The sequence below is a fragment of the Prionailurus bengalensis genome, chromosome A2, assembly GCF_016509475.1.
Source record: "Prionailurus bengalensis isolate Pbe53 chromosome A2, Fcat_Pben_1.1_paternal_pri, whole genome shotgun sequence".
Taxonomy (NCBI): domain Eukaryota; kingdom Metazoa; phylum Chordata; class Mammalia; order Carnivora; family Felidae; genus Prionailurus; species Prionailurus bengalensis.
The window spans coordinates 26,718,613-27,295,328 of record NC_057348.1 but is presented as its reverse complement, the minus strand read 5'-3'; the positions used below and the strand labels follow the sequence as shown (position 1 = coordinate 27,295,328).

General features: G+C 38.6%; 1 protein-coding gene, 2 long non-coding RNA genes and 1 pseudogene across 7 annotated transcripts; 2 read left to right on the top strand and 2 right to left on the bottom strand.

Moving 5' to 3' along the window:
* Nucleotides 1-81,898: 81,898 nt before the first annotated feature.
* Nucleotides 81,899-82,026, top strand: LOC122488888 (annotated as a pseudogene).
* Nucleotides 82,027-89,258: 7,232 nt separating this feature from the next.
* Nucleotides 89,259-90,596, bottom strand: LOC122486402. The gene is made up of 2 exons (XR_006298143.1): nucleotides 90,500-90,596; nucleotides 89,259-89,388 (listed from the first exon to the last, which is right to left on the bottom strand). It is a non-coding gene; the product is annotated as an uncharacterized LOC122486402 (long non-coding RNA).
* A 120,044-nt stretch (nucleotides 90,597-210,640) lies between these two features.
* LOC122487382 lies at nucleotides 210,641-269,536 on the bottom strand. The gene is made up of 3 exons (XR_006298362.1): nucleotides 269,279-269,536; nucleotides 248,981-249,069; nucleotides 210,641-210,788 (listed from the first exon to the last, which is right to left on the bottom strand). It is a non-coding gene; the product is annotated as an uncharacterized LOC122487382 (long non-coding RNA).
* A 145-nt stretch (nucleotides 269,537-269,681) lies between these two features.
* Nucleotides 269,682-508,682, top strand: CFAP20DC (CFAP20 domain containing). 5 transcript variants are annotated; one of them, XM_043587804.1, is made up of 18 exons: nucleotides 269,682-270,016; nucleotides 271,744-271,833; nucleotides 274,736-274,829; nucleotides 282,835-282,907; nucleotides 352,158-352,272; nucleotides 377,108-377,264; nucleotides 394,083-394,247; nucleotides 413,700-413,836; nucleotides 414,521-414,683; nucleotides 416,551-416,667; nucleotides 417,829-417,936; nucleotides 420,343-420,674; nucleotides 430,319-430,693; nucleotides 447,964-448,008; nucleotides 449,247-449,450; nucleotides 460,727-460,788; nucleotides 495,959-496,053; nucleotides 508,106-508,682. In XM_043587804.1, exons 1-18 carry the CDS (start codon nucleotides 269,996-269,998, stop codon nucleotides 508,222-508,224), a joined length of 2,472 nt encoding a protein of 823 aa, XP_043443739.1. In that variant the 5' UTR covers nucleotides 269,682-269,995; the 3' UTR covers nucleotides 508,225-508,682. The 5 variants fall into 5 exon arrangements, with proteins under 5 accessions (XP_043443739.1, XP_043443738.1, XP_043443740.1 ...); XM_043587803.1 differs by having other exon boundaries at nucleotides 417,817-417,936; XM_043587805.1 differs by lacking the exon at nucleotides 447,964-448,008 and having other exon boundaries at nucleotides 417,817-417,936.
* The last annotated feature ends 68,034 nt before the right edge of the window (nucleotides 508,683-576,716 follow it).

The following is a 576,716-nucleotide window of genomic DNA, read 5'->3' as shown; positions in this document are numbered from 1 at the left end:
CAGCCTTCTGCCAACTAAGCCAACTAACAGATGTTCCTCTGTCAGCCATACCTGGCCAATGAGTGATGAATCAGCTCATACCATAGGGACCCCAGTGGTTTGGAACATGTAGTTTGGTTCTCTTAGAAACCTAGTTTCTGCTCCTCCGTGATGTGGAAGTTCTAGAAACTAGATTTCATATCGTGTCTGGAGGCTGAGACTGAAATAAATTCTAAAGCCCCAGTCAGCTGTATGTTCCGTTACACACACACACACACACACACACACACACACACGAGTGCTTAGTGTCTGTAGAGCATTAGCAGAGCTCCCTCCGTGAGACCCCTCCCACTCACTGAAACAACCCTTGACTTCCATCCTGCTGACCACCAGCACCTATGTTGGCGCTCATCACTTTGCAGACAGGGTTTCAGAGGAATTTTGTTTGGGCAAGAGTTTGGTTTCATTTCAGGGTTTTTTTTTTCTTTTTTGGCCCTGAGAATGAGTGGTAAAATTATATTTCCCTATTTACCACATAAGCTTAGGGATAAACTGCTGTCATAGCTAGTTCTATAATATTGAAGAATTTTAGAGAGTAACAAATTTTAAATTGTCTATTTGTAATTGGAAGGCTTGCCCTAAGAGGCACATAACGGCATGTCCAAGAGGATAAACATTCTGCCCTACTCGTCTCTGTATTCCCAACACCTAGCCCAGGGCTGGTGACAGGGCAATTAGGGCTATACCCAATAAATATTTGTGGAATCAATGGCATTTTGTAAATCTAAAATAAAATGGCACGGATGTTTGAAAGAAGAAGTAAAGCAGATTCTCTGTTCACTGACAAGGGACAGAACAATTATGGAAGCAGGAATACAACAAAAATATACTTTGGTAAATATTGTATGTCAAGAAAAATTCTTTGAAGAGATCCTAATGCTTTTTAGGACAAAAAAAATCAAGCTATAATTTTTATATTTTCACCCAGTTTCAAATTTAAGTGTTCATAGCACATGATTTTACTCTAGATAATTACTGAGTGACAATCACATACAGATATATTCAGTACCATTTAATCGAAAATGGCTCCCATAGGCATTCACTAATATATTAGAATCACACTTAGGTATGAGATTTTTAATCAAGAAATGATCACCCTTCTCATGAATACTGATTCTGATAGCACAAATTGTCAAAGATGTGAAGAAATACTATTTTGATTGTAAGTTGCATTTCTCATAAAAAAACTGATACTTTTGTCTGCCATATTTTCATTAACTTTGCTTGCTTTGGCCCTCTGTTTTCTTATAGAATCACTGCACCCCCTGAGGCAGGGAAGTGGTGGAGAAGGGGAGAAGCACAAAGCCTGCTCTCTGTTTCTCCAACACTGCAGGCAGGCCTTCACATTCTAGACCTTTGCGTTTGCTTTTCTCTCTCCTGAAATGCTCTGTCCCCTGCGCTTCATTGCATCAGCTCATTCCCATCCTTCAAGTTTTTACTCTATTATTCTCTTCAGAGAGACCCTCCCTCACTATTCAATCCACAGTGGCTGCCTTGGTGGCTTTCCACCTCACGACCTTCAACTATGTAGTTGTGTCGTCTATTTTCTGTTGACTTGTTAACTATTTCCCTCATTAGAATGGAGGCTCCATGAGGCTAGGGATTATATCAGTCCTGTTCAGCACTGGATCCTCAGCACCTGGCCCAGTGCTAGGCACATGGTGGGCACTCAATAAATATTTGAAGAAGGAATGGATAAATGTATGAACCCACCACTTATATTTATAGAGTAGTTTAAGTGCACACAACTTGAGGATCAGTCTGTGGCTGTTTCTAAACTCAGCCTCCCAAAGCCTAATGGATGCAGGAGGCAATTAGTCACATCTTTTCAGGTTCATTGGCTATTTCTTTGCATTCCAATGGTGACACGACAATTATACTGCAGAGAACTGCTCGAATGACATGGGTTTGGCCCACATGAGAAACTTGGATGGGAATCAAATGGCTTCTTCTCTGCCATTTCTAAAAGAGTACATGTCAGGTACTGTGCCATAATTCAGAGCCACTGCTGAGAGTCTGTGGTCACGTCTGTGGACACCTCAGAGGTTGGCAAACCAGGAGACATGCTAACAGGAAGTTAAAGTTGGGTGGCTATGACATCAGTCTTTTATTCAATTGCCTAGAACATTTAGATGCATTCATAATAGTTTTTTTTAACTTACATTAATTCTCAGAGTAATTCATGCTAATTGTAAAACTGAAAAAAAATATACACCAGAGCACTGAGATCTCCAAAGGTCATTACAACATGTTTTGGGAGTGAAGAATGGCTTTACAATATGACTACCTTAATCATAAAAACAGCTTGTCCACTTACTGATTTTGTGAATAGGATGGATTGCAAATGGCCACAAATTTTTCCCATCCCTGTACATATGCCCTCTTGCAATGTAACCATGTCATTCTTTAAATCAAGAGGTGAAATCTATTTCTCCACTCCTTGAATCAAGATTTGGCCTGATATAGCTTATTTTGACCAATAGCACATTATCAAGCATGACACCAGCAGAGACTTGAAAAGTGCTCGGATGTTTGGGTTTGGCCTCTCTTGTGTCTGAGAACTCCTCACCACCACGTGAACAAGCCTTGCTTAGCCTCCTGGAGGATGAGTGACCACATGACTGTCCCAGTGAAGGCTCAGAGATGAGAGCAAGGTCATCCTCAACCATCCAGCCCTCTCCATGTGGTCCCAGTCCAGAAGAATTGCAGCCAAACCACAGAATTATGGCAAACAATAAACGTTTGTTTTAAATACAATATGTTGTTAGCATGAGGTAACAATGATTCCATGACACGATATGATGATTCTAAGCAAATTGCTTCATCTCTTTAAGCCTCAATTCCCTAATCTGCAGACTAAAGATAATAATAGTATATTTTCCATAGGCCTTGCTGTAAGTACTAAATGAGATAATTTAGTATCACCTGGCACACGGTAGATGCTGACTGCATTTTAATTGATTTCTTCCAGGCTTCCTAGAAGATGAAGACTGTATGCTATTATTTTCTGTTCACATTATACGAGCTAATATTTATCTGTGACATAAAACTATTGCCCCATTGTTTATTATTTAGGGTTTTTTCCAGCTTTTAAATTTTAACCCTATCAGGATCTCACAGAAACAACCCCCTCTGCCACAATGAAATGGAAATTAGCTTTTCCAGAGTATCTGGGAACTTTCATGACACTGCTTCAAGGAGAAATAAAAAGGAATCTTCCTGTGGAACAAACAAAAGTCCTGGTCTATCCAATATAACAGTTCGTCTTAAGTGACTGAGCTGGGGAATGCAGGGGGACCCGCAGGCCCTGAAAGCGCTGCTCTGGCAAGATCCATGCTCGGCATGGCATAGCCAAAGGCCCATTGTTGCTCCACATCACGTGTATTTGTTCTGGAATTAAAAAGCTCCTGCTACTGATTGGCTCATAGCAAGCCTAGATTGAAGGGGCTGTTTCCCAAATTATTAGAGACAGCTGTGCAGACTGTTGGAAAGCTCCTTCCTGGGATGAGGTCTGTATCATTCCCCAAACAGACTCTACACATGTAGCAGCTGTCAGAATGTTTGCAGATCCCTGTTGGTCAGCAGTGCAGAGGCTGAGAGGCTGGGGCCAAGGGTCATGGCCACAGCATGCCAGGCACACTAACTTCTTGCCGTGATTCTAGTCACCCGCATTTTCAGGGGTCCTGATGGAAGACTGGCTCTTTTGGTGTAGGTTGCAGTCTTAGAGAATCCCAGAAAGTACACTTCAGCTCTGTGGCCTCATAAAAGTGTTTCCTGAGGTTTGAAGCAGCAGGAAACAATCAGTTGTTGTCCGGAAAAGAAGAAAAGGTGAGGATCCCCATAAGGAAGGGAAAACTGTGAGCTTCATGACAAAGACCAAAAGGACTAGAGATGATTGCTGGTGTGTGTCTCTATCCTTCGGATTAGAGGTAATAGGAATGATGATACAGAAACAGACGTTCTATGCATTCATGAATTGGTAAGCCGTTCTTACCACAGTCTTTGCTAAATCATTTTAGCTTCTACTTCTTAGCAACTTGTTATGCATTCCAGCCATGCTCTCTGCTCTGACCTACTTTCCTTACTTTGTAAGGGGTTGGGGGGGGGAATCTCTGCAGGAACTAGACTCAATCAATATCCAAGTTTCAGCCAATTATCAAGTCGGCTGAACCACAGTTTCTGCCTCCAATTTTTACGCATTCAAGAAAAATACAGCCTCTTATTCTTTGTCATTCTATATAATTCGTGAAGTTTTGTTGGTAAATCCGGTACAATGGAAACAGATGACACTGGATTTACTGGGCAAACTGTTTTTCTTAGTTCTCTGGAGAGAGGAGCTTCTCCCAAAATACTGGCATGTTTGCCCTGGGTCTCATTCAATGACACACTTTTCCTGTCAGTCATAATGTACTTACATGGCTACTTGCTTGGGCAACAGACCCACATGCTGAATATTTGTCTTGATATGTTTATTTTACTTGAAAATTATGCTTTGCCCTTTTCAAAAATCATATGTGGCAGCTTATACTAAGAAATGTATAAGATAATGCAATCAAAAAGCAATGGAAAGGGGATCTAAAAAACCATACTGAGAGGGTGGTAATACAAATATTACAAGTACATTGGTTAATACAGGGGGATAAGCATTAGCTTTATCTCTGACAACACAGAAAACATTGTGAGCTGCTGGAATAGTCAAAAGATGTGGATTGAGGCAGAGAGTGGACCCCAGAAACTACACTAATGGGAGAATTCAGGCAAGTTACTAACTCTTCCTGAATTCGTTTTTTCTAGCCCAAGGCTTATAATAGAATATCACAGAATTGTTGTGAGGAGTAATAATAACACACACATAATAAAAAAATAAATAAATGCACAGGTGTTAACTATGTGCCAGGCACTACTCTAAGCACTTTTCATATATTACTTCATTTGATTCTGACATGGTTCTATGATCCTTGACTACTATTCCAGTTTTAGTAATTTGAAAACTAAGGGTAAGAGGCCAAGAAAGGGTAATGAGGTGCATGAGGTCACAAACCAGTGGTGGGAAGCCAGTATTTGAAGCGGGGTCTGGCTCTGTGCGATGCTCTTAACCACTGTGCGGTGCTGTCTCTCATTGACTGAAATGAGTACGTCAAAATAAAAAGTGGGATTCCCATTACTATCATCAGCTTCCTGACAGCAAAAGCAAATAAATAAATAAATAACAAATAAACTATATAAATTATATATATTTACATTATTTAATAATATATAAATAATAAATAATATATATTGATATAAAATAAATATATAACATACATTATGATAAAATAACTAAAATAAAATAAACTACCTTTAGAGAAGACCCCACTTCCCATACTGAGGTGCTTGCTCCCAAGTCAGCCCCATCAGGTGGGGTGATGATGCCACTGGTGATTTGAACCAGTAAGGTCCACAGGAGATTCTTGGGGATGCTAAAGACTGTTGAGCACTGAGCTCTGCCCTTGGCTACGCTTGGTTGTGCTGGTGGGTTGGAATGCAGGTGGGCTAATCCACATGCCCAGCTTCACTTACTGAAAATTATTCTCCTCAACTTCTTCACCACACAAGGCTCCCCACAAGATGCTCATTATCTACTCTGGCTGCTTGACAAGCAGTGTTTCAACAAAACTCTACTGTGGTTCAAGTTACGTTGGGGCATAAGATGAGAGAATAGGGCAAGAAGGGTTTTTGACAATTTCCACCATGCATTTAAGCAAGAAATGCCCTCACCAGCAAGGGGATAACTCAGTTCAGCACTGCCTGAAGTCATCAGGAGTCAAGGCCAAGGGAGTAGTCTGGAGACAGCTGTAACATTGAGATGATAGATTTAAGCATCGTTTATTCTAGATCAGAGGTCTGTATTATGCACTTGAGGGTTTTCTAAAGTACTAAAGGTAAGAGCAATTATTTTTTCCACTCCTCCCAAATTTACAAAATCTTGGGTTTCAGCATATCTGTGCCCAAAGGGTTAGAGCTGAAAGAAACTGAGTCAGCTCTTTCTCTTAGGAAACAATTCAAGGGGAAGGGAAACATCTGCACTTTATGCTCCTCTAAACGATGTGGTCACCATTGACACCGCTAAACAGTGTACCTTATAGTTTCAGTCCAAAGAGGGAACCGACATTTCTTCTAGCCTCCCCAACACACACACACTCACACACACACTGATTAGTGTGGTCAATTTAAGCTTTAAAATATTAAGAGAGCACAGGGAATTTACAAGTTGCAGCACATTTTGAATTGATGGCAAAAAAAATATTGTCACTTTCTATGAGTCACCCATTAAGATCTGCTTTGTACCCTAAATGTGAGTTTAGCCCAACCTAACACAGCGGTCAGCCCACAGGACACTTAGTAAATCTTTATTGAATAAGTAAATGAGTGTATGAATGAGTTGGTGGATATCACTGTTTGTTAGGCAAAACTCTAACATATAAATACAAGACAAAACTGAGGAGTTTCTATAATCTCCAGGAAGAGGGTGCTGGTTATTTGTGCGGTAAAAAAATAATTTGGTCTAAATGTTTTTCCCTATTTATGCCAGGAATAGAGTTATATTTGAGAGATAACTACATAGACACTAAAGCTTTAAAAAATATGCAGAAAATAAAAGAAAATGCCTTTACCATAAAACATCACTGGCAGACCTGAAATTCAAAACACGTTAGAAACTTGGCCAAAAGAAAAAAAAATCCTCTAACACTAAATTCTCAAAATCATATCCTTCAAATGTTAATATGGAGCTATTTTGTTTTTCAATAGTTTAATTTGCTTCTGCGACTCTTCTTACCTTCTGATATCTGTCTTTTCTCTCCATTCCACCCCATTATGTGACATTTAAAGGGAATTAAAGTTTACATCAAAACTGTGTGAGACACAACCACAAGTGAAATTTCAATTACATCACATAACAAAATTGTCTCATACTGCCTCTATACTTTGTGACATCCATTCTTTCAACAAATATACTTAGTGGCTATCTCAACAAATAGTTACTGAGCACAAGTGGCAGGCAGTGTGCTGGGCACTAGAGATGGAACAGAAAACTCTTCCCCCACTAGATTATGGAGGTCATAGTGTAATTAGGCAGACATTAAATGATCACATGATTAATTAGTTCATTGAGACTGGTTAGGATCATGAAGTCAAATGTAGATTGACTCCTTTAAATAATAGTGCCATTTGAACAAAAGAGTATGGATTCAATTCAAGAGTTATGGGCACCCACTCTAAGGGTTTTCATCTGGAAGTGATGTCATCAGATCTACTTTTGTAAAAGGTCACTTGGGCCACAGTGAGGAGAGAGACTTTAAGTGAGGCACAGGCAGATGCTAAGTGACAAATTAGGAGTCTGTTGCAGTGTTATTGTCCAACAAACACCATATTCCAAGTGATGGGTGACTGTGGCATGGTCTAGAGTGACCACTAGAGATGGTGAGGGTAAAGTAATGATGACAGTAATAGCCAAGGCTGCCATTTGCAGTGCCATTCTCTGTGCTTGAACATTTATAATTTACAAATAATTTAATCCTCATACTCCTGTAAGTGAGGTGCTATTATCATCCCGGTTTTATTATCAAGAAAATTGGGGCACAAAGAGGTTCAATACACTGTCCATGATCACACAACTAGCACCTAACAGCGATAGGAACTCAGAGAGTCCCCAGAATTCAAGCTCTTAACCATTCTACAAGCTTGCTAAATTGAATGAGATCTTTTCCTGAATGCTTGGACCTGGTTTTCCATGGCACTGACGACTCATTCACTCCCTGCCCAGTCCTTCCACTGCTATTCAACAGGTGAAATATCTTCTCGTGAAATCAGTTCAAGAGAGCACCTTTAGTGGGAATTCTCTCTCCTTTGTTCTTATTTCCTATGCTCTTCCTACTCTCTCAAACAAATGTGTCTTGAAATTGCATGCATTGACCTATTCTAAAAGTTGGCCTTGGAATTTCTTTATATGAAATTCTTTTCTGCGCAAACCATGGGTCATAGAACAGAGCACAGTTGTGAATTCTGATGCTTCTATTTGAAAAGATCTGTTAATGTTGAGAATAAATATGACTCATCAATCTTGGGCAGAGGATGTGAGCTGAGGAAAATTGTTAATTTATAGGGTCACTTCACTATGGGAGCCTGAACAGAAATGTCAGTTTAAATGTTGTGACTCTATTACTGAATTCACCACATTAGACTGTGTCCCATTTGAATGGACTTGACAGACCAGGGGCTGGCTGACTGGGGGTCACGTCAGATGTTTGCAGACCCAGGGGGCAAGGAGAGTCAGAGGGCCTGCCAGGTACCTGTAACGATGCTCCTGATGAGTTTAGAAGGCAAAGTGTCAGAGAGGTCTGCGGGTCACTGAGGAAAAGTAGGAAAGGGAGAGAAAACTCAAGGTATCAGGCAGTTAGGGATATCCAGAAAACTGTCACTGAGAGTCACTTCCTGAAAGGAGGGTTAGAGGCAGCAAAATGGTTCACACCTTGGCAGGAACTAAATCTTGAAGAAGAGAGTGTTCCAGACAGAGTATGGTGATGGGATTGAGACACAAAAGTGAAATAGACCCTGGCTTTGGCAACTGAAGTAGAGACGGAGGCTTGGTTACACTGACCATGATTGTTCATGCATGCAGTCGTCACTTTCATGTCAGGAACTATGAGGAGGTTTTAAGTTTCAGAAATGAACCAAGGAACTATTCTGCCTGGGACAAACTCACCAGGCTAAGTGGAGGAGGGGCTCCTTTTTGAGAATTTGAGCACATGATCAGGGCAGGACTAACACTAAAACGGGCTTGAATCAGAAACAAAAAACAAAAGACTAAAGAACAGGCTTGAATTAAAAAACAACAACAAACAAAAAAATCAATCAAACAAAAAGTGACGCTTTGATCAGCATCACCTCCCAACCCTCCTAGGGTAAGATTACTCTCACACTCTGCAGCTAAGCTGCCCTTACTTGGAGAATGGAAAGAAGTAGGTTCCAGGTTTCAAACATTTGCCAGCTTTTCTGGACAATGCCTACTACTATGAAATGAAGTCAGACCAGAAGCCCAAAGCCATCCTCTTTATACAGAGAGCCCTATCTCCTCAGAGGGACCGTGATTCTTGCCGGTTCATTGTTCTTGTTCACTCAGATTCAAACTCTTCTGAACCTGTCTGTACCTCTGGCTCCTGCTTTGCTGAGAGTCCCAGACTTGAGAAAGGGGCCAGATTATGCTTTTCCTCTGAAATGGTTATCCTTCTTGAAACCCTGGCTCCCAAAGTCCAGTAGACTCACCTTACCTTCTCTTCTACCTGGCTCTAGAACTAACTAGTGGCATTTTCTCTAGCCTCACTTCACCCCAGTTCTCTGCAGCATCACAACAGACCTACTGACATCACTAGCAGAGCTAAGAACCCTCAGTGTTCCAGAGTAGAGAAGTAAGACCTCTGCATATTGGGTGAATCTCTTGGGGTCCAGAGAGTAGCCTTCTTTTAAGTTTATTTATTTTGAGAGAGAGACAGAGAGAGTGAGTGGAAGAGGGGCAGAGAGAGAGAGAGAGGCAGAGAGAGAATCCCAACCAGGCCCCACACAGTCAGTACAGAGCCTGATGCGGGATTCGAACCCACAAACTGTGAGACCATGACCTGAGCCAAAACCAAGAATTGGATGCTTAACTGACTGAGTCACCCAGGCACCCCAAGAGAGAGTAGCCTTCTTAAGATACTAGAAATGTAAAGGATTTTCTGGCCCAATATCCCGAAGCCCAAGTGAAGAGAGAACAAGAAGCAGAATTAGTCTAGAATTCAGCTCTCAGGTTTGACCCCAATGCCTTGTTGTCTCTGTAAATGAAACTACTTGGTAGATGTTCTAACAATTTCAATAATGAACCTCTTGTTCAGGGGTCACCTTATATTTTCTACTTACATTCTTGCTCCTCCCCTGCTGAATCCACTTTCCACCCAAAAGTCAAAGTGGTTTTAAAAAATAAATGAGGTCACAGGTCAATCACCTGCTCAAAACTCCCAGTGAGTTTCCATAAGACTCAGAAGAAAACCCAGACCCTTTACCATGGGTCTACCTGGGTTGGCATCTGCTGCCACTGCCCCCTTCTCACTGTGCTGCAGTCATACTAGCTTTTTCTCTCTAGCAATATCTCCTGCCACTGCCCCCTTCTCACTGTGCTGCAGTCATACTAGCTTTTTCTCTCGTCCTCAAACACGCCAAGCTGACCCCCACCTCAGTGCTGGGAATGCTCATCTCTAGATAGCTGGGTTTTTTTCACCACTGGGCTTCACTGTCATCTCCTCAGAGAGGTCTCCCTCTGTAGCCTCCTCCCCATACCACCACTCCATTCCACATTATGAACTTTATTTTGCCACAGAACTCTGCCCTGGCTGAGATGATTTTACACATTATCAAGTCTTCTACCAAGTATGCCCCATAAGGGCAGGAATGAGTTGTCATTTGGCATTGTATCCCAGCACCTAGAACAATGCCTAGCATAGCAGGTGCCTTAAATATTTGCTGAATAAAATGAAAGAAGCACAGGGCACTTGGGTGGCTCAGTCGTTAAGCATCTGACTTTAGCTTTGGTCATGATCTCACAATTTGTGAGTTCAAGCCCCATGTTGAGTGAGCTGGAGCCCCGTTTCAGGTAAAACATGAGTCCTACTTCAGGTGAGCCCTTCTCTCTCTCTCTCCCTCTCTCTCTCTCTCTCTCTCTGCCCCTCACTCACTTGTGCCCCCCTTTGCCCCTCACTCACTTGCACCCCTCTCTTTCTCTCACAAAGGAGAAGAAGAAAGAGGAGGAGGAGGAGGAGGAGGGGGAGGAAGAGTAGAAGAAACAGAAGCACAGAATAACCACAGGCTCTTTCTCTGGAATGAATGTGTTATGATAAGGTTTCAGTTTACAAGTTCTGGAAATAGACTTAATAAAGAACAAAAACAAGGGAAAAAAGCAATTTATAGTTGTTTTAATAAGAACAAAAATATGTAGTTACTAGGCCACATCTTATACATGATATTTTAACTTCATATTCTGTAAAAAGAAAATTGTTGCTGCCAAAATTACAGAAATATGGTTTTGATTTATAATAATGCAGAAACTGTTATAATAAGTTGTTAAATCTTGTTTATTTCTGGGACTTTGCTGAATTTTCCTTTTCATGAGATTATTATTTAAAGTTCTAGTTAGTAAATTAATGTCAATAATTTAAATGAATTTCTTTATATGCAATTATCTTGGATTGGAAAGCAATAAAACAGTTGGGATTACTTTTAACAAATTGCATATTCTTTCCCCTTCATGTACTCTACCGTTAACATTAGGAAAAGTTATGGCTGTAATTTTATATTTAGAGTAGAAGTATTTGGTTTAGAGGGAATTATAGAGCTAAAAAAATCCACATGCTCCTCACATTCACCTTAAAGAAATAAAAACACCAAGAGTTCACAATTTCCTAGTAAGTGGTATTCAATCACGCTCTCTGTATTTGAATTTTGTTTTAAAGAAATTAGACTGGGGAGAAAGCATCCCAGAGAGAGAAGCTAAACTTTAAGAAGATAAATAAATTAATTCATAATGCATTTTTAAACTCATGAATAGCAATCAGTTTCTTAACCTGTGGAAATATTGGGCATTTTTCCATAGGAGACATGGGTTTACCTAGTATCTTGGACCATAAGTAGTTACAAGAAAGGGTCAGTAATTAAGGAACATAAAGGTAGGTTTCTTTCATCTCAAAACTATCCACACCTGAATTTCTATCTGTAACCAGTGGAGTAATTTAGTCAAATTGGAAGATAATATTAAAATGTTATAGACAACAGTTGAGAAATTGATGTTATCATTAAGCTGCAAACCATGTTCTGGAAATAGCAAAAATTAATGATGGCAAAGTCAATGAGCAAATGCAAAGAAAAAGGCTTGAAAACTGATTTATCTTCTATGAAAAAGTAGAGCAGATTAGACATACTTTATTTACTTTGAGGATAATGACAATGATTCCTTTGGAATTCAGACTCAAAATATATTAATGCGAACCATGAATATAAAACAGGAGAGCAAAGCAGATAAAAAGGGGGGTTCCTGTTTGGACACCCAGCACATGACAGCTTTTGATGGACAGACTTCTTCTGTTAATAATCATTCATACCATTAAATTACCAGGAGCACATCCGATCCTGCCTACCCTCAAAATGAAAGCCATGTGGAGAGCAGGCTAATGTAACAGAATAATGAAAGCTTCACAAGTAACGGGGTAATGTAACAGGATAATGAATGCCAATCAGATGCATTCAGTCTGGAGCCAAAATTAGCCTTTTCCTTTATCAGCCTGTTCACATCATTTAGCATATATTATTAAATCAAGGCCAAAAAGTGCTTGTGTATCTCTAAATACAAAATCTTGCAGGAGCATGTAGACATCAGGCAAATGTAAATAAATCTAATCCCAAATCTTTTTGGATTAATAATAAGACCTAAAATTGCTTAACCTTTACACAATCCTATAGGAAGTAGTATTACCCCAATTTTGCAGATGAGGGAAACAAGACACGGAGTTTAGTAACTTACCCCAAGAACAGACAGCTGATACCTGGAAAAGCCGTATTTGAATCCAGGCACTCTGGCTCCACACTTTATACACCTTATTTTGATATGATTATACCACTCATATGGAGATTCTTGAATTTAACTGTCATCATTGTTATGTGAATAAAGTTAAATTTTTTAATGAAAAGTCTCTGAAACTCTGATGGACGGCCATGGGCATGGGGGTCTGAGCAGATAAAAGTTGTGCACGCCCATACACTACTTCTCACCAAAGCACCTATCAGATCTTCTCCAAGCAGAGAGCTCTGCCCTCAAGTACTTCATCAGTAATTAGTCTTTTAATCACATTTTAATTTTCAATATATAGATATTTTGGTCACCAAGCTATTTATTTTTACTCACGTCCACTGAATTTGCCCCTGAGACTTACAGACTCAGGTGTATGTCTGATTTGATATGGATTTTATGCATGTCTTAAGGATCCAATTATCACTTCAACAAATATAGCCAACATCTCTATGATAAAAAATGACCTGAGGAGTGCCTGAGTGGCTCAGCCAGTGAAGTGTCTGATTTCGGCTCAGGTCATGATCTCACAGTTTGTGGGTTCGAGCCTCCCATTGGGCTCTGTGTTGACAGTGTAGAACCTGCTTGGGATCCTCTCTCTTCTCTCTCTGCCCATCCCCCACTCATGAGCATGTGCTCTGTCTCTCTCTCTCTCTCTCTCTCTCTCTCTCTCTCTCAAGTAAATAAACTTAAAAAAATGACATGAGAGGCACAGAGTGTGGTCCACATAGTAGCATCACAAATGAAATGATCAATCCAGTATATCCAATGAACCTAGACACCGTTTTGGGTCCGTTACAGTGACATTTAAGCTATATTTAGTGAAACAGTTTGAATTGTCCTTCAGTTGTGGTTGACCAATAGAACTTTTAAAATCTTTCAACAATAAAAATGAAGCAGGTCTCTGAAACTAATGTAGACATTGATGAAAATGGAACTGCCTAATGAGTGGCATTCAGTAAACATTAAATAATATTAATTCAATTATTCTTGGTTGGGGAGAGGGATGAAGAGCCCTTTAAACCCCATGCACAAAAGAGGAGAGCCTCTGCTTGAGGTCTTTCTTAAAAAACATTCAGTTTTATAGCTCCGGCAGCACAGGTCTCTGCTCAGCCCCTGTGCTTAGGCATTTATGCAATTCTGGGAGGACAGAGCATATCTTAGCCATAGCTCTTGACTTTGATAAATCACCTGGGCTCTATGGAATGCCAAAGGATATTGTAAGGAGAAATGCAATACTGTCTGTGAGAATACTTTGAGGTCTCCAGAGAAAGGCACATATTTAAATATGACAAAAGTCTAGGAGTGAGAATATCAGAATGGCCAGGGTCTAGTTTCAGCTCCACCAAGTGGCAGATAGCAATGGATGGAGGCCTGTCTTCATTCTTTAGTAAAATTTCCACACCAGACCAATGCATGTCACTTATCACCCCGTCTGCAGAAGGTCATCCTGGTTACTCTGTTCTAAAGGGGATCCACTATACTGGGATTGTTTATTTTAGCGTTTACTTTAACCCCCAAACCATACCATGAACAGCATGTTCCTTCTGGCCATGCTAACAGCAATGAACTTATGTGTGCTAGTTTGTACTTACAGTAGCACGTAGCCAAACCCATCTTCTCATCATGCTGTGGACCCTTCTATACTTTAATGATGTTGGAGACAGAATGTTGCGCTAAGGGTCAAAATATCAATTCAAGTCCTAACTCATCTACTAATTAACTGTATAACCTTGAACCTGGCTTCTCTGAGGCCAATAACCCTTGCTTCATCTGCCTTCCAGGAGGATAAAATGAACTAATGAACTAGTAATTTACTGAAAATGCTTTAAAATGGTAAAGTGGAATTTTCCAGTATTAGTGTTGCTATTATTTGAAAAAAAATACTGATTAAATACAAAAGATAATCTAAAATATACCCTATATGTAGTTTTATACATTAATATATATATATACACACTCATAACTCATATATAGGTTTACAGATATATAGGTTTACGTATGTGTCCTAAACACGTTCTGGGCTTTAGGTCTTATACATTCTGTGCCTGTATAGCCATACCCAGTCCAGGTTATTGTGAAAAAAAATTTTTCCAGAGTGATTAACAGTCATTTATCTCTTTATCACTGCTATTTAGCTTAGCTAGAGATAATCGTTTCAGAAAAAAAAAAAAAAGAAATGTCCTTAAAACACTATTCATTATGTTCAAAAATAACCATAGTCTACTTTAGAACTGAGTTAATGATAGATTTTCCTGAGCAAAATTCCCCTTTTAGTAATTTAGCAGCAAAATGTTTACTACTGGAAAATGCCTGTTTCCCAGGGATTATTAATCATACTTTATTGGGAAGTAATCAGTTACATAGTTTGTTTTCCCACCCCTTTTAGAAAATTGAAATGCTGAGATACTCATTTTTGCTATAAAAATCTACCCAGTAATTACCATATTTACTTTTCATTTATGGGGGAATAATCTGTTTTAATTAAGCCTAACTGAAGAACTTTTATCAGATGTAATTATCCCTTTCGATAAATATGTCTCCACTAATTACATTTAACCATGGGATTTATAGCTCTTAAGTCATTTAGTAGGAAACATAATAAATCTTTAGTAATACATGCTAAATTACTATAAATTAATTCAGATCATTAACATAATAAACAAATTAGGATAATTTTGCTTAATTAGTTTGGTGGTTAACTCAAAATCCCATGTAAGCTTCATGGTAATCTTGATTTTCACCATTATTACTGGAATGGCACATTTTGAAACAAATCTATTTTAAATTTAAATATACAGCTGATCCCTTCTCTTAAGCCTTAATCCTTTGACAACTGATTATTTTCCAAAGTGGAAAAATAATTGGGTGTCCTTCAGTTTTTGAACTTTATAAAATTTTTCGTAAAACTTTACAACCTAAATATATTTCAAATAAAAATATTTTATATTTCCTCCTTAAGTAAGTGAATTTTCATTGTATTTTTTCTTTTTTTAAGAAATTTTTTTTACTTTTAAGTAATCCACCATGAAGCTTGGAATTTTCATTTTCTGATTCAATAAATGTATCCCAATAAAAATCTACATATATATCTATATTGTGTGTGTGTGTGTGTGTGTGTGTATACACATGTATGTAAACATACAATACATTTTAGGTACTTCTCCGGGAATCTTGAGCTTTAATTTAGGTTAAAGAAGAAAAAGTATGTAGCAACAGAAAGAAAATATTAAACTAGGAAGCACTTACAGGAATTTAGAACAAATAAAAGTATGTTTTCCACAATGAGTAGAAACCTCATGGACATTCATTATCCCAAGAAGTTGTGCAGACCAAAAATGTAATTACCTTCCAAAATATCCCTGCTAAATTCATAGATGTTAACATTTGTAGATGCCAGACTCAAGACAAGTTATTAGAGTGGCGATATGCCACGTTCTCTCCCTTTTCTGCCAACCAATCCCTCTGTTCTTTCCACTCGTTTTCTCCTAGGCCACATCTAGGATACTGCAAGATCCAGCTCAGGTGCCACCTTTCTCTAGGCAATGTTACAAAATAATCTACTAGGTGGCTTTTAACAGCACTGCCCTATTTGTTTCTGCGTTTTCTCCCACACTGGATGATGAACTTCTTCCAGACACAATAAGCCCCACCTCAATGAAGATGTGGTAAGCAGGCATTACCATCGGTCCAAGATGAACTTGCAGTGACTGAACCTGCCTGGTTTTGGCTCCCTTGCCAGCATTCTTCTCTTCTATAGAGAACTGTCTGGGTATCCTTCTCTGGCTTACAGCCCTCCCCATCCTCCTCTACCACAAGGCTCCTTGGGTTTCAGCAGTTCCAGAGCTTCAGGTTAAGAGCCTTTCCCTCTGCCTGTACCTATCCATGCTCCCCACCAGCTTAATGAATCTCTACCCAGGGCAGCCTTCTTGACTCCTCTGAGAGAGAGGGGACTCAGGCAGCACCCTAGTAATTAGGGTACAAAATATTTTGTTTCTCAATAGTGAATGAATCAGACTTAAGACTACCATCTGAGAGACCATCACACCTTGATGCTGCCTAGTGTTTTAGACATCCAATAAATATATTTATTTCATTCCTTCATTCAGTCCTTCATTTAGGAAACATTTTTTTTCTTGTCAGACACTGCTTTACACGTCTTTCACCTTAAATGTCACATCTTTCACTTTAAATGATAGATTCTCCACAAGCATTTAATCTTCTCTAGGTCATTACTCAGCCTGATGTTGGGGGAAATAATAAGCAAATTTAGTTCCTGCCTTTAATGAGCTTGCCGTCAGTTAGAATGTTCCCTAGTCTTCATTTTTGGCCCACTTCTCATCCTCAGAAAGGCTTTCCCTGACTCCACAGAAAGGAATGGGGCCTTTGGATTTAAGACTGTCCTAACACTCTATACACTGCTTCTAAACCACTTTCCGTGATATTGAGTTAATGTCTTTCTCCCTCAGTAGACCGAAATATCATGAGAGCAGGGATCACACCTGTCCTGTTCATTATACCATCCCCAGTACCTAATAAATGTTCCTCCTATTAGTAAGCACTCAGTGAATGGCCAGTATGAAATAAGAAAGATCAAGGGGAGGAATTCAGTTAGGCAATATCATTATTATATATTATAGCTAGTATTATACAGTGGTTAGTGTGAGGTACTCATTCAAGTACTTTACACATACAAATTATTTTCATCTTCATATTAACCCCATAACATAGGAACTATTGTAACTTTACAGATAAAACATTCACATGAACTCTTTGACCAGATACTGTTGCTATTTGATAGATGAAGAATAGAGATGATCAATTTACAAACATCACATTTTTAGCTACTGGCAGGATTGTGATTCCAAACCTTGCTGTTAGTCACTAAATTATATATATTTGCTATCCCACTAGCCATAGCAGAGTGAGCCAGAAAGACTATCTCTAATTTTGAAAGCTTACCAGATTTTCTATGTATTATCATGGTACACATTTGAGTAAAAAAAAAAAAAAAAAAAAAAAAAAAAGACAGCCAAACCCTGACCCCTACCTCACACCATAGACAGAAAAATAAATTCAAGATGGATTATATGGGTGTATACACAAAACAACTGAGTTATTAGAAGAAATAGAAGAATATCTCTGTGACCTCCAAGTAATATTGCTTAGGAAAAAAACAAAAAAGGATAAACAACAAAAACTTAATTTGGATTCCATTTAAATTAAAAGCTTCTACTTACCAAAAATACTACAAAGGAAATGAACAGGCAGGCCACAGACTAAGAGAAAGTATCCACAATGTATATGTTTGACAAATGACTTGTATCCAGAATACATAAACAACTCTCACAACTCAAAAATAAAAAGACAAACAGCCCAATAAAAAAATGGCAAAAACATTTGAGCAGACACTATAAAAGAAGAGATATAGTCAATAAGCAGATGAAAACATACTTAACATTATTGATCATCAGCACAACAGAAATTAAAACCATGAGATATCAAAACCCAACCACCAGAAATGAAAATGACTAATTATATCAAATATTAGAGAGAATATGAAGCAACTGGAACTCTCACACATTGCTGCTGAGAGAATAAAATGGTACTTAGGAAACTATCTGGCAATTTCTTTAAGATGTAAACATACAATACCACATAATACAACAATTCCATCACTAGTTTTTTATGCAATAAAACTCGAAATATTTGTCCACAGAAAGCCTTGTGCACAACTGTTCATAGCAGCTTTAATCATAGTAGCCCAAAGCTAGACAAAAGCCACATGTCCATTGTCAGGACACTGGGTATATAAATTATGGTATAATCATTCAGTTGAATACTAATAGGCAAGAAAAAGGAATAATCTCCAGACCCATGTAACAGCATAAATCAATCTCAAAAAAGTATGCTGAGTGAAAGAAACCAAACAAACAAAAGGATGTTCTAAATGATTCAATTTATATGAAATTCTAAAATAGGCAAAGCTAACCTTTAACGATAGAAATCAGAATAGTGGTGGCTTCTGCTGGGGAAGAGGAGGGACCAATGATGGGGAAGAGGCATCAGAGAAATTTCCTGGGGTGGTATTAACACTCTGTGCCTTGATATACAAACTAAACAGTATACTTGAGAATTGAGGATCTGGCTTTTTATAAATTACACCACAATTTTTTTTAACACCATAATTTTTAACACCATTTTTTTAAACACAGATAACACCAGCATTGAAAATAAGTGTGAGGAGGTGAAAGGACAAGAATAAATAACTGCTAGTTCATGAGGAAAGAATGCCAGTGTTGCTCCGAACGTAGTGGCAATTTTTATTTTTATTTTGACTCAGATTATTATATTAACATTCTTTTGACATTTTATGATAAAATATTGTTAATTGTTTGGCCTCCAACTAAGAGCAAATATTACGCTGTGTGTCAGAGCATTATATCCTTCTTTAAAAAAGACGCGGACTCTAGGATCAGATCTCTTTCCTGCCTTTCTCAGGGTGACAGATGCTCCCAGAGACTCTACACAGGAGCCACTGATTTATCGCCAAAGTTCACAGAGAATGAGGTCATGAAAGCAGCTCAAACCTTACACATAGCATAGGTTTACAAGGTCTGACTTAAAAGGATCCCCATTCCTCACCAACCTGCCGTCAAGCCCAGTGTTCCCCCCTTCCACCTCCTGCGATGCGCATCTGTGCAGGAAGTCTTCCTTGTTATCTATGGGATGGGATGCATTTGTCATCCATAACTCATGATCACCAATATAGTCATCACCCAGCTAGGTGGAGACATCAATCTATTCCTTCCTTTATTCTAGCATCTGGAACTTCAGTCTTGCTAAGGCAAATATGCTTTTTCCCAGCTTTCCTTATAGTTTGGGGATTTGTGGGGAAGCTTTTTCTTTACTAATGAAAAGGAAATTGATGCTGCTGGCACCATCCTTTCACCTACTTTCTGTTTTGAATGTGGATGGGATGCTTGGGGCTGCAGCAGCTATACTGTAACCATGAGCAACAGCCAATAAGCTAAGTATGGTGAAACAGAGTCTAGAAGGGGGCTAAGTTCTTAATAGCATGATTCAGACTCTGCACCAACTCTAGACTGTATACTTCTAGACCTCTTGTTCTGATGGGTGGGGATGCTGACTGGGAAAGTACAAGGGCATTGCATGCTCCCAGGAAGGACCTAGACACATAGAAAACATCCTGAAAGCAAGTAGGAAGAACAAAAAGGAAGTGGATAACTCCAAAGATTAACTTTGTCCTAATCAGGTCCTACATATAATACCAGGTTCAAATGCTTAGATAAAAACAAAGAGGAAGCCAAATGTCCCGTTTCCTAGAATTTTAAGAAAAAACTATGTTTGTTTCCAATTTGGCAAGTGACTGGTTTTTCACCCTTTAGAGCATGTGTGTATGTTTATGTTTAAAGAAAGAGAGAGTCAGAGAGAGACACCAAGCTATTCAGTTCTCTGTGCTTTTCCCCCAAGCTTCTGAGCTTTCTTTTCTTCATCACACTTTGCTGTATTCCATCCAAGGGGCTTCCATTAATCACCATTCCATTTTGGCAGTGACAATGTAGGCAATGCATCATGTCAAAGATGTTGCTGTTAATAATTAATGATAATTTCTGTAATGGGGAGTGACACATTGTATTATACCCAAGCTCAAGATAACTGGACCTGCCATCCACTCTTATTCTGACTTATGTGATGAGCATGGCAGACTGAGCCTGATACAGGACAGAATTGGAGGGGTGGGGGTGCAGAAACAATCATTTCACCCAGCAATTGGAGAAAGCTACATTTCCAAAAACCATCCTGACTCCAGGAATGCATGAGGTCCCCAGATAAGGGAAATTATGACATTCTAGAAGATAAAAGTTTACAATTACCTCTGAAATAATAAGCTAATTTATTCCACAGAGTGGCGCTGTTAATATATAAAGAGGTAAATAATGGTATAAAAGGTATTTTTAAGAATTGGGAAGGAACAGGAAGCCCTGCTCTGTCCATCCTAGAGCTGTCTACTTATTGTCTATGCAACAAGTACAGACTTGTCTCATATACAGCCCTGGCTTGCATTAGAACGTGTGGCACTATCAGCCTCCCCAACTTCTCCTGCCCCAGAACTTCTATGTTGGAATATCCTGGGTTGGCAGACACTTGTTAATTTCCTACCCAATATCAAATGGCCCTATCTTCTTGGTAATATAACCCAAATTTTGTATAGGGCATCAATGTGCCCAGCTAAGTATTCTCTTTTCCAGGTTGTCCCACAGTTAAGGGTTGCAGTGTGAACCGTTCTGGTCAATGAGAATAAGTGTAAGTCTCTGATGAGAGCTAAAAGTTTTGCTTGTTTGGTTAAAAAAAAAAGATAAATGTGTCTAGCACCATTTTACCCACTTCTTTCTGACTTCAGTGACTTAAATGTGGACACTGAAATCTGGAGCTGCAGCCACCATCTTATAGCCATAGCAATGACCCAAATGCTGAGGGTAGCATCATAGAGAACTACAAAGACCCTGGGTCTCTGATGACACAGTTGAGCACCAAGTCTGTGCTACATGTCTCCGTATGTGCTTCTATAAGAAGAAAATTAGCCCCTATTTGTTTAAGCCACTTCTACTTGGTTGTTTTCTTACCTGAAACCAAATATATTCCTAAGTGATATGGATGGGTCTGAGACCCTACATTAAACAAGCACACAGATGATTGATTAAATGTATAATAAGCATACGAACTTAACATATTATACGTATTTTAAACGTATAATAAGCATTGGAACTTAACATACTCAAAACAGAACCCTTGATTCTTACATGCTACTCTCTCTCTAATCCCCTCCCCAACAAAAAAGAAAGAAAGAAAGAAAGAAAGAAGGAAAGAAAGAAAGAAAGAAAGAAGGGAAGGGAGGGAAGGAAGGAAGGAAGAAAGAGAAACGGAAAGAAAGAAAACCCCTGCCCTTCTCCCAGCATTCCCCCATCTCAAAGACACTATACGACTTACCCTGTTACTTGAGCCAAAAACCTAAGGGTCATCCTTGACCTCTCTCACCTGACATCCACTTCATCAGCAAGAATTATTAACTACCACAAAAATATGTCCCCCCGTCCGCCTACTTCTCTCTCTCTCTCCATTCTTACCCACTCCTTCAGTCCAGGCTGTCACCACAACCTCCCAACTAGTTCTTCCCCAGAACCAAACAGTTTTTAATAATGCATGTCAGAACACACCATTTTCTGATTAAGAGCTTCCCTTTGCAATTGGACTCAATCCTTACCATGGCCAGGAAGGCCTTGCATCACTTGCCCCTGCTACCTCTGCAATCTCAGTTTACCCCACTACCTCCTCATTCACTGGGCTTCAACCTCTCTGGCCTTCTCTTTGTCCCTTGGATATCCCTGTCTGGGGACTTTGCACTAGGTCTCCTCTATCCAGAGTGTAACCTGCTCATCATCACAATTTAGAGTAACCTGCTCATTCATCATTATTTAGATCTTGGCTTAAATACCACCTCCTCAGATTTGCTTTCCCTGGAATCTCTATTGAAATCAGTCCCCCACCCACTCTCTGACATCATTCTAATTTTTGCTTCATAACACTTATCACAATCTGGTATCTTATTGTTTATTTGTGTGTTAATTGATTTATTTTCTGATTCCTGCCATTAAGGTGTATCCTCCTTGAGTGCAGGAATTTTGTCTTATTCCTTGGTGAATCTCCAGCACTTAGAATGATGTCTAACACATAACAAACTTTTAACTAATGTGTGGACAAATTTATTGAATGTATGATTTACATCCATATGGTGGAACCACTTAAATATAACACCCAGATTATTTGTTTAATTCTTCTTTTACATTGGACATGGATGAGGAATGATGATTTCAGTCATAGAAAACATTCATGATTTCATTCACCTCCAGTAATACGGTCCTGATACAGCTGGTAGCTTATTGATCACTCTTTTGAAAAAAAGGAAGAGCATTTTATGTTGGACTCTACTGTAGGCTGCAAAGTATTCCTCATTGAATTCATTCTGGATTTTCCCTATTGTTACATCTCAGGAAAGCACCTAGATCTAGTCAGTTTCATGTAACATTCAGAGGTCAAGATTCCTGAACTTGACAATTGATGACTTCCAAAGACTCACTCTAATGTCTATCATTCCATTTGCCAATGTCTGTAGAAACAAAAATCTAACATAGACAGGCCAGGGGATAAGCAGAGTCATTTAGTTTGAAAGATAAATTATACCAATAATGTCCATTATCACATGCTGAAGAGTCACCAACCTGCTTTAGTTCAACTTTGTTACCAAATTACTCATCTTAATTACTGCCTTCTTCTTTTTCTTATCTCATTTTTCCCTAGTCATATTAATGGTCACATAATAATATTAGACAATGTTCACTAAGCTTAACTCTAAAAATAATGGCTGTTTTAAATCAGAGTTAATTAGTATGTCAAGAAGTTCAGGTAATGATTGGGCCACGTGATTTTTTTTTTAAGGTATTGGGTAAAAAGTCACTTTACCAAATGCTACATTCATGATTTCATAAAGTATTTTTAATATTTTTCTTAAAATTGTCACTGAAAACTTAATAACATGATTCTTCAGTGATCATTTGTCATTGCTAACTACAGGTGAGTGAGCTCTCCCTAATCGTGCAATCACTGCGGAAAATAGATTTAACATTAATTTATGAATCTCAGTGTCATTTCTTTTCCAGATCTAATAGTGAATCATGGTTTATCCAATTTATATTTCACCACACATGAGGAAGCTTGTCAGGAGCAAAAGATCAGAGTAACATAATTCTCTCCTTCACCTTTGTGAGCGGCTGCTAGAGAATGCTCACTAGTTTGAGCAGAGTTGGAAGGTACACTGTCCTTGGATACATGTAGGAAATGTTCTGGGACTTCAAGGGGAAGGAGCAAGTGTACTGAAGGATGTCTCCAAAAACTGCATACATAAGGAATAAGCATCATAAATAAAAGGCCTGCTATCTTGGGTATCATGGCCTGTAAACTTGTCCATCTTTAAGTCCTCTGAGGGTGCCCATGAACCCTCTCTCAATCCTTCACAAAATAATCAGAAATTCAGAGCAATCAAGAAGAAAGAGCAAAAATGGTTTGTCTTTGTTTCACTTGTTCCTAAAATACATTCCTGTCCATGAAATAGGCCTATTTCTTTAAAATTAACACTAGAAAAGAAGACAAAAATAAAAACAAGAATTGGGCAACAAAAATAAAGAGGGTCCTTTGGTACATGGATAGATTCTCAAGTACATAGTAATCTCTGAGTCACTGGGTTAAGCTATTAATAGGGCAACAAAGAGATTGTGGGTAGTCAGACGTGGGCTAGGCCTGACGAGGGCAGTGCTACAGGTTCTGACATGGGAGCAGAGAGTCCCCATGACCTAATGGGAAATCTCTGATGGAGCCTGATCTCAAGTTGGGAGAGAGCAAGCTATAATATTGCTGAATTAAATTCCCAACAGGGTAAAATTATAAACATTTTTAGTCTGTTAATATTTATTATCTATCAAATGCAAGGCATTATGGACTACATAAAGATACTGGCCTCCTATAAGCCCCTTCTGTCCCCTGTAAAAACATACCACACTGATCACAGTCGATTGTTTAACTATCCATCTTCCACACTAGACTACCAACTCAAGGGCTAGTGTATCGGTGTCTATCCTGATCCTACTGCCTCTCCAGTGCCTAGCACATAGAAGGTACTCAAAAATGCATTTGAATGAGTGATTAGAGGCTCATACAGTAGTTTGAGAGATAAGATATAAACATTTGATATTTAAAACAAGAGAACAAGTGTCACAGGACAGCACATGATGAGCTGCCAAATGAAAAGTAAGACAAATCCTAGAGAAGAGGGATTTCACTACAGGCTGGATTGGGGACTCTCTCAGGTTGTCAGAGGACCCCTGACACTGAATCTGTTCCATGTTTTTCCAGGACCGAGACAGAGGCACCCACATAGTAAGGGAGGAATAGTAGGAAAAAGGAGGGACCAGTTGGAAGGGAGAAGAAGAGGTAACCTATCACCAGGGTCTCAATTGCCACCGTGTTTCTTTTTGCTTATATTTTAGGTGTTTCATGTATAAATTACATTTGTGTAGCCAATAAGACCCTGTGCTACAGTCATTTTAAGGAAGGGCTGAGGATTGATATGTAAAAATCATGAATCAATTTAATCAATGACTAAGGACCAAGCACTTACCTTCATACTCTCATTTAATCTGAATGACGATCTATGAGGTATCATATGCCCATTTTGTGGATGAGAATACTAAGCCTCAGAAAGGTTATGTGAAGTAGACAAACTACAATCCAGAAGAGTAGACATCTGAAGTGTAGCCTCCCTATTTAACCCAAAGTAATAACAGAGTCAGAGGGTTATCCTGTTAACCTGCTAAGTGAACTAAGTGGCGCTTAGGTGGTAAACTGATATTAAATTACATTTTTTCAAGATATGAGGAACACATTACAGTGTGGAGGGGCTATGGACTACTGAGAAACCTGGAAAACAATGAACTTACCTGAAAATACAAAAAACTGGTACAGCAATTACTTCAAAATCAGAAAGTTTCAAGGTGGTACAAGTCTAAGAGGGTAAGAAACAGCAAGCATGAGAGATGACGGGGTGTACTCCACGGTGTGATTCCTGTCTCACCAATAAGACACCTGCTGAAATTATCTCCCCTATCACCTCAGTCTGACAATTCTCCTTTAAAGATTTACTCCTTGGCCTACCGAATGCTATTTTTCGATCATCAATTGCCATCACTTTTCTTCAACCCAACTGCAAAAATATGTTATCAGTTACCCATCAGGAGAGAAGGCAGAGTGCTAGCCCTGGTGTGCAAAATTACATAAAGCCAGGTCCCTGGTCCCAAGGATCAAATAGAAAATAACTCAACATACCTGAGTGTACTCTTAGTGGAGTCACCAAAGTATTTTAGGAATACATGGAAGGAGTGATCAATTTTGCCTCCCCACCCAGTTTCTTGTTCTGTCACTTTGCACATGCCTAACTTCACTAATGCCATGAAGAGTCCCTCAGTTTCTACTGCTTTCCATCATTGTGGTACACATAATGCCCCCCAAATATCTCCATGCCTTCATTCCTGGAAACTGTGAATATGTTATGTATGTTACATGGCAAAAGGGACTTCACAAGTGTAATTAATGTTACAGATCTTAAAATAAGGACGTTATCCTGAATTATCTGGGTAGGTTCAATCTAATTTAATCACATGAGCCCTTTAAAAAATAATTTTCTTTGGTGAGAGTTAAAGAGATGCAGTAGAAGGAGTAGGCAGAGAGATTTGAGATATAAAGGGCAATGGGATGAGGAACACAGACAGCTGTACGAGGTGAAATAGACTCCCAGCTGGCAGCTAGTGGGAAATTGGGACCTCAGTGCTACAACCATAAGGAATTCAATTCTACCAACAATGTCAATGAGGTTGGAAGTGGATTCTTCCCCAGAGTCTCCAGAAAGAAATGTGGTCCTGCAGACACTTAGATTTTTGTCCTTGTAAGCACCTAAGTGAAGAACCAACTGAGTCATGCTGTACTATACTTCTGATCCATTGAAACTATGAGATAAACTGTTGTTGTTTTAAACCACTAAGTTTTTGGTCTTTTGTTACAGTAGCAATAGAAAACCAATACATTGTCAAAAATGTTCTTCTACCCTTTTCAGACATAACTTATTCTTTAGGTCTTGCTCTAATGCCATGCCATCTGTAAAGCCTTCCCAGCCTCCATAGGAAACAAGCTCTCATCCCTCTGAATTCCTGTCACAGCTTGTCTGGACTTTCGTGAGGGCACTTATTTCCCTTCTTTGTACTATTATTGGCTATTTTCATGACTGCCCAAGTAGGTTATGTACTGTGTCTGGTTCAGTTTTGTGTTTCCCACATACCTACTTACATTGGCATAGATGGAATAAATAGTCAAACAGCCATTCGGTATGTCCATATTTAGCATCTCTGGGTGTATAGCACTACCAGGCATTCAAAGTCTTTTTGGCTGGCACCCAGAGTAGTGGATATCAGTCCAAGACAATTCATAGTGAGAAGGGCAGTGTTACACAAGTGGAACAGCTCATTAGTGATCAGTTGACACCATTTTATTATCCTATATTGACTTCTTTTTAAATGCAAATTGAATGCTTTAGTGAAAACTAAATTGAAATATTATATTGGAATTAGTCTAGATAAAAGAATATCACAGATTGATGCTGAGACCATCACCTGCACAGCTATAAATTAGTAGTACATCAAAAGCCAATTCATTGTCCCTCAGTTAAACAAAGACAATTTAGTGTTTCAGCAAACCTAGTAATTCATTAAGAGACATAGCAAGTAACTCTATAAATAAAGAGCTAAGGAGTAAAATGTGATACTCATTCTTTAAAATAAAATAACACTTTAATACATGATTTGTGCTTTCTTAGAATTGTCACCCAATTTATTTGAACAGCCAATTAGCAGAGAGGCCAGAACCATCTGTTATGGATACGATACATTCTCTTTTAGAATGCATGATAATACTATATAATTCTAGTGATATTATGGTGAAGGTGTGGAAACAGATGTCAGACATCATACATTTTGGCTAAGCCCACTTTACACTAACATTCATCATACATTACAATTATTAAACAACAGAACTCATCTAACCTCCAAGCCAACTGAGAAATCTCATGTGATTCCACAGTCCTTGACTCCAAGGAGAAATCAAAGCTCCCAGTAGATATATAACCATGAAACATGCAATTACGTGTATGCATTATTATTACTGCTGTAATTGTTTCAAGTGATGCACTCTCTCTAGGTAAAAAAAAAGAATCTATAGGGAAGTCCTGATTTATCTCATCACTACAAGGTGTCCTCCATACTTGAGTAGACTGAAATATTTATCTTTTTGTTAAAAAGGAAGTGCTAATTGGCCAATCTGGTTAAACTCCCTAGAGGAAGAACTGGATGAATGGAAGGTTGTTAAGAGGTGTAAACAGATCAGAAAAGGTAAACCAAACTGTAAATCAAAACCCAAATAATTGTTAGAGAGAAAAGAAAGTAATTGATGGAGCCTAAAATGCCATAAACTACATTTTTGCTAACACTGACAGTGATGAGGATGTTGGGAAAATCATCCAGTCCCTGATTCATGAGAGATCTGATTGCAAACAAGTTTCAGTAAGTGTACTGTAGAGCTTATGGAATGGAGCTGTGTTTGGCCATAGGCTCTAGGGCCTTCCTCATTCATTCAATCAACCAGAAATCTTGAGGGTCTACTGTGGAAACCCACAGTAGTGTGGAGGTGAAAAGTGAATCAAAAGTAAATCCTGTTCTCAAGGGGTCTGAGTAGAAAATATAATAGGAGTAAAGAGGACAGTGGTTTTCAAACTTTTAGCAAAAGTAATCACACATAGAACTCCACCAGGTAAACAGACAAAATGGCTGAAGTGGAAGGTCAAAGTCCTGGATTCCAGATCATTTAGTATCTCCTGCCGTGGTACAGTGAGACCCTGAATCATGTTGAACTCTACATAGCATCATTTGAAAACAGTCACTGATAGAAATCAAGGTAGAAAGTGACATGGTAGAAAGTGACATGCTCCGAAAAGGAACAAGCAAGGCTCTACAAGAAGACAGAGAAAGTTGGGAGTACTGTGTGTTCATCTGCAGTTCTTGGAATAGTGCTATCCAATAGAACTTTCTGCAATGTTGAATAATGTTCTTTATCACTGCTCTCCAGTAGATAGTCCAATGTAGCTATCAAGTCCTTTAGATGTGGCCAGTGTGAATGAGATGAATTTCTAATTTTATTTAATCTTAATAAAATAGTCACATATGCTTAGTGGCTACCATATTGTACAGCAGAGAGAAAGTCTTCATAGAGAAAGTAGCAGGAATTTGGAACTGAGCAGAGTTCAGATATTCAGAGTTGGGCCAAGAAAGGGCATTCCAGGTCAAGGGAACTGAATAAGGAAGACAGGAACATCTTCTCCTAAAAGAAATATTACTTTTCTGGCACAAAAACAGACACATAGACCAATGCAATAGAATAGAAACCCCAGAACTAGACCCACAAACGTATGGCCAACTCATCTTTGACAAAGCAGGAAAGAACATCCAATGGAAAAAAGACAGCCTCTTTAACAAATGGTGCTGGGAGAACTGGACAGCAACATGCAGAAGGTTGAAACTAGACCACTTTCTCACACCATTCACAAAAATAAACTCAAAATGGATAAAGGACCTAAATGTGAGACAGGAAACCATCAAAACCTTAGAGGAGAAAGCAGGAAAAGACCTCTCTGACCTCAGCCATAGCAATCTCTTACTCGACACATCCCCAAAGGCAAGGGAATTAAAAGCAAAAGTGAATTACTGGGACCTTATGAAGATAAAAATCTTCTGCACAGCAAAGGAAACAACCAACAAAACTAAAAGGCAACCAACAGAATGGGAAAAGATATTCGCAAATGACATATCGGACAAAGGGCTAGTATCCAAAATCTATAAAGAGCTCACCAAACTCCACACCTGAAAAACAAATAACCCAGTGAAGAAATGGGCAGAAAACATGAATAGACACTTCTCTAAAGAAGACATCCGGATGGCCAACAGGCACATGAAAAGATGTTCAGCGTCGCTCCTTATCAGGGAAATACAAATCAAAACCACACTCAGGTATCACCTCACGCCAGTCAGAGTGGCCAAAATGAACAAATCAGGAGACTATAGATGCTGGAGAGGATGTGGAGAAACGGGAACCCTCTTGCACTGTTGGTGGGAATGCAAAGTGGTGCAGCCGCTCTGGAAAGCAGTGTGGAGGTTCCTCAGAAAATTAAAAATAGACCTATCCTATGACCCAGCAATAGCACTGCTAGGAATTTATCCAAGGGATACAGGAGTACTGATGCATAGGGCCCTTGTACCCCAATGTTCATAGCAGCACTCTCAACAATAGCCAAATTATGGAAAGAGCCTAAATGTCCATCAACTGATGAATGGATAAAGAAATTGTGGTTTATATACACAATGGAATATTACGTGGCAATGAGAAAAAATGAAATATGGCCTTTTGTAGCAACGTGGATGGAACTGGAGAGTGTGATGCTAAGTGAAATAAGCCATACAGAGAAAGACAGATACCATATGGTTTCACTCTTATGTGGATCCTGAGAAACTTAACAGGAACCCATGGGGGAGGGGAAGGAAAAAAAAAAAAGAGGTTAGAATAGGAGAGAGCCAAAGCATAAGAGACTGTTAAAAACTGAGAACAAACTGAGGGTTGATGGGGGGTGGGAGGGAGGAGAGGGTGGGTGATGGGTATTGAGGAGGGCACCTTTTGGGATGAGCACTGGGTGTTGTATGGAAACCAATTTGTCAATAAATTTCATAAAAAATAAAATAAAATAAAATAAAATAAAATAAAATAAAATAAAATAAAGAAATATTACGTTTCAAAATAATTCATGTAAAATGAGTTAGAGTTTTTATCTTTCGGGCCTTTAGTCCCTTCCATCCAATAATATGGAATTGCCATGAATTTGGCTGACACACAAAGGATGTTACTTTCAAGATAATTAAGATAACCACTAAGTCATAGTTTTTGTTAATTTGCTTCAAAGAAAGCAAAAACAGGGAGCAGGGACCAATACCCATCAGCCCAGGAATGACAGGCTTTGATCCTGAGGTAATATTGGGGACATTTGCCCTCTGATTACCACTACTCCATGAGTCTGTGGGCTCACACTCTTTTAATAACATGTACATTAGAAGATGACCTGGAACAAATCATAAAAATTTGCCATAGTTTGAGCCACTTTTATAAATGAGTATGGAATCAACCATACATTTCACTCAAATCATTTCTTTCCCCACCATAGTAAGTATCTTATGTGATTGAAGGACATCTGATCTGATTCAGTTGAGAAGATTCATTTGTGAAAATTGACTACTTTTGCCCAATATGTCAATATAGCACCAGTTTTATAAAATTAAAATGATTCTTAATTTGAGTCCTTTGACAATCAAGATAAACAAACTGCAAATGATGTGGATCAACTAAAAAGTTACAGAAGAGGGGCACCTGGGTGGCGCAGTCGGTTAAGCATCCGACTTCAGCCAGGTCACGATCTCGCGGTCTGTGAGTTCGAGCCCCGCATCGGGCTCTGGGCTGATGGCTCAGAGCCTGGAGCCTGTTTCCGACTCTGTGTCTCCCTCTCTCTCTGCCCCTCCCCCATTCATGCTCTGTCTCTCTCTGTCCCAAAAATAAATAAACGTTGAAAAAAAAAAATTTAAAAAGTTACAGAAGAAAACCATAGGAAATTTGACTAATTATTTCTTTGTCTTGCAATTATCCTTACCCTGCAAACCCTTAAACCAACACAAGCCTGACGCTCAAGTCCAGCAAGCTCAAGTCTGAAAGGAGAAAGGGAAAAAGAAAGCATTTGTGAATCAACAAAATTCACTTTTACCAAATTGTCAAGGTCTCAAAAACGATAGAATGACCATTTATTTAGAGTTTACAGCAGTCTTGGTACTAAACATTTTGTAAGTCATTTCATTTCATTTTCACAGCTCTATGTAGCTTGGATATCATTATTCCCAGTTAACAAATAGAGGAACTGAGGCTTAGGAGAAAGAGTTGAAATCCTGGCCAGCCTGACTCCAAAGGCTGTCTTCTTTACACTATGCAATACTGTGCCCCAGCCACCTCCTTATTTTCTGCTTGATTTTGAAACTACTTCCAGCCTTTGCTTTCAGTATAGGAAGAAAGTATAGCATTGTATTTACTGTATGTGCTGTGCTGTTTTTATTCATTCATTCATTCATTCATTCAACAAATATCTACTGAGTGCCTCCTCTGCCCCAGAACTATTTACTGATTATCAAATTAAGCCCCAGACCCCTTAGAGCATGTTTTAGTGGACAGGGACAAATACTAATAAGCCATCAAAGAAGCATACAAAGAAATAACACAGGGTGGTGTTAAGTGCTATAAATAATGGAGAGGAAAGGTGGACGGCAATAACATAAGACAGAGTGGCTGGGATGGATCTACTTAAGGCAGGGAGTCCAAAGGACTCTCTGAGATTGTATACAGAACTTTGATTTTAGATCTAAAATCTAAAACATGAGAGAAAATATTCCAAACAGAGAAGTAGCATGTTCAAAAGCCCTGGGGTGACCAGTGTGGCAGGGGTGTGGGAAACAAGAGTATGAGATACATTCAGACTGGTAAACAGGAATCATGCAGGCAATTTGTTTAGAGTCTAGTCTATGTGCAGCAGGAAGCCATTGGAAGATTTTAAGCACTAGGGTCATATGATACAATCTATATTTCTAAAAGGTCACTTTGGCTGTAATGTGGAGAAAAGACTGTAAGGTGCATATGTAAAAGCAGTTGCCCAGTTAGGGACCATGTGTTTGAGAGTATAAATGGAGATTAGCAGATAGATTCATGGAGTATTTTGGAGGCAGAGCTGAGAGACTTGTGGGCTGGACTGAGGGGTGGGAAAGACATAGGGGAACAGAGAGGGATGAAGGATGACTCTAAGCTATGGGTCTGAATAGCTAATGAATGGACGGGGTACATGTTGTTGAAATGAGAAAGGCTACAAGAAGAGAGGTTTGGGAGTTTGGTGAGAAGGAGGAGGGATGAAGACAGAGAAAAGAAAGATTCAAGGGTGTGTTTGCACAACTAGCCCACCATCTTATTGAATCTTCAGAGCAACCCTATAGATATTCCAATTGCTCACATGAGGAAATTGAAATTCAAGCAAGTTAAGTAAAGTGCCCATGGACACTCAGCAAGGAAGTGACAGGACTGTGCTTCAGGCCAAGGTGTCTGATTCTAGAGTCCACACGTACACATTCTACACACCACTACCACCTGCTATGGAAAGACCAATGTTTTGGTATCGGTTTTGTCTCAATAAGCTTCTCTTTCCTTATTTATAAAATGAGGCAAATAATACTCACTGCATAAGAGCTGAAAGAATCAGGGTGCCTAAGTGGCTTAGTTGGTTGAGCATCTGACTCTTGATTTTGGCTCTGGTCATGATCTCTCTGTCGTGAGATCGAGCACCGTGTCAGGCTCTACACTGAGCATTTAACCTGCTTAGGATTCTCTTCCTCCCTCTGTCTCTGCCCTTCCCCCCTGCTTGTATGTGTGCAGGCACACCTGCACACTCGCTCTCTCTCAAAAAAAAGAAAAAAAAAGAGTTGTAAGAATCAAGGTGATTAAATGAGGAATTCTCCCTGCACTGTAGAGTTTTTTGTAAGAATAAAATATATTTGCAGGCATTGAATTCTGGCATATAATCTTGGTTTTGTTAACTCTGAGTAGTCTGGTCTTGACCATGGCCATACCCTGGTGTGGTAGATTCCTGCTGCCTTATTTAGCTTCCAGTCAAAAAGCTTTCCAGGAGCCCTGAAAGGGACTCACAAATTCTATCCCAAGTCTGGGACAGTGCCCTCCTCTCAAACATCCCTAGAGAACTTTGAGATTCTCCATGCCTTCAAGGCTGCCTTTTGTAATTTGCCTTCAGAAAATGATGTGTCATGCTGAGCCTGGGGTTGAAATTTCTACACAAATAGATATGTTGTCATATATACAGTGGTTGTGACTTATGTCATCTGCAGGAAACTTTCTCATGCCACTTAACACACCGTGGGAGACACTTAGCCCGCAGCTGAGAGAGTCCTTGACAACTGCCTGGCCACTGTCCCTTTGAGCTAGAAGTGAGAGGGAAAAAAGGAGAAAGAGAGAAGGAGAGAGAAGGCCACCATCTGTGAGCTCCTACTGGGTCCTAGGCAATGGAGTATTTTTACTCATATTCTCCCCTTCAGCCCTTATAAAAATTTTGGAAGGCAACAATTAAATATTCTCATTTAACAAACGAGATCCTAAAGCTCAGAATGCTCACTTAAATTGCCAAATTCACACAGCAGACAAGAAGCAGTCAAAATCCTGCCCAACATATACTTGACTCTAAAATATAGTGTTTTTCCCCCTGAGGCCATAACGCCAAAGTATAGAATCATAAGAGGAAGAAGGCAGAAAGGAGAACAAAATGTCCTCTTAGAGTGTACACTAAGAATCGTATTGAAAATACGAAGCCACAAGTCCAGGGTGACTGAAAATTAATTTGATTTTCAGCTCAGGATGTCAGGAAAAAAAAAATCTAGGTTTGGTTATTGTATGTGGAATGTAGGTTATCAAACTATAATGAAAAACATCAGCTGTATTTAACCAGCCAGGTTTTTATTTCCCAAGGCCATGATAAAGAAGGTGACTGAAATTTAGTTTGCATAATTGTAAAGAAACCATGTTAGCAAAAGAACGAAGGCAGCTGAATCCACTGCTAAAAGAATCAATTCTTCTATCCAAATGAGAATGCCAGGTGAAAAATGGGGATTTACGTGGCTACCTTTCATCAGGATGATTTGATTTATGTAAGTAAATTCTATACCTTTCCAGCTCCTAAATCCAGAGTGGTGCAGTTAGGCTGATGCATATCAGGTCTGACTCACTTTCTCATTCCAAGTTGATAATTTAAATGCTTACATTAAAGTTTCTATGTTAAGTTTCAGGGTTTTAAAAATGAAGCAAGTTTCTGTTCTCCACCAGACTCAGAAGCAACAGGAATTAATGTGATATTGTCTTTAACGAAATGCAGTAGGGACCTGTGATTCATGTTGGTTCCCAATCCTTTCCTTCTCTTTAAAATGCCATAAAATGAAAAATACAACAGCTGTTTCATATTAAAGAGAAATGCAAATGTGCATTAATGCAGCTTCAGAAATATTTTACATGTTCAGAGAATTTATTATTTATATGAATAGAATCAATCTACATTTTTCCCATTTAATAAAATGGCACTTATTTCAATGGCTTTGCCAGCTATTTAAGTCAAATACACAAAAAAGAAATGGTCTAAGGATCTAAGATATTTTTCTTGTCCCTAAAAGTATAGAATAAACAACGAAAAATGTCTGATGCTGTTTGCCCGCCAAAGATACGAAAGCACCACATGCTCCTTATACCTAGGTTAGTAGACAAACTAGTTTCAGTTGCACATTAAATCATTTCATCAGAAGAGTCAATTGTTCAGGCTGAGCTTTGTCACAAGGTGAACTGTATTCAAACCCAGTTACCTCTTATGCTGATAAATTGTGTTTGGAGAAGTTCTCCTGGTAAGCAGTAATGCTTCCTTTGTTATACTCCTATTACCTACTTTGGATGCAGGTATAAATTATTTAAAACAGGAGAGGTTTCCCTTGCTAATTAATGGCAGGCTGACCAACCAGTTTCCATCAATGCCTATGGCTTCTTTCTATGTACAACTTTCCAACCAGTGCAACAGCCCACTTCCATGGTTTTGCTGGGTTATTTTAACCAGTCACTGTGTGTAGATTGGAAACCCAACAGCTGTGCACTTGGACGACCTTATTATCATTAGTGGCAAATTGGTTGTTGAGCAGGGAATTTTTCATCAGGAAAGACTACGTGATTTCATAAACTTGGGAATAGCCAGGCTCTATTTTTTTTTTTCGGACTATAATTTACAACTTAGGAAATGAGCACATTTAGAGTGAAATTCACACTTTAATGAAGAGGGATATATATGAAATTTCTTTCTAACACATCTTCCATATTCCTTTATTCTTTTCCAGGGAATAAGAGAATTGTCATCCTTTAGAAATTTTCCCAGTGAATAAAAGGGAGGAGTGTTCCATGACTTTTGCTTTTGGAATTGAAAGTATCGAAAGTGGCCTCTTGGTGGTCAGGGGATCAAAAATTCTCTGAGATCATGGGGCAATAACTCAATAATCACCCCTACAAGGAGATCTTTCCATCCCTATGGTGGATGATGCACATTTTTGGTACTAAGAAAAGCCAAATAACCTGCTGGAGACACCGTCACTCACGAGAGCATATTTCAGACAGGTCAGTGGATATTAATTTTATAGTCCTGGTACAGCCCAGATGGTACTTTTTATCAGGCATTTCAAAACTATATACATTAGAACAGAACTACCATTATTTTAGTCCCTCAGAGTTTAAAATTTTCTTTATTACCTTTAGTTTAATATTAAGAGCCAAGCTCTTATCTTTTAAAAAATTCTCCTAGTGGGAGGATGCACTGCTCTTTCTTCTGCAAGGGTAACTTCTCCAGGGAAGGGAGTAGTTTTGTCATTATTAGTCCCTTAACTTTTCAATAATCACTGAAAGCTCATTCTCCTCGTTGTTAGCCGCCACGTGATATGTAGATCAATTTCTGTGTAATTCCACAGTAGTGTTGCCAAGTGGAATGATGACCTCATAGATATTAAAGATAGTCTGTAGATGTGCAGCTAAGGAAAGAGAGAGTAGTACAAAATGCACAAACTTCTTCTTTTTTGCATGGCCCATGGGAGTAATTTCCACATTTGTTACACCAGCCTTCGTTCTCTGTGGTGTATTTGGCCTTGCCTCTTGTGGGTGACCCTGGGCAAAATTGTGAAGGGTGTGAAATAAGATTTCAGCCTTCTCCTACTGTTCCTGTTTGACTCCCTTTCTCTTTCTTCATCCCCCATCTCACCCCCAACATGACCCTACAGAAACTAAGGCCAGTTGTATGGGTAATTTTAATCAGTCACTGTGTGTACATTGGAAAATCTGTGTGTACACTGTGTGTACATTGTACAAAGAGGATGTAGTAGGTACTGTGGTGCTTTGCCTGGCCAGAGAGCAACACTGTGGCTGCTCTCAAAGGCCGACACCCATCCCCCATCAGCTGGAAATGTTGGCTAATAAAGGCTCCTGGAAGTATCCCTCATTGGAATATTCCCTCAGCCTCAGGGAATTACCTCACCCAAGTTTATGCCCATTCCCAGGGAGCAATCCACAGTCAATGACTGGCTATAAATATCGGGTTCCTTGGCCTCAAGGGGGACAACTCTGAAAGGCCATCTCAGCCTAGAGGCCCTGTAGGGTTGGTTGAAGCCTCTGCTGCAACCTCACTGCATATCAGCTTCTCTTTCTGCCCAATGCTGCCATCCTTGCCTCCTCCTCCAGGTGTATCTCCTGAGAGCACTTCCCAATAAACTTTCTGCACCTAACTTTTCATCTTTAAGTATGTTTCCAGTGAACCCAATCTAAGATGGGGGGTTATCCAAAGTAGTCTGAGACTGCTATGTCTTAAGGAAGTATAGCCAAATTATTCCCCAAGAGGCAAGAGTTACAACCAGGAAGACAAAGTGGGTTACATCCAAAAGGTAAGCTCCAGACTTAACTCAATAATCTAAAGTAAAATTAAATGAGGTTTAAGATATGGGTAGAATTAATTGTTTTAGAGAAAATTCCAAGAGCAAGCAGAATACAATATTTTACATCTGAATCTGTCACATCTGCTTAAATGAGCTGGTCCCCCATGGCATTTTCTGATTTCTCAGAACACTCAACTAAAACGCACTCTGATAAACCTCCAATCTGAGGCTCCTATAGTGCAACCAAACTAGTCATAACTGTGTCTACTGTCTACACCAGAGAATGGGATGTTGAAAACATACTACTACCCACCACCCCTCTTCAGAGTTCCATGAAATTCCAAGACTGAGTAGCCAATCTGTCTTTTATCTCTATATCTCACCCCTCTGCCTCTCTCATCACTGTTGTCCATTGTCCTGGCCATGAGTCAGATCCTCTGGACAGCTGTCATTCCCCAGAGATCTCCAGAAGTTCAGTCCATTGCCAAGAAGCTACCTTAAATTCTCAATGACATTTATTGTACATGAAGATAGGTTTTTTTTAATATAAGTTTGTTTTAAATATGGACATATTTTTCTCCCAGGCACTTTTTTTTTCTTACCCTCATCAGGAAGGAGAGCCAATATTTTCCTGCCTCCTTCCAAGGCCAAAAACAACTTTTACTTCTCTACCTCTGAGTTATAATGGCTAATATTGACTGGGCACCCACTGTGACCTTGGCACTATTCTGAGAGCTTTAATGCTTTATCTTGTGTAATATTGATAATTACCTTGTGAAAGTTATTATTGCTATCATCTCTGTTTTGCAAATGAAGAAACAAAGGTATGAACCTAACTTTCCCAGGGCCACACAAACAGAAAGTGGTGGAGCCAAGATTCAAACCCAGCTGGTGCTCTTAACTGATAAGCTCTTCTGCTTTGCCCCATTCCCAGCATCCACCAACATCCACTTCATACTCCTCCATATGTTGAAAATTTCCTTTCCACTCTGAACACTGCCATCCATTCTTGTAATAACAATAGCCTCCATAATGACCACCACCAAAGCCCTCGCCTCCCAGTTTCTTGCCCCTCATCTATTTCAAAGGTATTCACTGTGGACCTGACATAAGTGATTCTCAGGATCATACTCTTTTCAAACCTCTAAGTCTGAAATTTCCCTCTGACCACCACCTTACATCCTCTACTTGCTCTGCTTCTTCATTCTTTCTATACTGCTCTCTGGCATCACTCCTTTCTCTCCTGGTATGGCCCACCCCCTCCCTCAATCTTCAGCTTTAGTTCCTTCCCTGATGAGCCCATGTTCCCTGTTTTCCTGTCAATCACTCTTTTATCAGCACGTGAAACTTCCTCACCTTCCTTTAATTGCACTTACCATGCTAATCTCCAATCTTACATTTTTCTGTTGTTATTGTTGTTGTTTCCCAGTGACTTCCCTCTGAGTAAGGTATAAAATCCAAATTCCTAAGCAAGACCTTGAAGGCATTACAGGATCTTCCTCAACATGCTGATCTCCCACCACTGCTCTCCCCCAAGACTCAGTCAGTATCCTGTCAGCACTGAGCGTCGGTTTTCAAATATGCCATGTCTCTCTACAGCTCCCTGTCAGACATCTTCCTCCCTGTTCCCCTTCTGGAAAAAAGCAACAGGATCAGATGATTTCTTAGATGGAGGACTCGGGGAAGGAGGAGGAAGAGGGGTGGAGATGGCAGTAGAGGAACAAATGGAAGATGACCTAGAAATGTTTGCCCTAAGTTACTGCAAAAATCAGAGTGCCATTATACTGAAGGAGTACCCTGGAGGAGGGAAAGCAGATAATATAAAGGGTCAAACTTGGCTTTGTCAGACCAGAGCTATTGATGAAACACTCATGTAAGAATATCATGAAAATCATAACTCATAATTAAATGTTGATGCCTCCAACTATTATCTAAATTTCACTATGATGATGTGCTAATGATTAGGCATGAGATATAATTTATATGGTTTAGCAAAGCAAATATTTTGGGAACATTATAAAATATTACTGCCATTTTGAGAGCTGATAAAATGAAGAAATCAAAAGAACTTACCTATATAGCTGTGAGCTACTTAGAAATATGACAAAAATCCTTGTCTAAAATAAATGTAAAAATGAATGTTAGTTATCTCACATTTTACTAATAATTTATGAGATGTACTTCCAAGCACTTGTCATATTACCAGGAAATTTATATACTGATTATTATAATGAACTTAGCCATTAGGGCTAATACTGTATTATATATTAAAACCAAATTTACCTGAGTAATTAATTTTAGATACTTTTAAAAGTACATTTATGTATATTGTCTCATTTAATTATCCATCACTTATCTTTAAAATGACTTCAAGATCTTAGCTTTAGATTTTGTATATTTTGAAATTTTGATTCTTCTACAGAAAATGACAGAAGTAAAAAGAAAAAAGGGAAGAACAAAGAGCAGCCAACAAAGTGGAAACATACTCGTTATGCCATAGAAACCAGGAACCACATAGTTTTTTGCTTATTGCAAGAACTTAGGCTTTACCATATATCTACTTTTATCATGAAAAAAAACCCAAAACTTTTCCTACAGGAACTAAAGTGTTTTTTAAGTGCTATGTGGATTCTTTTATAATAGAAGCTTGGGAAACAGGATGCTAGCCATTCCTGCAGAAACAAGGACCACTTAATACTAAAGGCTCACATCATGACACAGTAATTGGGCTAAGTTCAGGAGAACCAGAGAGCAAACACATTGCTCATGAAATCACATAGACTGCATAAGAGTCAATATTTCATAAAGTTAATGACAGTGATATTGGAAAGTTGCTCAATCACGTACTACATCCATTGACAAGTGAAGACATAATAAAGCTAGACCTACTAACAAAAGAAGGAAAAGCTTACAAGCATGGAGAGAGAAAAGGGACATCGGAAGAGAACATATGAATGTCAAATGATCAAGAGAGACCTTTGAGGACACTGATGCAGTACATTTTTGTGCTGCAAAACTCAAGTATAAAATAAAGGCTGTCAATCATGCTATCATATCATTTTGCTACATAAAAATATTGACACCAGATTTAATCTCAGTAAATACTAATTAGTACTATTATTATTATTATTATCATTATTATCAGTGGTCATTAGGGTAATGGGGGAAGGAGGTCCATTTTGACTCTTCAGCAGAGAGGGCACCCCAGGAATAAATCCTGAGACCTCACTGTCCCATTCTCAGATCTCCTGCTGGCGCTGCCCCTTGGCTGAACTCAATCTGAAACCATAGGAATACATAGAAATCAGCTTCCTCATTCCCAGAGCCAAGTAGACAAGGGCAGACAGTGGATGTAGGGGACAAAAAGAATATGTCCAACACACATGACCACATGTACCTACATGCACATGTGTATATACACACAACCTGGGTTCTATTAGGCCAGACTCCAAAGTTATCAAGCTACTTAAATTTATCTGAACAACAAAGTCATTTTGGGAGCTTGCTCTGTGCCCAGTATAGTTCTAGGTGCTAGAGTCACTGCCATGAACAAGACTGACAAAGTCCCCATCATGGCTACCTATGACTTTCATGGACTCCTTCAACCATAAAAATATTAGGGGCATATGGTTGGCTCAGTGGGTTAGGCGTCCAACTTCAGCTCAGGTCATGATCTCATGGTCCATGAGTTCGAGCCCCATGTCAGGCTCTGTGCTGACAGCTTAGTGCCTGGAGCCTCACAGAGGCTGGAGCCTGGTTTAGATTATGTGTCTCCTTCTCTTTCTCTTTCTCTCTTTGCCCCTCTGCCACTCGTGCTTGCTTTCCCTGTCTCTCTCTCTCAAACTGACAATAATTTTTTTTTAGTATTAAAAATTGTATTTTATGACTATATTTAAAAACAAATTTAATCCAGCCTGGATTCCTTATTTCATATTCATTGGAGTTATTATGCCCATTTCCCCTAATTTTTAAAGAAATTAAAAAATTTTCATGGGTCCCAAAAGTATCACCGGTTTAAGGCACTGTGCCTACTGTATCCAGCGGATAAGCTGGCCAGCCCTGGTCTCTGCTACTGTGGAAATTACATTCTAGTGGGGGTGACAATAACAAAAAAGTTGCAAATAAAGCAAGGTGAAAATATCAGAAAATGGCAGTGAAGACAATTGAACAGGATTTCTTGGAAAGTGACCAGGGAAATGGGGATGTACAGAGTGTCTGTAACATGCTCCCTGAGGGGAACATACTTGAAATGAGAAACCCAGTGATTAGAAGGGATCAGACTTCTGAAAGTCTACAGGACCTGAAGGAAGAGCAGGTGATGTAAAGGCCTTCAGGTGAGAAAGAGATTGGTGTATTTGAGAAGAGTAAGAAGGCCAGTGAAGCTAAAGCATATTAGAAGATGGGAAGGGAGGGGGGCGCCTGGGTGGCCCAGTAGATTGAGTGTCTGACTCTTGATTTCAGCTCAGGTCATGATCCTAGGATCATGGGATCTAGCCACATATCAGACATGGAGACTACTTGGAATTCCCTCTCCCCTCCTCTTTCTCCTCCTCCTCCTCCTCCTTCCCTGCTCACTTGCTCTCTCTCTCTCTCTCTCTCTCTCTCTCTCAAATAAAATTAAAATTAAAAAAAGAAGATGGGAAGAAGGACAAAATGAAGGAAGTAGGCAGGGGTCAGGTCATACAAAGCTTTATAGGTCATACAAAACCCATACAAATTTGGGCTTTACTTTAAGCTGAGGAGTTACATGGCTTGATTTGGAGAATGGATTATAGGGAGAAGCAGAGAGACTGCTGGCTACTGCAGGTCACCCAGGTGACAGAAGATTCTGTTTGGCATCAGGAATAGGAGTGGAGATGTAAAAAGGATAATGGATGTAAGATGTCCTTGAAACTTAGAGTCAAGAGTACTCTTAATTAATTCAGGGAGTGAAGAGCAAAGAGAGGAATCAAGGATGAGCTGGGGTGGGGGCGGGGTGGTGGTGGTTCGCTTGAGAACCTGTGGGATGGGGTGTCATTCACTAGCACTGGTTTCTATAAGCCCTGCCAGTCCAGTTATATGAGTAACTAATAACATAGATCACAACAACACAATATGTTGCAAAACACAGATTTACAATGCTGTGATCCTTGTATACCTTTTCAGGAGCATGTTTGTTGTGGGAGTACACCAAATTTATGAATTCATGTTGTTATTTCCAGCGACATGGAAATAACTGCTTTGGCCACTATACTGCTTGCCGCAACTCTGCCAACCAGTGTTATCAATGAAACCTTGCGTCTTGCTTCCTTATCTTGCCTTTTAACCAACTGTGGGTATTTGGCTAGCCAACACTTGCTTTTTGGACAGAACTGTCCCTCTAGAAGGACCTACCTAGTTCAAGGTTAGCTGCCTCATTTTGTCCTCAAATAGTCTTCTGGTCTGTCACACTGAATTTCTTTTCTGTGTTCTGATAAGAATTACCATTTGGATTTGGAATCTTTCTTTGTTCACTCATGGACATATCAAGGCATTTGAATTTTCATACAACTAGATTACCAACTCATTAAGGTATAATAAACCCAAGTTTATTTTTTATTCCTCTTGTCTTCTCATTCTCTAAACTTTCTCTGGGTTACCCCATGGATTCATTCATTCTACAAATATTTAGCACTGTTTAGATGTAATGACAACAAAAATAAGAGCTAGTATTCATATGGTGCTCACTGTGTGTTGCCAGCATTCATTCATCTTCAAGATGATCCTCTAAGATAGATACTATAATTATCTCTGCTAACCATGAAAAATCTCAAGGTTAAGGTATACTAAGGAACTTCACCAAGGTCATACGGCTAGCACCGTGTGGAATGAAGATTCAAACCCAGATAATGGGACTCCAGTGTCCATGTGTTACAACAACCCTCTAAACTGTCTCCTCATTAGTTTTGATCATGCATCTGAATTACAGACTCAAATATCCAATTTCTTAATTTCTATTTGGATGACCCACAGGAAACTAAAACTCAAAATATTTAAAGCTTATTTTTCCCCCTACAGATGTTCCTCTCCCTCAAACGCCTCAATAAATGGTGTTTTGTCTACCCAGTTGAGCAAGCTAGAAACCTTGGTATCATTATTAATTTTGCCCCAGCAAATTTCATCCCCAGCCAGCATCCAATCACTGACAATGTCCTGTCTCTTTTACCCTTTTAGTGTCTTTCTAATGTATTCATTTCCCTATCCTCACCATTCTAATTTCATTCTAGTTCTCACTCTTTGCTACCTCATTTTATTGCAATAACCTCTGTGTGGTCTGTGCTAATAGCAAAGGTCCATATCTGTGCTGAAAAAGACTCTGAGACCATAATCAGAAGCAATGGAACTAGTGTTGTGGTTGATTGGTGATACCAGTGTTGTGGCTGATTGGTGATGTCTGTTATGGGAACAATGGGCATGTGGTGGCACTAGGTTCTAGGACTTGCCAGCCTTGGCCTAGAGTTCTAACACAATACTTAATATATGGATGGTGCATAATAAATTATGCAGAATGAATGAAAAATCAATATGAATGTCTTATTGTCTCTGAGACACTAAGTACAAGTTAGTGAACAGGTATATATTGGGATGAATGCTCTTTGTTGCTAATGAAAATAATAGATTATTTCATTTCTACCAATCCAATCTAACAGTTTTCAAAAACTACTTCTTGTTTTTTGCCATAGTCATGCCATAGTTAATGCATGAAAAGTCTCTTGAGTTTCTCTCTCATTATTCCCTTATTATTCTCATATTATTCCCTCCCATATAATTCCCATATTATTCCCTCCCATATACCACCATATACCCTATCACAGCTATAGGTAGCCTATTTTAAATTTTGACCATCTACCCAAACTCTATGCATCCATTTTTATTATTTGTCCTCAATAATAAAGCTGTTCCACTTGTTAATGGGAACATATAACACAGGAAGAACAAGTGACATGTAGAAATCCCAGTCTCTTGGTCCTTTAGGAGTTTAGATAGGACCTTTAGAAAGTCACAGACTTTCACCTTGATTTGGAGACTAATGTTTTCTTGGCTACCATGGTCTAACCATTAACCTCTTAAATTACATTCTGACCTTTTTATTAGGGTTTCTTTCTCTTTGTCTATCAGTCTACTCCCTAAACATGTCAGATATTTCCCCTGCATATGATGAATACTTTATATTTAGCTGACTGCTTTATTTTTGCTCAGGCAAATCGAGCTTTTTATATTAAATTGTTTGGTAGATATAAAAAAAAGGTGTTATTTTTATTCTGCATCCTTGTTCTTGATACAGTCAACAAGCACAGGAACTAATTCTCATTTAATTTATAAAGGTTACAATGGTTTGTTGGGCTCCCTCCCTCAAGATTCAAGAAGCTTACTAATAATGCAGAACTGCTGAACCGTAACATCTATTGGTCTGTAAAACTAAAGACATTTTAACATTTGCAGGACTCCAGTCTGCTGCAATTAATTCTGATCAGATGTCCACAGTCCAGAGTTATTATTAGCTGGAGGATGTCAGAAAGTGCTGGCCATTTTGAAGGTGAGTCTTTGCAAGTGCACTTTGTTGTTGCCAAATAATAAGGAGTTAATGTTCAAGTTAATATAAAAGATTGTGAATGGATAGGAAAAAGTGTGTCTGCAATTAGTCAATTTTTCGCTGTTCTGGCTTTTCTTTTGCAGCAGAAACGCAACCTGCTTATATAATTCATATATGTCAAATAGCATAAGTGTTCTCAAGTTATAACTAACTCAGCTAGCTGAAAGGGAGCTTCAGATATTCAGGGAAAGGGAATGCATAAGCAAAGTATTAAATGTCTCTAAATCTCTTTCTAACCAGGACATTGGAATCATGAGTAGCATCAGAAATGAGGTGTCAGGGCCAGAAATTTTAGGCCGGGTCTTCTCCCTGAAGTTTCTGGTACAGAGTAGCCCAGAGATGACAGGGAGATAGAGTCCAATGACCAAGTACTGAAAATCAGGCAGAAGTTTCGAATGGGACCATGTAGTGTCAGGCAGGTAAGGGACAACCACAGAAGCCACTGGATATTATCAAGCCAATGGTCAGAGACATACAAGTCACAAAATGCCACCAAGAATTATCAAACCTAGTCTACGCAGGGAAACTTAGTAGTTGAAGTAGCGTATACAAAGCTGATTTCAATACCAACTTGTTAGGAAGCATATGGACTGGTATGGAGACAGTGGTGAACACAAAACAGCTACCGAAGAGCCACATGGGTCAAAAGGAAGCACATGGGATAATGAAGAGCACAGCATTAGAATCACACCATCCTGGATTCAGTTCTGAGCCTGGCACTAACTCTCTACATATACTTATGCCAAAACAAAGCAAAGCAGAAAACCAACCTGGAGCTAATCTCATGAGGTTGTTGTAAGGTTTAAATGAGAGATGTGGGAAATACATATATATAAAGAAATATATAAAGATTTTATGTATCTATAATGGTTTGTGTAGCAGGCACCAAGTACACATTAATTGATAGGTAGCAATAGTAGCAGCTGCAACCATGATATAAGGAATATGATTTGTAATGAAGTAGAAACATCAATGAAGCATCATTGGCAGCACACAGGCAGGAGAAACCCATTTAAACTAGAAAATCTATAATGATATTTCATAATATCCAGTCTTCCCTGTCTCAGTAAATGCTAAATCCATTTGCACAGGCCAAAAATCTCAGTGTTATCTTTGGCTTTTCTTTCTGTCATACCTCAGGCTCAACCATCAGCAAGTCCTGCTGGCTCTGTCTTCAAATGTATTTAGAATTCATCCACTTGCTCCCTACTTCCCCCACTACCCACTTCCTTCAAACACCATCTCTCATCTGGATTCTTCAGTGGCCCCCAAGCTGGTCTCCCTGCTTCTGCCCTTTCCTCCAATCATCTGCTCTCAAAGCAGCAGTGACAAGGGTCCTTTTGAAATGATAGATCAGGCCTCCTGGGTGCCTCAGTCTGTTAAGCATCTGACTCTTGATTTCAGCTCAGGTCATGATATCATGGTCATGATATTGAGCCCCATGTTGGATTCTTTTGCTGATAGCAAGGAGCCTGTGCTTGGTATTCTCTCTCTCCCTCTCTCTCTTCTCTGCCCCTGCTCATACTCTCTCTCAAAATAAATAAACTTTAAGATAGATAGATGATAGATAGATAGATAGATAGATAGATAGACAGATAAATGATAGAATGTTAGCTCACATTCTCCACTGCTCAGAATCTTCCAAAGGTGTCCCTGTATTACAAAGAATAAAACTCTAGGTCCTTATGGTGCCTGCCAGACCCTCACGATTTGGTCTCTTGTTCGGTGTCTGTCCATATTCCCCATCACTCTCCTCTTCTTTAATTCTGTTCCTGACATGCTAATTTTCATGTTTCTCGATCATATCAGCATGCTCCTGCCTCAGTCCTTTGCATTTTCTGTTTGTGTTACTTTGGGCCCTCCAAGAAGCAGATGCCAAGATGAAATTAGCAATGCAAGAAATGTATTGAGGGGAAATGTGGGCAAAGGATAAGGGAATGGGTGTGGAGAAGATGGAAAGGGCCTTTGACCACAGTGCCGATCTGACACCTATAATGGGGAGGGTAAGGAAAGAGGATTGCATAGGTAGGTTTCACACTGCAGTGCAGTCTTAATGGGGGTTCTGGCAGGCCAGTGGGGTGTCTATGAGCCACCGTTGCCTGTGGGAGGTGGAATAGTCCTGAATTAGAACCCCATTCTGCTCAGTTACTAGCTAGGGGAGAGACTTGGGGAAGTATGGCCTCCATGTGAATGTGGTGGTGGGTCCAGAGGTTGGCAGCAAGACTGTATTCAACTACATTCCCCAGCAGGGGACCTATGTCCACCACACTGCTCCCTCTACCTAGAATGATTTTTTACCAGATAGCAGCATGGTGACCTCCTTACTTCCTTTAGGTCTCTGTTCAAATATTGCCTTATCAGTGAGTCTCCCCTGACTACCCAAATAAAGCAATACCCCCACCCTGCCACTCCCTAGCCAACTAACCCTGGTTTATTTTTCTCCATAGTGTGTCTCTCCATCTGACATATTATATATTATATAATAACTTGTTTGTTTTCTCTCCTCCTACTAGAATGTAAGCTTCATGAAGGCATAAATTTGTTTTGTTTACTGCCATATTCCCAGTGTTTAGAATAACACAAATAATATATGATAAATAGAATTTGGCCAATACATATGCTTTTAATAAATGAATTTTAAAAGACACAGGTTAACTTCATTGTTGTACATGCATTTAAGTTTCCTGCTGACTTCAGAACCTGATCTTCCCTTATAATCTTATTCAACCCTCCAACCAATAACAATAAACAAAACTATTAATACGTATTCAAGGCATAATGGCTTAATGTTTAAACATAATGAAATAAACTATATAGTGAGACAGAATATATTCTGCTTTAGAATTCTCCATGTATCTCCATTTACTGTCTGAAGTTTGCAAACTATCTTAAGGACCCAGAAATCTCTATGTAGAATCTTACTTTATTCCTTGCTTAATATACTTTAGTGGTTCCCAAAGTTTAGTGTGCAAAATCACTTTTTAGGATTTTATACATAAGCCATGCATCTAATACCTATGGGAAATATAATCAATTTTCAAAGATAATTTTGACATCTCCTATCCTATTTGAAGGGTAGGTGTCCTAGAAGCAGACCCTGAGATGAAGATTTATGTGAAAACGATTTAATAGAAAGTATTCCCTGGAGAAACTGGAGGGTCAATGGGGGAGTGGGATTGTGAAGAAAAGGAGGAGGTCAACCAAAGGTCAGGTATCAAGGAAACTCCCATGGAAAGTGGCCTAACCATGCAGAGATGTCTAGAGATAGTAGAGATTGCTCCTCAGAGTTATACTTAGAGTACTGCATTCCTGCACAACTCAGCCATCAGTGAGGGGATGTAAATTCCCAAACACATTAGCTCTTGGCACATTCTAGAAAAATAGGCAGTGGCCTGTAGGAAGGTCCACCAAAGAGAGATCCCGGTGCTGGATATTAGAAGTGAAAGCACAGGGGGAACCAGAGTGCATGAATATGGCAAGGAGATGGGAAGTGATGTAGTAAATAAATTGAAGGCATATGGGTGGAGCACTGATGTTGCCTGCTGCACTTGCTGACTACCTATTTGTCTTTCTGGGTACAGTTCCAGAAGAAAAAAAAGGTGAGGGGGATGGTATGCTTATAGTAAAACTAGTCATCATTAAACTTGGAATACATTTTTCAGTTTTTCGTTTTCATTTGTTATCCATGAGTATTTATATTTATGTGCAATGGAATTTCCTTAAATCTCCTGGTATACTGATCCAAACATTGTGCTTGAGGTCACATCTCATTGTCTTTTCATGGAGGACTGTGTTACAAAACTGTGGAGCCACACTAATCTGGTGTGCCTCCTCTCCTCCACTCAGTTGCTGATATTAAACATAACAGCCTGCTATCATTGATCTCAGCCAACTACTTTGGACTATGAAAACTTCTGAACAACTGCTCGACTCTGAACCATATGGCAGGGTCAAACATGTTAGCCAGGTCAGGTCAAATGTTGGTGCCACTCTCTACACTTGAAATTCTGTTCACAGTAGCTTCGTTATAGGAGATGGAAGAATAAAGCCATACTGAATATTGTAGAACATGAAACAAACAATGCCACTTGAGGCTAAAGAATAGCATTCAGTAAGTGACCTCAAAAAACATGATAATTTCTGAAAGCTTCATTATTATTACTACTATTATTATTATTATTGCTATTATTATTCTAACTGAGCTAACTAGATTCTTTCAAACTTCCTTTCTGCAATAGAAGTCCACTATTCAACAATTCTGTGGGACATGCTCCAAGTCACTGCTCTATAATTCCATAGGAGATTCCTCTATAATGGCCTCTGTATGGGTGAGTTCCTGTGGTCTTCTCAAGGCCTGTGACAATTTTGCCACTGTCTAAACTAACATCACAAAAAGATGAAAATTAGAAGTTGTTTGGTGCCAGGTACCAGGCTAAGTACACAGATTAGTTCATGTAATCTCCATAATGATATTATAAGTTGGTATTACTATATGCTTTTTATAGATAATGAACTTGAGGTTCAGAGAGATAAAATAAATTAAATAGTCACATAGCTAGTAAATATAAAGTCAGAATTCAAACCCAAAAAAGCTTGATTCTTTCCACTTTGCTTATAAAATGGAAACAATTTCCAGAATAGGAGTTATTCCCAGGAAGCAACACTAAACCTCAATCAAGGAATATTTCTTATCTTAGTTATCTCAGGCTGCTATAACAACATATCATAGACTGAGTGGCACATAAACAGAAATTTATTTCTCATAGTTCTGGAGGTTAGAAGTCTGAGATCAGGGTGCCAACATTGTAGAGTGGGAGCTCTCTCCCTGGTAGCAGACCTCTTGCTGTGTCTTCACATGGCAGAATGGATGAGAGAGCTGTCTAAGGTGTCTTTTATAAAGGAACTAATCCCATTCCTGAGGGTTCCACTCTCATGACCTAATTATCTCCCAAAGGCCTCACCTCCCAATACCATCCCATTGGGGGTTAGCATTTTAACATACGAATTTTGAGGGACAAAAACATTCATTCCATAACATTTCCTGTCCCAGGAAAAAGAAATGATGACATGTACCTGGCTGGTTTTCTCTGCACAACTGATTGCTATATGTTCTCCAAAGACCCCCTCCTTGGGGGATGGAAGTGTTTATACTCCGGTTATACTGTGCCTTTCTCACCATTGCATATTGTGTAGGGGAGGGAATAAATAGTTTTTTTCTGTAGTTCACAAGTCTTCATATCAATAATAATTTGTACTCAAGGAGCTATACTCAGTGATTCACACACAAGGAGACTCACAAACCCAAATCTGATTCCAGTGAAGCAATCCTTGACACCCAATATTGCAATATGATATAATTTGGCTGGGCATTTTGGGAAAGAGTGAGTGTATTTTGCATGTGGGAGGATTGTAAATAATTCATGTCCAGAGAATGAAATGTGATAGATTAAAGATTGCCACAAATTTTTTGAGTAGTAATCCTCTTCCCTTAGAATCTCAGCTGGCTTTAGTGGCTTGCTGAAATAATTAAATGCAACATAAGGGACATTCTGAGTCTTCCAAGATTAGGTCATAAGAAGGCTTGCAGCTTGTACCTCTTAGAATGTTTACTCTGAGTGAAGTCAGCCATCAAATAAGAAATCTTCCTATTCTTAGACTGCCTTGCTCTTCAAGCTTGACATATGGAAAAACCTTGAAAAGAGAGAAGGAGATAGGGGGAGAGAGAGAGAGAGAGAGAGAGAGAGAGAGAGATGGCTGACCAAATACCAAATATGGGACTGAAGGAGCTCTCTTGAACATTCCAACTCCACCAGACACAACATGTGGAAAAGGCAAGGAACTCAGCCAATAGCTAGAACCCTGGGCATATAACTCCAGTGGGGCTGTCTCAACCATCTCTTGCCTTTTGAGTAGCCCAGCTGAGACTCCAGTCATCAGGATGCAGAGATAAGCAACCCTCACTATGCCTATCCCAAGTTTATAATCCACAAAACTGTGAGCATAACAAAATGATGGTTGTTTTCTATCACTAAGGGTTCTTTTTGGAGGGGTTGGAGTTATTAGACAGCAATGGGTAACTGGAACGTACTGTTCTAAGGACTCCCTAAGGGAAGTGACTAAGTTGCTCAATCACCAGTTGTTTGCAATGGTCATTTTATTAAAATCAGCAGTATGTTCAATATCATTCATTATTAATCTTATCATTAGAGTAATGCAAGTTTATTGGAAAATGTCCATTAACTGATGAATGTATAAAGAAGATGTAATACACACACACACACACACACACACACACACACACACACACGGAACACTACTTGGCCATGAAAAGAATGAAATCTTGCCATTTGTAACAAGTATGGAACTAGAGGGTATTATGCTAAGCTAAATAAGTCAGTCAGAGAAAGACAAATATATGATTTCACTCATATGTGGAATTTGAGAAACAACTGATAACATAGGGGAAGGGAAGGAAGATAAGATAAAAACAGAGGTGGGGCAAACCATAAGAGACTCTTAAATACGGAGAAAAAACTGAGGGTTGCTGGAGGGGAGGTAGCTGGGGAGATGTAAATGGTGATTAAGGAGGGCACTTTTTGGAATGAGCACTGGGTGTCATATGTAAGAGATGAATCACTGGGTTCTACTCCTAAAGCCAAGACTACACTGTATTTTAACTAACTTGAATTTAAATTTAAAAAAATAAGAGAGGAGCCAAGATGGCAGAACAGCACGGAAGTTTTTCTTCTGTTTTGCATCCATTAAATACAGCCAGATCAACACTAAACCATCCTTCACACCTAGAAAACTGATTTGAGGATTAACACAACAATCTGTAAAACCTGAACCACAGAACTCAACAGGTATGTGGCACGGAGAGGTGAAATGGGGCAGAGAGAAGCCGCAGAGGACAGGGAGCTGTTTTTGCTTGCAGAGAGAGGACGGAGACAGGGGGAGAGTGTGGGAAAAGCACCCCCCCAAAAGCAGTATGAGATAAAGTGGAAAAGTGGAAACATCCGCAAGGACTGAACGAAAAAGGGAGAAAGGTGAAAGAAGAGAGTTTAAATTCCATTAAGACTTTATAAACAGGGGGAGCACAGAGTCTGAAACTCTGCAGCTCAATACCTTGTGGTGTTCTGGTGAGAAGGATGAATCCCCAGGAGCAGAGTGAACTCCAGGGGTCCTTGGGCCACACGAGGAGAGGCGGCTCCCCTGCTGGGAGGACATTGGGTAGAGGCTGTGCAGCAGTCCCACAGGTAAAGGCCCCAGTGGACTCTGGGGAACAACTACATTCACTGGTGCTAGAACAAGGCCGTTAAGGGTGAAGCCTGGTGCCAGATGTGTGTTGTGATTTTGCATAATCCCTAAAACACTGCTGCTATAGGATCGTGCAAACTTTTTCTGGGGCGTACTGGCACCCAGCCACAGTCTCTGGGCATCAGCAACAGCATGGTCCTGCGAATGTTTTTGGGTGCAGCCGGCACTGGCCATTGCCCAGTGAGACCCTCCTACAGAGGGGCAGAACAGGTCAAAGCCATGGTCCCTCAGAAGTAAGGGGTTGGGAAAAACAGCCACATCTGAGATAAAACTCAGTCAGGAAGGTGCTGCCTGACAACCTGACGGCTTGGTCATGGGCAGTGTAAAAGTAGGGAGTGGATGGAAGCCAGAGACTAAGGATGGGTGCACGATTGCTACTCGGGGAGAACAGAGTTCCGATACTAGAGACTGGGTAGCTGGGTGATGTCATTTTCACCCTTCCCGCATATATGCATACAAACTTACAAGCACCACAACAATCCACCCCAGTAAGCTAAGCAGCACCATCTAGTGGGGAATGAAGCCATTACACTAAGACCCGCCCACTGGACCAACCTCGCTCTTGAGGAACACCACAAGTCTCTCACCTGCTTAGTTTACGTACTATAAAGTGCTTCATACTTTGACTTCTAGGAGAAAAAGATGTAACTTCAATCGTGTTTCAGTCTCTTCGCTGGTCCATCTATTCAAATTTTTTTCTTTTCCGTTTCTTTTCTTTTTCTTGAATACAAAAAGAAAAAATTTATTTTTATTTTCAATTTTTGTTAAAAATATTTTTCTTTAATTGTTCTACTACATTTTTTACTTTTCTGTAAATTTTTTAAACTCTATTTTACTTCCATCGTTTCATTTTACTCTATCTCATTGTATTCATTTTTCAAATTTTCAAGCATTTTCTTTTTGTTTTCTTTTTCCTTTTATTTCTTTAATCTATAAGCCCCTTTCAACAACCAGAACAAAACATACCTAGGATCTAGCATCATTATTTGATTTGTGTGTGTGTATTGTTTTTAATTTTTAATTTTAATTTTTTTATTTTAATTTTTTTACCTCATTAATTCCTTTTCTTCCTTCAAAATGATGAAACAAAGGACTTCACCCCAAAACAAAGAGCAGGAAGAAACGACAGCCAGGGACTTAACCAGCATAGATACAAGAAAGATGTATGAACCAGAATCCAGAATCGGGATAATAAGAATACTAGCTGGGGTAGAAAATAGATTAGAATCCCTTTCTGTGGAGATAAAAGAAGTAAAACCTAGTTGGGATGAAATAAAAAATGCTATAACAGAGCTGCAATCTCAAATGGATGCCACCAGAACAACGATGGATGAGGCAGAGCAGTGAATCAGTGATAGGGGAGGAAAAACTATGGAGAATAAGGAAGCAGGAAAAAAGGACACTAAAGCAAAAGAGCACGATTGGAGAATTAGAGAAATCAGTAACTCATTAAAAAGGAACAACATCAGAATCATAAGTCCCAGAAGATGAAGAGAGAGAAAAAGGGGTAGAAGGGTTATGTGAGCAAATCAGAGTAGAAAACTTTCTTAACCTGGGGAAAGACACAGACATCACACTCCAGGAAGCACAGAGGACTCTCATTAGATTCAACAAAAGCCAACCATCACCAAGGCACACCATAGTCAAATTCACAAAATACTCAGGCAAGGAAAGAATCATGAAAGCAGTAAGGGGAAAAAAAAGTCCTAAACCTACAAGGGAAGACAGATCAGGTTTGCAGCAGACCTATCCACAGAAACTTGGCAGGCCAGAAAAGAGTGGCAGGATATATTCAATGTGCTGAATCAGAAAAATATGCAGCCAAGGACTCTTTATCCAGCAGGCTGTCATTCAAAATAGAAGGAGAGATAAAAAGTTTCCCAGATAAAAAAACTAAAGGAGTTTGTGACCATTAAACAAGCCCTGCAAAAAATTATAAGGGGGACTCTCTAAGTGGAGAAAAGATGAAAAAAAAAAAAAAGACCAAAAGCAACAAAGACTAGAAAGGACCGAAGACCACCAGAAAATCCAACTCTACAGGCAACATAATCGCAATTAATTCAGATCTTTCATTACTCACTCTAAACATCAGTAGACTAAATGCTCCAATCAAAAGACATAGGGTAACAGAATGGATAAGAAAACAAGATCCATCTATATGCCATTTACAAAAGACTCAATTAAGACCTAAAGACACCTTCAGATTGAAAGTAAGGGGATGGAGAACCATCTATCATACTAATGGTCAACAAAAGAAAGCCAGAGTAGTCACACTTATATCAGACAATCTATACTTTAAAATAAAGACTGCAACAAGAGATGAATAAGGGCATTTTATCATAATTAAAGGGTCTGCCCACCAAGAAGACCTAACAATTATAAACATTTATGCTCCAAATGTGAAAGCACCCAAATATACACATCAATTATTCACAAACATGAAGAAACCAGTTGATAATAATACCGTAATAGTAGGGGACTTCAACACCCCACTTACAACAATAGACAGATCTTATAATCAGAAAATAAACAAGGAAACAATGGTTTTGCATGACACACTAGACCAGATGGACTTAACAGATATATTCAGAACCTTTCATCCTAAAGCAGCAGAATATACATTCTTCTCCAGTGCACATGGAACATTCTCCAGAATTGATCACATACTGGGACACAAATCAGTCTTCAACAAGTACAAAAAGATTGAGATCATACTTGCATATTTTCAGACCACAATGCTATGAAACTTGATTTCAAGTTTCAAATCAACCACAAGAAAAAATTTGGAAAGGTAACAAATACTTGGAGACTAAAGAACATCCTATTAAAGAATGAATGGACTAACCAAGAAGTTAGAGGAAATTAAAAAGTACATGGAAGCCAATGAAAATAATAACACCACAACCCCAAACCTCTGGGATGCAGCAAAGGTGGTCATAAGAGGAAAGTATATAGCAATCCATGCCTTCCTAAAGAAGGAGGAAAGATCTCAGATACACAACGTAAACTTATGCCTTAAAGAGCTGGGAAAAGAACAGAAAATAAAACCCAAAACCAGCAGAAGACAGGAAATAATAAAGAATAGAGCAGAAATCAATGCTATTGAAACCAAAAAAAAAAAAAACCACAGTAGACCAGATCAATGAAATCAGAAGCTGGTTCTTCGAAAGAATTAACAAAATTGGCAAACCACTAGCCAGTTTGATCAAAAAGAAAAAGGAAAGGACCCAAATAAAAAAAATCAAGAATGGAACAGGAGAGATCACCACCAACACAGCAGAAATAAAAAAAAAAATAGTAAGAGAATATTATGAGCAATTATACACCAATAAATGGGCAATCTGGAAGAAATGGACAAATTCCTAGAAACATATATACTACTAAAACTGAAACAGGAAGAAATAGAAAATTTGATCAGACCCATAATCAGTAAAGAAATAAAATTAGTAATAAAAAATATCCCCAAAAAACAAGAGTCCGGGCTAGATGGCTTCCAGGGGAATTCTAACAAACATTTATGGAAGAGTTAACACCTATTCTCTTGAAGCTGTTCCAAAAAATAGAAATGGAAGGAAAACTTCCAAATCGTTTCTATGAACCCAGCATTACCTTGATTCCAAAACCAAAGACCCCACTAAAAAGAAGAACTATAGACCAATTTCCCTGATGAACATGGATGCAAAAATCCTCAACAAGATATTAGCCAACCAGATCCAACAATACATTAAAAAAATTATTCACTACGACCAAGTGGGATTTATACCTGGGATGCAGGGCTAGTTCAATATCCACAAAACAATCAATGTGATTCATCACAAACAAAAAAAGAAAGGACAAGAACCACATGATCCTCTCAATAGATGCAGAGAAAACATTTGACAAAATACAACATCCTTTCTTGATAAAAAAAAAAACAAACTCAAGAAAGTAGGGATAGAAGGATCATACCTCGAGATCATAAAAGCCATATATGAAAGACTCAACACTAATATCATCCTCAATGGGGAAACTGAGAGCTTTCCCCCTAAGGTCAGGAACAAGACAGGGATGTCCACTCTCACCATTATTATTCAACATAGTATTGGAAGTTTTAGTCTCAGCAATCAGACAACACAAAGAAACAAAAGGCATGCAAATCACACAGGAGGAGGTCAAACTTTCATTCTTCTCAGATGACATGATACTCTATATGGAAAACCCAAAAGATTCCACAAAAAAACCCCTGCTAGAACTGATCCATGAATTCGGCAAAGTCTCAGGATATAAAATCAACGCAAAGAAATCTGCTACATTCCTATACACCAACAATGAAGAAACAGGAAGGGAAATCAAAGACTCAATCCCACTTACAATTGTACCAAAAATCATAAAATACCTAGGAATAAATCTAACCAAAGAGGTGAAAAAAAATCTATACACTGAAAACTATAGAAAGCTTATGAAAGAAATTGAAGAAGACACAAAAAAAATGGGAAAATATTCCTGAATAGGAAGAACAAATATTTTTAAAATGTCAATACTACCCAAAGCAATCTACATATTCAATGCAATACCTATCAAAATAACACTGCATTCTTCACAAAGTTAGAAGAAACAATCTTAAAATTTGTATGGAACCAGAAAAGACCCCGAATAGCCAAAGCAATCTTGAAAAAGAAAACCAAAGCAGGAGGCATCACAATCCTGGACTTCAAGCTGTATTAAAAAGCTGTAATTATCAAGACAGTATGGTACTGGCACAAAAAGAAATACTCATCAATGGAACATAAAAAAGAACCCAGAAATGGACCCACAAACGTATGGCCAACTAATCTTTGACAAAGCAGGAAAGAATATACAATGGATTAAAGACAGTCTCTTCAGCAACTGGTGCTGGGAAAACTGGACAGCAACATGCAGAAAAACGAACCTGGAACACTTTCTTACACCATACACAAAAATAAACTCAAAATGGATGAAAGACCTCAATGTAAGACAGGAAGCCATCAAAATCCTTGAGGAGAAAGCAGGCAAAAACCTCTTTGACCTTGGCTGCAGCAATTTCTTACTCAACACGTCTCCAGAGGCAAGGGAAAGAAAAGCAAAAATGAACTACTGGGACCTCATCAAAATAAAAAGCTTCTGCACAGCGAAGGAAACAATCAGCAAAACTAAAAGGCAACCGACAGAATGGGAGATGTTTGCAAACGACATAACAGATAAAGGGTTAATATCCAAAATTTATTAAGACCTTAACAAACCCAACACCCAAAAAAACAAATAATCCAGTGAAGAAATGGGCAAAAGACATGAGTAGACACTTCTCCAAAGAAGACATCCAGATGGCCAACAGGCACATGAAACAATGTTCAACATCACTCATCATCAGGGAAATACAAATCAAAACCGCAATAAGATACCACCTCACACCTGTCGGAATGGCTAACATTAACAACTCAGGCAACAACAGATGTTGGCGAGGATGCGGAGAAAGAGGATCTCTTTTGCACTGCTGGTGGGAATGCAAACTGGTGCAGCCACTCTGGAAAACAATATGGAGGTTCCTCAAAAAATTAAAAATAGAACTACCTTATGACCCAGCAATGGCACTACTAGGTATTTATCCAAGGGATACAAGTATGCTGTTTCGAAGGGGCATATGCACCCCAATGTTTATAGCAGCACTATCAACAATAGCTAAAATATGGAAAGAGCCCAAATGTCCACTGATGGATGAAAGGATAAAGATGTGACATATATATACAATGGAGTAATACTCGGTAATCAAAAAGAATGAAATCTTGTCATTTGCAACTAGGTAGATGGAACTAGAGGGTATTATGCTAAGTGAAATTAGTCAGAGAAAGACAAATATCATATGACTTCACTCATTAGAGGACTTTAAAACACAGAACAGATGAACCCAAGGGAAGGGAAGCAAAAATAATATAAAAACAGGGAGGGGACAAACATAAGAGACTCTTAAATATAGAGAACAGAGGGTTACTGAAGGGGTTGTGTGTGGGGGGGAATGTGCTAAATGGTAAGGGGCATTAAGGAATCTACTCCTGAAATCATTGTTGCACTATATGCTAACTAACTTGGATGTAAATTTAAAAAACTTAAAAATTTTTAAAAAAAGAACAATAAATTATATAATCCAAGTTGGTAAAACTGTTTGCTATTACAAAAAAAAAGCATAATGAGAAAATAAACATGAAATTGTGATAATATTGAGAATAAAGCTATGATAAACAAATAAGTTAATAAATTTAAAAAATAAAAGTATAAAAAAGATAATTAAAGTCACCTATAATTCTACCATCCAGAGATATATTTACATTTTAAAGTATGTGTGTATTAGAATGACACTCAGTATATGTAACTCAGTATATGTAATGCATAAAAGCATTCCCAAATTAAAGGCTTACAAATTTTATGATTGTTCACAAGTCTGTGGGTCAACTGGGTGATTCTGCAGGCAACTGGTGGGTCAGCTGTGAACAGGTTGGTTGGTTTACGGAGCCAAAGCTGTGATGTCTCTACTCCATGTTGTCTCTCATCCTTGAGGAGGCTAGCCCAAGCTTTCTCACATGGACATCTTAGGACAGCGAAAGCTTGAGAAGATTAACTGCAATATCCCCTGAAGCCCATAATGTCATCACTTCTGCTCCATTCTACTGGTCACAGAAAGCCGAAGGGTAGAAAAAATGACTCCAACTCTTGACAGGAACAGCAGCCAATTCACATGGCAAAAATGCATGTATGCAAGGATAAGAGGAATCTGTGGCTATTATTATTATTATCATTATTACTTTATTACTATCTACAACACTATACTTGAAATTTTCTATTCATACTTTTATAAACTGTTATGCTTGGAAAATATAATCAAAACACTCTGGGTAAGTACTCTCTGTCCATAATCCTCTAAGAAAGACTGTTATTATGTCTCAGATAGATGAGTTCTTGTCTCAATATTGGGAATAGAGTTGTTTTTTTCTAAGGAAAAAAACTCCTTGCAGCTCTCTAGGCCAATTTTTTTGAATGAACAGGTCAATTAATTCATTTTTCTTTTCTCCTTCCCCAAACTGATGGGTTATTTAACTGTCCTGAGATAATACTATCTAAGAATCTCATAGAGGCACATGGTCACCACCTGCAGGGCTTTCTGATTCTCTGAACTGTATAACTGAGTGATGTAACAATAGAGACAGGGTCATTGGACCTCAAGATGACCTTTGTTGCCATATTCTGATTGAGCATTCATCTCAATGGTTTGTAAGTACCCTAAACTGTGGTACAAAGGTCACTAAGGCTTATTTCTGAGAGAAATGGTTTATCTCTGTCCTGCTTTGGGCAAAAACATCCCATGAGTTGAGGTTATTCACCCTGAATAAATTAAATCCCAGGGATACATAAAGGTTAAATGAAAAAGTCAGAATAAGGTGATCTAAGTAATTGGATCAGTTTGAGAAACACCTGGGAAGTGAGGGGAGAACTGTATCCCTTTCCTCAGCCATAATGTGGACTTCTATTGTCTGTGGACATAGCTATTAATCAAACAGGTTATTTTTAGAATATCCTAGAAATGAAAGTGCCCTTCTGGGTTGTTATTGTCCTCTCTTAGGTCAATGATACATGACAGACTTATCATGAAGTTTGTTGAGGAAAAAAAAAATCTACCATGTTCTTTTTGTCTTGAAGCACAAAAATTTCAACCAGGGTAAGAGCCATACTCCGTCACAAGTCCTTCAGCAACCTTCTTGATTGAATGCCTTATTTTGACAGCCTGCATTATGCCCATTTTGATGTGACATGGTCTAGTAGCCTGGTATTAAATGGCAATCAGAGAAAGAGGTGGTGGAGAAAAATGATTACCAGTCTGCACCCTGGCAGGAGCTGATCTGGTTTCAGGTTCCTGCTCAGCCACTTACCACTAGCTGTGTGGGCTTGAGTAAGTGAATTCACCTATTGAGCTTTGGTTTGCCAATTTGTGGCATGGCAATAGGTTGGACAGAGAAGTGACTGGGAGAATGCAAGCAAAGCCTTTGGCACAGTGTCTGGCACATGGCAAGTACTGAATAAATCTATAAGCCATGGTGGTTGTCAAAGAAGTAAGCCCACTTTAGTGCCATGGACTTCGGTCCCAGGGCTGTTAGTAGGACAGAAAACAACAGCAGTGGAGGCTTTTCTTCACCATAATGAGAGGGATGTGCTACACTCATTATAGGGATACAGGACATGACATGACCCACACTGGAGCTACATGTGCGGAATAGCTAGGTGCACTGTAATGAGTTTAACCAAGTTTGTGGAATGCTAAGCCCTGGTAGCTATAGAAATTTATCATTCTCTCTGGATGCATATAATAAACTTGAAAATAGGGAAATTGAACAAACCCCAATACCACTTATTAAAATTCAGAAAAACAAACCAAATCTAGGTATTAGACCTCTGAGGAATCTAGTTAACATCAGAAGTTATTTTTCCTCATTTCTCAAAATATTCGCTTTCCCACATAGGCAAAGGAATGTTGTGCTGGCTGCTACTAACCAAACAGAGGCTTCAGGCACTGACTTCAGCAGGCTCCCTCTCCTTCCCCAATCAACCATGAAGAAAAGATAGATTTCACTAATCACAGGGCAATTAATAACTCATATTTACTGAGACTCAAAACAATGTACTGAAAAGTAAACATGTTTTATGTAGTTTTGCAAAGGGCGCTGTTATTTTAGTGAATTCTAACTCATTTTCCCTCAGTTCATTCATCACATCTTATGCATATGTACAGTTCTAATCTGGGAATTTATTCAGTCGACTGTAACTATATCTCTCAGGTACTATTCCCCTGTGTTGCTCCTTGACTTTAAAATGATGGTATAGTATCTTCTAGGCCTAGACCCACCCTGGGGTTCCCAATTTGCATCCTGGTATCACAACAATGACATCTTTGGAGATTTGAACTGATATATGATGTTATGGTCCAGCTTGGCTAAATGATATTGTAACAAAATTTTTTAAAGAGAAAAAAGAGATTAAAATCATGAGTATAGTGTAAGGAGATTCCCAGCTTGCATGGAAATCCTACAGGATATGAAATACACAGCAGATGTCCAGTGGTTATGAGGAAGCCTTGGTGCAGGGAAATTTCATAGAAGAAAATTAGGGTACTAATGGTGAACTACTGTCTTCTGCAGGCAGTCATGAATGACAGCATTTGGGGGGCTTCACCATCAGACTGTAGTAGAGGCCACCTAAGCTGCCTCCTTACCAAACATGCAGTGGATTTCTTTCCATGGTACGTACACATCTCTAGTTTTATAAAGTAAATCAATCGGGAAACAGGATTTACTTTATACAATGTACTTTACTGGTAGCTCCTTGGAACACATCTATTCCATAAAAGTAAAGGATAGCCGTCCTCTCCAAACTTCAAGAGAGATGTGGGTCAAACTCCGTGAGTTACAATATGGTCAGAAGGTTTAACACTCCTAGAAAACAATCTAGAGCCTTAATGATGACAAATACTCCAGCTCATTTCTCATAAATGCTGAGGCTGGAAATGCTGTCAGCCAGCGTGGCAACCCCTAGATGGGGTACAGAAGTAAGACTCATGGTACATGCTTCCAGCAAACATTTCATCAACGATGTCCAGCCTACTCAGCAAGCCATTTCTTTGCTCACTGATCTGTATCCTATTTGCCATGTAGACCCAGCAAAACAAACATTTTCAGTGACACGATTGCAAATGTTTCTGTCACATAGACCCATGGCAAACAATCTCCAGTTTGGATTTATTCTTGGCAGGCAGGGCTCTGCTCTAGAAGCCTATAAGGATTCCTCTTACTGTTCACATCTCAGAGGGTGTCTGTCCTGGAAAACACATGAGATTTCTACCATAGCAAAAACAGCAGCATGGGATCCTCCTGAGAACCAATGTCTCACCTAAAATATTCATGGTTCATATTCCCAAAGGCTGATAGAGCAGTGCCTCAACTAATGACATTTCCCCTGGTACACAATCAAAAACATGAGGTCCCAGGGATATGGTAAGAATGCTTCACTCTTCTGAATTGTTATTAATCTTCAGTATTTCACTGCTAGTGAGATATATCTTTTAATAAAAACATACGAAACCATGAAAAAATTATTCTAGCTCATTTTATGAACTGATCTGATCCTACTACTCATAAATTATGGATGGTTACATCCTGTGGCATTTTAGTTCTGCTCACTTTATAATTTAGTCTGACATTTGGATAGCCCAGGCCCTTCTGCATTAAAGTACTGTTGAATCACTTAATTATAACCATTATATCTTTGGGGAAAATGTGTACCTGTAATGACTTGCCACTGTTAAGTGGTCAATCGAAGACAGTGAAAGTAAGTTTTTGATACAAAGAAAGAAGAGTTACCCTAGTTAAAAAGAATGGTCTAAAGTTAAATACTTTGGGTGGCAAATTATAGAAACCTATTCAGAATGCTTTGAGCACAATAATGGTAACTAATCGGGAGTATCCAGTGTGTGTCCTTGAACCCAGAAGCAGCAAGCCAGCCAGGCTTGGGGAACTAAAGTCCAGAATCTATAAGCCAGTGGGAACCAAAGTAATGAGCCTCATCATCTCTCAGTTTCTCTTTCTCTCCTTGGATCATGTGATTTCTCATCTTACATGAGATCCTTACTCTGCATCTGCTTTATTTATCTGTTCCCTTGCCAATCAGTATTTTCAATTTCCCCACTTACAGCATGGAAATGGTTGTTGCAACTCCATGGCTTCAGTACGACCCAGCTCCAGAGAGACAACTGATCCCAAATTCCAAGAGAACCTGACTGAGCCAGATTGGTCCAAGTGTTTACCCTTGCCCTAATCAACTGCGGCTGTTTCATCAATGAAATGTATAAAGCTCAAGCCCAGTTAATCATGAACCTTTTGGGGTTACCACAGAAAAATATCTATGTTTAAGGATGAAGCATGAGGCCTGTATAGTTAGTGAATGAAGTGGTAGAATTTTGAGGTTGGAAAAGCTATTAGAAATTATATGGATACTATAATTTATAAATTATATGGATTTATATATTTATAAATTATATATATAATATATATAAATATATTACATATATATTTATATAGTATATTTATAAATTATATGGATTTATATATTTATAAATTATATAAATTATATGGATACTATAAAACTATGGATACTCCCACTGATACAGAAATCTACTAACAGCTCAGCTCTCTGGTGGGAAGCCACCTGAGTGTTCTCAGCCCGAATACTTTTTATGATTGAGTGCCGACTTTTAGCAGAGGCTCATTCTACTAGCAGGCAGATTTCATCTTCAGCCAAGTCTTACTTACATTGAACAGAAATTACCCTAATATCTCTCCATATGCTCAGGTCTGCTCCTTGAAACTCACAAAAGAGTTCAATTCTAGCTTCCCTATAGCAAATACCTAAAGATGGCTGTTCTGTCATAGGTCCTTGTCTCCAAGGATGACATTTCCACACTCCCCCAAGCATTCCTTTAGATGATATCATCCTCACAGCTCTTCTCTCCATGCTCTCTGGTTTGCCAAGGACCCTCGATGTATGAATATAATCATATAAAATTTGTAGAACATCCAAGAGTATGTTGCCTAATTCTCACTCTTACTAATTCTCACCTAGATGCAATATTTCTATTAACATGGCCGAAAACCTGTGTGAGCCCTCTCAACAACACACTTTGGTGTAGAATTAAAGAGTCCAGATCTCCTGGGCTCAACATGCTGTCTCCTCCCTTTACTAGCTTAATGGCTTTAGGCAAATAATCTCTTCATGACTCAGTTTCCTTACCTGTAAAGGGAGAATATGCACAATGCCTACTCCAAGCAGTTGTAAGAATTGTATAATAATATGTGTAAAGAGCTGAAAATAGCACTTGACACATGGTAATTGCTCAATCAATGTCAGTCATTAGTTTGGAATCAACTAAATACCACTGTCCTTTATGTGACTTTTTAAAGTGGTTCAATTTCATCATGAATGTCTTGATCATTTGTTCAGTCTACAGTACCTTTTTGTGTCCTGATTGCCTCATTCAACAAATTAGATATCCTTCTTAGGCTTATGTTATCCACAAATTTGATAATCATGGCCTACTTATCTTCAAGATAATGAAAATATTGAGTAAGATAGAACCAAGGAGAGAATTTGAGGCATCCACAGAGTGTTCTTAAATTACAAAATGCTCTCCTGACTTCTGATTTAAGTATCATTAGTCCTGTTTTTCAGATGAAGAAATTAAGACCCCAAATTGTAAAAGTGCTTGTTTAAGGACACAAAAATAATAAGTGATTAAGCCAAAACTGAAACCTAAGACTCCTTGTTACCTCAGTGTTCTTCATACACACTTGATCAAACAGCTAAAAACGCATATCAACTTTATCTTCCATATTTTCAAAAATCTTCTCCATAGGGCATAAAGGATACTGAGCAAGAACGCCAACTTGGGAATGAGACAAATGCATTTTGGAATCTCTCAGTTCCACTACTGAGTCAATGAGATGACTCTGAAGACATTATTTAATTTCCCTGTGGCTCAGTGTTCTCATTTGTAAAATGGGTACAATAATAATACCGACCTCATAGGTTTTCTGTAGGATGGTATGAAGTCATATATGTGAAGTGCTCATCACAGTGCCTGTGCATTCACTATATGGTAGTTGTGATAATTCACATTCTTAATAATATTATCCATGAGAGATTATCAAATAGCTTACAAAAGGCACAGGTATTACTTCTTTTGGTATAATTCCGATTAAACAGCTTACTTTAAAATTAAATAACAACAACAAAAACCCTCGAAAGTCAGTTCTCAGGGAGAGTGAGGTTTTGGGTTACAATACCACAATTTCCAAAGCTATATCCCTAAATTCTCTGAAAGTTAAATAGTGTCCACTTTTAGAGACAGAAGACTGCTTGAATTTGTAATTTACAATTCCTCTCCTCACACCAGTTCTATAACCAAGATTTCAAAACTAATTAGGTTTAATCATCCCAATTATATTATTATTATTATTATTATTATTATTATTATTGATCCAATAGGCTGAACTGCGATGCTGTAGTATGGTTTCAAACAGTGTGATGACCAGATCAGATCATAGTTTTGATGCAGAGTTGTTCCATGACTGAAGCTGTTCTCCAACTTCACTCATCCCATACACGTGGTCCCTGGCCACTAGCTGTGAGGGCAACTAGTAAAAAAAAAAAAAAAAAAAAAAAAAAAAAAAAAAAAATGTGTGGATGTTAGCAGTTCCCATCCCCACTACTGAAAATACAAATCCAAAGCATGTTATTACCAATTGTGGGTCTCTGGCACCAACTGGACACCCAACAACAGTGGATGACAAAGGACTCACTGTTCCCTTTTGTCTGGATCTCAAGAAATGGAAAAAAAAACAACCTCATTAACAGAAACAAATTGCCTAGATACACTGTGAGAACCAAGGAGCTCATATTCATCCCAATATTCATTATATAGATTGTATGTGAGAAAGGAGTAAGCCCAGAGTAAGACCTTAAGGAGACATCTTAAGGAGAAATAATAACTACTTTTATTTGCATATGTGCTTTTACTTCTGCCTTATGTCTGAAAAGTGATTATCACTTGACAGAAATAAAATTGTAATAGCAAGAATATAAATTTAATGTGAGATTCAAACACAATTTTAATATTTATTTTGTGGAGATAAACAGTAGCAGCACATCTGAATATAAAATGTATTATAAATCAAGCCAAGGACTCACAAACTAATCCCATTTTAAATGTATTTATTCAATGTGGCAGAGAATGAGGCAGTGTCAATAATTTGGCACCAAGGGCTTCCCCTGCAGGAGTGGGAAGGAAGTCCTTGAGAACATCATTATTCTACTTCCATGTACAGACTGTGCCCTAGAGGATCCTTGGAAAATGAAGCTGATTCTTGGGGCTTCGGCTATGAAGGGGTCTGGAGACAGAAATGACAAGAAGGAGGAGACATTTTGTAATCTAAGAGTCTTTTTCAGGGGCTGCTCTCTGTAGATGAGATTAAAAACCAGCCTGCCCCTGAGCAGATGAAGACACGGGCGACCCCCAACCACTAAAGACCACCAATATCTAAGGGAGACTCAAGTGGGTGTGGCAAAGAGTCAGTTCCAAGGGAAGCAAATTATATCAATGTCCTCATGTCACAGACAGGAAAAAAATGTAACTACAGTGAATGAAAAGGCAAGATCCACCCCAGGCAGTCCAGAATGAGTTTTTGGACTGGCTTGGCTCCTGCCAGAGCCTCTTCCGACAACCAAGGCTCCACTTCTGTGAGTGAATCTTTGCAAGACATGAAGTTGCCATTCTCTATCTTAGCTTCAGGTGTCTTTCCTTCCTAGGAAGCAACCTCCTATTTGGTATGCATTTTCCTTTATTTCTCTTTTTTATTCCCCCCCTTCTAGTTTCAGGAAAAAAATGCCTGTTTTCTTCACTATTATATCCCTAGACTCTACAAGACTGCCTGGCAACTGGCAAGTAAGTTTTTAGTAAATATTTGCAAAGTGATGAGCAAATTCTCTACCTATGATACCTAGAGAGGAATATCTTAAGCCAGGGATGATGTATCTGCTATAATTGTGTCAGGAGTGATCAGGCACCAGTGACTTCCAGGGAAGGGTAGATCCAGGCTCACTGGAAGCATGCCATCTGGCTCTGCAGCCAGCCAAGAGTGGGCCATCAGGCCCCTACCACTCCCATTATCCACCCTTTGGAACAACTACAGTGAGTACAACTCCAGTCACACGTTGGATTGGAATGGGGGGTGGGGAGGTGGGGGTTAGGCATCTGCAAATATTCCCGGGTGATTCTGATATGGGGCCATGGCTGAGAGCCGCTGAGCTACCTGCTTCTTGGGAATTTGGCCAATCCTGGCAACAGGCCTTGTTTGAGATTGGAAGAGAGGCAACTGGGTGGAGAGGAAGCCTCTAGACCAGACCTTGCTCAGAGATTCAGGCCAGTCCACTTGGCTGCACAAGGGGCCACCCATGCCCTTGGCAGTCATTGAATCGCTGCTCTGCCTCTGTGTGCACCCCACATGCCTTCCGCTTTGCACAACATTCACTGTTTCATAACTGCAAAGTCGGGGATTTCTTACTGCTAACTGAGAATAAGAAAAGAACATTTCTTCAGAAGTTCTTGACTTATGGTAAACCAGATGTAAACCTCAGGAAGAATTAATCTCATGTGTGCAGTGAAAATTTTTGTACAAACTCACAAAATGTCCAAGAAAAGTAAATAATAGTGTCTAATTTCCCTCTGTATAATTTGGATAATAATACAGCTCTCAGATTATAACAGTGCTTGGGTAAACATAATGATATCTTATTTGCCACAAATTCCCTTAGTTTAGTTAACCAGTTACTTTTCTAATGCCTCAGGTATCATTAAAGCCATCCTGTAATAAATGTTCGATCACTATGTTGTACACCTGAAGCTAATATATTATATTTTCAATTATACTTTGATAAAAAAGAAGCCATCCTCACTTAAGGATACACAGATGCATATTATAGCAAAGTTCCAAATTTAACCCCAGATACCTAATAAATGTATAAAAGGGAAAAAATTATCTATTCCTAATATGCTATTTAATTACAAGGTTTGAGAAATAATACATGCTAATAATGAAATTAAAGGCTTTAAGATCTAATTTGATTACATTCTGTGAACATTGGTTATAACTTGACTTGCAGCTAAATTTATCAAGATGACTTCCCCATTCGCATGGGACTAAAGGCAATTTTCAAGCAAGAAGCTAGAATCATGGTGGATTGTTAGTGTTGGATAACTTTTATCAACCAGCACCTCACGCTCTGGATCTATTAGTTGGTAACAAGCATATACCAAGCTAACATCATGCCCATAAAGAGTGCCATTAGCTTCCTGTATATAAGACAAAGGTGTCTAATGGACCAATATCACACACTTTCCCACAGCAGCAGGGCTTTTTTACAATGCGTTATTATGCTAATAGATTGTAAAAGAGTATACAGGAACGTGGCTTTAATGTATTTACCCCTGTAGACAAGGAGGGGGAAAATGCTTTGCAAGCAATTATCATGACTTATTACACTATCTAAAAAACAATTACTGTAGACTCATGTGTTTCAGTTTTCTAAGTTTATTACCGTTAGCATGCACAGGGTGAAAATAATTGAGCAAGCCACTCAAAATTGTGCTTACAAACATAACACCTTGAGTAAGGGGATGTGAATATATGTTCATCCAGCCCCTCCCTGGACACCCCCCCCTCATTGTTTCCCTACTCCAGAAAGGACTTTTCTTCTTGAATGCACCAAGTACTTTTAAGGAAGGGATTGAACAATGGCTGTAATTTAGAATGCAATTAGGTGAGCCACTTTTCCTTTTTTTACCTCCAATTACCCACAGCAACCTGCACACAGCTACCACCACCGCCTTCTTTCAGCCCCAGCTGTTATTCTTGAATATCAGATCAGGGCAATGTAACTCAGCCACAGAAGCTGAGTCTGAGAGAGGTCCCCAGAGGAATTTGGCTAAACCAAAGCACTTCTCACCCCTTCTGCCTTGCTGACAACATCTGTTAGACCGGTTCCCTGGGGCCTTATGCATCTTCATTGAAAACTCTCCACAGACTTAAAGTTCACAATAACTAGTCCACCAGCTCTCTTTTCTGGTATATCTCAAAAATGTGTGCCCAATGAAAAGGAATTGACACTGCTACAGTGGACTAAATGAACAGAGTCTTTTCAAAACCCAAGTCTGACCATGTCCTCCTCCTCTACTTTCCTTAAAACCTCTCATTATGGTCTGCAAACCCTGCATGATCTGGTCTCTGCTCACCTCTAGCCTTTTCTTACACCAAGTCCCTCAATCTCTTATACCACAGGGCCTTCACACATGCTGTTTCTGCTAGCTCATAAAACTCTTCACTCACCCCCTGCATCTAGTTAACTTCAGACTTCAACTTCCTCTGACCTCCCTAATTAGAGAGATTCCTCTCTCTACCTTCCTTCCTGCCTGTGTTATTCTCTCAGGATGCCACATTCCTCTCCTCTAAAGCCCTTCCCACATTTGCAAATTTAACTCTTATTTGTGTGCTTATTTGTTTAACATTGGTTTCCCACATCAGACTCCAGACTCCATGAAGGCAGTAATCCGTCTACTTTATTTGCCATTATATCCCCACTAGAACACTGTCCGGCACAAAATCAGTTCTCAGTAAATATTTCTGAATGGATAAACATATGAACAAAGTTAGAAAGGTAAAAATAAATATCATGTATGCAGGAACCAGAATCCCTAACATTGAGTGTGTGTACTGGGGCCTGGTGAGAGATAGACGGGCATAAAAAATGTAGAATCAATTGTAGTGGTCATTGACAATACAAGATAAATTATAACAATTTAGAAGGAAAAAATCAACAGAAATGAGAGAATATGGAGGATTTTGGAGACAGAAAACCCAGAAAGTAGGTGAAAAATCAAGTTTTAAATTGTGTATATGCTGGGCAGGTGGTAATCAGCAGTGTCCAATATAGCATGAACCAAGAATATCTCAGGAAAGAGCAGAGAATTTGAGTGGGAGGTAACAGAGACAGATAGACTACAGTTTTCAGTGGAATATTGGGGATGGGTGCTAGATGTAAGGTGCAAGGTGTAAGAGGAAATGTAGGGAAACAAAAATATTTGGTATGAATGGAGAGACAGAAATCAACCAACATTTGCCAGTTGCAGCATTATGTGAAGTGCTCCCAGATGGAAGAGTTGGATCTGTGTGAGAGGGGAGACAGAGAAGTCCGTGGGGAGGGTGGCAGGCAAGTAGTGAAAAGACTGGAAAGAGCCTATGTGGCCAGGAAGCAGGCAGGTAGCAAGGTCCCCCAGGAAACCACAGGAGGCAGATCACCCACAGGAAGATTAGCTGTAGGGAGAGGCGGGCTGCCTCCCAGGAAAGTACTAGCAAGGAAAAGGAACAGAAAGAAGCAACAAAGAGGTGGCGAGAAGCAAAGAGGAAACGATGGGGCAGCTGTGATGTAGCCTCAGTCTGTCCCAGGAAGGAAGGAGCAAAGGCTTCGTCCGTAAGCCTTGTCTGGGGAAGGGAAAGCCATGGCATGTTCCCAAGAAAGGAAACTTGGGGCACAGGCTTTGCACACTTCGTTCTGCAAAAAGCGGAAGGGAAAGCAACCTCTCCCACTCGAGTTAAGAAGGCAGAGGCCTATTCTAGGGCAGGGGAAGAGAAGAACTTTTACAAGTTGTGTGTTTGGAAGAAGTGCCAGTTGCCACAAGGGTGCTGAATTCCCCTGGAAGATCACTCTCAGCCATCTGTTAGCGACAGGGCTGAGCATTAGTAACGAGGACAGCGACCCGGCTGCCTGAGGAGACGCTGCACATCTCCACTGCGGTATCAGGGGCTTTCGCCAGGACGTGTCAATTTGGCAACCTCGCTCTAATGAAATGATGGATGGCCAGGCTGAGAAAGAGAACCACGGTCTCGGCTCTGAAAGGCCTGGCCATCTGAGCAAGGCCCCCACGGCTCTCCTCAGGTGGAACCGCCATCACCAGGGAGCACGAGGAAAGGAGGGCACACATGGTGGAGCCACACACAAGTTGGCACCTTCGGAAAGGAGAGTTGAGGGGAAGAAGAATTACTACTGACAGCCCCAGAGTTTTTTCCAAACATACTTTTAATTGATGAACCCATTATATCCTTTCTAAAGGCATTTTTAAAACCTAATAAATGACTGCTTACTACGGAGCACAATACAATCCCTTACAAGTTAAGCTGTTCTCGTGAATCACTTGTAATTACTGGGCATTTTCAAGCCCAGGGGATGTATAACTATATTATTGTATTCCTGTGATTTTATGAAGTCAAGACAAGGAAACAAATCATGGTAACTGAATTAATCTCTTCACCAAGAGCTCATAATAATCAGCAGAAAACTTAAAAATCCCATAAACCAAAAAAAAAAAAAAAAAAAAGAAAAGAAAAGAAAGAAATCACTATTAAATCATCAGGTCTTTTTCTAACTACTACTTGGTTTGTTTACTCCCAAAAGGGGGGAGTAAAAGGGGAGAAGATGGGAAGGGTAGGGAGAAAAGGATGGGAGGAAAGGGATGAGAGCCAGACAGAGGGGGAGAAGGGACAGAGGGAGAGAGAAAAGGGAGAAGGGAGAAGCCAACAGGGGGAGGGGATGAAGAGGGAGGGGTAGGAGGAGGGAAGGAGGAAGGAAAGAAAGAGAGGCAGGAAATCATATTGGTTTCCTAAGGCTGCTGTAACAAACTGCCACAAATTTAGTGGCTTAAAACAACACAAATTTATTTTCTTACAGATCTGGAGGTCAGAAGCCTAAATCAAAGTGTTGGCAAGATTGTGCTCCTTCTGGAGACTTCATGGGGAGAATCTGCTTCCTTGTCTTTTCCAGCCTCTACCAGCCACCTGCATTCCCTGGCTCATGGCCTTTTCCTCCATCTTCAAAGTACATCACTCCAACCTCTGCTCCATTTGTCCCATCTCCTCCTCCTGCCTTTGACCTTCTTGTCTCCCTCTTATGACAAGCCTGGTGGTTACAGGTAATCCAGGAGAATTGCCCCATGCCAAGATTATTAACTTAATCGCATCTGTAAAATCTGTTTTGCCACATAAGTCATGTTCCAGGGAGTAAAGATGTGGACCTCTTGGCAGAGGGCATTAATCAGCCTGCTACAGGCATTTAAAGAAAGAAGAGGAGGGAGTTCCAACTGAATGTGAAAGTTAGGGACCTCTATGCCATTTTGATTTCAAATGACCTTCAAGTCATGTTGTAAGAATGGCTTTTTAAAATCGCCCTCTCTAAAAAAAAAAAGACTCGGAATATGCCATGTTGCCTTTTCCACAATTTTTTCAAAACACATTCACACCTATAATCTGATGTTCTCCAAAGATATCTTGTCAGATAAGAAAGACAGTTTATCCCTAGTTGCAAATAAGAAAAGGCTGGCTAAGTTGCAGCCACCTTCTCCCCTCAGTCACCTAAGGAGCCACCAGTAGCTCAGTAGGACCAGCCCACCTCCAGACCATTGTCCACTTCTCTTTCCATGGCATGACACTTAGCCCCATTTTCTCTGTAGCTTTTTTGTAAGGGAAACAAAGGGGGGGGGGAATGAGATCAAAGGCTCTTAGATCTTTCAAATCATTTGTAAAAGAGATCATAGAGTTCTCCCTCCCCACCCACATGTTCTTCCTGCCAAACATTCCCGTGACTTAGGCATGGCCACTCTGCATGGATATTTCCAGGGGCATGGAGCTCACTGTTCTTTAAGTTAACCCACTCACGGACATTACTCTGCAGGTTTTATTTCCAAAGATAGCCCTAGTGAGCCCTGGGGCCTGGACGAAGGTGCTCTTACAGAGAAGTAAGGGCTGATGCAAGATGGCATACAGGTGTGGCTCAGGGTCAAAATTCATCCTGCAGGACACATCTCCACAGTAGTCCATGGGAAATGCACTGGTAGTCTGAACCCCAGAGTCCTTTTCCTTTTTATTCATCTGCCACTGACCTGTTGAATGGTGTTTGTTAAACCGCCCTCCTTTTATGTGGTGCTGGTCCAAGGTCAAGCTAGGGCAGGACACTTTTGCATGACAGTCAAGAAGATGGAGCATGGAGCCAGCTGCACTAATACCTACTTGATGTTGAGCAAGTTCCTTAATCTCTCTGAGCCTCGGTTTCCTCAACTATAAAATTGGGAGAGTAAACCTCACCTGCATCGTAGGATCATTAAGATGAAAAGGGAGATGGTGTGTACAAGGTGCTTCAAACAGTGTCTACAATAGTAGCCCTTACTATTGGGCTGGACTCTTCTTCTGTGTTTAACTAGTTTTTTTGCCCTCCCATGCCATATGACATTAGGACTGGGCATATCCTCCCTCAGCAAAATCTCTTTGCTCCACATACAACCTCTCAACACCTACACATACACACACATCGGCATGCTTATCAATTCTCTCAGGATGTTTCTAGTTCATTCAGCACTTTGCTGTGCTGGGTGCATTGGGACACACAAAGAAAAATAAGAGTCTGCTTTCTCAGAGTGTTAAGTTTAAGCAAAGAGAAGGCCCAAGGCAAATAATTGTAATGCAAGATAAAATATTATAAGGTTCTAAGACAGATTTGTATAAATAAAGTGCTATGAAGTTTCAAAGGCCAGAGAAAACAACACTGGCTGAGAATGGAGGAAAAGGGAGTCATAAAAGTCCCACTTACTGGCCTTGATCCAAAGATGCAAAAGTGACAAGAAAGAGCATTGTAGGCAAGGGGGAGGCTTATAGGGAATGGACATTCTTTATGTGTTTGCTAGAGCCCAACCCAGTCCTCCACTTTGAAGGCCCAGAAAACTGATTTATTCAGGAGTCTGAGAGTGGAGCTAGTATTCAGGGTAGATTCACATTAACCACACTCAGTAGCCTGATGTATAATAGCAAATGGTCAATGTATTGCTTCCTTTGAGCAGTACTTGGATTACTGTAATCACATCAGAATGGCCATCATAAATTTTCCCTGAAAGCAAATCATAATAAAAAAGTTAATGATTGTGAAAACAGACCAAGGAGAGTTATGTAATGTGATTGTTTTCTGACATGAGGGTAGTTATGCACATAAGTTTCCTCTAGCAAGTACAGAGGACCAAGATGCCTTCTTTCCTTTTTCTTTACTTCATGACTTTTTCTTTTCTTCATGATATGACTTTTCTTCATGACCTACCTCTTTCTGATTGATCCACCTTTCTTTTTTCCCTAAGTCAACTATTTAATTGCATTATAACCATCTTGCTGGTGGGAACCAGCCCATCTCTGTGAAACACTTGTGTATATCTCTAATCAGATGCATAACTCTCAGAGGGAAATAGAGAGTACTTAGATGTGGTTCTGGGATATGAAGCAGCAAAGGTCTGATGGGGCCAGACCTCAGGAAAGGAGTCAGACCCCACACAGTGGGTGGTAAACGGGAGGACTATGTAACTTAGTAATAATGACACTGATGAGCCACTCTGTTTGCTTTACCACAAGGAAGGGATTACCAAGGCCATGTCTTTCCAAGATGAGGGCTGGGAGAAGTATTTTGGGGGCAAAAAATGACTTTCAGTGTTCTTAAATCAAAGAAGCATTTTCTGACCCACACTTAGTTCCCTCTGTATAAAACTCAGAAAAGCTGCACTCCTGGGAAAGGAGGCAGGGATGAAGAAATGCACATATAGGATGGGAGAAGGAATAACAATAAAAATGGCAAAATGTTCCTGTTCCCCTGTGTCACCCTTTCATACTTCTCCTCAGCATTAACCCCTCCTTCCTCTGTGCCAGAGGTCAGTAAACATTTTCCAGAAAGGGCTAAATGGTATGTCCTTTAGGATTTGTGGGCCATATGGTCTCTGTTGCAACAACAATCAATAACACTTGTTTCAGAAACATGAATTTGTCCCAGAGTGATTAATATATTGGGGAACAATAGGAGCATGACACAAATTTCTTGTTTGTTTAAGTACAGTTTCCTCCATGAGAAACACTAGGTGACGATGGAAAACTGCATCCCGCTGAAACAAGACACCCAGGAATACGCAAAACACGCACACACACGTACCTCAAACATCCACCATCTGCTCCAGGTCACCAGGGCTGCTGTGAGCTGTATCGTTCCCCACCCCCCTCCCGCCTGCCGGGCGCTACCACTTCCCATCAGATTTCAGATGACCCTCCTCTACCGCTGAATAGCGCACAGGCTGAAGCCCTGCTGGAAGATGCCACGTCTTTTTCAAGGTCAACTTCCATATTTATTGTGGTATATGTTTCTTAACCATTTAACAGGTGTAACATAGTGATGCCATCTTTATCAGCTTCCTATCGATTTTTAATATTTGTCCCTGACTGTTTGAGTGTTGCCCACAATGCCATTTTCCCCATACGGTCTGTGGATGTTATTGCACAATCTTGCATAGGGTAGTAATTTTTAGGAACATGTACCATGTTAAAACACAACAGGCTATACTCAACTCTGCCACTTCAGGGCAAAAGTGGCTGAAGACAATACATGAACAAATGAACATAGATGTGTTCCAATGAATTTTATTTACAGAAACAGGCAGCAGGCCAGATTAACCCATGGCCTTACTTTTTCTGTGTGTTATCTCTCTCCCCTGTGCATGATTTAGTTGTTTCCCTTAGCATCTGGATGGTAATTTGTTTATTTGAATGTCCCTGTCTAGGCCATAAGCTCCTTGGGGGGGGGGGGTTCTTTTATTCATTGCTTTCCTCAGCACTCAGTCACTGTGTCCAGCAGGCAGTGGGCTCACAGAGGGCTGCTGAGTCATCTGTCTCAGAGGAGAGGTAATCTCCTCTACCAGGAGATACTCTAACCCCAAAGAGCAAGAGCTGTCTCTCTCTATCACCCACCCCAGCATGAGGCTTTGACATTCAGATTCAGATATAAGAAATATTTATTAAACCCCATCCACTGAGCATACAGGAGTAAGACCATGACTTTATATAACTTTATGCCATTCCTCCAGAGAAACTTGAAAGATATGTATATTACGTCCATTTCATGAAAGAAGGAATTAAATCTCTGAGTGGCTTTGTAACTGTCCCAAGTCACACAGAGCTGAGCAGGGTGTGTTCACAGGAATGCTGTGGCTCCAGAGGACAGGACATGGAATCTTGTCTGGGGGTGTCCTCACATTGACTTCCTTTTCCTCCCTCTCCGTGGCAAAGATGTTATGGAACTGACTTGTTAGGTTTGCCTAACCAAAACAAATGAAAAGGAGGAAACCTGAAGAAACCTACAGAACTAGTTTCTTAAAATCTATTGATGATGTTACAATAACATAAACAAGGAAACTTTAGGAACAAAAGAAATGAGATTTCTGTTACCTAGAAAAGGTAAGAAGTCCCTACATACTTCAATTTTTAGAAGGCTCTAGGAATTTTTGGGTTCTTACTATTGATTCAGTTTTATAGGATCACATTGGTTTTTTCTTGGCCACAAGCAGTTCCTTCACTCTGTTTACAGAATAACAAAGGGTTTCCATTTCATCTGATTTGCTTTGACATGCTATAGCAAAAAAGCATTTGTTTGGCCCATTCTCCATTTATATAGGAAATATAAGCAACTATGGATAGCATCTTGCCTGAACTGGCAAAATTACCATCTGGAGTCTGTAAATGTAAGTGACAGGAATTTCTGGAAAAAAAGCACAATGTTCAAAACCCACTTGGCCCCCATTATTGCTATGAAGCCTTATTCAAAGGCCCGTGATCCAGCCAACTCCCAAAAGTCTATGATGTTGGTTAGTGGTCCAAGGCATTTCCTTGTAGACCACCCTAGCCATGCCTGGCTCTTAGCAGAGCATGTCACCAACAACCCGAAGGAGGGGAAGGTTTTCTGCTCCTTAGTATGCTTCTGCCCTGGCTGGATGCCTGGAGTGCAATGTGTACACAATCCATTTTATGAGACAGATGGAAATTGAGTTAGAGCAAATAAATCATACGGCACTCTTTTAGTGATGTCTTTCTATAGGGAATCTTCCTGTTGACTAAGTGTGGCCTTGTACCTCCTTGATTAGGCACACAGATGTTTTGTTGATATTTGACTCCTGTGAGAACTTTCTTACTTAAAGACTCTCTGGAGCTTCTCAACATGCAGAGCTCTGCCACTTAGACACTGTGAGGAGTTTTGTGAACTGATTATTACAATCACATTCCTTCTGTAGACACACACCCACTCCAACACAACTATGCCACCAAAACCATCAACACCCCTATATGTCTCATACCCTACCCTACCCAAATGTTTCATGCAAAGGTTGGGGCTTGGGAAAAGCAGGCAGTGACTTGGACATTATTGTTTAAGCATCTCTCTTTCCATTCTGTAAATAGATGCCCTACCTAAAATCCAGAAGATTCTTACCAAAGAAGCAACAATCTTTGGAATTGGGGAGATCAGAGATAGAATTCCAATTTTCTCAGTGAATTGTTGAGCAGCTAGACCTATTTATTGAGGGGTGAAGATAACACAGGCAGGTTTAGCTATGCAACTATAGTATTTTGAAAATAGAATATCAAGTCTAGGAAAACAGACTAACACAGATGGAGCACCCATGTTATGTCAGGCACTTAACAAATTATTTTATTTAATTCTCAAATCAAATGAAGAAACTGAGGTTCCAAGAGATTAAGTATTTTGGCTCAGACCTCCCAGCTCATGAGTGGAAACCCTGAAATTCCAACAAGGCAGATGGGTCTGGCTGTAAAGACTGGGCTTAGTTGTGCCTGGGGGGCCTCTTGCCTCCTCAAAGCCAATTATTTAAATGTAGGATGTTATACAAAAAGAGTACACAAACTCTGAGTAGACACAAGCAACATAGGACTAGAATTCTGAGGAGGCCCTTCCTGAAGCAGAGGTAAGGCATAATAAATCAAGCATCAGCAGTGGTTAAAAAATATACAGGAGCAGACCTCCTGAACAAGCACTACTGAAGTCTGGAGAAGCCCTCTCAAGATTAGACACTGGTGTGCATACAGCAAAGAATTCCATTGCTTTTCTGAAACCAGTGTATGAAAAGGAGCCAAACAGGTGAAGCCGTAGAATAGCCAAATTCTTGCACTTCAAGACTTTAAACAAAGAATGGAGATTCGCTGACTGGAGTCAAGTCTTTTGATGAACCAAAAAATAATCAGCCCTGATTAACATTCTTTTGCATCATCAAAAGGAGATAGGTCAAAACAAGGTAATGGTAAGGTATCGATTGACCTCACATTTCTGTTAGAGGAGTCACCTGCCAGTGGGAAGGGGGCAGCTTTCTTCCCTGAGAGGGTCACGACATAGCTAGAAACTTCTGCCATTCCATAATTCTTAATAAAAAGCTTAATCTCTCTGCAATGACTTTTAAACTCCCATGATTTTCTCTAATGACATAGAGGGAGAGCAAAATGAAGTCATCATTCTTTTCTATGTTTTTGTGCTAAACTGCTTTTCTTGATTAGAGGCGAACTGCCTATTGTTTCATCACTACCTAGGGAGACTGTGCTAGAGAACCCTAAGACTGCACATTAGAATCGCCTGGAGAACTTTTTTAAAAAAATAGTGATTCCTGGCCCTGGAACAGAATCCTTGGTGTAGAATCCTTGAGAGGGGTGAGCCCAGGAAGTAGTGTTTTTTAATAAGCTCCTCAGATGATTCTAACATGCAGGAGGGTAAAGAACATCTGGATAGTGCTGGGCATCTAAGCCTTGTCAGAAGAACTGGATCAGTGGTTTGGGATTTGAATTCTGACTTCACTTCTCACTAACTGTAACAATGGGCAAAACACGGACCTTTCTAAAAGTCAGCTTCCTCTCCAATAAAATAAAGATATTCATACTGCAAGGGACAAATGATGGAGTCTGCAGAAATCTTTTAAAAACTATGAAAACACTATAAATAGGAAGTATTACCATTATGTCTATCACATATCTTAATTAAATCAAGTGTGTTTTGCAGATAAATATAATATAAAACCCCTTTAACTCCTGTAGGACTTTTTTATTCTGAGACTTTGAGTAAGGCCATCTTAGGCTGGCCAATATGGGTGAATAAATAAAAATAATTGGGATCTCCTTAAACTTTTAGAGGCAAGAAAGTACAAAGGATATTTCTCTGGAAGATGAAAAGGGACATTCCTTGGAACTAATGAGTCACTGATTTATCCTCATACCCATATTACTAAGGAGCTTATCCTTCTAAGGAGAACATTTCTCCTTGGGTCACAGCAGCAAGTTTGTGTACCAGTAACTAAGGGGCCCTTAGGTGGTGCATGCTAGGAGGTAAGGACACTTAATTATTCCTAAAGAGTCACTTATTGATCACAGGGTAGGAAGAGAAAGCAAATGCTTTATCTAAATTACCTCTGATCAATTGATTTGAGAGGTGCTGAAGATTAAGTGACAGGCAGGGAGTTGCATGAAATTAGCAAAACAAAATAAGCTGTATTCCTGAATGATCAGCCAAAATCTCCTAAGGGGGAAAAATCACAGGTTCGGCCCATGATGCATGTCCTATTAGAAGTATTGAAATGCAATACTCAACAACATTGGATGATGGCTTTGAATAAGAAGAGAAATACAACACTTGTTTCCTGTCTGACTCAAATGCACCAGGTGGAAAAAGGACAGTGATAACAAATAGCCAGGGAGCTATGTGAAGTTTATAAAGTGAGGGAACTGGAGTCCTGCCCCCTTGCCGGCTCTAGTTGCATTGCTATTCCACAGGATGGGAGAGAGAGTGCAAGGAAGGGATGTGTATTCAAGTGCCCATCTTTCCCTGAGCTGTTGTTTATTATAAAATTTTGCACACCATCAAGATGTGCATTACTAGATAATGATTAAGTAAACTGTCACGCTTCTAAAGTGACATATTAAGGAGCCATTATGAAAAGTGTTAGAGAAAAATGTTCTTGATATGGAAAGTGTTGACAATATATATGGTTTTAAAAAGCAAGCTGTTTTGGGGTGCCTGGGTGGCTCAGTTGATTAAGCGTCCAACTCTTGATTTCTTCTCAGCTCAGGTCATAATCTCAGTTCATGGGATTGAGCCCCATGTCTGGCTCTGCACTGACAGAGTGGAGCCTGCTTGGGATTCTCTCTCCCCATCTCTCTCTGCTTCTTCCCCACTTGCTCTCTCTCTCTCCAAATAAATAAATAAACATTTAAAAAATAAAAATAAAAAAAGCTGTTTTATATGATGTCTTTTCATATAAAATGACATGTATATAATATGAAAAATAGTGAAGCTGTTCATTCATTTATTCATACCACAAATATTTACTGGGTGCCTTCCACAATTCTAGACATGGGAGAAATAATGGTAGAAAAACAAAAGCCCCAGTTTGATGGAACTTAGATTCTAGGGACAGGATGCAGGAAATAAACAAATGAACATGTAAATATATAGTACCTCAGATACTAGTACGTGCTATGGAGAAAAATAAAACAGAAGAGAGGGAGTAGGGATTGCCAGGGCAGGAGCTCCTCTGCAGGTAAGCAAGCCTCCCAGTTAACACAGACCTGTTGATGTTTTCTCAGTTTTCCAAATAATCTTGTTTTCTCTTCATAAGTAGAAAAATAAAGTTTTGTTTGTTTGTTTGTTTGTTTGTTTTAAGAAAATACTAGGTCCTGGGGTAACTGGCTAGCTCACAGTACAGCATGTGAGTCTTGATCTCTGGGTCTTGAGTTCAAGCCCCACGTTGAGCATGGGACCTACTTAAAATTTAAAAAGTAAATAAATAAAGAAAATACTAGGTCCTGAAAAACATGTCTTCCTAACTTATAGGAGATAAAGTATACAAAAAAGAAAACTAGCTCAGGACCAAAAGCAGAAAAAGAGAGGGAAAAGGAAGAAAAAGCATAGCCCTCCTGTAAATCCTATCCACACCGCATTTCAGAAAATTAAAAATGCAAGCTAGAAAATAACACTATCCCCACATATGCATGTGCGCACACACACACACACAAATGTAAAAGAATAAACTGGAAGGATTTTCACCAAATCCACAGTTGTGGCACTGGTTGGATGATGGGTAAAGGGGTAGGGGCCAAGGTGTGGAGCAAAAAGACACTTCAGTTTTATTTCTATTTATTTTTCGTTAGAAATCAAAGACTTAAAGAAAATGTGAAAAAAGAAATGTTCAAAATAATAATTTCTGGTGGTGAATATAATGTTTGTCATGTTATTATTTTCTGTGCTCTAAAAAAAAAAAAAATCTCAGCACGTAACACCAAAGCATCATACCTGCTCCTCCTTCACCACACCCTCATCCCATTCCATCTCTTTCCAACTCTCCCTTGGTTTCTTCATACAATGGCATCAAAGCAATCCATGAAATTAAGATTTAAAAATCAGCTTTTTAGCATCATTCACTTGTTTATTTATTCATTAAATATTGTGCACCCATTGCACACCAACAAGATGTTTCTATTGTAATTACATCGCAATGATCAGGTTTCAAAAACCAAATGCCACATTCTATTAAGAAGTTGAGAGTTGAAAACATAAAATTGGTGAGTAAATTTACCAACAGGAAGTGAATTCGGGCAATTCTGTGTAGTGGATAGGATTTTGATGAGATTATGACCTTGTGATAAATCTTAGGTAGATAATAATTTGGGGTATATCTTAGCTGCTAAACCCAAATGCAAGAGCAAAAAATGTGTATACCTTGCTGATGTTTTTCCAAGATTCCTTTCTTCCACTACAGAATTGTTTTGTTTCACAAAGAAAACATAAAATTCCTTCTAGTGTGAATGACAGCAGTAGGGAAAGGAAATGTAAATTTGTCTTTTTTTTTTTTCAAAACAAATTAAAAATTAGGAGCCAATGAATTTCATAAGGACTGATATGGCAGTGTGCAATCCTACCAGCCCCAGGATCTCTAATCGCCTTCACTGACCTGACTGCAGACTAGAATTTTCCCAGAAGAAAGCAGATAGCATTGTAACTGATGTTCTCAGAACAGCATGGAGCTCAGCAAACAGGAGAATTCTGGTCCAGAAGCAGCTTGTGAAATCACATCCTACCAACCTTCACTAATGGAGGAGAACACCAAGGAAATAATAGCTTTGTGAGGGTCAGATTATAGAAAGAACTACAGCCAGGACAGGGAGCCCATACCTTCTCCAGACTATGAGGACACTTAAATTCTTTCCTGGGTGACTATGTAACCCAATAGCCAAACTGTTCAGCATAATGGAAACCAGGGCTCTCATGTAATCAGTTTCTCATCCACTCATCACCCCTTACATCCCTCTCACTCTGTCTATCCCCTACTCTCTCCTTTCTAAACTACTTTTTCCCCCATCAAATATATAGTCACAGACTATTGAAAAAGCAGTCTTGTAAATACTCCCTCAAGAGCTTTAGTGTATTGTACAAAGATTAAAAAGTTAAAAGTTAAGCTTTGTGCAGTGGCAGTATTGTAGCCAATGAGGTTTATCCGAGGTGCAATTATTGCTAACTAAAAAAGTTAAAAGTTAAGTGATGTAAGATTTACATAAAAGAATATTCTCAATGAAAAATGGTTCCTCCACTGCTTACGATTTCTACCATTAACGTCAGAGTTAAGGCAGAGTCCCTCTGATGAATTCTCTGTAAGAAATTATGATTGGTTTTTCAATTAAAAAATAATCCTCTTTTTTAAGAAAGCATACTCTGGATCTCCTGGATGACCATTACCTAGTCAAGTACTGCTGTGCAAATTCAGAGCCAGTATTTTTACTGGGATCCACAGTAATATTTTCATTGTCTCGGGCAAGTGAGGAAATGAGCAAGTGTTCAAGAAAGGTAAAAGCCAAATTATGTTAGAGAATCCTCTATGAACAACAACTGTGAGGGAAAACAAGGAAGAACTGAGTCATCACACAACAGGCAGGACAGGCATGTTATACTCAGGAGAAACCCAATGCCCATGGTCAGCACCATGCTCAAATTTTCTCAGCAATTCCACTTTCAGTGAAACCATATCATCTATCGTATTAAATTAGTGTACTTAATTTGAATTTTATGCACTTTATGTATTGTATTTAATTTGTAAATTTGTTTTAGTTTTATCTTTGTAGAAGAGCTACAAACGCGAGGTTTTTATAAGCAGTTTAATGTTTTTATGCATTCATGTAACAAACTAATAAACATAAGTCAACACAGGGCAGAGTCTATAAAATTTTATTTCTTAAAACGGGGTCTGTATATTGTTTCATTTTGAGAAATACTGAGTTAAAGAGCGTCTACACTGAATACTACTTGCGACAGGCAGAATAAATGCCACTCAAAGATGTCCCCCTTCTAATCCCTGGAACAGGAAAAAGGACTTTGCAGGTATGATTAAGTTAAGGATCTTGTGACAAGGAGAGTATCCAGGATTATTCAGGTGGGCCTGATATAACCATTAAGGTCCTTACAAGAGAAGACTGGAGATCAGAGTAAGCAGTAGATGTAAGGACAGAACAAGAGGTTGGAGTAATTAAAGAAAAAACAAAGCCAAGAAATGCGGGTAGCTTCTAGAAGTTAAAAAGGGAAGGAAACATTCTCTCCTCAAGCCTCCAGAAGGAGCACAACCTTGCCAACACCTTGACTTGGGACTTCTGATTTCCAGAACTCTGAGAATACATCTGTATTGTTTTAACCACTAACTTTGTGGCAATTTGCTGCAGCACCAATGGAAACAAATACACTACTTAATCCATTTGTATAGAATGACCTTCAGATGAGCACATGCCGCTGTGTTATCCAGAAAGCAAATCCACCACTCTCTGCAATCACCAAAGAGGCTCTCAGATTATGAGAGAGCAAAGTCAGACTTCAGTGGAAGGAAGACAGTAGGACATGTGGAAGTGTGGGTAAGTCTGCACAGGGCACCCCACTGGAAGACTCTTTGTTGGAAAAGGAACCGTGTGCAAGTACTGGGTTTCTCATTAGTGAGTGAGGGTTGGCAGAAAAGTAAAGGAAGTTGGGAGTCAGAACAGCCACCCAAAGGAGAATGTAACTGGACAGGCGAGAACGGTACTGGAAGTTCTGACTGCACAGCCACCTGAGTAGTTTCACTGAAACCTGACCCTTGCCTCTGAATTGTTAAATCTGGCCTCAAACTCTTCCCAGCATTTAGGTTCCCAGTGTAAGTGAGGCCCCCCAAGGATCAGCTCTAGAGAAGAAAGTGGAGTCTGGGGTGCCTGGGTGGCTCAGTTAGTTAAGGATCCAACTTCAGCTCAGGTCACAATCTCACAGTTGGTGAGTTTGAGCCCCACATTGGGCTCTATGCTGACAGCTCAGAGCCTGGGGCCTGCTTCAGATTCTGTGTCTCCCTCTCTCTCTGCCCCTTCCTACCCCCTCTCAAAAATAAATAAACATTAAAAAAAAGGGGGAGCATGGGTGGCTCAGTAGGTTGAGCCTCAGACTTCGGCTCAGGTCATGCTCTCACTGTCTGTGCGTTCAAGCCCCATGTCGGGCTCTGTGCTGTCAGCTCAGAGCTGGAGCCTGCTTCAGATTCTCTGTCTCCCTCTCTCTTGCCCCTCCCCTGCTCATGCTCTGTCTCTCTCCCTCCCTCTCTCTCAAAAATAAATAAAGATTTTTTAAAAAGAAAAAAAGAAAGTGGATTCTGACTGCACTTAAGAGTCAAGGCAAATGAGGGGCACCTGGTGGCTCAGTTGGTTAAGCATCTGACTCTTGGTTTGACTCAGGTCAAGATCTCACAGATCACGACTCAAGCTCCACAATGGGCTCAGTGTGGACAATGCAGAGCCTGCTTGGGATTCTTTCTCTTTCTATCCTCCCCTCTGTCCCACTTCTCTCTCATAAATAAACTTTAAAGGAAAAAAAAAGAGCCAAGGCAAATCAGAGCTCACCCAGGTTATAAGTAAGGCCAGGGCACCAGAGAGACCAACAGAGGAAGCTCTTCTCTTCCTGGTCATAACTGAGAGACTAGGAAAAGAAATTGAGTCAAGAACCAAACACAGCCTGTGATAATTGTGCAGAAAGCAATAGAAAATGAATATAAAACACCACTATTTTTTTTTTAATTTTACCCTCTGAAGGAACTAGGAGAAGCGATTATTCCCTATGCTCTTCAATGATGCAAGCAAAAACCAAACAAGACATCATGGTGGCTGACAGGGAGGATAACAGCAATAGAGAAAAGAAAACTTAAGTATAAGCTAAACCTAGTGGCAGGGAATTTTCAACGTGCTGAATAGGAAAAATATGCAGCCAAGAATCCTTTATCCAGCAAGCCTGTCATTCAGAATAGAAGGAGAGATAAAAGTTTTCCCAAACAAAAACTGAAGGAATTCATCACCACTAAACCAGCCCTACAAGAGAGTCTAAGAGGGACTCTGTGAGTGAAATGTTGCAAAGACCACAAAGGACCAGAGACATCACTACAAGCATGAAACCTACAGATAACACAATGACTCTAAATCCATATCTTTCAATAATAACACTGAATGTAAATGGACTAAATGCTCCAATCAAAAGACATAAGGTATCAGAATGGATAAAAAAACCAAGACCCATCTATTTGCTGTCTACAAGAGACCCATTTTAGGCCTGCGGACACCTTCAGACTGAAAGTGAGGGGATGGAGAACCATCTATCATGCTACTGGAAGTCAAAAGAAAGCTGGAGTAGCCATACTTATGTCAGACAAACTAGATTTTAAACTAAAGGCTATAACAAAAGATGAAGAAGGACATTATATCATAATTATGGGGTCTATCCATCAAGAAGAGCTAACAATTATAAGTGTTTATGCACCGAATTCAGAACACCCAAATATATAAAACAAACATAAGCAATCTTATTGGTAAGGATGTGATAATTGCAGGGGACTTTAATACTCCACTTACAACAATGGAAAGATCATCTAGACAGAAAATCAATAAAGAAACAATGGCTCTGAATGATACACTGAACCAGATGGACTTGACAGATACATTCAGAATTTGTCATCCTAAAGCAGCATAATACACATTCTTTTTGAGTGTACACGGAACATTCTCCAAGATAGATCACATACAGGTCACAAAACAGCTCTCAATAAATATAAAATAATTGATATCATACCATGCACACTTTCAGATCACAATGCTATGAAACTTGAAATCAACCACTGGAAAAAGTTTGGAAAACCTCCAAATGCATGGAAGTTAAAGACATCCTACTAAAGAACAAATGGGTCAACCAGGCAATTAAAGAAGAAATTTAAAAATATATGGAAACAAATGAAAATGAAAACACAACAGTCCAAACTCTTGGGATGCAGCAAAGGCAGTCCTAAGAGGAAAATATGTTGCAATCCAGGCCTATCTCAAGAATCTAGAAAAATAGCAAATACAAAATTTAGCAGCATACCTAAAGGAACTAGAAGCAGAACAACAAAAGAAACCCCAAGGCCAGCAGAAGAAGAGAAATAATAAAGATGATCAGAGCAGAAATAAACAACATAGAATCGAAAAAAAAAAACCAGTAGACCAGATCAATGAAACTAAGAGTTGGTTTTTTGAAAAAATAAATAAAATTGACAACCCCCTAGCCAGACTTCTCAAAAAGAAAACAGAGAGGACCCAAATGGATAAAATCATGAATGAAAATGGAGTTATCACAACTAATCCCTCAGAAATACAAGCAATTATCAGGGAATACTATGAAAAATTATATGCCAACAAACTGGACAACCTGGAAGAAATGGACAAATTCCTGGATACCCACACATTACCAAAACTTAAATGGGAAGAAATAGAAAATTTGAGCAGACCCAAAACTACTGAAGAAATTGAATCAGTTATCAAAAATCTTCCAACAAATAAGAGTCTTGGGCCAGATGGCTTCCCTGGGGAATTCTACCAGACATTTAAAGCAGAGTTAATACCTATCCTTCTCAAGCTATTCCAAAAAATAGAAGCGGAAGGAAAACTTCTGGGCTCATTCTATGAAGCTAACACTACCTTGATTCCCAAAGCAGACAGAGACCCACAAAAAAGGAGAATTACAGGCCAATATCCCTGATGATCATGGATGCAAAAATTCTCAACAAGATACTAGCAAATTGAATTCAAGAGCATATAAAAAGTATTATTCACCATGATCAAGTGGGATTCATTCCTGGGCTGCAGGGTTGGTTCAATATTTGCAAATCAATCAATGTGATTCATCACATTAATAAAAGAAAGGATAAGAACCACATGATCCTGTCAATAGGTGCAGAAAAAGCATTTGACAAAATACAGCATCCTTTCTTAATAAAAACCCTCGAGAAAGTTGGGATACAAGGAATATACTTAAACATCATAAAAGCCATATATAAAAAGCCCACAACTAATATCATCCTCAATGGGGAATAAGTGAGAGCTTTCCCCCTAAGATCAGGAACACGACAGGGATGTCCATTCTCACCACTGTTGTTTAACATAGTGTTACAAGGCCTAGCATCAGCGGTCAGGCAACAAAATGAAATAAAAGGCATCAAAATTGGCAAAGAAGTCAAACTTTCACTTTTCACAGATGACATGACACTCTACATGGAAAACCTGAAAGACTCTGCCAAAAGACTGCTAAAACCGATACATGAATCCAGCAAAGTCACAGGGTACAAAATCAATGTACATAAATCAGTTGCATTTCTATACACCAATAATGAAGGAACAAATGGAGAAATCAGGAAACGAATCCTATTTACAATTGAACCAAGAAGACATCCAGATGGCCAAAACACATGAAAGCTCAATGTCAGTCATTATCAGGCAAATACAAATCAAAACCACACTGAGATATCACTTCATGCCAGTCAGAGTGGCTATAATGAACAACTCAGGAAACTACAGATGCTGGAGAGGATGTGGAGAAACAGGAACCCTCTTGCACTGTTGGTGTGAATGCAAACTGGTGCAGCCGCTCTGAAAAACAGTGTGGAGGTTCCTCAAAAAATTAAAAATAGATCTACCCTATGACCCAGCAATAGCACTACTAGGAATTTATCCTACTACTAGGAATTTATCCAAAGGACACAGGGGTGCTGATTCATATGGGCACAAGTATCCCCAATGTTTAGAGCAGTGCTTTCAACAATCGCCAAATTATGGCAAGAGCCTAAATGTCCATCAACTGATGAATGGACAAAGATGTGGTTTATATACAATGGAATACTACGTGGCAATGAGAAAGAATGAAATCATGCCATTTGCAGCAACGTGGATGGAACTGGAATATATTATGCTGAGTGAAATAAGTCAGTCAGAGAAAGATATCATATGTTTTCACTCAGGTGGATCTTGAGAAATGTAACAGAAGACTATGGGGAAGGGAAGGGGAAAAAATAGTTACAAACAGAGAGGGAGGGAAGCGAACCATAAGAGACTCTTAAATACAGAGAATAAACTGAGGGTAGATGGGGGAAGTCGGGGAGAGGGGAAAATTGGTGATGGGCATTGAGGAGGGCACTTGTTGGGATGAGCCCTGGGTGTTTATGTAAGCGATGAACCACAGGAATCTACCCCCAAAACTAAGAGCACACTTTACACACTGTATGTTAGCCAATTTGACAATAAATTACATTAAAAAATAAAAATAAAAAAATAAATGTTTAAATAAAAATAAGTATAAGCTAAACATTGTCTAGTAAGAAGTAATGGTATATCTTCTGTCCCTTAATTCTCTTGTCCACACTCCTACCATTTTCACTGCTTCCCAGGCCTCCTCCCTTCTTCACACCCCATACTTAGGGAGGCAAGATTAAGATGTTATCATTAATCAATCCTCTGAACACAATCAGGCAAGGGCACACTAGCTCACTGTACAGGGAAATACATTACAGCTATTGGTTTCAATGAAAATAGAGTTAATGATCTTCTGTGTTGTCACTCAATACTTTCCTATTGTAGCTTTGCATAAGAACTCATTTTGGGGCCCTGAAGTATCATTTTATTATAGCTATCATTTAACAATCTAAGAATAATGTATTAGCTAAAAAGACAGAGATTCCAATTCTGTTCTAGAGCTTAAGTCTTCTATCAGGAGCCTATTTTAAGTAACAGAAAATGTACTAATATTGTCACTACCCTCTCACAACATAAAATATAAAGATCACAAATGTTTCATAGGGAATTCTGAATCCATTCTAAAGATGCTTTCCACCCTTCAAAATACAATATCTTATGTTTTTAAGTGTTTAAAGTGGTTGGGGAGTATTATCCTCTTCATTATGATCCATCATTTCAGAAGTAAATTCCTTAAATTTTAGCTACCTTAGAATTCATGATAAATTTAAATTTAACTAAAGTAGGGTTGATATCATAAGATCTAAGAAAAGAAACATTATGAAGATCATAACAGTAGAATCTGTAACGTATTTAGGAAAAATGGTTTTCCTATAGAGTGTTGGCATTCATTTGGATGATACTAATTACAAAATACGTCTCATCCTCTTGAAACAAATAAATGGATTCTTATAAAACCATGGCACATTTGAATTGGAAGGGACCTAGAGTTTTCTATTTCCTTCAATCATTCAGACTTGAATAGGTCACCTCCACCGTAATTCCAACTGATTGCCTAGACCTTCCCTGAACACCGACAGAAATAGGATGCATTCTCATCTTTGGCAGCTTATTCTCCTTGTTCTGAGACAACAGCCTATCTGGGTGTCCTTCCTTTGACCCTCATGTCACACCTCTGCCCTCTATAGCCATGCATAGCGAGTCTTCCCCAGTGGGACTCCCCAGAGTTCCCCTCTTTGACCCCTGCACACAAAATCTAGTTTTAAGTCTCTCACCATCATTGTTCCGGTACTCTGGGTCACTCCAATCTGTCACTGCCCCTCCTGTCATCTGGTGTCTGCAACCCAACCTGGTTTTCCAGTGAAGGTTTGACCTACTTGCAGCATTTGTTGAGCATTAGAATTTCTGTAAAAAGTAGATACAATTGCATTCACTAGATACACTCTATAAATCAGACTTGCCATTAAGAATGGTCTATACGCTCCATGAGCCCAAAATTTGAGGGTCTTTTTCTCTATAGTTCCTCTCTCAAGAGTCCAAGTTATCTCTTTAAGTCATCCTGAGCTATAAAAGTCAAAACAAATCAAAATTAAGGTTGCCCAAGAATCACCCCTAGCAATACAGAAATGAGAAGCCAAACATGATCAGGTGTACTGCTTCCTCATTGTAAAAATTACTGAAAAACAAGCTGAAAAAAGAGACTCAAAACACAAGTTGAAAAAGTCTCCTAACTTGAAATTTTTCCTTTTACAAACTTTCCCATCTGAGGAAAGTAGATTGAATCACATTGAAAGTAGATTCATCCTTGTGATTGAAATGCAGAAAAGATTACTTTAATATTTTCTGCTTTCAAAACAAAGCCCTAAACTTACTAGCCAAATGTTCACTAGGCCAGGTTTTAAAGCTATTTATTTAATACTCTTGTTCTTAACACTCAGGACTTGCTAGGGGAAGCAGTGCGTTTTCAAGGTAGAGTGGCAGAAGAGAGAGGAAAGGAGACCCATGACGTGAAGCACAGGCCCAAGGAGACTGCATCCTGTTGGTGGACACAGTGGCAAGACCCAAGCTCATGATGGGAGCCAGGGACAGCCTTCTGGCAGGTGCCTTGGCTCCCAAGAGATCAGTTCACTAGCATTCCAATGCTACATTTTGTAATGAAACAAAAGATAATTACCCCCTTAGAAGTTGGGTGTTTGGGTTTCACACCTTCTCATTTGGGCATTCTTTGCTTGGCCATCAACAAGAACTGATTGAAAAGAAATACTCACAGAGATTTCAATTACTGTTAATGTGGCCTAAGTGTTTTCACTGTCACAGTCTAGGGCTTCAACTTTTTAATAAGTTTCCCATAATTATTACAAGTTTTTGGTCTAATTCCAGCTGAGGATTTAATGGGACTCATTCTGACAAGATATAGGATATTGTCCCAATAGATGTTCATTTGGAAATGGGCCACTTGCAATTTCGAGTGTGCAGAGCTGTGCAAGATTAAAAGCACTGGCAGTATAATTTCCACCTTGTGTCCCAGGCTCTGTGGATTTGTAGCTCATCCAGGCTGTCCATCTGGGGAGCAAACAGCATGTACTCCTTGATGAGAAACTCTGGCCAACCAACCAGCTGTGAAAAAAATAGATTACTCTTGTCATTTTTTTCTCCTAGGTAATTTGCTGGGAGTAAAAATATAATTTCTTAGAAGGTGTGCAGTTAAAAGCAAATCCTAGGGATGTGTCTGATTTATATTTAAAACTTCACTACACTTTTATTTGTTAAATTTAATTTTCAACAATACCCTGGCTGTGATAATATTTTCTAATTCACAGGAGATGGAAAGGTTGGTTTCTGGTATTTGTACACTAAGCAAACACAGGAAGGAGGTTGTGGAAGAGAAAGAGCATAGGAGAAGGACTCAGCTGGCAGGCTGAGCTGAGCACAAAGAAATACACTGTTGTTCTTCCTAAGGTAAAGAAGATATTATGGTGGAATTAAGTGACTTTGGGGAAAATAAATCTTCCTATTGACCACAAGTAGCTAAAATGGTAAATGCATCTTTTTAAGGCTCTGACATAGAACTTCATCCTTGTGAAAATTCAGAAGGTCATGCTAGATGATAATCAGAGTAATTCTAGATCAATTGAGCTGAAGAGCTGAAAGAGGGAACAGTGTGAGTTGTAATATATAACACCTATAGGTATAACATGGCCACGCTATGCATTTTCAGCCAACCAAAGGGAATGGAAGGATATATGCCAAGTAAAATTAAACTCTTTAGTTTGTAACCAGTGGAGAGTTAATGATAAAATTTGAAGTGAAAGAATTTGCAGTAATACTTCTGCACTGTGAGTTACAAAATATGTAGACATAAATGAGTGTTGCACAGTAACTGGCTGTCTAGCTTTTAAAAATCACAGCACTGTAATAAGAAATTGTTCTGACCCAGAAGTTATTCTTAAAAACTTAATTCCAAATAGGAGTTAGCATTTTTAATTGCTATGTTAATGTTACATATTATTTCATTTATTTTGACATTGGCTATAGTTAGTTATCTATTAGTATATACATGTATACACATGCACGCACACACACACACACACACACACACACACACACACACACAACAAAGGACTATATATACAAATCATATGCTATGACTTTTATTGATTCTTATAATTCAATAAAAGGAAGACAAACAAACCAATAAAAATAATAGGCAAAGATTTGATCAGAATTTCCACAAAAGAAGATACATTAATAAATAAGAAGCACATGAGTTGGAGCTCAATATCATGAATTATCAGGGCATTGCAAATTAAAATAATGGGATACCACTCCACATGCATTAGAGTAAATAAAATTTAAAAGCCTGACACTATCAAGTGTTGATGAGGATATGGAGCAACAGGAACTCTACAGCATTGCTTATACAAAATGGTTTGATTCCTTTGGAAAATAGCACATATAGAGTGGAATATGCTCTTACTATGTGACCCAGCCATTCCACTCCCAGATATTTATTCAAGAAAAATGAAAACATATGTCTATACAAAGACTTGTATATGCATATTTTTGACAGCTTTATTCATAATAGTCAAAAACTGGAAATAACTCAAATGTCCTTCACACACCAAATAGCTAATTAAACTAAGGTATACTCAAACAATAGAATATTATTCAGCAATAAAAAAGTAACTCCTAATACATACAACATGGGTGAATTCCAAGAACATTATGCTCAGCAAAAGAAGCCAGAGGGTACTATACAATTGCATTTGTATAAAGATCTGAAAAGACAAATCTAATCTTTAGTGACAGAAAAAAAAAAAAAAAAAAAGATTAGTGGTTGCCTGAAGCCAGAGATGGGATCTGGTTATTGACTAAGATGGGCACAAAGGAACTTTCTGGGTAATAAAAATTCCTTATATATTTATAATGGTGGTATTTATACAAATATATAAATGTTTTAAAACTCATCAGAGTACATTTCATTGTATGCAAATATATACCTCTATAAATGTGTTAAATACATTTCTTTAATTGTCAATGGCTTCCTAATTTATTCCTTTTTAAATGATTATCAGTTGCCTTGGTGGCTCAGTCAGTTAGGCAGCCGACTTCGGCTCAGGTCATGATCTCATAATTCATGGTTTCGAGCCCCACATCAGGCTCTGTGCTGACAGCTCAGAGCCGGGGGCCTGCTTGGGATTCTGTATCCCTCTCTCTCTGTCCCTTCCCAAATTGGGCTCTCTCTCAAAAATAAATAAATAAACATTAAAAAAAATAATTTTCAATAATTATCAAGCTTCTCTGAGCCTCACAGTCTTCCTTTCATCTCCTTCTCTACCAAACCCACCACATTAGCTATCCTGATGTGTAACTTGAACATACCAGACACACTAAAATCTGACGGAATGCCATTTCTTCTGCCTAGAAAACTATACTCTCAGATCCCACTTGATTCACCTCCTCATGTTCTTCAATTCTGTTCTCAAGTGTCTTTTTCTCAGGGGGACCCACTCTGTACACTCTATTTAAAATTATAACCTTCTTAATGTTGCCCATAATCTTACTATGTTTTTTTTCTGCATAACTTCTATCACCTTCTAATATACTCAATATTTCTCTGATTTTTATTATATTTATTATCTTTAGGCTCCCAACTGCAATGTAAATATCACAAGTTTGGGATTTTATCTGTTGTATTCATTGCTGAATACATTGATACATAGGAGGAACTTAACATATGTGTGCTGAATAAGTGAATAAATAAATGCATAAAAGAAATAACATCAACTACATAGTCATAATACTAAATATGGCAAAACCAAATTCTCACATTAAAAAAGAGAGATGGTCATATCAGGGTATAAAACAAAACCCAACTACATTTACCCAAATAAAAGAAACCAAGCCTGAAAATCACTTTATAAGAGATTAATACAAGCAAACAAAAGAAAAAGCAGCAGCAATGTTAATATTAATAAGGACTAATCTAATATAGAGAGAATATCATGTAGTACAATTACATAATCTAACAGTTATAAATCTATAGGCATCAAAAAACACAGTACCTAAAATAAGAAACAAATATATTACAAATGAAGCAGAGCTTGGTAAATTAAAATAGTAGTGAACTTTTTCAGAGTTGAACAAACCTGGTACACAAAAAAATAAATATGGACAGAGAGGAATTAAATGAAATAATTAAACTTAATGATATCTTTATGTCTCAATGGAATATTGTCATTTCATTAAAATATAAACCCCACAAAGCAAGGTATATATCTGTGCTGTTGACTGCTATGTCACCAGCACCTAGAAAAAAAGCTGGCTTGGAACTGAGCTTGAGCAATATTTGTTGGATGAATACTTGCATTCATAAAATTTGACTCTGTACTTGATTAACAAAACCATTAGCGAAATATTTTTAACAGATATTTTTAAAGTACAGCTTGTGCAAACCACATAGGAGAAAACTGTAGACCAGTATAATTCATGAGTAAGGATGAAATGATGAAAAAACACCTTAGCAATGTAATCCAACAATGCAGCAAAGAATAATAATACCACATGATCAACTAACGTATATTATAGGAATTCAAGAGTGACTTAATATCAGAAAATCTAAAATTATAAATTCATCATATCATTAAATTAAAGAAGAAAAAGCACATGATAATATCAATGTTTGCTGAAAGAGCCTTAGATAAAACTAAGCAGCTATCTCTGACATAAAAGCTAAATAAAAATAGAATACACACCAATGACTCAAATATGATAAAGTTTATTTACCAATGACTGAAAAATAATTTCCTAAATTATGAAACACTAAGCCCATTTTAAGTTGGGAGCTATACTGAGGTGACTTTTATCATCTTTAGTTTAATAGTAACTTGGCAGTTCAAAAAAATAAAATACAGCAAGAAGATAAAATAACAGGTATAAATATTGGGGAAAAAAGAGATAATAGCCTTTTGTGTTTTGTTTTGTTTTGTTTTGTTGAGAGAGAGAGACAGAGACAAAGAAAGAGAGAAAGAGAGAGAGAGCATGAGTTTGGGAGGAGCAGAGAGAGAGAGGGGGAGACAGAGAATCCAAAGCAGGCTTCCCACTGTCAGTGCAGAGCCCAATGCACAGCTTGAACTCACAAACCATGAGACCATGACCTGAGACGAAATCAAGAGTTGGACGCTTAACCAACTGAGCCACACAGGCCCCCCTTTATTTGCTGATTATAGGATTCTGTGCCTTATAAACCAAAGTGACTCTAGTAAACTACCACTAAATTTAATGAAGTTATCAAAGAGCTGAATAATATAAATATACAGAAGTCAATATCTCTTTGAATAAATGCAAAGAAGTATGACATTCCTGAATGGGAAGATTTCAAAACCACCAAAAGAATCCAAAAATTAATATATAGAATTAATACAATTAAAACAGAACTAAGAGACTTTTAAGAATTAGATCCACTTACCTTAAAGTTTGGATCTAAGGGGGAGGGGGGAAAGCCCTGAAGGAACTAGGAAAAAGATGAAGAAGAAGAATAAAGGATTGCATGTCTTAATAAATATTAGAACTTTAATACTCTATTGTAATCAAAATAATATCATAATGGCACCAATGTATTCACTGGGTAGTCCATGTAATAAACAGAAAATCCACAACCAGATTTCTTTAAATTTGAGGATTAAATATATATCAGAAATTTTATTTTAGTTCAGCTAAAAAAGGAATGAACAGTTTTAAACAACATAGACCAAGTTGGTTATTCATCTGGAAGAAAACATAGGTGGACCTCTCTCTTGCAACTTAAACAAAAATAAATCTCAGATAAAGACTAAACCATAAAAAAATAAAACATAATAAATCTAGAAGACTACATGTATAATCTAGAAGGTATAGAAGACCTTTATAATAAAGACAGAAAACCCAGAGATAACAAAAGAATAGATGAACCCACACAATAGATAATTGTTAAACATTTGTATGGAGAAAGATATAATAAACAAAGTCCACAAAAACATATATAGATTTGAGGATATATTTCCAATAGAAATGAGAGCTGGTGGGGTAAAATCTATAATACACAAGTGTCTTTTTTGAATCAACAGGAAAATTAAATATCCCAATGGAAAAATGGTCAAAGAATATGGAAAGAGCAAATCCAAATGACTGCAAACATATAAAAAGATACTCAACCACATTAAAAGTAAGGAAAAGAACAATAATCAATACAATATTTTCTACCTAGTGTAAAGGCAAAAATGAAAGAGTAATAATGTCCATTCCTTGCAGGGATGAGAGGAAAATGGACATATCTCTACACTGCTGATGAAAATATGAATTGGTATAGCCTTTTTGGAAACAGTCTGGCAGTACTTATTAAAACTAAATTACCTATAGCCTTTGTCCTAGCAATCCTATACCTCAGAATCTCCCCTATAAAAGTGCTCATATGCAAAAATGTATTTACAAGAATATTTATAACAGCACTATTCAAGGTAGCAAAATATTACAAAGTAAGTGGTGCCCTTCAATAAGAGGAGGTTAACTGGTCAAGTCACATTAATGACTATTATGCCTCTATCAAAAAAAAATGAATTAGACCTAACCCAATAGACTTAGAAGAATATCCATGAGTATTATTAAATAATTTTTTAAAGTTACACAAAGTATTGTATAATATCATAATCCCATTTTTGTCAAACAATGATCTAGTCATTTTGTCAAACAATGATATAGTCATGTTTGTTCATAACTATATGACCACTAAGGCTAATACAAGAGGATATATACCAGATTGTTAACACGGGTTTTCCAGATAGGAAAGTTTGGTGATGTGGGACAAGGGAATGGGAGAAAGGTAAGAAGGAAAAGGAAGCCAAGAAAAAAAGAAAATGCTACATTTTTAAAGCAAAGCTTAAAATACTACATTTTGAAAGTATAAAACATGTGATCCCATTTGTGTATTTATGGTGGTGGTGGTGGTGGTGGTGGTGGTGGGCGTGGGCGTGTGTGTGTGTGTGTGTGTGTGTGTGTGTGGTGTATATGTTTGTGTCAAGAAGAGAGAAAAAGAGAGAATATGTGAGAGAGAAATAATTTGGTAGTCTCCAGTGGAAAATAGTTTTTTAAACTATCTTAAAGTTATTTTGTTCTTTTCTGCTTAGATGAATCTTTCAACATGTTTAGAGAATGAAAATAGATACAAATTATTTAAGTACATATTTTATCTTTCAGAAGCTTAAATTTGTACTTCTGAAAAGAGGAAATACTTGTTTCTAGAAATGTTCCTATGACTGAAATGGTACGAACTTAATAAAGACTGATAAAAATTACAGAACAATGTACATAGAACTGAAATAGCTTAAGTTTAATCTCTTTACTTTTAGGCTATCCTTATTAGATTCTTATATCAGAGACAGAATTGTGAAAACAGGAGGTATTGCATTTCAAAAAGAAATAAGTTCAAGTTGGCTGTCACATCAAAAAACTGCAAAACCAAGGATTTAAAATAGGCAAGAAAAATAAATTTGTCACAATTCAAAAATCATGAAATAAGGTTCAATTTCATCTTAAAGACCATAAAGGATTTCCACAGCGTAGAAGAAACTATTCATTCTCATACACTACATTAGTTTCCTGTGGCTGCTGCAACAAATAACCAAAACTTGGTGGTTTACCACAAAAGAAATTTATTCTCTCACAGTTCTAGAGACCAGATGTACCAAATCAGCATCACTGAGCCAAAATCAACATGTTGGCGGGCATGTAGTTCCTGTGTAGGCTCTAGAGAGAACCAATTTCTTTCCTCTTCCAGCTTCTGGTGGTTGCCAGTATTCCTTGGTTTGTGACCACATCACTCCAATCTCCGCTTCTGTGGTCATACTGTCTTGTCCTCTTCTGTCTGTGATTTTCCACTGCCTCTCTCTTATAAAGACACTTGTGACTGCTTTTAGGATCCACCTGGAGAATCCAGGAAAATCTCTCCATCTTAGGTTTTTTATTTAGTCACATCTGCAAAGACTTTTTCCAAATAAAGTAACATTACAGGTTCCAAAGATTAAGACTTGATACTTGAGGGGACTATTATTCAGCCTACTACAAATACTACAGTAGAAAAAATTATTACAATTTTATGTCAGAATAAATTATGACAAATCTTTATTTGTTAAAATGCATTTAAATCCTTAAAAATGTATATATCTTTGATGCAAAATACCATTACTAGAAATGTATTCTAATAAAACAATTCAATTAATAGTTATAAAGTATATAATCATGTGAACATGGATGTTTGCCTAAAAGAATTATTTATAAAATAATAAAAATGGAGACAGCCTAAGCACCTAACAATACGTGATTGGGTTATAAATTATGTATCCATACAATAAAAAACAAAACAACCATAAAATAATAGTATAAATGTGTATTTACAGGCATGGAAAGACATATGGTATTTTAAATAAGAAAATCAGGTTACCAAACAGTGTGATCCCATTGAATATTTGTTTATTTATGTCCTTCTGTGTCTGCATGTATTTATATATATGTATTTACGTGTGTATATACATAATTCTGAAGCATATACAAAGAATGGAAGTATGTACCTCAAAATATTAACAGTGATTATCTACAGGTGAAAAGATTAAAGTTTAATCTTCTAAAGTGAATATGTATTGCCATAATAATTCTTTTAAAATCAAGTAAAAAGACTGTGGTTCTGGGAATGAAGACTAAGAGACTATGCAACAATACCCCCGCACACACAAACAAAATAACACCAGGATATACTACAAAGAGTGACAACCTTTACAGCATGGAGAATGAGCAGAAAAGAGTACAAACACCCTATCTGCACAGCCTTTAGCCTGGAGCTAAGTGTAGTTGACACCAGCAGGCAAGGGGGCAAGTTAAGAGGGTGCAATTAGGAACACTGAAGTATTTCTGGCTTGAGAACCAGAAAAATAAAGCTGGGGAAACCATCACTGCAGAAGGTAGTGGGTTGATCCTGGAAGGGAAAGACCTAGAGAAAGAATTGTCAAATTCCTCACCTACATTTCTAACTGATCCTTGAACCACACAACCATGGAACAGGCTCAAAGCAGCTCAGCTAGTGACAAAACATCTGAACTGAGGTCTACATTACCACTGCAAGAAATAGGATTTGCAAGTCCAGTCAACATAATTGCCTACTAAAACAAAAGAAGCAATATTCATGAGAGTAAATAACATAATACAGAACCTCCACAGCTTAACAAATAACGTCTAGGACACAATTCAAAATTACCAACCATGTGAAGAATGAAGAAAATGGAACACTGTCTCAAAAGAAAAGAAAATCAACCAATTCTTCCTCCAAACTGAACCAGATTTTGGAACCAGTAGATGAGGATTTTTAAATGGTTACTATAATCAGTCTAAATGAAGTGAAATAAAATGTGATCACAAAGAATGATGGTGTTCCTGTCTTTAGTGGTTGGTATGTGAGGTCAGCCAGGACAGTTCTTACATACAGTCTGCCCTGTACCACTAGCCTGAACTCATGTAATCACTCAACCCCACATCTGTTTGTTCACACTTGAATTCATGCCTCAAATGTCTTTGAAATTCAAAAGACTTTTCTTTATTCTGGTAAACTTCTAACTCATTAACATATCTCAAATATCATTTCTAAAATATTCATCAAGCATCAATTGTGTGCAAGGGTTGGTGCTAAGGCTATAGAGCTAGAAAGATGACTAAGATACTGTCTCATAGCCTTTGTGAAATGAAGTAGGAAATAAATGAACAAGTACAGCTCTTCTTTGCTTGTTACCAAGTAAGGATAAAGCTAAGTACACACAAATTATAAAAATTATGTACTATAGATGAGACACCATAATGCTCAATTCACAGGATTTTCAACTGGAGGGTGAAGAAGGGTATGCTTTTTTTTTTTAACCCAAACACATCCTACTGGAAGGATATGCCCACTCCACTCCCAATCTCCTACCAAGAGATGAGAAATACTGCCATAGTGGTTTACTGCCTTTGCTGAAAGATTTTCATATCCCTCATATTTGTTACAGCTAAAATATGGTCAAACTTCAGCTATAAGTAATTATGTTCTAGTTAAACACATATGTATTAATGGTATATTGGAGTTCCATGGGAATAATATAAGAAAAACTCTGATGTGTTAACTGTGCATTCCATAATTTTGAACTTTTATTCCTTTGATTCAAATTCCATCATTACATCTTCAACAGAGTACGAACACCAATGACTGACCCACCAACACATATAAAAGTCTTAAGAAAGTCTTCAGAAAAATATTCATGGATTAACTATTCCCAGAGTTATCCACAAGTATGTTATCCAAAAATGCCTCCTTCACTTCACCCTAGTCCCAGATGAGAAAAGCCTGGTTAGTGGACCCATGTAGGTGAAAATAAAACTTTTACCATCCACCGGGTGGTGACCATCCCAATAATAAGGGTTACTGCTCTTGTCTAGCTGCAGACTCAACCTCTTGCACTTGACCTACAAAACCAAAATAACAGAAAACTGAAACAGAAGCAAAAGTGTTAAAGAGACTGGTTGATCATTAATAGGTTCAAATATTTGCAGTTAATTGAGTTGTGCATACATGACATAAGGTCATCAGTTGATTGGGTTAATTTAGTCCAAGAGCTGGCCAAATCCAAAAAGAAAAAGAGTGATGCCAGCTATTTTATTGAATTGTACTCAGATAGGTGTCAGTGCTTTAGCTGTGGTTGTGGAATACGGACTAGGAATGGAGGCTACTATGAAAATGGTAACTTCATGTATTAAATCAATATGCACATGTACATAGCAAAGCATCCCATAGAAATTGGACATTTTTTTTAGTTTAAGCTGATTTTTAAATGTTGAATCCATAAATATATATGACCGCTTACATTTTAAAACTTCTGCCTTTAAATGTTAAAATCTGGTATTTGTAACAAGATGATGTTAGGAAGCTTCCTATTAAATTGCTTTGACTATTTTAGTTTGTATAGCACAAGATATTTTTCTTTCTCTTTTCTAATTATAAATGTAGCATATTATTCTCACATAGATAACTTTAACATTACAGAAGTGTCAAAAGGCAGAAAGAAATCTTCGATAATCCTAACACCCAAAGAAAACCACATTGTTCATTTAGATATATTTTCTTCTAATCTTTTTCTTTACATTTTACACACAGGTAAGATTATGATGCGCCATTTATACATTATCCCTCTGACTTGATACTACCATTTTCTTTGTGTTTACTTATTTATTTATTTTTTTTTCAACGTTTATTTATTTTTGGGACAGAGAGAGACAGAGCATGAACGGGGGAGGGGCAGAGAGAGAGGGAGACACAGAATCGGAAACAGGCTCCAGGCTCTGAGCCATCAGCCCAGAGCCCGACGCGGGGTTGGAACTCACGGACCGCGAGATCGTGACCTGGCTGAAGTCGGACGCCTAACCGACTGCACCACCCAGGCGCCCCTGTGTTTACTTATTTAAAAGGCAATCCCTTCATATTTGTAGATGTTATTAATTAAAAATCATGATAGTGTATGCTTGGAAAAATTCTTGGAAGAACTATAAATAATGTTGTTAACAAAGGACTAGAAGTCTACTGTGCCAATTCCATGCTTGAGAAATCTGAGATCAGGCATGCATTTCTCTCCATATGTAACTATGACCAAAATTTTATCTCCAAAGAAGTCTCAGAAAAAAGTATTCATGTGTGTCCTGTTACTTTCTTGTACAATCTACCTACAATGATTCATTAGCCACAAACTTTCAGAATAAAGGATTTTTGTTGTTGTGATGTTATTTTTGGTTTTTAAAAGAGCTAGTTAGGGGGGACAGTGCACATACATGTTTTCCTATGAAAATTGAAAATCCCAACAGTAACGATTCGGGGGGCCTAAATGACACCTAGAGGATGACTATGTAACCCCCATTAACCTTAGCCCGGGAAAGCAGAAAAGAAAGTTGAGCATGAGCTAGCTGAACCCCAGATGTCAAGGTTGGGAACATTCCAGAGCGTTACATCTGGAAGCATCTACCGCCAAACCTGTTTCATCTGTAACAAAGATGATAAATTCCTCCCTCAGAGGACAGAAAACCAGAACAGGTAAAACAGTGTTGCTGTGTCAGGTTTTTGGCATGCTGGTACCATTCTCTGTGAGCCTTCAAGAAAGGACTCAAAAGAACCTAAAAAGTTAAGAATTGAAACTAAAATGCTAATAAAATTCAAAAGAAAGCACAAATTACAAGGATGTATGAATTAAATTCATTGGAAAGAACACTGTTGTTTTCTTTTTCTCCCCCCCCCCCCCCCCAAGCAATAAATAAAATACAACAGTGCACCCTTCTGGTCAAAATGCAAAACTAACATTCAGATAAAAGTCTAATCACCAGTCTCTTCTACTTCCTTGGGGATAATCTCAGAGTTTCTGGTTTCCTCATCTGGTGAGGGGGTTCATCACAATGACCTCATTTGTAGACTTTTTTTTCAAATGATAAAAGCAAGAGATTTTCAAACATGGAACTTATTTCCATAAGGGAGTTTTATCACTTTGAATGAGGTGAACACTGTGGCAAAGAAAACCGTGAGGACCTCTGATGCTATATTTACTTAATATTTATATAGTACTTCATTCCTTTGACCTTCACTTTCTGGGAGCTTTCCCTAAATATGTTAAATATTTACTAAATATTTGTTGAATAAATTAATCAAGCAAATTTCTGAAACTCTAGCCCTCAGGAAAATCTAAAAACCAATTGTAATTCATCCTATGTGCAAAGCTCTGGAAGTTTCAATAAAGGGAAGCCCAAAGTATTGTGCAATGGAAAAGCAAGTATGAAAATGCCTAGCAAGCCCTTCTTGCTACAAATTTGTACAAATGCGTTAACATCAGCATAGAATTTATGAGCAACAAAATCTGATCTATGTAAAAGCAGTTGCTATCTCTATTATTAAGTGGAGGCTATCATAAATTACTAGTAGAGAACTCTGCATATTTGCTTTGATGGAGCAATGAGTATAAAAGGTAGTTCATAAACAGCTTTGCATAAGAAAGGCTGTTTCCAGCCCACTTGTCCACTTCTGTAAGCTGTCGGTAGAGAAGGGCACCAAGGAAAATAGTTGAACATCTTCTAAGAAACAAAAATGTTTCAGAAATGCTTAGTCCCATTTTTTTGGAAATAATTATAAGTATATTGTCACCTATTTTCAAAAAGTTTAGAGCAATCAGGACACAGGTTCCTGAAAAGTAATTGATAATGCAAAATTCTATTTCTCCTTCACCCAATTGAAATATATAGCACAGACAGCCTTCCTTCCTTTTAGAATGCTCATATTAAAGCTTGGAATATTCAGATATTCACATATTCCTCACATATTAGCCTTTTTTGGTTTTATATGTGAAAGTATAAAAAGACTAAACAACATTATAAAACGTCAACAATATTTACAAAACATCATTATCACAGTGTAACCATGTTTTGCATCTCTGTAAAAGTGTCTTATCTTACTACCCTTGGTCACCTTGCAGCAATCTATCTCTATGAGATCTGTTTTCTGCCTTGACCACAATCTCTTAGAATTAATGAGGCTAAGAATTAATGTTTCAGTAAATGGAAACTCTTTCTTTGGCACTAGGTTGACATTATGCCATACTTTTAAATGCCACCAGCTGTATCCCACTATATAGTACATTACATAGTCTGCTCAAGTCAGTGATTCATCTGACAGACAACACCCTAGAAGCATAACAGTATGACTCAGTGTTAGCAAAAACAAATTTTATACATTGATCAAAGTTTGGGGACATTCCTGTAGTGACCTTCTATATACTACTTCCCAGGCATACCAGGTTAAGAACCTATATTGACCACATACAGAGAGAAAGAATTGTTAGACATTCTAGAGACAAAAATAGTCTCAAAGAATTATGAATGCTTCTTTCCAAAAATAGGTGTTAGTCTGAAACTCTTTGCAAAAATTACCCCAAAGGAAGAAAGAATTCCTCTTCTAAAATCTACACACACACACACACACACACACACACACACACACAAGGTTTCCTAAGACACACTTGGGACTCAATTTTTAGCAATAAATCATCTTGCCTATAAAGATTTCTTCCAGCAAGTTCAAGCCAAGCAGATGTCAGACACTGTAATACTAGCATAAAAATACAATGGTAAGAAGCAAAGTTCACTAACAAAAGATCCAGACCTGACAGGGTTATCATCAGGATGTAATCAGAGAAGAGGGAAGAACAGAGACTTCCTGAAGAAATGAAAGACTTTGCTCTTCTGGCTAGTCAGGGCCATGGAAGGAACACATCTAAAATTCGCAAAAAGGTAGCCAAAGAGAGCAACCAAGGGTTAATGTTTCTTGAAATAGAGACGAAATCGAGAACCATGAAAAGCAAAGAATGTTTCCAAAGCAGATAACCTGCATCCCTCAAATCTTGAGAATGCAGGCAGTGAAAGTACTCATATATTATAAAACACCTGGCCTATCACAGAAACACCTGGATCCATGGGCAATAAACCTGAAACGGTGTCCATATCAAATGAAAGATGAAAGACATCAAGAAATAGGAAACCAGCTTTGTGGAGTTAGGTATGTTGAGATCCGGAAATAATATAAAATGGGGCACTTGCAGAGAATCCATGGGGAGTAACCCTGGGTAATCACGGGAGTTTTATCTGGAGGTCAGTCTCCATAAACATTTTGTAAAATTAGAGGTCTTCCAGAAATTAAATAGATGATATAAAAGCTAAAACTTTTAAACCAGCCATTACATAATGCTGTATGAAAGGTTAGTGGTGGGGTGTGAAAGTACAGAAATGATGGAAAAATCTGCAACAAGACGTGCAAGTTTGCCAATAAACAGAGGTCAATCTGTAAGCCTACCTTGTGCCTAAGCATAGTAATGGATGTTGACAGCATGTGGAGGAATAATAAGGCATTGTCTCTGCCCTCCAGGAGCAGAGGAATGAAGCATTCTGGAATGTTTTAATCCTTAGAAAAATCCTGTGAAGTAGATACGACCACTTCCATTTTACAGATAAGGAAACCAAGGTTCAGAGAGGTTAAATATCTCACCAAGGGTGCACAGCTAGAAAAGTGCTTATTCAGAACTCTAGGCACATGATCTTTCCACTAAATCACATTTTCTAATACACTATAGAATAATATGTGGCATTTTTTAAAAAGTAGCAACCAATACAAAATAGGATATAATATGTCAAACAGCTAAGAACACTTGGTAACATACAGCACAGATGAAATGTATGAATATAGTGGAGTGCTGACTGTATCTCCTGGACATTGACACTGGAGCTGATCAGAAAGGACAGGGCTCAAAAAGGGCAGATGCAATCAAGAAAAGAAATGGAAGAACAGGTAACTTTCTTGGAAGGAACATCATGTACAGACAGGAAAGTGAACACCATGGGTTCATGGGGCAAAAAGGAAAGTGGCCTAACCAATGGAGCTCAGAGGGGCCACCATTGAGAAATGCAGCATGGGCAGGTCACACAGAACCTGGAGAACTGGGCAAGAAGGTTGAGATTTCAAGCTGTGGGAAGGAGGGAAAGCTAGAGTTCCGAGCAGAAGAGTGAAATTCCTACTGTCCCATTGTAGGCTAAATGTCTCTTTATATTAGTTTTCTACTGCTGCCATAACCAGTTACCACAAGCTTAGTGAATTACAGCAACTATTACTGTTGTACAATTCTGTGCAACAGGGGTCTCACTGGACTAAAACCAAGGTGTCAGCAGGGCTGCGTTCCTTTGCGGAGCCTCTAGGAAAGAATCCCTTGCCTTGCCTTTTCCAACTTTTAAAGACTGCCTACATACTTTGGCACCTGGCCCCCTTGCTTTGTCTTCAAAGTGCATTTCTCAGACCATTCTTCTGAGCCACATCTCCTTCTGACCACATCCATAAAAGTTGTCTGCTTTTAAGGATTCATGTGATTAGAATAGGGCCACCTGGATAAACCAGTATACCCTCTCACATCTGCAAAGACCCTTTCACTAGGTAATATAATATATTTACAGGTTCCAGAGATTAGGACACAGACATTTTGGGGGCCATTATTTTGCCAACCAGCCTCCAGACTATCACCTGCCCACTCATGCATCTCTAGCTGCTGTGGCTGTCACACAACCTCCCCTCTGCTCCCTGGATAAACAGTCCTCTGCTCAAAAATCTCAATGGCAAAAGCTACTCACTGAACACCAAAAGGCTTAGTTTGGCATTCCTGTCACATGACTAGGAACACTATTGACCAACCACATAAAAGAATAAAAGCACTGTGTAAGGAAGACCTGAGAAAGGTGAGGGCCAGGCAGAGGCAAGGAGCTGATGCTTGAGAAACGGTGAGCATGGCCTGGAGTCGAGGTCAGTATGGCAGAGGGACACACTGTGGCCGCACAGCCAGAGTCCATCCCCAGGAGCTGTGATGTGGGAAATTTATAGCACCTCTTCGAGCTCTGTTGCCTGGTCTATGAAATGGGGATGCTAACAGTATTTTCCTCACTGAACTACTGTCGGAATTAATGAAATAAATATAATTAAATACATGGCAACCACTTATCACCTAGTAGGCACTCAGTAAATGTTACTTCCCTATTCTTTCCCAATATAAGGAAAAATAAAGCAACTGAATTATAGTGATGACTCCCAAGAACTAACAGAGAGATGCAGAGATATTAAATGTTAGGCTTAGTTCAGGATAATTGCTCTTTCCACATGGGTAGAAAATGCCATATTGCTCCTCTTTATGATGTGTGACCATATTTCTATAGAGAACTAATGAAAAGATGTCATTAGCAATGGATATTTAATTGAAAAATTACAATCTAGAGAAGCAGAATTTAAATGTAAGTGATAAGTACAAAATTAAAGTTCTTAAATATATGTGTATGTGTAACATCATCACTAAAAATCAAATGCTGTATTCATAATGATTGAGCATTAGAAAATTTATGAAGTATTAATTTGTTTATTCATTCACTCAAAAGTATTCATTGAATTTCCTTTTATATGTCAATATATATTATATGCTAAACACATGAGATATATTCTGCCCTCTTAGAACTTATATTCTACAGGGGGGAGACTAATAAATATAATTAATATATATGTATGTAGAGGGGCACCCAGGTGGCTCAGTCTATTAAGTGTCCAATTTTGCCTTAGGTCATGATCTCACGGTTTATGAGTTCGAACCCCATGTTAGGCTCTGTGCTGACAGCTCAGAGCCTGGAGCCTGCTTCGGATTCTGTCTCTCTCTCTCTCTCTCTCTCTCTCTCTGTCCCTCCCCTGCTTGCTCTCTGTCTCTCTGTCTGTCTGTCTCTCTCTCTCTCTCTCTCTCTCTCTCTATATATATATATATATATATTAAATAAATTAATAAAGTATATATATATTAAATAAAGCTTGCTCTCTCTCTCTCTCTCTCTCTCTCTCTCTCTCTCTATATATATATATATATATATATATATATATATATATTAAATAAAGTAAGTGAATAATTGTCTTCCCCAAGATTTTTTTCATGGGTGCTTAATAAATACGCAGATCTAAATTACATTTTAACATCATAAGTTTTTTCATATTAAAGCAAGAAGAAGATTTAAGAAATATTATATCAAGATAAAATCTATAAATAAGGCAGGAAGATTTAATAATCAATTACTCTCAAGAATATATATATACAGAGAAGTATGCTACTTATTTTTATACCTCAACATCATTCTAAAAATGTTTATAGATAGCTAAAATAAATCCATATATGCAACAATACAAAAGACATAAGAAAAGAGAGAGATGGAGATGGAGGGAGGGAAAAAGGAAGGAAGGGAGGAAGTGGGTGTTGGGGAGGAAGGGGCTAGGGTAAGAAGGAAGGGAGAATGGAAGGAAGGAAAAGTAAATAAAAACATCAGCAGGAAAACAAGATAAATCCTGTAATACATTTCTTTTCTGGATAGGTACTAGAAATTTGGTTCTGAGCTACTTAGCAGTCAAAGCAAAGAAGAAATATGATTTCTAACAATCATCACAGAATTCTAAAAATAACTCTGTACCTTAAGAAAAGCATACCTTTACTTGCTCAGAGATGTAAGAATCTCCCACAGATTCTCCTAATGCCCGTTATACCACATTTTCAACAACAGTTTAGGAGCAATGATTTTAATGCTGGTGTCTTCCACACACTAGAAGGCTGCAGGTAAGTGGCAGAGAAAGGAGAGGAGTTTCAGCAGCGCTTCAAGACTGATACCTCAGACCTGGGTCATATACCACACGGTGAGCTGCTCAAGGACACAAGTGTGTTGCACCATGAATGCTTTCCTCTGCTCACGTCTGAGGAGAAAGACTAGAATCCTTTGATCTTGATAAATGGATGGAGCAAAGATCCTTTAGGCATTCTTAAGTGTAAATATAGTTAAGTAGCTGAGCTTGATAAGACCAAAACAAAGGGGAATTTGAAGTATGTCTTCTGCCAAGAGTCTGGAAGATGAATCTCCTAGTCAACTGGATGTCTTGAGGGTACATTTGGCCTCTTCTTATAAAACAAACCATCCAGAGCACTTGCCAGAAAGAAGACCACCTTACCTGTACACCAAGGCCAGCTGAGTCATTGTAGCACCCAGTTGAAGACACAGCTGTAACCTAAATGCCTTTCTTGAACAAAATGTTAAAATGTTCAAATGAATCATACATTTGAAGAAAACAGTTGCAAGATAATTTAATTCTGCTACCAGGGTTTTATTGATTTTGCATGTTCCTTTACTTTTAAAATACACTGCAAGCAATTAACCCTAGTGGATTTTGACATTTGCTGTCCCTTAGAAAACTATCTACTTTAATTAGATTCTAGAAATGAAGTAACAATATCTTATCAACAGAAAGACATTTTGAGGATGGAAAAGTCAATATCAGACACCACCAACTTTAAGAAACATTAAAAGCCAAATTTGTAAAACAGATAAATTAGTGGAATATAATTTTCATTTCCAGAATTATTCCTGACTTCACAAAAGCATTCACTGCAGGGATCCTTTAAATAGCAGATTCCTCTTGTACAATTGAAATATTAAGTAATTTACATAAAATTCCCTTTTCAGGACATATTTATGGTGTTAATCTAGGTGCGCTACAATCAACAGAGCTTAATTCTTCTACATGTAAAATGAGTAATTGGAGGCAAGTCACTTTACATCTCTGATATGTCATTTCCACATCTCTACCTATCCAGATTATCACTCAGAATTGATGAATGGGATAAATACCCTGTTCTTGAAAGTCTTTTGTAAACTTTAAGGTTTTTTTCAAATATTTATGTTTACACAAGAAGGAAGGAAGGGCTCTAGCATTCAGATAGTGCCTCGTGTATACCAGGTACACTCATATAACTTATTTGACTTTCTGGACACCACATTGTTAAGCAAGTCATATCATTACCACATGAGGATTCTATGACTCAGACCTTGCCCATACAGCCACCCAGTGATAATTCTAGAGTATCAAGCCTGGTCTGTCTCATTTCAAACACCACTGTTCATTCCACTACATCACACAGGTTCAAGCACTTGCTCCATCACCTACTAATAGTGTGCCTTGAGCAAGTTAATGAAACCCTCTGAAATGCAGCTATCTTGTCTCAAGATTAAGATGAAAATACGTCTTACCTCAGAGGTTTGCTGTGAGGACTGAATGAGCCAATGCACATAAAAGCCTTGGCATTATGTCTAAGTACCCAATACATGTGGATTATTGGAATCCACATGTTTAAGCCCAAACAAAAGTTAGGACACAACTAATCACAAACAGGATTTAAATATCTATAAATGGAAAATAATCATTTTTCTAAGCAGAATATGCAATATCAGAAAATTGTCGTTTCCAGTATTTCTATTATCTATCCTAGGTAAAAGCACTAGATCTAGTATGAATAGTGAGAAAATTCTTAGCTGCTCAGAGATGTAAAAGGAATTCTTAGCTGAGTCATTAACTATGAATTTTGTCTGAAGCAAAATCTGTATATGCTTCAGTTTTCTTTACTATCAGAGAGATAAAAATATGAGAAAATAACAGAAATGATAACAACATATAAATCCAAATCATACTGATTTTTTCCCTTCCTTAAAATGGCAGACCATTTTATTTGAAATGAACCTTACTACTCTCAATTGCTATAAAAGCTGGAAAAAATTAAAACAAACATCAATTGGAAGGCAGTCAGAGAGCTACAAAGACAGTGAGGATTTGAAGGACCAAGATCTTAAAAAGAAAAGAAACCCAGAGAAGTGAACTGGCATTTGGCACCGCTTTTGAATTATTTGTGAATTCTCAAGAAGCAGCTGAAAAGTAAGAAAAACTGAACAGAAAATAGTGTCTGAAAGGCTATAGAACTGAACAGAGTTTACTGCAGTCTCACAAAATTTGCGGTTCTGAGTTCACCCAGTAGGAAGGGCCTAAGTAAACACTTTGGGCTTCGAGTTGGTACTCTTGAAGTGCTATAACTTAAGGGTATAAACTCTAAATAAAATAACCCTCACAGAACTGAAGCCCAGCTTTGTATCTGCTCTACCCACGAATGGATCAAATTGATATGCAGTCTAGGCTATCCGCTGCCAAAAACAAATGTGAATCCTGTCTGAAGTAAGATATGATCCAGAAACTCAAACTGTCTCTATAATTTTTATAAACAATGACCCACATGCATGGCATGACAAAAAAAATAGCTAAAAATAAAAATAAGAAAAGACAATAGAAATAGACCCACTCTTCTGTGGGTATCTTCTTACAGATATTAGAATTATCATATAGGGACTTTAAAGCATAACTAAGTGTTATGTTTTTAAAAGTACATGATAAAATGAATTTCAAGAAAAGACCTGAAAATTATAAAGAAAAAGTCAAATGAAATTGTAGAACTAAAAAAATCCAATAAATGAAATAAAGGATTCAATAAATAAGTTAAAAAGCAGAATAAATCCAGCTAAACAGAGAATCAATAGACTGGAAGATAAATCAGAAGAAAATATCCAACCAAAGGAGACAGAGAGAGGAGAATATATTAAAAAGAGTGTAAGAGACATGTGGAATATGGGCAAAAGGTCTAATATGTATAATTGGAGTCCCCAAAGAAGAGAGACAGAATGGGAGCAAAAGCAAAATCTGAAAAGTACTACTACAAATCCCAAATAAAATAAATACAAAGAAAAATCATACCTGGGCACAACATGATAAAATTGCTAAAAAACAAAGACAAAGAGAAAAGTTTAACAACTAGAAAGAATGTCACATTATTTCTGGAGGATCTACAGTAAGACTAAGAGCTTATTAACAATAGAAACCAGGGGCGCCTGGGTGGCACAGTCGGTTAAGCGTCCGACTTCAGCCAGGTCACCATCTTGCGGTCCGGGAGTTCGAGCCCCGCGTCAGGCTCTGGGCTGATGGCTCAGAGCCTGGAGCCTGTTTCCGATTCTGTGTCTCCCTCTCTCTCTGCCCCTCCCCTGTTCATGCTCTGTCTCTCTCTGTCCCAAAAATAAATAAACGTTGAAAAAAAAATTAAAAAAAAAAACAATAGAAACCAAAGACAGTGGGATTATATCTTCAAAGTGCCAGAGGGGGGAAAAGAGAAAAAATTACCAAACCTATAATTCTAATCCCAGCCAAATTGACTTTCAAAAATGAAGCTGAGGGGTTCCTAGGTGGCTCTGTCAGTTAAGCCTCCAACTCTTGATTTCGCCTCAGGTCATGATCTCACAGTTCATGAATTCAAGCCCAACATCAGGCTCCATGCTAACAGCATGGAGCCTACTTGGGATTCTGTCTCTCTCTCTCTCTCTCTCTCTCTCTCACTGCCCTTCCACTGCTTGCTCTCTCTCTCTCTCAAAAATAAATAACATTTAAAAAATGAAGTTAAAGTCTGAAAACTCAGAGAATTTATAAGCAGCAGATCTGCACCAAAGAGTGCTCTTCAGTAGAAGGAAAATGATCACATTTAGAGGAAGATAAAGAAAGAGATAAAAAGCAATGAAAAGGAGTAGTATGAAGATGTATTTAAATGCATAGTTGTATGTAATAACAAAAATACCTATAAGGCTTAAGATATCTACATAAATATCTAATATAAATGCAAGAAACAAATACATTAGCAACAATACCATAAAAGGCTGAGGGAGGAAGTGGAATTAACATGTTCTAAAGTTACTACATTGTCCAGGAGGTGGAAATATACTAAATGATGTTATTTAATGATTTAAAGATACATGTGGCAATTTCTAGGGTAACTACTACAAGACTAGCAAGAGAGATCTAATGGTGGAGAAATAAGGGGGCTAAAAGAAATAATACAAAAGGAGAAAGGAAAGAAAAAGAGAAGATAAGTGGGACAAAGAGAAAGAAAAGTGAGATGGTTGATTTAAATTAAAATATACCAGTAATTCCCTTATGGTAAACAGCAATGTAATCCAAATAAAAGAGAGTCTTTGTCTTTGCTTACATGAAACACATCTAAAGTATAAAGACGTAGAAAGCCTCAAAGTAGAAAGACAGAAAAGAATACACCACACAAAGCAAACACTAATCAAAACAAACTGGCTTAGCTTTACTAATAACAGACAAAATCATATTTAAGGGAAATAGCATTACTAGAAATGAGAAGGAAACTTCATAATGACAAAAGGGTCAATATACCAGAAAAATATAGCGATTTTAAATAAATATGCACCTAACATCATTGCTTTACATCTGCAAATGTAGTAACAGTTGATGGAACTAAAAGGAAATCTAGAAAAATTCACATGATACTGCAGATCAAAATATCTGCCTATGTAACTGATAGAACAAGCAGACAAAAGATGATAAAATAATGAAATTATTTGAATTACCTATATTACAAAATTTATCTAATTGATGTTTATAGAAAACTACAACTAACAACTGCAAATACACATTCTTTCCAAGTACATATGGAATGTTTACCAATACTGACCACATTCTGGTCCATAAAGCAAGTTTTTCAATGATTAATGTGTTAAAAGCAGGTAGTAGCCATAATAAAATTAAGCTACAACTCAATGGCAACAAGAACAACAAAAAATAACTTAAAAATCCACAAATGTTTAGAAGATTATCAATGTTCTGGATAATCCATGAAACAGAGAAGAAATCACAATGGAAATTTTCTCTTTCTGGTTGATCTTTGACAGCTTTATATGTATAAAAACCATTCATATTTAAAATGTTTAACCCTAATGAGATTCAACATGTTACACACCTGTAACATTATCACCACAATCAATATAAAATATTCAATACCCCCAAAAGTTTTCTCATGCCCCTTCATAATCCTACTCTCTTGCTACTCCTTATCCTCTATTCCCCCAGAAAACTACTGATCTCCTTTTTATTATTATAGATTAGTTTGTATTTTCTAGAATTTTGTAGAAATGGAATCATATGAGTTATACTATTTTATCTGAATTTTTTCACTCAGTATAATTATTTTTTTATTTCAATCCATATTACTGAGGGTATCAGCAGTTCATTACTTTTGTATTGCTGATAAGTTTCCTATTGTATGGATGTATCACATTTTGTTTATACACTGATCTGTGGGTAACCATGTGGGTTATTTTATTTTATTTTAAATATTTTATTTTTAAGTAATTTCCACACTGAACATGAGGCTTGAACTCACAACCCTGAGATCAAGAGTCACATGCTCTACCAACTGAGCCAGCCAGGTGCCCCTGGGTTGTTTTTAGTTTTTCACTATTATAAACAACACTGCTGTGGATGTTAGTATGCAGGTCTTTGGATAGACTTATGCTGGCTTTCATTTCTCTTGGCTATGACAAAGGTGACATTGAACGGTAGTGGGTAAAATTGGTCCTTTAAATACATGATGCTGTGTCAATTATCCATATGGAAAAAATGAGTTATCAACTTACCCCCACCCACCACCAAACCCATGCCATACACAAAAATCAATTCCAAGTAACTTATAGATCTAAACGCAAAAAAAAGAAAGCATAAAGGTACTAGAAGATAACATAGGATAGTATCTTTAGAAGTTTGGGTTAAGCAAAAGATTTCTGAAACAGAACACAAAACCACTAGCCATAGAAGCACAGAATGTTGAATTTTCCTATATTAAAATTGAAGATTTCTGCTTATCAAGAGGTACCGTTAAGACAGTTTTAAAAAGCAAGACAGTGGACATTTTTTTTTTGGAATACATGTATCCCACAAAGGCTCTAGAATAAAGAATTCCTATAAATCAATAAGACAAACAAAAAGACAACCGAATAGAAAAACTGATAAGAGTTACTTCATAAAACAGGATATCCAAATTGCCAAAGGACTTATTAAACCATAGTAAACATCATTAGTCTTCAGGAAAATGTAAATTAAAGTCACAATGAGACAGCACCACAAACCCACTGCAATAGCTAAGCAAACTAGAATACCAAGTGTTGATGAGAATATGGAACCAACTGGAACTCCATGAGACTGTGGAATGCATACCTGATGACCCAGCAATCCTTCTCCTAAGTATACACTCAGTAGAGATATATTTATGTGTCACAGACAGACATGTTAAAGAATAACAGTCTTAGGCAAAATAGCAAAGAACATACAAACGAAAAAAGAAGCAAAAACTAGAATCAGTACCCATCAACAGGAGAATGTGGTTTATTCCTATTAACAAATACTTTAAAGCTATTAAAATAAACAGGGGACTATCACCTGCAACATGAATGTGAAGAGTAATGTTGAGGTAAAAAAACTCAGACACACACACACAAAAACGTACACTGCATAATTCAACTTAAAGTGCAAAAACATACAGAACTAATAAAGGAAAGTCATCATCTCTGTGCATATAGTAAAACATATGTAATATAAAATGTACCTTTTTGTTGTTAATTTAGAGCAAGAGAGAGCACAAGCGGGGGGATAAGGGCAGAGGGAGAGACAGAGAAACTGAGCAGCCTCCAAGCTTAGCACAGAGCCCACGACCCTGGGATCATGACCTGAGCTGAAACCAAGAGTCAGACACTCAACCGACTGAGCCACCCAGGTGCACTTAAAATGTACCATTTTGAAGTGTACTGTTTAGTGACATCAAGTAAATTTATATTATTATGCAGCCAATACCACTATCCATCTCTGGAACTCTTCTCATCACCCCAAACTGAAACTCTGTACCCATTAAACAAGAACTCCTCATTCTCCCTTACCCCAGCCTCTGCAACCTTCTCTCTCTATGAATTTGACTACTGTGGGTACCTCATAGAAATGGTGTCACACAATATGTGTCCTTCTGTATCTGGCTTATTTCACTAAGATAATGTCTTCAAAATGAATCCATGTTATAGCATATATCAGAATTTCCTTCACTTTTAGGGCTGAATAATAAATATGTACCACATTTTTTTATCTATTCATCTGCCAGGGGGTATTTGAGTTGTTTTTACCTTTTGGCTATTGTAAATAAGGCTGCTATAAACATTGTTATACAAGTATCTGTTTGAATCCCTGCTTTCAATTATTTTAGTGTACACCCCAAAGTAGAATTGCTGGATTATATGGTAATTCAATATTTAATTATTTGGGAGAAATGTAATAGTCTCTTCCATTCTGGCTAGACCATTTTACATGCCCATCAGCAATGCACAAAGATTCCACTTTCTCCACATCCTCACCAACTTGTTATTTTCCTGAGTGTTGTGTTTTGTTTTGTTTTGTTCTGTTTTGTTTTGTTTTGTTTTGTTTTGTTAAGAGCTATCCGAATGGGTGTGAAGTGGTATCTCATTATGGTTTTGACTTGCATTTCTCTAATGACCAGTTATGTTGAGTGTCTTTTCATACATGTATTTATTGGCTATTTGTATATCTTCTTTAGAGAAATGTCTATTCAAGCCCTTTGTCCATTTTTTAATCAAGTTGTTTGTGTCTATACATTGTTGTTTTTGGATTTGGGAGCTCTTCATATATTCTAAGTATTAATCCCTTATCAGATGTATGATTTGCAAATACTTTCTCCCAGTCTATGTTTCGTTTTCTTATTCTAATAGTGTCCTTTGATGCACAAAAGAGTTTTAATTTTGATAGAGTCCTATTTAGTTTTTCTTTTGTTGTCTGTGAAGAGTCATCATCATTGATGATGAGAGAGGAATTAGAAAATGAGAGCTTGAGAGGAGCTTCTGAGGTGCTACTAGTGTTTTATTAATTTATAGTTTATAAATTATTTTTCTGATTGCTACCTTTTTTGTACTGGAAATATGACTGGAAAACAGAATGAAGGGATAGCCAATTTAGTGGGTTTCGTGGATTTAATGATCAGTTTAGACCCCTGCTGTGCTAAGTCAATTAACTGTAGGTATTAGCCATCAAGTAAAACCAAAATTCAGGCTCACTTAAATAAAATATTTGTTTTTAAATGCTTATTTTCAAAACATTTAAATTAATAAATGTTAGATGTGGTTTTTTATTGTTTAAGTAAAGTGATGACACTGTTGTTAAATCACAGTAATTAACTATACAAAATATAGCTAAGCATCATCTTCCTAGGTTGTCAGGTTCCTACAGTCAGAGATTACCTGCCTCCTTCACTATTATACTGCATATTGGATAATTATGCATAGGTACACATATCATTTCTAAAAGGCTATTTCAGAACATGTAACCAAAAATATTTTAAATGTACTTGTTCCTTTTTTAAAATTTATTCTGGAGAGAGAAAGCATGTAAGCAGGGGAAGGGGCAGAAAGGGAGAGACAAAGAATCTTAAGCAGGCTTCACTCTCAGCATGGAGTCCAACACAGGACTTGATCCCATGACCCTGGGATTATGACCTGACTCCAGATCAAGAGTCAAACCTCAACTGACTGAACCACCCCGACATGGAGGCCAACGGAAGACTCAATCTCATCACCATGAGATCATGACCTCAGCCCAAATCAAGAGGCAGATGCTTAACCAGCTGAGCCACTCAGGAGCTCCAAAAAGGACAGCTTAGAAGACCACTGTGTATGGTATTTGCTCATGTTTTAATGTGAGAGTAAAGTCAAGAAAGCTGTAACACCTTAGTAGGACTATCTCTGGGTGGTGAAATTACAGCTAATTTTTCCTAATTTGCCTACTTATAATTCTAATTTTTTACAGTGAAATGTCTTATTTTATATTAAACACACTGAAAAAGTGGCTTACTCTAAGAAAATGAAATGGATCATCTTGGATCAGATTTATCAACAATTTAATTGTTAGTTTGTGAGATGGCATTTTGTAATTTTCATTAAGTGTTACATGTTTACACAAGCACAAGCACACATGTATATAAATATGATGCAATGGCAATCTTCATAACAAGCCAACACATTTCAATTTTAGATTAAAATTTCAATGCAACCTTGCAAGTAAGTTTTCAGTGTCTATAAGTCCACACCAGCACCATCACCAGCCCATGAACAGAATAAAGAAAAGGCAAAACAAAAAAAAACCTTTATGTTGATCTATTGTGTGAACACCAAATGGAAAAAGCATGTTTCAATTATGTTATTTATTTATTTATTTTTTTTTTATGAAATTTATTGACAAATTGGTTTCCATACAACACCCAGTGCTCATCCCAAAAGGTGCCCTCCTCAATACCCATCACCCACCCTCTCCTCCCTCCCACCCCCCATCAACCCTCAGTTTGTTCTCAGTTTTTAACAGTCTCTTATGCTTTGGCTCTCTCCCATTCTAACCTCTTTTTTTTTTTTTCCTTCCCCTCCCCCATGGGTTCCTGTTAAGTTTCTCAGGATCCACATAAGAGTGAAACCATATGGTATCTGTCTTTCTCTGTATGGCTTATTTCACTTAGCATCACACTCTCCAGTTCCATCCACGTTGCTACAAAAGGCCATATTTCATTTTTTCTCATTGCCACGTAATATTCCATTGTGTATATAAACCACAATTTCTTTATCCATTCATCAGTTGATGGACATTTAGGCTCTTTCCATAATTTGGCTATTGTTGAGAGTGCTGCTATGAACATTGGGGTACAAGTGGCCCTATGCATCAGTACTCCTGTATCCCTTGGATAAACTCCTAGCAGTGCTATTGCTGGGTCATAGGGTAGGTCTATTTTTAACTTTCTGAGGAACCTCCACACTGCTTTCCAGAGCGGCTGCACCACTTTGCATTCCCACCAACAGTGCAAGAGGGTTCCCGTTTCTCCACATCCTCTCCAGCATCTATAGTCTCCTGATTTGTTCATTTTGGCCACTCTGACTGGCGTGAGGTGATACCTGAGTGTGGTTTTGATTTGTATTTCCCTGATAAGGAGCGACGCTGAACATCTTTTCATGTGCCTGTTGGCCATCCGGATGTCTTCTTTAGAGAAGTGTCTATTCATGTTTTCTGCCCATTTCTTCACTGGGTTATTTGTTTTTCGGGTGTGGAGTTTGGTGAGCTCTTTATAGATTTTGGATACTAGCCCTTTGTCCGATATGTCATTTGCGAATATCTTTTCCCATTCCGTTGGTTGCCTTTTAGTTTTGTTGGTTGTTTCCTTTGCTGTGCAGAAGATTTTTATCTTCATAAGGTCCCAGTAATTCACTTTTGCTTTTAATTCCCTTGCCTTTGGGGTTGTGTCGAGTAAGAGATTGCTACGGCTGAGGTCAGAGAGGTCTTTTCCTGCTTTCTCCTCTAAGGTTTTGATGGTTTCCTGTCTCACATTCAGGTCCTTTATCCATTTTGAGTTTATTTTTGTGAATGGTGTGAGAATGTGGTCTAGTTTCAACCTTCTGCATGTTGCTGTCCAGTTCTCCCAGCACCATTTGTTAAAGAGACTGTCTTTTTTCCATTGGATGTTCTTTCCTGCTTTGTCAAAGATGAGTTGGCCATACGTTTGTGGGTCTAGTTCTGGGGTTTCTATTCTATTCCATTGGTCTATGTGTCTGTTTTGGTGCCAATACCATGCTGTCTTGATGATGACAGCTTTGTAGTAGAGGCTAAAGTCTGGGATTGTGATGCCTCCTGCTTTGGTCTTCTTCTTCAAAATTCCTTTGGCTATTCGGGGCCTTTTGTGGTTCCATATGAATTTTAGGATTGCTTGTTCTAGTTTCGAGAAGAATGCTGGTGCAATTTTGATTGGGATTGCATTGAATGTGTAGATAGCTTTGGGTAGTATTGACATTTTGACAATATTTGTTTTTCCAATCCATGAGCAGGGAATGTCTTTCCATTTCTTTAAATCTTCTTCAATTTCCTTCATAAGCTTTCTATAGTTTTCAGTATACAGATCCTTTACATCTTTGGTTAGATTTATTCCTAGGTATTTTATGCTTCTTGATGCAATTGTGAATGGGATCAATTATGTTATTTATTTTATACTTTGCCGGTTTGTTTTGATTCATTTGTTAGTTGGATGGCTGTTTATTTGATTTATGACTCTGTAGGACTGAAAAACAGAGAACCAAAGGATAGCCAATTTAGTGGGCTTGGTCTGGTTTAACTGTCAATTCAGAGCACTGATATCCTCAGTCAATTGACTTTGCAGAAATTTACCATTAAGCAGGACCAACAATCAGATCCGCTCTGCCATGTCCAATTTGAATGCACTGCCCAGACACAGTCTTTGGCAAGAAGAGTTCACTTACTCAGCTTCTCCACAGTCTTGCTTTTCTTATACTTTCCTTCATTTATTCTAATTTGGTAAGCTTTCTGCCACAAAGGAGAAAAACCAAGCCTAGAAGGAAAGAATTACACTTTTTTTTGTTTGTTTCAATTACAAGAGCTAGACAACACAAGGAGAGTCCCAAAAGGGACCGTTAACGTAGCAATGGATTCTTTTCTCTCTGTGGGGAATGGCTACCATTGTTGTATCATTAAGATGGACAATTTCTACTCCATTTAGTTTCTGCCAGAAGTCAAAAGGCACATTCAGCATGTTAACAAAAAAGTCCATGTTGTCCTTACCAAAACATCGACAATGTAGTATGTCTCTGTGTCATATAACTTACGGGATTTCATGATGGGAGAAAAGTTTGGAGAAAGGCCTGAGAACAATTTCTGAGTTACTAGAAGTGCAGAGCTGAAATTCTGTTGATCTGAAAGTGTGAGATCGATGTCTTCAGAGGAGACACTCTCATACTCTGAAACGGGTTGAATGATAGAAAGCTCATTCAAGGCTTATGACATGGTGGCTTACATCTAGTTATCTCCTAGATGCCTTTCTAAAGAGGACTTCCAAATATAATAAATGGTAACATTTGTCACTGAAGTAACTCCCACCTCAATCGTATTCTGGAATTTATCATTTCCCACTGTGTAGGTCAAGTGAATGGTATATTCTTCTGTCAAAAATAGGACTTTCAACTAATACTTCCATACCATTCATCACTGGATTTCTCTACATCACCATCCAAAAGGACAAGCCCATTTACAGTTCTACATTTTGAAAATGAATAATTTTTACAAGTCCAGTTGACCTTGATATTTTTTAATCAACAAAACTTTTCAAAATTTGGTGAATTTTATTCAAACAATAGAATTACATTTTAAAATAATTTGTATTGATTTTACTTAGAAAAGCAAGGGAAAATCTAGAAAATGAACTGAAGACTGCCCTTGTGAATTAAAGCCTTGTCCTATCAGTACCTTTGTACCAGATTCCAAGATGAGCAGATGTGCAGCACAGTGCTGCCAGTTTGGTCAGAGACTAGCAAAGGGCATTTCAAGAAAGCTCTGATTAAAATGTATTTAGGGAATGCTATAAACAATGCCTATCCCCATGGAAATTAACATTGCAAACTAACACATTAAAGACTCTGTGAACCCAGCAAAAAACTTTTAAACTTTTGCCTAGCCCTGTGTCCCCATCTACTAAAAATCCATATTTGAGAAATACCAGCTAAGCATAAAGGAGGTTTCCGGAAGAAGACTGTCCAATAGAAATATAATGTAAACTATATATGCAATTTTAAATTTTCTTATAGCTACATAAATATAAACAAAGAATTGAAATTAATTTTATTAATACCTTTCACTTAACTCAATAGATCCAAAATATTTTTCAACATATAATATAAAATTATTAAAGATATATTCTTTTTTGTAATAAATCTTTAAAATTCACTGTGTATTTTACAACATCTTAATTCAATCTAACCATGCTTCAAGTGCTCAAAAGCTAAATATGACTAGTGGCTAACTTACTGGACACTGCACATATCAAAGATTAATGGTGTTATGAATTTAAGTGTTTAAAATGTCAGAATATTTTACAAAATGATTATGACAGCCAATCAACAAATGATATAGAAGGTAATTACATATTAACAATTATTATTTAGACAACAATACTAGGTTGAACAGTAATTCTCGTTGCCAAATAAAACCAGAATTGCCTAGTTATGTCCAGTGTTTTTTTTTTTTTTAAAGATAGGATTTTTTATGTATTTTGTTAATTGCTATATCCACAGAATGTAAAATAGTGCCAAACATATAGTAGATAGCCAATGAATATTTGTAAAATTAACACCATTGTCATTTGGAGGAAGCCATATTTCTATCAAATGGTTAATAACAGCTTTAGGTTTTCCTTAGTCAGTTAAACATACCATGTACTATTCACAGCACTGACTATATGCAACTTACTAAGTTGTACAGTTAAAGAATTGAATAAACCCTCAAAGAAGAAGCTTATAACAGGAGTTAGCAAATTTTTTCCACAATGGTCTAGACAGTAAATACTTTAGGTTTTGTGGGCCACATAAGTCTCTATTTTAACTACACTCAACTTTGCCACTGGAGTGCAAAAGCAGCCATATATATAAACAAATATATAAACAAATAGACATGACTGTGTTCCTACATGTGTTACAAAAACACATGGTAGGCCATATTTTGCCAGAAAGCTGTAGTTTGCCAACCTCTAGCGTATACAAGATAGTAAGCAACTCAGATATATAAAACCTAATTATGACCCCATTTACAGTAGTCAAAAACTTAAATAATAAAGAATAAACTTAGGAAAGGGGTGCCTGGGTGGCTCAGTCGGTTGAGTGTCCGACTTCGGCTCAGGTCATGATCTCGTGGTTTGTGAGTTCGAGCCCTGCGTCGGGCTTTGTGCTGACAGCTCGAAGCCTGGAGCCTGCTTTGGATTCTGTGTCTCCCTCTCTCTCCGCCCCTCCCCCACTCACACTCTGTCTCTCTCTCCTTCAAAAATAAACATTAAAAAAAAATTTTTTTAAAGAATAAACTTAGGAAAGAGATGGACAGAAACAATATGGAGAAGAATTTTCTACTACAACATATATGTGATCCATATCTCCCTCAAAAAGCTAACTTCCTAAAACTATAACAAATTCTGAAAATGAATAAATACAGTAATCCAAATGTAAAATGGGCAAAGCACATACATAAACAAGTCAAAAAATGAAGATGGATCTCAAACACAGAAAAGATGACCAGCCTTATTCATAATAGAAAGACATAATTCAGAACTAAAACAGCTCTATTAGCAAGAATGTGGGGGAACAGGGAATATGCACTGGTACCCTCCCTTTTGGAGAGAAATTTAGCAACATCTACCAAAATTATAAATACATGTCTCAGCAATTTTACCTCTATAATTTTTTTTCCCTGAAGACAAACATACTCTTTCTCAGATGTGAAATGACATAACATACAAGGTTATCCACTACAGCTATATTTAAAATAGTAAACGATGTGGAAAAACTTTAGTCCATCATTAAGGGATAGGTTAAAGAAATTATGAAACAGCCAAAAAATGGAATATTGTGCATCACTAAAAGAGGAATGAGGACATACTTGAGGGACATGTATGGAAGTTTTCTCTAAAACATCTGTGGACAATAAAAGTACAGAACAGTATACATAGTATGCTATTTGCATAACAAGAGGGGAGGGGTGCCTGGGTGTCTCAGTTAGTTGAGTGTCAGACTCTGGATTTGGCTCGGGTCATGATCTCATGGTAGTGAGATCAAGCCCCATGTGGGGCATGGAGCCTGCTTAAGATGCTCTCTCTCTCCACCTTTGCCCCTCCCCTGCTTGTGGGGAAAAAAAATAAAAAGAGGAGAGAAGATAGACAGACAGATAGATAGATAGATAGATAGACAAAATAAATATTAATATATAAAAAATATATGTGTATGTATTCTTAAATAGACTAAAATATCTTTGGAAGAATACAAAGAAACTAATAACATTGGTTTCTTACGGGGTGGGGAGGTGGATGGGTTGGCAGACAATGGAGTGAAAGGAAAGCTTTTCAATGCATACCTTACCTTTTGAATTTCAAATGTATTCAAAACTATAAACTATATAAAATAAATAAGAATGAAACAAAGCAGAATGAAATAAATGTTAAATAAAAGAATGAGCAACATGATACGCAAGCATAAGAAAATGAAGGTTAATTTGACAGGATGAAGCATCCTTCTGGGATCAGTGTAAGCCCCCACTTGTACCATCATTTAGATATGTTCATGTGTTTACAGATAGAATTACAAATGAAGAAATAAGGGAATCAGAAGCCAGCCTCTGTCCCTGATCTGTCTTGCAACTAACCCTACCCCTACTTGGTCTGAAATGTCTATAATAATTGGCAGCCAAGCCACAAATTGCCAGCTATAAAGCCATCCCATAAATTTCTCTATATCATTATCAAGGAAATAATGGACCACTTGGTCAAATGGCTTGCCAAAATAATCATTATACCTCACATTTATATTTTGGAAATCATTTATATCAAAAAAAGTGCATTTAAGCAACATTCATTTATTGAGTGCTTACTGCTAGGGTACTGTTTAAGATGGCAGGAATACAGTATAGGTTAAGACACATGAGACTGTCAACCCCATGGAATTTGCATTCCAGTGGGAAAGGAGCCAAGCAATACACAAATAAAGTCGCTGCAATATAATTTTATATATCAATAAATGTCTTAAATAAAAACAGTAAGGTAACATTTTATGGCTATTAACCTGGACAGCTGCTTTAGACCAACTGCTTAGGAATTGCCTTTCTGAAAAGGTGACAGTCCACACAGAGCCCCAAATGATGAGACTCTATGCTGCCTTTGACATTTTCTCAGTCCCTGGTCTAATGAATAATCAGAAGAAAAGGCTCATTTTGACCTATGACCATTTTGACCATTTTGACCTGACTTGAAAAGCCTATGTTCAGAATGAGTCATCACCACATTCTTTTCTCCAATTATTCACAAAATGTTTTTTTTTAATTTTTTAACGTTTATTTGTGTGTGTGTGTGTGTGTGTGTGTGTGTGTGTGAGAGAGAGAGAGAGAGAGAGAGAGAGAGCGAGCAGGGGAGGGGCAGAGAGAGATGGAGACACAGAATCCCAAGCAGGCTCCAGGGTCTGAGCTGTCAGCACAAAACCCAATGTGGGGCTTGAACTCACGAACTTTGAGATCATGACCTGAGCCAAAGTCAGACACTTAATTGACTGAGTCATCCAGGCGCCCCACATCCAACTGTTGTTTTGTTTTGTTTTGTTGGTTTACCCTCTCCTTTTGAAAATTAGGACACTAGCCCCTACCCAGGATTCTGGAAACTCTCCCACACTCCATGACTTCTCAAAGATTACCAACTACAACTGCGGTTCTTTGATCAGGGCTGTGAAATGGGAGTTGCGTATAACTTTTGATCTGAGCTCTAGTAAATGGCCAAGTGCTCCTCTTCAAATCTCCCTTGGATTTTAAATCTTTTTTTTTTTACTGATTTTTAGTCCATCCTTCTGGCTTGAATATCATTCTCCTTCAAGAAAAACAGAAAGCAAAATCAAAGTTGGGAGGCACTGCCTTTTCTCTCTTATTAGTTAAACATTACATTACCTGCCCCAAGCAGGTGAAGCCTTTCTTTTTGCTGCAAATGTAGCTTGAAAAATCCTTTTGGTTGTTCTGAACAAACATACCCATAACATAAGAGTAGATATTCTAAGAAATAAGCTCTTACTTGTTCCTTCCTATGAACTTTTTTTTTAATCTTTTGAGGCAAGTTTGCTATCTCTTCAACTCTTGTAATTTGTATAAACAGATCATTTACTGTCAGATCACTGCTATGATCACACACACAAACACATACATACCTCAAATTAATTTCAAAAAACAAAATAAATAAAAGTCATCAAAGAGGAAAGCCAATATAGCTGTAGTTTTAGTCACTCCAGTGGCCTTGTATGACTCTTCCCTAATTACAACAAAATGCCTGGTGGGCACAATATGCCTCCAGAAATATTTTTATTCTTTGTTTGAGCCTGAGTTTTGTTGGTTGAAACAAAGCACTGTGATCTTTCTCTTTCTCCCTGGAGGTTTCTTTCTTTCTGGTTTGATACATTATTAAGATAAAAGGTGAACAGATTTTCCTTCTTTTCTTCTTCTTACAGAAGTTCACAAGACCTATCCAAAAGGATAATATATTTGGCCTTAGGGAAGTGGTCGGGCCTCAAGCATTTGCACCCTTTCTTTCTGCTACTGTCCGGGTCATTGCAAAAGACCACCTGAGTATAGGAAAGGCATTAAAAACTCATTTAAAAAATAGGCTTTTTAAAAATTGAGCTAAAATTAACTAAGGGGACCATCTAAACACACCATCAGAAAAGATAAAGCTGCCTTTTTCTCATGATCTCTCAGCTTGAAGAAAAAATTTCAGCAGAAAGAACAATAGGGCCACCCATTCCACCTCAGAGAATTTATCCCCCAAAGCCAGCTGGGAATGTATAGACCAAAGACTTATCTTCCCATCTGCTTCTCTGCCAGTTTGTCAATCGCCACGGTTCATGCTCTCTATTCTCCCCCACTCTCTGTCTCTGTCTCTCTCTAATACAAGAAATTTTCAATTCTTTAAAATACCCAGTGAAAAGAAAAATCTTTAAACACTTAGATTTACCATACCAGAATGTGGCAAGATGAAACTGCACAAAATTTTACTTAATAAGCAAACCAAAATTTAATGCAAATCAGAATAGCTAATACTATTTAATAATATCCTTTCTCTAGAAATTTCTTAGCAAAGAGAGAGGTTATCTAGTAAAATAAATTGGCTTTTTAACTTGATTTTATTGGGAAATAAATTTGTCTTTTCAAATTTTCATCTCATCAAAATGGTTTCTTCTTCCTTGCTTGTTTCCTTCTTTTCTTTCTTTCATTTTGGTTTTCCTTGTTAAAGACAATCCAACCTACACTGGTCAGGCACCACACAAAAGCAAAGGGTCACCAGGGTGCCTGAGTGACTCAGCTGGTTAAGCATCTATGTCTTGATTTCAGCTCAGGTCATGATCCCAGGACCATGGAATCAAGCCCCACATCTGCTTAAGATTCTCTCTCTCTTTACCTCTGCCCCTCTCTTCCACTCACACACTCTCTTTCTAAAAAAATAAAATAAAATAAAAAAGCAAAGGGTCATCTAGATAGTTTGACTTGAATACCCTAAAACCTTCATTTCCTAATAAACCATATTTATTTTTCCTAATCCAGATTTTAATTCCATTAAAACACCTCTGTGCATTTTGGAGAAGAGGAAAGATATGTCAAAATTAAAGTTTATAACAAAAAACTAAAAGAAATATTCCCAAATTTAAAAATGACCAAAAGTTTGGAAGAAAAATAAATGACTGGGGTGAAAAAGATATTGCAAAGTATCCTAATTCAGAGAATAATCAGAAAAATACAGTCTACCCAAGGGTCTCATTGTAAAATAAAACAGTGCATTTTGTTAAAAGTTGCAGAATTAGCTTTTAAATTACATTACAATGCATTTAAATAGTCTTAAAAGGACATACTAAAGCACTGGGATTTGGGGATATATTACTGTCTGAACCTAGTTGATAAAATAGGGATGTAGTGAAGATGCAAAAAGATTATATTAAAAGCATTTGCATTATCATCATCATCAGGTGGTGCCTAATAATATGGTGCAAAAGAATAATAAGGTACTTTGCACATAGTTAGAGTTTAATAAACGGTCACTTTTATTATTGTTATTGTTTTTGCTACAGTCCTGCTGCTCCTCCTCCCATGTCACAGGCTGCTCTTGACACTCTGATTTCCACTGTCAGGGAACTTATTACTATTGCAGAAATGTTGCAATCTCTTAGGTACGGAATGTGTCAATTGGCATATTGAAGTTAAGTGTGGCTTTGTTCCAATGTAGCCTGCCAATTGCCATTTGGGACCATCAGCCTCTATTTATGAGCCAGGACAGGTCCTCTCTCTCTCTCTGTGCCCTTGCTATATGTCTCTTGCCATTCCATCTGCCTCTGGGTTTTGCACCCTTGTTCTTTGCTTTGTGATAATCTATGTTTCCTTGCTTACTTCTTGACAAAAAGTAACTGCCAAGTAGAGTCTAAATTGAAAAGTGATCAGAAGGGGCACCAGGGTGGCTCAGTAAGTTAAGCATCCGACTTTTCATTTTGGCTCAGGTCATGATCTTGGGTTCGGACCCCCCATCGGACTCTGCACTGACAGCGTGGAACCTGCTTGGGATTCTCCCTCTCCCTCCCTCACTGCTCTCCCTCCCCCGCTCACGTGTGCTCTCTCTCTCTCTCGCTTTCTCTCTCCCCCTCTCTCTCTCAAAATAAATGAATAATCTTTAAAAAAAAAAAAAAGTGTCCAGTAGGTGCAAAAGCAGAATTCCATTTCTTGACATTTCTTGCAGGAGTCCAAAAGTTTTAATTTAACTATTTTATACCCACTATCATACAGAGTATGGATCCTCACTATAAGGAAAATGGTAATGATGTCAAAAAAGAGAGAAGAAAAGAAGAATGAATTAAATATACAGAAGGAAAATAACAATTTGAATACTTATTAGTCCCTTTGACAGGCATTGTATACTCTTTATCTATTTCTGAATAGAGGACTTTGAGGGTCAACTTTAGACAGTTTTCCAGAACAGCTGGCTAACTCTAAGTTTTATGCAATTAATGGAAAGACATGGGAAAGAGCCATTTGTCAATGGTGTCAAAAGTTACATGTGCCACACAAGGCTGTGGAGAAATTAAAACCCTTATGCATTGCTGGGGGCTATGTAAAATGTTGTACCCACTGTGGAAAACAGTATAGCAGTTCTCCCCCAAAATTAAATGGTTATCACCACATGATCCATCAATTCTACTTTGGATGTATACTAAAATAATGGAAAGCAAGGACTCAAACAGATGCTTGTACTCCAATGTTTATAACAGCATTATTCACAACAGCCAAAAAATGGAAAAAATTTAAATGCCCATTAAATATGAGTAGGTAAACAAAATATGGTACATACATATTATTCAGTCCTAGAAAGGAAGAAAATTTAGTATATGTTACCACATGGATGAATCTTGAGGACATCACCCCAAGTGAAAAAAACAAGCCAGTCACAAAGACAAATATTGTATGACTTATTTGCATGAGAGTAATAAGTTGCCAGGGGCTAGTGGGAAGAATGAATGGAGAGTTTTTTAGTGGGTATAGAGTTCCACTTCTGTAAGATGAACAAAGTTCTGAAGATGGATGGTGGTGATGGTTGCACAACATTGTGAATCTACTTAATGCCACTAAGCTTACACTTCAAGATGGTTAAAATGATAAATTTTGCGTGATATGTATTTTGCCAAAATTTTTAAAAGAAAAAGTCCCACATGCAACAGGCAATGCACACTGAGATGTCCAGGAAGGACCCGCGTGTGGGAGGTCTGTGCTCTTTGCTCTGATATATGGGGGATGGCAGTCATGAGGAAAGGATGAGGATGTGGATGACACCAGTTAAAGCAGAGGAGCCTGACAATTCAGCTGAAAGTATTTTGACATTTAATTTAACTGCAATTTCCCAAGCATTGGATGCTTAGTTCCTTCAGGGAGAATAGACGGATTCCATTGCCTTGACTGTTCTGTCCGGTAGAGCTTGTGAGTGAGTTCCTTCCAGCTTCACTTCAGAAAAGAAACACAGATGGTAGCCTTTCTTTTTTCCTTGGCTTCATCACCTTGCCAATAAGTGCAGCTTCCTTTCCAAAGAGTCCCTGTTGCACATGTCATGCTTTTTCCGTTCCTCTCTCCTTTTATTAATTTTTCTGTTTGAGACATACGGGGAAACATGTGTCAGTGCCGACACAGTTTCCTGTGCCACTGCCAAAGTTAGGGGCAGCTCTGAAACTTTGGGAATTGATCTGAGACCTGTAAAACTGATTAAGAGGGTAGAAGAAAGTCTGAAATGCTAAGTAAGAAACGGCATGTGAGCAAACTGTAGTCTGTTAAAACTAGGAAATAACACAGGCCATGTTGGCAAAGACACAAGTTAATCTGTCACCCAGCATTAAAATATCACAAGGCTGTTCACTGCAGCACTGGCTGTACTAGTGGGAGGGATGGGGAGAAAGTGTGACCAAAAAAGCGTGTCAATCAATGAAAGAGCCGTTAAATGTATCATGAAACATCCAAAATAGGCTACTGCTAACAAAGTGCCCTTAAGACTATACTTTCAGGGATCATTTCTATAGTTCATCATAAAGTGCCCTTGTGTGAGTTAGGAAAAGTGTGCCCTCTTTTGGTGAACCAATTGCAAAAAGGCAGAACCTCTTCCACACCACCGAGACCCAGGTAAAACAATGAGACAAAGGTGTCCCTTCTCCCCACCGGACACCCCCAGCTCTCACAGCCCAATGCAGGTGGTATACAGGCTGGATTTCAGCCCCCAGACACAATTTGCTCACAACCTGCAATGCAAGGAGCCCTTAAAAAGGAAAATTATCTGGGGTGCCTAGGTGGCTCACTTGGTTAAGTGTCTGGCTCTTGATTTCAGCTCAGGTCATGATCTCATGGCTGGTGAGATACAGCCCTGTGTTGGGCTCCACGCTGAACACGGAGCCTGCTTGGGATTTTCTCTCTCCCTCTTTCTCTGTCCCTCCCTTGCTCATGTGCATGCTCTCATTTTCTCTCTCAAAATAAATAAATAAACATTAAAAAAAAGAAAATTCTCTGAGATATATTATCGAGTAAGAATGAAAAACTCAGAAGAATTGTTTTTTATATACAAATACATGTATGGGATATTTCTGAAAAAAATATCCAAGAGAATGGGTACTTACCAGTAGTAACTCTGGGGTTTGGAGTTTCAAGTGACAGATGAGTGGACATTTGTACATGGAATGGAATGCCAGATATGTTGGCTGGGGCAGTACTAGGCAGTTTTTCTCCTCCTTCTCCTTCTCCTTTTTCTTCTCCTCCTCTTCTCCTCCTCCCCCTCCTCCCCCACTTCCCTCTCCTTGTCCTCCTCTTTCTCTTCTTCTTTCTTTTTGGTTACATAGGTTTGCATGCTTTGAATTGGGGAGCATGAGACCTCCATTAGTGTAATTTTCCTCAGTTTTTGGGATAGCACTCAAATCAGGAGATTTTAAAATTCTCAAAAAGTAAACTAAATCTTTCTTGCCAAAGGCACCACTGACAAGCAGTTTTCACTTAAATTAACAAGATCTGAGGGCTCATTCTGGTTCACAGTCCTAAGAATTATCTCCAAATATTTAACTAATTTTTTGGGACTCAAAAGCAGTATCTTCCTTTGGAAGGAAAGTGAGGAATGTAGGGCAAAATAGGTCAAGTTTTGGGTTCCCCATTTTAGTTTACCACTGACAGTGACTAGGCATATGTGCAACCTGTTGGTTTTGTTACTTTGGAGAATGCTGACTAATACACTATCTGATAGGCTAGTCTTCCTTCATCATCCAAAATTGTCCTTGTTATTCATGTTGGTTTATTTTCCCATATAAATTTACAATTAGCTTAACTACTTACAATTAAAAACTGTTGTTATTGTAATGTTATTAAGTGTATGACTCTATAGCACATTTTACATTTAGAAGTTGAAAATTAAATTCAGGGAGAATATAAATCCTTATGATACTATTGAGTCTTCCTATGATTGAGACTTATTTTCTATCTTTCAAGGATATTCCATATCTTTTACATTCATCCCAACATTTCTTGTTACGATTATTCCTAGGGATGCCTGGGTGGCTCAGTTGGTTGAGCATCCAACTCTTTATTTTGGCTCAGGTCATGATTCCAAGCCCCACATCGGGCTCCATACTGAGCATGGAGACTGCTTTAGATTCTCTCTCTCTCTCTCTCTCTCTCTCTCTCCCTCCCTCCCTCCCTCTGCCCCTCTTCCCTACTCACACACTCTCCCTCTAAAATAAAAATAAAATGGGGCGCCTGGGTGGCGCAGTCGGTTAAGCGTCCGACTTCAGCCAGGTCATGATCTCGCGGTCCGTGAGTTCGAGCCCCGCCTCGGGCTCTGGGCTGACGGCTCAGAGCCTGGAGCCTGTTTCCGATTCTTGTCTCCCTCTCTCTCTGCCCCTACCCCGTTCATGCTCTGTCTCTCTCTGTCCCAAAAATAAAATAAACGTTGAAAAAAAAAATTTTTTTTAAATAATAAAATAAAATAAAAATAAAATAAAATAGAATATTTTTCTTATATGTAATCCTTTTTGATATCACTATAAATGCTATCTTTTGTCCATTATATGTCTTGTTTGCTAATTGTTTGCATACAGGGAAGCTACTGATTTCTGAATAATCATTTCATCCTCACAACTTTTTGAAATTTCCTTTTTGTTTGTGGCAGTTTTCTAGTTAATTTCCTGGGTTGTCCAGATATAAAATTCTATCTTTTGCAAACAATAATCATTTTTCCTCCTCTTCCTCTGATTTTATATTAGTAATTACTTAGCTTTTAAAAATTGCTTTGGTTTAGCCAGTACAGTACTATATTAGTGATTGTAATGGGCATAATTACTCTCTCTAATCTCTGTAGGAATATCTCTAGAACTTTTCCTCAAAGCAAAATGCTGCCATTTAGGTTGAAATGGATAATTACTACATGTTAAGAAAGAGATTCACTTGGTTTTATTTGCACACATTTTGTTATTGCAAACAACTGCTGGATTTTCATGAATTATTTTTCAGTAGCTATAAAGTGATGAGAGGACTCTTCTCCTTAGGTCTAATGATTATTTATATTCACAGATCTCCTAATAATGAGCCATCCTGGCATTTCTGGGAGAAAAGGGAATGATTTCATCAGGATATATTCTTGTATTTTTTTTTGGTATGTGTGAAACATAGCATACATACAGAAAAGTGAAGGCATATATGTGTACTTCAACAGGCAATAACCATTAACCACTATGCAGGTCAAGAGTCAAAACATTTGCTAGCATTACAGAAGCCTCCATATTTCCCTTCCCAGTAACAAACTCTCTCCTTTCCCTTTGGAAGTAACCACATTCCTGATTTTTCTGACAATAATTTCTTTATAAATTTAGTGATGTTTTCTCAATTTTATTTTTTTAATGTTTATTTGAGGCAGAGAGAGATTGAGCATGAGTGGGGGAGGGGCAGAGAGAGGGAGACAGAATTCGAAGTAGGATCTGAGCTATCAGCACAAAGACCAACACAGGGCTCAAACCCACAAACCATGAGATCATGAAATGAGCCACCTAGGTCAATCGACTGAGCTACCCAGGTGCCCCAAGTTTTCTCAACTTTAGATGAGTGGAATCATAATATGTATTATGTTTTGTCTAATCTTTATCTTAGTAAGATTGATGTATGTTACTGCATGTAGTTGTGGATGATTTCGTTTTCACTGATGTATAATATTTCACTCTATAAATGTACCATAATTTATATACCCATTCTATTATTGATGAACATTTGGATGCTTTCTAGCTTTGGATTATAGAAAACATTACTGTGTCTATGAAGTATCTTATACATATGTATGTACATATTTGCAACTGTGCTTCATACGCCAAAGGGCTTTACAATGGTTATATTAATTTACACCCCCATGAAATAATGTATGATAGTGCCAACTGGACCACATAATTGCCAACACTATTTATTGTCAAACTTTTTAATTTAAGCCAAACCATTAAGTGGTAATTATATTTCATACTGGCATTAATTGTATTCCCCTACTACTAATAAGAATGGGCACCTTTCCACATGTTCATTAGCCATTTGGATTTCTTCTTTTTTGAAATTCCCATTTTTTTAAGTTTCCACTTCTAATTTTATTTGCTTTTCTTTTTATTACTAATTAGTAGGAGTTCTTTATATATTCTGCATATGAATATTTTGTTGATCATATGTGCTAGAAATATCTTCTGTTCTGTGGCTTATCTCTTCAGTCACTTTGTAGTATCTTGATGAATACAAGTTCATAATTTTAATGTAGGTAATTTTAAAAATATGTTCCTTTATATTTAACAAGTTTTGTGTCCTCTTAAATGGAACTTTTATGTACTCTATGATCATGAAGATATTCATCTGTTTGTCCACTAGAAGATTCTCTTGTTTTGCCTGTCATGATAGATCTTATTCCACCTAAAATAATCTTTTTTAAGAATATAACTTTGGTGGGTTTTTTTTTGTATGGATACTTAATTGTCATAGCAACCTTTATTGAAAAGATTATTCTTTACCAACTTTTTTACAATGAACATTTTGTCATATATCAAATGACCATATTCCATTGGTTGATTTGTCTTTTCTACACTAATGCCACACTGGCTTAATTACTCTAGCTTTTTAATAATTCTTAAGCTCTCCTAGAGCAAGTCTATCACCTTTTTTTAAAGAGTGTTTTGGTTATTCATGGCTCTTTTCTTTTTCTTTATTTTTAGTGTATTTATTTATTTTGAAAGAGACAGAGACAGCATGAGTAGGGGAGGGTCAGAGACAGGTGAGGAGAAAATCCCAAGCAGGCTCCACACTTCCAGTGCAGAACCCAATGTGGGGCTGAAACTCATGAAACCATGAGATCATGCCCTGAGCCAAAACCAAGAATCGGACTTGTAACCAACTGAGACACCTAGGCACGCCTCATGACTCTTAGCAAATAAATATTAGAATCAACTTATAAAATTCCTCAGAAAATACTTTTTGTGATTTTGATTTGAATTGCATTGAATTGATATATCTATTTGGAGATAACTGATCTTTTAAAAATATTTAAATCCCTAGTTCATAAACATGACATATGCCATCCTTAATTTAAGTCTTTTTTAACATCTCACAATAAACTTTTATACTGCTCCTCATAAAGAATCTGCAAATATTTGCAGAAATATGCCTATTTCTAGGTATTATTATAAACATTACCTCTTTTGGTTTTTATCATAAAGTATGTATTACCTGTTTTACAGGAAATTGTTTATAATCCTAATTAGCAGATGCCAATTTTTTTAGTCATATAACATAAAATTTACCATCTTAACCATTTTGGAATATATAGCTCAGTAGTATAAGTACATTTACATTGTTGTGTAATCTCCATAGCTTTTTCATCTTGCAAACTGAAATTCTATACCCATTAAATAACTCCCCACTTGCCCCTCCCCCAGCTTCTGGCAACCACCATTCTACTTTCCTGTGAACAGTATCTTATTGCTTACTAAATTTTTTAACTGTTTGTTGCTCATAGTATTTTTAAGTCTCTTATTTCTTGTGGACTTTCTGTACAGTTACTCTCTCAATTATTCACAAAGGTGTACACAAACTCTATTAATTGTGGATTTGTCTATTTCTCCTTGCAGCTCAATCAATTTTGCTTCCTATATTTTAAAGTGCTGTCATCATGTTTATAAATGTTTATAATTATTATGTCCTTTTGATGACTTGACTCTTTTATTATTATGCCATGATTTTCTTTATCTTTATTAATATTCTTTGCCTTGAGATCTACTTCAATATTAATATATCCACCCCAGCTTTCTTTCCATTAGTGACAGAATGCTATGTCTTTTTTCATCCTTTTTCTTTTAATTTATTTGTCTTTATATTTACAGCATCATTTGTTAAACACTCTCAGCAAACTAAACAGAATGCAATTTTCTCAACCTGATAAAAGATGCCTGTGAAGAACCTATAACATCCAAATACTTAATGGTAAGAGACTGAATGCATTCCCTGTAAAATCAGGAACATGGCAAGGATGTACACTTTAACACTTATATTCAACAATACACTGAAGATACCAGTTATAAAATAAAACCATAAAAAGAAATAAGGCATGTAATATTGGGAAGAAAAAAGTACCAAAAGTCTTTATTCACAGATGACCTGGTCATCTATGCATAAAATGTGATGAAATACACAAAATGCTACAGGAACAAATAACTGACATTAGCAAGCTTACAGGAAACAAGATCAATATACAAAACTTAATTCTATTCCTATATAGTAGGAATACACAGTCAGAAATTGAAACATTAAAATACAATTTATAATGTTATTTAAAAGGCAAAATATTAGAAATAAATCCAAGAAAAGTTATGTAAGACCTATACACTGAAAACTACAAAACACTTGTGAGGGAAACTAAAGAATGCCTAAATAGACGGAAATACATTCCATGTCTATAAGCCAGAAGAGTCAATACTGATAAGACATCAATCTCCCCAAATTAGTCTATAGGTTCAATTCAATTCCAATAAAAACCCCAGCAGTCTTTTTTAGTAGAATTTGACAAATTTAGTCTAAAGTTTATGTAGAATTCAAAGGTTCTTGAATAACCTAAACAACTTTTAAAAAGAAAAAAGTGGGAGAATTAGTATTGCCTGATCTTAAGATTTATTCTAAAGCTACTGTGATCAAAACAGTATAGTGTTGGTATAAAGACAGTCAATGGAACAGAATACAAAGTCCAGAAATAGATTCACAAATATATAAAACCTGATTTTCAATGAAGATGCATTGACAATTCAATATATAAAGGATAGTTTTTTCAACACATGGCATTAGAATTGGATATCCATGGGAAGAAAGAAGGAGGAGAAGAAGAAGAACTTTGTCTCACATCTTCATTCATAAAGAGATAAAGAGAGAGATAAAGAGTTTCCCAGACAAACAAAATCTAAAGGAGTTTGTGACCACTAAACCAGCCCTGCAAGAGATTTTAAGGGGGGCTCTTTGGAGAAAAAAACAAAACATAACAAAAAAGATCAAAAGCAGCAAAGACTAGAAAAGACGAGAGAACATCACCAGAAACACCAATCTGTAGGCAACACAATGGCACCAAATGCATATCTTTCAGTAATCACTCTGAAATATAAATGGACTAAATGCTCCAATCAAAAGACATAGGGTATCAGAATGGATAAAAAAACAAGACCCATCTGTATGCCTACAAGAGACTCATTTTAAATCTAAAGACACCTGCAGATTGAAAGTAAGAGGATGGAGAACAATCTGTCATGCTAATGGACATCAAAAGAGGGCTGGAGTGGCCACACTTATATCAGAAAAACTAGATTTTAAAACAAAGACTGTAACAAAAGACGAAAAAGGATATTATATCATAGTTAAGGGGTTTATCCACCAAGAAGATCTAACAATTGTAATAATCTATGCCCCCAACTTGGTACACTATGTGTGTGTATATATGTATGTATATATATATATATACATATATATATATATATGTGTGTGTGTGTGTGTGTGTGTGTGCGTGTGTGTGTGTGTATATATTTTTTTAATCAATCACAAACATAACGAAATTCACTGATAATAATACCATAATATTAGGGGACTTCAACATCCCACTTACAGCAATGGACAGGTCATCTAAACAGAAAATCAACAAGGAAATAATGGCTTTGAATAACACACTGGATCAGATGGACTTAACAGATATATTCAGAACTTTTCATCCTAAAGAAGCAGAATATACATTCTTCTTGAATGCACATGGAACATTCTCCAGAATAGATCACATACTGGCTCATAACCTAGTCCTCAACAACTACAAAAAGATTGAGATCATACCACGCATATTTTCAGGCCACAACACTATGAAACTTAAAATCAACCACAAGAAAAAATTTGGAAAGACTACAAATACTTGGAGATTAAAGAACATCCTACTAAAGAATGAATGGATTAACCAAGAAATTAAAGAGGAAATTAAAAAAGTACATGGAAGCCAATGAAAATGAAAGCACGGCAGTCCAAAATCTCTGGGATGTAACAAAGGTGGCCATAAGAGGGAAGTATATAGCAATCCAGGCCTTCCTAAAGAAGGAAGAAAGATCTCAAATACACAACCTAACCTTACACCTAAAGGAGCTGGAAAAAGAGGAGCACATAAAGCCCAAGACCAGTGGAAGAATGGAAATAATAAAGATTAGAGCAGAAATCAATGATATAGAATTAAAAAAAAAACAGAACAGATCAATGAAACCAGGAGCAGATTCTTTGAAGCAATTAACAAAATCAACAACCCCCCTAGGCAGATTTATTAAATATAAAAATGAAAGGATCGAAATAAATACAATCACTAATGAAAAAGGAGAGATCACAACCAACACCTCAGAAATACAAACAATAATAAGAGACTATCATAAGCAATTATACGCCAACAAGTTGGGTTAACTGGAAGAAATGGATAAATGCCTAGAAACATATAAACTACCAAAACTGAATCAGGAAGAAATAAAAGATTTGAACTGACTCCTAACCAGTAAAGAAATTGAATAAGTAATCAAAAATATCCCAACAAAGAAGAGTCCAGGGCCAGATGGCTTCCCAAGGGAATTCAACCAAACATTTTAAGAAGACTTAATACCTATCCTTTTGAAGCTGTCCCACATCTTGAAGCATATATAAAAATTAACTCAAAACGTAAAATAAAACTAGACAAATTCTAAAAGAAAACATAGGAGCAAATCTTCATGACTCTGGATTAGACAAAGAATTCTTAGATATGACACCAAAAAGTATGACCTATAAAATTTAATAAACTGCACCTCATGAAAATTTTTAAATTCTATTCTTCAAAAGACATTGTTTAGAGGATGAAAGATAAGACCCAGATTGGGAATAAATTTTTGTAAGTCATATGCCTGGTGAAAAAACTTATACACAGAATATATAAAGAACTCTCAAAACTAAATAAGAAAATAAGCAATCGAAATTCTTAAATAGGCAAAGTATTTAAATGGTAAATAAGCACATAAGAAATTTATGACAGCATTAGGCATTAGCGAAATATAAGTTAAAACAACATGCCTTTTGGAATGGCTAAAAATATAAGGCTTAACTATATATCGGGAGTTGGCAAAAATATGAAACAAACACCATTGCTGGCGGGAATGTAAATGGTACAAACACATTGGAAAATAATTCCTCAGTTTCTTGAAAAGTTAAGCATTCAAACCTTCCATATGATCTAGCCATTTTAGTCATAGGTATTTTCCAAAAGAAATGAAAGCATATATCCACAAAAAGACTTACAATCAAATTTTTAATTTCAATAGCTAAAAGCTGAAAACGACCCAAATATTCATCAATAGGTGAATAGATAAACAATTATGGTATGTCCATAAAATGGAGTACTACTCAGCAATATGCATAGGGCAATTCAAATGAAGCTCAAAATAATTATGTTGCATAAAAGAGGCCAAACAAAAAATAAGAGTATATACTCTATGATTCCATTTATATATAATTCTAGAAAATTCTTATGTATCTAAAGTGACAGAAATTGATCAGTGATTGCCTGGGGATGGGGACAACAAAGGAGCACAAGAAAACTTGGGGGAGTGATAGATATATTCATTATCTTGATTGTGGTCATGGTTTCATTGCTGTATACATATTGTTTTCATATAGCTACATATATAAACTTACCAAATTGTATATCTTATTTTTTAAAGGATATATATTGGTTTTTAAAAATTTTTTTTTAATTTTTATTTTTGAGAGAGAGAGAGCATGAGTGGGAGATGAAGAGAGAGAGGGAGACACAGAATCCGAAGCAGTCTCCAGGCTCTGAGCTGTCAGCACAGAGCCCGATGCAGAGCTCAAATTCACAAACCATAAGATCATGACCTGAGCTGAAGTCGGACGCTTAACCGACTGAGCCACCCAGGCGCCCTTCAAATTGTATATTTTAAATATGTGAAGATTACTGTATGTCAGTCATGCTCCAAACAATAACAACAACCAGCATTATTTTTTTGACAAGTATTTGTATTGATAAGTGACAGTGGTCTCGTTGATCTAGGATGAACTGCAATGAGACAACTCAGATCATTTTCATGTGCTCCTTAATCCACTAGCAGTCTGGGCCAAGCTTATTTCCACGGCAGTCGTAAGTGTCCAAGAGGAAAAGAACACAATGACTCTTAAAGTCTAGGCTTGCAATCACTCTATTACATTGGCTAAGATAAGTCAAAAGGCCATCATAGATATAAGAGGTGAAAAATAGACTCTATGTCTTGATGGGAGGAACATCAACATGATATATTTAAAAGGGTGTGGAAAAAGGAAAGCATGTAGAATCAGGGTCAGTTTGCAACTAATCTACTACCCTTAGTAAGTAGCTGGCATTGCTAGAGACTAGGCATTACAAATATTACCTCCTTTGATCCTTCTTAGAATTCAAATCAAGTAAGTAGAATCCTAATTTTGAAGATGAAGAAACTGAGTCCCAGAGAAGACGTTGCGTAACGTGACCAAAGTCCCACAGCTAATCTGTTGCAGAGGTGGGATTCGAGCTTTACTGACTCCAGAGCATCTGCCCTTAGATGCTCATCACTTCTGTTTACTGCTACAATTTTAATTCCAAAAGTTATAACCCATTATCTACCTGTTTGTACCTACATATTTATATAGGCAATTTCCAGGTTGTTAGTGAACTGTGTTCTTAAAATTTATATATAAGCCAGTGATTTAGAAATCAGATTACATTTTTTCATAGAAATACTACAACAATTGCTTCCAGGGTAGCCTATTAAAGTCCATTTAACAAATAATGGCTGAAATATTACACAAAGAGTGAAAGAGTATTTCTCTGCAATTTTTTTAAAATAACATGTTTTTGAATAAAATGTCTGACAAGCTCCAATTCAATATTCCACGAGTACAATTATTTTCCTATATGCCCTCTGAAAGAGCAATATATAAACATTTATTTCCCAACAGATGAACTAGGCCACCCAGACAGAATCCAGGTGCCTGGGTGGCTCAGTTGGTTAAGCGACCAACTCTTGATTTCAGGTCAGGTCTAGGTCACAATCTCACAGTTGTGACAGCAAGTTCTACATAGGGTTCCACGCTGAGTGTGGAGCCTGCTTGAGACTCTCTCTCTCTCCCTCGCTATCTGCCCCTCCCCCACTCTCCCATGTGCATGCTCCCTCCCTCTCTCAAAATAAATAAATAAACTTTTTTTATTAAAAAATTTTAAAGAGGGGCGCCTGGGTGGCGCAGTCGGTTGAGCATCTGACTTCAGCCAGGTCACGATCTCACGGTCCGTGAGTTCGAGCCCCGCGTCGGGCTCTGGGCTGATGGCTCAGAGCCTGGAGCCTGTTTCCGATTCTGTGTCTCCCTCTCTCTCTGCCCCTCGCCCGTTCATGCTCTGTCTCTCTCTGTCCCAAAAATAAATAAACGTTGAAAAAAAATTTTTTTTTAAAAATTTTAAAGAAAGAAGAGAATCAACTATAGTCACATTTGGTTTTAAATAACAATTATTTCCATACCACTGCACATATAAAGGACATTCATTGAACCTGTACATTAACAACAACCACAACAAAAATCACAGGACTATTTCCAAATTCAAAATATAGTTCAGATTTTCTATATTAAAATTGAAAATAAGAACTACTTCTAAATTTAAGTCCTCTGCTCAAAATCGTCCAATGGCACCCCATCTCACTCACAGTAGAAACCAAAGTCTCCTTGTTTCTGTGGCTTTGTTATCTTTATCTTTCCCCTCCTCTCTCACTCTGTTCCAACTCTGAGTACCTTGCTTTTCCCCCAATAGGATAAATACACTGCTGTTTCAGGGCTTTTGCTCTTGTTGTTCCCTCTAACTAGAACACTATTCCCCCAAATGTCTATACGGGTCTTTCAATCCCTTCAAGTATTTGCCCAAATGTCATTTTTCAACTTCATTGACCATCCCTTGCAATATAGCAACCACTATTCCTCCTTCTCCCCCTTCCTTATTTGACTTTACTCCATACAAATTTTCACTTTAAATATACTATGCATTTCACTTATTTCTTGTTTGTTATGCCACTACCATCACCACTAACATGTCAACTCCATAACAGTGATGATTTTATATCTTTCAGTCTTTTCTGTGGTACCCAACACTTCCATGTTCCAGAATGCTGCATAAACAACTTCTCTTATTTCATGATCTATTTATTTATACACACATTTCTTTCATGTGTATCTTTTTTATTTGACTGTCTCCTTTGAGTCTTCTGCATAAAGGGAACAGGTCTTCTCTTTGGCAAATGTTTATTATGAATAACTAATGAGCCACCAAAATTGCAGACAGAAAATTCAATGGGATTTGGAATGGTTGGGATGATTGGTGCAACAGCCTTTCAAATAATTCTTGGTCTTAAAGTCATTGAACACCTCGTGTTTTCTATATTCCTATAGAGTGGCATAAACTTGGTTGAAGCAGTTCTCTAATCAATACTCATTTGGACTGTACAATTGTGCAATAGTATTATATATGCTATCAATAAAGTATCCATTCATGAATAGCATATATCGTATTATTTAAAACCTAAAATTACATCTATTATGAAAAAGATACAATTCAATGATTTTTGCCATTTGGTTTCATTGAATTAAAATTTTACTACTTCCTTAAATCTGATTTTTATCAATTAAGCTAGATAAAAACCAACCCCTATCATTGTCATGAATATATCTACATCATTACTGCCAGGTACTATTTAGCACAGCAACTCTGTCATTTGTTGGTGTGATTTCTGTAATACAGTTATCCTTATATGTTGCTATCTTAATACTCATTCACTCTGATTTCCAACTCACTGGGTCTGGTTGGGCAAATACTGTGGCCTCCAATCAATCAGGCTACTAATAGTACCAAATTAAGAAATGGTTTTGCAAGGCTTATAAAATTAGAGGTGACATACAAATTCAAATTTCTTTTTAATTTCTTTTAAAAATTCTTTTTAATTTAGCTTGGAAGCTAAAGAAAATATATTGTATTCTGCCTATATTTTCATACCAATACATTCACACATTATGGGTTTGGTATTTAACATCGGTTCTGCCCACTCTTCAAGTGTGCAGAATACAACTATGAGCTGAACACATTCTGAAGCATTCTCTTTTGCAGGACTCTGATGAATTCTGAAAACTGGAACACACATGTCATTTATAATTATTTTCAAGATAAATAAATGTGTAGTGTAACTGATAGTCTATCTCTGACAATTATTTAGGGAACATATTAAAAACATCTTGAAATGCTACCTTAATAGCAATATCAAAAGTTTATGGAAATAGAAATCACCTTGAGTGAATCCCTACCATGTACTCAGCCTCAGATGTAATAAAGACATGGACAAGACCCAGACCCCACCTAAAGGAAATAAGCCATGTATGTATATATACAAAGAGTATCCCACAAGTAAAACATGGTTAAGTACCTTTAAAACAGCATGGTGTTGTCAACAAATTTTGAACAAATAACAGATATTATAAACTTTCCTTTGAGCATCACAACTTCCTTCCAAGAGATTCAACTCTTCTCAAAAATGTCCCCCCATTCAGTTTGTGAAAATTTGAAATATATGTTCAACTATATGAAAGTAATTTACTCATCGTAAAAAATAGCTAAGAATAAAAAATTTTCAGTTCATCATCTCAAAATGTGGATGTTCTCTCTCCAGTCTTCTGGCAATGATTTTCATTGCTATTCTTTGGTAATTTTAAGAACTGACAGAGTAACTATAAATTATAGTGTGTGTGTGTATGTATGTATGTGTGTGTGTGTGTGTGTGTGTATATATATATATATATATATATATATACACACACATACACTATATATATATATATACACATACACACACATACACTATATATAGCCACATATACATGTATGTATATATACACATATATACGTGTAAAGTACTTATATAAATTACATATATTGTCTTATTTCTTTTCATGAAAAAAGTTAACCCTGTTCTTTTCTTTATAAAACAAGTTTCAGTTATTAAATTAAAAAGTCACATAATAAAGAGATTATAAATGTGTCTGATAAATATTTCAGTCTGGCTTATTGTCATCATTAAGTTCAAAAAGGATTTCTTTAATCTCTACATTAAAACATAAAATTTTGGGCAAGAACCTCAAGAATTTTTACTGAGATAATAAAATAGACAAAAAATGAGAAATTTCAGAAAGAAATCAATAAAAATATCTAGAATATAGTACGTATTTTTAAATGAATATTTTCTATTAAAACATGAAATTCACAACTCTCTTAGTGTACAATTATAATGAAGGTACAAATATGTAAATAATATTCCTTTAAATGTTTACCAATTAATAAAGTATCAGAATAATATATTTGAAATCTACCTTTCAAAAACTTCACTTCACATTTCTCTAAAGCTGCAGGTGTCTCCTAAACATTTGCTTATTGTTTGAAAGTTGTCTACAGTCATGAGACATTTGACTAGTTATAAATTAAACTGTATGTTCTGAGAATCTGCACATATCAGGGATTTTACAAATAATCACTTGATTTCAAACTTCACTGTGGCTGTTTATGCTGTGATGGATAGACTGGTGAATTTTGAAAGAAGTCAAAATCATGGCATTTGCTTATCAACATCAGGATTCTATCATTTATTTTTTTAATTTTTATTTATTTATTTTGAGAGAGAGAGCATGTGCACGAGCAGGGGAGGGGCAGAGAGACAGAATCCCAAGCAGGCTCCACACTGTCAGTGCAGAATCCAATGCTGGGGGCTCCATCCCACAAACTGTGATATCATGACCTGAACTGAAATCAAGAGTCAGATGCTCAAATGACTGAGCCACCCAGGCACCCCAGGAATCTATCATTTATTTTTGAGTCTTGATGCATTTGATTTCCTCTTTAATATCTCATTAGCATTTCTTTTCTTTCAGGCATATAACATACCTATTCAACAATTCTATACATAACTCAGTGCTCACTATGATAAGTGTAGTCACAAACTGTTACCATAAAACATTATTATAATATTATTGCCTTCTCTATGCATTATTTTTCACCTCTTTGACTTATTTATTTTATAACTGGAAGTTTGTACCTCTTAATTTCCTTTATTTTGCCCAAACTCCCCTCTGGCAATTATCAGTCTTTTCCCTGCATTTAAGAGTCTGTTTAGATTTGTGGGAGTTTTTGTTCATTTGTTTTGTTTTTTAGATTCCATATATAAGTTAAATCATAGGGTTTTTGTCTTTTTCTGACATATTTCACACAGCATAATGTTCAATGGACCCTCCAGGTCAATCCACGTTGTTGCAAATGGCAACATATCATTCTCTTATGCTTCAGTAATATTTCATTATATATACTGCAATGTATATGTGTGTGTGTGTTTGTGTGTGTGTGTGTGTGTGTGTATTTACATTATATATATACCACATCTTCTTTATCCATTCATTTATCAATGGACACTTGGGTTCCTTCCAATCTTAGCTATTGTAAATAATTCTGCAATAAACATAGGGTGCATATATCTTTTTGAACAAGCTTTTTTAAAATTCCAGTATAGTTAACATACAGTGTTATATTAGTTACACATTATTAGCATTTCTTTTAGACCATCTCAGAACACAAGTATTCAATCCATCCCTCAGTGTTACAATTAAAGGCAGTATTTCATTTAAACCAAAAAAAAATAGAGATCAGTTATATCTGTTTTCAACTAACCTGCAAAGTTGCTATGGGGAAAAAGGGTTAGTCTCAACCTGATTGCAGAGAGCTGCACTAGGACTAGAAGAAGGCTCAAGGCAGGCAGATTGCAGTCAAAATACAAGCAAAGGCTTGAATTAGAACCAACTGGAAATGGAGTATTCCATCTTGTGAGCTAGGAATTCCTGGTCATTTGATGTGCCTTGCCATTCTTTGGGGATGTTGTAAAAGAATTTGAGCTCAGATTTTAGAAACAAGTTATTTGGCACAACTTTCTGTCTCATGGGGCCCCTTCTATTTCATGAAATCCTGGTCTATGGCTAGCTCTACTCACCACTCATCTGTGTGAGTATTTTGCATGTGTTAAATATGAACCGATATATTTACATACACGCCACCACAGTACACAAAGCAGCCTTTTGGTGACACCTAATTTCCAACCAATTTCCATGTGTAAATAATTACCCTTGAGAGTGATGTCTTTGATGAATCAGAAACTGCTGGCAGCTGCTGGCAGCCTGTGTGGGGCAGCAATAATAAAACAAAAAGGTCAAAGGCAGGTGAAGAAATATACAGATATACCATCATTCTGGTAGCAAACTCCAAACACTTTTATTTTCCCTTATTTCTCTTGGTAAATTTATAAAGTGATCTTTTACAGTACCAATATTCTCTCCCCCATCAATGTTCCAGGTGAAGTGTTACTGAGGTATACTGGTGGCCAAAGAAAGACATTTTTATGTAGCTGAATGCCAAGATATTTTTACACAGCTGTCCTTTTGGTGCCAAAATGAGTGGTATGAGTTAGAATGTAAAAACATTATTAAAAATTAAAAATATCATTTTTAATAATAATACTATATTGAGAGAGGCTCACTTCACCCCCATCCTAACTTGCCCCTAATCCCCACTCCATCCCCGAGTATCCAAAACCTCACTTGGAGATGGAGGAAAACATGGAGTCAGGCTCAGGGTTGGATGGAGAAACAGACACTGAATGAAGCTCAAGGGCGGAGTTCAGGGATAAGAGTGTGTATTGTGGAGTGGGTGAGGTGAGGAATAAGGTAAGACCAAAGAATGGAATAAAGATGTCTAATGAAGATGTTACTTTATAATCTGTAAAATCTTAACTCAAGTTTAAAGGTCCCCTTTTCAACTTATGTCTAAATCAACTGCTAACCCACCATCTTAGAGAAGCAGGGAAGCTTCCACAGAGATTTTTGCTGATGCTTCTTTGAACTCTGCGGTCCCTTCCAAAATGTGCCCTATTCAGAGTGTGGCTGAGAGATGATATCCCATCACTGGACTGACTGGGAGTGGTAAAACTAGAGGAGAAGAAGCTCATCTATTCCTCTCCCTGAAAATAAATGGATCTCAACCACCGTACTATTGGATAGATTTGTCACTTAAATTGTCAACACTCATGAGTTCCGGGCTTTGGGGAACCCTAAAACCCCATTGCTATTTATTTGATTTAACAAAATTCCCTTTAGTCCTCTTAGAAGAACTTTGTTCTGTACAATACTAAAATGAATGGAAAGTAAATGGGATTTGATAGTCTTGACAATTTTGCAACATGTTTTGAGATATGCAGAGAGATTCCAAGTGGCTGGTTTGGGAATGCAGTTAGTGACAGTAGATGAATCTGTAAGAACCCAAGTATTATTCTTCGTCTTATTCACTGCCTAATTAATATATGCTAGAGGGAAGATGAATGAGCAGAAAATATAAAGGAATGTGAGAGCTAATAATACCGATCCAGTTGTTGGGTTAGTCCAAATCTAGAGCAGTCAATAGTCCAATGAACAGTGCCCAAAGAACTTTGGTTAATTTAAACTACTGCCTGCAGATGTCATCTTCCAAGGAGGTCTAATATTGTAAAAGAGCTTAGATGAAGTAATGGAAAAGGACATGATACAAAATTTTGACTGGATTCCATGAGTTTCACAATTATAAAGCATTCATATCTTGAAATCAAAAAGCTGATGAAATTTATGGAAATTCATTATTCTTACAGATTGTAATAATTATTAATAAAATATGAATATATTTTACTTACATATTCATAAAGTTTATTGTTAGGATAATTAAATACCTAATTCTTGTTAGATACAGTATCTAAGTCAAATAATCAAACTTTTGAATTTTTCACACTCATGGGTTTTAAAGGTAAAAACAGACAGTCAAAAATCTGTCCCTAAGAATTGTGAATGGTACTATATGCAACTGAAACAGCTAAAGCTATGAGAAACTATGTTCTTCTGAATATAAAGGTATATATGTATCCAGGTAAATGTAATATGCAACAATGATCTGAGTTTGCTTTAGGGCTCCCACATTTATTATATTATAATAAGGTACATATTATAATATATATCATAGTATGTACTATGTGTATATATGTAATATAATAAACATTATATTATATAATATATAATAAAATCCCATTTTAACACAAATTTACTGAATTATGCTTTTCTACATGATTATAGATTATGTGTATATATGTAATATAATAAACATTATATTATATAATATATAATAAAATCCCATTTTAACACAAATTTACTGAATTATGCTTTTCTACATGATTATAGATTATGAGCATTTATATGTGTTTTTCTATTTCTTTAGTCCTATGGAGTTTTTCTCTTTCATTTTCAGACATTTTTGTTTCTTTATAAATGATTTTCTTCAGCATGATGGACTTTCACTTTCAATTATTGATGTATTTGATGTTACATTAGCATTTCTTTTGCATATTCTCAGAAGTTCTCAGGGTTAAGCATTATACAGTTCTCAAAACTTTAAATTTTTTTTTTTACATTTATTTATTTTTGAGAGACAGAGACAGAGCACAAGTGGGGGAGGGTCAGAGAGAGAACGAAACACAGAATCCGATGCAGGTTCCAGGCTCTGAACTGTCAGCACAGAGCCCAATGCAGGGGCTTGAACTCACCAACTGTGAGATCATGATCTGAGCTAAAGTCGGACTCTTAACCGAGCCACCCAGGTGCCCCTATGGTTCTGGGCAACCAGAACCATATGAGTTCTTAAAACTTTTAAATCTTTCATTACATAAGTGAAAACTGAAAATACCTAAAATTCTTTTAGTAAAATTCTTCATAAACACACTTAATTCTGATAAACATGCCTATACATTATATTAACTTCAAAATCTATGACATCTGTTAAATTTTCACCTTTTGACCTTATTACTCAGAAATTTATATAATTCTTAAAGCAGTCACTACTTTTCACCCGTTGATGTCAACACTTGAAAGTTATTAGATATGACTTTCATAAATTACTAAATATAAAAACCATAAAGTTACAGGGTGCCTGGGTGGTCCATTCGGTTAAGCGTCCAATTTTGGCTCAGGTCATGATCTCACAGTTCATGAGTTCAAGCCCTGCATCAGGCCCTCTGCTTCAGCACAGAGCCTGCTTCAGATGCTCAGTCTCCCTCTCTCTCTGCCCCTCTCTGGTTCATGCAGGTGCACTCTTTTCTGTCTCTCTCAAAAATAAATAAACATTTAAAAAAAATTTAAAGACAAGCATAGTTAAATCTTGGAGAAACAAGTTTAAGATTTTTGTTAATGATGCTTGTCTTTTGTTTTAATTAAAATATTATATCTACCTCAAGGAATAGGAGCCTGTCAAAGACAGAGTATCAGAGTCCCAATGGGGAACCAGAGTACTAAGTAGGGCAACTAATGATGACATACCAAGTTGTATGAGTTTATTCAACCCTTCAAGCTCCTTCTGGACATAACAGACAATTTTGTGGAAGCACAACTAAATTCAGACACCACTGACTGGTATGGCTAAAGTGTAGAATATTTCTCCTACCTTCATTAGAACGAGCTCAGAATCTGAGCCTCCAGGAGGAAAGTGTCAAAAAGTAGAGTAGACAAGGACTGGGAAAAGTAAACTTTGATGGAAAACAAAACAACAATGCCTAGAGAAAAATCTGGTGATAACCAATGCTAAAAAATTTGCCTCTTGAAAATAAAGCACTGACCCACTCATCCATGAGATCCTTGCAAAATGTGATTACACTTCCCTGACCCCACCCACCTTCCCTTCATTGTACTCCCTCTAACGTCTTCTCTGCCCCAGAATCTATAGAAAGGATTAGGGCTTTGGGCTAAAATATTGTCTTAGAACTTTTAATCCCAATGTTTTATAGGTATAGAGCATCCCACTAGTCTACAATAAGATTTGTTTTCTGCATTAGTTCATTTCATGGGTGTGTTCATTTTATAAAATCATGAATCAAACCCCTTGAAATATTAATGGTATAAAACTCTATGTATATTCATGGTGGTTATATATATAAGGGACTGTCAGATCCCAACCCCAATTATGTGTACTTACTGAAAACACATTCACAAATGAGTAGAACTCAAGATCATAAGTTCTATTAATTTTAATGCTCCCAAGATGAGTCAGAATTTTTAAAGAAAATGGCTCATTTGCTTGGATCCTTAGCTCTGGAAGTTGTTTTAAATTAGTGAAATTGGTTGTCCTGAAATGTTTAAGTTGATGTAGAGTTTTTCTTTCCACTTCTGAGGATTCTTCCCAGTGATTAAAGAGGTTTTTTATTTTAATATTAAATAAAAATTTGCCCTCAATAACTTTTAATATTTTAATAGAATATGCATGCCTTTCCTAACATTAGTCAGTTCAAAATGATGTATAAACTATTATAGATTGAATTTCATTACTATTCTAATTTCTCAATGAGCTACAGTATTATTTCCCCACTGCTCAAATCTAAAATATTATGTGACAATAAATATTTAAGAGGATGAATTCCACAGCAATTTTGGTTAATAGAATTCACCATAACTAAGAAAATTATTATAATAAATATGTATTAAGATCCATTTCACCAAATCCCAGAATATTAAACATTTACAAATGCCCCTAAAATTTAAATAAAATATTTAAAGAATGCAAACTTGTAAAATTTGTCATCCAGACAAATAATGCACAAATGTGAGTTGGTTTAGAAACACATAGAGAAATTTCATAATCACTAATACTTAACTTTCTACTCACAGTTCAGATAAATGTGACTCTGCAAAAAAAAAAAAAAAAATATATATATATGTATATATATGTTAAGAAAATTGTGATATAGCTTGGCATGACATTTTGCTTGTCTCTTTTTACTCATATAATAACTATTCATTCAATGAGTAAATATACATCTGTATATATAATAATATATATTCAGTAATAATTTCAAAATTAGTCAGAATAATATATATTCAGTAATAATTTTGATATTGATTCATGTTGAAATGATAATATTTTGGATGTACTGAGTTAAATAAAATATATATTCAAGTTAATTTCATGGGTTTCTTTTCACCTTTTTATATGGATACTAGAAAACTTTAAATTATATATGTGGCTCTCATTATATTTCTACTGGATAGTGCTGGTCTAAGGGAAACTGATAATAAATGTATACATAAAAAATAATTATAAAATTTATTTTATTTAAAAAGGTATTCTGAATCTGATCATCAGAAAATCATGACAGAGCATGTAGTAGGATGAATAAAGACCATCCCAAGATATCAAATCCTAAAGCCTAAAACTTTTAAATGTTATCTTATTTGGAAAAAGGATATTTACAGGCATTATTAAAGGATTTTGAGTTGAAATTACCCTAGATTGTCTTAATGGGTCCTAAGGTATTCAAAAGTATCTTTATAGGAGAAAAGCAACACAGAAGAGAATAGGTAATATGACTATGGAGGCAGACTTTGGAGTGATGTGACCACAAGTCAAGGAATGTTGACAGCAACCAAAATCTGGAAGAGACAATGAGTCTCTAGAATCTCCACATAGAGTTTAGCCATGCCAACACCTTGATTTTGGAATTCTGGTCTCCAGAACCATGAAAGAATACATTTCTGCCTTAAGCTGCCTAGTTTGTGGTAGTTTGTTATAACATCCACAGAAACTAATACAGAGCATAATGGTGGGAAGAGGTCATTTGGAGTGGCATTTAAAGTAAATAGGGAGAAGAGGCTCCTTGAATGGAATGATCAGGGAAAGTCTATCTGAGAAAGCTATATTTAAGTGAGATTTAACGAATAAGAAGGTACTGACCATTTGAAGATATTGAGGAAAGGATTGCAATCACAGGGAACAACATATGGGCAGGCTCTGAGATGAGAAAAAGATTCATTTCTTCTAGGAACAGAAAAGAGGCAAAAATTTCTGAAACATGGCGAGCAAAGGAGAACATGACTCAAGAAGAAAATGGAGAGGTAAGCAAAAGGCATCCAGGACCACGTTTGCCATGATGAGGAGTATGGATTTTATTTTAATTGTAACAGCTGTATTAAGTGGGGAAGTATCATGGTTAGATTTATGTTCAGAGAAAGACTTTTGTGGCTGATTTGTAAAGAATATATTAAAGGGTAACAAGTATAGAGCAGGAAAATAAATTAGAAGGCTGATGTAGTAGGCCAGGCAATAGATGTTGATAATCTGGACCAAGTTGCTGGTAGTAGAGATGGTGAAAACCAGAAAAATTTAAGATATATTTTGAATACTGAATGTGGGGAAATTGTATGAATTGGGTATAGTGAGTGAAAGTACACAGAATAAAATATAACTGCTAGGTTTCGGAAATAAACAACTAAGTTGATTATTGATGGGTAAGACTGGAAAGCAAGGAGTTTCACAAAAATTTATGAGTTCAGTTCAAGTCATGTTAATTCTGAAGTTCGTGTGAGATACCAAGTTTATACCAAGCAGAAGTATATACAAATTTATGTATGAGTTTTGAGGTCCAAGGTGAACACTAAGTTCAAAATATAAATTTGGAAGTCATTAGTCAGTAGTGGTCTGTAAATCCATGGGCATGGATAAGATTACCTAAAGAAAGAGCATAAAGAGAAATGTCTGGGTGGCTCAGTTGGTTGAGCATCCAACTGTCAATTTTGGCTCAGGTCATTGTCCCAGGGTTGTGGAATCATGTCCCACATCGGGCTCTACTCTGAGCTTGGAGCCTGCTTAAGACTCTCTCTCTCTCACTCTCACTCTCTCGCTGTCTCTCTCTCTCTCTCTGTGCCCCTTCCACTATTCATGCGCTCTCTCTCTCTCTCTCTCTCTCTCTCTCTCTCTCTCTCTAAAATGAAATAATTTTTTTTAACAAACAGCATAAAGATATAATAGAGGGAAACTAGGATTGAGCACTGAGGAACTCTAGAAATTAGATAGGAAATGCCACGGAAGAAGACTGAGCAGAAAAGGCAATGAAGGAAGAAAAGAGACCAGAAAAGTGCAGTATCACAGAAGCCAAAAGGGAAGACTACTCTGAAGAAAAGAAACATTCACTACAACAAATAGTGCTGAGAGCTGAGTAGGAATAATGAGAGGAAAATGGCCACTGGATTTGACAAAATGGAGGTCAATGGAGATTATATCAAGATCAGTCTTCATAAAATGGTTAGAGCAGAAGTCAGATTGTTGAGTTGAAGAGTGAAGAGACTGGTTTTGGTGTATGATCTGAGGTAAAGATCCAATTTTACTGTTTTCAGTAGGGATAAACAATTAACCTCAAAAGCAGGTAAACCTGAGGAATACATTTTATAGTGATGCATAGTTATGTGGAAAATTATTTGAAAAGTAAAGGAATTACAAATACAAAATGTAGGCAGGTAGTTAACTCTTGATGAGGAAACAAAGGGATAGAATTCAGGTCATTCAAGCATCCTCAAAGGAATTGATAATGTTCTGGTCACTAAGTTTATCATAAAAGTTTATTGCATAATTATATTCATAACCTACATCACAGTATTGTATTTTTATATATAAAATACAATATATACACAAAGGATTATGGGAAACTGATGGAGCAGGAAGCATGAAGAATTGGCCTTCCCACCTAGACAATAGTTGTGCTGGCAGAATCTATCTGATACAGCAATTTTGGAACTCTAGAGTTTATTGGGTTTTCAACTTCCAGAGGAAGTCTTGGACAGTAAATTAGTTAATTTTAATTTATTTTAGCTCTTAGCTCAGCAGCAGCTATCCATTCCCTACTCACCAACTCTGTGGCAGGCAGCCATGTGCATGGTCCTAGAGCAGCTTGCAAATAACCTATGGAAGTAGGGTAGACAACAAGGACCCTGTCCTCCAAATAACAGGGATCTATGTTCTGATCACTGATATCTGCTTATGATCACAGAGGCACAGACACAAAGGCAGGCAGCCATTGTTGAACTTCCTCCTCATGGTTGCAAGTTCCTTTCCTTCAGAATAAAGCAACTTCCAAGGGGATTTAAAAAGCCAGTGCCTTTTATCTCCCTTCATTTTTCCCTTTCTGAGAGTCAAACATAAAATACCAGGACATTAAAAAAACAACTGCATATACCAGATATATTGGAAAATCATCATTCAAGCTCAAGGAAAAGTGCAGGCTCAGAAAAGACCAGAGAAAACCCTAAATTTACACCTTAAGGTGATCTCTGGCACAGAGACAGCCTGCAAAAAAAAACACAAAACAAAACAGAAATAGCAAACCCTGAGGAAGGGGGAGAATCTGATGACCATCATTGCCACATTATTAAATTCAAATGTCCGGTTTTCAACAACAACAAAATCACAAGGCATACAAAGAAACAGGGAAGTGTGGACCATTAAAAGGAAAAAGTAAATCAATAAAAAGTAAACCAACTATCTCTGAGAGAGACCAGGTGGTGGGCCTGCTAGACAAAGACTTTGAACAACTGTCTTAAAGATGATCAAAGCACTAAAGGCAGTTGTTAAGGAAGTCAATAAAATGATCTAGCAACAAAATGAAAATATCAATAATATATAGGAAAACCTAGAAAGAAACCAAAAATAAATTCTAGAGCTGAAAAGTGCAATTACTGAAATCAAAAATTTACTAAAGTGATCCAAAGGCAGATATCAGCAAGCAAAAGAAGAATCTGTGAACTTGAATGTGGGGAAATGAAAATAATCAAGGCTGAGAAACAGAAAGAAAAAAATATGGAATAAAAATGAAGAGAGCTTGTAGGATTTATGAGACACCATTCAGCAGACCAACATGCAAATTGTAGGCCCAGAAGGAGAAGACAAGAGAAAGGGAGAGAGAAATTGGTGGTCAAAAACTTCCTAAATTTGATTAAAGATACGAATATAAACAACAAAAAAGCTCAACAAATTCCAAGTATGATGAATTCAAAGAGATCCTCAGAAATACACATCATAATCAAAATGTCTAAACACAAAGACAATCTTAAGAGCAAGAATTAAGAATTTAAGAAACTCCCCACATATAGGAGATCTTCAATAAGATTATCAGAGATTTTTCATCAGAAATTTAGGAGGCCAGAGGCAATGGGCTGAAATAAGAAAAAAATTGACAACCAAAAATCCTATATCTAGCAAAAGTGGACTTCAACCATGAAGGAGAAATCAAGACATTTCTAGATAAACAAAAGCTGAAGGAATGTGTTACCACTCCACCTGCCTTGCAAGCAACACCAAAGGGAGTCCTGGAGGCTAAAGTGAAAAAATACTAGACAGTAACAAAAAACCGTATGAAGAAATAAAGATCCCAGTAAAGGTAAATACATGGGAAATTACCAAAGCTCGTATTATTGTAAACACAGATTGTAACTCACTTTTTGTTTTCTACATGATTTAAAAGACACTTTAAAAACATTAATCTAAAAGCTATTATTATTGTAACTTTGGTTTATAACTTGATATTTATTAGGGTTTGTTTTTTTTAAATAATTTAGAGACTAATGAATTTTTTAAAAACAATTATTGTTTACATTTTAGACATACAATGTTTAAAGATGTGATTCGGTGACATCAATAACTGAAAGGGATAAAGAAAGGGCCACAAATGAGCAGAGCTTTTGCATATTATTGAAGTTACATTTGTAGAAATTCATATTATAGCGTTAAATTTTTAGGATTTTAAGTGTAATCCCCATGGTAAGTACAAAGAAAATAGTCATGGAATATACATAAAAGAATGAGAAGAAAATTTAAATATCTCACTGCAAAAAAAACAAACAACTAAATGGGAAAGAAGATAGTAATTCAGACAATGAGGACAAAAATCCTACAAAGCATACAGAAGACAAATAGCAAAATGGCACAAGTTCCTCTGTATTAGTAATTACTTTAAATGTAAATGGATTAAATTCTCCAATTAAAAGTCAGAGATTGGCAGAATGGGGGCAGGGTGAACAAACAAAAACTATGATCCAACCAGATTCTGTACAAGACAGTTACTGTAGATCCAAAGATACAAACAGGTTGAAAGTGAAAAGATGGAAAAAGATATTCCATGCAAATAGTAACCAAAAGAGAGTAGGCTAATGATACTAATATCAGACAATATAGATTTTAAATTAAAAAAAATAGCTTATAAGATACAAAAAAGGATATTACATATTAGCAAAAGGTTCAATAAAGCAAGAAGATACAACTATAAACATTTGTGTACCTAATAACAGACCATCAAAATGAAGGAAATAAAAACTGACAGAATTGAAGGGAGAAAACAGTTCTACAATAATGGTTGGAGACTTCAGCATTCCACTCTCAATAATGGACAGAACAATGAAACAGAAGATAAGTGAGGAAAGACTCAACTTACTAAAATCAGAAATGGAAGTGAGGACATTACTACTTATTCAACAGAAATAAAAAGAATTTAAGAGAGTACTACAGTAAATTATATTCCAACAAATTAAATAAGGTAAATAAAATGGACAAATTCCTAGAAACACAAACCTACAAAAACTGAATCACAGAGAAATAGGAAACCTGAATACATCTGTAATTGGTAAGGGGAATAAATCAGTAGTATAAAAAAGTTTCTAGTAAAGAAAAGTCCTGGAGTTGATGGATTCACTGGTGAGTTCTACAAACATTTAAAGAATTAACACTAATTCTTCACAAACTTTTCTTAAAAACTGCAGAGGAAGGAACACTTCCTTACTCATTCTATGAAGTGAGCATTGCCCTGATACCAAAGCCAGACAAAGACACTATTAGAAAAGAAAACCACAGACCAATATTCTTTATGAATATTGATGTAAAAATCCTCAACAGAATACTAGCACATTAATGCAGTAGTATATCAAAAGGATCATATACCATGATCAAGTGGGATCTATTCCTAGAAGTGTTCAACATATTAAAATTGATCAATGCAATGTCCCATATTAGCAGAATGGAGGAAAAAAGCACATGACTATCTCGATTGATACAGATAAGGAATTTGACAAAATTCAACAAACTTTCATGATGAAAAATACTCAAAACAACTAGACTTGGAAGAAACTACCTCAGTATAATAAAAGCCATATGTGAAAAAGCCACAGAAAACATCATACTCAATGTGAAAAACTGAAAGCTTTTCCTCTAAGATCAGGACCAAGGCAAGAATTCCCACCAAGGATTGCTGAAGATGCAAAGAAACACACACAAAAAACTAAATTCTGGAAGTGATAAACCCATCCAGGAGAAAACAGATTCATAGTTTCTTTACTTCCTGGCAAAATATCAAGAAGAACATAAATCTGCCAGTGATAGAGTGAAGTAGCTAAACTTTTATCAGCTCCTTGAAGATTGGTGTGACAAGTTTGATCTTGAGGAACCCTAATCACAAGGAAGTTTTCTCCAACTTGTCAATTCTTTACCATGGGGTTTAATTGAGTGTTGAGACTGGATGTAGGTCAGGAGAGATAATAGAAACTTCACCAAATACAAGTACCAGCAATGGCTCACTGAATACTGGTGGTAAGATAGGAGAATGAAGAGAAGTCACTCGAGATCTTCACCAAGTAAAGGTAGTGGATGCCAAAAGTTGAGAGAAGGACAAAATACCAAAGGAAACCTCTAAAACATTATGCTAAGTGAAGGAAGCCAGACACAGTTCACATATTACATTTAATCTTTGAAAAACACTGGTTTGGGACACCTGGGTGGCTCAGTGAGTTAAGCGTTCAACTTCAGCTCAGGTCATGGTCTCATAGTTTGTGGGTTCAAGCCCCATGCTGGGCTCTGTGCTGACGGCTCAGAGCCTGGAGCCTGTCTAGGATACTGTGTCTCCCTCTCTCTCTGCCCCTCCCCTGCTTGCTCTCTGTCTCTATCTCTCTCAAAACTTAAAAAATTTAACTTAATAAACATAATCATGAGTTTGAATGGCATGGGTCCACTCATATATGTATTTTTTCAATAAATATAGTAATTATAAGTGTATTTTCCCTTCCTTATAAGTTTCTTAATAACATTTTCTTTTCTCTAGCTTGCTTTATGTAAGAATACAGTATCTAATACATATAACAAACAAAATATGTGTTAAATGTTTATGTCAACAGTAAGGTTTCTGGTCAACAGTAGGCCATTAGTAGTTAAGTATTGGCAGAACCAAAGTAATACATGGATTTTTGACTATGCAGGGCGTCAGCATCCCAAACCCGCATGTTGTTCAGGGATTAATTGTATATGATTCCATTGACATGAAATACAAAGAGACAGAACACAAATACAAAGAGACAGAATGCATATTGGTGGTTGGCAGAGGCTAGGCAGACATACTAATAGAGAGAAACTGCTTAATAGATAAGAGGCTTTATTTAGGGGCAATGAAAATATTTTTGAACTAGGTGGTGTTTGCACAGCATTGTGAATGTACTGCCATTGCATTGTTCACTTTAAAATAGTTAATTTATAGATTGTGAATTTCCTATCAATTGATTTTTTAAGTAAGTAGATAAATACCTAAAAGCATATTTTTTAATCCCAAGGGAAATCCCTCCAAGCTACTCTGGGACCTTAACAGAGGGTACCACAGCAGTCCCCCAGGGGCAACTGGACAGCAAGGTGAAAAGGGTTGTAGAAAGCTGGGAGAAAGACTAGAGAGCAAAGAGGGCTCCCTGTGACATTTAAAGCTGGCAACTGGGACCTCTAGAGAGTATCATCAAACTCCACAGAGAACATGTCTTGACCCTACCATGAAAACATCTGAAGCCAGTGATGACTGCATATAACTAAATGTGGGACAAAGCCCAGATCCAGCTCCACTACAGATCAGATTGATATAGTCCCTCATACTAACAGCCTGACAGAAGAAGCAACATTACTTTCATGGTGGTAAATAGTATTTATAATATCCTTTTAAATACAATGCCTGGCATAAAATAAAAAATCAGGGGTGACTGTGTGGCTCAGTCGGTTGAGCTTCTGACTTCAGCTCAGGTCATGATCTCGTGGTCCATGAATTCGAAGCCTGCGTCGGGCTCTGTGCTGACAGCTCGGAGCCTGGAGCCTACTTCTGATACTGTGTCTCCCTGTCTCTCTGCCCCTCCCCTGCTCGCACTGTATCAAAAATAAATAAACATTTAAAAATAAAAAATCATAATATATGTGATGGAGCAGGAAGTGTGTGACCCATGATCAAAAAAGAGAAAATAAGTAATAGAAGCAAATCTGGAGAGAGTTTATATATTTGTATTTATACAACAGAGATTTTAAAATAATTATGATTAATACATCAAAGAAACCAGTATAAAAGTTGGACAACATGTGTGAACAGAATGAAGAATTTTAGCAGAGATAGAAACTACACTCAAGAACCAAGTGGAAAAGCTGGTGGGGGCAAGAATTAAACTGTACTGACGTGAGGATCTTACATTGCTCAAGCCCTTTAAATATAAAGGATTTATCTTTTAACTGTATAATCTCTAGAGAAACCACTAAAAATACACAGAGGTATAGATTAAAAAGTCAATAGAGGAAATAAAAAGAAATACTAAATATAGTGATTCACCCAAAAGGAGCAAGAAAGGAGACATAGAAAAATAAGGAACAGGTAGGACAAATAGAATCAAATACCAAGATGATAGACTAAAACCCAACCATATAAACAATTACATTAACTTTAAGTGGACTAAGCACTCCATGTGACAGGCAAAGATGGTCAGACCTTTTTTTTTTAGAGAGAGAGAGAGAGTATGTATGGGGGGGGGGGAGAAGGGCAGAGGGAGAAAGAGAGAGAGAGAGAGAGAGAGAGAGAGAGAGAGAGAGAGAATCTTAAGCAGGCTCCACACTCAGCTCAGCACAGAGCCCAGTGTGAGGCTCAATCCCATGACTCTGGGATCATGACCTGAGCCAAAATCAAGAGTCACACACTCAACTGACTGAACCACCCAGGCTCCCTGGTCAGACTGGATTTTAAAAAGCAAAACACGGGGGGTGGGAGGGAGGGGAGGGTGTGTGATGGATATTGAGGAGGGCACCTTTTGGGATGAGCACTGGGTGTTGTATGGAAACCAATTTGACAATAAACTTCATATATTGAAAAATAAATAAATAAATAAATAAATAAAAAGGTAAACATAAAAAAGAAAAAAAAAGCAAGACCCTACACTTTACTGTTTGGAAGAAACATACTTTAAATATAAAACCCCAGGTAAGTTGAAAGCATAAGTTTATCATATATTCCCCATTATAAAAGTTATTAATTCAAATATAAAATATGCAAATATGTAAATAAAAAACTCAAAAATATTTCATTTAAAATCAATAGATAACAGCTTCATACCAGGGAACTAAGAAAAAGCTAAGAACATCCTGAGCTCTGCCCATTTTGAGACATAAAACTGAGAAAATAAAGGTCATATTCTCTCAAAAAATTCCCCTGAAGTCCTTGCCATGGAAACTGAATACAGGACTGGAAGATCCATTCTTATTGGCACCTAATAAAATAGCCTGAATTTTCATGATTTTATATATAAATGTAATATATGTATAGATACATATATATATACACACACATTTATACCTTTACACAAACACGTGTGTGTATGCATAACCCTCTCCCCTCCAAAACTACTAAGTGATTAAACAGTATCAGCCTGAGCTAATATTGACTCACAGGAAGTTCTCAGGCTTGAGTGAAAAACAGATCAGTTTTAGGACAAGACCCAGTACGAAAAGACTCTTCCCACAAAAGCAGTGTTCAATCTCTCCAATGGCCGCATGGTAAAGAGGACATAACATTCAAGCGTGCTGGTCCTACAGAGAGGGTACAGTACCAACACAATAACTATATAAACTTGGTGCTCAAGAAAGGACATAGAGCTTTAGCGATCCATAGGGCAACCTGCAGCACACCCCTAAGAAGAGCAATGCTTTACATAGACATTAATTGACAAAAAATCCCGGGACATAAAAGCCATAATTTGAATAAGTGCATGAACACATAACAGTATTCAGCTATAAGGGTCTGGAGGCAAGAACAGACCCGACCAATTAGAAAACGGAAGATAAACAGAATATACTGTAACACAACATTCACTTAGCCATAGTTGTTAGGGTTATCACCAGTTACCTTAATAAGGAAGAATTCATCAACAAAATCAGAAACCATTTGTATATTTAATTGTATATATTTATCAGAATGGGGATTCAAATATATTCAACAAACAACAGTTACCATTAAAGAGAAGTGTCTGAATTGCATGGGCCCTAATTATTTCTCTATGGGTATGTGACATATTGTATATTTTAAAAACTTGGCCACACACATGACGGTGGGGGTGGGGAGAACTAAATCATAAGAGCATCAATAAGCATGTCCAAAACTATTTAGAGCCTTGTAACATATCTGATAACTGATAGAAAATGTGTAATATATCAACAAAATGTGAAAGCAAATTACACTGTAATCCCTCAGATGTTAAAGTATTTACCTAAGTCATACACATTTACCTAAGTCATATTTTACCCCTTCATATGTCAGGATTATACCTCTCAACTCTGAATTACATAAATTAGCACTAGCCCTTCATATCTCTGTAACATTGCCTTCAAATGGTTAAGAGGCATCCAGAGAATAGGGAACAAAAACATCATTGTTGAAAGGCTTTGGATTTAAAAGCCCACAGGGATGCATAAAGATGACACAGAGATCCATTTAATGGGACATTGTAAAATAGTAGGTGGTCCTTTGCCCCTGAAATACTTCACGGAACAGATCATTTTGAAAGAAGAGAAAAAGGCTTTGATATAAACTAATCGCAGGCGTGTATGAGAGAGAAAGAAAATACCTTTAGAAAAGATGTGAGAAGATAAGAAGCAAGAAACCAATCTTCCCAAGACAGAAGTCTGAACCAAAGTTGAGCTGCTTTCCCCCAAACTGACCTGAACTTATTAATGTCTTGAATCTGAACACTGGCACTGGAAATTTTAGAAGAGCTCATCGATTTTTAGCACTTGTGCTTGAGGCCAGAATGGAACAAGAACAGAAATAGAGCAGGTATGCTTCTTATATTTTTTTCCACCAATTAAAAATAAACCCAAAGTGAAGAACTACTTTTCTGAACCCTGAATCGCCTCTCAAGTTGGGACCTTTGCCTTCCTTTTACATTTCTCAAGACATTTACATTCTCACCCTACTGCCGTGGGAGGAAGTGTACACACGATCTGGGAAGAACTTGCTCTAAATTTTGAAACTGCATTGGTATTAAGGAAAGGTGGAGCCACTTAAATTCATGATAGTTTTTTTTAATGTTTATTTATTTATTTTGAGAGAGAGAGGGAGAGAGCGAGAGAAAGAGAGAGAGAGAGAGTAGGGGAGGGGCAGAGAGAAAAGGAGAGACAGAATCCCAAGCAAGCTCCATGCTCTCAGCGCAGAGCCCGTCGCAGGGCTTGATCTCACAAATCATGAGGTCATGACCTGAGCCAAAATCACTCAACCAATTGAGACACCCAGGTGCCCCCATGCTAGTTTTTAATACATTTTTGAAATGTTACCAAAATAATTTTGCACTTATGGGGTGCCTGGGTGGCTCAGTTGATTAAGCATCTGACTTTGGCTCAGGTCATGATCTCACGGTTCATGAATTCGAGCCCCACAATGGGTGAGCTCAACCCGTACTTTGGGTGAGCTCTAGCCCTGCTTCAAATGAAGCCTGCTTCTCTCTCTCTTTCCCTCTCTCTCTGCCCCTCTCTTGCACCCTCCCTCTCTCAAAAAAAAAAACCCAAAATAATAATAATAATAATAATAATAATAATAATTCACTTAAAATAGGACAAAATGTACCTGGGAGATTTTAACCTGAAAATCACTTTGTTTATTTTTTCATTTAAACGTTATTTTTATTTTTAGTTGCTATTTTTATGAGTTGTGCTTGAGTCTTAGTTTAAGGAATCCATATTACAAGGGTTTATTTATGAAAAACAGCCGTTCCCTGATCCACTCTCTCCCAATTCTTCTCCTTCCAAAGGCAAACCTTGCTTCTCTTTCAAGTAATTAATCATTTTGGAATTTGCCTCTATATCTCTAAATAACATGTTCGTATTATATAAAAGTAATAGCACCTTTCCTCCTCCTGCTCCTACCACACACTCACACCCTTGTCCATCTCCTCACCACTATTACACATATACAGGGAAGATCAAACAAAGACCATGGGTTTTGATATTACGACTATGTAAATATCATCCAAAGATGAACTATGAAATGAACTATACTGCTTTTCTACACATCTTTTTGTTTTCTCTGGAGCGAATAATTATGTTACTGCTTAATCATTTACTTAATCTTCTACATATGTATCACTTATTCAAGCCTTAACTCTGTGTCAGTTTTATAAATCTCCTCTCAACACAGACACGTCAGGTTTCTATCAGTTTCCTCCTCCTGATCTCTCGGAACCTTCTGACCTGCACCAATTGTAGTGGTGTTCAGCTCTGCCTGATGTACCACACTCATCCTTGGATGTCCCTTCAACATTATCCTGGGGACTTTCTTACCCTCTCAGCTCAGTGCATCTTCTGTTTCTGATATCCCTTTTCTTCCTCTTTCTTGGTTTCTTCCGATTTTTTGCTTCTTAAGAAAGGATAGAATACAATAGCTTCCTAAGAAACAGTGCATGAGGTAAACACTTTGGACTCTTCTATGCTTAAAACCACCTTCATTGTACCACCATACTTGATTGATAGTTTCTCTACTATAAAATTTCTAGATTGGAAACATTTTCTTTCATACTTTCAAAGGCGGTGCCTCAATGCCTTCTAGTGACCAGGGCTAGTCATGCTAATTTGGGATCCTTCACATATGACTTGTTTTTTCTGGACATCCATAGGCTCTTGCCTTTTCACAGTGGTCAAATGAATATGGTATTTTCACAGGAACAAATAGCTCAGTGAAGGGAAGTGATAATTAATAAATAGTATCCCACTATTTTTATGAATAAAACATATGGCAAAGTACTATTTTTAATTTAATAAGTAGAAATGGTTTATTTATAGAAATATATTTGGCACAATTGGCTATTCATATGGAAGAAAATAATGTCTCTGTATCACATTACTAAAAAATGCATTACAGATAGATAAAGATTGAAACGTAAAATATAAAGAAATATTAAACTTGGAAGAAAATTGGGGAGATGACATGTGAAATAGAGTAGAGGAGACCTTCTTAACCAAGAGAGGAAACTTAACATTAACTAATATGAAAGATATATAGAGGTAGATAGATATATAGATACATATGTTTAACTGTATAAAAATTTAAAATATTTGGATGGCAAAAGATACTATAAAGCAAATAGACAAGTGATAGTCCTAAAGTAAATGGACAAAAGATATTTTAAATAAAGTAAGTAGACAAATGATCTTATAAGTTTACAAGAGAAAAACAACCAAATAGAAAATTCACAAAAGAAATGAAAGAGCAGTCAGATACCAAGAACCCCTCTTCTATCCCGGCAAAACATAGGTAGTTGGCTTTTTATTTTTCAGAGAGGTTAAAACGGTTTTGGTTTTTAATGTTTGTTTACTTATTTATTTATTTTTAACATTTTTATTTTTTATTTTTGAAAGACAGAGACAGAGCATGAGTGGGGGATGGGCAGAGAGAGAGGGAGGCACAGAATCCAAAGCAGGCTCCAGGCTCTGAACTATCAGCACAGAGACCGATGCAGGGCTCAAACTCACAGACTGCGAGATCGTGACCTGAGCCGAAGTCAGGTATTTACCCAACTGAGCCACCCAGGTGCCAGATGGGGTTTTTAAATAAGGGAACACCAGGCACAGTTGAGAATGTGATGGCGTATGATAGTGAAAAGAGAACAATTCACTGAATGTATACATACTGTACATTAAGACCTCCAACCTCTCACCCATTTAGTTTCCAGAAAATTGACAACTAGAACTTCACTTTTCAGGCAGGAAATTGAAAGGGTCTCCTCTGAAGAATTTGAGCAGGCCAAGAGGAAAGATCTCAGGATATTGACATTATAATTTCCCACAACTGGGGGCGCCTAGATGGCTGAGTCCATTAAGCGTCCAACCCTTGGTTTCAGCTCAGGTCATGATCTCATGGTTTCAGGAGTTCGAGCCCCACATCAGGCTCTATGCTGACAGTGTGGAACCTGCTTGGGATTCTTTCTCTCTCCCTCTCTCTCTGCACCTCCTCTGCTCACACTGTCTCTGTCTCTCTCAAAGATAAATAAATGAATAAACTTAAAAAAAAAATCTCCCACAACTGAATGGCCCAACTTGATCATCTTACAGTGCAGCTTGCAGAAATCACTAGTTGTCAGGAAAAGGAAATTAAAGCAATGATGTGCAAGGAAGCAGGCTTTCCAGAGCACAAGCAGCTGGAAGCAAAATTCCTGTTTAGAGTCACCTGGTCATGACTATGTTCTCACCACAGATGAGAATGTAGCCTGTTAACACTATGTGACTCAAGACAAAGGACAGCATAATGCTTATCAACATTCCCTTAAATACAAGTACAAGTTTTTCTGAAAAAGTGATGTCAGCTTTGAGAAAAAGAGAAATATTATATAGCAAAAATGTGCCCCAGTCCACAAGGACCCAACTATACATAGATTGGCAGTTAGGGGCCATGAACAAGCCTTGCTGAGATGTCTGTGGTCATCCCACTTTCTCTACTTACATGTGGAATGGATGGTGTGTGTGTGTGTGTGTGTGTGTGTGTGTGTTCCTGCCAATCTATAACTGGAATGTTGCAGATTGGGTTAAGAGTGGGAATAGGACAAAAATCCAAATCACCACAGTCAGATTCCCAAGGAGTACTTAGAATCTGAAGGAGGGAATGTAAGCTAAGTATGTCCTGGATATAAACCGACGAGTCTAAGGCAGGAGACCACTGGGTCACTGAGGAAAGTGTGACATCAGTGGATTTTTGAACAATGACTTCTATCAAAAACTACTCATATTTGTTGGATAATAAACTTTTTATTGGTCCAAGCAAGACCCTTCTCTTTTTTATTAACTTATTCCCTTTTATCCCCATCACCCATTCTCATAAGCAACTATTTCTGATATATTTAAAATGTACACGTGTTCTTATAAAATGTATAATATCGCTTTTTAAATACGTATTTTAAATTCACACAAATCTCATTCTGTTTCTAATCTTTTTACTCAGGACTGTATTTAAAAAAATTTTTAATATTTATTTTTGAGAGTGAGAGACACAGAGTGCAAGTGGGGGAGGATCAGAGAGAGAGGGAGACACAGAAACTGAAGCAGGGTCCAGGCTCTGAGCTGTCAGCACAGAGCCTGAGGCAGGGCTCAAACTCACCAACAGTGAGATCAGACCTGAGTTGAAGTTGGATGCTCAACTGACTGAGCCACCCAGGCACTCCACTCTGGACTATATTTTTAAGATCAATTCATGTAAGTTATGTGTATGACTGCCCCATAGGTGCATATAATGAGCATCTACCATATTTTATTTCTTTATTTTATTTGTATATTTAAATATATATTAATATGCAAACTAATATATTCCTAAGGTAAAGAAGAGTGGCAGTCATTCAAAGGCCATAAAGAAATTGGAGTTCAACACTTATGACTTAGACAAGGTAGTAAGAACAGGGCTCAGAAAAATAATGGGGTTTAAAAAGTAAATATACAATATTATCCCCTGTGCTGTACTTTTCATCTCCATGACTTATTTATTTTATAACTAGAAATCTGTAACTCTTAATCCCCTTCATCTATTTTCCCATCCCCCACCCTCCTCCCCTCTGGCAACCACCACTTTGTTCTCTGTATTTAAGAGTCTATTTGGTTTTTGTTTGTTTTGATTTTTAGATTCCACATATAAGGCGGGCACTGAGTAATGCACAGAATTGTTAAATCACTATGTTGTACACCTGAAACTAATATAAATTGTATGTCATTACACTTTCATAATAAATAAAAATTTTTTAAAGATAAATATAGGTTAAAGACCCCAAACGACTCTATTTGTCTTAAATGACCCCATTATTTCTATTATCTAGTAATAGTTTGAAAGTTTATCTAAGTGTCTAAGAATCTAAGTGTCTCTTGTCTTTCAAATATTGAAGGCCTACAACTTTTTTTTTAATTAATAGACATTGGTTTTTAGCTTTAGGTTTATAGAAAATTTGAGCAGAAAGTAGAGTTCTCACATATATCCTCTCTCCACAAGCCTCCCTCTCCACACAGTTTCCCCTCTTGCTAACATCTTCAATTAGTGTGGTACACTTCTATAGTTGATGAGCCAGCAATGATATATTGTTAACTAAAATGCATATATGTTATATACTCTATGAGTTTTGATAAATGTATAATGATATGTATCCACCATTCCAGTATCATACAGAATAGTTTCATGGCCCTAAAACACTCTGTTCCACTTATTCATCCTTTCTTTCCTCCCTCCTTCTGAACCACTGGCAACCACTGATCTTTTTACTGTCTCTATAGTTTTGCCCTTTGGCCCATAACTTTATTTCTTTAGTATTGCCCTTGAAAAGAAGTTGGCCTTATTTTCCTTTTTAGGCATTTTGTGTTCCAGTAATGCCTGACATAAGAAACAACTGAGACCTGTACATTAAATTTCTGAATGTTAAAGCTAAGAAACAGAAGGAAAGAAAATGAAACTACAAATTTGGGAGTAACATAGAAATTTCAATACACAGTTTAGTAAGACAATATATATCATGGAATATCAGAGCTAGTGAACAAAGAACTGTAGCTCAAAATGATAGAAAAAGTTCACATGAACTATTAATCAACTATCATTTTAAGTAATATAAATAAATGTTAAAATGGACATAGCAACATAAATTCATTAATATTTTGAAAAAAGTAAATATTCTATCACTAAAGTCCTATAGGTCTTTGTCATCATTCTCTAACCCCTGAATAACATGAAACAGTATAATGTGTAGTCCTAGTGCCGAAATTTAATTTCTAGAATCTGATTCTGATTCTGAAATGGGGGAACTCAAGATGGGGCTGGCACATCTAGAGGAAAGAAAACAAGATACTTTCAAAACTTCCTGGTGGTATTGACAAGGAGCTAGCTCAATTCAAAGGGCTTTCATTGGCCAAAATGTGAGGAGTGTGAATGTGAATCAAAAAGAAACTGTTTATGACTATAGAATGACATTATCTGAGTATGTGAAATGCCATAAACATATACTTGAAACATGAAACATATACTTGTAAGCTCACACTGTGCATCAAGAATTGACATGTCTGTAGACATTTGCCTAAGTGGAAGCATGTAGGCTATTAGGGTAAGTTATTTTGGAATGGCATTGTGGGCTGTACACAGTGAAAAAAAATTTCATTTCTTTCCTCTACTGTGTAGAGACATTATTATTGGCATCTATGCATCCCACTAAGGTACTTGGAACCAGGAGAAAAATCACGCCAAAGTATGCTATATTGATCCTGCCCATTGTGGCCACTCAACTACCAATAACATTCTGGATTCCCGAGTAACTACATAGGGAACTAACAATGTGCATGAGTGTGTTGAGAATGATCAGTTTATGCCAATCCATAATTCCCCCCAAAATGCTGCAAGATAGGATATCAAGTTACACACAAAACAGTTTAGGAGAGACATCAAAATGTTAACAGTGATTTTTATCTAAATAGCTGGATTTAACATGAGTTTCACTCTCTTATTTATAAAAACAATATTATAAAAAAAGAGGTTTTGTTTTTAAAATTAAAAAAATTAAACTTCCCATGAGTTTCTTTGAATGCAACAATAATGGAATGTGTTAAGAGCAGCAGGATTCTGTCCTGATAGTTCTACACAGAAGGGCTAAACTGCTGAAGTTATACAAACAAACAGTGCAAAAGGGAGGGCTTTGAATCCTAGTACCAACAATGTGTGAATGTGAGGCATGTTTTAGCTCCCTTGAACTTCAGTTTCTTCATATGTAAAGTGGAGAAAATACTACCTACTTCATGATTGTTGTGAGAACTGAAGATACATTGATGGCATGGCACATATACATATCTCATTAAGCATATATATTATAACTGTCCCAGTCATAAACTATTTCACAGCAGTAAGAAAGGGGAATACAAATACATAGCCACATTTGCTTGAATTTGCATAAAGAAACTCTGGGAGGATAAATATGTGGGAAATATGTACAGTTTCTTGGCTTGGGGAGAAGAGGGGAAACAGGATGGATGGGAGAAGGTAGAAATGAGACTTTCCACTTTACCTCTTTATACTGTTTTGATTGGTTTTAAAATAAAATTAAATCAACTTCACAATAAATTTAAAAATTTCCCCTCCAAACTCTATCTACCAGGGCTAAATATTTTGCATTATACTTAGTCATTTCTCATGTTTCTGATGATAAATTATCACAGACTCATTTACACATCCCTGCCTTCAGAAATAGGAATCTGTGATCCTCAGTGATTGCCAGTTAGCACTGCAAAACAAAATATGGTTCAGCTTGTTCACATCAGACTCCCAACATCCTAGTAAAAGCCTGCTCCGTGTTCTGTGCAGCAAGAAAATTCTTGTGCATCAGAAAATCATAGATAGGTTGATTTTAAGTAACCACATAATTTGTTACTATTTCGGGTTCTTCCTTTTTTTATGAATTCTGAGGAAAATATATTTGGCCAACTAGATTTCTTTGGGAGTACCAAATGTCCTGGCCCAGAATAAACAACAGTTGACTACAGTATCTAATACTAATTTCAATATCTGCTAATGCCAATTATTCTACTGCCTTGCTAAGAAGTTCTAATGTTGAGAAAGTCCAGAGTAGAAAATGGGATCATAATGCTTTGAGGCATTACAGTAGGAAGGCTATTAATTTTTTTCACAGATGATTTGTTTCTCCTGGGTGGGCAGAAGATAGAGTGTAGGTAAGGGTGCTATTAGTTTACATTCAGTGTTGGTGTTAAAACTTTCTCTCTGCTCAAGGAATCTAGAGAGATAATTACTACTTGTAATAAATTCTTTATATTCAAAATTTGACATATTACAAGGTTTGGTAATAACAATCTTCATGCAGACCCTAAATCCTTCTGATTTCTTTTCTCTATTGGGGGAAAGTTTCTTTAAAAAGATTTGAGAATCCGGTTGAACTGCATAACTCTGATGATTTTTTTCAGCTCAGATAATTCAGGAAATGAAAATGTAAGCTATTCATGCCTAAAATGAAGATGTACTATAATTGGAGATCCAGAAAAAGCATTAACCTAGTTTAAAACACATGTCCTTTATTAGGGGAGGAGCACGAACTTTTAAAACATAGCTTAAAGTTCTGTTTTCACTATTTCTGCCTTCATTTTCAGAAAATACCCATACCAAAATTTGATGATCTTATGCCAACATAGACAAGGAAACAGAGAGATTGAACAATCTCAGAGATTTTTCTCCTGGACCTTTAATTCTAGGTAGAGTGCCCTGCTTGGTAGTGGGACAAAAAAATGTAGCCTGACTGAAGTGACAGGTCTAAGCTCTAAGGAACCAATCCTGAAACTCAAGCCTTTAATTTCCAGTTGCACTTAATTAAAATGAAAGGGATATATGGCATAGAAATCGTTGTCACATCTGTAAGCACACTAGTCTTCCCCTTTAGGAAAAGGCAACATTTTTCTTCCAGAGCGCTTGTACAATCTCCCTTAGTTTAGAAAAACAGAATCCCAGTTGATGTTCCAGTTGGAATGCTGAACAAGAATTCATTAACCTTGAGTATGTGGAACCTAAAAGAAGACAATATCCAAATGTATTTTCTCGTTTCTTATCTTTCCACATGGATGCCAATGGCTTCCAGATGTATAGTTCTCACTCATATTTTTGCCTTTGATAAAAGCCATTTGTACATTCACCTGAACCCCAAGCCCACTATCTTGTTCCCACTTCAGAGCATTGTACAGTTTTTTTCTTCTGATTGGACCACTCTTTCTTGGATCAGCACATGTCACCTTCCATGTCATTCAGATTTCAATTTAAAAAGAAGCCTTCCCTTCACATCATCTTACCCTATATTATCCTCATATGACACTTTCAGTGTCTGAAATTCTCATTTATGTTAATTATATGCTGATTTCTGTTTCTTTCCAGCTAGAATCTTAGTTCATTCAAGGCTAGGATATCTGTCTCGTTTACCTCTATCTACATGGTCCATTACAAACAAATAAACGACTGTAAACTACTTAACAAAAGAATTACAGTCCTCTATCCTCAGAAATGGTATTCTAGGGAGTTGCGGCAAGATGGCGGCTTAGGAGGACGCTGGGCTCACCGCATGTCCTGCTGATCACTTAGATTCCATCTACACCTGCCTAAATAACCCAGAAAACCGCCAGAGGATTAGCAGAACGGAGTCGCCGGAGCCAAACGCAGACGAGAGGCCCACGGAAGAGGGTAGGAAGGGCGGCGAGGCGGTGCGCGCTCCACGGACTGGCGGGAGGGAGCCGGGGCGGAGGGGCGGCTCGCCGGCCAAGCAGAGCCCCCGAGTCTGGCTGGCAAAAGCGGAGGGGCCTGACGGACTGTGTTCCCACAACAAGCGGGTCTTAGCGTCTGGGAGGTCATAAGTTAACAGCTCTGCTCGGAAAGCGGGAAGGCTGGAGGACAAAGGGAGGGAGAGCTGCTGAGCCCCCTGACAACAGAGCTCAGTTTGGTGGGGAACAAGGGCGCTCGCCAGCGCCATCTCCCCCGCCCATCCCCCAGCCGAAATCCCAAAGGGAACTGGTTCCTGCCAGGGAACTTGCTCGCTCCGCGCAAACACCCAACTCTGCGCTTCGGCGGAGCCAAACCTCCGGCAGCGGATCTGACTCCCTCCCGCTGCCATAGGGCCCCTCCTGAAGTGGATCACCTAAGGAGAAGCGATCTAAGCCTGCCCCTCCTGCCCCCGAGCACCTTGCCTACCCACCCCAGCTAATACGCCAGATCCCCAGCATCACAAGCCTGGCAGGGTGCAAGTAGCCCAGACGAGCCACACCACCCCACAGTGAATCCCGCCCCTAGGAGAGGGGAAGAGAAGGCACACACCAGTCTGACTGTGGCCCCAGCGGTGGGCTGGGGGCAGACATCAGGTCTGACTGCGGCCCCGCCCACCAACTCCAGGTATACACCACAGCACAGGGGAAGTGCCCTGCAGGTCCTCACCACGCCAGGGACTATCCAAAATGACCAAGCGGAAGAATTCCCCTCAGAAGAATCTCCAGGAAATAACAACAGCTAATGAGCTGATCAAAAAGGACTTAAATAACATAACAGAAAGTGAATTTAGAATAATAGTCATAAAATTAATCGCTGGGCTTGAAAACAGTATACAGGACAGCAGAGAATCTCTTGCTACAGAGATCAAGGGACTAAGGAACAGTCACGAGGAGCTGAAAAACGCTTTAAACGAAATGCATAACAAAATGGAAACCACCACAGCTCGGCTTGAAGAGGCAGAGGAGAGAATAGGTGAAATAGAAGATAAAGTTATGGAAAAAGAGGAAGCTGAGAAAAAGAGAGATAAAAAAATCCAGGAGTATGAGGGGAAAATTAGAGAATTAAGTGATACACTAAAAAGAAATAATATACGCATAATTGGTATCCCAGAGGAGGAAGAGAGAGGGAAAGGTGCTGAAGGGGTACTTGAAGAAATCATAGCTGAGAACTTCCCTGAACTGGGGAAGGAAAAAGGCATTGAAATCCAAGAGGCACAGAGAACTCCCTTCAGACGTAACTTGAATCGATCTTCTGCACGACATATCATAGTGAAACTGGCAAAATACAAGGATAAAGAGAAAATTCTGAAAGCAGCAAGGGGTAAACGTGCCCTCACATATAAAGGGAGACCTATAAGACTCGTGACTGATCTCTCTTTTGAAACTTGGCAGGCCAGAAAGAATTGGCACGAGATTTTCAGGGTGCTAGACAGAAAAAATATGCAGCCAAGAATCCTTTATCCAGCAAGTCTGTCATTTAGAATAGAAGGAGAGATAAAGGTCTTCCCAAACAAACAAAAACTGAAGGAATTTGTCACCACTAAACCAGCCCTACAAGAGATCCTAAGGGGGACCCTGTGAGACAAAGTCCCAGGGACATCACTACAAGCATAAAACGTACAGACATCACAATGACTCTAAACCCGTATCTTTCTATAATAACACTGAATGTAAATGGATTAAATGCGCCAACCAAAAGACATAGGGTATCAGAATGGATAAAAAAACAAGACCCATCTATTTGCTGTCTACAAGAGACTCATTTTAGACCTGAGGACACCTTTAGATTGAGAGTGAGGGGATGGAGAACTATTTATCATGCGACTGGAAGCCAAAAGAAAGCTGGAGTAGCCATACTTATATCAGACAAACTAGACTTTAAATTAAAGGCTGTAACAAGAGATGAAGAAGGACATTATATAATAGTTACAGGGTCTATCCATCAGGAAGAGCTAACAATTATAAATGTCTATGCACCGAATACAGGAGCCCCCAAATATATAAAACAATTACTCATAAACATAAGCAACCTTATTGATAAGAATGTGGTAATTGCAGGGGACTTTAATACACCACTTACAGAAATGGATAGATCATCTAGACACACGGTCAATAAAGAAACAAGGGCCCTGAATGAGACATTGGATCAGATGGACTTGACAGATATATTTAGAACTCTGCATCCCAAAGCAACAGAATATACTTTCTTCTCGAGTGCACATGGAACATTCTCCAAGATAGATCATATACTGGGTCACAAAACAGCCCTTCATCAGTTTACAAGAATTGAAATTATACCATGCTTACTTTCAGACCACAATGCTATGAAGCTTGAAATCAACCACAGAAAAAAGTCTGGAAAACCTCCAAAAGCATGGAGGTTAAAGAACACCGTACTAACGAATGAGTGGGTCAACCAGACAATTAGAGAAGAAATTAAAAAATATATGGAAACAAACGAAAATGAAAATACAACAATCCAAACGCTTTGGGACGCAGCAAAGGCAGTCCTGAGAGGAAAATACATTGCAATCCAGGCCTATCTTAAGAAACAAGAAAAATCCCAAATACAAAATCTAACAGCACACCTAAAGGAACTAGAAGCAGAACAGCAAAGGCAGCCTAAGCCCAGCAGAAGAAGAGAAATAATAAAGATCAGAGCAGAAATAAACAATATAGAAACTAAAAAAACTGTAGAGCAGGTCAACGAAACCAAGAGTTGGTTTTTTGAAAAAATAAACAAAATTGACAAACCTCTAGCCAGGCTTCTCAAAAAGAAAAGGGAGATGACCCAAATAGATAAAATCATGAATGAAAATGGAATTATTACAACCAATCCCTCAGAGATACAAACAATTATCAGGGAATACTATGAAAACTTATATGCCAACAAATTGGACAACCTGGAAGAAATGGACAAATTCCTGAACACCCACACTCTTCCAAAACTCAATCAGGAGGAAATAGAAAGCTTGAACAGACCCATAACCAGTGAAGAAATTGAATCGGTTATCAAAAATCTCCCAACAAATAAGAGTCCAGGACCAGATGGCTTCCCAGGGGAGTTCTACCAGACGTTTAAAGCAGAGATAATACCTATCCTTCTCAAGCTATTCCAAGAAATAGAAAGGGAAGGAAAACTTCCAGACTCATTCTATGAAGCCAGTATTACTTTGATTCCTAAACCAGACAGAGACCCAGTAAAAAAAGAGAACTACAGGCCAATATCCCTGATGAATATGGATGCAAAAATTCTCAATAAGGTACTAGCAAATCGAATTCAACGGCATATAAAAAGAATTATTCACCATGATCAAGTGGGATTCATTCCTGGGATGCAGGGCTGGTTCAACATTCGCAAATCAATCAACGTGATACATCACATTAACAAAAAAAAAGAGAAGAACCATATGATCCTGTCAATCGATGCAGAAAAGGCCTTCGACAAAATCCAGCACCCTTTCTTAATAAAAACCCTCGAGAAAGTCGGGATAGAAGGAACATACTTAAAGATCATAAAAGCCATTTATGAAAAGCCCACAGCTAACATCATCCTCAACGGGGAAAAACTGAGAGCTTTTTCCCTGAGATCAGGAACACGACAAGGATGCCCACTCTCACCGCTGCTGTTTAACATAGTGCTGGAAGTTCTAGCATCAGCAATCAGACAACAAAAGGAAATCAAAGGCATCAATATTGGCAAAGATGAAGTCAAGCTTTCGCTTTTTGCAGATGACATGATATTATACATGGAAAATCCAATAGACTCCACCAAAAGTCTGCTAGAACTGATACAGGAATTCAGCAAAGTTGCAGGATACAAAATCAATGTACAGAAATCAGTTGCATTCTTATACACTAACAATGAAGCAACAGAAAGACAAATAAAGAAACTGATACCATTCACAATTGCACCAAGAAGCATAAAATACCTAGGAATAAATCTAACCAAAGATGTAAAGGATCTATATGCTGAAAACTATAGAAAGCTTATGAAGGAAATTGAAGAAGATTTAAAGAAATGGAAAGACATTCCCTGCTCATGGATTGGGAGAGTAAATATTGTCAAAATGTCAATACTACCCAAAGCTATCTACACATTCAATGCAATCCCAATCAAAATTGCACCAGCATTCTTCTCGAAACTAGAACAAGCAATCCTAAAATTCATATGGAACCACAAAAGGCCCCGAATAGCCAAAGGAATTTTGAAGAAGAAGACCAAAGCAGGAGGCATCACAATCCCAGACTTTAGCCTCTACTACAAAGCTGTCATCATCAAGACAGCATGGTATTGGCACCAAAACAGACACATAGACCAATGGAATAGAATAGAAACCCCAGAACTAGACCCACAAACGTATGGCCAACTCATCTTTGACAAAGCAGGAAAGAACATCCAATGGAAAAAAGACAGTCTCTTTAACAAATGGTGCTGGGAGAACTGGACAGAAACATGCAGAAGGTTGAAACTAGACCACTTTCTCACACCATTCACAAAAATAAACTCAAAATGGATAAAGGACCTGAATGTGAGACAGGAAACCATCAAAACCTTAGAGGAGAAAGCAGGAAAAGACCTCTCTGACCTCAGCCGTAGCAATCTCTTACTCGACACATCCCCAAAGGCAAGGGAATTAAAAGCAAAAGTGAATTACTGGGACCTTATGAAGATAAAAAGCTTCTGCACAGCAAAGGAAACAACCAACAAAACTAAAAGGCAACCAACGGAATGGGAAAAGATATTCGCAAATGACATATCGGACAAAGGGCTAGTATCCAAAATCTATAAAGAGCTCACCAAACTCCACACCTGAAAAACAAATAACCCAGTGAAGAAATGGGCAGAAAACATGAATAGACACTTCTCTAAAGAAGACATCCGGATGGCCAACAGGCACATGAAAAGATGTTCAGCGTCGCTCCTTATCAGGGAAATACAAATCAAAACCACACTCAGGTATCACCTCACGCCAGTCAGAGTGGCCAAAATGAACAAATCAGGAGACTATAGATGCTGGAGAGGATGTGGAGAAACGGGAACCCTCTTGCACTGTTGGTGGGAATGCAAATTGGTGCAGCCGCTCTGGAAAGCAGTGTGGAGGTTCCTCAGAAAATTAAAAATAGACCTACCCTATGACCCAGCAATAGCACTGCTAGGAATTTATCCAAGGGATACAGGAGTACTGATGCATAGGGCCACTTGTACCCCAATGTTCATAGCAGCACTCTCAACAATAGCCAAATTATGGAAAGAGCCTAAATGTCCATCAACTGATGAATGGATAAAGAAATTGTGGTTTATATACACAATGGAATATTACGTGGCAATGAGAAAAAATGAAATATGGCCTTTTGTAGCAACGTGGATGGAACTGGAGAGTGTGATGCTAAGTGAAATAAGCCATACAGAGAAAGACAGATACCATATGGTTTCACTCTTATGTGGATCCTGAGAAACTTAACAGGAACCCATGGGGGAGGGGAAGGAAAAAAAAAAAAAGAGGTTAGAATGGGAGAGAGCCAAAGCATAAGAGACTGTTAAAAACTGAGAACAAACTGAGGGTTGATGGGGGGTGGGAGGGAGGAGAGGGTGGGTGATGGGTATTGAGGAGGGCACCTTTTGGGATGAGCACTGGGTGTTGTATGGAAACCAATTTGTCAATAAATTTCATTAAAAAAAAAAAAAAAAAGAAATGGTATTCTAGTAGGTAACCAAAAGTTATTCAGTCTCAAATACTCTACCACTATCCTCAAATGTGACCAAACAAAACTAATCACTTAATTCCAGTTTAAAGCCAAAAGAAATACTTACTAAACACTAATTCCCTACACCCAGATTCAAAGTGTTTAAGAAAGTGAAAGACTCAAAAATTTTTTTGACACTATGTGACCTTATTTTGCTAACTGAATATCATAAAATCTGAATGTATGTGCATAATAAATTGTGCAAGGAAGCCATAAGTCATAGTATCAAAGTTTGAATCCATACTTGAATAAGGTTATGAGGAGGGGGATATTTTAACTCGTTCAGAGTACTAATATGTACATTAATAATGTAACTATTACTGGGATACATGGCTGACTCAGCTGGAAGAGCGAGTGGCTCTTGATCTTGTGTTCGTGAGTTTGAGCCCCATGTTGGGTATAGAGATTGCTTAAATAAATAGACAAATCCTTAAAAAAAATATTGTAACTATTATTACTAATTTTATAAATAATTAGTTGTAAAATTTTTAGAAAAAATTAAAATATCTTTAAGAAGACTCTTGTACCAGGGCACATGGTGGCTCAATAGGTTGAATGTCTAACTTTGGCTCAGGTCATGATCTTGCAGTATAGAGTGTCAGGCTCTATACTGACAGTGTGGAGCCTGCCTCAGATTCTGTCTCTCTCTCTCTCTCTCTCTCTCTCTCTCTCTGCCCCTCCCCTGTTCACTCTCTGTCTCTGTCTCTCTCTCTCTCAAGACTAAATAAACATTAAAATAATAATAATAAAAGACTTGTACCAAAAATGTGTCTTCAAGATATGAAACATGAGTTTGTTATATTGTCAGGAAAAATGACAAAGAGGAAAATAACTAATAGAAACACTTACAGAAGAACCCAACCAAAAACGTTAAATTTACTTTTTAGCTATTTAGTCATATTAGGTATATAAGTCTATGAGGTGTTAAGTATAGCCGGGGCAAGATAGAAAGGGATATATGGCATAGAGTTCAACAAAGCAGTTGAAAATCAACAATTACATCTGGTTAAACTTTGACATACCGAAGATTTCCTAAATGCCAAACATTGCAATGGCAATGGCATATCCTCTCAGTTAAAGCACCCAAGGAGGCTCTGAGTGTTATCCCTACTTTCCAATTGAAGAAACATAGACTTAGAGAGACTAATGAACCTCTCCAAAGTCAAAGAGTGAGCAGTATTACAGCAAGAAATCCAACCTGTATCTTTCCATCTCCACAGCCCATTCTGTTTCTACGTTACCCTACACTATGTAAGTATGTGCTTTTTTATTAATTACCAACATCTTTGCCTGAAAGTTCCTACTTTCATTGTGGGCTGGATCTCCATGGTTGGATACTTAAAACTTAGCATTATAATTAATCCTTTTTATGTTGTCATTAACAAATAAAATAGGAAAAGGGAAGTGCCTCTTGAGATATATCAGAACAGTAATCAAGCCATTTCTCAGACCAATATTTATGTTCCCATAAGGCCAAGGGCAAGCTTTGTTTTCATCTTGAAAAGTTTTTTTCCTGCTACTAATTTGGAGGATGCATAGAAAGCAAGTGTACAGGCTAAGTTAAATTGTGAAAGGCAAGATACAATGAGAAATAATGTACTTAGATTCAGATGAATCATTCAGGCTTTGGGACTAACGTACAGCAAATTGAGCTCAGTCCAGAGAAAATGTAGATAAAATGAGTTTAGGAGCAAATAATGGGATGCGGAAATACATTTTAAATGGAACAATGCTTCAGTTTAATAGTTAAGAAACTATTTTAAGAACCAAGGCAAAAAAAATTCTCATAAAATTGACTAGTCTCTATGCAGGCATAGCAGAACAAACTGATACGGTAGATAAGGTGATGGTTGTATTGCTAGAAGCTTATAAGTCAAATAAAAAATGATATTGACAATGTTTTGATATGGTGAAGGGGATTAAAAATGTCATTCAATAGAGATTTTCTACCTTTCCACAAACATTTTCAAATATTATCAGAAGATTAAGTGCTCTCTAAAACATGAGTGAGTAAGACAAGACAAGTCTGAATCTTGACTCTACCTTTATTAGCTTTGTGATGAAAGGAAGACACCAATTTCTCTAAGCTTCCTGATCAACTAAAATAGAGTTAATTGCCACCTCACAAAGTGGTTAGGAATAAATAAGATGGTGCATGTGAGAGGAGTTTGTGATCTGTAAAGCATTATAAAAGTGAAAGTTTAAATGTTAATAATAATAATAGAAATTAAAATGAAAGGTGATATCCTACAGGAAGTGTTATTACCTTACTTAGTGAAAATTAAAATATATGTGTTTATAAATGCATAAAGAAGTTAGATAATATTAGAACCATAACTAGTGACTTGCAAGGCTATCTATGGTATTAAGTAAAAGAAACAACTTGCATACAGCATGATTTTATTTCAATAACAAGCAATAAATATGCTTAAATGCTTGGATATATTTGTTTGGAGGAGAAAGTTGTGGAAGGAGTCATTTCATGCTGTGAGAGGAATGAAGGAGTTGTTCAACTTTCATATAAAGCACACACATATAGCTGTATCATGTGCTTTCTTAACCACAAGTCCATATTATATTTGTAATGTGAGAAACAAAGGGGATTTTTAAAAATAATACTAGTAACATAAACCCTTAAAAGCAATATTAATAATACCCAAAAAGATTACCAAATTATGCAGCAGTATCCAAATTTATAGAATCACATGTCTTGTTACCAGTTATTCTAGCTGATTACTCAACATGCTTCAAGTCAACTTTGAACTACCATCACAAACCACAAAGTAGGGCAGCTTCACTGCCCACCAAAATCACCCCTGTAACATCAAAGTAAAGGGCATACCATGGGATCTGAACCTAGCCTGAGGGCTCAGGGGCTTTGTGGCATCTGAAACTCTGATGGAGTGTGGGTCACAGGGAGTGGGAGAGGGAGCGCTTGTTAAGGACCTTAATGCATACCATGAAGCTCTTCAAATTTGGGAGCCTTCAGGCTACCCAAGAGCTCCATCTACCTAGATGATATAGGGGAGTCAGTATATTGTATTGGTTTGCTGAGTTTCAAGCCATTTCAGGTGTATCTTCCACCTACAATTAGTATGGGAAAAGTAGTGGCCATGTTTTCTGTTTCTTTTCAATTCATTTAGAAAAGGCTCAGAAAGGGGCGCCTGGGTGGCTCAGTTGGTTAAGCATCCAACTGTTGGTTTCGGCTCAGGTCATGATCTCATGGTTCGTGGGTTCAAGCTCCACATCGGGCTCTGTGCTGATGGCATGGAGCCTGCTTGGGATTCTGTCTCCCTCTCTCTCTGCCCCTCCCCTGCTTGCTCTCTATCTATCTCTGTCTCAAAAATAAATAAATAAACATTATAAAAGGCTCCGAAAGCATAGAAACTCTATAAAGGAATATGACCAGATATACAAAACAAGCATTTTATGTTTAAAGGCTCCAAGTCAGAGAAAACCTAATGAGAATCAAGAAATGAATTTTAAAGAAACGTGTAGCACTCTGCTTCTCTTTTCTAATCCTTTGTTTTTTGTTTTTATCAAAGTCTGGTTCTGTGGAGAGAAATTATGATGTTTGCCAGAGCAGATGTTTATGTGACAAATCAGAGAAGGCGTTGGAGATGTTTAGGAGGGGAAGTGAAAATCTTTTGAGCAAGGCAGTATTTATCATTCTTTGGTGACTTCTCCAAAGTGTTAATAAGTTTTCCCCAGGTGTTTGGAGTGGTTCCCTATCCCTTACCCCTGCTCAGAGAGGGAGACCTCCCACAGAAGGAACACTTACTCAATTTCTGTATATAAAGACTAAAATGTTGTCATTTCATTAAAAATGTTTTCATTTCCTCTGGAAACACTTCTTTGAATTTAGGGACCTCTTTGTTCTCACCGAGGGATCCTAAGGTGTTTCACTTTAGTGGTCATTTGAGAATGGAACCTATTGTGGGTCCTTGGTTTTCCCAGCTGACCCTCTCGTACCTTCAAAACAGCATCCAAACCACAGAGGTACATCTTTGAAAGAGGCCAAAGGCTTTGAGACGGATATTCTTCTATCTAAATTGAGAGATGAGATGGGGCGCCTGGGTGGCTTAGTTGGTTAAGAGTCTGACTTCAGCTCAGGTCATGATCTCACAGTTCATGGGTTCGAGCCCGTGTCAGGCTCTGTGCTGACAGCTCAGAGCCTGAAGCCTGCTTTGGATTCTGTGTGTCCCTCTCTCTCTGCCCCTCCCCAGCTTGCACTCTGTCTCTCTTTCTCAAAAATAAATAAACATTAAAAAATTTTTTTAAATTGAGAGATGAGCTGGTACAGAGAGGACTGCTCTTCTAATCTATTCAAACAAATGATTCGGAAGGGAGCCAGTGTTAAGTAAATGAAGGCTGCCTCTCGCCAGGGGATTGCTCTAGCTGTGTAGCAGGTAGGCTCAGAGGGAAAAGCTCTGGCTCTTCCACAGAAAGGCATGAGCCCAGCAATGTTCCTTTGAACATGAAATGTTGTCTGTTGGCTCTGCAGAATACATTGGACTCTGTTCTAGCAATATTTACTGGCCTAGTCGGCCTGGGTTCCAGCTTGGGAACACTTGAACAGACACATTTAAAGCCAGTCTTTCTTTACGCCTTCAAGGTACAAGAACAGCGACAGTAATTCACAGGACTGTATTCAGAAAACCTAAACGTTACATGAAAGGGAATGTTTGAAGGGAAGAAATTCTCCAAAGGTAGGCAAAGAAAAGAAAAGAAGGTGGTGGTGGAGTTGCCGATTCATGGAGTTGAAGAGTTCTGGGCCTAACTGGGTTTCTCAATAGTATCCACTACTGGAAATGCTGGCTCCCCAGGGTCTTCTGCTCTTTGTTTCTTATGAGATGTTAAGGAAGATTAGCATCTCCTCACAGACTTAGGGGCAGAGGAAAAAAAAAAAAAAGAAGTTCTAATAGAAAGTTGGAAGTGAACAAAATGTTTTGACAAACATTGAAATATGGACAGATATTCTATTTAAAGTGTGGTCATCCTTTTATTGGTTTGTTTTATAAAAATATGCTAAGAAAATTAGATTTAAAGAAGCTTTCTGAATCGCAAAGAATGAGCTTTTATAGAAATCCAAAGGAGCTTTAGCAACCTTAAGATTTGTCAAAAGATGATGAAATGCAACTAGATGAGTTTGGAGAGGTGACAAGTTCAAATATTGAAGCAGTAATGAGCTTGAGAGCACGCCAGGAGATGAAAGAGATTTTTTGGCACTTTGGGGGAAAAACAACTACCTTTCTTGGTACATAATATGTAGCACCTTTTTTATATAGTTTACAAAAGAAAAAGTTATTCACTTCCTAAAGTAAAGCTTGCTATAAAGCCTCATTGGCTGTCTCTTTGAAAAACATCAATCACATCAAGAGAAATGGGTACAAATTCTTAGCCATGGTATAACTTTAAAATTCCATTTTCAGAAAAAAAAATCTAGATAATTAGGCTTTCATGAATACATATTTAGACAATTTAGACAAGCCACTTTTATTTTGCAAAAGTTAAGTTTGAATGCAGCAAGACGTTAAGCTTTGAACAGTGTCACTGACACATTTTTCAATGATGGATCGCACTTGGAAGAATGAAAGCTTGAATTCAGCTCAGTGTCTGGTTTGCCCTTTGTATGAGAATGGGTTCCTGAGAACCCCACTGCAAGGGTGTGGAGAGAGAGCTCCTGGAGAGTGGGACAGGGCCTGAAACCTTATGTTGTAGTTATTTTTGCTATCAAGTTAACAGTGCTGTTATCAGTGCAACTATAATTTTAAATGGACCTTTCAGATTAACAAAGAGCAGCTTCTAAAAATAAATAGGTTTTCTTCCCATCTATTAACTAAAACTATGTGTCATTGTTGGCTTAATTTCTTTTACATACATTACAAAAAAAAAAAAAAACAAAACAAAAAACTTAGAAAAGACAAGTGCCCAAGCCATTTTTATTGAATGTGCAGATAACTTGATTGTCCTTGCCTCACTACATTTCTTTGCTGTGTTGGAACTGTGATTGCTTTCTGGGAACCTAGAAAGCATTTTTTTTTTAGTAAAGATGTGTTTCTGGGGAAGTGGCTGTGAGAGGTTTACCATGGAATAAATGGACTTCAAAGAACTCTGGTAGACCACTTGTGACAGACTCAGGTTCTCTGGCCCCTGTACCCTTTCTTTCCTACTTAGCCTCCCTCTTGGTGAAGGGAGGTTGGTTTTTTTTGTTTTTTTTTGTTTTTTTTGTTGTTTTGTTTTTTGTTTTTTGTTTTTTGTTTTGACACATTTACATCAGAGTTGTGCTATGAGGGCTGTGCTCTTAACACCAGAGAGGCTGGTTTTATGTAACAGATTCCATTCCAAGGAATCTGAAAAGTTTAAGCCAAATCCCACGGAGGGCTGTGAGGTGCCACCAACTCTGATTCCTCATCACCTTCCAGAATAGACCCAGGAACACTGGTTTCCCCAGCTCTGACCAATGGGGAGGGTAGAGGAGTAAAAGAAGAAGGGAGGAAGGGGGAGATCACTAGGGAGAAAAGGGACCTAGAGTCAGGCTAAAAGAGCATAATGAGAACAGAATTAAAAATTTGGCATCATACTCTGGACTCTCAGAATGCTTTCAGTCAGCTGCTAGTAAGATTGTATTTTTTCTGGCAATGGACCGTACATGCATACCTCCTCAGACATTACAGAGTGTAATAGAGGGTTACATGCAGATTGTAAAATAAACTGCTAAATGTTCAGAAAATAAAATCTATTTTACACATGGCAGTATTCTCTAATGCAATGTGGACTTTTGAGGATTATTTAAATTAACAGTAACAGTAAGATGGCTTCAAACCCTTTTTACCTCTAAAAGAGACTGGGCCCCAATTGTCCATTTATTAAGAATAAGCTTAAATGGGTAAGACAAAATGATGAAAGTAGTAATCAAAGTTAGAAAGCCAGATGAAGTCAGCTATCAGATACTGATTTTCATTGTCCCTACATACTGTAGAAGACCTTGTGTAGAGACAGGGACTTTTTATAAAGCATTTATGTGACTTGAGACTGCTTTTATGCAGACTGCATTATGACTGTATTGTGTATTATGCTGTGTTAGCTGCTCTTTCAGCATGATTCATAAAATCAGGAGAGAGTGGGCTCTTCCGAATTCTAATTATTGTAACTATTTCAATCATATGGAAAGAACAGGGGAAATGACACACAGTGATTCTCTTATTATTTGATCCTCAAACAAGCACAGGTATTTGCTATATCCCACTAAGTGGTCAGGCATGCAAGGAACTTGAGCAATACCATTCTTTCATCCATCTGACTTGGCACAGTCATCTTGAATGATACCAAGATGAAAGTAACTTCCTGGCCCACAGGATGTTATGGCTCAGCCCAACGGGTTTCTCCTGCAAGCTGTAGTAATGGCATTTTACACTGTGCTTCTGCCAGATATATGACATCCTAGATACCTTGTGGATATCTTTTCCTTCAGGTTTAAGGTAAAATGCCACTTCCTCAAAAACGCACTCCTGATGTGAGTAGAGTTTCCAGACACTCAACCCTTCCTCATTATTGTCTCTTACTGCACCCTATTTTTGTCATACTTCTAACACAGTGTAATTAGATATTTATTTTTCCACTTACATAGCAGCAAGCACAATAGATATCTGTTGAGAGAGGGATATCTGTCATCAATGGCAGTTCCAGAAGGCCCTCCTCATGAGGCTCCCCAAGGCCTGGATATGAGTTCCAAAGAGCCCCCTCCCTCTCACCTTTCCCCCTCTGAGCCTGACCAGAACTTTATGTGAAGCTGTGCTAAAAACCGAAATGTCATAATTCTGTCTAGAACTTATGAAGTGGATAATTCAACAAGCAGATCCACTGAACAAAGTACATTAACAGACAGCTCACACTAGACTTAAAAAAATACTAATAAATGAACATGAAGATGTATACATCAGGAAACATCAAATAAATGCTAATGAAAACATACTTGATACTCTACTTACACACACACACACACACACACACACACACACAATGTGCTTAAAAAACATAACAATTAATTGTTAATGAATTCTAGTTTGAGATCAAACATAAACCTTCATCCACTGAAACCTGTTTATACTCTTTGGGAAAATACAACATAGAGGGACAGAGGGAGCAAAAGATGATTTTAGTAGCTTTGACCCACTCCTTCAAATTTCTACTAAAGAGGTATTCAAGGAGTGCTTGGGTGGCTCAGGGGTTTGGTGGCCAACTCTTGATTTTGGCTCAGGTTATGTTCTCACAGTGTGTGAGATCAAGCCCCATGTCAGGCACTCCACTAATGGCACTGAGCCCACTTGGGATTCTCTCTCCCTCTCTCTCTCTGCCTGCCCCCTGCTCTTGTGCACTTGCTTGCTCGCTCTCTCTCTCTCAAAATAAATAAACACTTAAAAAAGAGAGAGATAATTCCAAATAAATCTAAAAGTGAATATGCATAAAACATTACTTCACTATTTTGTATCATTGCAAACATTTAGGAAACATCTAACTGTCCAATACTTAAAGAATGGTTATGGTACAAAAAAAAAGTGATAGAAAGCAGACATCAAAGATTCTGCAAATGAAACAAATACTAAAGGAAGGAATTTTACAAGCAGAATACAAAATAATATGTGTATCATTCATTCATTCATTAAAAAATACTTAGAAACACGTTATTTGCCAGGCTGTATTCTAAGAACTGAGAATATATCCACAGACAAAACAATCTCTGCCTCAAGCATCTATTCTAATTGGTAGGGACAGACAACTAACCACTAAGAAATAAAATTGATGATGGATGGCTTTTCCATCAATGACAATAACTCATTACAGTCAACCTCCAAATGTATGTCTATAAAGCAAGCAAAGTAAAATAATTTTATTCCTAAAATAGAAATCTTTTAAAATTTCAATGTTTGTCTTCCAAATTAAGCAAGTCTAGGTTACTAATGATTCTAAATGTGTCCACTGCAAGAAAGTACAAACTCAAGGAAATTCTAATTCTTAAAAAAAAAAAAAAAGATGAAAAGGATAAAATTAATTCTAAATTTTTTTTCAACGTTTTTATTTATTTTTGGGACAGAGAGAGACAGAGCATGAACGGGGGAGGGGCAGAGAGAGAGGGAGACACAGAATCAGAAACAGGCTCCGGCTCCGAGCCATCAGCCCAGAGCCTGACGCGGGGCTCGAGCTCACGGACTGCGAGATCGTGACCTGGCTGAAGTCGGACGCTTAACCGACTGCGCCACCCAGGCGCCCCGGGATAAAATTAATTCTAAGAGCAAGCACACTTGACTTCATCTATGGGGTCTAATCTACCTCTTCCCTTTCTATCCTGCTTGTAACTTTATCTGGTTTCAATAAAACTACATATTTTTGCACAGCTGAAATTTCCAGAAACTATATATAAAATAGGTCAATCATTACACTTATTTGGCATGCATACCTGTTTTGGGTCTCTCTCTTTCTTACAGGAAGGTAAGCCCCATGGTGGCCAAGACCTGGAATGTCTCATTGGCCACCATATCCCCAGCATCTAGTATAGTGCATGGTAAAAACCATAGTGTCATTCTGGAGTCTCTTTCTCTTACATCTGATATGGGTTCTAACTAAAAAATACCTCTAGAACACAGCCACTTCATACTACATCCTTGTTGGGAGACAATTCTCCATGTTTTGTTTTGTTTTTTTAACATTTTTGCCTACTTTACAAGAGAAGGCCCTGGTAGCTCTTGTTCTAGACTATATTTCCAAGGAGGTTTGGATATCAAAAAGCCTTAGAAGATAGTATTCCCTCTGGAACAGAGGGCACATTTGTTTTTGTCAATATTAATAAAGAGAGCAGAGGTTAGGCAAGTTTGCTTTTTGTCCATTATAAAAGATTGGGATTTCCTAAACTTAGGGTCCCTCAGCCGTAACACAAACCCATTGTATACAGTGTTCACTTGAGCCACTCTATATCCCCCCATGAGACAGGGTGGACAAAAGAGATGAAACAAATATGAAGCACGGGCTGACTACTATGTCATGAGAAATAAAGTCCTTTGTCTCTGATCCATAAAACTCACATTTTCTGCCAGCATGCAAGAAATTGGCTAACTTGATAGCTTGCAGATAAGCAGTAGGATAAAATCTCAGGCCCTGACAGTTCTTGACAGCCCCCCACTCCTATTCTGGCACAAGTGACGATCATCTCTCACTGCAGTAGCCTCCAAAGGGTCTCCTGCCTCAACTCTGATCCCCCTACAGACTTTTCTGCACATGGCAGCTGCAATGATCCTTTGAAAACTAAGTCAAATAAAGCAACTCCTCTGCTTAAAACCCTCCAGTGGTTTCCTGTCTTGATAATGCCCTACAAAGTTCAAAGTCTCTGGCTCCCTACTATCTTCCTTTATCTCATTTTGTTCCACTCTACTCACCGTTCCATAGCTATAGTCACGCTGGTGTCCTTGCTGTTCCTCTAGGCATGCTTTCATCTCAAGCCCATTATACTTACTGTCTCCTCTGCCTGAAATGCTCTTCTGCAGAGTTGGGATCCTTCCCTCAACTCCTTCAGGCTTCTGTTCAAACACTGCTTTCTCAGTCAGGCCTTTCCTGATCATCCTATTCAAAATTGCAACCCCTCTCTACTCTGCCTCCTTAGCCCCTTTATCTGCCTTATTTGTCTCTAAAGCACTTTTCAGCTTCTAATACAACTCCTGCCACTCATTTGTGTTTATATCTCCTCACACTAGAATGTAAGGTCCATGAGGGCAGGGTCTTTGCTGTGTTCATTTCAAAATTCTTAATCTAAAACAATTTCTGGTACATAGTCAGTACTTAATAAGTTATTGTTAAATGACTAAGAATGGACTTCCAATCGGGCCAGACTCAATTTCTTATTATTAACTATACCACTTCAAACAAGTTGCATAGTTTCTCTGAGACATACTTCCTGTCCATAAAAAGAGAATCATCTTCTTCATATGATTGTTGAGTGGACTGGATAAGGTACACATGAAAAGCACCTACTGAGTATTTAATTAATGACATTTCTCCTTAATAAGATCTCAATGAAATTTATATTAAATGTATACATTTTAGTATCACCAGGGAAAACTTGCTATATTTTATATATCACTAACCATATGTTTTCATTGTTATATCCTCAGCACACAACCCGGTTTATCAAAAACACTAGTAATTAAATGAGGGTGTGCTGGTTTGCTTGTTTTTTCTCATTATAAAAATAATATAACATTTAAAAAATTGGAAAACATAGAGAAGAAAAATATCACCTATATTCCTACCATAGTAATATGACTGTCATTACTATTGTATTTTCTTCTAGAATTTTTTCTGGTGACTATTTTTAATTGAAATTCCATTGTGCATTCATTTTTATATCATGTTTTTGTTCACTTATTTTTTATACAAACATCTTTCCATACAGCTATGTTGTCTTTCCAACCATTAGTTTTTGAGAGTTGCATCATTTTGTCAAGTAGATGTATTATAGTTTACGTGAGCATTTTCTCATTATTGTATATTTAAATAAATTCCTGCTGTTCACTTCGATAAGTCTTAAAGGATTAAAATGAAAAAGAAAGAATCTACTTTTTTTCTCTCTCTCTTCTAGACTAAAGCATGTCTGACCCTTTTGGGGGAAAAGGAACTGAATTCCTCTACTCTGCATTTGCAAGAGAACACTTCTGAATAATTCATGGTTACATAAAGATGGAAAAGATATACATCATCTAGCTGATTATTAACATAATACAGCCAAATGAAACATTATCCTAAAAAGTCATTTAATTGCAGCTGTGGAAATCAGACTTTGAACATTTTAGAAAGAAGTCATATTTGAGATGTAAATAAATACATTTCAAATTATTTTAAGGCATTGCCTAGTGCAAATTCTTTGCTGTAAATGGTGGTTATTGGTTTTTTTTCCCATAAAAATGGAAAATCAGTCCTTCCAATTTACTAAGTTAGTGAACAATCTGGAGAATATTGTAGTAAACTCCTAAAATATCTATAAATAAAAGGTAACATAAAATCACCTAGATTTTGGTTTCTTCACTTTTTAGTTAAGGTTACCTGACTCAAATGGTGATATGAAAACTACACTAATTACTTCAATCACTGATAATGTTTGATTATATCATTTCTAAAAGAAAGGTATGCTTCTTAGATCTTTTCCAAAAATGGAAACCAGAAACAAGGATGAGAAGGTAAATATAAAAACATCTATTTCACATAGGGCCAAGCAAAGTAAAAAGAAAATGGAAGGATGCTACACTGCTAGCAGACTACAGGATATTGAATGCTCCTAAGATTCAAAACCTCAGAAGACCTGAGTTCAAATATTTTCCCTTCAGTCCCCTTTGCCTCAGCCTGTCTGTTTCAGTGTATGCCAGCTGTACCTTAAGTCTCACTGTAGGGATGCATACCGAATTTCCTTTCTTGGTTTGTTCCCTTGTTTTTGTTAAAGAGCACCCTCCAGTTACTTCTTAAGAAGGTAAATGTTTTCAGTACTCTTATATCTGAAAATATCTTCATTCTACCATTTATCCTACTTGATAAATCTCTTAATTGATTAAGAAACTGGGCACATACTCTTAACATTCTGAAGGCATTGCTACACTAATTTTTAGCATCCATTTTTGGATTTGAGAAGGGCCTGAGGGAAGACATCTGGCCGTCAGATTTCTGAGATCAGAGTGGGGAGGAGGAGGTACTGAGAGTCTCATTGTTCAGTTAAGTTGACTCAACCCCTGTTGCAGTCCTTGCCTTGTGCTTCACTCACTCTGCTTAATGCTGATGGCAAGCCTCCTCCAGTTTGCATCCTCCAGAGAATCAGCCTGTTGCTCCTGCCAGGGTCCAACCACTTATGTTCCCTCTCTATCCTTACACATCTCTCTCCCCCACTCTCTGCAGTACTTGATGCTTCCAAGAGCTCAGACTCCAGAGGCTGTCCAGGGGTCACTGGCATACTTCTAGTCTAATCACTCTTCATCTGCTTTCTGTCTTCCAAAAATGTTTGTTTCATCTACTCCTATCTCCTCTCTGTGCTCTCTGTCCTTGTGAAATAAAAACTGTGTTTTATTCCGTTATTGTCTTTTTCTAAAAAGTGTTGAAGGGAGAAAGCTTATTTATTCTCCAGATGATGGCATGTTCCTTCCTTTCTAAGGCCTCCTTGATTCCCCCGGTGTACTGTCCCATTGCTCCCTCTTAGGTTCTCAGGGTGCTGGAAACAGATCTCTAGTAGCTACTTCCTGTTCTCTGTTGTCCTCTTCTTCTACAAACACTATAGGTTTATACTCTGTATCATAAATTTGAGTACTTGATCACGACCACCTTGATTCCTCCATTATTTCATGTATCTGTAGGCATCTCAGTGTGGGGACAAAGACTAACATTTTTTATGCCGCCCCACAATGCCTGAATAGGGTATCTCAGACTTCAGTATGCCTAAAGATCACTTAGAGAACTTGTTTAAAATGAACATTCTGAGACTTCACCTTAGAGAAACTGAACATGACTTCAGCATAGTCCTGAGATCTGGATATCCAATAGGCACACCCACATAATTCTGATGCAGGTAGTTTGAAACCACACTGTGAGATATATTGTCTAAGGACATGCCTGAGCACTTGTTTGGTAAAAAATGACTGATTTGTTTTTCCCTATTTTGTCCTTCTCAAGTTTAGAATCTTGGTTTCCCTTACTATGTCAATATGAATCTGACTTTCATGAATTTATCTGTCTTTTCTTTAGACTTTTAGTTTTCTCCCTTTAATAGCTTAGTATTACAAATTTCATAAGTTTATAGTTAGCCGTACAAAGTACAGTTCTATGTTATTCTGTTGCCCTTGATTTATTTCTTATAAGGTTCACAGATATTCTAGTTACAAAATTCTGGATATGGCAAATGTTTCAGTCAGCTCAGGCTGTCATAAGAAAACACCATAGATTAGGTGGCTTAAACAATAGAACTTTATTTCCTCACAGTTCTGGAGGTTGCAAGTTCAAGATCAGGGTGCAAGCATGGTTGGGTTGTGATGAAAACCTTCTTCCAAGCTTGCAGACTTCCTGGCCTGCTGCCTTCTCACTGTGTGCTGACATGACCTTTCCTCAGTATGTGCATGTAGAGAACATGAGAGATGGAGAGAGATCTCTTTGTCTTTTTATAAGGCTACCATCCTATCCTTATGACCTCATTTAACCTTAATTACCTCCTAAAAGTCCTTCCAAATACAGTCACATCAAAGGTTAGTGCTTCAACATATGAATCCTGCAGGACGACAATTCAGTCCGTAACAGCAAAACTAACACACAATACTCAGGTAGAACTACAGTTACACATAAACATGTACACCCAGGACTTGGCACAACATGTTGAATGTTACAGGTGTTTGGTAAGCATTTGTTTGATGAGTGAAATAACAAAACATCTAGAAAACAAATCTACAAAAGTAGCTAAGAAAAGAAGAATACGTGGTGTACTTTGCTTTACACAGTCAAGGTATGAAAATGTAAAAAAAAAAAGCATACTGACATATTTGACACACAAAAGAATTCCCTAAGACTTTCTTTGGGCATACGAATCTTTTTAAAATTCCATTTATATTTTTTTCTGAAAAAAATAATAATAAGCAAATTGAGGTATGTCTAAATGGATGATACATTTAGATGAAGTTTGGGTGGTTTATTTACAAAGGTTTCATGATGATGTTATTTTCAACACTTTGGAGAAGAAAGAAGTGGAGATTCAAGAACTGGAAATTAAATACTTCCACTACATTTCACTGGCCAAAGACAAGTCCTGTATAATTCTCCCTTGTATAGGGCAAAGTGAACTGGTCAATGAATAGTAGTAAATCCTGCCACAGTGTCTATAGCTTTTTCTGTATTCTCAAGGTATCTGTTGAAACATTTTATTTTTACTTATTTGAGTGTTAACAACAATTCCTGACGACCACACAGAAAATGAAAGCAAGAGGTGGCTTAGAGGTCTACAGCTGCTGGTAGATGGGCAGCGATTTCTTTTCCACACCTCTCTTTGGCATCTGAGTGGATCTGAAGAGACAATTTTGGTCTTTGAGGCTTCAGAATTGATTGAAAGTGAAATAATTAGGGTCTCTTGCTTGGCCTGAAACAGCCAGAACCTGAAAAGGGCCCCCAGGGGAAGAGTAGCAGTTAAATGCTCTGAACTCTAGAGGCAGGAAATGCTGGCTCTTACAAATCTGCTGAAAGCTTTCCTCAACAGTTTTCTCTTCCTTACCTCCTCAGAGAACCGAGCAGCAAATTCAATGAACAGACACAGGTATCCAATGCAGCTGTCTAGCACGCCACTTACAAGAAAGAGACACTCATCTTTCGGATGATAGTGTTCTCAGGGCTCACAAAGGAGGAGAACTTTCTCCTCTTCCTCTCAGAAGGGATGGTGAAGTAGGAAAATCAACACTCCCTTCACAATGAGCTTCACCTCTTGGGGAACTTCAGGGTGGGAGCTGTAACCTTCCGTTCTGCTTTAGACTCAGAATTTCATTGGCATTGCCTCAGAAACAATCAACAAGTACCTCTACTACCAAGTCTAACACCCATGGTTCTATGTGACACTCCCAGCTGACACTGAAACAGAACCTGAGTAACATAATTTCTAACTGAATAGCTTCACATTATTGGGGATAAGTGTGGGTTACAGGATAAAAGGAAAGAAAAGTGACCTAACTGTGCTCCTTTGGGACCGGAGCAAAGTCTGAAGCCGTTTTATTTAGTTTGACTGAGGGAAGGGCCTTGACAGTAATCTAGTCAGAAGAGATTATTCATAAACGAATGTCACCAGACAATGACTATGGACAGAGCTTAACCATGTGTGACCAATATTGAATCCCGTTTGCAGCACAGGCTTGGTGAGTGTTTCACTACAGTACACCCTCTCTAACCAATCTCCACTCAAGCAGTTTACCAGATTAACCAACGATCTACAGCGTCATTGTGAAATATCCCAGCTGATACTACAGCACACTATAACCTTATAACTGGTAGGCTATTCTTTTGTACATCCATGTACTTTTTCAATTCCCAACAACTTGAGTTGTATATTTACCAAGAGTTAAGTGTATTTGTCCCCAAACTTGCTAATATCAGTTATAATTGTTGTTTTACTTATAACATTTAATTACATATCATGTAAATTAATGAAATATAAATGCGAGAAGGAAGGGTTGCTTCTACAAAAACCAGGCTAAATGCCTTGGAAAGATTCAAATAAAAGTGTATTGTAGAAGAGATCAAGGTAAAATACTAAAGGAAAAAATAAAAGAATTTCAGAAGAGTTTTGTCTCATTGCTTTGCAATTGACTTTACTTAGTTTCACAGTAACTGAAAATGGGCATTCTTATAATAATGTTGTGACTTACGCAAGATAGATTCAGAACTCCAATTAGCTATGCCCTACTTAAAGAGAAGTACTTGGCCCTATATTAAAAGATTTAAAATAATGCATCTTAATAAGCTTTAAGCAAACATACCATTCTTAAAATACATAAGTAATAATTTGTTTTTATTTAATTTTTTCAAATTTTTAATAGAAAAATGTTCAAATCTATATAAAAAAGACAAATCCAAATTACTATAAACACCTGTATACCTTCACCAAGTTTCACCAGTTTTAATACCTTGCCACATTTTTTATTCTCCTCAATACATATACACATCCGTGTGTATGTTTTACAAACCATTTGAAAGTACGTTGCCAACACTTCGCCCCTAAATACTCCAGCAGAAATCTCCTAAGAGTACAGATATTTTCCTATATAACCACAACACCATTATCATACCTACAAAATTGATAGTAACTCAATAATCTCGTAATAATTTAAATGCTGCCCTCATTTAAATAATCCCAGAAGCCTCCATTATGTCTGCTATAGCACCTTTTCCCACATGCAGAATCCAAATTAAGTTTCACACATTGCATTTGCTTGTTTTGTGTCTTTGGTCTCTTTTAATTTAGAACAGCTTTTTTCTTGTGTTTTTCATGACATTGATTTTTTATGAAGGGTCCAGGCCATTATATTATGAAGTTGTCTGATTATTTTCTCACTATTAGATTTAGTCATAACTTTTCTTCCCAAGAACACTAGGAAAGTAATATGTACTTCTTATTGCATCATTATCAGGTTGCAATATTATTGTCATTGGTAGCAGTACCTCTACAGGTAATAATACATTTGATCACTTGCTGAAGGTACACTTCTCCTTTTTGTAATTAGAAGTTGATCTCTGTGAAGTTACTTCACTATGGCATGAATATTCTATTCCCCAACAACCTTTAATCCAATAGTTATAGCCTCTATTGATGACCTTTGCCTAATTCCCAACAGCTTCTGTGTTCTTTTTGAAATGTACTCTTAGTCTTTGAAATTTCTTGTCTTTTAGTGCTAGACTTTTTTATATTTTCCCTGTACCAAACCTGAATCAGCCTTTTTTTTGAGTAAAGAATGATATTTAGAAACCATGATCTGGACACTAACTAGATATGCTTATTGCTACTAGGGTGTCTTGCTTCCAGTCTATAATAATTACTTAATATTATCAAATATTTAGGCAATATTGAAATTTGTATAAGTGTCCAATTTCTATAAATGTGTGTCTCTTTCTGTCTGGATCGCTTTCATTTTCTCTCCACTTTTCCCTACAGTTTTTTATGTTAGAATCAGGATCCTAATAAAGTCAATGTATTGTAATTGATTGATATGTACTTATCTCTCTCTTTTTTTTCCTTTATATTTATTTGCTCAAGAAATGGTTTTTTAATTCCCTTGTGGAGTATCCCACAGTATAAATTTTGCTGATTGCATCCCCATGGTGTAATTCAAACGTTCCTCTGCTTCTAATATCTCCTGTAGATTGTTTGTTAGATCTAGAGGCTTTTTGATTTATTAGCAAAGCTAGTTCATAAGCGATGTCATGTACTTTCATTAGGAGGTGCATAATACCTGATTGATTTTTTTTATATAGGATGTCAGCAACTAATGATGATCACTGCTGAAATCCATTAATTTATTAGGACTGAAAAACAGTGATACTCTAATTCTTCCTTCTTCATTTACTAGCTGGAATACTCTTATAAGTACACATTTCCTCTCATCAAATATTTAGTTACTCAGGGATACAATTTGAATGGGAAAATAAGAGTAAATATTTTATACTTTTCCTTTATTAGCTATTGTTTTGGAATAACGAGTTGATTACCTAGAATTCTCCAAAAGTGACCAGTAATTTCTTTTTATCACTATAAACTCATAGATTTAAACCTATTTGATGTGCTTCAAATCACTGCAATTATTTTCCTAGTGATGTTGAAGGTATTCCATATTTTGTCCAAAAAGATTCTGTTCAAGATAAGTGCTACATCCTTCTGTCACTACACTAGTTGTCTTTGGCATTTATCTTACTTTTTGATATGACAAGATGTTTCAGTCTTATCCCATAAATTTTCTGCCCAAGATTCTGCAATCTGCCATTTCTGCATCAAGTTCTAGTTTCTTTTAGTGGGAATAAGATGTAGAGAATCTACATCTTACAGAATCTACATCTTACATCTACAATCAGAATTCTAAAGGTATTCATTGCTCTGGGTTCATGACTGTTTTTCAGGTCATGAACCCAGCCCTTTTTAGTGAAAGGGGCTATAAAATGTTTTTTTTTTTTAAATAATGGTATAGAGCACATGTTCATATTGATACTTCCAATTCAAATTCAGGGCTACAAACTTTTATTAATCTCATAAGTCTTTAATCTGTATCTCCTTCCTTCTATACAAAATATCCCAGCCTCAACATCCCATTATTTATTATATCCCATTAACTTTATTCTACAATACACACTCTCCAGTCTCAGAAAAATGCCTACGTCACCAATAACAATGTTTACCAAAAAGATTATTTTGTCTTTTCTGTTTTTTGTTTTAAATACACTCCACTAGGAATATACAGTCAACTTTAATTTAATTATATACAACATATACATTTAATTGAAATAATTCTCTTCTTTGTGGTTTTGCCACCACCTCCATACATTTAGACATTTATTTTATTTTGCTTCTGGTTTTTAGGATCATTTTTAATTTCATTTTGTTTATAATTATATAAAATATTTACAATGATACAAACTCAAAACTGTAAATCAAAGTATGATCAGAGAAGTCTAGCTTCTATCTCTGTCTCCTTCATATTGTTTACTTTTTCTCCCAAAGAATAATCAATATTTTTTATCCTTCTATTAAAAATGTATACATATATACACACATATATATACAAAATATATATACAAATATATGCAATATATATACAATATATACAAAACATATATGTGTGTATATATACAAATATATACATATACACAAACATATACAAACATATGTATATTCCTATATCCTCCCCTTAAAAAAAACAGTAACGTACAGGGGCACCTGGGCGGCTCAATTGTTTGAGCATCCAACTTCGGCTCAGGTCCCGATCTCATGAATTCCTGAGTTCGAGCCCCACATTGGGCTTGCTGCTGTCAGTAAAGAGCCAGCTCTGGATCCTCTGTCCCCCTCTCACTACCTCTCCCCCACTCTCTTTCTCTCTCTCTCAAAAATAAATAAACGTTAAAATAAGTAAATAGATAAATGAATAAATAAATAAACAAATAAATAAATAAAAATAGTAACATACAATGCACACTTTTTCTGCACCTTACTTTTCTCATTTACACTACACATGCTGGAGATCCTCTGCAGAAGATAATACTCACTACCTTTACAGCTGCATGATAATTTATTGTGCAGTGCCTACAAGTGGTCTACTGATGAACATTTGGAAATTTCTTTTGCTATCATGAATAATGCTGAAATGAAGATCTTTTTGCTTATGCTTTACATATTTTTACTACTGTAAAAATTTTACTACTGCGTTTTGTTACTATTCCTTCTAGAGCTCTATAAGTTAGATTGTTGGATCAAGGTATACATACATAATTTTGCTAGATGTTGACAAACTCCCCTTCAAATTATTGTATTAGTTTGAATTCTATCAGCAATATATAACAACATTCATTTGCCCATAGCTTTGCCAATAGTATAGGTTGTTAAACTTTGGAATCTTTGCCAATATGGTAGATCAGAATTTTGTTTTAGGCTGTTTTAACTTGCATTTTTCTCTTGTTGTAAATGAGAAATGAAGTGAAGCATCATTTTCATAGTTAAGGACCATTTGCAGTACTTTTCTTGAATTTACTACTCAAATTACTAACCCATTTTTCTATAGATTTGCTAGTCTTTTTCTTTTCCATATCAGATGCTATTTACATATTAATACTAGATCTGTGATAAAAGTTGCAATTTAAAAAAATTGTCCTTTGTCCTTTTATATACGGTAAAAATATTCTTTTTGTTTTGTTTTTGCCATGCAAGTCTTTTACCAGATTAAACAATCTTCTCCCTTTTGGATTTCATGAGGATTTTACTCATATGTCTCCTACTACTCATATGATTTCTTTTATTTTAATATTTAAATCTCTAAACCACTTGAAATTTATCATAATATTCAGTATTAGGAATATATTCGATTTCATATACTTACCATGGTTACCCAGTTTATCTCAATACCACTTACTAAAAGTGCAACCTATAGTGTTGCCATATGCTGTTAAGTTTACTTGTGGGTTTTCTATTGTTCTCTCTGTGTATTCGGGTACCATGATCACACTGTTTTAATTATGTTTTAATATCAAGTAGGCCTATTTTATCCCTATTGCTCTCCGTTTCCAGTGATTTGACTATTCATTTAAATGAACTTTATAATCCCAGGGGATTATCCCCCAGGGGAAAAAAGCTTGATAGTAGTTTATTGGAATTCTGTTAAATTTATAAATTAACTTGACATCTTTATGTTGTTTCCTCTTTCTATCCAAGTATATGGTAAAACTTTCCACATGTTTGAGGTAATTTTTGGGTCTTTCAGGACTATTTTTATAGTTTTCTTCATTAAATGTTTTAGGTATTTCTTCTCAATTTTATGCCTAGATATTTTATTTTGGATATAATAAATGGTATATTCCCTTCTATTACATCTTCTAAATGGCTTCTTTCTGTACATAATAAAGTTACTGTTTTTTAATTTTGATTTTGTAACCTACTACTTCACTAAATTCTCTTATTAACTTGTGTTAGTTTTCCCACTAACGTTTTGGGCTTTCCAGATATAAAATAATATCATTTGAAATAAAGATCATTTTTCTTCTTTCAAATTCATATGCTTTTAATTATTTTCTCTTGTCTAGGTACCTTGGTTAATGTCTCAACACAATGTAAAATAATAGTCTGCTTACGGCTGCCAGATAAAATGTAGGATGCTCAGTTAAATTTGAATTTCAGATAATGATTAATTTTTAATATAAATATGTCCCAAATATTGCCTTCTTACCTATAGAAATGTTATTCTGCTCACTATACTGTTTTTTCTTGTAATAACTGTAAAAATTTTTGGTACAGATATTCAGTTGAAATGACTTTTCTTACACTCAGTGAGAAAGGTGGGTCAGAATATTAATGCATAATTAGAAAGTAAAATTTAAGACAATTTTAAAATTTAAAACAATACCAATAAGAAAAACACTAAAAACCATAAAATATTAAACAGTAAAATTAACAAAACATATGTAAGACCTGCACATTGAAAACTATAAACTTTTTTGTAGGAAATTACAGAAAACTTGAGTAAATGGAGAGATGTGCCATGTTCACACACTGAGAGACTCAATTTTACTTTAGGTGTCAATTTTCCCCAAACTGATCTATAGATTGAAACCTAATCACAATCAGAATCCCAGCAGACTTTTAAAAGAAATTGAGAAAGTAATTTAAAAATTTATGTGAGCAGTAACAAAAAGATAGCTAGAAAATCCCCAAATACATGAATATGAAACAACATACTTCTAAACAACACATAAATCAAAGAATAAATCTCAAGAGAAATTTTAAAATATTTTGAACTAAATGGAAAAAAAATACAACTCCTCAAAATTTGTGGGATGCAGCAAAAGCAGTGATTGGTTTTATAGCATGGAATGCCTGTATTAGAAAACAAGAAAGATCTAAAATTAATAATCTAAGTTTCCACATTAGGAAACTAGAAAGGGAAGAGCAAATTAAATCCAATGTAAGCACAAGAAAAGAAATAGTAAGAATTAGATCCTACATCAATGTAATTAAAAACAAGAATTCAATACAGAAAATCAATGAAGCTAAAAGCTCATTCTTTGAAAACAATTAATAAAATCAATAAATTTTTACACAGACTAACTAAGAAAAAAGGAGGACACAAATCACTAATGTCAGAAATCAGGGGCACCTGGGTGGCTCAGTCAGTTAAGTGTCCAACTTCGGCTCATGTCATGATCTTGCGGTTACTGAGTTCAAGCCCCACATGGGGTTCTGTGCTGACAGCTCAGCTGTGTCACAGCTGCTCTGAGACACAGCTTTGAATTCTGTGTCTTCCTCTCTCTCTGCCCTTCCCCCCACTCTCATTCTCTCTCCTCTCTCTCCCTATCTCTCTCAAAAATAAATAAACATTAAAAAATTTTAATACAATTTAAAAAAAAGAAATAAAAAAGGACACACAATTACAGATCCTATGGACATTAAAAGAATAAGAAAGAAATACTATGCTATTTACACAAATTTAATAACCCAGATGAAATGGACCAATTACTTAAAAGACACAATGTGCCCAAAAGTCAAACAAGAAGAAATAGATAATCTGAATAAGGCTATATCTATTAAAGATATTGAGTCAATTATTAATAACCTTCCCAAACCAAAAGCCCAACCCAAATGGGCTCACTGGTGATACCTATCAAATATTTAAGGATGAAATTATATCCATTCTCCACAATTTTTTTCACAGGATAAAATCAGAAAGGAAACAGTAACAGAAATTTTTATTCATTGCTGGTGAGAATGCAAAATGGTATAGCCATTTTAGAAGACACATTGCTGATTTCTCAAAAAATTAAATATACTCTTACTATACAACCTAGCACTCACACTCTTTGTTAATTACCCAAAGGTGTTGAAAATTTATGTCCACACAAAAAAACCTGCCCACAGATGTTTATAGCTGCTTTACTCATAATTGTCAAAACCTAGAAGCAACTAAGATTTCCTTCAGTAAAGGAATTGATAAACTGTGGAACGTTCAGATAATAGAATATTATTCCTTGCTAAAAAAAAAATACATATAAAGCCATGAAAAGATATGGAGAAACCTTAAATGCATATTACTAAATGAAAGAAGTGAATCTAAAAATGCTACATATTGTATGATTCTAATCTGAAAAGGCTACACACTGCAAAACTATATGACATTCTGGAAAAAACAAAATCATAGGGACAGTAGAAAGATCAGCGGTTGCCAAGAACTGGGGACTAGGGGGAGAGATGAATAGGTGGAGCATAGATTTTTAGAACTGTGAAAATATCCTTTATGATACTAGAATGATGAAACATGTCATTATACATTTGTCCAAATACATGGAATGTACATTACTAAGAGTGAACCTTAAGGTAAGCTATGGACTTTGTATGTATCAATATATGTATTATGATGTATCATTATAAGCTCACCAAGTATAATAAATGTACCACTCTGGGGATGTTGTTAATGCAGAAGGCTTAGTACATGTTGAGGCAGGGAGAATTTGTGTACCTTCTGCTCAATATTGTTGTGAACTTAAAACTGCTCTAAAACAACAAAGTCTTTAAAAAAAAGTCTTAAAAATTATTTGGAAATCCTAAGATCTCAAATAATGAAAAATACTTTATAAAATCAAATCTGGAAGCCTTACACTATTTGATTTCAAGACTTATTATAAAGTTATAGTAATGAAGACAGTGTAATATGGCATAAACATAGACATAAATTAATGGCATAAAATAGTCCACAAACTGACCCACACATACCTGATCTACAGATTGCTGACAAAAGTGCCAACATAATTCAATGGTTAAATTACAATTCTTTCAATAAATGGAGCTAGAATTGGATATCTGTATAGGAAAAAAAGAAAGATGAGCCTCAACCCCCACTTCTGACCATACACAAAAAATAAGCCCCAAATGAGCATTCCCCCAAATTTAAAAATTAAAACTATAAAGTTTTAAGAAGAAAAAAGTGAAAAACTTTGTGTTTTTTGTATCAGAAGATATTGCATAAAGTAAACACAAAAAGTCTGTAATCACAAAAGAAAAAAAATGATGAATTAGACTTTATAAAAGTAAAATCTTCCAGTCTTCAAAACACACACTTAAGAAAGTGAAACTGTGTGCACTTCTACAGATCCACCCCCTCCAATATTCTCTTGGCTTGAGCCCATCCAAAGTAGTGCCACAAGCTGGTGGTGTGCACACAGTCCTGACAGGGGCCAGTACCACTCCAAAGGGACTCCTATCCTGGGGAGAGGGGAAGATAAACATACACACCAGACTGACTGTAGCCCCAAAAGTGGCTGCAGTAGACATCTGCTCTGAATACAGGGCCCACCCAACAATGAAAATATGTCAGAAGACAAAACAGTTCAGTAGTACTGCACCTATGGCAAACACCCAGTCTGACTCAACTCAAGCTCAAAGCCATCCCAGATGGGCCTACTAACAAAAGGACCAAACCCTGCCCATAGCAGGCAGAGAGCCATTGCAGATGACTGGACTGAAGACAAAGTGGACCAGCCACAGCAGCAGGGTATATACAACACACCAGAAGATAGCCCTAAAACACCAGGTATTAGTGAACAGAGAACATTGCACTCCAGGGCACTACAGGACCTCTTCTTCATGAAGCCACTACTTCCAACAGCAAGAGACATAGATGACTTTCTAAAGACATAGAAAGAGAAACCAAGAGTTAAACAAAATGAGGAGACAAAGGAATATGTCCCAAATGAAAGAATAGGACAAAATCACAGCAAGAGACCTACATGAAGTGGAGATAAGTAATATTCCTGAGGGAGAATTTAAAGTAATGGTCATAAAGATACTCATTTGACTTGAGAAAAGAGTGGGGTACTTCAGTGAGACCCTTAACAAGGAGACATAAAACATAAAAAAGAACCAATCAGAGATGAAGAATTCATTAAAAATACACTAAATGGAATAAATAGTAGACTAGAGAAAACAGAAGAACAGATCAGTGACCTAGATAATAGAGTAATGTAAAGCAATCAAGCTGAACATGGGAGAAAAAATAATGATAAAATAATAAATAAATAAATAAATAATAAATAAATAAATAAATAATAAAAATGATAATAGACTTAAGGAACACAGTGATATCATCAAGTGTAATAACATTCACATTATAGGAGTCCCAGAAGAAGAAAAAAGAGAAAAGAAGGTAAAACTTTTACTTGAAGAAATTATAGCTAGAAACTTTTTAATTTTTTATGTTTATTTTTGAGAGAGAAAGAGAGAAAAAAGTACAAGTCGGGGAGAGGCACAGAGAGAGGGAGATAGAATCCAAAGTAGGCTCCAGGCTCTGAGCTGTCAGCACAGAGCTTGACACAGGGCTGAAACCCATGAACCATGAGATCATGACCTGTGCCGATGTCAGATAGTTAACTGACTGAGCCACCAAGGCGCCCCTAAAAACTTCTTGAATTGGGGAAAGGAAATAGAAATCCAAATCCAAGAGCCACAGAAAGCTCCCAATAAAATCAATCCAAACAGATATACACCAAGATACACAGTAATTAAAATGGCAAAAAGTAGTGATAAAGAGAGAATGTTAAAAGCAGCAAGAGAAAAGAAAACGATTACATACAAGGGAAACCCCAAAAGGCTATCAGTAGATTTTTCAGCAGAAACTTTGAAGGCAAGAAGGGAGAGGCATGATATATTCAAGCTGCTAAACAGAAAAAACATGCAGCCAAGAATACTCTATCCAGCAAGCCTAGTATTCAGAATAGAAGGAAAGGTAAAGAGTTTCCCAGACAAACAAAAGTAATTCATGACCACTAAACAAGCCATAGAAGAAATGTTAAAGAGGACTCTGAGTGGAAAGGAAAGACAATAAGTAGGGGGATTAAGAAAAGTAGGACAAAAGCAGAATAAGGGTGTATATCTATAAAAATCAGTCAAGGGAGTCACAAAATAAAAGTATATAAAATATTTCACCATATACCTAAAACATGGAGGGCAGAGGAGTAAAGAATGAGTTCAAATTTAACCAACTATCAATTTAAAATGCACTGCTATATGCAGAGATGTTACATATAAACCTGATAAAAATCCACAAATTAAAAAAACAGTAATATATATGCAAAAAGTAAAGAGAAAGGAATCTGAGTACATTACTAAAGAAAGCCAACAAAACAACCAAACACATGTAACAAAATGTAAATGGACTAAATACTCCAGGTCAAAGACAGGGTGACACCCATAACCAGTAAAGAAATCAAATTAGTAATCAAAATTCTCCCCAAAAAACAAGAGCCAGGGCCAGATAGCTTTCCAGGGGAATTCTACCAAACATTTAAGGAAGAGTTAACACCTATTCTCTTGAAGCTGTACCAAAAAATAGAAATGGAAGGAAAACTTCCAAACTCTTTCTATGAAGCCAGCAGTACCTTGATTCCAAAACCAGACAGAGAGCCCCCTAAAAAAGAACTATAGACCAATTTCCCTGATTAACATGGGTGCAAAAATCCTCAACAAGATATTAGCCAACCAGATCCAACAATTCATTAAAAAAATTATTCACTGCGACCAAGTGGGATTTATACCTGTGATGCAGGGCTGCTTCAATACCCGCAAAACAATTAATGTGATTCATCACATCAATAAAAGAAAGGACAAGAACCATATGATCCTCTCAACAGATGCAGAGAAAGCATTTGACAAAATACAGCATCCTTTCTTGATAAAAACCCTCAAGAAAGTAGGGATAGGAGGAGCATACCTCGAGATCATAAAAGCCATATATGAACGACCCAACGCTAATATCATCCTCAATGGGGAAAAACTGAGAGCTTTCCCCCTAAGGTCAAGAACAAGACAGGGATGTCCACTCTCACCACTGTTATTCAACACAGTATTGGAAGTATTAGCCTCTGCAATCAGACAACACAAAGAAATAAAAGGCATCCAAATTGGACAGGAGGAGGAAAAACTTTCACTCTTCGCAGATGATATGATACTCTATATGGAAAACCCTAAAGATTCTACCAAGAAACTGCTAGAACTGATTCATGAATTCAGCAAAGTTGCAGGATATAAAATCAATGCACAGAAATCGGTTGCATTCCTATACAACAACAATGAAGCGACAGAAAAAGAAATCAAGGAATCGATCCCATTTACAGTTGCGCAAAAAATTATAAAATACCTAGGAATAGATCTAACCAAAGAGGCGAAAAATCTATACACTGAAAACTATAGAAAGCTTATGAAAGAAATTGAAGAAGACACAAAAAAATGGGAAAATATTCCATGCTTCTGAATGGGAAGAACAAATATTGTTAAAATGTCCATACTACCCAAAGCAATCTAGATATTCAATGCAACCCCTATCAAAGTAACACTAGCATTCTTCACAGAGCTAGAACAAACAATCCTAAAATTTGTATGGAACCAGAAAAGACCCTGAATAGCCAAAGCAATCTTGAAAAAGAAAGCCAAAGCAGGAGGCATCACAATCCTGGACTTCAAGTTATACTACAAAGCTGTAATCATCAAAACAGTAGGGTACTGGCACAAGAACAGACACTCAGATCAATGGAACAGAATAGAGAACCCAGAAATTGACCCACAAACATATGGCCAACTAATCTTTGACAAAGCAGGAAAGAATATCCAATGGAATAAAGACAGTCTCTTCAGCAAGTGGTGCTGGGAAAACTGGACAGTGACATGCAGAAGAATGAACCTGGACCACTTTCTTACACCATACACAAAAATAAACTCAAAATGGATGAAAGATCTCAATGTAAGACAGGAAACCATCAAAATCCTCGAGGAGAAAGCAGGCAAAAACCTCTATGATCTTGCCTGTAGCAACTTCTTACTCAACACATCTCCAGAGGCAAGGGAAACAAAAGCAAAAATGAACTACTGAGACCTCATCAAAATAAAAAGCTCTACACAGTGAAGGAAACAATCAGCAAAACTAAAAGACAACTGACAGAATGGGAGAAGATATTTGCAAATGACATATCAGATAAAGGGTTAGTACCCAAAATCTATCTCAACACCCAAAAATTCAACACCCAAAAAACAAATAATCCAGTGAAGAAATGGGCAAAAGACATGAATAGACACTCCTCCAAGGAAGACACCCAGATTGCCAACTGACACATGAAAAAATGCTCCACATCACTCATTATCAGGGAAATACAAATCAAAACCACAATGAGATACCACCTTACACCTGTCAGAATGGCTAACATTAACAACTCAGGCAACAACAGATGTTGGTGAGGATGCGGAGAAAGAGGATCTCTTTTGCATCGTTGGTGGCAATGCAAGCTGGTGCAGCCACTGTGGAAAACAGTATGGAGGTTCCTCAAAAAACTAAAAATAGAACTACCCTACAACCCACCAATTGCACTACTAGGCATTTATCCACAGGATACAGGTGTGCTGTTTCGAAGGGACACATGCTCCACAATGTTTATAGCAGCACTATCAACAATAGCCAAAGTATGGAAAGAGCCCAAATTTCCATTGATGGATGAATGGATAAAGAAGAAGTGGTATATATATACAATGGAGTATTACTCGGCAATCAAAAAGAATGAAATCTTGCCATTTGCAACTACGTGGATGGAACTGGAGGGTATTATGCTAAGTGAAATTAGTCAGTCAGAGAAAGACAAAAATCATATGACTTCACTCATATGAGGACTTTAAGAGACAAAAGAGATGAACATAAGGGAAGGGAAACAAAAATAATATAAAAACAGAGAGGGGGACAAAACAGAAGAGACTCTTAAATATGGAGAACAAACTGAGGATTGCTGGAGGGGTTGTGGGAGGGGGGATGGGCTAAACGGGTAAGGGGCACTAGGAATCTACTCCAGAAATCATTGTTGCACTATATGCTAAGTAATTTGGGTGTAAATTTTAAAAACAAAAATTAAAAAGCAGAAAAAAAGAATATTACCTAAAAAGAATAAAATGACAGGTGACAGAATGAACAAAAAGTAAAAGCCATATATATGCAGGCTAAAAGAGACTCTTTTCAGACCTAAAGACACATATAGACTGAAAGTGAAGGGATGGAAAGGCATTTATAAATGTGAAAATAAATCCAGGATATCCATATTTATATCAGACAAAATAGACTTTAAAACAAAGACTCTAACAAGAGACACAGAAGGACACAAATAAGCATAAAGGAAACAATCCAAAAAGAAGATATAACAATTGTACATATACACCCAATATGGAAGCACCCAAATACTTAAAGCAGCTAATAATAAACTAAAAGAAGTAATCAATTATAATACAATAATAATAGGGGACTTTAACACCCCACTTACAACAATGGATAGGTCATCTAAAAAGAAAATCAACCAGGAAACAGTGGCTTTGAATGCCACACTGGATCAGATGAATCTAACAGATATAGTCAAAACATTCCATTCTAAAACAGCAGAAAATACATTCTTTTCAAGTGTACATGGAACATTCTCCAGAATGGATCACATATTAGGCTACAAAACAAGTTGCAACAAATTCGAAAAGATCGAAGGCATATCATGCATTTTTTCTGACCACAATGCTATGAAACTAGAAATCAACCACAAGAAAAATCTGGATATAACACAAATACATAGAGGCTAAAACATGCTACCAAGCAATAAACGGGTCAACCAAGATATCAAAGAGGAAATCAAAAAATATGTGGAGACAAATGAAAATGAAAACACAACAGTCCAAAATCTTTGGGACACAGCAAAAGTGGTTCTAAGAGGGAAGTTTATAGTGATACAGGTCTGCCCCAAGAAGCAAGAAAAATCTCAAATAAACAACCTAACTTTACAACTAAAGAAGCTAGAAAAAGAAGAGCAAGAAACACTCCAAACCAGTAGAATGAAGGGAATAAAACAGATTACAGCAGAAATAAACAAAATAGAAACTAAAAAACAATAGAACAGGTCAATGAAACCAGGGATGGTTCTTTGCAAAGATTAACAAAATTTATAAGCCTTTAGCCAGACTCATCAAAAAAGAGAAAAAGAGAGATAAGACTCAAACAAAATCAGAAATGAAAGATGAGAAATAACAACCAACACCACAGAAATACAAAGGATCATAAGAGAATATTATGAAAAATTATATGCCAACAAATTGGACAACCTAGAAGAAAAGGCTAAATTCCTAGAAACATATAACCTCCCAAAACTGAATCAGAAAGAAATAGAAATTTTGAACAGATGAATTACCAGCAAAGAAATTGAATTACTAATCAAAAAGCTCCCAACAAACGAAAGTCCAGAACCACACAGCTTCACAGGCGAATTCTACCAAATATACAAAGAAGAATACCTATTCTTCAAACTATATCAAAAACAGAAGAAGAAAGAAGCTTCCAAATTTATTCTATGAGGGCAGCATTACCATGATACCAAAACCAGATAAAGACACTTCCAAAAAAGAGAGAGAGAGAGAGAGAGAGAGAGAGAGAGAGAGATAGAGAGAGAGAACTACAAGCCAATATCTCTGTTGAATATAGATGCAAAAATCCTCAACAAAATATTAGCAAACTGAATCCAACAATACATTAAAAAAGTCATTTACGATTGAGTGAGATTTATTTCCAGGATGCAAGAGTAGCTCAATATTTATAAATCAATCATGATAAATCACATCAGTAAGAGAAAGGGTAAGAACTATATGATCATTCCAATAGATGCAGAAAAATCATTTGACAAAGTACAACATCCATTCATGATAAAAAAAAAAAAGAAGCCTCAACAAATCTAGGTTTAGAAGGCATCCAAATCGGTAAAAAGAAGTAAAACTTTCACTATTGGGAGATGACATGATACTATATATAGAAAACCCTAAAGACTCCACCCAAAAACTATTAGTATTGATAAATGAATTCAGTAAGGTCACAGGATACAAAATTAATATGCAGAAATCCATTGTATTTCTTTTCTTTTAAGTTTATATATTTATTTTGACAGAGAGGGAGGGGAGGGACAGAGAGAGAAGGAAAAAGAGAGAATCCCAGGCAGGTTCCACACTGTCAGTGCAGACCCCAGTGCAGGGCTTGAACTCACGAATCTTGAGATCATGACTTGAGCTGAAATCAGATGCTTAAGCAACCGAGCCACCCAGGCAGCCCCAGAAATTAATTGTATTTCTATAAACCAATAATGAAGCAGCAGAAAGAAATTAAGAAAACAATCCCATTTACAACTGCACCAAAAGTAATAAAATACCTAGGAATATACTTAACCAAGGAGGTGAAAGACCTAAACTCTGAAAACTATAAAATATTGTTGAAAGAAACTGAAGAAAACACAAACAAATGGACAGATACTCCATGTTCATGAAGTGTCTATACTACTCAAGCAATCTGCTAAATTAATGCAATCCCTATCAAAGTACCAACAGCATTTTCCCCAGAACTAGAATAAACAATCTTAAAATTTGTATGGAACAACAAAAGACCTCAAACAGCCAAAGCAATATTGAAAACCAAAACTGGAAATATCACAATCCCATATTTCAAGGTATGCTACAAAGCTGTAGTAATCAAAACAACACTGTACTGGCACAAGAACAGACACGTAGATCAATGGAATAGAATAGGGAGCCCAGAAACAAACCCACAATTATTTGGTCAATTAATCTTCATACAAGGAGGTAAAAATATGCAATGGGAAAAAGACAGTCTCTTCAACAAATAGTGTTGGGAAAACTGGACAGCTACAGAAAGAAAGAAAGAAAGAAAGAAAGAAAGAAAGAAAGAAAGAAAGAAAACAAGAGAAAGAAAGAACAACAGAAAGAAAGAACAAAAGAAAGAAAGAGAAAAGGAGAAAGAGAGAGAAAGGAAGGAAGCAAGAAAAAGAAAGAGATGGGAAGAGAGGAAGGGAGGGAGGGAGGAAAGAGAAAGAAAGAAAGATATTTAGAAAGAAAGAAAGAAAGAAAGAAAGAAAGAAAGAAAGAAAGAAAGAGAAAGAATGAGAAGGGGGCGGGAGGGAAAGAGGAAGAAACAAACAAACTGGACCACTTTGTTACACTACACACAAAAATAAACTCAAAATTGATTTAGGACCTAAATGTAGGAACTGAAACCATTAAAATCCCAGAAAAGAGCACAGGCAATAATTTATGTGACATCAGCCATAGCAACATTTTTCTAGATATGTCTCCTGAGGCAAGGGAAACAAAATAAAAACAAACTATTGACACTACATCAAAAAAAAAATCTGTTGCACATCGAAGGAAATAATAAACAAAGCTAAAAGATAACCTAATGAATGGGAGAAGATATATGCAAATGACATATCTGATAAAGGGTATCTATAATATATAAAGAACTTATACAACTCAACACCAAAAAAATAAAATTATCCAATTAAAACATGGGCAGAAGACATGAAGAGACTTTCTCCAAAGAACACATACAGATGGCCAAAAGACACATTAACGGATGCTCAACATCACTCATCATCAGGGAAATGCAAAAATCAAAACCACAATGAGATGCCTCATACCTGTCAGAATGGCTAAAATAAAAAGCATAAGAAACAAGTGTTGGCAAGGATATGGATAAAAGGGATCATTCTTGCACTGTTGGTGGAAATGCAAAGTGACACAGCTACTGTAGAAAATAGCATGAAGTTTTCCAAAAAATCAAAAATAGAACTACCATATGATCCAGAAATTCCACTACTACTGGGTACCCAAAGAATATAAAACACTAATTAGAAAAGATATTTGCATCTCTATGTTTACTGCAGCATTACTTACCATAGTCAAATTATGGAAGCAGCCCAAGTATCATCAATAGATGAATGGATATAGAAGATGTGTGTGTGTGTGTATGTGTGTGTATATATATATATATATATATATATATGTGTGTGTGTATAGTATATATATATATACAGCATTATATGTATACAGCATATACACATATATATACACATATATATACACCTATACACATATATATACACACATATATATATACACACACATACACACACACACATATATGTATATACACATATATATATACACACACACACATATATATATATATATATATATATATATATATATAAAATCAATTTGTTCTCTGTAGTTAAAAGTCTGTTTCTTGGTTTTCCTCTCTTTTTTTCCCCTATGATTGTTTGTTTTGTGTCTTAAATTCCACATATGAGTGAAATTATATAGCATTGGTCTTTCTCTGACTTATTTCACTTAGCCTAACACTCTCAAGCTCCATCCACATTGTTAACTACAGAGAACAAACAGATGGTTACCAGAGGGGAGGTGGGTGGAGGGATGGGTGAAATAGGTGAAGGGGATGAAGAGCACACTTATGATGAGCACTGAGTAACGTATGGAATTGATGGACCACTATATTGTATACCTGAAACTAATGTAACACTGTATGTTAACTCTACTGGACTAAAATTTTAAAAAAGATTTGGAAAGCAAATAAAAAAAAATGAAATGAGGGTGCTTGGGTGGCTCAGTCAGTTAAGTGTCTGACTTCAGTTCAGGTCATGATCTCACAGCTCCTGAGTTCGAGCCCGGTGTTGGGCTCTGTGCTGAGAGCTCAGAGCCTTGAGCTTGCTTCAGATTCTGTGTCTCCCTCTCTCCCTGCCCCTCCCCTGCTCACACTGTGTCTCTCTCTCTCAAAAGTAAACATTAAAAAAATGAAATTGATAGCCACAAACTAAGAGAAAATATTCAAAATAAAAAATAAGAAAATATCCAAATACCTGACAAAACTCCTGTATCAAGAATATAAAAGGAACACTTGCAACTAAATAATAAGACTAGCAACCAATAAAAATAAAGATACCTGTTATATTGATTCCAAAATTGATCACATGACCAGCTATTAGCCTAGCAGGACTTCTGACTGTTTGATATTGTCTAAAGGGAAAAGTATGCAATTTCAGGAATATTGCTGGATTTATTTCATTCAAACTTTCACACAGTGTGAAACAAATTAAAAAACAAAGAGCAGGTACTTCTGCAAGTTTACAGACCAGGTTGTAAGACCTATTTTGAGCCTGCTCCACTAAAATGCCTGACCTCTAAATGTCTACATATAAGAGAGTAAAGTGAGAAAAGGGAAAGGAAAAAAAGTATACTATGTGGCTCCACTTCCAAAAAAGTTGTAGAAATGTAAGCACCAAATATTAATTTGACCACAGTTTTGATATAACTCTATTGAGAGTGATAAATTGAAAAGCAACTCTTCTGGAAACTAGGATGTTAGACAGAAATTGAGAATTAACTCATAAATTATATTTTATAAAATGTGCACTGATTCACAAACCAAACTATGATATTCTTTATAGACTCTCACAATTAGCACCAGTTTATTCAGACTCCTACACAAAAGACCACAAATAAACTGAGGCAAGGGTAACTTCACATAGTCTCACGTTTTCTAAAACCACTAATGTTCCACCTGCCCCTGAATTTACAAAGTCTGACCAATCCCTGCTAAGACCACTGCAAATTTTGTAACACCCCTTAAGACTCCCTTTGAAACTCACCTTTGCTCTCTATGATGTAGGGTCTTCTTTGTTGCAGAAAATAATAAATTTAACTTGCTTTCAGCTGTGTTCCTAATGGTCTCTGGTTTATGTTGAAAGCAGAATGGGAAGATAAGAAGATAGTGTGTGGTGCTAAATCTTCATCCTCCCCAGCTGGAAGTGAATAGACAATGCATAAAATTTATAAATCAAGAAGCAACAATAAAAACATGTTATTTAGACATAAGTAGGAGCGTCTGAGTAGCTCAGTCAGTTGAGTGCCCGACTCCTGCTTTTGGCTTAGGTCATGTTCCCGGGTTTGTGGGGTTGAGCCTGGCATCAGGCTCTGGGCTGAGCGTGGAGCCTACTTGAGATTCTTTCTCTCCCTCTGCCCCTTTCCCTTGCACGGGCATGTTCTCTCTCTCTAAAATAAACACACAAACAAAACACAAATAAAATAAAATAAAATTTAGACATAAGGAGACAGGTATCAAAACAATCAGCTAAGGAAACTAAAAAGTAGTTGCCTCAGGGAATGAGTTAGAAGATGATTATTTTGCTTAAAATCTTGAAGAGTGTAGGTGGCTCAGTCAGTTAAGTGGCCAACTCTTGATTTCAGCTCAGGTCACGATCTCATGGTTCCTGGGATCAAGCCCTGCCTAGGATTCCCGCACTGATGGTGTGGAGCCAGCTTGGGGTCCTCTCTCTCCCCTCTCTCTCTGCTTCTGTCCCCCACTCATGCTCTCTCTCTCTCAAAATAAATAAATAAACAAACATTTTTTAAAAATCTTGAAGTACCATTTCATCGTTAAGCATATATTACTTTGATAATAATGAAATTATATTGAAAATAATAAATTAAATATACATTTCAGAACAAAATAAGAAAACAAAGCCATTTATATTTCTTGCCTACCTGAATTTATATTCACTCAACAAATATTTCTTTATTGAATACCACTATATCCCAGACACAAGTATAGGTACTGAGCATCAGCAAAGGAAAAAAAATACAAAAAACATCCCTGCCCTAAAAAAGTTCAGACAGATGAGGAAACTGGGCCCTGCTCATCTCCCAAAAGGTAAAACAGTTCTAGATCACATAGCTGGCAAATGGCTAAGCCAGGATTTGAAATAAGGTCATCTGATTCTAGACCCTACTGATTTTAATTTTAATTATAGACAGATTGGGACAGGGACAGGAAATTTCCAAAATGAATCTAGGGCATCTTATAGTGCCAAAATGTAAGAAAGTACTCAAACAAAACAAAACAAAAAAAAAGGACTCCAATAAAAAGTGTATGTCAAAAAAACACAGTAGTCAATTGCAAGAGATCACAATGGCCAAAGCCATAATAATTTGAGCAACAAAATAAGGAAGTATTGGATTATAGCCCAAAGTATAAACCAAATATCCATGAGTCCATACTGACTTAGATAAATGATAAATACATATGTAAGTCATGTATACATACATATATACATACATATGAGAGAATAAACAAATCTCCCATGCAGCATTCCAAATAATATATGACCAGTACTCGTTAAAACTCTCAAGGTCACTAAAAACAAGGAAAATCTAAGAAACTTTCCCAGTCCAGAGGAACTTAAGGAGACATGACAACTAAATGCAATGTAGTATTCTAGATGAGATTCTGAAACTGAGAAAGGACATTAGGTAAAAACTAAGGGAATCTGAATAAAGTCTGAGCTTTAGTTATTAATAGCATTCAACATTAATTCATTAATTGTAACACACATACCACACTTCTGCAAGATGTTAATAATAGGGGAAACTGGGCTCAGGGTACATGGGAACGCTCTGTAATATCTTTGCCATTTTTCTGTAAACCTAAACCTATTTCTTAAAATGAGGTTTATTTTTAAAAGATTTGAACAAGTGAAAAATATCTGCACAGCTTGGCAATTTGGCAATTAGGATCTGTTCTGTTCTTCAAAAATAACAACATAGACCCTAGCTGGCTAAATCTCCTTATCATGTACTCTATGAAACAAGCTGTTTAAAGCCAAGGTTATGAATTCCAAATGAATATTCTAGAAAAAGTGTATTAAAATAACATATACCTTAATATCAAAAGTATTTCTCTCTAGGGCATGATCACAGATGACCTTTTTGTTGTTGTTTTCTGCGCTTTCCAAGTTATCTGCAATAAGCATGTATTACACATATAATTTCAGAAAGGAGCATAATACTACTAAAAGAAAAGAAAGGTGCTTTTAGTAAAATTTGCAATTAAATAACTGCAGAGGCACCTTCTTTAGGGGAAGGAAAAGGAAGAACATTATTCTATAAATACTATATGCCAGTCCCTGGGCTGGGCACTTAACATATATTATTTCATTTAGGTGTGTAAAATAATGATGTCCTTGAATTGAATCACATTTGGAGAGTATTTTATGTTTATGAAGCCATTGTTAAGTTTTAAACAAAAATGCAAAGGCATGCTTTTTAGAATTCTGGTCATGCCTTTTTTTTGCTCCGATGCTGAAAGCACAATTAGTTACCCACCACCTAACATGTCATCTACATTTTTTTCTTGTCACATATTTTTATTTGATCCACTTCTGAAGAGAAGCCAATACACCATGTCATGCCTATATATGAATCTCTTTAAACTAATTTTATGCTTCATTGTGAAATAATTGATTTGTGATTCACAGGACATTAATTAACTCATAAGCCTTTAATAGTAAGTAAATAATGAAGTTTAGAAAATGATGGCATGTAATTGAGTCTAAAGGGACTCTTTTCCACACTTTGTTTTTGTTTTGCTTTTTATATTATATCAAATAAAGATGGACAAAATTTTAATCACATTGATCACAGATGTTAAGATCACAAATTTTATTATATGTCAATATTTTTACATAGGGCCCATTTTCTATAAAAGCCTATCTCAGGACCATTTCCTTTGAAAGCCTAACTCAAAATCAAAACTATAATCAATAACCAATTCCTATTATTCTTGCAAGTGATTGCTGAAAATGGATGCTCAGTAAACCTGTAAATTTGTAGATTTGTAGATGGTTTTCTCTAAAGATTTCCAACAAATATAGAAAAAAAAAACTGTTTTTTCCCCTGACACCTCTTTCTAGAGGTGACTTCTAAATTCCATCAAGTGACAATACTGTAATTATTGAGTACTGGCTTAGCATTTTATCATATAGTCTGATTTAATCCCTACAATAATTTGTGGTATAGGTACTATTAGCCCCAATTTAAAGAAGTCTGTGTGAAGTCACACAGCAGTAAGTAGAAGAGTTATGTCTCAAATCTGTGTTATATCTGATTCCAAAGCCCAAAGTTTTAATGACCCTGCTGTACTATTTCTTAGCATTGGTGCCTCTATTTGAGACTGTGCTTCAGCTCCCCACTTCCTCAGCTCCCCCTGGGAAGTTGACCTTACCCTAGTTCTATGCCACCCTATCCAAACCACCCTCATCTCTCACCTAGACTACTACAGAAGCCTCCTTGCTGACATCCATGGTCTCCCTAATCCTTTCTTTGTGTCCTTTTCCTCCATCCCTCAGCCTCAATCCATTTTCTACACTGTAACCACAATGATTTTTCTCAAACCATGAGGCCTACAAGCCATTAACTGTTTGCTGTGTGAATCTCCACCTTCATCTTGTGCAATGCTATCCCTCACTCTCTGTGCTCCTGCCATAGTCTAGTCTTCTTTACATATGAACATGTACCATAGTCCCTCCTGCCACATGACTATTGCATATGCTGTTCCCTCTCCCTGGACCATTCTTTGCCTAGTTAACTCCTACTCACCTTTCACATAACTACTCATGATAACACCAACAGAAAGCATCCCTTGACCTCCATATCAAGACATAACTCCTCCTGTTATACATTCCAGCAACATGTATCTCTGTTCCATTACATGATATCATTACAATGTTATGTTTGCTTTTGTGATTACCTGATTAAGGTCTTATCTAAGCCACTATGCCCTACTATGCACCAGATTTTAAGCTCAGTGAAGACAAAGACTCTGTTTGCTTTGGCTCCCTATTATGATTTTGCACACAGCAAGGTTTCAACAAATGCCTATAACTGAATAACTATTCCCACTCTATACCACTATCATCATCCACATAGGGACTACTATCCTTCTCCAATAGGAAGAATGTCCTCTGCCCCTCCATAAGGTCTAAGGCAGGAGTAAAAATTAGGCAAAGAGGGGAGATAAATACAAACAGTAGTGGCTGCAGAATAAACCTCCTGGGATCCATGGACAAGAATTTCAACAGCTACTTTAAATTCTAGGTATTAGTTTCATATGCATATTTCCAGCCACCAGAATTTCTCAGAGGCATTTCAAGTTTAACACGCTCCAAACTGAACTATTTTGATTTCTCCTCTAAATCCATTCCTCCCTAGTTTTCCCCACCTCAATAAATGGCATCATGTTGTATCCAATTCCCAGGCCAAAAACCTAAGAATCATGCCTGATTTGCCTTTTTATCATATACCCTACATTTAAATTCAAATTTGCCCTCTGTTCAAAGCCCTCCAATGACTCCTTTTGTACTTAAATAAAATCCAAAATCTTTATTTGACCTTAACACTTTTCATAATATGGCCCTTCATCATCTCTTTGACCTTGTTTCCTCTTTTGTTCCCTTCCTCATAGCAGTTCAGCATTACGGGCTTCTTTACCAATGTTCTTGGAAGATGCACATGACCACTTCAGAATCTTTGTACTTGCTTCCCTGTGCCTCAAAGGGTCTTACCTCAGATGTTTACTCAGTTCATACTCCCTACTACCTTCAGGGCACACTGTTCACGTTTCCCTTATTGAAAGTTCTTCCCTCATCACCATATCTACATAGCCCTCATTGGTGTTCTAAGCTCTGTATCTCTTTCCCTTTTATAAATAGCACTTATCACTACTGTATTAAATTATGTATTTATTTATGTATTTATTCATCTATGCCTCTACTGCTATATTTTAAACTCCTCAAGGGTTATCTGTCCTGTTAAGTATCTAGGAGCTAAATAATTATCCCATGAATGAATGAACATTATTGTCAAAGCCCAACTCTTTTGCATTATTTAACAGTTTGAATTTTTTATGTCAGAGTAGACTTGGAATAGGAAATAAATGAACTATTTAATAACTAATGTTAAAAAAAGATAGCAATGCAAAATGTAATCTTTTAATGATTAGCTAAGAATGATTACAAATCTGTACAGAAGAGTTGTAAAAAATTAATTAAAGCTTATTGTTGTGGTTTCTTAATTGTTTTAGGAAACTTTGAGATCAGATTAATTATTTCCTTTATTGTTTCCCTTTAGCCTTCGTCTGCAAAGTCTGTCATTAATGGCTACTCATGACAATCATATGGCAATAATATTATGTGTCAATGCAAAGATTATATAATGTATAAGAAAAAAGACAACAATGTTAAAGGCAGTACATTTGTTAAGTGATTCACCCTTAACAAGTAAGGCATAAGAGTAAGTAAAAGCATAAGAGATATGGACAGAAGCTCACTATTAATTTTTTTCTTTATGTTACACTAACATTACATTACAAATTACAAATTTCTGATTCAAGCAAAAAAGAAAGATGACAGGCAAATTAACACTATATTTTCTATTTTAGATGATGGATACTTCACCCTAAAGTTTTCAGCATGCTAGAGGAAAGCTGAGAGAGCTCAAAAGGACCAATTTATTTCAACAGGTCAGAAAAGCAAAGAATCAGTCCAGACACTCCTCTTCCCAGTACTCAGTGCCACCTTCCCCCACTAGTCAATGCATCATCGAGCCCTAACTATTAATATGTCTCAAAGTCGTCAGTTTAATGCTTTAGGTAGCCACTGCCCTAATCCTTTTACTCGGGTTATAAAATAGTTTCTTGCAGCATCTGGGTGGCTCAATTGGTTAAATGTCCAACTCTTGATTTTGGTTCAGTCATCATCTCACACGTTCATGAGATCGAGCCCCGCATCCAGCTCTGCACTGACAGCATGGAGCCTGACTGAGATTCTCTCTCTCCCTCTCTCTCTGCCCCTCCCCTGCTTGCTCATGGGTGTGCAAGTGTGTGCACACACACACACGTTCTCTCTCTCAAAATAAATAAAACAGGGTTTTTTTTTTAAGTTTCCTGAAATGTTACTCCACATTCATCTGTTTTCCTTCAGCTCCATTCTCCAGTTTACAGCAGAGGATATTCTAAGACACAAATCCAGTAATGTCCCTCTATTCCTTAAAAACATACAGTGGCCTCTTCTTGCTTTTAGAAGAATTCTGGTCCTTAATGAGGCCTAAAGGCCACATGTGTTCTGGCCTCTGCCTAACTCCCCAACCTCATTAGGAACCACTTTTGCCTTTACTCTTTCCACTTGAGCCACACAATTTTCCTGTTTGATCCTTCAAGATGCCAAATGCCTTTTTGTCTCAGAGCCCCCCTCTGTAGGTCTCATTATGATTTCAGATCAAGGCCATTCCCTGAAGGGAAGTCTCCCAGTCCCTCCAGACTAGGAGAGACTCTTCAGTTACAAGTCCTCATAGGTGTTCTCTGACCTTTTCCACTACAACACATGCCATAATTACACATTTATTTATTTACTATTTCTCTTCTACATTATACCCTGTAAGCCTCGTAAAAGCAGGAACCACAGTAGTGGCACTTGCTATTATATCCCAACACCTAACATGTAACCTAGTATACAGAAGTTCAGTAAATATTCCATAACTGCATGAGATGAGAAGAGACAGCCAAATGTTGGCATAAGGAATCTGTGCTACATTTAAGAGCATTTTCCCAGCATCAATTAACATTGGAATGGGATCCCAAAAAAGGTTGAAGAATCATCCTCTATGGAGACTCTTAAAAAAACAGTATGTATCAGCCTAGAGCTGCACTATACAATATGGTAGCCACTAGCCAAATGTGGCTATTGAGTTCTTGAAGTATGAGAAAAGTACTAAATTTTTATATTGACTACATGTTGAAATACTATTTTGGATATATTAGGTTAAATAAAATATATTGCTAAACTTAATTTTGTCTCTTTATTTTTAACTTTTTTAATGTAACTACTAGGAAATTTAAAATATATGAATCTCACATTATATTTCTGCTAGACCACAGTGGTCTATGCATTTCAGGACAATACTACCTGAAGATAGGCATGACATAGTGAGACAAACCGTGGACAAGGATCTGAATATTGCAAAAAGTCCTGAAGAATCTTCTTGTACTAGCAGTGTGTTTCTGTCTCCCAATATCATCCCATCCCACTTGGCTGTGCCTGTGCTATTTCACCACACACCCAAATATTTGTTCAATACATGGACCCACTTGGTTAAACAAAGTGAACTTCTAAGTTCCTCCTTATGCCTTTCGGTAATTTAAAGTCTAACATAAAGTTTGCAAAGTTCACCTTTATCAATTTACTGAATTCCAAATGGTCAGTTTGTTGACAGAGGGCCTGGGACAAAGTGTGGCATGATATGTCATTTCTAGCCAAGGTAACTAGGAACCAAATATTGCAAGCAGTAGCTCTATGTAGAACTGCAGATTCACAGTTTTACGAATTCTCTACATACCTCTGAAAGCTTCACTCCTCAGAGTTTTCTTTTTGTTCCTATAGCAGTCTGCCCATGTCCTTTTCACATGCTGTCCTCCTCTTAAGATCCTGAGGCAAGTGAATGGATTTATCTTGGTATCCCTAATATCTAGCCTAGCACAATGCCTGATACAAAGTAAGCACTCAATAAATCTTTTCTAGAATGTGTTGAGTGAATGTACTTTCCCTTACTCTGATCACTCCTTGACTCTAACCTAAGCACTGACTGTAGATAAAATTTATAGGCTTGTACTTAATGAACCATCACCCAGAGATTGTTTTAGGACCATTTTATGAGTATGTGTTTTAAGTGACTAAATCAAAGACAGAGTATTGAACCTCTTTAAAATGCTTAGGGCTATGCTTTAAGCATTTCACATGTTCAGTATACACTAACTGGCTAACAAATTATAATCATTAGATCAAATACTATTCCCACAAAAAGGTGAAGGACCAGACCACAATTTCTCTTAGCACACTCCACTTCTTGGTCAACAGGCTATGCTTAGGTACACAATTAGCATTGACACAACTTAGTGAGTGTACCTCTAACACATAAGCTACAGTTTACGATAAGCTGCAACCACCAAAATATGAAGTCCAGGTGATTCCTTTTGAACATAAACTCTTCATAACATAAAGATGACTGAAAAACTACATCAAGAATGTGTACTGAATAATTTATCTTAGGCAATTAGGCCTAGGTGAGTAGAGCCACAAAGTAGCTGTGGGTACATGACAGACTAATACATACAAGCTTCATGTTTGACCAGCTGCAACCAAGACCTTGCTTCTGCACATGGACATTAAGAGGCACAGCAGCATGCCTGTTGACTGCCAGAAATCAACATGAGGAGACAGATAACCATGGTACCTGGCACCCTGAGAAATTCGCTGTTTCAGCAAAAGCATCAGGCGGGTTAACCAGGTGAAGGACAATGCAACAAATATCATCCACAGTTCTAGAAATTTTTGCTAATAGGAGCCCAGTCCAAGTATACTCTTGGGCTGAGTCCAACATCTGAGTGAAATGTGAACATTAACCACTCAGGTATAAGTAAATTGGAAATTCAGTTTTGGGGATTTCAGTTGAGTGATTCTCATCAAGAAGTCACAACCTCAAGGCAGAAGAGATTTTGCTTTATAGCAGGTTTTTCTTCTACACTGATAGCCCAAGCAGAAATACTAGATCACAAGATTGTTTCTAATGGTTAAAGTGTATGTGTGTATGTATGCATGTGTGTGTACTCCTCCAAGTTTTGTAAACCTGAACAACCAACATTTATACATATAAATGGCTAACCTGGCATACATCCAGGCCATTACTACTTTTATCCTTGGTGGCCATCGACTGCCTTAGCAATGATCTAGAGAAAATGTGTATGGAGAAATTGCAATCCCATTTCAGTAATTGATAGATAGTGGGTCCCAGGCTTTGTGGCAGTCATAACCTCTAGCCATTCCGTTTTTCCATAAACAAAGGAATAATCAATTGATGTGGATTCAACTAGGGGCATGAACATTATCTTTGCCAACATATTCTCTTCTTGCTAAGAACTGCAACTTGCCATTTTGCAAGCAATCAGTGTAGCAAAGAGATCTCATAAAACTCATAAAAAGCTATTTAACCCATTATGTGAATGAGATGCTATGGAAGAAAAAGAAATGACAGGTAATAGGGAAGGGGAAGAAAGGAAAATATGGGATTTTCCAGAGCAATGATAATATATAGGAAAATTCAAAGGGGAATTATAAATTAATTTCATCTATATTATGAATTAGGATATTGGATTGTCTAAGAACCCAACTACCATTTGTAATGACGTTTCCATGGGGAATGTCTCTAAAATGATTTTCTGAAATGAAATCTCCTTTATATCACTTTTTGCCTAGAAAAAGATTTAAATGAAGAGCAGTAAAAAGTAGTTATGGTTAATAAAAAATCAAAAGAATTCATTTATTCTGCCCTACTTATTGGAGTTACAGGAAAGTAAACAAAGCATTTATATGCTAACTTTAACCAGATGTAGGGATACCATAAAATACAAAGGAGGGGCCTGCAGGTAGAGAGGTGGTCAAAGAAGGCATGTAAGGGGGATGATTTGAGAGACTTGAAAGAATGTAAAGGGCAGATAAGAGTATTCTTGGCATAATAAAAAAAATAAAAAACAAAAAATTACTTCTGGAAGCAAGAGAAATAATAAAGTCAAGGAAGACTCCCAGATTTCTGGTTTTAGCTCCAAAGAAATAGTGGTACCCCTCCCCAAGAGAGGGAAAAAAGAGAGTTACAGAATGAGGAGAAAAATGTAGAGCTTAATTTGGGATGTGAATACAAAAGTACCTAAGGAACATACAAGTGGTGGTATCTAGGAATCAGGTAGACATCCAGAGCTCAGGCTTATGAGACTTCTAGGCTAGAAACACAGATTTTTAAGCCATGGGGAGAGTAATTAAGGGCTTTGGAGAGAACAAATCCCCCTCTCCAAGAGTGTGCTGGTGTATGAAGGGGTAACCTCAAAAGATAGGTAACAAAAGAAGAATGGCCAGAATGGTTGGAGTAAAAAATAAAGATGCCACTGAAGCAAAATAAAAAGAAGAATTTTGAGGAGGAAAGAATGATCAACAAGGACGATCAACTAATATGAAGACTGATATAAATCTGTTGGATTGAATTATATGGGGCCATTGGCATTCGGTAAGAACAGTAGAGTGGAATGGTGCAGGAGGACAATAGTTGAATTGTGGTGGACTAAGATGTAGAGTCAGGTAAGTAGACAATTCTCAAAGAGTGTGCCTATCCAGATGCAAATAAAGATACGGATGTACTGGGAGGGCAACGTGGGCTTGAGGGAGGGAAGGCTTTTATTTCATTTTGCTTTGTTTACATAGTCAAGTATAGGAGTCAGCAAGAGAAAGGAAGAATTTAACAATATGAATGAGAAAAAAAATCAAGAAACTGAGAGAGTTATAAAGGAGGGAAAGAGTGGAACTCAGAACTCACATGGAAGGAATTAGCCTTAAATAGGAAGAGATCTATATCCTTCATGGGAGGAACAAAAGGAAAGGAGAGAAATATAAAAGTAGGATAGGTAAGATAATAAGTTTGTTGCCTGGAGTTGGGGGTGTTCTCTCTGATGATTTCTATTGTCTTTGTGCAGCAAGAAATGAGCTCATCAGCTGAGAAGAGGTGGGAGTAAAAAGCTGTAGAGTGACAGCTTTAAGCAGAGTGCAGAGTGGGAGAGAGAGCGAATTCTATATACCTAGAAGGCTTGCCAAACTCAACCAAAAGCATAACAAGGTTCTTGGGTTTTGCCAGCAACTGGTTGAAGGACTGGCTCATGGGCTGTGAAGTTTATAGTTTGTGGACTGGGGAAAAAGAGAAATGAAGAGATTTGAGGTTTCTATGAGAAGAAAGAATAATTGTTGGGGGAAGAGATTGAGAGACATGGAAAATTAGATGTTGAAAATTAATATTGCTAAAGTAGAGCAATTCCAGGTAATAGCAAGAATCAGGGCATGGGAACTGTTGTACGTGGTTGAAGTTGAGTGGAGATAAAGATCATGAGAGTTGATAAAGTCACAGAAATGAGATGTTGTTTAAGTTGGGTAAGTTGTTGGATAAGTTGTTCACATAGGCATGGAAGTCACTCAGAACAATGGTACAAATTGCAACAAAAAACAATGAACAGATTGTCTTTAATTAATAAATAGAAAAGCTGTGATAAATACCAAAATTGAAGTACTTAAAAAATAAAAAAATAAAAAAAAACCAATTAAGAAGGGTAGAGGAAGGTCATGCAAAACAATCTTAAAAATTTCCAATGGTCAAAGCTTTTTGAGCAATAAAACAATTGGTTTGGATTATAGCATAAAAATAAAATAAACAACCATGAATTAATACTGATATAAATAAGTGATTAAATAAATAAATAGGGGGGAAGTGACAAATTTTCCATACAGAATAATTCTAAATACTAAATGTAGAAGGAATGAGGAAAATTGAAAATTACCACAGAAATATTTGTTTTAGGCAAGATCCACAGATGAACGCTAAAAGTAGCCAACAAACATTAAGGAGAAACAGGATATTCACATAGCCTTGAACTACCTTCCCAATATATTTATTAATTACTGTGGTGATTTTAACATATATCTAAACATTTTTCAATATTTCTCCCTCTAGGAAGTGGAGCTTAATTCTCCTCCCCTTATGTGTGAGCTAGATTTAGTGACTCCTGTCTAACCCAAGAGTCTGAAAAGGGGGAAAAAATGATAACTTTACAGTGGAGAAACCTGGGAGACACTACTTTAACCAAGGGATCAAGGTTTATAGCACCAGTCCTAAGTCATATTGACATCATGCACCCCCTAATATGATGTGATAGGAAGGATACTTCACTTCTGCAGCAGTCTTCCTCCAAATCCTAACTCCAGTCTAATCAATTGAAAACATGTCACAATGAGGGACAAATTGAGGGACATTCTAAAAACATCTAGTCAGTAATCGTCAAAAGTGTCAAAGTCATGAAACATAAGGAAAGGCTATAAAACAAGGAATAGATTGGAGAAGCCTAAAGAGACATAACAACCAAGAGCAACGTGGCACTGGACTGGATCTTGAAACAGAGGACATGTGTAAAAACTGGTGAAATCCAATTAAAGCCTATCATTTAGTTGATAATGTTGAACCAATGCTAATTTCCTTGTTTTGATAAGAGGCTAACATTAGGGAAGTGGGCTGAAGGGTATATGGGAATTCTGTATACTTCTTTAGAACTCTTGTAAATAGGAATTCATTTAAAATAAAAAATTTAAAAGAAAAGCTTTAATGAAGAAGAATGGGTAACGAGGAGACCACTGTATTATCTAATAAAAGATAGGGGATATAATGAGTGTGGAAGATGGATGGCATGAGGCTCACTGGAGCAGGAGATTTTACAGAAAGATGAAGGAATGTTTTGAGACATCATTAATGGAGTGAAAAATAGAGGCCAGCTTATCAACTCTGCATTAGAGCACAATGTTTATTTGACTAGACGCTATTACTATGTCTGGAGGTCAAAGAAGAATTGAAAAGTATTCACTGCATTGGGTAATTATTTGGTCCAAGTATTATATGGACCACTGGTCCTGATGAGAAAGGCCATCATCCTTGAAATCTATCAATATCAATCAGCTCCCTTCCATTATCCATGGCAAATCCATGATATTTCCAGTTTCAAAGTTTGCAGCCCCCATGAACAAAGTTTTATAAGTGATCTGAGGAATGCCACAATCCCAAGTTGTTTTGCATAGTAACGATGACTGGCATATCTGGAACCTAGTGAATGATCAAGTTCCCTGCTCATATTTGCAGCTTTCCTCACCTTTGACTGCCTCTTACCAAGGGGAGAGTTTTTCTACAAAGTGCTCTAAACATTAGGTCAAACTAGCAAAAAAATTAACAAGGAAAGGAATTTTTAAAAATCAAAACTAATGTTTGTTCAGTGCCTGTCAAGAGTTCAAGCTAGTAAGTGATACTTTTACATAAATGATCTCATTTAGGAAATTCAGAAAATGTGAATAAAAATATGTAAAATGAAACACTGATAAATACTATTCACTGTACTAATTGGAAAAATTAATAACATACACTACTTAAATTTAAGATTTAGGAAAAACATGGATCAAAAAGATGGGAAGGAAAAGGGTTTAAAGTACTCACAGGTGGACTCTTCCACTATAGCCTTAGCTGTCTTTTAATCCAACCTACAGTTTATCTATTGTGTGTAAGTACCAGCCCACAACCACGGCAAAGTCACAGCTGCAAACAGAGCAATGCAACAAAGGAGACTCACCAAGGCATACAGAGTAAACGCCGCCCATCACAACCAGCAAAAGAACTCAACTCTGCATTCATATTCATCACAAAATTCCAGAAAGAAAAAAATAAGAACTCCCAAATTTTCAAAAGGGTTCCACTTGATAGATCAGTCTAAGAAATACAACTAGAATTAAAATATAATGATAATAGATAAATGAAAGATAGATGATAGGTTAGGTAGACACATATAGACAGACAGGTAGATGAAACAATGATAAATGTGTTCTAGGAACCAGATCTGAAAATTCAGTTAATAATGTCCAATAGGTTAGAAAATGAAAAAAGACATTTTCTAAGATGAGCAATATCTGAATGCTTTTATAAACAATAAACAACTGCAATAAAACAACATTATCATTTTTTCAGTGCTTAACTTCTGAGAAGCTTAAAGTGCTTTATGTGTAATGTCAGTCCTACTCCCAGAGAATTAAGTGGGAATCAGCATCATGAATAAATAAACTGATCCACTCAAAAGCACACAGTAAAAATGACTGGGCCAAATAAAATCCTAGAAAAGTGTTTTATGCAGTACAGAAGAGTTACAGTGGAAATCTGGAAAGGCACACAGAGATTGTCCTAAAAGACATTAAAAACAAACAAACAAACTTTTATTTTCAGTAATAAAAAAAAAACATACACTAGAAACAAGAGGAAATGAAGAATTTGAACAGATGGAGGACTTGTAGGCTTATTTTAGGTAGTTCCTAACTAATAACAGATACTTTGATGAACTATCACATTCAGGTTTCCCTAGGAATTTTCTCTAACTGAAATGAATGTAGTGTTCTCACACAACTCAAAATTTCAGCCAAATTTAATACATACACTAGGCCATATAATTTACTGGGTTAGGGAACATATAATATCTACCTTTTAAATGAATTCTATTGATAAAAAAATTCAGATACTTTTATTCAGTTTTGACACTATAGTAACTAGGATTTGAAAAAATATTTTTATTGAAATATATAGAGAGTACACATATCTTTTTTTTAAATAGATTTTATTTTTAGAGCAGTTTTATTTTCACAGAAATATTGAGAAGAAAGTAAAGAGATTTCCCATATTCTCCCTGCCCCCCCTCCACATGCATAGACCTCCTTGCCATTAACATCCCCCACAAGAATGGTACATTTGTTGCAACTGATGAACCTACATTGACATATTATTATCACCCAAAGCCCATAGTTTACATTAGGGTTCACTCTTAGTGAGTGAACATTCCATAGATTTGGACAAATGTATAATGGCATGTATCCATCATTATAGTATCCTACAGAATATTTTCATTGCCCTAGAAATACTCTGCACTCCATATCCCTACCCTTAACTCGAAACCACTGACCTTTTTACTGACTCTATAGTTTTGCCTTTTCTAAAATGTTATATAGTTGGAATCATATAGTATGTAGCTTTTTCAGATTGGCTTCTCTCAGTAATATGCAGTTATGGTTCCTCCATATCTTTCCATGGCTTCATAGCTCATTTATTTTTAGCACTGAATAATATCCCATTATCTGGATATACCACATTTTATCCATTCAGCTACTGAAGGACATCTTGGTTACTTCTAAATTTTGACAATTATGAATAAAGTTTCTATAAACATGCATTTGCAGGTTTTTACATGGACATGTTTCCAACCCCTTTGGAAAAAATAGCAAGGAATAGGAGTACAGGATTATATGGTAAGAGTATATTTAGTTTTGTGAGAAATTACCAAACTGTCTTTGAAAGTAGCTATACCATTTTGTGTATGAGAGTTCAGAGAGAGCAGTGAATGAGAGTTCCTGTTGCTCCATATCCTCTCCAGCATTTGGTATTGTCAGTGTTCTGGATTCTGACCATTCTGACACGTGGTAGGGAGTAGTATCTCGTTGTTTTAGTCTGCGTTTGCTGAGGGCATATGATGTGGGCCATATTTTCATATGCTTATCTGCTATTTGTATTATCTTCTTTAATGAGGTCTTTGTCAAGGTCTTTGGCTCATTTGTTAATCAGGTGTTTGTTTTCTTATTGTTGAGTTTTAAGAATTCCTTTTATATTATGGATAACAGTCCTTTATCAGATGAATCTTTTGAAAGCAATTTTTCCAGTCGGGGTCCTGTTTTCTCATTCTCTTGACAGTGTCTTTTGTAGAGCAGACTTAAAATTTTAATGAAGTCCAGCTTATCAAGTCTAAAAAGTACAAAGCCATCAAACGTTTCTTCTATGTTTTCCTCTAGGGGTCTTATATTCAGGAATGTTCTCCAGTTTGAGATAATTTTTGTGAGGGGTGTAAGGTATGTGTCTGGATTTACCTTTTTGCATGTGATTATCCAGTTGTTAAAAAGACTATCTTTGCTCTGTTGTATTGTGTTTGCTTCTTTATCAAGACAAGTTGACTATATTTATGTGTCTTAAGTATAAGGAGTAACAAATTTTCACAAACTGAATATACCAAAATAACCATATTTTAAATATTATGAGAACATCTAACTAAAGAAATATTCCTCAGTCTTCCATATACATGTTTAAATATTATCAAAAACATTTGCTGACAAGGCTGTCTGGGTGGCTCAGTCAGTTAAGCACCCAACTTTGGCTCAGGTCATGATCTCATGGTTTGTGAGTTTGAGCCCCACATTGGGCTCACTGCTGTCAGTGCAGAGTCCCCTCTGAAAACTCTGTCCCCCTCTCTCTCTCTGCACCTCAGCACATGCGTACATGCTCTCTCTCTCTCTCAAAAATAAATAAAAACATTTAAAAAAATTGCTGGCATTTTCAGAAATATGTAAACATTTTACCTCCTGAATTTCTTCTTTCACTTATCAATTTTAAGAAGTCAGACTCAAAGTAAGAAAATGAAATTATCTCATAATCTGAAAACTTGACACTGAACATATTCCTCATCCTACTTCTTTAGGAACCCCACTCAATTCCAGGTTGAGACCTGCTAATACACAAATGAAGTGACATAGTTTTATTTCACGTTTCATGTCCTTTTTAAAGTCGCCTCAGACACTAATGATGATTCCAAGAGTGTGGACTCTGAGTTCTGTTTATAAGGAAGAACTATGATGGAGTGATGATCCTGAGGTTTCTTCCACATTCCTTGTAGCTGCAAGAGAGACAGGGTTGGCCAAGCTTGGGACTAGGGTAGAGTGGAATGAGAGTTAGCTCAAGAGTAGCTGTTGAAACTCTCAAATTCTTCTTGAAGGGGTAGAGTCTTAAGATGTAGGGAAACCAAGAGGGATTTCCAAACTATCTTAATGATGCCCCAGTGTTAGCAAATATGACCTCAACTCATATACTTCCTCATACCCATAACCCTATACAAGTTGTTTATTCCACCCCAGACTAGATTAAGCAAAATGAGAATTGCTTACATTACTGAAAAATCCAAGGGTATATCTGACTTTATCGGCTTGGTTGGACCCAGGGGCACAAAACCATCCAAATCTGTCCCACAGTGGTCTCAAGTGACTTCTTAGAGGTCCTAAAGATACATCTTTCTTCATTCATGTCTAGTAGAAAAAAGACTTCTTGCCCCGCCCCCCCACCAGCATTCCCACCCAACCAAGTATTCACTGTGTCTCACTGGCTCCAATCTGATCACCTGACCTTCTCTAAACAAATCATTGTAACCAGGAAATATGATATGCTAATTGGCTCAGACCTAGGTACATGCTTAACCCAAGTGGCATTGAAACAACACTACCCCATGGGCTGAAAGAAAACTGGGGATATAGTTTTCATGAGAAGGCAAAAGAAGTACTGTGAAGCAAACTTCAAAGAATGTACTTTGACAACCTTCATCAGTAACTCTGTCAAGCACTAAGAATTAGAGAAGCTGACTGATCAACCAGTAACAACTTCCACACCAAACAACCAGCCCCACGTCAGTCTCACCCTCTTCTAAGGCGGAAGTCTTTCTCAACACTGTCCAAAACACATCTTTAAGTAAAAGGAAGAAAAGGAAGCTTGACTTGTTTGCAATGTTTTAGCTGGATAGATTAATTAATCTGTGAAATAAGAGCTGGACATGATTAATACATAAAGCACTAACCCCTGTGATTTCAAAAAGGGCACCCATGGAACTCAGAGCTGTGATCTTGAAAAAAATTTGGTTGCTCACTGAAAAGCTTTCATTGTGGAATAAATAGAAATAAAAAGAGAACTCATACAGAGGTAAAGACTCAAGAAAAGTAATACAACACAGCATATTCAGTAACATTGTTTATATTAAGATAAATCTGCTGGCTAATGCTGCCTGAGCTAGGTGTGGAGGCCTAATGAGCTCGGGCAGCCACCCAAAAGGACCCATCCAGAGAACTCAACAATAGCTAGAGTAGCAAAAGCTCAGCCGGGATTTTCTTTAAAGGGTAAATAGAAAACGGTGGGGCCAGGGGCTAATCATATGGTTGCATAAAATGCTAGCTTTTCCTTAGCACATATTCAGAAAGCACTAAGCAAGTTTTCAACAATGCACACTGAATGTGCAGTTACAAATTAATGGGTAATCACAATAATATGCATATAATCACACAGTGATAGCATGTAATAGCAATGGGGTTAAATTTCCTTCACTGTGGAACTCTCTCTGAAATTCCTTATCTATTAGATCAGCAGAGACAGTATTCTTTTATTATATGTATTGAATGAATAGATGCAGGCATGCATGAAGTAAACTAACTAGTGATTGAACTTAGGAAGTTTTCACACAGGGTTAATTTTCTGTTATGAACTTATGTGTGCAAGAGTTGGAGTGTTTGTTCATTCTTACAAAATAGATTTTTCCCTATAAGCTAATTTCAGATTATGCTACCATGCATTTTTTAGTATGGCTATAATGCCTCTATCAGAGCTATTCTAGTCTCTGCAGGGTCTTCGGACAAGTTAGAGGTATCTCTTAAGGAAAGATGCAGTTCCTTGGGCATGTGACTAGTGAAAAGAGGGAGCCCTTGTATAAAGAAAAGGTGTCCCATGGAAGACTTGGGAAACTGGTGGGGGACTGGGCTGGATTTCTACCCTCACTACCTCATCTTTGTTTAAAGCGTAAGTGGCACAACTTTAACTCAGCCTAATGCAGAATGATCATAAAGAAAGAAGTAAAAATCATAACTTTCTTGCTTTTCTGTTTTATAAAGTCATTTCTCTCAGGCCAGATTCTATTAAGAAATTATATAATCAATAGTTGTAAAAAGTAACTAATAGAATGTATTTAAATGTTAAAAACTTCAAATTTCCCTCAAATTGTTTTCAACATAATCCTTCCTATCAAATTTGATTTTTCCTGAAGGCCAGCTGAAATAAATTAAGAGCCATACACATACAACACATATTGTATATAGACATATATATGGTCACAAGGACTTTCTATTCTAATCTTACAGAAAATTTTCAAAGTAAAATGTTATTGTTACCTGGTGGTTATTTGTTTTACTTCTTCTTTTGCATCAGTGAAGGTTATTTTTCTTTCTTTCCCCTATGACTTTCCAATGGCTATTGTGATCAACTAAAGTCCCCCATTCTAATTCTAAGAGATGGGATACACTCAGAGCAAGGAAAACAGGGAAACAGTGATAGAGAATGGTAATGGAATCTATTTTATCCTGAAGCAATAAGAAAATGAATTCAATTTGCACAAAAGGATTCTGATTTGCAGCCAAAGGAGTAAAAAGGTCCTTCTGTTTACTTTTCATTAGGAAAGTATACATGCCACATTCTTTCCTGGCTGTCTTCTAGTCATGAAATGAGTTTGCTCCCCCAGCTGTTAAGCTCTGCAAGCTGAGGCTAGTTCTGCATGTCTTTTTAATTTTATTTTAATTCCAGTAGAGTTAACATATAGTGTTATGCTAGCTTCAGGGGTACAATATAGTGATTCAAAATTCCTTACATCACCCAGTGTTCACTGCAAGTGCACTCCCCATCCCCATCACCTATTTCACCCATCCCCTCACCCACTTCCCTTCTGGTAACCATCCAGTTTGTTCTCAATAGTTAAGAGTCTCTTTTTTGACTTCTCTCTCTCTTTTTTTGTTTTTTCCTAAGCTCACCTCTTTTGTTTCTTACATTCCATGTATGAGTGAAATCATGTGGTATTTATCTTTCTCTGACTTATTTCACTTAGCATTATACCCTCTAGCTCCATTTGTTACCAATGGCAAGATTTCATTCTTTTTATGGCTAAATAATATTCCATTGTCTATATATACCACGTCTTCTTAATCCATTCATCTGTCTATGGACACTGGGAGGGAGGTTTCCATAATTTGGCTATTATAAAAAATGCTGCAAATAAGCATAGGGAGGGGTGCATGTATCCCTCTGAATTAGTGTTTTTGTGGGTTTTGGGTAAATACCCAGTAGTGCAATTACTGAATCAGAGAGTAGTTCTATTTCAAACATTTAACTCTATACTGTTTTCCACAGTAGCTGCACATTCCCACCAACAGTGCAAAAATGTTCTTTTTTCTCCATATCCTTGCCAACACTTGTTTCTTGTTAGTTCTGCATGTTGAATTGGAAAGAAGTGGACTGAGCCAGTAAATCAGTTTTGAGCGTCAGTTTTTTAACATCTGACCTTATTCTTGGCAAAAAACTGAGTGAGTTTCCTTAGTGGTAAGATGGGGGACTGAGCTAAATAAGTGATTATACTAATTATAGCAGCTGTCATTTATTAAGAGCCTACTATATACCTAGCACTAGGGTGAGCATTTGCAATATCATTATCTCACCTAACTCTTAGAAGTCCAGTAAATGGAATGATTTTACAGGAGAGAATCTACAGCTTGCATATGTTAAATAACTTATCAGGGTCCTAGAGACATAGTATCAGAGTCAGGATAGGATCAGAGGTCTCACTTAAAAGCCCATTTGGCATATTTACAGACTGAGTGAAAAGCAATCTATGATGTGAAACTCAGAAAAGAGCTACCTGCAGGCTTTCTTTTTGTTTGTTTGTCTGTTTGTTTGTTTGTTTGTTTGTTTGTTTTGAGAGAGAGAGAGAGAGAGCATGAGAGGGAGAGGGGCAGAGAGAGAGGGAGAGAGAGAATCCCATGCAGCCTCTGCACTGTCAGCACAAAGCCCGACACAGGGCTCGAACTCACGAACTGTGAGATCATGACCTGAGTTCAAGTCAAGAGTTGGAGGCTTAACCAACCAAGCCACCCAGGTGTGAAAAACAATCTATGATCTGAATCTCAGACAAGAGCTACCTGCAGCCTTTCTTTTTTTGACATACCTAAGTGTATTAACTCCAGAACCATAAAATGAGTTTCCAAACATGTTAGTGTAAAAGAAACATGACTGTTCTCTTACATGCTAGTGATGACAAATCCATTGCCTTGTCATATCATCATGCATTTACATGCCTAATAGTGCAGATACAGATTTCAGTTTATACAATTCACTTTTCTTAAAAAGTGATATGATACAAAGAAAATGTCAGAGGCTGTGAAGCTAATTCCAACAAATTTCACTCATATGTGGAATTTAAGAAACAAAAGAATTCTAGAAACATTTTTGAAAAATGGTATCATCATGAAACAACTTCAGTAGTTTCTGAAGTGGCTACTCTTAAGTGGGAGATAGTCTTTAAGTGGGTAGGTACACCCATGTTTTTTCAAATCTATCACATGACTTCAAAGACACATGGGTATATTGTGAATGCTTATTTATTCACTCATTCATTCAACAGAATGTAGGGAGTACTTATTGTTCTGGGCACCAGACACACAACAGCAAGCAAGATGGAAACTGTCCCTATCTTCATGGAATATAGATAAAGAGCCAGAGAATTAAAAGCAAATAAATATAAAAATAACTACAGACTGGAGTAGGTGCTATAAAGGAAACAGGATGCCCTTCTAAAGAAAAATAACTTGAGGAGGTAGTTCATCTTAGCTGGGGAAAGCCTGTTTTGAAAATTGAAGGATGAGAAGAAGCCAAACATGAAAAAACCAGGATGGCAAAGGCCTTGAGGCAGGAAAGTTTGTCAAGTTCTAAACACTCTGTGTGTTGGTGCAAAAAAAAAACTATAGATAAATATCCACATCTAACATAACACTTAATGGTGAAACACTGAAAAATTTTCCCTGCATGATCAGGAGGAAGACAGGAATGTCAGCTCTCACCACTTTTATCCAACACATGTTCTTAGGCAAGAAAAAGGATAAAAGACATCCAGATTGAAAAGAAATAAATAAAACCATCTCTGTTTGCAGATGACATGATCATGTACATAGAAAATCATAAGGTGTCCACAAAAAGACTTAGAGCTAATAAATGGATACAGGAAAGTTGCAAGATATAAGATCAACATACAAAAACCAGTTTCTTTCTACCCACTGCAATGAACAATTTGAAAATTAATTAATAAAATTAATAAAACATTCATTTACAAAGCATCAAAAGAAAATATTTAGGAATAAATTTACCAAACAAGTCTAAAACTTATACACTAAAATCTACAAAATATCATCAAAAGTAATTAAAGAAGATCTAAATAAATGAAAAGACATCCCATATTAGAATATATTATTGAAGATGTAGTATTATTAAAATGGAAATAGGGGCACGTGGGTGGCTCAGTCGGTTGAGCGTCCAACTTCAGTTCAGGTCATGATTTTGAGGTCCATGAGTTTGAGCCCTGCATCTGGCTCTGTGCTGACAGCTCAGAGCCTGGAGCCTTCCTCAGATTCTGTGTCTCCCTCTCTCTCTGTCTCTCCCCACTCGTGCTCTATCTCTCTCTGTCTCAAAAATAAACTTAAAAAAAATTTTTTAAATAAAATAAAATGGAAATAGACCCCAGAGTGATGAACAAATTCAAGACAATTCCTATTAAAATCTTAGATGACTTTTTTGCAGAAATTGACAAGTTGATCTTATAATTTATATGGAAATGCAAGAAAATTAGAATATCCAAAACAATCTTTAAAAAAAGAACAAAGTAGGATGATGCATACCTTCTCAATTTCAAAACTTACTACAAAGCTACAGTAATCCAGAGTGTGGTACTGATATAAAAATAGACTTATAGATTAATAGAATAGATTTGAGAGCCCAGCAATAAACCATATATCTATGATCAACTGATTTTTGACTATGGTGCCAAGACCACCAAATAGGGAAAGAATAGCCTTTTCAACAATGGTGCTGGGATAACTGGATTACCACATGCAAAAGAGCGAAGTTGGGTCCCTTCCTCATACTATATACAAATATTAACTAAATACGGATCAAAGACCTAATTGTAAGAGCTTAAAAACGAAACTCTTAGAAGAAAACATAGGTTTAAATGTTCATGATCTTGGGTTGAGCAATGGTTTCTTAGATATGAGACCAAAGGCACAAGCCACAAAAGAAAAAAATTGGTTTTCATCAAAATTATGAACATTTGTTATTCAAAGGACATTATCAAGAAAGGAAAAATACAATCCATTGAATGGGGAAAAATGTTTGTAAACCATTCATCTGATAAGAAACTTCTATCTAGAATATATAAATAACTCTCACCATTCATTAAGGAAAAATACAACCCAAATTTTTTAAATGGGCAGAAGTTCTGAAATGATATTTCTCCTAAGAAGATATAAAAAGGCCCAGTAAGCAGATAACATTTCCCATTAGGATGGCCATACTAAAAAGGACAAATGGTAACAAGTATTGGCAAGAATGTGGAGAAACTGGAACCCTCATCCACAGCTGGTAGGAATATAAAATGGCACAGTTGCTTTGGAAAGCAATCTGGCAGTTCCTCAAGATTACAGTAGTCCCCCCACTTGTTCACAGTTTTGCTTCCCACAGTTTCACTTATCTATGGTCAGCTGCAGTCCAGAAACAGATGACCCTCCTGACAAAGCATCAGAAGGTCAACAGTAGCCTAATGTTACATCACAATGCTTATGTCATTCACCTCACTTCATCTTACCACATAGGCATTTATCATCTCTCATCATCACAAGAAGAAAGGTGAGAACAGTACAAGATATTCTGAGAGAGTGACCAGTCAGGTAGCTTTTATTACAGTATGTTGTTATATTTGTTCTATTCTATTATTAGTTATTGTTAATCCCTTACTGTGCCTAATTTATAAATTATGCTTTATCACAGATAAGTATGTAAAGGAAAAAAAACATACTATATATAAAGTTCACCACTATCTGTGGTTTCAGGCATTCGCTAGAAGTCTTGGAACATATCCATGCCCCATGGACAAGGGAGGACTACTGCAACCATAGAGTTACTATATGACCCAGCAATTCTACTCCTAGGTATATATCGAAGGTAAATAAAAACATATGTCCACTTAAAACTTGTACATGAATGTTCATAGCAGCACTATTCACAATAGACAAAAAATGGAGACAACTCAAATATCCATCAACTGATGAATGAATACATAACATGTGATACATCTACACAATGGAGCATTATCCTATAATAAAAAAAAATTTAGTACTGATACACACTACAACATGGATGCACCTTGAAAACATCCTAAGTAAAAGAAGTCAGTCATAAAAATCATTGTTTGATGTCACTTAAATAAAATATCCACAATAGGCAAAACTTGAGAGATAGAAAGTTGATTAGTATTGCCTAGGGCTAAGAGTGTTGGTGGTAAAGAGGATGACCGCTATGGGGTACTGGGTTTTCTTCTGGAGTGACGAAAATGTTCTAAAATTGATTGTCATGAAGGTTGTACAATTCTCTGGCTATATTAAAATCTATCGAATTTACAACTTAGGAGGGTTAATTGTGTGGCATGTAAATTATAATTCTATATTCCTGTAAACAGAAAAAATGCTGAGAGAATAAAAGAGACTAAGGATAGAGATGAAATTGAAGATGTAGGCACATATGACAGCTTGGAGGGCTTTGTTGGACATTTTATGGAACTAGGATTATATACTAAGGGCAGAGGGAAGCCACAGAAGGATTTTAAGGAGAAGAATTATATATATGATTGACAGTTTCAAAAGTTCATTCTGGCTGCCTGGAGTGGGGGCAAAAGTGGAAGCAGGGAGAGCAGTAGAAGGCTATGGCAGCAGCCCAGGTACAACATGATAGTTACTTGAATTAGGAAATGTTACAGAAAATCTGGGGAGAAATGGATTTAAGAGATGTTTGGGAGATAGAACATTTATATATATAATATATACAAATATATATATGTATGTGCATACATATCTATATATCTGTGTATGTACATATAATATATATACTATATGTAATAGTATACATAAATATATACATTATTTATATAATGTGTGTACATATGACAAGTATACATTATATCTATATATGCATAAAACATTTATATATAATATATACACACTATTAAATATTACATATGATATAAATTATACATAAAAGAATTTAAATAAAACCAAAAATTTAAAGGTGAGTGTTGAAAATACTGTTTTTGTTTAAAATTACAACGTTTTATATTTAACTAGGAACTTGGACTAGATAATTTTCTGGAAGTCTCAATTCATTTAATTCTATCATTTTAATAAAGGCAACTTCTATAAAGAATAGCTATATTACTAAAATTTTATCCAGCTTTTAAAATCTGAGATGGAATTAAAATTACACAGATATGAAAAGAATTTGTTAAACTATGAGTCTTAATTTGTTACTTCTTACTGTATATCATAGATGCTCATAGAATTTCAAGATTTGAAGGAATCTCAAAGTCATGTGTTTAATTCAATGGTCCTATCATCCAATGATTACATTTTTTTCTACAACATTCTTGACAAGCAGTCAGCCAGATCTGATATCCTATCAATGCTGAATATTTTTTAACAAAGAGATAATGGAATGTTGACATCTCTGAAGATTCACTTTGGACATTAACATTTTTAGCGGATGCTTTAAAGCATAAACATTTTTTAAGCTTATTTATTTATTCTGAGAGAGAGCAAGAGGGGCAGAGAGAGGAGAGAAAGTCCCAAGCAGGTTCCACACTGTCAATGTGGGGCTCAAACTCACAAACCGTGAGATCATGACCTGAGCCAAAATTAAGAGTCTGACACTTAACCAACTGAGCCACCCACACTCCCCAAAACATAAACATTTTGAAACCATACCTATAGGACAATACTATAAAGAAATTATTGTTTAAATAAATTATACCTTTACAAATAATTTTGTGTTAACAAATGTTCATTTTTTTCTTTACATGTAAAAAAAGTAAACTGTTTCAATGAAGTCAGTATCAGTTTCTTCTCCATTAGATAAACTGATTATCCATGGAAAATTTATATATGGTTATAAGCAAAACTTTACTACTGAGTTTATACCAAAATGAATGAATCAGATATCTAGCAACTACAGCAACAGCAAATTTATCTGGCAAAGTTGAGGAATGAATTATGCCATGCAAACGAATTTTACAAATAAACTCCTGTTGTAATCAATTCATGGAGATTTTTTATCTTAAACCATTTCACTGAAATCTCTCTAAATCTGCCTAAGGTGTTATGAACTTCAGTATCATAGCAAATAGGTGAACTTAATTTAAAAGTAGTTGATGAAATAGCTGGGGCACCTGGGTGGCTCAGTCAGTTAAGCGTCTGACTTCCGCGCAGGTCATGATCTCCTGGTTCATGAGTTTGAGCCCCACGTTGGACTCTGCTGACAACTCAGAACCTGGAGCCTGCTTCAGATTCCATCTCCCTCCCTCTCTGACCCTCCCCCATGCACGCTTTATCTCTCTCTGTCTCTCAGAAATGAATAACTGTTAAAAAAATTTTAAGTAGTTGATGAATTAGGATCATAATTTTTCAAATTTCATATAATGATGCTAGTGAAGTGAATAAGTGTTGGCTTGCCCACCCACTAAATGTTTCCCTTGACAACAAGCCTGGTGGACTTTATTGCCACACTAGGTACACTGTAGAAGTGATCTCGTTTTTTTTTTTAAAAACCTTAGGGAAAAAACTTTTGTGCCCAGTTATTTCAAAAATCTTCATCCTGTTTTACTCTTTAAGCATAGTCAGTCCCCTCAGGTTCATTGCAAAAATATCCTATCTATAAAAAGGACATCTCGCTTGCACTGGGGGTTCTCCCTTGAATCACACAAGGCTTTTAGTTGCAAGCAATGGAGACCAACTTTAGCCAATTAATGAGAAGCAGGTCATTAAAGAGATTTGTGGAAGCTCACAGAACTGCTAGGAGGACAGTGACTAGGACTAACTTAAGACTAAGATTCTAGCATAAAGGACCACTCTGCGAAACTGACAGAATGAAAGACTGCCACTGCCACTGCTGCCCTACCAATGTCATTCTCATACTCCGATATTCTCATACTTTCCTGGCAGAGCAGGGTTTTTTATATTTTGATATCACAGTATCAAGCATATGGTAAATATTCAACACATGTTTATTCATTCAACCATTCTGTATTGGACACCTATTGCATTTCTTGAACTAAAATATCCTTATGTATATGAGGTGGTTCTACATATTTTCTCAATATATATACTACATGTTTAAGCACAAAGTACTATATTGACACAAGTGGTGTAGAGCTCTCATGTTCCTTATGAACAAAACTGAATTTGACACCAAGTAACCCAGCCTGAAATCAATGTACATCTGGATTGCATGCCTTAGCTATAGTTTAAAATTAATTGCCTCAGGGAGTAGAAAAAAAATTAAATGTGGATTACTGTAAGGCCCACTTTAAACTAGTAAGGTAATTATTGTTAAGTGCCCTATACCTGGTATGCATGAGATGTTGAACTCAGACTGAAAGAGTTGGTGCATAGCTATATTTTATGCTTGGTTAATGCTAAACTCAGTTAACTGTTCTGGGTAAAAATGAATGTACACATGTTGATATTCATTTCTTTTCACTTTGAACTTGAGCTGTTTATTTAAAAGTATTATTATTTTACAAACAATGAAGGCTTATAATCTTCATACATATCAATGACTCAGATCCAAATCAGATTCCTAAATGGACTCAGGTATGAGCCACCTGGAGGCCTGTCTAGAAAATGAATACCTAAGTGAGAAACCTAGAAACAAGAGCTCAGTCAGATCAAATTAGCTGCTGCTACAGCGGAATAAAAGGCAAATCATTATTCTGTCTCCATTAATGCTCTTGTCCTCTGCCTATGGCTTTCTGGCCAAATTCCTGACCTTGCTATAAAATGTAGGAGAACACTTTTTTTTCCCTCAGATTCTAGTATGTCTCAGCACAGCAATGCCTGGTTCATCATGCTTTCAGACTCAAGTGAAACAAAACTATTAGGTTGAATAACATGAAAGTAATGTTTTTGTAGATTCAAAATGGCCAATTATCAGTAATTTCATATGGCTCAATCTAGCATTTACACTTCAGATCCACAGGACTTGATCACTGCTAGTATTTCATAAAGTTCTAATTATCATGCTTGACACTGGGTCATAGAAGTGTACTTTCAATAATTGAAAAATTAAGGCCAGGAAAGTTAAAGTACCTGGTTAGGTTAAAGTAAGACAAGAACTCAAGTCTTTGACAGCCCTTTCCATGAGCTTTCCATGCTATGATCTTTATGGCAAAATTCATAACACTTTGGTTTCACCAACACTATGTTATTTAAATTTTGAATAACTTGTCAACATTTTTTGAAAAATAATTGACAAAATATTATATTAGCTTCAGGTGTATAACATACTGATTTGATATTTATATATATTACAAAATAGTCATCACAAGTCTAGTTACCATCTGTCACCATAGAAAGTTGTTACAATATTACTGACTATATTCCCTAGGCTGTATAGTACATCCCCACATCTTATTTATACTATAGCTGGAAGATGGCACCTCTTAATCTCATTCACCTATTTTGTCCACCTCCCTCATCCCATCCCCTCTGGCAGTCATCACACATACACACAAACACACAAACACACACCGTATATTCTTTATCCATTCATCTATCAATGGACATTTAAGTTGCTTCCATTTCATGGCTATTGGAAATAATGCTGCAATAAACATAGGGATGTGTATTTTTTTTGGACTGGTGTTTTCACTTTCACTGGATAAATACCTACAAGTGGAATTGCTGGGTCATATGTTAGTTTTATTTTTAATTTTCTGAGGAAATTCCATACTGATTTACATAGTGGCTGCTCCAACTTATATTCCCACCAACAGTGCACGAGGGTTCCCTTTTCTCTACATCTTCATCAACACTTGTTCTTTCTTCTCTTTTGCAAACTAGCCATTCTGATAGTTGTTAAGTGATAACTCATGGTGGTTTTAATTTGCATTTCCCTGATGGCTAACTGTGTTGAGCCCCTTTTCATGTGTCTTTTGGCTCTCTATGTCTTCTGTGAAGAATGCCTATTTAATTCTTCTGCCCATTTTTAAATCAGATATCTTTAAATTGAGTTTTAAGAGTTCTTTATATATTTTGGATGTTAACCCCTATCAGATAGATCGTTTTTGGATATCTTCCCGCATTCACTAAGTTGCCTTTTCATTTTGTTGATGGTTTCCTTCGATATACAAAAGCATTTTTAGTTTGATGTAACTCCGTTTATATTTGCTTTTGTTGTCTTTGGTCACAGATCCAAAATAATGTCACTAAGACCCATCTCAAAGAACTACTGCCTATGTTTTCTTGTAGGAGTTTTATGATTTTAGGTTTTATAGTTAAGTCTTCAATCCATTTTGAGTTTATTTTTGTATATGGTAAAAAAAAAAATGGTCCAGTTTCATTCTTTTGCATGTAGCTTCCCAGTTTTCTCAACACCACATGGAAATCTTTATCTCCCCTTCAATTCTGAATGATAACCTTGCTGTGTAGACTATCCTTGACTGTAAGTTTTTTTCTTTTCAGCACTTTGAATATACCATGCCACTCCCTTTTGGCCTGCAAAGTTTCTCCTGAAAAATCAGCTGACAGTTTCACAGTGGTTCCCTCACAGGTAACTTTTCTCTGGTTGCTTTTCTCTTGCTGTTTTGAAGATTCTTTATCTTTAATTTTTGACATTTTCATTGTAATGTGTCTTGGTATGTATCTCTATGAGTTCTTGTTTGAGACTGTGTTAATTCTGGGACTGGATATCTGTTTCCAGATTAGGGAAGTTTTCAGCTATTATTTCTTCAAATAAGTTTCCTCCTGCCCCTTTGTCTCTCTCTTGTCCTTCCAGGACCCCTATTAGTGTGACTGATGTTGTCCCAGAGGTCGCTTAAACTATCTCGTTGTTTCTTTTTGCAGTTCAGTTTGGGTGCTTTCCACTAGCCTGTTTTCCAGTTCACTGATAGATAAATCTGCTATTTATTCCCTGTACTGTATATTTCATTTCTGTTTTTTATTCTTCAGTTCTGATTGATACTTTCTTATATTTTCTATCTCTGTTATAGTTCTGTGTTCATCCATTCTCCCAAGTTTGGTAAGCATATTTATGATCATTACTTTTAACTTATTATTGGGTAGATTACTCTTCTATTTAATTTAGTTCTTCTTCTGAGATTTTGTCTTGTTCTCTCATTTGGAACATATTCCTCAGTCTCATTTTGCCTACTTTCTGTGCTTGTTTCTGTTTTAGGTAGTTTTCCCAGTCTTTTATGTTTTTTAGTTTTCCCAGTGTTGAAGGAGTGATCTTATGTAGGTGATGTCCTGTGGGGCCCAGAAACACAATCACTACTGGCTATCAGAGTCAGGCACTTCAGGGCTGTTCCCTGTGTGGGCTGTGTTCACCCTCCTGTTGTGGCAGAGCTGTAACTGCTGTGGGCATGTTGGTGTGTAGGGCTGGCTTTCACTGAGGCTGCTGTGAGTCTTGGCCATGACTGCCACGGATGTGCTGGTGGGCAGGGTTACTGTTCTGTCAGCTGCAAGGCCTGACAAGACATATGGTTGGGCAGGTTCTCAGTGGGGCACATTCCCTGACATAGTAGTCTAGAGGGTAGATTCCAAAATGGTGTTCAACAGCACTGGGATCAGCACAGCAGAATGAGCTGGCAAATGTGGCTGCCACTAGTGTCTCAGTTCCCAGAGGCCCAGCTGCCAGCCTGTTGGCATGCCAAGATTAATAAGCAGGTTTCCTTTACCACTGGTCTTTGGTTTTTTTAATCTGGTGTTTTTGTGCTGGTTTCTAAGTTGAGTGAGTCTGTATACTGCACCTTTAAGAGTGGGTTTTCTTATCTGTATAGTTCTATAGTTTTCCTGGACATACTCTCTGTTGCTTTTCTTTTTTTTTTTTTTAAGTTTATTTATTTACTTGGAGAGTGAGAGAGAGAGAATATCCCATGCAGCCTCCATACTGTCAGTGCAGAGCCCAAAGTAGGACTCTGTCTCATGAACTGTGAGATCATGACCTGAGCCAAAACCAAGAATCAGATGTTTAACTGACTGAGCCACCCAGGCGCCCCTCTCTGTTGCTTCTCAAAGCCAGATGTTTTAGGAGTTTATTTCTCTTGTGCAGGATCTAAGGGTTGGAGTGCCTGATATGGAGCTCAAATCTAACTCAGGGAAAAGTGTGTCCTTTTGATATCCCTCCAGACCACAGAGCACCATGCCTGGGGTGTGGTTTTTTCCCTTAGTGAGACCATGTCTCTGCCTCTCCTGCTCATCTTGGTGCTGTCCCTTGTGTAGACTCTGTTTATCCAGTTTTCAGGCCTCCTTTGGTGATAATTGTCTCAAACGTAGTTGTGGGTGGTGTATTCAGGGGAGCAGGTAAGCTCAGGATCTTCCTACACTTCTGTCTTGAACCCACGCTCCCCAGCCAATATATTTAAAATGTGAGATATCACATCAAAAGCTGGATTGTCAGTTTCTCTCTAAAAATGGAGACATTTTGGGGAGCCTGGGTGGCTCAAGTGGTTTAGCATTCAACTCTTGATTTCGTCTCAATCCACGATCTCACCATTAGTGAGATCAAGCCCTATGTCAGGCTCTGTGCAGACAGCATGGAGCCTGCTTGGGATTCATTCTCTCTCTCTCTCTCTCTCTCTCTCTCTCTCTCTCTCTCTCTCTCCCTCTCTCTCTCTCTCCCTCTCTCTTTGCCTCTCCCTCCCCCAAATAAATAACCCTTAAAAAAAAGAAATTACAGATTTAAATGACATCTCTATGCAGTAACCCCCAGATACATGTGTCCAATCATATGATCTGTCTTTTGAGCTCCAGATTAAATATATAACTGCCTACTTGATATTCTACTGGGCTGATGAATAGGATCACAAATTCAACCTTTTCAAAATAGGAAAAACTTGTATTTTCCTTACCAAATTTGTTTCTCCTCCAATATTCCCCATCTTAGTAAATGAAACCACCAACCTCCCAGTTCTTGGCATCAAATACTTAAAAGTCCTCTTTGATTTATATTATCTCCTCATCCCTTTAACCCATTAAGAAGTATTATTAACTCTAACTTTTAAAGAAAAATATCAAATCTACTCATCTTTTTCCATCTTTATTGCTATTATCATGGTCCAAGATACTACCATCTCTTTTCCTGACTATTGCAAAAGGCTTTCGTCTTTTTGCTTTAACTTTGCATTCAATCTCCCTCTCCATTCCAGTTTCCATTGAGCAGCCTAACTGACCTATCTGAAATATAAATGAGATTATGTTACTGCCATGCTTAAAAACTTTACAGTGCCCCTCTGTTGCAATTAGACCAAAATGCATACTATTTATTATGACCTATGAAATACGACTCCCGCATCATCACATTCCAAGTACATTGGCTACTATATTCTCAGAAACAGTCCAGGCACAATTACCCTTAGAGGTCTTTTATAGTCTTGTGACCTAAAATGCTCTTTTCTCAAATCCTCATGTGATTGGGTGTTTGTTTTTATCATTCAGATCTTAGCTCACCTACTACCTCCCCAGAGGAGACTACCTATAGAACAGTCTACATCAAGTTCGTTGACCACTCTTTCTTGTATGATATCCTATCTTGTGAAATTACTGTTTCTTTGTTTATTTTTTTCTTTCCTCATGTGGAGTTAACTGGTATAATCCCAGCATCTAGCCTAGCACTAGGTAAGAATAAGTACTTAATAGATATTTGCTGAATCAATGCGTAGGTCCATGAATGAGTAAATAAGACCAACTATATCTCAGAGGAACTAAATAGGAATATTAAGTATTATAAATTATTTAATAAACCATACAAATTACTATTCTCTCCAGAAGTACAATGCTTTGTTTTTAAAATGATTATCTCCATAAGCTACTTTAGATTAAAATATTTCAATTCAGAAATTCAGAGAAAACACAAATCTTCACTGTCAAACAGTATCTGGGTCCTGGAAAGTAACTTTAGAGAAAATTTAGAGGAGACAACAACTACATGAAACTATATGAATTATAAAGTAATTGACAAAATGAAGACCTAAAAAGACTTAGAAAATGGTAGCACCTAGTGGAACTTTTGGAGTATTTTGGTAGTGTTTGTTTGTTTGTTTGTTTGTTTGTTTTGCTGTGACTTTCATTTTTCAAGATCTTCAGACAGCATCAGACTCTGTGCATATGTGTGGTTCCTAAATGACAAAGGTTCCATGGTCACCATTGAATCTGACTACCAAAGACAGAAATGAAAGCACCAAAAGAGAAATTATTTTAAGTCATTTTGGTGTCACCTCATTGTTGTGATCCTTTTAAATTGGCAGCAAAACCCAAGATCCCTTTCAATAATTGTTCTGTCCTCATCCCCTTGCTGTGTTTTGGCACATTACTATGTGATTATTAAAAACAAAAAAAAGACAACATATATACATAGATATAGATATATATATATATAGATATATATATAGATATCTATATATATATATATCACAAAATTCACCCTTTTCAAGTGAACAATTTAAGTAATTTTTGGCAAATTTACTGAGTGGTGCAATCTTCACCATTAATAATTTTTAGAACAACTGGATCCCCCCAATAAGATCCCTCAAACCCATTGATACTAAATCCAGATTCCTACTCCTAGACACAGGTAATCACTAATCTACTTTCTATCTCTATGAATTTGCTTTCCCTAGACATATCCTATAAATAGTATCATACAATATGTGTTCACAATCACACAATATGTGTTCCCTTCACTTTGCATTCTTTCTGAAGTTTATCTATAATGTAGACTGTGTAAGTAGTATGTTATTTTTATTGCTGAATAATATTCAATTACATGGATATAATATAGTGAATGGACAATTGAGTTGTTTCCAGTTCTTGGCTATTATAAATAATGCTATTATGAACATTCACATGCAAGTTTTGGTGTGGGCTTATGTTTTCATTTCTCTTCAATAGATACCCAGGAGCTGATCTGCTGGTTTATCTGGTAGTTTTAACTTTTTGAAAAACTTTCAAACTATTTTCAAAAGTGGCTACAAAATTTTACATTCCCACCAGCAATGTATAAGTGTTCCCATTTCTCTACATCCTCACAAACATTTGTTTTCTTAGTTATTATAGCTAGTGTAGTGGGTGTGAAATAGTGTCTCATTGTGGTTTTAATTTCCATTTCCCTAATAACTAATGCTATTGAGCATCTTTTCACATGTTCAATAGCCATTTCTATATATTTTTTGTAAAATGTCTTTCATATCTTTAACTCATTTTTTTTATTGAGCTGTTTGTATTATTATTGAGTTTTAAGGGTTCTTGGAAGGTGCAAGACCTTTATCAGATATGTGTTTCCTCAGTCTATTATTTTTTCATTTTCTTTTTTTTTTAAGTTTATTTATTATTTATTTTGAGAGAGGGCATGAGCGGGGGTTGGGAGGCAGAGAGAGAAAAGGAGAGAGAGAATCCTAAGCAGGCTCCACATTCAGTGCAGAACCGGATGTGGGCTCACTCCCACAGCCATCAGATCATGATCTGAGCCAAAATCAAGAGCTGGTTGCTTGCTTAACTGACTGAACCAACTAGGTGTCCCAATTTTTTCATTTTCTTAATGGTGACTTTTGAAATGCAAAAGTTTTGGATTTTGATGTTCAATGTATTAATTTATTTCTTTTACAGGCTGTGCAAAGAAATAGCTAAGAACTCCTTGCCTAACCCAAGGTCTCAAAGATTTCCTACTATGTTTTATTCTAAAAGTTTTATTGTTTTAGCTTACATTTAAGACTATTATTTTTATGTATAGTGTGAAATGAGAGTATAAGTTCATGTCTTTGCATGTAGGTATCCAATTGTCCCAAATTCATTTGTTGAAAAGATTATACTTTCCCCAATGAATGTCCTCAGCATATTTCTCAAAAACCAATTGGCTATGAATATACACATTTATTTCTAGACTCTCAATTGTGCTCCATTCATCTATATGTTTACCCTTATGTCAGTGCCACACTGTCCTGATAACTATATTTATAGTAAGTTCTGAAATTGAAAAGTGAAAGTCCTCCAATTTTCAAAATGGTTTTGGCTATTGTAAATGTTTTGCATTTCCTACAAATTTTAGAATCTGCTTGTCAACTTATACAAAAAGGCACCAAAAATTCTGACAGGGATTACATTGAATCTATGCTCAAGTAGTGGAAAATTTTCACCTTAAACATATTGAACCTTCCAATCTATGAATATGGAATGTCTTTCCATTGATTTAGATCTTCTTTGTTCTCAATAAATTTTTTAAATTTTCAGTATAATAGTCTTGTATTTTTTTTATTAAACTTATTCCAAAAGTATTTAATTCTTTTTGTTGATATATTGAATAGAATAATATTTTCCATTTTCTGATTTATCATTGTATAGAAATACAATTGAATTTTTTTTCAGCTGGCACACATAGCTTTGAATCTTTTGTTTTATAGGTATATAATTCACACACCATAAAAACTATCCTTTTAAAATGTATAATCCCAAGGTTTCAGTATATTCATAGAGTTGCACAATCATCATCACTATCTAATTCCAGAATACTTTCATCACCCCCAAAAGAAACACTGTGCCCATTAGCAGACATTCCTCATTTCTCCTTATCCTCAGCCTCTGGCAATCACTAATATTTGTCTCTATATACTTGTCTATTTAATATAAATGGAATCATACACTATGTGGTCTTTTGTGTCTGGCTTCTTTCACTTAGCATGTTCTTAAAGTTCATCCATGTTGTAGTATATATCCATATCGCATGGTTTCCACTTTTTGAGTATTATAAATAATACTACTATGAACCTTCACATACAAGTTTTTGTGTAGATACATACTCTCATTTCTCTTGGGAATATACCTATAAGTAGAAAATCTAGGTCATATGGTAACTCTACATTTAATCTCTAGAGGAACTGCCAAACTTTTTCAAAGTAGTTGCACCATTTTACATTTCCGTCATCGGTGTATAAGGATTGAAATTTCTCCACATCCTCACCAACATTTTTCTTTTTTAAATTATAGCCATTTTAGTAGGTGTGAACTGGTATATCATCATGGGTTTAATTTTTATCCAGTGGCTAAGGATGTTGAACATCTTTTCATATGCATATTAGTTTTTATATATCTTATTTGGAGAAATGTTTATTCAGAGCCTTTGCTCACTTTTAAATTGGGTTATGTGTCTTTTTATCATTGATTAGCAATTGCGTTTTATAATCTGGATACAAGTCTTTTATCATATAAATATTTTATAAATATTTTCTCCCATTCTTTCAATTTTTCATTTTCTTGAGTATGTCCTTTTAAGCAGTTTGTTTTTTCAATTTGATGATCTAATTATCTTTTGTGTGTGTGTGGCTTGTACTTTTGGTGATGTATCTAACCAATCATTTCTTAGTCCAAGGTCCTGATGATTGATACATATGATTTCTTCTAAAAGTTTTATGGTTTTAACCATTACATTTAGGTCTTTGACCCACTGTGAGTTAATTTTTGAATATGGGGTGAAAGAGAAATACAATTTTATTCTTTAGCATGTGGATATCCAGTAGCCCCAGAGCCATCTGCTCCAAAGATTATTGTTTCCCTATTGAATGATCTTTGCATCATTAGAACCAATATCATGAGTCTTAAATAATAAAACATCAAGTTATGATGCCATAATGGTAATAGTATATCCATTTGTTTCTGTAGTTAAAGTTTTTAAGTTGTCTTTTCATATTTAAAATAATACTTGAAAAGAATTTCAGAGGCAGTTTCCATTTTAGAGTATCTTAAGAATCAGCCTGATGCAGTTGTAGTCCAACTTGAAGAAACTGCTTTGTCAGTATTCTATTTATTCAGACAACTATGATACTAGATTTTTATAAATTGTAATGTTTTCTGCGGCATGTAAGAGAAACATCAATCACACTGGCTTAAATAAAAATATATTTCATTGTCCCTGAAAAGGAATCACATCCATGCTTTATAGAGAAACTATCATAATATCTTGAATTTTGAGTCTGATAGTACAATTGGATGAGACTATTGAGTTGTCTACCTTGGATACAGAATGAGTATATTTTACATGCGAAAGGGAAGGAAATGAATATTTGTGACCAAGAAGGTCGAGTATGGTGAATTATATTTTATTATTGTTCAAAATATTTGGCGCTTCTTCATGACATCATGCTTTGCATATGATTTCCTTAGGCCAATAAAATGGGAGAAGCCAGATATGCCACTTCCAAGCAGAAGCTTCAAGAGCCATTGTATGATTCCAATACATTCTTCATTTTCTTTTACCATGAGACTGGCAATGTTCCAGGTAGAGGCTGCTCTCTCAGCATGGGTTCCAGAATGAAGACAACATCAAACTGAGTTACAGTTGACCAATACAAGATGAGTTAAAAGACCAGGAAACAAACTTTGTTGTTTTAAGCTTCTGAGATTTGGGGATTATTTTCTTATGGCAGCATAGACTCAGTTAATGAAAATGATGACTATTTTACAATTATTTCAGAACTTTTGATTTTTTAAGTATGTCTAAGGAGGCCATAATATACAAAGGAAAACTTGTTTTCTTACACTTAATTTCAAGTTCTAAAAAATTATTTTAAAATACTTGTTTTAAAAGGCCTGGGGGGTGCTTGGGTGGCTCAGTGGGTTAACTGTTTGACTTTTGATTTTGGCTCAGGTCATGATCTCATGGTTGTGAGATAGAGCCCCACAATGGGCTCCACACTGGGTGTAGAGCCTACTTATGATTCTCTCTCCCTCTTCCCCTGCCCCTCCTTCACTCACTTGCTCTCACACACACACATGCACATGTGCACAGGTGCATGTGCACGCTCTCTTAAAAACAAAAAACAAACAACAACAACAACAAAAAAAAAAAACTGGGGTGCCTGGATGGCTCAGTCTGTTGAGCATCCAACTTCAGCTCAGGTCATGATCTCATGATTCATGAGTTCAAGCCCCATGTCAGGATCTGTGCTGACAGCTCAGAGCCTGCAGCCTGCTTTGGATTCTGTGTTTCCCTCTCTCTCTCGGCCCCTCCCCTGCTCATGCTCTGTCTCTCTCTCTCAAAATAAATAAGCATTAAAAAAATTTTAATAAAAAAATAAAATAAATTTAAAAAGAGAGAGAGAGAGAGAGAGAGAGACAAGGCCTGATACAACCTTTATCTGCCAATCTAAATCCATATAAATTTGTATCATCTTTCCTACTTAAAAAAATTTATAAGGCTCTAACATCTGAATAAATGATGTTAAATATTAAACTAGAAAACTTGAAGTTTCCAATACACTCAGAGAGTTAAAATTTGTATTATAACACGCAAGACTTTTATACTATACTTATTCATATTTACATAAGTGTTCTCAAATTAAAATGATTTGTTACAAACAAAGAGCCAAAATGCACCCAGGGGTTTCCTACATGGTTACATGGAAATGATTCTTAATTTCATACATTGAATATTTTTTATACACCATGAATCTTCTAAATTAGAGCCATTCAGTTTTCAGCATGTTGCAGCTAAGTTCAACTATTGGAAATAAAAAGAGGAGATGAGTTACCTATAGCAGTCTACATTTTGATTGAAGATGGCAACACAAGGAAGTGGTTTGTTTGAGCAGTAACAGCATATTTATTGGTATATTCCAACCTGAAATAAAATTAAAATGTGTAAATTTCATATTTTATTATATTAACATTATTTATGACAGTAAATATTAAAATTTTCACCTAAGATTATATGTTACAGTTTTAAAGAAAATCATAATTCCAACAGTGATTCTACTATTTATAAACAGGATTGTTTTCTGGCAAACTAAAGAACAATTTCCTAAACAAGTAAATAAACAGAAAACAAAGCTGCTAAAGTCCCTTTGCAGAATTATATTTTTCTATTTAGCATTTATATTTTAGCTTAAAGGAATTAGAAGTAATATTGTGAAAAATATAAGGATTGGAAAAATCCCAAACAAGCCAACCAAGGAGATAAACAAATAGGACAAAGAAGTGGGGAGAGAAAACTAAAAAGCTAAAACAATTCAATAAGTATTAAGTAACTTAATTCTAATTCCATATCAGGAGCGTGCCAGATTCCCTAAGCAATATTACACAAAGATTAAATTTTTGTTCTGTAGAAATGAGTCCTATTTTCAATAGAACCATTTTATTATCTAAATATAGCTCTAATTAATTTAAATTTAGCTAAGTGCATTATCCATGATTACCCATTCAAAAGATTATCTTTAGCAACCTGTCAGGCCAACAGAGAAAGCATAGGATTGGGGAAAGACCAAAGATAGCAGTGAAGGATGTTACCAGTGCTGTGCATTTCCTACCATGCACCCCCGAAAATACAGCATGGTATCACTCAAACTTCTTCAGATCTGGATGATAGAATATCTCTTAAATAATGCTGCTTTGTAATTTTAGATATACAAAATAAAGCCAATTGATGACAGCAGTAGTCAAAATAGATTATGATTTTGTTTTGAATATATTTCAATACTTTGCATATTATGTGTAAATGGTATATCTTTTTACAGTCTCAGCCCCATGCTTATATTCACATTTACAAATTTCATCCATTCTACAAGAGATTTCACATCCTCCAGGAAAAACTAATTTGTATTAGTTTTTGGTATTTTTCAGAACAGAATTTTTCAGAATTTTAACTGTAACAGTATAGGTAGCTTAGCATGGGCTTACCCTTCACTGTATTACTTTGAGCAAGTTGTTTATCCTCTCCACCCCCACACTGCGTATTTGTAAAATAGGGATTAAATCGAAATTACCTCTTAGGATGGTTGTAAGAATTATCAGAAAGAATACACATAAAGTACTTAGAACAGGGCTTGACACACATTAAGTTCTCAGTTAATTTTAGCTTCTTTTGATTACAGAGAAGAGCAGAGGTAAACTGCCTTGTTGACAGTTATACTCCATATCTAACACAGTGTCTGGCACTTAGTAGCTCTCAACTATCTACTTCTGAATGAATAAATAACTTGTCCTTGAGAAATACTTCTAACTACACAGAAGGAAATGCAGCGAAGGAGTTTTCATGGTCAAAGTGAGCAGTAAGTTTTAAAACTGAAGGTTAGGGGCGCCTGGGTGGCGCAGTCGGTTGGGCGTCCAACTTCAGCCAGGTCACGATCTCGCGGTCCGGGAGTTCGAGCCCCGCGTCGGGCTCTGGGCTGATGGCTCAGAGCCTGGAGCCTGTTTCCGATTCTGTGTCTGCCTCTCTCTGCCCCTCCCCCGTTCATGCTCTGTCTCTCTCTGTCCCAAAAATAAATAAACATTGAAAAAAAAAATTTAAAAACTGAAGGTTATTCAAACAGTGTGGGGACGGGGGAAAAAGGCACAGGGTTCTATGATTAGTGCATTAAAGTAACTTGCTTCTCCTGGGGATTATACTAGGGATTTTGTTAGGATAATGGTCATAGTAATAAAATGTAACCAGGTCCAAAATCTCTGGTTAAATTTGGTTAATTAGTATAATTTTTATATTAAGGAAGAGTAGCAAATTTACACAATCATAAGTGTTGTGTAATAAATATGGCTAGTATATACTTTAGATATACCTGAAGACCATTTTAAAAATGCTTTCACAAAAAGTTTGTAAGACTTCCCAGTCTTTTCAAGAAAGGTTGTCATAACCAAATTATCAGGGAAGGAACCTTTATCTTCTATGTTTGCTTTAAACTTTACTGTGCTTCAAGGACTTTTCAATTGATTAAGGTATATTTAAGAACTATGATATTGTATATATGTGTACATATGCATTATGCATGCACTATAAGCACTTCATGGAAGTCTATGAACAGAAAGAAACATCTTTTCTATTAACTTATCACAAACAAGACATTAGATGTCAGAAGACCATGTAAGATGAGCATCATGGACTCCTTTCTACTGCCTTTTGCCCTCTTATTACCTTTGTTGTGTCCTTTTCAATCCCTCTGAACTCCCTGAAGCTTCATTCTAGAAGAGTAGCTTAAGTAGAATGAGTAGCTCATTCTAAATTCTACCAGTGCCTCCATCTTGGTGGTCATGGCAGGCTCCTTTCCTGTGTTAACAGAAGGGAGGTGGAAGTCCTTCATATTGGTCCTTTTAGGAGACAAACCTTTCTCTTAATATTATCAACTATATACTCATAGCTTAATTCCAATGAATATGCTAAACAACACATTGGGCCCCTATGGAATGAGAAAGGGTAATATGAAGAAGGAAATCCCCCTAGTAAGAGGGAACCTGAGTAGAGTTGGAACCCAGATGTTTTTTGTCAGTGGAGTTAGACAACATCCCTCTCCACATGTGTCTATTTGGATTAGGATTAGATGTTTGTGGGTACTGGGGCAGAATAAATTATAAAGATATGTGTACCCTTTTGCATCTTGTGATTTGTACTAAGGCCAAAGCCTTCCAGGAGAAAATATTTAAACTCTATCCACTATTGAGGTTGAGATATACCTAACTGATAGAGGATGGGGGGTCTTAACAAAAGTTACATTTTAGGAGGGGATGTTCCAGAAGAGGATCCAGCATAAGGAAAGAATATACAATGCATTAGGCCAGTAACAGCACCCAAAACAGTAGCAGGAAATTGGTAATAGATATGGCAAATAGCCAAACTATCCCAACCCAACAATACTAGTGGAATTAATCTGGGGATGGGGGGAGGGGAGAGAGGATATTTGTGTACATTTTTTAAACTAGAGCACTTTTGGATTCAGTCAACTTCATGTGGAACCCTCTTAACCCCTAACACCTTTTCTTACCTCGAAAAAAACATCTTTTCCTGGTGAATAGATAAAGATCTATACCAAAAACTCAGACATCAACAGTAATGGTGACAAACTGTAAGTGGTACTCAGGAAAAGAATGTAGGAAAGAATCATGAAAGCAACAAGGAAAAAAAAGTCCTTAATCCACAAGGTAAGACATATCAGGTTCACAACAGACCTATCCACAGAAACTTGGCAGGCCAGGATGGGGTGGCATGGTATATTCAATATGCTGAATCAGAAATATATGCAGCCAAGAATTCTTTATCCAGCAAGGCTGTCATTCAAAACAGGAGAGATTAAAAGTTTCCCAAACAAAAAACTAAAGGACTTTATGACCACTAAATCAGCCCTGCAAGAAATTATAAGGGGGACTCTCTAAGGAGAGAAAAGATGAAAAAAGAAAAAAAAAGACCAAAAGCAACAAAGACTAGAAAGGACCAGAGAACACCACCAGAAAATCCAACTCTACAGGCAACATAATGGCAATTAATTCAGATCTTTCATTACTCACTCTAAACATCAGTAGACTAAATGCTCCAATAAAAAGACATAGGGTAACAGAATGGATAAGAAAACAAGATCCATCTATGTGCCATTTACAAAAGACCCAATTGAGACCTAAAGACACCTTCAGATTGAAAGTAAGGGGATGGAGAACCATCTATCATACTAATGGTCGTCAAAAGAAAGCCAGAATAGCTATACTTACTTCAGACAATCTAGATTTTAAAATAAAGACTGTAACAAGAGATGAAGAAGGGCATTATGTCATAATTAAGGGGTCTATAAACAAGAAGATCTAACAATTGTAAACATTTATGTTCCAAATGTGAAACACCCAAATATATAAATAAATTAATCACAAACATAAAGAAACTCATTGATAATAATACCATAATAGCAGGGGACTTCAACATCCCACTTACAACAATGGACAGATCATCTAATCAGATTATCAACAAGGAAACAACGGCTTTGAATTACACACTGGACCAGATGGACTTAACAGATATATTCAGAACATTTCATCCTAAAGCAGCAGAATACACATTCTTCTCAAGTGCACATGGAACATTCTCCAGAATAGATCACACACTGGGACAAAAATCAGCCCTCAACAACTACAAAAAGATCGAGATCATACTGTGCATATTTCCAGACAACAACACTATGAAACTCAAAATCAACCACAAGAAAAAATTTGGAAAGGTACCAAATACTTGGAGACTAAAGAACATCCTACTAAAGAATGAATGGGGTAACCAAGAATTTAAAGAGGAAATTAAAAGTACATGGAAGTCAAGGAAAATTATAGCACCACAGCCCAAAACCTCTGGGATGCAGCAAACGCGGTCATAAGAGGAAAGTATATACAATCCACGCCTTCCTAAAGAAGGAAGAAATGTCTCAGATACACAACTTAACCTTACACCTTAGAGCTGGAAAGAATAGCATATAAAACCCCAAAACAGCAGAAGACAGGAAATAATAAGGAATAGAACAGAAATCAATGCTATCAAAACCAAAAAACAAAAACAAAAAACAGTAGAACAGATCAATGAAACCAGGAGCTGGTTCTTTGAAAGAATTAACAAAATTGATAAACCACTAGCCAGTTTGATCAAAAAGAAGAAGGAAGGACCCAAATAAATAAGATCAAGAATGAAAGAGGAGAGATTACCACCAACATAGCATAAATACAAACAATAATAGGAGAATATTACAAGCAATTATATGACAATAAAATGGGCAATCTGGAAGAAATGGACAAATTCCTAGAAATATAAACTACCAAAACTGAAACAAGAAGAAATAGAAAATTTTAACAGACCCATAACCAGTAAAGAAATCGAATTAGTAATCAAAAATCTGCCAAAAAACAAGAGTCCAGGGCCAGATGGCTTTCCAGGGGAATTCTAACAAATGTTTAAAGAAGAGTTAACGCCTATTCTCTTGCAGCTGTTCCAAAATATAGAAATGGAAGGAAAACTTCCAAACTCATTCTATGAAGCCAGCATTACCTTGATTCCAAAACCAAAGACCTCACTAAAAAGAACTGCAGACCAATTTCCCTGATGAACATGGAGGCAAAAATCCTCAACAAGACACTAGCCAAGTGGATCCAACAATATGTTAAAAGAGTTATTCACCACAACCAAGTGGGATGCAGAGCTGGTCCAATATCTGCAAAACAATCAATGTGATACATCACATCAAAAATTAAAAAAAAAAGACAAGAACCACATGATCCTCTCAATAGATGCAGAGAAAACATTTGACAAAATACAGCATCCTTTCTTGAGAAAAACCCTCAAGAAAGTAGGGATAGAAGGATCATACCTCAAGATCATGAAAGTCATATATGAAAGACCCACTGCTAATATCGTCCTCAACAGGAAAAAACTGAAAGATTTCCCCTAAAGTCTGGACACAACAGGGATTTCCACTCTTGCCATCGTTATTCAACATAATATTGGAAGTCTTAGCCGCAGCAATCAGACAACACAAAGGAATAAAAGGCATCTGAACCAGCAAGGAAGAAGTCAATACTAGGTATTTATCCAAGGGATACAGGTATGCTGTGTCAAAGGGACACGTGTACCCCAATGTTTATAGCAGCACTATCAACAACAGTCAAAGTATGGAAAGGGCTCAAATGTCCACCAATGGATGAATGGATAAAAAAGACATGGTATATATACATATATATACATATATATGTGTGTGTATGTAGATATACCAGATATATATGTGTGTGTATACACACACACGCGTGCGCGCGCTCGCGCATGCAATGCAGTATTACTCGGCAATCAAAAAGAATGAAATTTTGCCTTTGCAACTACGTGGCTGGAACTAGAGGGCATTATGCTAAGCGAAATTAGAGAAAGACAAATATCGTATGACTTCATTCATAGGAGGACTTTAAGATACAAAACAGATGAACATAAGGGAAGGGGAGCAAAAATAATATAAATATAAATATAATATAAATAATATAATATAAAAACAGAGAGGGGGACAAAACATAAAAAACTCTTAAATATAGAGAACAAACTGAGGGTTGCTGGAGGGGTTGTGGGAGGGGGGATGGGCTTAATTGGTAAGGGGCATTAAGGAAGACACTTGGGATGAGCACTGGGGGTTATACATAGGGGATGAATCACTGGAATCTACTCCTGAAATCATTGTTGGACTATATGCTAACTTGGTTGTAAATTTAAAAATTAATTAATTTAAAAATATTGTATCAATATTGCTTTATTGTTACTAATGTAAGATATAATTGGGGAAGGTGAATGTGGGGTATATGGGAATTCTCTATACTATATATTTGATTTTTCTATAAATCTATAGCTTAGAATATTTAGGAGTGCCTGGGTGTCTCAATGGGTTGAGCATACAACTTCAGCTCAGATCATGGTCTCACAGTTTGTTTGTTTGAGCCCTGCATTCAGCTCTCTTGCTGTCCGCACAGAGCCCCCTTTGGATCCTCTGTCTCCCTTTCTCTCTGCCCCTCCCCTGCTTACACATATGTGTTCTCTTTCTCTCTTTCAAAATATAAATAAATATTTTAAAAATAAATAAAATAAAGTAATATCTATTTTTAAAAAATAGATACAACCCAGTCTTAATCCAATGTGGATGTACATTTATCTGACCACTGTGGTTGGTAGAGATAGGCATTTGATCTCAGTCAATTCAAATTAAGGTGATGTAAGGACTTTGGCTCAAAATGTTCTACTTAGAAATAAAGAAATGAGATTGAGAAATCTGCAGCAATTTTGTGAGCTTGCCTAGGGATTAAGCTAAACTAGAGAAAAGAATATAGAGAAAGAATCTGGCAATGCTTTTGGAGCTCGGGATACAGCTGGATCTACTCTGGTCAGCTAAGTTACATGAACCAATAATCAACTATTTATTGTGTGAGCCAGTTTCAGTTTAGCATTCAATCCCTTTAAACACAAAGAGTGCTGAAAGAACAAATGTGCAAATTATTAACTTCTGTTTTGGGAAATGTACTCAAATAAAGCAAAATTTCTATTATACAAGATAGCAATATAATAGCAGAATAATAACATGATCACCAAATCAGTTCAAACATCTTCAAGATCCAAAATTTTGGATACCATAACCTGTTTTTTGCTTATTTTTAACATTATGATCTGGTTCCTAAGTAAAACGATCTTCATGAAAGGGTACTGATGCAATTTTATCTCCAATGTTAACAGTGACAAAATTATTTTTAAAGTAAATTCATAATCTTTTTTATAAAGCAGCAAATAGACTATTTTAAACTATGAATGTTTAAGGGTTTTTGACATAGTATGAAAAAGAAGTTTCCAGACAGAATTTATAATAACAAATAAATTATATCCTCTGTCCTTTGATATTCAGATTAGCTTCTTGCATAATTTTGAGGCTTTGTAAGTTTTTGCACTTGGCTCTTTATTTTTGCCTCCAATTGTAAATTCCCATATAGTTTTACAGAACTATGGTAGAACATTTATTTAAAGATCACCACATACACATTTCTATTCATAATACTTGAACAAAAAAAGCCATCAGTAGTCTGTATAACAGGTCTTTAATACTCAATTAAATCACATTAATTTAAGGTGCTCACACACAAAAAAATTATTTTGCTTTTGTTCCTACTAGTGGAAAGGTACATTATAATTGTAGCCTTCAAAAGAGCCTGCATACTAAAATTTTATTCAAGAATATAAAATTAAATTTCAAATAATCCAGGAAAATGTAATAAGAGTCTACATCCTAGACTTTTTTTCAGGGATTTTCTAGATTCCTTTTCAGGGATCTCCACATGATTCTCTCTCTCCTCTGAATCTTCAAAATCCAAGTCTCTCCCAATGGGAACAAATAATTAAAAAATCTGTAAACTCCCTAGTGCTGGCTATTAAAGTTTCTCTACTGCCTTTCACAACCAAACTTCTTGAGCGTTGTCTTCACTTGCTGTCACCACTTTCTTACTTGCCAATCACTCCTCAGTCTACTGGAGTCTGGCTTCTAAGTGAAAGGCTCTAACAAAAGTAATCTTGCAGAGGTCACTGCTGATTCCCAGGTTACTTTTCAAGTCTTATTTGGAATCTCAGAAGCATAGGCATTTGCTGTCCTATCCCTTTCTTGAAAGACCTTTACACCACTGGCACAGGAGTCACCAAATATATATGGTCTTTCTCCTACTTTTTTGACTGCTCCCTTTTGATCCTTTATCCAACTCTCACATGTCATTTCTGCCCAAGCTTTCTTTTCTTCTTACTCTAGTCTGTCTGGTTTTTCTACTCCACTATCTCAGAGTCGTTACTTACCATCTGAATTTGGTAACTCCTGATTCTGTATCTCTAGCCCTAATTAATCTCCATCCGGGATTTTAGAACAATTTACCCAACCACCTATTCAATAGCTCAAACTGCATGTCCCACAGGTACCTCAAATTTATTCCATCTAAATTTAACTTATAATCTGATCTTCCTCATGAATGACCTCACCATTCACCCAGTTATCTGAGCAATAAACTGACAGGATCCTTTAATCTCCCCTTTTCCTTATCTCTCACATCCACTCAACTACAAAGCAAGGCCTTTGTCTTAACAGCGGTAAGAAATCACTAAAGGGCATTTAAGCAGTGGAGGGACAAGAGCATATTTGTGTATTAGAAAGAGTACAATACCACATAACAGAGAATGGAGTGGAGTTAATCACAGATCGGAAATTATTTTGACCTGTGGTGGAAACCATGGGGGAAATGATACTTTTAATGAATGTTATGTGCCAAATACAAAAACAAACACGTTGAGAAAGACTTTTTTCTTTAACGCAAGTGTTAAACTAAACATACTAGAAATGACAAATATCTCTTCCTGTTACATCATTCCTTCAGAAAATCTGCTTCCTAACAGTGCTGCTTATATCCTATACCTGCTTTGCCCTGTCCTCAGCTGATTGGATCACCTGTGGATATAGGATTTCAGAAAAACCTTACCATAGACTGGGTTAAGCCAGTTAAGACTTTTTCTACTAGTCGCACAGAATGCAGACAGCCAGTCTCTACCTGGTTCTTACACTAATTTGTTTATTCTGTTGAAACAGAAGTGTTCACATTCGATGAGGAATTTTTGAGTACTATATACCCAAATAAAAATCAGAGAATATAATAGCAAAAGTGAAAAAGTGAAAATACCTTTTAATCAAACAACTGACATTTTAGAAATCCTACAGAAATAATTTTTAAAAATTAGGACAAAGATTTGAAGGGGACAATGATGTTCACTACTGGGCTATTTATAAAAGCAAAAATTTTAAATAGATAAAAGTTGGAATAACTAACTATATTATGAACAATAGAAGACTGCTTAAGGACATGCACAAAACAATAACAATGTTTATTTCTTTGCAGTGAAATTATAGTGATTTTCTTTTCTTTTGCATTTTTCATGTTTTCTGAACTAAGCATATATGCCTTTTATTAGAAACAAATAAAAAATATTAATAGAAAAATCTACTCACCACTTTAATTAACCAAATAGTCTCAACATCACAATAATGAGACAAACTGGTATTATTTCTCTCCAAAAGGGATGCATTATATCACTTATGTAGTGATTTTTTGTCCTAAGTGTCTAATTTAGTCATAGAAAACAATTAGACAAACCCATATTGAAGGACATTCTACCAAACAACTGGTGTGAAAATGCCAACATCTTGAAAGACCCCAATTGTTCTAAATAAAGGAGACTAAAATTACAACCAAATTTGAAGTATGGTCCTTGATTGACCCTGTGTGGAAAAAAAAACATTAGGAAAACTGGAGAAATGTGAACATAGACTGAATATCAAAATATATTATTGTTCAATATTAAATTTCTTGAATGTGATAATGATACTGAGGTATAATATATATGTAGTTTTATGGTATAAAATGGTATGTAGGAGATTATCCTCATTCTTAGGAGATACATGCTATTATGCTATGTATTTAGTAGTAAAGCACTCCAACTTTAAATAGTTCCACTAAAATGGACATGCCTGGGCAAGCACATACATGCATGCACGTACACACACACACATACACACACACACACATATAATTATTAGTAACAGTGTTTCTCAAGCTGTTTCTAAGAGCATTTTTTAGATCTTTTTTTCCTAATTAGTTCCCTTCCCCCCATAAAATTTTTGAAAATTATGGTTAAAAAAACCCACAAAATTTGCCATCTTAAATATTTTAATTTTTTTAACATTTTTTATTCATTTTTGTGAGACAGAGACAGAGAGAGAGAGCATGAGCAGGGGAGGCGCAGAAAGAGAGAGAGAGGGAAACACAGAATCCGAAGCAGGCTCTAGGTTCGGAGCTTTCAGCACAGAGCCTGACATAGGGCTCAAACCCACAGACCGCAAGATCATGACCTGAGCCAAGTCAGATGCTAAACTGACTGAGCCACCCAGGCGCCCTGCCATCTTAAACATTTTTATGTGTATAGTTCAGTATTATTAAGTATATTTACACTGTCGTGCAATCAATCTCCAGAATTTTTTCATTGTGTGAAACTTAAACTCTACACCCATTAAACAACAACTTCTCACTTCTCCCTGCTCCACCCATTCCCTGGCAACCATCATTTTACTTTCTGATTCTATGATTTTTTTCTGCTCTATATACTTTATAGGTGGAGTCATATAGTATGTTTGTATGTGTGTGTATGTTTGTGTAATTTGCTTATTTCACTTAGCATAATGTCCTCAAGGTTCATCCATGTTGTGGTGTGTGTTAAAATTTCCTTCCTTTTTAAGGCTGAATAATACTCCATTGATTGGATATATCACATTTTATTTATCCATTCATCCATCCATGGACACTTGGGTTGCTTCCACTTTTAAATGTTGTGAATAATGCTGTTAAGAACATAGGTGCACAAATACCTCTTTTCAAGACCTGCTTTCATTTTCTTTGAATACATACTCAGAAATGAATCATATAACTCTATATTAATTACTTGAGGAACTGACATACTATTCTCCATAGCTGCTGCACCATTTTACATTGCCACCAACACTGCACAAGTTCTAATTTTTCCACATCTTCATCAACACTTATAATTTTACATGTTTTGGATATGAGCCGTCCTCATGGGTGTGAGGTGATAATTCATTAAGATTCTGAACTGCAATTCCTTTTTTTTTTAATTTTTTTAAAATTTTTTGAGAGAGAGAGAGAGAGAGAGAGAGAGAAACAGACATAGCATGAGCATGGGAGGGTCAGAGAGAGAGGGAGACACAGAATCCAAAGCAGGCTCCAGGCCCCGAGTTGTCAGCAGAGGGCCCGACTTGGAGTTCAAACCCACAAACTGCGAGATCATGACCCTAGCCAAAGTCGGACACTTAACCGACTAAGCCACCCGGGCGCCCCTGAATTGCAATTCCTTGATGATTTGTAATGTTGAACAACTTCTCATGTGATTATTGGCCGTTTGTAATATATTTTCAAGACCTTTGCCCGTTTTTTAATCAAGTGACTTTGTTGTTGTTGTAGAGTTGTAGAAGTTCTTTGTATATTCTAAATATACACATTATCAGATATATGATTTGCAAATGTTTCTTCTCATTTCACAGGCTGCTTTCTCACTCTGCTGATTGTGTCCTTTGATGCACGTTAAGTTTTAAATTTTAATGTTGTCTCATTTGTCTTTTTTTAGATTTGTTGCCTGTGCTTTTATGTCATATCCAAGAAATCATTGTCAAATCCAGTGACATGAAGCTCTTCCTCTATGTTTTCTTCTAAAACATAGTTTTATAGTTTTTAAGTTTTATCTTTACGTCTTTGATCCATTTTGAGGTTTTTTGTTGTTGTTGTTTGTTTGTTTTTTATGTAGCATAAGGTAAGGGTCCAACCTCATTTTTTCTTTTTTTTGCATGTGCATATCCTGTTTTCTATATAGCCTTCTTAGCATGAGTCAACACTAACTGGCTTTAGGTTAGCCAGTTATATAGGTTATATCTTTAGGTTACATAAAAAATACATATATTATATTTATAATATATATAATATATAATATAATTATGTAATATATTAGTTATATATTATTATATTTATAATATATATATTTAGGTTACATAGGTTATATATTTAGGTTATATAAGAAAAAACCTGCTACTGAGATCTAACAACTTTTTCTGACAACAAAAGAGTATTTATATATTTAAAGACAAACTGGTATTAAATATCAGCTCACTTTGCTCAAACTTTCACTCTTGGCTGATGACGTGATACTCTATATGAAAACCCTAAAGATCCCACCAAAAAACTGCTAAAACTGATCCATGAATTCAGCAAAGTTGCAGGATATAAAGTCAATGCACAGAAATTGGCTGCATTCCTATACACCTATAATGAAGCAACAGAAAGAGAAATCAAAGAATCGATCCCATTTACAATTGCACCAAAAACCATAAAATGCCTAGGGATAAAGCTAACCAAAGAGGTGAAAAATCTATACACTGAAAACTATAGAAAGCTTATGAAAGAAATTGAAGAAGACACAAAAAAATGGAAAAATATTCCATGCTCCTGGATTGGAAGAACAAATATTGTTAAAATGTCAATACAACCCAAAGCAATCTAGATATTCAATGCAATCCCTATCAAAATAACACCAGCATCCTTCACAGAGCTAGAACAAACAATCCTAAAATTTGTATGGAACCAGAAAAGACCCTGAATACTCAAGCAATCTTGAAAAAGAAAACCAAAGCTGGAGGCATCACAATCCTGGATTTCAAGATGTATTACACAGCTGTAATCATCAAGACAGTATGGTACTGGCACAAAAACAGACACTCAGATCAATGGAACAGAATAGAGAACCCAGAAATAGACCCACAAATGTATGGCCAACTAATCTTTGACAAAGCAGGAAAGAATATACAATGGATTAAAGACAGTCTCTTCAGCAACTGGTGCTGGGAAAACTGGACAGCAACATGCAGAAAAATGAACCTGGAACACTTTCTTACACCATACACAAGAATAAACTCAAAATGGATGAAAGACCTAAATGTAAGACAGGAAGCCATCAAAATCCTCAAGGAGAAAGAAGGCAAAAACCTCTTTGATAACAGTCACAGCAATTTCTTACTCAACACGTCTCTGGAGGCAAGGGAAACAAAAGCAAAAATGATCTATTGGGACCTCAAAATAAAAAGCTTCTGCACAGTGAAGGAAACTATCAGCAAAACTAAAACACAACTGACAGAATGGGAGAAGATATTTGCAAACAACATATCAGATAAAGGGTTAGTATCCAAAATCTATAGAGAACTTACCAAACTCAACACCCAAAAAACAAATAATCTGGTGAAGAAATGGACAAAAGACATGAATAGACACTTCTCCAAAGAAGACATCCAGATGGCCAAGCGACACATGAAAAAATGCTCCACATCACTCATCATCAAGGAAACACAAATCAAAACCACAATGAGATACCCCCTCACACCTGTCAGAATGGCTGACAGTAACAACTCAGGCAACAACAGATGTTGGCGAGGATGCGAAGAAAGAGGATCTCTTCTGCACTGCTGGTGGGAATGCAAACTGATGCAGCCACTCTGGAAAACAGTATGGAGGTTCCTCAAAAAATTAAAAATAGAACTACCCTACGATCCAGCAACTGCACTACTAGGTATTTATCCAAGGGATACAGGTGTGCTGTTTTGAAGGGGCACATGTACCCCAATGTTTATAGCAGTGCTGTCAACAATAGCCAAAGTATGGAAAGAGCCCAAATGTCCATCGATGGAAGAATGGATAAAGAATAAGTGGTATATATATACAATGGAGTATTACTCGGCAATCAAAAAGAATGAAATCTTGCCTTTGCAACTACGTGCCTGGAACTAGAGGGCATTATGCTAAGCGAAATTAGTCAGAGAAAGACAAATATCATATGACTTCACTCATGTGAGGACTTTAAGATACAAAATAGATGAACATAAGTGAAGGGGAGCAAAAATAATATAAATATAAATATAATATAAATAATATAAAATAATATAAAAACAGGGAGGGGGACAAAACATAAAAAACTCTTAAATATAGAGAACAAACTGAGGGTTGCTGGAGGGGTTGTGGGAGGGGACATGGGCTAAATGGGTAAGGGGTAGGTATTAAGGAATCTACTCCTGAAATCATTGTTACACTATATGCTAACTAACTTGGATGTAAATTCAAAAATAAATAATTAAAAAAAAGAAAAAAAATATCAGCTCACTTCATTTAATCTTTTCAAGGATGCATTTTACAACTATATTCATTTTTCTAAACCTAAGTGCTTATTCTATAAAACTATCTTAGAGGGGCGCCTGGGTGGCGCAGTCGGTTAAGCGTCCGACTTCAGCCAGGTCACGATCTCGCGGTCCGTGAGTTCGAGCCCCGCGTAGGGCTCTGGGCTGATGGCTCAGAGCCTGGAGCCTGTTTCCGATTCTGTGTCTCCCTCTCTCTCTGCCCCTCCCCCGTTCATGCTCTGTCTCTCTCTGTCCCAAAAAAAATAAATAAAACGTTGAAAAAAAAATTTTTTTAACTATCTTAGAGAAGTATTTATACCTAAATATTCAACTACTGTAATAGTTTTTTTTCCCCTCTGAGAAAATCATCAGGTAGTAGCTAGTTTGGGAAATTTCAAGTTAATACATGAATTTTGAAATATTTGGTCATCTAAAGGTATAGGCAGGAAAGTGTCATTAGAACCTCATCGACCAGAGAGGGGGAAAAAAATCTATCAACAGTAAAACCCTCAAAATATTTCCCTACACCCCACCTTCTTGAAAAAAGAAGACATCACTACTCTCAAATCAAAAGTCAGATGGATGACTCAGGTATCACTAATTTTTCTCAACTTACTTTAACTATAAAATAGTCACAGTTTTGGGGCGCCTGGGTGGCGCAGTCGGTTAAGCGTCCGACTTCAGCCAGGTCACGATCTTGCGGTCCGTGAGTTCGAGCCCCGCGTCGGGCTCTGTGCTGACAGCTCAGAGCCTGGAGCCTGTTTCCGATTCTGTGTCTCCCTCTCTCTCTGCCCCTCCCCCGTTCATGCTCTGTCTCTCTCTGTCCCAAAAATAAATAAAAAACGTTGAAAAAAAAATTAAAAAAAAAATAGTCACAGTTTTTAAATTATTCTATCAACTTGGCATTATTGTCACTCATAAGGTTATTCCATAATGTGGAAATAGAATAAAATAACTCTTCAAGTAGTAAATGTTTCTAGATTATTGTGCAGCAAAACAAACTTTGATCATCAAACCAGTATCTTTTCCTTCCCATTATGCCAAATAATTTGATTATGAACTGCAAACAAAATATAAGCTACAACTATATTGTAGTAAATACTGTATATTCTTAGTTCGAAAGAATACTATTTCTTGTCAAATTGATAATCATAGCATCTAACTTGAAGGACTACATTGACAAAGATTCCACCACCCTCAAAAACAGTAGTCTATTCCATTTTAAATGTCATCCAATATCCTTTAATAACATTAATACACCACCGAATTGCTTTCTTTGTAGAACAAAGACAAACACTTTAAAGCTTGTATAGTGCCTAATTCTTAAGGTTGTCAAATTAAGTTAATCAATTTAGCACAATTACAAAATGTACTGACTTCTTTAAAAACTGTAGAAATTAGAGAAAATGTTTCACTGTATAATGTACATAAATAACTTGGCTTAAGCCAAGTTTGTTTTAGTTTATTTTTTTGTTTTTGGTGTCAGGGCTGAATTTTGGTAGCCATTCTTAAAGTCATAACCAAATCCAAGAGTTTAGTCATGGGCTTGCATTCATCCAGATCAAGCAAGAACATCTGATATTGTGAAATTGGGTCTCTTCCTAGCTCTCATTTTGAGTTCATATTGTTAAAGTAGTACACACTCCAATTTTGCTTTATAGACACCACTATCACTGGTAAGGGTAGATTTCACCATAGACAAAACAACTTTGATCTGAGTCAGGCAGTCTTTGAAATGCCTATTGCCTGGACAGGCCCTATCCCTTATTTGCTAATCAAAGTCCATTTATAAATCTCCTGAACTTGTTGGAGTTAGGAGGGTCAGGAAATGACCCAATGACTCAATCCCTGGGCAACTGGACAGTGGACAATTACTTTCTCTCAAGGAGATAGGGAGATTGAAGTAAATGATACTGGTTTCTTCTAGCCTTAAATTGAATAAACCAGTGATAAAATAACAAAAAAACACCTGAGTAAAGAGACTTACTGATGCACTATGATTAATCACCTCCATAACTAGCTTTTCCATCAATAAACTGAGATTATTAATTCACCCATTTACTTTAACATATTTTCAACTGCTTTCTTCTTGTTTTCTCTACACCAAAGCCTATGCCTGTCTTTTAAGATTATATTCATCCTTCATCTACTCCCTCCCTCATTCACTCATCCAGGGGAACTAATGTTTTGTTATACCAGGTACAAGGTTGAGCTAGTATACTAGGCCCTAGGAATGCAACGGTAAACAAAACAGGTATGGTCCCTGCTCTCTTGAAATCGACAGTCTAACAGAGATGGCCAATATTATAAACACAACAAAATTTCAATTATTTCAGTAATGCTAAGTACTAAGATGTTATGAGAACTTATAAATAGGGGGATCTGATCAAGTCAGGGAAATCAGAGAAGGTGTCCCTGAGAAAGGAACCCCTGATCTAAACTCTGTGTTGACAGAAGTAGGCCTTAACCAAAGAAAAAAGGGAGCAAAAGTAATCTATTCAAAAGAACATATCAGCACCCTACAGTGGAAGCACACATGTTGTACATGAAGAACTAAAAGAAACTGAAATGAAGGGGGTTTCATATTGTATATATTGAACCTGGAAAGGAAGACAGGTTTATAGTCACAAAAGGGTTAGAAGCAAGAGACTGATATGACTGGATTTGTGTGTTATAAATATGACTCTGCAATGTGCAGATGGGTTTGAAGGGAAGCCAACATGGTGTGTGAATTAGGAGGCTATCATAGTAGTTCAGGGAAGAGCAAATCATAGGTAAATCTGAGTAGAGACTACAATGGAGGAAAGATAGATAAATAGGTTTAGGTGATGGATTGGTATGGGAGTGTATTATTTATCTATTGCTATGTAAAAAAATTACCCTAAAATTTAGTGTACAATAAATACCTCATAATTTCTGTGGGTCAAAAATTAGGATATGACTTAGCTGGATGCCTCTGACTCTGGCTTAGTCATAAGGCTGCAGTGAAAGCACTGACCAGGGATGCATTTACCTCAAGGCTTGACCAGGGAAGGATTCACTTCTAAACCTAACTCATGTGACTGCTGACAGGCCTAAAGTCTTCATTGACTTTTGGCTGGAGACATCAGTTCCCTGCAACATGGACCTCTCCAGGGGTATTCATAATATAGAAACTTGATTTCTTTGTATAAGGACAGAAGTAGGGAGAAGAACCAGAGCAAGGGAATAAAAGCAGCTGAGCAAGAAGGCAATCATATCTTTTTGTAACCTACTCTTGGAAATGACCTAACAGCATCATACTATATTCATTAGAGTGAGTCGCTAGGTCCAGTACACTTCCCAGGGGAGATTACACAAAGGACAAACATACCAGAAGATGTGGATCAGTGGAGGCCATCTTGGAGGCTGCTATGCCACAGGAAGAGAGGATACAGGAGGCACTGTGGTATTAGTGAGAGTGGGAAGGATGGAAAAGGCCCAGGTCTGGAGAAGTTTTATTTTGGACATGGTGAATTTGAAAGGACAAGGTTCCTTTAATTCAATCAATAAATATGTGTTTACAAAACACCTATTATGTGCCAAGCACTACTCTAGAAGATGAGATATAATGATGAACATAGAAAAAAATCCTTGCCCTCATCAAATTTACCTTCTAATAACTTAAGACAGATGATAAACATATAAACAAATAAATACAGATAATGATAAGGAGAGAAAGAAAATAACACAGGACAAAGTTGTGAGTTTCTCTTCAGCTTTGATGTTACAACATGCTTTTCAGTGACCCAGGTAGATTGTTAAAAGCCTTAAGATGTCTCCTGGATTCCCCCTGTACTCACACTGACTTTCTGCTTCTCTTAAGGCACTTATCTAAAACTTCTTTGTATTATAGTGAAAGTCACCGTTTGTGTCAGGCCAAAAATTGGGCCTCCTCTCAACCCCCAAGATGCCCACATCTACCCCTTGGAAGGTGTGAATGTTTCCTTATCTGGAAAACAGGTCTTGCAGATGTGACTAAGTTAAGGATCATGCAATAAAGAGATAAACCTGAATTATCCAAGTGAGTCCTAGATGTCATCATAATAGTCCTTGTAAGAGATACTGAGAGGGGCGCCTGGGTGGCGCAGTCGGTTAAGCGTCCGACTTCAGCCAGGTCACGATCTCGCAGTCCGTGAGTTCGAGCCCCGCGTCAGGCTCTGGGCTGATGGCTCAGGGTCTGGAGCCTGTTTCCGATTCTGTGTCTCCCTCTCTCTCTGCCCCTCCCCCGCTCATGCTCTGCCTCTCTCTGTCCCAAAAATAAATGAACGTTGAAAAAAAAAATTTAAAAAAAAAAAAAAAAGAGATACTGAGAGAAGATATACACACAAAAAAAGAAAAGGTATTCATTGTGACCATGGAGGCAGAGACCGGAGAGATGCAGTCACAAGTCAAGGAATGCTAAAATCCACAAGACGCTGGAAGAAGCAAGGAGCAGATTGTCCTCTAAAGCTTCCAAAGAGAGTGCTGCCCTATTAACACCTTCATTTTTGGTCTTCTGTCCTCCAGAACTTTGAGAGAATACATTTCTGTTGTTTTAAGCACACAGTTTTTGGTAACTTGTTATAACTGTCACAGGAAACTAATACGCCCTTCCAATGTTACTCCCTATCACCAGATTCGTGGGATTTATCACAAGTTGTAATTATTTACTTACTCACCTGTTTATTGTGTCTCATCCCCTTGAATGTGTAAGCTCCATAGAGATGGGGCCTTTCCTCTATACCTAGTTCTTGGCATAGTGTCTAGCATATATTACAACCATAGGAAATATCTGATAAGTGAATAAATGTCCCCAGTAGATAACAAGTCTTATTAAGACAAGAGACGATGTCTATTGGCCGTAATTCCCAATGCGTCCAGCCCAGAATCTAACCAAAGACTTATTGAACTAGGTTTGAGCTCTAGGAATCAGGGATTCTGGATTCTAGATATTTTACTGCAACATTATGTGGCAGCCTCACCTCTGCCTGTGTACACACCTAGCGTTAGACTTAGTGTGTTGAAATAAGTTTGTTCCTTATCAGTTTTCTTAGCCTTGATAAGGAGCAGGTCCAGACAGCATTCATTTTCTCATGCTGTGCATGATTCACAGTGGGTGGCATACTGTAGGGGACACAAATAGTTAAGACTTTTTGGTGAATTAGAGTATCAGGCTTAGTCATAACTAAAAAGTAACATCATGTCCTTGAGTAAATTCCTAATCAATGCTGAAATGAAATATTCTCAGCTGAAAGAACACTAATCCTTAACGTCACACAGTTGTAGACCTGTGAAGCACTTGGCCTGTAGTAGGCGCTCCATGAGTGGTACCTGGTTATTAATAACACTATACCAGGAGCTAACTCAGCCTTGAGTACAACATTAGACAAGAGCACCAAATCAGCTCCATCACTTATTGGCCATGTGATCTTGGGCAAGCTATTTTACCTTTCTGACCCAAAGACTGATAATAATAACAACCTTATAAGAGTGGTTCCGACCTAGAAACTAAATGAAATAACCGAGTGGTTAAACTTAGGAAAGTGCCTGACTCAATACTGTATGTAGTTATTATTTTGAGCAAAAACCCTTGGCTTTTTAACATGTGCAGTGATTTTGAGTAAAATACTCCTACTTCCTTGGGCCTTCTGAAACAACGAAAGGGGCTAGCAGTCCCTATAACTGCCTCAATGAGACCACGTTTGGGAACCTTCGAACCAAAGGCCATGTGAGGGTTCCACAATTCCACGCCTCTTTCTTTCAGCAACCTACCAGTTAATGGTGTCATAAAGGAGACCAAACCGACGCGACAGGTTTTCTAGAAGAGTCCAGCACCTGTGGTAGCTCTTAAACCAGGCTCATTTTAGGCTTTTTACGCACACACAGGTCATGACCTTACAGAGCGCAAGTCACGGGTTGGGCGGTCCAACAACTCCAAGAGTGTCCCTAGGTTGCCAGGGCAACGTCGACGTCACGGCGTAGTCTCACTTGCCCATAGGCAAGAAGCCCACAGAGCTCAACGCGCAGGCGCCTCGTGGGAGCCAATGGGTGCGGCCCCATAGCTGGCGCCGCTCGGCCCCTCCCTTTTCCGATCGAATTCGGGGGCGGGGCGGGGCGGGGCGGGGCGGCGGCGGGAGCGCGCCCGTCTCTCCCGGGCGAGCGGGCGGTTTTCGGTGGCTTCGTGGTTGGGCTCCCCGTTTCGTAGGTTACGCACGCAATCACTCCCCAGGGGGCCGCCCGGAGCCCGCCCAGGCAGCTGCGCCATCTCATGCCTGGGCACCCCTGAGGCGGGGGTCGCGATGGTGCGGGGCAGGGGCTCGACAAGGAGCTGACCGGGGGCTGAGAAGAGTCGGGGCCACGCACGAAACCCTTCCCTTACCCGCGGTGGGGCTCTGGGGCTCCGGCCCGCCGATTTCCAGCCATCAGGGTCACGCCACTCCCTGGACGCCCTGAACTCCGTGCCCCCCAAGCCCCGGGCCCCCTGCGGGAATGTTCAAAAATGAGTACCAGGTAACCCGAAACGACTCTCCAACCTGTGTATAGTATTTTCCTCTAGGGTGAGGTAGTTCGCATTCGGGGTGAGGACAAAGATCCCTCCCCATTCCCCCATAACTGGGTCTTTTTCTGGGTGCGGAGGAAGTACTGGATGAGTGTGGTCTTCACTCCAAAAGAAAAAAGAAGAAGGGAGCCAAGGTTTGGGCATGTGATTTGGCTTTTGTTCAGTCGTCAGCTCAAGTTCTATTCAAGCTGTATGGATTGCCCGTGACTTATTAAAATGCAGATCTTAAACCCCCAACCAGACCTCCTAGACCGGAATCTAAAGGGCAGGGCCCATAAATCTTGAGTTTTACCAAGTGCCTCTCACTATTGATACACTGGTATCTCACGTAATATAAGTAAAATATATTGCTATAAAAAAGCATATATGCCCACTGGGGGAAACTTGTAAAATCAGAGAAAGCGGAAGGAAGAGGGGAGGAGTATTTTTCGAGGTACAAGGAGCTTTCTTTAAAAAGGGAGGGAAAAAACTGCCTCAGATTTAAAATTTTTTTTGATATATGACCTAATTCCAGAAGTTATAGTAATTTATAGTAATTAGTTCCTACACACAGTTTGCACATGATACTGGCTAAGTAAGAGATTAAGTGTCTTAATGTGACTGTGTTAAAACTAAGAAGCCAAAATATCTTTATATTATAGGGAATAATTAAAAGCTGGAAATTCTTTACAAAAATCAGACGGATTTGCTCATCTGCTGCTTATAATTAAAACAGACTATAAAAGAAAAGCATATTTAGTCTTCATTTCAGATTCTCAATTTCTTGCAATTAACTCTTCCTCAGAGATAATCATCTTAATTATTTTCTTTGATAATTAAATCTTATGGATATTCAGTTATGTGTTCAGTATTTTTACATAAGCATGGCCCTCCATATTCTCAGGTTTACAATAGGGAACACATGTCTATAGAAATGATTCTCTGTCTTTCTTGTACAGATTTTATAGATTTCCAAATTATATTAAATATCTGCAAAGATCTAGGAATGCTCAGAATAAGAATTGTCTCCCATCCCTCACTCTTTCCCAAGCTTTTTTATTGACCAGTGCCAATATATTCAATTCGCCCTTTTTTTGAATAATTATTGCTGACACTATTGAGCCCTTGCTATGTACAAGGTATTGTGCTTGATGGTCTATTTACTATCTCGTGTAATCCAACAACCCATTTTACAGATGGAGAATCAAGAAGTTAAATAGCTCTCAAGGTTGGACATTTAATAAATGCCAAAGCTAGTGTTGGAGCTCTGGTCAGTATGACTGAAAAGCTTGTAGCCACAGATAATTTATCAGAATTTATTAGCCTGGCTCTAGAGTTGAGTTTAAACCCTTTAGTCAGACATGACTAGAATGTTTTGTAAGCATGATTTATACATGGCATGTAAAGGAACCCCACACTGAGAGACTGTAGGGTTTGTATAACATAATTTAATGTATATTGTGCTTTGAAAAAAAATTCCTTAAACCATTTCTCCAAGGTGACCCAAATCAGAATGGTTGTGGCTTAAGTATAATCAGGGTATAATGTAGGAGTTATAACAGGGGTAATGTTTCTTCCCAGATCTACTCAACAGACAGATGCCTGGAACAGCAGTTATAGACTCTGTGGTGGGTGTTATTTCCTCCTTAGCACTGCCTTTCACTATAATTTAAACATGTTTAATGTTTTTGTTTTCTAGGGAGGTGCATTTGTTGAAATCTTTAGTGCTCAGGGCAAAAATCCTGGAGCAAAATGGAAGATCCTTGGCAGTCCCTCTGTGATTTGGAAAGTAAGTGCTGGAAGCTAGAGCCACCTAAATCCTGGAATGAAATGAGAATGAAGGTTATAACAAAAGGGACTTGATAAGGTTTCAGAACTGTATTTACTGGTTCATTCATGATGCTGTTGGCTGCAGCTCTCCCAGAAACCACTCCTCAGTCCTTTAAGGCTTTGGCACAGGGCTCATAACCCTTCTCTGTAAGCCAAGTCCTATTGTTGTTTCAGGTGACTTCAGTGTTTGTGAGGAAAATCTCTCCAAACCTTGTGCTTCCCAATTTCTTGATCTCTTCAGTTACAACCTCTTGGGCTCTGTGTCAGCCCCCACTGCCACTGTCATGCCCTGGACCTTATCACTGCAAACTGCAGGGCCTCTGAAATCAGTAAGACATTGAGACATGCCCCTCTGCCCCCGAGCTTCAGTTCTTAAGGCTGTTTGCTCAGTTACTCACTGTATTTGTTCTTCAATCTAATTGAGACCTTTAGGCCACTGGCCTTTCTACTTCCCCTGTGCTTAGTTTTATTTAGGCTTGTACGTTCTCTGTTTTCACTTCCTTTACTCTCTAGCCCAGAATCCACAGTCTGTAATTTCAGTCACTTCCTGGGCAAAACCTTGAATGCCCTTGCTTTTTGTTCTTTCATAGTGCTTGCCTAACGAAGGCCAACCGTCTCGGAATCCCCAGTCATTTATCTTTTCTGAGCTGGTTTTGGGGCTCCTCAATAACTTTGGAGAAAATATCTATAGCCTCTTAGATTAATATTCCTATAAATTCAACGTGAACAGCCTGGAAAGTTCTCTTTTTATGTTCTCTTAGTCTTTAAAATGATTATTATTATGTTTAATGTGTATTTATTTTTGAGAAAGACAGAGCACAAGCAGGGGAAGGGCAGAGAGAGAGGGAGACACAGAATCCGAAGCAGGCTCCAGGCTCTTAGCTGTCAGCACAGAGTCTGATGCAGGGCTCGAACCCACAGACCCCGAGATCCAGGACGTGAGCCGAAGTCGGATGCTCAACCAACTGAGCCACCCAGGCGCCCCTAAAATGATTATTTCTTCATTATCTTCAGGGTTTCAACCACCATTCTCCCTACCCCCTACTTCCAAACCTATAACCAGGACAGGCCCTCTTCAGTGACTCACCAGAAGACCTCACACCCCATTTCACAGGGCAAACTGATGCCATCAGATTGAAACTGTCTCAGCTTGCTGCCACCAGATCTAAAAACCTATATCCGTCCTTATCCTTTTCTCTTTCTCTTCTCTCCTATACAACTAAAGAGAAGAATATCTTTCTGTGGGCCTTGTTCTATGGAAAACTCTTTAAAGCTACTGTTAACTGAGTGCTTACTGTTTGCCAAGTCCAGCATTAAGCACGTTATATGTATCTATACAGTAGTCTTGTGAGATAGGTACTTTATGCCAATTTTCTGGATGCTAAAACTGAGGCTATAGAGAGAGTAAGCAACTTTCTTAAAATCCTACAGCTCTGAACTGTGAATGAGAGTTAAAAGATGCTCTGATGGTATAGAGCAGCGAGTGTAGGAAAGGCTTCCCCAAGGAAATGACATTGGATCTCTGAGAGCTAACTATATACTGTGTGGGGCTGGTAGAGAGAAGAGTGTTTCAAGTAAAGGGAAAAGCACATACCAATTCCTTGTGCAGGAGAGAGCTTAGAATTTTTAAGAGATTGCAAGAAGGCCACTAAGGCCAGGACTGAAAAAGAGAGAGAGAGAGAGAGAGAAAGATTGAGGTTTGAAAAACTGGGCAGCGACCAGACCACGTGGCAGGTTATGGACTGTGTTGATGATTTGGGTAAGCTGTTGAAAGGTTTTAAGTATATGCCTAACTTGTGTATAGATGGAATAAATAATACACTTAGTCTATGTGTGTTCATTTCAAATACGTGAGAGATGCTGTTGTGATGGATACAATACAGATTTATTTTAATGTTATTTAATTCTTAGCAGCCATTAGTTACAATGCATTTCTTAACACATACAGAATGGAAGATTGGTAGGATCTGTGAAATATTATAACAGGTATTTATACTCAGATTTCGAATTTGCTTCAAAAAAAATAGAAAAAAATTTCTATTCCCACTTTAAGTCATGTAAATTGGACTGTCACGTATAAGGAGGCTTTTTATTTTCAGGCTTTGTTTTGTTTATGTTTCTCCTACATTAGATTTTTTTTAAGTTACCTTAATTGTTAACACTTTACTTTGTACTGATTTTAAGTAGGTGATACATAGAACTTCACATTAGGGCACTAGTAAAATAAGGCAATAATTAATTCTGTATGAGCCATGGCCAGGCACCAAGGAACTTATGGACTGGATACAGTTTAGGTTAGATGATTTTTTTTAATGTTTATTTATTTTTGAAAGACAGCACAAGTGGGTGAGGAGCAGAGAGAGAGGGAGACACAGAATCTGAAGCAGGCTCCAGGCTCTGAGCTGTCAGCGCAGAGCCTGACACGGGGTTCAAACTCGTGAAACACAAGATGGTGACCTGAGCCGAAATCTGACACTTAACCGACTGAGCCACCCAGGCACCCGTAGATGATTTTTTTGTACTGTAACACAGAGTGATATTCAGCCTGTGCCATTAGAAATACATAAATAAAGTGAGAAGAAGAGTAACTAAGCTCTGGAAACTAAATTAGTAGTGGGAATCCCTGAAACTGGGGAACTTCTTACAGTTTGGGAGGAAGAGTTTCTTGATACAAGAGGATTTTTCAAGTGACATAGTGTGGCTTCTGTAGTCCAGTTCCCAGCACATTTCAGGGTGAAAGTATCATCAAGGCCTGAGCCTACTTTTAAGTCATTTGAATCTGGGACTTTTTTTCCTGTGGGTTTGCAGCTCCAATTTTATAATAGAAGCCAAATACCATTGTTTATATTTTTGTTCTACAGGAGTTTGATAAAGAAGCTAAAAGCTTTGTGTTTGTCCTGGAAGGCAGCAGCCAAACAAACAAAATCCAGTTACCAAAGGAGAATAAGCAAATCCGTAAGTAAGATTTTTAATATTAGAGCTTAACATTTGATTCTTAAAGTTATACTTTTAGGTCTACTACACAGGCATTAGTTTGATTTTTACTGGCATCTGTTTACTTAAAGTGATAGGCTTGTTTTTAATTTAGGAAGTAACCTTTGCCAGGCTTTATATAATATGTATTGAATATATATAAATATTATATAAATACATATATTCTGTTTCAATGTTAGTTTGAAATCTGGAAGTGTTTTTAAGAAGATTTAGAAGATTATTTGATAGCCATTGATTATCATAGTACTGATAGTTATTGAGTAATTAGTATGTGCCTATGATTTCCCTAGCATTTCACATTTATTAACTCTCTTAATCCTGACATTGGTTCTTTTGCAATGAACACACTGAGGTTGGCTCCTCATCAAGAAATCAGAGAGTTAAGGGTAAGCTTTGAAATAAACCCAGGAGTTCTAAATGATAGGAATGAATTCATGAGAAAAAGTTGTGTAAGAAACTATAGAAGGCATTACTTAATGACACATCAACTTGTAATACCATTAGGAATATTAATATTTAATATGTTTAGATATAAATGTGTTTCAACAAAAGCCCAAAGAGTAGATTTTCAATTCTTTCATTGGAAATTCTGATCAGCATTTTAAAGCAGAAGGAACCTTGAGAGATCACCTGAATTTACAATCAGAAGCCCAGTTATTGGCAGAACCAAGGTTAAAATTCAGGACTCTATCACCTATCAAATTGGGCTTTGAGTAAACTGATGGCAATGTAAGAAATATAGTTTTTTAAAATGATTAATCAGATTTTCATCAACTTTATGCTATGTATTTATTAACTATAGATTTCAGGTGGTTTATTAAGTATAAGCAGCCAGTTATTTTTTTATGTTAATCATTTACTTATCTGTTCCTTTATCAATTAAGAACATTGATTGAGGGGCACTTGGATGGCCCAGTCAGTTGAATGTCCAGCTGTTGATTTTGGCTTAGGTCTTAATCCCAGGGTCATGGGATCAAGTGCCCCTGTCTGGCTCCACACTGAGCATGGGGCCTGCTTATGATTCTTTCTTCTCTCCCTCTTCCCTTCTCCCCTACTTGCACTCTCTCTCTCAAAAAAAAAAAAAAGTTATGAAAAGATCTGTTCTTGGTACTGGATTTTCTCCTTTTGATTTAGCTTCGCAAACTTTCACAGGCTCTGCTTTAGCTACCACTTCAAGCTACTGCATGTATATTTTAGATTTCTAACACATAAACCAAATCATAGAAATTATAGATGGAAGGTGATTAATTTTAAAATGGTTTGCCAGTGTTTCTTTCTAAAATAAGAAACAGAACCTGAAAGAGAAGGGATAATCTTTTTGAAATAATTTTAATTAATTTGCTACCACTTTAAAATTATGATTTCCTCATAGTTCCTGTTTTTTTTAAACAGTAGAGTTTTTTTTTTAATTATTTCCTCAAAAATGTATATGCTTATAAATGAAGTGAACTAAGTAAGGTGAGCCAGAGAAATATGCCTGAAACTGTAGGTTATTTTTACTACAGGAGACATGGTCCATCTCTTTTTTAAGGATATTGACTTTGTGAGATGGATATATCTGATTTGCAGGAACATGACTTTGTTCTAAACCAAGGTCTCTTGTTGGCCTATACTTCTGTGTAATGCCCTTAGCATCTATGCACATAATCATGTTATCAATAAAATCAAATCACTTCTGGTAACCTTTCTCAGTTGGATCTGAGAAAGATTTCTCCTCTACCAGAGGCTCAGTGACTAAAGACAAGCTCCCTTTACCTACATTTATGTAAGTTTTTTTTTTTAGAAATAAAACAAATTTAACGTGTTATAATTGCTTTTTAAAAGGAAAAATGATAGTTTTAATTGGAAGAAACAGAAGACTCTTTTAATGTATTTCTTGTACAATGCCCTGCAATTAAAAATTAATTGGGCTCTTCTGTAGCATGTGTGGTACTATAACAAATGGAACAGTTACAGAGTCTGCCTTGTACTAATGCCTTTCAGATTAATTATTTGTAATTTTTGATAACGGAACTTTATAGCTATTTTTACTAGTATAAAATGACCTTCTAAGTGAAGCTGTTGTTAAACTTAAATGGTGTGTCTTGAATGGAGAATTAGCTTTCAATTAACATTTCTAAATTTAATTCAGTTGCCATTATACACTCCTATTTTAAGAGTAAACATCCACTTTATTTATGCAAACTTGACATTAGGTACCCCATATGTATTTCCTACTATATTAGGTACTTAGGAAAAAAGTTTAATGATGAAAGTAAGTATGTTTAACTTTTCATTATTTTCATTTTTTTGAGAGAAAGCACATGTGAGAGAGTGGTAGCAGAGGAGGGGCAGAGGAAGAGGGAGAGAGAGAGTCTTAAGCTCCACGCCCAATGCGGAGCCCAAAGTGGGACTCAGTCTCATGACCATAAGATCATAACCTGAGCCGAAATCAAGAGTCGGACTCTTAACTGACCGAGCCACCCAGACGCCCCTAACTTTTCATTTTAAGTAATGATATTTCTGAATTATATTTGAGCATCTCTGAATGCCAGAGTTTTGCTTGTTTTTTACTTAACATCTTATCAAATAAAGGAAAATGTGATATTAATGATCAGATTATACACTTCTCCAGTGCACGAATCTTGCACCATCTCTTCGTACGCCTGACTTAGCATATCATATATAGTTGGTACTTGTTAAGTTTGTTAAATAGTCCACATTAAGAAACTGTAACAATTTGGGTCATAATTTCTGATTATAGCCAGTTCACCTTCCTAACCAGACTTAAGTAAATGATTAACTAAATAAATAATTCCATGCTACTCTTCATCCTGGATCACGCTATGGAGCTGCCCCTATGAGAAGCAGCTCTGTCACATGTGGACATGTGGATGGTCTGTCCCAGGACTTATCATTTGGATGGTCTGTCCCAGGACTTTCTGTTTAAGGCTTTTGTTTGAAATTACTGTTTTCTTTGCCAGTGGCATCTGGATCCAATGGTGTGTCTTTTGGGATCAGCATCCCTGAAGCCTTGTGTTTGTCTGAGTTTCAGCTGCTCTGGAGAATGAGGTCATCTTTATGAGGTTTCCCCCAGGCCTCCCCCCAACTCCCATTTTGGTATTCTTTCTAAAATAAATGTCATTATGACTTGCTCTGTTTAAAACCCTTCAGTGGCCTTGACCTCACCACTCTACTGAGAATGCTCTTGTCAAGGTCACTAGTGAGTGATCTCTCTATTCCTGAATCCAGTGGCTCATTTCAGCCCTCATCTTGCTTAACATATCAACAGCATTTGATAAAGTTGACACCCTTTTCTTCACTCATCTTCCAGGATGCCCATCCTCCTAGTTCCCTTTCTACTTTACTCGTCTTCCTTTTTAGTTTTCTTTCATGGTTCTTCCTCTTCTCCTCAACCCAGCTTAATGTTGCAGTGCCTGTGGACCTGACCCTTTACCCTCTTTCTGCATTTCCTCCCTTGGTTATCGGTGCTAGTCTCATGGTTTTAAATGCCATCTCTGTCTTACTCCAGCTTACGTTTATTTCCAAATCAGACTTCCCTCTCAAACTCCAGACTTGTAGTTTTAGTTGCTAGTATGACATTTCTCCTTGGACTGCTTAACCCTAGAAATTACTCGTACTGCTGTAGACAGCTACATCTCATTTGTTAGCAACTTGTCTTTTCAGTGGCTCAAAAAAACTTATGTCAGTCCAATTTTTCTTTTCTTCTTTCCTTCCATCAGGAAGATCTTGTTGGTTCTATCTTTAACTTAGTTTTAGAGTCTACTACTTCTTGTCCCCGCCAATCCTACCGTTACTTCATGCTTGGAATGTCTCATGCAGCTGTCTTCTCATTGGTCTCCCTGTATTTTTTTTACTTTCCTCCCTACAGTTTGTTGTCAATTTCACAGCTAGAGCAGTACTTTGAACTATAAGGCTCTCCTCTCCTGAAAATGCCCCATCTCTCTTGGTTAAAAACCAAAGATTGTAGGACCTTGCAGTATTTGGTGCCCTCTTAGCTCTCTGACCTTACCTCCAATTACTCTTTCTGTTGTTAACTCTGCTGCAACCATACAGGTCTCCCTGCTGTTTTCAAACATAGCCTGCTGCCCTGTCACCTTAGCACCTATGCATAAGCTGGTAATCCTCTGCCTAGAGCTTTCTTTTGCCAAATAGCTGCATGGCTCACCCTTTCCCCTCCTGTAGGCCTTTATTAAAACGTCATCTTCTCCAAGCTCCTGGGGGGGCTCAGTCAGTTAAGTGTCCAACTTGGGCTCAGGTCATGATCTCACCATTTGAGTCCGAGCCCCACATTGGGCTCTGTGCTGACAGCTCAGAGCCTGGAGCCTGCTTCAGATTCTGTGTCTCCCTCTCTCTGTGTGCCCCTCCCCCATTCATGTGCACGCGCACGTGTGCGCGCGTGCGCTCTCTCTCTCTCTCAAAAAAAAACATTAAAAAAAAAAAGTCATCTCAGTGAGAGACCCATCTGCCCTGTAATTTATATCCCTTCCACACACTGTTGATCCCTTTTACCTTTCTCTACTTTTTCCCATAGTACTTTCACCATTTAACATGCTGTTTGTTTCTTAGGGTTGTTTTTTTTACCAATTGTTTTTCTCACCATTGCCAAAAAGCAAACACCCCTAGCACAGAAATTCAGTGTGTTTTGTTCACCTACAATAGTGCCCAACACATAGTAGACATTCAATAAATCTGTGTGGGATAAATTAATGAATGGATGAGTGGCTTCCCATTGATTTTGGGATGACCTGTATCCTTTGGATGGCCTTCATGGTCCTGAAAGATTGAGATCCTAGTTATTTGCCAGAATTACCTCCTGCTGCTTTTCCCTTTCTGACTCTCCTACCAGCCCTTTAGGTCTTTCAATCCATCCATTATACCATGGTTTCTTTCATCACATGATGGAGTATTCCCTCTCCCTGTAATATGTGTTCCTTCATCTGCCTTGCCCACTCAACCCCTGCTTATTCTTTTCAGCTGAATTCCAATGTTATTTCTGCCAGAGAACCTTCACTCATCATCCTCTTTCCTCCAACGACCCAGGATTATATGCTTTCATTGCACCCTGATCTTCTTCCTGGAACTAGAATAGAAGTTCCAAGAGAGCAGAGACCGTGGCTGTCTTAGTCACTACAAAAATGTCCACATCGAGTCTGGCATGTAGTAGATGCTTAATAAATCTTTATTGAATGATAGATCTAATTTAATCCATACAGATAATCCTGTGAGGTACAGATCTAATTTATTAACCCAGTTTTACACACGAGAGTGAAAGAGCCCAGAAAGGTTTTCTGATTTGCCCGAGGAATATGGAATGCCCAGTAACAGAGGCATAGCCATTTACCATCTTCTGGGTTGAAGTAGAAGAGTGGACTTTAGCAGGCTGTGCTGGGACTACGCTGGGAACCAGGAAATAGCTTCAGCTGTGACTTAGCAGGACATATGGAAAGGATTACCTTGCGGTGTTCTAGTCCCAAACTCTTGGACGGTAAAACAAACACTCGTGAGGTATGTGTTCGGCATCTGTTACTGGCTGTGAGGGAACAGCTATAAAACCCACTGCTTAAAAAACGAATGGTGTACTGGGGCACCTGGGTGGCTCAGTTGGTTGAGCATCCAACTTCGGCTCAGGTCGTGATCTCGCAGTCTGTGAGTTCAAGCCCTGCATTGGGCTGTATGCTGATGGCTCGGGGCCTGGAGCCTGCTTCTGATTCTGTGTCTCCTTCTCTCTCTGCCCCTCCCCCGCTCATGCTCTGTCTCTCTCTCTCTCTCTCTCTCTCTCTCTCTCTCTCTCTCTGTCAAAAATAAATAAACATTAAAAAAATTTAAAAAATGAATGGTGTTTTACCAGTTAAATGCATTTGAAAATATTCAAAGGAAAAAAGGACCTGAGCCCTTAAAAATAGAGGTAATTAATTTCAGCAGAAAACAGATTAGAAAACTGCAGAAACCTGTGTATTTCAGTAAAAAACTAGATTTTTATGAATTTTTATATACTCGGGCATTTTTGGACTACTAGTAGTTCACATTCAGCATTAGTTAGAGTGATTTTCAATATAAGGTAGACATGAAGAGTCAGTTTAAATTTACTAGGCCACTGGAAAAAAAAATTACTAGGGAGTTTATTTAGCATTTCTGACACACAGGATCAGTGTATGTCAAATGTTATTAAAGTACTTTTTACTTTGTCAGATCATCACCATATGGTGTTGTCATACTTCTTTTAATCTTAGAAGTGAAGCCTTTTGGAAACTAGGGCTTCTATATGTGAGAAAGTAGAATTACAAAGCTTTCTTTTTTTAAGAGCAAGTGTCTTTCAGATCTAAAAATGTTCATAGGAAAATGCCCTATATGTGGAGCTCCTTGTGTTTGAAGAGAACAGTGCTGATTCAGTGAGATGTGGGACACAACTTAGGGACCTTTGTGAAGACTGATTTCATTTATCCAGGTGCTCTCTCAGCTCTACATACAGAGGCCGTTGTGCAATAGAAAAATCAGTGGAAGATGCAAGAGAGAGATTAATTAATGATGGTTTATTCAAGTTGGCCTCGTTTTTGGTGTCTCACATTGGTTTTGTAGTCCAGAACTCAGGTTGCCTCGCTGACTTTTTCCATAAATTTAGTAAAATCCTGTTCCTAGAGAATTTTCAAAGGTCAGAGCCTGTTACTCCCTAATGCCATTGTATTGCTAGTCTATGGATGGCTCTCTGGAGCAGTTTATAAGCTTGACATTATAAGTAAAAGTTATCCTTGAATATCTGATTTAAAAAGTAGTAAGCAGACTTGACCTAATATGTTTGTTTTTTAGAAACTAAATTTCAGGGAAAATGTAGAAACTCTAAGTTGTTCAGGAATGTTGCAAAACAGTTCACTGAAGGAATTTCTAAACAAGAAGGTATATATAGACTATCCAAGCATGTATTGTTGCTTTAAAATACTTAAATTTGTTAATCCTCCTAAGTCAGAATAAATATAAAATAATGTGCATCTTAGACCAGTTGCCTCTTCAAGCATTGCCCTATACTATTAGATTTGTAGGACAGGTTCACAGATAAGTGAAAACATTTCCATTTCCTAACGAAGTCCCACATGAGGAAAAAAGTTCCTAAAAGGGATGTTTTAGGAGGAAGTGATTCTAAAACATCCATTAGGAGCATCGTAATTGAGAGATCAAGCAAAGGTTCAAAACCTAAGAGAAAAGGAATTAAGTGAGTAGGTCTGAAGAGGTAATATAAAATCAATTGGTTTTTCAAACAGTTGTACACTTCAGCTGTCAAAAGTGCCGTAGGGGTTGGCTTTTCTTCATATATTTTTAATTCAGATGAAGCTGGTGATGGAGAATAAAAGCAGTTTGCAGTTTGTGAGCTTTGAATTAATTAAAAGTATGTTAAATTAACAAAAGGTATTATAAATGAAACTACATTCCTCCATCCATCTCACTGTAGACACATTTAAAACCATATGAACTAGATATGGCTCATCAAACCTTCAGTTGTACTTGTCATAATTAGAATTGTTTTTCTTGATCTATTGTTTTTTATTAAATTGTTTAGTACAGTTAAAACTGTCAGTGGATAAAAATAATTGCCACACGCTTTTATGGCTGCCTTGATGGGAATCTGTAGTTTAATTTTATATGTTTCTGTTGAATGCAGTCCTCTGTGTACATTCTCTTGCAACTTAATAAAAATAGTAAATAAAAAATTACTATTTTTTAATTTTTCATAAAAATTTCACCCTACAGATGGGACTTTAAAAGGCAACATTTGTTGTTAGAGTTTCGTTTGATTTTCATCAACTTTTTTGCTTTTATAATGAGGCTGTAACTCCTGGGTAGTGTTATTACAGGTCTGTATTACTGAAACGTTAAAAGCTTCAGATTGTTGAATGTGTGTGGTTGTGTGTGTTTATATGCACATATAAATGGTTGGGACATATTAATGTATATTTTTCCTCTCTCATTCTAGTTGGACTGATCCAGAGGTTTCTTGTACTTCAGATTTACATACCCTTGGGACAAGACTTCTCCACTGAATTGCTGTAAGATATACAGAACTTCTTTCAATGTTTTATGTGTATTAGACATTTGATCAATTGAACCAGTATGGACAGTCATTAATTACAAGTGGCAGTTTTTGCATTAAAGAGCAGTGACTTACCAAGCCGACATGAAGTAATTAAACTAATTTAATCGTATTTCTCAGCTATCTCTATAGTCTGTCATTTCCCAAGGGGAAAAAAGCAAATTTCATCTGTTTAAGAAAATATCAAAGGACTGTGGATTTGACAATAAACAACCTATAACATGAAGAAAAAAATAATTTATAAGTTTGAACTTTTGGTTCAAATGAGGGATAACTTTGTACTCTATGCTATTGAAAACTATGTTTGGATTACAATGGATTGAAATACCTCATTTTATTTTTTTATTTTTTTTTTTTTAAGTATTTCTTTTTTTTTTTTTTTCAACGTTTTTTATTTATTTTTGGGACAGAGAGAGACAGAGCATGAACGGGGGAGGGGCAGAGAGATAGGGAGACACAGAATCGGAAACAGGCTCCAGGCTCCAAGCCATCAGCCCAGAGCCCGACGTGGGGCTCGAACTCACGGACCGCGAGATCGTGACCTGGCTGAAGTCGGACGCTTAACCGACTGTGCCACCCAGGCGCCCCGAAATACCTCATTTTAAAGTTATTTACTTAATGTGGCTCAAGCAGTGGAGCATCTTGATCTTGACTCTTGATTTTGGCTTAGGTCATGATCTTTTGGTTTGTGAGTTTGAGCCCCACGTTTGGCTCTGCACTGATAGTTCGGACCCTGCTTGGGATTCTCTCTCTCTCTCCCCTTCTCTCTCTGCCCCTCCTGCATGTGCACACATGCGCTCTCTGTCTCTCTCTCAAAATAAATACATAAACTTAAACAAAAGTAGTTATTTAGTCTAGAAATATTGGCCCTCAGTGTTGATATATGAATGGCTTGGAATATATTTTATTTTATTATTTTTAAAAAATGTTTTGTTTATTTTTGAGAGAAAGAGAGAGAGATAGAGAGCTGGGGAGGGGTAGAGAGGGGTTGGGGAGGGAGTCCCAAGCAGGTTCCATGCTGTCAGTGCAGTGCCCAACATGGGGCTTGATCTCAGGAACCGTGAGAGCATGACCTGATCCAAAATCAAGAGTCAGGTGTTTAACCGACTGAGCTACCCGTGCTCTGGAATATATTTGTTTTAAATAGCCTTGCTATGAACAGATTGTTTTAGGAAAAATGAGAATAAACAACTTTAATTCACTTGAGCTGTCTGTGGTCTGAGATGATTGTGAGAATGGAAATAATGCATTGATTTATGTACTCATATAGCATGGAATATTCCTTACAATTTCACTAACAAATTTGCACATTTGTTAAAACTTTAGACTTAAGGTATGGTATTTTCTCATTTCTCTTTGTAATTAATAGCTGTCCAGTACCTAAGTTTAGTCTTTTATTTTCCCTGCTGGAATAAATAACTTTTCCTACTAATGAAGGTAATTTTGTACTAGTTATATTGGTGCAAGCGCAGAGGAAAGAAGAGCTTTCTTAATAAAATGAGAATAACATAAATTTCAGGTTATTCTTTTCTCTTTGTTTATGCAAAGTACATTATTAGTGATTTGTGCATATGTTGGAAAAATATGAATTTTAGGTAATAATATACAGTCTTGTTTTCTTGAAAGACAAAGGACAGATGGAACAATTTTTTGCCTTCGTTTTATTCAACTTTAAACCTCAGTAAATATCTAAGATTTTCTATTGTCCTCTGCCATGATTACCATAATTCTTTAAAATAGTTCTTATAGTAACAGGACCAAAAAATTATTTGATGCTCTTATGTATCTTTCCCTGGTTCTGCAGAAAAAGCATTTTCAAGACTCTCTAAAGGCATTCTAAAGGTACAGAGTACCATATAAAGCTTTATTTCCAGTGTAAGGGAAAGTGGTTTCCTACCAAATGGAAGGAGGCAAACTATATTTTATTTTTAAGCTTATTAAGTTTCTTATATAGAAATCCAGTGCAGTGCCTTTTTTTCTTCTGATCTCTACCACCGGTGCTTTTAGATTCTTAGGAAGCAGCAGTGGAGGCACTGGTGTTTGGTCTTCTGATCAAAGCTGTGTGAGACTCTTGGCTTGACCTTGGAGCAGAATCTTCTGCTGATGAGCATTCTTTTTCTATGCGAAATTAAGCTTTATTTGTGTCCTCAAATACTTGAGCTTATCACCCTAGCCTAGGCAATATACTGTTTTAGGCCTAGGCAATACACTGTTTTAACTTAGTTGATAATAACTAAAGCTTCAATTATTGAGAAATTGACAAGTATGTTAGGTTTAACTTAAGTCACAGCAAGAGAGCAGCTGATGTGAATAGCCTATCACTTTGTTACCCTGTTATTTTTTTTTCAAAATTTTTTTAATGTTTATTTTTGAGATACAGAGAGAGCACAGGTGGGGTGGGGCAGATACTGAAGCAGGTTCCAGGCTCTGAGCTGTCAGCACAGGACCTGACACGGGGCTCAAACTCACGAACCGTGAATTACATGAGCCGAAGTCAGACACCCAACTGACCGAGCCACCCTGGTGCCTCTGTTACCCTATTATTAATGAATGCTCTCAGCTGATGTAAGGGTAGGGAAACATTTGGTGGAATTAATTATTAGACTCTGAGTTCATTTGACTGTAGTCATAGATTGTTTTGTTCTCATACCCACATGGACAAACAAGTATTTGGATTTTTCAAATGGCTTTAGTTTTTTGGGTTTTTTTTTTTTTAAGTTTATTTTTGAGAGAGAAGCATGCATGCATGCTCACGCATGGAAGAGGGGCATAGAGAGAGGCAGGTGGAGGATCTGAAGCAGGCTCTGCACTGATAGCAGAGAGCCTGATGTGGGGCTTGAACTCATGAACTGTGAGATCATGTCCTGAGCCGACACTTAACTGACTGAGTCACCCAGGCGCCCTTGAAATGGCTTTAGTTATAGTTTTAGCAAAATAAATGTCTTATGGACAAAGGTCAAAATTATCAAATAATATGGGGAAGACATTCTGTGTCCTGACCTTGTGAATTTATCAGATAATAAGGAAATGTATTAACTCTGCATTTGAATTTGTTGCTAATAGATAATCAAAATATTTTGCCATTTTAGGAAGTAATGACAGAGACCATATTTTTACAAGAAAGAAGGTAGAATAACGAGTTGAGATTGTCTTTGTAACTACAGCATTTTTTTTTCTTAAATGAAAGGACTTTTTTCAGCGCCCTTCGTGTTTTACGGTGTTTCTAGCAGCATAGCTCCAGGCTATTTTAAATAATACATTTCTCTAACAAGCTTGGAAAGCCATATAGCAGAAAGATATCTGGCTTCTGAAATTTTCCGTTGTCAGAATGGGAGAGGCATTTTGTTTCACAAAGACACGTTTACACATCAAGAGGTTTTTGTAAGTGGAGTCTTGCCAGCTGGATTATGAATGCAATCATCATTTCTTCCGCATCTTCCCATGTCTCTCACGTCCACTAGATGATTGTACTGCTCAGGGGGAGGTCACGCATCTGTGGGATAGTGGATGCCTTAGAACCACCAGCGGCTCTGCTTGAGGAACCACTCATTCAGTCAGTCCACACGTCACCGAATTCCTATTCCTGTCATGCAGTGTGTTTTGCATGGAGTGGTGGGGTTTGGAGGGGGGGGCGGTATACATCAAACCTGTACACTTTCCAACTCTCGCTTCTACCCTCCTAGTCCCAAACTGCCATCACGCCACCCCTCATCTGCTGTTGAGCATTCCAGTGGGTATACCAGATTCTTCTCCTGTCTTTTTTCATTTTAATCTCCACATTGCAGCTAGAGTGTGCTTTCTACTTTTGGGATGAGCACTGGGTGTTGTATGGAAACCAATTTGACAATAAATTTCATATATTGAAAAAAAAAATAGAGTGTACTTTCTAAAAACCACCCGGAATTCCCATTGTACTGAGAATCAACTCTCAAGTTCTTGATAGTCCTGTGTGCTCTGGTCTCTCACCTTTCCCTTCTCATCTCGTCCCTGTCTGTCCTGCGCTCACATTTGTCCACCAGACTGGCTCATTTCCAGCCATACTGGCTTTGCCAGATGAAGTCTTTTCTTGGGCTTCTACACACAAGGGGTTCATATCCCCATTTCTTCGCCTTGCTGACTCCTTGTCAGTCTTCTCATCTCAGTTTATGTGCCCCTTCTTCAGAAAGGTCTTCTTGGATTTCACCCCACTAAATGAATTTCATCTTTTCTGCTCTTTTCTGGCACCCCATTCTTTTCCTTCTTTATAACTATACCAGTTTGTAATTCTGTACTTACTTGATTATCTGTCTTTTGGGGTAGATTTTGAGTTCCATGAGGACAGGGACCCTGTGTGTTCTACTCATCAGGATATGCCAGGACCTAACAATGCCTGGCACAAAAGCTCTGAAAGGTGGATGAGTGGGCACTGGGGACAAATGGATTGAAATGAATGAACAGGACCCAGTCTCTGTCCTCACAGAGTTTATTCTGAGGGCGAGAGATCAGTTAAAAGGCAATTGAAATACACCTTGATAAATGTTATGATGACATAACAGCGAGACCTGTAGGTAACATGTGAAGTATTAGGTAGAAGTAAGAGCGTAGGCTTGGACCTGGACAGATCCAGTCCTGTTTTATCTCTGTGTGACTTTGGGCAAATTACTTAACTCTCCTCACCCATGGGGTGAGAGTAATAATACCTACTACACTGGTGTGTCGTAAGAATTAAATGAGAAAATTAACATAAAATAACAATGGCTTACATTTATTAAGTACTTGCTATATACCAGACATTGTCCAAACACTTTGTTTTAGCTGAAAGAATCCTCAGAACGAGCCTCTGTTATTGCCTCTGTTTTGAGGAAAGTGAAGTCCAGGATGGTTCATGAATTTGCCATAGGTCATAGACCTACTAACTCTTAGAGCTAGAATTCACACTTGGAGTTTAAATGTGGAATGTGTTTAAATATGTGCCCTGCACCACTATGCCATGCTGCCATACTTGAAAATACCATTATTTTTCTATCTAACTATACATGCATACATATGTAGTAGGGATATTTTATTTGAATCCTATATGAGACGAAAGGGGTAAGACTTCTACACCTTCTTTAGGGGCTTCCCGTAATACAGTGTTAGCATTAGAGTTTGGGGAAGGAAAAGTCTGCCGTTCTGAGAGGATCCTGTTTCTTCAGAGCTGCATAACCTGACCAGAGTTATCTAAGCATATTACATTTTGGGTATAGAGCAAAGGGAGTGTTTACTAACGCATAGTGTATTTAGCAATAAAATAACGGAATTCTCTCTTCTCTCTTGGTGTCAACCCACAAAATAAAATTCCCTCCCTTTTTAAAAATAAACTCTTCATTTTGACTTGCATATTTCTTAGCATTAGTTGCGGTTTTCATTTCCAAAGTATTTTACTGCATCTCTAGCTCACTATTTGACCTGAAGTTAAATGATTTAATAAACAGCAGATTTTTAAGAATTCTTTCCTTTTGTGATCTCTTCCGTACATGGCAGTGGGAAGCCAGTGGTTCCCCTGTGTGGGTTGTTAGGTGTTTCAGAACCTGGGGGCAGACATCTGGTATGCTAGAGGAACACTATGAACCTGAGCTCTTGGAAGAGAACCAACTGCATCTTGAAATAGAAATCCATTTTGCTATATTTGATGCTGCCAATCACACTAAATGATTTTGGAATATTACATTTTTTGACAGGAATTGCATTCATTATACTGAATAGTGTTGAGATGCATTAATTCCTTTCTCCTGATTTTGTCATTATCTCGATGAATTCTGAGAGACATTTTATATTGTTAATGCCTCTAGTGAACTGACATTATTTTTCTCATTTTCACTCATCTCAACCAGGGCTTTTTCAGGATGTGGGATGAAAACACTATGAAGCTGGTGGTGGGTATCATGTGCTCTTTGGAGGCTGGGATGCTTAGCCTGTATAGGTCCTGGGAAATATTGCCAGAAGGGTTCACATTTTGAGCCTTTGACTATTTGGAGTACTACTTTCATGTGGAATCTCACAAGGTAAATTCTTAAAAAAGAGAGACTTCTGAAAGGGCCCCTAGTCCTTTCAAATTTCAGCTGATTTGTTGTGATCTCCACATTGCAATATTCTGAATTTGAAACTCTATCTGAATAGAATTTAATGATTTTAACCTAGAATTTGATCTAGGATTTGTGATGCTCATTCCAGAATTCTTCTTTTATCTTTTTGCTCTATCCCCTCGTTATATGCCTTTGGGTCAGGCTCTTAAATTCCATCTCAGTTTGCTCTTCAGTGTATGGTAATGTAAACTTCTTAATTTTATTGTAATTGTCAGAGTTAATCGGAGATTTTGGGGCTTTTTCTAAGAAATTTTAGGAGGTTTAGGTCCATGTGGATCTTAAAGCTTTCCATTTCTGTAAAAATGGAAAACTGAAACATACCCATCCTACAAAACAAAGCTTTAGCCTTAAGGTAATTTTATGAAAGTTTCCCCTACATCACCTTTCCTATTTTGTTGCTAGTGAGCCAGACAAAGAGGTCAGAAAAGAAGTTTGATAGAAGTTTCAGGTCCTTCGACTCTATTGAATTTTGCTCCTAATGCCTCTTCTTCAGGAGCATTGGAGACAGTAGACTCCTTTGAAACTGTATACCAAGTAAAAGGAATATGGCTTCACAGCTGCAGACCTGTTCTTTTCACACGTTATTAGTCTTCTTCAGACACTTTAAAGCCACCAGAGTCGAAAGAACAGCTAAATTTCATGTCTTTACATCAAAATGACATTGGTGAGAGCTTTTGAGATTGTGTCCATTTAACCAAGCACAACTCTTCTCATGGAAAATTTACTTTATGTTTTTGGTCATTTTGGCACCTTCCTTTAAAGAAAATAGTGGTTGCTGTGTAGCTTTTAAGTTATTTGTAAAAATGATGTTATCCAAGGACCACGTATTGTATTATCCAATAAAATCCTTTATATCACTTAGTGAATACATGTCTAAACTGTGTGTTTAGAACCAGGCAAAAATGGCCAGGAGTTGCCCTTTTTTAAACTAGAAATATGGTGTACTAAAGTGGTCATGACATTGCGAGTTTGATTAACATTTTGAATGTATCTCATGGCTAATTCTGACTTCTATTTTTTTCTTTTTAAAATCATCAGTATTTAAATCTCATTATTTTAATTATGTCCAATTAAATGTGCTTGCATAATCAGTATATTTTGTTACATGCATTCGTAAAGAGAGCACTTTAAGATGTTTTGCATACTGACTTTCATAATATGTTAAATTTGCATGCTTTAAAATAGGTTTTGTGTAGAAGTTTTAGGTAACACGTGGCAGGTGTATAAATCAGATACTCTATTCTTTATCTCTTAAATGTCTTTTGAGAAATCTTTTCTTTCTGGTTCTTAGTTCAGTTCATTTTACTTCTCTAAATTATCTTGGCAGTACTCTTTAGCTAACCTAGATATATGCTGAAAGCTAAAACACAATACTAGCAAAGGAAAAATTGCATGTATGGAAATATTTGGAAGTGTCCTTAGTCTGTAAAATCATAATAAGAGGCCATGCATTTGTTAAAGCACTGTGCAGATAAATTATTGCCCCAAACACCATCAGGGCATAAGTCAGAGTCCTGTCATGAGTTGTCTTGCAGGTTTGGGAGTCACTGGCCTTGCCGTGTGTTAGCTTGAAGACCCTGGGCAAGTTGCTGAGTCCTCTGTGTGTCACAGCCTCATCTGTACAATGGGGATGATATTTATACCTATTTATTGAGTAATTATGAGGATTGAGTTGGATAATGTCAAACAGTAACTGCATAATTTACAATTTTTTATGTCTCAAAATAAGAGTGCAGGGATATTTAATTTTTAGATTGTCTTTCTAAAACATTTTGAGACAAGTTGGGCATGTCTGTTTTCCCTGTGAAATCTTCATGGTACTCATCCCTGAAGAGAAATGGAAAAGTAGCTTTTCTTTGATCGAAGTCTGCTTGACTAGTGACTCATGCCAGTTCTCTATCTGGAAGAAAGTGATCAGCATAAACATGAGAAGACGTGACTCCCATCCATTGAGTATGGGTGTTAGCAATTTACTTAGAAGACAACTGTAGGAACTCCCAGCTTCAGAGTGTTGGTTTGAAGGGACTTACAGGTGACCGGGCCAAGCGTGGAATCACAGATAGAGAAGAAGGTTCATCTGTGAAGAAACAGGCCCTGGGAAAAACAAAGCATATAAATTTCCAGCACTTAAGGTATAGGAGTTAGGCCTTTGCTATTTACCAGTGCCTGTGTTCTCCTTCACTAGCAGGGATGATTAAAGACTACTCATAGCAAATCACATATCTTCCAGATGCTCTTCCTTCTTTGATATGGCAGAGTTGGAAAGATCGATTTCTTCAATGTCATTGATACATAGCTTACTTTTTATTGTCAGGAGAAATAATTCATCTAGTTTGTTTCTCCTTCCCTATCACTGCATTTTATTTTTAGTCTGGCACTTAGTAATTTCAGTTATTCAAAATAAAATCATCTTAAACATCTACAAAATACAATATAATATGTATGTTATGGGACTTATATGGTCCCTATTATAAAACTTATAATAATTAAGGAATTTTTTATTAATGGAGCATTCTAGAACTTCTTAATGTGGAAGCAAAATTCCTTGTTAGCAATTAAAATATGTCATGAAACTTTATGAAGTCATTTGGCTTTGATTAAGCCGTCCAGTAATAAATACAAGGAGAAACCTTCAATGGGGAGGGCTGGTATCTCTAGAATTCCTGATTTTTGTAATTTTCCCCCCATAAATTGTAGAATTTCTTACCTGGATGCACAAATACTTTAGCATCTTTATTTGGATTCACAGAAATAACTTTGATGGAATGAAATATGTATAATAAATCATGAATGTATCTTACAATAGCACTTATACATAAATCTATTATAGCGTTTATCACATAATGGTCTTATTATTTATGTATCTCTGCAACCAACTCCATACCCTAACTAGACCATGAGATTTTCAGGGGCTAGTGTATTTGGATCCCAATGGAGCTATCTTTGAACTTCGAATTTCTTTCTTTTTTTTTTTAAGTTTATTTATTTTGAGAGATACAGAACGCATGCATGGGGTTGGGGGGAGAGGTAGAGAGAGGGAGAGACAGAATTCCAGGCAGGCTCCGTGCTGTCAGCACAGAGCCTGATGTGGGGCTCAACTCACGAACTGTGAGATCATGACCTGAGCCAAGATCAAGAGTCAGATGCTTAACCAACTGAACCACCTAGGTACCCCTCTTTCTTTTTTTCTTTAAGTTTTATGTATTTATTCTCTACCCCCCATCTGGGGCTCGAGCTCATGAACCCGAGATCAAGAGTTGTATGCTTCCTCCGACTGAGCCAGCCAGGAGCCCTGAACTTTGAATTTCTAAGTCCTATTCTCTCTTTTTTCCAATCTTACATACATTTTGGGTTGATAATGTTTATATGTTTTATACGAACAGAGGATGCCATTTCTCCCTCAAAAGATTGAAATCCACTGATAACGTGGTTCGACCTTCTCTTTAAAATTGAGTAGTACTGCATAGTTAAAGTAAGCTGACATTGCAAATTGCAATTACATTAAAGTCCTCTGTTGCTGGGAACTCCTAACATTTGCTTTTACTTTTTTAATGATCAACATTTGAACTTTAAGTTTTAACCTTTGGTCATAGACAGCCTAGATCCATGACCATCAAATTTGCCATAGCCCAAGCTTCTTCATCCAAAGGCCCTACAGAGTTGGTGGTCACTGGGCACCCATGGTCTTTTTGGATCTGACCTGATGCCCCTCTCCCTCCATGACTCGCTCCACTCCCTTCCCCTTGCCGTAGACACCCTGGTTGCTGAACACCAAACATGCTCTTATGCCTTTGGCTTAAGTTTCCATCCAACCTAATCCTGTCTCTTCACCTTTGAAACCCTAGGTGAAGGCCAAACTCAAATATGTATTCTCCATGAATCCTCTCCGAGTTCTCTGGTTGCAGTCAGTCTCTCCATTCTCAGTGTTCTCATACTTGTGTATATGATTACTTTGAGGATAAGGACAACTTATTCATCACTGTGGTCACTCACAGCACTTAGAAGAATTCTCTGTGCATGGTGAGTCCTCAGTAATTCTAGTTTATATTGTATTATGCTGAAATGTGTTAATATACTGTCAAAGTGGTTCTTAGATTAGAAAAAGATAGAAAAAGAAATAAGAATTAGAGTGAGAAGGAGGTGAATGGGATTAAGAAAGTGTCCAGCTTTCCTCTTCTCAGTCCTTAATGCCTGGAAAACTACTAACTGAGCCTTAATTTAACCTTTTATTTGCCCTGCCAAGTATAAAGTACATTTCTTCTAGCTACACCTCTGCTGGCAGGATAGTAACTATTTTGAAGAATGAAGAGAGTCAGGAGAACTTACGTAAGAAGAAATAAGTACCCTTGAGTTTTCTCAAAATGGTTATGTGGGTAGGAGTATATGTAAGTAAATGTTCTCAAGGCTGGATTAAAGCTAAGGAGCATCACATTTGGCTTTTTGATAAAAATTCTGATTGTAAGCCCATAATAGAACTCCAAGAGAACTTTAATTAAAACCAAGTAGTCAGCACTTTTTTATTAGAACACATTAGTGATCTTACATTTTATATCTTTTTCATATTTTAAAAGCTATTATAATAAATTGAAACAATGACAGTGATATGAAATCCTCAGGATAGTTGGAGGTTGGTTACATTTGTTAGCAGTAAATAGGTACAGCTGTTCTGTTTGCTATACATAGGTATTACCATCCGCTTTGTTCTGAGGTTAAGTGCCATTGATTTACAACTTGGAAAATAAATTATTTAAAACATATGTGATTACTGCTATACCATAAACATAGTGATTTGTAATAAAATGTACACATTTACTATATTTTATAAATTGATGTGTTAGCATAAACTTTTAAAACATTTTAGAAGTTAAGTTCTCTCTTATTGTAGGGGATCTATAAATCATATCTAACCCCTATGTTTTACAGAAAAAACCCTGAGACTCAGAAAAGGGATGTGACATTTTTCAAGACACAAAGTTTCTTAGAGGCAAAGCCAACACTAAATCCAAAACTCCTGACTCTCTAGCATCTTTGCTTGACATCTTTGCTGCTTTTTAGTGCTTGAGTTGGAAAAAGGGAAAGATGTAGTATGATTTTATAATCATGGTTTTTGACACTTTGAGAGTGAAGTTACTTGCGCAAGTACTTTGCACTACCAGTTGTGGAAAGTTAATTCTGTTACCGTAATCTGGATTTCTGTTCCTCCCCAATCCCTGTCCTCTAAAAGCAACCAGAAATAATTAATTCTGTGTTTGGGTCAGGATTAGCAAAATTCAAAAAAAAAAAAAAAAAACCTACTTTTAAGGATTGTTTGGTTGTTAAGGACATTAATCAATTTAAATTATGTCTGGTAGAAGGATAAGTATTAGAACATGGAGAGCTTATAAGAACCCAAATGTACAACTTTATACAGGCCTCTTAGGAGGTAATGGTTGTCATTAATTTCTCTCTCTTTCCCTCTCTCTTTGTCTCTCAGCTACTCTCTCATTTCTTATCCTGTGAGTCTTCTCTGTTCTGTTTCATCTCACAGACCACCTTCCTCTGTTTGTCATTGTGAATGTGGGCAAATATGGCTACCAGTAAGTCCCTCTGTGACCCTACAACTCCAATACCCATCACTGTCTGACCAGGTTCAGTAGGTGTATCTTACAATGCATAGATCTGAAAGAATAATCAGGATCAGTTATTGGCCAATCATTGGCCTTAAGCCAGCCGTCTTTGGTTGCAGCTTCAGAAAACAGATATCCTGAGAAGATGGTATGGGCAGGGCAGGCAGATGGGCTGATAGACCCACTTGTACTCTCTTCTGAGTCTAAACATTTTTCAGTTACCTCAGAACCTCTTTCTTTCTCAGTTAGCTGCCCATGAGCTCTACAGATATTCCTGAGCCCCTCTAGTGGGTGGTATTTAGGGGTACATAGTAGCCACAATTTTTTATTGGAGTGAGATCTACTTTTTTTAAAAAATATGCTTATTTTTTGAGACAGAGAGAGCAAGCTGGGGAGGGGCAGAGAGAGAAGGAGAGAGAAATCCCAAGCAGGCTCCATGATGTGAGCGCAGACCCCACACAAGGCTCAAACTCGTGAACTGTGAGATCATGACCTGAGCCAAAACCAAGAGTCAGGCACTTAACTGACTGAGCAACCCAGTTGCCACTTAGAGTGAGATCTACTTTGATGATCTACTTTGATGTCCTGTCCTATGTCATGTACTTCATGTATGTGGAATCCTGTATAAAATGTCTTAGTTAATCAGGGTAGGCTCTGCTTTGTGCACTCACTCAAGGACTAAGCACCATTTTTTTAGTGCTTCTTTAGCTGATTAATAGCACTGAGTAGATTGGTTAGGTTTGTTGAACATCTACAGTATGTTAGGCTCATTTCATACTGTATTTGCAAAGTTTGCTAAGGTGCCTTACAACAGGTTTTTTATATATATTTCTGTCTCACATGACCTGAGAGCTGCAGGTGAGCTGTAGCTATGCTTTAGCTCTAGGTCAACTACATATCTAGGCTGTGTCTTCTCATTCTAGAACCTGCACTGAACAAACAGCCCCTATGTGGGACATGCTCTTCATGAGGCAAGGGCAGAAGAGCAAGAGTCTGAGCAAAACCACACAAATGAATTTAAAGCTTCTCAGATATGTGTGGGACATGTTACTTATATTTATATCCATTGGCCGACTGAAGTCATACAGCCAAGCTTAAAGTCAGTGGGTTGAAGGGGCGCCTGGGTGGCGCAGTCGGTTAAGCGTCCGACTTCAGCCAGGTCACGATCTCGCGGTCTGTGAGTTCGAGCCCCACGTCAGGCTCTGGGCTGATGGCTCAGAGCCTGGAGCCTGTTTCCGATTCTGTGTCTCCCTCTCTCTCTGCCCCTCCCCCGTTCATGCTCTGTCTCTCTCTGTCCCAAAAATAAATAAACGTTGAAAAAAAAAAAAAAGTCAGTGGGTTGGGGATATATAAACATCTTACATAAAAGAGTGATAGTAAGTAGTTGTGAACACTGATAATATACACAAACACATATATGTATTGTCCCATCCAGTTATCATAACACTCTTAAATACGGATATCCTCACCATTATACAATGTACTAATTTAACAATTATCTATTTAGCACCTACTGTGTCCTAGACACTATGCTTTTCAGTTAATAAAGGTCAACGGGAGACCATCACTATACCATCCTTTATATTTTAACAATATGGATTTATTTTATTTAAAATGTTGTGACTTTTGTATGTACTCCTATTTGTTGTGAAACTGTTTTTTTTTTACACTTTTTGGTCACAGGACCCCTTTACACACTTAAAAATTATTGAAGACTCCAAAGAGTTTTCATTTATGTGGGTTATATTTGTCTGTATTTACTGTATTAGAAATTAAAAGTAAATTTGAAAGATATATATTATTTAGAAATAATAACCCTATTACATGTTAGCATAAGTAACTCTGAATAACCAACATAGAATATCTGTATTTTCTAAAGCAAACAAGAAAAGGAACACAGAGTGGCATTGTTTTATACTTCGGTAAATCTCTTTAATGTCTGGCTAACTAGAAGACAGGTGTATTCTCATACCTGATTCTGTATTCAGTCTCTTATGGGATAATATGTCATTTCACTTCTGGCAAACTCCATTGTGTACTCATAAGAGAATGAAAAGGACAAAGAATGTCTTAGTATTGTTCCAAAAATAGTTTTGATATCACAGAGCCCCTGAAAGGGTCTTGGAGACTGGGATCCCCAAACTGCTCTTTGAGAACCAAGAGTCCCTTAAACACACTTTGAGAACTGCTCTTCTAAAGTATATTCTGAAAGCAAGCACATGATATCCTCAGTGCATTTTCCTGGAGCATTGCCTTTCTATTAATCTATTTTATAACTCAAGTGACTTTATTAGTCAGGTAGGCTAACTGCTATAACAGATAACTCACTAATCTCAGTAATGTAACACATTAGTTTGTTTTCTGTTCTTGCTGTAATTCAGTTCAGGCCAGGTAGGGGCTCTGATCACACACAATCATTGAGGGACCTACACTCCTTCCATCTTCCATCTAGGACCTTGGAGTCCTCTACTGGATCTTCTGTATCTGGATAGCAGGTACAGAAGAGAGAGTTTAGAGAATCACATGGGGAGATATTTGAGGTCACATTCCTCTGGCCAGAACTCCTATACCACCCATAACAGCATTGGAAGCTGGGAAGTAGGATCTGGCTCTGTGCCCAGAAGAAGAGGAAACAACAGGTTTTGGCCAAGACATACCATCCTTTACCAGCTGAGTTTCTAATAAATAAGTTAAAAGAAAATTATGATTTACTGTCAGCTCTTTTGACCTTATGAAACTTAAGTGATACACAGTGCAAAGCAATAGTACCTCATGCTTTGAGAAAAATTGTAGGGACATGCAGTCGAAAATAATTTTTAAATATTTTGGGGCGCCTGGGTGGTTCATTCAGTTGAGCGACTGACTTCGGCTCAGGTCATGATCTCATGGTTTGTGAGTTCGAGCCCCACGTCGGGCTCTGCACTGATAGCCCATTTTGGATTCTCTTGTCTCCCTCTCTCTCTACCCCTCCCCTGCTCACAGTCTGTCTCTCTTTCCTTCAAAAATAAACATTAAAAAAAAAAACCCTTTAAAATAATTTTTAAATATTTTAAACTTTTATTTTGAAATAATTAATTGCAAACATAGTACAAAGAACTACTTTTATCCAAATTCACCAATTAACATTTTACCACATTTGCTTTTACTTTCACTGTGTATACGCACGTGTGTGTGTGTGTGTGTGTGTGTGTGTGTGTACATACACATTTTCCCTAAACTATCTGGGAGTGAATTGCAGACCTTCTACTCCTTTACTAAATACTTGAGTGTGTACCTACTAATAACAAAGACATTCACTTACACAACCACAGTATAATTTTCAAAATCAGGGTATTCAGCATTGATGCAGTATTGTTACTCATGGTACAGACCTACTGTCCTTTGTAGCAATTATGTTTTTAGTCTAGGATTATTCATTTCATTTAGTTTTCTTTGTCTTCAGTCTCCATCAATTTGGAATGGTTCCTCAGCTCTTCTGTGTCTTTCACATCAATGACTTTTCTGAAAAGTTCAGGCTACTTATTTTGTAGAATGCCCTTTCATCATGTTTTTCTGATGTTTTCCTTATTAGATTCAAGTTCTACATTTTTGACTTTAGAAATACTATGAAAGAGGTGTTGTATCCTTCTCAGTGCATTTTACCAAGAGGCATATGATGTTGGTTCATTCCATTTTAGGTGGTGGTAACTTTGATCCCTTGGTTAAAGTGATGTCTTCTAGGTTTCCTCGTGGTTAAGTTACTACTTTTCTCTTTAAATTATTAAGTCATTTATGGGGATATACCATGATAGTGTGTAAATATCTTGGTCCTCATCAAGGTTTCCTTTACTAGTTTAGCATGATGATTCTTGCCTGAATCAGTTATTATTTATAATGGTTACAAAACAAAGTGAATTTTTAAGTTATTTTCCAGTTACACATATAAGAAACAAGTGTGGTAGACAGTTGTTGGCTCTCTGCCTAGCATACTTTGCCACATTTTTCTCTTCCTAAAATTTTCTGTGTTTTGTTTGGATATCTCCCCCTGCCTAATGGCAGTCTTTGTATTTCTAGTAAAAGTGATGACAACATAGCCAGCCCCTGGTGTGGACTTTGATTGATAGGTCAGTTAGTACGTTCCATCCACTTAGCCACATTTATTCTTAGGAGTGGGAGTCTGACCTACTCTAGCCCAATCAGAGTGAACTTTAGGGCTCTTGTTTAGGTTGCTGGACTGGAGCATCATTTGCATCTGGCAACTGTCATGTGACCATGAGTATAAAGCTGACTCAGGTGGCAGAGGAGAGAAGGAGAAAGAAATTGGGTCACTGATGACTGTTTTGAGCTGTTAAGTCAGTCACCCCTAAAGCCTGTCCTACTTCTGTGGTTTCCAATTATGTGAGCTAATAAATTTCATTTATTAAGTGAGCTAGCTTGAATTGGGTTTTCTGTTAACTTTTGACATAGAGTCCTAACTGATATTCTCAGTAACAAACAGAAATAACTGTTTTACCTGATATTTTAAAGATGGTAAGGAGGATGTGTGCATAAAACTTTTCCAACACAGAAAGAAATGGGCATGAGGGTTTGTTTGTTTGTTTCCTCACCAGCGTTGTGGTAGCACCCTGGCACAGGCTACTAACAAAGGTTAAAATACCAGAATCAGCAAGGTATGTCCAATGTGTTAAAGGGTCATGAGCTCCATAGTTTCGGAGAGAGGCTAGATTCGTTTGACTTATTTCGGTTAACCAAACCAGCTTCAGTGAATTAAAGCACAGTAGGGGCATCAAACGCAGGCATGTTGGAGTGTCACAGAAGCCCAAGGACACTGATGCAGCTGGGTGTGGAAGCCAGCATTAGAAAGCCTTAAGTACTCCCTCTCACTCCTCCGTCTCAGCTGTTCTGTGTTTCTGCTTCGTTTCCAGTCCTACCAGGCAATTTCAAAATACCTAGAGAGTGAATATGATTGTGTTAGTTGGGGTCAGGCATTCACTTCTGTTCAGTTCAGTTGTGCTCATTGGTATAAATATGATTTCAGAAGACCTAGCCCTGAGGGTATGGAGATTTCAGGGAGGGAGTCAGAGACTCCAGAGTTGGCTACTAGAGAAACATTTATAAATGCCACAGCCAGTTGAAGTCATAATTGTAAGCAGGAATAATTGATCTGTGATGCCTTTCTTCCCTCTCAGGACTTCTGCCCCTCATTATTAGCCTGTATTTCTCTCATTTGAATTCTTCCTAAGATGCTCGTTAATAAGATCTTAAGGTGTGGGTTGTAATCATTTCCAGGATATGTTTTATTTTACTAAGTTCATGTTTTACACCAGCAGCATCAGCAGCCTGGGAATTTGGACTGCAAATTCTTAGGCTCCACTCCTGAAGTACTGAGGAAGAAACCAGCAATCTGTGTTTTAACAAGTCCTCTAGGTGATGCTTGATGCCCTTGATGTCTGAAAACCACCACCGTGGGGAATTCTGGAAACCCATGAGGTGGCCGGAACCTGGGCTCTGTCGTCTTGCCAGCATCTGTTCCCTGGTTCTGCTTGACTATCAGAAATATAGCCAAATTTTCCTCACCCATTGGCTCAAAAGAGAACCCTAAGCTCTGGCCACTAAAGAGGAAAAGAGACTTGAGCTGCAGAAAGGTTCTGTCTTCAACTCTAGAGTCTGTCTCTTCAGTTTAGACCCAAGGGCCCACCCATGCATCTAGCATTTCTGGGCCTTTTTCTGCCTGTGTGTGCAGAAGTCTGAAAGCCCCTGTTCTTTCTCCACATCCCTGCTCTTTCTATGACTCCCTCCCTTCTCCTCTTTTCTTCTTTTCTCTCTTACCCTCATTTTTTCTTTCTCTTCTACATCCTTCTTTCTCTTTGCCTTCTCTTTCTTTCCTTTGCATTCTCTTTCCTCTCCACCTTTTTTATTCTTGCCCTTTGCCTTCTACTTTTTTCTTTTTCATCGTTTTTCTCATTTTCTTTTTCCTTCTTCCTTCTCCTTCTCATTTCTTGTAATTCTCCCCATTTTATTACTCTTCCTCCTCTGACTTCTACTGCTTGGAGGGGTAAACTCGCTCAAGAAGAGGATAGATGAACGCCTGCGGGCCACAGAAAGTGGCAGATGCCATTGCTGTTGTCCTGCTTGCGACCTACAGGCATCCTTAGACACCCAGGGTACCTTCAGGATTATCCGGGGTCTGGGACTGCCCCCTCCTGCACCTGTTCAGCAGGATCCAAGCTTTTCAGCTCTGGGTCCCCTCAGCCTCCTAGCCCATGCCCGACCCAGACCCGAGGAGCAACTTACACTGCTATGTGCTGGCACATGTTTACCAATGAGCTCTGCAGAGGGAGTAGGGTATTGAGGAGCCCTGATATTGAACATTTGCTAATTTCTGTGGGGTAAACGTTCCCACTGGCTGCTTTCAAGATGCCAACCTGACATCACTGAATGAGGAGCTGGAAAGAGATGCTCCCAAGGGACTCCCACAAACCAGTGAAACCAGTTGTAGCGTGCACTGAGGAGGGTCTCACTAGCCATGGCCTGCACACAGCACTACCACTTTCCCCCATTAATGCACATTAACGGATGGGTTACTCTAATTTGAGACCTCAGATGTCTGCTCACTCCTTATTTAACAGACTCATGTTTTAGAATGGCCACTGGAATAATTAAAAACAGCAGTATATAATAATGGCCACAACACCACATTTTAGTTCAATTCAGTAACATTCAACTGCAAATACTGCCCCCCAAATTGCAGCCTTTTCGATGATTTGTAAACCCTTTTACTTATGAGTCTGAGCTCAGTCAAAATATTACTATAAATTGACAACACTTTTGGATTATAGATATAATAAAGTCTCGGTTAATATTCAGTTAAAACATAAGATATCATTCTGTCACCCTGTCTTTTTTATTTGCATCCTACAGCATCTCTGGTGAATTTTATTATTTTTAAGTAGCTTCACATTATGTTTTATGATACATTTCTTCCTGCAACAGTTTTGCATACAGATGGAAATGTTGGGAATCTAGTTTAAGGCTGATCTTATTTATTTATTTATTTATTTTATTCTGTTATGTGATTGATCTGGTCAGTGAACAAGAAGTTCTTCGAGGCCATCCATCACTCCAGGCAGCAGCTGAACTAAACCTTCTAACTCACTGCTTCCAGTCAGTCATGCAAGATTCGGGTTATAAATATTGAATGTGCAAACAACTGTTTAAATTAGCTGTCCTATCTATTTTATGCAATTTCAGTAGAAAAGCAAGCTGATATATTGTTTAGTGGCAAGAGGTAGAAAGACAGTGAATTCAGTATTATCCTTCCATATGTCATTGAACTCATCCTGTTGGCAAATATTTAAAATAGATCAAATTAATTCCTGTTCCCTTAAGTTAAATTAGAAAAAAGGCAACTGAGCATGTAATTTATGTAGCTTTTTTGGTTTTTTATATTCAAACAGTAGCAAGACTGTTAATAATTGTAAATGTAGCCATCTGCCATAAATATAGTAGCCAATTGTTAAAAGCTTAGTTCTGTGAATTTTGTTACCTCTTTGCAATAACAAAAATAGCTTAATATTTGGAAAATATTTGGGCAGGAAGGAAAGTAGCAGCTGGCTTATCCTAGCCTTCCTGGTAAGCATCTAGAATATTGAACATGAGCAGGTGTTTGTTTTTCTGCTACTTGGATGTGTAACAAGTGGGCACACTTTCACCAGTATTGGTGTACACAAAAGATAAAATTGCCAGTCATCTGTAGTGACTTCAACAAGCCCTTCGTATGTAATGAATTTAGGTAAACTTCAAAAATTGCTGTCTCTGTTTTAAGTTTATTCTTCAAATCAAAGTATTCTGGGAACATCCTTTCAAGTAGCCTACATTAATAGCAAACATGAACTGCTTACAAAAGAGAAAATTATATGCCTCCCTCATAGGCATGCAGGGCGTTGGGCATGGGTCTCTTGACAGTTGGATTGCAAACTATTGCAACCTAACGGAAAAGCTGGGTGAAGTTTTATGTTATGTTCTGTGGCAAACACTGCTCACTGCTTACCCAAATCCATTTTTCTCTTCTTCCTTTAGCAGAAATTTTAGCAGAAATTTTGGTCAGGATGGCAGTGAACCCAGCTAAACACTTCCAACACTCCCATGTAGCTAGAGATGGCCACATGACCTACTTCAGGCCAATGAAATACAAGTTGAATTTCGCTTGGCAGTACTCCCAGGAAAGCTTTTTATTTTTATTTATTTATTGTTATTTTTTTTAATATGAAATTTATTGTCAAATTGGTTTCCATACAACACCCAGTGCTCATCCCAACAGATGCCCCCCTCAATACTCCTCATCCACCCTCCCCTCCCTCACACCCCCCATAAACCCTCAGTTTGTTCTCAGTTTTTAAGAGTCTCTTATGTTTTGGCTCCCTCCCTCTCTAACCTTTTTTTTTTTTTCCTTCCCCTCCCCCATGGTCTTCTGTTAAGTTTCTCAGGATCCACATAGGAGTGAAAACATATGGTATCTGTCTTTCTTTGTATGACTTATTTCACTTAGCATAACTGCACTAACTTGTTCCTTTAGCCCTGTGTCCTCTGGCACTTTGCTCTTGCCTTGTTTTCTGCTCCAAGTGTGAATACAATGCATGGAAGTCAGCAGCCTTCTTGAGAGTATGAATGCAAAAGCTGTGTGTGAGGATGGCACAGGGGAAAGTGGAGAAAAAAGCTGGGTCCCTGATGGCATTATTGAGCCACTACCCTGTCCTGAACTGCCAGTCGTTAGATTTGAGTGAATAAATAAACCTCATTTTTGGTTAAGCCACTATTTTTCTGCAGTATCTGTAGCCTAACACATCCCTAAGTGATATACTTCTCTTTCTGAATTAACTAACTCGTCCTGAAATGATACTTGTGTCTTTTAAAACATAGTCTACTTTGAAATTTTAAAACTAAGCTTTAACTTATGTCCCTGTATGAAAACAAATTGAACCAGGATTGCCCTATTAATAAATTTCATGATTGATAAATGTAAAAATGGTATTGTGTAATCATTTTAGTAATAAAGATCACAATTTCAGCATAAAGCTCAGGGAATTTTCTTAATGTCATCTCTCAAATCTTACTTTGTTTCATCTTTGATCAATTCCTATCATCTTTTCTTACCCTTCAAGTGCTCATAGTCAGGCAGAGGCTAATTTATAAACAATAATAATGTAGTGTTACAAGTCCTAGAAATATTTGTCACAAATGTAAATCTGATTTTATTATTTCCCTGCTTAAAAGCTTTCCATAGTCTTTGTTGTGCTACTAAAGGCTTTTTCATTCTGGCTCCCAACTGTCTTGCCCAATCATATCTCTTTCCTCCCAACATATTCCCTCAGCCCTGTGCTGTTTAAAACCACTGGACTGCTGGTGGGCTCCCGAAACTATACCATACTTACCATTCTTTCACATCCTTCCTTATCCTTCCTCTTGGGTGCCCTGTCTCTCGTCTCCATCTGTGAAATCCCACTCATCCTAAAAAACTTGACTTCAAATGTCTTTCGCTTTGAAGCTTTCTGTACTCTTCTCCTTTCATCTCCCGTGCCTTCCATACCATTCTTTTTATGCTTATATTATTGCATTTATTAGTTTGGTTTATGTTTACTTAAGGTCTGTCTTTCCCAGGAGACTGTATGTAAGTTCCAGGAAGAGACTATACGTTGTTTTGCCGCTTCAGTGTCTTAAGTCAGGATCTGGAATGGAGTAAATCCTAAGAATTTTTTTATGTCTTTAGAACAAAAAAAATTAAAAATAAAGACTTTCTGCACCTCTCATTGGGTGCTAGGATTATGTACCTGTTTGTTAATGTATCTCTGTGAAGGAAATGCTGCCAGTATTAGAGTATTCATCAGTTTTGTAACAAATAATCATCTGTCTGAGTCATCTGTGCATCGGCTTTTATTGAACGATGACTTTCTTGCTTCTCTGTGTGTTTTTAATTTTTGAATTACATATCACACATTGCATGCAAAGCACAGTAAATTCTGAAGTAAATAACATTCACCTCCAAAAAGAACGTACCCTTTCCTCTTAGGCCAGTGGAGGAGGCAAGGGCTGAGTCAGTCCATGGTTAGGCTGGGGCAGGGCTTTAAAGCTTGAAAGCTTCTGCGTGATTCAGTTTGTTACTAATCTTTTGAGAGCAAGATTAGATCTTTTCCCTTCAACAGAGCTTGAGCTCTGACCACTGGCAAGATTTAAGAGATTTATAGACACATGGCTTTCCAAGCTGTAAGAGATCTCCCTCTCCTTCATAGCCTAGATGCCAAGTCTTTGGGTCCCTAGAGAGTGCTCTTTGTTTTCAGTCCTGCCCCTGGCTTTCTGTGCCTTGGAAGATGTCCCCCAGCCCGCTACCTGACCCAAGCCTACTGAGGAAGGCTACCTTGTACACTCTGTGAAGGCCAAAAATTCCTTGCAAAGTTCTCCCTCAGCTCTCCTGGTCACCCCTAGCTTCCAGGAGCTGAAATCCCAGAGCGTGTTAGATGAATTTCCCTTCACTCACGAGTTCCACCCTCTACATTCACTATACTGCCCCCAGCCCTTGGTGAAGACCTATGGGAAAATGTTGGCAGACAGTCAGAGTCTTGCTTTGTAGGGGGGTGGGGGGATGCTTATCAGCATTCTGATCCATCACTGCCTACATGTACCTGATGCAAGCTTATCCCCATCCACAGCCAATTCTTCATCTTCCTTTTTCCCAGCTCCAAATAAAAACGGCCACTGGCCATTGGTTTTTAATACTTTTCATTGACGAATAACACTGTATCTTGTGTATCATTTCCCTTCCTATACATCCCCAGATTATCAAAAGGTATATTCTTATTGTATTCATTACATGTGGAAGGAAATAGTTTCAGCTTTATAAGGAAAACAAGAGGTTCTTTTCACTGAAAGCCACATTTGTTTTAACTATTTCAGGATGCCTACGGTATTTTGCAAATAAGGTTTACTAGTTCATATTGTCTTTCAAGCTTCATCAAATCTAGAAATGAGAATAATCAACTAAATTTGATTAGTTTACAAATAATGTAGTCTCTGTTGACCACAAGAAAATTAAGCATCAAATGACAAAAGGGTGCCTGGGTGGCTCAGTCAGTTGAGCGTCCAACTTCAGTTCGAGCCCCATGTTGGGCTCTGTGCTGACAACTCAGAGCCTGGAGCTTGCTTTGGATTCTGTGTCTCCCTCTCTCTCTGCCTCTCCTCTCTCTCTCTCTCTCTCTCTCTCTCTCTCTCTCTCTCTCTTTCTGAAAAATAAACATTAAAAAAAAGAATCAGATTATTAAAACATTCAGTTACATTAATATATTTAAAGTTTTATGACAATAAGAGCTAATGATAGATCTATGACAGTTACTGCCTGCGTGGGGACAGAGTGCAGGCACATAAACATGATATTACCAGCATTTTATATCAGATGAGTTCATCTATACTGGGTAAAGTGATATAAAATGACTGCACACAAATATGAAATTTAATTTATATAAAAATCACATAAGAGCAAAATTTGAAAATTATATGAGAGCAAACTTCATACATAGTACATGTTAAGTATGTTATAGTCTCCCAACAGAGTGTGGTGTTTACCACACAACACAGTGATGTATAAGATGACTTCTCATCAGTTAGCTTTTTTTGCATAACAAACCACTCCAAGATTCAGTGGCTGAAAAGTATTACGTATTATTTCTCATGCATCTAAGGGGTGGGTTAGAGTTGACTGATGTTGGCTGGGCTTGTCTGGGTAGCTACCCCACAGGGGCAGTTGACCTAGACACACCCCTCCTGTGCCATAGCTCAAGGACCCTATCCTTCAGCTGAAGGGGACAGACAGAGTTAGGGGAGTTGGCCAGGTGCCATATGGCCAGGTGCCACACATTTAAGCAAAACAAAGAGCACACACTGAGTCTGAAATAAGGAAAGGTATTCCCGCGCAAGGTTATACATCCAGCACAGGCTGTGAGGACTTTCTTTATTTCTTGATAAGAAAGTATTCCAGGCTAAAGGCCCATCCTTGCACAGCTGACAGGGGGTTGAAAGACTACATATGAGTCTGCCTTTTCCAACAGATGTTTTCACAAAAAAATATCAGTCCAGTGGGTCTGTTAAGAGAACTTCCCCTGTATTTAGTTTAAGCAAAAACCAATTTTGAAAAAGCCATTAGTAATTGGGGGCAATGCAAGTGAAGTCAGAAAATCTTCATCCTATTGTATATTTGAAGTACAGGATCCTCTGCTTTCTTCCTTCAAGTTAGTTTCACACCTGTCCTGTAATGTTCCACAGTGGCAAAATTAGGATTGACCAGTTTTTACCGTCATCAGGCATAGTCTGCGAGTTAGATATATTGACTGCTCCGTTTTCATATCATGTCTGGAAAATAGAAACAGATGTTTTCAGACTTGTCCCATCAAAATGAGGTTTCATCTGTCTGTGTCTAGACTTATTACCATTGCCAACACTGTGTCTCTGATATTTTTAATGTGGATCTTTTATGGAGATACATATGTGTTCTTTGGCATATATGTGACTGTTGGTTTAGAAAGGTAAAGAATAGGACTATAAATATAGTACTGTGAAAGCAGCCAATGGCTCACTATTCTGAAATGCATCTAGCTTTCCAAGTATTAACTCTGTGTCTGAATGCCTTGAATAGATTAGGTTACATAACACCTGTAAGTTCCACATAAACACCAACAAGTTTCTGGCTAATAGGTCTGGGCAGCAAGTCTTCATTCCCTTCTCTCCTATTCGGAATTTCCATAGAACTGTAACATCTGCTTGCCCTACACCCACTCATTCTAGCTGTTGTCTTGAAAAACAGAGAGAAATAAGAAACTAGGTTATTATAATGCATAAAATGAGTATTTTGCTTCAGATGACCAAGAATCTTATATAGAGCATTTCATAATTCCTAAAACCTTTCCATTTTTTCCACCTCCCTTCTGTAGTGCATTTTTAGCATGGATAGTCACTGCATTTCCCACCCCCTCCAAACTCTTGAAATGCTTACAGAATAGGTCTTTTGATTCATCATATAACCACAGGAAAAGAACACAGAATTTTTAGTCAGGAATCCTGGATATCTTACAGCTTTGCCATTAACCAAGACCTTGGGCAAGTGATTTAATTTTCTAGGAGCTCCGGCTTTTTTATATGGAAAAGGAGAAAATGCCTACTTAATATGTGAGGATTAAGTTTGATGACAAAAAGAAAGTGCTTTTTAAGCTGTACAAATGTTAGTTCCTATTAAAAGAAGATTCCTAGTACTCTCCTTTTCATATAAACTTTAAGTATCAGCCACTTGAATAAGGGAGAAAGATGAAGAAAAAAAGAACCAATCCCAATTGATAAGCCCAAGGACATTGATCTGGCATCCCTCACTACACCTAGAGACCATCCCAAGTATATCAGACTTATGGTTGAGAGTAGGAATAATAGAATGTAAAATTCAGCAGTACTCTCTATGGTGTTAATTTGTCAGTAGCTTGTATTGTTTTTCTTTCCCCTTAAGGTGTCCAGGATACACTTCAGTATTTCTTATAATCAAAACTATAGCATCATCAATGATAGTTCTTAATACATAAATTAAGTAGATTTTTTTCAATTTTTGAATAAGATTTTAATTAACCATATATAGTGCCTAGCACATTTTAGTTGCTCAACAAAATTTGTTGAGTGAATGATTTCCCATTTAAAAATACTTACACTAGCTTTTCTCCCATAACACCATTTACTCATGGATATAAAATACATTGTTAAGAAACATTCATTTTTCCCAATGACTTTAGAAATTGGAGGTGTGACCCCTGGGTTTGGACCACATATCCCTTAGAAAGGGAGCTAATGTTTATTTAGCACATAAGTATGACAGGTACTCCTGGTAGCATCATCTCAAATACTCTGGAGTAAAAGGTCATTACTAGTTGCCTTTTATAGATGAGGGAACTGAGGTTCTAAGACTATCTTTCCCAAGGCATCTCAGCAGTCTAAGAAGTGGGACCCCAACTCAGTTAATTCAAGCTCTCACAGTCCATATGCTTTTAATTGCATTGTTGTGTCTCCTAGGCAATGGTTAAGATAGTGGCCAATCACATGGCATTTCAGTATCCTGTGGGTGTTTTAAAATGCCAAAAGTTATAGCCTTGTTTAGTAGTTCACCTTTCTATTTAGAGAGTTCTCGGTTTTAGAATCCTGTCTTTAGCACAGGTCACCTTTCTGTCCTTTCCCTCCAGCTACACTCTTTGGCAGTGGGCTTGGGGAGCCTCTAACTCCTATGAGATCAGATAGTAACCTTAGGAGCTCCCCCTTCCTCCCTAAGACCACCCTGCATTGGAGGTGGTGCCTGGCTGGTTCTCTGCTTTTGAGAGATTTGAGGAAGACTTTCTTCTTCAAAGGCCAAACCCACAATCATCAGGGTTACTACCCCCTTTGTTTTCTTGCATTGTGTCTTCTTGTTGATCCACATTGTCACAGAGAGGCAGTATACAAGGCTCTGTTTTTACTGTGCTACCAAAGAGACTTCAGATATGAAGTGTCGAGATTAAGTGTAACTTACCGTGCTGTGTTAGTTATTTTAACATTGATTTAGATTCTAGGTCTTCTCTTTCCTTTTCTTGTGTTTCCATTCAGCAAGCTTCAGGCCTTTGAATTGACTATTTTGGGGCACCTGGGTGGCACAGTCAGTTAAGCGACCGACTCTTGGTATCGGCCCAGGTCATGATCTCACGGTTCAAGGGGTCAGGCCCCGCGTCCATTTGCTGTTAGAACAGATCCTGCTTAGGATTCTCTGTCTCCCTCTCCCTCTGTCCCTCCCCTGCTCTCTCTCATGTGTGCATGCTCTTTCTCCCCTGTCTCTCAAAATAAATAAATAAACATTTTTTAAAAATGACTCTTTCTCTTATTTATTTGATTCCAATCTGCATCCTAGTTTTAGTAACACTTAATTGTTTAAGCCTTTTAGAATTAATAGATGAATTCTTCCCTTTCATCCTCTAATTTAAGTCCGGATTTCTCCATTTTTCCCCATCAGGTTCACATCATCCAGTTTACCTCTCTCCATGGGTGACATCCTTTCCTGGCTGAGTATCTCCTCAGTGCCCTCAGTTTTAGTTCAAAACATGGTATTTTCCATATGTTATTCACCTAAGCCCCACCCCAGATGGTGTCCCACGAGCTCTGTTCCAGAAGCTCCCCAAATGGGCCTTCCTTTTTGTAGGGACACAGCATTCTGCTCTGTTCTTCAGAGCACGCCCTCCAGTTTGCCATCTGTTCTTGTGTCTCCATTTCTGTTGGTCTGCACCTCCCCCCCACACACCTCTCACATCTTCCTGGACTCTCCCTGAGTCCTGGCTGTCTCGTGAACTGACAGGCCCTGATATGTTTCCAGTTTCCTCCATCAGCATTCTCAGATCTGTCAGGTATCACGGTCCCTCCCTGTCTACCTTGATAATGATTTATTTCTAGATCTTACCATCAGGTCATTGTTTCCTCTCCTGCAAAAATTAACACCAGCATCGGTGTCTTTACCATTATCATGGCTCTGTTTCTCTGACTCCCAATCAGGCTGCTAAAAATCTTGATTGGCATTTCAAAGCTGAAACATTTCCTCTCCTCATGCCTTTATCTACACCCCGTAGCTTTGTCTACACCCCATTTCTGGTCATCACAGGGAACTCCTGCAAATGGACAACAGTGCGGCAATAAGTAGCATACAGTGAAAAAAGGCGAAGAAGGAAAATTCAGGCGTGGTAGTTCTATATTAAATTTCAGAGGTGTAATTTAAATTAAATTACAGTTCTATAAATTAAATTACAGAGACTGGATTTTCTGGTGTTGCAAATAATAAATACCATTAGGTACAAAACCCAGAGCTCTGATAAGACCTGTTAAAACCTCTTCTGAGTAGGCTCTAGTGACTGGCCACAGCGTGGTCCTTTCCTGGGAACAATCCAGTGAGAAAAATCAGAGGGCCAAGGGTCTGTAGAAATATGCAAGGTCTGTACCTTCCAGGCTTGGGTCCCATCATTATGCAGTTCCTCCAGACTTGGTACTTTAGAATCCATCTGTCATTTCCTCCCTCTTCTTGTTTAAGAACTGTAAGTGGAAATGTGACTCTTGTACCTCCAAATAGTCACTAACCATCTTCTGTCTGGTCCCCTCTGTTGGTATTGTTGATGCTCCCACCTTATTCTAGGTCCCTGTCTCAAGCCCGGAGTAGCCTCCTTACTCAGTCTCTCGTTCATGTTTTTTAAGACTGTTCGGCTGCCTATTAGTCTGTGGCTTTTTCTCTGGTCCCCCAAACTTCAATGGTTCTAATTTTCCACCATATAAAGCATACATTCCGCTGATCTTGTTCACCTCTTCCAAATTCTGTGTTCACACTGGCGTCCACTCTTCTTCTACATACAGATCTTGCTTCTCTCCATGAGACACACACCAGCACTTCTGGTCTGCTTTGTGCTCCACCTTTAGCCATCAGTAAGCTCTCCCTCCCAGGCCTGGCTGTTAACAAACCTCCCCTGGTGTCTGAGTCCTCATCAGTGATGGTGATGGTAACCAGATCAGAGGCAGTGAGTGGTGGTTTAGAATTGGACTGTGCACCTGCTGTGTGAGTTTGTGTGAATTAACCACTTTGTGCCTCAATTTTATCAGCTGCAAATGAGGATATTAAAAGTACCGAATGATTCCCAACTCTCCATGGCCTGTGACAACACACATTCATTTCTTGCTCAGTGCACATGTAGGCTACAGGTGTGCTGCAGCTCTACTCTACCTGTCTTTTTCATTCCAGGGTGCAGGCTGTCATGCCGCCATCAAGTTCAGTATTGTGATGGAGCCTCTGGGTGCCTCTTAAAACTGCTGCTAGATGGGTCACATCTGTGATAGCCATTGGCAAAGACTATCCCACGGCTGACCCTAGAGTCATTGGGGTAGGGATGTATTTTCTCACGGTGAACAGAGTAGGGAATATGTGTCCATAATAATGCAGTGCACCATGCTGCCTCATAGGTCTATTGTGGAGTATGAATAAGTAAATGGGTGTGAGAGCTTAGAAGGGTGCCTGACATACAATAAGGACTTATTAAATGTCATTGTTTTTTTGTTAAGTCTTGTGCCAGGTTTCTACTCTAAGCATCTTACATATATCTTTTTTGGAGAGAGAGACAGAGGGAGAAGGAGAGAGAGAGTATGCTCACATGGGTTGGAGGGGAGGCACAGAAGGAAAGGGAGAGAGAGAATCTTAAGCAAGCTCCACAACACGGGGCTTGATCTTACAACTGTGAGATCATGACCTAAGCCAAAATCAAGAGTCTGATGCTTAACCTACTGAGCCACCAGGTGCCCCTCATCTTACATGTTCTTATAGTTTATGTCTCAAGACTGATATTATTATTCCCATTTTTCAAATGAATAAGCTGAGGTTTACAGAGGATAGGTAAATTGTTCACAGTCACGCTGTTTGAAAGAGACAGAGTGGGCTTTTAAACCAGGCCTACCAGACTTCAAAATCTTTGCTCCTAACCTTCTACTATTCCAGTAGACACGTATTGGGAAGAGTCTCCCTAACTTTATGATCCTGTTTCACTGCTGCTAGCATTCTCTACCACCCCCATACTCTGCTGTGACCTTGAAGGACTTGCCCTTAGACAGCTGCCCACCCAGAGACACACAGCTGCCAAAGTTCAAAGACTCGTTATAATGGCCTTCAAATTTGAGTTAGTGTCCTTGGTTCCTTTACTCAAACAACAGAAAGGTCAATTCTGTGGAACACCCACTGAGTGTGCCGCTTAGAACTTCTGTTAGATGAATGAGTGCGCCCCTTAGAACTTCTGCTAGATGGGTCACATCTGCTCAGAGATCCTGGATTCTCTCAATCACATATTTCAAGAGCTGAATTTATATACCACCCTGACCTTACTTTGTGCAGGATTGTACTTGTCCAGTTTCTTGCTGGGCCTCCCATACCTTTCCCCAAGGCAGAAGCCAGACCCCACAGGAAGTCCATCTAGACATTGTTAGTGAGAAAGGTACCTATTTGTCCCTCTTTCTGTATCTCGTTGGTGGGCAGATTGTCAAATAATGTGGGCATTTGCAATTCTGCAAGGTTAGACCTGTCCACCTTCAAGGCTTAGGGTGTGGAACATGTCCTGAAAAGAACTTGTGGGTCCTCACGTTCACTCTTCTGAGCCCAGGGCAGGAAAGCCTTTCCACCTCATACTTGGTTCAGTTACTGATCGTATTTTCTCCATGAGAATATGAGCATCATGAGAGTAGACACCATATTTCATGACCCTTCTGCATTTCCGCACAATGCCTACAAGCATGGGGACATCATTAGAGGCTGCCAGAGAGAACCTGCAGGGATGAACTAGGTACAGCCCTTCTTTGGGCAGCACCCAGCCTAGGAGCTTTGTCTCTCAGCTCTAAAATGGAGACAGTTCGTGTCTGCATAACTGAAATGAGGATTCAGATTCAAAGAGAGTCAGTATCGTGAAGTGGTAGGAGTGTGCTCTAGAGCCCACACTGCCCCATTTATATCCCAGCTTACTATTTACTGTCTGTGAAAAGTTTGGGCACCAGTTTTCTCACCCATAGGTTGGGGATAATAGTACTCATTTCACAGGGTTATTGTGAGGGTTGAATGTTAGTGCAAGTGTTGGGCACATAATAAGAATTCCAGAAGTGTTAGGTATTATAAGTAACAAAATAACATATATGAAAACACCTAGAATTGCCTAGAACAATGATACTCAAAATGACCATCCACTGTGAGGTAAGGAACTTGTGCCACAGTGCCACAGTGTAAATCAATACCCTCCTTTCTTCTGTGAGTAACTCTTATTAGGGAAAAATTGTGTGCTTGGTGGTAAAGCCAATTTGTATTCTGGCTCTGGCTGTGTGTCTTCCATGTAGACAGTACCAGATGGCCCACAGACCACACCTCTGGTTTCCCTGGCCGAGGATGTGGTAGGCATTCGGTAACTTTGTTTAATTATTTCCCTGAACCTGAAAAAAGACTCTCTATTTACTTCTCTATTTACCTACTTCCTAAGGTAAGTAAATAAATTTCCTACTCAGTGAATTTTGTAGATTTGACGCTCCCGTATACCTATTTATTTATAGTCTCAATATCTTCAGAGTTACGGAAAAATAGCAGCCATTGTTTTTGGTAAAAGTTGTATTTTTCTAGTAGTGAGAGGATAAAGATAGACATGTAGGTCATCATGTGCAGACTAGAGCTTGCTTTTTCAGAGAGCGGGAAGACATAGAGATACCTTCCTTTTCCTTTGTCATCATTGTAGCATTTATTCACAGAGTCAAGTGTAAAAACACGAGCAGAGTTTTTACAGGTGAGATTTATTTATGTAAATAAGTTTAGAAACTGTGCCTCTTGTTTACCAGAAAAAACAAGTATGGTGTTGTTACCTAGAAAGAAATTAATATTATCTCAACACTATTTCAACTTAACATGAAATTCATAACCGTATTAGTCTAGGTTCCTCAGAGAATCAAAATCAATTTATATAGAGAGATGGATAGGTATATTTGTATTATGTATATGTTGTCTATATGAAGAGATTTATTATAAGGAGTTAGCAGGCACCTGGGTGGCTTAGTCGCTAAGCATCTGACTTTGGCTCAGATCATGATCTCACAGTTCATGAGTTCGAGTCCCACATTGGGTGAGCATGAGCCCCACTTTGGGTGAGCCCCTCTTCTCTATCTTTCTCTCCCTCTCTGCCCCACCTGGGGTTCTCCCTATCCCCTCTCTGCCCCTTGCTCACTTGTGCCTCTCTCTCTCTCAGAAAAAAAAAAAAAAAAGGAATTAGCCCATATAGTTATGGAGGCTGAGAAGTCCCGTGATCTGCAGTTGTCAAGCTGGAGACCCAGGAGAGCCCATGGTAAAGTTCCAATCTGAATTCAAATGCCTGAGAGCCAGGACACAGAGTAAGCTCCAGTCCTCGTCTAACTTCAAGTCAAAGTCCAAGTCCAAAGGCAGAAGACGAGGAGTGTCCCAGCTCTAAATCAGTCAGGCAGAGAGAATGAATTCTCCCTTCCTCTGCATTTTCTTCAACTCAGGCCTCCAATAAATTTCATGAGACCACCCACACTGGGGAGGGCTCTCAGCTTTACTCTGTCTGCCAATTCAAATGTTCATCTCATCCAAAAACACCCTCACAGACACACCCAGAATAATGTTTAACCAGATATCTGGGCATCCTGTGCCCCAGTCAAGTTGATCCATAAAATTAACCATCATAGTAGTATCAGACACATGGCCCCTAAAGGCCACTTTTTTGGTACTTTGTTGATTCCTATATACTTTCTTAAGGATGAATTATTTTCTTGCTGGGCTAAAACTTAGTCTAGTTTTAGATTTTAATTCCTTATCTTTAATTAAATCTGTTTTATTCTCTTTTTAATTTTTATAAGTAGTGTATTTTTATGAGGGGTTGTATGTGAAAATTTAAAAGACATGTGCCAGTGGTGGTTCTGGCAGATTTTCAGCTGCAGGAGCATTCTGTTTCTGAGCTAAAAAATAGATTTGATAGATTATAGAGGAAACCTTTTGAGTGATGGAAGGGGGGGGGAAGGGGAGGGAGAGGAGGGCGGGAAGCAGGCTGCTTTGTGCAACCCTATCTCCCAATATCCTCCTAAAAACGACATCATAAGGATATGCAGTGAAGGTGGTAACTCTCTGTCATTCCAGAAAAGAGAGGGATGTAGGCAGAGCAGCCTGAAGTCTCAGGGCATGGAGGAAAAATGTTCAAAAACAGAAAAGTACTATTTGAAAATGCAAAAGAAAATGGCTATCCTAGGAACGAATTGGATTATTTTTCGCTGATAGTCTTCCTGTAACCCTAAAGAATAGTACCATAGCTCCACCTACTGCAGAAAGAAGCAAAGAGGCAAACCACTCCATCAAAAAGAACCTTCTTCCCCACCCCGGGCTTTTTTTTTTTTTTCATCTTTTTTTTTTAATCTTTCGGTTCTTTACCCAAGCAAAGTCATCGAAACTGTTCTTATTTTTTGCTTCCAATCATCCTTTCTCTTCTCTTCCTACTAATTTCATGTTTGAAAGATTTATGGGTATCATTTCAAAAGCTGACATTTCAAAGAAAACATAATAGGAAATTATAATTTGATGATTTGGTTGAGGTGTCTGGAAGTGCATATACACAAAGTACAATTTAGATATATATCGAACTTGAATAAAATATGTGTGAGAAGTATTGGAGGAGAGGAAAGGCACTATTGTTATCTGATGAGGAGAAGAGCAGGGGTTTTAAAGAGCTGAATTCTCTGACACTAATTTGCTTGGTGCCTTGGGCAAGTTACTTAACTTTCTTTGTATGCTGCAGTTTCTCCATTTAAAAAAAATGAGGATAATGGCATATGCCTTCTCTCTGCCTCACAGAATTCTTATCAGAATGATAGAAGATCAAGTAATGCCCCACTTCTCTAGCCATCTAGCTCCCAGCCTCAGCCATCTGTAATGAATCTCAGAAGCAGGCAGAAAAAGGCCTGTGACCCGGGAGAGGTCTGCATGCTTTAAGAAAAGGCAGATTCCACTGATTTGGAATTGTGTGTAAAGTAAGCTCAGAGACTCAAAGCCAGTGTGAGGGTGGCGTGTGTCTGTGTGTGCATTTCTTCGCTATAGTTCTTTTCTCTCTGTAGTTACCTAGGAAGACAGATTTTGAAAATGAAAGTGTAGGAAAAAATGGTGGAGGCAAGTGCAAGTGTCCCCTTAGAAATTTACTGGGCACCTGGGCGGCTCAGTAGATTGAGCATCCAACTTTGGCTCAAGGTCACAATCTCACGGTTCGGTTCCTGAGTTTGATCCCCGCATCAGGCTCTCTGCTGTCAGCGCAGAGCTCACTCTGGATCCTCTGTCCCCCTGCGTCTCTCTGCACCTGCTCCACTCGTGCTCTCTCCCTCAAAAAAAAAAAAAAAAAAAAAAAAAAAACATAAAAAAAAATTCACCAGGAGGTACCCTGGACAAGAGATTTGGGAGCCTAGCAGTATTCTAAGGCCAGAATTGGGAGGAAACAGTTTACCGTATCTCAGTTAATCACAACATATTGGGTCCCTGTTTCAGAGCTTAAAAGCCTTAGCAAAAGTTTTCCGAATCATGTCTAGAATGCACTTTTACAAAGAAGTTTTATGGCATTTTAGGAAGAGTTCCATTAAAAGGGAAAAAAGTCTTTTAAGGTATATGTGTCATTTATGTTGATAATCACTATGTATCAATGTATCATTTTTCCTCCATGAAGGTAGATATATTCAATATCACTGTATTATTTTAGACATATTTTGATTTCCTCAATCAAATGGAAAATTACTGTCTCAAGTTTCATTCCTTATGGTTTCTGATCTGATTTAAATCACTTTCCAAATTATCTTAAATCTGAAAAAAGGAATTAGATTCTGAAAAACTGATTTTGTAGGGTAAGGGGTGTGTGTCTCATTAAAAAAATTGTAAGTTAAATATTTTTTATTGTATTTAGCATTTTATGAAGGCTTTCTTTTTGAGAGTAGAACTGAAAGCTTAAAGTTCTAGATGGGTGTTTTTGTAGGTATTTTCTTATATACCTTAAATGACTAAGCATTATATTTTCTTACAGTAAAGGGCACAGATTATTCATATATTTCAGATTGAAATGCTTTTATATAATGTCATCTTTAAAATACATACTAAATTTGTAAATGCAAACTTGAGTGAATCGTTCTTTGTTGTCTGATGGAGGCAGGCAAAAAGTGATATCCCCAGTATTCTTTTCCATCTGAGATGGGATAATCTGAGAATTCAAATGAGGTCAGCATTGAGAGCTTCTCAAACTATTTAAAGTAGAGGTGTTTCATTGTTGTTGTTGTTGAATTTCCTGTTCATCTAATACCAACATATTACTGGTGCATAGTTAGGGCCACATGCCATTCACATACATGCCTTTGACAACTCCTAATCTGGTCTGTACCCTGTCCAACAAGAGGAGTCCAGTGATCACATACTGGGGTGTCATAACAGTGTCAGATTGCTATGTAAGTTTCTGAATACTTACTCTCAGTTTCGGTACTTCACTGGTCATGGACTGGTAACAAATATGCTTGCAGGCAAGCACCTGGGAATAACACTGGTTAGATTAGTGATTAACAGCACACATCCAGAACCGGACTGTCTGAGTCTGAATCCTGGCTTTGCCGTTTGCTGGGCATGAGACTCCAGGCACATCATTTAACTTCTCTGTGCCTCAGGTTCCTTATTGGTGAAACGGAGATAGCCCTGCTAACCCATTTCACAGGGTTGCAACAAGCATTATGTGACTTCCTTTAAAACTCGATAACTTAGTTTGCTTACTAAGCAACAGTGATGTTACTGTTTAGCAGCAGTGATGTTACTAAGTCAACCAAGCTGAATTTTGAACCTACTTGAAATTTCTATATTTTGCCAACTTGTCTAGAATAATTGTGTTGAAACCTAATTTACTTTTATGAAAGTAAGTAATCTAAGTCAAGGATATTATTCTGGGAGAGTGTAATTTATTCATTTAAAATGAATGAATGAGGGGCACCTGGATGGCTCAGTCGGTTAAGCACCCGACTTCGGCTCAGGTCATGATCTCACAGTTTGTGAGTTCAAGTCCCGCATCAGGCTCTGTGCTGACAGCTCAGAGCCCAGTGCCTGCTTTGGATTCTGTGTCTGCCTCTCTCTCTCTCTCCCTCCCCAACTCACACTCTGTCTCTCTCAAAAATGAATAAACATTAAAACAAATTTTTTTTAAAAAATGAATGAATGATTTAAGCATTTGGGGTGCCTGGGTGGCTCGGTCGATTATGCGTCTGACTTTGGCTCCAGTCATGATCTTGCAGTTAATGGGCTCGAATCTTGTGTAGGGCTCTGTGCTGACAGCTCAGAGTCTGGAGCCTGCTCCCAGTTCTGCATCTCCCTCTCTCTCCACTCCTCCCCTGCTTGTACTCTGTCTCTCTCCTTCTCAAAATAGATAAACATTAAAAAAAATTAAACATTAAAGAATATTTAATATTCAGTGAATATTTATTGAACTTGCCTTTTCATATTCAGCCCTTAGAGGACATCCTGGGGTTCCTAGGAAGTGAGCAGTTTGTCACTGAGCTTCTATCAGAGGTCACTGCTGAAGAAGTCTGGGTGGAGATGGGTATATCTGTTTTCTGAGTCACGAAGATGTCACTGTCACTTCGTTAGCTGGAACTATTTTACTCAGCCTCCACAACATTTAAGTTGGCATGCTTGGTGCTGTGCAGCCTAAAGCAGATGCTATCCATAATGAAATATCATTAATATTTCTGCATTAGTAATATGCTGCTGCCAACAGCAGGGAGCTCTTAGCTTTTGTAAAGTAACTGTTGCTATTTCTTCTGGGGGAACTGATGAGTATTTGTTTCTTAGGGAATGTCTATAAATTGTTGAGGATGTGGGACACAATCAGACTTTATACAGTATAGACCAAAAGGTATAGAAAATATTATAAATGCCTTCCTTTGCAAAGAGACTTTATTCATTCATTCACTTGTGATTGTGTATCTAGAAAACATATTTTTAGTGTTTTTGCTATTTATTTATTTAATATGTATTAGTGCCCACTATGTGTCAAGAGTGATTCTAGGTGCTGAGAATATTTTCAGTGATCAAGGCAGATAAAATCCCTGCCCTCCTGAAGTTTATATTACATTAGAGGAGGCAGGAAAGAAAACCGTGTTTTAAAAAATAAAATAAAAAAGTAGATGTTTATGGTGTAAATACAGAATAATAAGAAGGCACACAAAAAGGTCTGCTTTAGGAAAAGTGGTCAGGATAAGCACCCCTCAGGAAGTAATATTTGAATAGAGACCCAAAGGACAGTAATGGGCAAGCCCTGTGGAGGGCTGGGAAGAGCATTCTGGCAGCTGGGAAACTGATGTGCAGTACCTAGGACTGGACATTGCAATGAGCTCATCGGTAGTGGTAGATACTATGTCTTTTCTCCAGCTATTTATAACCTGTAGTGGAAGAATACAGAAATGACTGCCCCCGAAAAACGATCATTTCTGCTTTGATTTACTGTGTCAGTCTTTCTGCCTCTTTGGAGTTGCTAATTTCTTCATCAGCTACCACATCCTCCCAGGACCTCTCTGAGGGTTGATTAGGGCTGCAGTTCAGAGTTCCCAAGGCATTGTCAGAGCACAAAATGCATTCCATTTGCTCCTGACTTTATTACATGCTATCCATCAGCTCACTGCAGGCACCTCTCAGGCATTTAATTCCACTGAGAGTTTTTCTCGATACAAATTACTTTCATTTACTGTAATTTTTTATACATTATCCACATGATTAGCTAGTTTTGAAACTCCTGATGAACACCTTTCTCAGAGGTCGTAATTCTTTCCATTTCTGCTATATCTCATGCCTTTCCTTGTGCTTTGCTAAAAATGAATCAATAAATTGTTCATTTCTTATCCTTACCCCAATGAAGCCATATATGGTAAGCATTAATTAAATTTTTTCTTGGCTCCAAAATCCTACTGCTATTTGAAAATTTCATGTAAATTATGGAAATGAATTTACTTCCATTGTTGAAAAGTGATCATCTTCTTGTGAAGTGAAAACTGAGTTCTGGCTAATTTTATTGAAAGTAGTGTGCAAGTCAAACATTGCTTTTTTGTTTTTAAGTTAATAAAGATTTGTCGTGTAACAGATTTCTGTTACAAAATTTTATCTTCCTTGAGTGAGAAATGTCTAGAAAAATTCATTAATGAATCTTGAAAACTTTGGTCATGAACTACTTACAGTGTCCTCTTTCCATACTTCAGTAATACTGAATACCTCTTAAAGACAGGATATGAGTAATGCTGTATCTAGTGAAACTCTAGGAAGAATTTAAAATGTAATCATCATTAGCAAAAATTCTAAAAACAGCATGTTCTTACTCAGTGCTTTGGCTTCCTTGCTGTCTTAGTTCTATATACTTTCCTTCTTTTCATAAGATGTGCTACTGTTAGTATTGCAGATCTAGAGCCAATTACGATTGAATGACCTGGATTCTGTGTGTCTTCTACATCATCAGCTAGATTTTTTTTAACTAGTCTCAATTTTAGTAACAGTAAATCTATGAAAGGAAAAAATGTGTTGTATGGAAACCAATTTGACCATAAATTTCATAATAAAAAAATAAATAACATGATACAAATTTCAATTTTTTGTTGATTTGAGTGATGAAAGACTTTAAAATGTTCACTGACCTTTCATCTATGATTTTCCTTTACTTGTGCAGTTTATCGCTAATTTTATATTGAGTCTTTTTAAAATGTGATATATTAATGTCATCTCCTGGTATCTAAGTTGGAAAAAATGGTTTTTTAAAAAAAGCACAGAATGTAAATATTTTAGGAATATCTTCTGTCTGAAAAGTTTATGACAGCTTCTGGCAGAAGATGTCAAAATAACATTTGGAACCATGGGCATTGATGTTCTTGGCAAATTATTATTTTTTTCTTCAGGCTTCCATTTGCACAATAATATCTTACAAAAATGGGAAATGTTTTATTTTTATTTTTTTAATGTTTATTTTTTGAGAGAGCACAAGCTAGGGAGGGGCAGAAAGAGAGGGAGACACAGAATCTGAAGCAGGCTCCAGGCTCTGAGCTGTCAGCACAGAGCCCAATGGGGGATGCAGGACTTGAACTCATGAACTGCAAGATCCCAACCTGAGCCAAAGTTGGACGGCTTAACTGACTAAGCTACCCAGGCACCCCAGCAAGTGTTTTTTGAATGATCAATAACAGTTTAGAAAAAGAAAGGAAAGGAAACTGAAAAGTAAATATTGTACAATGATATTTTCCTTTCAGGATCAAATGAAAGTACAGAAATACAATAGTTAATAATTGAATGCAATAGTTCTCAACTCTGGTATATATAATAATCATCTGCCATGCTTTTAATTTGTGGGGTTTTTTGTGGGGGGGGGTGGGCTATATGTGACAGTCTCAGATTCTTCAACACCACTGGGTGCTCAGTGGTTAAATTCAGTTCTGACACAAGCTCCCAGTTAGTGTTAGACCCCACGGGTTAAAGGCTCAGTCCCTCGAGACCTCCCACACTTCGGACACTCATTGCAATAGAGCACCCTGGCTACTCATAATTCTGACCAATAGTCAGAGACACCTCCCCACCCCCGGAGGTTTCCTTAACACTCAAGTTCAATAATTGCTAAAATGACTCAGAACTCATGACAGAAAGTGTTAGAGTTACTACAATTGTTTTATTATGAAACATACAACTCAGGAACCACCATGGAGAGCTGCATATGTCAAGGTATGGGATAAAGGGGTGCTGAGCTTCCAGAGCCCATACCCTCCCAGCACCTTGATGTCTTTACCAACCCTGATCTCTTAACCCCACTATTTAGGGGTTACATGAGAGTTCCTAATTACGTAGGCACATTTGATTAATTGTTGGCTGTTGGTGGTTGAACATTCCAACCTTTTAATCACATGACTGGTTTCTCTGGCAACCAGCCCCTAGTTTGGAGTATCTAGGGACCCATCAAGAACCACCTTATTAGCATAGACTAAGGTAAGGTTGAAAGTGTGTTATGGAATTAAAAAAAAAAAATCTATCACTTCTGTCAGGAAGTTCCAAGGGTTTTAGGAGCTCTGTGTCAGGAATCAAGGATGAAGAGCAAATATTTATGTATATTTCAAATATATAACCCAGATAGTCATTGGGATTGTTTCCGAATATTATAGTTTTCCTTCCAGATATATGGTAGAATTTCACTTTCTCACCCTTACCCTTTTATTAGGTTGGACCTATGATTTGTTTTACCAGTAAAGATGAACAGAAGTGACATGGTCACTTTAGGAAGAAGCTTTAGGAATTAGTGTGCCAGGGGCGCCTGGGTGGCTCAGTCGGTTAAGCATCTGACTTCAGCTCAGCTCATGATCTCACGGTTCATGAGTTCAAGTCCCGCATTGGGCTCTCTGCTGACAGGTCAGAGCCTGGAACCTGCTTCAGATTCTGTGTCTCCCTCTGTCTCTCTGCCCCAGGCCCACTTGTGCTCTGTCTCTCTCAAAAATAAACACTAAAAAAAATTTAAAAAGAAAAGAAATTAGTGTGCCAGTCACCATGTTCCCATCTCAGTGCCCTGGTTGTTAGGGAAGAACGTACCATCCTGGGTACTGGAGTTACTAGAGTTAAATGGAACATCTTGGTACTCCATGGGACTTGCGTGAACAAAATATGATCTTTTGCTTTTACATTAAGCTTCTGAGATTTAAGGGTTATTTATTATTATAACCTAACCCATCCTGACTGATACAAGCTTTAAAATAAAACTCAATCACAGATTAATGTGTTTATTTTCCTAGTTTGCTAAGGCTTGTTATCAGTAATGAGTATTGAATTTTATTGAATGCTGTTTTTTCTCCCTCTGTCGAATTGATCATGTTTTTCATCTTAATCTGATAATGTCATGGATTTCATCACAGATATTCTCATGTGGAAATATCTTTCCATTCTTGAGATAACCCCTGTTGATCATCTTAGACGTTCTATACATTGCTAGATATTGCTAGATATTGCTATACATTGCTATACATTTTCTATTTTTTTAGGAATTCCAAATATATGTTCATTAATTAGACTAATTTATAATTTTTTTCTTTCCATTCTTATATAAGGTCAAATTTGATAAATTAAGTTGGGGAGCGTTTACTCTTTTTTCTCATCTCAGTATGGATTGAGTTCTTTGAATGTTTGATTAGAACTTGTCTTTAAAATATCTGGACCTGGTGCTTTTTGGCATATGGATTTTTGAACTTCAGTACAAGTTGTTTAATGGTTATAGGTATTTTTAGCTTTCCTATTTTTTTCTTGAGTCAATTTTAATATTTCCATTCTAGAAAAGTGTCACTTTGTTTTAAATTTAATATAAGAGGGCTATAAAAGTTGTATGAGTTTTTTTATAGAGAGAGATATAGAGGAATATATATGTAGTTTTTTCTCTACCATATCTGTACAATGTTAATATTATATTTTTATTTCTAATATATACTTTTCTTAACCAATTTTTCCAGAAGTTTTCTATTAGTCTCTTCAAAGAATCCAATTTTTGCTTTAGTTGATACTCTAAAGGTTCTATTTTAGTTATTCTCTTAATTTTTACCTTCTTTCTACTTTGTGAATATATTATTTTCCTGATTTCTTGAGTTGAATGTTTAACTTATTAATCTTAATCTCACTTCTTTAATAAGTGATTTAAGGCTATACATTTAGATCCAAGTCAAGTTTTTGTATGTAGTACTTGTTTAACCTTAGCTAGTTTGGAAGTTGTAGGTTCCATTTGTATTCTTTTGGGGATTATAACCTTTACATTTATAAATTTGTAACCTGTATATTGACCTTAACAAAGTTGAAAGTCACTAGCCCATTCCCTTACAAAGCAAGCACCTTAGATACCTTTCACTTCATTTGCACCCCTCCCATCTCATCGTTTCTTCTTGCATCTCTCCATTTGGGGTAATTTCCTCAGATCACTATTCCTTAGCTATAGCTAATATGTAGTTTTCCCAGTCCTTTTTTTTTTTTTTTAATTTTTTTTTTCAACGTTTATTTATTTTTGGGACAGAGAGAGACAGAGCATGAACGGGGGAGGGGCAGAGAGAGAGGGAGACACAGAATCGGAAGCAGGCTCCAGGCTCTGAGCCATCAGCCCAGAGCCTGACGCGGGGCTTGAACTCACGGACCGCGAGATCGTGACCTGGCTGAAGTCGGACGCTTAACCGACTGCACCACCCAGGCACCCCCCCCCCCTTTTTTTTTTAATGAAATAAACTTTTTAAAAGTTTTGGTATTTTTTCAAATCTATTGTTTATGATATCCTATTTTATTGTGGTTTTAAATAATACTTATTTTATAGTGGTTTTCCTATTGCTCTAATAGCTCTAATAGCTTTCTAAAGAAGCTGTTCCTTCTGTTTCTTACATCTGCTGACTCTCCCTCCCTCCTTCCTTACACTGGTAAGTGACTTTGGAAAGTAGGTTTGTCTTCATTGAGGTGTGTTTTACCTCTGGAAAAGCTTTGCATTCTCTTCTGTCTACCTCAAGGCTTTTGGCTTCCAGCTTTTTCACCGAGATAGGACCAGTTTTTAAATGTCTTTCTTAAGCTTGGAATTTCCTTGCCATAAGGGTAGTTTAAACTCAGACTAAATTTGCATACATGGCTTTAGTTTGGGGTTTTGATTTCTCATAGTAGACTTTTCCTCAACCCTGGAGCCTGGCTAGAGACCAGCTTTTTTTTTGCCTGGAGCAATGAAAGAGTGTCTTACCTGTGTCATGGAGGGGGACACTCATTTCAGGGTCTGGTTTTATGCAGGAATCTCAGGTCTAGCTTCTCATCTTAGGTAAGCTGTCCCCACATAGTGTTACAGTCCTGGGACCTCTGCCCATAATTTTATATGCATACACACACATATTAGGATCTGATCCTTGTATTTATTTAGGACAGATCTCCTTTCCTCTCCTCCCCCTGCTCCCCACACACTTTGACATCAACTGGTTGTTGGTCAGCTGTGGTTTGTATTTCCTCTTCATTTAATGCCTCATCAACAACATACTCTTATCATTTAAACTTCATTTTTTTCAAACTTATGTGTTTGTAGCAGGCAGAAAATATTCATTAGCTCAATCCACATTACTGATAGAATCCTTTACTTTCTAATAAAGGAAGAATAATCATTAGCCAAAAATATAGAAACGTAATAATGGCTAATGATTGATAGGCCAACTGAAAGATGAGAGTGAACTAATTGAAGAAAGCTGTTTAGAGGTTCTCTCATTTAATATCTATTCAACATGTACTATATAAGATTGTAGACACACTGTTCTAGATCCTGGAGGTACAAAGATAGAGAAAATACAATGTCTTGATACTTTTGGGGAGTCCTAGCAGGCTGATCTTTACATGTGGGTTTTGTTACTCTTCCACAGATAGAGTTTTTGCAGCTGATCAGTACTGTGCTGCTTACCAGCTGTGTGATCTCAGGACTTAAGATGTCTTCATCGGCCAGGCTTCACAGGGGACAATATGGAAGATCTTCAGTAGCTAAAAGCAGCAGGCCATATAAACCTATTCTGCTAATTTCTTATTTTCCCCAAGAGGGCTGCTTAAAGGAGGGTAAAGACATGCTAAGCATTAAAGAATTACTGTAGAATGTGGCTGAGTATTCAAAAAGGAACAAAGACAACCATGAGTGATACCAGTCCATTCTGGTGATGTCAGTGGCAGGGACACTCAGAAAGAAGGGCCTTCCCAGTACTTTTAATCAAGTGGTTCAAAGAGAACATGATCAAAAGAGGCCTTCAGATCAATTGTGTTATTGTTTCTATCAACAGTGAACAGAGGGAATAACACGTAACCATCCTAGGTTGTTGGTTGCAGGATCACGGCCTTATGGTGGAAATGATGCACCTCTCCTCTGAATCAAGTCTTACACGAGCACTCCAGGAAGTTAAAGATGATGGGTCCCCATTTTGCATTCCTCTTGCACCGTAATTATGCTTCATGAGTGTATCAAAAGCTTTTTCTTGTCCCTAGTACATTGTCATATGCTCCTGGAAGATGCCCTGTGCTGTGGCTAAAGAATACAGGAGATTTTTCTCTGAACGGGAGCAGCAGGAACATGCTGGAATTGCACTGCAAGCGCCTTACCAGCTACTCTGTCCCTTCAGGCATTCAGCACCTTCTCTTCCTGTTGACTGAGGGAAAGTGTATGGTAATGAGTTGAACCTGCTCATTGACTACCTGGAAAGGAGGAAAAGGCAACTGGAAGGCTTGGAGACACCAACTCTTTAGCTAGCAAGTGATCATTCCTCATTTCAAGGCACAAATACCCCCTGTCATGGGCAAACTGCCTCCACTTCTTCCATCCCCTGGAAAAGGGATCCTTCTCAGGCCCTCATCCTCCTGCCCCCCTTCCTGCCAAGTCCCCCTCATTAAGGGACAGGCCAGGTGGCACTCTCTTTCCACCACCAGTTCTTCAGTCAGTGCTGCACAAGCAGACAGCTCAACCCAGGTCTTTGGTGAACTAAGAAAAGTTCCCTGAGCCAGGAGAACAAGATGGCTGCTGCCCCAATGGCAGCCTCACCCTCCTTCAAGGACCAAGGCCCCTGCTGACCTGCAGCACTGATGTCCAGGCAGTGGATATGAATGTGTTTCCCTTCTGTTCGATACATGGTCCTGTGGAAACATTTTTCATATTTGGAGTCTCTTTGTGCCAAACTAGAGATTTGTGGAAGGTCATTGTTACAGATATGGGATCTCAAAGTTGTTCGATAATATACATATTAAAATACAATACAAACTTTTAACTTTTTTTTTAAAAGATACAGTGTTTTTCTTTAGGGAGTTCATAGTCTATCAAAGAGAATGATATAGAACAAATATAATATAGAATGGTAGGAGAAATGCTTACAGAAGTGTGTGTAATTTCTGTGGAGTCTGCAAGTAATCTCCAGGTCTCCTCTTTGCTGTTAGAGTTAGATACTTGATAGAGTGGATGATGTTTCCAAAAGTTGCTGTAGAACAAGTGAAAGGCCCCAAAGCAGACACATGTACAGGGGATCCCACTGGTATTTTGGTTTGGCTAGAGAAATAGGAGTGAGTGAAGAATGATGGCAGATGAAGGCAGAGAAGTAGGCACAGGTTTTCAGATTTTATTCTGTAGCAAGGGGTTCATCGTGTTTGTAAATTAGGAAGATAACACTGGTGGTTGTCTTTCTACAGATGTGTTAAGATGCTGAGAGGAAAACTAGAAGGCGTGAGCCAAATTAAGAGGCTGTCGCAGTGAGGCCAGTGATGATGGATTTCCGAAAGCACAAGGAGAGGTGAAGAGGAAGGAGCAGTGGATTTCAGAAACGGAGACTCTCAGAGAAGATTTCAGAGTTAGTATAAACTGAGAACAGGAACAGTGTTAAGTACACCAAAATTTATTGAACGTTAACATATGCCAGGCATTTTACCAAATCCCTGTAGCTCACACAGCATCATAAGACAAATGATAATTTATAGATGAGAACACAGTCTCAGAGAAGTTCATGAATAGCCCAGCATTGCACCTGTGGGGCTGTAACCCAGGGCTGCCTGGCTCCCAAGCTTGATTCTTCCCACTCCTTTTATTGCCTCTCGGTAGGGATTTTTTTATTATTATTATTCTAATCATTTTTTCCATGGAAGTCTGCCTCATATTGTAGTTTTATAAAGTGAAAGGATGAGCAATTCAAGAGTCTCTAAATAACTATAATTTGAAGCTTCAAATTACTTCTCAACTGTAAGCTAATTAAATCTTGCAAGGCTGGCCCGTCTAAAGTTGAAAACGATTTGGCATCTCTTTCCATGTCATTAGGCTACATCTATCTTCGCAGTGTGACGATTCCGCACCCTGCATTTTCTGTTGGTCGACATGTGGTTTGAGGGCGGTGGGGCAAAGGGTGATAATTATTCCCATCCCCTCTGGTGAAATTTATCAGAAACTAATTCAGAAGCTGTGCTCTCATCACTAAGCTAGTTCACAGTTCAAAAACCAGTGATCGCTCAGGGATGTCTGACAAATACGGTGTCACCATAAATTGAAGAAATAGGAAGCCAGTAGCAATTATTGATGGTTGAGTGCAGGAGAAGTTCTTTTGGGCTTTTCACGTGAGTAGAAAAGATCTGATTTTAATAAACAAGATGGAATCCTGTCACCAGCTTTTCCTGCCAACTGGATTCTTCCTTTCCTACCAACCAAATTCATAAGCATCCTTTCCTTTTCTTTAAACAGTAATCATGGGGACTAAAGGAACACTGAGAGGCATGAAGCTCAAAAATAGCCCGAGCCCACCCCTCCTATCATGCCTTACACAGGGGTTAAATGGGATTTCTGGACCAAAGGTGGGGAGGTTGTACGTCGTAGTGGTTTAGAGGACAGATGCTAGAACCAGACTGCCTAGAGTTGAAACCTGGTTCGCACACTCACTAGCCACGTGATCTTAGGCAAGTTGCTTACTGTCCCTGTGCCTCAGTTTCTTCATCTATAGAGTGGAAAGAATAAGACACACCCCATGGGTTTGTTTGAAGATTACAATGTAATGTAAAGAACTCAGAACAGCAGCTGGCACAGAGTAAGCCCTGTATAAGTGTTTATTATTATTACTATCATTCTTGACATTTATAAGCAATAACTTCTATTTTAGTGTGTTGTGGTGATTGTTATTAGGCTTAGATAATAAAATATTTGATTTTTTATTTCCAGTAAGCAAATTTTTGAGTAGAATAAGAATAGACAGTCTCTTTTATGTTTATCCATTATGATGTTTTGCTCTGATTTTGTTGTGTAAATCTTTCAAATAGAAAAGATTTAAAACTGAACCATAAGTTCTAAAACTGTTAACTAAAATTGTGGCTTTTGTGCTTTTAAAAAATAGATTCTTTATTAAATTGGAAACAATTTAGTGCACCCACATTCCTTCTGCTTTAAGTAACCTATAGAAAATTAAAATAACTACCAAGGTGGAATTAACCATATTTGTGATTGGCAAAGGAAAGTCACAAACAGCTTTCATGCAGCATGTGTAGCTATTTTAATGGATGTTCCAGACTGGTCCATAAACCCACCTGGTTGCTGCACTATTCCACAGATGGCCACTTAAACAATTTAATATCACTAAATTGGTTCTGGTAAAGAATTCTTTAAAACACACTGCAATGAAATGTCATTTTGAGCTGTCTGAAATACCATCATTGCCCTAATGGCCCATGGTCAGAACATTTTTCTCCAAATGTGTTTTTTCCCTCCTACTGACTCTCCTTCTTCTGTTCAAACCCTCTTCTTTCATCTTTGTGTTCTTAATAACCACTAATCAGGCTTAAGTTTCATTCATAGTGTCGAGCCTCCACTAGATTTCCTTGCCCTGCTCTCTAAGACCTTGATTTGAGAAGCATCCTGTCTTCAAATCTTACCCTTTGTGAGTCCACTTCAGTAACTTTTAGGTAACCTTTTCTTCAAGTTCTGAGGGCTACTTGATTGTGGGAGGAGGGCAGCTTGACAGAGGGATTCACAGTGCAAAGACCCAGTGGTGAGCAGCCTATGGGACATGTACAGTGAGGAGGTGCTCCTACAAGGTACAGCATGTTGCACAGTGAGCCGTGCCCTCAGCTGTGGCAGTGGGAACGTGGGTAGATGTATCACAGAGGCACCACAGCTCCTCGCTGGTGTCCCCAGCAGACCATGCTAATCGATCATGGCAACCTTGCAATCCTTCTTAACAGAGCACTCCAGTCACTACCAGTCATTTGATGTTGGCACGTAAGATGAAACCTATTTGCCATCCGGGATATGATTTCTGCAAAAGACATAAAGTTTTCTTCAAATGGATTTTTCTTATATTGATTCTCCATTAAAAAAAAGGAAAAAAAAAACCTGAGGACGAAACATTAAATCTCAGCTTTGTGAAGGCATTTCTTTAGCGGGGGAAATATAATATGGTTCGGAACATCAGACATCTCAAGCAAGCCTTTGGCAAGTGCTAGATTCAGTCAGTTCATAGCCAAATTTTTTGACACGTGCATAAGTGCTGACATTCAGTGCTGGTGCTTCAGGTAAGATCAATGTACTGTAGATACCAGACTGAGTTGACATTCTCTTACAGACATTCAGAACCCAGATTGTATTCTTGTCATACCAAGAGCCATCCTCTTTTTGTACAAAGGTGGATGATCAAGAGTGGCTCATTTCTCAGGAGCTTTGATTTTGCTCAAACACTTGGAGAAATGCTTTGTTATAACCTTAAAGATCTGGAATATGAGCAAAACTTAGTCAATTCACAGTTAACACATAAAGCACAGATATGCCTTATTTAGACTATGCTAAGCATTTTCCATACATTATCACATCTGATCCCCATAGCAATTCTACAAGGTAGATAGAGCCTACTTTTATTCCTAAGATGTCCTAAGATGAGGACATTGAGAAGAGAGAGCCCTAATTTGCCCAAAGCGCTATAGCTAATAAATGGAAGAATCACGATTTGTGTTCAGATAGTCTGAAAAGCCTATTCTCTTCTCCCACACTGCCTTCACTTGAATTGGAAGTTTTATAATTCTCCTTATTTGAAGGTTCACACCATCCAGTCCTGCCTCTGGCTCCAAAGAAGCAAGCCCTTTGGGACCTCATTGGGTAGTAACTTCTAAAGCTTGAGCCCTGGCATAAGGCATCTGACAAATCATAGCCTCACCACCATGAGCAGAATAATAAAGAACCCTGGTTAAGGTTAAGCTTAAATAATACAGCAAGAATGCATTAGGACCTAGGGATAGAGTGGATATTTCAGAGGGTAGCCAAAAAGAGGTAGTGATTGAAAAGAATTGAAAGCCCAAGGAGTGCTTTTCCAGTGAAGTCAGCCATGTTTCTCAAAATGTGGTCATGAGAACCCCTGCATTAGAAGTGCCAGGAAGTCCCAAGTTCAGAAATATCTCCCCCATGTTGCCTTGTTTCAGTTAACGATTTTTCTTAACATTCATACATCTGGGTAGCTGTCAACTATGAGGCAATTAGATTGCTTTTAGTTGAGATTTGCAACCTGACAAATCAGGGACAGGGAAAAAAGCCTTTGGCTTCTGAAGCTCAGAAAGAAGATGGGAGTGTGAAGGTCAGGGTTGGTACAATATTAGAATGCGAGAGAGTGGGGGAGTCAGAGATGGTATGAGGATTGTGAAAACCTGAAGGGTAGGAAGGTGGCCGTAGGGGTCCTTGTGAATCTGCCTTGTGTCCCTCTGTTTTCTGTGTTCTGCTGGTCTCTCCCTACTCTAGGCCAGAACGAAGGGCTGTGCAGGCCTTGGTGCTCTCTCACCAGTTTCCAGACCCTCTCCTCTTGGGCTGCAGTAACTCCAGGAAGGACATCCTCCAGTAACTCCAGTAACATCCACGGCCATGCCTTTACCACCCCAAATATCTGACAGAAAAGCTATAAAACTTTTACAAGGGAATAATCAATGTCCAGATTTTTTTACATCCCCACAGTCTTGCCATATGGTCACTGTTTGTGACACACGGGATCCCCACAGGGCCAGTATCCCAGCCCCAAGCACGATGTAGGTTCCTGGCCACAGTCAGGACTTACGCTAGTGCTTGCCAAGATGGCTGCTGTCACCTTTTAGAAGTTACTCCATACTTCCTGATTACTGTTGCTTATGAAAAACATTTGCTTCAACTGTTTCACCTCTTTTAATTCTAATTGTAGGTGTTCATACATGCAACATGAGCATGTCTAGCTGAGAAATACTAATTCAGGTATTTTGGTCCAATTTAAGTACCAGCAGGGGTTGGGCATAGCAACAGATGGCATAAAGAGGGCTAGCCTCCTGTTTTCACAAGAACCTTGCGAGTGAGGTATTATTAGCCCCATTTTACAGATGAAGAAATGAATGCTCTGACAATTACTTGTTCAAGTTTCACAGATAGTGACCAGGATTTAAAGCTAACCTGGCCTGCTCCCATGGCCTGTGCTCACTCCAGTTGCCCTTTGGAGATGCCAGGTGATGACAGTAATGGCCCTTATAACACACACAGCTCTCCTCTGCCAGTGCTGCTGCTTTCCCTCCTTCGGGAAGGGTGACGGTGTCGTCAGGCCTGCAAGCAGTGACCCATGTGTCGGCAGCATTCTTTCACAACCACTTTTACCTTCCGGTTTTCCTTGATCCTCCTCCCTTTCTTTGCGTGTTTTGACTTCCACATTCGCCTCCTTCCAGAATCAGGTGTTTCCTGGCTTTTCTTCCCCTGCCAACACTCACAACCACTTTTCATCTGTTAACTGCTTAGATGTTGAGGTGCACCTTGTTGAATGAATCCTAAGTGGAGAGTGCCCATTATAAATACAGTTGCCTTGGGGCGCCTGGGTGGCTCAGGTTAAGCATCCAACTTCGGCTCAGGTCATGATCTCACAGTTCATGGGTTTGAGCCCTGCATTGGGCTCTGTGCTGACACCTCAGAGCCTGGAGCCTGCTTCAGAGTCTGTGTCTCCTGATCTCTGCCCCTCCCCTGCTCATGCTCTGTCTCTCAAAAATAAAAAATAAATGTTAAAAAATTTAAAGATAATAATAAAAAATAAATGCAGTTGTCTTTAAAAATAATGTGGTGTATTAGTGAAACCAAAGGTTGCTTTTTATAGACTTTCTGCAAAATCAAATAGGCCCTTGTCATTTGTAGGTTAAAATGCTTTGAAATTTAGAATCAGCTGATGCTCCTCTTTCAGAGGAGGTGAGAGAAGCATATAGATGTTTAAACATATGATCATGTGGAAGAGTTGTCACCACTGTGGATTATGCTTTGCACCTGCCATCTTCTTATATCTAAAAAATATTAGCTACAGCCAAGTGTTGCCACATTCAAAGCTACTCCCTGTTCTTTTGTTACCTTATTTCAATTAAAAGGGAAAAAAAAGGTGTTGAAATGACTAATACTCTAGTACCAAGAGCATCACAGACCAAAACAGGTAATTTTATGCTATTGCTATAGAAACAGCAGTAAAAGAAATGAGCATAAACCTTGCTTTTAAATTTATTCAGTTATTCTCTTTTAGACCCTTGGTGCCATAATAGACACTCTCCTTTTAAGTAAACAAGGAATGGAACATCTATTAATGTAGATTTTTACTTTGCATTAAGATTTTTTTAAAAGCTAAAACCATGCCTTACAGAAAAATAAAGATTAAGTGGGTTTTCCCAAATGCTACCTCAGTTTAGAATTCATGCAGATGTTTCTGTAAGTCCATTGTCTCTAGACACAGCCTTATGATTTTGTTATCTAATTTGGCCAACATTAATACAGTTAATATTTACTGAGCACCTACTGTATGGCAGGCATCTGCTAGTCACATTGCCGCTCCCCTCATATTCTGAAGGAGAAGGCAGAGAAAAGCAAGTACATAACTACAAATCTGGTAAGTACTCTGAAGGAAACAGGCAAAGGATTAACCAAGGTGGTACCTGTTCTTAGGTAGGGCAATAAGGATATTTAAATTAAGACTTGAAGGAGGATGAAGAACCAGCTGTGGAAGGAAAAAGGTAGTCACAGAAAGAAAAGCCCTATGCAAATTCCTGTCACAAGAGTATACCAGGTGTGAAGCTGTACAGTGGCACAAATGAGGTTGGCATGCATGCTGCTTTATCTCCCTTCCACCCCTCCAGATCCACGGACTGTCTTCTCTCATGTGCTCTGTATCCAGGGCAGCACATGCCTTCTGTTCCCCCACATCACAATGTATTAATCACCCAGACTCCCTCAATCTCAGGCCTTTTCAGTCAGTGGGAAGTATCATCAGGAGATCAGAGGACAGGAAGAGAGAAGTCAGTGTACTTCTTTCCTTTCCTTCTGCGGGACCCCTCCTACGAAGATCCAGTTGCTCTGGCTCCAGTCCTCCTCTTGCCCTTATACATAGGAATGGTTATGGCTGCCCTCTGTTGTTACCTTTCAGTGTCTAATGATCCCTCGTTCCCTCAACCCTGCCCATACCTCTGTGAGGAGATATTTCATGTCATTCATTTAACCCATGTAGAGTGATTTTTTTTTCCTTTGAGGTTCCTGATTATAGAGAATGAGACCTGGTAAGTGAGGCGGGATAATTTATAGACCTTGTGAGCTAGGAACGTAGATTTTGTTCTCAGAGCAGCGTGAAGTTACTGACATAAGACAGGCTAATAGATCCCCATGTAAGATGGTCACTCTGGATGCACTTGAGAGTCTTGACTAGGGAAAGGAGGATAAGAATGGAAGCAGGGAGACCAGCTGGAAGGCTGTGCAGGCAAGACATACAGTGCTTGGACCAGAGTGACAGTATAAGAGTTAGAGAAATGAGTAGATTCAACATAGAACTGATAGACTTGAAGAGAGGAAATCCCTTAGGTTTCTGATTTGAGTCCTGCTGGGGGTGGTGAGGATGGGGAATTGGGGTCTTTTTTTAAAGTTATTTAAATTCCAGTTAACATACAGTGTTATTAGTTTCAGGTGTACAATATAGTGATTCACTTCCATACATCGCCCTGTGCTCATCACAAGTGTACTCCTTAATTCCCATCACCTATCTCACCCATCCCCCACCCATCTCCCCTCTGGTAACCATCAGTTTGTTCTCTATAGTTAAGAATCTGTTTGTTGGTTTTCCTCTTGATGGGTTTCATTTGCAATGTCTATGGAATATCCAGGAAAGGTTTGAAGTAAGCAGTTTGGAGTTCAAGGAATGAATCAGGGCTAGGGATGTAGATTGAATTGTCAACATACAGAAAACATTTAAAATCAGAGGGGGGAGTGGAAAATAGTCGCCAAGGAAAAGAATGTTTGAGAGAGAGAGAGAGAGAGAAGAGAACCCAGAAGCTCCCAGATATAAGTCTATAGGAACTATTTGAATGCACATTTTAATTCCTCCCAGAATATTGAATAATACATAAATCTAGCTTTAGGGAAAAGAAAAAGGGAATAGTGAATGCTTCAGAAATCAAATGTGAAAATGACAGGTATTATCTTCTCCCCATAAAATTATCTTGATATCTAATTGGATATACTTTTTAAACGAGCAATAGTTTTGTGCCTTCTGGGAACACTTCCTTGCTTTGAAAATTGGTACAGATATAGCTCATGTGACCACATTAGCCTTGTGCTGGAAACGTGTGAATTGTCTATGGAATTGAACAAGTTAATTTGCTGCTCATCTCAAGCTCTTATTTCTAACCAACAGGATTCAGGTGATGAATTCTATGTGTTGTCTAACTTAATTGGGAAATGTGTTTACATTGATAAGCTTCCAGCCTAATTCAAATGAAGGAAAGCTTTCTAATTTCACCTTTCATTTACTAAAATATTTTAAGATAAAAGAATGTATAAAAATGGCACCAATGTGTTACCACTAATGCAATCCATAATAACCAAATCTATTTGCTTTTTACTTCAAAACAATTATTAGGCTCTACAGTGAGACATTTCTTGGTGTTTTTCTTTAGTTCCTCTACAAATGATCATCCTCTGACTCCAGGGACCTATAGATTTTATTATATGGCCTTCCAGCTTGTATATTATAGCACTGAACTGTCATCCATAGCATCCATTAGAATGTTATTGACAAAATGTCCACTCGTATTGAACTAAGCACTCGATAAACCACTATAAGTAAATTGTTGTGCTCTTACCTCGAAGGATGGTCTATTGATTCGCCACAGGAGTATGGGCCTCGCAGCAAAACCCTAGCTACAATTCCCTTGTGGTACCTGTGAAATGTTGCATATCTTTTTTGAGGTCCCGAGAAGTAAAGAGTTTTTTTAAACCTTCTTTTTTATATATCGTTGTCTGTGTAGATTATTTATTTTATTTCAGATAGTAAACTACTAATCATTGCTTTGTCCATATGGGCTAAAGCTCTTCCATTTAGAAATTATATAATAAAAGCAATCCATACCTAAATTAAGAATCTTTGAAATCATTCTCTAAAGGTAACTGTTTTTGTGAGTGCCTGCAGAGATTAATTCTGTGTGTGTGTGTGGTATTATAATTCTTTTTTCCACAAAGAGAATCTACCATTTATACTTTATAGAAATTGGTTTGGTATGGTGACAGTGGGCCTACCTACTTTTATTTATCTTGGGAATCTTTCCATGTTACTACATATTAATCTGTCTCATTCTTTTTAGTAGCTGCTATATGTATTATTGCATGGGTATAGGATAACAATTTATCTAAAATTTCTCTATTTGTTTTTCTCTCCATGTTGTAATGAACCTCCATATAAGTGTATCTTTACGTACTTGTAAAATCTTCTCCATTTAAGACACGTGAGATTTTCATGTGAGTAAAAGAATGTATACATTACCTAAATGTTCATAATCTTCTACAGGTATAGTGATACAATCAGGAAAGCAGAGATGAAGAGGGAGGGAAAATCTGGAGGTGTTCAAGGACATTTAACAGATTCCCCCCCCCCCACTTCCTGGATTCTGCCAAATTTTCACTGAGGGCAAAAGTTTTAAAAAGTTTTTTCAAGACTCTAAATACTCAGAAATCCCTAATAATCAGAGTTTATGTAGTATTTTATATTGATAATTGAGCATCCTGATTTACAATTTGTGAAAAACGTACTTTTAGTGCCAAATATCTTCTTTATGGTGGTCTTCAAAAAGTGATCATTTATAATAATACTATTCAGTGCAACACAATAGTCAGTTATGGAACAAGCAGTCCCCTAACCCTGTGTATAAACAAAAAGTTGCAGTGCATTGGTGTTGTATTTCCTAAAATAAACGTGAGTTCATTGACAATTTATGACAAAGTGTGTTTTTTGGAGTGGGGGTGCTGGGAGGTAGGGTTAGGAGAGTGAGTGGTATGAGAGTTCCATGGTTTGACATCTCACTTTTATGTTAGAGAATTCTAGCATCCAGGCTGTAGCTTTTCTAAGGAAGGTGAATGTTGCTTAAAAACAGATGATCTTGAAGAAAAGGAAAGAGAAAACCCAATAAATTAGAGCTGACAAATCAATTAGAAACATACATCTGGAGGAGTAATATCCTATATTTACAAAGTGCTTCACAGTTTCTTTTTTATAATTTTGTATTTTATTGTATTTATTTATTAATATAGCCAAAAAGACAAGAGAGTAGGACATTAAAAGGAACTATTGTTTTACATTGATTTTCTGGGGATAGTACAGAAAGGGTTTGACTAGCACTCATATGCCCAAGAAATATATCATAAAATATTAATAAGGCAAACATCTGTGCACACCACCTATCCCAACAAATAGAACAGTATCTAGCACTTGATGGCTGTGTAAACAAATTTCCCTTTTTTCTCACAGGTAGCAGTGTTCTCATTTTCATGTTTATAATTTTTTTAATTTTAATTTTATTTATTTATTTATTTATTTGTTTGTTTGTTCTTTATTTTTCAGCATGATGAATAGACAGATGTTATTATCCCCAATTTATATTTTAGTATATGTGCTGCCGAAGCAAGCACTATCCCCAATTTATAGATGAAGGAATTGAAACTCCCAAGAGGTTGACTCTAGTTCCTGAAACCCTTTGTCTTTAATAATAAAGATGTAAATATTAGTGTGTTAGTTTCCTAGGGCTGCCATAATAAATCACCACAAACTAGGTGGCTTGAAACAACAGTATTATCTCACAGTTCTAGAAGCTAAAAGTCCCAGATCAAGGTGTCAGCAGGGTTAGTTCCTTCTGAAACACTTAATGAGAATCTACCATGCCCCTCTCTGCCAGCTTTTCTGGCAGTTGCCAGCAATCTTTGGCATTTCTTGGCTTATAGATGCATCACTCAAGTTTCTGACTCTGTAGTCACATGGTACCCTCTGTGTGTGTGTGTCTGAATTTCCATCTTCTTATAAGGACACCAATCATTGGATTATAGCCCACTTTAACCCAGCATGACTTTATCTTAATTCAATTATTTCTGCAAAGACCCCATTTTCCAAATAAGGTCACATTCATAGGTACCAGGGATTAAGACTTGGACATATTTTTATGGGGGACACAGTTGAACCTACAACAATGACTGTGGGTCATTGAATGAATGTTTTCTTAAAGCACAAGGACATCACCAACAAAGGTGATGCTTACTCTTTTCTGTATCTTTCTGCTATATTTCCCATTATCCAAAGTCCCATCACCAATAAGTGACTGAACTCATAACAGCTTTTTTTTTTAGTGGAGATGTAATCCACATACCATAAAATTCTCCCCTTAAAATGTATGATTTAGTGGTTTTTAGTATATTTCACAGAGTTGTACAACCATCACCACTGCGTAATTTTAGATTGCTTCATCACCCACAAAGTACCTGCATCCATGAGTAGTTACTCCCCGCCTCCTGCTACTCCCAGCCCTTTCTTTCCATCTAGAGATTTGCTTATTTTGAACATTTCATATAAGTGGAACCATACAGTATGTAGTCTTTTGTGTTTAGCTTCTTTCACTTACCATAATGTTTCCAGCATTTGATGAAATGATCATAAAATTTATATGGAAATTCAAAGATTCATAATAGAACAGTTTTGCAAAAGAAGAACAAAGGTGGAGGACTTATCTTTACTGATTTCAAAATTTAGTATAAAGCTACAGTAATGAAGGCAGTATGGTACTGGCATGAAGAAGATAGATAAATGAAGTAGCATACAGAAATAGAACCTTACATTTATGATAAGTTGATTTTTTTTACAAAGTTGCTAAAGCAATTCAGTAGGTAAAAAAATAGCCTTTTCAGCAAATGATGCTGGGCCATTTGGATATCCATATGCAAAAAAATTAGAACCTTACCTCACACCATATACAGAAATTAGCTCAAAATGGATTGTAGACCTAAATATAAGAGTTAAAAATATAAAACTTCTGGAAGAAAACAGTAGGAAATCTTCATAACCCTGGGTTAGGCAAAGCATTTGTAGATATGTCAACAAAACAAAAATAAAAAATAATAAATTGGACTTTATAAAAAAATATAAGTTTTGCATTTAAAGGCACCTTTAAGTAAATGAAGACAGCCTCAGAATGGTGAAAATATTTGCAAATAATATATATGATAACATTCTTGTATCCAGAATATAAAAAGAACTCTTACTATTTATTAGTAAGAAAATATATCACCCAATTTAAAACTTAGTAAAAGATTTGGATAGACATTTCATAAAAGTAAATAGATAAATGGCTAAAAAGCACATGATAATATTCTCAACATCATTTGTCATTAGGGAAATGCGAATTAAAACCACAATGACTGTTTCCATAATTTGAATATTGTAGATAATGCTGCTATAAACATTCGGGTGCATGTATCCCTTTGAATTAGTATTTTTGTATTCTTTGGGTAAATACCTAGTAGTGCAAAATAGGGTAGTTCTATTTTGAACTTTTTCTTAACTATAGAGAACTGATGGTTTCCAGAGGGGAGATGGGTTTGGGGATGGGTTAAATAGGTAATGGGAATTAAGGAGGGCACTTGTTCTGATGAGCACGGGGTGTTGTGTGCAAATGTTGAATCACTGTATTGTACAGCTGAAGTTAATATTACACTGTATGTTAATTACACTGGAATTTAAATAAAAACTTAAGAAAATTAAAAAAATAAAACCACAGTGAGATACCGCCCCATACCCAGCACAATAGCTGTCTTCCTGGGTGTTAGCCTATGAAATGTGAAAACATGACTACACCCAGAGTTGAACATGAATGTTCTTACTATCATTATTTAGATTGGCCAAAGCTGGAGACAAACTACAATTCTGTCAATTCCGTTGGTGAATGGATAAGCAAAATGTGGCATATCCATATATTACAATACTACTCTGCAATAAAAAGTAATGATACAAGCTACAGTATGGATGCATGTCAAAAACATTGTGCTAAGTGAAAGATGTGAGATGCAAAAAAATTTATATTCTGTATTCCATTTATATGAAATATCTAGAGAAGACAAGTTTCCAGACCCAAAGCAGATTCAGGATAGCCTGAGGGTGGGGATGAGAGTGGAACTGACTGTAGACAGGTATGCAGGATCTATTTGGATGATGGGAATGTTCAATAACTGAATTCTGGTCATAGTTGCATAACTCCTTAAATATACTAAAAATGTAGTGAATTTTTTTTAAGTTTATTTTTTTATTTTGAGAGAGAGAGAAAGAGAGACAGCATGCACGCAGGGAGGGGCAGAGAGACAGAAAGAGAGAATCCCAAGCAGGTTCCATTCTGACAGCACAGAGCCCAGTGCGGGGCTCAATCCCATGAACTGTGAGATCATGTCCTGAGCTGAAATCAAGAGTTGGACACTTACCTAACTAAGCCATTAAGATGCACCTAAAAATGGTGAATTTTGTGGCATGTAAATTATGCCTCAATAAAGCTGCTTTTTAAAAGGGGATCAAATTATATTCAGAGAAAAATTCAAAGAGTACCAGTTATTAAAGTCATACCTGTGAAATATGCCTTGTAATGAATGCTAATTATAAAAAGAGGGCTCCATGTGTTTTACTAAACATATGAAAGCATCTTAGGTTCAGAATTCCTATTCTTCTTTATAAAGGACAAACGAATCCTCAATGAATTAAACTTCAGTAGAAAGGACCTAGGAAAGATTAATGGAATAAAATTCCCTGTGGTGATCATGAAGCATAGGAATGAATGTATCTTATGCGTCTTCTACATGACTTTAAATTTCAGTACACAGCCATGTTAACTATATACCTAAACATCATTGCACACATTTAAATGTACCATTTTGCAAACTCACTATTTTCTTGCAATTATACCTGGAGTTATTTGATGGCATCACTGAAGGTGTGCATTCACATTTGGTCATTTTTAGGTCATGATAAAAAAAATAAATACCACTTTGGCTTTAAGAACAAATAATTCTAATAAATGAATCTAATCACCAGAAGCCTGACATCAGTTTTGCAAGTTTAAACTGAAGTGAACATTCAGTGGTTGTAAATGATTGTATATACAGAAGAAAAGTGAATAGGTAATCTAAATGGATGAGTTTATCTACACTATTGGATGGTTGCTACCATTTACTCAAATACTCACTGAGGTTGCCATTGTTAAAAAAAAATTGTCAATCAAAGATGAAGATATAAAAGCAAATTGGAAACTGAATTGGAAAGTAATTTTACTTTCAAATGGTTTGCGAATGTAGATGTTAAGTTTGGAATGAATGTCGTTAATGACCATAGCTGAAAGAGTTATACACCTGCTGATCACTAGAATATTATAATAAATGAGGTTGATTTTCCTGTTGACTACCCCATTTTTTCTCAACATGGTCTCATTACTTTTTCTATTACATTGCTGACCCTTAGCTATGAATGCTCACTTACAGATATAAAAATGTATTAACTCATATATGGGTTTTTAAAAATACATATATCTTTAAGTGTAAGAGGAGCAATGCCAGTGTTGCTTGTCTTTTTCTGCTTTGTTAGGTCACAGGAGGTTTGAGATGGTGAAAATCAAGCCTGTATTACAACTGAAGAGCTGTTTTACAAGCAGCCTTCCTTACAGCAACTAAATTGTCCCCAAAAAAGCACATGAGCACATGAGCATAATGAAGCTTTTAAGTAGTTCACACATATGCATTTATATTCTCTCTCTCATGAATGACTAATTTTAATTTTTTTAAAGTAGCAATTCAGCTTGCTTTCAGAACCATTTAAGCTTAGCACATGATTTTGTTTTCCCTCCAAAACCAAGTATTCTTGATTATGAGATAGGGAAGGTTTGCATATTTATTTTTGCAAAGACAGTAGATTAAGTTCTCATCACCATATGAGTGGCTTAGTCCTAATACCTCTGTCCTAAACTGGGCACGTGAGCATTTAGAAATTTTTCCAGAGATCAGAGCCATAATGGCTAGGTCTGATGGAGAACTATTTTGTGCAAACCAAAGACCTGACCTCTACAAGGACAAAGTTGGGCTGTGTACCCACTGTATGGTTCTTAGGGAGCCTTACAGCCCAGGGGGCCTTTCTTTCTTAATAAATATTTTAGTTAGTAGAAAATGAAAGGCTAAAAATACACAGCATTCACTAAACAATCCACGACCACCCAAGTTGACGATGGTTAGTACTTAGAATTTTCTGTGTGCCAGGCACTATTCTGAGCATTTTTCTTATATTCGCTTACATATGCAGTCCTCACAACAATCTTATGAGTACTATGGTTTTCCACGTTTTATTAATAAAGAAACTGAGGTACGAAAGGTTAAGTAACATACCCGCTGTCACACAGCTAAGAAATGGTGAAGCCAGAATTTGAACACAGAAAGTATGGCTTTGAAATTAATGCTCTTAACCATTACAGCTTATTTCCACACTTGTTGATAATGAGTAGTCTAGAATAATAACAATTGATCACAAAAAAAAAAAGCAGTACTCAGAAACTACTATTAACTCAAGACAACACTGATGATGAATTGATAATGAATTGTCCTTTCCCCAAACTGCAGAAATCCCACCTCTGTTGTGTTTGTACATGTGCGTACTGGGAACTCTTACAAATCACCAAACCTTTCAGGGCAGTCAGACTTCTTTGTGGAGTTTAGAATGAGAGACTGCTTGAAACTCTAAAATGGGCTTGGGAGTACCAAATGCTAGTAACCCTTTTAAACTCAATTAGAATGTTACTAGAAGTGATAAAACTGAAATTTATGGAACTGCATGTTATTCACCCATGAAAACAAAGGAAAAGATTTGCATATTTGCATCAGATTATGGCCCATAAAATGGACTGTAGTTACTGACCTAGAACACCAAGAGGGAATGAAAGAAATTCAGTAATAGAGGTTGAAAAACATGTTGTGGTGAGTCAAAAAAAAAAAAGATGTAATTATTTTTAATTTGGAGTCTGAGGTGTTTTCAGGGAGGAGGTAGCATTACAACCCAAACTGTAATGGATGAATATAATTTCAGCTGGCATAATCAGAGAAGGGGCTTTCAAGGGAAACGCATAAGCAAAGGCACCAAAAAACAACAGGAGGGAGAGTATGTTTAAGTAGAAAGCATGCTGGTATTGTCACTGTGGCAGCCCACTCCAGTGTTCCATGTCACTTCCTCTGGGTCCACGTCCGATATCAGCTGCAGCTGCAGGGGTGGTTTGGAGCAAGCTTGCTTGGATAGCTTCCCATATAAAGTGCCATCCAGGACTTTTCTTTGATGTTGTGGGAGCCTACTACTCCACCCACAGATAGGCATAGCCTGAAAATACTAGGGAGGTTAGGCCCCCCAAGGCAACCCTTAACCATTGCGGGGAGTTGGAAGGTAGAGAATATATGCTCCCACCTCCTCTCTTCAAGTGGACACTTCTGGGAGATGCTCTGTACATGTTTCCATGGTCCTGGACATCCTAGTGGGATGCAGCCCCTGTGGTCTATAGCAGTATTGTTGACAGCGCATTCTTATCTTGGCTTTTCCTCTTTTATTGTCTTACTCTCCCTCTTCCTTCATTCCTGTTTCATGGAATCAGCTCTCCAATAAACTACTTGCACCTGTGTCCTTTCCTCAGCCTGACAGCTAATTGGAACAGTGAAGCCCAGATGTTCAAAACAGGGCAGAATCAGTGATTCACAGGGTTCCTCACTAATAACTGAGAGGATTGTTAAGTATGTGAAGCCTATGGTGGCACGGTGAAGTGACCTCCAAGAACATGAAAATTAAGAAAGTCAGATTAACCTATGAGCTTTTAATTGCAAGATAATAGTTCCTGAATCAGAGGGGTGTTGTCTTTGTTTTTGTTTTTTTACAAATTTTTAAAAGAAGAATTTGTGAATGGAATGTGTGTGCACATGCACACACATACTTACAAAGGCAAACATGGGCTCTGTCCAGCCAAACAGTCTTAGTTACCAGATGCTAAATATTTTGTTCCCAGGAGCAAAGATTCTTCTACTATGGATGTTTTTATAGGCACTGTCTGCCCAAAAGAAAATCAGCATCTTGTTACGAATGTAGTAGGTACTAGGATCAATTAGATCTGAGTTTAAATCTGCATTCTGCTAGGTGTCTGAGAACTAAAGCTTCAGTTTCCTCATCTGTTAAGTAGAGATAATACTAATAGACATCTTGTGGGGTTTATGAGAGCACTGTGACATAATGCATCTAGAATATTTAATACAGTGTTGGCATATAGGAAATGTTCAATACATAATAGATATTTATTTTTTAAGGTTTTTTTTTTTTTTAGGGAAAGAGAGAACATGCACAAATAGGGCAGGGCAGAGAGAGAGGGAGAGAGAGAATCCCAAGCAGCCTCTGCACTGTCAGCACAGAGCCCGATGCAGGGCTCAGTCTCAGGACCTGTGAGATCATGACCTGAGCCGAGATCGAGTTGGACACTTAACCAACTGAGCCACCCAGACACCCCTAATAGATATTTAATAATAATATCACTACCTTTTCTTTGGGGAATGCATACATCAAGAACTGAAGTCTAAGTCACTTGTTCTGATTGTGTGCCAAGCACAAAGACCTTCTGAAATTTGGTAGATATTTTTTCTTTAGATGAATTACCACACTCTAGTGGATTACTACACTCATCTTTCTAGCTTTGGATCATCCTTTCAGGAGGCTTTAACTGGAGTCATAGTGTAAGACACATGTTTGTGACCTATTAGAAAATTGGATCCAGACTGGAAGCCAGAATTGAGCAGGAAATGGTTTTAAAAGAGTGAGAAGGGGAGAAGCAAAAGGGTATGTGGTTTTTATCAGATGAACAAGTATTGTATTGAAAGTGTTTGGCTGTGGTTCTGCGAGGAGGGCACCAAGGCAGCCTTGTCACTGCTAGCACAGCATGTGGCAAATAGTGGCCACTGAGCATGAATGAATGAAAGAGCTTCAGGCTATTATGGTAGTGACCATACAGTCATATCACAGAAATCGTGGTGGATTTTAAAGAGGCAATTTTAACATTCTGCTACTTACCTAGCTGTATTTCCATACACTAGTAGCTTCCTTAGTTTATGGAGTCTAATTTCCCTATCTACAAAATGGAGAATGAATATACTGCCTTTAGTGAAGGATTTTTGTGAGACCTAATAAGATAACGTCTATGAAATGTGCTAAAACAGCTACTGAAGAATGTTTATTTTTCCTTCCACACTGGAGAATGATTTCTGCAACTTAGCTACTTCCATATCTCTGGTGCCTTGTGTTGTGCTGTTAAGGCATTGACTGAATGCTAGTTGAATGAATTAATGAAATCAGGAAGAAAATTTGAAATGGAGACCTTGAAGTTGAACAATTCCTAGTGATGATGGGCTACAAAGTAGGGCTATCTGTATAAGGTGCTAAAATGGAATAGATGTGTTGATTGTCATGGTGGAAAAGGTTTAAGTTTAAATTAAATTTTGCTCTCTTGTGTAGATAAAGTTACCCAGAATGGTGGCAGAAGAAAATTGTGATCTAGGTGCCAGACTTGCCCAGAAATATGAAAGAATGGCCTGTAGATAAATGGATCAGTACTGAGTAAACTTAGGGAAAGTCATTTTTAATGTTTTAAAGTTTTAAAATAAAAAAAATAAGAAATGCAAGTGCATGTAGACCATCCATCAGTCATATTCTGAATCAAACAATGTCTTATTACATTTTTTTAAAAAGGAAACTTAACAAAGTATGTTTTCTGACCACAATGGAATTAAATTAAAAATCAATAGCAATGCAATATATAGGAAAGACTGTACTTTTTGGAAATTAAATAGCACACATCTGAGTAACCCAAGATTCAAAGAAGAAATCATTTGGGAAATTAGAAAATATTTCAAACTGAATGAAAATTACAGTACAACATATCAGAATTTGTGGGAGACAGCTAACATAATGCTTAGAGGAAAGCTTTATAAGTTTTAAACGTTTGTATGAGAAAAGAGAGAGGTTTAAAATTAATTATCTAACTTTTCACCCTAAGAAGTGAAGGGGGAAAAACAACAAATTAAACCTAAAATAAGTAGAAGGAAAGAAATAAACATAGAACCAAGAATAAATAAAATTGGAAACAAAGAATAGAGAAATTCTACAAAGCCAAGAGTTGTTTCTTTAAAAAGTTAAACTTAATAAACCATAGAGGGATTGAATAATAAAAAGAGAAAAGTCACAAATTACCAATGTCAAGAATGAGAGACAGGATACCACTACAGATCCTACTAATATTAAGTGATAGTAAAGGGAATAATATGAACAACTTTAAGGCAATAAAATCACAATGTATTAAAACTGAAACAACAAAAATCAGAAATCTGAATAGCCTCATAATCTGTTAAATTGAATATATAACCAAAATCTTCCCACAAAGAAAGCTTTAGACTTACATTAATTCTATTAACATTTAAACTAGCACCATTTTAAGGCACCTGGGTGGCTCATTTGATTAAGCATCCGACTCCTGATTTCAGCTCAGGTCATGATCTCACAGTTGGTGAGATCGAGCCCTGCATCTGGCTCTGCACTGACAGCATGGAACCTGCTTGGGATTCTCTCTCTTCCTCTCTCTGTGCCCCTACCCTCCTCAAAATAGATAAATAAACATTTAAAAATAAAAGTAAATAAACTAGCACTATTTTAAATAAATTTTCAGACAATAGAAGAAGAGGAAACTCTTCCCAAATCACTTTATGGGATTAGCTTAACTCTGTTATCAAAACCTGATATAAATATCATGAGAAAATACAAACCAATGTACCTCATGAACACAGGTGTAAAATTCTTCAACAAAATACTAGCATAATTGAAATTTATACCAAGAATACAAAGTTGGTCTCACATTTGAAAGTCAATCAGTATAATTCAAAATATGGACAGAATAAAGGAGAAACACAACAGGACTATCTCAATGCAGAAAAAGCATTGGACAGAATTCCATACCCTTTCATGAATTAAAAAAAAAAAAACCTTTAAAAAAACTAGAAATAGAAAAGACAAGATCCTCAATATGTTAAAGGGAACTTACATCTAACATGATATGTAATAGAACCATAGTGAACATTTTTCCCTTATGATTAGGAACAAGGCAAGGTTTTCTGCTCTCATCATTTCAATTTAGTATATGCTGGAGGTGCTAACCACTGCAGTAATGCAAGAAAAAAATAAAAAATAAAAATATTGAAAAAAACAGAAATAAAGTCTTTATTCACTGAAGACATGATTGTTTATGTATAAAATCCTCAGGAATCTACAAAACAACTACTAAAAGTAATGTGTGAATTAAGCAAGGTCACAGAAATAATTATATACAAAAATCGATGAAATTTTTATGTACTAGTAGCAATTATCTTTAATCACATCAAAAAACAAAATACTTAGGAATAAATTTAACAAAAGCTGCACAAGACTTCTAAAATTAAAGCTGTAAAATATTGTGAAAGAAATTAAACAAGGCCTAAACAAATACATAATAAATACCATGTGAGTGGATTGGGTAACTCAATATTGTTCTCCCCAAATTGATCTTATAGATTCAACACAATCCAAAACTCTTAACAACTTTTTTTTATAGAAAATGATAAGTGGATCCTAAAATCTATCTGGAAAAGCAAGGGCCTAATGAACCTCAAAAAACAAAAAAAAAAAAAAAACAAAAAACAAACAAAAAGTTGAAGAGTTTCTTCATCTACTTTCAAGACTTACTACAAATCCAGAGTGATCAAGACAGTGTGACATTGGCGGAAGAATGGATAAATGAAACAAATGGATCCATAGAAAGCCCAGAAATAGATCCACACTCACACATATGCAATTGATTTTCAGCAAAGTACCATGGCATTTCTATTTGGAAAAGGAGAATCTTTAACAAATAGTGCTGGGACAACTTGATAAACATACAGAAAGAACCACACCCACTACCTCACATAATATACTGAAATTAATATTGGATGGATCATAGAATGAAAAACTAAAACTATAAAGATCTAGAAGAAAACGTAGAAAAGTGTCTTCTTTGCAACTTTGGGCTAGGCAGGGATTTTTTAGGAAATAGAAAGTGCGACTGTAAATAATGATAAGCTGGACTTCATGAAATTAAAAACTTCTGCTATTCAAAAGGTATCATTAAGCAATAAGCTAATATAGATAATGTGTATATGAGTTTCTGTGTACTATTGATACTTTTGTGTGAGAAATTACTTCCAAATAAAAGGTTAACAAAAGATACCATTATGATAATAGGCAAGAAAGTATTCACAATGCATATATATGACAAAGGACAAATATCCAAAATATATAAAGAATTCTCAGAATTATAAGAAAACAACCCAATAAAGTTGAGCAAATGACTTAACAGACATTACACAAGACATACCAGTAAACACATGTAAAAGTGGTCAAGGTGAGAGTACCTGGCTGGCTTGGTCATTGAAGTGAGCGACTCTTTATCTCAGGGTTGTGAGTTTGAGTCCCATGTTGGGCATAAAGCTTATCAAAAAAAAAAAAAGTAGTCAGTGTCATTCATAAGACAAATGCAAATAAAATCGCAATGATATTTGTTCATACCAACCAGAATTGGCTAACATAAAAGTCTGCTAGTACCAAAAGTTGTTGAAAGTATGGAACCACTGCAACCACTTTGGAGAATTATTTCTATAAAATTGTACATACTTATTCCCCAACTACCCAGTAATCCCATTCCTAGTTATCAAGAGAATAAAAATACTTGTTCACAAAAAGACTCTACAGGCATATTCAGACAGGTCTTATTTATGAGAAACCTATAAAATATCTATAGAGTCTATAAAATTATACATATTTATTCCCCAACTACCCAGTAATCCCATTCCTAGTTATCAAGAGAATGAAAATACTTGTTCTCAAAAAAACTCACAGGCATATTCAAACAGGTCTTATTTATGAGAAACCCATACCGGAAATAAGTATCCATCAACAAGAGAATGGATAGATAAATTGCATAGCCATACAAGCCTCAGCAATTAAAGAAAGGAACCATTGGTGCATGTTACAACATGGATAAATCTCAAAAATGTCATGTTAAGTGAAAAAGCCAGTCACAGAAGAGTATATGCTACACCATTTCATTTATAAGAATTTTGAGAACAGACAAAACTTAGACATGATGTTAGAAATCAGGAGTGATGATTGATGAGAGGGGGCCAAGAGAGAACTTTCTAAAGTGATGGAAATGTTCTATATTTTGTTTGGAGTGGTGATTACATCAGTGTATACCTTTATCAAAGCACATGAGATTGTACTCTAAAATCCTCATTTCAGTTATACATATAAAATAAAGAAATCAAAGAGACTATAATTATTTGTTTTTATGATATCCATTCATCATGCAAGGTGGAATGTTGACTCTCCTAGTGTGAACAGTAAATTTATAAAACCCTTTACCTTGGCTAAAGACCCTGCATGATTTGGCTCTAGGCTACCTTTTCTACTTTATGCCCTCTTTTTACCTCCTAGGTCCTACCTAACCCTGCTGGCTTTATTATAAAGTAGATCATTTCTTGATGTTATCTAATTCTGTCTCTTCTTTGTTTTCTTCATTGCATTTAGGAGAACTGGCATTTATTTTTTCTCTTTCTCCTTTTTTACCTTGCTTTTCTCACCATCATATTCCCCAGTGTACTCCCAGGATACTGTCTGGTTCAGTGAGCTTTTTCTTAAATATGTGAATGAATAAATGTTCCTGTAGTTCTATATGTTGATAAAATGGTAGTCTGCTCAAACATTCTTCTGGAGTTTGATCCTTACCAATTCAAATAAAAATGACATAGTCTTTTCTCTATAAGCAAAGCAGAGCTTTAATAAGATTGTGCCCGGGGCGCCTGGGTGGCGCAGTCGGTTAAGCGTCCGACTTCAGCCAGGTCACGATCTCGCGGTCTGTAAGTTTGAGCCCCGCGTCGGGCTCTGGGCTGATGGCTCAGAGCCTGGAGCCTGTTTCGGATTCTGTGTCTCCCTCTCTCTCTGCCCCTCCCCCGTTCATGCTCTGTCTCTCTCTGTCCCAAAAAATAAATAAATGTTGAAAAAAAAATTAAAAAAAAAAAAAAAAGATTGTGCTCAACTGAGTTTTGGTTGGTGCAACCAAACTTTTTGTATGATGTGAGGGAACTTTTTCTTCCCTCTCCTTTTCCAGAATCCCAATATGGTTTTCCTTCTATTTTTCTAATCAGAGCTTCTTACACAAGAGACCTAATAACATGACAATGCTTTCCAAACATATTTGATCCTGTGCCCTATTGGTAAAATGTTTGAGCACACTAACCACATAGGTACATTTATTTATTTCAAAAACACATTTATTTGGAAATGTGCACAAAAATAATATTTGTAAAGGATGGGATCAAAGATAGCTCTAACCACCCCACCTCCCCGTGTGCTCGTCCCACTTTGAAGACACTGCCTTGGGGCAAATATTATACTGTATTTACTTATACATCTAAATATAAAACTGCAGTAAGCTTAACACTTTTGCATTTTAACCTTACCTCTGACTATGGATTGAAAGGCTTTATTGCTTTTTAAATAAATTTATAGTATTGTTTAGTGCAGGTAGGGTATAATTTTTAGGTGGGGCATACTCTGAATTCATCTCATCTAATTTTTACTGTATTTATTCTTAACATTGTTCACTGATAGTTTTTCTACAGAAGAATATGTATTTTAGAGGGAAGAAATAATGAGATTAGAAAAGTAGGAAGGGAGATAAGGAAAAGCTATAGAAAAGGCCATGTTGGAGCACCTGAGTGGCTCAGTTGGGTAAGCATCTGACTTTTGATTTTGGCTCTCAGGTCATGATCTCACAATTTGTAAGATCAAGCCCTATATTGCACTCTGCGCTGATAGCACAGAGCCTGCTTGGGATTCTCTCTCTCTCTGTCTCTCTCTCTCTCTCTCTTTCTCTCTCTCTCTGCCCCCCCCCCACTTGCATGCACACTCTCTCTCTCTTTCCAAATAAATAAATAAACATCTTATCGCTTCTCGGCATTTTGGCTAAGATCAAGTGAAATAAATAAACATCTTTTAAAAAAGAAAAGGCTATGTTGACTTAAAATATTTAATTACACTGTAAATATTAATAGTAGTTCATTTGAATGAAATGTTGTCAGCTTGGGGGATTACTAATTGTAGAAAATTAGCAGTTTGTACGTGTAGATAAAGTTGCTAAAAATGGTAGAAACATCACTATTCTCCGGTAAAAAGACAGTCTTTAATAAGCATCAGCTCTACCATATAGCAGCCTGAGACAGGTTTGGAGATTTTAAGCCTCCTGTTGCCTCTGAGACCTAAAGGAAGCAGAACATAAAAATGAGCCTCTATCAATTTGAAGCAAACCTAATCTTTGTGATCATGGCTGTGGTCTAAATCTATTAAAGATGTTCAAATTCAGTGTCCTTGGTATCACTGCGGCTTGACCTGAATAGTGAGCAATAAACTTGTGTATTATAATTCTGGTTTGAAGATATGTGCTTAGGAAGTGAAACCGACAGTCAGTGTTTTGTGTCTGTCTCTAAGCAGACTAAGAGCCTATATAAAATGACAGGTGCATTTCTAGGGAAAGAAACCCATAATGTTTTCCTATTTAGTAGGTGACAGTATGTCCCAAGATAACACAAGCTTAAGGGGCTGGAACAAGCATGGTTATTAAAAGCTAGCAGTTTCTCAGTTCATACAAATTGAATTTTTTCATAGGCTAGAAGACTGTGGAAATCTAGTGTAGAGTACTGAAATAAATTAGCATATTAAGTGAATTTATACATTCAGGCTTGTGAGCACTTTGAATTTAAGGAAGAAACTTTATTACTCCTTGGAAGAAAAAAAAAAGGCAGTTCTTAAATTCTGTGTTTGATCTCCCTATTGGAAAGGGCCTATATGATAAACTATATCATTTTGATGATTATCCAAAGCAGCGGTTATTATATTGATGAAAATCTTTCTCTTTTCTTTCTTTTTTCAGAATTACTGATTTAGGGAACATTAAAAGAAGATTGTATTTATCAACGGTCCATAAGGAACTGTCCTCAACTCCTCTCCATGCAAAAATCCCACTTTTCATGATCAAGCGCAAAATTGTAAGTGTCACATGAATGTTGCTTAAAATATTAAATTTAAATTCAGCAAATACTAATTATGGGCCTACTCTGTGTATAAGGTACTTTGTTAAGTATATAAAAATGAATAAAATGCATACTCTTCCTTTCCCTCCCATGAAAGAGCTTAAAATCCACTAGGTGGGAGAATATAATTATTTGAGCATCTGGAATATTACCAAAACTGATAGAAAGCTCAGTGAAGAGAGAAGTTCTACTGGTACCATGAAAGGGAAAGAAGCCCATCTGACTGCAGGATGAGGAAAGGCTGCATGAAGAAGATTACAGTTAGTTGGGCCTTTGAAGGACTGTAAGAATTCAACAGATAGAGAAGGGAAGTGAGCATTTCAAGCAGAAGGAACAGCATGAACAGAAGCTTGAAGCCTGGAAATTGGTACACATTTGGAGAACAAAGAATGATTAATCATTGTGGCCAGATTTTCAAAAAATAGCCTTAAGGAAACAGCAGTCCTGTAATACAACAGTCAGATATAGGTTGGGAGATTTTATGCCTATTGTGTAACCTCTAAGACCTAAAGCAGCAATAATGTATGGAGATGTAAACTGTAGGTTACAGGCCAAGAAATTTGAGCCTGATATGACTTGACTAGTCTTTCTCAAACTTCAGTTATTTTAGTACTACTCTCATGACTTTACCATGTTTGTGTACAACCTGTGATTAATACTTTCCTTTAAATAACTCACCTTTGGGGATCTTAAATACATTTATTTTAGAAGAAACCTTTTACCACTTACTCAAATGTATGGATGCCAGTATAAGGAAGGATCATGAAAAGTCAGGTGAATATGACACCTGGAAACTAATAAAGCTCTAATAACTGATTCTAAACAAATGGAGATCTGTGATGTGTCAGACAAAGAATTAAGAATAATCTTTTTTTTTTAAATGTTTATTTATTCTTGAGACAGAGACAGAGTGTGAACAGGGGTGGGGCAGAGAGAGAGGGAGACACAGAATCCGAAACAGGCTCCAGGCTCTGCACTGTCAGCACAGAGCCTGACGCAGTGCTCAAACCCACGAACCGTGAGATCATGACCTGAGCTGAAGTCAGACACCCAACCGACTGAGCCACCCAGGCGCCCCCAGAATAATCTTCTTAAAGAAGTTTGGTGACCTACAAGAACATACAGACAGACAACTCAATGAACTTAGGAAAACAAACTACACACAGCACAGGATTTTTGACAAAGGAATAGAAAACATCAAAAATAAACTAATAGAAATGCTAGAGCTGAAAAATATAGGAAGTTGAACTGAAGAATTCAATAGAGAGCTTCAAAAGCGATTCAACCATGCAGAAAAAAGAATGAGTGACCTGGAGGACAAGGCAATTGAAATTATCCAGTCAGGGGAGTAAAAAGTGAAATGAAATGACAAAGAGTGAAAAAACCCTATGAGAATTATGAGACACAAGGAAAATTTACATTATGGGAATAGTCCCAATATTCACATTATGGGAATTCCAGAAGAAGAAGAGAAAGAGAAAAGGATAGAAGGTGTATTTAAATCAGTAATGGCTCAAAACTTCCAAAACATGGGGAGAGAAATAGATATCCAGATCCAAGATGCCCAAAGAACCCCAAATAAGACTACACAGACATATTACAGACATATTACAATTACATGTTGAGTCAAAGAAAGAATTTTAAAAGCAACAAGAGAAAAGAGAGAAGTTACATACAAAGGAATTCCCGTAAAACTATGGGGAGATTTTTCAACAGAAGCCTTTCAGGCCAGAAGAGAATATGATAAATATAAAAGAGATATTGATAAATATTAAAAAAAAAAAAAACTTAAAATCAACCAAGAATACGATACCTAGCAAAGCTGTCTTTCAGAAGCAATGGAGGGATAAAGACTTTCCCAGACAAACAAAAGCTGATGGAATTAATTACCACTAAACCTGTCTTACAATAAATGCTAAAGGGAGTTCTTTGAGTAGAAATAAAAGTCCTCTAACAACATGCAAATGTAAGAAGGCAATGTAAAACTCACTGTATATGTAATAGAGTTGGAGTCTATAACAGGGCAATTAGTGGTGCATAATTCATTTATAATAATATAAAATTGCATTCACCCTTATATGTTTAAGTATGGTTTCCTTATTCATCTAAGATTTTTTAGAGTTCAATGTTAGGTGGTTTCCAAGAGTTAAATTGTATGTGAGACCAATACACTTTTCTGTGTGCGGTTAAATGAATCAAATCTGTCTTTACCTTGCTTTTGTGGGTTCAGTCCCCTTTGTCAGTTAATTAACTGAAGTTCTAGATATTTTCTTAAATTTTAACTGATCATTCTGTACATGGCTATAATACACACACACACACACACACACACACACACACAGTGTTATTTGTAGGAATACAGTATTTGAAAATCAAATACTATCTTTCTTTACAAGTGAACCTTGATAACATCGCAAGTGAACTTGATTGACCAATATTTCTTATTTAACAAATAAGTCACATGAATTTGTGCTAGCAGCACCAGGTATCTAACGATATAAGAAGTGTACTGCCAAAACTAAAAAATAAATAGTAATATGTGTAATAGGTCCTGTGGGGCAGTGTTCTTTGATTCATCTACCTCATCTTCCCACTCTCCAGTTAGATGACTCAGTGGAGAATAGTTACATGTAGTTTTTAAAAAATCCTGGTGTGAAGAAAGCAAATTGGTCGCTATTTTAGGTAAGTTTAAGTCATGCTAAATTTTAAAAGGCAAAGCAGTCATAATATTTGTAACATATCTGGAACTTTTTCCTCAATGTGGTTGAATCTAGAAAGAATTGTTCACTTATATTTGAGATAGTTCTAAGCAATAAGCAAAGATAAAATATTTTTTCTATAGTGTTCTGGTTGAAACTGGAAAGAATTGTTCACTTACATTTGAGATAGTCCTAAGCAATAAGCAAAGATAAGACATTTTTTTCTATAGCATTCCCCATCCCAGTGAAATCACCAAGTCATAACTGCTTATAATGTATTCTAATTATTTTATATTTTGTTAAATACAAACCCATAAGTAATATATAGAAGTTAAGAGCATGGTATCTGAATTCTGACAGTTACTAGTTATGTGACCCTGTGCAAGTTTCTGTTCATTTTCCTCATCTATAAAATGCAGATAATATGAGATATACATCCTAGTAAGATTGTTGTGGAGATTTACACAAGTATATAAACATGAGGCTTTTAGAACAGTGCCTGGCACAGTCTTAAGTCATAGATAAGGATTATAGCTTCAGTTTGGTCTTTAGTTGCTATATCTTCCAGGAAGCCCTCCATGATATCCCCTCTGTGGTTTAGATATTTGGGGTACAGTTCACCATTGCCATTCACAAATTCATGATCTTCATAACCCTTCTTCAGTCTGTACCTAAATCATATTTGCTTATGTATCTCCCCGCCTTTAGACTATAAGCTTGTCTTAATTGACTTTTATCCCTAGTCCCTATAAGTACATGGCATGTAGTAAGTGCTCCATAAATATTTGTTCAACCAAATTGGCAAATCTTACTGTGTCTCCTGACATGGGAGAGAAAATAAATGAGTTTGTCATGTACCTTTCTAAATGTGCTTGATAATCCCAGAAGTATTCTGTACTATTCAAACAGATATTTAAAAATTCAGTTCTAAAACTTATACTCCTTTCCCCTCAATCCAAGAGATGCTACAGCAGCAGAGTGTCTTTCATTTCCACTGTTAATGCAGTCTATTCCCATTGGGCCCTTATTGAATTAAAGCTGAACCATGTTTTAGGGGAACCTTCTATAGCAAGAAGTAAGATGAGAGAGAGCACCACCCATTCAGAATGCCATTGCTAGGATCCTCCTTGGTGTTGGTGTGGTGTTGCTCTAGTTCTCTGCTTTTTGCCAAAACTTTCTTCACATCTACTTTCTTAGGAACTGTAGATACGTTGGTGATAAACTTTGAAGCACAGTATTTTTAAAGCTCTTTAGCTAACATTTATAAATCAGAAATTGTCAATATTGTCTGTTGTGCAGTGAGCAGTCAGCTGAAGCCGAGTGGCAACTGCACACTTTTAACAGAGCTTTGAGCTCTGTGTGAAGTTTAGTCCTCTCCACTCATAAAGAATGCAGGTGCACTCAGACCCTTCCTGCTTCATACATTTGGGTTATCTACATAGGCCCTCTGAGCATACAGTTTGCAACCTCAATTTAGAGGATAATTGCTAAATACTCTACTTTGCTTGGTTCTTTAGCTAAAACCTTTACATAGCCAAAGGCAGCAAATAAATATTCTTATAGCCACACCAATATGAATATTTATGTATAGGCCACTTACTATTCCAGTTACCATTAAATGTTCAACCTTTCAAATAAAAAATTTTTTTTCATGTTATTCTTAATTATGAGTGCTTCACTTTAACATTTAAATTACAACAATTTCTTCTTTTAACTTAGGTTTTCAATGGTAAGAGCAATTTGAAAAATTAATAACCATCAGATTAAACAATGGAGATAGCCACTTAGTCAAGACTCACTGAAATCAATCTTCTTTTTCAATATAATTTTAGTTAGTTGGTGATGGTATCAGATGAACATCAATGTCTTGCCACCAAAGTATACATTAATGTATAGTATGTCTAATTGTATCTGAATAGGAAGTTCAGGTATGAAATATCATTGAGCATGAATCATTCATTGGAGCTATAAGGAAGTGGTATGATAAATTATAATGCCAAAATCTTTTAGTAACCTTTACCACTCAAATACCCAGTGTTTGTCATTTAAATGACAATTCTTTAGAGGTTGTACTTTCTTTAACCACAACTCTGTTGGATTATGTTATGGCTTTTATTACAAACTGGAAATGTGGTATAATGTTTTTAAAACTTCCCTTCAAAGATCATTTTTCCCATAAAGCTAGTGATATAGAAGTTTTTGGTTTTTAACAGTATTTAATTTCTTGAGTGTCACTGAATGAGAAGGAAATAGAGGAAGCAGGTTTATTTAGACACAAGATCATTTAGATATACATTTAAGATACTAGAGAATGTTTATAACCTTCTGGTGCTTATTTGAAGGTTTGTAAATGTTTTCATTTCCTTTTTGAGAATATCATTTAAAAATACCTGTTTTTCTCACTCTACTCACCTGTCAGTTTAATATGGATGTTGAAGAAATTTGGGGAAAGAAGAGGAGTCCCATGCCTTCTTTTGCTGGCCCCGAATGGTTATGTGAAGTAGGAACAACTACATAAAAATGTTTGTTCTGGAAAACAGATGATTGCCTCATAAATTACATGAATAGGCACAATATTGTTAGAGTTGAAGTGTGGTCTCTACAGCTAGTTTGTAGGGATTCAAATTCTGGTTGTCACTTCTGTCTGTGAGCCCTTGACCAAGTCAGTTAATCTCTCTGTGCTTCATTTTCTCATCAGTTACGTGGTGACATAAGAGAACCTGCTTCCTAGAGGAGTTTGATCCTAGGATCAAAACAGTTATTACCTAGAATAGTGCCAAGCCCATAGTAAGCACTCAGTTAATGTTGGTTGATATAGTTATTATTTTATTTTCTTTTGACATAAATCCATGTTTATCGACTTATGAATATAGTGTCATAATAAACTTCTGAATTTATAGTTCATTTCAGTTGGCAAATATTTATTGAGTCCTTGCTCAGGTCTAGGTCTGTGCCAAATGTTAGGAATCCAAAGGTAAATGACACAGAGTCTTTCTCATCAAGAGATTATACTATGGCAGAGGAGGCAATGTAACACATGAACAATGAATGATAATGGGCTCTGGTGAACACCAAGCTAATCTTAGGAACCAAATGCTATTAAAGGAAAATATCAGATATATCTAGCCAAGTTGGGGGATGTTATAGTGTGTTTGTGACAAATTGTGACTACACAAAAACAAAAATAATGAAAGTTTATGTCACATTTAATCCATTAACTGATTCAAATGTACATAATTACAGTGCTAGAAAGGAAAGCTAGATGAAACCATAAAGGGGATTGAAAGCCATGTTGAGAAGTTTGAATTTTAGCCCATTAGAAATTTAAAAAATATTTAACATGGAGGAGTTTTGTAGTATGATCTGTATTCTAGAAAATAACTATGATATCAGAATGGGAAAAGCTAGAGGCTGAGTGACCAGTTAAGAGGCAATGCAGAAGTGTAGGTGAGATGTATAAGCCTGAATCAGAGTAGTAGCAAAGAAGTAGATGAGGAGGACAGATAAGAAAGAGACTTAAGAAGTAAAATCAGTGAAAAAATGGAGAAAATGGCACTGAGACTCACTGGACTTAACACCAAGTTAAACACTGTGGAATATCAATAAAATTGAAGTCAGAAATATAGAAACTATTGAAACAAAAGCACAGGGAGGAGGAAAAAAAGCCTAAAAAGAGATGAGTACTGTCCAAATGGCTTGTGAAACAGTATCAGCCAGTCTAATATGTGTATAATCATAGTAGTAGAAGAAAAGCAAGGAGATTGAGCACAAGAAAATTTATAGACATGATGGTTAAATTTTTTTAAAATTTGAAAAATATACCCACAGATCCAGTAAGCTCAACAAACCGAGTTGAAGATCACTCAAAAACCACACCACAGCACACCATGGTGTATCATAACTTAAAAAACAAACAAAAAGAAACAACCCTAAAACCATGCCCTTGGTATGTCATAAATTGCTAAAGATCAATGATAAAGAGAAAATCTTAAAAAACATCCAGAGGAAAAAATACATTATACACCAGAGAACAATGATAAAATATATCACAGCTTCCCATCTGAAGCAATGAGAATAAGAAGATAATGGAATGATGCTGGGGAAAAAATTTTTTTAACCTGTCAACCTAGAATTCTTTATTTGGTGAAACTATCCTTCAAAAGTTGGAGCAAAATAAAAACATTTTCAGACTGAAAAGGTGAATTTATTGCCAGCAAACTTGCTCTACAAAAATATTAAAGGAAGTTCTTCAGTCTGAAAAAAATACGTACCAGGTAGAAATGTGGGTGTAAATGAGAGAAGAGTGCCAGTAATGTTAAATATGTAGATGAATCTAAAAGATTCTTTATTCATATCATAATTTCTTTAAAAGTATTTGTTGAAAGCAAAAATAATAATGGTATAGAAGAAAAATATATGAAATATATGACATTAACAAAAAGAATGGTAGAGATATTAGTACATGTTTTTTTAGTCTCTTAAGCATGAGATATTCTATTATTACCCAAAGTTAGAGTGTGATAAGTTAAAGATTCATATTGTAAATTGTAGTGCAATCATTAAAAAAAGGGGGGGGAGTATAACTAATCAGCCAATTGATTAGATTAATGGGACACTAAAATGTATTCAATGCTAAAGAATATAGGAAAGAACTAAACAAAGAACAGATGGGACAGATTGAAAACAAATAGCAAGATGGTAGTCCTAAACTCAGAAACATCAGAATAATTACATTAAATGGAAATGGACTAAATTCTCTGACTAAAAGACAGAGATTGTAGATTAATTAAAAAGCAAGATACCATAGTATAATGTTTATAAGAAAGGTATATTAAATCTAAAGACACAGGTGAAAAATTTAAAAAGAAAAAGGTTATACCATGCAAGCACTAACTCTAAAAAAGCTAGAGTGACTATGTTAATATCATATAAAGTAGACTGCAGGAAAATGAATATTATTTAAAGAAGCATATTTCGTAATGATGAGGGAGTCATCTCATGTAGAAGATATAGCAAACCTAAAAGTAACAGATCCAAAGAGAGAAACATAAATACACAATTTTAGATGAAGATTTCAACATTCCTCTCTCAGATTTCCCTGCACCTGAAGCATCTAAAATATGCACAATTAAATAATCAAGAGAATATATCAATGACATAAAAAAAATGGACAGTGGAGAAAATAAAACCAAAAGTTTGTTCTTTGAAAAGATATAATAAGTGATAAGCTGTTAGCTATATTAATCAAGAAAAAAAGTACACACATTACCAATATCAAGAATGAAAGGGAAAAGGGAAAATAAAGGAATATTATGAACAATATTTTGCCATTAAATTTGACAATTTAGATGAAGTGGGCAATTTCTGTCAAAGACAAATTACTAAAACTGATACTAAAGGAAATTAAAATTTAAAATAACCATATATTTATTTATAGGAATTGAATTTGTAATTAACATTCCTGCAAAGAAAATACAGGTCCAGAAATCGACATCCAGGCTTTACGTATAATTCTACCAAACATTTAAGAAAAAAATAATACCAATTTTAAACACTCTTTCAGATAATAAAGGAGAATGAACATTTCCCAAATCATTGAGTAAAATGAGGTCAGCATAATTCTGATACCAAAGCCAGCAAAGACATTAAAATCCCCAAAAGAGAACTATAAATAAGTATCACTCATGAACATAAATATATGAATCCTTAACATCAAGTATTCAAGGTTGGTCTTATATTTGAAAATCAGTGTAAGTGATCACATTAACAGAATAATGGAGAAAAAAATCATAAGATCATCTCAATAAATGCAGAAAAATCTTTTAACAAAAATTCATTAGCCATTTATGATTAAAACTTACATCAAACTAGGAATAGAAGGAAGCTTTTTCAACCTGATAAAGGGTTCCCATTAAAAAAAATCTACAACTAAATGATACTTAGTGGTGAAAAAGTGACTGTTTATCCCCTAAGACAGGGAACAAAGCAAGGTTATCTACTCTACTTCTATTCAGCATTGTATTGGAGGTCCCAGCAAGTGCAGTAAGATAATAAAGAGAAATAAAACACATACAGATCATAAAAAAAGAAATAAAACTTTCTCTCTTTGCAGACAATATAATCATCTAAGTAGACAGTTCTAAGCAATCTACAAAAACTAAACAAAACCTACTAGATTAAGTGAGTTTTATAGGGTCACAGAATATAGCATAGATATAACCAAAGTCAATTGTATTTCTATATATTTCTATTTAAGTTGTTTATAGCAGTAAACAATTGAAATTAAAAAATTTTTTTAATTTAAATATGTTTATTAAGTTTTTAATTTTAATTCCAGTATACTTCACATAAACAGTTATATTCATTTTAGGTGTACAATATGGTTATTCAACAATTCTATTTTTAATTTTTAATTTTGAAAATATTTACAATAGCATCAAAAATACATAATATTCAGGAATACATTTAATAAAATATATGCTAGACCTCTACACTGAAGAGTATAAAACGTTGCTGACAGAAACTGAAGACCTAAATAAGTGGAGACATGTTGTTTATGGATCCAAAGAATGTATATCCAATCTAATCCCCATCAGAATCCAGCAGGCTTCTTTTTTTTTTAAAGTTTATTTTTATTTATTTTTAGAGAGACAGAGACAGCACGAGTGGGGGAGGGGGCAAAGAGAGAGTGAGACAGAAAATCCCAAGCAGACTCTGAGCTGCCATCACAGAGCCCAATGTTGGGCTCGAATTCACAAAACCATGAGATCATGACCTGAGCCGAAACCAACAATTGAATACTTAACTGGCAGGCGCCCAAGGCTTTTTTTTAATTTTTTTTAATAGTTTTTGCAAAATTTATTAACAAATTCTAAAATATATATGGGAATTCAAAGGTCTTAAGTTACAAAACAATTTTCAAAACCTAAAAATTGTACCTCATGATTTCAAGACATGGTATAAAGCTACAGTAATCAGGACAATGTGTTATTGGCATAGATACCACTTCTAAAAGTTTAGAAATAGACAACACATATAGTCAGTTGATACTCAACCAAACACGAGAGCAATTTAATAGAGATAGGAGCATCTTTTTTCAGAACTAGAACTTCTGAGCATCCATATGGGGAAAAGAAAATGAACCACAGCCCATATTTCACACCATTCACGAAAACTAAGATAAATCATAGATCTAAATTTAAATGCTAAAAATATAAACACTTTTAGGAGATTTCGTAGAACCCAGAAAACATTAACCCTAATAAAGAATAAATTGACAAAAATGGGCTTCAACAAAATTTAAAACCACTCATCAAAAAGACATTCTTAAGAAAATGAATATGCAAGCCACAGCTGGGAGAAAATATTCCTAATACATATATCTGGCAAAAGACATATCCAGAATATATTCTACAACTGTATAATAAAAAAAATGACATTTTTAAGGCAAAAACAATTGAACAAGCTCTTCTCAAAGATTATGCAATCAAATAAACATGTGAAGAGCTCCAGGGAGCTCCAGCTTCAGGGGAATTCAAATGAAAAACACAGTTACATTACTTCACCCACTAGAATGGCTAAAATAAAAGACACAGGAAATCCGAAATACTCATGAGGTATAAAGCAATTGTCATACATTTCCAGCATAGATGGAGAATTTCCAGCATAACCACTTTGGAAATATCTTTGGAAGTTTCTGATAAAGTTAAACATTTATCCATTGATCCAACAATTCCACTCCTTGGTGTATACCCATGGAAATGTAAGTATGTGGACACAAAACTACTTGTATGGGAATTTTACAATAGCTTTATTTATAAAAGCCAAAATCTTGAAATAACCCATATGTCCCACAACAGAAGATTGAACAGTTAAATTGTGGTATATTCACAGAATGGGGTACTACTCAGCAAAACGAGAATGGATTACTAATACATGCAACAACGTTGATGAACCTCAAGTATTAAGCCCAGTGAAAGAAGCCATTTACTATGATTCCATGTATATAAAGTAATAGACAAAACTAATCTAAGGTGAAAGAAATTAGTGGTTGCCCTTGAGAGGGGTGAGTTTGAGATTGACAGGGAAGCAGCACAAAAGATCTTTCTGGAGTGACTGAAATACTTTATAACTTTATGGTATGCAGGTGAATGAACGGTCAGAATCATCAAACTGTGCCCTTAAAGTCTGTGTATTTTGTGGTATGAAAGTCAAAAAGATTGTATGGTTAACATATGTTAAGCATATATATGTTCGGCGCTATTATAAGTGCTTACATGTATTTAAACATTTAATCCTAACAACTCTGTTAGATGTATTATAATTACCATCATTTTACAAATGAGGAAAGCAAGGCACAGAGAGGTTAAGTAACTGTGAAGATTATCTAACTGGTAAATGGTGGAGGTGGAATCCAAACCCAGGCAGATAGGCTCCAGAGCCCACACTCTTGCATCCCTAGGAGGAATGTATTTAAAAGGAGTTGCCAGGAGGGTTTAACTGGAGGGAATTTCCAGACAGGTTAAAGAACAGAATATTATAATTAGATAATAGAAAGTAATTTCTAATTCCAAATTTTAAAAGTTAAGTGTTTCAGAGAAATGAAGTTAAATCTCAGGATGTGGCCATCTGAGTGGATTACTGAGTGAAGAGGTGAAGAAGCTTTTGAGGGAAAGGAGGTTAAGGGACTCAGGGTATTGGACAGTACTATAGAAGGTAAGGTGAATCTGGTCCCAGCATTTTTCGGGAATGTGTATGTGGGCTGGCAACAGTGTGTCTGCAGAAGTGGGAGTGACCAGGGACTGAACTGAAGATCAGTGAATATAAAAGGGTAGAAGAACCTGTGAATGCAATGCCTCAGACTTCAAAGAAGATAGGGTTCCCAATAGGAAGTTTAAGCCCTCTCCCAATGCGACCTAGCCCCATGGCCTCAAAATCGGAGGTTGTAGAAGCACATGTGAACTCCATAAGTGAGCTTTAACTCCAGAGTTGAAAGCTACTATCTTAGAGAAAAGCCAGGTTTCAGTTAAAGTAGGGTATTGCAGGACCCTTAGAAAAATACAGGGGATGTAAGTACTTATCAGTAGTAAGGATTTCAGAGGGCACAGTGAAAGATGACTTGAGAATTAGCAGGAGAAAGATGGGCTGCTATTTCAGGAAGAGACTGTGTGCTCAATGCAGATTAGGAATGGGAGGTGGGGGTCAACTGCCAAATAGGCATCATGAAGATACATTATAAGGAGCTTGCTTTTCTGTGGTTCAACCAGGAGCTGCAGCACTAATAGCCCCAACTTCTCCTTAACTTCCCTGTCTCTGCATAAGGACTTGTCAAGATTTGCTTTTCCTCAGGAAACTGGTTTTTGTATAGTAGTAATAGCTAATTGCTTCTCTTGACCATTCAGATATAAAATTGCTATTTTGATTTCTGTTTACACCATTTAATAAACAATATGATGGTGATTGAGATGAATATGGCCATTGTAAGCAGATTTTCTATGGAGATATTAAAGCTAACATGTGAAATATTGTTTTAAAGGGCACAAGAATAAACGTCTTTAAACCCCATTCCTTGTTATCATTTTAGGAACACAAAAACAGAATGAGGTTCTAAAATTGTGAGAACAGATGTACTTTAGGATTGCTAGGCTATGAAATTGTGGTTTCTTATTTGTTGTTTCCTTTTAGAAAGGCACCACTAGCTAGAGCTGTGCGCAGTGACTCAGGCTCTTTCTACACTGGCAAAATGAATCCAATTATCTTCACATCTTTCCTGCAGTAATGGCAAGGAAAATCAGAAAGTGCTGGACGACCAAGAACTTGTTATTGCATGCATTTGACTGGTGTGTGTGTGTGTGTGTGTGTGTGTGTGTGTTCACACAGTCTACTGGCCTTACACCAGTATATAATAAAGCCATAGGGCCAAAACATGAATCTGTAAAACCTAGAAATTCATGCTTTGAATCATTCTTTTGCCGTTTGCCAGCCAATTCCTTTATACAGAATTCCATGCTGGAGCTAAATAGTATAAACTCTCTTACTAATTGAAGCAACAAACTAAGCAAAACTGTCTTTTCTCTGTCAGATTGCTGTCTTTCTGGTACATAATTTTTAAGCCCATAATTAGGAATATTGTAAATCAAGAATTCTTTGCTAGACTAGAGTTACACATAGGAAGAAAGTGATTAGAGGTCAAGAAATATGTCAAAAAAGGGATTTTAAGACTGGTTGATCACCAAGAATAAGGAAAATAATATTTTATAAAGATTAACTATTGGGGTGCCTGGGTTGCTCAGTTGGTTGAGCATCCAACTTCAGCTCAGGTCATGATCTCACGGTTCGTGGGTTTGAGCCCCACATCAAGCTCTGTGCTGACAGCTTGGAGCCCAGCTCTTGGTTAGGATTCTGTGTCTCCCTCTCTCTCTGCCCCTCCCCTGCTTGCACTTTGTCTCTCAAAAAAAAATTTTTTTTAATTTAAAGAAAAAAAGATCAACTATAATTCAGATAAGCTGCATATTGATAGTAGAGAGTTCATACTCTTCTGAAACTCCCACAAGCCTATCACAGTGTTTATATGAATAATGAGTTATTTGTTGAAGCTTATGAAAAGTGGAACCTTTACAGATACCAGCTAAAAAACAGTAATTTCTATTTCCTCTAGCCAGTGGAGACTTATGAAAGTTATTCCCATCTTTCTCAGGAGCTACTCCCATCTGTACCTCTAAGAGATGAATTCACTAGTTATCAGTTCCCACACATTTATGGGGTTAGTTGAGTGATTATAAAATGAGAGTTTGAGGATTTTGCTTGAGGGAGAGCTTGGGAAGATGGTGGAGTAGGAGGACCCTGAGCTCACCCCATCCCACATTTCAACTAGGTATCATCCACATCCAAGTCAACAAACCAGAGGGTAATCTGAAGACTGGAGGAACATGGGGCGCCTGGGTGGCGCAGTTGGTTAAGCGTCCGACTTCAGCCAGGTCATGATCTTGCGGTCCGTGAGTTCGAGCCCCGCGTCAGGCTCTGGGCTGATGGCTCGGAGCCTGGAGCCTGTTTCCGATTCTGTGTCTCCCTCTCTCTCTGCCCCTCCCCCATTCATGCTCTGTCTCTCTCTGTCCCAAAAATAAATAAAAACGTTGAAAAAAAATTTTTTTGAAGACTGGAGGAACAAATTCCTCAACTAAATATAGAGAAGCTGCAACCAAAAGTTTAGAAAGGGCAGAAAGGCAGAGGGAGGCTGCCTGCAGGAGGGAGGGAGCTGCGTGCAAAGAGGGCAGAGAAATGGACCCTTGCACCAGGGGGCTCACACAGGGAAGACTAATCCCCATAACATTTGGCTTTAAAAACCAGAGGGCCTGAGGTACCTGGCTGGCTCAGTTGGTAGAGCATATGACTCTTGATCTTAGGGTTATGAGTTCGAACACCACATTGGGTGTGGAGTTCACTTTAAAAGGGGGGAGCACCTGGATGGTTCAGTCAGTTAAGCAGTTAAGTGGCTAAGTGGACAACTTTGGCTCAGGTCACAATCTCACAGTTTGTGAGTTTGAGCCCTGCATCAGACTCTGTGCTGACAGCTCAGAGCCTAGAACATGCTTCAGATTCTGCATCTCCCTCTCTCTCTGCCCCTCCCTTACTCACACCCCATCAAAAAATGAATAAACGTTAAAAAAAACCCAGAGGGGCTGAATTCCATGAGTTTGTAAGACCAGTGGTACCTAGGGCTTTAAAAGTCAGCTGACTCAGTGGTGGGCAAGCCAGGAGGGTGAGTAATAGCTGGGCCTCCACCCTGAAAGAGACGGCAGTCTGCATGGAGAGGCAACAAAAAAAAACAGTAGTTTGCACAACCATGGGGGCAAATGGGAGACAGATCTGCACATACTGATTCCAGAGCGTGCTGGGGGACTTCTCTGAAAGCAAGAGAACTCGCAGATGCCATTTTCCTCCCCCATCTCCTAGCATAAGTACAGAGCCACCTTTGAGAAGTAGAGCTGCACAGATACTTGCTGCCTGACCCACTGGCAGTGTGCCATGCCCACAGGTTCTGTTGAGAACTAGCCAACTCCAAGCCTGCTGGCTTCAGCCCTCAGCTCAGGACAAATTTTGTGAAAGCCACACAGTGCACCCCACCCACCACCACTGCACACCACGTGCAGTCACCACGCTGGCCTAGACACTGCACCACACCCAACCATGAACCCCAGCCACCCTTTGTGTGCAGGGCCCACCCTGTCCAGTCATCTTTGCTCACCTTCGCACCCCTGGCAGCTCCAGAATGCTGCCCCCACCACTACAGCATTTTGGAGTGCCCCAGTGCAGACTTTGCTGATACTGCCACCCCACTCCCAAATTCCCTGGCAGGCACACCCTCTCAAAGCTGCCATGCCTGGGTCCCACTCGCACCACAGAGAGTAAGCACAGCCCACAAAAGGCAGAGAGTCAGTGCGGATAATTGCACTGAAAGGAAAAATGGCTCAGACGTAGCAACAGGGTATAAGCAACACATACAGGATGCTCTCCTGAAGTGCCAAGTTTAGGTGAACAGGGGATACTACACTGCAGGGTGCCCCAGGACCTCTTCTTTATAAAGTCACTACTTTCAAGTTCAGAAGACAAAACTGACTTTCGTAACACACAGAAACAGACAGAGAGAGGCAGACAAAATGAGACTAAAAATTTATCCCAAGTGAAAGAACAAGACAAGGCTACAGCCAGAGATCTAAGTGAAATGGACAAATAACATGCTTGACAGAGAATTTCAAACAGTGACCATAAGGATAGTTACTGGACTTGAGAAAAGAGTGGAAGGCACGAATGTGACCCTTAACATAGAGACAAGGAATAACTTAGAGATAAAGGATTCAGAAAAAGAAATGAGAAACACGCTTGATGAAAGGAATAGCAGGATGGAAGAAGCAGAGGAGCAAATTAGTGATGTAGAAGACAGAGTAATGATAAGTTATCAAGCTGAATAATAAAGATAAAAAAGAATTACACAAAACAAGAGTAGACTTAGGTGGACTTAGTCACTTACAGTGACTCCATCAAATGTAATAACATTCATATTTATAGGAGTCCCAGAAGAAGAAGAACAAGAAAGGGTAGCATAAAGTTTATTTGAAGAAATAATATCTGAAAACTTGCCTTATCTAGGAGGCACAGAGAACTCTCCTCAAAATCAACAAAAGCAGACCCACACCATGACATATTGTAATTGAACCTGCAAAATATAACGATAAAGAAAAAAATCTTAAAATGAGCAATGCGAGAAAAGTCATTAACTAACCAGGGAAAACCCATAAGTCAAGCAGAAATTTTTCTACAGAAACTTTGCAAGTCAGAAGGGAGTGTCATGATGTATTCAAAGTGCTTAATGAGAAAAATTTGTGGTCAAAATGCTCTATCCAGCAAGGTTGTCATTCAGAATAGGAGAGAGTTTCCCAGGAAAATATAAACTAAAGGAGTTTGTGACTACCAAGCGAGTCCTGCTAGAACTATTAAAGAGGACTCTTTGACTAGAAAGAAGAGACGAAAAAGGATAGTATGATGGTAGAAAACACAAAAATAATGAAAATGAATATTTCTGTAAAAACTAAGTAAGGAATTCAAAAGAGGAGAATAAAATATAATAACATATACCTAAAGTCTGGGGAGGAGAGGAGAAAAGAATGGATTCATACCTAAATGACCATCAACTTAATATAGACTGCTATATGCGGAAGCAGTTATATACAAACCTAATGGTAACCATATATCAAAAGCCACTAATAAATAAACATGCAAAAAATAAATAAAAGGAAACCCAAATATATCACTAAAGAAAATCATCAAAACATGAAAGAGAGAAAGTCAAGAAAGGATCAGAGAAAATCTCCAGAAACAAAATAATAATAAAATGGTACTAAACACATATCTATCAATAATACTCTGTAAATGGACTAACACTCCAGTCAAAAGACATAGGGTGCCAGAATGGATACAAACCATATCCACCAATACAGTGCCTACAGGAGACTCATTTTAGACCTAAAGACACCTGCACATTGAAAATGAGGGGGATTTTGATAGTGCTGCCATCAGCAATAGTCAAATTATTGAAAGAGCCCAAATGCCCATCAACTGATGAATGATAAAGAAGATGTGGTATATACATACAATGGAATACTACTTGGTGATGAAAAAGAATGAAATCTTGCCATTCGCAACAATGTGGATGGAACTAGAGGGTATTATGCTAAGTAAGATATGTCAGTCAGAGAAATATATATGATTTCACTCATATGTGGCATTTGAGAAACTCAGCAGATGAACATAGCAAAAGGGAAGGAAAAATAAGATAAAAACAGAGACAGGGAAGTCATAAGGCTCTTAAATACAGAGAACAAACTGAGGGCTGCTGGAGGGGAGGTGGGTGGGGGGTGGGTTAAATTGGTGATGGGCATTAAGGAGAGCACTTGTTGGGATGAGCACTGGATGTCATATGTATGAGATGAATCACTGGTTCTACTCCTCATGCCAAGACTACACTGTACGTTAACTAACTTGAATTTAAATGTTAAAAAAATGAGGGAGATAGAGAAACATTTATCACACAAATGGATGTCAAAAGAAAGCTGGAGGAATAATACTTATATTGGACAACTGGACTTTAAAACAAAGACTATAATGAGAAAAAGAAGGGCACTATATCATAGTAAAAGGGACAACCCAACAAGAAGATCTAACAATTACAAATATTTATGTACCAACATGAGAGCACCCAAATATATAAAACAATTAACAACAAACATAAAGGAACTCATTATAACAATACAATAATAGGGGACTTTAACACCCCATTTACTTCAATGGGCAGATCACCTAAATAGAAAATCAACAAGGGAACCATGGCTTTGAATTGCACACTGTACCAGATGGACTTAACAGATATAATCAGAAACAGCATCCTAAAACAGCAGAATACACATTCTTTTCAAGCGCACACAAAACATTCTCCAAAACGGATCATGTATCAGGCCACAAAACAGGCCTCAACAAATAAAAGAAGATTGAAATCATACCATGCACATTTTTATCCTAACCACAACACTGTGAAACTAGAAGTCAGCCACAAGAAAAAATCTGGAAAGACCACAAATACATGGAGGTTAAATAACATTTTACTAAACAATGAGTGGGTAAAACAGGAAATAAAAGAAGAAATAAAAGAGTACATGGAAACAAATGAAAATGAAAACACAACAGTCCAAAACCTCTGGGATGCAGCAAAAGTGGTCCTAAGAGGAAAGTATACAGCAATATAGGCCTATATGAAGAAGCAAGAAAAATCTAAAATGACCTAAACTTACACCTAAAGGAGCTAGAGAAAGAACAACAAACAAAGCATAAAGCCAGCAGAAGGAAGGAAATAATAAAGATTAGAGAAGAGACAAATGATACAGAAACAAACAAACAAAAACAATAAAACAGATTAATGAAACCAGGAGCTGGTTCTTTGGAAAAAGTCAATAAAATTGATAACCTCTAGCCAGACTTATAAAAAGAAAAGAGAAAGGATCCAAATAAATCACAAATGACAGGAGAGAAATAACAACCAAAACCACAGAAATACAATCATAAAAGAATATTATGAAAGAATATATGCCAACAAATTGGACAACCTGGAAGACATGGATTAATTCCCAGAAACACATAAACTACCAAAACTAGAACAGGAAGAAATAGAAAACTTGAAGAGACCAATAACCAGCAAAGAAATTGAATCAGTAATCAAAAAACTCCCGAAAAAACAAAAGTCCAGGACCATATGGCTTCACAGGTGAATTCTACCAAACATTTTAAAAAGTAGAAAAGGAAGGACAGACAGCTTTCTCTTTTTTTAATTTTTTAATGTTTATTTATTTTTGAGAGAGATCGAGTGCAAGCAGGAGAGGGACGAAGAGAGAGAGGGAGACACAGAATCTGAAGCAGGCTCCAGGCCCTGACAGCTCTGAGCTGTCAGCACAGAGCCTGATGTGGGGCTTGAACTCACGAACTGTGAGATCATGACCTGAGCTGAAGTCGGATGTTTAACTGACTGAGCCACCCAGGGCCCCCCAGACAGCTTTCAAATTCACTCTATGAGGTCAGCATTAATCTGATACCAAAACTAGATAAAGACACCACACAAAAAAAGAGAACTACAGGCCATTATCTCTGATAGACATAGATACAAAAAGTCCTCTATAAAATACTAGCAACCTGAATCCAACAATACATTTAAAAAAGTCATTCCGAGCGCCTGGGTGGCTCAGTCAGTTGTGTCAGACTTCGTCTCAGGTCATGATCACACAGCCCATGAGTTTGAGTCCTGTGTCGGGCTCTGTGCTGACAGCTTAGAGCCTGGAGCCTGCTTCAGATTCTGTGTCTCCCTCTCTCTCTCTCTCTGCCCCTCCCCCACTCTCTCTCTCTCTCTCTGTCTCCCAAAAATAAATAAACATTAAAAAAATTTTTTTAAATCATTTATCACAATCAAGTGGGACTTATTCCTGGGTTGAAAGGGTGTTTCAATATTTGCAAATCAATTAATGTGATATATCACATAAATAAAAGAGAGGGTAAGAACCATATAATCATTTCAAAAGATGTAAACAAAACATTTGACAAAGTACAACATCCATTCATGATAAAAATCCTCAACAAAGTAGGTTTAGAGGGAACATACCTCACCATAATAAAGGTCATATATGGAAAACCCACAGCTAATATCATCCTAAATGGGGAAGAGTTGAGAGCTCTTCCTCTCCAGACAGGAACAAAACAGGAATGTCCACTCTCATCACTTTATTCAACATAGTACTGGAAGTCCTAGCCACAGCAGTCAGACAACAAAAAGAAATAAAAGATATCCAGATCACCAAGGAAGAAGTAGAAATTTCACTATTTGCAGATGACATGATACTATATATTTAGAAAACTCAAAGGACCTCACCAAAAAACTGCTAGAACTGATAAGTGAATTCAATAAAGTTGCAGGATACAATACCAACATATAAAATCCATTGCATTTCTATTTACCAATAATGAAGCATCAGAAAGAGAAATTAAGGAATCAATCTCATTGTACCAAAAACAATAAGATACCTAGGAATAAACCTACCAAAGAGATGAAAGACCTGTATGTACTCAGAAAAATATAAAACACTGATGAAAGAAATGAAGATGACACAAAGAAATGGAAAGATGTTCTATGTTCATGGATTGAAAGAACAAATATTGTTAAAATGTCTATACTACCCAAAGCAATCTACACACTTAATACAATCCATATCAAAATACCAACAGCATTTTTCACAGAACTAGAACAAAGAATATTAAAATTTGTATAGAACCACAAAATATCCCAATAGTCAAAGCAATCTTGAAAAGCAAAGCTGGAGGCATCCCAAATCTGTACTTCAAGTTATATCACAAAGCTGTAGTAATCAAGACAGTATGGTACTGGCACAAAACAAGACACATAGATCAATGGAACAGAATAGAAAACCCAGAAATGAACTGGCAGTTATATGGTTAATTAATCTTTGACAAAGCAGGAAAGAATGTCCAATAGGAAAAAGACTGTCTTTTCAACAAATGGTGTTAGGAAAACTGCACAGCAACATACAAAAGAATGAAATTGGACTTTCTTACACTAAACACAAAAATAAATTCAAAATGGATTAAAGACCTAAATGTGAGACCTGAAACCATACAAATCCTAGAAGAGAATAGAGGCAATAAATTCTTTGACATCAGCCATAGCAACTTCTTTCTAGGTATATCTCCTGAGGCAAGGGAAACAAAAGCAATAATAAACTATTGGGACTACATCAAAATTAAAACGCCTGCACAATCAACAAAACTAGAGGGCAACCTACAGAATGGGAGAAGATATTTGGAAATGATATTTGATGAAGGGTTAATATCCAAAATATAAAGAAACTATACAACTCAACACCCCAAACCAAACAATCCAAGTTACAAAAAATGGGCAGAAGACATGAATAGACATTTTTCCAAAGAAAACAGACAGATGGCCAACAGACACATGAAACGATGTTCAGCATCACTTATCATCAGGGAAATGGCAAATCAAAACTACAATAAGATATCACCTCACACCCGTCAGAATGGCTAAAATCAACAACACAAGAAACAACAGATATTAGCAAGGATGTGGAGAAAGGAGAATGCTCTTGCACTGTTGGTGGGAATACAAACTGGTGCAGCCACTCTGGAAAACAGTATGAAAGTCTTCAAAAAGTTAAAAAATAGAACTACCATACAATCCAGAAATTGCACTAGTAGGTATTTACCCAAAGAATACAAAAATACTTCAAAGTAATTCAAAGGAATATATGCACCCCAGTGTTTAAAGTAGCATCATCTACAATACCCAAATTATGGAAACAGCCCAAGTGTCCATTGACTGATGAGTGGATAAAGAAAAAGTGGTGTGTGTGTGTGTGTGTGTGTGTGTGTGTGTGTGTGATGGAATATTACTCAGCCATAAAAAAGGAATGAAATCTTACCATTTGCAGTGACTTGGGATGGAGCTAAAGAGTATAATACTAAACAAAATTAAGTCAGATAAAGACAAATACCATATGATTTCACTCATATGTGAAATTTAAGAAACAAACAAAGAGGAAGAAAAGAGCAAACCAAGAAACAGACTCTTAACTATAGAGAGCAAACTGATGGTTACCAGATGGGTGAAATAGGTGATGGGGATTAAAAAGTGCGCTTGTGATGAGCACCAGGTGATGTATGGAAGTGTTGAATCATCATATTGTACACCTAAAACTAATATAACACTGTATGTTAACCAACTGGAATTAAAATAAAACCTTAGAAAAATAAAATGAAAGATTGAAAGTATGTGTGTTGGGATGTATGTATATGTATGTCTTCATACATCAGGCACATACACATGCAGATCATTATTTGTTGAGTACTTTCTGATACATGAATCCAGGCAGAAGAAATAAAAGCAGCTTGACTATGATGGATAAGAAAAGTGTGTTATGGGTAAGGGCCTGGTTTCCTGGGACTCAGAGTTTTTGAAGAAAGTGGACACCAATTCTCAAGCCAAGCTGATGGAGTCTGATGGGGTATACAGGTGCAGCCAGTAGGAGGGTTCACAGAAGTAGGGAATAAAGGGCAGGGCCCTGAGAAGAAATGACCAGCATGTTCCCATGTCACCTTGGACCTGGAAACTATTATTCCTTGTTCAAAACCAAACTCAAATGTCACCTCCAAGCCTTTCCTTTCCTAGATATAGGAAAACTTGGATTCAAATGCAATAAAGCAGATAATTTTAAAAGCAATCATTAACCCTAGAATTACAAAGAAGCTGCATGAAGAAAGGTAATCATAGAGCATCACTTGGCTTAGTTGTGTACAGTATTTACATAGTCACAAAAAGGAAAACACAGAATATTAATTTTGAGGAAAAAGAAAAAAAGAAAGGAGAGATAATTACCTATGGAGGATGAAGTAGAGTGTTAAGTGAACTACAAGTCTTATCTACCATAACAGGAAAACAGTACATAATGTCTAAAATTGATAAGTCAAAAAGTATTATTTAAAAATACAGAGAGAAGAAATAGTTAAGAGATGACAGTATGATTAGAAGAGTGGAGAAATGACAAGAACTACATTTTGTATAAAATTTGCTATGTTTGGGCTTATATTTACATATAATATCATGGCATTTTTTAAATGTTTTTTTTAAGAAGTCTTTCCTGGGGCACCTGGGTGGCTCAGTCAGTTAAGCGTCCAACTTCATCTTGGCTCATGATTTTGCAGTCTGTGAGTTCAAGCCCCACATCAGGCTCTGTGCTGACAGCTCAGAGCCTGGAGCCTGCTTCAGATTCTGTGTTTCCCTCTATCTCTGCCCTTTCCCCACTCATGCGCTCTCTCTCTCTCTCTCTCTCTCTCTCTCTCTCTCTCTCTCTCAAAAATAGATAAACATTTAAGATATTGTAAAACAAAGCCTTACCTGGGCCTTCCCATTCTCCCACATTGAGCCCCCTCTGCAATAACGGTTCATACCAGATGCCACATGTCTGCCTCCCTTCCCAGACTGGAAGGACTCTCTTATTCATTTCTGTATGTCAGAGTCACACCCAGTGACTTCTCTTAGCACCTGTGCTTAGCACCTGTGAGGAGGAATGGATGAATACAGTTACTGTTGGGACAGACTAGCTGAATGATTGCAATTGGTACATAATCTTAAGTCTTTTAAGAATAGGAACCACATGGGGCGCCTGGGTGGCGCAGTCGGTTAAGCGTCCGACTTCAGCCAGGTCACGATCTCGCGGTCCGTGAGTTCGAGCCCCGCGTCGGGCTCTGGGCTGACGGCTCAGAGCCTGGAGCCTGTTTCTGATTCTGTGTCTCCCTCTCTCTCTGCCCCTCCCCCGTTCATGCTCTGTCTCTCTCTGTCCCAAAAATAAATAAACGTTGAAAAAAAAATTTTTAAAAAAAGAATAGGAACCACATAACAACAATGGTGATGTTAATAATGTTAATAATTATTATAGGATAGCTGGAAACCCCAGTAGCACCATCCCCTATAACCTGGATTTTACCAAACCCTGATGTTTCATTTATTCCATGACATGCCTACTGGACTTGTCCCTTATATCCCACCCCCAATACTAGCCCTCTACAAGACCCTCCTCATGTCATGCTTAAGTGACTGACTGACTGACTGACTGACTAGTCTTCCTGTGCCTCAGTCTGTCTCCACTCTACCTCAGCCTTCCTCCCACCCCCAAATATTCCTGCATCAGGGATACTCTAGAATTCCCAGTACTCCATTCTTGTCACATTCTCCTTCAAGAGCTGCAATGACACCTTACCCTCTGGAGTCCAAGGTTCTCCTGATCTTTCTGCCCCTCCAGAACCTGGCTTGCTGGCCCATCCAACATTACCTCCCACACCTCCCCGGAGCTCACCACCCTGCAGGTCAAGCGAGTCTCATTACCACATCACAGTCAGCCCTCCTTCCCACCTCTTATTCCACCAGACTTCTTTTCACCCAAAAAACAAGAGCATCCCCATTGCCTGGGAATATAATTCTACTCTTGAGATACCTATGATTAATCTTCCTGTATTTAATCAGTAAATTGCTGCAATCTGTCTTACTTTTCTCCTGTGGAAAAACCTCAGGTTTTCCTTCATAATAAAATCGACATTCCTGAATAGAATATGCCTTTATAAATAGCATCGTTATCTCTTTTATAAATAAATATAACTTTCAATTTTGACAGATTAATAAGATGAACCTTATGTAAACTGATATTTTAAAAGAAGTACAGACAACTTTAAATACTACTGTGCTTTTAATTTCAAAAATTCTTTTTCCTGTTGTCCTGCAATCTTCAATATGTCTTAATTTCTCACTAAATGATTATTTTCTCCTTTTCTTTAACTCAGTCAGACCATTTAGAGAATTCATTTGATGAAGTATTGAGGAGTCTAATTGTTTAATGGGCAGAAATTAGTCCCTGCAAAGAGTACTTTAAAAACTGGCAAATACCAGGCATAATTACAAATTCTTTAGAAGAATCTATTTCTGTACAATAGGTTAATTGGTTATAAGTAGACAGCACCGGCCACAATTTAAACCCGGCTTCCAATTTCATCCATGATTTTTTTAACAAATATAAGTGGCTAATTATGATCAAATTAGTCCCCTTGAAGGAACAATTGGCTACTTATCCCTGATTTTCAAGATTTAAGTGGTCTAACGCACCTGCAATTAGCTTCCCACTAGCATACTGCCTACAGATCCAGAGTTATTTCCCAAAGTTGTCAAAATCTTGCCTTGTAATGAGAACTCTACAGTCAGATGACCAATGTATAGTTTAGATTACGATGACTTCTTTGGAAGAATCAATGCAATTTTTAATAAAACTGAAGCCAAAATAGAGATTTGCTTAAGGGGGAAAGTTGTTTTGGGGCAAGTTGATCCAGATAATTTCCTCCACTCTCTGGACTACCCACATATAGATGGCTTGTTCACCTATGTGATTAGTGAAAAGTACTTACCCTTCTTTCCTTTATTTTAGTGGTGCAATCTATGTATAGACTTGGTAGCATTTACCAGTGAAATATTCAAGGGAGCAGTTTTCCAGTCATTGGATGGAATTATTGTCTCTGCTAACTGTAAGCTACGGAAGATCTTTACTTTAAAATGCAAGCCTCAAGACACTGCTGATAAAGACGGTATGTTCAAATTGCTACCAAGATTTTTAAATTCTCCAATGTGTTTTTAAAAATTAGACACACCTTTGGATAGTATGAGTACATGGAAATGGTTTTTCTATGTTATTGTGGAATAAACACTTAACATGAGATCTGTCCTCTTCACAAATTTTTAGGTGTATAACATGTTATTTTTGACTACAGGTGCAATGCTGTATAGCAGATCTCTAGAGTGTATTCATCTTGACCAAAACCCATCTATTAGTAACTCCCATTTCCCCCCTCCTCAACTGCTGGTAACCACCATTCTACTCTGATTCCATGAATTTAATTATTTTAGTTGCCTTATATAAGTAAAATCATACAGTATTTGTCTCTCTATAGTTGGCTTATTTCACTTAGCCTAAGACCTCATGATTCATCCATGTTGTAGCATATGTCATTCTTTACTCTGAATCACGTGTTTAAGTATAGCTGAATGTCACAAAGATATCTTTTTTATATTTGTGGTTATTTTTCTTGTTTGTTTATGATAGCACTTACCATGCGAATCCGTCGAGGTTCTTAGTTGCAAGCGATGGAGTCCTGTCTAGGTAGTTGAAACAGAAAAAAGAATTTATTTAAGGAAATTAGCCAGTTCATAGAATCTCAAGGATGTCCAGAAAATCAGGCTTAGAGCATACAGCCAAAAACAAACGCAGCTCCCACCACAGGACTGCTCCAAGGAAGACCCCCAATAGCTACTGCAACTGGGCAAAGACTCTGTAGGTCTGACTGTACTGTCTGACTTGTAGAGGCTAGGTCACATGCTGCAAGGGAGGCTAACAAAGCAAATGTCTGATTTCCAACTCAGGAAATAGGACTCATTGATGTAGTAAAATCACCAAATTAACAAGGGTGTTCAAAAGATGTCAACATTCAAAAAGCTCTGCTATTGTCCAACGTATACTATCTCATTATTCTGTGGTTATTTCATGAACTCATTTGGGAGAAATTACATTTATATATTAATTTTCCAATAATCATGTTAAAATAGAAAAATGATTGAGTTATTCCTCATATTATTTGTAGAAAGATTGGAAATATACACATTGATTATTCATTATATGATTAATAAATATATTCTGCAGATAACTGAACTGTCCAGAATTTATAAGATGGCACAAACTCTCCTAAGATAGTCTTAAACAACTGAAAGTATTGAGAGAATACTGATGCTTCCTTTTGATTTTTGTCTGGGATTATTTTTAACAAAATCAATTTTTCTAGAAGCCCAGGAAACAGAGCAGCACATAAGATGGCAAAGGTGATTTCTTAGAAGTTTGTATAAAGTAGACTTTAGACTTGTGCTCTGTCTGGATGAGTGTCTGAGAAATCCTTGTGTGGTTCACTCTGTGGAACAAGAAACTGTGCCTATAAATTTCATTTGATAACAAAACACAGCAGTGCATTAACAGCTCCCAGAGAGATTACAAGGCAGGAAGTCCAGCCACTCATCTTATGTACCATTTAAAGGCTATACAAGAGGGGCACCTGGGTGGCTCAGTCAGTTAAGCATCCAACTTTGGCTCAGGTCATGATCTCATGGTTCATGAGTTTGAGTCCCGCATCAGGCTCTGTGCTGACAGCTCAGAGCCTGAAGCCTGCTTCAGAATCTGTGACCTCCTCTCTCTCTGTCTCCTCCCCAGCTCATGCTGTCTCTCAAAAAATAAACGTTAAAAAAAATTTTTTAAAAAAGGCTATACAAGAAAGCAAAAGACTTCATTTTTAAAAAAATAGCACCCAGCTAATAAGAAACCTCAAAATTTATAGAAATGTATGTGCATTCTACATCAGATCATAGGAGGTAAATCATAACCTGATTAATATTTTTAAATAAATGTAAGGAAAAGAGTAAATCAAAATATGGCATATTAAATACATGTTTTTATCTCTGATCCTTCCTCAAACCCCACTAAAATTATAGGACTAAAAATGGCAATAAACCCACCAGGATGAAAATTATGGAAGAGTAGCTAACAACAGACAAAGTGTGTTCATAAATTTTGTAAGATTGAGGAATGACAACTGACTTAGAAGAGCAGAGGAAGCTGAAACTAGTGGGTTTACAGAGAGATTCACCAATGAGATTCATAATGTAGAAGCTCAGAGGGGCTCAAGAATTGGCAGCCCCCTGCCAAAGGCAGGAAATAAAAGAGTGTGGCTAAAAGCAAGGAAATTGGCTAAAAGTCCATATGGACTGCTAACGGATCCCAGATTCCCTTTCTAACTCCAAATAAGCAAACAATAGGATATTTCTTCTCTGGAGAAACTGATCCAGAGAACTTTTCAACTCAGGTACATTGGATACATGTTAGATAGACACAAGAACTAACAGAAAGAAGGAAATAGATAAAGTAGGAAATAGATACATGCTTTTCTCAAAGTTAAGAAAACACTGCATCTGTAAAATAGGAGTTATTTGTTCTTGTATTTTATTGAAGTTTATTATCTTATAAGCCTTTAATATAATTTAAAAACATTTATAAATCATAAGTGTGCAGCTTTATGAATTACCACAAAGTGAACACATTTCTGTAACCATGATCCAGATCAAGAAATAGAATACTACAAACATCCTAGAATCCCTGCTCATAATCCCCTCCCAGTCATGTCCCTCTCTCTTTTGAGAGGTCACACTCTCCTGACTTCTAACAATTTAAATTAATTTTACCTCTTTTCGAAGTTTATTTAAGTGGAATCATATAGTATATATTCTTTCCAAATATACATTCTTTAACATGTATTTTAATGTGTTTGTGTAAAATGTGTTTGTGAGATTCACCTATATTGCTAATTTAATTACTGTACAGAGTATGGCATCGTGTGAATGTACCACAATTTATTTGTCCATATTAGGCATTTTGAACAGTGCTGCTAGAATCATTCTACATTTCTCTTGGAGCTTCTAGATAGGCATTTCTTTAGATATTTGTCAAGAAGATAAATAAACACATACTTTGGCATTCTTAATTTCAGTTATTATATTTTTTGTTTCTAGAAATTCCATTAGATTTTTTTTATAGTTTCCATTCCTTAGCTGAAATTCTCCATCTCATTATTTAATTTCTCAAAAATATTAAGCAAAGTTATTTTAAAAGGCATGGCTCACAATTCCAATGTCTGTCTGTCCTGTGGGTCTGTTTTTGTTGTCTGTTTTTCTCTTGTTCTTGTATCCTAATATGTCTAGTAAGTTTTGAGTGTATACTGGACATTTTGACACAGAAACTATATAGCTATTTTGAGATTGTATTGTATTGTCTTTCTTCAGAGATTTAGAATAAAAAAAATTTTTTTAAGAAGCCCGAAAGACTGACAATAAGATCCTAATGTTAAGAATATTAGAAGTTAGTCCAAGAGACCCATCAACAGAATGATAGGATTCTAAGTGAGAGACTAGAGGAAACAGGAGGGATGATATATAGGAAGATTTCCCAAAATTAAAGGTCAGATTGACGTAGCTCATCAAAAACAGAAAAAGAAAAAAAAGAAGAAAAGAGTCACCATTGTGTAATTTCAGAATAGGAGGGAAAAAAAGAAAAGATTATTAAAGCTTCCAGAATTTTTTTTAAATTGAAGTTGCATACAAAGGAGTAGGAATAAGAATAATGTCTGACTTCATACAACAACATTAGATGGTAGAAGACCTTGAAACCATACCTTCAAAATATAAGGAAAAATTACTTTCAACTTAGAATTTTACACCCATCCAGTCTAACAATTAATTGAGTGCAAAATAAAGGTGTTTGCTGACATGCAAGGTCTCAAAAATTTATATTTATTTAAACCCTTTGTCAGAAAAGATCTGGAAGATATTCTCCATAAAATATAAGGAGGAGATCAAGAAAAAGGAGTATGTGGGATCCAAGAAACAAGATATCAGAGAAAAGCAAAGAGAATTTTCAGAATTGTGGTTAAAGGAATTCAAAGGATGACATTTGTTCAGCACATCTAGAAAACAGTCCAGATTTCAGCAGGAAAATGGAGGCTTTCAAGAGGAAAGTCTCTAGGAAAAGAATATATCTGATACAATATGATGTGTTTCAACATGGAAAGTAAAGTTGATTTGATTTTGTAGTGCTAATAGGGAGTTTGGGAAGAATTAATGTGGGGTGTGTACAAAAATCTATCACAAAATAAAACAGTGATCAACCCTAAGGAAAACAAAAAGTTGTACAAGAAAAGAAACGTAATCATAGCATATTACATGGCTTAAATGTGTACAGCTTTTTAAAAAAAACATTTTATTTTTAAGAGCAGTTTTAGGTTCACAGCAAAATTGAATGCAAATTGCAAAGAATTTCTATGTCCTCGTTACCCCTGCATATGCACAGTCTCCACAGCTATAGCCACTCATACCAGAGTGGTACATTTGCCAAAATTAATGAACTTACATAAACACTTTATTATCACCCAAAGTCCATAGTTTACATTAGCATTCCCTCTTAGTGGTGTATACTCAGTGGGTTTTGACAAATGAATAATAACATGTATCTAACAATATACTATCATACAGAATAGTTTCACTGCCCTTGTCTTCTAGGTTCTACCCATTCATTCCTCCCTCCCTATTAATTCCTGGCAACCATTGGTCTTTTCATTGTCTTCATAGTTTTGCCTTCACCAGAATGTTACATAGTTGGAATCATGCAACATACAGCCTTTTTGGACTGATTTCTTTCACTTAGTAATATGCCTTTTAACCTCCAGGGGTGCCTCGGTGGCTCAATCAGTTGAGCATCTGACTTTGGCTCAGGCTATAATCTTGCAGTTTGTGGATTCAAGCCCACATCAAGCTCTCTGCTGTCAGCGCAGAGCCTGCTTCGTATCCCCTGTCTTCCTCTCTCTCTCTGCCCCTCCCCCGTTCCTGCTTGTTCATTCTCTCTTTCTCAAAAATAAACATATTTTTTAAAAAGTTCCTCCATGTCTTTTCATGGGTTGATAGTTCATATCATTTTGATGCTGAATAATATTCTCTTGTCTGTATTACCAGTTTGTTTTTCCATTAACCTACCAAAGGACATCTTGGTTGCTTCCAAAATTTGGCAATTATTTTTTTTTTAATTTTTTAACGTTTATTTATTTTTGAGACAGAGAGAGACAGAGCATGAACAGGGGAGGGTCAGAGAAAGGGAGACACAGAATCCGAAACAGGCTCCAGGCTCCGAGCTGTCAGCACAGAGCCCGACGCGGGGCTCAAACTCACGGACCGTGAGATCATGACCTGAGCCGAAGTCGGACACCCGACCGACTGAGCCACCCAGGCGCCCCTATTTGGCAATTATTAATGAAGCTGCTATATTCTTGTGCAAGTTTTTGTATGAACATAAATTTTCAACCCATTTGGGTAAATATCAAGGAGGATGACTGCCAGTTCATAGGGTAAGAGTAAGTTTAGTTTTTAAGAAACTGTCAAACTGTCTTCCAAAGTGGCTATACCATTTTGTATTCCCACCAGAAATGAATGAGAGTAACTCTTGCCTTGCCTGCATTTGGTGTTGTCCATCTTTTAGATTTTTGCCTTAAAAATAGTTGCCTATTGGCACAATTTTTGTACATAATCTTAATAATGTACCATACTAAATAATAAGTTATCCAAAAATTATGAAAACTCCTATTTGAAAGATGTGGGGAGGGAAGGAAGGTGGTATGGTAGTTTAACAGTGCTAAATCTTTTTTTCCAAAATAGGAAGTCAGAGATATTATCTAAAGCATAAGTGCAGAAATGCCAATATGAGGCTACTGTTTATAAACAAATAAGTACCAGAAGATAGAAGCTATTGCTGAGGCTTCAGAATAGTTGCCTCTGCATTGCGAGCCCGGGGGGATGAGTGAGGGGGGAGGGCAGCAGTCAGGGAATGATGACTTTGTCTCATAATCTTGTAGTACCATTTGTATTTTTGAACAATGTACACATATTTTGTTTTATAATCAGTTTTTAAAATGAATGGGTAATCTGTAAAAAATTCCAAGAACAAACATTGGCATGATTTCTTTTAGTTTTTCAGAAGGACTGAAAAAAAGCCTTATGAATGTGGCATCTCAGATTGCCTCAAATGTTCCAAATAGACTTGGGGAGGCATGCTGTGGTTCAGGGTGCTGTGGAATATAACCCCATATTCCTCACTTACCTGCCAGGACTTAACCTTGTACAAGTGCTCACCCAATCTCTATGCCTCAGGTTCTGCATCAGTAAAGTGAGGATAATAATTGTTCCTTGGTTAAGCAAAATACTATTACATTCCCACTGAAAGCATAAGGTGTGTAAACCAAGTACATCTTGGAGAAGTTAAATTGGTATTGTAGAGGCCAAAGATACAGGTTAATGGTCCCACAGTCCATTGCTGTGATCATGTACCAACTTTGTGCTTTGTGTGAGTTCTGAACATCTCTGAGCATTGTTTCCTCATTAATTATTATGAGGTGGTTGTGAAGATCCAATAAAATATAAAAATGTATGTGACAAGATAAAAACTATGATTCATTGTGTAGATGCTAAACATTTATCTGCCTCCTGTAATCAGGCACTGGGTTGACACAGCCTCTGCTTTGAGGAGCTTGGGATCTCTCAGGAAGATTTACATGTACATGTAGATTGTTATACCTGGAAGAAACTTAACTAATGGGCTTAACAAGCAGTGGGAGGAGAGTCTGGAGCACTTACCTCTTATTTGAGAAAGCCACCTGGAGAGGCACTTTGATTTCACAGACCTACCAAGTTAAGAAAAAATTGACTGACATAAGGTTGCCAACTTTTGAATTTGCCAAATCAGAGCATTAAAACAAACAAAAAAAGAAAAACTACAATTATTCTGATCATTTCATTAATTGAAAAGACACTTAAACACACACACACACACACACACGTTAGGAAGGTGTTAATTTCAGAATAAAGGCTGACATTTTCACCACAGACCAGTGAAAATGACTTCATGGGTCAGTATCTATCCATCGAGCAGTGTTTGGTCTATACTCACCTACAGAAATAAATTTCCAAAATATATCCTGAAGGAAAAATAATAATTTCCCAGGTAATGAAAATGGATAACAAGAAAAGAAAGCATTTCTAAAAGAGGAAAGAGTGTATGTGCATAAAGGCAGGGTATCATGAATATATCTGATGTGTTCAAGGAACAGGGAGTTCAGTATGGTACATGGCAGGGGTGGGAGTAATGATTTAATATAATATTCTATTACTAGGCTGCATGTTTTGTGTGACATAAAGAGGTAGAGCAAATTTCCCTCCCTGAAAGTTCACTGTGTAATTTTAGACACTAGAAACCTAAACAGTACAAGAATACTTATGAAGACATTTGATAAAAGAGGAGAAAGGATAACAGTATGGGGCAAAATGAGTGTCCCTGGCCAAGGAGGTTGGCAGCAGAAGTGATAGCAGTGATGATTATGGTGCTAATAGGAGCAGTAGGTGTTCTAAACTCTTTATATATGAACTTAATTTAATGTTCATAACAACTCTATGAAGTGGATGTTACTATTATCCCCATTTTATAGATAGGGAAACTTAGGCACAGAGAAGTCAGATAATGTGCCCAGTGTCACACAACTGTTAAGTAGTAAAGGCAGGTTTTGAAGCCTGTCATTAGGACTTGAGTATATACTCCTAATTACTACAGTGTACCGCCCTTCTTGGGAGGGTGGGAGGGGAAATTTTAGAATTTCCCAGGCAGGGGGAGGGTGCCTGGGTGGCCCAGTCAGTTGAGCATCTGACTCTTGGTCTCCGCTCAGGTCTTGATCTCGGGTCATGAGTTCAGGCCCCACACTGGGCTGGAGCCTCCTTAAAAAAAAAAAAAGGCAAGACATGTCATGGAATAAGAATGTCACGATTTGGTGACTGGCCATGTTAAACGTGTCTGTATTCAATAAGTTATGGATGTCCCTTTGTCTTTCATACTGAAAGTAGTGGGAGGGTTGATTTTCTCCTTCAAAGACAGATCTGTTAGTCATAGTATTGAGACTTTTATCTTAGGAAACTCTTTTTCCTGTTTCTTACATTCCATTCTGAGATTTTATTTAAAGATATTGTATTAAATGTTACTTAAGCTCAGTACTTTGTTGTCCTTGGCTTATTTAAACCGCTGCATTTCACTCTAGAACCTCTTAAACTCACCCATGCTAGGCAATGTTGCCTGATTCCATTGCTGTTCTCTGTTTACACAGTGCAATATAATAGAAAGTGAATTACTAGAACCCTAAAACAAGAAATTAACCAGTTTTTCACTTGCCCGGAGGAATGGCTTATGCTGAACAAGTAGTAAAGCATGCTGGTTCAAATGAATTTATGACTTTTATGGTTCCCAAGGGGACATGGACTGGCATTTTTAAGCATTTGCATGACTGAATTATTGATTAACTTGTATCATTCTGCATTAAAAAAATATATATATACACACACACACACACACACACACACACACACATAGGTAAGAGAAGAACAAGAGGAGAGAAAAGAGAGAGGAAAGAACAAGTGATTATCCACTAGGCATGGACTTAGACTCTGTCACTGATGACTTTATGGGTCTTCTGACACCCAGTTCAGTGTTCTTTCTAAAATATCACAGTGGAGTGCCTGGGTGGCTCAGTTGCTGTAACCTCTGACTCTCAATTTTGGCTCAGGTCATGATCTCACGGTTTGTGAGATGAAGCCCTGCGTGGGGCTCTGCACTGACAACATGGAGCCTGCTTGTGATTCTCTCTCCCTTCTCTTTCTGCCTCTCCCTCACTTGCATGTGCTCACTCTCAAAATAAATAAATAAACTTAAAAAATAAAATAAGATATCAGCACTTGGGCATGTGTTCTGTGTTGAAAAATGCAAGAATAGGATAATTAAAAGTATAATTTCAGACTGAGAACCCCTTGAGGGCATAAGTTAAGTCTCCATATTTTTATCTCTAGCACATGGCCTGGTGTTGGTAATCTGTCATATATGTCTGATGAATTAATGAAGTAAAGGTTGGCTAATTGTTTGTTCAATTATTCATTCAGTCACTGTCTCTATTCAACAAGCCTTTATTGAATGTCAAGCAATGTGAAGAAAATTATCCCTTCAAAGGCCAGAGAAAAAACTAGAAATACTGACATCTTGCCATAATGGACTCATTGAGCAGGGAAGGGCCTTAGAGATCATCTAATCCAATGTCTTAATTACACAGAGGAGGAAAATAAGGCCCATGGAAATGAGGTATCTTGTGCTGAGGTCAGGAAGGTGGAACTCTAGGCCAGGCCTCTGACTGTTCCTTCCTCAACAGTATACAAGTTTGCCTTCCCCAGTAACTGGAATGGTTTAGTGTTTTTAATAATTAACACTGTTGAGAGTTTCTCTGCCTCTCTATCTCCAGGTCAGGTGAGTGCACATCCTATCAGATTTCATCAGTTTAAGGCTGCATGCCCACTCCTTCCTGCAGTGGAATTGAACTCAGATTGCCCTTGCCTAGTAAACCACCCCAGGGCAAGAAAAGGCATAAGATCTCAGTATAGCAGAGGTGCCTAGCCAATAGTAGATCCCACAAAAATGGGTTATGAATATCTATATATCAAGACACAGAACTATTCTGATTAAAATATCAATTGTAGGGACACTGGGTGGCTCAGTCGGTTGAGCACCCAACTCATGATTTCAGCTCAGGTCGTGATCCCAGAGTTGTGGGATAAAGCCCCACATCGGGCTCCATGCTAGGTGTGGAGCCTGCTTGAGATTCTCTCCCCTGCTCACATGTGCTCTCTCTCTCTCTCTCTCTCTCAAAATGAAAGCCTAAGGGTGCCTAGGTGGCTCAATCATTTAAGCTTCTGACTCTTGCTCTTGATTTTGGCTCAGGTCATGATCTCACAGTTCATGAGATCAAGCCCCACATCAGGTTCTGCACTGACAACGTGGAGCATGCTTAGGATTCTCTCTCTCCCTTGCTTTCTGTCCCTCCCCAGCTCATGTGTGCGCATCCCCCCCCCAAAATAAATAAACATTTTTTTAAAAATTAGCAATTATATAAGTAGGTATTTTATATATTATTTCTAATAGGACTTCATATCTCAAAAACTCTAAGGATAACAATTTCATTTATATATTCATCCCAAATAATTAAATACATAGGAATAAATTTTACCAAGAAAATGAAAGTCTTGTTCACTGAAAACTACAAAACATTCCTAAAGGAAGTTAGAGAATACCTAAATCAATGGAAAGACATCTTATGTTCATGGATTGGAAGACAATATTGTTAAGATGCTGGTATTACCCAAAGAGATCTAGAGATTCAGCGCAATCTCTCTTAAGATTTCAGTGACCTCTTTGCAGAAATGAAAAAGCCAATCCTCAAATTCATATGGAATTGCAAGGGGACCCAAATAGCCAAAAACAATATTGAAAAAGAAGAACAAAGTTGGAGGATTCACACTTCCCAATTTCAAAACTTGCCTCAAGAATTGCAGCAATCAAAACAGTTTGGTACATTTAGGATGGACATATAGACTAATGGGATAGAATTGAGTCCAGAAATGAACCCATACATCTGATTTCTTTATGGGAGTGCCAAGAACATTCAATTAGGAAAGAAGAGACTTTTCAACAAATGGTTCTGGGACAGATATCCACATGCAAAAGAATGAGGATAGACCCCTACCTCACACCATATATAAAAATTAACTCAAACGGATCAATGACCTCAATTTAAGAACTAAATAAAACTCTTAGGAAAAAAAATAGAACTTAATCTTTATGACCTTAGATTTGGCAATGGATTCCTAGATATGACTGACCCTAAAGCACAGCAACAAAATTTTTTAAAAATAGATAAATTGGACATTAAAACTTTAAAACTTTTGTGTATCAAAAGGCATTATTAAGAAATTGAAAAGACAACCTACAGGATGGGAGAATATATTAACAAATCATATATCTGACAGGACTCTTACAACTCAATAATAAATACACACAACCAATTAACAAATAGTCAAAGGACTTAGCTACTGTAGTATTTCTCCAAAGAAGATATATAAATAGTTGACAAACATGAAAAAATGCTTAACATCTTTAGTCATTAGGGAAATGCAAATCAAAACCACAATGAGATACTACTTCACACTCACTAGGATGGCTATAATTTTTATTTTTAATGGAAAACAGCTGTTGGCAAGGATGTGGAGAAATTGGAATCCACCTACTATGGAAGACAGTTTGGCAGTTCCTAAAAATGTTAAATACAGAATTACCATATGACCCTGCAGTGCCACTCCTATGTATATACCCAAAAGAATGGAAGACAGATACATGTACATACATAGTCACTGCACTGTTATTCACAATGACCAAAATGCAGAAACAGCCCAAATGTTCATCAGCAGATGAATGGATAAACAAAACATGGTATGTATCATACACACAGACAAAAAGTCACATATTGTATGATTCTGCTTATATGAAATGTCTGGAATAGATAAATCCATATAGAATGGTTGCCAGGGATGGGGGTTGGAGGGAATGGAGAGAAACTGACTAATGGGTAAAGAATTTTACTTTGCAATGATGAAAATGTGTTTTTGGAACTATATATATAAAGGTGGTGGTTGTACAACATTGTAAATGGACTGTGTGCCAATGAATTGTTCACTTTAAAATGCTTAATTTTATATTAATGTGTATTTCCCATCAACAAAATATTTTCAGAAAAACTAAGGGCATGATTCATTTCAGGATAGCCAAGTGTCTGGTGTACTTAAGGCTTATTTACCCCTTTAAACATCAAGACCTTTTATTATAAAAACCACATGCTAAGACATGGTGGTTTTGTGTCCATTGTAATGAGACAATTGACATAAGTCTTTGTTATTGAAAATAAACACTTCTATATGTACCAGGCACTGTTCTTAGGTCCTTATATACACTAACTTACTTAATCATCACAATAACCCTATAAGTTTAGCATTATTTTTTTAATCCATGTTTTACAGATAAGGAGACCAGGGCACAGCAAGGTAAACTAGCACGCCAAAGTCACACAGCTAATAGGTGATAGAACTAGAATGTGAACCCAGGATGCCTTGATTCAGAGCTGTGCTTTTAACCACTATATTATACTGTTTCTTAATATCTTTCTGCATTATACAGTGAGCTCCATAAGGGCAGGATTCAAACCTCTGCCATGCCCAGAGAAAATCTGACAGTTACATGGCAAATGAGTGAATGAACAAATAAAAATTAAACAGACTTTGTAGCAATATTGTTAAGGACTAAATGTTTGTGTCCCCCTAAAATTCATATGTTGACACTTAATCCCCAATGTGATGGTGTTTGAAGGTGGGGGCCTTGGGAAGTGTGTAGGTCATGAGCCCTCATGAATAGGATTAGTGCCCTTATAAAAGAGACCCAGAGAGCTTCCTCGCCTCTTCTGCCATGTGAGGTAAGAGTAGGAAAACAACAGTCTCTGAACCAGGAATAGGAACAGGGCCCAGATCAGATGCCAAATCTGCTGGTATCTTGATCTTGGACTCCCCAGCCTCCAGAATTGTGAGAAATAAATTTCTGCTGTTTCTAAGACGCCCAGTCTATGGTGTTCTGTTCTATAGCAGCCCAAACAAACTTAAGACAAATATTTTGGCAGTTAAAGACTTTTGTAGTTTCTACTTGGCTCCCACTGGTGTTTCAGAGAGGTGAGATTATATATAAAATCACTGTGCTAGGTACTACAGGCTGTTCTCAGATAAATAAGATGAATATGGTTGAGTCTTGAGACCACTGAACTACTAACAAATTAATCTTTATTTAAATTATATGAATTAGGAGAACTCAGAAACTGATACGTCTATAAATTTAACTACTTTAGGGACACCTGGGTGGCTCAGTCAGTTAAGCATCTGACTCTTGATTTCAGCTCAGGTCATGATCCCACAGTTGGTGGGATCAAGCCCTGCATGAGGCTCTGCACTGACATCCTGGAGCTTGCTTGGGATTCTCTCTCCCTCTCTCTCTGATCCTCCCCCACCCAAAATAAATAAACATTAAAATATTAAGTAAGTGTCACTATTTTATAAGACATTCCCCCCCCAATAAAATGGGGGTGATGATTTTTAATGCACAAAGTGCTTTATACATATATTAAAATTGATGACTAATTTTTAAAGCTAGCTAAGAGCCTCATCAATGGTATGCAACGCATATAGAATGATTCATTTTATGATGGCATTATGGCCAAAGAAAGCCGAACAGGGCTACAGAGTCACTCAAACATTCTAACTCATACTGGGAGCAAAAGACAGCAAAAAACCCACCATCTCGTTGTGTTTTGATGCTGCATGAGCAGATCTGTAAGTTTTCTCATAGTCTTCTCCTTCATGTACCATTTTGCCGTTTTGAGCTGACCCCTCCAGCCAACATTGTTTTCTTTCAGATTTGTTAGCAAAAGTACTTTAAAATTTGTGTCATTTTTCAACGTTAATGAAGCAGTCTGTATGTTTCCATACACAGTCTGTTACAGAAGATACAACTTGTCTGGAAGAACAATGCAGATAGTCCCTGGTCCCTTAGTGTCTGATTACCAGCTTGATTTGTTATCTGCCATCTGGGGAGAAAGATGGGGTATCGAAAGAATGTGTGCATGGCATACTTCTCAGCATATAGCCGAGCAAAGAAAAACCAAAGATGAAAAGTGGAGGACTTGGCAGCTGTTTGTAATCTAGGTCAGCTGTTTTAAGGGGCTTTCATCATGACCGTTTACTGAGCATCCCCTTTGAGCCAGATGGTGATACACCATCGGGATTCTCTCATTGGTCTCTCTCCCACACTAAGAATCCTTTGGCAGAATTGTCTTTCTTTCAGTTCTAGAATGCACTACAGCCCTTCTGCCTTCAGAGTCTTCAAATGCTGTGTTCCCTCCACCTGAATGATCACTCCATCTACTTCAGCTGGCCACTTTCTGCTTATCTTACATGACTCAGCTTAAATGTCTCCTTATTAGAAAAGACTTTCCCTGAGACCCATTACTTCTTTCATAACACCTGGAACTTTTCTTTCAGAACATTTAACAAAATACAATTAAATTGTTATTTATAGTATAATTTATTTCATATTCCCTACTAGATGTGAGTTTCCAAGAAGACCAGGGACAGGGTCACTCTGGCTAGATTCCCAGCCATTAGATAAGCTCCTGGCACATAGGAGAGGCTCAATAAGTATTTGCTAAATGATAAAACGAGTAAGTGAATGAATGAAGGCAGACCATGCCCTCTATGTACTCACAGTTTAGCACTATTTAATTTGTATGTAGGATCTATGCTGTTTTTAGAATTCTTATTTTTTAATTAAGCCATGAATACTAAAAAAATAAAGTGACCTAGAAATTTGACATGGAGAAGGGGTATTTATTGGTGAGCTGGGTGGTGGGGAGCCGAGTTAACTTCCACTCCAGTCTATCAGAACATCCAACTCCCAGGTCGGGAAGGTCTTTCATAGTTTGGTTTCACAAAAATGAGACTAAAGGTCCTTTCCATGTATTCCTCCACAAAGTTTGAGAGTCAGTAGTTGGTAAATGGGCTTATTAATAGTCTTTATTTTAAAATAATAAACCAATAGTTTTTCTTTGATTTTGCCTTCTATTTCAGGTTTTATACTGCCCACAGTTTCCCTCGATGAACAATCTAATAAGTAGTGAGACAATCATGGGTGCAAAGGGAGAGTAGGTACATAGAAAGGAGAGATGACACAGCATTTTACTGTGAAATCTGATTTGCATGTCAACCACATTCCTGTAAAATTCAGACTGGAGTTTTGTAATAGTCTCTGTCTTCGAATTTTGATTCCCAGGGGTTAGCTGCTTATTTCTCGCTAGTTGGAAACTCAGATTTTGTTTGAGATACATTTCAAACTTTGTGCGGCATTGTTCCCTATACCATCCACGCAGTCCCCACAAGCTCAAGTTTCCATGACTTGTCATTATGTGACTGAGAATGCAGCATTTTATTTCAGGGCCTTTTACCCTTCTCTACCTCTTTTAATATAAAATCTTAGTTTATCAATATTAGCATTGTTGTGGAAATTACCTTGTTCTACCTCAGAGGAGTTTGGAATGATATGTCAGATATACATCTGGAGTTAGTTTATTTACTTTTCCAAATGTTTTCTATCTTGAGAGTTTATTTACTCAACTACTTTATATTGATTTTCTAAATGTCAATGACAAATAAGAAATGGACCAACAAAGAACACCTGAAAAGTAAGATTTGTAAATCTACTGCATCTTTAATGACTGGAGCATTAGGACACTTAGAAACCATTACATTACATTACATTACATTGTTGATGGGTATTTAAGTTTTTAGTTAAATGATTCATTTCCTTTTCAAGATTAGAACATTAGGATCTAATTAGGAAACTGCCACAACTTAGGTGCATATAAACCTAACATCATTTGCCTTTATAAATGTGGTTAGAGTTTATGCTTACATAAGATGTTTTTCAAGGGATGCTTGGTTGAATTTTTCTTATTTCTTACATTCACATATACATGCACAATTTTTTTCCACCAGATTCTAAAATTAGAAATTTTACTTATAAAAATTAAACACCTATAGACATTTTCATGTAGAAGAAAATAAAAGCTACACTTAAGCTAAACCATCAAAAGTTATTTTACACTTTGGTATATTTCATTTTAGCCTTTTTGCCATTCACACATTTTATTTATTGATTTTCTACAGTAGAGTTAGAGTTTTATATATATTATTTTCATTTAACCTCCTATCACAAGTCTTTCCCCTATCATTAAGCCATCTTCATAAATAGAATTTCTTGTGGCTCTTTACTGGTAATTCAAGTTGTTATTTTTCAGAAATTATAAACACCTATTTATATAGATCTTCATCTGGGTTTCTGATGTTCTTTTACTTTAGAATAGATTTGTAAAGTAAAACTACTCAGTAAAATGGCACCTACATTTTTAAAGCCTTTTATACATATAGTAAAATTACTTTTGGAATGCTAATACCAATTTATAATTCCTGCTTGCTACATATGATGAGACTTAATATCTCTGCCATAAAAGAGGTCCTACGTACAAATAAGTAAGAAAATAATTTTCTCATACCTAAATGAGTTAAGAACATGAACAGAAGATTTACTAAACTGAAAATTTGCATATCCACATAAGTATATATGAATGATATCAAATCTCATTAGAAATACAAATTACAGTAATAAAAACACTATTTTAATAATAACAAACTGTTCTTTCTTTGAAAGTATTAAAAGGTAAGATGTTAACATTAGGGGAAGCTGGGTAAAGAGTATTAGAAACTCTACTATTTTTGTAACTTTCATAGATCTAAAATTATTTCAGTATAAAAAAGTTTAAAAAATTGCTTTATTCATATAGGGGCTCTAGGTACTTATTCAGTTATGTCATTGCATGTACTGATCTCATATGAATGAGCCAGCGTACTCCCAGAAATCTGCATCAGAGCGCCCCTAACTAGATCTTTTCTTGAGTCACATTTCTAGTATTGAAACATAAGTGTAAAATATATTCAGTGATTGCTCTCATTTATTGCACAAGTCTCCGAACCTGCTGTGTATGTTATACACCTTATCTCATTTAATATTTCATACAGTCCTAGAAGGGAAGCAGTGCAATTACAACACTCATATACAGATGAGAAAGCCAAGGCTGTAAGGTCATGTAACTCGTTCAGAGTTATACTGTAAAAATATTTTACTTTAATTGGTTTCATTTATAAGGTATGTCCATTTGGCAAAAATGACTTACATTTGGGAAATGAATGTTTGCCTCTGTTTTCAGCTGGATATGGGGTTCCCTTTCCAACCAATGAAACTACAGACATTATTCCTCGAAGCTGCCAGCTGACAACAGATGTTCCACAAGTCACACAGCTGCTAAACATGACTAAGCTCCGCCAAACCGAAATAAAATTTGGAGGTCATCCCCTGAATTCAGCAGAATCAGGTATGCACTCAGGCACCTAAATTATAAGCATATTTATTTGTAAGACCAAAAAAAATAAGTAAACAAAAAACAAAACGGAAAAAAACAGCATTGCAATGATGCTTTATAGCTTGAAGTTAAATACTAAGTCACTCCAGCATCGACCCGTGTCTGTGATAAATCATTGTAAACTTCTCTTTAGCAACTAAAATACTTTCTCGGTTTTTACATACCAAATCAAAACATCCTTGGTTATTCCTCTCCTTTTCCTGTATGCTTCCAAGCCCAGCCAATTATCCCTCCTAAACAATCTGTCTCCTACTCTATCCTGTTGCTACTTTCATTGATCTGGTCCCCACCGTGGCCCTAGCCTCCCAGTTAATCTCCACGTTGCTGTCAGAATTGTCTTTCTGACTGTAGAAATAGAAATGTGATCCTGGGGCGCCTGGGTGGCTCAGTCAGTTGAGCGTCCAACTTCGGCTCAGATCATGATCTCGCGGTTTGTGGGTTCAAGCCCCGCATTGGGCTCTGCACTGACAGCTCAGAGCCTGGAGCCTGCTTCGGATTCTGGGTCTCCCTCTCTCTCTGCCCCTCCCCCACTTGTGCTCTGTCTCTCAAAAATAAATAAATGTAAAAAAAATTAAAAAAAAAAAAGAAAGAAATGTGATCCTGTTGCTCTTTGATTAGAGACCTTTAATGCCCTTTCCCACCATTTTAGAAGACAAAATGAAACACCCCTTGGGAACTCACACAAAGCCAACCTCCCCTAGCCCAACCTCCTCCAGAGTTTCATGTCTCATACCCCATGTGTGACTTTCTGACCACTCTCTGTGGGCTTGTACATGTTCATATTTGGGGATTGCTGTTTCTTGGCCTAAAACGGCTGAATCCAACTTCAGCTCAGGTCATGATCTCACGGTTTGTGGGTTTGAGCCCCAGGTCGGGCTCTGTGCTGACAGCTCAGAGCCTGGAGCCTGCTTCCGATTCTGTGTCTCCCTCTCTTTCTCTGCCCTTTCCCTGCTCATGCTCTGTCTCTCTCTCTCTGTCTTCTCTCTCTCTCTCTCTCTCAAAGGTAAAAAAAAAAAAAGCATTAAAAATTAAAAAAAAAAAGAAACCTAATATTCTTCAGCTGAGTGGTTCTCATCTTCCTGTTTGTTAGAATCATCTGGGACATTTTAAAAATAACTTATGTAAAAAAAATTATTTTTTCCTAATGTCTGTGATTCATCTCCAGAGATTCTGACTTAATTGGCCTTGGATGGATATTTAAATGTTTTCAGTGATTCTGATGTGTAGCCTGGGTTGAGAACCACTGGATCACACATCCAAACAAAGCTGTGGCTCAGCTGACACTCACATGGAAGTAATCCTGAGGAAAGTGAAATGATGGTCATAATAAGGCACTTACAGAGAAAGAAGTAGGTCCTGAAAGTATTCAATCAATACTTGCATAAATTTTTATTATAAATAAATATAAGACTTATGGAAGTGTAAGATGGTGCAGACGACTAAGCAAAGACAAGGAGATAGCAAAATGCATGGGTGAGTTTTCTGAGGGATTAGTAAGTATGAAGAATGGCCTCCGAAGGCTGAATGGCTGGGTCAGAAGAATACCTGAAGAGTATTCTCCTCCTACTGTCCTAAAGGAGAGACACAGTAAGGCCCTTTTTAGGAAGATGAATTTGACATCAGGATTCAAGATGAATCTTTAAGTCAGGTAAAACCAGAATTAAGAAATACAACTCAGATGTCTTTACAGCCATCTGAGCAAATAATGTCAGTGATGACCCTGAGTGATGCTACAGGAGAAACACAGGCAGGACTTGTTGATTCCCAGGTAACAGATGGGGAAAAGAGCAGGGTCAAAGTTTGAGAGAGGTCAAAGAAGAATCCAGAGAAAGGAGCTAGCATGATGAAATGAATGAGTTACAGAAATGGACTGTTTCACTCTCTATTTATCCTGGATTTATTTATTATTGGTATATTTTCTATATGTCAATCATCAGCAGCATTACATGTCCTAAATTGTATATTCCTAGAGAATTGGGAACTATTTTGTAACTTTTTCAGTTTAAACCTTGTCAGGGGACTATGTGTAAATAGACACTATATTCCTAAACCCTTTATTATGAAATTTCCAAACTTCCAGAAAAGTGGAGTGAAGACGTAATAAACCCCCATGTTCCTATCACCTGCTTCCATAATTGCCAACTTTAGGCAAGGCATTTTGGTAGCACAGGGCACAGGTAGTGAGAAATTGTGTATTTTTATGGGTACTATCTTTAAGGGGGGCAGGGATAGACAGAGACATAAATGGATGAAAAAGATCTCACTAACCAGACAGCTGCTGTAAACACCTCAGGTCACAAATCAATCTTAATGGAAGATTCACCACAGAATGAAATGAGTAAGAGTGTTTTTGGGTTTTTTTTTGATAATCAAACACTCTATCTGTATCTGATAGGCTGTGAATGCTTTCAGTAACAGTAATGACTAAGCTGTAAAGCCTATCAAATATAAGAGCAATTGTGAATACTCGTTTTTCTTTTATCTCTCTGGCTTAATGTTTTAAGAATTAATTATGTCTTTATTTTTTTTTTTTCTGAAATTTATTGACAAATTGGTTTCCATACAACACCCAGTGCTCATCCCAAAAGGTGCCCTCCTCAATACCCATCACCCACCCTCTCCTCCCTCCCACCCCCCATCAACCCTCAGTTTGTTCTAGTTTTTAACAGTCTCTTATGCTTTGGCTCTCTCCCATTCTAACCTCTTTTTTTTTTTTTTTTCCTTCCCCTCCCCCATGGGTTCCTGTTAAGTTTCTCAGGATCCACATAAGAGTGAGACCATATGGTATCTGTCTTTCTCTGTATGGCTTATTTCACTTAGCATCACACTCTCCAGTTCCATCCACGTTGCTACAAAAGGCCATATTTCATTTTTTCTCATTGCCACGTAATATTCCATTGTGTATATAAACCACAATTTCTTTATCCATTCATCAGTTGATGGACATTTAGGCTCTTTCCATAATTTGGCTATTGTTGAGAGTGCTGCTATGAACATTGGGGTACAAGTGGCCCTATGCATCAGTGCTCCTGTATCCCTTGGATAAATTCCTAGCAGTGCTATTGCTGGGTCATAGGGTAGGTCTATTTTTAATTTTCTGAGGAACCTCCACACTGCTTTCCAGAGCGGCTGCACCAATTTGCATTCCCACCAACAGTGCAAGAGGGTTCCCGTTTCTCCACATCCTCTCCAGCATCTATAGTCTCCTGATTTGTTCATTTTGGCCACTCTGACTGGCGTGAGGTGATACCTGAGTGTGGTTTTGATTTGTATTTCCCTGATAAGGAGCGACGCTGAACATCTTTTCATGTGCCTGTTGGCCATCCGGATGTCTTCTTTAGAGAAGTGTCTATTCATGTTTTCTGCCCATTTCTTCACTGGGTTATTTGTTTTTCGGGTGTGGAGTTTGGTGAGCTCTTTATAGATTTTGGATACTAGCCCTTTGTCCGATATGTCATTTGCGAATATCTTTTCCCATTCCGTTGGTTGCCTTTTAGTTTTGTTGGTTGTTTCCTTTGCTGTGCAGAAGCTTTTTATCTTCATAAGGTCCCAGTAATTCACTTTTGCTTTTAATTCCCTTGCCTTTGGGGATGTGTCGAGGAAGAGATTGCTACGGCTGAGGTCAGAGAGGTCTTTTCCTGCTTTCTCCTCTAAGGTTTTGATGGTTTCCTGTCTCACATTTAGGTCCTTTATCCATTTTGAGTTTATTTTTGTGAATGGTGTGAGAAAGTGGTCTAGTTTCAACCTTCTGCATGTTGCTGTCCAGTTCTCCCAGCACCATTTGTTAAAGAGGCTGTCTTTTTTCCATTGGATGTTCTTTCCTGCTTTGTCAAAGATGAGTTGGCCATACGTTTGTGGGTCTAGTTCTGGGGTTTCTATTCTATTCCATTGGTCTATGTGTCTGTTTTGGTGCCAATACCATGCTGTCTTGATGATGACAGCTTTGTAGTAGAGGCTAAAGTCTGGGATTGTGATGCCTCCTGCTTTGGTCTTCTTCTTCAAAATTCCTTTGGCTATTCGGGGCCTTTTGTGGTTCCATATGAATTTTAGGATTGCTTGTTCTAGTTTCGAGAAGAATGCTGGTGCAATTTTGATTGGGATTGCATTGAATGTGTAGATAGCTTTGGGTAGTATTGACATTTTGACAATATTTATTTTTCCAATCCATGAGCAGGGAATGTCTTTCCATTTCTTTAAATCTTCTTCAATTTCCTTCAGAAGCTTTCTATAGTTTTCAGCATACAGATCCTTTACATCTTTGGTTAGATTTATTCCTAGGTATTTTATGCTTCTTGGTGCAATTGTGAATGGGATCAGTTTCTTTATTTGTCTTTCTGTTGCTTCATTGTTAGTGTATAAGAATGCAACTGATTTCTGTACATTGATTTTGTATCCTGCAACTTTGCTGAATTCCTGTATCAGTTCTAGCAGACTTTTGGTGGAGTCTATCGGATTTTCCATGTATAATATCATGTCATCTGCAAAAAGCGAAAGTTTGACTTCATCTTTGCCAATTTGGATGCCTTTGATTTCCTTTTGTTGTCTGATTGCTGATGCTAGAACTTCCAGCACTATGTTAAACAGCAGCGGTGAGAGTGGGCATCCTTGTCGTGTTCCTGATCTCAGGGAAAAAGCTCTCAGTTTTTCCCCGTTGAGGATGATGTTAGCTGTGGGCTTTTCATAAATGGCTTTTATGATCTTTAAGTATGTTCCTTCTATCCCGACTTTCTCAAGGGTTTTTATTAAGAAAGGGTGCTGGATTTTGTCGAAGGCCTTTTCTGCATCGATTGACAGGATCATATGGTTCTTCTCTCTTTTTTTGTTAATGTGATGTATCACGTTGATTGATTTGCGAATGTTGAACCAGCCCTGCATCCCAGGAATGAATCCCACTTGATCATGGTGAATAATTCTTTTTATATGCCGTTGAATTCGATTTGCTAGTATCTTATTGAGAATTTTTGCATCCATATTCATCAGGGATATTGGCCTGTAGTTCTCTTTTTTTACTGGGTCTCTGTCTGGTTTAGGAATCAAAGTAATACTGGCTTCATAGAATGAGTCTGGAAGTTTTCCTTCCCTTTCTATTTCTTGGAATAGCTTGAGAAGGATAGGTATTATCTCTGCTTTAAACGTCTGGTAGAACTCCCCTGGGAAGCCATCTGGTCCTGGACTCTTATTTGTTGGGAGATTTTTGATAACCGATTCAATTTCTTCGCTGGTTATGGGTCTGTTCAAGCTTTCTATTTCCTCCTGATTGAGTTTTGGAAGCGTGTGGGTGTTCAGGAATTCGTCCATTTCTTCCAGGTTGTCCAATTTGTTGGCATATAAGTTTTCATAGTATTCCCTGATAATTGTTTGTATCTCTGAGGGATTGGTTGTAATAATTCCATTTTCATTCATGATTTGATCTATTTGGGTCATCTCCCTTTTCTTTTTGAGAAGCCTGGCTAGAGGTTTGTCAATTTTGTTTATTTTTTCAAAAAACCAACTCTTGGTTTCGTTGATCTGCTCTACAGTTTTTTTAGTTTCTATATTGTTTATTTCTGCTCTGATCTTTATTATTTCTCTTCTTCTGCTGGGCTTAGGCTGCCTTTGCTGTTCTGCTTCTAGTTCCTTTAGGTGTGCTGTTAGATTTTGTATTTGCGATTTTTCTTGTTTCTTGAGATAGGCCTGGATTGCAATGTATTTTCCTCTCAGGACTGCCTTTGCTGCGTCCCAAAGCGTTTGGATTGTTGTATTTTCATTTTCGTTTGTTTCCATATATTTTTTAATTTCTTCTCTAATTGCCTGGTTGACCCACTCATTCTTTAGTAGGGTGTTCTTTAACCTCCATGCTTTTGGAGGTTTTCCAGACTTTTTCCTGTGGTTGATTTCAAGCTTCATGGCATTGTGGTCTGAAAGTAAGCATGGTATAATTTCAATTCTTGTAAACTTATGAAGGGCTGTTTTGTGACCCAGTATATGATCTATCTTGGAGAATGTTCCATGTGCACTCGAGAAGAAAGTATATTCTGTTGCTTTGGGATGCAGAGTTCTAAATATATCTGTCAAGTCCATCTCATCCAATGTCTCATTCAGGGCCCTTGTTTCTTTATTGACCGTGTGTCTAGATGATCTATCCATTTCTGTAAGTGGTGTATTAAAGTCCCCTGCAATTACCACATTCTTATCAATAAGGTTGCTTATGTTTATGAGTAATTGTTTTATATATTTGGGGGCTCCGGTATTCGGTGCATAGACATTTATAATTGTTAGCTCTTCCTGATGGATAGACCCTGTAACTATTATATAATGTCCTTCTTCATCTCTTGTTACAGCCTTTAATTTAAAGTCTAGTTTGTCTGATATAAGTATGGCTACTCCAGCTTTCTTTTGGCTTCCAGTCGCATGATAAATAGTTCTCCATCCCCTCACTCTCAATCTAAAGGTGTCCTCAGGTCTAAAATGAGTCTCTTGTAGACAGCAAATAGATGGGTCTTGTTTTTTTATCCATTCTGATACCCTATGTCTTTTGGTTGGCGCATTTAATCCATTTACATTCAGTGTTATTATAGAAAGATACGGGTTTAGAGTCATTGTGATGTCTGTATGTTTTATGCTTATAGTGATGTCTCTGGGACTTTGTCTCACAGGGTCCCCCTTAGGATCTCTTGTAAGGCTGGTTTAGTGGTGACAAATTCCTTCAGTTTTTGTTTGTTTGGGAAGACCTTTATCTCTCCTTCTATTCTAAATGACAGACTTGCTGGATAAAGGATTCTTGGCTGCATATTTTTTCTGTCTAGCACCCTGAAAATCTCGTGCCAATTCTTTCTGGCCTGCCAAGTTTCAAAAGAGAGATCAGTCACGAGTCTTATAGGTCTCCCTTTATATGTGAGGGCACGTTTACCCCTTGCTGCTTTCAGAATTTTCTCTTTATCCTTGTATTTTGCCAGTTTCACTATGATATGTCGTGCAGAAGATCGATTCAAGTTACGTCTGAAGGGAGTTCTCTGTGCCTCTTGGATTTCAATGCCTTTTTCCTTCCCCAGTTCAGGGAAGTTCTCAGCTATTATTTCTTCAAGTACCCCTTCAGCACCTTTCCCTCTCTCTTCCTCCTCTGGGATACCAATTATGCGTATATTATTTCTTTTTAGTGTATCACTTAATTCTCTAATTTTCCCCTCATACTCCTGGATTTTTTTATCTCTCTTTTTCTCAGCTTCCTCTTTTTCCATAACTTTATCTTCTAGTTCACCTATTCTCTCCTCTGCCTCTTCAAGCCGAGCTGTGTTGGTTTCCATTTTGTTATGCATTTCGTTTAAAGCGTTTTTCAGCTCCTCGTGACTGTTCCTTAGTCCCTTGATCTCTGTAGCAAGAGATTCTCTGCTGTCCTGTATACTGTTTTCAAGCCCAGCGATTAATTTTATGACTATTATTCTAAATTCACTTTCTGTTATATTATTTAAATCCTTTTTGATCAGCTCATTAGCTGTTGTTATTTCCTGGAGATTCTTCTGAGGGGAGTTCTTCCGCTTGGTCATTTTGGATAGTCCCTGGCGTGGTGAGGACCTGCAGGGCACTTCCCCTGTGCTGTGGTGTATACCTGGAGTTGGTGGGCGGGGCTGCAGTCAGACCTGATGTCTGCCCCCAGCCCACCGCTGGGGCCACAGTCAGACTGGTGTGTGCCTTCTCTTCCCCTCTCCTAGGGGCGGGATTCACTGTGGGGTGGTGTGGCTCGTCTGGGCTACTTGCACCCTGCCAGGCTTGTGATGCTGGGGATCTGGCGTATTAGCTGGGGTGGGTAGGCAAGGTGCTCGGGGGCAGGAGGGGCAGGCTTAGATCGCTTCTCCTTAGGTGATCCACTTCAGGAGGGGCCCCTCTTCCGTGGGCCTCTCGTCTGCGTTTGGCTCCGGCGACTCTGTTCTGCTAATCCTCTGGCGGTTTTCTGGGTTATTTAGGCAGGTGTAGATGGAATCTAAGTGATCAGCAGGACGTGCGGTGAGCCCAGCGTCCTCCTAAGCCGCCATCTTGCCGCAACTCCTAATTATGTCTTTAAATGAAAACACAAGTCTATATCTAGATTTTTTTTGGTATCTTTTTTAAACTTAAAGTTCAAGGACACATGTAATGCCTGAGATTAAAGAGGAATTTGAGTAAATGTCAATTGCATCATTAACTCAATATTATAATTAAACAGAAACTTTTTCGTAGGCCATATTTGATCCTAACTTGTAGAAGAGGATATTAGTATATATTTTGCAAATTCCATGAATGGGATCTCAATTGATAGTAATAGTCAACTTGAGTCATGTATACAGAAAATTAATAATCATCATCTAATAGCAAACTTCTCCTGCCCTGTGCATTCCAGTTTCTATTCCTTTATAACCATAAGGGTTATGATTGTTCCTCTTAACGTAAATCCCATTGCACATGCAAGGCAGCTAAGATTACTTGAAAATAGAGTAGTCTCCCTTTATCTGAGGTTTCAGTTACCTGTGGTCAACTGTGGTTCACATCCTTGTGATGTATCCTCAGAAAGCCAATAGTAGCCTAACTCTAGGTCACACGCCTACATCATCCATCTCACTTCATCTCATCATGTAGAAATTTTATCATCTCACATCATCATAAGAGTGGTGAGTACAGCACAATAAGATATTTTGAGAGAAAACATATTCATGTAACTTTTATTACAGTATATTGTTATAATTGTTCTATTTTATTATCAGTTATTGTTGTTAATCTCTTACTGTGCCCAATTTATAAATTAAACTTTATCAGAGGTATGTATGTATAGGAAAAAAACAGTATATATGTGGTTTGGAATTATTCATAGTTTCAAGCATCCATTGGTGGTCTTGGAACGTATCATCTGGGGATGGGAGGAGGCTACTGTATATTGAACTTTGTGGTTCTCTTTCTACAAATACTTTGCAGTTGCTAATTTTGTCATTTGTAGGCTTTGAAACTTACTATAAATGAATATAATTATAATTATTCTTCTCTGTATAAGATATTTTATTTGAAAGGTGCAGCTAATGAATAATGCCCAAGGGCAGACTTTCTAATCTTGGAAAAGCCAGAAGATATTTCTTCATTTTAACTATTTGTTTTTGTGTCTGTCTGAAAAATGGATTCCCCATGATGAGATTTTGAATTGCATGAGAAAATTACTGTGTGCTCTTATAATTGACTGTACAGTACTCATGCCAATTGTGTTTTTTATTATAAATGCACACACTGAGAGCCCAGTGAAGCTGCCACAGAAAGAAGTAGTTGCTTCCTATGGATGCTTTCTAGTATGTTCCCTTGAGCAAAAGAGGAAACCTTGAAGCTTCCATTTTAGAGTGCGTTTTGCTGAATGTCACATAACTTGATCAAGAGCACTAATAAAATTAATAAGATAATTGTGTTTCCCAAAAGCCAACATTCCCACACTTCTGCTCTGTTCACTTTGTCAGTTCCCAGTGCACATTAGCTAATGACTGTTAGCCTGCAGAGAATTGTGGGGTCTTTAATGATCTTATTTTCATTAATGGGACCCCAGTTTAATTGAACCAGAGAATCTGTCTGGTTATTGAAGTTGAGCATTCGGCTACTAATGACAAGATGCAATGGTCCACTAAGCACAAATCAAAACTAGTAATTTGCTTAAAAATTAGAATGCAGTTTTCCCAAGTACCCTCCTTTCCACAGCAGAGGTCTTAGTGGGCTTCTACTCCTTTTTTAAATAAGAAGAGACTGGCATCTCTATCTCACAGCACAGTTGCACATAGGTAAGTTAATGCATTTAGCACAACCCTGAAATAATCATCTAACTATAGTTGGCACTGGTGAGATCCTTATTAGAATTTCTTCTTTGGGTTTCACATTATGAAAGCAAAATTCAAATCAGGTAACAAAATTCACTGTAAAGTAGAACCTAAAAGAAGGATTTGGATCCTGACTCCAGGAAAAAACAAAACAATTTTTTAAACTCACACTTTCAGTAAAGCCTTGTCTTAAGATTATTGGTTTAAAGAGATGTCACAATTTCTGGGTCCAATGTCTGATAATAAGAGTAAACTCCACTGTCTCTTACATTTGAATTATATATCCTCTTTCCCCATCTTTAGCAAAAATAAGGCATAACTGGTCATATTCCTTCATTAAAAATTTTTAAGCATGAAAGGAATTTAGTCTGGGTATTGGTCAGTATCTGTGAAATTCGTTAACAGCAGAAATATCACAAATCATACATAGAGTGAATTTTAATTTTTCTGTGATATTTCCACCAAATATTGATGAAACTTTGATATATAAATATTACTACAATATTAAATGTGAAAAACACATCTAATCCATTTGATAATTGTGCTACTTTGCAGGACTGACTTGTTCCAACCTTTCCATTTCTCCTTTAGATGTCTATTACAGCATGGGTTATAATAAAAACCTGTGCATAGTAGGGAGTTGATTAAATACCCAGACAATAAGATATTATGGATACAGCTATACAGATGACCTGATCTGCTTATGATGGTCTGGAAAGGTCTCAAAGCTGTGTCAGTGAAACATGGAAACATAGGATGCTATTTCTGTATGAGCCCACTGACTTAAGTAAATAAGATAGCTACCTAGGAATGCTGGTATATGCATACGTTTTTTTAGGGAAATACAAAAAAATTTACAGTGACCTTTAAGAATGAGGACTAGTAGAGGCAAGGGGCAGGAAGATAAGACTTTTACTTCTCATGTCTTCCTCTATTAGAGAATTTTAACTTACTTCATTCATGATTTGTGATATTACTAGATGTATTATGTTAGAGCAATTATGAGACATTTTTAGTTTCTTCTATATGCTTTTCTGTCTTTTGAAAAACCCAGAGAATTGCTATAAAATTAAAATATATTTCTTTATTTAATGTCAGTATTTTCATTTAAGATATATAGTGGGAAGTAAATCCAAAAGTAGTGACAAAATAAAATCTTTTAAGTATATAGTTAAATATTAAATTTCTTTATTTATGATATAATAGGGAAATATGTATTTTAACCTATACTGTATTAGTATGAATTATGCTCACATACATTTTTACACATAGTTCACATAGTGGTGAACCTGGGACTGTAATCATCAAGGTCCTCATCCTCTCTGTAACATCACTCTGCTTTCATTTCCATCACAGCACTTGTCCTTACCTGGTATCTTCTTGTTTACTTAATTGTTTGCTTATTGTTGTGTCCCCAACTGGAATGTGAGCTTCAAAACTGCAGGGGTCCTGGTATCCCTAGCACCTAGCTCAGTCTTTAACACTTACAAGAACTGAATAGATATTTGTGAATTAAGTAATCAATGAGTGATGGTAGCCATATAATTTGAGCAGGTGAGTATATTAAGCAGCAAATCATCATCATCATCACCACTAATGTTTAGTAAGTTTTTGCTATATCTTTTACATAGTGTATTAGTCAGGTTTCTCCAGAGAAACAGAACACACACATATATACAACTTACATATAATACAGGCCTTGATAGATAACTTCCACCATTAGGTTTTAGAATAAAGAGAGAGAGACCTATCATAAGGAATTGGGTCACGCAGTTTTGGAGACTGAGAAGTCTCAGGATCTGCAGTCATCAAGCTGGAGACCCAGAAGAGCCGATGATGTAGTTCCTGTCCAAACCCAAATGCCTGAGAACCAGGAGACCTGGTAGTGAAAGTGCCAGTCGGAGGGCAGCTGCAGACTTCTTAAGGAGTCAGGCAGAGAGATCAAATTCTCCCTTTCTCCACTTTTTTGTTTTATTCAGCCCCTCCATGGATTGGGTGATGATGCACACCTACCATGGGGCTTGGGGTGGAATTTACCAATTCAAATGTTAATTTCATCCAGACTTGCCCTCACAGTCACTCTCAGAGTCATAGTTAATCTGGGCACCCTGTGGCCCAGTCAAGGTGATAGATACATAAAATTAGCCATCACACATCATTTATCCCATTTAATCCTCTGATACACCTTTTTGTGTAGAAACCATCAGAATCACCATTTTGAAGATAAGGAAACTGAGGCTCACAGAGATAAAGTAATTAGTGAGTGGTAGACCTAGGATTGACCAGGCAGTCTGTTTTAGAGATGCATTCTTAATTACTCACTCCCATTAAGCAATTTCGGGGGAGCCTTCTCTCATATTATAGGAAACTGTCCTAGTTCCAAAACCAAATGATGGAAATTATGTACTAAGGCCTATGTTATGTATAAGCTCCATTCTTTATTAAAAATGGAAAGTTTTCCTGAGATGATAAAACTGTTTCCCTGAAAATGTTCCTTTACTCATTAATAGTAAAGACCAAAAACTAGGCCATTGATAGCTTTTTAATAAATTAAGAGTTTGTGAAGAAAAGTAATATCTTGTGCTTTATTGCTTTTTATCTCGTTGCCATAGCCTAACTTTACACACAGATGACATTGTCTAAGGTCGTACACAAGTTTAGTAGAGAAAGAGCTATTCTAATTTTAGTTTTTAATGTGTTTTATTGCCTTTCAAAAATGTCTTAAATTTTTTATTAATGAGATATGGCTAAATACTGGTATTAATTATTTGCAAAAATTGAAGAGTGATTTTCATCACCTAAAGCCTTCCCTGCTTTAGTCACTCACCTACCTACCTGTCTTTTCATCATGCTTCCAGAGTTTACAGACTGCCAGTCCTCCCAACTGGTCTAAAAGAGTTTTGAAATAAAATTTTCTGCATAGGATGTGCACTCTCAAATTAGCCACACTTCCCCCACCTCACATTCTGTAAGTGCCTGCCTTTCACATATGTGTTACCTGCCTGGCATTGAACCCACTTCCGTTTCCATTTGTCCTTCTCCCCATACCCCACTTTCTTTCCTCTGAAAAAGGATATTACAGTATTATATTCTATATTTGATACCTCATAAACCCCATTTGTCTTCACCACATACATTAACTATCATATCCTTAAAGTTCTGGTACTTACCTATACAGGCATTAACAGACCCACTTTTCAGATAGCAAAATAAGTATTTCATCAGATGTCTTCACAAAACTGCACAGAAAATAAATAGCGGAAGTGGGAAGAATCCCCTGCAATGCCCTCGTGGCGCACTGAGGGCAGCATCGTGTGTGGTAAGCCTTGGGACACTGGAGTTCTGAGCCCCTGCTCTGTGTGGACAGATCTCTGAACATCATGAGCCTCCATTTCTTCATCTACGGAGGACATAGGATAATATCACAAGTGATTGGAAATTGCACAGAGGCTATGTACGTATCATATCCGTCATCTTTTAGATTCCAAGTTGAATGTCTCTCCCCCGCTAACTCCAATACTAGATACCAGCCCTCTGTTAAATACACTTAATAACCTTCCGAACTTTTCCTGCACACCTCTTATCACACTGGTAATCATGTAGTTATTTATGAATGACTTGCTGTAATATCTGTCTCCCCCATGAGACTGTGGGCTCCTTGAAGGAGGTATGTGTTCATCTTATTCCCTGTCTTACTCTGTGCCTAGAGCGGCTGGCCAGGGCAGATGCCTAATCATTACTGAAAGGATAGGTGAATGAAGGAATAAATAAATGATTATGAACGGACTTTGTAAAGTGTTAAATGCTATTCAAGATGTAATATATTAATAGCATATTTACTAACCATTTAGTCCCTACTAAGCACAGTATTTGGCATGTTACATGCATTGTTTCATACAATCTAACAAAAGCACCATAACTTAAGCACTGTCATTATCTCAATCTTAATGAAAGAAAGTGAGGCTTAATGAAAGAAAGGTTAAGCACCTTGTCTAAAATAATATTGCTCCACAGAACAGCCCTTTTTGTATTTTTGACATTCTTTATAACAGTGCACATATAATAAAATAAAAATTAATCCAATTCAAGGTCTGGATTCTGGTAGCAAGTTTAATTCTGATTTGATGGCTAGATAATAGATGTAAGTCTTGAGCATGACCCTTCAATGATTAGAGTTGAAAATTCAGCAGGTTTTTCTGGTTAAGCTTTGAAAACCCTGCAAACTTAAATGACTATTATAATTAGAACATTGTATCTTGAGACAAAAATGAATGTTTATTTTTCTAAGAGACAATTAGAGAGTAGACCCTCAGGTTTTATATTCTAACTACAAAGGCATGTACCCCTCATAAAATAGCAAAATAATTAATGGTAACATCTCTGACCTACACCAAGTTCATTTTCCACAAACTCAAGAAAATGAAACGCCTAGAGCATGACTTTAATCGTGATTTTTAACCTTATATTGTGCATATTGATATCATTCTTAAAAGAGCTCCCTTTAGAATTCAAAAGGCATGGGTTTCTGCTTGTAGTGTTCTTTTATTAAGATTTTTCTCATTATAGATAGAAACTTTGTCCCTTTTACTTTTTATTTTAGAAACCAAAGTCTAAGTTACTTTCCCTTGTAGGTTTTAATTAGGATTCTCTTATAGTAGATAAATAGCATGATACATATTTACAGAGAGAATCATGACAATGATTATAAATAGAATTACTAAAATGAAACAGGCTTTAAGAATGTATATATGTTAATTGTACCAAAAAGTTGAGTCTATTAACTAAGGAGATAACCTAATGGGAGAGTATTGATATACTTTGGTTTGTGAAAACATGCACTAGCATTTGTAAATTTTAGAAAATAGACTTAAATTTAAATGAGTAGTGATAGATTACTCTTTAAAGAAACCCTATAGATGAGGATCATATCTAACTTTCTGTGATTTAGAAGATTGTATTATATGAGGTTTAGGTATACCTTTAATGGTCACTGGATATCTACTGCTAAGCAAGATATTCCTCTAAAAAATTCAAGGTATTTAGGAATTTTTTTAAATACCTACAAACTAGTTAATATGTACATTTTGTTGAATTAAAGCTGGAACTGTATCAGTATGACCTTTTAAATATGCCCTCCCCTAAAAAAATCTTTCTTTTAATCTTGAATGCTATTTATAATTGTGGTGAGATTTATCTGTTGTCTACCATGTACTGTATTGGGCTCCACAGGTGGGGATACATACAGTACCAAATAAATGGCCTTTCTATTCAAAGGAGCTTAAATTAATTGGGGGGAACATATATATATATATATATATATATATATATATATATATATGAAGAGTAAGAAAAAACATTAAGGAAATTGCCCCATAAGATGTTTGAACAGAAAGATATGCAAAAAATATGCCCATTCCTAATGGTTCCCATGACTGGAAGTTCCAAAAAAAAAAAAATTCTCCTATTCTGATTACTGAAAATTTCCATGTAGGCCCAAGCCAACTCCCATGACATTCAGGACCCTCAGTGGCTCTTTCTGGGGAAAATCCACATTTGAGAACAAAATCAATAGTCCAGGATTTGTTCTACTTGGTCACAAAAGGTACAAACGATGATAGATTCTATAACAAATTTTTCCAATTGGCCTGGGATTTGAGTGTCATTTCTTTCTGTTATTGGTCCTGAGAGGCTAACAGGGTTTTGTTAACTCCAAATGGATATTTATAATGACTTTTAAAACACAGATGTACATACAACCAATAATCTATTTGTTAACACTAGAAAATTTCACATGTAATCTGAGTAGGCATCTGATTGTAGTGCCATAGCATTACTACTGTTGAAAGCCATACCACTCATTTAATTATCAATGTGTGTTGGTCATTGTTGATCCTTCTCATCCCCCATATCCTGGCAGTTGTCCAGTCCTATCCAGTCTTCGTCCTCAGTTCACAGACAGATTTTTCTTAAAATGAAAACTGAAATTCTAGCCAAAGTTAAAAATATTTAGTCACTGGGGCACCTGGGTGGTTGAGCGTCTGACTTAAGCTCAAGTCATCATCTCATGGTTCGTGGGTTCAAGCCCTGCATCAGGCTTGCTGCTGTCAGTGCAGAGCCTGCTTTGGATCTTCTGTCCCTCTCTCTCTGTCTGTGCTCTCTCTCTCTCTCTCTCTCTCTCTCTCTCTCTCTCTCTCTCTCTCTCAAAAATAAATTAAAAAAAAAGAAATATTTAGTCATTTAATCCAACATCCCTTTGATTCATTACATTTAATGATTTATTCATTTTGCTCAGCAAGTATCTATAACTCCGTGTCAGGCACCAGACTAGCAATTCAGGGGTGAAGAAGTAGGCTACTGAGTTTATATCTACTGAAGCACATATTATCAGAGAATCCCACAAACACATGTAAAAGGGCAATTTTGACGGAAATTTATGTGAGGGAAAGGTTATGGGAATACCTGTACTGGAAGAGCCTTCTAGCCATGGGGAACAGCATGCACAAATGGTCTGGTAGGCAGGAAGAGCTGAGGAGGCCAGGCTTTTGAGAGAGCAGAAAATGAGAGTGAAAGGTATGAAGTGAAGCAAGAACATGTAGGTTTTTGCAGCTACTGTTAAGGGCTTTCTTCTTAATCCTAAGAGCAGCAGGGAAGCCATTGAAAAGTTTTGAGGGAAAGGAGTGCCTCCATCATAAGACCACTCTGGCCGCATTTTGGAGAGGGCATGGGACAGGGAGCCAGAACAGACATGGTAGGTCACTTAGAGGCTTTGCAATCATCCAGGAGAGGGATGATGATCGCCTGGATTGCAGTGCTGGCAGAGGCAGTACAGAGAAGTGGACATGGATTGGCTGTGGAGAAGGTGGAGGGAGGAGTCAAGAATGATACCCAGATCCTAACTGTTCAAACTCAATGGATTGTAGTGCCATACTCTAGACCAGGTTTTCTGTTGGAAGCATCTTGGAGACGTGGAAAAGGAATTGAGCAAGAGGGCCACTGGAGACAAGGAGTAGAGCTCTGAAGAGAGGACTAGGCTAGAAATGGAAAGTAAAAATGGAAAGTAGGAAGTCATCTGGTATCTGAATCTGCCTCAGAACAGCCAGAATAGCTTCCCACACTTCTGCTTGGACACCTTCAAAATGACAGAAAATTCTCCACCACCATGACCAGACATGCTTAATTAAAGAAAAATGCTCCTTATGTTGGAGTAAAACCTTGAAGTAAATTCTTCTCATTAGTTATGTTCTTGCCCTTTGGACAAATGGAATCTCTCTTCTACCAAACAGGGCTTCAAGAATTTGAAGAAAACTGAAACAGTACAGCTGCTCACCACTTTGCCAGCCATTTTAGTCTTCTGTCCAGCAAACATTCTCTCATATCATGTCAGCAATATGACCCTTGCCCAACCCTTCAGCTTCATCTGTTGCAGACACAAAACCAGACCCAGAACACCCATCTTTCCACACATGTTGCTTCCACTCAGATCTAAATAAACACATGGAGCTTCCCAAGCGTGGCATGCTTTCACTAATTTTTGTGCCTTTTCTCATGCCTTCTCAGGGGAGTGGTTTTTAACTCTAGCACATGTAAAATCATAGCTCTACAGCAGAGGCTAAAGAGACGACCCAGCTAACTATAGGAATTTTTTCAAGGAATAGATCAGACAGGAAGTGGCCAATAGCTCATGTATATCCAGGACTGTGGGACAAACGTGGACTTACTTGGAGCCGACATCATAATATTCAAGTTGGTTCTGTCTTGCAAGTGAGCAGAGCAGAAGACTTTCTAGCTTGCAGGCAGTTTTTTGATTTAAGGACCATCACCCTCACCTGCTCTTTTAGTCCGGGAAGCCTACCTACAGTCACAAAGAGCCCCACAGCCTCATCTAGTCAGGAGTTCCTCCAGCAGCCTTCCATGTGGTCATTCAGAGACCAAGGCTCCTTTTATGCAATGATTCTTCTCAGAGCCTTAAAGTCCTCCCTTGGATCTTCTTCATCTTATCAAGAGATGAGGGCAGAGAGATTACTGGGGATTATGCAGGGGGTTTTAGAGGCCAGGAATTAGTTTACACTTCTCACATTTCACTTCTTACGGTCTCATTAACCAGAACTCAGTCACATGACCCATATAACTGCAGAAAAGGCTCAAAATGTAATGTAGCTGTATGCCCAGAAGAAGGGAAAGACAGCAAGGTTTGGTAATCACATCTGCCCTATCCTGGAGGTGAAACCAATTTGTTCTCTTTCTCCCACAAAACTTTCAATGATACCCTGTTGCCTAACCAAATTTAAAATTGGCTCTTAGCATTTTAAGGCTCTGTTCATTGTGACCCAAACTCATCCTTCCAGCTAAACTGGTAATTTCATTCCTCAAGGATACCCTACCAGTTCACTCTTCCTTGTCTTTATTCAGACACTTTTTTCTGTCTAGGGCACCCCACATCTTTCATTCTTGAAATCTTATGTCATTCAAGGTCCACTCAAGAAGTCACTTACTCTTTTTTTTTTTTTTTAATCGTGAGAAGTGCACTCCTTAATGCCCATCCCCTATTTCACCCTTCCCCCACCCACCTCCCCTCTGGTAATCATCAGTTCTCTGTCGTTAATAATCTGTTTCTTGGTTGTCCCTCTCTTTTTTACTGACCCCTTTTCTTATTTATTTTGTTTCTTAAATTCCACATATGAGTGCAATCATATGGTATGTGTCTTTCTCTAATTGGCTTATTTTGTTTAGTATAATACTCTGTAGCTCCATCTATGTTGTTGCAAAGGGCAAGATTTCATTCTTTTTTAACACTAAATAATATTTAGTAACTTAGTGTATATATGTGTGTGTGTGTGTGTGTGTGTGTGTGTGTATAATTCACATCTTCTTTATCCATTCATCTATCAGTGGACACTTGGGCTGCTTCCATAGTTCCATAGTTTGGCTATTGTAAATAATGCTGCAATAAACATAGGGGTGCAGGTATCCCTTGAATTAATGTATTGGTATTTGGGGGGGTAAATACCCAGTAGTGTGATTACTGGATTGTAGGGTAATTCTAATTTTAATTATTTGAGGTATAAGAGGTCACTTATTCTTCATTCCCACTGGTCTGCTTTGTGTTACGGTTACCTGTTGTACTATCACCTCCCTCCAGACTCCTCGAGGGCAAGCAGTATATCTTATCTATTTTGTGTCCCTGATAACCTCTAGTATGTGCTCAAGAGAGTGCTCAATCAAATATCTGTTCACTTGACTTAGTTTTTATTTAAACTACTTCTTTACTAGGATGTATTTTTTAGTAACTGTTCTTTCTTTTCTCTCCCTCCTCCTCTCTTTTTTTGAGGCAAAATATTTGTGGCAGTGGTTCTCAAATGACTGTGAGCATAAGAACTATTTGGGAGAGCTTGTTAAAATTATAGATTTCTGCCTCCCCTCCCTAAGATGCTAATTCTACAGATCTGGTAGATCTGATGTTAGGCTTCAGCATCTGCATTTTTTATAAGTGCCCTGTAGTGGAATTTGGATCATGTGACACCTGGATTGTATTTTCAGAAACATTGCAACATGGTACTAGTCATTATATCCATTAATGGACTACTATTGCCTTCCTTAAACAAAACAGATCAGTTCATTAACAAGGGAACAGGCAGTGTGCGTACCAGTAAAAATCACGATGTTTGTCATATCGCCTTTGGATCCAGAGTACTTGGACCACCTCCACTCTCTGGCAGAAGAAATAACGTGAGGATATCCAGTGAGGTAGGAGCAAGATTTGAAGAGCTCATCTAAGCGTGAGAGGCATGGGAAGGGAAGGGTTTTTTCCCCAGTGCAGGGATTGGGGGTTGGGGAAGAAGGAGAGAGACTACATGCCAAAAGCAGAAGGCTTGAATAAATTTGGAACAAATTCTGGATTTTTAAAAAAACCTCAAAACTGTTTTATTTTTGCCATATCAACACAATTAACATTTCTGAGTATTCTTTTCATTAACTGTGTTCACAAAACTTAAAGACAAATATATGTGAGCACATTTTATGGTCTCTCCTTCAAAAAGGAATTGGATCATCACCAGACACCTTACAACAACCAGATTCTCAAATGTTATATTTTTATTTTTAATTTCCTCCGAATTTCAGACATACACAGAAATTTTCAACTCACCGCCTACCTACTAAAGATGGAATGTATCAAATAAGCACATTTTAACTTGTGTCTAGAAGACTCGTTTGACTTCTGTTTTATCTCATGTTACATTTCTCCTTCCATTCCTTTCCAATTTTCTACTATAATTTTCCTCTCCACTAACTTTCTAATCTATTCATTTCCTCTAGTTTTTTTTTCCTCACATTTTAGTTGCCCAAATATTATTAATCTGTGTATATTCTACAGGAAATAAATGCAATTCCCATATTTAAAAATGTGCAGATAATTCCTTTTCCTTATAGACAATAAGATCCATTGGGTCCAGAAATAACCGATCATGCCAACAGTCTATGGCAGAGAACTGTGTTAGCAGTGCAGAAATGTTAGCCTCACTGATACCTGCGTCGGAGGAGCAAAGAGATAAAGAAAATATTCGCCAAATAAAGCAGACCGTACCTATTCATGGTAAGAATCGTGCATAAGTTTGTTTTTAATTTTTTTATGTGTATTTATTTCTTTTTTTTTTTCAAAGTTTATTTTATTTTGGGGACAGAGAGAGACAGAGCATGAACGGGGGAGGGGCAGAGAGAGAGGGAGACACAGAATCGGAAACAGGCTCCAGGCTCTGAGCCATCAGCCCAGAGCCTGACGCGGGGCTCGAACTCCCGGACCGCGAGATCATGACCTGGCTGAAGTCGGACGCTTAACCGACTGCGCCACCCAGGCGCCCCTGTGTATTTATTTCTGAGAGAGAGAGAGAGAGAGAGAGAGAGAGAGAGAGAGAGTGCAGGCTGGGGAGGAGCAAAGAGAAAGGGAGACACAGAATCCAAAGCAGGCTCCAGGCTCTGAGCTGTCAGCACAGAGCCCAATGCGAGGCTCGAACTCACAAGCCATGAGATCATGACCTGAGCTGAAGTCAGACGCTTAACTTACTGAGCCACCATGCATAAGTTTTGATAGCTAGGGGAAAACAGTTAGAAAAGTTCTTGTGAAGATAAATTCGAAGTTATATTCTTGACTAGATCTTACATCCAGAGAATTATCATTTAAAAATGAAAAATATGAAAAAAAATAATTAAATAAATAAAAATGAAAAAGATGGCGGATATTGAAGTATGTTCAAATTTATACATATATTATCATCTAGAACCTATTATTCTCTTTATTCCACTATTTCAAATTGCCACAGTACCCTGCGTTTTTATTTTATGATGATTGGCAAGGAAATAATATAGCATTCTACTGTCACTATATTTTGAGAACTCCACCTGCATTTTAAGTTTTCTTAATTATATCTTTTAACTAATCTCTTCCATTTATAAAGTGCTTTTTATTTTCTCTTGTTGCTATAAAAAGAACCCTGTTGGTGAAGAGGAGATTTTTGTCCCATTTTATAGATTGAAGGTTCATGGCTAACAGAGAGGCAAAGTGATTTGAAATTTGTAATCATTGGAAAGGATTGAGACCAGCACCAAAGGCTTACCACTCACTGTCAGTTTTTCCATTCTTTCATGTCTGACTTTTGTGAGAGTTGAAAAGGGGGGCACTTGTGTTAATTTTATTTGCTTTAGAGATTAATGATCATTATTACAGACTATATTTCCCATGCAATACAAAACTGAGATAAAGAAATGAATAACACAGATATTTAGTCCCAACTCTACCACCATTTGTGAGACCTTAATCAAATTTCCCAAACCTTGTGGGCCTCAGTTTCCTCATCTATAAAATGGGGATAAAATTACTGCTGGCACTATAGTAGTAATGACTGCCTCACATGGTCTTTGTGAGGATTCAAGAAGAAAAATCAGTCAAATACACCATATTGTGCCACGAAATTAAACATTCAGTTATTATTAAGTGCTACTATGAGTATTATTATTATTACTATTACATAATTAAATTACACTTAAGAATTCTTTTTCAGGTTTAATCTCAGTTCTCCATGGTTCTTTAGAAATTTATCTACCTCTTCTTTTAAAGGAAGAAATTATTTTTCTGTATTAGCTATCAGTTCCATTTTTTATGTTTTTTAATATAACGTGTTGTGTGATTAACATTAACCAAATTACCTGTAGCTCTCTGTAAGGTTATGTTACAAGAATAAAATGTGTTAGTAATTTTGAAAGCCTCATATGATCCTAATATTGGAGTAGGAATAAATACCTATTTTCCATGAAGGAATAAGTTATGCTTTTGATATAGCTTTGCATGATGTCAAAATGATATGGGAACATTCTCATTATGGCTCTAATTATATTTACTGAGTTATTTCAAACCATATACTACTTTCTGTTCTGGCTTTTTGTTCTTTGATATGAAAACATACCAGCTGATCTGCATGTTATGCACCCACATCCCCCTCAAGAACCATCAGCAGATAAGAATAATAACAGGAGAAGATTACGATTAAAAAGCACCAACAGAGAAAGGACAGAGGCACACCGAGGTACGACCCTAATTCAATACTATCTTATATCTGTATATTATTCAGAACAATGGAATCTCTCTCTGCAGGTTGTAAATTTCAAAGGATTACGAACCAATTCATTTAAAATACAAATATCTTTTCTACAGGGATTATGGAAATCAAATTTTCTGCAAAAGAATTGCTCTAGAGCCCTAACGGAGATTTGCTGGATTAAATAGACAGTACCGCAGAAATAAAGGACTTCCTACTTTCTACTCTCAAAGGCTGAATAAGCTTAAATTACTGTTTTTTAGAAACGGCCCAAATTTGATAGGGGAGGTTTCTTCCTGCAGACTTTCCTAAAATTGAACTTAACTCGTAATTTTTCATGTTTCATTTATATCTCTTCTTTTTAAATTGAGCCCTTTTCAGATATGCATATTCATCTTTTTTTACATTTACTGTCCCTCCCTTTTGACTCTATGCCATCTGATATAATGTAGGTTAAAATTTCAACTGTTTGCAACCAGTAAAGCATTAGATAAATTTAGGTGGCTATTATAGTTATCCCTTTGAATACTGGATTTGAGGTAATGCAAGGATAGATTTGTCTGCACATGCAGTAGTTACCCTGAGTCAAGCCCAGAGTATGTCTTGTACTCATCTGCTACAATAATTTCTCAAAAATGTAGGGTTCTTGGGTATGCTGAAATTCAACTTGTTAGGATTTGTGTTATTTTTATAAAATGATAGAAAAATTAATTGTGTCCATTTTCTTAAGATGCTGAAGGAAAGAGCTTGGTTTAAAAGAGTCTGTTTCAACAAGAGTTGTAATTTAAAGTAAACACACTCCATTTTATGTGGAACCAAAGGGGAAAATATAGGACCCTTTAAAAATGATATGGGTTTTGGAATTCCTTTTATTGCATATTGTAAAACTTAAATCTAAAATGTCCCCCATGCAAATATCAAGGAGTTTAAAGATGAACCGATACAAAAATGCAGCTGAGTTCATCTTTAAAACATTCTAATGGAAAAGAAAAAAAACTGCATATAATCTGTATTGTCACCTCTGATGTGCTTTTCAATAGTCATGTAGAAAAGTACCCCATGTTAATAGTTTTCTTTGAAAATAACTTCTTTAAAAAATCAAAAATAACATAGTGGAAAATATTTATTCCAATAAAGGCTGTTCTTCAGGAAATAACAGGAATGAAGATAAAGCGACAACCCCCCTCAACAGTGTGTCCCAACAGAAAGCAGAGATGAACCCAAGCTCTCCAGCACCACAGTCTCCTGATCAAGCAGGTTGGCATCTTTATGGCACCCCAGAATCGTTAATAATGAATAAAATCTAAGTATGTCGAACATTTCAAACCCAGTCATTTTGAAAAGTTGTGATTCAGTCGCTTGCTACAAATCTATCATTTTTCATAAATCTCCTTTTAACCCCACTTGCATGTCAGACTTTGAGGGATGAAAGGGTATTTTTATGTTCAAGTTTCAATGCATCAGAAGGAAAGTTTGAAACTCCAAAGTTTTCACCTGACATCATCACCATCCCCAAAGATTACCTATTGTTACAAGACCCCCATCCTCTTTATAATGGAGATGGTTGGAGTCTAGCACATTGAGCCCATCAACATATCTTGCCTAGCAGGTGTGTGGTACTTTTACAAAGGCGAATTGTTCTGAGCAAGGGAAAAGGGAAAATAAATGAAAATTGTTTGTAGTTTGTCAGTCTTATTTATGCAATGTTGAAACCTTCATTAAAATGTTAGGCGCAATTAGTGTCTCTAGCATAAATCTGACTGTGTAGAAAAACTAATTAGATGTTTAGGTGATCATTCTTGCATTTATCTTGTTTGCTGCAATATTGTGATTACACAGTAATTTACATATTTTCCTAAGAAAACACACCAAATTATTCATTACAATTGATATGGAAATACTTTGAGGTAAAACTACAAATTCCAAAAAAGCATGTGGCGGTGAGATAATTAGAGTCCGTTTGGTGTAAAAACACTCCTTTGACTTTGACTTTTTGACAGTTAATAATATGTTTGGCAGTAGGTCATGCACGTTGTTTAATTGCATAATGAAGATTCCCAGTATCTTTTCCTCAAATTTTCTTTACGAATCCATGTATGTAATGCAACACATTGGGTTTTTTTTTAAATCTTTTTCAACATTTACTTATTAATAAAGCATCTACAGAGTTTACAAAGCATGTGCTATGTTCTTAGCACCACGCGAAAGACTTTGCTGTCCCAAAGAGGACAGCCCAGTGAATCTGTTTATTTCACCTGCTCACGGCACACTGACCCAGGAGTCTCCACATCCCCTGTGAATGTGGTCTGATGACATAGATTCATCCTGCTGTTGGCCATTTACCTACAGAAAATGTGAAAGCCTTGTCCCTTGTAGGTGTTCCCTAAGAAATGTACATTTGTTACTCTTTCTATAGGCAAGTTATGTTATATAATGATAGTGCTAAGTTAGGCAACCAGCGAATACATTATGCTGAATACAATTTCATTTGTGCCATTAATGTTACTTTTATTAAAGGTCTTTTCTTTGTTGGTTTCCTGATGTAGGCTTTAGAGTTTCAAGTCAGCAAATCTTGGTTACTTTCCTTGTGAAGATAAATGTAGCCAGATTCCAGAGTCAGGATAAAATGACCATGTCCACATTTTGGTTCTGCTGAACGCAGATTTTTGTAAGATTTTCACCATTGACATAATGTAGGAGGGAAAAAAGTAAATTTTAAGGAAAATAGACTAAGTTGAGAAAATGTGACTTTTTCCTGCCATCACTCTAAAGAAAATAAGCATGCTTTTAATAACATTCATTGTAAAGATTTGTTCCAATTTGCCTGGATCATAGCTATAAAAATCTACCTCAGTGTTACATAAAAGATTAAACTATGTTATTCACCTGAAACTAATGTGACATTGTACATCAACTCTACTTTTTAAAAGATTTTTTAAAGTTTTGATATAAATGTATCTCAGTGGTGTAGTATTCAGTATTTTTAACAAAAACAATGTTGTGCAAAAAGATTTTTGTATGAAAACATTCCCTCCTATAGTTAAACATAAAGAACTTTTTCACCAGCAGAAATCACCAGTCACATTAACAAGTATTTCTGTGGATTTACTATTACTTGAAAAGTCTACTCAAGTTTAGTCTATGAATTGCCCCCGCTTCAGTCAGTGAAAGGGAAAAGAAAAGCCTGTTAACCTCTTCATGGTTTCCTCTCCTCCATGATTTGTAATCTGAACAATGCCCAGATATTTTATTTAAAGAAACTTGTTAAATGCCCTGCCCTCCTACAGGTAAAAGAAGATATTAGTTACTCAAACGCTTTTAAATTTGGAAGATTTCCTCCCCCCTGGAATATCAAATTGATGAGGCTGTGCTATAAAGAGCTTGCTGCAAGACAGGTGATAATTATTTCAGACTTATAAATTTCCCGGCCAGTACTTCAACTCAGATGGAGAGAAAGTGCAAATGAGTTGCCCATAGCTGTAGGCTCTGATCTATGGGGTTAAATGTTTAGCAGGTTACAGGATGTGGATAGATTGCATTCCTTGACTTCTGCATTATTTAATAAATCTCTGTTTCAACACAAGAAATTTTGAACTAACCACCTGCCTAATATAACACTTCTGGAACACTCCTCTAATTTTTCTCATCTTTTTCAAATGTCAGATGAGTGGATATTTCCCGAAAATGATCACATTTCCCATTTGGCGTCCAGCAGACAGTCTCTCCTTCTGGATGACGACTCCCGCCACGCTTCACACCTGTGGCTAGAAGCCAGCAAGGAAAGTGAACGTGACCAACTGGCAGAGGAAACCCAGGCTGTTCCAAAGGACATTTTCACTTTTTCATCAAGACCGCGATCAGCACCTCATGGAAAAACTCAAACTCTGTCCCCAGAGGGGTGCCCATTTATTTTGGATCTAAAAGAGGATACCAGTGTGACAAGGAGAGACACTGAATCGGAGGATGATTTTTATGGCGTTGACAGCAGCGAAGAGGTAACACTGCTTGATAAGTGCAGTTGTTTTAAAACACAGTTGTTGCATTAGCTCCAATGAGCGCTAAAACCAGTTGAAATGAAAGAGGAGAAATCAACTGCTATTTATAAAAATGCAGCAGATTGCAGTGTCAGTCAACAGTTGCCTCAGGTTGTTATGGTAACTCTAAATTGCTGCCTTTTTTATTAGCAGTCAGCCAATTTCATCTTTAATTATGGAAACCAGTTTTGGGGTTGTTTTTGTTTTTTCACTTTAATTTTTGCCTCACAGAATGAGAAGTAACACGCAGTTTAGTTGTATGATGGCGAGACCAGTAAGACATTGAGAACACGTTGTTCTGGCTCTCTGGGGGAATCGTGCTGCAGTGGCCAAGCATTCCGAATTGACAGTTTTCTGGCTTCCTTACTCCCCTGCCATCTCTCCACCTTAGACCTATTAGGACTCATTATTTTCCATATGGTCCCAGAATTTCAAGAGTTGTGCCAATTAAAGTCTAGATAATGAATCATGGATTAGTGCTGGGACTTGCCTTGCCCAGGGTTTTCTGTTTGCGGTTATTTAGAATACAAACATATCTTACAAATTGGTAAATTCACATAAAGTTTAAAAAAAAACTCGTTATAAACCCAATGGAAAGTAGTTCTGAAACATTTGCTTAAAACTTAATCCAGTAACTCTTTTTCTCATATAAAATGAATTTATTTGTGAAGCTCCTTTAGTTTTGTGCTCTAATGATAGGCATTCATATTTTCTGTGAAAAATAATTATCTTAAAAGCAGATTACAGTCAAGTTATGGTTTAGAGAAATTATACAAATCATTTCTATATTAAAGTTATATAATAATTATTATATCTAATAAATTATATAATAAATATATTTATAAATATAAATATATTAGATTATATGTAATATAATGCTTATATAATTATAATTAGAAAAAATTTTTGTGTATGCTTACAAAAAAAATTTTTTTTCAAGTTATAACTCAAGGATCCCCATTCGGACAGTAGCATGCAGGTTAGGTACAGAGCTCCTACCTTCAGAGCCAGTTGAGAATGTGATGAGAGTATTCAGGCAGTAATTATGGTGTTTTGCAACTTTTAATGAGTTTCCATAGCAAAGTGCATGGGGGAATCCTTTTTCTATAATATGTGCTTCTGAGTGTGGTGAAACTATTAGTCCTACCAAACAAACCTACTATAAATCCCTTTTTGCATAAATAGTATATTTGATGCCAGCGTATCAAATTGTGCTCAGGACGTCTTTGTCCCTTTCACCCTGAATAACGTTAAGGTATAAAAATTATAAAATAGAGATTTGCCTTCAGCATCTAGTATCTCCTCCATCCCAGCTGTCAATTCTTCTGCGGTCTTAATTGGCTAGTCTGATAAGTTAATTAATATCATTTCATTAACATGATAGCCCATCCTTTTCCCATGTGCACAGCACCATCTTTCTTACCTAAACCAAAAGAATTCCTGTAATGGTGGAAATTTCATGGCAGGTGGGAATTATTAGTTCCTTCCCTGGAAAACTTTGAGAGAAGTTTTATGGGAAACTGCCCTTTAAATATCACGACATGAGGAACTTACCTCTTCTGTCTGTATGAAGGAAAAGTCTTGACAAGAAGCAAGAGAGCTTCATGGGAAAATGAATACTAGTTCTGAATATTTTAACTTATCACTTTATGTGCTTTCTTTTGCTCTTAGCTACTCCTTACATTTTTCATTGTTTATTATGCAGACATATGCTAATTACCAACTATACAAAATCGAAAATAAATGTATCATGCATTACCCAAGCTCTGAGAGGCATAGCTATCTGGTCACCCCTGTGCCATGACCATCAAAATGACCAGTAGCATACGGCTAGAGCCTATACTCAGACCATCTCATTGCTAACACTGGTCCTGGCCCACCTTTAGTGGGAGCCTGCTAACAGTGGCAGCCAGAGAGAAGGGCAGAAGCCTTGTCATATTATACAGGCTTTAGGGTTTGTTGTTAGAGGCAAGAACAAGACACAAACTAAAATAGAAAACATGACCAACAAAAATGTCAGGTTGTATTTAAATGAGTTCTAGAATTTGTGATGATCCCTTCTTTATCAAATTGTTTTGTTTGGGGCTTTTTTGGTCATTTCTTTTTCTGTAGGATTACTTCTCCCATTTATTAATTGTGTAAGTCAATGGGAAATTGGATTACATATTTCAAATGTTTATTTACATATAGTCTTTGAAGAAAAATCAGTTCGGTTAATTTAGGCATCCTTACTATATTAGTTGCATTATTTGAGAACGTTATATCCTTAGAGTAACATAATTATAGTTAAGGAAAACAATGTTATGTTATAAATAACGGTGGAAAAATGAGTATAATTACATTACTTACTATGCTTTAGGTTTGTAACTTGTAGTTAAAAGACTTTATTTGATGGTAGACCATTGAGTATTTTTAAAGGGAAATTAGGTATATTCAGTAGTATGTAAACTAAGCAAAATCAAATCGTGTTATTATGATAGCTAGAGGGAAAGTACACATACAATAGTAAAGGCTAATTAAAATAAGCTTTCAGTGATATATTGATTTTGTAATTTAAGTGCCTATTCATTAATTCACATCTGAGATCTTCATTAGTGTGAGAGCCTCAAAATTATAAGTTTTCTTTTTTTGCATATGCTCTTGTCTTTGCTGTACTATATATTTTATTCCCTAGGCAGCCATGTATACTAATATTCCTGATACTCAATTAATTTTGAGTTTGTACTTCTTATTTGAAAAGCACACTATGGAAATATATAGCTATAAAATCAAGACTACCATGTAAAGTGAATTATCCTTGAAAGCTCCTTACACACTATTGCAGCATCTGAAAGGAAAAAAAGCGTGTTACTGTTATCATCTCTACATTGTATTTTATGCCATTATTCCCAACGTGGCTTTGAGTGTACGCCTGGTTTACAACTTGAGATAGTTAGCTTTATATTAATATTTTATTACTCCCCTAACTTAATTTTTCATTTGGAAATACCATCATTTTTTCCCCCAAAACTCTGGCTGTGTATCACACACTAAAGTAGATACTTGCAAGGCCAGGTAATTTGTCCTGTATCACAATCCAAATTGGAACATTAAGCCAAAAAATTATCCATAGTTGGACATGAATTATGTAGACTGACTACTTAGAGAATTCAAATTAGCGGAAGCTTCCAGATCTTCTCCCCATCTAACTCCGTAGAGGGCTGCAGAGGACAAATTCACCAACAACGGCGTAAAAGGTCCCTTTTAGTTCTCCCTCTCAGCTTTCCCATTATTTTTGCTTTCAAGGTACTTTTTTGTTAACACTCAGCAGTTAAGCTGTTTCGTTGTATTTTTTTCCTGATAGTTTAGATTTCTGAGTTCGTCTACAAAACATTCACCCCTGTGCACTTAACTAATGAATTTGAATTACTTTCTCACACACACGTACATACACAAAATAGAAAGAATATTTACTCCATTTGAGGCTGCTTATATTTCTGTGTAGCCTTTAAAAACTTTTAAATGTCAATGTATGTGTTGGGAAAAAATGGAAGGCCTCTATTTTGAATATATGGCCTTGCATTTTTATTCCTGTATATTATGAATTACAACATAACATATTCTGTAAACCTACCAGGCAAATTTAATAGTTAATTTGCATGAGAAACTTTTTAAGGCTGTTCACATCTATATGTCTTTACTATTATCTTTAGAATTTTTTTTTTAACATTTATTCACCTTTGAGAGACTGAGAGACAGAGAGACAGAGCACAAGCAGGGGGTGGTGGGGGCCAGAGAGAGAGAGGGAGACCCAGAATCCAAAGCAGGCTCCAAGCTCTGAGCTGTCAGCACAGTGCCCGATGCAGGGCTCAAACTCATGAACGGAGAAATCATGACCTGAGCTGAAGTCAGACGCTTACCTGACTGAGCCACCCAGGAGCCCCTATATGTCTTTATTATTATCTTTTGAAGCTCTCTTCTTCTCTGCAGAAGTCACAGGCCCCTTGGTTCTTGTGACTTGGTTCTTCATTTTTGTAGGCAAGTAAAAACATTATAAAACTCTCGTCTGCTTAGAATATCATTATGCCACTTTTGCTAAAAGATAAACATCTTGCAGGTAAATATTTGATTGTGGATAGAGTTTCCACAAGAAATCTTTAAATTGTTATCAGCTAAAAGAGCATGAAGTCTTAACTTATAGAAAAATATGTTTCTGTCTTAAACAATTAAAGGAGTCTCATCATTTTCCCCAAATATTCACATGATGGTGTTTGCCCATCCCATAGAGTCCTTCTAACTTCTGCTATGATTTGTCTGTGAAGCATCATTGGCTATAGGTAAGGATATTTACAAAAATAATTTGCCCAACCCCATTTAATATCAAGCATGTTGCAGATTAATTACCTGTTAGAAACACTTACATCTTCTTTTCGTTTTACTTCCTTATAAACTAGTTAGTAAAATGCATTATAAGTTACCACTATCAGTTATCTTTGCCACCCAGAGAGAACTGTATTACTTTAATAGTTTCCTGTAAGATTCAAGAGGTGGAAGTAAAAATACTTCTTGGGGATGGTTGTTAGTGAAGACCTTTAAGATACATTTGAGTGGTCAATCTTATTATCATCAAAGAAGATAATAATCTTTTTTTAAGATTTTATTTATTTTTATTTGAGAGAGAGAGAGAGAGCACGAGTGGGGATGAGGGGCAGAGGAGAGAAAGAGCAAGGGGGAGGGGACAGAGAGAGAGAGAGGATCGCAGGCAGGCTCCACACTCAGCATGGAGCCTAATGAGGGTCTCAATTCCACAGCCTTGGGATCACAACCTAAGCCGAAACCCAAGAGTGGGACACTCAACCAATTGAGCCACCCAGGTGCCCCTTAAGATTTTTTAAAATCTTTATTTATTTACTTATTTTGAGAGAGAGAGAGAGAGAGAGAGAGAGAGAGGTAGCAGCAGAGATAGAGGAGAGAGAGAATCCCAAGGAGGCTCCATGCTGTCAGAGCAAAGCCTGACATGGGGCTCCATCCCACGAACTGTGGGAACTCGACCTGCGCAGAAATCAAGAGTTGGACACTTAACTGACTGAGCCATCCAGGTGCCCCAAGATTTTAGTTTTAAGTAATCTCTGCATGCAACGTGTGGCTCGAACTCATGACCCTGAGACCAAGAGTCACATGCTCCTCCCACTCATCCAGCCAGGTGCCCCAAGAAGAAATTATTTTCCTCACTCTGTTATGACTCATGTCTTCAACTATGTAAATAATTGTGCTCTTTAGGTGACAATGGAAATATATACCTATATCATCTCTATTGGCTGCTAGCGCTGATGTCCCAACTAAAAGATGCTGTCAGTTCATACATTTAGTCACTAAAACATTGGACAAAAGTAAAAACTCCTGCTGACTCCACCTCAATTACAAATTCAGAACTGCCATCAAAGGTGTGTTTGGAATATTGCAGACATGTTTTTTTATAAAACTTTTAAAAATGTTATAGAAGACGTTTTTTCACTGTGGGCTGAATTAAAAAATCAATTGAAATATAAATAAATATGATCATCCACTTTCACAAAGGCTAAAACAGAATTCCATCCTGACTCACTCAACATTAAAGTTTTGATACAAAGAGCCTGGGTCCCATCTGCTCCAAGTAGGTGGCCCTCAAGAGTCATTAAAATTATCTTTTTAAAATTACAGCTCAGCAAGAACAATCCATTCTGTGCGTCCAGAAATTATTGTCCAAATGCCCATCTGCATGTCCTTTTAAGAAACATAGTTCAGCAGAGGAAGTGCTGGGTCCTTGGGGAAATCATTCTCATCTTCAGCGTACATATGCTGTGCTACAGTTAATCAGGCAAACTCTATTGATGTTCCCAGCACTGGGGCGTGATTGAATATTTAACAAACAAATGCCTCTGAGCCCAGAAGACAAACGGTTCAAGAGATTTGGGACTTTTAAAAAAAATATATTAAGTTAAATCAAAAGCATTTTGTATTTGTTCTTCTGAGAAACAGATGAACAGATGATTGGAATGTGAAAATGGCATGACAATTTCCTTACCACTCTGACAAATTATATTCAATTGCTGTACAGGTTTTCAGTAGCTGAGTGATAAACCAAAGGGGAAAGAGTGGTTGTTTTTCAATCAGGTCATAGTAAGCTAACTTCTAATGCATATAACAAATGCATATGTTATATAAGAAGAAATTAATCAAATTCTTCTTTCGAGCCCAAAAGTATTACATTTACGAAATCAATAAATATCATCTATATGTATATCATCTATTTTAGTAAATCAAAGTGTTGCTAAAGAAAGGAATAGGGTTTTGCCAGTGTACCACTCCTAGAAAATACATTACTATGTTTTATTCTCTATTTATTTCCTCCCTAAAAGAGAAGCCGACCCAATTTAAATCAAAGTATTATTCTCCTATATCTCTTCCCTTTCTCGTTTATCCTAATTCCCCTTTCAGAATCTGGGGCAAACCAGAATTGGTTCTGGGGCAGCCAAAGTAAGCAAGCCTTTTTCACTCTGCCCAGATTCTCCAGTTATTTATCTATTCCATATATTTAAAATAGCATAGAAACAATACCGTGGAAATACAGTACAACCAGGAGAATGCTCACCAGGGAACACAGCTAAATCTGTCCTCCTCGGCCCATCTCCCAACCAGGGCATATCTTAGGAAAAATATGAGATGAATGTCCATACACAGCTCATCAGTATTTCTGTGTATGTAATCACCGCTCATGCCAAGCAAAAAGAAATAATTTTACACCTGAGTAAACTACTGGGGGGGAAGAAAAGGCTGTACTCTGACCCACCCACAGGTGCAAAAAATAGACTTCTTATAATAATTTTATTTTTAAAGTGTTTTTAAAATGATGTAGCAAACATCTAACTTTTGATGCATCCCTCTAAATTCTCATAATGGTACATCTGAAACTTTTGGAATGATATTTACTGCCTTCTACCTTATGAAATTATTACTTTTGTAGGTATCTATCTCTGTGCTTTATGCTTTTTTTTGCCTTTAAGACTTTGTGCCTCCCGAGGTCAGTGCCCATGTTCTTACCTGTGTATCTTATATGGTGCCTAGAAAATGCCTTCCTCGGGGCGCCTGGGTGGCGCAGTCGGTTAAGCATCCGACTTCAGCCAGGTCACGATCTTGCGGTCCGTGGGTTCGGGCCCCGCGTCGGGCTCTGGGCTGATGGCTCAGAGCCTGGAGCCTGTTTCCGATTCTGTGTCTCCCTCTCTCTCTGCCCCTCCCCTGTTCATGCTCTGTCTCTCTCTGTCCCCAAAATAAATAAACGTTGAAAAAAAAAATTAAAAAAAAAAAAAAAAGAAAATGCCTTCCTCATAGAAGGAGCTTAATAAATATTTTATTGCAAAAGCTCCTAACTTCTGCCCATGTCATATACAAAATGGAATCCCAGAGTGATCCAAAGATTGTGGCCCAAAGATGCATAATTATACCTTCTGTGCTTAACCAACCTATTTTTAAGGCCAATCTGTTTTAAATAGATGGTACATGTTTTTATTATTGAAATATGATGGAAATGAATTAGTAGAGGGTCTTTTGTTCAAAGAAATCCCACTGCCAATTGTATATAACAATTATAGAAAATTAAACAAGAGTTGTTTTTTTATTTTTTTTAACATTTATTCATTTTTAAGAGACAGAGTGTGAGTGGGGGAGGGGCAGAAAGAGGGAGACACAGAATCCAAAGCAGGCTCCAGGCTCTAAGCTATCAGCACAGAGCCCAACAAGGGGCTCAAACCCACCAACTGTGAGATCATGACCTGAGCCAAAGTCAGACGCTCAACCGACTGAGCCACTCAGGTGCCCCTGTTGTTTTTTTTTTTTTTTAAGTTAGAGAAGAGTTAGCACTATCTAGCAACGAGACTGAATTAAAACCTGTTCCAGGGTCACCTGGGTGGCTCAGATGGTTGAGTGTGAGACTCTTGATTTTGGCTCAGGTCATGATCCCAGGGTTGGGATCCACACTTCTCTCTCTCTCTCTCTCTCTCTCTGCCCCTCGCCTGCTTAAGCTCTCTCTCTATATATATAAAAATTGAAAACAAACAAAAAAAATTTAAAAATACCAAATTTGGGGAATAACTAGATGTTTGGTTCTTTGTGGCTACAAATGGTAGAGTAGGGAATAGCTTACTGAAACTGAATGTAAGATACACATTCTAAGACATCAGATAATGTCTTTAAAATGTACTCTGCTTTTATTGATTTTTTTCTGTCCTCAGTTTATCATTTTAATATCCTTTTATTACATATTTACATGTTTAATATCTATTTATTGCATATTCACATATTTAAAGTTTACTTTTATTTATTTTGAGAGATAGTGAGTGGGGAAGGGGCAGAGAGAGAGGAAGACAGAATCCCAAGCAGGCTGCACAGCTCAGAGCCTGATGTGGTGAACCCACAAACCATGAGATCATGACCTGAGCCAAAATCCAGAGTCAGAGGCTTAACCGACTAAGCCACCCAGGTGCCCCTACATATTTAAATACTTAAATAAATAAGACAAATTGGAAAAATCCACCATGGCACGTATAAGCAATGATTGCACTAGTTTGTTTTTTTAAAAAATCATTTTAAGTTTATTCACTTTTGAAAGAGAGAGAGAGACAGAGCGTGAACAGGGACCGGTGGGGGGGGGGGGGGAGTAGACATAGAATACAAAGCAGGCTCCAGGCTCTGAGCTGTCAGCACAGAGCCTGACTCGAGGCTCGAACCCATGAACAGTGAGATCATGACCTGAGCGTAAGTCGGACACTTAACCAACTGAGCCACCCAGGTGCCCCTGCACTAGTTTGTTTTTAAATTTCTTATTTTATAGCAGAAAAATCTACCAAATGAAATAGCCCTGAATTTCTCATTTCCATTATTTATTTTCACAGCCATTGATTTTATGTTTGCAGTTCCTCCTTTCTCAGATTTAAAATTTTTAATTTTTGCTTTCCCAGGGATAACCCCAGAACTACATACTTGTAAATTTCATGTTGCTTTCCTTTTTAGCTTTCCAAATAATTGTATTTAATGATGCTCATGTCTTATGGAAAAAAAATAACTATAATTGAAATTTTCACGTAAGAAAAATATTTCACAAAACATGTTTATTACCTGTTGCTCTTGAAGAATAAAACTTCTCTACAATAGTATAAGAGAAAGGTACTTTGATAGGCCAATTTGTTTTTAGAGTAACATTTCCCTGCCTAAATAAGCTAAATTAAGTTCTAGCTCTTTCTCTTCCCATGGACTTAGCTTATTAGGAAGTCAAAGTATATAATTCTAAAGTAACTTCCTATGGATCCTCTTCTTTCACATGCTTTCTTGAAATGACTATAATTTTGGTGACTACTTCATATATGCCTTATCAAGACCAGATACCATCTAGCAGAGTATCTTAGCAAACGATTTATACCTATTTGCATTGCATTGCTGTTTTTAGTTACTTATATTTTTATTGCAGAATAAAATAGGATAGCTATACTTTTGCCTTTGTTCAGAGAATAAGTGAACTTATTAAAAACTGTTCTCACTAGCTTCTTCACCATAAATTTTGGCTCAAAATAGTTTCACTTTGTTCCCCTACGTAGGGTAACTACAATATCCAGGGTTCCTTGGGCCCAACAACTAGCCCTTCAGGGTTAACTGAGTTAACAGTAGAGAGCACGCGGGGGACGGCTACAAGGCGGACAGATACAGGACCTCTAAAAAGTGTCTACGCAGAAGCAAGAGCATCAGAAAGCCAGAATTCCTTGGCGAAGCAGATAGATAGAAAAGACTTTCAAACGAGTTTGGTGCCTACACCATGCCGTTCTCCCCCCAGAAGAAGTGAATCCTCTCAGAAAACCCCAGATGCTGTTATCAAAGCAAAGGACCTACCAGCCCATCAAGTACCAACTTCAATAAACAAAACGTCCCTAAAGGAAATCTCGGGAGAAAAGCTGAGACCGATTCCTGAAGTAGCTGTAAGTGGTTTCGCTCTGGTCTGCAGAGGCCGCCAGCACATCCTGCTGTGTTTCTGTTCTGTTCCATTTTGCACACATTTTCAGCAGTACCTATTTTTCATCATTTGGGTGATCAGTAATGTATTTGCCTTCGTATTTGGATGTGTTGTAGCTCAGTAGCAGCAGCTGTTAAAAGAGTATATTGCACATCCCAGTGATAATAGAATGCCTCTTGTTTTTAATGAGAAAGATAATTATCATCATAGTTATTTTTTTATTTCCCAGTTACTTCTCATAATTTTAGTTATCACTGCCTGCAAATTACAAACGAAGATCTTATTTTTTGAGCCAAAGGCTTGCCAGTAAAATTGACAGATTTTCGATAACAATCTACATTAGGAGCCATAAAAACATCATTATTCTATTCACTTTCTGGTCTCTTTGCAGCAGTTCCCCCAAATAATAAATGGCATGAGTGAAGGTTAACCATAGAGTAGTGTCATTGAAGAAATCCCTAGGCTAGTTTGGTGGCTATATTCATGTCCATCAGATTGATTTTCTTCCTTCCTATGTTAGTACTTTTCTTCCTTCAACCCCCCCAGAGCTGCACTTAGAAACCAGAGAACAAATGAAGCTCTGCAGAACAAATGAATTTATATTCCATCTTTTTAAGGTTATTTCTTTATTTTGAGAGAGATAGAGCACACGAGCAGGGGAGAGGCAGAGAAAATCCCAAGCAGGCTCTGCACAGCCAGGCAGAACCCGATGTGCAGCTTGAACCCTTGGACCGTGAGATCATGACCTGAACTGAAGTCAAGAGCCAGATGCTTAACCCACCGAGCCACCCAAGCACCCCAGTATTTCATTTTTTTTAAACATTAAAGGTTTACTCTATTTGTCATATCCTAAGTATTCTGTATGTGTTATACTGTAAAGCTTTGGCTCAATTATGTTCTAAGCAATTTAGGGTGGACTATTCACTCACACAAGGAATACACACGTACATCATCATTAACAAAATAGAAAAAGCTAATATTTCTTAGCATTGACCATGCCAGCCCCTTTTTCGTGAAGTATTTAATCCTCACAATGACCGGAGAGGTGGAGACCTTCATCCTCGTTTTCCAGATGAAGAAACTGAAGTTCAGAATGGTTATGCACTGTGATCAAGGACAGCAGCTAGTTAGTTGAGGAGTTAGAACTTGAAGCTGAGTCCAGAAATGCTGCCTGTGTCCACCACTCTGGGCCACATAAATACATGCTGACTCTTCTCTAAATGGTGGCCACTCCTCAAGAAAGATCCAGATAAAACCGGAATGTGCGTTCCTCTTATTTCCCACATTTGTATGCATGTGTGTACGCGTGCACACAAGAAAGTAGTAAATCACCTAACATAATGAAAATGGATTTGTTTTATGGTGGTTTAGGATAAAAGTTCTCAGGATTATTTTTGCATGTTTCTCATTTTTTTTTTTTGAAAATAGTTCCAAAACAAATGTTCTACCTAACTGTAATTTTTTTTCTTTGGTGTGCTAACAAGTGGAATACAGCTAATAAACTAACCTGACAGATTTATTCTACAATGGTGCTCCACTTGGCTGGGCTGCCAAAAACCAGAGCAAAGCAAGTCTTGAAGAAGTCTTCCAGTCCATTTTCCCCTAATCTTTTTGCCACCACCCTTCTACTAGGTAAAATCTGTCATCGTAATATAGCCAAAAGATTGTTTATTTTTTATCTTTCCATCTTTCTGTGGAAGTAAAACCAGAGCACAAAAAGCACCTTGGGAGCTGGAGGCACAAATGGACTTTAAGTAGCTGGCCACTCAGCCAAGGACTTTAAGTAGCTGGCCACTCAGCCAAGTCCACTGCCTGAAAAATAGCGCTCTAAGATAATACCAGGGAATAATGAAAGGTTGGAGAGAAAGGCACTTTCCTTACCCATCCTGTTAATTTAAGAGGCTTTTAGGAAAAGCCAGTATGCAGACACCATTTGGGTTGTCTCAAGAGACCCTTCTCACAGCTGCTCACTGCCAATTACAAAGCACAAACCTGACACATGTCCCTTCTGCATGGGAGCCCTCTGTGCAGTGTTCCATTTTTTATTATTCCATTTTACAGCTAAGGAGACTGACAGAGTACTCCCTTCAAGAGGATCAAAGAGGGAAGGAGCTTCATCTTTTGTTGAGGGGATCAAGGCACAAAGGCACTGCTTACCATTTGTGCAGAGAGGTTTGACCTCCGTGTCAAAATTCAGGTTAATAAAATGTGATCTCTACAACCCACATGATCACTGCAATCTGCGGCTCGCATTTGTGAATGTGGTAACCTCAATTTAATAGGGTGTAAAATTATTGAAGGCATAGGCACCTTGCCCCATTTCAGGGTGAATTTACGATGGGAATGGAGTGTTCTTCCAGTGTTCTTCCTTTAAAAAGGAAATTCATGGTCATAGTGAAAGGGTGCTAATACCCGACGTTCTCTCCACTTAATAGCTGCAGCTAAGAATCTGTGAAAACAAGTTTCCTCAAGAGTGCTGTGTGTTGCTAACTCTGCGAAAGGATTTTTCCCCAGGTCCCAGAAAACCATGGTGGTGACTTTTGTTTTAATAATTCACTAATATTTACTTCACACAATACAAAATTCAGCCTTTTTTAGTGCATTCACAGAGTTATACAACCATGACCACTAATCCTAGATCACTATTATCACCCCAAAAGAAACTCTGTGCCCATTAATAGTCATTCCCCATTGCCTGCTTCCCCCAAACTCCCAGAAACCATTAATTTATTTCCTGTCTCTATGGATTTGCCTGTTCTGGACATTTCCTATAAAGGAAATCAGACACAGTGTGCCCTTTTGTGTCTGACTTCTTTGATTTAGCATGATGTTCTCAAGTTCTTTCTATGTTGTAGCTTTCCATTTCTTTTTATGCCTGAATAATAATCCATTATGTGAGTGTGCCATATTTGCTTATTCATCTATCAGTTGATAGTTGGTTGTTTCCACTCTTTGGCTATAATGAAAGATGCTGCTATGAACATTCATATGCACATTTTTGTGTGGACATATGTTTTCAGCCCTCCTGGGTGTATACCTAGGAGTGGAATTGCCAGGTCATATGGAACTTTACATTTAACTTTTGAGAAACTGCCAAACTGTTTCCCTGAGCAGCTGCACCATATTACATTCCCACCAGCAAAGCAAGGTTGGGGGATTTCTCCACATCTCAGTCAACACTCGTTATTGTCTGCCTTTTTCATTTCAGCCATCCTAGTCTGTAAAGTGGCATCTCCTTGTGGTTTGAGTTTGCTTTTCCCTAATGACTAAAGCTGTTGAGCATCTTTTTGTACACTTATCAGCCCATTTGTATATCTTCTTTGGAAAAACACCTATTGAGACCTTTGGCCTATTTTTTCATTGGATTATTTGTCTTTTTAGTATCCAGGTCTAAGAGTTTGGATACAGTTTCTTAGATACGTGATACGCAAGTATACTCTCCCATTCTGTAACTTGTCTTTTCATTTCTTTGGCTATCTTTTGAAGCAATAGAAGTTTTTTTCATTTTGGTGAGGTCTAGTTTATTTATTTCTTCTGTTGCTTATGCTTTTGTGTCATATCTAAGAATGGTTGCCTGATCCGAGATCACAGAGTTTATTCCTATGTTTTCTTCTAAGAATTTTATAGTTTAACTCTTTTTAAATTTTTTTTTTCTTTTATGTTTTATTTCTTTTTGAGAGACAGAGAGAGACAGAGCATGAGCAGAGGAGGGGCAGAGAGAAAGAAACACACAGAATCCAAAGCAGGCTCCAGGCTCTAAGCTGTCAGTACAGAGGCCAGAGCGGGGCTCGAACTCCCGAACTGCAAGATCATGACCTGAGCTGAAGTCGACGCTTAACAGACTGAGCCACTCAGGCGCCCCAGAATTTTATAGTTTAACTCTTAAATTTTGTCCTATGATCCAGTTCTGGCTGATTTCTGTCTATAGTGGGAATAGAGGTTCAAATACATTTTTTTGCCTGTGGATATTCACTTGTGCCAGCACTGTCAGTTGAAAGACTGTCTTTTCCCATTGAATTGTCTGTCACCCTTTTTGAAAATCAGTTGACCGTGCATGTAAAAGTTTATTTCCGACTTCTCAGTTCTATTCTGTTTATCTATATGTCTATCTCTATGCAGTACCACACTGTCTTGATTCCTAGTTTTATAGTAGGCTTTGAAATCAGGAAGTGTGACCCCTTCAACTTTGTGCTTCCTTTTCTGGATTCTTTTTGCATTTCCATAGGAATTTGAGGATCAACCTGTCAATTTCTGAAAAAAAAAAAAAGGCAACTAGGATTGCATTGAATCTTTAAATCGATTTGGGGAATATCTTAACATCTTAACAATATTAAGCCTTCCAATCCATGGACATCTTTCTGTTTGTTTCTTTAATTTCTTTCAGCAATGTTTTATAATTTTCAGCACACAGATCCTGCACTTCTTTTGTTAAATTTATTCCTAAGTAAATTTTTTGATGCTGTTGTGAATAGAATTATTTCCTTAATTTTATTTTTTATTTGTTCATTGCTAGTGTTCATAGAAATGCAGTTTATTTTTATATTGATTTTTTTATATCTTGCAACCTTGCTGAATGTTAATTAGTTCTAATAGTGTTTTTGTGAATTCCTTAGGATTTTCTATATACAAGATCATGTCATTGCAAATAGAAATAGTTCTACTGCCTTTCCAATCTGGATGTCTTTTATTTCTTTCTTTCCTAATTGCCCCCACAAATGGATTTCATTTGAATGAAAAGCTTTCCTTCAAGATATTTAAGATTTAATACTTCAACTAGTATTTCCTAGTAGTGAATTCTAACAGAGATATGATAAGCTCAGTCAGACCTAGGAGGATTCTACTGGTATGACTCAGAGGAAATGTATTTGATGCAAGAGAAAGTTTGACAATTATCCTGGGGCTAGAAGTCCATCTAATCTTATATGAATGCAGGTATGAAATTCCCTTTGGTGGCTAGCATTGTAGTCCATAAATTTAGAGCGCTGACATGGATGGTGGTTTCTACCACCTAGGCTGGATTTCTAACATAAAGGACTTCTAGGTGATGAATTATAGCTGTTCTGGTTCTACTTCTGGATAAGTGACAGCATCATCTCTTTTGTTGAGCACCTGTCAAGGCAGGTGTTCCCCCAGGTGCCAGAGATACACCAATCAAAACAGACAGGGGGCTTGTATATGTTGGGAAACACAGACAATGAAGACATGAAGGCAAATACTCAAAGTCATCATACGCTATGATAAAGGTGCAGGAAGACCAAAACAAGGTGATACAATAGAGAACAGGGTTGGCCAGAATGGTGGATACTTTAGATACTACCTGACAAAGTAGGTGACAGTTTAGCTGAGATTTAAAGTTTAAGATGAAGCTAGCCATGCAGAGAACCTAGGAATAATGTTTCAGGTATCAGGAACAGTGGGTGCAAAGCTTCCGAAATGGACATCTATGAGAAATAGTGGAGGTCAGAAAGCTGGGACATAAGGGCAAGGGGAAAGTAGTAGAGGATGAGGGCAGAGAGGTACACAGGACTCAAATGATGTAAGGTCAGGAAGGCCATGGTGAGGAAGGTGGCCTTTATTCCAAATGCAATGGCAAGTCTTTGTAGGGTTTGAAGCAAGGCAATGACATGTACATTCAAAAACTTCCATTTCACAGTGTCAAGATGGATCCAACAAGGCAGGAATAGAAGCAGGGAAAACAGTTGAGTCATTATTCTGATAGATCTGAGTGGAGATGAAGAAAATGGCAGATTCCTGGAATAATGGGGGGGCCAAAGGGAGGAGGAAACAGGCAGAATCAAGGATGATTCTCAGGTTTGTGTCCTGAATGACCAGGAGGCTGGTCATGTAATTTACTGGGCTCTGGAAGACTGCGAGGAGACCTGAGCCATCCACTTAGCCATCAAGGTACTTCAATCAAGAATTCTAAGTGGACACCCCATCGAAAATCTGATCTCCCAAAGTGCCAACGAGAGGTGACTCTATGACAAGGGAAAATTAAAGGTTCTTACGAACGGAGGTACATCCCCTGATACGACAGAGGACTAGTAATTCTTAAGGAACGCTTACTGAAATTGATTTGCTAACTACTTGGTAAACTTCTTCCTTGCAATGTTTTATTCATATTTAAATAGAGTTCCCTATTATTAAGTTCAAATATTTTTAATTAAGAAACAAGTACAGCCCTCTGGGTAATATCGCAACCATGCAGATAGCTGGTAATTAAACTTTTCCACATGTATAACTGCATTCAAACAGTTTTGAATGAATCATTTTAAACCAGTAAATGTCATTATGTGCATCTTTAAACAAACAAACAAAAAAGACGTATATAACAGGCTTTGTGTTTCCAGAAAAAGTTTGAGCTTATTGAAGAATGGTTATTGTCACAAGACAAAATATGCTACCAATTAAAAATTCAGGTATTCTTGGGGCGCCTGGATGGCTTGGTTGGTTAAGCGTCCGACTTCGGTTCAGGTCATGATCTCACGGTCCGTGAGTTCGAGCCCCGCGTCGGGCTCTGTGCTGACAGCTCAGAGCCTGGAGCCTGTTTCAGATTCTCTGTCTCCCTCTCTCTCTGCCCCTCCCCTGTTCATGCTGTGTCTCTCTCTGTCTCAAAAATAAATAAACGTTAAAAAAATTTTTTTAAAAATTCAGGTATTCTGTTTAGAAAAAAAAAATGGCTTTTTATAAGGAAAAAAGTAAAATGAATCTCATATAATTTTTTAGTTTAATTTTCACATTTTCATTTTTAAAAAATCAAAACTGAATTGTGGAAGGACACTTTTAAAAGCCATGGTATAATTTTTTTGAATTGCCAAGCCATTTCCTTTGGATAATGAAAAGGGATTACTTTCACTGCCTCCCTGATGAACTTGAGCCCATTTTTTTTTTTAAATAGTAGAAGTTTACTGTCCTTTGCAATTTGTACTCTATAAACTTAGAGGAAAATGATTTTGTAAATTTTTAGAGCTTTCAAGCCACTGTTCCATTACATGAAGTTCTGCATTTTCTAGGGTATATAATAATACTCTTTGTTCAAAGGGAAGCCATCTGTCTCTTTGAATTTGCCACTCAAGTATGCCATTTGCAGCTGTCTTTCCAACAATACCCCATTGTTTAAAGAATTCATAAATGTCTTTCTGACCTCTGACTTTCTTCGGTTACAACAATATTCCATTGTTGCAAAACACCTGTTTTGGGGTCAGGTTGCTCTGTGTGCTGTAATTATGTCCATCATCCTGGCCCAACTATGCAAGTTCACCCGGTGACTCTCCCTCCTTCCAAGGCTTCCACTACAGGTGCCCACTGGCCTCATGCTTTCCTGGGCCACCTGATAGACAGCCTTCATCTTTGCCACCTTCAGGGCCTTCCCCAAAGAGAATTCTATGCATGTCAATCTACATTTTCATTCTTCTGAGAGTCAAGAGCAGTAGACACTATGCCTCAGAGCACCCAGCTCAAATCAGACAGACCAGGATTTTAATTCTGGCTTTGCTTCTTTTAACTTATGTGGCCTTGGACACATTTCTTAACCTCCTTGAACCTCAGTTATCTCATCTATCTACTTGGAGAAAATAATAATACTTACTCCATAGGGTCATCATGAGTATCAAATGAGATAGTACATGTAGAACACTTAGTCCAAAATCCAAAAATATGCTTTCTTGTACCTATTTCTGAGTAGTTAGAAATGTAAACCAGTGTGCCTGGCATTCTAAAACAAACTTTTTCAAATTCAGTAGAATTCCAAAAACTAATTATTGGTACTATTCAATAAGTGATAGCTATATGTGCTTCTTGTCCTCTGTTAATAGTTGAATCAAGTGCTAACATAAGAATGAATTAATGGGTCACTTCTGCCAGGTAACATGTTGGTGTTTTCTCAATGTTCACCAAAGAGAGAAAAATATTTAGAAGCAGAACCTGATGTCTCTCCGATCATTCCCCAGAGAGTACCCTCTGTGCGCCTGCCTTGTTCCCAGAGCTGAATTATAGATGTGCAGCTTCGTGGTTGATGGAGTGAATTTAACTTGGACAAGACTAACAGCAGTTTTATAAACCATAGTGTTAGCCATGGTGAGAACACTTCATTCATTACATTGGACACTCCTACCAATTAATAGCCTTTGGAGAAGAGTGTGTTTTCCTGTTTTGTCCAAACTATACTCTCTCTCCTTGCCTCTGAAAAAAGAGTCATTATCTCAGTTTATCTGTCAATGCACTGTAGGGGGTATCACTGAAGCTACAGAATGTGGTGCTTAAATAACATCGGTGCTACTAGTAAAAGGATTTGCATTAAGCATCGAGGTTTCCCAGGTGGAACTTGCTCCTGGCCCTCTGTCTTAATTTTTGAGTATCTTTTTCAGTCCAAATACTTGTGATGCTACAGAGTAGTTTGTTCTTTTGAGTAAGCAAACTCTTTGCATCTCATGTCCAATTTAATTGTGGACAAAACGGTCTAGAGTAGAAGTGTGTTTAAATAGTTAAAAATGGAAACGTGGACCAAAATTTGGGTGATGATATGAGATTGCAAAAGGAAGTAGGACATTTTAATATCTCCATTTCTGAACAGCTAGGTATGCAAACAATGTGCCAGTTACTTCGGTGAAGAGGAGCAGTTTCAGATTCTCAGGAATTTCAGAAATGGTAGATAGAAAGACTGGGCAAAAATTAAGAGACTATCAGAAGTATGAATCGATGAAAACACATTAGTTGTTTAGCCAACACACTGTAACTTTTTACTGTCTGTTCTCTAATATTCTAATGCTAAGGTTAGCATCCTACTAGTCAAATGTTTATTGAAGAAATCTATCTTCTTTGATGGCTTAGTTTTCCTAATTTTATTAATTTTTTTTTCAACATTTATTTTTTTGGGGGGGGAGAGAGAGAGACAGAGCATGAACAGGGGAGGGGCAGAGAGAGAGGGAGACACAGAATCGGAAACAGGCTCCAGGCTCTGAGCCATCAGCCCAAAGCCTGACGCGGGGCTCGAACTCACAGACCGCGAGATCGTGACCTGGCTGAAGTTGGACGCTTAACCGACTGCGCCACCCAGGCGCCCCTGTTTTCCTAATTTTAAAGGAGCAAGTCATTGCTTGCCATTTCCCGGTTTTATGGAAGAAGCCTCAGGCTGACAGTATTTCCTAGACACATTGAGATCAAGGTCTTTGATTCAAGAACCTTGTTTGCAACTTTAAGGTTTTGGGGTACGTATTTGCTGTGTGCCAAGCCCTCTACAAGGTGCCCCACACTTCCTGTCCAGTCTTCATCTCCCACCCTCACAAGAGGGCTTACTTATTCCTAATTGAGAGAACAGGAAGCAGAGAGGTTTTAGCTAGTTCACATCTAGTAGGTGACAAAGCAGAGTATCAAACCCTAGAACTTTGGCCAGAAAAGCTGGCTCACCTTCCACTACACTGCACCACCACCGCTAGAAAAAGGCCACTAGAAAAATTCTGTGATCACGTGGCAACTTAACTTCCATTGGGACTTTAAGCTTTACAGTATTTTAATATGCAGAAGCATGCACAGATGTTGGTGTATCTGTCATTACTACAGTATAGCCAAACTGTTTGACATCTGAACTTAAAGTTATCATCTTCCCACTCTAGAAACATCGGTTGGCTTTGCTATTTTCGTTTCTATAAGCAGGCTCAGTAATTGTTTTCCTCCCGGTTCTTTAAATAATATTTTAAACTACCGTGTATTGAATGACTACTGTGCTTAGCCCATGTACAAGGCTACAGTTGCCTTACAGATGGCATACCCTTGAATATAAAATAAAACGTGTTCCATTTAGCTTTACTAACTGCCTTCTAGTCTATAGTTGATTGTTAAACTCAAGAAGTACCTTGAACTCAGTAGATAGGTGCTAGAAAATTAGAAATTGTTTATCAACTTCCTTTAAGGTTATTAGAGTTCGGCTATGATTGTCCGAGAATTCTTTCTGAAAATCAGCAAGCTGACTTCCAAGGCAAAATGGATAGAAGTATATTGTATGGAAGTCGTGGATTAAAAGGGTATTCTATACAAATTTAGCCCATCGATATAAGCATCATTTTAAAAAAATACTTTGGTGCAGGGTGACTGGGCGGCTCAGTCAGTTGAGCGACCAACTCTTAGTTGCTACTCAGGTCATGATCTCACGGTTCATGAGTTCAAGCCCCACATTGGGCTCCGCTCTGATAGTGCACAGCCTGCTTGGGATTCTCTCTCTCTCCCTCTCTTTCTCTGCCTCTTCCCTGCTTTCTGTCTCTCTCAAAATAAATAAATAAACTTAAAGAAACAATTAAAAAAATACTTTCATGCCGTCTACCCACCCCACCCCCGCCCCGCCAAAGAGAGCTATATATATGACATACAAAGCAACCTCTTTGCAAGGACTGTTGCCACTATTGCATTTAAATTACCTGAGAATTCTCTACCTGAGACATTCCTAAGGGGTTAGTATGCATAGATGATGAAGTACAAATTGAGTCAGGGGTTTTGAAGTGTCTCCAGGTTACAAGCCAAAATGTTTGTGACAGACATTGCAGAGGTGGCATTGGGTCTGGTTAAGCCTAGGTCAACATGAATGCCATTGACAAAACACGGTCTAGATTCTGACCAGTTGTTTCTTTTAAATAGCCCGCCTTCTGATGTCTGCTGTGTTCAGTTGGTAGGTCATCCCTTCGATTTAGCAAAGTTTTTCAAGTTGCACCGTGGCCTGCTGTTTACATTTTGATTTACCCCTTTGCATGGTGAAGACATATGCCAAAAGCTACCATATATTGTGAAAGAGCTATTTGCTCACATATGTGTCACTTGCAGCTCATCTCTGAGGCTTCTGTCTTGCCTTCATTCTTATCTTTAGTGGGTCAGCATCCCCAGTGAATCAGGGCAAACTCTTGTGTGGGTTACATGCTCAGGACTTTGAAACCAGTCTTCAGGGGGTGCTAGTGGTGAAGAGATGCCTGAACACTAATTTACCATCAGCTATTATTTAAAACATCAATGTAGACATTAAACACTGTCTGCCAATAGCAATAGAGAGGAGATTAATCTTCATAATAAAATTCCAATTAAACTTTAAAATTAGCTTTGGAAAATGGATTTCTACTACTTTTCTTGCTATTTTGTTGGGTTCCAAAACTTTCTAGTGATAACTTCAAAACTCTTAATAATACACATTTGAACCTACCAGTGATACTGACTCTTCAGCATTTACAAAATGCCTTTTCTTTTTTCTTTTTTCTTTTTTTCTTTTTTCTTTTTTCTTTTTTCTTTTTTTTTTTTTTTTTTGCCCCTGCTAAGACAGTGCAGAATAAAGTGCGAGTGATTAACAACTAATTACTTCCTAGGAAATCTTTTTTGAATCTTGGACTTCTTTGCCAGCTTTGGTCATGGAGAAGTACATATATCCTAAGTACCTACTTTGATGAATTTCCACCAACTGAACAAAATCCATGTGACCACCATCCAGATCAAGAAACAGCACAATGCCAACACACCAGGAGCCCCTCCCTCCTTGTCACTATCCCTTTCTGCCACTATCCCTTCAGATTTTCCTCCAAACCCCCGTCCTGGTTTTACCAGTCTCTATCCTCTTGTGCCTGGTTTCTTAGCATTTCTTTTGTGAGATTCAGTCTATCACTTATTTCATTGTTATATAGTGTCCTACTGTGCCACTATCATACCACTTATTTATCCATTCTTTTGATGAGAGCTACTGAGAATATGCCTTTTTTCTTTCTTTTTTCTAAATTCATTACTGACATATGGTTGACATACAACGCATTAGTTACAGGTGTATGATAGAGATTTGACAGTTCTATACATTATTCAATGTTCACCATGGCAAACGTAGTCACCATAAAACATTATTATAATATTATTGACCATATTCCCTAGGTTGTACCTTTCATCTCCATGACTTACTTATTTTATGACTGGACGTCAATACCTCTTAACCTCCATCACCTATTTCACCCATCCCCCACTCACCTCCCCTCTGGTAACCATCAGTTTCTTCTCCCTGTTTGCTCGTTTGTTCATTTGTTTTCTCTTTTAGATTCCACATGAGTGAAATCAAATGGCATTTGTCTTTCTCTGTCTGACTTATTTCACTTAGCATAATGCTCTCTAGGTCCATCCATGTTGTTGCAAGATTTCATTCTTTTTTATGGCTGATATTCCTGTGTGTATGTCTATGTGTGTGTGTATGTGTGTGTATCACATCTTCTTTATCCATTTGTCTTTCAGTGGACACTGGGCTGCTTCCATAATTTGACTATTGTAAATAATGCTACAGTAAACATAGGGGTGCATATATCTTTTCCAATTAGTATTTTTGATAAATAAACATTAAAAAATTTCAAATTAGTGTTTTTGTTTTCTTTAGTAAGAAAATGGTATGACAATTCCTTAAAAATAAAAAATAGATGGGGCGCCTGGGTGGCTCAGTTGGTTAAGCGTCCGACTTCAGCCCAGGTCATGATCTCATGGCTCATGAGTTCGAGCCCCGCGTCAGGCTCTGTGCTGACAGCTCAGAGCTTGGAGCCTGCTTCGGATTCTGTGTCTCCCTCTCTCTCTGCCCCTCCCTAGCTCTCTCTCTCTCTCTCTCTGTCAAAAATAAATAAACTTTAAAAATAATAATAATGACTAAATAATAGAGATATCATATAATCCAATAAGAATATGTCCTTTGATAGAATCATAGACTTTTTTTTTTTAACGTTTATTTATTTTTGAGACAGGGAGAGACAGCATGAACGGGGGAGGGTCAGAGAGAGAGGGAGACACAGAATTTGAAACAGGCTCCAGGCTCTGAGCTGTCAGCACAGAGCCCGACGCGGGGCTCAAACTCACGGACCGCGAGATCATGACCTGAGCCAAAGTCGGATGCTTAACCGACTGAGCCACCCAGGCGCCCCTAGAATCATAGACTTTTAATAAACTTGGGTAGGGCAGTGGAAGCCATTTGGTCATAAAAGGTTTAGATTAAATTCTAGGCATTTCCATGCTTGTTCTTTTGGAACTCGATTTCCAATTTCATTTCTGAAACAGTATGTCTAAGTATTTCTAGTGTATTTAATGCTTTTTATGAACATAAGCTCGATACTTCTAGCTTGCCGTATGTTTTCCTGCCTGATGGTTAGAATATGCTGCCGTATCACCCTTCTTATCCTTTGAGGTCCAGCTTAGAGACCCTCTCCTCCATGAAGCTTGACCAATCCTACAAGAAGTGACTTCTCTCTTTTCTGAAATGCCAGACTGTTTGGTGTAACTCCTTTCCTCACATTGCCTTTCACATTATATTCTGCTCTAACAGGCACCGTCCCTTTGTAGTAGTAGTTTTTGTATCTTGGTGTAGCTTAAAAGAATACAAAGAGCCAGGGATAGTTTGGTAGACCTTTCATTAAGAGTTTTTTACAACATGATGTTCCGTATGCTGTAGTTTCAGGCACTGTTACAATGCAAACCTGATTCAGAAAGAGAGTCTTGGAGATTTTATCGGTTCCAGAATGAGAATAACGGCCCAATTTTCTCCCAATTTTATTACTCTCCCATCCATATAGAATGGAATGAGTTTCTTCACCTGATCTTATTAACCCAGGGCCGTGTCTCATTTTGGCTCTACACCACCATTGTGAACTTAGCCTTAGAACTTAGAACAGTTCAGTAAAACGAGCTCTTATCTGAGGCTCACAACATTCTATAGGCACGTGTTTGATCAATTAAGCTCTTCTGCCTTACTAGCTTGAGAAGAGAGATTAGGTGAAGGGCATCAAGTTATAAGCTTATTTTTGTTTGTTGTGTTTTATTATTTTGCTGGAATTATCAATTTTCCTTTTAATCATGATTAAGACTGATTAATACTACATCCAGGTGTATGCTACCTTATTTTATGTTCATTTTTTTCTAGCTCTTGATTTCCTTACTAGATTCTAAGGGGCCACATCTCATTTGTCTTTGTGGCTTCACTGTGTTAGGCTTCTAAAAATGTCTGAAGGAAGATCAATGAAAATGAGTGGCTTGAATGGCTTCACGAGGGAAAGACTTGCCTGGGAATCTGAGCACAGCAGAATTGTATATAGCCTTGAGCCCATTACCTCCTTCCTGAAACAAATCTGACTGATATATCAATGTCCCCCTTCTTTCCTCCAAGGATATTTTGAGGCAAAATTGGGTTATACATAACATCTTGAGCCTTTCAGAGATAGAATTAGATAAGGCACTTGCCTCTCAAGCGTTGTATAATTTAGTTAGATAGTGTCTTGTGCTTGAGTCCTCTTTCATGTGAAGACTTTATTGCAAGACTTCTTTCAAAAAAAAAAATATATATATATATATATGAATAAATGATTCAGCCTTTCTGATAATTTTGAAATGGTTTAAGAGATTACAAATCAAGAATGTATCAGGAGACTAAGTTAATTACCTGTCTCTGCCACCAGTTGCTCTATTCATGACCCTGGAGAATGTCACTTCTTTCTCTGCTCATCTTTGGCTGCCTCTTCCAGGGTGTTGTCAGAACACGTTTTCCTATTGTATGAAATAAAATCATGGAAATTCAGAGTGCATAGCATCAACAGTTCCTGGCCCACAATAGGGTCTCAGTATTTGTAGAGTAAATGAATGAATGAATCAATTGGTCTGTTTCCACCACTGCAGATTGCTGCAATATTCCCAGCAGGTGTCATTTCCCCAGCCTCTGCTTTAGTACTTCCGGTGGTAGAGAGAGCTCACTCCCTCTGAAGGCCACTCATTCCCTTTGTCAACAAATTTAATTACTATCCAGTGTCACCTTGGACCCCTGTGAGGTGTCTTCCAATTCGGCTGGGCAGTTAGTCATTGCTGTACTGCATTCCTCAAGCATCTTAGTCATATCTCTGTTGTAGTATTGATCCCGGTACATATAATACCCTGATTTATAATGCCTGTTATGTCTCCCGTTTCTCATCTATGAGCTCCATGAGGACAGAGGTGTGTCTTATTTTCTTTATACTCCCAGCTCCTGGCATAGTACAGAATAGATGAACTCCCACTGGGTTGAGGGGGGAGAGGAAAGAACAGTAATAACAGGAAGCGTATGTATTGATTGCCAACTCTGTGGTCCTCAAGAAGGAGGTACTCACCCAAGATGTACACCAAAAATGATCCATTGGGATCATTGAAGGAGAAAATTTTTGAGCTATTTCCATTTTTGTTAAGCTCCACCGTTTTATGTATGTTTTATACTATGCATACTAGTTTAATATAGCTATACATGTGGCAGACAGTCTCTCCTATGCTGTCCTGCCCACCACTCCCTGTGGTATATTCAATAAACTCCTATCTCTTTAAAAAACTACATACATACACACACATATATATATGTACACACATTGTTTAATTTATAAATAATCATATATTAGAAGGTACATACTCAAACATTTTTTCATAGAGGTACAAAGCCTAAGTTTGGGGGCCCTTAGTGTAGCTGTTTGTCAGATACTATGCTAAGCATTTTACATACATTACTTCATTCAGCCCACTGAAAATCACATGAGGTATACATGAGGTATATATGAGGTATGCATGAGGCATCCATTTTACAGATGAAGAAACTGAGGAAGGGAGAGGTTAGGTAATTTGCCCAGTCACATCAAGCTGCTAACCAGTGGAACTAGGGCCCAGACTCAGATCTGTCAGGCTTAACCACCGCCCATTGTCTCTTGGTTTTCTGCCCTAACACCTATGGTTGTACCTGAGGCACAGTACAGGTTTGTAGATTAAATAAATAAAAGGAATGGATGAATTAATCACACTGAGTACATATTAAAGCTTTCTCAAGAAAGATGAAAACAATTTCCTTTCTCACTGTAAAAGTGTGTGTTAGCAATGACAAGCCACTTAACATGCTTAGGTGACACATTAGAATCTTTCATTCCGTTTTTGTTTTCCTTTTTTCTTTTTTTTCCTTTTTTTTTGACAGAAAAACTGAAGCAAAGCACAGCAAGTCGCAATGTTCACTGCTGAGCCCACAGTCAAGCTGTGAGTCTAGTTTTCACATCTGAGTACTGAACTACCTTGTTTTTATTGAGATATAATTCATATACCATAAAAGTCAGCCTCCTAAAGAGTACAGTTCAGTTTTTAGCATATTCACGAGATTCTGTAACCATGTAATTTTAGAACATTTGCATCCCCCACAAAAGACACTGCATACCCATTGGCAGTCGCTCCCCATTCCAGACCTCTCAGCCCTGGGCAAGAGCCCATCTGCTTTCTGTCTCTGTGGATAGGCCTGTTCTGAACATCTCATACAAATGGAATCATACAATCTGTGAGCTTTTGTCTGCGGTTTCTTTCACTTAGCAGAATATTTTCAGGGTTCATCCATGTTGTAGCACATGTCAGTATTTCATGACCCTTCATGGGTAAATTACATTCCATTGTGTGGATAAGCAAAACTCTACTCATCAGGTGATGGACATTTGGTTGTTTCCACTTTTTGGCTATTATGAATAGTGCTGCTGTGAGCATTGGTGTTCAAGTTTTTGTATGAACATCTGTTTTCATTTCTCTTGCGTATGTACCCAGGAGTGAATTACTGGGCCATGTGGCCCATGTTTAACATTTTGAGGAACCACCTAACTGTTTTCCAAAGTGGTGGCATCATTTTACATTCCCACCGGCAACTCGTGAGGATTCCAATTTCTTTGCATCCTCACCAACACTTGTTACTGTCCAACTGTGTATAATGACAGCCCTAATGGGTATGAATGGTGTTTCATTGCGGTGCTGATTTGTATTTCTCTAATGACAGTGATGCTGAGCATCTTTTCTTATGTTTATTGTTCCCCCAACTATTTCTTCTACATTTAAATTATTTCTGTTTCTCTTTTGTTTTAGTATTTTTCATTAGAAAAAACACTCATTAGATACTCATTAGAGTATAAATTTTTTTCTTCTTGTGATACCTGTTTTGTCTCAAGAACTCTCAAAACATATTAAATACTCATGGAATCTCCTATTAGAGATTGCATGGTCTCTCAGGGTGCCAGGCTGCTGCAGCCGCAAATTATAAAAATTTAAATGAGTTTCCACTAGCAACTTTCCAGAAAATGTCTACATCACATTATTAGATCACAAGCTTTCATAATCCCCTAGTTATGATAATGACAGTACTTTATTTAAAACTTTTTAATGTCGTAGAAACACAAGAATTTTTTAAATTATATTTCCTTAATTTTTTACATCCCTATGAGGCAGAAAAGAAGAGAAGACAGTAGCTGTCTCAAAGAGTCCTCCGAGAAAGTAAGTATAGAGGTTTGAGTATCTAAAAAATTCTAGTGTGTCATGAAACCTTTTTGAGCACAACCAGTGTTTGCAGATGGGCAAGAAAATTCCAAGATTGTTTTAAGTTATATGGCAGTCCCGGATGTAAATCAGTACTCACAAGTGATGCTAACATTTTAGCAATGTTAAAATTAACCTTTGCCATCAAACTTGGTTTTAGACCACAGAGAAAGAAAGGTTTTTGAAAATTCCATATGACAGTTTCTTCCCTGTACATTGAAAGAATATTCCCATTAGCCTCTAAAGATTTGTAGTAGTATTCTTGGGGAGAAATATACCGGACAGATTACATGCATATATATATATATATATATATATATATATATATATATATATGCATGTAATCTGTATTACATATATATAGTATTATATATATGTATATATATAGTAAAGTCCAGTTCAGTGTGTTTGTTATAGCTATGAGGTCTTTATGGCTTTCAGAACTTACTTGTTCCCATCTTAAGATTATATTTTATTTGGTGGCTTTTATTAGCATCAGTCATTCTCAATCTTACTGAAAGTTGAATGTATTTGGTCATAATGTTTACAGTGATGAAATTCATCAGTATTCTTGTAAACTGGATCTTCACCTGGAAAGTGATTTTTCTTTTTAAAAAAAACTTTTTGAATTTTTTTGTAGTCAAACACTGGTCAAGCGCCAGACATGAGAAATACAATGAGTGTAAGGCAATGGTGGTGTTTGCCTTTGTAGAGCCTGTAGACCACCTGTGAATCCCATAAATGATTGCATAACTGCAATTGTGATAAATGCTAAAAAATGAGCACCTTATGATTCCATGAGAGCACTTACTGTGGAGGGGCTGACCCAGTTTGTGTTTGTCCTAAAAGGCTTCCCTGGAAGATGACACAATTTGGGACCCAAAGGGCACCTAGGAGTTAGCCAGTATGTGGGGCACACAGGCTAGCATGTGCATAGGCACTAAGGCAGACATGAGTTTGATGCTCTTGAGGACTTTAATGAAAGACAGTGTGGCTGATGTGCTGGGAGCAAACAAACAAAGTGAGGCAGGTGGGGTAGGCATTGTATAAGGGCACTTTAAGGGTCAGGGCATCAGTCAGTGGAGAGCCCTTGAAAGGGATTAAGGCTGTAGAGTAACATCTGTTGGTAGTGAATAGAATAAATTAAGAATGGCCAAGTAACCCTTTGCTCTGTCCCTTTCTTCTCTCTTGGTCAGGAATATGACTGGAGGAACTATCAGCCCAGCCAGATGAGTGAATCTGAGTTGCAAATGCTGGCCAGCCTGCGGCGGCAACAGAATGAAGAACTGGAGGATATGGGGGCTTCCCATGGCCTGAGTGCTTCCCAGGTGGACAACTGTAATGTCAGCATTAGCACCAGCAGTGACGACACAACCACCTGGAACTCCTGCCTGCCACCTGTGAGTCTAGGGATTTGCATCTTTGTTTATTGCCTTAATGGCAAGCAAGCTTCTTTCTAACAAAGCCCAGCGTTGCCTGGGAAAACTAGGGCCAGCATGAGAACATTCCCCATGAGAAATATTTAGAGCTCATTCAGGAGCGCCTGGCTGACTCAGTCAGTAGAACATGCCATTCTCGATCTCGAGGTTGTAAGTTCAAGCCCCAGGTCAGATGTAGAGATTACTTAAAAATAAAAATTATTTAAAAAGAAAAATATTCAGAGCCCATTTTAGGTCTGTCTTTTCTTAAATTGTCTTACCTTCAGGTAATTGTATGGTGATATATACAAACATACATTGAAAGCAAAAAAGAGTAATTTTACTGTCAATTCTGGGTATCTCACTGTATCCCCAGCTCCTAGCACAAGCCCTGGCACACAGAAGAGGGTCGATATTTGTTAAATGAATGTTTATTAAGTAAATGAAAAAGAAGGATGTTTACTCCTCCCTGTGTCTAAGGGCCATGGTAGGCATTGCAGATGCTTCAGCAGCTTGTATTTTCCCGTACATTTATACAGTTAAAGCCCTTTTAAACATGGCCCACCATCCTCACTATAGGCCAGCCAAGGAGCTGGATCAGGTCAGGGCCTTCCCATTCTTCAGGTGAGGAAACTAACCTATCCTGGGTCCAAGCTTCCACACCTGGTGAGTGGTGGAACCAGAGAAGAACCCAGTGTTTTGACTCAGTCCATTTTCCCCAATACTGTCCTCAAGGATCTTAAGGCTGAATTGGAAGGACAAAGCAGAAGCACTGACAGAACAGTCCTATACAGCTTTAAAAACGCCATAAGGCAGAATAATAAAATCAGTATTATTATAATAGTGGTAATTAGAGCTACCATTTCTTTAAGTACCTAGAGACATTTTAAGACCTCCATTGGCCCAAGGAAATTTACTTGTAGTTTACTTATATTTACAATAAGGTCACATTCAACATCAGATCAAACATTAAAATACACTGTGATCCAACAATAAATACAACTTTTTTACTATACAGTTTTTGAAAGGGAATATAAAACTGAGTAACTGATTTATATTTATATAAAATTATATAAAGGTTGAGTTCAAGTGTAGTTGACAGTGGATAACATATGTTTTAAGTATTGAATTAAATATTCATTAATTTTGCGATTTTCCTTCCAAGAAATTTTTTTTCCCAAGTCTCCAGCATCTTTGTAGGTCTTAGAAATCTCAGATGATCTGGCACTAGGCCTTACATGTGTTATCTAATCCATTCCTTACTGCTGTCCTGTGTGGTAAATGCTGTTGAGTTCCCATTTCCAGATGGGAAAATTGAGACTCTTGAGTGAAATGATTCAGCCTTAGCTTGGCAGGACTCCTGAGTCTGAGCTTCTAACCACCATGATAAAGTGACTTCTCAATGTGGGACTTAATTTGCCAAATAAGTGCTACATCCAGCAGAAGGTGAGATTTTTGCTCTGGAGAGTACTTAACAAGTCTTCATGGAGGACGAATTCAGATTGGCTCTAACAAGACGTGGGGGCAGGCTTCTCTTGCCTTAGTTATATTTTCATTAAACTGAATGATCAGGCCTGTGTAACTCCTCCAGCAGCCTTGGTGCCAAAGAGTATCTACCCCTCCTCCCCCCCAAAGAAAAATATTTCTGTGTGCTAGTTACTCAGAGTATCCTTGGAGCCAGAGCTAAGAACATAAGAATAAGTTGCAGGGGCTCCTAGGTGGCTCAGTCGGTTAAATGCCCAACTCTTTTTTTTTTTTAATTTTTTTTTTTAACATTTATTTATTTTTGAGACAGAGAGAGACAGAGCATGAACGAGGGAGGGGCAGAGAGAGAGGGAGACACAGAATCGGAAGCAGGCTCCAGGCTCTGAGCCATTAGCCCAGAGCCCGACGCGGGGCTCGAACTCACGGACCGTGAGATCGTGACCTGAGCTGAAGTCAGAGGCTTAACTGCCACCCAGGCGCCCCAAAATGTCCAACTCTTAATCTCAGCTCAGGTCATGATCTCACAGTTCATGGGATCAAGCCCCTCATCAGGCTCTGTGCTGACAGCATGGAGCCTGCTTGGGATTCTCTCTCTCCCTTTCTCTCTGCCCCTCCCCAACTTGTGTGTGCACTTGCATGCACCCATGCTCTCTCTTTATCTCTCAAAATAAAATAAATAAACTTAAAAAAAAAAATAAGTTGCAGACTTTTGCCAATATAATTTAGAATGGAATTGAAATATGTCCTTTCTTATAAAATAATCCTTAGCAGTCATTTAAATGGAAAGTAAGAAAAAGAACAGTGGCCCCCTAAACAAGCTCTTTCTGTCATGAAGTAACTTGGAGACCAGCATTACAAAGGGCAAACTGAGGAATGATTATTTATGGACTGAAAAGGCTGAGCTCTTGGTTGCCCTGGATACGGTGTTCTCATCCCTGTCCTGTTCTGGCAAGGACTGAAGTCCTCATGCACAACAACTGCTCCGCTCTAAAAGTGCGTGGCCAAAAATAACATCGTTGGTAATGAACTTAATAACCCCTCCATTTGACCAAATGAGAAATTGAAAACAGTCTATTTTTTAGACAGAGAAAATAATTGAAAAGCCTACCTTTGGTATTCATAAGATATGTTTATTATTGCATCAAATTCAGCCTATTTCAATATTGGAACTATCACCAAATGGAAAATTGCATTTCTTAATGAACACTGCATCTTGTTGTTCATACAGAGTTTAAATAGAGCAATTTGCAAGAACCATTGTGGTCTGTCTGAGAGCTCATGCCTTTCCCTTTAGAAGTTGTACAGGGAGGGTGAAAAAGAAGAACAAACTCATAACTTGATCATGATGGTCTCCTGCTTTTTGTGTATCTCAATGGCGCCACCATCCACACTGGCACTCAAACCAGAAATGTGGAGGACACCTCCACTTCTCCCACCCCTTCATTTCCAAATCCCCTCACCACCTAACACCATAGCTTTGGCACTTTATTTTCATCCACATTCCTTCCATAGTCTCCTGGCTACCTCTCTGCCTCCAGGCCAGGCACCACAGCCTGATGGTGAGGAGCCTCTGCTCTGAGAACAAATTGCCAGGGTTCAAATCCAAGCTGTGACCTTGTAAAGCACTTGGCACTGTATCTGAGGCATAACAAGCATTTGGTAAATTAAGGTTAGTTGTCATTATTATCTTTATTATTCACACTAGTGTCTTCCTAAAGCCCAGATCTAATCTTATCTCTTCCCTGCATAAAGCCTTTCCTAGCTTCCCATTGCCTCTTTGTTTAGGCAAAATACAAGACTCCCCATGATCTGAGACCTGCCCCACTCCCTGGGCTCATCTCTCACTGTTCCTCAGCTTTCATTCCACACTTTTGGTCCAAGTTATAACTTCCAGAACACACTCTACACACATCCTTGTACCTCATACCTGATTATCTCTTCAGACTTAGCTCTAAAGCCTGCTGTAGCTTCGCAAGGCCTCATTGTAAAAGACCTTCCTTTCTGCTACTAACAGACAGGAATATCTCCATTACACTCTTGTTCCCGAACCCAAGTTCACCTGCCCATCACCTGAAAGATCATTACTGGAGAGATGAGTTTGGATTGGAAAGGGTAGGGGCACCTGCGTGGCTCAGCTGGTTAAGCATTTGACTCTTGATCTCAGCTCAAGTCTTTGAGCCCCACGTTGAGCCCATGTTGGGCCCTGCATTGGATGTGAAAGCCTACTTAAAAAAAAAAAAAAAAGGAAAGGAAAGGAGTTTGAGCTTTATTCAGGAGGCCAGCAGTCAGACCCTTGGCCAAAAGGCAACTCCAAGGTTTCCGCATGGCCCAGGAGTTTTTAAAGGAGGTTAGGGTAGTTAATCAGCAGAGTGAGTGCGGTGGCCAGTAACATCTGTTGATCACACGCAGACTCGATGGTGCCAGCTACAGACATTCTCTCAGGACTCCGGGGTTGTGTGAGGGAGTCCAGTTCTTGTTTCGTGATACACAGAAGCACTGTTCTTTCCACAAAGGAGGGCAAGTTCTACAGCTACACAGAGGGAGGTCAGTAAAATCTTTTGTGTGACCTGAAAAAGAAAAACATTTTGCCAAAATTTGCTGGGCTAGTCGGAAAGCCAGGGTGACTTCAGACAGACTTGCTGGCCTCTGTGGTCTGGGAAAGTTCTGGTCCTTCACTCCTCAAGACCAATGGTCTGCAAATCTCAAAGAAAGTATGTTAGTTCTGTTACAGATCAGGGGCCTTCAGGCAGCAAGTAAGGAGTGTGTTAACTTGAAGCAGCCCTTAAGACCAGCTAGAGTGCTGTTGTACTCTCACCTCAACCTAGCTTATCTGTCCCACATTAATTCATTCCACACACTTGTTTTTTGCTTTGGCTTTTGTTTTTGAGTGGTACAGTATGCTGTGAACTGTGCTGGGGATACAAATAAGGCTTGACCCAGCCTTGAGATGTTCACTGGGTTGGAGGGAGGTAGAGAGTAAACAGCTACCCGTAAGTCGGGGCAGTAGTGATAAGAGAATAAAGAGTTCTGTAATAGATACAGAAGAGAGGCCCACATCAGAGGGAACAATTAATTCTACCTGTTTCACAGAGAAGACTACAGTTAAGCCAGAGTTGAAGAATGAGTGCACGCTCACCATGTGGAAAGAGGGGGAAAGGAATTCCGAGTTCTGAAAAGGAACAGAATTGCATCTATGGACGTGAGGGTGGAGTCTCTCCTTTAACAGGATAACCTCTTTGTTTCTCCGTCACCTTAAACAGAACTCTTTGCTTATCCCACCATCACTACCAACCCCTACCCAGCAGATACACAGAACTCCCCCATACTTTGGCTACACTGTGCAGCTTGCACAGATCATGTGATGCCCTTGTCCAGATCATGTCAATCATGTCATTGCTCATCATGCTTTTCCCTATGCCTGGAGACCCTCCACCCCTCTCCTCTACCTGGAGCACCCCTTGTCTTTCAAGGCCCAACTCAAACATAACTGCTTCATGAAACCCTCTTTGACCCTCAACCACCCTGCACAGATTTATTTGCTTCCTTCTGTGGGTTCCCATTATCTTCAGGCTCGGTGTTAGCATTTACCACATCAGGGAACCATTGTTAGCAGTGTGCCCCAGGCCTGGTTGTGAGTTCTTGGAAGGCAGGACCGTGCTGAGCCCAGTGCCTGGCATGAGGTCACCTTCAATCACTGGTTGTTGGTCACAGATTGAATGAATAAACCAGAAGTATTAAAAGGTTCTCCTTTTTTACTCTACAATAGCATAATTTTCATCAAAATTCCAAAATAAACATCAACTTGGCTTTGCTTAAATAAACCCTGACCAATGCAGGTAATATTTTACATTCAAGTTTGATAAATGGATATTAAATACACAAAGGAAAGAAATCTCTCAGGGCTTGATGACCAATGGTTTAAAAAGGAGATTTAAGCAGGTCACATTCAATTTAGCATCTTTGCATAACTACTTCACACACTGCAGTCTGAAGCCCAAAAGCCTATGCAAAGTAAAATGAAGAGTCTTTAGCAAAATCTATTGTGTTTACTACCAGTTTTGATTCCTCAGCTTTTCTCAGCATCTGTACAGTTCAGAGTAATATGTACTGTTTAAAAGGTGTTTAGACATAATAAATTAGTCATTTAAAAGTGTAATTAAATGTAACCATATTTCTCATAGCAAATTGGCTTTTGTAGGCATCTTTTGCTAAATAAATCAAGCCTACTGAGAAATCCATTGGCCTTTGACAGACAAATTTTTCAAAGTTTCTAACTTAGAACCAAATTCAATTAAAACAATACTTTACAACTTCTGTGGAAACCAGGCTACAAGTAATCAATTTTGGAGGGTTTCCGTTAGGAGTAGCTCTCATGAGATTTATTTAAAAACTTGGCTCTGGGAAGTCTTAGGAAGGGAGTTAGGAGTTGCTTATGATGGATTCTTAAATGAATTTTATTTTGGTGAGGGCTTTTGATTGACAATAGCATAAAACCGTGTCATAGGTAGGTGGGTATGTGTATGGTTTCTTTTTAAGGAAAAAGAGTAGCTATTAATGGTAGCAGCTTCTTGCCAAAAGAATGTAGACCCTGCATCAGCCAACCTGAGCTCAGATCCCAGCTCTTCCATTTACTGGCATGATCGCCTGTAAACTTAGGAGTAGTAAAAGGGCTTCGTTTTATTGGCGTGGTGAGAACTGAATGGGTGTGGGGAATGCACATGCCCAGTGCCTAGCAGAGTACACACACAGCTCTTATCTGCTGCTCCCCCAAAGTTATTCTCCTCAAAGGGCCACCGGAGTGATCAGAAAAGATTTCTAGGACATTTCCCTTTTTTGTGACCGCTGAGGGCTCTAAGGATAGGTAGAGGTTCTACTATGCTTGTTTGGATGTGAGCTTAACCACTGAAATCCAGACTTACCCCTCAGAGCTTTACAAATAAACCCTTCCGTTATTTTATTATTTCACTCTTTCATTATTTCTCTGTCCTGCCTTTACCCTAGATTCAAGAAAAGCATTCCTCATGTGCATGCTACCCTGTAGGCAGATACCCTAAAGCCATCATTCCTTCAAGTTAAGAATTCCCATAATCTGGGGCGCCTGGGTGGCGCAGTCGGTTAAGCGTCCGACTTCAGCCAGGTCATGATCTCGCGGTCCGTGAGTTCGAGCCCCGCGTCGGGCTCTGGGCTGATGGCTCAGAGCCTGGAGCCTGTTTCTGATTCTGTGTCTCCCTCTCTCTCTCTCTGCCCCTCCCCCGTTCATGCTCTGTCTCTCTCTGTCCCAAAAGTAAATAAACGTTGAAAAAAAAAAAAAAAGAATTCCCATAATCTAATATCAAGCACATAACTCTCCTCAGCTTGTTTAAAAAAAAAAACGCTCATCGCATGCATCCATCAACATGGCACATTGCAGAGCATACTATTTGGAGAAACCAGGCAAAATGCACTTAATAAAATTACAAGCATATGGTGAGGTTCTCAGACAAGTTATTTATGGTCTTGATTAACCTTGCAACATTTTTGCCATTTTCATAGGTTTTACATAACAACATGAAAATATTGTCTTTACCTTTTAACATGGCAGGATTATCTTATCTCCTGTTCTTTTATTTAGCCTTCTCTTCTCTCCCTCACCCCAGAATTTCTAGCAGCTTGATCATGGAGAAGCAAAGCTTCTTGTGCTCGTGGCAAATTTTAGGAATTTGGGTTTTCCTGACACTAGTGCATAGCAACAGCGCCACCAAAAGGACCAGGGCCTGCGTTTCTAGGATCTGTTCCATCTCTTTGCTCATCAGCATATCAGCGTTTTACATAATGATTGCTCGCTGCTACGTGTCCAATATATAATATATTGGCATTTCAGGTTCTTTATACTTAATAGCTCTTAATTTGTTCTGATCTACACATTCATTAACTTCTCAATTCTCTTTGGGTGTAATGAGTTTTCTTTTAATTCTCCTGAACTAAAAAAGGTAAGGAGTTGGTTGTGCTAAGCTGCAGATAAATCTGATGAGCAGATGTTCTTATACCACTATAGAAATGATATATGAAAACTGATATTGGAGTCAGTGTAACACTGAAATGTGTGAGGAGTTCTGTGTTTAGTGACTATGAAAGTCACCCCGTGAAATAAACCGCCCTCGTTCTCAGAGTGTTTTCTATTATATCTTATGTTTGTCCCAAATTTAACAATATGGCAAAACTTACTGTCTTTAATTTTATTTTTTTATTATTTTTTAATGCTTATTTTATTTTAAAATTTTTTTTTTCAACGTTTATTTATTTTTGGGACAGAGAGAGACAGAGCATGAACGGGGGAGGGGCAGAGAGAGAGGGAGACACAGAATCGGAAACAGGCTCCAGGCTCTGAGCCATCAGCCCAGAGCCTGACGCGGGGCTCGAACTCACGGACTGCGAGATCGTGACCTGGCTGAAGTCGGACGCTTAACCGACTGCGCCACCCAGGCGCCCCAATGCTTATTTTATTTTTAAGGGGGGGGGGAGGGGCAGAGAGAGAGGGAGACACAGAATCCGAAGCACGCACCAGGCTCCAAGCTATCAGCACAGAGCCTGACACGGAGCTCGAACCCATGAACCACGAGTTCATGACCTAAGTCAGACGCTTAGCCAGCTGAGCCACCCACCCAGGCATCCCTGTTTTCTTTAATTTTAAACATAAAGTGACATTTCATTAGGAAAGAAATCACATGAGTTTTATTTACGGTGAGGAAGTAGTCTTAGACGTCAGATACTTATCTCAGACCACTTTTTTTCTTCCTGCCATAAGGTGAACTGAGTTTGTCATATTTGTTTTCAACAACGTCGGTATTCACCACTGTAGGTGAACCTGTGAGCTGGAGTAAGCACTACAACCTAATGGTTAAAAGGGTAAACTGTGCTAAACTGGGTTCACATTCCCACTCCACTATTTCCTGGCTGGCATGACCTTGGGTGAACACCCAGTGCCTGAATTTCCTCTTCTTTTGGATAGTCATTAATCCTGTCTGTTTCATAGAATTGCTGCAAGGAACAGAGTATGTGCTCAGTGAATATCAGCTAGTGCTGTTCTTATTGTCATAGTTATTGGTAGGTATTGGTTGCTATTCTTTTGCTGCTTCTTATGGTGTTAATAGCCTGAATATGGCTGAATTCCAAAGCCAAAAAACCAATTTTATTTTTTTAACCTGTGCTTTCATAGAATATTACCTACCTAGAAATAGTGCAAATAGGTTTACTGCTGCATATGTATCGAAACATACCTATTTCCATTTGTGGATGGAGACATGTGGCTTCAGACAGCCCATCACACTTCCCCCATCCCCACCCCATCACATTCAGAGAGCTTTTAGAAACCATTAGGCACTTTCTCATTCATTCTGATTTGGATCTAGGAAAACAAAAAGACCTCACGCTAGTGAAAGCACTGCCCTTTCAAAGCATCAAAGCAAAGTTACGGGAATTGAAATATCTTGGAGGGGCTTTTTAGCTGCATCATTGCCATGATCCCTTCCAGTCCCTGAGTCTGATCATGCAATAGGGAGACATGTACAGAGAAAGGAAATTGAGGCCACCTGGTTTTGGGACCCACCCCAAAACAAAACGTGCTTCCTTCCCAGACGGAGTCACTAGCGTTGGGGGTGTAGAAGTCAGTTCATAGCAGTTATGTGTGTAAGTCAGAATGCTCTGCCATGATATGCCATCACTAAATTGAAGTTGGTTATTGAATAAAATATCTAGGGGTGACAACTTGGTAATTCGCTTTCAATACTAAAAGTTAAATTAAGGAATCAGGTATTCAGACCGAGTTCCATCACCCTACAATTATTTTAACTGAATTTTTTTCCTTTACCTTTCTGTCCATTCCCATCAGCAATCTTTACTACTTCAAAACATTTCCACTGGTTATTTTGTTTGTTTGTTTTCTAACACTAAGAAACCACTATTCATGGGAATCTTTTGTTGACTGTGTTCTTTTTCACTCCTTGTATCACTGGATCAGTTTTTTTATATAGACAGGAGCAGATGTGGAAAGGGTCAGTCTGTGTAGTCTTAAGTGAGAGCTAAGTCACAAACAAGATAGGACTCTGTAGCCGTTTCTATTCTCCAGAGGGTGGAGTAAGTCATTTGGAATAAGGGGGTTGGAGACAGGTGTAAATAGAATTAATGGTATAAAATTGAGAAGATGGAAATTTGCTGAATATCAGCACTGTGGTACTTAGAGAGTTATGGAAAGGCCTCTGGAAGTGAATCAGGGGAGGCCCATTCACTGGAGGCCGAGTACAGCTGAAATACTGGACGAATACCAATGAACAGATTATCAAGAGTATTTCTGCAACCATGTGAGATGCTCTAGAGAATCCGTTAGGCCCTTTGCTTGCTAATTCCTTTCTCTGCTGTGAAATAATAAAGCCTAAATCATAAAACTAAATTTCACTTGCAAATTGCTGGAAGTCTTATTTCTCCAGTGAGATCAAATATGTCTTATGACATGTTTTTCCTTCCACTGTTTTCCCAGCTGTTGTTTCTTATTACTGAGATGGTGATGCATTGATATCGGTTCAATTACCAAAGTATCTGAGTGCATTTAAATTCATGGTGCATCACAGAGAGTCAGGCTAAGTGACTGTGATTATCAGACAGGGTGTTTGATTTAAATTAAAGGAACACTTCCAAGAGATTATTTATAGAGGGAGACAGTTTACTCCAAAGAATTCCCATGACCCACATCTTTAATATTTTAGGACCCGTTAAAATAAGAAGTATGTGGAAAATAAGGAATATGAGCTCTGTATGTACAGACACCATTGCCATACCGTTTCCCTCAGTTGGAGTCAGCCCTGTGGGGCCACATTATGGGTGAAAAAGGCTTAACACCAACGCTGTTGGGTAAGGAAGTAATGGAGATCCTCTAAATGCAATTCAAAAATATATACCAAATTCCAGCTTGTAATAAAATGAGAATGTTAAAAAATGTTTTTTGTATTAGAAGTACATGGTTGTTAACCACATGAGAAAAATACTGCAAGCTGATGTTCAAAAAGAGATATAGTGGAATTGTCTCCCTTTATAGAACCAAGGAAAAACATCAAATTCCATTGGAGGCAAAAGTTTAAGGCTTATTTGGGGATGTGGTAGTTTAGTGGTGCTTTGAAATAGTAACTTAAATGTTTTTTGTGGAGGGAAAAGTTGAGATTTCATATTTTTCTTAGGTATTGGCACCGTTTTGTTTTTTGGGTTTTTTTTTCCACTTTACTGATTAGTGCTTGAGGTTTTATTATGCACTTGGGGAAAATGACCACCTTGACCTAAGATTTACATACGTAATTCCATTAGTGAACATTCAGGCTATCCTTGCAAACTTGATAACATTGAGATATAAATATATATTCCCTATCTCTGGGTCTCTGAGTTATTGCTGATACTTACTGTGCAACATTAGCTCCATGAAATATCTTCTATTTTACCGTAGCTGGAAATATCAATGAATGTTAACAGCGTAAAAATTCCACAGGGAGGAAGATTCCACGTGTGAATTTTACACCATAGATGCGATCTAGTGCAGTGACTGGCCATTAAAATAACATGTGTTTTTCTCATGTGTACCACCGTGTTATTTGCTGGATCTCCCAAAACAGCCTTTGAGTCTTCTGTAAAATAAACAGCCCCTCCTTGCAGATCGTCCCTCAGGAAAAAATGACAGCACTGAGAGTGCATGTGAAAGTATATGTAAAGAACACAACACTTATTAGCACCTCACAAGTGTTTTTCTTTTACAGCCCGTCAACCAGGGTCATCATTATCAGCAAGAAATGAATCCACCTTCTCCTTCTAATCCCCGGTAAGAATCATTAATAAGCTAAGTGTCCTTTAAAAAAAATTATTTAAAAGATTGTGCAGGGTGCCTGTGTGGCTCAGTCGGTTCGGCATCCGACTTCAGCTCAGGTCATGATCTCACAGCTCATGGATTCAAGCCCCACATCAGACTCTGTGCTGATAGAGCCTGCTTCAAATTATGGGTCTCCCTCTCTCTCTGCCCCTCCCCTGCTTGTTCTCTCTCTCTCTCTCAAAAATAAGTAAACACTAAAAAAATGTTTTTTAAAGATTGTGCATTTTTCTTGTTTTCCCAAAATTGTTTTCCAAAACTTCCAAAGAACTTCCAAATTTCTTTTCCTTAGGAGTCTAAGTTCAATCTACTTTTTGTTATTGAGAATGTGGTGTGATGGTTAACAGTCTACCTGGGTTTAAGTGACACCTCTGTCTTTTACTAGCTGTGTAAGATTTTTGAGCAAGCCACTTAACTCAAGGTCACCCAGGCATAATAATTACTCCATACTCTTGGGATAATCATATGAACGAATACATGAAAAATTCATAGCACAGTTTTCGGCACACAGTGAACTCTCTTTAAGTGTTAATTTATTTCGTATTATTCTATTTGCATAGATACTTGATTTTAATTGGTATGTAATGTTTAGTACATTTTAGGCATGAATTTTTTTGTATTATCTGGTCCCTTTAAATTTATCAAGATAGCTTATATCAGTTCAAAGGCCATTCTCTTGTTTTCAAATTTCAAAAGCTAATAATCTCAAAACTATTTCATTATTTCAAAAATGTCATTGACATTATGCATCATTTGTCAATATAGAAAAACCTCATTATTGGGGCATCTGGTGTCTCCGTTGGTTGAGCGTCCAATTCTTGAGCTCCGCTTACGTCATGATCTCATGGTTGGTGGGATCAAGCCCCACGGCAGATTCTGAGGTGATATCGTTGAGCCTACTTGGTATCCTCTCTGTCTCCCTCTCTCTCTCTCTGCCCCTCTTCCCTGCTCATGTTCACACATGCACATCTCTCTCTCTCTCTTTCTCTCTCTCTCTTTCTCAAAGCCTATTATTTTAGGCTCACTAAAGCAAGCAAATCTGAATTTGTGTTTTGAAATATATGTAGTATTAAGTGATTTTCTAAACTAAAAAAAATTTATCAGTACAAATCCTTATCACTTTATCACTATTTATTAAATATTAGGGATTTATTGAAAGTCAGTCTATCTTGAGCTCTACCCACAGGATCTTGGTTATTATAACGAATCTCATTATCAAGCCCTCTCACCTATACTGTAAGAGGTCCCATCGCCATGGAATGGACCAAAACACCAGTGATAGTATGGTAGCTCTGGCTCTAAAGTGTAAAGTTTATTTCAGAGTATCTGAATTAAGACTCATTGGTTGAACATATCAAAAACAACTTAGCTAGTATTAAAAGAGAGACAGACTAAGACAGAGAAAGGGAGGATTTTTCAAGTAAGAATACAGGGCTGTCTCCTGGAACCCAAGGGCAGCCAGGCCTCAGGAAGGGTATGGTGCTGGAACACTGAGAGGCAGCCAGGCATTTCCTCACTCCATCTCTGCTTGCTTCTTCCTGTCTGTTCCATTCTGGTCTCAAAGCACCAGCTTTCTCTGTTTCCAGTCACATAGGGCTGTCTGACAGCTCTTGAGTTTATGTATTACAGTTCAAAGTACGGTTCAAAGTACACGCCCAGCCTGACAATTCCTACTTTCCAGGAGAGAGAATGTGATTGGCCTAGCTTGGGCCAAGTATCCACTGTTGGTCCAATCAGCAATGAACAGCCCACCAAGCCATGTAAAACTGACAGGAGACCACCTACATGGTTTATAGGACTTTCAATGGGGCCCAGAATATTATGACATAGGCAGAGTAAATGTTCTTCATTAGTAATCACTTCTCAGTGTTGCTGGTCTATACACATGATCTAGTCATTCTCTCATGTTATCTAGTAGGGGGAATTGCCACTATCATAAGTAGATATAATACAGAGTTCAAAATTGAGGTCGTAATTTCAGTGTATATAAAAAGATGTTTTAACATTCTGAAAATCAGTTGGCTCTTGACATGTAAAATGTGTCTCTTACAATCCTTCAGCTCATAAACATTTTATCTGTGTATGAGTAAACTTTTAAGGTAACTGGAAATCCAATGTCAATCCAAATTATAAGTAGTCAGAATTTATAAATCTGAACAAATGAAAAGTGAGACTAAGGTGTGTTAGGAAGTGGAGGCTTTTGTTTCCATAAAAGGAGAAGGAGGACCTCTCATCCTAAATCTGCTATTAACCCAGCATATGATCTCAGACAAGCCTCCCAACCCGCTCAGACCTCACCAATAATATGAACATGTATTTAAAAGAAAGGATTTGAGTTACATGCTCTCTTAGGTCACTTCCAGGTTCCTGATTCTGTGGCTTTGATGAGATTCATTATAGACTTTACGTAAGAAACCCAGTTCTACCATCAGAGAGACACGGCCCTATATAGAAAATACATCTCATAATGTTGGATTAATTTGTGTTTAGATGTAGTAATATATAACCTTAAACATCTCTTTTAATATTTGATTCCCAAAGATATAATATAGGAAAATTCACCAACCTAACATACAGCGTATTTTATTTAGCCAATTAAATGTTCATTCATTTAGGGAAAATTAATTTACATTTTTACATAATAAAATAAAAAGCCAAACTCCAAAGCAAAAAGTAAAATGCTGCCAACCCCATTTGCCAGCAGGTTATCCAACAGTTTTCTAGAAAATTATTGTTTAGTTGTTCAAAAAACTTGCAGATTACATGGTTTGGCTCTTGGCTCCATAAATCCATCAGCTTGGAAGAATTGGCAGAAAGACATTATTGGACCATAAATAAAGACAATGATAAAATTATAAGGTCAGCATAGATGATCATATAAAAATGGGATAAATTGAATCCTGTAATACATGTAATTTAACTTAAAATAGAAAACTATGAGTCTTTTAAGGTTTGTATTTGCTACATTTCTTACAAATAGATCTCACACCTAGACCCTAAATACAAAACTTTAAAATTAAACTTTAAATTTAAATGATACTGATAATGAAGATGGAAAAAAAAATGTAAGAAATGAAAAGACAAGTTTCCAAGTCTTCCCCTTGGATAAACAAGCATCTAACCTGAATCCCAGATTGAAAGTTCTGCCTACAAAGCCTCTAAACAACACACAAGAGGCAAGTAGTCTCTTCATTTCCTGAATTAAGTGCAGTTGTGGTCAGAGTAATGCAAACATGATGGGGAAGGGGACATATATGGATGCAGGTGCATTGAGAGAGCATGCGGGTGCCCTGTGGGACGGGAAGTGGCCACACCAGCTTCAGTGACCTGTCTGCAGCTACTCCAGAGACCTAAGAACCTAAGATTTGTACCCACACTCATTCTCATACCCATACTCGTACCCGCGCACATACATATATTTAGAGAGGCAGTTTCCAATTAGCTTAATTAATGTAACAGAACAATCAATATCTCCAAAGTCTTTCATTTACATTTTGCTCTGGGAACATTCTTATCTCTGCAACATAACTACCTTCTTAGTTTTATGTGCTTCTGATTAAGGTTAAAGATAGCATGCAGTCCACAAAGCAGACAAATTTGGGTTTTGAAGAGTTGACTCTAGGATGCCAATAGCTAAAACACTACATATATTCATAGATTGTTTTCCTCAGAGTATAAGAATCTACTTGCACTCACAGGGCAATGCTTGACATTGGATGGAGTGGGGATACAATGGTAATCATTTCCTGAGAAATTCACAGTCTAGGAATTGAAATACACATGGTTCACCTCATCCTATCCCCTTGTGTCTAGATTTTCCTAAAGGCAGCATCTCAGATTCTGGGGCCCTCGCCCCCAGTGTCCACCCACACTGCCGTTTGAGACCGTGACAGCCTCTATGACAAGGTGCAGACATAGCTAACATAATCCAATACAGTTTAGAGGCGTGTTGGGTAGGAGGAAACAATTTCACAGTTCATTCATGTTGAGAAATGTTTCCTAGCATGTAAACTTACCTGCTACCAAACGAATGCTGTTTGCAGCCTTAAGTCATTTATTGTAAAATGCCATCTGTTGGTTTGTGGGGTTTACAGCTGTCCCTCAGGCACATCCATTTATGTGTTTATGTAGATTCTTCAGAACAGTTTGAGATATTTTTGTTCAGAAATGGGTTTTATAAAATAAGCTGTGATTATATTCTGGTTGTCTGTTCATGTGGATGGAGTCGATAACCAGTCTTCCATTTCAAATGATGATTATACTTGGTATGTTTACAACTCATTGGAAAATTAGGGGGAGGAGGGAAGGTAGTCAAAGGCTCTGTAAGGTTCTCAATGTTTATAGAAATAAACAGTTTAGAAAATAATTCCTGAATGCCCAAACAGTAATGAATGGCATGGTCTTCTGAAGTGTTTGCTTTATGATTTATCGCCTATCTGTAGTTTTTTTTTTTTAAATGTCACTGCCGATTGTGTTAAGGCTTGAATCCTTTGCAGCTTTGCCACATGTTTGTGTAATATAAACATACTTATAACTATAATTAGATGATAAAGCCCTGCGGACTTTGACAAATGATTAATAACCACTGACCGCAGTTCACGCTGGCTCAGCCAGCCTGACTGAGGCAAGCTGGCCTGTCATCGTAACCTACAAGTACTACTCTGGACCGATCGCAGTGGCTTCATTTTTCTTTTCTCTCCAGTTGTCAGGACTCACATCTGATATGCTGCTCTGTTGCTTAAGCCTTTTTTCCCCACCAACACAAAAGAGAGAAAATGTATAAATGAATAAAATTAAATACAGAACTTGCATGCCATGTTTCTCCTCAAATGATTAAGTTTGAATCATTTTAAAACAAGTAAGTCGGATTTTTAGCAAATGTTTCTCCTTCAGACCAAAACACAACAAAGGATTTCCTGATTAGCTGTGCAGTTTCTCTAAACTAGTTGTGTTAACCGTTGTTTTCGATTATCTGCATTTTTGCATTACATCTTAAGGATCCGTGGATAAAACCAAAGGCACCAGTTTTTAGTTGCATCCTTTCTCTTGTTAGCTTCAGAAAACCTGTCCGTATCAGCGACTCTCATTTCATACCCCCATCCCCAGAAATTCACACCCGCTCATCTGAGGACAGAGATTCTGGGTCCTCAGAGCCCCCAGACTGGTTGAAGCTCCTTGACCGTCATTGCTGTTGGAGCTCCAAATTCCCTGAGGGCAGGATGGCATCATGTTCTCTCTCCTGGTGCTGTTCAGCCGGACTGGCTTGAGTAGGAGCTCCATCAGGATTTGAGCTGAGGGAAGCAGAGTAGAAGTATGCCCAGATAACACTGAGAAATGAAAATCTTCATCCTGAATGTTAACAAGTTAAATGTCAAATTTTTTCCCTACATCTTGGCAAGAATTACCCTTTCCTCTCCTGAAAATAGGATGACAGTGGTATTACTTTATTCATAAGCAGGATAACACTGTGTTTTTAGGAGAGGTTCTTCTTTGGATAGAGTTTAAATCTAATTTCCATGCGTGTTCCACTCCCTGCTGACCAGAGATCCCTAGACACTGATAACCGTTAGAAAGGCCCTAATCTTTAATATGTGGTATACTAGGTATTATTTATACAAGCTATTTAATAATAGCTTCCAATGCCTTCCATATTCTAATGACTCTGAAAGTTATATGTCCAGCCCTCACCCTCCCGTGAATTCCAGATTCATCTATCCAAGCTGCCAACTTAACAGATATCCACTTGGATCTCTAGCACATACCTCGAATCCAAGCATTGGTTTTCTCTCCCTCTACACATCTTTTTTTTTTCTTCCCCATCTCAGAAAATGCACCATCATCCCCCTTTTATTCAAGGCAGAAACTGAGAGTGCTCCCTGCTTCCTCACCCTGACCCACTCCATGTCCTTCCCCAGCAGGTTTCCTGGTGATCCCTCCACCAAAGTGACACCAGATCCAGCCGCTCTCTCCACTGCTGCAATCCCAGCTCCCATTCCCCTCACCCCTTACCTGGACAAATGCCATGGCTTCGCACCTGCTTTCTGTGCTCCTTCAGCCCCTACACTCTGTCCCCAATCAGCAGCCAGAATAGTGGCATCACATCTAAACTTGAGCCAAGCATGGCCTCATGCAAAACCTCCCAAACGTTGCCCACTGCTCTTAGGATCAGATCGTGCTCCCCACCCTCAGTGCCCACCACCCAGACCATGTCTCATACCCCTGTGAACCGTGTTCACTGTGTATCAAACACCATGGCCATGTCCCTTTTTCCTGGACACTGCAGGCTTGCTTCCACTTGAAGAGATTTGCATGAGATGGCCCCTCTGCTTGGAGTTCTCTTACGCTAGAAAAGACCCTAGATAGCATCTTCTTTCTGTCATTCAGGGCTCCATCTAAATGCCATCACCTCAGAGAGGTCCTTCCTTAGCAGCCAACCTAAAATAGCCCCTGTCCTGTCAGCCTCATGACATCATCTTTTTTGTTTTTGTTTTTACCACAGTGCTCCTCACCACCTGGTATCTTCTTGCTTGTTTGCCTGTTGTCTACACACACACACACACACACCTCCAGAATACACTGGAATGTAAAGTTCTTGGGTCTGGGGACTTTATCTCTCCTGCTCACTATATCCCTGGCTCGTCAAACAGTGCCAAGCACAGAGACGCTCAAAAAATATGTATTGAATCTCACAAGAATGAATTTCCCCATCTCCCTACACCAGCTGCCTCACCATGGATTGAACTACTAGCTGGAACCCAGAAAGAAACACCTACATACTTTCCTCCCTTGAGGGCCAGTGGGAGCTGGCCCTGTTCTTACATGTAGCAAATGAAATCTCATGAAATTATTTTAGATGAGCCCTTAGAAGATAGCCACAATCTAAAGTCTCCAATAAAGTATCATTTTAAACCTTTCAACAGAGACAGTTTTCTGAAATTGAACTCCTGTGTTTTTTTCTGTATTCTTATTGGAAATTGCTCATCTGTATTTGCCTACACAAATACAGATTTTGTGGAGCCAGGTGCCACTTGCCAGAAATGTGCTTGGGTTGCCCCTGCTGCAGAAGATGTGCCTAATCCTCACCAGGCCAGCTGAATCTAGACACGTATGTGGAAAAGAAGCAAAAAGGTACATAGAGAAACAGACAGAGAGAGGACTTGAGCTTATGGAGCTTGTGCCCTTTAAATTCAAGGGACTCCTGCCCTTCCGGCTCCCCAAGAGGTTTTCAGTCCACTGGTTGAAGCTTTACAACAGACTTTAAAAACACATGATACAGGGGCGCTTGGGTGGCTCAGTCAGTTGAGCAACTGACTTCGGCTCAGGTCATGATCTCACAGATTTGTGAGTTCAAGCCCCGCATCAGGCTCTGTGCTGACAGCTCAGAGCCTGGAGTCTGCTTCAGATTCTGTGCCTCCATCTCTCTCTGCCCCTCCTCTACTCTTGCTGTCTCTCAATCTCTCTCTCTCTCTCAAAAATAAATAAAAATAAAATGAAAAAAACACATGATACAAAGAGACCCAGCTGGGCCCCTGCCCTCCTTGGTCTACAGCAAAGGCCCAGCTCGGAGTGGCCCTACCCTGGAGAACAGTCCAGCTAAAGGCACTGATAGTAAGCCAAATCCCTTGAGAATCATCTTGCTTCTCGCCTTTGACCTCTCTGCCCCTAGCACCACTCCTAGGCACAACTTCGGGGATACCCTTCCCGTTGGGTTCCAGCAGTTCACTAACAGAGCTGGGCAGCTGGTGGTCCACTGCCCCATCACTTCTCCTTCCTCCTCCCTTGGCACATGCCCAACCCACTTTGAGTCTGGCTCTATTATTATCCTACCAGAGCCTGTTAGCTCAGATTGCACACCTGCTCCCATCACCCTGTCCCAGGCCCTAACTGGCTGGCACCCCTGCACACCTGAACAATACTTTTCTTTCTTCACTTGGCTCTGCTTGCTCATTCTGGCCCTGCCTGCCTGGGCATCTGCCGACCCCATTCTTCAGTTTCTCAGTTGAAATGTCTGCCTGCTCTCAGACCAGATCTCTCTTGGGCCCACGGGACTTGGCATTTCAACCTGAGTTCACTTGTACTCCATGAGAGAATCTTAAGCCATGAGGGCTGGGGAAATACTCATCAGCATTTTAGTAATTGTTGTATTTTCCAAAATTGCAAACTCAAGAAACCCATTTCCGTAAGAGTCTAGAACAACAAATTGCATCTTCTACCCCTCACCTCCCCAAATTAATCCTGAAGTGATGGATCCCTGAAGACTCTTAGCATTTTTAACTAGCAGAATGAAGAACTCCTGCGGTCACCCAGGCCTCCCCAGTCACTGTTATCCATCCGGATGATGAACTCAGATTACCTTTGGCCCAGGGTCCAATGTAAAGAAGGTAATTACCAAAGCAATTATTTACCATTCTAACATGTTACCGTTTCAACTTTTAATTAAAAGATTCAGCTTTCCCTTCTAGAGTAATGAGCACTTTTAAAAAGTCGAAGTACTGGGGCGCCTGGGTGGCGCAGTCGGTTAAGCGTCCGACTTCAGCCAGGTCACGATCTCGCGGTCCGTGAGTTCGAGCCCCGCGTCAGGCTCTGGGCTGATGGCTCGGAGCCTGGAGCCTGTTTCCGATTCTGTGTCTCCCTCTCTCTCTGCCCCTCCCCCGCTCATGCTCTGTCTCTCTCTGTCCCAAAAATAAATAAACGTTGAAAAAAAAATTTTTTTTAAATAAAATAAAAAGTCAAAGTACTAATTCCAGTTTGTAACATTCACCTCTCTTCTGTCTGAGGGGGAAGGGAGGGGATTGTAGGCTGAGGTCCAGGGTAATGACATGAACCGAAGAAATGGAAGACCGTAATTATGGTTAAATGGCCATAGCCCGTCACATCCATAGACTCACTGTCTCATCATTCATCTTGCAACCCAGTGCAGAATACTCTCCTTGTTATTTAAACAAGGAACCCTACTACAGTAGGAGAGGACTGAAAGCATGCACAGTTCAGACCTTCAGCAACATTCACGTGCACCTACTATGTGCACAGTGCCTTGGAGAGGCGATTTTCTCGTGCCCTCCATGAAGTCATGGCCCCCCAGTGCTGCATGTCCTCGAGGCGGGGTGTGAATGTTTTATGTGTGGGGGTGAGCCCCTAGCCTGTCACGGAGAAGTCACAGCTCTTCCAAACCTGCACCTACTCACAAACTGTTTTTGTTGGCAGTGGGTTCTATTTCTTCCCAGTAATTATTTTGTTTCACTTGTTAATGAAAAACATTACACTTTGAAATTGATTAATGTTAAAACACACACATTTTCACTCTAACAATATATTATGTTTACCCGAGTTTACAGCTTCATATTTTGCTGTTCATTACCACATAAAAACTCACTCAGTATGATAAATACCACATGAGTCAAACGTCCGTCCCGTTCAAAATGACTTAAAGGAGAAAAGGCAAACAACGTTCAGCTGATTTGATTGAATTAACACTAACATTATTGTTCTATTGACTCTTTCTTGTCCATTGATTTTTAAAAGCCTTTCGCTCCCTTGCCATCCATTAAGACAAATCAGATGCAATTTGGTGCTCAGGACAAGAAAGTGCTGTTGGGTGTTGGATGAAAACGCATGGAAAAAAAATTATGTCTGTGCTGAAACAGAACCTATTAGAAGGCTACTGCTCATATTTTGCTGTAAACATCTTCCTTGCTTTTGACTTTTGAGGTTAACAGTAGTGACCTTTGTTTTAGTGTGTGAATGCTTGTATCAGTAACAAGTGAAGCCGAAGGGTGATTTGTAGAGGATGTACTTTATCTCTTATTTAAAGATGAAACTAGGGGCGCCTGGGTGGCACAGTCGGTTAAGCGTCCGACTTCAGCCAGGTCACGATCTCGCGGTCCGTGGGTTCGAGCCCCGCATTGGGCTCTGGGCTGATGGCTCAGAGCCTGGAGCCTGTTTCCGATTCTGTGTCTCCCTCTCTCTCTGCCCCTCCCTGTCTCCCCTGCCCCTCCCCCGCTCTGTCTCTCTCTGTCCCAAAAATAAATAAACGTTGAAAAAAAAAAAAATTTTTTAAAGATGAAACTAGCTGGAATTTTACATATTCGCCTATTTTTCAGTCCTTAAGTCACTCTATTTGCAGAATTTATAGGGTAATAAGCAACTGAACCAAAGCAAGGGAAAAGGGGAGCATAGCATTATTTTGTTGAATTAATAGGGAACAGTTTTGAAACAGCAGAACCATTTGTATTATCAAAATAGCAATGAGCAAGAAACCTGAGATCTGGCCTGGTCTGAGGTCAGTCAAAGTCATGATAAAAAGTGAAGGTTTCAGCTTAAATAAAATCACAATGTGGCCTTCAAGTAAATGCTGGTGTTTATGCTAATGAAGGCCTGTCTTTTGCCGGGAGAAATTCATCCCTTAACTACTAAATGAATGTCAGTTTCTTTCTTTTTTTTTTTTTTTTTTTTTTGTAAATGATATATATTTTTTTCTTTATGCCTAGGGGTGAGGCTCAAAGGTGAAAATCTATTTGTTGTCCACTAGCACTGGAAGAAAATTCCACTATGGTCAGTGTTTTCATGTGGAGAAGGGTACACTTACCTTGTGTTTACCATTTGCCCTCATCTGACCTCTTTAACACTTTTATTGAAACCTGAGATTGCCTTCATTTTGGAAACACTATTAACTCCCATTAAGAGTCCAGAAAAGTTGTAGTTTCTCCTGTTGGAGTAATGGAAGAAATGGGAAACAAACAAGAACAACCACCCATGTGACATGCTGTAAATTTGCTTGTGATTTTCTAAATTTCAGTGCTAGCAAAAAAGCAAGTCGCAGCAAGGCATACAGTAAATGAAGATATTATGTATTAGAGAAGGGAATGAATCTGTCACTTTGACGGATTGTGAGGCGAAGAGCAGATTAACAGATTACTCATAGTCAGAAGGCAGCTCAGTGTGAAAAATGTGCAGGAAATGATAAGTGCGGGTTTGTGCTGATTTAATGATATTTTTAAACTACAATAACACTCTGGTAGTATAATATAATAAAGCACTTTGCTTGCATTTTTAAATCATTAACATATTTCCAGTTTGACCTTAAAAACATTTTGGACCATTCTCTATTAAAATATGTAGCTTTCAAAATTAGAAAAAGGTACCATCTGAAATATCACGGCAATGACCTTACAGGAAATTGCCTTTTAAAACCAGTTCTTTCCTAAACTAGCATTTGTAATACAAATTTTAATTACGTTTTTAAGTACACAAACACCACTCTTACTTTTTTCTTTGGGCATTTGAATCACTTACAACAAGAAATTGTTATCTCCTTAACAACCGTTTCCAGTGAAATGCTTCATAGATGCCACTGATTTGTCTTCATATTTTCTTTGCAGGTTTTTAGTTCTGTTGTTGAGATCACAGAGGGCTTACAGATAGCGGGTAAAAGTTGTTCAGATTTAAGTTGAGTACTCTGAGTCATAACAAAAAATAAGATGAGTTATTTGTTTTATTTTATATTATTATAGATATTTACCAGAAAGCAAAACATTTTTAAGAGATTTGCATTTTTATATAAATCAAATTGGGACCTGAGGAGCACACGTTTAGTTAATATGACAATGATGGACCGGCATGGCCAAGAATTTTCAGAATAACATATCTATAATGCGTTTAAATGATTTTTATTCTAACATCTTAATATTCAAAACCTAATGTCAGGCTTGAACTGCTTCTTATCTTCTCTCAGTTCACCAGTGATGGCTTGACATAGTTAGGTACAGTGAAACTTGTAAGAGAGTAAATAAACTATTACATTTTCTGCCCAAGCACTTGTATCTAACCCAAGTACAAAAATGAGCATACTCACATGGCATGCCAAGGGCTTGAATCCCAGATGTGATTATGGTTCGAATTATGTTTTACATATACAGTGAAGACTTCTACCAGAATTCAGCATGTTTTGTACATTTCCCCTCTTCTAATATATTAATACTCTCAACCTGGAGTAAGTAATCAAGCCAATGTAGAGAGATAGTCAATATTCTTCTTGGTAGAAACTCTGAAATGTATGAGACAAAGGCAGTTTGCATGTTTACTGTCTGCATCAGTGACTAACACACTTTGCCAGCTATTGCCCCATCTCCCAGTGCCAAGCACATTGTTGGACTGTATTTCAAGTCCACTTGGTTTGGAATGGAGCCAACTAACCAAACAGTTCTAACCAATGTATGGTAGACAAAATGGCCCATATGGTTGCCTGGCTGGAATATTTGATTGTAGGTGTAAGATCCTGAGGAGTTCTTTTTCCCTCTGGCACTTACCAGCAACATTCAAGATGGTGGTTATTCATGTCAGCCTGGTCGCTGAATGACTTTGATAAACAGTTCCCCTGCTCATCTGTTTATGGACACTTGGCATGAGCAAGAAACAAACCTTTGTTGTTTTTAAGCCACTGAGATTTGGGGGTTGTTTGTTACCAAGCATAACAGCCTTATTCTATCTGACACAATTACTAGCTTTGACATTGAATATATTTTGTCACAGGAAATATGGTGCTTCATATACTTTCACATTTGAAGGTTTAGGAATTGGTTAAAATTGTTGAGGTCAGTATGGGATTCATTGGCATATAGTAGAATAAGTGGTTTTAGGAAGTGATGTGGTGCATTGGTTAAAAGCACCGTCTCTGGAATAAAAATGCTAGATTTGTATTCTTGTGAAATTACTTCTCTAAGCCTCAATTAAATTATCTAAAAAATAGGGGTTGGATTTTACTACCTACCTTACAGTGTTATTGTAAAGATTAAATGAAATGTATGTGAAAGTGTTCTGCACAGGGCCTGGTATGTGTGTTTTCATTAAATGGTAAAAAGGGATGATAGTGATGGTAGGGGTGTTGATAGGAATATTAGGAATGTAAAATTTTCAAAAAAAAAAGCTCACACCCTGAGAGAATCTGAGAATCCTAGAGAGTTTGAAGAGATTACAAGGATGATTTAACCCAGTGTCTCTTCAAAAATTTCCTCTGCACGTCTTCACCAGGGAGGCAGGCTCAGTGCAGCATAAGGCAGCTCCTTCCATTATTGAACCAGCCCTTATACTGAGCTGACATGGGTTCCCTATAGCTTCTCCCTCTGGGTCCTAGTTCTCTTTCCAGAACAATAATTTGAGTCATCACACTTTCACATAATACCCCTTGAATTTTGAATATTGCTTTTTGGATGTTCCGTTTTCTCCTTCAGTCTCTCATTTCTCCAGCTTCAAGTCTACTTTGCCATTTCCGGTCCTGATATAGTCCTGATATTCCTTTGGACACCTTTGAGTTTATCAGATTGGGATTCTCTAAATTGAACAGGCTAATATGACAGTTCAGACTACAGTTAGACCTTTGACCAGGACATAGTATGTACCAGTGTGGCTCGAATCACATTCATTTTTTTATTACTATCCATACCCCACTAATGGCTTATCTTTGGCTTTTCGGTCACCTATCACTCTTTCTCCTGGACCATTGCTATAACCTTATAATGTATAAGCTATATATTGTTATCTCTATATATTCACATGTGCTTTTTCACCACAACCCATACCCATTCCCTACAGAGCAACCTTTTCTAAACACAGATCTGACTGTGACACTCCCCTATTAAAACCCTTCAATGGCTTCTCATTGGTCATAGGATAAAGACCAAAATCTTTCAGTGGTCTGCAAGGTCAGGTGACTTGGTGCATGCCTACTGGGCCAACCTTATTTCACATCATTTCCCCTCTGGAGATTTGTGCTTTAACTACATTGGCCTCCTTTCCTCTTCTCAAACCTGCCTACCTCAGGGCCTTTTCACATTGCTGCTCCATCCTAGAATGTTTTCCCCTACCCTGCCTTCCACCTTGCCTGGTTAGTACCTATTCATCCATTAGATTTCCTCTCAAGTACCACTTCCCATAGGGAACCCCCAAGTCCCTATTCATATGTTCTCATAGCACCATTTAACTTCACAGTGTTTATTCATTTCTGTGTGATTATCTGATTGATGTTGGTCTCACCCTCCATACTATAAGCTCTAAAGGGCAGGAACTCTACAAAAAAAAAAAAAAATTGTGCCAGGATCTGACACAAAATGGATCTTGGTAGATAGCTGTGGAATAAATACTGGTATCTGAACCAATATTCTTGACTATCAAGATCATTCTGAATCTCAGTTCTGTCACCCAAACTATTCTCTCTCTCGGCCCAGTGTTTTCCATAAATGTGCAAAGCATGCTGTTTCTGCATGACCTTCATTATAACCTTAGATAGGTCATAGCTGAATGGAAACTACTGGAAGATGAGGGTTGTGTTAATAAGGTTCGTTCTGTAGATTCCTGTCATTGGTGTGTCTGGTGATTGAACTGTACCTTGTACTAGAAAGGGCACCTTGCTCCTGGGAAATTTTATGCCCTTCTTTTTAGGTAGAAAGGGGAAGGTCAGGGAGCGCTTCCTGAATCTACTGTTTCTCAAGTGTCTTCAAAACAATCAATTTGCCAAAGCTGCATATTTTGGTGTGGCATATTCAGAAACTTTACATAATGAATCTAAATTATTTTAATTTACAAATTGTTCCAGAGTATACTTGTGATGCATGATCATTCAATCATAGCATATGATTTCTGGAATATTATGATTCACACTCATGTGCAGCTATCCCCTGTCCTTTGTCCAATGTAGACATTGCCAGTGGACTGCAATCCTCTTGCCCACTGAGCACCACTACAAACTTAAAATCCTTATCTATAACATACTCCAGGCAATACTACCAACCAGAATTAGCATGAGATTTATAATCCATGTGTCTTCTTTGAGCTAGAATTTCTATTATTCATTTAGTCAGTGAGGTTATCAAATAGAATCTATCCCCAGCCCTACATGACACTCCCTAACCCTGGAACTACCACCTTGCTGTATCTCCTACTCTAAAAGTCATCCCTGCTCTTCTGTAAAACCTTACTTGACTGAAGTGAAATTAGGACTGTTCCTTCATCAGAACTCTGAACTCAATTCTCCACATCAACCATGATTAAAATCCTACAACATTAAATAACATGCATGACATACTTTTTAATTAATTAATAGGAGTTCTGCCTCTGGCAATGGCAGACTTGGTTGTTTCACACTGAACTTCCCTCTGAGAACAACCAGAAATGCCAGACAAAATATGAGAATCATCTGATTAAAGCCATTGGAGAGCTTCCAGGGTAGTGAGAATTTATGGGGCCTTGCTCCAGAAGAGAAGGGAAGCAGGAGAGGCAGCCTGCCTGCCCTTGCACTTTTCTCAGGACAAATTCCACTTCAGAAAACAGAAGCTGAGAGGCTGAGGAGCCAAGAATAGCCTCCAACAGCCTCATCGGCTTAAGGGGAAAACTCTGGAGTTTCTGGATCTTTGAAGAGAAGGGCCATAGTAAACCCCAGAGTGCTTCAGGTAAATGATTTACTTCAGGTAAATGAGTTAACCAGATGTAGACCAGCTTTCTGGAGAATTCAAGACACATTTTTTTTTAAAGTTTATTTATTTTTGAACGTGATCGAGAGCGCATGCAAGGCAGGGGCAGAAAGAGAGAAAGAATCCAAAGCAGGCCCTGTGTTGTCAGCACAGAGCCCAGTGAAGGGCTGGATCTCACTAACTGTGAGAACACTATCTGAGCCAAAACCAAGAGTCAGAGGCTTAACCTACTAAGCCACCCACTCGCCTCAAGACACATTTATTTTGAATCATCTTAATTGCCGATAGCCCTCTGACCTTATGCTCATTGCCTGCCAGAGGCAAAAGAATCACATCTAGAGGAATAAAACATCAACTAGAACTGTTGTCCAGTTGAAATAGAATGTGAGCCACATGTTTAAAGTTTTCTAGGAAGATTTAAGAATTAAAAGGTAAAATTAATTTGGTTACATTATAACCCAGTATATCCAAAATACTATAATTTCAGATGTCATTTGGGGGAGGAAGGCATTTTTCTCTACTAACTTAGGTTTGAGTGACTGGTGGGAAGTGAGGGTTGTGAATTTATTGACAGCCTGTTAACTGGAGAAAAGTTTTATATGCATGCATGTGGAAGCATTCTATAAGGAGACACCCCACACCCCCAAACAGCCAAGGGTAAAGTTTTATACATCAGCTTAATAAATGGGGTCAGGGAGGGGTTGGGGCTTCAGTGGGAAAGAATGGAAGGTTCTGATAAGGCTTGTTTACGCAATTTCTTGGAATGTCCAGTTGCTAAAGGTCAGTCACCTCCCTGACTGAAGACTTCCCCAGAATAGGGGGATTAACAGCAGCTGATTCTTGAAAAGCTCTGCTTTAGTCAGATAAAGGAAGTTCAGATGAGATTTCTTTGTGTGTGCTATTTGCCCAAATGTTTACAGCTTAAAGGAGTCTTTATGTCATTCTGGTTGGTTGTTGGTCCCTCCATAATCAGGATAAAACATTGTATTAATGAGATACTTTACATTCTTTTTGTCATATTAAGTGCTTGATATCCAGTGTGTGTTTTCTATTTACTGCCCATCTCAATTCAGATTAGATCCATTTCAAGTGCTGTGTAGCCACTTGTGACTGGTGACTACCATATTGAGCAGTAAAATTCTAGAAAGCAATTTCAAAGAATAACTTCATGGTCTTAAGGTAGGTCTCAAATTTCAGTAACTATAAAGGAAAGTATTGATAATTGGACTATATTAAAATTAGGAACTTAATAAAGAACACTACTCAACAAGGTAAAAAGTCATGTCACAAGAGTGGAAGAAGATATTTGCAACACAAGAAAGGTTCCAGGATAGATATAAGTCTAGAATATATGAAGAACCCCAAATCAGTGAGAAAAAAGAGGCACTCCAAAGAAAACAAAAATGTCCAAAAGGCTTGAACAGACATTTCACAAAAGAAGGTATCCAAATGACCAGTAAACATGAAAGTATACACAGCCATTTTAAAAATCAGAGAAATGCAAATTAAAAGAACACTGATTCTACTACACCTTATCACAATGGCTAAAATACAGAATATCAATAATTTTGGTGAGGATCTGGAGGACCTAGAACTCTCACACCCTGCTGGTGAGGGAATAAATTGATACAACTACTTGGGAAAACTGTTTGGTAGCATCTACATAAGCTGAACATAACCATACCTTTTTCCCCAAAAGTTACCCTTCTAGAGGTATGGCCAGTAGAATGCATACATATGTGCACCCAAAAACATGTAAACTGTGGGGACCCACTCAGACCTATAGAGTTGATATAAGGATTATTTTACAGTGAAAGCAGAGGATGCAGAAAGAAATCATATCTCTACTCCCTTTCTCTCACTAAAGCAAGCCTCCAGAAAATACAGCTGCCATTCGGCTGCCTTGAAGACCGAATGCCCATTCCCATTAGCATAAAAAGCCAGACAGAGCCTTCCATACTTTGCCCATTAAACCCACCCCCTTTGGTAAGTTGGCATATAAACTTTTATCTCTGGCTATTCAGTGAGTTATTTATTATGAGCAACTCCCGTGTGCACATGGAAATGAACTTTGTCTTTTTTCCTGCTCACCTGGCTATTGTCAGTTCATTTGCAGTTCAACCCCCTGACCAAAGTTGGAAAGGAAAAGTCTTTTCTCTCAACATTAGCACATTCATTCATAGCTCCAAATTGTTTACAACCCAATCCCCTTTGATAGTAGAAGGCATAAGTAATTTGTAATATATTTACACAATGGAATACTATTTACTCTCACAAACATGTAATATTCAGGGAAAGAAACTAGACACATAAAGAATACATGTTGGATTCCATTCAGAAAAGATTTAAACATAGGCCAACTAGTTGGTAGTGTTAGAAGTTACCATCTGGGCTACCTTTGGGGAGCAGGAAGTGTAATGATCAGGAGAAGGAGTGAGGGAAGCTTCTATTCTTGGTCCAGGTGGTGATTACAGTCACTTTGGGATCATTCATTGAGTTGTACATTTATTATCCGTGCACTTTTCCATGTGTATATTTCACTTAAATAAAAGAATTGATCGATAAAAACCATTAGTGTAATTCTTAGTCTCATATAGTCAGTTTGCTCCTCCTGGTACTTTAATGTTTCTATATCTTCCTGCCTTTTTAGCAGTTTACCATGTTAAGTTTTCTTTAGAACAAGGACCATATTTAAATTAAATAGAAGCTGGAGTAACACCATAAACAATCATGATGATGATGGTAGCTTGGGGATGCAAAAGAACTATTGTCCTTTCTGGCAAGCCCAGTTTACTCACTAGAATGGTGCAAGCAGCAAAAGAATTCTGATGATTACCTCCCAATGTTTTTAAAATAACATTTTACCATCGTATTTGTTCAAAAGTCCATTTATCACCCATTATCAGCATTCTTTCACAATATTTTTCATTAACCAAAATGTTACAATTAACACACCCCGAAACTTCTGGGAAATAAGTCTAGTCAACTAAAGATCCTGTCAACTTTCCCCAGTTCTTTTTTTCTTGTGCAACCAGCCAACATTGGGGAAAAATTAAATTGTCATTCACCTCACAGAGGCTTCTTTTTAGCATATCATTGTTTTATTTGACTACTAAACATAAAAGAATAACCAAACTATGAAAGGAAAATGGAAATCAGTACATAAATATGGCATCTGATAATCTGACACACTTAGTGATGAAAATGATACCCTATAGGTATTCCTTACAAAAGCCCAGAGATCTGAATTAGAGCATTAAATTAAACTCCACCTACTGTCTCTGCAGCATTGAGTCCCATCATTCCGTAGAAATGGTTTAGATGGTTTTATTTTGTATTCTGATTTTAAGGTAATTGTTCTCTAGTTAAAGTTAGAGAAGGTTGCAAATTTTTCTGCTCTCGATTTGCTAATGACTTAGTTATAATACATTTAACATGTAGTTGTCTTGTAACTTCAGAAAAGGTGTTGTATAAAGTTGCTTAAGAGTGAAAGTTTTTCTGTAATTTCAGACACTAGTAACTACTAACACGGTTACCAAATCTGCTCCATCTCTGTAGCAGGCCCCAAGGGGGGAGAATTTCCACAGGCTATTATTGCTCCATTTAATCCCTGGGACAACCTGGGTGGTATTCCCATATTCCAGGCAGGAAAAAAGGCACACTTTAACCCAAAGATTGCAAGCCTAAAAGGAAATGTAAGCTCAAATCAAAAACTGTGCAACTTAAGTTTTATGGTATGTTGGTACCCTAAATATGTGTCTAATGTCCAGCTCCATGCTGGATTATTGAGGTATTTTCTGCTGCAGTGGAGGTAGTTATTGCTATTGCTACAGTCCCATCCCTAGCCACTTGTTCATCCAGATACACAGCATAGGAAGATGTTAGCATTCCATGTTGTGACCAGTCAAGCCTTGCTGGGTTTTAGGAAATTGATCCTAGAGTTCAGCACCTGGTTCTTGATTTCAGCTCAGGTCATGATCTCATGGTTTGTGAGATCAAGCCCCACATCAGGCTCTATGCTGTCAGCATAGAGCCTGCTTGGGATTCTCTCCCTCTCTTTCTGCCCCTCCCCTGCTCACTTGTACACGCTCATGCTTGCTCACTCTCTCTCTGACTCTCTCTCAAAAATGCATAAATAAATAAAGTCATGGACTTTTCTCTGATTCATTCCTCCCCATTACTCCTTGTAAAGTTCTCTACACATGTAGGAGCTTGAAAATATCTATGGATTCTCAGTGATAGTGACAGGTAAACATGGTTTATTTTTTTAATATAATTTGTTGTCAAATTGGTTTACATACAACACCCAGTGCTCATCCCAATAAGTGCCCTCCTCAATGCCCATCACCCATTTTCCCCTCTCTCCCCCACCCCCTATCAACCCTCAGTTTGTGCTCTGTATTTAAGAGTCTCTTAGTAAACATGGTTTAAATATGAATTTATCTTGTTCATCTGAGAGGCTCGTTATATTAGAAACATCCATCTCTGAGAGATGATCTCAAATCAGCCATCCTGTGGTTCCCATTCTCCCTGTGTGTTTAGGACCAGTCTGTATGAAACAGGTTGGAGTTTTTATGAGGACCTATCACCTTTACTTTGTGCTAGAGCTGTTAACATCAAATAGTCTTTTATTTAATTAATTTTTAATTAATAAAATTATTAAATCTAATTTTACTTTTAGATGTTTAGAATACTTTTTGCTATCTGAAATAATATTCCTTCTGTAGGGGAGGAAAACCTTATTCCCTCTACCCCTTCATGCTCACCTGAAAATTAGAGTGGCAAAAGACAAATAACAAAAGAAAAACAGAGACTTATTAACACCTGCAAAGTGCATACACACAGAAGTTCTCAGTGATGAGTAACTCAAAAGAATGATTAGAACTTGGGCTCATAAAGCATCTTAAAAAAAAAGTCTATTTTGTAGAAAAGTGATAAGACAAAGGAATGGGACTTTGAGCTTCTACAAGTGGCAGATTGTGGAAGGATGAATATATGGTAGGAACCAATGGAAGATAAGAGCAAGTTAGTAAGGTTTGCTATGTAGATTCCTCTTGTGTTGTGTCTGGTAAGAGTCTAGAGTTGTCTCCAATGAGTAAAAACCATCCAACCCTTCCTGGTAGGGAGAGGGGAGACAAAGACTTTTTCTTGTATCTACTTCTTATCATTGCCTTCAGCTCAAAATAATCCTTATGTCAAAGTGGCACATTTTGGGATGGTATATTCTGAACCCTACCACTTCTCTGTATACTTATTTATTACCTGTATCCACCTCTAGACTCGAAGCTCCTTGTGAGTGGGGATTGTGGCTTGGTCACCATTCTATTCTCAATACTTGGAACAAAAGCATAAAGTGGCAAGAGCAGGCATTCAGATCTTTTTTTAATGTTTCTTCAAAGATGAAGATAAAACCTGTTGTTTCACGAGACAGCTGTTTGCCCTGCATCCCCAAAGATGTGTTTATTTTGAATGAGAAGTCTTTACTCTATGTGCATCCTTCTGCTGGGTAAAACAGTATTTGTCTCCCATAGAAATGTAAGGTTTCGGAAGGACCTGTTAAGAAATGTCACAGCTTCGGGGCGCCTGGGTGGCTCAGTTGGTTAAGTGTCCAACTTCAGCTCAAGTCATGGTCTCCCCACTTGCGTGTTCAAGCCCAGCATCGGGCTCTGTGCTGACAGCTCAGAGCCTGGAGCCTGCTTCCAATTCTGTGTCTCCCTCTCTCTTTGCCCCTTCCCCACTCTCTCTGTCTCTCTCAAAAATAAATAAACATTAAAAAAAAAAAAAAAAGAAATATCACAGCTTCATATCGTTTTCCTCTACCTTTCATTTTCTGTCCGGAAAATATACTCAGTAGATACCATTAGCATGTATACATTTTGGTGGACATGAGTCAGGACCCTGTTCATAAACCCAGCAAAAGTCTGAGAGTGGCCTCTGGCATACCTTGGGTTTCATGTCTGCCCCCATACTGAGAGTAAAGGAAGGTCTTAGCACTCCCCCAAACCACATGAAGTGGGTTGCCCATAAGAAAGAAAAGCTACATTCTCAGAAGAGGGAGAGGAAAAGTGGCCAACCAAAATCGCAGGTACTACAATACATTACTAGTGGGCAGGCTTGAACTCTTCAGGAGTTTCCTCCAGAAGTATTTATGGAGTGACTTCTATATGCCATTCATACTCTTTCTGCCTCTCTTCAAGAAAACATGTGAATGGGAATGATATTGATATTACCTTGAATTCTTTTCAATTTACTTTTTATGTAAATTATTTCCATATTTCCATAATTAAACTATTTTGGTAATATTACATGCAACAAATGTATCTGATTGCAATACACTAGTTAGCAAGTATTTATTTGTGCTCTTACTGAATTCTAAGCACAAAAAAAAAGAGAGAGAGAGAGAATTTTTTATCTCCAAAAGATTGAGAATTGCTGTTTTCACAGACAGAATTCCAGACTGTGTTGCAAAGATCAACTACACAAAATATAATCATCACTTTATAGTTATAACTGATTTTAAAGAGCAAGAAACAAACCATTAATAAACCAATCTTGCGTTAGACATCTTGACATTTAAATTGACTTCATGCAAATAAAATAAGCAAATTGAATTTTCCAATTTACTCATCAGCCACTATATAGATGCATTTCACATCCACATCTTAAAAATGTAATAAGAAAAATTTTATCTCTTTATGTCTGGCATGTCTGTTTCTGATGAATTCCATAACCAACTTGGGTGACACTAAACTGAGAGAAATCTCACATCACTTTTTTTGTCTTTGTTTTATTATTGTATGATATTTTCAAGTACTTGATTTTTTTGTGTGTCTACACTGAAGCCTTCTGAAGTTACTACCTATTTCTACTACTTAGATGAAACTTATTCTTCTGGCATGGAAATATCAAGAGGGAGAATTGCAATGTTCGTGCCCATGACCCTCATCATAAGAGGGTTTTCACTTTATCCTGACCTGACTTTGAACATGTAGGAAAAATGCACAATTTGTAACCTTAGCTAATGGCACTACAATGTCACACTTCTCTGTTTAACATTCAGCTTTGTTAATCAAGAAAACCAGATTGGCTCTCTGCATGTTGATTGAATTGATTACAGCTGTAGGCCTTGATAGCATTTTTTCAAGTGTCTCTAATTAATCAGACAATGCTTGATTAGTTTTTTCTGTTTTGAGGAGATAAACTGACTTCCTTGAGAATTTTCACCCCAAAATGATTCCCCTCCAGTGAAAGGTAAAGGATAAGTGAGTCAGCTTGGTTTTCCATGACACTGAGACCTTTCATCTTACAGCAACTAAAAGAAAGAAGGAAGGAAGGGAAGGAGGGAGGGAGGGAGGGAGGGAGGGAGGAAGGAAGGAAGGAAGGAAGGAAGGAAGGAAGGAAGGAAGGAAGGAAGGAAGGGAGGGAGGGAGGGGGGAGGGGAAAGGAAGGGAGGGAGGGATCCTTTGAAAAGCAGATTAAAACATTGTATTAAGCTTCTTTTTCCATATTTCCATGAATACATCTTCAAAAATGAAAAAGTCTGTGTGTTCCCTCTGAGCTTTTAGTCTGGCCTATTGCACAGCATCCTCCAGCTTTCTGATTGTAACCACTCTTTATCAGGTTATCTCGTTGAGTTGTCAGACATGACAGTTCAGATCTCAGCCCAGGAACAATTCTGTTTTAATAATCAGGATCATGGATGATGTGTTAAAAAAAGTAATAATAAAAACCCACCACCTATTTTTTTTAGTCATATCTATAGCATTAGATAAAGCAGCTGTTGTTTATGCAAATGAAAACTTGACAATTTCCAGGAACATTACCAACATTTATAAAGACCCAAAATGTTCTGCTTTCATCATTGAAGTTGATATTTCCAATGGGGAAGGCTGCTAGGATCAGCTCAGATGTGCATGTTGGCATGAGGAACGCACTGTTTTCCTCTCTCCTCCCCTATTGGTTGAGGGACCAACCTAGACTCCTGTTTCTCTCCTAGCACTCATCACTTAAAATGCTTTTTAAAAGATACTTTGAAGCTGTGTTTCAGAAAAGTTTTCTTACAGATGTCATCAAATTAATAGCTCCTGAAGAGAGAGAATCTGCCTTTTAAAAGGAAAGTAGAAGAAAATTCAATCAGAGCAGAGAGATAGAAATTGAGAAACAGGTCTTACTCCACCCACCCCCAAACCCACATTTCTACTCCCAGGTATGCTTATGCTTAACAGTTTCTTGTGCACCCTTCAGAAACTTTCAGTGCCTATTACAAGGAAATTACATGTTTTATTTGTATGTTTTTTCAACATACATAAGACTCTATAACTTGCTTTTTAGATTTTTACTGAATAGATTTTGGACATCTTTCTGAATTTGCACATACAGGTGAACACATTCTTCATTAACTGCCGGATGTTATTTCATTGTTTTAATGTACCATAATCTATTCAGCCAGTTCTCTGCTGATGGACATTTAGGTAGTTTCTAACTTTTTGTTACTGTAAACAGTGCTGTGATAAACATCCTCATGCATATATTTTTTGTGAGCTTGGGCAAGTATGTGTTTACAGTAAATGCCCAGCAGTGAAATTATTTGGTCCAAAGGTAACTTTGACTGATATTACCAGATTTTTCACCAGTTTGCACTCCTACCAGCTCACACTGAGTTTCCTGAAACTTTAGAACTTTTGCCACTTAGGTTTGTCACCTAAGACCCCTGCCTTCTTCGGCAATTGACTACAATCCCATCATCTAGTGCATACATATGTATGCCCGGTGCCCATCATTTCACACTAGTAGGGGTGCTCCCAGCTCTCCACACCTTTCTGATATAGACCATGCTGCTTTTTCTAGAATATCCTTCCATCTTTTCCCTGTCTTGCTGCCTCCTCCTCATCCTTCAGGAACAACACTTTCATCACTTTTTCCGAAACCCCTACCTGAAACCTTCTCCTAAATGTTGGTCTAACAATCCGTCTCCACAGGACTGAATTCCTCAAGGGCAGAATCATGTCTTACTCCTCAGTACCCGGCATAAAGTCTGAGACAGTCCGGAGGCTCAATAAACCTCTATTCAATGTGAAATCATAAAGCAACTATGCTGGTAACAGTATAAAGAAGGCAAAGAAGGGCTCAGCCTTTCTCCATGTTGTCTCAAGGAGATGGGCTATCAGTATCACTGTTCACATACTGTAGTTGAATTTGATGGCTGATGCCTGGATTTGTGCCTCTAGAGTTGAATTATCTGCCATATCTAATGAGTCAGTGTCTGTAAAATGGTCCCAAGATGCTATATCATTAGTACTTTTTTAGCCTGAGGGGAAATACTGCCAAACAGGAAAGATTCAATTCTACAGAGAACATATAAAGTATATTTAATAGAGGAAGAAAAATTAATGATTTTTGTGATTTGTTGGAGCATTGAGCACTTGGAAGGAGCTGGGTTCTCCCCATTTTATGGATTTTCTGACAAAAGCATGGGCAGGAAAGATGATTTTGCAGAGGCCAGAAGAAGAAAGAGTATGATTTCCCCTTTGTGTGACTGTTTGTTGCATGTCTCCAAATAAGCATAGACTGATGTGAGGTGAAAACACAGTCCTTCTTTATGCAACGGGTTTCCCAGCTTTTGCTATGGAAGAAACGTAGTCCTATTCCAAATCCCACCATAATGTAAACATCTTCTGAGCACTTTCAGGATGGGAGGAGAAGAAAGATCCGGGAAAAATAATTCCCATATTGTTCTGAACCAGCTGCCTTTCCTGGCCTGTGCTGTTGTTCCTGCCACTCTCAGAGCACATTCTAACCTCCCTATCAGGTCTTTCTCAAGAACTCATCCATTCCCCACTCACACCTAGAGGTCCTTCTCTTATAGCCCTGACCGTCCTTCCTACAAGGTTTCATTCAACAAACGTGTTTTTTTAATTCCAATATAATAATTCAACAAACATTTGTTGGGCATCTATTATGCATCAGACCCAAGGTGAAGAAAACAGACATGATTGCCTGACCTGATGGAGCTTATAATGTGGTCACAGCTTGTTTTTTGGTTCAGAAACAGTGGTATTCTCACTGTGTCCTCCCATGGCAGAAGGGGCAAAGGCTCTCTCTAGGATCACTTCTAAAAGGGCTCTAATCTCATTAATGAGGGCTCCACCCTCACAACCTAAGCACTTCCCAAAGCCTCACCTGCAGATACCATCACAGTGGGGATTAGTTTTCAACAGAATTTTGGAGGGATACAAACCTTCACTCTATAGCACTAGGCAATTATCAGAAAAGAGGTTAAGGATGTGGCTCTCCCTCTGAAGCCTGGAGCTGGCATGATGGTGAGAGTGAGGGGAAGGCACAAAAATACTCTGTAGAGATAGGACCAGACTATGTAAAGCTTTAGGCCAATGTGGTGATTTTGAATTTTTCCCTAAGAGCAAATTTTTAGAAACTCACTCTGGATTGAATTAGTGGGAATCCAGATTGAGTGGGGGAAGAACAAAAGAGAGATTCTAGAAACATTGACTAAGATGGTGGCAGTGGGTACTAGAGGTATGCCAACATATTCAAGATCCAAGGTTAGGGCTAGTAATGGATCCCTAAGTATTTCCAGCACATCTTCCCTTGGAGAAACTACCAAGACCTCAGATTCCTCATGTGCTAAACCAAAATCCTGGATTGCCCAAACTGGTTTCTTCTCCCCAGGTTCCATATTCATTCAATGGTACCAACACTGTTTCATTCCCAGAATCCAGACTTTAAGCTTCCTCATTCTCTTTTGAGACTAGCTTCCTCTGTGTGATAGGAAATATGGTGACCAATGACATCTGAGTTCTGCTTCTTTTGGCATCCATCTTTACTTGAGACTGTCTCTCCTTTTCAGATACAGTTTCAAAAGTTCTAGGGAAACACAGCTGGCCCAGTTTAAATCAGGTGTCCACATAATAGGCCAGTCAACTGAGGTTGCAGGCTCACATGATAACTCCCAGGAGGCCATGTGGTTACAGGCTGCTGTTCCAGAGAGCAGGGGAAGGAGTTCTGGACAGTCCCTTAGCTCTCTTCTACTGTGCCTTAAAGAGAGATTACAACTGTTCCTTGGAAGTGCCAAGGGGAAAGAAAGGAAAAATAGGTGGTGATGAAAACAGATTTTGCCTCAACATGAGAAAAAACATTTAACAGTCAAAGTTTTTGAAAAGGAAATATGGTCTTTTGAAAGTAGTACATACACAGTTACTGATACCCAGGTATAGATCAGATCATCACTTTGTGGGAATGTTATAGAAGGCAACCTTCAAACACTAAGAATCCAACACTGAGGTTAGAATATTCTTGTGGAGAATGAACCGGAATTACACAATAGCATCTTAATTCTTATTCCAGTTCATCTTAAAAGATATACGAAAGAGTTCCCAACTTATAATTTGATCTTCTTACTTCAAGTGGGAGAGAAATCCTATGGATAAAAGCTATTTAGCTTTCAAAAAAAAAAAAGAAAGAAAGAAAAGGAAGAAAGAAAGAAACGTATTTTCTTAGTTGTTGTTTTTTTTATCCTAGTAAACATGTATCTGAACCAACATTCTATTTTCTAAGGCAGAAAATTAAATTTTTCTGTCATGGCTATAAAGAGGCAAGATGTGTGTCTCCAGATTTGCCCCAAATTGTGTGTGCCAAGCACATGATGAAGAACCAGTAGCATGCTCCTGGCAGGTGGAGAAGGAACAAAATGGAGGGAAAATATGGAGAGTGTTGCAACAGTATTAACGATTGTTAGGGAAACTTTCAACAATGAGTGGCACTCAGTATTCTGAACTGCCAAAGAGACTCTTTCAATAGTCATGCCCTTGATAAATATGGAGGAAGTGCCTACCCTGTGCCAGGCACCCTGCTTGGTAAGAAGCAATTGGGGGAAAATACATATATCAAATGATCAAACAAATGAGAATGTAATTATGAGCTGAGATAAGAGCTCTTAATGAGAAGCTCTATCAGAAGGAGTAACAAAGCAACTCAGCTAGATTGGAGAGGGTGTGTTGGACAAGACTTCCTGAGAGAGTGATGCTTCAGCTAAAATCACAAGTTTGGGTATGACTTTACCAGGCCAAGGAAAGGTAAAAACAGGGGAGGAGAGCGTGCTCTAGACAAGGGGGCACAGCCTGGCCAAAGGTCCCATGATAGTAGGGAGCATGGCGTATTCCAGAAATTGAGGGAAGACCAGCATGGCTGGAACTAAGTGTGTGAGAGGGAGAATAATGCAAGATGTGGTCAGAAAAAAATACATAGAGACTCGTTTATGCAAAGCCTCAAAGGCCAGCATAAAGATTCGGGTTTTTCCCTCAAGTACAATATCCTCCCAGTGATGCTGAGGGGTTTTAAATCAGACATTGACATAATCAGATAGGAATTTTGGCTCCAGTGTAGACAACAGAGAAGGGAAGTCAGAATGAATGGCAGTGAGGGGTCCATTAAAAGCCTTTGCTGCAGAGAGCATAAGGCACCGTCATCAATGGGCATTGGTAGTAGAAGTAGAGTTGGTGAGAAAGTCGGATTCCAAACACATGTAGTAGGAAAGTCGACAGGGATTTTCATTAGAGCCTTGAGAATGTTTCACCTCACGGCTCCTTGCTCTAACACGGAGGTCATTCAGCTACAGCCGGCGGGCCAGATGATGCTCATGGCATGATATTTTCTAAGTAAGGTTTTACTGGAATGTAGCCATGCCCATTCATTTACTTACTGTTTATGTGTACTTTCACACTACAGCAGGAGAGTTGAGTAGTTGCAACAGAGACCTCTTGGCTTGTAAAGCCCAATGTATTTTCTGTCTGGCCCTTCACAGAAAAACTTTGCCAGCCTTGGAAATTACACCGCAAGAAACACCACCACCCCCACGATATTGCAAGGTGTAGAGGTTCCTAACTTGGGAGTCCAGAAGTCCATGACTGGGCTTTGGATGATCTATGACCTCCTAAAATTGGAAGTAAAATTTGGTATTTATGTATGTTTTTCTGGGCAAACAGTATTCACTGGCTTTTAAAACAAATTTGTGAATTCCCCCAGAGAAAGATATTTCCCAGGCTTGTCCCCAGTCTACTCCCTGGCCATAACAAGATTGTTAAAACCCACATTTCCCTCAATGAATAAGAAATGACCTGGCACCACATGATAAATATCATTAGGTATTGGATAGAAGTTGCTGCAAATTGCTAACTTCCTGCTATAAGATCTCCCATATAAATATTTCACTGGCTGGCTCCTCTGACCCGGGGCTTTATGACGGCAGGTAGCTCAGGGTGTAAATAAGAGCTAGATGAAAAATGTGTCTGGATCTCTTAGATCTTTTTTAGATTTCTCAAGTAATTACCCCCTCCCCCCAATAAATACTTCAGTGTATACAAGACTGTAGAAGTTTCATTACAAGAGACGTCTTTGAAGGGAACAAGCAGGTGATCTGATCAGCCCCACAGCAACCTTTGTGAACAGCTCATGTTGTAGTTCATTTTCTGCTGGCGAAAATGCTTCATCCATCTGACTATGAGCTCTCTGATTCCCCAGGATCTGACACACAGGAGTTCAGTAAATGGTTACCAAATATGTAGAGAGATGATTAAGCTAAATTGTTGGCTTCATGTAATGTATTTGTATATAAGTATATATATATATATATATATATATATATATATATATACACACACACACACATATAATGTATTTATAGGAAACACATTAATGAAATAAATGTATGTAAAATTGTTCTTGGTTTTTTTTTTTGGTTTTTTTTTTTTTGAGAGAGAGAGAGAGACAGAGAGCCAGAGTGCAAGTGAGGGAGGAACAGAGAGAGAGGGAGACACAGAATACAAAGCAGGATCCAGGCTCTAAGCTGTCCTCACAGAGCCCACACAGGGCTCGGGGCTCGAAATCATGAGCCGTAAGATCATGATCTGAGCCGAAGTCAGACGCTTAACCGACTGAGCCACCCAGGCGTCCCCCCAAAAAGTCTTTTTAAATGAAGGCACTGAAACCATAGTCTGTCTTAACTGAGCACAGCATCCTCAGTTGTAAGAATATCTGATTCATTTAATGCTCAGTGCTTCGAAGAAATCTGGCATGCAAGTGGGAGGAAAACTGTGGTATTCTTTTTTGGCCAAGATTTTAATATTAGGTAAATCTGGCCATTGTGAAAATTCACGAGATGGTATTTATTCTCCATCTGCACTATATTTTTACATGTGGTATTTAATGTGAATCCGTTGTCTTGACTCTTAAGTAAAACAACATCTTCCGGTGACAGTGCTCAGCATGCCTGGAAGTCCTTCCTCTCCAGTTTCAGGAGGAGAGGCTGGGTTGGGGGGGAGGGGGCTGCCTGAACCCACGAGAGGAGGGGAGAGGACGCAGCAGCACCCGAGCATGTTCAGAGGGCAGGCCTGACTGGAAAGGGTATCCATCCACCAAAGGAGTTAGAGGCTTTCATAAAACAAGAGTCCGTCCTTGGGAGAAAAGGGTTATAATCAGAGCTCAGAAAAGCAACAAGAGTATCAAGTGCCAAAGACAAGGCGAGTATGAAAGTGGCGGAACAAAGAGCAAGAGCCAACTCCAGAGCGCAGTAGCTGGGCTGGGGTGAGAGCTGGCCAGGGAACCCCTTCAGATCTCCTGCCCCAGCCGGGCAGGCACTCTGTGAGTGTGCCTCAGCCAAACTCCCACTTCCTGAGATGTTTGCCGCTTCCTGTGGGGAAGGCATGCTTAAAGAAGCTGATAAAGGGTCAAGTTGATTAGCATTAAATATTCCATATGAAAATATAAACATATAAGATACAGATGCTAGACTACGTACTTGTGCTTATTAACAAGCCACCCAAAAATGCTCTTGAGAAAATGAAATTGTTAAATATATACAAAGGAAAATAAAACAAAACAAACAAAAACAATGGCACCCATATGGGGAAAATGGTATAACCTGAAGCGGCGTTTCTCAAGGTGTGGTCTATGGACTCATGATCTGAAGAGATGTGATGGTTCCAGGTGCACGCACATAGGCAGTGCTGTATACTCTGTCCTCCTCTAGGGAGATTCAGTGTGTTAAAAGTTCTCAAAAGTCCTGCAAGAAAAGTCCTGATTTTATAGTTAACATAGGACTCTTTCTTTTTTTTGAAAATATACTTTGTAAATGCATACTTAGTAAAAAGCCAAACAAGTGTATTGCTCTGATCCAAATTTCTTAATTGTATAAAATCTTCTAAATCTTAAGTTAAAATAACATCACTTGTCAAGAAAATTCTGCAGTCCTTTTTAAAAGATAAAACTAGGGGCGCCTGGGTGGCTCAGTCGGTTAAGCTTCCGACTTTGGCTCAGGTCATGATCTCGCGGTCCGTGAGTTTGAGCCCCGCGTCGGGCTCTGTCTGACCGCTCAGAGCCCGGAGCCTCTTTCAGATAATGTGTCTCCCTCTCTCTCTGACCCTCCCCTGTTCATGCTCTGTCTCTGTCTCAAAAATAAATAAACGTTGGGGTGCCTGGGTGGCGCAGTCGGTTAAGCGTCCGACTTCAGCCAGGTCACGATCTCGCAGTCTGGGAGTTCGAGCCCTGCGTCCGGCTCTGCGCTGATGGCTCGGAGCCCGGAGCCTGTTTCCGATTCTGTGTCTCCCTCTCTCTCTGCCCCTCCCCCGTTCATGCTCTGTCTCTCTCTGTCCCAAAAATAAATAAAAAAAAAAAAATTAAAAAAATAAATAAATAAACGTTAAAAAAAAAATTAAAAAAATAAATAAATAAACGTTAAAAAAAAAAAAGATAAAACTAGATACACTTTATGCCAGAATAAACTCACACCATATACCATAACTCAAAATACAGAGGCAATAAAAGAAAAGATTAATATATTTGATTACAGAAAGATTTTTTTTAATTTTTGCATGGCAAAAAATAAAAATAAAAAACCAGGGTAACCAAAGACACATGACAAAGTGAGGGCTTACTTGATAGAAAAAGGGGCAAAGGAATGAACAGACCTAAAATATTGATATAAAATGCATACATGCATATATTTATATGTTATATACATGGCCTTATGCAAATGAAGACAGTCAACTCCACTCCTAATGCTCATATTGAGAACAAATACAAATCAGAACTACTTTAATATATCAGTTTTTATCTCTCAGACTGGAAAGCATTAAAAACTCGACAACATACTGTTGTGACATGGCTGTAGAGAAACCAGCACTGTCCTGCATTGCTGGTGGGAACACAGGTGGTACAGCTCTTGTGGAGGGCTTTTGCCAATATCTAACAAAACCAAGTATGCATTTACCTTTTGTCCCAGGAATTCTACTTCTAGGAATTTACCTTGAAGATATATCTCCAAGTATACAAAAATAGATAGCTCAGGGTTATTCACTGCAGCATTAATTGCAATAATTGCAAAATATTGAAAACATGCCCAAACATAGGAGAGTGTGATGAAATACATGAAGGTATAGTCATGCATGGAGTACTACACAGCTGTGAAAAAGAATGAGGTGCTTTCTGTGAGCTGGGATCAGTGATTTCCAGGTTATATTTTAAGTTGAAAAAATCAAAGTTCAGGAGTCATTATAATATGCTACCTTCTGCATTAGACGTGTAGCTGCTTATTTTTTGCAAAAAGATACATAGAAAGCAGATACCAGAACTAATGAAATGGATTTCTTATACAGGGGTGAGTGAGGATGGCATAGAAGTGATGAGGGGGTGGAAACAGTCTAGGAGGCATGGGGGAAATGTAACTCTTACCTGAATATGACTTTCTGCATATTTTGACTTTGAACTGTTAACATTTTACATACTCAACAACAACAAAAATAATAAAAATCAGTTAATGGAGAAAAAAATGCCTAAAATGTAGTACAAACACAAGTGGATGAGTCTAGCTATATTTAAAACAAATAATACAACCACGCTGAAAAGGAGGGGGAAAAGAACTAACCCAAGTAAATTTAGAACATAGTATTTTGACTAAGGGATAAAAAGAAACCTAAATAGAGAACTCTAGAGAGTAGGTTTGGGGTTTTGTTTTGTTTTGTTTGCCTAGCAATTCTGAAACTACTTTTGGTATGTCCTATAGTTTAGAAAATAAGTAAATTTATTGAGGTTAATGGGAGCCATGTACCTCACCATCAAAAAGAGTTACAACTATGGCAAGAGGAGAGATGAGAATGAATCTGTGGTGTTGTGTTAGTGTTGGAGAAATGAGCCTATGCTTATAGACCAGGGATCATCAGACTTTTTCTGTAGAGGGCCAAATAACAAATACTTAACCTCTGTCATTGTACCACAAAAGCAGCCATAGACAATACATAAAAAGCAAACATGGCTTTATTCCAATAAAATTTTATTTATAAACACTGACATTGAGTTTTATATAATGATCATATGTCATGAAACAATACTGTTTTAATTTTCCAACCACTTAAAAATGTAAAGGCCATTCTTATTTTGTATAGCCTTGTACAAAAACAGGCAGTAAGACAGACTTTGCCCATGGGCCATAGTTTGCCAGACCCTGTTTAGATAGAGAAATGATAGATAGATAGATAGATAGATAGATAGATAGATAGATAGATAGATAGAAAATTGATAAAGTGTTTAAATGGGGGAATCTGGAGGAAGGATATATTGGAGTTCTTTACACTCTTCTTGCAAAGAAGTATTCTTTGTATTTCTTACAGAAAAGCTGTAAATCTGAAATTATTTTAAAACAATCAAAAAAATCACACAAGGAAGAACTCTGTACTTTTCATAGCTACTTCTGAGAAGGAAAAATACTAATCAAATAACTTGCCTAAGAAGTGAATGTCTTGCCTTTTATAATAGTCACACAACCCTCATCTACATTTTCCCCATGTCCATGGTCCATGAGTAGGAGCTACTGTTGCCAGTGCAGAGTGTCTTCTGATTTGTCACTGGGGATGTCATCACATGATAACATTATTGTTTGTTGTTGTTCATCCTTGCTCTCCAACACTCTTACTGAGTAATGAGGTCACTGGAGCTGGTAATTTGTATGTGACCTTGTAATTTTCCATAATGTAGGAGTTTTTGGTCTACTGAAATGAAATGGACTAAATAAAAGGTGCTTATCAGAAAATGCCCCATTAGCTTGGAAGTCTGTGACAAATCCTTTCTGATGTCCTTAATGTGTTATTATGAAATTCAATTATACACTGTGTTCACCTTATTTCACTAGCCATAATCTAGTGATAGCTAAGGTGAGAAGTGTCTTAAAATACTACAAATAGGAATTGGGTAATTTTTACATTGAGATACTTTTTTTACTAGAAGAGTGAAGGGCTTTCATGGAAAACTTCTCCTGTAGAGACTTGTAACCATTCTACCATCCTGGGTTTAATTCCAACAAAATCCAATTCCTCCTACCATGGTTTATCATTGTAGGTAAAGCTGTGCTATGATTTTCATCAATAATGAAGACAATGGTGGTCATAGCTGAAATTTATTGAATGTGATTCTATACCCAGATCCACGCCAAAATTTTTTCATCCTTTTTTTTTTTTTTCATTTAATCCCAACATAAAACTCCAAGGTACTATTATTACTCCTCTTTAGAAAAGAGGCTTATGATGTTAAGTGGCTTGGCCATGTTCTCAGCGTGAGGAAACATGGAGCTGAGATTGGCCTGGAGAGCCAGTGCTCTTAGTTACTGTTGGGACTGTCTCCCATTGTAGGTAAAGACAGTAGGCAATACAGAAATTTAGAAAGACATTGTTTAGTCATGAGGACATGCTCCTCTTGAGAAGAATAAGGTAAAACATACCGATGCAAGGTGAACAATAAGGTAAATAAAATCAGTGCAAGCAGTAGAGCTCACGTTGGAACATCCTTCACATTCCCTTCCTGCTCCCTTCCCCTGAAGAAGCTGTGTAGAGTTTAGAGAGGAGAGAGGCTTGAAGTAGAACACACACTGACTTGCACCCTCTGGAGGTCACCCACGTGCATCACACGCATGCAGCTACCTCCTAGGGAGACCTGGAGGACTGGAAAAGAAAGAGGCAGGAAGGGGAGTAAAGAATGTTGGGAAATGAGGTTGGCAGTTGGAGGCAGAAAGATGGAATGTAGGAGGGGCTTTCCGGAGTGGTTTTTGCCCCCATTCTTAGTGGGAGAACTGAAGGAACGGGTCACTCAGGGACCCAGCTCCCCTCACTGTTCCTGCTTTTGCCCTCTGCTGCTCTAAGGCACTTAGTGAATGCCTGCGGACCCCACCATTGTGGCTGGTTTCTGACCGCTCCAAGACCACCTTCTGTTTTGGAATGTTGTCATGGAGTGACATGTGACTTTGCCAGGCTTCCTTAGGGTCATAAGGAGCTTTGTCTTTGCCGCATTTCTTCTGAGTCACTGAAATAACTTTCTTATATGAGAGGGATTGTGTACCATGTGAGAGCCACAATGATAATCTTTCAAGAGGAGTAGTTGTCATTAGTTGATGTATATGTGGAACAACTAGTTAGTTCAGTGGTTGACATTATATTACTCGATTACAGAACTGAATATTAACTTCTAGACATTTTGTCCTTCTGAAATATGAAAGAAGGAAAAAATGTTTCTTTGTGGAAGCCCCAGGAAATTAAAACTCCAGGGGAAAGATGAAACTTAATGTGAAATTGTAGACCTGTTGTTTATTTACTTTCTTCTTTTCTTTTTAGGGACTGGTTAAATATGTTGAGCCCACCGATTGTTCCTCCTAGTCAGCAGCCAACAGAACAGCATCTGGATTCTTCTGGAAGCTTGAGTGTTCAAGGTAGGAATATGAAAAATGCTATACATAAAAAAATTAAAATAGTTAACTACAAATAGAGAAAATCAGTCACTTTGAGATGCCGCTGTTTTTATTAAATGCTAACCATTTAGGCTTGCACCCCCAAAATGAGGTAGCCTGTGCTTTCATTTTATAGGATGATAAGTCCTTTGGTATCAAATTGACCTTCATCTGGGTTCCAGCTCTACCAATTTCTGCTGTGTGACATGTATGACTTTTGGTTACTTCATTTGTTTGTTTTTTAAATTTAATTATTTATTTTTTGAGAGAGCAAGCAGGGGAAGGGCAGAGAGGAGGAGACAGAGGATCTGAAGTGGGCTCTGCCCTGACAGCAGAGAGCCCAATGCAGGGCTCGAACCCACAAACTGTGAGTTCATAATCTGAGCCAAAGTCAGACACTCAACCAACTGAGCCACCCAGGCACCCCTCGGTTAACACATTTGTAAAATTAGACTGATAATAATGTCCACCTGAAAGCTTTTCATGAAGATTCACTAAGGCATACTGTACACGAAGCATTTAGAATAGCACCTACCAAATATTAGCTGTTCATATTATTATAAAGCAGATCTGATACTCCCACATCACTAGATACATGTTTTCACTAATACAGGGCTACTTGTCTTTAAAGATAAGGCTGGCACAGAGTTATAACAAGTAGCAATGGAAGAATGGGAAGGAAGCAGGAGTGAAGATTTGCCTTGGGTTCCCTTTGTTGGCCAGAGTCCTACAAATGAATCATTAGTTTTTGGTTGTGAGCAGGGAACATGATTGTCAAGAGTGCATAGAGAAGGAAGGGAAAAGAATCTTTGGTGGGAACAGAGGGCTTGAGATGGAAGGGGTAGAGAGAGTCTAACGTGCATAGCTGCAGTGGCAAATACCCTCAGAGTGGGGCTCCCTGAGATGGTTTTCAGAGTTGAATTTTGAAGATGGAACGCTACATCTGAGGTTAAAAATAATAATAATAATAATAATAATAATAATAATAAAGGAACTGAAGCCAATATAAACTGCTCCAACAAAGGTGCCACATTTTTCCCCCTAACTGCCCCAGGGAGAAAGGGGAGCATCCCATTTTTCTTAAGGTATGGAGAATTCAGAGTGAGAGCTCATACATCTGCAGCGTACATTTTGGCTGCCCAAGGGATGGAGATGTCTCCATGATTTACTGTCTGAAATAAATTATGCCCCCCAAATTGGGAATCTTTTTAGAGATGTACATTTATAATTACTTATGACAGAAAAACAGAATCTCAGCTGTCAGAAGGAGACCTTGCCATGAGAGAACAAATAATATGTTATGTTAAGTGTCCTAAATAAACCACAGGAACAGAGAGCATGGTCCTTGAGCAAAGGCACCCAAGATATATATTAGTGATAAGTAGCTGAAAGGAGGTCTTAAAGTCACCATTGCAAAGTGACGTTTTGACAGCCAGGAGCTCATTCATGTTGAAGGTAAAGAGAACTTCCATCGAGGGCAAATTAACAAATTAAATTCAGAGGGTTATAGAAATGTTCCAGCCACTGTTAACCAGATCTGGCCCCCCTCCTGCCTGGCAGCCTAGGTTTTTATCAGCTGTCCCTTTCCCCTTTTCTGATATGCCTGAATGGTTTGTAGCTAATTAATAGCATCAAAAATTAGTGTTTCCTATTTGGTTAATCTTTACATGTTATTGGCTTAGTTTTAGACAACATATCAATATGCCAAGATAGCGTTCTTAGAAAGAGAGAAAAATAAGGGTTTCGAGTATCCAGTTGGTAACATCGGAAGAAAAAGTGAGCCGTGGCTGTGGGCAGTCCAGGCTTCTTCCTGGGCTTCTGTTGCATAATGGCATTAATTTAGGGCCATCTGTCAGATGCTGTGCTAAGTTGTAACATCTAGCTGTCACAGCAACACTGTGAGGAAGGCACTGCTTTTGTGCGTGTGTAATTGTTGCTCTTTTACAGCTGAGAGAACTGAGGTACAGAGTTCTTGAATACCTTGTTCCAGGGTCACACAATGAGTCATTGGCAGAGCTGGGGTTTGAGTCCAAACAGCCCAGCCCCAGAGCCCAACCACTGTTTTTATAATTTTTTTTTTTAATTTTGAACCAAGTACCTAGATTACCTACTTCAAAAATAAACAAAATATACATAAAATGTTATATACATAAAATCAGGAATTTAAATTTTCTATTCAGAGTTCCTCATCTACAGGAAAAAAAAAAAACATCTCAAGGGCTAAGTAGCTAAGTTCTTTTTTTTTTTTTAATTTTTTAAAAATTTATTTATTTATTTTTAGAGAGAAAGACAGCACTAGCAAGGTAGGGGCAGAGAGAGAGAGAATCCCAAGCAGGCTCCGCACTGTCAGAGCAGAGCCTGATGCAGGGCTTGAACTCACAAACTCTGAGTTCATGACCCGAGCCAAAATCAGAGTTGGACACTTAATGGGCTGATAACCCAGGTGCCCCAGCTAAGTTCTTTAAAGGGGAAAAAAAGAAGAAAAAAAAAATAAAAAGCAGACCTCTGGTTCGCTGTTTCAGCCCTGAACCTGCCTACCCCTCCCATCCACGCTTGTCAAAAATGACAAGTGGCCACATTTTCCCAGTGGGAGTAGAGGCTGAGGGGCAACGTTGCTGTGAGACCAGATCTAAGGGACTGAGGTGCTGACTGAGAGACAAGATCACCCGATTGCTGAGCTGGCAGGCCTGGGTGTTGGCTTGTCACCCACCTTCTTAAAGGCCCTTCTAGACAATCTTATCTAAGTAGGTCAATCTCCCTTCACCTTGTTACATTTACTTCGTGCCCTTCTCACAGTTTGTAATTCGTGGTTTGTTTACTTGTTTAATGTATTTTTTTGCTACGTAGCCTGTGAGTTTTTAAAAGCAGAGACTTTGTCAGTTTGCTTACTCCTGGATCCCAAGTACCCTACACATTTTCTGTTGATTATTAGATACTCTGTAAATGTTTGTTAGTAGGAAGACAGGAAGGGAGAAAGGGGAGAAAAGAGAGAGAGAAATGTTCTTCAACTCATCATTTTTTATACCTTGGGGGGAAAACATGAGTCATCCATTGAAATCTTACTTTCAGTTTTCCCCCATTCCAATTTTTTAGTATCTTAGGTATATTTCTAACAATTCAACAGTGGGAGTATTGAACCTACACCCATGCATTTGAGCAACTAAAAACGGTCACCTTATGCAGTGGCTCTTAAACTTTATTGTTAGGCAGTGAGAACTTTTCTTTCAAATGAATTCCATATGAAATGCCAACATATAAAAGAGATGAAACCAGAATTGGTCTGGCTAAAGGGGGCAGTTAGGGACCCAGAACCCTGCCCTGGGGCTCCAATGAATCAGCTAAAAACCCTGATGCAGTCTACCAACCTCTGTTTGACCTTGTGGAAGGTCGAGTGCCCACTCAGAGCCCCAGCTAGGATTAGGACCCAGGCTTGTTCCACATCCATGCCTTTCTGCAGAACCTGTGAAGGTGGTTTTGGGGGCTGGCTTACAGGGAAGGGCGATCTTCCGTCTTCAGATGTCTAGTATGAAAGTCATAACAGCTAATATTTATTTCACCTTCCTGTGACCCACACCTGCCAGTGCCTTTTAATTCACATAATAGCCTACTGAGGTGTAGCTACTGTCATTGTCCATCTTTTACACAAGGACACTGGGGTTTAGAGCCAGGAAGTGATGTGCTGACCCCCCACAGCTCCATCACAAGTGGAGAAGCTGAGATGTTTCTGTAGAGCTAGAGAGCTAGAGGCATAACTGTAGATGAACAGCAGAGAACGATGGCCTGACTAACACATGGCCCTAGGAAACGTTGCCACACAAAAGTAAGTGCGTGTTTTAACCTTAAAAACAAAAGAGCAAGTGTTTTACCAGCAAAATGAATTTATTTAGAAATAGCAGAGGCATGGCAATTCAGGACACGCAAGCTATGGCGAAGCATAGCCAAGCCTGGAGAACAAAGGAGAGGAACCATACTTGGTAGAGAAAAAGGAGGGAGTTGGGAGAGGCTGCTTTGAAGGAAAGTCTTTGCAAGTCTAAAAGTCTAAAGCAAGGGTTCAGGGTAGCAATGGTTTCTCTTTGGCTAGACTCTTGCTCGTCAAGGAGAAAATCTTTCTTCCTTCTGCTGGGGCAGTAAAGTGAACTTCTTTCTGCCCAGGCATGCGGTGTCAACTGCCATAGCAAGCTTATGATGAGCACCTCCCCTTCTGGGCTTCCTGACTCCCTTTGAGGTGAGGTCTCCCTGCACTGATTTCCACGCATGCCTTATATTTGGCCTCCGAGTCTCTCCTTTATTCGGTACAAGTTTGTGTCACACCCGCAGTTTCTGCTCAGATAGAACACCTCAAGTGCATAAATGCCACCTTAAAGTACACAGCCCGTCTGCCAGCAGAGCCAGCCAGCAGGCAGGAACAGCATCGCATTCCGCACCAGTCGACTGGAGGGAGAGATGGGCAGCTCTCCATACTTCCTCCCGGGCCGAGGCACACTTGCTGAATGTCAATTACCATGGCACTCGAGCCCTTAACACTTAACCAAAAATGTGTTTTCCTGGAGTGCGTGTGAAATGTAAAAATGGGAAGTTACGATTTCAGAACTTACTCAAGAGAACTACCAAACTGACCTTTGGAAAATAAAGCAGACTTTGCTCGAAGAATAGTTGTCAATTTGTTTTTGACATTTGTTCCTTTACAGATATGACCCTTAAATTATTCATGCTTACCAGCTCCAAAACAGAATAGTAATGACCTCTCTCGTCAGGCTTGCAAAACCTCTTCTGCCGTTTACATAGATTTTGAGTAAGAAAGACATTCAGAAGTGCTTTTCGAGTTGCCGGAGTCTCATAAAAATAACATTCTTGTGCCTTTTTTATGGCAAGGCCACATAGGATATTCCTTTATGAACACTGGTTAATCCCCCATGAGACATAAACAGGCAACAGATGCTCATTTTATAGGTATAATATCCAAATCACTAGTCAAGAATTTAGAAAACCCTCATGGTTCCCTGAAGCTAACCAGAGAGAGGGGAATCTGGCCGTCTGCTCTGGGTGCGACAAGGGAGTCTTTCCAGAATCTTATTTCCTGCAGCACAATTATTCGACATTCACCTAATACTCCAAGTCTAAAAGCAGTCTTCTAAAATCTGTTTTATTAGTGATCATACAGACATTATGCTTCATGGAACAACCATTGGTATCCCCAAGGGCTTGGCTTGGCACCTAGGACACAGTAAATGCTACATAAATATTTGATGAGTTTTCAATGCATGAATCATGGGAAACAGAAGGATAATTTGGTCTACTCTTTGGATCTTCCTTGTATCTTCAGGATTTATTTAAGGTGCATAGGAGACTTTCCCCCGAAAACCAGTATTGGTAATGTAAAAGTAATAATGTGCCTGCCAGTGTCGAGTTTTCCTGTGTTACCTCACGATGACTTCTCCCTACATTCCCAGGTGTGGGGCTATGTTATGTCCCACCCTGTACAGGTGGAATTAAGGTCGCTGCCTAGGTCACAAACCCACTGAATGTGGAGTTGGACTCTGACCCAAGCCTGTCTGACCAGGCGATTTGCACCCTGAACCCCCATGCTGCTGTAGGACTGCAGAATTCCCTTTAGGTCAGTAAGAACCATACGACTGAAATGTCCACTGCAATTTTTTACCTGTAGGAAGTTCTCTTTCTTGAAGCTTTCTGGATAAAATAGTATTCTCTTCAGTACTCTCCTTAGACCCATAGCATCCCCACCTCAATGCTCAGCTTGTATAATGAATTCATTAGTATTTATGACATTCTTGCGTCCAGAGTCCCCACCCCTTCCCCTGTTAGGCAAGTAGTTAGTTGCCTTTTGTTCTCAGATTAACCTTGGGGATGGAAGATATTTTCTCTTATGCAGCTATCAGGATCCCAGGGGTGTCTTTTCTGCACAGAGGAGGTTGGGGGCAGAGGGTGGGAGAATGGTGATCAACACCCTTACTAGCACAAAGATATGCCTTCTTTTTGGAGTCCTAGAAGTGAGCCTTATAGTAGAATACTAAACACATTGCTGGTGTCTGAAGCTCTCTGTATTATTCCAGAACCATCCCTACCTACTTATTCCCCAGATGCACCCCAGACGGGGTCCTGGTCCAGGACTTCAGCTTCCCTTGCTGGAACTGGGATACATTTTCCCCCAGATGCAGTGTTGCTGCCTTGCCTGAAATCGGGCCATTGAGACACTGTGAGCTCTGTAGGCTTCAAAGCTCAATAGTCTGGCTAGGGACCCCCTGGGGGTGTAGTAAAATGCATTCTGAGTTGTAAGCCGCACATTTCCAAGCAGCACAATGGTTTTGTAGGTTTTTTCCCAGCTTTATTGAGATAAAATTAACATGTAATGTTGTGTAAGTTTAAGATGTATCACTGTGTATGTTTAACTCCATGATTTGATATACAAGCACAATTGAGTCACTGCACATTCACAAGTAGAGACTACCTGTAAAGAACGAAACTGCAGTAATTCCCAGTTAATCAACCAAAACCTCCAACATGTTGCTTCAGAAGGCATTTTCCATGTAAAATATAGGTACTGGTTTCTGCAAAAGGGCTTGACCTACTTATTTCCCCAATGAAACCTGAACTGTAATCATAGCATGTTAGTTGCCTTCCAAGAAACAATATAGTTTTCTAAGAAAGTCCCTTTTCGTCCTTTTTATCCCATTGTCAGTCATTTATCTTTCTCCCATCTGAGGACATATTTTTGCTGAAAACCAAAATTCAGCAGTTCACTGTCGACTTTCTCAGTACAAGTTAATTTAGCCCTACTGTGAGAGGCATTGGTGGAAGAGTTTCTAAGTACCTGGTGCTCTGCAGGATCTTATCTAAAATGTCATCTTCGTTGACCCTAAGGCTGACTGTTTGGAATGGAGATCCCTCCCCATTGAATTGTTTAAACAATAGTGTATTGGTATGCACATAAAAATACAGTCAATCAGTTCTCAAGATCTATAAGAGAGAAAATGCATTTATTTTTTTTTTTTTAATTCTGGATGGCAACGTCAGAAAATCGAAAATCAGGTGCAGTGTCTTGATTCAGAGATTTTAAGTCTCATAAACTGATGTCACATCATTGGTTTTCAAGCTTGAAGACTTAGCCTCTGCATATAGGTTTTCTATTATCTGTGGTTAAAATGCAATAAATGTAGATAATTAAGCATTTATGTTAATAGACTTTCAAAAGGTGAATTGGAGGGAATTTGCCTGAGCTGATCTAACAGAGGGGAGGGCAGCTAATACTGCTGCATTTGGTCTGGCTCCGTTGGTTTTTCTTCTGTTATTGCTGTTAACCAATTTCAAAGTGGATGAAGCTGGAAGTTTGTAAATAGATTATTATCTGAAAGGCAATTTTACTTCACTGGAAATGACTTTATTATGTGGTGAAGAGTAAAAATGTAATTTGGACCCCTGTCCAGATGCTCTTAGTCTGGTAGCAGAGAATGGTTTTATTTGTTAATTTGTCCTTTTACAGTTTCTGTAGCCAGTCTTTAAATAGAGCAATTTAGCATTTGGGGGGAAAAACAAACCCTGCACCATCCAAGAATATAATTGAAAATTACCCCATATCCATGCACAATAATTACCTTTCAAAACACTTCCCATTGCTTGACATCATAGTGGTAATTGCTTAATGATATTATAATTCCATTACGTAGGGATTACAATGGCTCAAAATGATGTAAATTGGAGGCTTTGAAAATTAAGTTATAATGAAAACAAAACCCTTTATGCAAGTTTAAAGCACTTACTTCAATGTAAAATTATACATAATGTCGCCCAATTTTTGCACGAGTGTCATTGTTGGTACAGTTTTAAAATTCATCCATTTGAAGCTTTAGTACTAAAAACCACAAAAACCCGCTTTAGTCCCGTGGTCATGACGCATGAGGTTCCAGCTCTACAGTGATATGTATTGGAACGAATGCATTTATATAGCCGTTATTGCTTCAGTCTGGATGCATTATGTAGCAAAACCCCTACTAATGAATTAGATCCACCTCGGTCCCTTTGCAGTTGGTGATAAAGACCCATGGCCCATTACAACTGTTATTTTCATCTTTGAAAGATTCCTGACTGGTCGTAAAATGTATTGAGTTTTCTAACTTAATAACGCCAGCTTAAATTTTTATCTTTTTGGAAAGTACCAGCCCAGAGTGTGCTAAGCAATTAGATGATGTGCCGGAGGTCAGAATTTCCCTCAGTGTGTGGACAGAGTCTAAACAAAGCATCAGACAGCAGACCCCTGAGATATGTTGACTCATGATCATTTACCTCAGTGATAGGTGGTTTTAACATTACACCGGATGGAAAAATTAGTTTTACTTTTTGAAAAATACATGATTTTTGGTGTAAGAACTCTTTTTATCTTAAGATGAATTTATTATAATGTACTTTGTAAAACTAGTTGGGGGCTTTGTGTTTTGTTCAAATCCACTATTTTTTTTTCTTTTGGTAGTAAAAAATCAAACAGGTGCAGTTTGGGGGTAGGAAATAAGATGTAAGCGAGCATACCCCTCTTGTGTCTAACTCTTGTATCTTACATTTTTCATGATGACAGTTGTAACAACATTTATTGAGTATTCACTATGTGTGCGGGGTGCAACTGAGTATCTTACTTAGTTCCCCTAGGTACTGTCCCAGGCAGTATTACTGTCCTTATGTAGGGGAAAGCTAAGGCTCAAAGTGCTGAATTTTCCCAGTGTCCCACAGCTGTGAAGTGGTAGAAATGGGATCTGGATCCAGGTCTGTCTGACTCCATTATCCAAATGTCATACTGCCCCTCTCTATGAAGCCTTTTCTTAGGACTTTAACCTTTATCGATGTTCCTGTTCTGACTGACTAAAAAAATGTACAGCCTATACTTCATGATTTATTTCAATATTGTCATTATCCTTAACAGTAATAATAATGATCATTTATTGAACAACTACTATGTGCCCTGGGCTATGCATATTATCTAGTGTCCAGTTTAGCCTTCCACAAAATCCTATGAAATAGGCCTTGTTATTCCCATTTGATAAATGAGAATCCAGTGAGGCAAAGTAGCCTGTGAGTGCCCTAAAGTCAATTCGGGCAGTCAACAGCAAATCTCCCATCCATCCCATCTGCCAATCCTAAGGCCCCTGGTGCTCTTGGCCACTCTGCAGTTGCAACTTCCAGTTACCCCATCACTAATCTTCAGTAGCTACTTTTGTTTCATGTGTGAAAGTCCCATCCACACCTTGACATGGTACAGACTGAATAGATGTCATCACATAGCAGGCACACATTAGTTACTCATTGGTTCTGTTCTCTGAAGTAGCCCAAACAAGAAAGGGATGATGGATTGAATATCTGAAGGTAAAGGACATGCACATCCTCCTTTTGATGTGCAGAAGTGACCTAAAGGGGGTCGTCTTCCATGAGAAACTTGAAAAGCATTCCCAATCTCTCCTACTTAGATGGAGAAAGAAGGTGGAGGCAGGACCCTGGGGACCACTCTTAAGGTAACAATAGAAAGTAAAGGAAAAGCAGCCTGCCTTCTCTGATTTCCTGTTCTTAATTAGAAACCATGCAGGGCGCTCAGGTCAGCTACCACCATTAACGTGGCCATTAGCACAGTGCTGTCATACTTCAAGGACATAAGCCACTATAGCAAAGAGTCCCAGAAACTCATCAAAGGCACCACAGGGATCATTGGATCTGGTCCCACCCTGTGCACAATAAAATCTCACACAAATGGCCGCCTCGGTCCCTGCTTCACCCTCTCCAGGATCCACATTCCACTTCCCGGTCAGCTCTATAGTGTGGAAAATTCTTCCTTGTGCTGAGCCAAAATCTGGCTCCTAGTAACTTGCCCCCGTTGATCCTCTTGTTTCCTTCTGGAACCCCACAGAATCTTCTTAACTTCTCTCTCACTTACCGCCTTTTATCTACTTGAAGCCAGACAGGCTGCTGTAACCTCAGGCTTTGTCTTTTCCAGACGAAATAAGCCCAGATCTTGCCTCTGCCCTCCCACATGGACTCTCTTATCTTTGTGATTTTTGAAATATGAGAGATGAAATTTCTTTTGTTTCCAAACCTGAGGTTTTCAAATGGAGGACACATTTACAATTTTTTTACTCTCTTTTATGTTTAAATTCCCATAATGTAATAGCTCCCCATTGAATGTGGCCACATCACCTTCTTAACAAAAGCATGGTGCCCATATGGCAGAAAGAAGATGGAACTGAGAGTCTGGAAGCCCAAGTTCATCCCTGACTCTGCCTCTGACTCACCAAGTGACCTCGGATGAGCTGGTGAACTCTGCAGACCCGGCTTCCCTTGTCCTTCAGATGGACACATTAACTTCTATTTCACAGGATCCAGAGCTTCTGCGTGGGCAAGTGCTTTCTTGGCCATGGAGGGCTCCACCAGTTGAGATGTTAGCAAGCAAGGCAGAGGTCCTCATTCCTCCCAGGTAGCTCCACGTTTTACTCCACTGCTGGCACCATCTGCGTAAGGAGTCGGCTGATTCCGTGTTTTGCCCAAGACAATGCACACTCCGTGAGAACAGGGCCTGCTTCTTAGACCGCCTCATCCCCAGCACCTCGTTCAGTGCCTGATGCAGGGACGATCATGTTATGTGTCTTTGGATGGTCAGAGGAATGGCTGCCGTAGAGTCTCAAACCCCCACTCCACCACCTGGGCCCCGCTCCTTGGGACTTACCTCCAGTTTCTCACTGCCCCGACAGCATCCATGCACCAGCTTGGTCTGATTTTGGCTGCAAAAGATGGAGTCCCACCACCTTCTCCTACTCTGGGCGGTGACACTAGCACAGACTTTGTTTTCACAGTCATGCATTCATCCTTTCCCAAAACATCCAGTATTGACTGAGCCTCCATTACATGCCAGCCCTGCCCCTTCTGAAACTAACCCTGGTGAGCTCACAGCCCAAAGACTGGGTTTTCTCTGGTCGTGAGGAGCTTATGCTAAGGAAGAGGGAGGAGTGCTGTCCTACTCACCTCTCCTCCCTGAGCCTGCTCGGATCCTCTCCAGCTCAGGGAGGTCTTGCCTCCGACTTCTGGGCTCTCATTACATGGTTTTCAGAAGCACTCAGGGGGCACTCACTTGCTGGTGATAGCGTCAAGTGTACAAGTACCTAGCACAACACTGGCACATATAAGGTGCTCAGGAAGCATCTTAGTAAAGCAGCCTTTTTTTTTTTTTCATTCCATGCCATGTGTTGGAAACCAACCAAACCTGCTACTATAACAGGCAGCAGTGGGGCACCTGGGTGGCTCAGTCGGTTGAGCATCTGGCTTTGGTTCAGGTCATGATTTCACAGTTCGTGAATTCAAGCCCCACGTGGGGCTCATTGCTGTCAGCGCAGAGCCCACTTTGGACCCTTTGTCTCCCCTCTCTCTGCTACTTTCCCACTTGTGCTCTCTCTCTTTCTCAAAAATAAACATTTAAAAAATAATAATAAAGAACAGGAGTTCCTCCAAACCATCTAATTGGCTGTCACAAGGGACGAACGTGAAGCCATGTCCTTGTGACCAGCAAACTTGAAAGACCTTCCTACCACTAATAAAATTACTCATCACCCGACAATTTTCCATATGTGTTCCATACTAAACAACAGTATCACTTTAATTCAGGCTTATTTGGTAGCATTTTTAGGGTGCATCCACACAGCTCTGGCCCATGATGAAGTCTGGAACTGTCACCCCCAAGTCTTGACTCCCACCCATATATCCCTGATCCCTTTAGTCCCTCGGCCCTGCCGCTTTCTTGTCTCCCTCCCCGCCAGTTCTCCACGCTCAACTTTTCTTGTCCTTCACAGAGAAGCTGGTCAGTCTCATGCTACAGTACTGAGTCCACAGGCCTGCGGTGCACTCCCACGGCTCAGGCCTTGCCATTCTGCCCACAGAAAGAGCATCTCCCGGGAGGGATGGAGGTTCCCTCCTCCTGGCCCTTCTGCCCTTTCAGTTCAGGAATTCCTGTCCATGCAGGCAGCTAACGTGTCTGTGGTTCCCGTCCCCATAGGTGAAGAAGATCCGAGCGTGGAAGTGGAAGAGGACGAGGAAGTGCTGACTCTGCTCTATGACCCCTGTCTGAACTGTTACTTTGATCCCCAGACAGGGAAGTACTATGAGCTGGTGTGAGGCCTCCCTCCAGAGCCAAGATCCCCCAGCCTGCCTGGCGAGCAGGAGAGCGCTTGTGACTCCGCTGCGTGGGCACCACAGAGCCTGGCAGGCCCATGGAAACCAAAGTAACTGAGAGAAATAAAGTTATTCTGTAAATAACGTTCGACGTTAAGGATGCCTACGCTTTTGTTGTAGATGCGTGTGATCTTTTTGTCAGCGAAGCAATTAATACAGAGACAAGATTTTAGGACTTCGAATTGGTTCTTGTTTGTTCGTTCTCATCCTACATAGGATTTTTTTTATCTCCTATAATCTTATGGAAACAAATTAAGAGCTATTAATTCAAAATTTTTGCAGTGTTAATCTGTAAATGATGGCTTGATACACAGAAAATGTATTCTTGTTTAAAAGATATCTGGGTACCTTTTGTTTTATTACCTATTTGTATTAAAAATAAAGTATGATGGTCTTTTAAACTGCCTCCTTTTATTTACCTTGCATTTTTACCAGAATATTCCAAGATAATGTTTACCCTTCCCTTAGACTCTTAGAAAAGGAAACACTGTGCACTGGTCAGATTTTATGATCACATAAAGGTTCATCCAGAGTTTGCCAAAGATCACAACATTGTTAATCACATAAGCTGCCTAGCTCTGTGCTGTGCTTTTTCTAAAAAATGTTTTTACCAATGATCTCTGAATTCTAATAATACTCAAATCTAGCTCCATGGATCCAGATTTAAGAAGCCATCCATTTGAACACCCTACACACCTCACTGCTTCTGCGACTTGGCCTGGAGAAATGGAGGAAGCGATCACTATAACTTTACTTGCTGCGCCACAAGGCAAAAATCACGTGCTTCCTGAATTTGAGGAGATGGCCTCGAATTGTGTGCCAAGTATATTAATACTAAGCACAAGGAAGTACTTATATTAGCTGGAATATTTTGTTATTTAATAAAGATTTTTTAATAAAGAAGAGTACCGTTGGAAATGAAAAATTATTGGTGTACAATTGGATTTAATGGCAGTACTATAATTTCATTTAATGTTGCTTGATAGAGGAAATAAGAGCTCTTTATTCAGGAATAGATTCGGGCTCCTGTTCAAAGGATCATACATTATTTAAAACCATGTTTCTGTTTGATAAGCTTTTAATCCTATTGTTCACAAAGTATACCTTTGTTATGAATTTTTCTCCAAGATGTTCATACTTACAAAATGCAAACAAATAACTGAGGCTTCAGAAAGCATACAAGATGATAAAATAGTTCGGCTATCTTGGTTATGACCTTGAAGATTGGAGAACCTGGAGAGCCTTGATCCTGCTTTAGCCAGTTTCAAGACCATCCGCATAAATGGAGTCAATTAAAGGTCTGTGCCAGTTAAGACTTGTAGTTACAAATATCGAAAACACCATGAACTAACAATACTTAAGGATGCAAGAGTGCCTCATGAACCCCCAAACAGAATGCTACAAACCTCCACATTGATTTGAGCTACGACCTAAAAATCTGTGTTGGGATTCTTAAATTGCAAGCACCTTTGATCTCAGAATATAGAGACTTGTTGGTCAGGCCCCAGGAGGCACAGGAATCCGGGCAGCTCCAGGGATCCTATAGTAGGAGCTAACCATTTCTCCCAACAATGGTCACAAAAATGGCAGTGCAGCTTTTTTTTGCCCTGAGTCTCTGCTCCAGGAGCAAGAGGCTAGTAGGCTTGTCTTTTCAGTTATCCCCAGGACCACATGGAATAGGAATGAGAGGCCCCTGAAGAAGAAGGCATTGTTAACAAAATGAGGAGGGATGTCAAGCAAGCAAAAACAACAGATGTCTACTTTGGGAGTCTAGAAGCATTGCCTCTGACTTGTTTGCAAAACGAATTCTCTCTCCCCATAATTCTAAGCTACTGTTCACCTTCCAGAACATTCAGCCATTCCACAGCACATACATCCATCCACAAAGAAATATGAACTCTGCATTTCAATTCAAAAATCCCAGACTTGGTTATTAAAGTTGCCCATTTGGTCCAATGGCCACCAGAACCTCTGGTGTGGATGGAGAGAGGAAGGCAGCTAAAGAGTTTCTCATGAACCAAGTGGACACTCCAAAATGTATCTACCACAAACTGTTAGTATCCAATTTTTACATTTTATTTGTCCTTTTTTAAAGGAGCAGCTTCATTTCTGTTGAGGTGGTTTTTATGCTCCAGAAAAGTTGAAGAGTTGAAAAATAAAAACAGATGGGCTTCATGCTGCCAATTTTGAACCAAAATGGTACAGCCAGTTAACTTGGAAATTCACTGACTGGACTATACTGCTTCACTGGTCATCAAATTTTGCTGCACATAAGAATCTCCTGGGAAGTTTACAAAAATTTTGAGGCCTCACCACCACCAGTGAGTCTGATTTGATTGGTCACAAGTGCAACCTGGGCATTGGAAATTTTTAAAGCCTCCTCTGGCAAGTCTAATGTGTCATAATGCTTGAGAAGATCAGATCCAGCATGAAGAGAGAGCGGAAGTTTTGCCTGATGGTAGACGTATCGATGGGGAAGAATCCATTAATTTCCATTTTCAAGACCTTGATCTCTACCTTTCTAATCAAATGTGTACTGAGCATTATATCTGAAAATGACTATTACAAAGGGATCCTGAGAAAACAGTTTTATTCACTATGAAAATACATCCTAAGATAATTTGATATAAGTTTGGGGACTGACTCAGTCTGTTTCATATAATTTGAGATGCAACTTGCAAGCGACTTTAAGTCTTCAGTCTCTAAATTATTATTTAATTACAGAGCCCAGGTAATGAGAATTATGGAAAAACAACAGTCAGCTAATAACTGGCATCAGATCGATGATTTAGCTTCCCTGGTGATGATAAATTCTCTCTCCAATTAATTTTATTTTATTTTATATTAAAGGAAAACACTGGCATATCCAAATGCATAGACACTTTTGCATAATAATTTGCCCTGTTGTATTTCTCCATATTTTTAGATTAGCTTCATTTTAAATCAGTCATTTCAATCACATCTTGATTTTTTTTGAAGAGCAAACTGTGCTTAATAACCAAGAATAGTGCAATCACAGATTGTACAACCTGAAGGACGATTAATTAAAAGAACTAATTTTAAATTTGCCCTTTGGCTTTAATTAAAGATTGAGCTGCTGAAAGTCTCTGGACTGGTTGGTTTTTTTTTGGGGGGGGGGGGGAGATGGGGGTGGAAACTGTTGAATGACAGTGAGTACAGTACTAAAACTAGCTTTAGCCCAGGTTGTCCTGTGACTCTTAACCTTCAATCACAACACCCAGAATAAGAAGGAATAGGAATCATCTATCCACATATGGTTGTACTATAAGATTTCTATTTCATACATGGTTCCTTTTGCACTCCAGAAAAGTTGGTCATGGAGAGAATCCAAGCAAATCCTATCTTCTCTTTTTCTCCCATTATAATAGTTGAGGTAGAATCATCTAATTGGGCCTAGGTAGAATAATCAAGATTATTTCCTTATTTTTTTTAATGTTTATTTTTTTTATTTTTTGAGAGAGAGTGAGAGAGCACAGCAGGAGAGGAGAAGAGGGACAGAAAGAGAGAGAGAGAGAGAGAGACTCCCAAGCTGACTCCACACTGTCAGTGCAGATCCCAGCACTGTGGGACTTGAACTCACGAAACTGCAAGATCATGACCTGAGCCAAAATCAAGAGTTGGACGCTTAACAGACTGTGCCATCCAGGCACCCCTGAGATGATTTATTTAAACTCTGATTTTATGATGGAGAGAAGTGAGACTCAGATTGAGAAGTTAATTATCCAGAGACACTCAGTTGCAGAAGGGAGAATGGAATCTATGACTCTTCACTTCCAACCCAATTCTATTTCCACCCTGAGGGAATTAAGATGAGGATTCAAATGACAGAGTGAGATGGACATCACAGACTATACAGTGGGCCCTAGTGCTCTCTGGCAACCGAAGCTTGCGCTCTCTGGTCTCGTCTCTTTTGCTCTGTGCAGATCCTTTCTTCCCTCCATTGTCAGCCTTTATACTTCAAGGATCAGCATTTCCCAAAGTGTGTTTCAAGAAACAAATTCCATTCAATGTTAATAAACTTTATGGGCGGGGCGCCTGGGTGGCGCAGTCGGTTAAGCGTCCGACTTCAGCCAGGTCACGATCTCGCGGTCCGTGAGTTCGAGCCCCGCGTGGGGCTCTGGGCTGATGGCTCGGAGCCTGGAGCCTGTTTCTGATTCTGTGTCTCCCTCTCTCTCTGCCCCTCCCCCGTTCATGCTCTGTCTCTCTCTGTCCCAAAAATAAATAAACGTTGGAAAAAAAAAATTTTTAATAAAAAAAATAAATAAATAAACTTTATGGGCTTGAGGAAGAAGCCCATGGTCAAACACTGTTGGATAATACTATCCAATGCTAAAGAAGCAGAAATGGTCATTTGTCTTAACTGGAGAAGTTCTCAATGGCTTTAATAAATTAACATGCAGGGGGAATGTCCAAGGAGTAGAATAGGTAGCACTTCTCAAATTTCTTTGTCCTCAGAACCCTTTTGCGGTAGAGTATCTGAAGAGGTTTATCTACCCACAGAACCTCCTTTGTGAAATGCTGCAAAAGATCACCTCTCCACCTCTCCACCTCTCCAGGCCTGTGAGCCCTGACCTCCAACACAACACCCAGAAATGTGTCTCCCAGAGTTGATGGGTTGGTTGGTAGAGTGTGTGTGTGTTGTTTGGTGGTAGCAGTGGGTTTTTTGTTTTTTGTTTTTTGTTTCTGTTTTGCGCCGATATTTCATACAGATCCCTGACCACACTATAGGATTTTTTTTTTATTTTAAAAATTTCTTAATGTTTATTTATTTTTGAGACAGACAGAGCGAGAGTGGGGGAGAGGCAGAGAGAGACACACACAGAACCCCAAGCAGGCTCTGTGCTGTCAGCACAGATGCGGGGCTTGAACCCACGAACGGTGAGATCATTACCTGAGCCAAAGTCAGACACTTAACCAACTGAGCCATCCAGGCACCCCACACAATAGGATTATTCTTGACACTCACTTTTTATCTAAAACAAGGTATGCTGACGCCTGAACTTTGTTTAAGTCAGAAACTTTGGTCACCTAAGATGAAGAAATTTTCTTTCTCATGTTTTATATTATACAAAGTTATAACCATAGGTAATACAGTTAACTTACGACAAAGGATAAATCTAAGTTAAAGTCCATTCATCATGAATATTGGAGCTCTACATATTAATGAATATTTTGGTTCTGGTTTGTGTGGCTTTAATATAATTTAAAATCACATTAAGTCAAAATAATTTGACTTATAAGAATTAAATAACCAATAAACACTGGCCAAGATAACACTAATTTTTACTGATGACATATTCTTCTGTAGTTAATCACCTGTAACTCTGTGAAGCATTACAGAAGTGAAGTGTGGGAAATGGTATTGATTGGTTTTCATCAGCCCAACTTATCATTGTCAATGTTGGTGCTGAACCTGGCAAGATTTAAGCATATAAACTTGATCCTAATAGTAATAAGTATTGCCAATGTTTTAGTCTCTACATCAGAAAACATTATCTTTATTTGCTGTAAAGGATACTTGCAAAAGCATAGTAGTGGTGGGGAGGGTGCCCCTGAGACCTTAATCACTGAGCTAAGCCAAATCATCTAGGCATATCTGGCTTAAGAAGTCCAGGAGGGAAATCACTCTTTGTTTATTTCTGATAATATGCCATTCTGAAATATAATTTCTATTAATGATGGAGTTTTAATAATCTATAAATATGTCATGAGATGGGATTAAACTATTTCCAGTTTTGCTTTACAGCTTCCTAAACTCAAGATTATCTTAATTAAAATCAATCAAAATTTCGCCCTCTGGTTTTCCTACTACATGCGAAAGTGCTTCATACATTTCAAACCCTGGAAACTTACAAACCTCTTAGCCAAGTCAGTTGAAAAGAGCTTTTCTTTTCTTTTAAAACCTTTTGACTGGTAAAAGAAATTCATAGCCTCTTCTTGTGCTAATTCTAGTAAGCAGAATGTCTTTTCACCCCTAATTCTTGTCTTTTCTTTGACTTCTGATATCTAAATATTTCTAAAATTCATCTAGGTACCTAGGTCTGCACAATATACTTATAACCCCTTTGAATTCATTTATATCAAAAGGTTTTAATCCTTTAGATCAGGTACTTTTCAAGAACATCTGCCATTATCAAAATAAATTTGATTTAAGAAAAAAAAATCATGGCTTCTTTTGCTGGCTAAATGTAAGGATCTACCAATGCTTCACTGTCCAGATAAACAAAAAAAGAATTCCAGAGATTCCGGTTACAATTTGCTCTGATCAGCATATGCAGCTCCCTGTTAATGTCTACAGCCTTAATTTCAAAGGGATATCACTGACTGCATTCTCATAATTTCTGAGATCCCTTTCCATGTTTGGCCAATTAACGATTTCAGGCTTATCTGAAAACTCAACCATCTGCACATTGCATCATCTTGGGAGTAGGAAAAATGCTCTGCCTGGGTCCAGCCCCAGAGATTCCTTCCTCCCTGACCTGGGTTGTGACCCAGGCATGGCAGTGTTTCAGAGAAGTCAAGGCTGAGACCCTCTAGCCTAACCCATTCTCATTTCTTGTTTTTACCTCTCCTCTTTACTTCCTGTGGTGCCAGAATGAGCAGTTTGAAGATTCCCAAGGGCATGTGGTGTCAGTGACATCCAACAGTTTCAGTCAACAAACTAACCATCACTTGATGGATTTCATCTGTGGGCAATCCAATAATCTCCTAACAACTTGCTTTAGTCTCATGTGGTTGATGACCCCTAGAATGGAAAATATAGCTTGTTTTGTTTTGCTTTCTTCACTCTGACTAGTATACATTTCAAGCTAAACCCCTCATTCTCTTTCCTGGCTCAGATTATATCTTATGTTAATGAATGTATCTGGGTTCCAGTTTCCAAATCAAAGGAAGAATGTCGAGTGACTATGTGTGATTGGAGCCTCTGCCTTAGGCTATTGAATTACATGTGTGCGTATGTCTGAGTGTGTGTTTTATAACTACAATCCATCAGTTCACAAAACCATTCAGGAATTGGTATCATTAAGTTAAATACTGTGAAGAAGTTTTGGAGTCTTTCCATTTATAGTAGCTCCTAGTGAGTCAGATGTATTTTTCTTTCATATAAAAATAGCAATTTTTCCCAATCTGAGCAAAGATGTAGAGCAGTGGTTTTCCACTCTCCTATGTATATGGCATATCTTTAAATATGAGACTACAAGAGAAGCCCTGGGAATTTAAAGATGTGCTTATATCTCTCCCTTAAGAGTCATACATCTTTAGTAAGGTCTGTTTGTGTACACAGCCTTGAATGGGAGGTATTTTGTGCTATGAAGGAATTAAGACAATTGCTGTATCATGGAGTGATATGTGCAGAACAGAGAGGGAGAGAAGAAGAAGGCATGAGGGTCAAGAAACCTGAACGCCTCCTATCAAGTCAGAGATGGGACTTGGAAGACTCTAGACCCTCTGCCCAAAGATCTTTGCAGAATGTAAATGGGATGAAACTATGGGTTAGTTTTAGGGGTTGTTTTTTTAATTTATTTTTTAATTTTTTAAATTTTTTTGGAATCTTAAAGGACAATTTGACCCCAGCAATTGGGAAAACATAGAGACATACAAGAGGCAAATAAATGAGGTACCTCAGGGGCACCTAGCTGGTGGCTCAGTCAGTTAGGTGTCGACTGTTGATTTTGGTTCAGGTTACCTCATGGTTCATGGGATCAAGCCCTAAGTCAGGGGAGCCCAGTGTCTGCTTGGGATTCTCTTTCTCTTCTCTCTGTCTCTCTGTCTCTCTCTCTCTCTGCCTCTACTCAGCTCATGTACATACGTGCACTCTCTCTGTCTCAAAATAAATAAATGAACTTTAATAGATAGATAGATAGATAGATAGATAAGGTACCTATGAAAAAGCACTTAATACAAAGTGAGCACTCAGTAAATGTTTGCTGTTGTGATTACTATTTATGCCTGGGCCTGGTGAACAACAGGTTCTCAGATTTGGATCTCTGGTGATATGCATGGCTATGGTGTTATTCCTGACAGTGTGAATGGTACATATATACTTTCATGTACATAAGCTAGAATTTTGTATGTTGTTACAAGACTACATTTAAAAAAAATGTTTTATCAGTACTCTGAAAGAACAGGAGCATTAGCTTCATGCAATAAGCCATAAAGAAAACTAATTTCCTAAGAACTGGGGGAAATAGCACTGACACTCATTACACATTTTTTAGGTTTATTTATTTATTTTGAGTGAGGCAGGGGCAGAGAGGGAGAAAGAGAGAGAGAGAATCCCAAGCAGGCTCCATGCTGTCAGTGCAGAGAGCGATACAGGGCTGGATCCCACCAACTGTGAGATCATGACCTGAGCCAAAATCAAGGGTCAGACGCTTGACCAACTGAGCTACCCACACACCCCAACACTGATTACAGATTTAACGCCTGGGGTACGTACCTGTCATTGGAAAATGGACACTCCAGCAAGTCTTCAAACCTGTATTTATTCAATATCTGTAATAACTTGGGTCTGACCCATATGGTTGCAATAATTGACTCTCCTATGAATTTCTGGAGTCTTCCTCCTCCCAAATCAACAGCTCCTTTTCAAAATAAAGATTTCACAACTGATCAATACCAAGCCAAGCAGCTCCTGTATGTTAAAGGTTTTTACTTTTATTCGTCATGGTATAGATTATTCCAAGCAGTCTTTCTAACTGTCTCATTTTACCTATTAATACATCTTGTGTCTTGAGACATATGAAAAGTATTTGAAATAATTAAACTATATTTGTTTAAACAGAGTCTGTAATCCAGATTTTATATAATTTCAGTCTGGCATTCTTCTCCTTAGGCTACATTAATGAAGTTTTTCTAATATTTGAGTGAATTATGTGAAGAAATTACAGAAATATTGACTCCAGCTTTTCCTTTCATTGCTATTTGGAAAGTCAGCCATCATCTACAAATGTCTCTCCCCACATTTCTGTCTAGAACTTTATCACAAATTATAGACACAGAACAGTCCACCAAAGAAATATCAACTTCTTCAAAACCCAGTTTCCCATCCTTTTGATGACATTTGCTGCCTTCAACCATGGAGAAGAAAAGGGAGATTCACACCCCCCCACCATTGGTGGCTGTTTTCACCATGGCGTTCATGCCATGTTGGGTGTTAGAAACCCATTAGCGAGAGAAGCCATTTTCCTCTTGTCTTTACTTTCCTGCTAATTCCAGCATCATCAGGTTTTATTCCTATTTCCAAATACTGAGCTATAAGTTAAAAAAATAATAAATAAATAAATAAATAAATAAATAAATAAAAGTATCCATCAGCCTCTAAAACAGTGGGTATGGTAAATTTCTTATAATGCTTTCTGGAAGTTATAACTTCATCCACCTGAAGGGATAAAGGGCATTTAAAGCATCCTTTGATTCATCCTAGTCCACCTGAGGCTCTGGTGTCACTCTGCCATATGATCACACTCCACAACCATCTACATCTACATCTTTATCATAACAAGTACTGCTTCTGGTTTATATGCAAAAACTCTGTGGTTTTTAAAATGCATTCTTATGGTATTCTGAAGGCATTTCTACTGACTTAAATTTGACAAATACTATCAGATTACAAAGCAAAGGGAAAACTATCCCCGCCCTTTTTTTTTTTTTCATTTAATCTAAGGATTCATTAGGATAGGCTTTGGACTATGACCCTACTCAGTACTTTATTCTGACCCAGAAATTCCATTAGCATGGGGTGCAGCAGATATCTTCCTTGGCAATTGTCCTCACCATCTATGCTGTCATCACTACAACCACTTATTGAGCCCTCACTGTGTTCCCAAGCATCTCATTTAATGCTCTTGACCACTCTTTGAGATAGGCATTTGCCCACTTTACAAATTAGGAAACTGAGACACAGGTTCGAGAGCTCCCCAGAGTTAATACACAAGGATCTCTCAGACTGGCTGATATCAAATCCCATGACTTGGCTGTGGGCAACTCTACAGACCAGCCATGGTTCTTATGGTGGCTGGGATCTGTATGCTTATGAATAGAAGGAAGTTGTTCATCGTGACCCCTTGCTTCCTGATTAGGTGCTATCTCTATGGCTGCAGCTTGAGAAATATTTTCTCTGTTTATTTGTTGCATTTTACACTTAAAAAAAAAAGAGTCTATGTTAAGAGCACTTTGATGGCTCAGTCAGTTAAGCATCCAACTCGGCTCAGGTCATGATCTCAGGGTTCGTGAGTTTGAGCCCCGCATCGGGTTCTGTGCTGACAGCTCGGAGCCTGGAGCCTGCTTCGGATTCTGTGTCTCCCTCTCTCTGCCCCTCTCCTGCTCATGCTCTGTATCTCCCTCCCTCTCAAAGATAAATAAACATTAAAAAAAAAGGGGGGAGTTAAAAAATTTTTTTCTAGTCATTGAGAAATTTACTATCTATATCTAAATACCTTTTAAGATTATTGATATTTTTGCATATTAGGAGCATTCCTTCCTATTATCTACACATTTTGTGAAGGAAAATGTCAGACAAGGCATACAGGGTATCATTTCAAAAATCTGCTTCTTCTCCACAAGGCCTAATTTGTCTCATCCCCCTGGTGTTTCTATAGTAACCTGGCACCCTCAGCTACCACCTTTCAGTTGGCACTAAAAGATCATTTATAGTCAGTCCTCCACTTTTTCTGAAATGCACCCTTCAATTCATAACACAACAGATAGTGTGTAAGTTTAACAGGACCCGAAGCATTTCTTCTCTTGAGTTAAACTCGCATGTTCAAAGGAGTGAAAATATCAGGAAATGTGGTGTTGTAGGATTCAGCTTTCAGTTCCACAACTAATAAAAAGAACCAAGCTGGGATCTGGAGAGTCAACCTCGGCTCCTTCATATGCCCTATACCTTCCCTGCTTCTTTCATGATGAAACTGTAACTGACCCAGGATACACTCACATCCAAGAAAGGAAAGTTTCAGAAACTTTACTTTTCTAAGGTCAGTGTTTGGGGTTTGTTTTTTGTTTTGTTTTGTTGTTCCCTAATAAGGCTCTGGGCACCTGGGTGGCTCAGTCGGCGAAGCTTCAGGTCAGGATCTCACAGTCGGTGGGATCGAGCCCCGAGTTGGGCACTGTGCTGGCAGTGCAGAGCCTGCTTGGGATCCTCTCTCTCTCTCCCTCTCTCTCTGCCCTTTCCCTGCTCACTTGCGCTTGCTCAGTCTGTCTCGAAAATAAAATAAATAAACGAAAAAAAATTATACTAAAATGGCTCTAACTCTTCCTTCTCCAGAACAGGATTGACAAGGTTTTTTGACACAGCAATAATCAAATAAAGTCTATATTCAGGGACTGTCATAGCAGAAGCAGAAAATCCCATTTGAGCTGGACTTCATGATCACAAAGGTGATCATCTCAGAGTGGGGTTAGACACACATTTACAGCAAAGAAAATGGTCATCCTTCATCTTCAAAATGAACTCGTATTACTGAACCACCTCACTTGTAGTGTGTGGTGACATACTTTTTAAAAAATAAACTTTATTTTATGAACACCTCAATTACATTGCATTTGTCATTTGGGAAGATCGAAAGAGTTAATATATCAAATGTAAACATTCAAAATTCACCAAACCAGCTCTATTCATAATCCTTCTCCTGCCACAGTCTCCTTTGTCTCAACCAATGACAAACCCATCTTTCTGGTTGCCGAGACCAGAAAACCTGGAAGCAACCTTGATTCTCCCCTTTCTCTCACCCTCCACTTTCAGACCATCAGGAATCCCACAGGCTTTACCCCCAATGCATCCAGAATCCAGCTACTTCTCACCATGCTCACCTCTATCACCCTGGACCGACACAAATGTTCTCTCTCACTGTTCTGCTTCCTTCAACCATTGCCCCAGCACCCCACCACCAATTTATTTCCAACATGGTAGCCAGAATGAGCCCTTAAAAATACAACATATTGGGTCACTCATCTGCTCAAAACCTTCCAGGGAATTTTATTTCCAATACTGGTTGACTAGTTTGGTATAGACCAAGCTTCCCATTGGGAACAACTGAAAAGCCTTAAAAAAAAAAAAATTGTCTTATTCAGTTCAGGCTGCCATACCAGAATATCATGGAATGAGTGGCTTGAACAACAAGCACTTATTTCTCATAGTTCTGGAACCTAGGAAGGCTAAGATCAGGACACTGACAGGTTCAGTGTCTACTGAGAGCTCTCTTCCTGGTCTGTGGGCACTCATCTTTTTTCTGTATCTTCGCCTGGTAGAGAAAGACCACTGATCTCTCCATCCCCTTATAAGGGCACGGATCACAGCAAGAGGGCTCTACCTCCATGACCTTCCAAAGGCCCCACCTTCAGTATCATCACACTGGGGATTAGGGCTTCAAGGTGTGGATTTGGAGAAGACATAAACATTCAGCTCCTAGCAACAAAAAAAATTTATTCAGTAATATATAAACAGGAATAAATCCAAAATCATGATGAAGTCAGGTTTACTTGAGGAATGTGAGTTTGGTTTAACTTTCAAAAATCAATCAATTTAATTCACTGTATTAACAAGAAAAAATTGTATAATCACTTCAGTGTAAAAATGCATTTGCTACAACTTAACATTCATTCATGATAAAATCTCTTAGAAACTAGGAATAGAAGAGAACTTCCGTTATCTGATAGGTGGTATCAGAAATGAATAGCAAAACTCTCAGTGCTGAAATACTGAAAGATCTCCCCTTGATATTGAGAATGTCATAAGAATGCCCACTGTTGCCACTTCTATTCAACATCGTCCTGATAGTCTGAACCAGTGCAATAGGCAAGAAAAGGAAATAATAGATGTATGAGTTGGGAAGGAAGACACAACACTATTGTTATTTGCAGATGACATTGTTGTTGTATTGTCTGTATTCATAGAAAACTCAAGAGAATCTACAGATAAATTACTAAAATTAACAAATTTATTTACAGTGTCTTATTTTATCTGTAGATAAATTATTAAAAATTGTGAGAATTAATTACTATTGTTGGATACAAAAACCAATACATGAAAATCAATTGTTTTCCTAAATAACAGACACAAAAAAATGGAAAACTAAATAAAAAATATATTACTATTTATAAGACATCAAAAAATATCAAATACTTAAGAATAAATCTAATAAAAAATGCGGAAGTTCTCTACACAGAAAATGATAAACATTTATTGGTGCTAATTTAAAAACCACATTAGTTATTTATTGATGCATAACAAATTTCCCTAAAACTTAGCTGCTTAAAACAAGATTAAACATTCTCTCACAATTTCTATAGGTCAGGAATTCAAGAGTGGCTTAAATGAACAGTTTTGGCTTAGGGGCTCTTCTGAACTTGCAGTCAAGATTTTATCTCAAGCTGCCTCCATATGGCTGCTTGGGTGACCTTGGAATATTATAGTTGGCTTCCCCCAGAGAAATAATACAAGAAGCCAAGGTAAAAGCCATTATGTCTTTTATGACCTACCCTCTGATGTCCCACACCATCATCCCTGCCATACTCTACTGGTCACACAGACTAACTCTGAGTCAATGTGAGTAGACACTACACAAGGGCATAAATCTCAGGAGGCAGGAGTCATCTTTGAAGTCAGATACAACAAAGACCTAAATAATTGAAAGGATGTTCCATGTTCATGGATTGGAAAATTCAATATTACAACGATGTCAGTTCTCTCCAATACAATGTGTAGAGTCAACATGTTTATCAAAACTCTGGCATGCAATTTCCTCTACCATCAGAAGTCTAAAATCAGTGGAATACTGTCATTTATTAATTTTTTTAATTACTGATTTAGGGGGTGCCTGGGTGGCTCAGTCGGTTAAGCGTCCGACTTCGACTCAGGTCATGATCTCACAGTTCGTGGTTTCAAGCCCTACATTGGGCTCTGTGCTGACAGTTCAGAGCCTGGAGCTTGCTTGCTTCAGATTCTGTGTCTCCCTCTTTCTCTGCCCCTCCCCCACTCATGCTCACACACACACTCTCTCTCTCTCTCTGTCTCTCAAAAATAAACATTTAAAAAACTCTTTTAAATTACTGATTTAGTTCTCTGTTAATTCAGCAAAAATTAAGAGTCTGTGCCTTTCTTTCGTTTCATCACAAGGTCGTATCCAATTTCCTCATTAACTCAAATATCTGGGACGACATCTTCTCTCAAGTCCATGTGAACAAGTTTTTATTATCCACCTAGAAGTTTGGAATAACACAAAGAAACACCAAAATTCTTTAGTGATTAACATAAATTCCATGGAACAACCAATTTTAAAGAATCCCTCCTTCTAACCAGTTGTTTTTCTACCATGAGGACTTGTACCCTCCTTCAACTACCTCCCCAGTGGGACAGTCACAAATATTTTCCGAGGCAAAACCTTCAAGACAGGTACTTGGTACTCTGTGTTTCATAAACATGCTACTTTGGACTTGGCCTACTTACCAGAATAATCAATGGCTTCTATAGTTTAATCTCACTTCTTACTTTCTGGTTATGCAACTACATGCTCAGCAAAATGCAAAAACGTGTGGTCATGTGGGCTGTTCACAAATATTCCAGCTCTCTCTGCACTCTGCTGCCCTCTTGGAGGGAGGAATGGCTACATGACTTGCTTTAGCCAATAAAATGTGAGCAGAAGTGCTCCCACTTCCAGGTGGGAGATGAAGTGCGGGCACACTTTGCCATTTGCCTGGACAACTTTGCAACGTTCTTTGCGCTTTGCCTTTTCCCCTCTGCCTGGACAACTGCAATGTTCAAAGTGCTGGCTTCCCCATCGGCCTGGCTGCTGGAATGAGGAGATAAAATGGCCCTGGGAAAGAGACAGAGCATGGCTTCCTTGTCAAGCCCAATAGGTTCCAATCAAGAGAGAGTCATGCCTTGAAAAAAATCTATGAGTATAACTATGGGCACATGAAGCTGATCAGAATCAAATAGATAAGAAACTAATTAAGTTTCTGAGAGAGCTGTATAGCCAGAGAAACCAGGCATCTGGACTAAAAATGTTTACAGCTGTTCAAGATTTAAAACCACCTTTGGAGCTCCAATTTTCCTCAGGCAGGAAGCCGGCTGAGAAAGCTGATTGGCTCCCAAGGAGGCATGTTCTCCAGAGCTGACTTCAGATGTGGCCTAGGAGATTAAAGGTAAAGGAAAAAACACCCAGAAGATGGATCCAGATGGACTGGGAAGCCACAGAACCCAGCCCTAAATCCAGCAGTATTCCCCAGACCCAGGGCAGGGGTATCTGCCAGCAAAATTCAGAATCGCCATGGACAGGAGGCCCCTCCATCACCATCACAGTTATTCTGTCCTTCTTCCACCTTTGCATTCTGGGTATTGTGTGCAACTTGTCTTTTTAATTCATAGATCTCTGGATTAACAGAAGCCATATCTAGACCTGATATAGAGACCTCGGTCCATTATCCCAAGATCCTGCCATTTAAGCTGCACAGCACAACAGGAAGGGACTTGGGGAGCATCTCTCCTGGGGAGAGGGTGAGGACATTTTGACTGCAGAATGAGGTAGGGACCAAACACCTCGTGAGAAGGAGAGTGTACTGTGGTTGCCATAAATACTGCTCACCAAATTTCCAGCTCTTTGCCTCCCAGAACATGTAGGTTTCTACTTCCAGCCCCACTGAGGTTAGGTGAAGCAAAGTCATCTCTTTTACGGACAACTTGTGAGTGCTAATGATGGGTCACCATCCTGTGGAGCATTTTTCTTGCTTTCCATTGGAAGAACCTCCAGATGTCTCTTTTCCTTCTAGCATGGACACCTGCATTATTCTGTCAGCCTAGATCCCTGAGAGACTGTGACAAGCAGGACCCTCTGCCACCTGCAAGAACATGCAGTGTGGGCAAGAAATAAACCTTCGTTGTTTTGAGTTAGAGTTGAGGGTTGTGTGTTTCTGCAGCATAAGCTGGTTCTCACCGATACACTGCTGGAGCCAAGAATCTCATCTCTGGAAAAACCCCATCAATTTGCCCTATGCAATTATTTCTCTGAAGATGTCACGTGTCTTAGTGAATCTGGTGGCTACAACAGTGTTGAAATCATCAACCCCACCGGAGCCCCTAGACAGTGGCACCCTGCCCAGCTCTCCAGAACAGCTAAGGCAATGTTACTCCTCTGCCCTGCTTACAAATAAAAGAAGTCGAGCACATTTTAGAAAGAAAAGTCTCCCCCCATGTCTGTGATAAAAATATAGATGACTTCGTTTTCATCTGAAAGCGATGACTCTTTAAAGCAATTATTTGGACCTCTAAGAGTCCTGGCACCTCCCCTGCTACAATTATGTGTGTGTGTGTGTGTGTGTGTGCGCATTTTTTTTTGTTTTTTTTGTTTTGTTTTTGTTTTGTTTTTTTTTAGAGAGAGAGAGAAAGAGCACAAGTGAGGGAGAGAAGCAAAGGGAGAGGGAGAGAGAGAATCTTAAGCAGGCTGACCCTCAGTGTGGAGCCTGACATGGGGCTCAATCCCACCACCCTGGGATCATGACTTGAGCAGTGAAATCAAGGGTCAGATGCTCAACTGACTGAGCCACCCAGGCTCCCCGTCACTAGTATATTTTTAACTGTAGTCATCCTTCCTCAGAACAAAGGTTTTTATTAACTCTACCTCTCTCAGCCACCTCCATCATAATAAAAGCAAACAGTCATTGAGCGCGACCACGGGCCAGGGACTACCTGCATTATTTAAGCCTCATGCTAGCCCTAAGGGGTAATGTGAACTTAGAGTCCAAGTGGCAGATGCAAAAACTGAGGACCAGAGAGGGAACGGGATCTTCCCAAGGTCACCCAGCTAAGGAGGGTCAGAGGCCTGCCTGTCACCGCAGCCTGCTCCTGACCATCATTCACATGGCCTCATGTCAACTAAAAGCAAACGGGACATATAATAAATGCTTACTTACTGATGCCCCACCTTAACTGCCAGTTAAGGTACAAGAATGCTCCCTAAATTCAAAGTCCCATACAGAAAGAAAATGCTCTTGCAAGGAAAGAACATAAATACCAGCTTATGTGTTCTTTCACATTATAACTGTTGCTAAACTAGTAAAATTGTTGAAAATGGAATGCTATTTACATTACATGAGTTAAGTTTTTCCATTAAAAAGTACAATATTGGATGATTGTGCGTTTTGTTTGTATGGAAGGGGAGGGGGAGCCTTTACCCCTCTGAAATTGCAAATGTCGGTACAAAGTGTTGCATATTTATTAGCCCATCTGCCACTACAGCATTAAGGGGTGGGGGGGGAGTCTTACTATGAGCAATTTATTCACAGTTACAGTTTTACCACCTGATGTGCAAAATAACAACACTCAGTAAGCATTTATTATTGTGCTGAGTAATTTCAATTTTCAGTTTAATTCATAACATTCTTTAAAGACCACAGAAGTGAACATTTGCTCAGCACTGGGTTTTATGTCTCCATTTTGGTTGAATAGAATAATCACTAGTTTGGGGCAATGAAGATTAAGTTGCTCGCCAGTACACTTTTCAGGGAGTGCAACTGTTTGAGGTGTTAGAAACCTGATTAGGCAGTCCCGAAGGACCAGAGCATCTGTGCATTACCAAAATTGACAAGGTAAAGATTTGAAAGGTGAATTTGAATCAGGCCACCCAGGTATTTCCAGGGCAGACGGCTCTGCTGGGAGACAGCTGCTATATTTTGCTCACACTGAATCCAGTTGCGGTACAAGCTGAGACTGTTTATCTCTCTTGGCAAAACACCAGCAATGTGTATCAGCTGGGGGATCTTTCAAAAACAACTGATCCCAAAATAACAATTAAATAAGGACTCAGGCAGATAATCACAGCCAGTGTGTGACTTTCACACCTGGAAAACGGTAAAAAAAAAAAAAAGAACTCTGAGGGAGTAACCCGTCCACTCAATTCCCTCTCCTCCCTGAAAGAGAAGAGGCAAGCCCTTGCATTGAAGATGGCACGTCCCAGGTCTTCCACCCCATCACCCGCAGAAGAAGGGCCTAGAAGCAGAACAGGTGATTGTAGAACAGGTGATGGTAGCTGCCACCTGCTATCCTTGGCAAAACTGCCCATCCTGTCTCCTTAACACAAGTTCTAGTTACCTGCTGCTACATATCAAACCACCCAAGCCTACATGGTGTAAAACCACCACCATGATGGCATGCTCATGGATTGAGGGTCAGAAATTCAGAGAGGGATCAGCTGGATAGTTTACCTCAGCTTCACGATGTCTAGGGCCTCAGCTGGAAGGGCCAAAATGGGCAGAGGTGACTAGACATCTGGCAACTGGAATCATCTGGAAGCTTCATGCAGAGGTCTGGTGCCTGGACTGGGGTGACATGAAGGCTGAGCTTTAACTGGACTATTGACTGGAGTGTCTGTGTGTGGCCTTTCCACATGGCTTGGGCCTTCCCAAGAGGGAAGGAGCAAATGTTCCACGAGAGCAAATGTTCCACAAGAGCAAGCCTCAAAGTCTTATGTGGTGTAGCCCTACCCCTACCTCCAGACTCATCTGGACCACTGACCCCCACATTGGCCTGTTTTAGGTTTCTCTTGCTTGTCCCTGGATTCCTCTGCCTCAGGGCCTTTGCTTTTGCTTTCTCTCTCCCCTCTTCAGGTTGTTAATGCCCACATATCCTTGAGGTCTCAGCTTAAACATTGCTTCTTTGTGAAAAACTTTCCTGAGCTCCCTGACTAGGTCGAACTTCCAAAATAGACACTCATAGCACTAAATACCTTATTGTGGTTGTAATTTTTTTTTTATATTTAACATCCATCTTCTCGTCTCGGCTGTAAACTCCATAAAGTCAGCAACTCTGTTTTTGATGACCGTTGTAACCCTGTCCCCAACCCACATACCCACAATGACAAAATCCCTGGCCCAGAGCAGGTATTGAATAAAGATCTGCTTTATAAAGAAGCAGCTGCACTTCTCCTCTCCTATCTAGAGTGGGAGACAGATGGTAAACAGAGAAACCTATGGGATACATGTGTTGAGGAAGAAGAGTTCCAGAAGACACAACTAGGAGACCTAACCCAGTTTTGGAGTCGAGGAAACCTTTCTTGAAGACATGAGATGCCCACCAAGCTTTCCTTCCCACCGCATGCCCCCTGAGTCCCCATCCCAGCCAAGCATGTACCCGTCCACATTTCAATTTCTTTCTTCCTTTTTAGGAGCAAATAATTACTCCTTTGTAATTTACAGTTACGGTGTGCTGCCGGATAAATCGGTATAAGCCAAGGAAAAAGAAGTATAAATATATTTCTCAGTGCGAACGGGCTGTTTAATAATTCCGGGTGTGCTAATTAAGTTGCATGTAATACAGAGAGCACTTTGACACTATTAAACTTAATGACCCTCTGCTTAAAGAGGAAAGACACATTTACAGTGAAATTATAGTCGGAGCTCTAATGCCTTAGCTAGAGGAATGCCTTCAAGGAGATTGCTCCCAAACGTCTCAAAGCACTAGCTTTGAAATAACAATAATGTGCCAGGTGGCAGTGTTCTGCTTTAAGGAATTTCGTTGTTTGCAGGGATATTTCTTCTACCTGTCCACACAGCAGAGCTAAAAGTCAGAACTATTAATTAATAAGGTCTGGAGTTACCTTACTGATCCTTGGAGCCCAGAACATATTCGGTGGCCAAGGAAGACTTCAAATTCAGCATTTTATATCAAGAGCTCCTATGAAGGCCATCAACTTCCACTCATGATCTCAACTAATCTTCATGACAACCTGGAAGATATTATAGCCATTTGATAGATGAGGAAACCGAGTCTGAGCAAGCTTTAGGCGATTTTATTCATTCCTCTGTTCATTGCAACAAATAGATTTCAACTGTCTACATTGTATCAGGTCCTGTTCTGAGCAGTGGGGGTCAACAGAAAACAAGGCAGTAAACGCCCCTGTCCTCATAACGCTGACATTCCAGTGGGGGATCTGCATAAACACATGGAGAACCGCACAGGCTGGAATGTGCCAGAAGAAAATAAAGCAGGGAGTCTGTCGCAAGGGAACTGGCAGGGAAGGAGGACTTGCTTGAGAGTGTTTCAGGATTCTTTACCACAACACCCGGGATTCGTTGTCTCACTGCTTCGAAGAATAAAGAGGTGGACACAAAATGAGCATCAGGCAGAAGTTTATTAGAATATAAGGTAAGAAAGAATAGTAGGAAAGGTGTCTTTACAGAGAGGAGACGTTCAAAAGTGAATGCCCTGCCCAAGGACTACAAGCAAGGGTCCTTGTTTTATAGGGTTCTTGTCAGCCCTCTCCCACCCCTGCCCCCTAGTTCCTTCTCAGGTTCTGCCCTTATCAGCTTTATAGCTGTAGGCGCTGGGTTGTCTACTCCTGATTGGCTTGTTTCCATTGTTTGAGGGTGGTCTCTGGCCCTACTTAGGTCTTTTGTCAAATTCTTGAGGGGAAACCTGAGGGGGAGTAGGTGGGGTATGTTACATTCTTAAGAGGAACCTTGCGCCTGAGGGTGTTTGCTGTGGTCAGACACTCCCAGCATTGTTCCAAAATAGGTGTTTTTCCCCACCCCAGGACCTCAGGCCCTATTCTTTCCCCGTCTGCCTACTGAATCCTGTCTTCTCCTTTCATAAGACTGGTGTTGGCAAGAAAGCCCCTCCAAGGAGACATTTGACCAGAGGCTTGAAAGCTAAGGAGTGAGCCACTCTGGGAAGCGGTTTCTGGGTAGAAAAACCACTAGCAAAGGGCCTGGAGACAAGACTGTGCTTGGCATGTTCAAAGGCATGGAGAAGGCCAGAGCGACTTGAATGTAGTGATGGAAGGGGAGCTTCTGGGACAGTCTTTCTACTAGGACGTGGATTTCAAGAAGCCCTGTCTGGTCCCAGAGCCCACAGTCGTAACGGCTGTGGTTCACATCCTCATATCCAGAGGATACAACGTGGGGGAGCCTCCAAGCTGGTTCGTCGGGGAGAGAGAAGCCAAGCGCTGAGTTCCAGCTCTTCTGGGAAGACACAAGTTTCCCAGGAATGCAATGGAGGAAAGAGAACTGGATGATACGCATTCTTTATCGCGCCCCCAGCCAGGTGAGATTCCACTTTATCAGATAGAGCTCTTTCACAGAGGGTAGCCTGAAGGATCAGAGGGAATATTAATGCCTGCAGGGTGAACTGTTGGCTAACAAGAGTCATTTGCTCATTTAGATATATCATAAAGCATCTATTGTGTGCCAGGCAGGCCCTGCAAGCTGGCACACGAGATAGACACTGCCCCCATCCCTGCAGAGTTGACAGCCTCCTAAGACCCCGATGCACTAGAACTTGACTCACAGGGAGCCTAATTTTGTTACCCTAACTCAGGATAAAGGGGCACATGGCAAAATGAGTTTAAATCCAGCAAAGAGTCAAAATAGCAGCTTTTCCAAGACCTTCTGGAAGCTGTGGCCCTGAGGCATTTTCTTCGTCTGTACACCTACAGGGCGGTGACTTCAGAGTCCACGCTAGCAATTGTCAACAGAGGAAGAGAGAAAGGGAGGACACTAACACTTTACAAGGATTTTGCATTACAATTCTGGAACAAAGCAGGAATTTAAATTAATCCTTGGTTAACCAGAGAATTAATCAAAACACTGCCCTGCCTCCTTGCTTATAGATTGATTGAATTTTTATTAGAAGCTATAGTGCCGTGTCCAGCATAACCATAAAAAAAAACTCAGTTTCTAAACATTAATTCTTTGGGTAATAGGGATGCTGGACCGCAAATAGCAAAGGAATAGCAAAGTTAATCCCCATCCCCACCCCCTCCCACCAATGCACACGGACACACACATCTAAACACACACACACACACACACACACACACACACATCTAAGTCCTGCTCCCGAGATCCTGGCTGTCAGTACATTCATCTTACTGAGAAAGCAAAAACTGACCTGACCTGCTAGCTTGTCTCTGCAGGTAGAAGAGACCAATATTTCTAACTAATATGATCTTTCTTCACATACCAAGCAGACCGGTGGAGGGGACAGAGGACTCCCATATTGCCAGCTTTAGGGAGAAATGAGACAGGTGCAGGCATCTGAGAAGTGGCAAGGGGAACAGATAGGGACACGGAGGTGGAGCTTTGCCCTTGGAGCCAAGGCCCCAGGATGAGAAGGTGTCTTAGGCGGGTGATGGCAGAGGCCTTGCCTACTTCACATTCACTGCGCTGGTGGGATCAGCTCTCGTCCAGAATCATCTGCCCCAATTCACAGGCACTAGATGCAGCAGAGGGTGTACAGTGTGCACATGGCAAGGTGGAGCAGGACAGGGGTCTGGCTTCCCAAGCCTCCCACCGTTTTTAGGGACATATGGCAGACCCCTGCTATTTCCACATGCTCTGGAGTGGGACCAACTGAGGGAGGCAGGTGAACTTTGAACACACTGGATATTTAAACTGAAAACAGACCGTTGAAACCATAAGAACCTGAGATATTATTAACTGGCTCCTTTAAGCTTGGTCTCTTCCCAGCAGGAGAAGGTTAAGAGGTAGGATGGACAAGTTATAGGAAATAAAGAAGCTGTGTTTCTTCCACTCATGAATTTATCATCCCACTACATTTTCTATCATCCCCATGAGAACTCCAGATCACGGCTGTTTTGTTCAACATAGTTGATTCAGTGCCTAGCAGGACCTTCAATAAGCAGTGAATGAATGTATGAATGAATAAATGAATGAATGAGGCTGACCTTGAATCCCTCCACAGCTAATCCAAATGGGAATGATGGAAATCAGAAGATTATGAGGAGAAAACTTGTCGAGAAATCAGACAACAGGGGTGCCCTGGGTGGCTCAGTCAGTTAAGCATCCAACTCTTGGTTTTGGCTCAGGTCTTGATCTCACATATTGTGGGATCAAGCCCCACATCGAGCTCCATGATGACAGCATAGAACCTGCTTGGGATTCTCTCTCCTTCTTTCTCTGCTCCTACCCTGCTCATACTGTCTCCCTTGTTCTCACTCTCTCTCTCTCAAAATAAATAAATAAACTTAAAAAAAAAAAAGAAAAGGAAAGAAACACATCTTTAAAAAAAAAAAAGAAAGAAAGAAATTAGGGGCACCTGGGTAGCTCATTCAGTTAAGCTTCTAACTTCGGCTCAGGTCATGCATGATCTGGCGGTTTGTGAGTTCAAGCCCTGTGTCAGGCTCTGTCTGACAGCTCAGAGCCTGGAGACTGCTTTGGATTCTGTGTCTCCCTCTCTCTCTCTGCCCCTCCCCCACTTGCGCGCGTGTGCTCTCTCTCTCTCTCTCTCTAAAATAAACATTAAAAATAATTTAATTAATTAGATAAATAAATAAATAAAAATTAGACAATAGTTGTAGCCAACGTTGGTTAATCTACCCAATGTCCCCTCCCCTTAGCCTTGCTAACACCACCCTCTTTTGGGCAGCAGTGTACCCAGTTAGAATACTCTCTCCCCAGATTCCCATGTAGCTGGAGGTGACCAAGTCACCAGTTCTGGCTAAGGAGGTGTCAACTGAAGAAAACCGAAAGGGGTTTCCAAGAAAATTATTGTTTTTCTGATAACAGACAGACTCAGATGGCACGTACCTTTTCCCTCTTCCTCTCCCCTCTTCTTCCTAACTGAAATGCAGAAGCAAAGCCTGGAGGTGCTACATCCATTTTGTAGCCATGAGGACCAAAGTCACATACTAAGGATATCAGAACAAGAAGCCGGAAGTCTGAACCCTTGATTCTTCCTTGAGCAGCTGCACCAGCCCTGGACTGCCACTTCCAAAACATATTCCCCATCAGAAGAATAAATCTTTTTTTCTGAATCTACAGATCCCAAATCATAGTGAGAAACCATTTAGAGTCTCATAAACTTGCAGGGGAAAAGTTACACCTTTTTTTTATAAACCTCTAACATTTTGCATTTCTACCCCTTGTGAGTATGGGCAACAGACCAGAAGAGTATCAACAATGCCTGTGACTTTGTGAATAAAAATCACAGACATTTTCATTTAACGTTACAATTGTTGACCTTATTTTGATTTATCATTTACAGTTATCACTATTTTGAAATCCTGGTGGTTTATTAGTTATTTAATGCATAATTTAAAAGCACATATTATCACTATATCCCAAATTTGGATTTTTAAAATTATTTTGATAACTATTTTAATAATTGGCTTCCTTTGTAGTCCTACATTTGTTTTGTTTTATTTTATTTATTTATTTATTTATTTATTCATTTATTTATTTAATGCATGTAAAAATATTCTTCCACAAGACTCCCCTGACTGCCAAAGAAGGTCATGGCTTGAAAAAAAGGTTCAGAACCTCAGTTCCATCGAGGTAAGCATTGTGGTCAGGTTTCTTTGCACAGGGCACAATAGAATTCCAAAGTAATCCTCCCATTTTTCCTAGTTGAGGCACGGGCAACTCTGAGGGATGGTAATTTCTAGAACCAAGAGTAGAGACAGTGATGAATAGAGCACAACTTCTGCAGCTCATTTCCCTTCAATCTGAATTTTTTTTCCCTAACCCGAAGAGTCCCCTGTTGAAATGCAGGTACCCTGGAGGAAACTAGAGGAAGGTACCCAGTGTCTCCACCTCCTTCACTAGTCTCCCTCCAACTGGGCTTTCTTACTACGCACAGGACATCCAGACAATGAGGTGGAAAATGCCTTCCTTCCTATCAGTGCATGATGCCCCAGGGCCAGAAAGTTTTAAATATTAATGGAGTCTTTAGCCTCTTTAGCCTACCTGTTGCTATCATCCTCAGGCAAGCCTTCCCCATTCCAGCCCACCTCCATCCTGCATGAGCCTTGCTGGTAGTTTCCTTGCTTTATGGTGGCTGACGTTATGTCTTTCGGCTGGCATGATTTGCACTCTGATGGTTAACTAGCTTGGCATGCCCAACCTCTGGATGACCTGCCCTTCATCACAGCTGCCGGTTTGCCCAGAGCCATTTGTCCAGACCACAGCCTCTTGGCTTTTTGTGACATGACTCCCATGCGTTGACTGGGGAGCCAAAAAAAATAATGTCTTATCTGTGGGTTGAGCAAAGGTCACCCCTTCTCTGTGGCCACAGAACATCTGCCCTGGAGAAATGAATTGATGACCACTTCATCATTCGTTATGATGAGAGCCAATCAACTTTCTTTCCCTATTGTGTTTGTCTGTGAAAAAGACCCAGAACCCAAGAAGGCAAAGCCAGGAGGCCTCAGATACCATGAGAAACCTAGCGTTGGCAGCGGCTGGGTGGCATAGGAGTCCTATGGAGTTAAGGTCATTCACTTTCCCCAGCCTGGGATCCCATGGCTGCTGTTTTCATGCTTCTTAAAGGCACCGAGTCTCCTGAGTGTCCCTTTCAGAGGCTTCGTGAGCTTTTGTGTCATATTTTGCACCTGGAGTTAGACTGTGAGTGTACTTGTTACCTATTCCTATGTAACAAATTACCCCAAAACTTGGAAGCTTAAGAAAATAAGCATTCCTGTGATTGGGAATCCAGAAACAGCTTAGCTAAGGGCCTCTGCCTCAAGGTGTCCCATAAGGCTGCAACCAAAGTGCCAGCTGGAACTACAGTTTTAAATTCAGTCTCATCTAACAACTAGACTGAGGGAGGATCCAGATCCAAGCTCACTCACATCATTGTTGCCAGGATTTCATTCCTTGTGAATCATTGGATGAAGACCCTCAGTTCTTCATAGACTTTTCTGGCTGGCTCTTGACCACATGTATGTCTTCACAGGGCAGCTCACAGCACGGCAGCCAGTGTCCATTAGAGAGAGCAAGTGAGAGAGCCACACATAGAGAGTGAGCAAGAGTGAAGCCAGAGTTCTTTTATAACCTGATCTCCAAAGTGGCATCCCTTCACTCTTGCCACGTTCTGTGCATCAGAAGCAAGCCACTGAGACCAGGTCATACTCAAGCAGAGGGGATAACACAAGAGCATGAGTACCAAGAAGCAAGGATCATTGGGAGCCATCCAATAACTGCCTACCACAATGGGGAGTTTTGTGAAACTCTGTTCATGTTCTTTGCATGAATTGCATTTCTGAACACAGTTTCCTGCGCTTCTGTCTCCAAGTTGCAAGTATATTGTTGCCTAACACTGGGGGTTTTAGCCTAAGATCCATGGGCATTGGAGGAAGGATCTTCTGAAATTGTGGGCCAAATGTTGGGTATATGTAGATTTTGCTAGGGAGAGGATCTGTGGTTTCCCATGTGATTAGATTCCCAAGTGGGATCAAGAATCCAAAAAGATAAAAGAGCCACCACCCATAATGTTTGTGAGACATCTGTGTTTGCAATATGCTCAGACTCTATCAGAAGTTCCATGGAGGAAGTGGCCGGCCAAATACAGGTCAGAGCTGGCAGGACTGAGCTGGCCTGCTCAGAGGCTGTCTCATCCAGCAGGTAGAGAAAAGGAGCCCTAAGGAGGAGAGAAGCAGGTAAAGACAGGTCACAGGTGACCTGAGAGGTTTGGAGGCCAGAGTTTGCTCTATTTTCCCTATGCTGCTGTTACTGCTATATGATCTGACCAAGGAGTTGCGCCATGCATTTTGATGGCCATCCAACAAACGTTGGATCTTTGTCAACAAACTCAAATAAGTGTTGCCACAACACAGGGTCCTGGCAAATAAAACCCATTCTCAATTCTTTGCTTAGGCTTTCAGCACTTTTTCCTTCAACTTGTTTGAAAGCCCTCGCTTTCTACTTATAACAACCATTCACACCCCACAGGATAGGAACTGAAGAGGGGCTCCTTGGAAGCTCATACTGTTTAATGTGGGGAGGTAGAATGGCTGGAAATGACAAATGGCAATTTGATGAACCCACTTTTGCAAAGACATCCTCTCTAATCAAACGCAGTGTGTGGTTGAAATGCCCCGGTCAAGAGTGTGTCCGGCTTTGACTACCTTCTCTTCACATTTAAGATATGTGCCATGGCTAAGTCGCTTAACCTTCTCTGGGCCTCAGTTTCTCTGTCTGCAAAGTGAGAATAATGAGGGGGCCCGCCCCATAGGAGAGCGAGGAATATTTGATTAGGTTGTAGTCATAAAGCACTGAGCCCAGCATCTGGCCCAGAATAAGCCCTGAAAAGAGACTGGCAATGTCCTTCACCTTTCTGGATTTCGAAAGCTGAGCAAGATTGTAGCTGGTGAGGAGTAGAGGGTGCATGGTGCTTTCACTCCAGAGTCTGAATTTTAATCCAGTGGGATACACAAGACCACTGTTGGAAAGCCTTGGAGCGCCGGGACCCTGGTTTGAGTCTCTTCTCTCTGCCAAACTGAGTTAAAGACCTTCAGCAACTGGCTGTGCTCCGAAGGTCTCGCATGCACAGGACAGGCTTGCTCAGAGGAGCGCAGAGCCACACATTTGCTGCCACACCCAAGCTAGTCCCCAAGCACCTGCACCAGACCCTGCTAGTCAGTCGTGGCTCCTGGGAGGACACATGAACAATGCCTGCAATCTGTTCTCTCTCTCTTCAGAGAAAGCCTTGGCAGAGCAAGGAAAGTGACCCAGGCAATCCCCTCATGAACGTGCCAGTGACTGACCTGGAAAACACAGATGATGTATTTACTGGGAGAGAGTCCTCCCCCATGGAGTGCTTTCAGCGGGATGCACCTGAGGTATCTGGGGTGCTTACAGCAAACAAATCCAAAATCCCTGGATTTATGGGGTGTACCTCCCCCAGAAGACGTCAGGTAACCTTTGTGCTCACTGGAGTGTAAAATAGAAATGCTTCGCGATCAAAATAGCTTTTTCATGTAAGCATTGCCCCCACAGGCATTGCTCAGAGACTTCATTTGTTACATCTGGAGGAGGGAGCATTCTACTGTGGCAAGAGGGGGGCCTGGGGACTCCATCGGGGTTGTGACCTCTCCCAGCTTCCCCCATGCCTGGCAATAACTTGTCTCCTTAAATTGTCAGTTAAGCTGGATACTAGGAAAGATCTGGCTCGGATTCTCACAAGTCTGACTCGGCACTCCAGGCTTTGTGTTATCTCAGCACCCTGGGGCTAGTGAGAGTTTGAGGTGTAGAGACTCTGGGAGAATATGGACAGTCACCTTCTTGGGGTCAGGACCCTCAGGGTGTCTCTATGTTGTGCACTGGAGCGTCCTGGGTGCTCCATCAACGTTCACAGAGTGAATGCAGTTTGTTTCATCCTAAAAACTGACCTTTTGGCCTCGGGCTGTTCAACAGAAGCAGTGGGTGATTACACCTCAGAGAGCAGGAGGAAGAATCGGATAAGGGGAAGAAGTCATGTGGAAAGCTGTGTATTTCCTCAAACCCATTTTGAAAACTTTAAGCCACCGCCCCGAAACTGCTGGCAATGTGACAGAGAGACCTGTGCCAAACACCCTTCTGAAGCAGTCCTGTCAGCCTAACAGATTTATTCTCAGCCACCACAGTAATAAAGGATGAATTTAAAAGGATCACACTGGTAACCGAAATGATCATAATCCACCAAGATGGACTTGGGAATTTTGTGGAAACAGCCAATGTTCGATGCACGTGAGCCCCACAGAAATAAGTATCCACAAAGCTCACCAAAGCTTCTTCTGTTGAGGAAACATACTTAGTACCATTCCTTTTCCCCAAGGCAAACTAATAGTTAACGTGGGATATTAAAAAAAAGAGAGAGAGGGGCGCCTGGGTGGCTCTGTCGGTTAAGCATCTGACTTCGGCTCAGGTCATGATCTCACGTCCGTGAGTTCGAGCCCCGCGTCGGGCTCTGTGCTGACTGCTCAGAGCCTGGAGCCTGTTTCAGATTCTGTGTCTCCCTCTCTCTCTGCCCCTCCCCTGTTCATGCTCTGTCTCTCTCTGTCTCAAAAATAAATAAACATTAAAAAAAAATTTTTTTTTAAAAAGAGAGAGAGAGACAGAAATGATAAAACAGCAGGTTTTATCAGCCCCCTTTTCGGGGCTTTGCACATCTTTAACACAGAAGAAGAAAACACTGAACATGTGGCAAAGAGAGAGAGGCTCAGAAAAAAGTGAAATTTAACATTTATTGGAAAATAATTTCCCATAGCGTTATAGTAATCCATTAACCCCAGAACAAACCCGAACTTAATGGCTGTTATCATTATGCAGTGACGTCTCACATTTTCCAAGACAAACAAACCATCTAAAAACAATGGTGTCTCCTTCGAAGCTCTTTAATGCTCATTTTTGGCAAAATAAAATCCATTACCCAAAGAAGGAAATGCTCAGTGCCAACTATAAGATTGTGCTTTGGTCCAGGGCTTGGGTGACGTCACACACCTATTTTAATAGGAGAAAGGCCCTGAAATTGAATTACTGCCTGGAGATTTTGTGCAGAAGAGGGCATTGGGAAAGGACCTTGTCAGATCATATTTTGTATGTTTTATAAGGCATCTCATAGTATACGTTTAAATCTCACAGATTTTATGCTGGGGCACCAGAGGCCCCGGGCTGTGAGCACTGAGGTGTTAGAGGACAGAGATACAGTGAAATAAAATGCCGTCTCTTCAGTCTCTGCCATAATTCTCTCCACTTATAAAGTGACACTATAAAAAAAAAAAAGACTGTGTAAAAGAGACAGAGACAGAGAGGCAGAGACAGAGACAGAAACAGGGAGAGTAAACATCCCCTGTGAGATAGGGTTGAAAGGCATGCCTGTTTTATTTGTTCAGTTAATTATCTAGATCAGAATTTCTCAATTTTGACATTACTAACATTTGTTGGAGGTGGTGGTGGGCTGGCTGCCCTACCATTAGATAATATTTAGCTGCATGTTTGACCTCTACCCACTAGATATCAGTAAAGGAGCAAAAGATTTTACTTGCTGATAAAAATAACAAACAAACAAACAAAACAACTAATGAAAGAAACAGTCCCCTTTTCTACCAAACGCACATTTCTGTGTGTGAATGTTGATCTGCTGTCCTTCATCTTATGAACCAGCCAAGGACCAAGTAAACGCAATGAGGATGACAGAGCAGAAAGAAGAAAAGAACCAGGGTCTTTAAAGATGTCATTGAGCCCCTGGGAACCACCCTTCTTAGACTTATAGCTCCTTGAGAGATGAAAGTCCTTATTTTTAAGCTGGGTGACCCTATGGCTTTTGTTACTCTTAACTAATGTCACTTGGTCCACAACAAGGCAGAAAATAGAGGTCTCCAACCTAAGAAAGTGGATAGTCTAAGAGAAATCTTGTGACGATAGTGATGACAATGCCGGTGGAGACTGTGATAATGGCAATGATGCTGTTGATGATTGTGGCAGAGGCATTGGTAATGATGGTGATGGCAATGATGATGGTAACAATGGTGATGGCAATGGTAATGATGGCCATGGTGATGACAACGACAATGATGGTAAGGATGGAGATGGCAATAGTACTCACTGCCTGGAGATTTGGTGGAGTAATGGTGGAGATGGCAATAGTAATGGCGATGGTGATAGTGATGGTAATAATGGCCATGGTGATGGTGATAGTGATAGGAATGATGGTGATGGTGATGGTGATGGTGATGGTGGCAAGGCAGGTGAAGATTATGGGAATAGCAATAGTGAGGTCAGCAGCTACCGTTTGTTGGCCTTTGTACAAGTTCTACTTTGGACCCAGTCTCTCAATTTCTTGGGTTGTTATAAAGAGGAAAATACATAGTAGATGCAAAAGTTTCTAAAAGGATTAAATCAACCATTGCATTAATAATCCATTTATTAAATACTGAGCCCTACACTGTAGGGCTCAGACACTCCATCCCTTGTCCAGAAGCGAAATTTAAACCATGAGAACTCCTGCCCATGTATGGAAACTCACTCTAGTCCCATCCCCTGACCACAGGAAAAGCCAGAGGCACTGGCCCTTCAAGCCACTTTCAGACCAATTTAGGAGCTGCCCAGTCCTCCCCTAGACCATTTCATGATGCAATAAATATTTTCATACCATTTTGGTACATCTGTGACATCATTAATCTCAACATCTCAACCAATTTTGGGTTGTGGGAGGTTGGTCCTGCCCTCTGCACAAGACCTCCACAAGGTAAACCCAGTGATATAGAGAATCTAATTATGCCCATTTTATTGATGAAGAAACAGGATCAGAGAGGTAAGTTTATTTGCCTTGCGTCACATAGCTTGTATATAGCAAAGAAAGGATTCTGTCTGACTCTGGAACCTGAAATTCTAATCACAAAGGCTGCATTTTCTCCATATCTGGGGTTTGTTTTAAAACATGTAACAGGAGAGTCACTGTGGAAGATACTTGAAAAAACAACAAGCATTTGTTCACTTGCTCATTCTTTCAGTCATTCCACAAGTAATTAATGGTGCCCCTGCTACATGCCTGCTGTGGCTAGGTTTTGGGGAAAGACATTTGGACACTCAGAGGCCCTTTGAGCCAACTAGAGCCAAATGCTTTTCTAAATGAGGTTATAGGATCCTGGGGCATGGTAGAGGTCAACCAGGCCAACCCCCTGAGGAAGACGCTCAGAAAAAAATTGGCCAGAATGGGCAAATAGATTGAGAAAAAATGGCTAGGGAAGGACCATAAAAAGGTAACCACAAACCCAAGCAAGTGTGAGGCACCTTGCAAGAACAGGACACAAAACCTGGAAAGAAATTCATTTTAATGAATCATTACCTAAAATTGCTGATGAGAAAGTCACAATAATCCTCAGCATCATAGCTTGGGTTGGGAAACTGCCTCACTCTTGTAATTAATAAAATGAAGAATTAATTTATAAATCAAATATTCATATTAAAAATTCAGAGAGCAGCAATCAATATTTTTCTGCTCGTGCTACATTCATCTAATTTTCTGTAATAAATGACATTAGGAGATGATTATTGGTAAATTAACAGAATATCCAATTGAAACACTTCCCAAGAGTGTTTGCCAATTTGGAGGGCTCATTTACGGAAAATACAAGGCTTGGGTGGATCCTAAGGACTGTGAAGTAATTGACTCCTTATTGAGCACTGGAGAGCTTCAGTTTGAATGGCATGGTGACAAATCAGCCAGAGCCTTTTAGAGAATTAGTGAATTCAATTAGTGAATTGTAGAAACCTGTGCCTTTTTTTTTTTTTTTTTACAATGTGGATCAAGTCTTGCTTGTTCCATTCTTAGAGCCTGCGACCAGCACTGACATTTGCCAAGCCAAATTGATATTATTTCCCAGAATTTTGAACCTTAAAGCTATGAAGCAAGGAAAGGAAGAGCAAATGAAGGTGCCTTATCACAGTGGCCACAACAGCACACTGACCATGTTGCCCCTGCTGCCTGGCCCTACAGAAAGCCCTTGGTTCTCATTTCCTAGGTTGGTTTTCAAGCCACCTATCAATTCTGAGAACTCTAATGTCGTTCTAATAAATTCCTTTATGCTGGAGATGACCAGAGTCTGCTTCTTGCTGGCAACGAAGAATTTTGAGTGAGGCATAAATAACCTGAGGGAAGAGATAAATTGTGCGTTAATCAAGTTTCCTCCTCGGGTTAGGCTCTCTGAGTAAGTAAGGTAAGAGGAGCTTGCTTTTAAAAAGATGGGAGAAGGCAGCGGGAAGCCATTTAGCTTTGATAAATGTGAGGAGTGTAGTTTGGAGGGCACCTGTCTCCACCTGAAATGGGAACAGAAAGAATTATGACCAGAGAGAGAGGAGGGAGAAGAGAGCAATCCGTTTAAGCAAAGCACGTGAAATGAAGTCATTATCCAAAAAACAAACAAAGGGTAGATATGCTATTCATGCTGGTGCGATTTTTTGAGGCCCCTACTTAAAAGAATGATTAGGATGAATAGCAAATATGCTGATCTGGTCATGAATCAACACAGTACTTCTGCCTGAGCTTATCTATCTGACAATGTGCTTGCTGACTGTGCTTCCAGGACATGCTTCTCTAGCAAGGCTCCCCCTGCAAAGGCCCTAAGGAAACTGATGGCACATAGTAGGTGTTCAATAAATATCTGTTGAAAGAATGGGGAAGTTGTGACCCCAGAATTATGCCTCTTCTTTGGAAGAGAGGTACAACCTCTAAAAATGGTCACGCACTTAGCCATTCAAGAACACTTATCATCCATTTAAAGATGTTCATTCAATAATTTCTTTCTTTTATAGGTTTTTGTAACCAGCCTTCAAGATGGTCCCCAGTGATTCTTTCATGCTGGAATTCATGCCATGTGTAATCCCTCTCACACTGAATAGAGCTAAATAGAGCTCATATGTATAAATAATTGGGTATTGCAGAAATGATGGCATGTGACATCCAAGACTACATCATAAGATATTGCAGCTTCCACCTTGATCCCTCTTGGATCACTTGTTCTGGAAGATGTAAGCCATGATGTAAGAACACTCAAGCAGCCTTATGAGAGGTCCTCATGGTGAGGAACTGAGATTTCTTGCCAACATCTAGCATGAACAGGTCAGCTATGCTAGTAAGCCATCTTGGAATCAGATTCTCCAGCCCCCCAAAAAACTTTAGAAGACTATAGCATCATGAGGGACCATGACCCAGAACCATTTAGGTCACTTCTAAATTTTTTATCAACAAACACTACATGAGGTAATAAATTTTATTACTGTTTTTTTAACCAATTTTAAAAAACTTACTGAAATATAGTTGACATACAATGCTATATTAATTTCAGGTATACAACATAGTGATTCAACAATTCTATACATTATTCAATTTTCACAATGATAAATATAGTCATTTTATTGTTTTAAACTACTAAGTTTGAGGGTGATATGTTATGCAGTAAGAGGTAACTAATATACTAGATATGTTACAATCCATATGAAAGAGTGCACAGATATGTAGAGATATGGAGTGACTTCTTCAGTCTACTCAAAGTGTCTTCTCCATCTCCAAGTTTCATTCCTAATGAGTAGGCCTCTTTAGAAACTTAGGGTTTCACCACATGGCCAACCCTGTAATCATCAGAAAATTCTCCTCCTAGATCTGTTTCCTCCCCTCCATCCCACTTGCCCAAAGACCCATCTCCTCACATTTGGCTTCCAGAATGGATTGTTAGGCATTCTCTATCCATCCAGTTCCAATGTCAGATGGGGAATAGGACCTCCAACCCTAAGAGTGGAGAAAAGAGAGGAAGAATTTTCTCCAAAGTCTCTACTCAAAGTGGAAAATCAAAAAATAAAACTCAGACCCTTCACACAATGAGGATTGACCCTCTTTCTTTCCAACACATCTCCTATAAGTTATGATACTCACCACATGGCAAAAGGCTTGAGAGAATCCAGTGCCTGAAGCCAAACGCCTGGCTCCGTGGTGAAAATGATGCCATGCTCCTTGCTTTTCTTTCTCTGACAAATGCTTTAGCTCACTATTTCTCAAGTACATGGATCCCTAGGCTCTTGGGATTCCCAGAGGAGAAAAAAATATATATGTCCTATGGACAAAAAGTTAAAGAATCACTGTGTTCTGTAGCCCCCTCATGGAGATCCATAACATATGCTCATGTCCTACAAAGCAGCCTTTCATTAAGGAAACTTAGCCCAGGAATTCCCAAATGTGCCTGGACACAGAATGTTTATTCTTGCCTAACGTGAAATGCTGCTGAATTAGTGTTCAACAGAACCTTCTGGGAAAAATACTGTTTCAGCCGAAATATTGATTTATTCTCTTTTTCTGTTCAGATTTTATGGTAAAGGCAAATAATGAAGCATTGGATGCGATCATCACTGCCAGGTAGTGACCTGCCAGGTAGGCACCTCAGACATGGAGTGAGAAGACTCAAGGTGTTCTGTTTAGTTTTATTTATTTGCTTACTTTAAAAAAAAAAAAAACCTTTAATATCCACAAGAAATTGTAAAAAGAGTACAGAGCTCCCATGTATACTTAACATAATTTGATGATAACATCTAACATAGCCACATCATCAAAAAAAACTGACATTGGTGCACTATTAATTAAACCATTACTTGGATTCCATCTGTTTTTACATACACTTTTTTTTGGTATGTAGACTTAAGACATTTTATCACATGGATAGTTTTGCACAACCACCACCACAATCAGGATTCAGAACTGTTTTGTCACCATCAAGAAACCCTTTCAGGCTCTCCTTTTATAATCACACCCTCTACCACTCCCAGCCCATTGGCAACCATCACTAAAATTTTGTCATATAAATTATGGCAGAAGTGTGACAAAAGAGTTTATGGCAAAACTATGACAAAAGAGTGTTATATAAATGTAAACATACATAACTCCTGTGGTTGGCTTTTTTTCACTCAGCATAATATCCTTGAGATCCATCCAACTTGTTGCCTGTATCAACACTTCATTTCTTTTTATTGCTAAATACATTCTGTTGTACAGATTTAACACCATTTTGTAACCATTCACCTGCTAAAGGGTATTTGGGTGACTTCCAGTTATCAGATATTACAAGTACATTGCTATGAACGTTTGTGTATAGGCTTTTGTGTAAATATATGTTTTCATTTTCCTGGGATAAATACACAGCAAGGCAATTGCTGGGTTGCATGGTGAATATATACTTACTTTTATAAGAAACAGCCAAATGGTTTTCCAGCATGACTATACCATTTTTCATTCCCACAAGGAATGTGTTAGTGATCCACTTTCTCTGCATCCTTGTCAGCACTTAGTATTGTCAGTATTGTTTTATTTTAGCCATTCTAACAGGTGTGTTGTAATATCTTGTTATAGTTTTAATTTGCATTTGACTAATGGCAAGAGATGCTGAACATATATTCATGTGCCTATTTGACATTTGTACCCCCATTTGGTGAGATGTTTGTTCAAGTCTTTTGTAGATATATAATGGGATTATTTGTTTCCTTACTTTTGAGTTTAGAGATTTCTCTATACATCTAAGATATAAGTCCTTTGTCAGATATGTGACTTGCAAATATTTCTTCCTATTCCTTGTCTTTACATCTCTTTACCAGGGACTTTCACAAAGCAAAGCTTTAGTTTTGATGAAGTCCAATTTTTCAAATTCTTTTTTTTTTTATGGATTTTGCTTTTGGTGTCATGTCTGAGATCTTTTTACCTTAGCCTAGGTCACAAAGATGTTCTTTTAAAAGTTTTATAGTTTTACACTTTACATTTAGATCCAGGATCCATTTTGAATTAATTTTTGTATAAGGCATGAGATTTAGGTCAAGATTGATTGATTGATTGATTGATTTAGCCTAATTTTACCAACACCATTTATAAAAAAGACTATCCTGCCATTTTGTACCTTTGTCAAACATGAGTTGGCCATACTTGTGTGAACTTATTTTTAGAATCTATTATGTTCAATTAATCTATGTGTCCCTCCTTTGATACCACGGTGTTTGAAGATGTATAGTATAGTAAATTTTAACATGGACAGAGCCCATTTTTTAAAAATGTTTATTTATTTATTTTTACAGAGAGAGCATGATTGAGGGAGGGGAAGAGACAGAGACGGAGAGAGAGAATCCCAAGCAGGCTCCATGATGTCAGTGCAGAGCAGAACACCGGGCTCAAACCCATGAACTATGAGATCATGACCTGAGCCAAAATCTAGAGTCAGATGCTTAGCCAACTGAGTCACCCAGGCACCCCAAACCCATTTCTAATCCCAACTCCTTCTCTTACTATGATGATAGAATAATACCTTTCCAAAGATGTCCACATCCTGCTCCTCACAAGCTGTGAGCATGTTACTTGTATGGCAACTGGGATGTTGAAAATGTGATTAAGGTGAAGAACTTGGAGGTTGGCGATTATCTCTGATTATCTGGGTGGGCCCAAACCTAGTCATGTGAATCCTTAAAAGCAGAGAACCTTTCCCAGCAGTAGTCAGAGAAAGAAAAACATGAGGACCGGGAAAGGGATCAGCCAGATGCCACATTTCTGGCTTTGGAGATGAAGGAAGAAGACCATGAACCAAGGAATGCAGGTGATCTTCAGATGCTGGGAAAAGCAAGGAAACAGATTCTCCCCTAGAGCCTCCAGAAAGAACTGCAGTCCTGCCAACCTTCACTTTAGGCCTGTGTTCTACCTCTGACCTACATAACTGTAAGATCATAAATTTGTGTTGTTTTAAGCCATCAAGTCTGTGGTAATTTTTTATAGCAGCAATTGGGAAATTAATACACTTACTAAATGTGGGACCTCAGCCATGTCACAGAATGTCTCTTTCTGTTTCGTCACTGGCAAATGGAGATAACGATGTTCCAAATTTAGCACTGATGTGAGAATTAGAAACGTAATGTCTAAAGTGCCCAAGCACACTGTAGGCACTTATATATGACATGTTTCTTCCTCTATTTCAGGGAAAAGAAGGAGGAAGGAAGGAAGGAAGGAAGGAAGGAAGAAAAGAACCATACAAGAGAAGACATGGTTCTAAGAAAAAGAGCTAAATTAAAATGGACAGGGGTGTTTGAGCTTAAGCATCCATTTACATTTTCTGAACATCAGTCTCCTCATCCATCAAATGAGGATAATAATACCATGAAAACTCTGGTCACTGGCCCACCTCACCCAGTCCACTCCATTAAGTCATACCCTCGGGTGCACAGCGATGACTGCCCATGGCTTTCCGAACATTCTCTACGGCTCTCAGGGTGCTCTCTGACCTCTCCAGCCAATTCCCCACTTGAACTGATGTTCTGATTAACCTCCCACTGCAGATCTCCATTATGCTGGATGAGAGGACTCATACTCTAGCATGGCCAACCTGGGGCAGTATAAAACCCCATTGGATGGTCATTAATTAAATGAACTGTCCTGAGTCACTAGGGACAGGTATTCCAGCTGTCATGGCACTTATAACTCCTCCCTGCCCTGGTGATTCTGGGCAGGTGGAAGACAGCACTGGAGCCTCTGGGGCCTCACCTGACCATGGCAGCTAACACGCCCTAAGTGGGGTTTCTTTTCATAACAGATGAGGGGCAGGTATTCTTCATGGAGACAGGAAGTACTTATCCTAACTTCCCTTCCTCTCGGCCCTTTCATCTTCCTCTTTCCCATTGGCCGTGACCTTGGCCTTGCCAAAGGTCAAACAGTAGAATCCTTTTATTTAAGTGAGCACATGCCAGTCATGCTTTGAAAGAAATGATGCCCATCTCTCATCACCAAAAGGTCACATCTAACATGTGCATCAGCCCACAGGCACATGCACACATCCGAATGTGGCTGAGCACTGTGCTTGTTAAAATTCTCAACTTGGCCCATTTCTGTTTCAAGCATGCATGTGTGGAATAAACACCCAGATGAGGGGACACAGTTTGGGTGGGTTTACAGTGGTATTTTTCTGGAGGGCAGGGTCATGTAGTTTTTAAAATCTCCTTTAGGCATTTAAACTCCAATTTATGTCTTGTTTTATGAAGGAGAAAAAAAGAGATGAAAATACTTTTCTTTAAAAATAGTTCTGGATGAAGGGAAATATTTTCCAGAAGCCCATTTGTCCAGTGTAAAACATACTGGGCATGTGAAAAGCCACGTGGATTAAGCTGTGTTTTGGACAAGATAGAAGCCTGATTTGGGGGCCTCACCGCCTGTAGGTCTGAATGAGGGCTCAACCAGCACTTTCCCACCCAGTGGCAAACATGCCTGGAAGTTTCCCCATACTGCTTTCAGCCAGAACACCTGGCCTTTAAAGCCTCCCATCCCCTCAGAAGAGTCCAGCCTGTAAAAAAAAAAAAAAAAAAAAAAAAAAAAAAAAAAAAAAAAAAAAAAGCTGCAAGAAAACCTACCCTTGCTCAAACATCATTGGTTTCTTCCTGTCTCAATCTGCTTCAGTTCCGGGAGCAAAAGTGCAAGTTGGCAGCCAGGACAGAATGCTAAGCCCTTGTGAAAACCTGAATGGCCCCTAGTTACGCTATAGGTGGGCTGTGTGTGAAGAAGAGAATAAACCCAGCAATAAAACATGTGTTTGATATAAGGAAATTATGACAAAGCTGTATTTAATAATGATAACTTCCTGCTACCTGAAACCATCCAGGTCTGTGAACAAGCATCCTCTCAAACATTTGCTCTTAGTGTTTACACTTTGTAGGTGTGGGCAGAGATAGAGGGAGCAGAACAGGAAGCAAGAGAACTCACTCCCAATCATGGTGTAAGGAATGGGATCCCCGTAAGCACTGGCTGGCCTTGGTCAGCTGGCAGGAGGTGAGGATAAACTAAACCACTGGCCAGGGCCTGGAAAGGCAAAGTCTATGCATCACCTGACATTGTATTTCATCTCACTGGGGAGCGTGAAAAGATAACCCCTCAAAGTGCTGGCGAGTGTTGACCTCATCTCTTGAGCAGAGTTTCAAGCATCCCTGGTGCCTGCCTGTCTCCAAGGAGGGATGTCAGGTAGCCTCATAGGGAGGAAAGAACCCTGAACTAGGAGTGTCTGACTTTGGGCAAGTTCTTTGACTTCACTTTCACCTGTTAAATAGAAACAATGATCCTGGGAAGTTCCTACATAGTGAACCTCAACCATGCACCAGGCAGCAGGCTAAATACAGTTACACTAAATACACCTAAAAGCTGGTGAGGACGTTAAACAACTTGCTCTGGATCCCACTGCTAGCCAATAGTCAATCTGGGATTTGGTCTCAGGTCTCTCGGACCCCAAAATTTATATTTCTAACCACCAGGCCATGCCACCTCCCACCTCACAGGGGTCAGGTTGAGTGATACAAAGTGAAATTTCTGTGCTACCCATAAAGTGATAATCAGATACCAGGAATGGTTATTGTTAATTCTGATTATTAATCACCAACAGAATTACAGAGGCTAAGATCATTGCTTCTAGCAAATGACAGTCCAAAGCAGACCAGTGTTGGATACACATGTTTGTGACATAAACCAAAATATTGACAGATGAGTGGAAACTTCAGGGAAATGGAAAGATACTAATGTTGAGCAAAAAGAGACAGTTGGCACACCCATTCATTCAGGTTCCATCTGCCCATCTGCTGAGATCTCTGCACTCTTGCTGCTCCCTGAAAGGTTAAGACTCACAAGTGAGTGTTGGCCAATTGTATACACATAATTTGTCTAACAGGGACAAAACCTCAGTCAATATTTTCTCTGAACAACATTTCTCATCAAGGTCCGGGGTTCTAGTTAAACTAAAAGCTATCATCCTTCAACAGAGACTCTAAATAGGACTCAAGGTAATGAGTTTACTCAGCTCTTTATGAATGTAGGTCAAGGTTGGCCCAGGAAGTGGATTTCAAGCATTGTGTGTCGGTGGCCAAGTGTGCACAGAGAAGCAGCCAAGAGGGAAGATAGGGCTGGGACAAAGACCAGAAATGGAGCCAGAGCAATGGGTCATCCACAGGGGGTTCTCTGTCCTGGGAAAAGTTATCCTCTGAATCGGAGACAGGGATCATCCCAAAGGCAACTGGGCTTTGGTGTCAGAACCTCTGCAAAGCCCAGGCTTTTCCTAAGAGAGGGAAGAGGGGACACCAATCCTTTCTCCCAGAAATTCTGTTCCCTGCCTCAAGTGCTAGAAATGTACTGCCCAGCCCCCTTGAGGGAATTTCGGAGAATTTCAGCAAAATGGGATTCTAAAATTTTAGAATCTTGGAATCATAGCTTCTTAGAATTAATGAATTCCAAAAATTCCTCCAGGGCAGGGATCATTTCTTATTATATTTGCTTCCCCAGCACCTGCCTAGCACAGACTCTGGCATAGTAGAGGCAATGAAATTTTTTTGTAACCTTTGTTTATTCAGGGGCCTCCCCTGCCCATCTGCAGAGTCAGACCCAAGTCAGCATGGTCCAGCTTCTAAGAGAAAATTTTTTAAATATATTTTTTTAACGTCTATTTATTTTTGAGACAGAGAGAGTCAGAGTGTGAGCGAGGTAGGGGCAGAGAGAGAGGGAGACACCAAATCCAAAGCAGACTCCAGGCTCTGAGCTGTCAGCACAGAGTCCAATGTGGGGCTCAAACTCACAAACCGGGAAAGCATGACCTGAGCTGAAGTCAGCTGCTTAACCAATTGAGTCACACAGGTGCCCCACGTAAGAGAAAATTTTTAAAGAAATCTTTTTATTTGTGTTTCTCAGGAAACCTGAGAGGGGGGCCAGTTAATCACCCCCAAGTATTCATGCCTCTTTTCCCAGAGTCTCTCAGAGCCAGCAGCCTCTCCAGGCAACATCTCCATACCTCTACCTTCCCCCGCAACCAACCAAGCCTCAAGGACCTTTTTCCTCTCTCCCTCCTTCACCCACATCCCAGCCCGTTATATCATGTTTCAGGTCAGCCTCTCCAGCTACATCCTTCTCCCTTTCTTCTCTGACAATCTCTCCCTACCTTTTCTTGACAGTATATATGACAAAATTTCTGAGAACGGGGAAAGCAAACACAGAACCCGTCCTGGATGGAAAAGGAGAAAGTGTCAAATGTAAAGAAAGCAGATCAGGGTGGTCAGAGGTGAATTTAGCAGGAAAGACAGGCAGGAAACACTCATCTCTGTCATAGTCGGATGAAACACCATCTTACGGGGTGAGAAACAAGTGAATAAATAGAAAGTCAGAGTCTGGAAGGACCCAGAGCCCATCTCATTCTCTCCCAATCCTCCACCAACATCAGGAAATTTCTTTGTATTATCCAGAGTTTATCCACCTTCCATGGAACACCCTGGGAATCGTCGACACCCAGAGAGTAGTGGAACATAGCAGAGACACATTCTCTCATGGGCCCTAAAATTATGAAGTAATCATAAGGCTCCATCCGGAGTGGGAAGCCTCAGGCAAAGTTAAACCCACAACCTGCTCCAAAGGGACCCGGACCTGCCATAGCTACCTCTCCCCTACAGAAAATTCCTGAAGAAATGGCCAAGGAAGACCAAGGAGCAAGTAAGGAAAAGGAAGGAATAGTAAGGGAAGAAAGTGACAATGTTGCCTCAGCCTGAGCCCAAAGCCTTGGCCATTGGAAGCACAGGTTCAGTTCCACAGCCTGTTTGGGCAACAGATCATCCAGGGCTCCTGACGGAGTCCTGAGACCACAGCCTTTAGTTCCTATACCAGCTTGCCGCCACCATGAAAGGCAAAGGTACGGGGCGCCTGGGTGGCTCAGTCGGTTGAGCGTCCGACTTCGCTCAGGTCACGATCTCACGGTCCGTGAGTTCGAGCCCCGCATCAGGCTCTGTGCCGACAGCTCAGAGCCTGGAGCCTGCTTCAGATTCTGTGTCTCCCTCTCTCTCTGGCCCTCCCCCCATTCATGCTCTGTCTCTCTCTGTCTCAAAAATAAATAAATGTTAAAAAAAAAAAAAAAAAGAAAGGCAAAGGTACTTGTGAATGCTCATTCTCTTTGTTTCCCTTCTTCCCCGAGAGCTCGTCTGTGCAGCCGGCCGGGAAGTGGGCTTCATTTGAGATATGTAGGTGTCCCCATTAGACTTGCAGCTGGAGGCCATTTTTAATTTTTTTTGTTTATTTTATTTATTTTGAGAGAGACAGAGAGAGAGAGAGCATGAGTGGGGAAGGAGCCAAGAGAGAGGGAAAGAGAGAGAATCCCAAGCACTCCCGCACTGTCAATGCAGAGCCCGACATGGAGCTGGAACTCACAAACTATGAGATGATGACCTGAGCTGAAATCAAGAGTTGGACACTTAACCGACTGAGCCACCCAGGCTCGTCTGAAGGCCATCTTTTTTTTTTTTTTTAATTTTTTTTTTCAACGTTTTTATTTATTTTTGGGACAGAGAGAGACAGAGCATGAACGGGGGAGGGGGAGACACAGAATCGGAAACAGGCTCCAGGCTCTGAGACATCAGCCCAGAGCCCGACGCGGGGCTCAAACTCACAGACAGCGAGATTGTGACCTGGCTGAAGTCGGACGCTCAACCGACTGCACCACCCAGGCGCCCCTGAAGGCCATCTTTTTAATAAGTGCACCAACACCACTAGATCCCCGAGGAGAGAATCTGGCATCATCTCCCAGTTCTGTCAGCACCTTCTCACTGCTCATGGGCAAAGACTGGTTTTCTATGCTCACAAACGCATGAGAAGAGGCCACAGATTTTTTTAAAAGCCTCTCCAACAACCCTAGGGGCTGTATCCATCCGGCTTTCAGAGGCAGCTCCTGCCATATGTCGGGGAGGGGACAGAATGGTACATTTAAGCGTTTCGGTAACTGTAAGTGTGCTCTTCCTTTATCGTGCTATTGGGCAGCCATCCAGTACAGTAGCACCAGCTGCTGTCTCAGAGAGTCTGCTGGGCTACCCGGAATGGGAGCGGCGAGACATAAAGTGATTGCATACTAGGTGTGGGTGGGGGTTATTCAAAAGGGAACAGTGGGAACACTGGTCAAATGATGGCTTTGGGAAGGGCAAACGCCGTAAATAAAAAAAAAAAAAAAAAAAAAAAAGAACGTTTCTCTTTGGGGCAAAGATTAGAGGACTCTAATACAGTTTTTGATGCAAGAGGGAGACCTGAGGTCTTACACTAAGTGTAGTAAGATGCCGAGCCCAGATGACCTCGGCTGCTCACTAGCAAATAAGATAATTTGAGTACCTGCTGTGTGGTGTTCCCGGTGCTCTGTGCCGTGGACCATAGGCCACGAAGAGATGAATCAGGCACATATGAGAGGCTGTTTAGTGGAGTCTCCCATAAGATAGAACCCAGTTAAGCATGCTCCTCCATTCACTGGCTGTGTGTCTTTTTGTACATTACCAAACCTCTCTGTGCCTCAATTTTCTTATCTTAAAAATAATGCCTGTCTCATAGTTTGCGGGGATTCAGGACATTGTGTAGAACATAGCACATTGTCAGTGCTTAAAAATTAGGTGCGACTAATTTTAGTAGATTAATTTTGTGTAAAGTCCAAGGTGGACTCTGGTTAGTGCTACTCAGTGAGGAATACAAAAGGAAGAGAGTCGCTTGTGAGAGAAGCAGGGAGTCCTCTTGGATGAGGAGACACCTTAACTGCAAAATTTACAACACCTGCTCCACTAGAGGGTCCTGAGAAGAAGATACCCTCTCAAATTTTCACACTCATTTTAATCCAGAGGATTGGAAGGTTGAGAGAAATGTCCGCTGGTAAAAATTTACCTGTGGTGGAGGTCATTTTAGGAGGCAAAAATAATAGTTAATAATGATTTATTATTAACTCTCATGTGTCATGGAATCTAAGCCACACCAGTATTTCATGTACCACCAAGAAAGAGCAAAAGCCAAGAACTGAACAATGACGCAGTGTCTTCCTAACAACCACTGTTAAGATGCATCCGATTTCAGATAGGTTTTAAAAGGCAATAAAAAGATGTGCATCTGAGAATCCGTGAAGTATGGCATTTGCCATACTGTGTACTTATGATGATGCCTTTTAAAAGCAATATTTTATTGAATCCTCACCAAAATAGGTATAATGAAATCTGTTTGACAGATGAGGACACTGAGGCACAGAGCAGTGGAGTAATTTGTCTAGGGTCCCATAACCAGTAAATACTAGGGCTGATAATCAGATTTGGAGCTGCCCATCAGAAAGCCCAAGGGCTTATGCACCATACTGTACACAAAAGACCTAAAACCCAGAGCAGCTGGGTGAGAGGCATAGAGAGAAGTGCATGGACCAGGTCAGAACCTAGAGAGCCCTGGCTGCTGGGGTAAGGACCGGTCAATCACCCCAGGATCAGGCACTGACCCTTGCTGTATGGCAGGCACCGCGTTGAGCACCGGGAGGAAGGTGGCCTCGAGTAAGAAACAGACCAGGTACCTGCAATGCAGAGCTCACAGCCGACCGAGCAAGGGATCGGCATCCGACTGGACCATTCAGGGGAACAGGTGCCAGGGTAATGGTGTGTATAGGGCAAACATAGGAGGAAACTTTGACCCAGTGCTGGGTGGTCAGGGAGGGCCTCCCAGAGAAAGTGACAAGATGACCTGAAGAACGGGTCAGAAAAGGAGAAGGGTTTGGCACCAAGCATCCATGTGTTCCTCTACATTACTCAGCCTCCCTTGCAATTAGCTTGGAGCTGTGACCAATTCTGGTCAATAAAGGGTGAGCGAAGGTGACCTGTGACACTTCTAGGCTGAGTCAGTTAAAAGACGGGTGCCTCGGGGGACACCTGGGTGTTTCAGTCTGTTGAGTGTCCAACTCTTGATTTCAGTTCAGGTCATGATTTCACACTTCGTAGGTTTGAGCCCCGGGTTGGTCTCTGTGCTAACAGAATAGAGCCTGCTTGGGATTCTCTCTCTCTCCCTCTCTCTCTGCCCCTCCTCCACTCTCTCAAAATAAATAAGTAAAAAACAAAACAAAGATAAGCACCTCCTCCAACTTCTTTTCTTTGGGGATGACCTGGGAGCCACCCTCCAGAGAGAAAAGGGCCACCCAACCCACACTGCACCTCACAGGAGTGAGACATCAACTTCAGTGTGTTAAGTGACTGACATTTAGGGGTTAATTTATTATCACCTCGTATCCTAACTGATCCAATAGGAGACGGTGTTCCATTCAGGGCCAACAGAATGTGCAAAGGCAAGAACGAGGGAACTTGAAGGAACTGAATACTTCCTCCGGCTGCAGCAAGAGCATGGGAGCCAGTGGCATGAGCTGAAGCTGGAGAGGTGGGACTGCCTCCCAGGGCCCTGCAGGCCATGTAGGAAGTCTGGGCTGCTGGGGTCCTGAGAATGGATTAGAAGTGGGGATAGACCCGGTGACAGATTGGAGACTTCAAGTTCTGAGAATGGCAATGAGCCTGACAACGAAGACACAGACATGAGATGGAACTAGAATGTATTATGCTAAGTGAAGTAAGTCAGTCAGAGAAAGACAAATAGCATATGATTTCACTCATAGGGGAAGGGAAGAAAAAATAAGATAAAAACCAGAGGGAGGCAAACCATAAGAGACTCTTAAACACAGAGAACAAATTGAGGGTTGCCGGAGGGGACACGGGCTGGGGGAATGGGCTAGATGGGTGACAGGCATCGAGGGATGAGCACTGGGTATTATATGTGAAGGATGAATTACTAAATTTTACTCCTGAAACCGATATTAAACTCTAGGTTAACTAATTTGAATTTAAATAAATAAAAGAAAAGAAATAGACACAAGAAATACCACAACGTGGAATCCATGTCGGGGACAAGAGAGAGAGAGAGAGCTGGGTCAAAGTTGCCTCCAAGATCTTGAGCTTTAAACACCAGGATGATGGTGGGGTGCTCAACAGAAGGGGGAAATCTGAAGAGAAACTGATTTGTGGAGGATGCTGATGGGTCTGACCTGGAACATGTTGAGGCTGAGGTTAAAGGATCACCGTGCGTCCAAGGGAATTCAAGGAGCAGAGCTCAGCAGATTCAGGAGCTGACCTCGGCCTACTCCTAGGCTGCAATTCCTTCCTGCTTCTCTCCATTCACAACAGGTTCAACTAGACAGACTCTCTACATTAGGGCTTCTTATGACAGCCTGGGTTTTCCTAAATGCTCTGTAAAGACCAACTAATTGCGCTAATTTATCTATCAGCTTTTACTGGAACGAGCGTCTAAGACATAATTAGACAATTGTCGTTAAACCTATGGAACAGCTCCCTGAGAGCAGTCAGCAATGAGATGGTGTGTTTTTCCTTTGTGACTGCCACGTCAGGTGGCTGTGAGAAAATATACAGAAACAGGTACAGAGGTGACAGAGAAGGGAAGGAGCTCTTGCAGGCCTCAAAGCCACCACCTCGTGAAATGCTCCCTAGAGAAGGATGTGCTGTGACCTAGTAGTGGCTTGTGAGTTCTGGAGCAGGCTCCTACCAGCTCTAAAATCAAATATGCAGGATTCTTGCAAGCTGGTTGCTAGCTCCAAGCTGGCCATGGTGAGAGTATGTACAGCATAGAAATCAGCAAATGCTACAAATCAGGGCTTCTCATGGAAGGAGCAGGGAACCTGTTAACCAGCACACCACCGGTTTATAGCAAAGGAAGGTTGCAGGAATGTGGGGTTTGGAAAGCCATCTCAGTATCTGGCTCCACTCAGTTCTCATGGGAATATCCAAGAGCCATTCATGATAGATGCCTTCCTCTTGTTCTCCAGTTCCAATCCGCCAAATGCTCTCAATCCTGTCTCTCAAATACACCTTCATTATCTGACACCTCCTCCCTCACCTAGCACTCCTTTCCTTCTTAATCACTGTGCTCAGAACTTTGCCAGTCTGGAACTTTGCATACTCCGGTCCCTCCTAGAATGTTCTTCCCCCCATTAAGAGTGACTGGGGATGACTTTAGTCAGTTAAACATCTGACTCTTGATTTCAGCTCAGGTCATGATCTCATAGTCGTGAGCTTGAGCCCCACGTCAGGCTCCACAATGAACGTGGAGCCTGTTTAAGATTCTCTCTCTCCCTCTGCCCCTCCCTGCTCATGTTCTCTCTCCCACTCTCTAAGAAAAAAAATTCAAAAAAAAAAAAAAAAACATGTAAAATGACTAGGGTCTTCTCATCTTCAGCTCTCATCTTTAAAGTCACTTCTCTTAAAGACCTCCCCAGAACATTTCATCTAAAACAGCACTCCCTATATTATTTTTCTTTTTTTTCACGTTGTCTCCTTCAAAGCACTTTTCACACTTTATCTTGTTATATAATTCTTCTGTTGACTTTCTACCAGACTGGAAACTCCTTGAGGAGTTGACTTTCTACTGGACTGGAAACTCCTTGTTTTCTGCCCTGTTACTATTGCCTCCCATGGAGCCTGGCATAGAATTGGGGACCAATAAGTATTTACTGCAGAAACATTGGATAAAGTGGCAACCCTCCCCCCAAATTTTGTAGTAATTGTGAGTGATACCAACTCCGCCTTTTTAAGGTCTTGTCCTCCTTAATGTTGGAGGATGTTGCTATTAAAAATTCATGGGGCGCCTGGGTGGCGCAGTCGGTTAAGCGTCCGACTTCAGCCAGGTCACGATCTCGCGGTCCGTGAGTTCCAGCCCCGCGTCAGGCTCTGGGCTGATGACTCAGAGCCTGGAGCCTGTTTCCGATTCTGTGTCTCCCTCTCTCTCTGCCCCTCCCCCGTTCATGCTCTGTCTCTCTCTGTCCCAAATAAATAAATAAATAAATAAACGTTGAAAAAAAAAATTTTTTTTTAATTCAAACTGGGGCACCTGGGTGGCTCAGTTGGTTAGGTGACCGACTTCGGCTCAGGTCATGATCTCGCAGTTTGTGAGTTTGAGCCCAATGCAGGCTCTGTCCTGACAGCCCAGAGCCTGGAGCCTACTTCAGATTCTGTGTCTCCCCTCTCTCTACCCTTCCCCTGCTCATGCTCTGTGTCTGTCTCTCAATAATAAATAAACGTTCAAAAAATTTTTTTAAAAATTCAAACCAATGGAACTCAAAAGAAGGATGATTTCACTGATGCCATAAGCCCTCTCCAGTGGCCCAGTGGGAGTAAGGTAATGATGTTTCCTCCCCTCCTGATATTGGAGTACATATCAGTGCAGTTATGGAGCCCACCCCTCTCATTGCATTATTTCTCAATTTTCTCTCTTCATGACAGCCCAATCAGAGGGAAGAGTTTCGTTGCCACTGTGACCTTCATTCTTAAGCCTGAGGTGTTTGTTTTTGACGATCTCTTCTTTCCCTGAGGCCTCCTGACATCATAGTACACTCAAGACCTGTCTCAGAGGAACGGAAGTATTTGGGTTTACTAGACTTAGCACCAAGGAAACCACTTGGTTCCTCCCATGTGTCCAACATCAGACATTTATCACTAGATAAATACCACAATTACATAGATCGACCACCTCAACAAGGGAAAGGTAAAATGTTCTAAGGCAGGAAAATGCAGGGATTACTGGCTGACTCTTCTCAAGAGCTAAAGTCCTCCCTCATGGTAGGGTTGGGGACAGGGATACGAAGCAGTGTAACAGACAGAGCCTTTGGTGACCTGCAGTGACCTCCACCTCCTGGTATTCATGTCTTGTATAACCCCTACCCTCAGTGTGGATGGAAACTATGACTTGCTTCTAGCCAAAAGAATATGGCAAAAATGAAGGGATTTTGCTGATTGAAGGTCCTAAATCAGTTTGACTTAATCAGAAGATAGCTTATCTCAGTGGGTGTAATTTAATTGAGTGAATGTCCTTAAAACAGACTTTACTCTCCTTGAGGCAAGAGATTCTCCTTGCTGGCCTAATGAAGTACTGTGGTGAAGAAGCCTGCATAACAAGGAACTGTGGGAATTCCCTAGGACCTGAGGACAGCCTCCAGTCCACAGCCAGCAAACATCTGGGGCCTTTAGTCACAAAACCTCAAGGAAATATGTGACAACGTCAGGCATACCACAACACGAATGAGCTTGGAAGTAGATTCTTTCCCAACTGAGCCTTCAGATGAGAATGCAACCCATATAACACCTTGAATACAGTCTTATAAAACACTGAGCAGAAGACCCAGTTAAAACATGCCTAGACTCCTAACACACAGAAACTTTGAGATAATAACTATTTGTTTTTTGAAGCCACTGAGTATGTGGTAATTTGTTAGCAGCAGAGACAACTAACACAGGCAGTGACATGAGCTAATCCCAGGAAATAGTAACTAGAGATTCATTAATACCCACCCTCTGTATGTCCTGCTTGAGGGCCCTGTGGTGGGTCATTTCTGCTCCCAGACAAAGCATTTCAGGCGCTCCTCAGGGTGTAAAATCGGTCACAACATCCCTGATGTATGATTCTCTTTGTTGGGGAATGAGGATTCAAAGTGACGATAATATTGTTTTTCTTTCCAGGAGCTTACAGGCTAGGTGGACAGATAATGCGAGCCACTCCTTCATCAGCTCATGTTTACAGAGATCTGCCAGTGTGGCAGGCAGTGGCTAAGTGCTGTGGCCAGAGACGGATAAGGACCTCCTCAGCTTGAAGTGTCACTCAGATTATGGAGAGCTGGAGCCAGTTTGTCCTGGCTCACAAGAGCCAACTGTTCAATTTCCAGTAATCTTGTGACCCAATTGTTGAACACAGCCATTATGAAAAGTTAAATTATTTCAACTTATGAATTAAATAAATTATATTTTAAAACAGTAATACTCAAAACTCAGCAGTTCCTAATTATCTTTCTACACTTTACTTCTATCTATGCTCTTGAAGCAGTAGGCAGATACTGTAGATGTATGGTGGAAATGTTACACAGTGGTGTGCTACTGTGTGTGTCTTCCCAGCTCCACAGTTAATGATTTCACAATGACAGCTTCAAACTGACCATAGTGTGTGTATTTACACCACAGAAATTGGCAACCACTACAAATCTGAGCTTGATTTACACTTAAGAAAGTGGTGGAGAAATGTTAACAACGCAGCAAACAGAGGCGCCTGGGTGGCTTAGTCAGTTGAGCATCTGACTCTAGATTTGAACTGTCATGATCCCAGGGTCATGGGATCAAGCCCCACATTGGGCTCTGCACTGAGCACGAAGCCTGCTTAGGATTCTCTCTCTCTCCCTCTGCCCCTCTCCCCTGCTCATACACACACACACACTCTCTCTGCACCCCCCAACAGAAAAAACCAAAATAACAACAACAAAAAACCATGCAGCAAACATTAAGTGTGCCATGTGCTGTAGCCATTGCATTTAAATTGAACAAAAAATCAAAGAAATGTTCTTCCAGCATTCAAAAACTGTTATCTAATTCAGCAAAAAACTCACTCATGTCATTGACAATCAAGTGAAGTTTCGACAGACGTCTTTAGTGTCTTACCTTCATCTTACTTATTAACATAAATGAAAATATCAATCAAAGTTCATGACAGAACTACACTTGCTCATTCAATGACATGAAAGCCTCTTTGCTGAATCAGAAAGTGATCAAGTACATACTCATAGTCAAATTGTGTCACATCACGCCTGAATTGCAACCATAAATTGGCTAAAACAAGAGTAGGCAAAATGGATGAAGGCATTCTGTGAGAGTCAATGGCCATATGAAATTTATAAGAAAGAACATTGTATATGTTGTTCTTATGTAATAATCAATGTGTGTTTGAGTCAGTTAAGCATCTGACTCCTGATCTTGGCTCAGGTCATGATCTCATGGTTCATGAGTTCAAGCCCCACATCTGGTTCTGTGCTGACAGTACGGAAACTGTTTGGGATTCTCTCTTTCCCCCTCTCTCTCTGCCCATCCCCCCCACATGCATGCTCTCTCTCTCTCTCTCTTTCTCTCTCAAAAGAAATAAACTTAAAAAAAATAAATGTGTATTCGCTATACATCCTTTATATCATGCAATATAATAAACCTAGATATGTGTAGATATGTCTACATTTTTTCCTGAAGAGCTGGTTGTGAACTTCTGTCAGCACATCAGCTGGTGGAGACAGACACAGATGACTATCAGTGAGTTCAAAGCAATCGTCAAAGTGTGAATGAAGATGTGAGCAGTAGCAGGGAGTGATTTCTCTCTCTGACCAAAAGGGTGTGAGAGGTGATTTCTGACACTGGTCACTGTTCTCAACTAGGTTGGGAAGGGTGTAGTTCAAAGACTAAGGTAAGACACCAGCTCCCCATAACACCCTCTCCCCAGCCTAGGCATTGTCTGGCCCAACATTGCATCTCCTTGCAGCTCAATAAGGAAAAAGGCATTTAGAAGCTGTCAGTTCCCTTTGCTGCTCCCTGTCAGAGTCCTGATTCCAGAACTCTTCGTGGCCTGGGAGATAGGGCCACATCCCTGAGGCAGCAAGTCCTCAGCATCCATCAGGACCTCCTACAAAGAAGGTCAGTGTAGTTCAGGGTTCACAAAGAAAGACATCAGTTGACAGGGAGGAAGCATTCTGCTCTGAGCCAGGCTCCATGTGAATTTTTACCTACATCATCTCATTTAATCCTCATGACAACCCAGTGAGAACATCTGCCTTATCAACCTCATTTTATAGAGGAGGACACCAGGACTCAGAGAGAGGGAGTAACTGTCCAACCATGCTCACCCTGCCAGGATTTGAACCCAGATAAATGGACCATGTGCACAGTACAGTGATGGGCGAGGCTGGATTTTTCCCCAGCATTATCTTAGTGAAGACAAAATGTGAACATGACAGGAAAACATGGAGAACATACCTCATCCATATCCATGATGATGATGATGATGATGATGAGGCATCTATAAGAACTGGGGAGAAAATTCTTCCATTTCATTTGGCTCTCAGATTTCTTTGCTATTAGATTGCCTCCTTCAGCTAACAAGAAACAAATTTTTCATTGTTTTCACAAATTTTTATGGAGTTCCTACTATATTCTAGGGGTGGGAATTACAGCAAAGAAGAAGAAAGACAGCAGGAAACAAGTGGCAGAGCCCCTCTTTCGGCATCCAGACCGTGTCAGGAAGTAGATATATTTTTGCTTTTCACTGCGCTCGAGGCCTGGTGTCTAGTCCAGAGAAGGTACTCATTGAATATTTGTGGGTGAACAGCTAAATGGATGAATGCCATAAGGGGTGATCATACCACCTTCCCTTCTCCATTCCAAAGGTGCTGGAGACAATCGGAACGAAGAAACTCCCAAATGTGCTCAGTGTCTGCTTTCCCCAGACCCACCAGCCCACATCCTAATGGATACACCCACTCAGAGCCCAGTACCTGGGAGGGAAGCTCCAGGTCACCCTCCTCATGCCATGACTCCCTGGACTTGTGCTTCCCCTGAGAGAAATAAGCCCACTGACGCAGTCAAAGGAGGGATCAACGTTCTTGCAAGAGCAGGTGTCTGATGGATGGGCACACTCAGGGCAGTTATAGCAGACAATTTATCTCCTAGCACATAAGTCCCTCCCCTGGTTCCTCATTAGCTGAGTACTACCCAGATTAAAGCCTGACCCAGACAGTGTCTATTCCCATGTAAGGCAAAAAGTAGTCTGATTGGAACAAACGTACATTCCCTGAGGTGACACAGAGACTTTCAGTCCCTCCTCCCTTTATTCTTTGGCACATGCTCATTGCAAAGCCCGAGAAAACAAGCCTGCTAAATGGGGAAGGGAAGAAGAACCAGGGAGTGAAGTGTCTAAGGGTTTGGGACTCCATTGTGGGGAGGGTTCATACATATTTCCAATAGGTTGTAAACCTATCATTAACTAGACAGCAAAGCTTTTATTTGGTATTTCTGAAAATGAATCATCTCCCTTACTTCTCACACCCACATCCTCCATGGTCCCTGAAGGAGCAGAGGCCAGAGCAGAAGGGCAGGTTTGAGCCAATATGGCTGCCTGGAAGCTGGGAGGGGTGAGCCCTCGCCTCTGGAATGAAAGGACAATAGCTGTGAACCCCAATAAAAAAAGTGATGAGGTGGCCATATAGGCCATCAGACTCCCTGCTCCACCCAAGCCCACCCCACAGCCTAAAAAATCAGGGCAGCCTCCAGTTTGCATTGCAAGGATTTATCTGCTTTTTAAACTTTCTCCCCCACCCAAGGAGGACCCCACCTAAGGAGGATTCCATGGTCTTGAGGAGTGGTACACCCAACTGAAAGAAAAGGCCAGTGGAGGGGCAACACAGGGTACTGATAATAAACTTTATTGTGCTGATTATAGAGTAATATCTATTAGGTATAGAAAATGTAGGAGGTGAGGGAAGAGTTGGGCCAAGAAGAAGATTAAAATTGCTGTAATCCCACTTCTGAGAGACAGCACTGTTGGTACTTGGCTGAATTTCTTGCAGCCTTTCAACTATATGTGTCTATTTCTTTATGGTGTTTAATTGAAATCCTTCGCAGAATACTGTTTAGAAATCTATGACTATGTGGAAAGAAAAGGAGACTCCAGATCCTGTTTCTGCAACATCACTAAGCCCCTCCTCACCCCTATTTTTTGGCAACCAGGAATGACGAAGGGAGCTCCAGAATTATGGTTGGTACTAAAGTTGAATTATGGTTAATACTGAAATTCTCGCCACCCTGACAAGTGGTTTGGAGTGAGATTCAACTTGATTTAGAAAAATAAAGAAATATGACAATTCTTATACCTGTGGTGTAGAGTAAAATTCATACCAGTTGAGTGGATGAGTGAGTGGATTGATGGATGACCATCTGGATAGCAGGCAAAAAAGAGGAGTAACAGAGAGAAACAGAAAGAAAAAGAGAACAAAGAAGACACACATATATGCTTGTGTGTGCAGAGAATGTTCCAGAAGGATCCTTAGAAATTGTGTACAGTAGATCCATCTTGAAGAGTAGGTAAAAGTGGGCCTTTAAATGGTGATTTTATCACCTCTGCACTGCTTCGAATATTTTACCATGAGCGAGCCTTTTCTAACTCCTAAAACATTTGAAGTGTTTTTCCCACCTCAAATATTATGAATACAAATATGAATTCAAATATTATGAATACATGGCAAAGAGGGATTGGGGCTACAGATGGTATTAAGGTTGCTAATCAGCTGACCCTACAATAGAGAAATTAGGGGAACCTGGGTGGCTCAGTTAGTTAAGCGTCTGACTTCAGCTCAGGTCATGATCTCGTGGTCCGTGAGTTCAAGCCCCACATCAGGCTATGTGCTGACAGCTCAGAGCCTGGAGCCTGCTTCGGATTCTGTGTCTTTCTCTCTCTCTGTTCCTCCCCTGCTTGTACTCTGTCTCTCTCAGAAATAAAGATTTTTTTTTAAATTTTTAAATAGGGAAAGTATCCTGGATTATCTGGGGAGGGGGGGTGGTGGGCAGTGTAATCACCAGGGTCCTTAAAAGGAGGAGAAATAAGGGGTGCTGAGGTGGCTCAGTCACGTGAACAACTGACTTCAGATGGGGTCATGATCTCACGGTTCCATGCTTTGGAGGCCCACATTGGGCTGCCTGTCGTCAGGGTGGAGCCTGCTTCCGATCCTCTGTCCGCTTCTCTCTCTGCTCCTCCCCTGCTCTCTCTCAAAAATAAATTTCTTTATTTATTTTTGAGAGAGAGAGATACAGAATGGGAGTGGGGGAGGGGGAGAGAGAGAGAGGGAGACACAGAATCCCAAGCAGGCTCCAGGCTCTGAGCTGTCAGCACAGAGCCCGCACGGGGCTCAAACTCACAGACGATGATGACCCAAGCCAAAATCGGACGCTTAACTGACTGACCCACCCAGGCACCCCATCTCTCATTCAAAAATAAATAAACATTTTTTTTAAGTGGGAGAGGGGAGGAGAGAGTCAGAGAAAGACATGTGAAAAGGAGGAAGGGGCCAAGAGCCAAGAAAGTAGCCTCTAGAAACTGGAAAAGGGAAAAAGGCAAATTTCCCCCAGCAGCCTCCAGAAAGGGATGCCTCTCTGTGACCCCCTGATGTAGAGCCATGTCAGACTTCTAACCTGATCCCGCTGTCCTCCCCACCCCCCAATGCAGAGCCACAGACCCGAGAAATGCAGTTTGGCCAGGCTGCCCAGGGCTAGGGCTCCAAGCCGACGAGCTTCTGTGCCAGCTGCCCACACCAGTCCTGGCATGGATGGTTCTTTGTTGCTGTTGCTGCTGTTCAAAGGAACTGCCGCAGCACTAAAAGAAATGAATGAAGGAATGAATTATTAATGCTTGCAAACAGAATCTCTAACTCTATTAGTATTCTGTCCTTTGCTGAGCCTCTCATGCCAAGGCACTGATTTTATTACATAGCAGATCAAGGCACAAGGCACACGTGGCTACATTGGATTTGGTCAATTAACGAGGCTACAGAAAACTGTAAATTATTTGTAGTTTCCGGTGGCACCGCTTGGCATAGTAATGTTTGTGCCTTTCCCCCTTGGCTTCGACACACACCTGGCTTGCCTTTGTTATCAAGGCCCTGTGGTTGCTGTGAAAACATGCTGGTGATTTGATGCTGAAGGGAATACACAGAAATCCCAACCTAGGTCCTGGTCCAGTTTCTTCTCAAAGATCAGAACTAGAAAAATTGGTGCGGTGAGCGTTTATTTCATTAGTAAACCAACTCTTTTGTCTTTGGGCACCCGGAAAGCTAAGTACAGCCTACACAAACACACACATCTGCCTACCCCTGTGCGTGCACACACACATGCTTATGGGTACCCAAGACACATGCACTCACATGATGGGGACCCACACTTGGACACACACACCGGGACGCAGCTCTGCCGTTTTATCTCAGACATGCCAGGGGTCGGTTCTGCTCCTCTGGGCTTTTCCTCTCTGAACGAAGCATTCTAATTCAGAAACTACCCCAGCTCTGGGGAAATAATCTTCAGATTAGTTTCTCTGTCTGCCAGGAACACAGGGCCATGTTCCATTTTTAAAAAGCGTCTTATTTGGGGAAATGCTGGGGGGCCCTGCATTTCTGTTCCGGAGCCCCTGAAGCTCTTGGAGGTGCTGGTGGGTGGTGTGTGTGTCGCTCCCCAATTTCCCACTCGCTGTGTTGTCAGGGGCAAATTACTTCACCTTTCTATGCCTCAGGCTCCTCAATCAGAAGCTGTAGCTAATGATAGGACTTCCCTCTGAGGGCTGTTCAGGATGAACTCGGATTATGCATGGACCTTGCTTAATGGAGTGCCATGCAGATAGGAAATGCCGCATAAATGCTGATTCTGTGGCTATTAGCCCTAGACCCACACTCGTCTAATCATCCTACCTTTTAGGAACACTCACGCATGCATGCACACACCTTGAACACACAGTGCTGGAAGAGACAATGCTCAAAACCTGGCCTTCTATCTGGACAGCTCCTTTCCCCCGTGGTTTTGAAAGCCCCTTCATATCCGTGTTCCCCTTTTTGCCTCATAAAACCTCGTGGGATAGGAAGGCTGGAATTAATTGTTCCCATTTAAAAAATAAAGGAAATATAGGTGTACAAAGGTCACAAGATATACCTGTAAGAATTCATCGCAGTGTATTTATAACACACACACACACAGAAAAGATCAAACACCCAGCAGCCGAGGAGGGTAAATGAAGGTAGCCCTCTGCAACAGGCGATAGTCGTTAAGAAATCCGTGTACGGGTTTTCGGCAACATGGGAAATACCTCAGCTGTAATGATAAGTGAAAAAAGAAGGGCACAAAACCAGATGGACAGGAAGAGTTCTGTCCAACAATCAGGGGCAGGAAAAAGGGCAAAATATTGACATCGTTCCCAAGAGAGGTTACGCTTGCCTGATATTTTTTCCTTTACACTATTCGGTGTTTTCCAAAATTTCCGTGATGGGACCATATTATTTTTATAATTAGATAAAAGAAATAAGCTGTTGTGTTACAACTGCTTCCCTGAGGACGTGCTGGTGGCAGAGCCAGTCCCCTGAACCTGTCAGCAATGGGAGGAATGCTGACCGGTCCCCTCCTGGTCACTGGGTCAGCCTTTCACACCAACACTCCCCAAGGAAATGAATCAACTGTCATACAACAATAATTGTGCTTTTAAGACCTCTTCCCATACCCTGAATCCAGACTTTGACACTGATCCCCAATCCTCCAGTGTCAACATCTGAGAGAGAGAGAAGGCATCCTGGCTCTTTCAGGAAAGCCCACCTCACAGATGATATTACACAAAGAAGTAATTATAATCACGGAGTTTACTGAGCATCCACTATGGGCCACGTTTTTCAAACAAATTCTCATAACTATCCTGTGACACAAGAACTATCCCACTTCATAGAAGAGGAAACCAAGGCTTGAAAATGGGAGGGCACCTGCCAAGGGGACCCAGCAGGTCAGGAGGAGAGTCAGGTAACACCCAGGCCTGTATGAGTCGGAGCCCATGTTCTCCACCCACACTGCAGACCGTGCGGGGGAGTCCCTGGTGCACACAGGAACCAGCCCCAGTGCTGAGACCCGGCTGGTTCCTCTCTGAGTGAACACTGGAGAGAATGTCCCCTGGGAGCCCTGCCCAGGCTGCTGCTTCAGGGAGGGTTTGCCATTGGAGGGAAAATGAAAGGATGATTTCCTGAAGGTTATTAACCCCTCCAAGACATGAAGCCCTTGAGGAGACTGCTCTGGGCCTTCTCTTCATCACAAGGCTTTTGCAAGGATGTCTGAGACCCAAAGCAGGGGAGAGGAGGCCCAGGGTCACACAGATGCTCTGAGTAGAGTAGGGGTCACAGCTTCTGGCCCGTGGACCGGGGCTGTCTGTATTGACACCAATGCAGAAATGAGCTGGCACTCATTCATTCATTCATTCAGCAAACCTTTACTCAGCATGTACTGGGCACCAGGCATTATTCTAGTAAACAGAACCACCAAGGCCCCAGCCCTAGTGGGATTCACTTTCCAGTAAAGCAAGACAGGTGACAAGTGAACAAATATTCAAGAAATATCATTTCAGGGGCACCTGAGTGGCTCAGTGGGTTGTGTGTCGTCTGACTTAGACTTCAGTCACAATCTCAGGCTCCATGAGTTCAAAGCCCCACATCATGCTCTCTCCTGTCATGGATTCTGCTTTGGATCCTCTGTCCCGTGCTCTCTCTCTGCCTCTCCTCTGCTCACGCTCTCTCTAAAGAAAAAGAAAAAAGAAATATCATTTCAGGCTGTTGTAAGTGCTACACAGAAACTCAAACAGGATTGCTCCTGATGTTAGCAGCCTTCGAAGATGCCTATGTCCTAAAACCCAGAGCCTTGCAAACATGTGCCCTTAGTTATATGGCAAAAGGCAATTAAAGTTGCAGATAGAATTAAGGTTACTAATCAGGAGACCCTGAGACAGGGAGAGGGTCCTGGAGTATCTGGCTGGGCCCAATGTCTTCATGGATCCTTAAGAGTGGAAGAGAAAGCAGAAGAGAGAGAAGGAAGAAATGTCATTGATGAGACACTGCTGGCTTTGAAGTTGGAGGAAGGGGTCATGAGCCAAGGAAAGCAGGCCACCTCCAGGACCCGGAAAAGGCAGGGAAACAAAATCTCTATGGAGCCTCCAAAAAGGAACACAGTCCTACCTACACCTGGATTTTAACCCAGTGAGACCCTCAGCCTTGTGACCTAGCAGACTGAAAGATAATAAAGACACTGTGTTTGTGGTTGTTGGTTCCATAGCAGCCCTAGGATATAGGACAGCGCCTCCCAGTTCTCTCCTCAGAGAGGCCTCTCCTGACCACCTGCTGGGAGGCATTCTCCTGCTCTTTACTATTCGCTGTTACAGTTTCCCTCACTGAACTTACCACAATTTTAATTCAATGACTCACTTGTTTACTTTGGGAGGCAAGGCAGAGGGTCTCCACAGGGAAGGTCAGGCCTGAAGGATAAAAACACACCAGCCATGCACAGAACTGTCCAGAACTACTCTCCTGAGAGGAGTAGACAGAAGGCAGGAGCAGACAGAAGGCCAGGCCTAAAACCAGTCGAGATGCAGGAAAGCGCACCCCAACTTGCTCCCCCCGGGACCCGCTGGGCACCAGAACCGCCTCACGCAGCAGCCACCGCCACCCTTCCTTCGTGGCAGCTCCTGGACATGTGTCTTTATCCTCCGACCAGCGGTCTGACCTCATGTCCTTGGGTATTCATTTCAAGAGGGCAGCACATCCTCTTGGAAACAGGGTGGAAACCACCAACTAGAGCAACACCATCTGCCAGCAAACAGGAAGACCCCCAGGGGACTACGTGGAACGCGGTGCCTGCTGGGAAAGAACTCACCCTAAGAGGAAACGTTCTTGGGAATGAGGATGATGACCAGTAGCGAAGCTTGGGGGTGCAGGATGGGGAGTGGGGGACACTGAGTCCCAGGGAAAGAGAGAGACGATTAACGCTGCGCTCACTGTTGTGCTGAAATTCTACTACCTGTTGGCCCTTCTCTGTTCCCCTCCCTCCTTCTTTCTCTGGCTTCAACTTGTAACTTGTGCCCCAAACCAAATCCAGAATCTTTTCTGCAGACCATTCCCTGCGCCTGGTGGAGGAGGCCCCTCGACCATCATCCAGGCTCAGCGGCTTTTACCTCCCCCACCCACGGTGTGTGCCTCCTCCCCACGCCTGCTTCCTCCAGCAGGGCTCAGCCTGGCCTAGAACCTCAAAGCGGGTGACAGCACTCCACTGCCTCACTGAACTGTCCCCTCGTCACCCTCAGGGCCTGGAAAGGGTGCCAGCGTAGGGTGGGTTTGTTTTGGGCCGTGGTGCCATGCTGTGTTTTGTGTTGCTTTCTCAAACAGTGACTGTGGTATTTCATTCCTGGTTGAGTTGCTCAAATCCCCACCCGAAGTTCCTCTGCCAAGGCCAGGAGAGATCTGTGGGGAAGAGACACCTACTTACACACAGGCCTAAGCCAGGGCTCCAAGTGGCTCTTCAACCAGGCAAGACTTTGGACTCCTCCCGGTGAGCCCTTAGATTAATTTCCTCCTTCCGGGGAAGATTGTTTAACAGGGCAGGGAGGGTTTCTTCACAGGCTTCTTCGCAGGAGGGCAGGGCCAGGGCAGGGCCAGGGGGAGCCCACCCAAGAGCTCATGAGCCACTTTGTCCCTACCTTTGGGCCTGCTGCATCTAGAGAGACCACCTGGGAGGCCCCAGCCCCTCCAAGAACCAGCAGGCTGGCCTCCCTCAGCTGCCGGCCCAGGGGGTTGGCTGGCTGGGGTCCAGGACCCAAAGCACCAGCTGGAACATCTCATCTTCTCTACTGACGCAGGGACGCGGGAGCCTTGAACCCTCAGGTATGTTCACCAGCCTGGAAAGGGCTATACTTCGGGTTCCACATTATTGACAGAAATGAAAATAGAAGTAGGGCAGATGGAAGATAAGGAACGAGCAGGCAGGACATGTGAGCCAGGGATCTGATCATCTGCATCGCAGGTTTTTTTCCTCAACCACGGGAGCCCTTTGGCGTTCATTCATTCGTTCATCTCTTCATTCAAAAAACATTTGAGCATCAACCATGACTCACACCAGTATTCGAGGAATGAACAGAGAAGGCCCCAAATCTCATTTTTCTCTGAAAATAATGATCTGAAAACTTACAACAAAGTATGTGATCTTTTTTTTTTTTGAGAGAGAGACCAGAGAGTACACGAGTGGGGAGATGGGCAGAGGGAGACAGAGAGAGAGAGAGAGAGAGAATCTCAAGCAGGTTCTATGTTCAGCACAGAGCCCGACACAAGGCTCATTTTCGACCCTGAGATCCTGACCTGAGCCGAAATTAAGAGTCGAACACTTAAAACCGACTGAGCCACCTGGGTGCCCCAAAGGTGTTGTAGTCTTGATAAATTTTCTAGCTGTGTAATTTTGGGCTAGTCTCTTCCCTTCACTAAACCTCAGTTTTCTTATCTGTAAAATGGGAGTGAAAGTGTGGCTATCCCCTATTAATCCCTGTAGTTCTCTGTCTAGGCATCTAGGATAATAATCACAAAAACACATAAAGAGCATCTATTATGTGCCAGGCTCTGTGTCCTATCTGAGGCTTATCTAATCTTCATATCACCTCTGTGAGGGAGGCACCATTATCACTCCCATTTTGCAGATGAGGAACGAAGGCACAGAAAGACTCAAAAACTCGCCTGAGCAATGTCACTGCAAAATGTATGCCCCCGGCACTAGGTACCGCTGCCTCTCTGCTTCGGTGGACTCAAAGTCCGTGGCTGGAACAGAGCCGGTACAGGAGGCTCACTCAGTGAGCATTAACTGAGCACTTCCTACATGGCAGTTAAACAAGGACACGATGATTAACAAGACAGGATTTTTAAAAAACAGGTATGGCTCTAGTCATCCGGTAAAAAACAATTTGTACAGTCATTTCAAAATGCTCTGGACATGTACCATAAAGGAGGTAGGAGTCAGGACAGACTTCTCTGAGCATAAATTTGCTGAGGAATGCCAGCCAGAGCAGGAGGGCAGGGGAGGTGAGCATTTGGCAGGATCTAAGAGAAGGAGGAGAGGGAGGAGGGGTGAGGAGGGGCAGTCCTGCAGGGAGGGGGCAGGCGCTGGCAAAGGGAGGTGAGGATGGTGCGGTGCTCATGCCCAGGCTGAGCATAGTTGTGAGGAGGAGTTTGGCTTTACCCAGTGTTTGCCCTAGTCTGTCCTTCTGTCTGTCTGCCCTGGTGCGTCCGGCAGCTCGCCATTCAGGCTGGCCACTGCCCACCGGATGCCGTGCCAGGCCCGCCAGTATGAGACGGGCTGGTCTCCTGCGACGAGGCACAGATTCTGTCACACGGTCACCATTCACGCCCCTCTCTCTGAGCTCACCTCCTTGTCTACACACAGCCCGCCCAACCGCTCCAATAGGAATTTGGAAGCTTGCAAGGCCGAGGGTTATCTCCTCAGGCGGGGAATGCTGGAAGCCATGCTTTGCCAGCATGTGTTTGGGTTGGGCAGCTCCTTCTCAGGTGAGACCAGCCTGTCTAATACTGGCTGGGCAGCAACCAGCCCGCAGGGGGGTGACGGCCGCCAGCTAGCCTGGTGTCCCACAGTGTGGGCCTCGTGGAAAGGGCAGACACTTGCTATGCTTGGTGCCAATCCCTTGCTTTGGGAAGCCCTGGGAAACAGAGGTGGGAATGTCAAGGTCTGCTCCCCAAGGGCGTAGCATGGGGAGACAAAGATGTAGATGTCGTGGAAAGAGCACCACTTTTGGAGTTTGAATCCCAGCTCTGCCTTTCTTCTGACTGTGTTACATTGGGCAACTTGCCTCACCTGTCTGTGGTTGTAACTTTGGCTGAAAATGGGAAAATCCTTGTGTATCAGGTGGTACCCTTCTGGGTACAAGTGACAAAAAAAACAAAAACAAACAAAAACAAAAACCCTCAAACCAGCCCAACAAATGAAGGATGTATATTGGCTCACATATGGAAAAGTCCAGAGATATACCGCCTTCAGGCAAGGCTGGATCTAGAAGCTCGGTTACATCCCCAGCACTCTGACTCTATCTCTGGGATCCTTTCCTCCATGCGGCTTTGTTCTCAGGCAAGGTGCTCCCACACAGTGGCAGATACCCATCAACATCTCCAGTTCTAAGTCATCTCAAGTCAGCAATCCCAGCAGAAAGGCAGATCCTCTTTCCTGGTAGGTGTGTCAAAAGCCCTGTGAGGGCTCTGATCTCCTCAGCCTGGGTTGCCTGCCCATCTCTGTGACCATGAAATGGAGTTAGGCTTGGGCCACATGGCCACACTTAGAGCCAGGAATGGGGCCAGCCCTAAGCCAACTGCACAGCAGAGAGCAGAGGAAGGGAGTTTAATTCCCAAAGGAAAATCAGGGTGAGCGCCAGACAAAGGGAAAATGGATGCTGGAAAGACGACCAAAGCAGCAGGCATCCACCACAATCTAGCTCCAGCTACCCCTACTTCATTTCATCACAGTTAGTAAAGTCATGGATGGCAATATTGCATCAGTTGCTCCACTTGGGTGACCTTGGGCAAATCACTTAATCTCTCTAAGCCCCTCACTGGTAAAAATGAAGTCAATAAAAGAATCTGCTTCACAGGGCACCTGGGTGGCTCAGTGGGTTAAGCATCCAACTTCGGCTCAGGTCATGATCTCACAGTTCATGAGTTCAAGCCCCATGTCAAGCTCTGTGCTGACAGCTCAGAGCCTGGAGCCTGCTTTGGATTCTGTGTCTCCCTCTCTCTCTGCCCCTCCCCCACTCACACTCTGTCTCTCTCACTCTCTCTAAAAAATAAATAAACATTAAAAAAAAAAAAAAGAATTTGCCTCACAATGTTGTTGGGAACATTAAGTGAAAGGACACTAGGCTCCAAACTGGCCAACTAACAGTATTAATACTTATTAGAATCATTATTATGATTATTATTAAGATTATTTCTCCTTTAGAGATGTCTTGATCCCACACATCTCTTGGGAAGATTTATCTCCCAAAGCCTTCCCAAAACCCCATTGACTTCATTGTGGAGGCCACCATCTTGATTAATCAAAGAGGCCAAGACCCAGCTGTCTCTCCTGGAAAGAAGTAGAATTGCCCACTGGGTCTGAAGTGAATTTTGTCATGCTTGACCTGCTGAAGAGATTCAGACAGGCCACCAGCAAGCCTGCCATGGCTCAGGGGATGAACCCACATGCTCCAGACAGTCCCATCCTAATACAATAGTTCTCTCCAATGACATACAGCCAGACTCTCAGCAAAGAGAAATTCTGGTGGCACAAACTGTCCTCTCCGGCTAACGTACCCAAAGATGCCCCACAGCCTGAGATTACCCCACCCCCTTGAGGAGGCAGAAAGGGCCCCACAACCTGAGATTACCCTACGCCCTTGAAGAAGGGGAAGGGCTGCATGTTTGGCCAGGTGACCTCCTCCTTTCTCCTGCTGCTCTATCAGGGCCTGGAGGAACCCATTCCCTATCCAGAGCACACTATTCTCTCGTTCTGGAGGGATTTCTGCCTCCTCGGGAGGAAGGATGGAGGCACAGGTGCATCCCCAAGGCAGAGTACAAGGGGGCCTACTTGCTCAATAACCATCACTGTCCATAGCAGGTACTGTGCTTGGGGTATATTCTTGAATTTAATTTTTACTAAATTAGGGATTGTGGTGGCCACATATAGATAAGGAAACTAAAGCTGAGAGGACTATATCCACAGCCCATGACAGAGCGCAGTTGGGATTCCAAAGCCTGCATTCAACTACCATATTATATAGACTTGATATCCCTGGGGCCAGATGAAGCCTCTGCAAACCCGAAGGTGCATATATGGCTAGAACTGCTATTTCCTGGGTACCTCCTGAGTGCCGGGCACTGAACAAAGCACCTTAGGTGATAATCCAGTTGGGTGAATTTGGAGGAAAGTCCAAGGACAGGTGGCTGGGCCCTAAGCAAGCAGGGGGCTGGTAGATCCACTCCTGAGGAGGACACAGGCTGCTGGGTAGGAGGAACAGAATTGTAGGAACTGTCTGTTATCCCACAGAAACCTTCCTTCTCCACCACCAATGGTTGAGCCAAACTCAGGCAGGTTGAAGCTCAGGAGCTCCAGGTTCGTGTCCCCCTTGGGCTAAGAGGGTGCAACACCCAGATCAGGGTCAAACAGTCTAAGGCCCATGGCCAAATCCAGTAGCCACCTGTTTTTATAAATAAAGTTTTATTAGAACACAGCCACGTTCATTCATTTACATACTGCTCCTACTGCTGCTTTCCCACTACAATGGCAGCGTTCAGTAGCTGTGACTGGGAACATATGGCCCAGAAAGCCCAAAATATTTCCTCTGGTCCTTTGCAGAAAACTGCAGAACCCTGGTCTAGAGGAGTCAAAGTGATGCAAAAGGGCTCCTGAGCTCATCACTGGGATCCTTTTCTTCCTCTGTCTCTTACCAGCTGTGACCTGAGGTTCTGTGCCTCGGTTTCCCCAAATTCCTCATTAAGCTGCTGACGATTAAATTAGTTAAAATACGCAAACCTCAGAGCAGCTGCCGGCACATGTGTTTTTGTCTTACTCTGGGAAACGTCCCAGGAACTTGGGGAGTAAGAGGCCTCCTGTGTGTCCTCACACCTTCTCGCATCTCCTGCTGTGCAGCCTTGCATGGCCCAGTAATTCTAGCACCAGCCGGAGCTGGAGAAGACCATCAAAAATCAATAAATAAAATTAAAACCGGCCATAATGGAAACAATGGGTTTATTTCCTTCTGAAATAAATGTCACTGGAACAAATGGCTCAAGCCACCATCCTTATTGTTTACAGATTTATTTGCAGTTTCTGTCCGTCTGTATTGGTGGCATGATCAATAATTGCCTATAAATACCGGAGGCTTACAAGAAGGACCATTTAGAGGATGAAAGGCAACCTCTGGTTCCTTTGATTACCTTTCCCAGGCCTGGACCTCGTGGTCTGGATTCAGGACAGCCTTCAGGGCTGACTGGAAACTCAGGCCAAGTGGCAACCAGGTCTGGGCAGGGCCACACATGTCCCCTGGTTCCAGGTGGGACTTTTAGAAGCACCTGACTCATGGCGGGGGGGGGGGGGGAGGGGGGAGGTGCACACACACGAATGACCACATGCTAGTGCATGTGTGTCTGTCAATATGTCTGTCACTTTCAGTATCTTCGTGTCTCTGCTTCTTTTCCACTCCATCATGTCCTTCGACTTCAGTCTTCTTGTCTATATGCTGAGTGTCTCCCTCAGGCACTGTGGCCCCTGTCCCCCTGCAGCGTCCACCACCCACACCCAAGCATGCAGAATTTGTCCCTTGTGAGGAATCCTGCCCCCACGGGCGAACAGAAAGAAGCCCATGGAAGAGTAATTAGCGCCCCCTGCCTTTGGAGACAAACTCCACGGAATTTCCAAGGATGACGAGGAAAATAGCCTGAGTTTGCACTTAGCCAGAAGAGGCTACTCAGATTCCAAAGTCTGAGCCCATCCTCTGGACAGAGTTCACTTTGGAGAGCACTGTTGAGTGTGGGGTAAAGGACGAAGCCAGCTGGGTGGAGGGAGCAAGTTCTGGTGTGTTTGGGATGTTTTCTCCCCTAGTTTCTTTCCCAAACAGAAAGCCACTCACTTCCTTCTAATGACACTTACTGCACACCTGCTGTGCCTTGGTGGTAGCACCGGGGACCTGATGATGAAGGCCCTCAAGAGTCACAGCCTAGAGAGGAAGATGGCCTCCAAATCAGGCTGACCACGAAGCATGACAAGGTGCCTTATGGCGGATTCTCCACTGAAAGGCCAGGAGCCAGGGGTCAGGGAAGGCTTCTTGGAGGATGTGCTACCTTCTCCACACTGAGCTGAGGATTTATCACTGGCGCCATTTAATTCTTCCCATGGCCCCCTCATGATCCTGAGAACAAAGCCCAAGGTCATTACATTAGCCTCATCCTTATGGCTCTAATGAATAGTCCCCTTCCCCCTTCACTTTGGTCTCTACCATCAGAGTATCAGGTTCCACCTCTCCTCTGAGCCTCTGCACATGCTGCTCCCTCTGCCTGGAACACTTTCCAGGGGAACTCTATCTGCCTAGATGCCACTTCCTCCAGGAAGCATTCTCTGATAGCCTCCTAGCCAGGAAGTCCCCTGGAGAAACACTTACCAGAGCACCTAGCCCACTGCACTGTAACCATCCACATACTTGTCCCTCCCAACTGTGCTGTGTATTTCCAGAAGGCAAGAACTTGATTGGTTCTCTGCTCTTTCCCAGGCCCCCCAGCATTGTGATGGCACAGAAGAGAGCCTCAGGAAATGTAGGATGAATGAGTTGGCTTTTAAAAACAAAAAGATGTCACAGAGATCCCCAAATAACTCCTGACCAAGCAGACTCAGAAGCCTCAGACCTGCTCAGCTCACGACCGTGTGCTGTCTCAGGCTTGCCCGAGAGAAGAGAGAGGCTTCTGTCACATCCAGTATGTCTCCTCTGGCTCCAGAAGGCCCATGCTGTGGAGAGGACCCAGCTCCAAGTCAGGCTGGCCCTTGCCCCCACTGAGAAGTCCCCACTAAAAGAATGACAAATCTCATGTGCCAGCCCCAGGAGACTGGTGGGAGTCAGTCTGAGCCCCCTCTGTTCCTAGCCAGAAAAATGCTGTGCTTGCTTCATTAGATCAGCCATGGACGGAGGTCACAGAGTGGCTGCACAAAGGCTCGTGCGTGCCCTCCCTGCGCCAAAGATTCAGTTACTCACATGAAGGAAAATGTGAGCCCTCAGTGGCCTGAGGTTAGGACCCTCTCCTGGTGTAGAATTATCCTTTGGGTTCCAGTTAAAAAACCTCCATTTCCTGAGTCAAGCCTTAGTCCCAGGCACACAGAACCCCCGTTGGGCCCAGTTCCTTTCCTTGTTGGGATTTGGTGAGTGTGAGCCTGCCTGAGACCTGCCAGCCGCCGGTGTTGTCACCATCTGCTGCCTGCAGCTGGTGGTGTGGATCTCCCCTCTGCTACCACAGCTGGGAGACCACGGGCACGTCACCCACCCCCTTCAGGCCTCAGCTTCCTCCGCTGAGAAGAAGAGACAGTAGTTTCCAACTCACAGGGTTGCCATGGAGATTTGGCGAGACAGATACATAAAATTCTTAGCCTAATTCCAGCTGCACAGTAAGCACTCAATAAATGGTAGCTAGCTGTGTTATTTTGTTGATAGTTTATTACTTTTATTATTAGCTCAAGCAAGTTTGGCTCTCAAGAGCTCACTGAGAAAAATCTGGCCCCTCTCTCCTGACAGAGGGGCTCCCCCGGGGCTGGGGTTAAGGCAAGAAGAAAAGTCAGAAAAACATGCTTCCAGGAAGAGGTGGAGGTGGCCGGATGAGGGCTCGCCCTCCTTGGGGTAGGATGACACAGGTTGTCACTCCCAGGCAGAGGTGATGGGAAAGTGAGGGGGCTTCCCAGGTGAGAAGGCCCAGGTGGGCCTGAAAGAGGAGGAAGAGAGACCCCATCACAGGTGGGGCTAGGTCTTTGGGAGAGCCGTGGTCAGAAGCGGGGAGAAGGGTGGTGCTGTGGGGAGCCAGGAGGCCCCACACAAGTAAGCCCAAGGGGAGGGAAGGACAGGTCCATCTTATACCATTTTGAGTTGGTTTCCTCAGAGGTAGACCCTAAGAAAAAGATTCAAGGAAAGTAGTTTATCTGGGGAGAGCTCCCAGGTGGCACTGGCAGGGGATGGGACAGATGGTGAGACAGGGAAGGGAAGGACCCCATAAAGGGTGCTGTGTCCAACAGGTTACTGTGGGCCACTGAGGCCCGTTCTTTAGTGGAACTATGGGCGACAGCCAGGGAGGCACCTCGGATATGGCCCCTGTTGAGACAGCCTGGGCTGCCATAAGTGTATTGGGCCTCCCAGTCCTGGAGCCTGGAAGTCTGACCCCGAG

Bases quoted from the DNA above. Each gene is read 5' to 3' on its own strand.
- CFAP20DC (XM_043587803.1), top strand. From the start codon at position 269,996: ATGTTCAAAAATGAGTACCAG. The intron at 274,830-282,834 runs GTAAGTAAGATT...CTCTCATTCTAG, and splicing joins AAAGGAGAATAAGCAAATCC to TTGGACTGATCCAGAGGTTT. The intron at 420,675-430,318 runs GTAACACTGCTT...TCCCCTACGTAG, and splicing joins GCGTTGACAGCAGCGAAGAG to GGTAACTACAATATCCAGGG.